Here is a 573,110-nt window from a genome sequence, read left to right as displayed (position 1 = left end):
GACTTTCCGAAACTTGCTTTCGAAAAACGTTTCTCGCGCGGTCGCGACGACTCGATTCCGTCACCGAACCGACGTCGGAGACGCGCGACGGGTACAATTTTCCCTTCCGCGTCGATAAAACCAACGACGAGAGTAATTTTCACTTTTCGTCGTACCTGTTCGAGATGAAACGCGAACGAGCGCTCTTTCGGAAGTCACCGTTACCGGTAACTCGGCGAAGGAGCAAGTTACGCGCGTATAAAAAAAAACAGTAGCCATTGCACCTGCTACAAGGTAGCTTCGAATTTACCAAACGGGTAGCACAAAGCGATCGTTTCGAGGCGAAACTACGATTATTGTTGTTTCGCGTTTGTTCTGGGTGGAACGAGCACGAAACTGCAGGTCGTCTGTCGGGTGCCAACGATTCGAGGACGGTCCGAAGGGATTCTTTCGGAGGTACTCGAGGGTTCGAAGGTCTCGAGACGCCCCGTAGATCGCTATCGCGCAGAGAAAAATTCATTTAGCGGTTTGCATCCGATAAGGCTATCGCTCGACGAACGCTCTCGTTCGAAGCCGACTCGAACGGACCGACTCGGTTTACTCGTATCGTCGACGCGCGACCAAAAAGTACGTTTTACCGGTCTATTTGCCGTATCGATCTCGAACGTAACGTTGCGCGTACAACGCAGCGAATTCGAAAACCAACACCTCCCTCGGACCGTAGAAACGATAGGATCGATTCGCAATTTCTAAATATCAACGACCGCGCAGTTACGGCCGAGGGTAACCGTTCGAATCGAGAACGTACGCGATAACGAGACGTTAAACGGAAGCAACAATTTCGAAAGAAGCGAAAAAGTGTTCCTCGACGCGTGGAATTCGCGCAGTATTCCAGTTTCTGTCAATTGCATTTTTTGCGCAGAGACAAAGTTTCGTTCCATTAGTCGGAACGTCGCGAAAGGTAAAATTGTACTCCGCGCGGACAGTGTATCGAGGGGTCTCGAGTTACGTATTAAATTTTTTAATTACTATTTTTCATTTCGACATCGATTGCCCTTATACGCTTGTTTAAAATTCGTTTTGGTCGTATCGCGACTCGAGTTTTAATTTCGAGCGAGAGCGCAGCCGGCGAGTGCCCGGTAGACCATTGTGGAATATTCTGGTATTTTTTGCACCGATCGGTCTCGTTCGAAGCATTCGTCGTTCTTCGAAACAGAATTCATTTTTTTTTTATACCATTTTGGACAAATGAGAGCCTGTTGCGCAATTCGCGCGAATGCGAAGTGGCATTTCGATTAACGGTATTTTCTCTTTTTTCGTTGAACGACGGCGTTTCGTTATTTACGTTTACGCAATGAGAAATAATTATCGAAACGCGAGCTTCGAATCGTTGGAGAAAAATGTGGGCCATCGATCTTTCGACGGTTTCGAGCAACGCTCGTAGGTGTCGTCGAGGGATCGATCGTCGAGTCGTACTACTTGTAAACAGTGTTTCGCTGCTGGGCTTCGATTTTGCAAAAAATTTTGATATAAAAAAATGTCGTTCGAACGATCGAAGACTCGGAGTTGTTCGGACGAATTGAAAGAGGGCCGTTGTGGATTCGCGGAATGTTCTCGAACGGCAACCTTTGGGTAGTTGGAGGCGCAGGTTGTACCGTTTTGCGGTATATTTCCGTCGTCGCGGCGGTTCTTATTTGTCGCTCGATGGTGACGCGGGCCAAACGCTCGTCGCGTTTCTTTACCGTTTCGAAGCGAGAAAGCACTTCCCGGAAACGTAATAAAGTGGTTGCGCATCTGTTACCGAGGCTCGTTCGCAGCCGCAATTTCTCGTTCTCCCGCGACTCGGCCTAAGTAAATACTTGGCGACCGTGGAGATTGCTCGTCGCCGAGCGGCAGACGTTTTGCACGCGTCTCCCGGCAAATTAAGGCTGCACTGTTTGCGGACCCTTCGGGGGCGGGTTACTCGCCCTCTCCGTCGGCACGTAACGCGCTTTCGATTCCCTTCGTTCGAGTCGAACTCGACTATCGTTTGCGCTCTCGACGATACACTCGCGAACCATCGAATCGGTAATACTCGATCGACGCGCGAACGTGGAAGCTTTTTGCCCCGTAAAGACCTCGAAAGCGTTTTTGTCCTTCCCCGAAACTCGGACGAGTCCCGTACGACGAACGACCAACTCGGATACTCGAGCGCAACCTCGGAGACGCGCTCGACGAGTTTGCGCGGTTGAAATTCGTTTCGCTTCGCGTCGGTTGTGCAGCGCGGGACGAAAAAATACCGGAAAAGATCAACGGTCGCGTCGATCTCTCGAAATACACGAAAGAGTGAAATTCTTTTCGATGCTCGGAGAGAAGAAAACCGAAAAAGAAGAGGTATCGAAAAAATGAAAATCGTTCGAAACGCAATTACTCGGCAGAAAGGGTAAGGGCGGTCGAAATTTAATTCGAAATCCGTCTCTCGACGGACGGACGAACGACCGACTCGGACTTTTACCGGGAGTTCGTTTTTACGGGATCGACGTCGCCGTGTCTGCAGGCCTAGCGGTCTAACCGAAGCCACCGGATTTAAGTTAATTTCCCAGCGAACTCTCGGAGGAATTCAGAGCGGTCGGTAGGTTTAATCGACGTTAACTCGATCACGTCATCGCTTCTAGGCGACGATCGCGAGACTCGCGTCGTTCCTCATTATCGCGTCCACTTTGTTAAACGGACACGCGTTCCATGGCTCGTATCCGTCGGCCGTTGCCCGTAACGAAACTGGCACTCTTTTCCTCCGAGCGGGATCAGGAATCCTCTTTGCGCGAGCGGGCTCCGTCGCTCGAACGAAAATGTTTTTCAACCCTCGGATTTTTCGATGGATTCCGAGCGGAATCGGGGTCTCGGGCAAAAAGAACGCTGCCCGCCTAACTCGCCGACCGTGATATTTTTTCACCGTTGAATTTTAAGGGACACCGCGAACGCGAGCTTTCCCTCGAGATCGTTCGATCTCGTGGATTTCGCCTCGGTTACCGCGACCGGGCAGATTTCCATCGCGCAAAGTCAATCGAGCGGAGAATCGCGCCGGATTCGTTTCCGCGTTTAATCGTACACCGTGGAAAGCTGGGTCGATGGATATCCCGTCCCGAGTCCACGGCAATGCAAACTATCGTCCGACGAGAAAGAATCGAGCCGAACTTTCCCCTCGATCGAACTCTTTCGCGCGACGAACGTCTAAAACGATTTCCGTTTCGAGTTTACGAACGTTTCTCGAGCAAACGCCCGCGAGAACGAACAAGACTCTCGCGCGAATTTGTATTCCACTCGTATGCAACTGACGCGCGGTGTTACATATAATTTGGATAATCCGGAAGTAAATTCTCTGCGCGTGACAAGGGCAGAGGTGAAGAGAATCGGTTCAAATTCGCTTTAGCAAAGGCAACGATCGTTGGTTGGCGTAACGGCGCGGGGAAGGCAACGAATTCGCCCGACGAAACAAAGTCGAAACTTGAAAACGCCTCGCCTCGAATCGCGTACGCGACGAGAATTATATTGATCGCAGAGTCTTCGAACCGGTTCGAATCGTCGAGATTTAGGAAGCGGTTCGAAACTTTTAACGCGCGTTCTCGAACGAGCCTTCTCGCCGATTTTCTTCGAAACGTTCGACGACGGAATTTGTTTCCCGTCGGCCGTGGTGGTCCAACGTCGAACGACGTCGATCGTTAATTTTCACCGTGGACGAAGAAACCGCGTCGGTAGCTACGGGCGAAACGAGATCGCGACCGAAAACGCAACGACAAAACAACGGGGTTCGGTTAAATCGATGAACTAAACGTTCCCCGGGAGGGCCGATTGCGATGGTATCTAGCGATTTCGACTATCGTGCCAGCGAAATTACACCTAGCCGAGTCAGGCCGAGCCGACGTTGTAATTTCCCTGGTAATTTGCAACTAACTCCGCGAAATGGCCGTCAGCAGCGAGCGAGGCGAGGAATCCCTCCAAATTGGAAATAACGAGTCGTCGAAGTTGCTCGGCTGGGTAATCTTTGCTATCACGGGAATCTATATTTACCGAAACTTCTTTAACGAACGCAACGGAAAATGCATCGTTCGCGAGAATCGATCGAAATCGGGCGTTCTTTTACGAGACCCGAGAAACCTTCGAACCGTCGAAAGATTCGGTCGGCGTCGATCGCCCCGTGTCAATTTTTCAAAACGGAGCAAAACTCTCGCGATATTCTATCGAATTAGAAACATTTCTCTCGCGCGTGGACAAATATTCGCCCACGGTACCGCGAACGCGCTTTCCGAGCTTCGCTTCGCTTCGTTCTACGCCGGCGTTGGAATTACCCACCGTCGACTTTCCGAGAGACACAAATCCTTCGATATTGACGGAACAGTCCGAAAAAAGCACGTACGATGAACGACAATGCGCCGTCGTTTTCGTTTGGTATTTCATTTTCTCTTTCTTAGAGATTTTGGACAGAGTTCGATTTTACGTATTACTTCTCCACGGTGTTGTTCGATCGTCGTGTAGCTTCTTTTTGTCTTTGGAAGCGAAAGCGCGTTAAAATTCGAATATTTTCATTCGAGTCGCATCACCGATGATCCGCCGGCGACAAGGACCGTGTTGTTGCGGAGAGAGAAAAAACAGCGTATCGCCACGTCCGCGAGCCAGCAACGAGCAGTTTGCGACATACCTTTGTCAAATAAACACCTCGAAGAAATCACGGTCTCTCGTTTGAATTTTTCGAGTTTCACGTTTCCCTACCGTTTGTACCGTTTTTGCAACGCCGGATACACCGATGACCGATGACGGTAAGTACGATTTCGATGACCGTCGCGGTAAAAGAAAATCGAGAATTTCTTTCCGTTTTCGATCAATTTAACCAACGTAGGTCTTTTTTCGATGTAAAGTTAAAAAGAAAAAATAACAGTTCTTTGTAAAAAAAAATGCAAAAGCGTCACGGTGTTCGTTTTTTTCAGCGAGCGTATTTATTCGCGAACATCCGTCAGGATCGCGATGCAAAGAAGCTCGAAAAATATACCGTAGTTTCCGTGGATATACCGCGACCGTATTCAAATTTGGACACGAACGATATCTGCGTTTCTCGCGGTTGCGAGAGAATTTCGTAAAGCGAGCACGAAGAGTTTCTTCGCGCGGATATATTCTTCCCAGTAGGGCTATTCGCTCGTTACGAGGATTCCGTTCGCCTTTGGTCGCTTCGCGTTACATCGAAACGGAGTCTATCGCGCAGAAATATTTTCTCGGTGCGGTTGCTCGTGTCAGATTTTCGAAAGAAATCCAAAGGGAACGTCAATTACGAGAATTCGATCGCGCGGGCAAAAATGTATCGAAAAATTCGAGAGAGTCGCTCGAATTTTCTTCAAACGAGGGAAGCTTGTCCCGCGCTCAAAGTTCGTCGAGAAATGGAAATCGTCCCGATTCCGATGGCGGCTACCGTCGAAACTTTGGCTTCGAGAATCTCGAGGAAAGTCTCGAGGAATCAACAGGAAGGAACCGCGGCCGATATCCCTCGTAATCCGCGCGCTCCTAATCTTACGGAGTCTAAAACGGACGAAAGTTCGAATCCCGCGGGAAAAAGATTCGGCTCGTGATAAATCGCGAAAGATGTACGGAATAACTTGTTATTGCCAGACATAAATCTCGCTCCTCCCTTGTCATCGCTAATTCGGAACGCGGCGCCTTGCCCGCTCGGTGGATTCGCCCCTATTTTACGGTTATCGATAAACGCTGGCCGAAAAACTTTTAACGAAACAACCGGACGTAAAACTTTGCCCAAGTCTAACGCGTCCCGTGTTGGCCGGTGATCGTAACAACGTACATTTTCACGATCGACTCGACGGTACCTTCCGTGTTTGCGCATATTCAACGAATGATACGATACGTGAGCAAAAATGTTACCGGGAAGATTCTCGAAGGGATTCTGCGGTCCAATTGTACGATCAACGACGAATCGGCGAAACGGAAAAGAATCGGGAGGTTTGGTGAAAAGAGACCGCGATGTTTTTTAATTTAATTTCTTTGGCTAAACGATCTCGCAGGAGGTGTGCAAAAGCGAAAAATCAATCACTCGCGTATGCGCGTACCATGAAACAGAAATCTGGCGCTCGCGCGTACCTTTTCCGGGCTTCCACTTTTCTGTGGAAAGCCGTAATGGAGTTTCGGCGTTCTCCGCCATTGTTTTGCAGTTTTATAAGCCGATGAGAGTGCCGGCAACATTCACCCTGCGAGAGAGCGATTCTACACAGTGGCAGAGAGGCGAAACCGGTATGTCCGAGGCGAAACTTTGGTATTCGGCCATTTGGTATCCTTAAAAATAGTTCGGTCCCGATACTGGTCGCTCGACAGCGATCCCGCGCTGCCCGAACCATCGAAAGATTTCTTTTCGCCGATGAAAACCGTGGAAGAGCGAAAATCTCGAAGAAAGTCTCGCGTCAACGTTCGTGAACGATACTTTGAAGGAAAAGTTGTTTCGAAATTTCGCATCGATCCGGACGCGAACGAAATCGACCGAAACTCGACTCGAATCGGTCCCGATGTCGATGGACTCGATCGAACGGTTACGTAGCGCGAAACGTCGTTCGAACGCGTCACTTAAGACGATGTTCCGCTCGAAGTGGTTATAATTTAAACGATAGACGTTACGAAGGATCGTCGTTTAGCGAACGAGTCTGCATACATATTTATAGCCCAGGAAATGGCGCTTCGTTTCCATTTCTCTCGACGTTTCTCAGTGACGAACGAGACCGCCGCCAGGAAATGTACAGCTATTTGATTACTATCCCGTGATTGATTGCTTCGTCTAGATAAACGCGTTTCGCGTCGAGTTAACGTCGGGTATTATTTAAATGAATTATTAGCGAATCCAGCTCGCTTCGCGGTTCTCGAACGCTTCCGTGTTTCTAGCCAGATTATCCGCCGGTCCGCGATTCGGCTTCGTCCGTAACGGTTGCGAATATTTTCGGTCGTTTCTTCGCGAAAGTTGGTTTCGAGTATTTCACCGTCTCGGAACGTTCGCGTACCCGCCGAGTTGGTTCGTTCGAGATTTTCCAAACGGATCCGGGGTCTTTATTTTCCTTTTACGCGTCGGCGTAATCGATTTTGTTATTTTTTTGCGGAGCGTTGCGGCTTCATCGGATTTTCGCACTCGGTAGTCTCTTCTTCCAAATATTTTTCTATTTGCCAGCGCGACAGTCTGTGCGCGGAAATGCACGGGGAAAAATCGCTGTTCACGGTACTCGAACGTTTTTTATGATACGTTGACCGGAGCAGGAATTCCTGTTGGCTCGGCAATTTGCTCATCGAAATTGTTTACACGCAATCGATTTCCCAATCCGTGGCCAACACCCGCCCCTTGCTTCTCCCGATGCCAGAGCCGCTTAGAAAAATTCATCGCGTTCAAATATCGAAGCGTGCAGCGTACATACGATAGGGTCCTTGTTCGCGAAATTGGTCGAAATTCGTTGTCGCGTCGGTGCGACGATTACGCGTCGCGATTACGCAGAGCCGCTTTCCTCGATCGTTTGTAGGATTTCGATCGCTCGGAGTTCGTCGACCGTTTTCGCTATTGGACTTTGAATTCCGTAATCGTGAGATAAACGAATATCCGCGCCGGTCGCGAGAAATATTCGTCGGCCGTTGCGCGTTGGACGCGTTCGCGAAGTATCGGTGGTCGATGGCGAGGGTCCGTCCTCCATCGGGTAGGCGAAAAAGTTGCGGTTCGTTCTCGGTTTCGCGGAGGACCTCGCGATCACCGGGGACGCGCTCGCCGAAGAGTCTCGAGTTTTCCGCGCCGCAACGATCCCGCGTGGCCGCGTTTCGTTCAATTGTTTCGAGCGCCGGAGTTAATCGATAAACTTCGAATCGAGCGAACCCCGAATTTTATAGAGCGCGTATTTTAAATGGAAAATAAACGAAATTTGTCGTTCAATGGGAGCGAAACAAAGCGAGGCTGGACCGTGATCGGAATTTTCGTATATTCCGCGGTATCGACCGTACGGAATTCGGAACGATCGCTAAGCTCTCCGAGCTTTACCGTTGATTCCACCACCGGGTCCCCGACGAAACGCTTCCTTTCTCCGTTTCGCGTTCTCGTCTTGGAAATTCGGCGTCCAGCGGTCGTCGCGCGAGACGGCACGGTCCGCGTTCGAGCGGACGTCGCGATTCGAAGAGATTCGTCGGAAGACGCCCTCGATTAATCCCAGTGCTCGTTGTTTTTTTGCTTTCAGTCATTGCGAAACCTTAGCACGAGGGAAGGCAAGAATTCGGTTGGAGGATCGGTGGTGGCGGGCGAGGAATTTCGGAGGGTCGGAACGGCGGATAGAAGGCGTCGCGAGAATGGGGGAGAATCACCAAGAGCAGCCGATTCTTCGTTCGATCAACAACGATCAGAGGTCCTTCGTTAAGTTTATCAACAGAACGCAGCGCAACGTCGTTTTGTATTGGATCGATTACCAAGGGCAGGCGATCAGCTACGGGATGCTGTCGCCTGGCGATTGCTTGGACATCAACACGTTCGTCACGCATCCGTGGATTTTCGTTGACAATGAAACGACCGACAGGTAGGAATCGACGCGAACGATTCGAGGTTCGAGATCGGCCGGAACAACGACCACTGTTCGCTCTCGCGTTCGAATCGTTCGAATCGTTCGAATCGTTCGAGGCGAAGCGACCGTTCGGGATCGCTCGAACCGGTTCGAGAATCTTCCTCCGAAGACGCTAGACGCTGCTTTGATTAGCGAGATCGAAGTTCCAAAGAGCGCACCGTTACCGTGGAACGTTATCCTTTCGGATCGTGTTCTCCGATTGTCCGGAGCGATCCGTTTCGAAGCTTTCGGCCGTGAAAGAGAGCATCGGACGAAGAAAGAGTTGGGATTTCAACGTGAACGCGATCGTGATACATTCGGCACTAACCGTTTCGTTTCGTTTCGTTTCGTTTCGTTTCGCTTCCGTTCGCGTATCGATTTCGCTTATCGAGGACGTTCGAGCGAAACGTACACAGATAGTCTCGAGTCTCGATCCATCGTTGATCGGCTAATGCGGAATACGATCGAGCATCCTGCGAACGCGATCCAATTACTTTGACCTTTTGCTCCGTTACCCGCGAGCGATCCTTCTTCCTATCGTAGAATCGGTTTTTCCAAAATTTTTCTCCACGACGACCGTGGAGGACGGAGCGAACGTTTCTCCGAGCGAACGAATCGCGATAAAATTCTAACTTTTTCTACGTTCGAGGACGATTCAGGGGAAATCCACTTACCGTGAACCGGAATTAGATTTTAGTTTCTCGTGCGAAGGATCGCAGGTTGGATGGGGACACGTTTTCAGGTTCATGGTTAACGAGAAGGACGTCTTCTTTCCGGAACCGTGGCTCAGGCGAAACGAGTTGCCGGAGAGGTGCGAAAGGACGGACGTATACATCACGCTGCCTGTGTACACGTTGCGCGAGATGTCGCTGAAGGCCATCAAAAGGTGTCTAAAGCACGATCGACACGCCTTTCAGCTCGACATACCCAGGAGTCTTCAGTACGAGCTGGCGGCGATGCTGCCCAGAACCGTGGATTACGACAATTACGACCGGAGTTAGGGATCGCTTCGGTGGTCCGTGCGAAAGATGTTTTCGTTCTCGACGTTTCCATGGTAAATTGGTCAGAGTCGGGCCGAAAGATCGTCACCGTTCGAGGCTACCGTCCGCTTTGTCTCCAGCTTGGTCGTTCCTCCCTCGAAGGATCGAAAGGGAAGGCGTTCCCGTTCGCGAGCGCGACACCGAGAACGATCGAAATCTTTCGCCCCGACGCCGGTGACAAGTCGAACGATTCCACGAACACTTTCCAACGCCGAATCGCTTGTTCTTCGAAAGAGTGCGTTTTCATTTTCAACCTTCTCGAACGATATTCCTCGCTTTTGCGAACCGTGAGAAGCACCTGTGCCGGTTCACCGAGAGACGTGTATTCCCGGACACGGGGACCTCGCGAAGTTGCGAAGATGCGAAGAGGCTTCTGGAAGCGAGCCGTGTCCCGGAGGAACTTCTCTTTTACGGATATTAACTCGATACCGCGTAGAGAGCGTACCGGCCGTTCGAGGTCTCCGCCTCGGCCGATTATCGCCCGGTGCATCCCTACGGGTGTAAGCCACGCCGGTCGAAAGGAGCGGGAATCTACCGGTTTTGGTACAACCGAGAAAGATTCGAACCGTTTTCGAGAAGTCGGTCGCGAGAAGTTTCGCACACGGAAGCCTCGAACGCCAACGGACTTTATCGGTGAACCTTTGGAACGCGTAACGAGTCGACGCTCCGAAACTGAAAGTTGAAAATTGTTCGTCTAGCTTGTAAGTATCGTACCGTTGTTTGTCAAATAGACGTATCCGCGACGAGTGGAGAACTCGGCGAGAAAAGAAAGGAGCAGCTAGGAGCGAAACGCGTTCGACTCGGAGGATGGAAATCCTAGCCGCGCCCGGTACACGTATCCTATCGTTGGAAAGTTTCGGGCTTATCGGCGTACGCGAAATTCATCGAGATCGATCTCCGCCCTCCGTTCGGGCCAAGAGTGAAAGGTCGCGAGTAGAAAGGATCAAAGGATCGGTTCGAAAGCGTGGCATTCCTTTGTTTGCTTAAATTCTTGACGCTGTTGCGCTCCTCTGCTTGATTTTCATTTCGGTCGAAACGAGTTTACCCATTGAACGCCGTTTCCGTTTACACTCGTTGTTAACGAAATGCCATTTAAGCCGCGCGCTCGAAGCTACTTTAAACGATAGATCGACGAAACTCGACGCTTTCGGAATTTCATCGGAGACTTTAATTGCTTTCCGAGTCCCATTTTTCTTCGATTTCCCACGGCCCGTAAATCACTTCGTCGGTATAATTTTATCGGAGCGTAATTCACTTTTGGCGAAATTAATTTCGAATCGATTCAATTACGACGCTAATTAAAAACAACCCTGTATCGCGCAAATATTTACACGCGACCGCTTTCTACCGCAAATAACGGTACGCGACCGAACGCCAAGATAAAAAGCACGGACCGATGATTTACGATAAACGATGCTCGTTATCGATCGATTCGACGTTCCGGTAAGAAACGAGCCAGCGATATTTCCTACATACTGTATTTTCGTAACTAACTTTACAAACGTTCGTTGGTATTCGATCATCGAAGCGGTTACTTTAAGATTTTCCTTTTGCGATACGGCGCACAGCGACAATCTTTCATCGGTTCGATCTAAGTTTGTTCAATCGTCGGTGTTTGTATCCCTTTTTTCGATCACTTTCGAGACCATTAAAAACGATGAACGAAATTGGCGTTATTCATTCGGAAGCGTTTAACCTCTGCGTCTCACCACCGTTCGACTCCTTTGTTCTTTTTGAAGAAAGTCTCGACGCTCTTTCCGTACCTCGCGTTTCGTTCGAGTATTTCTCAAGTTGCGCGCGATGTCCCTGCACCGATCCAAAATATTTCTCGTGCCTTTCGTTTCCGCTGGCTGGGTCGGTTATCGATCACCGGTGGTTCGCAACTTCTTCCCACGAAATTCTCCGCAATCTGGATATAAATTCCTACGGTCGTTCGTTCGTTCGTTCGTTCGTTCGTTCGTTACCGTTTCGAGCGGTTCGCGCTCGACCGAAGAAACAGGAAGGAAAAATCGGAGGAAAGGAAGAAAAATAATACAACTGTTGCGAGCGGGAGAACGGTTCGTCTTGGCCATGGTTCGAGAAAGTTGGAACTTTTCGCAAGTTTTTCCGCCGTTCGAGGAAGATCGCGGGGGATTCCTTCGGGAAGAAATTTCGACGGGAGATCGCCGCTGCTGGTCGTTAATCTGGCCTCGTTTCTGCAATTCGTAAGTAGAGTTACGAAATTATTAAACCGATCCTCGTCTACCCGTCGATGGTGGTTCTCTCCTGATCGACCGTGCGAGTCCCGGCTATTCCGTGAACTGTCCTCCGAGACGATTTCTCCCTCCCTCTCTCTCTCTCTCTCTCTCTCTCTCTCTCTCTCTCTCTCTCTCTCTCCTCGGTCCCGCGAAGCGCATACGTGCGTTAATTAACCATTAGTCGAGTTGAATACTCCTCGCCGCGAAACGGAGCGACGTCGCGTACGCTTCTCGCTTCGGGTAATAACGTTGTCGCGGCTCGCTCGGATTTCCCTTCGAGAACTCGTCGAGGCGACGAGTCGATGGCCGTTGCTTCCCGGTCCTTCTCGAACGCGTAAATCCTTAAAAGCTACCACGTGACCTTGCTCGACGACTTCGAAACGTTCGTGCTCTCGCGTTCGAGGGTTTAAAATTCGATCGACGTAAACGACGGGTCTCGCAAGTGGTCTCGCTGGGTTGTCTCGGTTGGTCTTTTCGCCGGACATTATTGAGACAATAGAGGCCAGGAAACGACGCGAAGAGAATCGCCGACGATGATTCAGACTCGTCTACGGTTATTCGCGAAGACGACCGTTCAATTAAGCGCACGGAAAATGGACTCTGGTTACTGTCTCGTTGATTCGGTCCGATCCTAATGGATCTTAAACGCGGCACGGATCGTCGCACGCTCGGGGAGACTCGACGAACCATCGACCACCCGCGGAAAACGTCGCGCCCTTGATTTTCGGATCGCCGTCCTTTTAAACGTCCGGAAACGAAGTTAACGGGACTTCGTTCGAATTTCATTGGGACGAACGAGCATCGATCATCGCGCGACCAAAAGACGCACAATTTCGCTATACTTCGCGAAAGTGGCGACCGACCCGAACGCAACCGAAGCGATCGAGGCAGTAGACGGGACTCTGCGAATCGATCGAGGGCACGTACGCCGGTCGAACGCGAACGACCACCGACTTCCGGACGAAATTCCAAAGTTAACGTCCGCTGGAGTATTTATAACGGGTCGCGCACGGCCGAGAGAGTCGTTCGAGATTAAAAATACACGCTTTCGGGCTGTAATCGAATCGAAATCGATTTCGAGCGATATCTAAAATTGATTTCCGATAAAGTTTCCAGCGGCGATGCTTCCTCGACGAGTTCCTCGACGAAAGGACGCGTCGAGGCGGTACGCGCGAGAAGCATCCGTTTACGTCGAACGTCCGATAAACGATTCAACGACCGTCCGACGGCTTTGTCCGTTTTTCGGTTAACAACGAATCGGAAGTTTCGTTCGCTCGGTACCGAAGCGAAGAGCGTCGACGAAACAAAAAGCTTCGAGAGGAGCAACGGTTCTCGATTTCGGCGAACGAGTCGCGGCGTCGGATCGTTCGCGAGACAAAGAGACGGGAAAAAAGGAACCGAGTCGTCTGAATACTCACGGTATCCAAACACTCGTCGGTTTTACATCGGACGAGGCTCGGTCTCGCTTCTATTTGTCCACGAAAATACGCTTCGTGACTTCGTGCCTCTGTCGCGAGCGCAGCCGGCACCGCGAGCAACGGAGGAGACCCGAAACCCCGGAAAATCTCGGGATCGAGGTCGACGGATCGACGTTTATCCCACCGCGATCCCTCCTCTCTCGAGGAGAGATCGCGAGACTCGAAACCGGGGAAATTCCCTCTCGGGCCGCTCAACACCGTTTCGGTATTAGTTTTAGCCTCTGTATCGGCGGTGGGTTTTTAAGTTCGTTAAGCTCGGACGTGGCTCGCCGAGCTGCTTTTCGCCTATGATGAAACAACGTGGAATTCCGCTGGCGTAAGATCGCGGTTGCTCGTTATTCCCGCTTATTGGCGCGCGTCTAATGAATTACTGGGTGCTCGTCGTCGTCGTCGTCGTCGTCGTCGTCGTCGTCCTCGACGTCCGCGTCCGCGTTGGCCTCGCTGGCACGTTGTTCGGGCGTCCGGCATTTTTGCGTTCACCGCGGCGAACTCGAGGGAAGTAATTCCATCGGATCGCGCTGTTATCGCGCTCATCGACCGGACGAATATTGGCAAATCGGAAGCGCGATCGCGTAAAGAGAGAGGCGCTAGAAAGCGGGACGAACGTTCGGGGGGACGCTCGCGATTTATCCGCACATTCTCGCGGCAAGCGTGCGGGACGAACGGAATGCGGGGAAATTCGAGGACCGAGCATGGACGTTACCGAGTAATTCGACGATTGAATTTCCTTTGCTTCGCGCGCGTGCGCGCGTACGTTTCGTTTCTCTCGCACCGTTCTTCCGTTCGCTTTAAATTTTCGATACCGGAGTAAGAAACTAAACGACGGCGAGGGTTTTATCGGAACGAAAGTTTCGCTCGAAACGGCGATACGACACTCGTCGAGCTCCGTACGTAACCAGGTATAGCGTTCGAAAGTGCTTCGAACTTGGAGAAACTTTCGTACGGTGCGCGTCTGTTTTCTGTAAATCCGCGAGTGCATTTTCCGAGATGGTGGATTACGAGTGTAGCGATCTCGGGGGGAACCGCTACTCGTGTAGGAAAGTTCCTCGGTAGGTGTCGTTGGAAACGAGCGAATCGACCGGGACCGTTTCGACGGTCATCGGTGGAGAACGTTGCCGAAGCGGAGGGAGCGAGTTGTTCTTTTTGCCTCGAGAGACGAACTCGAGAACCTCGCGGTTATCGAAGAAACTCGAAACGTAGGCGAGCGTTTATGGTGCACGGGGAATATTCGCTCGCGTCCGTTTTCCGCAATTGGGTTATTTCGGTGAGCGTTCGAGGAAGATAATCGGGATTATCGATAACGATGGAACGCGATCGGCGTTCGCGAGCGGTAGCGGCGGGTTCGGACTGGACCGCGGTCGATCCGACTAGACTCGCGCGCTCGCGCGCTCGCGCGATTCGCTTTCGCGAGAAATCGGCCGACGCGGCTCGTTGACGGCGCTTTATTGTGGGTGGCGATACAATCGAATAAATAGGCCGCGGGCATAAAGCAGCCGCGGAGTTGTAATCGTATAATGACACTCGATACACCGGCGCGCTCGACGATTGAATAGACCGGCTGAATGAAACGCCGGAGAATCGGTTGAATGCGAACAAACTAAATACGCGAAATAGACGGAACGGAAGGGAGAGATGGATCTGCGGGCCGCAGGAAGCGCCGCTCGCGAAACGCTGCCCATTGTTTATCGCGCCCGTCCGTTTTAATGCCCGTTATAATTGCACAGAATGAAAAGCCAATGGGTTCCACTCTTTGACGCGGTATTTCGACATCGGCGACCCCCTTCCGTTTCAAATTGTTGCAAAACGACCGTGAACGGTCTTTCGTAATTAGTCGCGCCCCGTTATCGCGCGTTTCCGCATAAATAATGCAATCGCGCGGGAGCGACGGTAAATTACGCGCGGACGGTGCGCTCTCGGTGGGACGTCTGATAAATGTTAATTACCAATTACTCCGGGCTCTTGGCCCTTCAACGATCGGCCGACGTCCCTTTTTAATTCCTCTCAATTTAACCCCCTTTTCTTTCGGGAAGCTCCCTCCCTCTTCCTTGAATAAAATATTCGCGAGTTCGTCGGGAGAACGGAACGCGGCGGCGAACTCGATTCGAGGTACTCGTGAAAAATTTACCCCGCGTATTGTTACCGGGACCCGAACGAACCGAATTAATACGGACGGTCGAGATCGGCCCGGGAACCTCTTCCCCGAGACATCGAGTTGCCGCCGTAACGCGAACAATATTTCTTCAAGTTTCGCGCCTCTTTTCCGGACAGTGTTCCAACGAGTATCGGTGACGATCTCAGGGAACGAGCCGACTCCGACGATGGAAATTTTCGCGCGCGAGTGTCTCGCGCAGCGGAAGACCTTTCGGATTCCCCGTCGAGCGATCGGACGGTCGATATTCGCGCGTGGACGAGAGACACCGAAAGATTCTCGATCCGCGTAAGAATTGTTCCGGGCGAACTCTCCGGCACGTTTACGGCCCTCGATACCGCTCCGAGTGTTTCGAGAACCGTGACGAGCCAACGTGACCGTGGTACCGAGCTCGAAACTTCCGCGAGAACGGTGCCAGTTACGGTCTTTGAGCGCCCATCGGATCCGCGACTACGCAAATGGAATACGCGAGCCTCGCCTCGTCTCGCATCGCCTCGCGACTTTCCGACAAATACCGCGAGCACTCGTTCGATCGAGTGCCTTCGAATTCTCGACTTTATTTGACTTTTGACGCGATCGAGTGTCATCGTTCGAGGAACATCGAACGCGCAGATCTGCCGTCGACGCTATTGTCGATCCGTCCGCGGGAAAAATTCCCTATACGGTGAACTCTAGCGTTTTATCGCACCGATGCTCCTCGTCGCGGAACCGAGGAGAATTTTACCGATTCCCGCGGATCGAAACGATCGCTTTCGGCTTCGAGTTGCGAACAGACGGAGGACAATCGGGAAGTTACCTTCGAGCTCGAACAACGGAAACGACCAATAATCGTAAAGGGACTCCGGCTTCTGCGAACCAAACGAGACGGTATGTTTCGTTAACGACACCGATACCAACCTCTGCGAACGAGACCTCTCGATTTCCTCGACGAGACGTGCTTTTTTCCACGCGACTCTCGACCCTAACGCAAAAGGAAGCGCGTTGCTCGTTACGTCTCGCGCAATCCCGATGATTCGATACCAAAGGACGCGCGAAAGGCTCCGACTTCCTAGCGAGCACCGTGTATAGGTTGCGGTTGTCGCGCGATGACTCCTGCGGTTGTCGCGCGATGACTCCTGCGGTGCTGCCGAAAAGCTAGGGAATCGTCGGACGGGTTGTTACGCGCGTGGCCAAAAGGGTCGCGCGACGAGCCGATAGCTGCCGTTGGTTCTCGAGGCGCTCGATGCCACGCGGAACGCGGCACGCGTCACGTGACACGTGACACGTGACACCGTGACACCGTGACACGTGGCACGTGGTACGTGACACCGGACCGCGGAAAGAGCGCTCGGATTGGAAATCGACGGAGCTCGATCGCTCTCGTAGAAAGTCCTCGAGAGTTCGTGGAAATTGTTTCGTTTCGTTTCGTTTCGCGTGTACGAAATGTACCGCACTGGGAATGCTCAACGGGTCAAAAACCAACCGCGAATCGACTGCTCGGAACGGTCGAAAATACGAGGGAACGAGAACGAAAACACGAGCTTCCTGCGGAAACTCGAACCGCGGCGTCGTTTATGACGCGTCGCGTCGCGCGTATCGAGCGATTAAACGCGAGTTAGAACGCCCGAGTATTTACAACCGGACGCGGTTCGACGAGAGGCTTTCGATCGCGCCGATGAAATATCCGGATCGTTGGAACACCGCGAAGAAGAAGGGGAAAAAAAGGGCGATCCCGAAGGGAAGAGCCCGTTCGAAAAATAGCTTCCCGCGACGGGCGTTGCGAGTTTATTCGTGCGCCGCGTAATTTTTCATCGGACACGTACGAACGTGTAATTCGTCGAGCACGTGGATCAACGGGTCGCTAATTAAATTGTCAGGGAAGCTCCTTTCTATGGCTGTCCCGCGTCTGGCATTTTCCATTTTACATTAATTACGCGCAGATGCCCTTGTTCCCTGGCAGACACCGCCGCGTTCGCGCTCGCGCTCGCGCTCGCGCTCGCGCTCGCGCATTCCGTTTTCGTTGTTCGTGCGTGTACGAACGCCTATCGATTCTCGCTACGGGAAACGTCGTCGCGTTCGCGTCTCGACCGGCTCCTTTTCTCCGAACTCGAATCGATTTTCAGGAGAACGGAGACCGAGTCGGGGAAAATATCGTTCGAACGGTCAACCGAGCGACCCGTGTGTTCTTTTCGCGGACTCGAGAGCGATACCGAGCTTACTTTAACGGCATTGTACGATAATTCGTGGTCCGCGTCGGTGGCGTACCTCGAGGCTCGAGACAACAATGGAAATTCGATCCTCTCGGTAGGTGTACACGTGTAGAGTATACGACGTTCTTTTCGCGCAAGAAAATTTTCACGCGCAAATTCGTCGAGGAAAGAATCAAAGGGGATAAAAATCGGTAATGTTTTACGGGTCGTCGAGCCTAAGACGCGCAGTGCCGAAAGACGGTTGTCGGTAGGTAGGAGTATCGCAACGAGTCGACAGTGTCCTATGGCCGGGGAATTCCATCGCTTCGAAAGTGCAGGCAGTCGTTAAATCCAGGCATATTAACCTTTCCGCGCATCGGTTTTAGAAAGTTTCAAACGCGGATCGGTCGAAAGAAGACACTCGGAGAGAGAACGTTCGTCGAGGACATTACCCAAAGAAGATCCGAACGAACGATTCATCGTAGCCCTTGCGTAGCGATTCTCCGTTATTCGAGCATTCGGAACGTTTCGATTGTTACGCGGCGAGCGCAACGCATTTGCTTTGAACCACGATTTATGCGTATAATCGTTTGTAAATACATTTACCTGTCGGTTTATTGAAAATTGATTGTTCGTCGACCACCGCGCAGGCACAGCTTGCTCCGACTCTCTCCCGATTCGTTCCATTTGAATCGGTTTACCACCAGTCCCGCGACGCGATAAATAAACCGCGATAAATATTTCTGCCGAAACGTTTAACTCTCGTCGCGGATCTCCTCGAAGTCTCGGAACCGCGACTGGAACGCGTGCATCGCGCGCAACGAAATTGTCGATTCGTCGAAGATAATTTCGAACGATCGTTCCGGAATCGAACAACGAGCGATCGATCCGCAATTGTTTCGAGGCGCAAAATCGTCGTTGCGCGACGTCGACGACGTACGATTTTTGCGAAACGGAAAATACAAAACGTTGGCAACGAGCTCATTGTTCCCGCGTGACGGCTATACGCGTTAATTAGCCCGAAGTAAGGCACACTTACCGCACCAACGATCGAAGCATCGTGTGTCCATCGATGCAGGATGTTAATGGATTCGTCGTTGTCGAAATCTCGGCCATTGGACGGTACGCGCGAGACACCCCTGCATCGTCCTAATTGGTGCGCTAATTAATTAGCAATCGTCGATTTGTAGCTCGCGTGCAGGACGATTATAAATTTCCAGCCCCACGGTATTAAAACTCCATAACACTCGGCGAACGAACAGTGCGCAATTAGCGCGCGTCGAGTCTGTCCCCTCTTTTAAACGCGAATTAATTTTCGCGTTCCCTCGCGGTGAAATTTCGGGACGAATCGTTGGAAAAATCGCTCGTTCTCGTCCCGATTGAAATTTCGGACGATTCCGGGAATCGTTGTTCGCGCGATCCCTTTCGTTCCTCGGCTAATCGCGGTGCGGCGGGGAGAATCGCGCGGCGCGTTCCCTTCGAGTTCTCTCTCGTTTTTGTCGTAAATGGTAAATAAATACGGAAACGATCCGGTACGTTCGACGAAAAGAAAAAAGAGAAATTTCGAAACGTTTCGATGAATCGTGCATCGCGAATTCGGTATTTCGCGAAACGTCCCCGAACGTGTCGAGGAACGTTAGATACGTCGATATACGTTCGTATCGCAACAATGTTGTCACAGTCAATACGAGCCGTGTATTTAGTTGAACGGAGTATTCGGGGCTGTGCGCGCGAAACGATACAAACACGGAAACTAAGTCGGTTCTATTAAACCGCCGGTTAATTATCCGTGGCTGGAACTCGCGTCTGGAGAATCGTAGGCCTTGCGTTCCCCAAATATGTACAACGAGATCGAGATCTCGAATTCGGGTCGGACGACCGAAATCGAAAAACGATTCACCGAAACGGACGGGAGGCGTCGAGACGACCGGAAGCTACGAATAAACGGATTTTACGCGCGAATCTTCGCGTTTCCGAATTCTCCGCAAATCGAGGATGAAACGCGCGACATCGAATTTGCGAACAACGTTGTAAACGTTTTCCCGTAAATTTTCAACGCGAAACTCGATAAAAGAAACTCATTACGCGCACGAAAAATTGTTACCGGTATTCCCGCTAGGTAAATAACTTTTCCACCAATGTTTCGTAACAAAACCGCGTTTCGATTTGCCCTCGGGTCGAATCATCGCCCGAAATGTAATATAAATGCGATTTACGCACAGCGCGAAATGTTTTGAAAACCCGTATGTACGGTGGGCAAATATCGTATCGTTGGGCGATCGATTACTTCCGAACGAACGATCGTAGCGGCATTGTTCCGGAATTTTACGACATCGAAGTTACGAAGGTGTTCGCTACGCGACGAAAAAGACGCTACGAATCGAGCCTCGTTCGAGCGCGTATTTACGAATTTTGAACCGGTCTTTCGAATCGCGGTTCCCGCGCGAACGAAGTAAAAGAGATCCGCGGTTCGAGGACGAGCGATCCGAATTTCGTACCGGCGGATTTACGAACGCTTCGACGTACGCGCAGGGCCGTTACACGTGCACACACGTAACAACAGCGGTACCGCAATCAAGACGTAGGAGTACACACGGCAACGAAGCTTCGACATTTCCACGCGAAACTGCACAAACGCCCGAACCACGCCGTCCTAATTAGCGCGCCAATTAATTAGCAATTGCCAAGTCGTTGGACAGGGGGGCTGCCGGTGGTTGCATCGCGGAGAATGCGGTCGTCGAAATCTCATTAGAAGAACAATCGACACGACGCGCCACCGTTTTCTTCGAGTTACTTTATAATTAGCATCTGTTTGCAGCTATTAATTGCTGGTTGCTCCGCGACCAACGGCAAATTAGAAGCCCGTCGGATTGTTCCTCGTAAATTCCATTTAGCGTTCGGAGGATGGTGGCTCGTCGAGGGAGTAATTGAAATTTGTATTCGCTAAGTAAACTCGGTGGCGGTGTCAAGTTTTATCGCTTCGATCGATCGATCGATTTTAGTTGGGTGGAAACACGTAGCCCGTGCGTAGAAAACGTTAACCCCGTCACGCCGAACGAAAATATCGAAACGAACGACCGCCTATGTACTTTCCAATCTTTCCAGCGCATCGTTATTATTATTATTATTATTATTATTATTACTATCGTTGTTTACTCAAAGTCGAAAAAACGTGGCAAGGTTTAAGGCGTTCGTTGGGCCGCAAAAAGGGTCGTTTGCGTTAAATAATTTAATTTGCACGATTTCGCAGAGTATCGGTCCGAAAGGACGCGGTGTTGGTTCGCGTCGCGTTCGCAAATAATGACTGGGGATCCGCTTCTCGATCGCCGATTTTCTCCGAGGCGCTCCACTCGATTCTTCGGGCGTGCACGTGGAAAATTTACCTTCGCCCTTCGTTGGGTGCTTTTTCCTCTCCTCGCACCCTTTACCCGAGCGTCCGTCTGGCCGCACCGCGTCTGACTCTTAACCGATAATTAATTAATCGCGGCATCCCCCTCCGAAGTCCCCGGGGATTGATTCTCGTTAGCGCGTCTAAGGCTACCGCTCGGAAGGAGTGGCTGGTTGGCTGGTTGGCTGGCTGGCTGGCTGGCTGGCTGGCTGGCTGGCTGGCTGGCATCTATTCGCCGTAAATTGGAGTCTCTGATCTCTCTTCCCGGAATTCCTCTCCTCGAACGGAGGAAATTCCACGGGAGAACTTTTTCAGATTTCACGGACGCGTGAAATGTTTCGTAGCGTGGCTGCCATGGACGCGATACCGAGCGAAACTTTCGCAAAGAAACTGAACGGAGGAGTCCCCGAGAAGGATAATGGTAATCGGATCCGAGGGGCAGAGTTCGGTCGGTGGGACGTTTCGGGCGCGGTAGCTCCGTTGCGAACGATACAAATTGGACGTTGAACGGGCAAGATAGGCGGGACGGCGAGCGTGGCCGGAAACGCGCAAAGTATGCCCGGAGTCGGTGAACGAGCCGCGGCCCGAAGCGTTCGGGGTCCAAGGTTCGGGTAAAAAGCGGGGATGGTCTTTTTCCCGAGGTACGTAGTTTCGGTCCGTCCGCTGTTCGCTAAAGACGGTGTCAGGTTTTCGAGCTACGTCCCGATCTCGCGCCGATCGTCCCTACGCTACGCGTATTTCGGGGAATCGAAACGGATTCCGGTCCCGCGGAGGGAACGGCACTCGTCGCGTTTGAATAATGCATTCGGAGGAAACAACGGCCGAGCTTGTAGGCGAACATTTGATAATTCGCAACGAACGGTATTTAAACGGGGTCCGTTGCTGGATCGAATACGGGTAAGTGTTCGTTGCCATGGCAGCATCGACGAAAGTTCGCGATCCTTCGGTCCGTGAACTCGAGCCTACGGCCGCGAGCGGCTCGCAGCTCGCAGCTACGCCACGGGATCGATTCGAATCCGCGCACGATCCTCGAGAAGCTACGTTTAGGGAAGCATTATCGGGATCCGGTCGTACGAGGCGAGAGCGGAGTTCGCGGTTCGAACTCGGCCGACGGTACGCCGAGCGGAGCGTGTAATCGAATAAATAACGAAACGGCGAAGTGACCTACTGACGAGAAATCGGAGATCCCGGAAATCTCGGGGTTTTATTCGTCGCGCGGTACCCAACCCCTCGACGCGCACGGTTCACGGGTCGATGTATGCACGCGTGTCGGTGCAACCCGGCCCAGAGAATATTTTATCGTGCATGAATAATGTATCCGGCGGCGCTGATAGCGCGCGGCCCAACATTTAGGCAGCCTGGGCCAATATTGATACACGCTCTCGACGTGTTTCCTCTCCGGCTGCTCTCCGCGCCGCGTTTTCTCTTTCGTGCGCGTACACGTGTACACATGTGCGCGCGTTCGCTCGCTCGCTCGCTCGCTCGCTCGTGCTCGCGCGCCCGTGCCTTCGTCTCTCCCTTGAGGACCGACGCGCTCACCGGTTCGCAACTGTTGGCAAGTTACGACCGACTCGCGACCGTATCTGTCGGCGAACGGACAGCTCGTTCACCGATAACGGTGGACAGTTGCGAACTGCGCGTGTTTCGCGATTCGAAGGAACGAGCTTTGTTCGATCGTCGTCGCGAAACGATCGCTGTCCCCGCCGATCGGGAGCGATCGGTTGCTCGAGGCGACTCGCGGTCTCCCCCGTTTACGCGTACAGGCGCCAGAGATTTCGCACGCTCGCAACCATCTTATCGAGTCGTTGATTCGTCGGATCTGCCAACGACGAACGGCGCAACGGCTTTGCCTTCCGAACGCGAATACGTCGACTCTCGTCGTTTCTCCAACGGAGAAGAAACCACGGCAGAGAAACCACGTTCCGCCGGTACGTGTACGCGCGAGATCCTCGAACCGGGAAAGCGCGACCCTTCTCGAGCGGACTTCGTCCATTTGTTTGTCAAATATCGTAAAAGACGAACCAGCGGAGACACAACGGGACGAAGGAATCCGTAAATATTTGATTCCCTTCGTTACCCTTTCGGACGGACGATCTCTCGGATTATTTACAGAAAGTGCAACGCGAAAAGTGGAATGGTGAAAGTACGAGCGAAACTCGTCGCGAAAGGGTCGTTCGTTCGTTCGTTCGTTCGTCCGGTGAATAACGAAGCTACGGTGTCGCGAGCTCGAAGCTTTCGAACGGACCGAAAGTGTCCGATCTCCGCTCGAGAGTAGACCGATACGGAGGATCGTTTTCCCAGCGTTAAAAGTAACCGACCTTGACGAACATCGAGCGTATTCTTCGCGATGCCGAATAGTTCGCGAGGCGATGTTGCGCGCGGGGGGATCGTAAAAGGAGCAGCGACTCTTTCGAAGAAATTGCCTCGTCCCTCCAAAGGGAAGAGAGTTTCGCAATTTTCTCGAACTCGTCGAAGCTTCGCGGAACGAACGCGTCGAGCTGCCGATTCTTCTCTCTTTCGTCTCGGCGTACGATATTAACGCGAAATTATCCTTCGGCGGAACGTCCTTCCCGTTCACGGAACTGGTCGGGGCGGCGGAGAACAATTTTCCGCGTGGTTTGAAAAGGAACGAAAGCCCCCGCCCGGCGGGAGGAAACTTCGGGTACCGGTTCCCTTTCGTACGTTTTCGGTGAAGCTCGTCCGATAAATGCGCAACGAACTCGAAACAAAGGGAATGCGCGTTTACGATATTTAACGCTCGACGCGGGTGGAGCGTAGTTCGCGGTAAGCGAGGGCAAAGAACGAAACACGCGTTTGTACCGCGCACCAAAGCGGAAAGGTAAGCCGCGGCGTGCAGCGTTATCCCGTCGCGTCGTTAGAGGCGCAGAGCGATAACGGCGTCGGTCGATCCTGCGTCGGTTGCGCGTTACGCGAGTACCAATTACGCGCGCTTCGGCCCGAGCGTTCGTAGCGAGGAGCGGCCGTTTCGTTACGACTTTCTCCGTTCAACGAAATCGTTTTCGAACGAACGGCAAACGCTCCGAGCCGAAGACGCGACGATCCTCCGCGTTGTTTTCCTCTGTCCGCTGCTTCGATTCCGGATTTCTCCGATTATCGCGGACCTCGGCATCCGAAGACCTCCCGAGAAAGGATTTTCGAAATTTCTTCCCGAGCGGCCGACATCGATTCAATAACGCGCAATTAGTTTTATTTACAGGAGGTTTCGAGTAGCTCCGAATCGACGGTAGCGAGAGTTCCGCGTCCAAGCGGCCGATATTAAAACGACGGCAAATAAGAGCTTATAACTTTCGAAGTGGGGTGTAAAAGAGCTGGCTGCCCCTTCCATAAAACCCCGGGAATACTCCGCGGGGATTACTTTTCCTCCTATAAAAAGTAACCGGCCGCCCGTCTCTCCGCGGATTCTCCGCGCCGATAAACGTTCCGCGATTCAAATTACGTCAACGCGCGCAACAATTTTTTTACTCTCGTACCACTTTGCGACGCAGAATGGAACGAGCTACGAAGGAAAAAGAAAAATAACCCCGGCGAGTCTCGTGCAGCTTTTATCGCGAATTCTCGCGAGCACGGAATCGCGTTTGCGACCGAACGCGTCCGCGGGCCTCTTCCCGCGCGATGTATCTTTGGCGCGCGAACCTTTGGCCAAACGCGTATCCCGATTCGTCGAAATTTAAATCCGTGGATATCATCGAGTTCTCGATTACCGCCCCGTGCGCTTTGGCCGCTTCTATCGTTGGAAATTCCCGGTAGAGAACCGCGCGTACGTTACGCGGAGTTTCCCCGTTAAACGACGTCTCCCGTTACGGGCTCGGCTTCCGACGCTCGGTATCCGTTCGCGAAGCGGGTCCTCGTCGCGACGCGTCCCGAACCGAATCCACGGTGCTCGAAATTAGCGTTTCGCTCGTTGCTCCTTATTACGCTTTCGCGCGAACACCGAATCGGGGTCGTAAGTTTCGAAAGGGCAAGGCGAAACGGCGGGCGAACGATCTTGCGCGGGAAACGGGAAAAATATTCAGCGGGGATTACCTCGTCGACGTTAAAAGTAACCGACCCTAATGAACGTTCGCCACGCTCGGAACGCTTCTCCGCTCGCGCATCGAATCGTTTAACGCGACTCGGCCGTATTTGCATAAGCGAGGTTCGATCGTTCCGAGACCCTTTTCGCGCGAGATTTTCCTCGAAGAAGGGGAGAACGATCAAAAGTACGCGCGTCGCGACGATCCTCGAGATCGGTCTCGACGATCCGCACGGAAACGAGCTTCGAGTCGAAGAGCGAAACGTCGCCGCTCGAAATATTTTACGAAAAGTTCGATTCGCTTTTTCGAACGCCTCGTGGCGTTTTCCCGTGGAAAAAATTCTACCGGTTCCGCGACCCAAAAGTTGGGAATCGGCGACGAGGCTTCGGAATTCTTCGAGAGTCGAAGGAAAATTAAATCGTATTTAAATTTTCGTTGGTATCGCGTTATCGAACGTTCGCTTGCGGAGTATTTAGCCGAGAACGCGCGTCCGAGTCTCGTTTTCCACCGACGACCGATGTAAATCGATTCGAGAAAGCGAACGGGCATACTTTTCTCGTTACGGTTCGCGTTGGAGGAATTTTGAGAGGGCGCGCGATCCTCTTGGACGCGAACGAAATACGGCCGCCCTCGGAGACGTTGATTCGCGAAAGAGCACGGTGCTCCGTAAACGGTTCGTAGCGATTTATTTCGCGGAGTCGTTGTTTCTCGTATCGAAGCTGCTCTCCGTTTGCCCTCTGTTACGGAGAAAGGGACGAGAAGAGTACCGACAAAGTTCTCCAATTTTTCGAGCGTTCGGTTCGAGGAGTTACGTCGCCGGACGGTCGTTTCCGAGGAGAGTTTACCGAGTGGTTCTCCGATCTTCGCGAGCAACGAATTTCCTTCGTTCGTACGTCGAACGTCGTATTCTCGTTTCGATAATTTCAACGAGGGTAGAAACGTGGGATCGATTCGATCGGTACGCGGGCAATTTCACGAATGGTTTCCGATCGATCGTTTCTCGGTTCGGTCGATTCGTAACCGTCGCGAGCGCGACCGACGCGGCGAAACTCGGGTAGGAAACCGTACCGGGAACGGGACGCGTTCGCGTTCGCGTTCGCGTTCGCATCGGACGGAGAGCACTTTTCCGTTGAATTAATTCGTCGATGGTGACACATTGAAAAATGCAACGGCCGCTAAATATCTTTTCCCCGGGACAGCGGCGAGGTATTCCTCGGGGACGCGCGTTGCCCGGTGCTCGTCGAGAGTAACCGACCGTAACAAATGTCCGCGGCAATCGGGCTTCGGAACCGGCGGCTCCCAAAGGAAATATATCGCGCCGCGGTTTCTTTATCGCGGGAATGTTTCTCCTTTCTCCCGACACTTTGGAAAATGATGCAGTCCCGCGGAAAATTCTCTCGATTGTTCCTCCCTGCGAGCGACCGACAAAATTCCCTCCTCGAACGACGAGGAGAACGGTTCGCCCGCACCCGAACTCTCGTTTCCCGTTCCTGATTCACCCTCGATCGATTCTTCCGTTTAACCGTGCGCCGATTCGTGCATCGAAACCAACGAACGAAGGACGTTCGCGGGAACGTCCTTTGACGTTTTCCTTCTCGGGCCGTTGATTCCTCGCCAACGATGGAATTCGTCGAAGAGAACGGGGGAAGGTTTTTTTTTCGAGGAAAAGATCGAGTTGGACGGAGCGCGTTCCACTCGAAGCAGGGTTCCCGTGGAACTCCGGTTAACCAGAAATTGGTGTTTGGAAAGTTTCGCGTTCCCGAGTCTCTCCGCGCGAACGGTATTTTCCCGGTGCGAGCGTTGCCGGTGCTTTGTCCCCCGTCCGAGGGACACGGGATCCGCCTTTATTCATGCAAAGTGGCTCTCCGGTAAATCCTCGCCAAGTCGGGGATCCCGTTCGAGAAGCGGCGCTCGAACGAGTCGCGTTGCACCGCGGCGTCGTTCTCGACCGGGAGGTCCAGAACGGCCAGGTGAGCGCGCGTAAGTCTCGGGGATCCTCTAAGAAGCTTTGCCGGCGCGTGTTTTGTTGTCCTCGGTGGGAGAAGTCCAGGAGACAGCCAGCGCGACGCGGGTACTCGCTCGAGTTCTTCCCGCCGACGCGTACCGAGCGTACATTGTTCGGGGTCGCTATTGTGACGCCGGAACGACCGGGCGATGCGAGAACGCGAAATTCTCGGTAAACTCCAACGCGGGCCGCGAATCGCGGCTTTCCTCTTCGTTCGAGACGATCTTGCGATCCTCCTCCGGCTCGGCCCGCTGCGCCCGATCGCGAAACGAGAGAACCCTTCGAATCGTTGGGAAAAAGTTGTTTCGCGGTAGCTGGACGGTTCGCGGGCTTCGAGGGCAACGAGGATACGTTTGCGTTTCGGTAGGAGGCTTCTCGTTCGAAGCCCGCGCGGCACCGATCCTCCGAGTCCTGTCCCGCGGCTCGCGTTTCCACCTCGCGGAAAACCCAACTACGCGTCGGGGCCAACGTATTTCGAGATCTCGTCGCGATCTTTTCGTTCGCGTCGACGCGGCACGTTCGATCGATTCGTGAAATTATACGAACCTCGCTGTGAATAATTTACCGCGTTGGTACAAATCGGGAGCAGAGCCGGCGTCGCGGAGCGCCGATGTTGTTCCGTTCTTCGAACGAATCGATATCGATTCGCCGGTCGTGCACGTACGTCGACTTCCCGCGAGAAAATACATCGAACGAGCCAATCGAGAGACGTTCCCGCGAAAGAATCTCGGGGGGGGGGGAATCCGTTGCGACGAGCCCGGGTCTCGGGTATCGTTTCGACAATTTTTCGCGGAAAATTTCGATGGAAATTAACGACGCTCGCTGCACTCGCCGCGAAGATCGGGGCGGTGATCGTCGGTGCGCCGTGGAGAGACGTTTTCAAGAATTTCCGTCGACGTATTGGATTTAGCGCGCGGCGATCGATACGAACGAAATTACGTTCGCTCGCCGTCCGTAACGCGCTTTTTATGGCACGTCCGCGGATACGCCCGATTCGAATTCAACGAGAGGAATTGCCAGCGATACGCGCCCCCGTCTCGCCGTATCGGTGTTATTAAAATATTTTGATGGTCGTTTAACGCGCCGCGCAGCCCGGAGATCTCGGCGGAGACCGCGTTCCAGTTTCGTAACGTTCGACGAACGTCGAGGAAAATTCGAACGCGGCGATCGTCGCGACGAAATTTTCGGTGTATCACTTTGCGCAAGTTTTTTTCGAACGCCGACCGACGTCGCTACGAATTTCGTCGACGCAACGATATTCCCGTCCGATTCGATCAACGCCCATTTCTACGGACAAATTTAACTTTCGCGTTGACGATTCGATCGCGCGTGTTTCCGTGTTGCGTTAAATTTAGGAAAATTTCATCGGAGGGGAAATTCGGTATCGCGGTATTTTCGTTTCGAATCGTTTTTCGGTTCGGCGGGGCTCTGCGCGCCCGCGAATCGATGCGTCGCCGTTTCCTCGAAATTCCGAGAAAAGGAAACGGTGCGTTGGAATCCGGTAGCAAGGGCCGGGCATTAAAAGCGATATTAATGGAACGCGTTACGCGGAAAGGAAAAAGCGAAGAAATACGCAGGAGGAGCTCCGCGGCGTGGATTTTCATAATACATTTTCTTGCTAATCCGCTTTGCAGAGGCGTTCCGTGGATACGTCCTCGGCCCGGGTAAGCTTTTTCGAAACGAAAGGGAACGGTTTGTCGCGCGTTTTCGGTCGACGAGGAAAATCCGCGGAGGCGCCGCGAACTCGGGGAATAATTTTTCAGAAAAGTATTACATCGGATCCGCGTAATCTACGCGCGCGAGGGAATTGCTCGATCTTCCTTCCGCGTTTCCTTCTCGGCCGTTTTTTCTTTCCGTTTTTCCTCCTCGTCGCGTAGAGATCCAAGGAACGCGCGGGCGCGCTTCTTTTTCCGTTTCAAGGGTGCAGAGACACGAGGACTCGATTACGGCTTCTCGGTCGGCGCGACGAGCTCTTTCCAAGTTTCCCCGTTACGAGCTTTCGAAAAGAGACCCGTTGCCTTTCGGGCGAATCGTTAATCCCGCGCTCGGAGCTCTTTTTTTTCCTTCGCCACCCCGGAGCGCAATTACGACCGCCTTCCCTTCCCGTTTTTGCTCCGAGTTCGAAACCAACTTCATCGGTGTCACCGTGCGAGATCGATTTTAACCAAACTTTCCCGAAATAACTCGGAAAGCGGAGATTCTCCGCTCGGAGCCGAACCTTTCCGAGTTTCGCGAGTTCGCCGGACGGATCGCGGACGGGCGAAAACGAAACCGGTACTCGCGCGATCCGGGATCCGGGATCCGGGGAGAACGGTTACGATCGAAACCGCGAGCGTACGTCGATCCCGAATTTCTAGACCGAGCCGGCCGACCGATCGGAACTTTGCGCCCGGTAAATTTCACGGTGTTTATTTTCCCGCGATACCGTTCGCACCGCCGGGCGAATTTCCGCGGTACGGGAAAATTATGCAAGGAAACTGCGAGCTGCACTGGTTTCGATGTACTTTGCCACTTAGCAGCCACGAATAAACCACGAGGAACGAGGAACGAGCAACGACCCGCGCGCGTTACGACCCTCCTCTCCTCGACCTCGAGGCCGCCTCCTTCGTCTACCTTCTCCTCCGCGATCTTCGAGTCGCTTCGCCGGAAGTCGATTACAACCGCTTTTACTTCTCGCGAGGTGCCTTACCGAGGTGTCTCCTCCAAGACCACTGTTGCGAGAACATCGACGCGATTTATTTCTCTCCCGGAATCGAGCGTCTTCTTTTTGCGCCCGGTCGGGAGTTCGCTTCGAACGATCCGAATCTTCCGAGAATACGCCGAACGCGTTACTCGCTCCGCTGAATTTTCAACTTCCGATCTCAATTTCTCGGAAAGTTACGCCTCGATCTTACCCGAGGATCGAACCTCGAAAATCGTAGCTCGGAGAAGATTCGATACGAAAAATTTCATCGCTCCGTGTTGTTCGTTTCGTCGTTCGACGATCCGCGGATACAAACGCCGATTATCCTCCGTTCGTTGTTCGATATTTTCATCCGGAAAGAAACATCGAAACTCTCGCGTTACCGATGAGTTACGATCGGGCAACCGTCGAAGCACCGTCTTCGAAGCGCGCGATCGCTCGACGGGGGAAATAATCGATCGGCCGCGCCGAGTCGCGTCTCCTCGCGGAGGAGAACGTAGGAGCGCTCGAGACGACAGCCGCGAGAGCACGCCCGGAGGGTTACCTCGAGGAAAGAGAAACTCGCCGCGGAGTGAATTTACCGGCGACGTCTCGACGAGCGTCGCGGACGAGTTTCGACACGATCGACCTTTGGCTCGCCGAGTCGATCCATCCTCCGCCGAGGACCGTCTTCGTTTCGATCCGTTGCCGCGCAACGTCCGTCCACCGTGGAACGGACCGAACCAACGGGGAAAACCTCTCGAAGAGGGTTTTACGCCAACCGCGGAGAAAGTGAAAAGCTTCGCTCGGATAACGGTGATTTACCGCCGCGAGTCGGAGGAAGATTTTTCCTTCTCTTCGCGCCATCCGTTTCTCCCTTCGAGGGAACACGAATCCGTGGCGCAACCGAGATCGTTGCATTTCCCTGGTGACGCGAGCCTCGAAAAATCCTTGCTCCGAAATTTACGCGAGCGTGCATCGTCGGCTTACCGGAGCCGTCCGAGAGGACGCGAGAGGACGCGAGAGAACGGCACCGCGTTGCGCAAACTTTGGCCGACCTCGCATGCCCGGAGAAGGTCGACGCTGCGACCGTTCCCCGACGCGAGGTGCCTTCCTTCTATTCCTCGAGAGGGGAACGAGGAAAAAACAACCACGGAGAAGAACCATTCCGAGTCGATAGCCGCCGGGGTTCTCGACCGATCCTCGAGCCCGTGTTGGAAGAAGGATCGGTTCGAGATACCGCGCGTTCCCTCGCCTCTACCGTCTCGAATTCTCTGCCACGGCGCGGGATCCACCTCCTCCTCCTCCTCGTTCCTTCCAATTACCGCGCGAAAACTATGCGAGATTTCTATCGACCGGTCGCAACGCGAACGGAAAAGGAAGGACAAAAGAAACGCGTCCCCGAAAGTTGCAAGGATGACGAGGCGAGCGACCGTCGGGAACAACGACGAGGAATTCCTGCGAATCGTAGGATCCTCGCGGTCGAGTTCGGTCAACGCGCGAATAAAAGAAGAAGGACTTCGGAGCCACCGTTCCGCGGTCTCTCGAATTCGATCGAGAGGAGGACCGCGCCGAGAATCCTGGCGCGTCCGAGCGTGGTCCCGTGGCGGTGCGGTCCACCGGTTTGTCTCGTTATTGCACAGAACAGCCATTAGGATATTAGAATTACGGAGGAAAAAGGTGGTTCGCGGTCGGCGAGTAGCTCGATCGATCGAAGATTATCGCGGCCGGTCGAGGTGTCTGCCGAACGCGAGGATTCCGGTGCGCGATACCGCGAACTCGCGTTACCTCGTTTTGGGGAAAGGAGAGACCGGTTTCGTCGCGACGCGAATCCCGGAGCGTCGGGTGTCGCGCGACGCCTACTTTCTCCGAAGACGGTCCGAGCAGCGAGAAACGCGGATCAAAGCGAAACACCGTAATTGATTACAATTCGATCGATCGGCACTCGTAACGTCGACGTCGAGATGCTTTTTTCCCCTCGCGTCGCGTCCGGCGAAGCTTCGATTTAATCGAAGCGGTAACTCGGAAGCGGGTCGTACGATAAGCTCGAGTGCCGAGATAGAATGGAATAGCGGATGAGAACGATGGAACCGCGCGTACGGTAAAACTCCCCCGCTGTAAGTAGCTCGTTAATAAAATTACGCGAGATCGATACTCGAGGAGCGCACTCGATTTTCTTTCTCTCCTTAACTGTACTTTCGAGGCAATATTGGCTCCTTGATCCACTTTGCTCGAATTATTCGTCCGGATGCGTTCGAGAACAAAAGCTCGTCGTCGGGGACGAGACTGTATCGTATTTTCGTTCCTCGTCGCGGAAAAGTGTGCGTCGATCTTTGCGAAATCTTTGCCGACAACCGTACAACGGTTCGATGCAAAGTCGCGATCTTTACCAACGCGGGCTCGGAAGAATCGGGCCATCGGAGGTCGCGTTCGACCCAAGCCCGAAGCCCGGAGCCCGATACCGTTTCGCGGTTACGGAAGAGTCCGCGACTCGTCGTATCTTTCCCTTTGGTAACGGTGTCGTTCGTCGGTGTCGCGGCTGGCTAGCCGCCCGCGACGAAGCGCGAGGAAAACTACGGGAACCGGGGGCCACGGTTCTCGCTAAAAATGCGCAACGAAAGATAAAACGTGACAAACGCGACGCGATACCGCGCCACCGAACGAAAATAATATCGCAGTTACGAGAAAAGAAAATCCGCGAGCGCGTTAGAAGCGTTGTTTGCCCGTTACGTCCGAACGGAGAGTTCGACCGGGCCGTATCGAAAATACGCAACGATCGCGCGACGCGCGGGAAGGAAACGGGAGGTAAACGACTTCGAACAAAGAAGAGGTTAAAGAGAAACGCGAGTCTCCGTGTTCCCACGGCTCGGAACCGATCGCTCCTCGGTAACTCCCTCCGCAGGATTATTATAATCTCCGTTGAAACGGAGTCTTCTCTAATGGAAGATAATGCAAATCCCGTCGCAATTCCGTCAGGGATCCAACAATGAGCCGAACCGCCTCGAGGAGTTACACAACCACCGCCCCTGGAAACAGCCGGTGTGCCCAAGTTGTACAACAATGTACCGTCGTCGAGCCGGGGTGTGTATAGAGACGCGCCACGATGGATAGCGGATACCGTTGTAGACTGGAAGCAATGGTTGACGGTGGCCGACTTAAGCTTATCTCCGTTTACCGGGGCGCACGATCCGCGATGCGGTCTCCTCATTAACCGGGTACACGGTCTCCCTCGACGCTCCTACCGCCAGAAGTCGCCCCATCGTTCGGTACGGCTAACCTTTTTCTCGCACGGGACGGAAACCGAAACGACCGAAAACTACCGACTCCGATACGTTTCCGTGTCTCGATCTTGTCCGTCGACCACGTTTCGCGTGGAAAATTAATTTCGAAGAGTTCTCGAACGTCTTCGAGAATTCGATCGCGTCGAAATTCTCTTCCCCGTTAAAGAATTTAAATCGGCGAAACCGCTCTCGTTTATTCCGTTCGTCGCTCCGTTTTGGTTCTCGGCTAGGAAAACGGTCCATCGCCGCTGGACGTCGCCCGGTCGGATCGAGAACCGTTGCTTCTCCGGGTTCTCGGTTCGCTCGGGACCTCCACCGTTTAACTTATCGATCGACGATATTGCGAAAGCGTTCCTCCGTGGCGGACTTCTCGTTCGCGTCAACGAGCCAAGTATCTCGTAACGCGTACACCGAGTTACCGCGAGACACGACGCGTACGGTGCATCGTCCTCGCGTCTTCGATTCGATATCTCTCGGCGACGCATCGTTCGGTGTTCCGCGGAATCGAATACGCAATTGCAGCTCGATTCCGCGTCGTTACCGGTTTTCGTTTCGCGACCGTTGCTGCGAAACAACGGACGAAAGCTCTCGGAGTTTCTCGTCGCTTGAAAAACGACATCTTCGATACAAATGTCTCGTATTCGCGTTTCGCGATTAAATTTCTCGGGGTGGTCGGGAAACGAATAATAAGGATAGTTTGTAAAAAGCGAAAAACGTCGAAGAGCCGAGGAGGGGAGACGCAGCGTCGTTATTCGAGGGAAAGGGAGCGTATCGGATATCGAGTCAGCGGACGGGGTAGCGGTTTCCCGTCTTGCGACGGAACGATTTTTTAAGAAATTTGTGTCTCGGTCCGGTGATCCTGCTGGGATTAATTTCACCCCCGAGGAGATTTTATTGCGCGACCGGATGCCTCCGGCTTACCGTATCGGACACGGACCGAGCTTTCAGAATGTACCGGATTTACTCGGAATTGGATGTTTGGCCGGATAAGAGATGAGACGATAACGTTGAATATATCGAGCGGTCGAGAAGTTTTGGGGTCGCGTAACTATTTTCTCCCTCGGTGTTTCGAACGAGTACGAGCTTCGACGAAACGTTACGTAAATAGGTAGCTGTACTCGTAGCGATGAGAAAGACCGATAGCCCGGTACGCGGCCGATCGAACGTTCGTTCTCGAAGACGCCTCGAGTTCCGATTCGTTCGTTGGAGCGAGCGCGTTCGTTTTTCGCTTCTCGAGGTGCCGCGCTAGCGATCGCTACCCGCTCGAGATCTCGAAGAAACCGACGCGTTCGATCGGGCGTTATCGAGAACCGAAACCCCGCCAAGAGGGACTACTCTCGGTAAAAGAAACTAAAATGAAAGAAGTTTCTAGTCGCGTTATTACAGTTCCGGCGGGCGCGGAAGTCTACTTCCACCGAGAAGGAAAGTAGATTGCGAAAGTTTCCTTCTCGTTACGAATGCGAAGTAAACCGAGAATAAAGCGCCGAGTCGTAATTTATATCGGGGAAGAATATTTCGCGCGGAAAGCTGTCGATACGCGAACGCGACGGGTCGCGTACCGAGCGAGCGGCGATCCACCGGTAAATTATTGTCTTTCTCCGGTCCGGCGGTGGATCGATCGAAGATAAATCAAAGTGGACAAAGGCGGAGAATCGAGCCGCCGTTTCCGAAACGATGAATAATCATGCGCGAGGTAGCAAATAGCCGTCAACGGTGGCCCGATAACGGTCGCTCGGTTCATTTTCTCCGATGGACAACGGTTACTTCGTTAAACGGAAGATTTCGCGTCGAATTTCCCGCGGAAGGTAGACGTATCGGCCGCAAGGGGATTTCCTCGGATTTTAATTAATCCCGCGCAATAATGGTGTTACAACGGAGGAGCGAGCATCGCCGTTGGATACCGTTAACCCCTTTCCGCCCCTTATTTCCTCGACTCGTTCCGTGTTGCGCTTCTGTTTTTTAATATCCCGCTATTAGGCTCGGGGCCAAGTAGCGTTTTAATTTCGAGGACCACTCGAAACCGTTAAAGTAAACCTCCGCAATTTTTTCTCTCCGTTCTCTCGGTTCCCTCCTCCCCGGCCCGCTTCGCCGCGCCGTTTCGACTACGCGATTCTATCGCTCGAAATGTTTCGCTGCGAGCACATCCGCGCGGTTACGATGAGATTCGCCTCGAGTAAATTGCACGAAACCTTGCAGCTAAGAACTTGCGGCGATTCGCGATACAGTTTCTTCGTATTCGCGAAACGATTCGCAAAAACGGTGAAATATGTGCGAAACGTGTTCGATCGCGGAGCGAGAACTCATTTTCGTCTCCGCGAGGTGTACCACCGTTCGAAAAAACCGAGTCGGGGAACGTCGAATAGAATTTTCTTTTCGATTCTTCGAAGCGGAAAAGAATCATTTTCGGGGCAAAGGTATCGTTGCCCTCGATTTTTCGCGATTCCGGGAAAAACTCGCTACCCCCTCCGGCGAGTCGATAGCGGACTTCCGTTCGAACGGCCGGGTGCGAAGCGTAATTCGTAAGCGTCGGTGAGAGGTTGTTAACGATCGCCGTAAAAATTTAACCGTTGCCGTTATCGTAAAAATGTGACCGGTCTCGGATGACCCGAGTCGAGGACCGCGAGAGTCGTTTCACCGTGCGCGACAATTAGTTCTGAATTATTATCCCTTAACGCAGCTGCAATTTCGCGAAAATCGTCCGCGTAATCCACAAACTGCCTCGCCGCGGGATTTGTTTCGTCGCGGTTCCCTTTTTTTTCGCCGGGAAACGCAACGAAAACCAGGATCTAATTAAACGGAGTACTTCTGCTCGACGACGGTGTAATCGGGAAAATGATTTTTTCCTCCTCTCGTCGCGGGGTACGGTTTTTTGCGAAGGTTTATCTTCCGAATCGAAACGGGACGGGTTTCTTTCCGCTTCGCCGGTAGACGACGCTCTCCGTATTTTGTTTCGACGACCGTCGAATCCGGGAGACGCGGAAGCCGCGCAAAAGTTCAACGAACCCGTTTCCGCGTCACTTTTTTTAATTATTCGAACACCGTACGGGTATCGAATCGTTCGCGTCGCGTCGCGTCGCGTGCGCCTAACAACGAGAAACACGCGCGCGGTAAAACGCTCGAGACTTTATTCAACGTCTAATTACTTCCAGCGTAGATATCGTCCCGATCTTTGCACCGTTTCGTTTTTCGCGTTTTCTTCTTCGGGAAATTATCGTTGGCGAGTTTCGCTCTTGTTCTTCCGGAAGAATTTTACAATCGATTCGATCTTCGAAACGGTGGACGAGTGCGCGATCGGGTTCTCTTTTATCGATCGTCGTAATTGTTCGAACGATCCGAGCGGGCGATCCTCGGGAGAAGACGGCGACGGAAGGGACGGATAGCAAATTCGAGTATCAAAGGATTCCTTCGAAGACGCGTTGCGTGAAAATTTAACGCGATACTGTCACTTTCCTCTTCGATTTCCCTCCGTCGAGGCGTTCGTTTATCGCGCATCGAGAACGATTTCAACGTCGAACGCCGTTTCTCGAGGAGAAGCGTCGCGACGTAAAAAAAGGCGAACGACGACGCATCGAGAATCGTTATTCGCTCGGCCCGGTTGCCAATTGGCGAACGCCGTCTCGGCGTCGCGTTACGACGATTCGAAGCGACATTAGAAACGCGAAAACGTCGGCGTAGATGTTTTCCGCGAAAAGTTCGCGATGAAAAGGTAGCAGCCAGCGACGATGGAAAATTTTTGTTTGCGGAATTCCAGCCGCGGTTGCGGTTCATTAAATTTCAAGGGAACTTTTTCCACTCGTGGCACGTGCTAAATGAAATTCCCCCTTGTACGCGTCGGATAATTTCAGGCGTAGCGAATTATCGCGGCGCGGTTACATTGTTTTCTTGCCGTGAAAATTCATTTGCTCGGAATATTCGTCAGCCGTCTGCTTTTAATTCTTGGCTACGCGAATATTTCCGTCCTACCGGAACTCCTTTCGCGATGCATTTTCGAAGCGACGCGTTATTAAATAATAACCGCGTTTCGAACAATACCGGCCAGAATTGTAATTTAATCGCAAAATTTGCCCGCAACTGGCAGACGTTTGTTCGAAAACTCGGCTCTCGCGTTTTCCAGGTTTTTGAATTCACCTCGGAAGCGACGCAAGCGCGAGTCTCTTCTCGCTCGCCAAGAGGGTACGATAACGAGAATCGGACCGAGCTGTCCAACGATGGACTCGCGATTGCACTCGTATCGATAGACGCGGAAACGCAAGACTCGGTTAAACGATAACCGGCGACGTTTCACTTTCCTACTTTTTCTTCTCTCTCCGTTCTCTTGGGCGCATTCGATGCGCGTTTATCCGGGTTCGCGGTAAAAATAATCGACGAGTCGGTTGTTCTCCGCGAGAGTAGCTGCGACAGAAGATCCTCTCATTTTTCCAGGCCGGTCGGCGCGTCCTTTTGTTCGACGGAAGTTACAAATTGGCCGTTACGACGAACACCGTCGGTAACCTTTGCCTCGATTGAGAATATCTTCTCGAGGAAGGAACCACCTCGGTGGGAATCTCTGGTGCGAACCGCAGCTGGAGGTCCGTGGAATCGAGGCGGTAACGATCGTTGGACCGAGATTCGAAACCGAACGATTCGTCGATCGCGGTAACCGCGTGGTCGATTCTTCCCCGAGTCCGATACGAGCTCGAAAACGCTCGAGGTTGTCGAATCGCTCGGAGGGCGAGCGTAGCTTCGCGGTTGGTCGGGAGTCGGTCTCGTCGGTAATTCGAGCCGGGAGTTAACGCGATTCCGGTTCCGCTTAATTTTTCGCACGGTGGACGCGGCCGGTGTTCCGGGGTTCCGGTGTTCCGGTGTTCCGGGGTTCCGGGTTCGGAAAGGCCACCGTGTAAATTAAGCTCCGATCTTCCTTGCGCTCGGCGAATCTATTGCCCGTCCGAGGTAATTGAATGCTCGTTGCTGCATCTGATTATGGAAGCACGTAGCGGCTGGGAGCCGTCGTGTACACCGGGGCGACGTACGTATACGTCACCGGGCCGTCGTGTACGCACGTCGCTCCGACGTTGGATGGCCCGCACCAAGATCCGTTTAACCGTTCATTGTCCTCGCCCTACCACGGAACTGCACGCCCTCTCGATTCGAACCTAACGACGATCGCACTTTTTCTCGCGATCGATCGATCGTCCCTCCGTCCCTCCGTCCCTCCGTTCCTCGTCGAGAGAAGAACGTCGTTGCGGTAAGTAACTCCGTCGAGCGTAGAAACGCTCGGACGCGATTTCGTCGACGAGATCGATCGTTCGTGACTACTCGGCCCGATCCGTGTATCGCGTCGTTCCTTCGATGTTCCGCCGCGCGAGAAACCGCGAGAACCGTTCGATTCGCAAAGAACACGGGAGGAAACGATCCCGGTGTTACGAGTTACGAAGAAACGCGAGTTACGAGCTCTCGAAAGCTGGAGCGTCGAGGGCGCGGTACCCGATCTTTGACTCGCGGAAACACGTTCCACCGCCTCGATGGTTCTCGTACTCGTACTTGGGAGGAAACGCGGACGAACGCGGTGGGTGCGTCGCGGTTTCTCGGCCGAAGCTCGTAAAGTCGAACTCGAGGCTTCCGGAGTTCTACTTACGAGAAACGTACCGCTGCGCCGTAGACTTTTAGCCCCGGCTCCACGAACAACCGTATCGCACCGCATTCGGAGAGCTACCGTTTCCTCGGTTCGCGTCGCTGCCCGGGAATATCCTCGCGATTCCTACGCGGAAACGATGCAACGGCGCGAAGAATAATTTTCGCGAATCCCGAAACTCGGAGCGTCGACCGACTCGAGTCCGCGTCGGCAAAATTACCAATTGTCGCTTTTAACGATATCGACGTTCGACGACAAATATCGCGGAACGCGTCTTCGTTTCGGTGGACGAAGGACGCACGATTCTTGTGAGCGCGTCGCGTCTCGTCGCCGCGATATTTCCACCGAGCGGGAATTGGAAGCCGCGCGCAAAATTGTGGAAAAGGCGATAACGGTGGCGGAGGACTTTGACGAGAACGCGCGAGAATCGCGGACTCGATATCGTGGTCGACGGTGGCACGTTTCCGCGACGGAGGGTATAGTGGTTTTCCGCTCGCGAGAAACAAGCTACGCGGAGACGCGTCGAACGCGAACCGAAAATTTCCGATCGTTTTTGCGCGGCCGTGAAATCGTTTCGCGAAAGGGACGTTAAAGATAAAAGTTCGCCGCATCGACGCAACGATATCAATTTCGGAACGGAAAACCGTTGTTCCTGGAATATTTATTCCGGAATATTGTCCAACGGGCGGAGATATTAGCGCTCGCGAAGCAGAAATATCATTATCGAGCGATTCGTTTTGTACCGTAGAGTCGAAGAACGACCGCGAAAATGTTTACGGTGGATCGCGCCGCGGTATATTACCGTTAAACGAACCGTTCCCGATTATTAATGCAAAAACATTTACCGTCGCTCGATTCGCTGAAATATTCATCGTCGCAACATTACGACGGAGACGATCGACCGAATAATTCGTTGTCTTCCGATATTCGTGTCACCGAATACGGTACGCGGAGCCGAGGCTCGATATTTATCCAAAATTTATATAAATCCCAACGGGGAACCGCGTTTGCACGGTTAGGCGAGACGGCTCGCGATGGTATCGCGGGTTCGCGCGCTCCGAACTCGAAAGCGACGAGTTCCCGTGCCGGTGCGTATCGCGAGGAAGATCGATCGCGTATCGAGCTCGCCGCGCGGTCTCGATAAATATTTCCCAAGAGTTTCGTTCTTTTTCGCGGAACGCGGGCGAACGTTCCGAAGACGACGAGGAATTATCAAAGCGTTCCATCGCGCGGACCGTTTTATTTCGAGGCTCGATCCAGCTCCGAGGGCGGAGCTTCCCCGTATCTGCGCCAATAACCGTGTGGACGATATTTACCGTGTATTCGAGGAGAAACTTCTCCGCGACTACGCGCTCTCGTTAAAGATTCACCGGGAGCCGTTGAAATCACCGCGCTCGATCCGGGCTCGGAGGTCCACGCGGCTCCTAGGGATCGGTATCGATCGACCCTCGAAACACCGATATCGAATCAACGGATAGCGACGAGACGCGTCGCTTCGATCGGGTAGCGATATTTGCGATCGGCCCGCTGGATAATTATTTCCTTAATATTTCTCGTCGAGGTTCCTCTTTAATCCCTCGAGTGGAAACGTCGAGTCGCGCCCGCCCGAGTTCTCCGCGCAAAACTCAACTTTGACGGGTTACGCCCACCGTGGTGTTTCGAGCGTTCGGTTACCGTATTTGGGAACAGTTCCCGCTAATTTATACGAACAAAGTACTCGGGCGGAAATTACGCGGTAATTTTGCAACCCGTTTGTTCCGCCTTAACAACGATATCGAGCGCGTCGTTACGCGAAACGGTAGTTTTCTTTTCGTCGATTCCCGAATCCCCGATGAAACGAAACAGTCCGAACGGGCGCGTCCGTTTCAAAACGAAACGTCGTTGCGTTGCGCGTCGCGAGTATCCGCGAGGCGGACGTCGATCGTAAACGATATCGTCCGATTCGTATCGAGGAAAGTACAATTACGCGTCGCCGGTGGCTCTTTCGTCGACGAATTTCTCGTTTCGAGGCGAAACGACGCGGATCGTTCGGATCGCGCGAGTGCGCCGCCGTTCGCGGAGATCGTCGCGACGGAAGCTATAAATATCGGTAGCTCGCGGAGGTAATTTTGAGGGAAAAGCGTCGCGTCGACGCGGGCTTCGTTCTCGTTGTTTATCCGGACACCTTAACGAACAGTTCGAAGGAAAGACACCCCGGAGAACGGTCGCTCGATTTCCCGACCGAAATCCTTTAAACTGGACGATCCGACGCGTTACCGACAAAGACCATTTATATCGGTTCGATGAACCGAATACGAAGGAACGTACGGCTCGCTCGTTTCGGAAATAATTGTTCGAACTCGATGGATCGACGTCCCGCGGCGATCGTCGATTCGAAAACGCACCGGACAAATTTACGCGCGTTCGCTCGAATAATCGAGAAACGATCGATCGCGTTCCTACGCTCGGCGAAAATTTGGAAGCGCTCGAACATCGAGGGCCATCGAGCATCGGACGAGCATCGTTCCTACAATCCAACGGCAAAGTATTTCCGTTATCGACGATCCGTTCTTCGCGGCCGGGTCTTCGAACGCTTCGATCGAACGACGCGAACTCGGGAATTCGAAGCCAAAGAGGACGGAGATCGACAAGGTTCGACGGTGAGCCGTGGACGCTGCTTTTACTTTCCTTTGAAGTCGCTTTTTACGAAAACGACGGTCCGTTAATGTGGAATATTAAAGATCGAAGGACCGGACGGGAGCGGGCGGCAACCGACACCGAACGGAACTACGTTCAAAGTATAAAAGATGTACCGCGCGCTGAAACATGCTTTTACGGTAAGTGCAGTTCTTACGAATGCCAATAACCAAATTGGAACCCTCGAGTCGGCCCGCTCTGCCGGTGGCACCTTTAATATCGCCAGCCCCGATACATTCTGGAATTCATCTTCGACGTTTTCGCAGCCAATAACGCGGTACGTGCACACGTACCGCGTCTTTCCGCGTTATCGAACCCGCGAGCCTGGCACGCAGCGTTACGTTTTCGGCATCCTTCGATTTTTAAGTTGCGAGACTCGACCGATATTTCGGCGCGGCGGAGAATCGATAATTGCGCCGAGGACCCGTTATTTCTGAGATACGAAAACTTCGGTTTTCGACGAATCAACGACGGGGTGTGCGTTACCGCGGTCTTGGAATAACTCGAATCTCCCGTTTTAAGCGATCGATTTTCAACGGGAACGATAAACTTTGTGCCAAATATCGAGTACCGTTCAGACGAGAATCCGGTTCTAAAACCGCGATCGCCTATCGAGAATTCTTTAATTTTTCAGCTTAAAAGGAACACTCTTGAAAGTCTCGATTGGACGCGAAATTATCGATTTTATAAAATGGATGTTCGTTTTCTCTCGCGTGCGTCGAAGAATACGAATCCGAGGTGTCGGTGCCTGGAGTATCAACGATGCTCGAATTAATTTCGATCGTTCGTTGTCCCTCGAAGGAAGCAGTGGCATCCGAGGGGTGTCGGTATTCCGAAAATTCAACGAGGATGGAAGGTTTCGTAGACCGGTTCGTCGCTCGGTCGAGCCGCGACGATTTCGGGTAGCGAGAATTCTAACGAAACAATTTCCCGTTTGCCGAGGGGTCTACGGTTCTCGCGATCCTAATCTCGCCGCAACGACGGGAAAGAAGCGAATCACGGACGACCGTGGGGGGAGATGAGTAAATTACGGGAGTAGAAATTCAATTTCCCCATCGATTATCCTCGTTAATTCTTCCGTCGTCCTCTGGACGATTTCTCTTCCGGAGAGCGTCGCCCGTGCGAGCGTCCAGGGTCAGAAAAAGGTGTGTTCCGTTGAATCAACGTCGGGCCCACCGGCGATTTGTCACTCGGACGGTCCACCTCTTCTTTATAAGGTACTCGGTTTACGCATTAATCCTGTCGGATGAAAAAAGCTCGTGCAAACAACGTTTCAGCGCTACCGTCCGACGCTTTACTTTACCGAAACCGCCCCCTCGGCTGCCGCCCTCCCCTCGGCCCCTTCCACGCGCGCAGGGAGACACGTACACAACGACGCTCCCTACCTTTTCTTCGTTTTTCCGAGCCCCGGCCCCTCCACTGCCGCGCGTTTCCCCGTCTCCCTTTTCCGCGTTCTGTCGCGCGAACTGGCGCACGGAAATTGTTGCGCGTATAGAACGCGGCGTGGCGCGCCGTGCCGCGGCTATGACACGCGAGCCCGTAATTAAGCCGAGCTTTAATTTATTACTGGTAATTCACGATTATTAACACTGGCCGAAAGGGAAAGCTCGGGCCGGTTTAGCGAGAACGCTCACGGAGACGTGTAATTAGTGATAATTAGACGCGCGGTGCGCAACGATTACGCGGAACGGAAGGGAAGATGCGACCTACGCGGCACCGACGACCGCGGTTCATATTTTCGTTACGTCGTTAACGTTACAAACACCGATACGGCGTTGCCGTTCAACCCGTTGTTTAAACTCGACGGCTCGTCGATTCGTTTTTCAACGACGTTCTATCGCGCGCGTTGTTAAATTTATTTGTTCGAACGCCCGGTCGTTCGTCCGTGATTTCTTTCGAACCACCTTGTTAAGCGTTGTTCGTTCGGCGGATAGATTCGCGGGACGTTTGCGCGCGACTTCCCCTAAAATGTTGTCGTTCGATTTTAATCGTTGTTACGAAATTTCTTTCACCGATCCGTTAATTGACCGCTCTATTCGTTGACTCGATTCCGTATCGAACCGAGGCATTGAAACACGAGCGACCCGAATTACGTTGTAAACGGAGAAAAAAAAATCGCGCGTCATTCATATGTATGTATTTGAACGACTCGACCGCACTGGCAAAAAATGGTAAAAAATGGTAAAAAATGGTAAAAAATGGTAAAAAATGGTAAAAAATTACCCGGAGAGCCGCGTCGTTCGAGTAGAAGTGACGCGCAAATTGTAATTCGTGGAAGATTAAAATTTCAAAGCGCACAAATTTTTCTTTCAAATGGAAGTTCGTCGAAACGAAGCGAATTATGAAAAAATCTAGAGAGACTCGTTCCCCTCGTCGTGTTCCTCGCATCCGAATCGAATAACGTATCGAGACGTACCTGCGCATCGTAGGCGCGTACAATTTTAAATCGCGAACCAAGTTTTTGGATCGGTTCGCTTTTGAACGGGCGTTCGCGAAATTGGAATTGTTGCTCCCGATCCATAAATATTTTCCACGGGCTCGAGTGTTTTCCCAAACGCGTAACTATATCGTTCGAATTTCAGCGAGAAGCAAGGTTGCAGCGGTCAGCGTTTCACCCGAAACGAACGTCCGCGAAGCATCGAACTCGGTTCGTATTTCCGCGAGACACCCGAGATCGTTCGAATGGTCAACCGCCGTCGGGTGTTGGGACCGTTGCGTATTCGTTTGCGCGTACGAGGAAAGCGGAACTCGCGAACATCAAGGATCGTGCAGCTGCTTTCAAAAATTACTCATCTGGCGCCCACTCCGTCGGAAAGCCGTCTCACCGTAGGACTTTTCGATGTCAAGAAATTCGGCATCGGTTGCAATAGACGGGAAATTTACGAGCGAAAGGATCGACCGGAAGGATCCCGCGAGGGACGAGTGTAGCGCTGACGATCGGGACATCGGCCGATCGCGCGCAGGTAACTCGTTGCAGCTGCGGACCACGTGGACTTCTCGCCGCAGGGGTTTTCGAGCGCGCTGGGAAAACTCGCGAAAAACCTGGACGAAGCTTTTACCTCGAAGCTGCAAAGTTCGGACTTCGGATTCGACGCCAAAGGGCAAGCTCGATCGAGGAGAACACGAGCGAACTCTCGACTCGCGCGATCACCGTTCCATCGGTGTATACAAATCCTCGCTACCCTGTACGCATTCCCTTGTTTACAAATGTTAATTTACTCGGTTAACGAAACGGTAACTCCGACTCGGTGTCTCGATCCATCGAGCGACGCGGCAGAAACGGTGAAATTAACGATCGCGCGCATTCTTCCGGTTTCTACGTCGAAGAATCGGTAGCGGCGAATCCATTTCCCCGAATAGGTTATCGTTATCCGTGCGAACTCGACGGTTGATTTAACCGGCTCGTTCGGTCGAGGAGCTCCGCGCGGCGGAACATCGTGGCGCGCGATTCGGGCCACGAGTGCGTCGTAAAAATAATACGGTCGCCGCGGGATAGCTAATTGAAAGTTTTACGGTTAATTCCGGGGGTTAATTCCTAAGTGTCGTTTCGCTCGAAACAATTATCTTCTTCGGGTCGATCGCGAACGTTCAACGGCTCGGCACCGCTTCACGGATATACGTACGAAAATTTCGAAAAGACTCCGTCGCGTTCTATTTACCGTCGGATCGCCCGTTATAGACTTTACGTCAAACTCGTTCCAAGTTGTTTCTTCGTTCGACGAGCAACGCTTATTTGTTCGTGAAGCGGGGACGACGACGACGATAAATCGATGACCCGGATCGCTCGATCGCCGAGGCAATCTCTTACGATTTTATACCGGCGGGTACGATCCCGATGTGCCAATTCGATTCCTTTTTATCCTACGATTACTGCGCTCGGGTAGATTATCTTTTACTTTCGACGACCTTACGAATTAGCAACGAATCGAAACGATTCGTAGAACGCTGTAAGGTAGCTTCGGACAAATAATTCGTCTCGCTGTATTTACAAACGGTCGAAAGGGGGTGAATCGGTGTCTCGTTGCGAGTACGGTAACTTTTCTATGTAAATCGTAATCGGATACGTTCGTAGACTTTTAACGAGCACGGTAGATAATTTCTTCGAAGAAAATAGACGCACCGAGGGCGAGACCTGCCCGACGAAAATGAATTCGAATCGGATCGTGTTCCGGACCATTGACGACACTCCCGCAAAAGGTACAACGAGAAGTAAAAAGATCGGGCGAAAGTACGCATCGAAGATCGCTCGACGTATCGATCACGCGACTCGACGAGAAGCGGGGACGATTCTGAAATTTTTATCGAGGCGAGGATCCAGACTTTTAACGAGGAACCGTCGCATCGCGCGAGCGATCGTGTCTCGTAGTCCGCACGGTCGGAGATAAACCGGGGAATCCGTGTTGTCGAGCTTCCGTACTCGTATTTCCAGGGAATATTAACAGCAAAAGCGACACGCCCCACAGTTTTACGAATCGTACTACCAAGCGCACCACCTTAATCTCGGCGTGACATGCCGCTCGGAACTTTATCATTTCCCGTCTTTGCCGTTCGTTTCTTTTCCAGCCGTAGAGGGGTACGGTCGCGGCCGCGCCGTACCGCGCCGCGCAACGCCGCGACGCTGCAATTATCGTGGCTGGCCGCGCGGCTAAGTACAACCATAATCTCCCACTTTTTATCGCGGACGTTTCATTAAACACGAGCAAGACAGAGCGGCCGGGTGTTCCGTTCGTTAATCCCGTTTTCGCTCTGTTGCCTCGACCGAGGCGACCGAGGCGACCACGTCGCCGTGTCGCCGCGACGCGCCGATTGTACGCGCGTTTATGCATATTTATGCGCATTTACGCGCTCCGTTGGCAGCGCGCCGTCTCCTTAAGATTCATAGGAAATCGTTCCAGGAACGGTGCGCTCCCGATCTCCGGCGAACTCTTCCCCGCGAAACGAACGCAGGGTAGGAATCCCGAGGATCGTAGGAAAACGGGGCCGAAAGCCCCGTACTCACGGTATACCACTGCCAACTACGATCGCTGATACCGATAACTTTCTCTTCCAACTTCGCTGGTTGCCGAGCGACTATCCCTTCCGTTTCTCGACACGACGCAACGATCGCGTTTCTCGCGCGATAGTCGAGGCGTTATCGCGGCATTCTACGCTGTATCGTGGAACGTACCGGATCCGTTGTTAATTTTCCTCCGCGAACTCGATGCCGGAGATTTATCGCCGAGGTGAATTTAAAAAACGGAATACAATCTATACGATCGTGCACTCGAAGGGCGTGTATACGCACGAGCTCCAGTTTCGCGGATCGCGTACGCAGGATGCGTTTCGCGGTCGAAGGGCGCCGCGTTACTTCCATGGCTATTTCACTCGCGCGCGAGCGAATGCCAACCGTCTTCGAACCGACGCGGCTCGGCCGAAAAAATGCGAACAAATACAGGGAATCGGAACTGGTCGAGCCAGCCTCCACCGCGAACGAACATCCGCGCCCAATTACCACCGGTATTGTTCTACCGGCGGCCAGAAAAACCGCGTTACTTATAGGATTAACCGATACTCTTCCGGTCCTCCGGGTCGATAAAATCGCAAATACAGGATCGCAACCGCGCCAGGGAGAACGGAGAACGGTGGAGCTTAACAAAACCGACAGAGGGTGTACATTTCGAAAGATTAGCGACAAAGAGATTCTTCGCCGGGAAGTTTCGCTCGAGCGAGTATTTTTTTTCTCCGTTGTCCCCGTAGCTTGTCCTCTCGGTCCCGGTCCCTGTATCTGTCGCAACCGCGCGCGGCCTTTTTCCACTGGCTGCTCGCTAATTCCGCGTCTGCTCGGCGCTCGTTGCGCACTCGATACACGCGCGACGCCCGTGCACACGCGAGCTTTACACGTATGCACCGGCTCGTGGAAAGTTTTCGGTTTCGTGTGCGTTTTCCCCTGGCCGGGGCCGGGCAGGTGGCAGGCACAGCGCCGCGGCACCGCGGCTGGAAAGACTTTCGCCAACTCGTAAGAAATTAAAGTTTCTTCGCGGAACTCCACCGCGAGTCGTTCTCCAACGACTATGTCGTTGCCGTTGCCGCAGACTCCGCTCTCTCTTTCTTTCTGGCTTCTCTTCTCGCGGGTTTTACCGTTTTACCGGAAGTCCAGCCCCGCGCGGCAATATTGCGGCGAAATAAATCGAGCGACCTACGTACGCGTCCGGGCTCCGCGAGATTTTTCCGCGTTTCCGGGAACGAAACGCGCGCCACCGAGTTAACCGAGGAAGGTAGTCGTCGGTTTCTCCTTTCTTTCGTCGCGCTACCAATTCTTGGACGGTACTCGCTCGGTTATCGCGACTCTGGCGATTAACGCGGAAGAGACCTAAAAGCCTCGAGGTTCGCTTCTCTCTCTCTTAAGGAACAATTTTTCTCGCGGCACTCGCGTCGCCGAGCTCGATCGGTGCTCCGAACTACCGAACGCTAAGCTTTGTCTCGTCCTCGGTAACTCTTAAAAACCCGAACGACTCTCACGGAAGGGATCTTCGGTCCGCGAAGCTCGAGCCAAGTAAATTGTACCGAATCCAAACATTATTGAATATTCGTTGGGAGCAACGTACGACTCGAGTCGAGATAAAACCCCCGCCTCCCGGAAATCCGTATCTCGTTCGGAAGGACGATTAAAAGGATATCGGTCTTTGGAAGCGTACCGTGGAAACAAACGCGATTCCAAATCCACCGATATTTCGTTCCGAATCTGGCAAACGGTCGGACGCATCGTCGCCGCGGCTTTGTCCAGCGTGTTCTGCTTTGGACGCGATTGGCAGTCGTAGCGGTTTCTTGCGCGAAGTCCATCTTCGCGCAACGATCCACGGCGAAAAGCTCTGCGGAATACCTATACGTAGCTCGCTACGGACGATGAGCTTTTCACGGTAACAAACATTCCGCTCTCTGTTCTGAACACCGCGCGTTCATTGTCCCTACGGTGTAACCGCGTTCCGAAGCATCGGTAGAATTTTCGGATCGACCGTGCGAGCGATATTTGTCGTTGCGTTCAGCGGACCGTCGTGTTCCAACCGCTCCGATTCGCGTACCGCGAACGCGTCAAGGATCGAGTCGAAACGGCCTGAATTGGAAAGGTCGCGATTTCCACGAGTTTCGTCCAGTTGGAAATCTAGAGGGTTCGATGAACGCAAGGTGTCGTCTAATTTAGAATTTTCCAATTACGCGAAGCGACGTTCGCGTACCTCTGCAAACAAGCCTCGTTACGTTCTATTTACCTCGCGATTTACACCCGCGCCTAGGTGTTTCGTCGAATGTACCTTACATTGGATACAGAACGGGTCGAACGACGGAGAGAATTTGAAACTTCGCGTCGAAGTAAAGTTTGTTCGAACTATTTTTCAAAACGGTCCGTCGTTCGAAAGTTACGAAGAATCAAAGTACGGCGAAGCGACGCCCCGAGTGTCGATACACACTTCGATTCCCCGAACCGGTTACATCTTCCTTCGACGCGTTCCGCAAAATTTTGCGGACAAACGAAAACCGTCCGATTGTGTTCGAGGTATACGGTAATATCCGCGAAAATGCTTGAAAGTTCCCCGACCCTTCGCTTCGCGTACCCGCGACAAATTACCACGAGAGAAACAAAGGAGAAAACTTCGTATCCAATAAAACGCAATAATCAAGTTTCCGTGTCTTACGGTTTCAGAGATATTATCCCGTAACACCTTTAACTTTGCACCCTATAGAGAAAGTTTCGAGGATCTAGGAGAAGGGTTCGCAGTTACCGGGGAATCGGATTCCGGATAAACGTGGGTGGCTGCGTGCCCTTCGAAAAAGATTATTTTCTTTTACGCGATGCAAAGAACGGGGTCTAGAATTTAAAGTCGCGTAACACGGCCATTTCCACGAGACGCGAAATAAAAAAGGGTAGGGTAAGACCGAAGGACACGGGGAGAGGAAAGAATAATCGTAACGGTAATGATAAAACGTTGAAGGAATATCGATGATAAAATTTTTTATCGCGTTCGTGGAAGTTGGCAGTCCACGGAACACTGTGGATCTCGAGTGCGAGGGCGTGCGTTAATTTCCAGAAAAAATTTTAACGTTGGTTATCGTGCTCGCTCGAATACGCGAATACGCGAATACGCGAATACGCGATAAAGGAGAGTATAGACTCGACCGGGCTGCGTTTAGAACAATAAAAAGAAATTAATTACGATAATATCGTGCCGCGTGCGTATTTGGCGAACGTAACGTAAATTAAAACCGATGTAACGTAAATTAAAACTTTGCGCGTTTTTTCACGTTCATGCCCCATTTGCCAACCGTAAAGTCACCCTCGGAAAAAAGAGGTAGAACGTGTAAACCAACCCGCTGTTACAACTACGGTTTCTCCGCGAGCCGGCCTCTGGAAACGTCTACGACTAGAATTTTTGATACTTAAAAGGGTTTAGGGAACTTTATGCTAATGCAACGACGCAAACACGAGTGCCACGAGTGCAAGTGCAGAACGCGCAGCAGGTGCTACGCGCGGCCCTGCGTAACGAGCCCGAGGAAGGGAAAGCGTTCGCGGGACGGGCAACACCGAGAGAGACCCTGCGAATACCCCGACAACCAAAGAAACGGGAAGAAAGAATCGCGCGGACCGAATGAAACGAATCGGTAACAGAGACGTTTACGGTTGCCGCATGGAAAAGCAAACCACCGCCACGGTGGAAACTTTTATGAAACGGGATGGGCAAAAAAATGAAACGATTACGAGGAAAATGAGGCGTCGCGAAAAGCACCGCGAAACGAGCCGGACGAGAAAGACGATGCGAAAGGTGTTCGCGAGCTCGCTTGACGAGAGAAAAACCTCGGAGTGAGAAATGTAGTGCGCTGGGCTACGAAGAAGGAGGGAAAGAGATACCGCGAGACCGAGACCGAGAAGAAAGGAGCGAGCGGACGCTGCGCGAGAAAAAAAAAATCCTCCGGATAAAACGAACCGACGGAACTGGCTGAAAGCTCGAGAGAGCACGAGACATCGGTACCCTGGACATCCTTTCCGTATTTGGCAAGGATTTTTCGATACAATTTTTCCATTCGACGATCGAGGCGCCAACAGCGAAAACGTTTCGCGCAGTGCTAAGAAATTTTCGTTTCCTTCGTCCAGAGAGCGTACCCTCGCCTCTATCCTTTGGGCAACTTTATTTTGTACACGGTATCTTACGTAATTAACGTACAAGATATTATTAGACGAGGTCGTTCCGCCAGTCGATACGAGTCGCATCGATCGTACGTAATACTTTTCTTTGCTTTTTCAAAGCTGCAACGTCGAGCACCAAACCGCATACGTTGTTCGAGCCCGTTACGTAGAGTCTTATCGGAACTTTTCGATTTTTCTTCGAAATTCTTTTCAATATCGTCGATAACTTTTACGATATTTGCGCGAACCGATTAAAACGAAACATTCCGCGTTATCGGAAAATACTTTTTTTCCCACGTTGCGAGGAAACTTTCTCGTTACTAACGCGTTCGTAATAGGAAGAAACCGTTACGGTTTGGTCGAACTTGCGTTCGAAGTTGGCTGACCTGACGTAAAAAAAATCCCTCCGAAAGAGGTTAAGAAAACGTTCGGCTCGACGATCCAGTCGATCGTTGTCGAACTGTTCGTTCATCGAGACCGGAGACGTACCGGTGATAAGTTCGATGTCCCGGAACGACCGTTCGGGTCAAGGAATTACTACAATTTGGTCAAAGTTAAATTCTCGTGTTTCATAATATCGGAGTCACATCGAGTCAACTGCAGCTCGCACGTGCAGAAACCAGAATCCCAGAGCGAGAGGGTGCGAGTCGCGAGGAATCGTTCGCGAGTGAGACGGCGCGAGGGCAGTGGTGGGGACGTCGAGGAGCGTAGCAGGGGACGCGTGGCAACACGCTTGCCGCAGCATCCGTGTGAAGTCAGTCGGCTGTCGGATTTCGTGCCGTGTGGATCGGTGAGCAGTTTCTTGTCGTTTTCGCTCGATTACGAGAACACACGCCACGAACCGCGTGGTTGTCTGTCGGAGTGTCGCGTCCGATGTAATTCGTGATCATCGCCGCGTAAACGTTGCGTCGACATCTTTTACCCGTTGGAAATTGTGAACAGTGATTTGAAATACTTTGGTGGTCCGTGCAACGTGACAGGCAGGAAGATCGTCGGATGAGGAGACTACCGGTGAGTCAGCATCTCGATATCGCTGCGTTACAACTGCTTCGCTAAAACGCGTAACTATTTTAAACGCGAAGCACGATGCTCTCGGCGTTCTTACCGACGAAATTTACCGAAAATTCGCGAACGACGCCCGAGAGATCGAAACGCGAAACAACGGAGCTCGCCGGTGTTTCGATAAAATTTTCGGTACGAGTGGGAACGGTACGCTGCAAGCGTATTTTACCAAAGACGACCAGTTTCGATTCGGGTGAACGAGTTACAAACGGGGACGCGGAGTCGCGAGTTCCTTCGATGGCAAAAGGAAAACGAGCGAACCTTTGACCGAACGTTCGATGCGCGTCGAACAGTCGTGGTACGAAGTAGTCGTTAAACGCGTCGATTGAGTTTCCTGTACGCGCGTAAAATTGACGAACCGTGAGCCTGTGCGCGAGGCGTCGAATTAAAGTCGCAATTTTCCGGGGGTCGTTGACACGCATGTGATTCGGAAGAAATTCAGTGGCTTCGTTGTTTCGGAGTGCGGTGCGACTTAATAAATGCTACAGCGACAGCCGGCATTGCAACTGCGTTGTGTCACTGCGTAGCGTTGCACGAGGTATCTACGTTACCACGTATTTCAACGTTCGTTGCCGACTTCTCTGCCGGTGATATAACCCGATGCGTTCAACAGGGCCAGAACACGCGGCTGCACTCTGGTATATATAATACTTACTTGCGTCGCGTTTTTACGTAGCTACGGTGACGGCGTCTTAAAATATGGAGCTACGGTGCGGAGCTGACTACCGGTTACGCAGACCGGGGTGATGTATTTTCGATGCTCTGGACTATGTTTGTCAGACTCTCGATGTAAACACGTTTTTCGTTGCAATTGTTCGGAACACGGGTATTATTATTGCGGGTGAAACACGTTCGATCGAGCGGGCAAGCGTGTTCGGTTCGAGAAACGGGAGGAAGGGTCGCGCTCGAAATCGAAGAATAAAAAGCGAATCGCGAAACGTCGAAAATTATTTCGTGCGCGAAATCCCCGCTTCTAGGTTAATAAAATTATATTCGGGCCGATACGCGCTCCTGTTTTACGACTCGTCGTTTGGCGAGTTAATTTGCGTTTTTCAATTTTTCGTTTCTACCGTTCGATTTCTCGATTCTTCGGTATTTCCGATCCACCGGTTCCTAAATTCTCGGAAGCTCGTTACCGTTTCGCAAATACCTCTCCCGAGTTTAAAAATTCTTCGCGCGAGAAATCGATGTCCATCCAGGCTGCGGATAATTAGATTCTTATATCACGAGAAGTTTCGAGTAGGCGTCGTCCTATTAAGGCCGTGAAACGTTTCTCGCGCAGTGTCGTTGACTCCCACGAACGATTGAAGAACCCGCTTACCCTCGAACTTCGTGCTACGGTCGGTCGGTGTTTTTTTTTCTTCTCTTATCCTTGTCCGGTGTTCCCGGTCCCCCAACAGACGATAAAGTCTCGCGCTTTGCTTTCTTTCAAAACAGTTTCCGACTCCGAGGACCGAGACTCGCCCGAACGAACAGGTTTCCCCCGATCTTTTTCGTTACGTTTCGCGATACCTACGTTACGATTGTTCTTCCGAGAAGTCGAGGAACTCTCCCTCGGCTCGAGGAAAACCGAATTTGGTACGCGACTTTCCTTCGTTCGCGCGGCTTTCGCAATTTTTCGTTATCGCGACGAAAAGTGGAAGAAATTTTCGCGGTTTTGGAAACCGATGTACCGGAGCTTTCCACGGTTTCTCGAGCCCGTTACCTTTGCGGAACTTGATAAAAATGTCCACAGGGTCGAACGAAAAATACTTAGGGAGTCCCAGTGGCTCTACCGGAATCGATCGGAATAGGTGGTTGTAACGCGTACCGGTCTGTATCCTAACGAATCCCCGCGATTTCCCTCGCAACGACTCGGCTGTACGTATAATCCTCTCGGGATCGTAACCCTGCGTTGCGCCTTTGCTCGCCGGGTCCGGGATTAAAGAAAAATTTCGAACTCTATGGAAAATCGAAAAGCAAAAGTTTCAAATTTTCGAAACGCCACAAAAGAGTCGCGGTTTCGAACTTTGAAATTACGTACACTTAAATTCGCCTTCTTTCTCGAATTTGCAAAATTTTTCGATTTTTAATTTTTTCGAAGAAAGTGTTGAAAGACGAAGGGCTCGTGAAATTCCGAAAGTGTCGCGATTATTTCGATCGAAAAAAATGTATCGATCGTCGAGATCGCGGAAAGAGCAACGAATCTACCGGTCTCGGTATTTTCGAATTCAGTCCGGATCGATCGCTGCGAAGAATCTGGGAGCAATTGAATCCGTTAGCGTCCAAGTTGCGGATATAAAGCGTGTCATGGGTCAAAGGGGAAGCTAATCGTTGGAAGAGTCGGTTTTGAGGTCGCGTTACGGACAAACGCGTCGCGTTCGCGTTCGCGTTCGCGTTCGCGTTCGCGTTGTTACGTCACTTGGAAATGTCGTCGCGTCGTTCCGTGAACCCGTTGATGCGCGTCGTTATCGGCACCGGTTCGATGCTCGGCCGTTCATTGTATTAAGTCGTTCGTCGGCTTTTATGGAGCGAATTGCGTCGCGCGACGTAGCGTCGTTAGTCGAGAAATTTACGACTCGTAAATTTTCTTCGGTATCGTTCGAATCTTTGCGCGTTAGCGAAACGGAGATTGCTCTTCGGAGTTTCTTTTCCCCTGTTCGATTCCGCTCCGACGAAACTGCCAAAGGTCCGTCAGTGTCGCGTTCAAATGCGAAGAAACGCCACTTTTGTGCACTTTCCCCTGCCGTACGATCTTTGGAAAAATAATCGTAGTTGTTGCGCGTCCTTGTCGCGCGCGCAAGCACGGTGTACACGGATTCTCGTCCAAAGAATGTTTCGCGCAATGACGCGGTACAGCCGGAAGCTGCTTTCCAACGTAACCTCCGAGTTGTTACGCAAACTCGAACAATTAAACGCAAGACAAACAAGTATCGGACTTTAGCCGTGTTTCGCCTGGAATCAAAATATCGAAGTTGGGTCGCGATTAGCGATGCTTCTATGAACCGAGGTAGCGAAAGGAAGAAGAAATCGTCCCGGGACGATTCGTTTCTTCGGTTCGACCCGTTGGACAAAGCTGGAAAAGATCTGCAATTTTCTCGCGATTTCGGGGTCGTCGTTTCCTTTGGAATACTCCCTGCGGCGCGATTCTAAACACCGGCGAACGAAACGTTCGAAATTTTAATTTTCCCGCGAATCTCCGCGAGTTGCGCGATGCATCGAAGAGAGTCGGGTAGATTCGTTTCCTCGGGGGTCCCGCGCTTCCGCGATAGTTGCCGAAAGAAACGATCCGGATCGAGCTGAGCTCGAACGATTTATTTGGATCGACGGTACGGGAAAAGTTTCCTTTCCAGCGGATCCGTGTTTACGATCGCGAAAAATGTCCAGACCGGTCGGGACCGGTTCTCGCGATCGCTCGCACTCCCTACCTCCCCGAAGAATTTTTTGTCAATTTTCGGGAGTGCAACGGAGAGGAAGTTTCGTCCCCGTAACCGTCGCTGGACAGCGGGAGGAATCTCGAGAGCTCGACCCGCTCGAACACACCCTCTTATCCACCGAATTTTTGCGACAATTTTCGAGAGGGTGGGCGAAAGTAACTTCCGTCACCGTAGCCTTCGCTCGACAGCGGGAGGAATCTCGAGAGCGGGGCTGTCCCAACCCGCTCGAACGCTCCTCGAACGGGTGAACCTACCTCGCTAGCCGAGGAACAATCTCGTTTACTTCGGCGTCTCTACACCGGAATACCGAGAATACCGTCGTTCGTCGCACGTGTAAAAAGAAATTCGTGGATTCTCGAATCTCTCGCGGCGAGCTACGGAAAATTGTTCGGTTTTCGTTCGCTCTTTGGACGGCATCCGTCAGGAATTCTGACGAGTGGAACGAGGTCGTTACGTTTCGGGTGTATACAGGTGGGAATACGAGGGACGGTGAATCGAGAACGACTACGATTCTTCTCTCCGCTTTGCCCGCGAAATAACGTTAAAGTACGACCGCGGAAAGCGCAACACCTTGCGAGCTACTCCGTATTTCGTATCAATGAGTTACTTCGTTTCGAGCGGCGTTGAAAAGTTCCACCGTTTTACTCGAATGCCGAATTCTTTTTAGAGTCCGTAAAGAAGCGAGATTACGAACTCGCGCTCGCGCTCTAGCTCGTGCAACGTTTTGTTATCGTCGTAACGTAATGGAATATATTTCTCGAGTTCGGTCGATCGTTTGGACCTCCTGTTCGTCGTTTCTTCGTGTTTCCTCGTCGTTGGCAATCGATACCGCTCCGACGACTACTCGACGTTACGATATCGACGAGGCTTCGAAGAAAATCGGGCAAACGTCCGCGTAACGCGGGGAGGCGTCGAATCTCCGGTTGTTCGACTCGGCTCGTCGCTGTTTCGGTCGTTAACGTAGTCGTCGGAGTGGACGTAGTCGGCGATTATCGGTAAGCGGTTAACCTTGGACGATATTCGCGATCGGAATTACGAGAAGTCCGAAGGAAGGCGCGGGCGAGGCGGTCGTGGGTGGCCAAGTCGGACGCAAGTTGCATCGAGGCGCGTTGCGCTTCCACGCGGATGCACAATCGAAAGGACCGAGCGGTTGCGTCGCGAGGATGCGAGGCTCCGGTAAGGAAACGCGCGCGGCGCGAGTACAGCTGCCCGAAGGTTGCACCGCCGATCTCAGCTGGGTTTCTCTTTACTCCAAGTTGGATTCTCGAAACTCGCCGAACGATAAAGTCACCGGAACGAACGACCCTCCGATCGCGTTCTCGCGCAGCGCGATACTTGCGTCGGGAACGTTGAAACTTTTTCGCAGGAGTCGCGACCCCTTTTCTTCGGGAACAGGTGGAACGTTTTGTCCTCAACGCGCTCGGTACGATGCGTTTCCCGGGGAGTCGAGCCACCGACGAGATACGGTTTCAGCCCCCCAGGGACGAATTATTTCCGAGGAGACGAAGAAAAATTCGAGCCGACACCGAGCCCCGATATCCGCCGATCTTGCGATCGCGTTCGCAAATTTTCCGGTTAATTTGCGCCTGGCGAAATATCGAGCGACTCGAAGGCTAAAAACCGAACGAAACCGTCGGTGTTCTTGGTAACGAAATTGTAAAACCCGATGCGAGTGGGTAATCGACGCAAACGATCGATCAAAATTATCCGTTAGACCGGAATAACACGTTTGCGGTTCACTCGCCCGTATATGGGTCAGGGAAATTTTGATTCGACAAATATCCCCCGCACGATCGAACAAACTGGAAGCTATTTTAAAACTGCAAACGCGAGTTGTACATCGTAGGGATAGTAACGCGAATATCGAAGCTAGAATATTTATCCCGCAAAAATCGATAAAACTTTCCGCGCGTTCGCACGGTGTTTCCGCTTTTAGAGGCAAACCGTGAACGCGTCGGGTGGAAGAGAAAGTGACCTCGACCGGCCCAAAAATTTGTCGTCCGGCCTTTGGTAAATGTAAAACCGGAAATTCCACGGGGTGGGAACGAGCGATATTTTTGTAAAATTTCGCCGACCACGTAGGTGGGAATTTCCGATAGGAAAACGTTCGAACGAGAGTTCCCCTTTATTCGAATTGTTTCGAAATATCTCGGAGCAGAGATAGAGAGAGAGAGAGAGACGGAGCGAAGAGTCGCTGGAGAATTTCCAGAAACGTTTCGTCCCGCGAAAGTGAAACAAATGTTTCGAGGCGGCGAAGGTTTCGTTGAACGAGTAACGCTCGGAACGACGATACGCCGGGTTTCGTGTACACGTTCGGGACAACGGTTGGTAAAAATTGTCGGACGCGCGCGCACGAATTCAATTAGTTTCCCAAAGCGGTCGAATGACCGAAATCAATTTCGAAAGTTGCGCGCGACCGTGTATCGAATCGATTAGCGAAGTCGTAAAAATTCATCGCCACGAATTGGTCGGTTGCAACGAGCGAGCAGCCCTGTTCCGTCTCCGGTAATACCGCGTTTAGGTCGATTCGCTTGCAGCGATGCCGCCTCGGCTATCGATAAAATTTCGAGCTCGGATTCGCGATCGGGGCTCGTGTTCCCGGCGCTGTTTCTTCGACTTTCGAGGACTTTCGGTGGCTACGAAAGCAACACCCGGCATCCGGAATTTGTCCCGTTGTATTCCATCGGAGATCGACGACGCTTGATTCGAACAGAAGCAACCGTATTGCGATTCGTTCGGCCCCCTGGTTTTTCGTTCGTTCGAAACGTTTAGCCGGACGCAAATTTCGATCGGCGTTGAACGGTTGCGAGGAGAAATCGCGTCGATGATCGGCGGCGCCTGTTTTTCGAGATTACACGGAAGCGGTGGTGGGGATCCTGGGCGGAGCAGCATTTTCACGAACGTTGTCGAGGGCTTTGGGGAACGAAAATGAATTCCAAGACCGCGGACGGCGCGACGTTATCAATTGTTTGGTCGAGCAGCCTTTTATTCGAAATTGTTTCGAAATTCCCGGCGTACGGGGCGAGCGAGGGTCGTTCGGTGCAGTTAAGGCCGTTTTCTTTTATGTTAAACCCGACGATACGGGCTGAAACGAGCTACCGAACTCCGCCACTTTGCTCTCTTATCCTCCCGGAGACCTTGCTTACCCTGCCATTTTATTTCTCTTTCTCCTCCGCCACCTCGCTCGCCACCCCGTTTCTCCCTTCGCAACCTTGCGTACGTGGCGGCTAGCCGTACGCCTCGACGAAACGTCTGCCGTGCGACCAGCCGGCACGGTTTGTCGCTCGCTCGCGCGTCAACCGAACTTATTTTCGAGGAAATACATTTTTCCGAATTTTCTCCCGGTCGCTTCCTCGATGGCCGATCGCGGGCGTCGCGAACCGAGAGTTCCGGAGGCCACGTGCGGCCCGATGCACCGGGCCCGAAGGAGATTCCGCTACGTCATCGAACTTTCTTTTCCCCGGCGGAGCTCGTCCTTTCGAGAGAGCGGGTAAACCCCGAGGGGAACTCTCCTCGCCGTAAGTAGCCAAGGGAGCTTCTTCCGAAAACCTTAACGTTGTTCTAGCACCGATCGGGAACAGTTCGGCCCTTTTTTTCTCTTCTCCGTTCAGCGTCCAGTACGTTCCCTTTTTACTCCTCTTCCCAGTGTGTCTTTCTCTCGTCGCTCTCGTCCCCCGAGTCCTCGTCCGTCCAACAGGCGTTCGTCGGGACCACGTTTCCGCGGGGCGCCCGCGCCCGCGCGCACGTCGCTCCTCGACTCGCCGTATTCCTTCCAATTCTCTCTTCGCGTCGTTCCTTGCAAGGTGTTCGTGAATTTCGTCGACCCTCCGGGAGCAAAATAAAGGCACTCTCGTTAAAACGAATCCCCGCTCGGAATTCGAATGGAGTGTCTGGTGCCGGTTTCGACGCGTTTTCACGCGCTCCTCCAACGTGTACGTAAATAGTTGTACGCGTTGCGTTCGTTCTCTTTCGCTCGATCGTTTCCTCTTCGCGTTCGTCCCTTTCGAGCCTCGGACCTTTGAGCCTCGTCGAGGTGCGTTCGCCGGAGACATCGCGGACGAGAGCGATCTGCGAAGCGCGTTGTACAATTTCGACCGTATAATTTAGTCGTATACGAGTACAATACGATGCACGGTACAAGGTTTTCGTTCCCTCCGGGCACGGAAAGATCGCGTCGACGAGAAACGGTACCTACGATGGGATCTCGATTGTTGCGAGAAAACGAGGCTCCGAAAATTTACGCGACGATCGAGAGTCGCGCGATCGAGGTTTCGACTCGTTGTACTTTGCGTCTCGTTACCACGGTACGGAAAGTTGTACAGAGACGATTCGTAGTACGTTCGAGAGCATACACCGTCGAAATCTTTCGAAATTTTGGCGTCGGTCACGTCGACGACTCGTTCGATTCTTTGGCGATGAAAACGATATCGCCGTTTTTTTTTAACAATCCGGGACAGAGCGCAGACGGGATTCTTATTTGGAATCGCGTCGTAAACGCGGCGAGCGAACGCGGAAATAAAAGGAGCAGTCTCGGTAGACGTGGGAGTTCTCGTCTCATCGTCCGTCTCGCGTTATTCGTCGTACGTCGTCCGCATTGTACGTGGTCGATGCTCTCGAGTGGCCTAGCGAACGACCTCCTAATTGTTCCGAATATGTATTATGTTATCCGTCGACCGTAACGTACAACATCTGACAAGCGTGAGAATGCAAGATACGTCTGGAGTGATGTACGCTCGGGGAAGTGACCTTGAATGGCCCAATTTCTTGCGACCCAACTACGGTTACGCGAACGCGTCGAGTGGGAGACGTCCTGCCCCGTGCGATACAATTTGTCAACGCACGGTACAGTTGCTCGTTAAACGTTAACTACGATCGAGATCCTAATTGACTCGCGACGACCTTCCGCGCACGTGTTTCCACGTTTTTCGACAACGCGTAACCTACCGTTCCGTCGACCGCGTACGCATTTAGCGACCATGGAACAACGCGGACAATTTTTCGTACCAAAAGGGTCCAAAGGGAGGAAAAGATTTCCTCGTTTCGATCAGCGAAGGAAAGACAACGGTGGTTGTAATTCCGGTTCGACGGATGGACGGACACGTTCTCCGCGAGCTGTTGAAATTTCGAGTCGACGGTTTTATCGGTTCGTCCGATATCGTTTTTGTAAGCTCGAAAAATGTAGTTTCGAGAGAAACGAGTTTAAAGTTTCGGTAACGATCGGCGCGAGATTCGATCGCGACTCCGCTACGAAATATCGTCTTCTTCGAACTCTCGTAACTTTGTCGATTGTTCGAAATTCGGTATAAAATTTTATCGAGGCGTTCCCGAGGCTCGAGTAACAAGGAACGCTTAAAAACTAAAGAAGAAAGAGAAAAGAAGAGATCGATTTTTCGATCTCGTAAAACGGCCGTCGCGTTTTTATCCGCGGAAAGAATTGCCATCGGGAAATGGTCCCTTTGACATCGAACGAACGAATATTTTCGTTCGGATGGTTTTTTTTCCTGTTTTGAAAAATTGGAAAATTCCCGACCGACCCGTTTCGAGTGCCTATCCGTATCCCATCGGGACGGGCTTTCGCGGTCCTTTGTTTTTTCGCCTCGTCGACCGTGCAGTTGGGACGGCTCTGTCGGAGATTATTAAGATTGCTCGATTTGGAAAATCACTCGACTGCTCGCGACTGCTTCGGACGGCGAAACAATGCTGCGAATGCAAACGGAAACCTTTTACCCCTTGAACGAAAGGGAAGCGAGGGAACCGAGGGAAGCGAGGGAAGCGAGGGAAGCCGGGATGTCCCCGTGAAAAGTGGGCAGGGTCCTTTGAAGGGTTTCGATCAACGCTGGTAACGGTAGTCCGAGTTTAGGCCCGCGAGTTGCGTTCGTCGGCCGAATAATTTTAACTCGCGAGCATAGTAATCCGCTTCGTTACCTTTATCGATAACGAGGTCGACGTTCGTTCTCGCGTTACGAACACACGAAGAATCACCGTTACCGTACTTCGGCTCGTTGTTCAACTTCCCGTAAAACGCGCCCAACGTTGCAAAGTATTTGCGTTTATTCGTTCCTGGGAGAGGACGGAGGTACGATACCTTCGAAAGGGTCGATTCCGAGAATTCGCGCGAGAAAGAAAAGTTTAATTTCGACTTCGAATCTGGATCCACGTCCGCGATCGCGGTGGTAATAAATTTGCGAAATAAATTTCAAACGCGGCGATAAATAAAGCGTAACGCTTTTAATCCCTTTCACCGACACGATTTTACAAATCCACGAGCCGGGGTATCATTTTTCACCCTCACCCTCCGGTAACCAACGACACGTTTCGCGAATAATATCTCGGCGAATATTGCTTACCCTCGTCTCTCCGAACGGGAACGGTATTTTCTCCCCGTTTGTGGAAGTTTGCAAAAATGGGAGTAGCTCGGAAGCAGGTGTTGTAACTGGATCTCGGACGGTTGCGCCTCGAGATATCTTACCTTTCGACCGCGCCATCGTTTCGCGTTCACTTCCGTCGATGTACTTTCGCGGTAACGCGAAGAAAAATACGAGGGTCGAACGAGTAACGGGTCGAAAGCTGTTTACATCGAGGGAAACGCGATAAAGTCGAATGGTAAATAAATGGCGAGGGAGGGACGATTTTGATCGGCGTTCTTCGGTTCGGAGGTGCTAAGAATACTATCGACTCGGTTCGCGCGAGTGTCGCGAGAAACGTCGTTCGTTCTTCGGTTCGGAGGAAACTTTCCCTGGTGCGAAATAGACGAGATTCAAAAATCTCGTACGTCCGTCTTTACGAGAAGGAATACGTATCGGGGTTTTACGAGGGGAAATTTTCAACACGGCGCGGACGGAGCGGAGTGTGCCGTCGGCTCGTAAATAAGGCAGCTTGCTGAATCACGAGGCTGTAGTACAACGTTTACACCGGACTCTCGTGTCTCGGGTTGAATGCAAACCATCCGCAATTAGATCCTGAGCTCTGAATGCTCGGCCATGCGTGGCAGCTCGAATTAAAAGGTCTCCCGAAGCAGCTTTACGGGCGAAAATTATTTTAGGACGCAGGCGCTTCGGAGAATCCTTTTTGGTCACGGGAATAAAACGCGTTTAAAGATTCCAGCGAGTTTTCCTTGGAACGCTATCGATTCGCGGATAAATCGAAAATGTTCAATTACCCCGTGAGCCGAAAATAAAGGTTCGTGCCGATTATTTTCAATTTTGGTCGATTCCTCTTTTATTCGCTCTCGTGATCGGCCACGTCCGTGTTTTACAAATCTTATTCGCGGTAAATATTGTAACGCGTTTCTTGGAACGATAAACGGAAGAGGAAAAGCATCGAGAACCGTTCGCCTATTATTCGTTGTTCGGAATTTTTATTCGGATTAGAATTTTTCTCGTCCCGTCGATCGTATCGTACGCGTATCGACACGTGCGCCGGACAAATGCCCGCTGATAAATTTCCGTCCAGATGGAAATAAAAATTTATACGTTGCTAACGAACGGACGTTGTTTCGAATAAAAATCGACGCGTTCGAAATTATTCGAAAATGCGTACGTTTCCGGGCGTTGATTCGATTTTACGTCGGACGCTCGTCGTCTCTCCCGGCGGAGCTCTCTTGGCATCGTTTCGCGCTCTCTCGACGAGAAGTCGTTTCTCTTCGAGGGAAAAAGTCTCGAATTCGAGGTAACACCGAGCCGTGTAATCGAAACACAATTTCCTCGATGGCGGTTAATTACGCCCCGATGTATAAATATTTAGCCGGGGAAACCATTAATTTACGTTTCCCTTATCAATATTCATGAAACTTTGGGCGTTAAAATATTTGTTCGCGATGGCGCGGTAATTGTCGGCTGGGAATTGTCTCGAATAGTTGAACTCGTCCGGGAAGCGAGTGCGAAGTTTCGAATTAATTGCGAGTCGATGCTCTTCGGGCGGTGGATAAACTAGACGATTCGAGGGTCTACGTAACCTTTCGGTCGATCGAGTCTTCGTATTTTTAAGGGGAATTTTCTTGAAATCGAATCGCTCGGAAAGTTTAGCTCGTACTCGGGACGCGTTCGAGTATTTACCGAGGAATCGTAATTGTAGCGCAGTGTCGTTCGCTTCGCGAGTTACGGTCACGGTTTTCCGTTCGGGGAGCGAAATTTTGTTCGATTCCGCGGAAAGAGTCTCTCGTTCGTAACACGTGTAGCCTTTTTCCCGGCAGCCGCTACCACCTCGTTCGATTTTGGTTTTTCATCTTGGCCCGTTCGACTCGTTCACTTTCTGTTCCGCATTTAAAGCGGAAATTAAGCGTCGGCCTCCCCGCTGTTAGCCTCCTTTTCGCCCGAACTTCGCGACGAATAGACTGTTGCACGAAACATAATTCAGCCGGGCTTTTGTGCTCGTAGAACTCGCTCGCTTGGGTCCCGGCTAGCGATGGGATCGAGGACGACGCGTACTCGGGAACGACGATCGTTCCGAACAAAAACGGGAACAAATCAAGACTCCAAACGACGGTAAAAATCGTTTTCGGCCGGCTAGCGTGCCTCGGACTCCCAATAAAGCTTCAAACTTTATCGTTTCGCGAATATTTCGTTTTCAAGCTACTTTGGACATCGTAACGCGGAAGAAACACCGAAATTACGAAGAAATATTCGCGAGTGAATTTCCCAGCAAAGTAACGCAGCGTCGTGGATCCAATTTTTGCTCATTTACGTCTTGATCCGTATTTAAAAATATCGATGTTTTCGGTCATTCGCGCAAAGTTGGAACGCGTCGCATTTGCATTTACAGCTTTCTAATTGGGTGAGCGTCTATCGATCCTACTCGCGATACGTTCGAATCCGTCGCTAACTGGCAACCCTCGTCCGCGTAATATCGCAATGCTATTGTTTCGCGCAACGCGTTATCGGCATAGTAATACGCTTTCGTTTGCAGGGTGTTTCGGGATTTTGACTTTCAGCTAGTTCGAGAGACGACACGTTTTGCTTGGAATTTACGAAACGATAACGCAACGCGGGATGTTAACCCTTGTCGCTCCTGTGTCGAGTGCGGTTCGACGTCGCGTTTCTTGCGCCAAGTTCCGTGTCGAGCTAGACACGGTACGAAGAATGTATCCGTTGCGACGCAACGTTTCGTCGAGATCCCCTTTCCGGACCCATTTTGTAAATCGATCGAGGTGTCGTCGGTAGGCAAAGAGAAAAGAAATCGAAGGGTGCGGAAGAAGCGGTAGCGAAACGTTGGAAAATCCCCGAACGCGTCGATGAACGCGGAAGGTTCGTTCCGCTTTAATCGATACGCGCGTACCTAAATCGAGCGGTTCGAACGCACCACTTTCGGCGTCGATGCGTTATCGAATTCGTTTCGAAGCGTTACGCGGTCGCGGAGCAATTTGGGAAGCGCGAAGGTTTACGTCGCGATTTTCGAATTTCTCGGCCGAGGTTCCATTAAACGCGGACGGAAACCGCAGCGCGGTTCTTCGACCGTGGCCTCTCTTCTTATTCATAGTTTTAGGCACATCGAATGCATAATTCGACTCGGAAATGCGTGTCGGGAGCAGCACTCTCGTTAAGTTTTCTCATTAAAATTTGGCCTAGAGCTCGGGGCCAATGTCTAACGATAGGAGGAGGCGAAAGGAGGCGAAAGGAGGCGAAAGGAGGCGGCCCTCGAGAGTCGAAAAGGGATTTTCGGTGGCTGGAGGTTGATTAAGATCCCGTCTGTTCGCCCTCTCCCTGCGAAATTAAAGCTTGCCGACCGTATGAATCGGAATTATAGATAACGCTCGCGTAATCGAGGTATCAGGAGAGCGCATCGTCTAGACGCCTCTTGCCGAGAAACAGCCGGAGAAATATTTTGCTCGTTCGAAAACTGAAAACGGTGAATGGAAATGCGCCACGCTGGATGCCGGAAAATACGGAATCGGAGAAGGGCCTCGTTCTCTTTCCTTTTTCTTCACCGATGGAAATTTTGCTCTCGACGGTTCGCGTTCGCGATTCGGCCAGAATTTGTAACGGTACGGTCGTCGTTCCGATGGATTCGTATCGTTTCTCGCGCGTAGCTCTCTTCGAAACGAAGTCGGTGGTCGATCGTTGTGCGCGTTTCTTGCAAATAACGTCGAGATTCGATCTTCCCGGCGTCGAGTGCTCGAATCAAGGAACGGATTACGCGTTGGAAGGGGTTTCGTGGAACGTATCGCGTTTCCCAGGGCTTTCTCGAAACTTTTAATCCTTTCGTTTCAGGAATTTACCGCACCGGGGGTACACGTACGTTGGCTATTTGTCTCTTCCGTCGGTATTTCCGCGATTCCGCTGCGCTCGCGCGAGATATCGTTCGTTTCGGTTTCCCTCCGAGGAGCGGACGAAATTGGACCAGAAAACGATTTCCGAAACGGTTCGAAAAGCTTTTACACCGTGCGCGGATTGTACCGGAATCGGTAGGCAAAACGGTTGGCGAAACGATTCGCGAAACGATACGCTCCCGATCGGAATCGATCCGCGCGTGCATCGTTGCGTCTCTAATTACGTTTACGAAGTAACCGGTCGAGTAAATTCCCCGAGGGTGGTTGCACCGTTCGAGGTCGGACGGTTCGCCGGTAAAAAGGAAAGACACCGATAACCGCGATCGCCGAGGGAAACCGAGGAATTTTTAATCACGGGTTTCCCTCGCTCGATCGTGGAAAGCTCGCCGAAAAGGTTCGCGTTCCAAGATCGGGAATACCGGGGATGGCGATCCGATGAAAATCACCGCGCGATCGCGATTACGGAAACGGAACGCCGGAAACGGAGCGCTAAATGCAGGAAACGCGGCAAACCCGGCAAACCCGGCAAATGCAATTGCACCGAACGCATTCCGCGAGCCGTTTCCCGTTCGCTGACCGAAACAGTGTCTTGCGCCCCCTCGTCGAATTTACGTCAAAGACCGGAGCGGGCTAATTCGAACAACGCCACTGCGCGAGCAACCTACGAGCAACCTACGGCCAACCTACGAACCGGGTAAACTGAATTCCGGCCGCGAGGGTACAAAAACACGGGGCCGCGGAGAGGATTTTTCGCGGCGAACTAACGAGCGAGAAAGCACGCTCGACGGTTCGCCAGTTTTACGCGCGAGAAGACGCACCAGTGGCGAGCAATCCGGGCTCCGCGATCCCGAAACACAAGAGAAGACCGTCCGACGCCGATTTCGACGAAGGTTTGCGCAAACGATACCAACAACCTACGCGTCGCGTTGCCCCTGGTTCCCGATTTTAAGAGAGAAAGCTTCCCTCGCGTCGACGGCTTTATTCGCGACGTTTAAATTACGAAACGTTACGAACGAAAGCTGCCCGGAGCCCTCTGCGTAGCCAAGAGACGTTTCGCGCGTCGAGCGTTTCTCCTCCGGAAACAATGGAACGTTTTTCGATATTTTTCGCAATTGAAGAGTCGCCCGCGCACGGAGAAGCCAGACGAGCCGTTTCGGCGCGAGGGACGATCGAGCTCGGCTCCGAGATCGAAGAGCAACGGTCACGATTTCGCTCCGAGAGAAACGAACCGAACCGAGAGATCGAACGAAACGTTCGGTTCCCCGAGGGGAATAACTCGCGCGATTTAAAACGCGTTTGTACTCCTTGAAAAAATTTCAAGAGCCTTATCTCCGGCTTCCCGCTGATCCTGGGTTCACCCTCGTCCCGTTAATCGCGTAACATACGGTTAAAAAAGAGAAACGAGTCCGAGAGCCGCGCTCGGGTCGATTCGAGGCCAATTGGCCAGAATTAGAAAGAGGGAAAAACCGCTCCAACGAAACCCCGTCCGGGTTGTGGAAGAAAATACTTGCCGAGAGCCGACCGAGAGAGAGAAAGAGAGAAAGAGAGAGCGAGAGATTGGAGCCACCGCGGCGCTGCGAAGCTAAATTCGTCAACGAAACCGGAATATCGCTGGAAACGTCGCCGAGTCGCGTAGTCTGCGACTAAAACTACATCTTGCTGTATGTGTAACTTTCGTTGGAAATCTCGAGACTTGTCCCGGTCTCGCGCAATCTCCGCGCGGGATTTAACGTTCGAGAGCTGCAGTCGAGAGGTAGTTGCAGCCCGAAGTCTGATTTCGAATATTAAGAACTTAATATCGTTCGCGTGCATTCGATGTTCGCGGCCGGGTTATTCGATCCGGACCGACGAAATCCATTAGCCCGATCGGAGGCTTGCTCCCGACCGTGGAAATACGGAGACGGTTAATTATAATTTGCGAACGCCGTCGAGAGAAATACGGAAATTCGTTCGACGGTTTTCTCGGTGGAATACTCGGCTCGAATTGTTTTTTTTTTTTTTTTTTTTTTTTTCTTGTTCGGTGGTCATATTCTCGAGGTTCGGTGACGCGAGAGTTTATCATCGTTGGGAATATTTAAGACCCTTTGCCCGTGGCAAATCGATGTACGAGGGATCGAGCGCGATACGAATACCAGCGATCAATTTCAAAGGTCGCTCCGGAAAGAAGACGCGAGGCACGCGAATTGGGCACGGTAAATTGTAGTTTCGCAAACTGTGCCAAGAGAGATCGCGATCGTAGATTTCGTCGCGTTCTAAGAGAAACGTCTCGGTTGTTCCGAAGGCATCTTATCGGCGAAACGAGGCGCGCGCAAAATCTCGAAACGATACGGTACGTTGGTCGTTGCCTCGGTGGCCGTGGCCGAGGTTTTCTTGGCGGAAGCGAAAAAAAGTGGACGAAACTCTATGGAAAATGAAAGAAACGCGGACGTTGATGAACGCGCGCGGAAAAATACGCGAAATTTGCACGTCAAAGGCGGGAAACGCGGGGATTCGCGAGAAAAAGGGAGCGGAAAGGTTGGAAATGGCGAGAAAGTCGTAAATTCATCGGTAAAGGAGCGCGAGAAATTCCGCGACTCGAAAGAAAGCAAACACGGGAGCCGTGCTCGTGTTTAAAAAGGGAACGCGAAACAAAACCCAAAGAACACCGGACGAACAAAGAAAATGCAAAAAATTTCCGAGATTCTCGAGGAACGAAATTCGGGCAACCCTCCGAGGAACGAGATTCGAGATCAAAGGGAGAGCTCGCCTCGCGCCCGTCCCTTCGTCCATCGATTGTCCCCGAAAGATGCAGGTAGCGAGCGAGTAATCGAGAAACGCCTCCTTAGCGGTCGCGTTCCCTCGTTACGGAGCCGAGGGAAACCAGGGAAACGAGGGAAACGAGAGAAACGTGGCGAAGGGCGCGTAACCGTGAAGGGACGAAAGACGGAAGACGGAAGACGGAAGACGGGGGACCGGTGGTCGCGATCTCGAGCGGCAGCGGGATCGAATTCCTCGCCGAGCGGGAAAGGTTGCGTTTCGCCCCTCGGGTTCCGGCGTTCTGGTTCAATTTCGAGGGTCCTCCGCGGCGAACGAACGAACGATCCGACGAATTCCATCGAAAGACATCGAGGGGTGAAACGCCTCGCGTATCGCGGTCCGTCGACGCGCGACCACCACCCCTACTCGTCCTCCCAACGGATCACGGTTCCCTCGATTTTCATCGGACGAGATTCGAACGGTGGCCATTTCCGTACCGAGTTCGCGGGACTGGCCGATCGATCGCGCCTCGGGACCCTTGCCTCTGCGAAACCTAGGTCTCGGCGATCGATACGATCTCCGAAACGTATTCCTCCGCGCGGACGACTTTTAACCGGAAGAGCCCTACGCGCGGGAAAAATCGATCGATGGTTCGACCCGTGGCCGGGAAACTCTCGACGGACCCTCGAAAACCGAAACCATCGGAAAATGCGAAGTCGCGCGTGAAAACCGCCACGCCGAAACGGTTATCGCGTTCCTCGTAACCGAGAACGTCCCGCGGGAAAACACCTCGACTCTTCCTTCGAATTTTACGCAACAAACGTAACCAAAAGGGAGGAAAATACAATGCGAACGCACGCTCGGTAACGTTACAGCGATAATAAGTGCAAAACCGAGAACGTTGAACGCGCTCGTGCACAACGGTAACGATAGATCGTACGCGAAGCGTATTATCTCCCGCGAAACGCGTTTAAAGGGAAACGCGTTGGATACGACGAATCGGGAACAATGGTAAAATTGAACAAGTTCCAACGAACTCGAAACAAAGTACAGAACGATAACGATAGTCGATGCGGGCAAGAAAGAGCTTTTGCAGAATGCGCGCAGTGTCGAAGGAGGTCCGATAGTGTATCGTGTAAAAGCTCCTTGGATCCGAACGATTTCTTTGGCGCGGAAAATTTGAACGCAACGTAAAGATGGATGAGATTGTTCGCAAGTTCGCGCGGCAATCGTCGCGATTCCGACGTATTACGGATACAGGTCTATCGAGTTTCAAAGAAACGTGGCTCGAGAACTCGGTCCGCGCACCCTCGGGCGTAGCAAGGAGCCAACGTCGAGAAGATGGGACGAGACGAGGGTTCGAATTAATAACTCGTCGTTGCGGAGTTTACACGGTTCGGAAAGATTAAAGAGAAACGTGAGGACCGTAGCCGAGCACGGGGCTCGTAGACGCGCGATGCGGGTCCAAGGGTGTTCGATTTTCTCAATACCCGCGCGATGGTCTCGATCGGAGAAAAATCGTACGAGGGAACGTTTCTGAGAATTTGCGTTTACGTTCCGTGGCAACGATAAGCGGTCGGCGACAAATATCCACGAAGTCGGGGATACGGGCGATCCCGGACACGGAAAAACGGGGATAATGGAACGACCGTGTTCTTGGCCTTCGGGTTTCGCTCGACTCGAAAGTTTCGATCACCCGGACGACTCCGAGGCACCTCGCGGTTCGAACCGACCAATCCCGTTCCTCGACGAAAAATCGCCCGTAACGCGGCACAACATTTTTTACGTTGTTCGTTACGTCCGTTCGAAAGAGTTCTCGACAGGGTCGCGTTCGAACGCGTTTCCATCGGGTGACCTTTGCCGATCGATCGACGAAACTGTCGCGAGGATACGTCGGAAGAATACGAAGCGCAAAGATTTTTTACGTTCGAGTCGAAGCTTGGCGGGGACGATTGCGCGTCGCGAATTCGAGTAGAAAATCCCGCGTCGAAAGCGAGGATCATCGCGTAAACGGAACGCGATTTATCGCGCGCGGCAACGAGATTAACGCTGCGCGCGCTCGAGGTTCCTCATCGAAGAGGATTCTTCGAGGAAGAATCCCGTTGCGCGATGACCGCGGTTTCCACGGTTCGGCGCGGCGTTGTTTCATCGATTTTGCCGGAGGGTTAAACGCACCGGGTTCGCGAAATTCCGGGCACGGCCGTACACGCGACGTCCACGCGCGTAATCGTTTACGGTTTGCCGATAATCGGCCAAACGAAGCTCTTTTCGTTTTACGGCGCGACTCGCTCCCGGAAATTCCCTCGTTGCTCGATTTTTCGGCGTATTCGCTCGAATCCGTGAGCAAGGAGGACAAAAAGGGGAACGCTTCTCGAAAAATGGAAACGCATCTCGAGAGACGTTCCAACAAGCAAGAGTCCGGTCGAATACGATTACGCGTCGTTTGGTACACCTCCTCGTTCGACGAGATTTTCGGTCGAAACTCGGAACCGCGGTAGGGGGAAGCGCGTATCGGTGTTTGTTTTCGTTTCGAAGCCAATCTCTGTACGGGCTTTCGATGTTTTTCGTCTTCGTCGTTGTCGGCGATGTTCGGGCTCGCACGGTTCGCGCGCGTGGCCATTTATCGTGCAATCTGGGCCCTCCATTTAGGATAACGTCGAACCGTCGCGTCGCGTTGCCAGAGCATGGAAATCGTTTCGACGCATTATACGATACTTGGACGCGTAACGAGCCTCTCGTCGAACGTTTCGAGTACTCGACGAACAGAGTTCGAACATTTCGCGCGCCGCTCGAACATCGAAAATCGGACATTCGCGGGATATTCGACTACGGCGATTCGGGATCGTCGACCGTGAACTCGAACAACGAATCGATCCTCGATCGATCGTCTTCCGAGAATCGCCCAAGACGCGGTATCGAATGCACGGTTAGTTCGTAACTCGTGCGACGATAGCTGCTCGAGAACGTTCGAAATTGGATCGCAGGGTACGAGGGTCGGTGAAACATCGAGTTTCTCGAACGCTTTTCGAAAGGTCGGCTCTTCGGGGGGCCGTCCGTTGGTCCGTCATTTTTCCTCGAGTCGTCGATACGCCGAAGAGGGCTTCTATTCCGAGAGTTCGGAGAAAACGCTCGTTTCGTAGTCGGGAAGTGCATCGAAAGGACAGGAGAAGGGACGAGGGTGTCAAGGGACAGGTGTTCCGTCTCGGATGGAAAGACGCATTTTGGAGTCTTCAGGATGGGCGTAGATGCGGGTCAAAGAGCGAGAATAGATACGAATTTTTATCGAATGGTAACACTTGGTTTTACCGCTTGTTCTTTCGCTCCATCTTCGGGTCGTCCTTCGAGCGTGGGCGACCAATGGACCGATACTTGCGTTCCTCTTCTCGGTCACGGCGGTCGCTTACCTCGACCAATTGCAGGCCCACGCCGAGAACGATGGATAGCCTCGTCGAAAGTCCGCCACGGTGTCTCTTCTCGATTTTCTTTGCGATAAACCTCGGAAGGCGTTCTCGCGATCCAACGTACGAACGAACGCGATAACGCGCCGCGATAATCTCGTTTCGATCTTCTCGATCCATCCCCGGAGTACTCTATCGCATCGAGAAGGTGTCCTCGTAATTCGAATTCTGAGCGCAACGAGGCCTCGCGTATGAACGAATTCGATAACGCGAATCGAGGCGACGTTGTTTCGATTTCGAAGCAGTTTTACGTTCGACGGGCGCGCGAGTACTTCGGAGTACCGGAAGCGAAGATAACTCGGCTCGTAACGACACGCGCGGGACCCAGGAGGAAAAAAGAGTTGCGCGAACGCTTTCGAGTCCCGTCGTTCGAGAGAACGTTTACGGTCGTCTCGGTACAATTTCGCCGATAAATTTCGCCAACGAACGTAAATCCGTCCCTCGCGGTTCTTATTTCTCGCGCTCTCGGAGGCACGACCGATTCCTTTCCACCCAGGATTCGGAATTCACAGGAGAAGATGGTGTTCGCGCGTCGAAAAGTACCGTAGACGTCTCGACGGAAACGGGAATATCTCGGTGGGGGGAATTCCGCGCGGAATCGGGCCATAAATTCGAATTACCTCGAAGCGCGCTCCGCCGCTCGCGGAGAAGTCGATCGCCGAAACCTTTTGTTCTTTCGTTCGCGTTGGGTCGTTTCGGGTCGCGGAAATTTGGTCCGAGTCGGTCGTAAACTGGCGTTCCAGGCGTTCCCGGCGTTCCCGAGCGTAGTTTTCCCTCGAGATTCCGGCAACCGTTCACCATCGACGGGGAAGGAGTCTCCGAGGCTCGCGAGCCGTTGCAAACGCGGAATCGCTTTGAAACGGAACACTTTTTTCGGATTCTCGGTTGCCTCGTGGATCATCGAGCGCGGAAAACCGTGAAAGTTTCGCCCTTACGTTGGAGGTTCGCGCGTCGAAGATAACGCTCGAGCTCCGAGGGAACCGTGGGGATGAGTTCTCTCGTTGGCGGCGCAACGAGAGAGGGAAATTGTCGCCCGACGAAAGAAAGTACCGTATTAGGCGCAGTTACGGCGATAAGGGAAGCGGTCGTTCGAAGAAACGGCGCGAGATCGTAACCTCGAGGGAGTCGGTTGGCCAGGAGAACGAGCCGCGCAACCGGAATCGAATCCGCGCGCAGTTTTTCCCTCGGAAAGGATCGTTCCGCGAGCTCGGATATCGGAATCTTTGGTCGTCCGTATCGTCGATTCGACGGGGACACGCGAGTCCCGGCGAGGAGCGGCTCCGGTAGGGTGGAAAACGCTCGGTTCTCGAGCGGGCCGCGTTCTCTCGTTGCATATTCAACGCGATCGCGCGTAGGTACACGCGTGTACCTGACGCTGCAAATGTAGAAAAAGGGGACGCTCCGACGTGATGTACGAGCTGAAAAATGGGGGGTGGCAGAGCGGCGGGGTTGCTGTTTGGCCGCGACGCGCTGCGTACGCGAAAGTGTGATTAAACGCTTACGCGCGAACCGAGGCTCTGCCTGCACGGTGTTTTACCCCGTTCCCTCGATCCCGAACGCGTGCGTTTGCCGACCGTTCGTTGCCATTACTCTCCTCGTTCTCTCCCGTAATCGTCGGTGTCGCCGCGATGCTTCGCGCGAGTTTAATTCGCTCGCGGAACTCCCGAGCGAACGCGAATCGCTCGAATTTCCCCTCGAAGACGGGAGCGCGCGATTTCTTTCCCTTTCGGGAACAAAGGGTTTTCGAGCGAATTCTCCCACCGAGGACGAAAATCGAGAACGCCGCCAATCTCGTCGAGAACCGCCGGACCGAACCGATGAAGCATCGGTAGGCGTTGCTATCGTCGCTGCGAAACACCCTGAACGTTCAAAGTCGCTCCCCCGATTGGAAATCGCGGCAAACTCGAACCTCCGATCCCGTTACTCGTGAAAATTAAGCCATTGCGCGACGCGCGAATACAGTTCAAAGCGTATTCCAAACCGCTCTTCAGCTTTATTCAATTTCGCGGTGCTTTTCGAACGCGATCGACCGCGTTTTCCAGCTTCGTCCGACTCGGCGGTGAAACGCGCGCGATCTCGTTACCGTGGACTGTTACCGTTGTCGTACAACCAGAGACGGACGGAGTTTCGTCGGAGTAAAGCTCGAGGAACGAAACCAACGCGCAACGATTTATTCGCGAGGTTCGTTCAGCGGGACGGTTAAATTTTTATCGGTTCGGTCGAAACGTTCTCGTCGGAAACTCTTTCCGAATAAAAAACGTTGCTCGTCTCGTTGGTTTGTAATTCCGGCCGTTTCTCGAACGGTTTCCACGAGTCGCTGTAAATTCTCGCCCGCTGGCTCGATCGAGAGAAAATCGACGTTACGAGCGTATTACGGACGCGAAGAGGGCACGAGCGCCGAAACGCTGGGAACGTCGAGGTCGAAAACGTGTACGAAACGCGAAACGTTTCGAGCGACGTCGAGTCTCGCGCAACGTTGGCATTGTTCTTTCGTATCGTTCGATAAATACGCGGCGGCGGCGGCACGTGCACGGGCTGTAAACGCGAAAAACACCGGGACGAGAGTCGAGGGCCGGTCCGATGTACGAGCCGAAAAAAGTCCGCGCGGATCGAGAGGGTTTGTCCGCGACGTTGCGTACGCGGGTTAAACGTCCGCGCGTGGAACGGATGTCGACGAATCGAACCGATTCGTCTCGTTTCCCCGAAACTCGACGTTGATCTTGCCGCGCGCCGCACCGCGCCGACCGGAAGAAGTCGTATACGCGGTGAGCCGATTTTCCGGGAAGGTTTCCCTTCGAGCCGGGTATTGGCTCGAAGCCGGGAGAGATTTTTATTCCGCGTCGTTTCCGGACGGTTGCCGCTGGAAACCTCCGCGAGAACCGTTCCCGTCGACGAACGAGTCTCGCTCGCCCCGTACGGTTGAAAAAAACTTTGACGCGATGTAGCGCCGGGAAGGAGTTAACGTTGCGTCAAAACGGAACTCGTGCGCGCGTGCGAACGACAGAACCGGTTTCTCGCGGTACCGTACTCGCGTCCGAACGGAAAACTTTTTTCGAGACTCGAGAATACGACGAACGAACGAGCGAACGAACGTTTCGACGGAGACGCGGCCGTCGATACTTTTCGCCCGGAGCGCGGTCCTCTCCGCCTCCTTCGTTCCGGGCGGTAGTCGTTCGTCTTCTCGGCGAGACGGAGGCGAAAACGGGAACGCGTTCCGCGTTCGCGTTCCTGTTCGCGTTCCTGTTCGCGGTCGCGTCGGGTCAAGGTAAACGGAGCAAACTTCCTCGAGGGTTTTTCCGTCCTTTCGAAGGAAAATAACGGATAACCGAGAAAGTCGCGACTGGCGGCCGGAGGAGCTCCGAGGGATCCGAGAGAGGGCGCCGCGGCAAAGGAAACTCGACCCTTTTTTTCGCGCGGCTCGGAAAGCAGAGGCGGACCGCCCCCGGCGGTGGCATTCCTTGCACGCGTTGTTTCGCTAATTGTGACTCTCCCGTTCCGGTCTCTTTGTTTCCGCCATATTTCCGGAGAAAATTAAAATTTTCCCCGAGCTTTTTCTTTCTTCGGTGGGACTCCCCTCTTTCTTGGCTTTGTCCGGGCCGAGACGCGCGGAATTGGGAGCATTTTCTTCGGTAGGACGAACGTTGGGCGGGCTCGTTCGCTCGCGAAATTAAAGTGGCTCGTTTCGCGGATGGCGGACACGAGGCTCGGTTTTGCCACCGTTTGCTCGCCGCGCGTACCGAGCGCGTTTCTTTTCGACGAGCGCCCGGCAACCGGGACCGGGCGAAAACGCCGATGGAACGTTTCCGAGAGCCGGCCGAATCGGCTCCGGCCTGGAAAACGGACCGCGCTCTACCTCCGAGAGCCTCGCGAATCCCCATTGTTCGCGAAAGGAGAACGATCGACGAAACAAAACTGCCGGCTACCTCCAGCCTCGAGAGAACGCGGACCACCGAGAGCCGCGAATTATCGCGATTCGTAATAATTACCGACTCGACTCGCGGCGGTGTCCACGGGGACCGGAAGTCGGGAACCCGAACCGACGGTATAGTCGTTTTTCTCTCTCCGGCGGGGTCGTGGACGTCGGAGATCGATAAAATTGGTCGGTCGGTGGTCGGTCGTTGGCGTCGACCGTTGCGACCGGATAACGATCCTCCCGCTCTCGGAATCCACGCCCGCGCGAATTTTCCGCGAAACAAAGACGCCTCCCGTGGCGGTGAATTCGTAATTTCGTTCCCCGTCGAATTCACCGGGATACCGAAGCGATCGAGGAAATCTCGCGACTCGGGGGGGAAGCGGTGGTCCTCGACCGACGGAGTGGAAAATTAATTCCTGGACGTTTTTTGTTCGCAGGGTCCCGGAGCGTTCGCAGACAACTCGAGCAGCCTTGGTTGAAAGACGGAGGAGGTAGGTCTCGCGAATGCGTTGTCTTCGAGCTCGAGCGGTCGATCGTTCGTAGGAATCGTTCTCGCGACCACGGAAACGCGGTTCGTTGCGAAAAGGATTCGTCGAATCTCGCGTTCCGCGAGAAACGCGCTCGAACGAAGGAGGGACCCGAGGAAAGCCGGCCGTCGTCGATCACGGACCGCGGGCAAGAGGTTTTCTCCCGGCGGTTTCCCTCGCGAATCGTAGATATTTCGACGACAGAGCGGCGCCGGGATTCGCGGAAAAAGAAGAAAATCGGGTATCGCCGGAGCGGAGGACAAAGGGCGGTGCGTTCCGAGCCCGCGAAACAAAGGCGAACCGGGTCGGAGGCCGGGATAGGGATCGCGAGCAACGCCACCGAGTGCCACCGACATCGCGCCTCTTTCCTCGAACGCGGAAACATTTTTCCGAGCTTCGACCGAGAGGGTCGAAGAACGCGTTCGGTGCGATCGCGCATCGCGATATCTCGAACCACCGTGGAAACACCCAGCGCTTCTCCGTTCCGCTCGAATTTCGCTTTCGCGCGAATCTTTCGACACGGGTCGAAAAGGACGGAAGGGGCGAACGCGGGGAACGGAACGCCGCGGAAGGATCGGGCACGCGAGCGCGTATCGCGTGCACCGTAAAACATCGAACGACAAAGGACCTCGAATAACTCCCGAGCGGCGAACAAAAGCCGAATACGAAACGAGGACGGATCTCGCCGGTGGCCGTCGAAAGCCGAAATCGATCGAGTTCCGTGGTTATTTCGTTATTTCCGTGCGCCTGCTTTCGAACCGGACCGCCGGATACTTTATAGGATTACGCGAGAACCTCCGCGCCGAGAGAAACCAAACGAGATTCGACGCGACGCACCGCGCCGCGAAATTCTATAGTTTGTTCGAAAGCGGATCTTTTGCGCGCGGAGAACGATTTTCCGGTGTAACTCGCGGTACTTTCGAAACGGTGCCGTACACCTTCCCGTTCCAGCGACCGGCTCTCCGACAGATTCCACGAAACTCGGCTCGCGAGTACCGCGGAAATTTTCGTCGGTAACCCTCTCTCCCCGATGTTCGCGACGACGACGACGATTACCGCGCGGTTAATTCCGGAGTAGGTCGGTAACCGTTTCCCACGGGCGGTGTTCGTCCTCTCGTTAGCGAACCGTATCGTTTGTTCGTTGTACGGTGATCCGGGCGCCGGTGCTCGGGACGGATTCGAACGCGGTTATCGTCCGGTAACGAACTTTCCGCTCGCGTCGACCGACTCTTCCCCTTTATCGGGTCTCGATGGTCCGTAAAACGGACGATCGAGTCGCGCGAGAACGATCAACGGGGAGGAGAGCCGCGATCGTTGGCCGGTGGCACCGTTTACCCGGCGAGGATCCGGTCGACGCGGGTTTACGCTCCTTTCGAGAGGAACGCGCCCGGTCTCGGTATCCTCGGTGACGCGTTTATCGAGATTCTCGAGGACTCGCGAGTCGTTTCCCTCGAATGTTTCGATACGGCGAAACAGGCGTCGAGACGGCCACTCCTCGATCGGAACCTCTTTTTCTCTCGGTACCGATCGATTTCCACTTCGATCGGTTCGCGTCTCGATTTGCCCCCTCGTTCTCCGTCGAGCGTCCCACCTGGCTCGCGAACCTTTACCTTCGCGTTCGCCGTTACCTGGTGCGAAACTTTTTGGAACTCGACTCGCGAGTCCTCTCCGCTCGCGCAGTATTCCCCAAGATCAAACTACCACGAAACGACAACCAGGAGACGAACAACGGAGGAGTTCGAAAAGTTGCGAACAAACATCGAAGAATTCCTTCAAAATAGAATCGAAGGACCGGTTCGGTGGTCAAAGTAGGAAAGTTTCAGGAACGAGTGCGCGCGAGAGGCCGCGAGAAAATTAAAACGCGCGACGCCGGTATCGAACCGAGAAAGTCAAGACGGTGGGTTTCGCGCGCTAAAGATAAATCCGCGATCCGCGATTAGCCGTTGTTAACGAGGTCGAAGAGCGAAGCGTTCGGGTAGGTGGCCGGGAAAAAGGCGGGAATCCGGTTTCGGGGCACTCGTTGAACGTTCTCGGTGAGCAGAAGCGGTTCGCGCCTGTTCGAAATTTACGGCACGGAACTCGCTCGTGTTTTCCGGCTAATCGGACGCGTTACGATCTACAAAATCGCGTATATTTATAGGCGGACCGATTTCGATGCAAACGAAGAAACCGTCCGTTCGTCTCCGATAAAGTCGTCCGAGCCGACGTAAATTATCCGACACGCTCTTCTCGAGGCGATAAGCCTGCGCGGGGGTCGAATTAAAAGCGTTTCGTCGGCTACTTCCCGGAGAGAGTATTTTTAGCGCGCGCGTTGCCGGTCAAGGAGAAAAATATCCGGAATTTTTCCGAAACTCGATCGCGAGGATCGTCTCCTGGACGGTTTCGATCGGCGAGCGATCCCCGTAAATCTTGTAACGTTTTCGAGCGCGCGATTTTCCGCACGTCGAATCGGGGCTTCTGATCGCGTTCGGAGACCGTGCCGATATCGAACGGTCGCGCGTCGCGGCGATACGCGAAATTGCGCGTGTCGGAATCGTGGCTCGGATAACGACAACGTTGACCGCGAATAATTTTTAATTTTTCATCCCCGATGCGATCTCCGGCTCTCGAATTAACGAGTGCGCGCAAAAAACAAAATGACAAATCGCGCTACCCGCCGAATAGTCTGGCGTTCGTTCAACGCTTTCGCGCGTTTATCTCCAATATTTGCGTTCCCATTTACGGTGCTTCGCGATGAAAACCGCTCCCTCTCTCGTTTACTCGCACTCACCCTCGATAATTTAAACTCGATTCGCCCTCTCGTCTCGTCTCTCTGCCTCTTTCTCTCTCTCTCTCTCTCTCTCTCTCTCTCTCGTTTTTACGCTTGTTTACGTATGGAAATTCGCTCGCTCGCTCGCACGCGTCGTTCCCATATTTGTCGGTCGCTGCCTCATTTGCCGGTTCCCTCCTCGTCCTTTTACTTACTCGCGTTGGTACGCTTACGCGAGGCGTGCTGGTCCGTTTGTCCGTTGGGTGGTTCGGTTCTCGCTCGGCGCGAAAAAAAATTTCCGCTTATTTTTCTCGGTCGAACGAGGCGGCGATCTCTCGAGGTTTTCCGGGAGGAACGGGGACCGGTGGGTTCTCGAATTGGTTCCCAGCGCGTAAACTTTTTCGTCCCTCGGCGCGTGGTTCGTTCCCGCGAACGGTATCGCGAGGCGATCGCGGCGACGAACGCGATTCGGCGGGACTCGTCGTGGAACGAACTCGGTGTTTCGGAGAGGAGCAACCACCGCGCTTTGACGCGCGTGTTCGTTCCGCGTTCGTTGGAAAAGTTTCTTTTCCCCGTTGACTCGCCGACGTGGTCCTCCCCTCGGCCCGTTCTCCGGCCGGTCCCTCTCGGTCGGTGTCACCGACAATTTCGTTGGAAATTACGTCGCCGGTAACGCAAAACGCGCGGCTTACCCTTCCGGAAGTTCGAGCTTCTCCTTGTATTTTCGTACGGTAGGATTTTCGGTGCCCTCTCGTCGCGGGCCGTCGGTGTTTCATTTTTTTCTCGGTTCTCGTATCTCTCGTGGCTCTGTCGGCCGGCGATCCAATTACCGGAAGAAGGGACGAGGACGCGGGTTCCGTTGCGTTTCGAGGATCGTTGTCGATATCGGATCGCGGGCGTTGCGCCGTCTCGACGCTCGCGCGATTTGCGAACACGGCCGAAACACAGTGTTCCTCGAGACGTCTGCGACGCGTCGAACCGGTGCGATATCGGTCTCGAGAGCGCGGAGGAGGATCTCGGTCGGTCCGCGAAACTCCGGGGCGATTCGAGCTCGCGTTTTTGTTTCCGCGTCCCGGTCGGTGGGTTCTCGTTCGCTGTTTGCCGAGCGCGTCTCGTCGCCACCCCCCGGGCCTTGTTCGTTCCCCCTCTTTCCAGCGTTCGTCCCTTTGATCCGAGCGGTCGTAATTCAACTGGCGCAATTTCCCTGCGCGCTCGCTCCCTTCCTACCTCGAACGGAATACCCGTCCGCGAAGTTTCCGACGCGACAGTCGCGACTACGCGTACTTTGGTTCCGTTAATTGAAACGACTACCGGCGCCGGTTCCCCGGGAAAACTCGAGTCGGCCCGAAAACGCGGACGCCGACGCGCTCGCGAATTCAACGCCGCGTCCTTCTCCAATTTTTCCGTTCCCGCCCCCCTCACTGGTGTCGGCAGTTTCTCGATTCACCTATTTCTTCGAGTTTGCCCTCGCTCGAAGGTTTCGCGCACCTCGCACCTTTCCGAACATCCGACGCAAGTACTCGCGAACACTTTGTCCGAGTTACCGCGAGAATCGCGAAAATTTCGTTTCGTCGACGCGGATTGCGATCGTATCGAGAAATCGCGGTTTTCGACCGCGGCGTCCAGAGCCACTCGCGTCGAGAACGATTCTCCCTCTCTCCGTCCGCGCGCGAGTTCCGGCGTATCGTTAACAATATCGACACAGTTGACAATACGGGCCGCGCGATTGTACCCGATACTGTAATAACCCGGTGGCGTAACGACGTAATCGTAGCGAGCTACGGTCGCACGAATATGCGTGCGTCGCTCGCATTATTCCCGATTAATTTACACAATCGCGTATTACGATTTACACGGTTCCAGTTTACACGCTCGCTTATCGCGGTTTACGTAGCTACGCTGGCAACGATTCGACGCGAGCGTCGCGTTCACGGAGCGAGCGCCGGTGCACGGTGTAACGCGCGAACCAACGATGCGACCCGTACCGTGCAACGTATCGCGTAACGCGTCCGCGGAAAAGCTCGAAATCTTCCTCGTGAGCGGCGATCGGGCCATTTCGATCGCGATCGTGCGGTTTTACCCTCGTCTTGGAACCTCTTCGAACGGGAGCAACGTCGGTAAAGGTAAACGCGAGCGGCCTGCCGAGTTGCTCGCGCGTGCCTCGAGGTTACGCGCGTGAATGTTTCAAGGGGACGATGTTTTAGAAGCTTGTAAATTATTCGGTCTCGTTCCCCGATAAAACGGAGTTACGGCCCGTGACCCGGTTGCGCGACCGACCGTGCACCACCGATACTTCGCGCGAACCTTTCGCGAATCGATGAGCTCTTCGCGCTCGGTCTTCGAGGGAACGCGACGGAGACGTCTCGGGGTTCTCCTTTGAGAGATTCCACGCACCTCGTCGAGCGCACGAACAATTCTACTCCTATTTCGCGTTCTTTTGCGCGCCGATGCGCGGTAAACGATGGTTCCGATCGTGTCTCTCGAAACCGGGAACGATCGACCGCCCGCTCGACCGATCGCGGGTTCGAATAAATTCGAAAAGGCGTCGCGCTGGGTTACCGAGAGCTCGATGCAAAATTAACGCGTTTCCTCGCGCCTCGCCGGCGACGCGATTCGGTCCGCGCGAACGGAACAACGGGAAGAAAAATGCGACGAGACGCCGGGACGTCGCCGTCCTTTCGGTCGTTTTAACGAGATTTCGATCTCGCTGTCGCGCTCCTCGTCGCCGTAAACGTTCCGCGTCGTTGCTCGATTCCCGTGGAATCGCGGATCGTCGATCGAATCGTCGGGATCGCTGTCCCATCGCGCTCCTTTCCGGGCCAATTGCGAAATCCTACGGGCTCGGGGCCGATTTCGCGTATTCCCGAGATTCCGCGAAATCGTGGAAATCGCGAAGAAAATTGCGTACGATCGCTCGGAACCGCGTCGCCGCCGAGCGAGATTCTCCGCCGGGGTTTCCGCCGCGTTGGAACGGGCCGCGAGGAAAGGAACGTTTTTCGAGAACACGGTCGAACGTTTCGGGAACCTTACGGGCCGCGTAATTGGAAATTAGCGGCGACGTCGATTAGCGATCGTGCGCGGCGAAACGCGAGGACGAAGCGCGAGAAAACGAGGAAATACCGGCGCTGGAAGTCGAAACAACGACACCGCGCGCGAACGCGAACACGAGCGCGAGATCCACGGACGCGGGAAAAAAGCCGGAAATACGGGATAAGCGAGGGTAACGTTAAAATAAGAAAATATTCGCGCGAGCGGTGCCGGAGAAATATATACCAGGCGCCAACGGAAATGGTAAACGAGGAAACGTTGGTCGAGCGAACGCGAACGCGAACGTTACCGGCGATAAAGGTAAACGAACGCGTCGCCCGGCGAAATAAAAATTTATTCCTCGAGAATAACGCGACGGACGTCCGAAAAACGCGGCTCGCGATTCCGACGAAATTACTCGACGTTATCGGAGAACCGGTAACGAAAATCCTCGACCTTCTTGTTTCGAACGTTCCGTCCATTCGTCCGTGGAATTTTTTTTACGGCTCCGCGTCCACGCGGATCGTCCCGCGCGCGATTCCACCCTCGCCTCGACGCCTCCGATTACCCAAACATCGAGAACGAACTCTCCCGATTGCGTCCCGCGCGAATTTAGCGCCGTTTACGGACCCTCCGCTCTCTACCGCGCGTATACTATATTTCGCGGAACGAGCGGGAAAACGCGGCCGAACGCGTGGACGCTTTACCGGCCGTAATCTTTCTCGCGAAAGATATTTCCATCGTCGGAGGAAGAAAGGGAAGGGACGTTCGTCGAATTCCGTGGACGGCGTTCCCGGCTCGCGCGGGAACAAATATTCGACGAATTATCGAGGAGCGTCCGAGGATACGATATCGAGGCGGCTCCTTGGAATATTTGCGCCTCTTTCCTTCGCGAGTTTCCTTTCGCGAGGACGTTCACCGAGAACGTTGGAGAAAGGAATCGATCGAGCTTCGATTCGTCCTCGAAGCGGAGAGAACAATTCGGAATCGATCTCTTTCGCGTTTCGTTGGTCTCGACGCGACCGATTACCCCTTCGGTCGCGCTCGGTTGCGTCCGGAATTTAATTCGAGCTCGGATCCGAATTCGATCGAAGCGGTTCGCTCGGTAGCGCGTGGCCGCCGGGAACGGAAGCGAGGAACGCGTTTCTTCGTCCGAACGCGATTCGGGTCGTTTCTTTCGACGGCGATAAGCGATTCAACGGGGACGAGCGCGGCCGGTTATCTCGTTCGCGCTTTTGTCCGGTGTATTTCGCGTGGGCCGCTCGATGTATCGCGTTCCGGGGGCCGCGCGTTGCGCAAAAACGCACCAGCGAACCGCGTCGACGAACCTCCGAACGAATGCAACGTTCGATCGGAAGACTCGGCGAGAAACGGTACCGCAATTGCGTAGAGGACGCGCCGGGACGAGACGTCCCGCCGTTCGAACTACCGACCGGAGAAATACCCCTGTGCAAACTTCCGGGCGCGAAACGGCCGCGAAATTAAACAAAGAAAACAAAAAGAAGAAATCGTCCGATCTGCGAAGCGAGCAATCAGTCCGCCCATTCGGAACGCGCTCTCGGTGTGTTCGTTCGCGCCGTTGACGAGCGAAACGAACCAACGAACCAACGAACGAATCTCGATTCGAGGCCGCTCGCGAGAATCGATTCTACACCCGTGCCGGTCCAGCGCGGAGCGGCGCGGTACGGCGCGGCGCGGTGCGGCGCGGTGTCGCGCAATTTGATCGTCTCTCGTTAAACTTCCAAGGACGGGTGTTGGTTCTCCGGGCATCCGTGCGGAAGACGGTCCGAGAACGAGCAATCTGTCGAAACTCGGCGAGTCCGAACGCCTCTGCCCGTCTTCCTCCCGTTCCTCCCGTTCTTCCCGCTCCTACCTACCTACCAACTCCCGGCCAGCGAGTTTCATTTGTACCTTGTTCCGACGCGATACGTTTTAGCGGACGACGCGCTTCCCTCCGACGACCCTTGTAATTTCGAGTCGTTCTTTTTCCCGGTATATTGCCAGCGAACGATATCGCGCCACTGTTCGCGGCAACCGTCGCGAATCCCCGTATCGGCGATCTTTTCTCGAACAACTTTTACAGCCGCGACGTCATCGCTGCGAATTCGAGTCGAGAATCGAGGTGCGACGTGAAACCAAGTTCGTCGAAAGGTGTGGGTTTTTCGAGCGCGTTGAACACCGCGGCGGGCAACGCCCGAAAACTTTTCGATCGCGTCGGAACGGGAACGAGCGAGTCCGCGATTCTCCGGGGACCGCGCCGAGAGAGATAAACCGAGGACGAGACCGTCTCGCGTCGAGTGTCGCGGGTTTTCCAAACTTTCCCGACTCGTAGGAGCTTCGCGCGTTATTTCGCGCCACTGCTTCGCGGAGACTTTCGCGCCGAAATTCCTCGCGAACGCGTAAAAACGTTCGCGACGGACGTTCCGCGCGACGAATCGTCCAACGACCGTGGTCGCGCCTCGAACGATTTCCCACGAAACGAACGCGTTCCGATACTCACGGCGGACCGGAACGGTAAAGGGAACGACGAAAGAATCGGCGACGAACAAAAAGCGTCCTCGATTCGTCCGGTGTTCGCCCGTTATTTTGTTTTATCGTCTCAACGTTGCGCTCGCGTCGTTAACGAACGAAGCCAAAGTTATCGACACGGATATCGACGTTCGCCCGTTAATCGCCTAATTTATATGCAAACGCCGCGCGTATCCATAAACTGTCCCGACGTAGACAATAATCGTACGGGCTGGAAAATAAATATTACGGCTTGTTAACGATTTATCGGGACGGGCTCGAATTTTACCAATCGAGCAGATTCCCGCTGTTCACGGCCGAGATAAATTCCCGTAACGCTGAAATTTTTTGTCAATTTATTCACCGCGCGAGCCCGATCCCCGGAGAATCGGAAGAAAATTTGAAAAATCGCAGAAAACCGACCGAAGCTTTCGAGTTCGATCGCGCGCGACGTTATTTTCTCGTTTTCGCGAGGATCGAAAAAGATGCACGGTCGAGTGTACCGTTTAACTCGAATTAGGAAAATGGGAACAAACGTCGCGATAAAATTTAATCGCGACGCGATCGTTCGAGGAACCAGAGCCAAGAGCGGTTTCGTTCGCAGGTTTTTGCGAGGAAGGTAAATATCGCTGGAAATCGGTGCGTCGAGATCGAAGCTCGCCGGGTCTCGAAACCGCGAGCAACGGGGCCGACGAAGCCGATAAATCGTACGCGTCGAGTCGAGCGACGAAAAATTTCTTGTACCGGCAAATCGACTATCGATTCCGCATAAATTATACCGGGAACGAAAACAGGCTCGGCCGACCGCCAGTTTTCCGCGGACCGTGCGTGAACAAACAGAGATAAACGGGGGTCGAGCGATGATTTTCTGCGAGAAGAGTGCCGCGCCGCGCCGCGCCGCGCCGCGCCGCGCCACGCCGGGCTCGGATATTTATCGCGGCACAGGTATTCGCCGCTGTTCGCCGCTGTTCGCCACTGTTCGTCGTTACAATTTCCCCGAAAATTCCAAATTACGACTACGCTCCGTGTTCGCTGGAAGCTGATTTTTCCGCGAATCCGCCCTCGACCGATAATGAAACGCGCGCTCGACGAAAACCGGGAACGCGCGCGAAATTTTCAACGACCGACCGTGCGAGCGACGCCTTTTTTTTTTCCTCTACCGAGACCGACGCATAATTTCGCGCGTTTCGCGACAAACGATTTTCCCGTGGAAAATTCACCGACGAAGAGATCGGGCTCGAGCGTATCGATTTTCGGTCTCGCAAAAATATCGCTTCCGTCGACGAAATTACGAGCCGCGTCGATCTTCGCGAACGACGTCGGAAATACGACGATAACCCGCGAGACCGTTCGATCGAAACGACGCTTTGGAACGGATCGCCGATTTACGCGCGACTGCCTCCGAAATACGCGCGTTCTCTCGTCTTTCTTTCGCGTTTAGGCGAGATATACGCGTACTTTGGTTGCTCCGCGCGAAAATTCGGAAGGGGACGTGGAACGATAAGGATCGGCTCTGGGAATTAAAAACGGTCCGGTCGCCGGTACGGCCGAAACGAGCGTAAAATAAAAGTTTGCTGGAGCGTCGCGCAGCGCCATCGATCTTGGGGAGGAATCCCGCGCGTCCGGCGGGACGGAGGGGAACGGAGGGGAACGGGGAGTAAAATAGGATCGACGACAGCGCGAAACGTTCCGTGAAAGAGACGACTCGGGCCAAGATCGAAACGGTCCCGGCGACATTTGTCAACGGCGCGCCGTGTCCGAGGATGGCCGCTCGCAGCCCGAGCCGACACAACGCGTAGCTCGCGCCTCGGTACACGGGCTTTTCACCGGGCTCCCTTGAAATATGGGAGTCGCCGGACAAAGCGACCCTCTCCCAAGGGAGCCGCTGATAACCCTCGAAAGTGAATGTAGTCTGGAGCCGGTCGCTGGCAAAACATCGTTCCTGGAAACCCGGTGGGTACGCTCGACGAGCCACCGCCGAGATATACGGGCCCGTCGTTTCTACGCTTCGCGCGGGAACCTAGGAACCCGTACGGACGAACGCCTCGCGATCGTTCCTCGATCCGCTCCCGAGATTTTCGCGACGCGTCGCGAGTCCCGCCGGAAAGAGTCTCTCTCGGGTAAACCGCGCCGAGGATAGATTTGCCAGGAGCGAACCGCCGAAACGGAGAACGATCCGATCGATGACCCGCGTCCTCGCGGGGACAAAGATTCCTCGAATCCGCAAAGTTCGGGGCCAGAGTTTGGCCGGGTATCCGGCGTATCACCGCAGACGCTGCTGCAATATTCATCGAGCACCGGGCATTTACCCCGGAAACCGTGCATGCGATACTCTTTACCCGGGAGATACTTTGCCGAGTTCCAGCCTTTTTCGGCCGCGGGACGCGTCGCGACGCGCCGAAAGACCCGACCGGGGAGGGGAGCGGAGACCGAAAGGAATAAAAAACAAGGAGGCGATTCGTTGCAAGATTTACGACGTTCGGGAACGAAGCGCCGACCGGAGGGTAAACAGAAAGGGGAAAACCCCGCGCGGAGAGGAGAGAAGAGAAGAGAAGAACGGAGACCCGGCTCGAGGAGCTCCCTGGAAAATCGACGCTGACGTACTGCAGCGCGGCCGGGGTTAATTTTTAAATCGACGGACGGACGGACGGTTGCTCCGATCCGGCGATCGAATCGACGATCGTTCCTCGTCTCGCGACGAACCTTTCGAGGGAACCTCTCCTCTCTTCCCTGGCCGTTGTTCGCGCACCGGCTACCCCTTTGTCGTCCGACGATCCCGGACTAATTCTCCGCCGATCGATATCGAAGCTTACCGGTTTTTACCGATACCGGGTGAGGAAAGTTTGCGCCAAATCGGGCAACTCGCGCGACCAAAGAATAAGTTTCTCGCGTCTCGCGGCCCGTTTACCTCCGATTCTCGATCCGCGACCGATCGATACCCCGCCCGGAGACAAACGAGCCAACGTCGCGGTTCGTTGCCTCCGTTTCGTTCCTCGAAGATCAACCGGCGGTTCCCTTTGGCTTCTCGCGCGTCATTCCTCGAAATTTTCCAGCGACGAATCGATCCGTGGACGAAAGTCCGTTGTTTGCGAAACCGTCGAACGACCGTTCGGGGCGTCCAGCACGGTTTCGAAATCTTTTTCGCCGCGCGACGATTTCGTCTCCTCTGGTCGTCCGGTTCGAGACGACGGAGTCGTAACCTCGTCCGCGTACGAGTCGAGCCGACGATTTGCTTCCGGTAAGAAATTCCGGCGAAAGAAGAGGGAACGAGAGGTTGTCCCTCGCGTCGTGCCGCGCTCGAAAGGAACGCGAACGAGAAAGAGCCCCGACGTCCGTCCGGCGAAGGTGCTCCGACGAAATTAAGAACGTTCGTCTCTCTTTGGAAAATAAAAGGAAGGTCCTCGGGCGCGGTGAATTCATCCGGGACCCCGATATCGAAGATTCCCTCTTTCTTATCGGAGGCACGTACCACCCGCCGTAAGAATTTACCGATCGGTGCCGCGATCGGGTTCGAACGCGTCTATATTTTCCGGATGAGAGTTATTCTCCGTCTGGGGATCTCCGGGGGGAACGAATCTATCGTCTCGTTAGGCGTCTTTCCGTCCCCGGACCTCGCCCTCGGAAAATCCTCGCCCTTTGTCGTTCGCGGCCGACTATCCTCGATTTTTCCGACTCGAAACGCGAAACGAACGATCAACGAACAATCCCGTCGTTAAATTCGTCGTTCGGTCGATCCGGACGCGTCGGACGCGTCGGGCGCATCGGACGGAGAAACGCCGAGATAAATACGAGCCGTAGGAAACTCGCGGCGGGATAAGGCCGAGAGCTCTCCGGTCTCGAGATCGGCTTCGAGAACGGATTTACGGGGCGGGAAAGGTCCTCCGTCCGAGGTCCCGAACCTCGCGTCCGTCGGGATCGCTCGGATCGCTCGGATCGCGCGACCCGATGCGGTTCGAGCACGATTCCGAGCGAGGATTACGGGAAGAGGTTAGGATTACGAAAAGGTTCGAGGCCGAGCTCGATCCGTACGGCCGATTTTTGTCTCTCGGATCGTTTCCCGTTAACTCGAGCCGGGTTAGAAGGGAGCTCCGATAAAGGTACCCGAACGGACCTCTCGACCCTCCGAATCGCCTTCTACTCGCGCTTTTTCTTCTCGGGGATAGGAACCACGGGGAAACCTCGGCCGCGGAAAACCGAGCCCGCGAAAAACTGCCAAAACCTCGAGTCGGAAATTGGACGCAAAATGGAGAATCGCCGATACCGTATTCCCCGTACGTTACGAACGTACCGCGCGATAACCGGCGGCCATTTTCCCTCCATTTTGCCTTTACGATCCACAAGATTTTCCTTCCGCGAGACCGGAATCTCCTCGCCGATGTTTCACCTACCCTTTTATCGTTCCCCGACGATACGAAGCCATCGATGCGTAATCAACGTCGCGCGGATTCGAATACCGGCAATATATAATAATTAATTTAGTCGTTCGATAACGCGGAAGCATCGACAGCTTGCAACAAAATCGTTTCAACGACCCCTCCGGAAACAATAGCGTCAGCCGTCGATCGTGAATTCTAATAAAGCGTTAACGCGATAACCGAACCTGTAAAATTCCGTCCAATCGTGGGAACGTATTCTAACGCGATCGCGTCCTACTGAAAATTAATACGCGAACCCCGACGATTATTATCCGTCGCGCGAAAACCTGGAAAATTTGATCTCCTCTCCTTTTACGGGCAATGCTCGCCGTTGCTGCGATTAGCGATTCGCGTCTCGTTCGGAACGAAGGCCGAGAGTACGACCTTTCGAAGGAAATTTATTCTCGAGGTTCTTCGTCGAAATTCTTCCGGCTACCGCGTAGCAGCTCTCGTGGACGTAGTTCGATCTCGAGCGTTCCCGTGGAACGTCGACCATCGAATTACGACCATCCACGACGATGCGCGTCGACGCGTACTCGAAATCGAAACGTTGGCTCGGGCGCGCTTCGTGAGAAAACGCGAACGTTTTGCCGGGATTGCGTCGTTCCCGTGATTTCGTATAAAAAAACGATCGTTTGGTTCTCTCGTCGCGTTCGAGGTCGTCGAAAAGGGGCGCTTCGTGGAGAGCAATTGGCGTTCGGGTTCGAAAAGGGGTACGGTCGGTCCGAATCGTTCCGCTCGGCCGTCGGTAAGACGGAATCGTCCGGCCGAGTTTCGTCAAAGCGAACGCGAGCTGTATCCGCGAACGGATGGAATTTTTATCCGGCCGTTGCTTTTCGTTGGCCACTCGTCGAACGAAACGTTGAATTTCACGCGCGAAACGAAATACTTTGCATCCGACGAACGAAACGGGACCCGCGCGTCCGATCGAATAAACGTCGCGAACGAGTCGTCTTCCGTTCGGGTAAAATATTCGCGTCTCCTAGTATATTCTTTCGTTTCGCGAACAGCGAAAAGTAACGAAAGAAAGAGAGGGACGTCGCGCGAGCCTAAAATTTTCTCGATTTTCGATGGAATTTTCTCCGTGTCCGTGGAGAATTACCCTAACGGCCGTTTCGGTCGGCGGAGTCGCGCAACCTTCGGTCGTCTTTTCGTCGAGCTGGTGACGTGACTGGAAACTGGAGGAACGATTACTTTATGCCGTCGACAAACGGGGCGATACGTTCGGAAAGCAGATTACGATAACACGGGGTCCTTCTCCGGTTCTTTCTCCGACGCGTTGAAATATCGCCGGGCTCGCCGCGAAACGAGGACGACGCGATACGGAACCCGGATGGAGGAAGCGAGAGGAGGAGCCGAGGCCGGACGGAGAACGAACAGCTTCTGGAGATGCGAGTGACCCGAAACGGCACTCGTACAATTCGGGAGCGATACGCGAGACGAACAATTTTACGGAATCGGTCGAGCAGTCTCGTTCTTGCGACATTCTTGCGGATTATCGACCAGCGACTCTTTTTCCCGGCCGACGCGATACAATTTATCGACTCGGTTCTGCAACCTCGGGCGCGTCGATCCGCGTCGAAATCGTTCCGCGAAATTCTCCACTTTCACCCGGTGGATATTCGACTCGTTTTCGGTAGTTCTCGAAAAATCGGTGGACCGCTTTCGGGTACACCCGGTGCCCGGACCGGGTCCGTCGAGACGAAAGCGCGCGCGTTACGCGCGCGAGCGTTCCGTCGCGATGGGAAGCTTCGCGAATACAAAATCGAATCGCCTCGCATCGCGCGGTGTTCGACGAGCGTGATTCGAATCGTTTCTCGAAGGTATGTACTTACACCGACGGGATCGTCCGAGCGGAATGCCAGAAACACCATCGGCCCTCTTTTGTCCAAGGAAAAAGACTCCCCGGGTAACGTTTCCGCGCGATAAATTAATCCAATCGTCCGTTCTACGCTCAACTTCCTCTCTCACCTTCCCCTCCCTTTGTCCCGTTTCCGTTTCGACGACCCTCGAAACCCCCTCTGCGCACGGTTTTACGATTTTTCGTCCGTCTCCGGCCCCCGCGTCTCGTCCCTACGAATCTCGTCCCGCTCGTGAGTTCACTCGTTTCGGAAAAATTATCATTTTTTCGCTTTTTCGTTCGATCCGCAAACTACAGCGATCGGTGGGCGGATATTCGATTTTGAAGAAAATTTGGAAAAGTATCGAAAACCGGTGGTCGAATCGAAGAGGTCGGGGAAGGAAGTTCGAAAGGCGAAGCGTAGACGGCGGCGAAAGGTCGCGTTTAACGTTAGGCCTTTCCCGAGAGCCCGAGGAGGCTACTTTCGATGCCGGCGGGGCAACGTTTCGCTAATAGCGAACGTGGCTTGTACTCGGAAAAAGTCGCGAGTAAATTCGAACGGAATTTTGAACGGATCGTTGGCAGAAATTACGCAACGGGAACGTTATCGGTCGATCGTCGAACCGTCCCACCGAGCACGAACGAAATTCGGACGTCGTCGATCGTGACAGCGACGTTGTCCCCGATTTCGAAGCGGAAACGGACCAAATTTTGTTCCAACGAAAGATAACGAATAAACGTTTATTCGATCGGACGGTCGGATATCGATTCGTTGGTCGCGAAATATTTCTATGACAACGAATCCCGTGTTTTCGTTCGATATCGCGTATCTCTCGTTCGTTGATTCCGGACGCTTATCCGGATAGAAACGTGGCGGTTCTCCGGTTCGAAGCGAGCGACGAGAACGTTCCCGGAACGGAATACTCGTTTGGTGCGCCGAGAGAAGTTCGCGCCGAACCTCGAGCGTTTCGCGAGCGTTTCGCGATCGCGCCGCGCTAGCAGTCGGGAAGAACGATTACTCCGAGTCCCGGAAAGAGGAAACAATGTCGAAGGAAGTCGAGGATTCTCGAGAGGGGCGAAAGAAAGAAGCCGGGGAGAGCTCGGGGAAGACTCGAGAGCGCGCGAGAACCTACCGGTAATTTCGGGGAACGAATGCAAAGTTCCGTAAAAGGAGGGACGCCCCTCCTGGTCGCCGCGACGGAGTCGAGAAGCGTTTTCGTGAAATGCAAATTGGCGGCGTTGATCGCGAACCTCGTCGAGCTTCTCCGAAAAGTATCGAACCGAGTTTCGACGATCCGAAACGAGGAGAAGATTCGAAAGAAGAAAGTTCCGGCGATCCGGCATTTTACCGGGGCAACGTCCAAGCGTCCAAGCGTCCAAGCGTCCAAGCGTCCACGCGTCCGGCAGCCGATATCCTCGCATCGGCCGAACGGAATCGTCGTCGTCGTCGTCGTGGTGGTGGTCGTCGCGGCGGATTCATTGGTATTCCGGGCCCGTTGGAAACTTTGCGATAATTCGATGTCTCGACGACTGCGAGAGCAGCAACGTCGGTCCGGTCTCCGTCATCGTCGTCGGACCAAAGCGGCCTACGTGACTTTTCCTCCGGCTCTCTCTCTCTCTCTCTCTCTCTCGTTCGCGGCGACCGCATCGTGCCGGTAGAGGCTTTCGCTCCCATGGTGGAAAATTTACTCGTCTTGTTTTCTTAAACGCTAACGCTTTACTCGTACCGACTAAAACTTGTACGCCAACTCGGCGTTCTCTCCGACTTTGTCCTTCCCGCGGACACCGCCGACAAAGGAAAACTTTCCGACGAGCACCCCGGAGTGGAATCAAACGTTTTCTCTTTACCTTCTCGAACCTCGACCTCGAAAACCCCTTTTCGAAAATTTCGATTCGCGATTCCTTCGATTTTACGGGATACCCGTTTCTCCGAAGAAGAAACATCGTTTCGAAACTTTTCCCTTCGTTCTTTCGCGTTTTTGATCGTTTTCGCCGAGCAAACTTCGCCCTCGTACGGTGTTTATCCATATCGCGGTACTCGTTCGAAGGAAAAATCGTTGAAAAAAAATTCTTCCTCGGTTTTCCCGCGTTTGTCGATCGCTCGTAAATTCCCGCTCGTTTGCTCGGTTTCGCGGTGTTGGTTTCGTTCGATTCGAAATCGCGGGGCTATATTTCCCTCGGCTCTCGATTCCTCAGCGCCGTTGCTTCCCCGATCGTATAATTTTGTCGCCGGTTGCGCGCGATCGTTCTTTGGTTCGTTCGGTCACCGATTTTCCTCCACTCTCCGTTCTCGAATTCTTCGATCGCGCTATTTGTCCCGTTCCGTTCGACCGGTTCCGGGCGTTCCTAGTTTCCCATTTTCCTTTCGGCTTTGTCGCGCGACCCCCGTTTCCCTCTCGCCCCGAATTCATCGTACCGCCAGAAGCGATCGCAATTTATCAACGGAATATCGCCGATGCGTCTTATCGCGCACGGAATTCCCCGTTCCGATTCTTCCGTTTTCCCGGCGAGTTAATTTTCTCGTCGTTCTTCCATCCGACACGGACGCGTCGTCGAATTCGAGCGAAGAAACCTCGAGCTTCGCGCCGCTAAAATTTCTCCTCGAACAATTTTTTATCGAGTCTGCCTCCGTTGCTCTCCGTCTTTTCGTTTCGCTTCTTTTTTTTTTCGCGCAATGCGCGGTCGTTACCCTCGTCGAGGATTCGTCGTCTCGGGGAGCCGGACGGTTACTCGATTTCGCGGTAAACGACGATTTCGAGAATGAATTTCCTCGTCGGCGTTTTCCCCTCCGTTTCGAGTTCCCTGTTCGCCTTGGCCGGGTTCGAACGCTCCGGGTTTTTCTCGCGTAATTTTTTCGTACGCGCAAAAAATCGAAACGAGTTCTCTCGCGGTGTTGAAATTATCGGGTGCGAATCGAATCTCGCGAGGTTCGATCTCGAGCGTTCTCTTTCCTCGGAGATGCGCGCCTCGAAAGCAAACGTTTGTCCGTTCCGTCGAAACTCGAGAACAGAGGCCACGCTTCTTCCGGCGATTTCGTCGCAAATGTTTCTTCGACGAAGAAACCGACTCGAGGCTCGAGGCTCGTAGCTCGCGGAAACGAGCGTTGTCTTCGCTCTCGATTCGTCGAGGTCAAAGATATCGATAACGCGCGATTCGCGAAACCGTGGCCGAGGTCGACGACCTGGAAACCTATTAAATCGAGGAGTCCGCGTGTTTTAATTTATCGACGTTTCGTCGGACGAGGTGTCGCCGGCGCCGCCGCCGCTTCCGCGTCGTTCGCGCGATAATTTCCGTCGAAAACCGAGCAGAAAGGAACGATACGCTATCCGTTTGTTTCTAATTGACGAAACACGTTCCAGCGTTTTGTAATTCGCGTCGAAAATATACGGAGTACGCAATCGATAAAATTGTTAATTCGATACAAATTAACGAATAACGTAGCACCGCGTGTTTCGTAAATCGCGTTGAACGCCGATAGAGAGCGATGCGTGGTACGCATCGCGCGAACCTGGGAGCGATTGAATCGTCGACTCGATAGAAATTAGCAAAGCGCGCCGGAAATAAAAGTGTCCGCGATTCGAGATCAACGCGCCCGGATAGGTAGTCGGCTACGTACGCGGATAAAGGGAACCATCGAGCGAAAGAGCGGTCAAAGGAACGGGCTCGATTCGAAACGCGGCTCGGCTCGTTACGACGGACCGGAACCTTTTTTTACGCGGCGAACCGAACCAGCGTTGTCCTCGAGGACGAGAAATCGGTGCGTCCTTTTTCATTTATTTATTCGTTCGTTCGTTCGTTCGATTCGTCCGTTACGCGCGTATTCGTCGCGGAAACAATCGCGAGCACGGAAGAACGAAAGAACAAGGGGAAAATTAAATAAACGAGAAAATAAACGGGACGATGGGACGCGGGGTATCGAGGATCGTTCGTCGAACCTTTGTTCGTTGAATTATGTCCGTTGCGAACCAAATTCGAAACACTTACGCCTTCCCGGGCGCGTCATTTGTCCATTGGTAATCACTCGCGTACGATCCCGGGAACGTTCCGCGATTGTAATATGCGCGAGGTATCGACAGAATTTATCGAGTATCGTTTCATTTGCAACGCCGATATTGTTAATAAAGGCAATCGAATAATGAGGACGGTATAAAGCGAAACGCTTTGCCGTGGCAACATTGTGATTTATTAATTTAATTGTAACGACGTATCGCGCGCGTTGGTTTCCGAGACTGCGTCGAAAAACCGGACCGAACGAACCGCGTCGATGTAAATTGATTCGATGGAACGGAATTTCGTAAATACAACCGGCGGACGATAATGGCGAAAAACGATACGTCGGAAATCTAGAATAAAATTTACGGAACGGGGGATATCATTATCCGCGAATTCGATCGCTCGGAACGTTAATTCGGTCAGTCGCGGGCCCGACGTTTCCGCGAGGATTCGATCCGTCTGGTAGAAAATAACCTCGACCGAGTTCGCGTTTTCCCGGCGATGTAATTTCCGTTACGATCGTTTACGAAAAACGATACATCGTTTCGATCGAGGGGGAGAGCCGCCTTTCGGGACGAAAATATTTTTTGCTCTCGCTTCGAACGATATTTTTCGCGAGCTCGAAACAAGGGCATCCTGGTCGATGGTTTGTATTTCGGTGGTGTCGAAACGCGAGAGAGAACGGTAGCTTTCGCCCTCGCGAGGCGAATCTTGGTCGGAGAACGTGGCTCCGTTCGATTCCTCGAGAGGTCCCCGTAAAGGTTATTTCGAGGTTGTTTCGACAACGTCCGAACGTTCCACGGGCAGAGCTCGCGAAAGTTTGTTACGTCTAAAGTTTTAACGGGCGTCGTTTTTCCGCGCGGTCCTTAATTTTGTCTCGATTCTTCGCGGCGTCGCGAGCCCGCCGATAACACCGCGCGGCTCGCGTTTTTCCTCGCACGGAGAGGATCGTATCTCGGCTCGCGAATATCCAGCGAACACTCCGCCGCGCCGGAAACTCATTTTCCGCATCGACGGCCCCCGAAATTGTCGCGATTTGCCTGCTGGAAAGCGGCCCGTAAAAATCTACGGCCAAACTATTCTCTCTCCGGTTCGACCGGTCTCTCGCCTCGATTCGAGAAACGTTGGAGGATCGGGCGCGCGATCGCCGATTCGATCGCGATTTTTCTTCGCAAGTCGGAACGTGGAAACGGTAGCGAGCATAACGGTCGTAATGCGCGACGCGGTTGTTCCGGTAAAATGAATTTGGAACGCGTGGTCGCGGATCGCGCAGCGCTCGTTTCGACGCGACCCCACCGAACGGAGATCGAGAGGGGAAAACGCGAAAAAAGCCCGGGAACGATTGATAAAAATTAGAGGGGAACCCTGTCCCGGGTAGATAGGCGGAGAAACGGGATAATAAATTGGCCGCGCGAAATCTGCCGTTTCAGCGTTTTACGAGTTGCCAATGGGGAATAGAAAGCTCCTCGAAGGAGAACCCTCGCGAGACCGGCTTTGTCCTCGAAACGCCCAGCCTCGCGGAACGAGCGTAATTTTTAATTAATATCGGCTCAACGCCCGCTCCGTGCGTGCCCTTTGTCCGCGAATTTTCCACGAAAAGTTCGATGAAAATTCTTATTCGTTCTATTCGATCGAGAAGGAGTCGGTGAATATCTAAATAAAAAACGTCGTCTCTCTCGAACGGGAAAGTTAATTTTCGTCCCGGCCGAAACGAGGTAGAAATAAACGCTAGGATCGAGCGCGACGCAAAGTTTTCCCGACGAGTTTCCAAAGGAAAACGAGGATTCCGAAGAAATTCGAGGCACGTTGACGATCGACGAAGATAAAGGATTCCGTGGAATCTCGAATGCCGCGAACGGTGCGGTTTGTAAGTGACTCGCGGATAAACGGAAAACGTATCGCCGCGCGAGGCTTTGCGCGTTGCGATTTCTGGCCGTTGCGCGATAAGAAATCGGTGATACGAGGAGCCGCGCGAAGGTGATCGGTGTCTAGGCATCGCGAGAGTCGTCGAACGAAACGTCCGTTGCGATGAAAGTTTGCCGAGGCGATCGTTTAAAACGATAACCGCGACTCGATGTTTCGATTTGGAAATTTTTGATCGCTTTGGCAAACGTTTGCACGGTTTCGTTCGGTAAACAGTAATTGTGAAGTTTTCGTTCGTTTGTTCGCAGGACACCGTGATTCCGTCTCGCCAGTTTCGTCCGTTTCGTTTCGGTGAGTACACGCTAGTATCCGCGTCCACCGTTTCGTTGTTCCGATTCGTGTAATCGATTCAGCGAAAAATGACTGTACGAACGTTTTCCCGTGCACCCGGTAACGCGATATTCGATGGAGAAAAATGGCGTTTCCGCGCGAGCGATGCGAGGCGATGCGACACCGATTTCGATCTGTGGACCGGCGTTGTTGCGCGTCGATAACAAGGAAGCCATCGTTCCGACGCGACGGAAATCGATCGGTTCCCTTTTACCTCGAGCGGTCTCGAGTGTTCTTGGTCCGCCGACCAGAAATTCACCGGAAATGAGCGTTCCTCGTGTGTGTTCCGGCAGTCAGCCGCGAGATTTATCGCGAATTTTCGTGCCTCGATCTCGAGGCTGCCAACGAACCGGTCCGAGCGACCGTTCGCACGCGTCGTCCCCTGGTCGATGCACTTTCGTGCATTCCCGCGATTCGATGGACTTTCGCGATAAAGAGGGAGCTTTCCGCTGGAATAATTCATTGGCGGTTTCGAGGGCATCCGCGGTCTTTCGAATCGCCCCGAGAGGCACCGTTGTCGCGCAACGATACGAAGAGGTAAACTGGAAACGGGAAACGGGAAACCGAATCTCGCCGCGCGATCCCTTTTCGCGAATCTCGGCCTCCGGCGCGTACCGCTACTTTTCCTCGAGCCGCGCGATTTATTCTCGATATACGCGTCGATGAAAGGTGATTTATGCCGAGCAATAAAATCAGCCTCCGTCCAGAGTGTACGTAATGCGCATTGTCCGCTTTAAAGGCCGTCTTTATAGACCGCGGCGTGAATGCCCCTGTGTCGCGCATGATGGACGAGGTCTTCCGATTCCCCGGATCGTTTTTGAAACGCGAACGACCGAACGAACCGAAGAGATCCTTCCTCGGTGCAGCTACTCCCTCGGTGGATTTCGGGGACGGTAGAGGCGCGAAAGTGATAAACGCGTTTAACGTTTTCACCTCCCCGTAGGAAATGTTCCCATGGAGAAAGTTCGACGGAACGTACTCTTGTTCGCGATTCGGCGCGCGTTTCGAGGTTATTTCGTTTTCGTCTTCGTTTCGTTTCCCCGAAATACGAATAAGAGTATCGTTGGTGCGCGACGTTGCGATTTCCTCCCGAGGCGAAAAACTAAATAAAATCTCGGCGAGCGACGGGACATCGTCGCCGGATGTTTCCTCTCGAAGGGTGCCCGTTACGACACATTTCTCTCGCGGCGCTTTATTATTTATTAGCGCGCGAGAAACGAGACGAGGGTCGAATCTCGTCGAAAATATCCACGGATCGAAGGGCACTGCAGTAAACGCGAAGGGTGCGCGCCGGCTCGCCCTTCCCGTTCTTCTCGCCCTCTTGCTCGTTTTCTCCTCCCCTGGCGTCCCTTTGCGTCCCTTTGCGTCCCTTTGCGTCCCCTGGCGTCCCGCGGTCCCTCGTCCGACGTCGCATTGTGCGTGTCCCGTTGCATCGAGTCCACGAGGGCGTATTCCCTCCGGTTCCCTTTTCCGCGCAGCTCCGGCCCCTCGGTTTTTCCAGCCATTTGGGATTTTCTCGGTTCGTTTCTTCTTCTCGTCCTTGTGTGTCTCGGTCGGTCCTCTTCGACGAAGCTGACTCTTTTCCTTGTTTCGGACGTCGCGTTGCCTTTCGCCCGGTTCGGGATCCTCGGAATCTTCTTTCCGCGGTGCGTACTCCGTTTTCGTAGGATTCTCGGTTCGTAGGTCGGCGGTAGGATTCGTTTTCTCCGGGGCATCGGTATCTCTCCGGTTCCGTTCGCGCGTCGTTCGGGGTTCCCATTTCCATCCGGCGTTCCCGGGCTTGCACCGATCGCCGTCTCTCCGGGTCTCCTCCGTTCCGCTTGTCTCGTTCCATTTTTCACTCGGCGGGGTTTCGTCGCGTTTCTATTTCCTTGCGAGCGAATAACCGATCTTCGTTTCCGCGCGGCAGCGTTCCACCGTCACTTCGACGTCTCTTTTTCCCCTTTCCGCGCCCGTACTCTCGTTTTTCGTTCGCAGTCGCGTTGCTTCCGGTGAAACGAAAATTGCGCCCGGTCGTAAATTCCCGATCGGTTTTCTCGCAATTTCGCGATCCGCGGTTTCCGATCGAGAAGAAAGACTCGCGAACGCCGGTATGCTCGTCGTCCCGACGGAAATCGGACGCGGTGAAAACTCGGATCGACGTCGAACGACCGAGTCGAGTCGCGTCGCGTCGCGTCGCGTCGCTCGGAGGATAAAAAGGCGCGCTATCGGAGCGTTTCTCTCCCCCGTCTGTTCCGTGGACGTCGTTCTCGCTCGAAACGACACCCCCGCGCGTCGTAGTCGACCGAAACGGAGGAAACGCGCATTACCACCGAAAACGGAGCAAGGGGGGTGGAACGTGCGCGTACCGGGGACCCTCGAACGGGTAGCTCGTTAGTACCGTGAACTACCCTCGACGAGAGGAACCGTGCGCCGCACGGGGTACGGGGGATGGAGCGCGTCTCTGTAAAATTGAATCTTTTGTTTCTACGATGTCGCTTTCGGAGGAAGTTACATTGTGTCGGGCGGTGGCCACGCGTGACACGCGCTCCTACCCGCACCCGCACCCGCACCCCCTTATTATTATTACGCTGGCGCGCGTGTGATTGCGTCATACTTTATGCACCGCGTCAACGGACCACCGTGCTCGTAGAGAACCTCCAGAGGGGACCGAACGAGCCAAGGGAACCAAATTGCGTTTCCGTCGACGATTCGACGATCGTTTCGCCGGTTTCTCTCTTCGCCGAACGACGCGCTCGAAAGTTTACCGATAGGGAAACGCGGGCGATTCGAACTCGTCGAGAGGCGATAGCGTAATCGCGTAAAATCGATCGAACGGCGCGAACTCGTACGGTTGGAATTTCGCGCGCGTTCCTGTCGCACTCCGCTCGGTTGTTGCGCGCGACGAGGCGGTCGTCGGGGACGGTAAATAAATTTCGACGTCGAGGCGCGGCGTTCCTTCGAGGGAGACGCTTCGATATAAAAGTCCCCCACGAATCCCTTTGTCTGTCCGCCCTTTCCGGCTCTTGGTCGTTTTTACGCGCACGTGCCGCGGCGGCGGCGGCGGCGGCGGCGGCGGCGAAGGGTGCGGGCACGTATCGCGCGAGACGAGACGCGGGATAGTTCGCGGTAATTAAAATTGGAGGCCGTTTGCGAGCTCGAGACGCGCGTTTGACCGTCGTAAAGGTTGCGAAATAATCGTGGTAAAATTAAACTTACGCGCACCCGCGTCCGGGTAGGCGAGAGCGTTTTTAAAAGGATAACGAAATTTGCGGTATTATGCGGGAAAAGTTGACGAGAGGAACGATACACGGGACGAGAATTAACGTTGATTTAACTCGCGAAACGGGCGGCGTTCTCGGTCGCCGCGTAATTTTTGCTTCTCGTCCGGTGGCTTCGTTTCCCGCAATTCGACGAAAAACGCGCTCTCGCGTCGCGTCGCCTCGCGTCGCGAGTCCGAAAGGACGACTTTCATTGTACGCGCGCGGCACGATCTCGATCGTCGAGGTTATCGTCGCAACGGTCCCGTCGTTCGTCTTGCCGGCTAAACGGAATTGGACTTATTCGCGAACTCTGTTCCGCGAGACGTCTTCCGGGCACGCCCGCTCTTGCCGAAAACTCACGAAAACGGAAGTTAAATTGCTCCCGAAGGGAGCACCGCGGTCATTTCGCCGTTCGCGAAACTCGAGCGACCATAAACGCTCGTAAACAACCGCGCGACGCGACTCGACTTCTCGAGATTCCGCGACTCCCTTCGCGGGAACTTTTCCGCGTTAATTTCCCGATTGGTCGTTCGTCCGGGAGGCGGTCCGAACTTTCGGCAACGTTTCGAGATTTTTCCTCTTGAAAAATAGGGGGGAAGACGGTCAGCCGGATAAGAAACTCGACTAGAATTTGTACGCAAACGAAGGATCGAGGAGAACGGTCGAGGGGTTCGAGCGAACGCTTCGCGTCGAAAGACGACCGGGGATCGGGCGACACCTTTGAATCCGATACCCTGGAAACGGAATCGAATCTTACGGACCGGGTGTTCCGAAAGGACTTTCGTCGAACTCGTTCGAATTCGCGAGCGATCGTCGCGAAATTCCAAAGGGTTCGCGGCATCGAAAGACGGAAGGAAGGGGCGGGCCGGAATTAAAGCGAGGAGGAACCTCGAGGTCGCTCGAACGCGAGCTCTTAGCGAACCGAGACGCCGGGGAGACGCGAAAAAAGGGGAACGGATGTCTCGACGAGGACGCGGTCGTAAATTATCTCCACGGGTAGCGAGGTTTCGAGAACACGGGGCAGCTTTCGTCGCGCGAGATACAGCGCCGGATCAACGAGACGAACAACGCGTAAACTACGCGCGACGATTCGACGAGAACCGTCCGACGCAGCCCGTTTCTTCTACGGAAACGTTGAACGCGAACGCGCGATATCGCGGCGGTGGATCCGAGGGGTCCTGGATCGAACGTTCGGCCGAATTTGTTCCCGTTCGTTTATCGTCGATCCTCTCGGTTTCCCGCTTCGTCGGCGCGATAAGCCGGCACCGATTCAGCGTTTCGTTCGTAGGAAGGTGAGAAAACACAGACGGCGTTGGAGACACCGCTCGGTGCCTCGATGTCTCGTTTCGAAGGAGAGCGTAGCTCGCGGTCGCTGAAATCGTTCGCGTCGATGGGACCGGTAACGGGAGGCGATCAAAAATTATACCCCTTTTCCGTGGCCGTTTCCTCCGTCTTTCGGGCGCTAATTTCGACGATCCTCGTGCGACGAACACCGAAACGAGAGTCCGCGAAAGCTTTCGAAGTTGACGTCGGGTTTCATCGGTCCGTGGTACACGGGGTGAGGTCCATCGGGCGAGATCGGAGGAAAGGTTCGAGACGTCGTCGGATCGTCGCGGTGCTCGCCAACGGCGATTCGATTCGAACGATCGGCGGAGGGAAGACGGGCGGTAAATCTCGGTATCGGGGCGGAACGCGGTAGTCGATCGGCGGCCCGGCTCGTTTTTCCCTGGTGCTCGAATTTCGAAGTCTCGCAGTCCTCGGCCGACTTCCACGGCAGTTTCCGCTCGGTTCGTTCGCGTCGTACAAGGATATTCCATTAGTCGTCGCGCGCTGCGAAGCAGCTCTTCCGATTACGTCGGAAACGAATACGCCCTTTCCCCGTGCTTCTTCGGACCCTTTTTCCTACGTTAGGCCCGACCGTTGTTCCCCGTCTCGTCCACGACCCGTGCCACCTCCTTTGTTTTTCCCCGCTCTTCCATTATTTTAATCTTTATCTCCTTCCGGTCCCGTGCTCTTCTCCCCGCTCGTAATCCCTCTTCCCGCTCTCCTCTCCCCTCGAGCTCGTTGCATCTCCGTCTCGGTTCCGCGACGTCCTCTCCGTTTTTCTTCTCGTAGCCGGATCCTCGCGCGAGTCGTTCTCCCTCCTCGTGGAACAAATTCGTCGTTTATTCGCGTCGCCGGCGACGAAGGCTGGGCTTCTCCGCTCTTTCTTCGGGAGTGGCCGGGTCTTTTCGGACCCGTGTTCGAAAACTCCACGCTCGGTTTCCAAACGTTCCAACTTTGCGGCGATTCGGTGAAGGAAACCCTCGAGCGACGCGGCTAGTTCCGAGTTTTCTCGGGAAGTTCTCCGGTCGATTTCCGTCTCCCTCGCGACGCGCGGAAAACGAGTCGTCGAGTCGAAAATCCGTGTCGGTGTTTCGACGAGCGCATCGAACGGACGCGTCGAAAACGTACAGGGAACGGTCGGTCGTCGTCGAGGCGCGTCGGGCGCAAAACGGAACACGGATGCACGGATGCACGGGGAAGGTGGGTTTCTCCCGCAGGAAGCTCGTCGAGGAGGCGAAAGCGGATCCGGAGGAGCGCGAAACCTCGAGGAAAATCGAGAAACGTGCTCCCGGTTGCCGGAGGAGGACGGAAGGGCGTCCCGCGTGGTTTCGTTCGCGCGCTAATGCATTCCGTGGAACGTTACGCGACGCGTGGCGGATCCTAGACGCCCGACGCTCGGCTGAATTATTCACCGCGCGGGACCTTGCGAATTTATTCTCGCGAACGCATCGACGATCCGCGCGAGCTTCCGCCGGCACCCTCCTTCGTCGAACTCGCGAGCGATACCGCGTCGAGGTACATCGTCGCTCGAGGGATGTTCGCGGTTTCCGACGCGTCGCGAAAACGGGGTCTCCGTCGAGAGTCGTCGAGGGTCGCGTGGACCGGTTCGAAGTTTCGGACCTCTTCGAACGCGAGGATCGAACAGCCCGGGGGATGCCGCTCGCGATCGACAGTTTCCGCGCGGCGTTACCGGGCCCGGTTCGCGCGACGAGAAGAATCCGTTTCCGCGCGGCTCGGTGTTTTTCGGTCGGACCGCGAGCGAGGAACGTTCACGGAGGGTCGATTTCGCACAAATTCCGGGGTAGTCGTCGCGAGGTAGGAGAGAACTCGGGCAACGCCGGCGAGCCGAAGAGAACGGAAGAGTTTCCCCCGGTTGCGCGCCACTTGCGGCTTTTCTCCGTCACCCCCCGTTGCCGAGCCGGTCGTTTCCGATATTCGAGGAGTCGCCGCCGGCGATAAGGGGAACGGTATTGTTTCCTCGCGAAAGGAATCGACGGCTCGTGCGATACGTGTTTATTCGAGCGACTACCGGACCGACGAGAATATATTCCGCGAACGTATTGTTCTCGACGCGAGCGCGACGGAACTGCGAAAATAACGTTCGATGCGAGCCGACCGGCGGACAAACTACCACGCGTTCCTCCCTCGAGTCGCGACGGAACCGTTGCCGGCTCTCGCGTCCAAACTTTCGACTCTCGCTCCAAGATTCCGAATCGTTTCGGACCCACCGTTTCGGATCGGCCTCGAAACACCGGTTTTCGATATTTTCCGCTCCTCGCCCGGACCGAACTCGGACCTCTCGTTCCTCGACGATGAAAAACCTCCCTCGGTCCCCGGCGAACGCCGACGAGGAAAATCTATAAAGTGCATCCGCTCCCCGGGGTCGCGGTGTTTCCCGAAAAATAAAAGGACAACCTCGCTAAGCGTGTTTTATATCCGTAAGCGATAGTGCCAATTAACCGCGATTTATCGCGCACCCTGGCGACAAATTTCGCGAAACTACGAAGCAACATCGACGCTCGGGAGTTTATTAGGATCGTTACGGTGACAGTGCCGGCGGGCTATAAATACGCGACGGTGGGCCCCTCGCGTTCTCCATCGTCCGAAAAGGCGGCGTAAATATCGATTTTTAATTATCCCGATCCTATTACGCCGTAATCGTACCGAGAGGCGAACCGTTGTCCCGGCGAAACGCGACGAACACGTGGCAAACCGTAATCCGATCGACCGACCGACCGATCGACCGAACGCTCGAGCCGGTACTTTACCGAAAAATATACCACTCGGGGTCCCCCTCTGCCGAAAGTTGCTCGTCGCACAAAGTTACGGTGGACGCGTGCGCGCACGCGCGCTAGCTTGGATCGCGGTCGCGAGACCCGCTTCGGTGTTCGATCGAACGCTAAACGCTAACGCGATTCGACCTCGGGGAAGGCTACGAAATCGCATTTGCGAGACAAACAGCGCGGTCGGGCGCCAAACCCCGAGCGGTCCTCGCAAAGGGTTACACGGAAGCGGTTGCGCGCGGACGATCCTCCGCGCGGGACTACCGGCTACCCGAATCCTGCGCGACCAGCTAGAAAGACCGCACAGTGGCACGCGGGAACCGCTTCGAAGGTGGAATAAAAAAGAAGAAAAAAAAAAGTCCCCGTTCTCGTGTTCCGGCGAGTACGTCGCGTCGGTAGCTTACTCTCGCGAGAGGCGTTCGAAGTACGAGATCTCGCCTTCTCCGTTCGTTCGGGTGACAGTGCACAGATACCGCGCACCATCGAACATTAACCCGTCCGTCATCGAAAGCTACTCCCTTTCTCTGTTTCTTTTCGTTCTCGATCCTTGATGCGCGTTACGCGCGGTAATGGGATTTCGTCCCTGTAAATAATGCTCGGTACCGAATTCGAGGGAACTCGGGAAGGAAGAACGAGTCGGAAAGATCGAACGTCTTTCGGCGCGTATCCGTGTACCACGGAGGGGTTCGAATCGGCGAACGACGTCGGCGTTGGCGTCGGGTCGATGGCACGAGCGAAAGAGGGCCCGAAGGGCGGTCGCGCGCGCGTTGTCGAACTCGGTGGATTTCTGATTCCGGCGCGGCGTAAAAGGAACGGTCCGAAAGGAACGCTCGATATGTTTCGTTCGTTTGAAAGGCCGGTCTGTTCCCAACCGGTCCGGGATTCTCGCCGGAATCAAAGGTTATCCAACGGTAGGGTCGAGTCGGGACGGGTCGGGTCGGGTCGGGTCGGGAGGGGTCTCGCGGTTCGTATGCAGCCCGCGGTGCAGTCCCGCGGAACGTGACCTTCCGATACCTTTCCGGAAGATGATTGCGCCTCGATGAAGATCGTCGATGGCATCGAACACGGCCGAACGAAAATAACGATGGACGAGGGGGATGAAAAAAATTGCAGGAAGAGCACCCACCGCGTGGGTCGCCGGCCGGGCCGGGCCGGGCCGAGCCGTGCCGGGCCGGTGGGGGTCGCGCGGCGTGATTGCTTCGCGGCGGTCGAGAGATCAAACGGATCGGGAATTGAAACGCAGCTTGGCGTTATTTAGATTAGTTTTTACCGAGTCTTTGGTAGCGAGGGAACGGGAGGGTATCGATGTACGCCGGATTTATCGACTCGAGCTGTACGCGGAAAAGAGATCGATCCCTTTGATTCTCGGAAGGAGAACCGTTCCACCGTGGTCTTCCCGTAGCGGATCGTTGCCGCGCGCCGTGCGCCGTTGCGACGCTCCTCGGCCGCTCGACGAGGTCTCGATTTCCCCTATAGGACGTCCCGTAACTCGGTGTAACCTCTCCGGTTCCTTCGAGGCTCCAGATTGGATTCCGTTTCCAGCGTTCCGTGGGCTCTTCCCTCTCTTTGAGGTCCGATTACGCGGCGTCTTCGACTCCTTTGCCAGGGCGGCTCTTTGCTCTTCCGTCGGGAATCGAACTCTCCGCCCGGTTGCGGATCTTTCGGTTCCGTCGCACCGTGCTCTCGACCGCTTCTCCTAACTTTTCGCTCCTCTTTTTTCGGGCATCGGGACCGTTTCGTCTCCGAACGGTCCGCCGTGACTCGCCTCGTTCTAACTCTTTCAGTTCCTCGAGCGGGCCGTGCTCCGGTACCCTGCGCTCCGAAACTTTTCGATTCCCTCCTTCTCGGTACTTTGCGCTCGCTCGTACTCGGTACTTGGACTCTCGGAGCTTCCGGAAATCCGTGTCTCCCGATTCGTCGGGAAATCCGGCGCGCACCGAAGCTCGGCGAGTTTCCGAGCGTGCACGCGCTGCCTCGCGGAGGTTCCTCGTCGAGCGAAGCGCGTTCAACCGGGCTCGCGCTTCTCCGCAGTGCGGTGTCGCGAGCGCGGAACACGGGCCGGGGTACGGTACGAGAGAGAGGGAGCGGAGCGGCTTCTTTCCGTCGGTCCGCGACTCTCGGTCGCTTCGAGGGTCGAAAGGTTATCCTCGAGAGCACGGTACACGCAACGGGTACACGGACCCTTGAAATTGTCCCCGGGGACGCGGGACCTTCGACCTCTGGCGGAAATTAAGGAAAGCTCTGCCGCAATTTCTAAGTGCGGTCTAATCGTCGACATAAATTCAGTGGCTCGCGCGGCACCGGTTCGAACTCGAGAGCTTTCCAGGGCGACTCGTCCTGCCTCCCGATTCGGTTAATCGCCGAAAGCGAAATTAGAGTTCGCGACCCGACCGGACGAACGAACGGCCGACCTGGTTCCTTTCGAGAGGAGGGACCGATCGACGACGACGACGACGACGACGACGACGACGACGACGACGACGACGAGGCGAGTTTTAACGCCTCCGGATTCACCGAGCGAGAATTCCGCGCGACGATTACCTTGCAGCGTTCGCGTAAAGTTTCTCCGGAACGATCGGAGCTCCTTCCCATCGAATTTGGCTCGAACGGCCGAGATTCGCGAAAGAGATTCGAGCGTTTTCGTCTTTCGTTTCCGGTGGGGCGATATCGTAGCTCGGATTTACACGGCAACGAGCTGGAAATAACGGCGAACCCGACGCGTTTCCCCGCGCTCTGAAACGAATCGCGACTAGCCAACAACCAACCCGGAAACGCAATTTTTATTTAAACCGCGAAGCAATTTCTTCCCGGCGACGCAACGCAATCGCGACGGAACGAAACTTACGAACGCGGCTCCCCGATTACTACCGTAAAAATGCAATTTTTATTTAAACCGCGAAGCAATTTCTTGCCGGTGGCTGGCGCGCGCGGGATCGCGACGGAATAATAATTGGCGCAAATGAGCGACGTTTCTCATTGGCCTCGCTTGTTTCTCGTTTCCGTTGACGATCTAGCCTAGAATTTCAATCTCGCGGATCCCGAGAACCGTGGGCGGCGCGCGTTATATTCGTAATAACTTTCTCGAAATTACGTTGACCCGAGATTTCGTCCTCCACGGTGGTCGTTTCCGTCCCGAGCTACTCGGAACGTTTCCAAGTTTCCGGGGAATCGAACGCGAAACGGGTCATTGTTCGAAAACGCTCGGAGCGAAAGTTTTTCGAGGAAAAATATAGCCTTCTCGGCGATTCGAGCGCGTGGCCCGTCGATCGAAAGTTTCGAACGTTCGCGCGATCGTTCGTCGAAGGAGCACCGATGGAAACTCGCGTTTTCTTCGCGACCTCGACGCTCCGAAACGATTTTGCGAACGGTATCTTCCGCGTTCGGTCCTCCTTGGAACTTCTTCGACGGATAATTGCGCCGTGGAGGGCGAGGCGCGCGTACAATTTACGCGGTGAGTGTGCGACGCTGTGTATCTTTCTCTGGCAATTTCGTGGAACACGGTCGGCGCGAAGAAAACGCGAGACTGCGATACGGGAGTGGGTGATCGCGACGCGACCAAACGAACGCCTAGCGAATTTCCTCGGTCTTCTCTACCCTCGAGGCGAACCTCCTCGAGGCTGGCTTCGCGTCGCCGAACGGAGAACGAAAACGAGACTCTCCTTGCCCTTTGCCGGTTAATCCCGCGTTCGACGACTCGGTAAGCCGAAAACGGCTCCGAAAAGTCGCGGAGATCGTTTCCTCGCGGAATCGGAACGCGGCAGCGGGCAACGAGCGTCGAGCCTCGATACGTTACGAATCGAGCGATCGCGAGCGGAATAAATTTCACGGGAGGAGAAAAGAGCCGACGTCCGTGACTTTTGACGCAAATAGCGGGAAACCCGGCGTTGCGCGTTCGATCGTGTTTGCCGAAAATTTATGTAATTGCGAACGGACGAAAAGCAAACGCGAACGCGCGGGACGCGTATCGTTTTTGTACCGCGGCTGAATCGTTAATGGTTTCGAATCGAATTGGCCGCTCGTGCGAAACGGTGGACGGGTGTCCGTCGCGTGGATCGCGGCGTCGATACGCGTCGCGATGGAAACAGCCGGAGGTAGCTGCGACGGATCGCGTCGCGACGCTTGACGAAACAGGCGAAACGGTAAGACGCGAAAGTTCCACCGAGCGACGAATACCAGGAGATCGAGGTAACGTCGAATCTACGGTTCTTCGATGGGAGACGAGAACGATTTTACGAACGGCGCTTCGTTCGCTGTTCGCCGAACGAAATACCGAGCTTTACGGGCGAAACGAACCGTTTCCTCGCGAACCAACGAGAACCGAACCGGCCTGCGTTTTTCGTTCGACGAATTTCTTGCCGCGTAACGATGAACTTTTTCGAACCGGCACGACCCACCCGTTTGCGTCCAACTCGAAACCGATATTTTCCGCGTACCCGGTTCGCCGACTTCGAGCGCGTTCTCGTAAAATGTAAAATGGAAAAATTCGCTCTCCGTTCGCGCAAAAGGGTCGGATTTTCGCGATCGAACCTTTGCAACGACGCGCAAATTATACGCCGGGTTCGCGCGGTAAGCTATCCTACCCGATTGCGAGACTACGGACAATTATGGTTACTAAATAGTAAATCCCCTATGCCAGCGCGCCTATTAAACGCTTATGTACCACCGAGTCTATCGAACCGTGAACCTATACCACTTTGCTCCTCGAATAATGGATTTGTCATCGATATACGTATTAAATATTGCGCCCGTGTTCCAATAACGTTATCGAACCGTGGACCTAGAAACCGCCACGGTTACCAAACAACGGACCCGTGCATCCCCGCGTAACCGTTAAATATCGCGCGGCCCTATTACCGATCCTATCGAAACGTAAATCTGCCAGTTAGCCCGTGGATCCGCGGTGGATTCTTCCCGCGAGGAAAGGGGCAGAGCGAGTATCGCTCGAGTCGGGAATTCGAAAACGCGCGGTGGCTCCCGGTCGCGGTCGTCTTATCTTTTACCGCCGGTTTCGAAACCGAGGCACTCGGAAGAGCGTTCGGGGATCTTCTCGGTCGTTCGAGGAGATCGCTGGTAAATAATTGCCCGATTTTCCAGGGACGGTGCGGAACTCGGTACGCTCGAGTCGAGCTGTTCGCGTTCAAAGATCCAGAGTCTCGGCGTCGCGCGCGTAACATCGTTATCGAATAAACGCGGCTCCCGACAACGATTTCGCTTAATTACACGGCTCTTCCCGGGTGGCGGGCGATCCGCCAGACTCACCGAACCTCCCCGAGTCTGATTTATTCGAAAACAAGCGCACGAATCGCGGTTCTAATTGCGACCGGTCCGTATCCCCGGCCTACCTCTTAATTCCTCATAATTAGAAGCTTGCTCCGGTGCCTGGAACAGGTAGAAAACGAGGGGAGGAAAGGGGGGGGGGGCAGGCTGGGCGGAGATAAGGAGACGACGAAGCGGTGGAAACGGTAGAAGCGGTGGAAGCGGTGGAACCGAGTGCAATTCCGCGGTGCGCGCGGTAACCTCGGGTCGATACACGGACCCGGCGTAAGATACTAATCTCCGTGCTCGCGGAACTTTTTCTCCGAGTCGTGAATGATCTTACGAGGTGACCGTACTCTCTCCGCGCAGAGCCCTCCCGGCTTCCTCCCGAGATAACGTCCCTCCCGAATGACCTTTCGTCGGAAGTTACGCCCCCGGTCCTCGCGTTTTTCCAACCCTACGGGGGAAGCGTTTCCACCTCGGCGGTGCCCGTTCTCTTCCTTTTCGTTTCGGTAATTTATACCCTCGCACTTTTCCCGCTGGCGGAACACTCGGCCCCTATTCGTTCCTTTATTTTCCGGAATTTTACGAACGGCCGGACGCGACCAACGTCGCCGAACTCGTCGCGATTACCTCCAAAGGGATACGCGCGACCGATCGATTCTTCTCTCTCTCTCGTTCTTTCTTCTCCACGGCTCGCTCGGGAAAATATCGGCGATAATTTCGCGGATCGATCGATGGACGATAATACGGAAAAGTATTCGAGTCCCGTCGAAAAAATCCCATCGGGGACGAAAGTATCGCGCCTACCGTTTTTTTTTTTTTTTTTTTTGCGCGCGCGACGACTCGATGTTTTTCGACGAAATACGGTGTACGTACCGTCGATAAGATTATCTCCGACCCGTCGCGTCACTCTTTTATTTTTCAATCTCCCGGATTTTCGTTCACCGATACAGGAGCGAACGCGTACGCGTACGCGAAAGGTCGCGCTGTTTTAAAACGGCGTAATTTCGTCGATTTTTTCCAAATTTTCAAACAGATCCCGACGGAGCGCAATGGATGCGATAGAATTTAATAAAATTCCATCCATTTTCGGACCGCTACGGGAACCCGAATCGAATAGACGAACCGAGGCCGGCTGCGTTCGCTCCGCGCGTGGACGCGGAATTCGATTCGTCGATCGTATTTGCGCGCGCGTGACTTCGAGATTCGTTAAAAACGATCCGTTCGTCGAGCGAGTCTCCTCGATCGAAATCTTGAAAGAGGTCCCTTTTCGCGTCGACGCTCTTCGAATAGAAAAATCGGTAATAGAACCGCGCGCTGGCTACGGTTATTTTTTCGGCTCTGGTTTGAAAGACACCGAGAGCCTCGTGAAAAATACTCGAAATCTCGGCGCGTTGCGAGGATCTCGAGAACGCCCCATTGTAGAACGGTACTCGTAACGCCGATAGAGGAGACCCGATTTTATTTCGCGAAAAGATTGGAGCGCACTCGGGGAAGGACGCGCGCGTCTCGTCGATTCGCGCGTTCGAGACCGGTTGCCGTGGCTAGGGAAACTCCCGGGGCCGTTCGGCGGGGAGGGCTCTGTGCCGAGGTCGGTTCGACGGTTCGCCGGTTCGCCGGTTCGCCGGTTCGCCGGTTCGTTTTATTTCCTGGCAACGAGTGGCAAACTTTTTATCTCGGCGTAATACGCGCCGCCTACCCCGGACCGGGGAACTTTCCTTCGGCTTTCTTCCGGATCGGAGCATCGCGAGAAGGGTCCTACTCGCTCGTGGAAACCAGCGACGGGCATTATTCGGTTCCGCCTGTTGCGAGCTTCGAGCGATTTCGCTTCGCGACGATTGCTCGAAAATCCCGCGCCATAGAAACTACGGTGGATCCCTCGAACATTTTTCGACCAAACTTTCGACCGCCCCGATTCTTCCTTCGTAGTGATTCGTCTCGAATCGTTTCTCGCGCGAACGTTCGTCTTCTCGAAAACGAGAATCGAGTTTCTCGAAAAGGGTGATCGTGAACTGTACGAGAATCGTTTTCCAGGGTAATCGGTGTACTCCGATTTCTCCGAGAAAAGTGGTCGCGAAGCCGAGTTTCGGCCGATGCCGGAAACGTCTCCGGGAGAAAAATGCAGCGGGAGCCCGTGCTGCCGGTTAAACGCGGATTTGCGAACAAACCGGAGCCCCTTTTGCGCGTCTTACGACCGGTTGTACAGGGTTGTTTAAGGTAATACTCCCCCGCGGAAAAAATTCATGGAAATTTTCGGACGGACGCTCTGGTTTACGGCGTTTTAAACGCCGCACCGCTGGAAACTTGTCTCGAGAGGGTGGGTTTATTGTTGCCGGTAGCTCGGTTTTCCTTTTTTCTTCTTTTTCGCCCCGAGGTTCGGGGAAACGCGAAGGGGCGCGTGTCTGTTCGCGATAACATTGCGCGAAGAGATTCGTGGGGGAGTTTCGAGTGTCTTTACGATTGTACTTTTGCGCCTTTAGGGTTTCGACGTGTCTGCTTTCGAGGGAAGTTTTAGCGGTTTTCTCGTAAACTTGGACCGTCCTCGGTTTATCGACGGTCGTTTCATCGGGCCGTTAATTGAGCAAAATTCCGGTCGTATACGTCCGAACGGATCGTTCGACGACGCGTTTTTCGAGAGAATCGTCGGACGATGTTACCGATCCCCGCGCGAAGCGAAAAGTCGCGATCTCGGCCGACGGAGGCGTTTCACCGAAGGTTCCTCGTTCGCAAATTCGTAGATCGGGCGATGTCGCGCGTCGCGGGGAAACTAACGAGCGTCGCGGGGTTGCGGCAATATTGCCGAAAACGCGGTAGCGAGAGACGCGCGCTTCTCCCGGCGGCGCGATCCCGCCACGAGCGGAAAAACGAGAACGAAACGATGCTGTTATTTTTCCCAGTTTTCGCCGGTGTTTCAAGTTTTCATTAATTACAATGCGCGGACGAAAAACGGGCTTTAATTATTCGACCGCGGAGATAACAAACCGTAGAGACCGCGGACGAGAAACGCGCGAATGGCAAAACCTGTCTCTGTATCGCGTTACACTTTTCCGTCCACGGAACGGGACGAGCCGTAAATTCCTCCCTTTGTATTCCCGGCCGTTTCGTCCACGGCGCGAACGATTATTTTTCGATTCCGATTTCGCGCGTATCCCTTTACCGAGGCGAGTCGCGGTTCTTTCGCATCGGGCACTCGTGGCGAGAGTCGGGGAATTCGGGCCCGGTGGTGCGTTCCGCAGAGTTGTTCCTCGAGGCGTTCGGATCCAGGGAAGATTCGTTCCGGGCAAACGGAACGTTACGCGTTCAAAGTTTGCGATTTAATTACGATCAGGGTTTTTGCGTTTCGCGTTTACCTCCCGTAGCTTTCCTACGGAGCCGAGTAGAAAATTTGTCCTCGAGAAGAATCGGATCGTTTGCGAAGAGACGAGAGCGGATTTCACCGGACCCGGTTCGGAGAACGCTTAGACGCGAATACGTGGATCGGTCGGTAATACGGTCCGAGCGGCTCTCGAGCAACGTCTCGCGCTCGTCGTCGTCTTCGAATCGAAGGGGATCTTTCGAGTTGGACGCGTTTCGTGGTTCGGCTCGCGAAATGTTTCTCCGCGAGTGGGCCGTAAAGAGACGCGGGAGCGAGAGCGAGAGCGGAAGGACGGGGAAGGTCGCGGGCCTCGGATACAAATACGCGGTTTGTCGCGCGCATTCCGTTCACGTGCGTCGAATCACCGCGTTTCCCACCGCGATGTCGCTCGCCGATATTTTCTTCTTCCCCCCTTGCTCGCGCGAGCTCCGTACCCCCGGCCCTGTCCGTTTCTTCGTTCACCCTCCGCCGTTTTTCCTTTTACGCGTCGCGCGAAGCTGGGTGCAGACGAGCTGCCCGGAGAATTCGTCGCACGTCGTGCCGCAGACAGGCTGCAGGCTTTTCAGAAACGCATTTGCACGCGACGAGTCCGCGTCGGAGAGAGGAGGGAGAGAGCGAGCGAGCGGGCGAGCGCGCGCGCGCGCGCGAAAGAGCGAAGCGACGAGGGAACGGGACAGGTGGTTGATAAAGAAAGCGGGCCGGAGCGAAGGGCGGCCGGGGGAAAGACACCACAGGGGTTGGAGGACGGATCAACGCTGTCTGTCGTCGAAGAGACGTCACGGGAACGGGAATGGAGCTTTTCTTACGCATCACCGGCAAACGGAAGGTCTTTTGCGAGCAACTGCCAGACAAGCGTGTCCATTTTTGTCCGCCCTCGACGCGATATTCCCGTCGAAGACGCGTTCCACCGGCATCGAGACTTTGAAAACGTCGCTCGGAGCTTTTTAGCGCGACGCGTCTCCGGCGGTCGATGGAAACTCGAGAAATTCGTGAAATTCGAGAAATTCGAGAAATTCGAGAAATTCGAGAAATTCGAGAAATTGGAGAAACGGTAGAAGGTAAGAACGGGCGCGATAAATCGCGATTAGTCACCGTCCTCGGACCCTGTAAACGGGAATCCTGGAACACGGTTCCGCGCTGTAAGCTTTATTCTCGGAAATCTCGCGCTCACGGACGAAATACTCGTTCGGAGGTAGTCTCGCGACGTTATCGTGTTCGGTCGTACGTCGACGACACGGTATCGCGAAACGCGGCGCAGCGCAGCGCCCGTTCGTTCGCAAATGGAAAATATCGAACGCTTTAATCGCGAACGCAGACACGGAGGAAACGACAAAGTGCAAAGGACGGGTATCGCGCGCCGTCGGGTACGGATCGTCGAGCGCCGAGAAAGTATCGGTGAACGCGAAAACGGAACGGATAATTCGATCGCGGTTCGTCGGACGAATTTCGAGGTTCCCGCGATAACGATAAATCGCTCGTTGGTCCTCCTCGAAGATTCGTTTCGAGGAGCGTAGGAAGTCCCCGGTACTCGATTCCCGTTGTTTACGAATTTATTACCTCCGCGGTGTCTATAAATCGGCCGGGCCGCGTTCCACGAGAATTGGCTCGGTCCGCGTTGCGAAACGGTGAACGCGAGGTCCCGCGCTCGATCGGTGAACGAGTCGAACGACGGGGACTCGGGGATTAAGACGAAATCGTGAAACGCAGCTGCACCACGGCGATAAAGGGTGGACGATCCGGGGGAGGAGGAGGCTCGCTCCGGGTTTCGCGGAGGAACCAGTCGCAACGGGGATGGAAATCTCGGTGACCTCGACCGGCCGGTCGATTCGCTTCGGAACGCGATACGCCGGCTGTGGAAATACGCGTACAGGATTCTCCCGGCGTCTCTCGAAACGACACGGCCGCGATCGAAACTGCCTACGACTTTTCGCGAAAGATCGTCTTTCGTCGCGACGAAACGCCCCGTAGCGTTAAATATCGTCGACGGAGTTACCAGCAAAGTAATCGTCTTTCGAAAAGGTTTCTCCGCGGGTTTCGTCGGTCGATCGTCTCCGTAGCCTCGAAAGCGTGGATTTCTCTCGAAGCGCGCGGTCCGCCGATGATCGGATCGATCGGCCGAGAAACGGTTTCGCGCGTTCGTACGAGTGCGCCGATCGAAGGCCGCTCGCGCGCTCTTAACCGGAAAACCGAGCCAAGGGGAAGACGAGATATTTGTCCGAGAGAAGGGTAGGGAGGAGGTGGTCGCGAGCGCGCGGACGAAGCGTCGACGAGGAAAGGTGAAAAGCGAGACGAAACGCCGTCGCTCGGAGTTCGCGGTCGAGACAGTGTCCGGAGTTACGTTGGGAATTAGAGACGCCGGTGGAGTCGTAAATCGTAGTAAAATAACGCGTTACAGTACCTGACGCTCGAAACTTCTCCGCGCTTTGCTCCATCGTATAACTTTTTCATAAAACATTTATTACAACGCCGTTCTCTTATTTCCACTCGTGAAACGTATCTACGCAGTTTCGGCTGGAAAGTTGCCAGACGGCCTGTATACGGCCTTTCCGAGTTTTCGATAACGTTTGAACGTATTACGCGAGTAATATCTCGGAAGGGAAATCTCGCGGGCGGGAATAATTTTCGTCTCGTATCGCGGAATCCTCGATGCGCGATATCCGCTGCGACGGCGACGGCGACGATTCGCGACGAGAGACGTCGATGGAATTGGAATTTCGAGGAAGATCGTAAATCCGGGTGTCCGAGATCTCCCCGTGAAGTCAAAGGCGATCGATTATTCGCGCGCGGGTAGGATCGAGGGGTCGTTTGTTCCGAAAGCTCGGTTCTCGGGATCGGTGCGTCAAAGGGTAAGAAACGAGCGGAACGAGAACACCTGGCTGCGAAACGGGGCAAAGAGATTTCGTTGCGCGTCCGTGCTCGATCCCCGCGACGAGTCGAAGCTCCGATACCGTTCTCGAGAGCACCGTCGCGATCCCTTCCGCGGTCTCCCGAACACGAGAATTCCGGTATAATGTATCACCGGAACGCCGGAAGAATGTATTATTCATCGGTACGACGTCCGCGATGCTTTTTCGTTCCTCCTTCCGCTCGGTTCCCTTATTTTTGCCTCGAAACGCGGCAGGAACTCGAGCAACGCTGGTTCGCGCTCATCGATTCGAGCGATCGGCGCGGGCAACGCCGTCGAGATGCGTCGCGAGTTTCCCTCGACTCTCGATTCCGTCCTTCGAGGTTCTCCGCGGGGAAAGTTGGTCGTTTCTTCGCCTCGGACCCGTCGATCGACCCTCGTCGTCACCTCGGGGCCGGAACGGAACGTTCGCGAGATGAAACCGAGACCGAGAAGGAAGAACGCCGAGCCCCGTGGCGCGATTTTCCATAGGATCGAACGCTCGTCCGTAATTCGTATCGCGGCCGTCCTCCGAGAAATGTTCGGCGGCGATTGTTCATCGCGAGCGTTCGCGAACCGTCGGAGCTCTCCCGGGAGTGAGAATCGAAGAAATCCGCGGTATTACCGAAGCGATAAAGCCCGGGAGAGTGTATAAAACTTGGGAAATTTAATAAGCGGGGCTAAGAACATTCCGACACACACAGACGGCTCTAGGTATTTCTAGGGTTAATGTTCCAGCGGGAAGATGCTCGGAATAGGACGCTTTAATATCAGGCTCGCTTATCCCCGCGCGGCAGCTTATAAAGCCACGACGGAATACCCAAAATAATCTTCCGCCTCGTACAGTTCTTCTCCCGCGCGGTCGTAACAAAGGCGAGCTCGTCCTCCCGCCCCCTTTTCTGCTTTTCCGCCTCCTCGAGTTCTTATTAAACTATTTCCAGTCGCGGTCCGCTCTCCGCGACGACCATCCCCTTGGATATTCGGGAAGATCCGGCCTTTACGGTGCTTCGCTCCTCGAACTCGAGGAGAGCCGATTACGAGAGGACGTTCTTGCGCGCTGGAACGAGCCAACCGGGGAACTCTAGCAATATTGTTCCTAGTTTGTATTCCCGTAGATTTTAAACGCATTCCGGATTCTCCCTGCTCGTGAACTCTACTCGTTAACGCGACGCGCTGCCACGGCTTCGCGAACCCGCGATCGACCGTGGTTTCCTCCGCGAATCGTTTCGATCGTTACTCGAGCCGCGAGCACGCGAGATTCTTCTCGTCGATTCTCGGGAACATCGATAAATCGAACGTTTCGAGTACCGTTTTATCGAAGAAAAATTTACAAATCCCTCTTCCCGAGGTTCGCCGAACTCTCGGAATCCCGCCGGCGACTCGCGGAAAATCGTTCCTCGTAATTTTCCGCGCGGTCTCTCGGCCCGGCCGGAAATTCGGGCGTCGCGGAACGTAACGGGCGAGGGGCGAGCGGAACGGGGAACGGGGAACGGGGGACAAGAGCAACAACGAAAAGAAACAACGGAGGGAAAAATTACCAACGTCGGGAACAAATCCCAGGGGCAGACGGGAAACTACAAAGCCCGTGCGACGAAAAAACCGCGAGGTAAGCAAAGGAGCAAAACCGCGCCCGGAAGATACGGAGCGAAACGGAGAGGGGAACGACCGCCGGACGAGGACCGAGAGTTTTCAACCGCTCGAAGACGCGTCGCGTCGACTCGCGTCGACTCCCGTCGACTCGTTGTTTTCGCAAACGGCCATCGTGGTCGGAAAAGCCGCGGTTTACGCGCAGCTGCCACTTTCTACGCTCCAACCCCTGCCGTAGGTTTCTTCTACTCGCCGCTGAACGGGAAACCGCTCCCGGGACGATGAAAGCGATCGTCGACGCGGAAACGCGGAAACGCGGAAACGCGGAAAAAGCGCGATACGAATTATTATCGAGGAACGTGGACGGGCAAGTTCCGAGCCGTTCTTTCGGGTTCGGTTCGGCTCGACTCGCGAGCGAGGCCTGTTCGTCGCGCATAAATTTCGACGTTACGCGCACCGTGCCGGGTTCGGGGGATCGTTACCGGGGCTCTCCGGCTGCATCGCTAATTACCGACGGTATTCCGACCTTCCGACGATTAGGTCGCGTTTCGTTCGTCTCGCCGCGGTACGCTTCGACGCCGGGTATTTGACGCGTATTTGGCCGGTTCGTGGGTACACGGATGTTTCCCGAGCGCGAAAGGCCCTTCGATCGTCCGACCGGTATTTCTCGTAGTAAAGGAACTTTTTCGATCGTTCGAATCCCGTCGCAGACGTCGCAGCTACGGACGATGATACGGTACCGAGGCCGATTTACGGTAAACGTTAAAGTTTCGCGCGTAAATCGCAGGAAAATCGTAGCGAGGTCTCGAGCGTGAAAAGCACCGCTTCCCCGCGCCCCGGTAACCGTAACTTCGACTCTTCGCTAAAAGCCGACCGACGAAACGAGCGTTCGCGAATTTAATTCGCTCGCGCGCGTTTCGAGCGGCCGTCGAGAGCGAGAGAACCGAAATTAAAAAAAATAAAAAAAAAAAAACACGGCAAAACAGCGGGAACGGGCGCGCAAATTACAACGCGCGAGCTCCGTCGGGAAACAACGAGCGCGATTGATACGGACGAGCAGGGTAGTCGGCCGACGAGCGAGATGGACCGAAACAACGTAAAATATAGCGGGAAAACGCGTGGAAATTTCGGCCCGATGTATTCGGTGCGCGAAAAGGTCGCGTATCTCCGATCGATCACGGCCGAAAAACGACGCGCGTCGCGAATCGCGAAATTAGCATTTCCCTCGGGCCGTTACCGATTTTCGCGCTCGCCCGTCACCCCCACACCCACACCCGCACCCACACCCAGACCCACCCTCTACCCTCGACACCGGGGCGACGGTTTTGCAATTTCAGCACGGAGAACTCCGTTGCGGTAATCCGCAATGGCAGCCCGTGCGATATCGCAATTATGACGCTTCTGAATAAATTAGTCCGACGTCATGCGCGGCCCGCGCCGCGTTTAACTCGATACGCGGTCTGTCGCGTGTCCGACAATGGCAACCTGCCGCGTTCTACGCGTCCGATGGGAGATCATCGATCTCTCGTCCCGTCGAAGGATCGTTTCGTTTTTACCCCCCGGCTCCGAACGCGAATGCCCGCGTTCGTTCGTTCGTTCGTTCGTTCGTTCGTTCGTTTCGTTTTCTTTCTTTTTTTTCGTTTTTGTTCTCGCGAACGCGTAATTTTATTTCCGCGCGCGAAATCGAAAATCCGGTTCGACGCGCGGATCCCGATTTTTCGGCGTTAATCGCGGATTACAACGCGTTCGACGAAATTCGAGTTCTCCGTGGATTTTGTTTCAACGAACGCGCGCACTCGCCGATCGAATAATTTTCCAACCGGCGAACGAAACGGGCCACCTTTGGGCTCGATCGATCCCGATGAACGTACGATGGTATTTACGAGCGCAACGTCTCGTCGGTGTATCGTAATTACGGCCCTCTCGACCGAATTATCCCGGCGGCTCGCCGGCTCGGCGCCCCCGCTCGCGCACGATGCACTTAACTCGATGCATCGGCTGTCGCGGGTCGGCGCGCTCGCATCCTGCGATGGTCCGTTCGGAAAGCGCAACTGGTCCTCGGATAAAATTCTCGAGTTACCGCGCAACGAGCTTCGCTGGAACGTTCGAAACGAAACGCACACCGTCGAGGCGCAAAACTCGTCGAAAAGACCGACGACTCGGTAAAGCTACTCGTTACCGGTAGAATCGCGAACCGAGCTACTCCGCGAGCGCGTCTGGTCCACTCTGGGTAATTTCCGAGCAGCCGTTGAGCGTTGCTCGGAGTGCATCGCGCGTGCACCGAGAGACGGTCGCGAGCTTCCCTTTCTCCTCTCTCGACCGAGCAACCCCCGCGCGCTCTTCGTTCCTCGATTCGACCCCGTGTTTACCGTTTAGAAGAAACCAACTGTACTTTTTTCGCGTAAATCGGCACGGACCGTTCTCATCGCGTTTAAACGACTCGACGATGCACGGGACAGACGACCGATAGGGGGAGAACAGCGAGGTGTTTCGCGAAACGTTTCGAAAGAAGGCCTCGCGGTGATCGGCGTCGGGTCCCGATAGGACCGACTTTCTCAATCCGACGAAAAACTCGGGTCAACGGCATTCGAAATTTCGTTGTCGCGTCGCTCGAGAACCCGATCGATCCGCGCTTCGAAAAGAACGAGCGTCGCGTCGCGTCGCGTCGCGTCGCGTCGCGTAGCGCCGCGTTGATAAACGCACGGGGCTGGTACATCTTACGGAGGTGGGGAAAGGGGACTGCGTCGGTGCACCGCATTACGCAGCGCGCATAATACCGGAGTGCGCGGAGACAAATTGGACGAGCACGGCGGGGAGACCGAAGGGGAAAGAGCGCCACGAAGGAAGGAAATAATAAAGCAACGGCGGCCCTAGGCCCTAGGGAAGGCGAACGGGATTACAAACAACCGGTGCGCGCGTAAGCGATTCGAGGGATGCATCGAAAAGTGGTTTTAAATTGATATTCACCGAGCTGCCCAGCCCGCGTTCTTTCGCCGTTGCGTTGTTTCCCTTAACCGTTGAAAATACAAACCGCGGTGGAAATACTCGAGGATCTTTCCTCGCGCGGAACCGACTCCGTGCCAAGGAGTAATTTTTGCCGCGCGACGCCTCCTTCCCGAGAAAATTCAGTTTCTACGTTTACCGAGCACGCCGCGCGAGTAACGTCGACGCCTAATTTTTCGACCGTCGACCCGATCGTCCCTACCGTGGTCTCCCGAAGGACTCGCGTCCCTTCTTCGTCGAAAGAAACTCGAAACGATTCTTCGGTGTCGCGACCACGCGAACCGAAAATATTTCCAAACGCGACCAACGCCGACCAGAGTTCTCGAGTCCTCGTCGCGGGAACGGAGAGAAACGTTTTACGCGGAACAATTGGTGGAAATGACGGACAGAGGAACGCGAAAGAAAGTCGGTCGTTGGTCCGGGTTCGGAGAGAAAGAGATATTGTGCGTAAAACGGAGGAAAAACCTTGTCGAAACGTTGCCGGGACGGGTACCGCGGACCGCGTTCCCAAAATTTTCGCAGGAAACGTCGAAAGTGCGTCGTTGAAAAAATAAAAAACGGAGAGACAACGGACAGGGACGCGGAAATGGGGGGGAGGAGAAAAGTAGTAGGATTCGAAAGAACGTAAATCCGGAGGGAAATAAATCGGGTGTCCGGGAAGCCGGCAGCTAGCGGAGCCCTGGTTTAAGGTTGCACGTGCGGTGACGTCGCGGGAGGAAACGAACACGGAACGGGCGGCGGTGGGGAGAGAGGCGAAAAAAACTACCACCGCTCTAAGGATCGTGAATGCATATTCACGGGAAAAAAACAAGCCCCGAGCCGCGGCGCGGCTAGATGTAGGTGTGGGTGTGGGTGTGGGTGTGGGTGTGGGTGTGGGTCGCTAAATTCTCCGAGAGAATTTCGGATCGTCTGGCTTCGAATCGTTTGCACGGTCTCCGTTGGTAGGCGAGCGGGCAGCCACTTCCGACCGGGATACACGCTCCCGCGGGAGTGTATCGCGGAGCGCGCGCGTTCATTCCGGATTCATCCCGAAAATGAATTTTAGATTGCAGTACGGTTGCGTATCCGCACCTGCGCGCGGCAGCGGTCTCCCGTCCTTCCGGGTTCGGTTACGACCGTCCCTCCCGCGCAACTAAATAAATAAGCGAACAAATGAATAAATAAAAGTGGAAACCCGCGGGAATTTATTCGCCGATTCCGAGACTCGGAATCCCGGACCGGGCCCCGCGATTTACGGTGCCGTTCGCGTCTCGCGATCGATTCTACCGGCTTGTGAATCGACCTTGTTCGAGGAAGAGCGAACGGTCCCGTTGGAAAATTCTGATAACACCGGGAGACGAGTTAACGAGCGCGCGATTCGTACCGAGGGCAACCTGGAGGGTGACTCTTGCTCGTTGTTGCCGCGTTCTGGTGAGCTGCCAGTTTCTTTTTTTTTTTGTTTTTTCATCGTTTCGCCAACGACTGGATTTTTTTTGGTTTTGTTTTTTTTATTTTTTTCGTATATAAAATTTGCCGCGAACGGGATTCGCCGTTATTCGGCAATCGCGGCGCGCGCGCGGTGTTCGAAGCGGAAGGATAGCGCGGTTCGATCCGCGAAACGGTTCCCGGATCGGTGCCAAGTTTCGACAAAATTACACCGTCGTTTAATTCGACCGTAAATCGACTTTCGTGTTTCTCTTGCAATTAACAATCCCCCGACAACGCGAAAACTGCTAACTGCGCCGCAGTCGGATACTTGCTCTTCGCGTTCAACAGCGTTCCGAATCCAATACCTCGGAACCTACCCGCCGTCTACGCGTTGTAATTATCAAACTGCACAATTCGCCGCCGTATCGCGGGCTTATTACATTAAACAAGCCGCGTTGCGAGTAATTGTTCCGGTAATAACAGCCAGCCGCGAGCGGCATTAATAATTTCCCAAATAATAGCGGCCCTACGAGCGTCATATTTTCGCGACAGCTTTTGTTCCCTGGCACATTACGTTACCTTGCCGCGGTATGTAGAGCACGACGATGGTACTCGGTGGCAACAGCCGGGCAAAAATAACGCAGCGACCAATCGAAAGACGGAAAGGTACGGTAGGCGTAACGGGGCTAGAGGTTTCCGGTTTTCCTCTTGGCGAGCTCGACGTCGGCCGGGTTGCCCCGGGCCGAGTTTTAGACGCGAGAGCTCCCGCTCGATGCCTCGCTTCCCACCTTTCCGATATTTTATCGTTTCGTCGCCGTTACGAGTAACGAGGACGAGAAACGCACCGCGAGGATCCGCGGAATCTTTCGGGATCGAGTTCTCCCTTTCGAGCCGATTCGATCGTTTCCGAGTTCATTATTTACGCGGACGCCGGGCGCCAACGGCCGAACGAAACCACGGTGCTCCGATCGACCGCAAATACCGTTAAAAGCGCGAGCGAGGCGCACCGCGCGATCCTACTCGTTGAATTTTTCTCCGCGAACCGCGCGCGATTTAATTCGAAACCCCGTTCTTTAAAGGGAAGTCGGGCGGAAGGGATACCGGAGAGCCGGAGAGCCAGAGAGCCAGAGAACCAGAGAGCCGCGGCGCGGTGCGACGGAGGGGGACCAACCGAGAACAGAAAGAGCCACGGAAACGAGCCACCGGTGATTGTTCATTTGTTGCGTGGCTGAAGGTACGATTCGCATTGTCGTTCCAAGTTTTCAGCGATTGTTTCGGAGAACGAAACCGATACAACGTCCGACGGGGATCGGGAAAATGTCGGCTCTGTTCGAAAGCTACTCGTTCCAGGACCTTTTTCCCACTGGCTCTTCCTTTCTTCTCCTCCGCCGCCGACTCGTCCGCCGACTCGTCCACAGACCGCAGCCCTTTCCCGCGGAAAAATACGAATCGAACAAGAAGGCGGGAGGGAATGCTCTCGGGAGCGGCTTACCGAACGAAAATCGGCGACCCTTTGTTCCCGTGGTTTTTATCGCGACGCTCGCGCGGACGTTCCGCCCACACTTTGTGCTCTTCGTCCGTCGCCGATCGAAAAAAAACCCTTCTTCGTTCCGGCTTTTCGCTCTCGGTCCGAAAATCGTAATTCCGAAGGCGCGTCTTCGGAACGTTTCTCGAGTCTTCGCGGAAACGACGGAACGTTGCATCGGTAATCGTTCGGGTGCATCGGGAAGAATCTTTGCGAGAAAATACGCGCAAGTTTTCCCCCGAGAGACGAGGGTCGATAAATCTCGGCTGGCGATTTTCTCGAGATTTGTAATTGGTGTCGCGGTATCGAGGTTGTCCGTGAAGTAAGTCCCGAACGTCGTGGATCGCGTCGCGCAAAGTTCCGTGATGGTGTTGCGCGAACGAGACGATCTCCTCGCTAATTGTAAGACAAATTCGAATCGAACCGGGGGACCCGCCGAAACTTTCCAGCCCGTTTAAATTTCCCACGCTACTTATCGACACCCCGGCAAACTGAAATCGGAAACTCCGTGGCAAGTCCCGAGTTCCGGACGAAACACTCGAGGATGCGCGACCGGTGTCTACCGTAGCTGCATACGCGCGCCCAACTATACCCGGTATCGCTTTCCAAGAAGTTTAAGTTTAATTACTGGCTGATACGCGGCTACGCTCGGGAACTGTTTACGGGAACACTCGCGAATGACCGCGAACCCCGCAACTTTCGAGAAAGCTCCCGGAACGCGTTAAAACCGCCCGGAACTTCCGCGAACTTCTCCGGGCCTTTAACGATCCGCGGAAAACGAACGCGTTTCGACCGCGATCGCGATCGACGGTGCTCGGAGTTCGATCGATATCGTTCGGCGGTCGATGCCCCGACGTCTCTTCCTCGAAAATTTCACGGACATCGACACCCTCGCCGCTTTAAAAATATCCGTAGTCGGCCGCAATTGCTCGACTCGAACGTTTCGATGTTCTACCCCGAATGTTCCGACCTTTGAATATTTTTACGCGAAAGTTTACAGCGTCCTCTCCGTCGGCCGTGAATTTTACCGTTAGCAATTTCTCGACTTTCCTCTCTACGTTTTTCTTCCTTTACGATCGTGGCCAAACTTTCGAAAAAGACTACTTATTCACCGCAGAACGGAGATACTTGCTCCCGTAGTTACCGTTATCGCTGCCACCGTTCCCACTCTGACCGTGTTCCAATAATCCTATCTATCTCACCGGTGCACAGTTTTTTGTTCGTTAAAACGACAAGTTCCGATCGAAATAAACTTCGAAATGAAACTTGCATCGATCTTCTTTACCGTTCCCGCGTTTTCACCTTCTTCCGAGCCTGCCGAAACCTCGCGAATTCCTAGAATTCTGCGGATTTCGTCGACTCGGAAACTTTTGTATCGGTGCCCCGAACGAGCTTTCGCAATTGTATAGAACTCTGCGCATCGAAGAGTCCAAAGGCACGAGCGATGTTCGTTGTTTTTAAAAACCAATCGAATTTTCTACGAATTCTTTGCGCGTTGGCAATTAATGTTCAGCGCGTCGAATTATTTTCGTCGAGATTTTAAGCATTCTCCGGGCTCGTCGAAAAACGCGGCATTTCTTCGCGCACGAGTTCTTCAATCTTCCACAAAGACTGTTCGCGTTACCAGAGAGTCAAAGGCGAGCATAAATTCCTCGCCTCGCGATTGTTCGCGTAATATTCGCGCAAAGCGAATTCCGCGAAAGTGGGATAATTTTTATTCGCGGAGGGCGGCACGCGCGAACGTTCTCCGGAGGATCGTGTTTTCTTTGTCCCGCTCGAAGCCTCGAAACACGCTCGCGTTTCCGCGGCGAATTTTCAAAAACCCGTGCGCTTTTCTTAATGAAATCACCGATGCTCGGCGACCGCGCGCGACCTCGTTGGACGGTAAAAAATAACGCGCGCTACCCGTTAGGGGAACCGCGCGAAACGAAACCGGAAAAAAGTAAGGAGAAAAGGAAAACGCAAAAAAAATTCCGCCCGCGCACGCTCGTCGTGCTTTTTTTGTTTTCGTCCCTCGGCGAACGAAAACGAACGCAACGAAAAAAAGAAAAACAAAAGAAAAACAAAACAAACGACAAAGGCTGGGGAGAAAAAGGCGAAAAAAGAGAGAGCGTCGCGCGAGCTCTGTAACCGAAAAACAACCGCGAATAGTTTCACGCCCAGGATCGACACCCGCGGGTTCCGGGCTTAAATCATTATTTCCGGTTTATATTTTTTCTCGTTCCCCGCCCTTGCTCTCCGCCCGTGTACGCAACGAGTAAATCACGCGCCCGACGCGAACCGGTTGGAAAATGGGGCCAGCGAAAAAAGTCGGCGGGACCGAGGAGAAAAGGGCGAATAAAAAACACCCGGGAAAAAAGCACTCGAGCCGCGTGGAAAGAAACCGAACGGAAGGTCGTGAAACTGAAACCGAGAGAGCGAAAAACCGGGCGAAGAGCCGCGCGAACGGTGAGAAGAAGTGGCGATTAAAAAATTGGACGAACGTAAACGAGAGAAGGAGCGTGGAACGCGGTAAAAGGGGAGAACGAAGAGTTTCAACGGAATAATGTGACCATCCGAGGGGAGGTTTCGCTGGACGAATGAAATTGAACCCATTTAGGTGAAACGCATTATATACAGGGTGCTTTTAAAGAAGAACCGCTCGAGCGAAGCTAATAGCCGGAGAGGGGGGATTCGCGTTACGGGAATTTATCAAGGGAAAACTACTCGATAGATCGTTTTCAAATTCGTCGCGCGCGACCTTCGAATACTCGACGCGAATGCTCTTCCGTCGATACCGTTAACGATGCTTCGGTATACAGTCGTTGAAGAAACGATCCCTCGAAAGAACGACCCCTACTTGTAATTTATGATACACGCGCGACGAAGAAAAAGAACAAACCAGAGGAAACTTTCCTCGTTTCGCTTTTGTCTCGTTATTTCGCTGCTCACTTTGTTCCGTAATACGTCCGCGGTTGGAACAACGATCCCAGAAATGATTTTCGTAATTGGGAAATTTTATTGCAAATTTTGTTCCCGCGCCGCAAAACTTTTCGACACACCCCGTGCGATACTTACCGGGAGGGTGAAAAAATGGATCGAAGCACGTACAGGACGATGAAAAGGAAAAGTAATTAAAACGTTCCAGGATCGAAACGGAAGAGGAACATAGAAAAGCAACCGGTGAACAATGATTTCGACGAAAATGAACCGAAACGTACGAACGATGTTTCCCGATGTGTAGAATCTCTCGTATCGCGGGACACTCGGTATATGAAAAAGTCATTATAAATTTTGTACGCGCCGGGAAAGCGTACGGGAAACGCATAGACGGGTTAGAAAATTCGTTGGAAATTTTTCGACCCGTTGAAAAATGTGACGCGAATTTTGTCGGATGTTGAAATATTCGTCCTGAATGCTTTGACGCGGCAGAAGTATTCGTTGCAAATTATTTGCGCGCTGAGCATTTTTCGTCGCATTGAAAAACTTGTCTCGCGTTTCTATCGCCGTGTTTAATCAATGCGGGACAAAGTGTTTTTTCGGGTTGCATTGCTCATCCGTGGCGCGTCTTTTTTGCGCATCGAATCGTTCGATGCGAATTTCTGCGCCGCGCCGGATGACAAATGGATGAAATTCGTCGCGGTCGGTTTTTCTTAGGCTGGAAAATTCATCGGGATTAGTTTTTGCAAACTCGATGTTTCGCGGTGAATTTTTTTCCCGATGAGAAACGCGTTGGAAAACGTATCGCGCTCCAAAATGCTGGAAAATCGCTCGGACACGCGAGTTGTTTATTTCGCGATACCGGCCGATAGTTGCGGTTTCGCCTCCCGTCCCCGAACCCCGACAACTTTTATACGACACAACCATTTGTAAATTTACCGTCAAATTTTTCTCCTTTCTCGGTGTTGGACGTGTCGTCCCGACTGTTCGCGTCAAAGATATCGATTCGATCGATCGTTGAATCGTTCTCGAGCGCATCTTGCGTACGCGAAGGTTCCCAAAGCAGCGAATCTCCGATCGATATAAATTGCAACGCGAAGATTGCTCGCGTCGCTCAACGATGAAGTTTTTACGGTCTTACGTAAAGCGCGGAATATAGAGTAGGGTCTTAGAGGGTCCCGAAGTCTTCTTTCCTACGAGAACCGAGGGGTCGGAGTTGTTTCGATACGTTCGAACGAGTTGAGAAGTTGTCGAGGCTGAAGTTCGATATTGACTCTATCAATAGTCGATAATTTGTTTTCTAACTTTGTTCGTGATTTACTCGGAAAACAATGTTGCAACGAAAGCAGAAACGAAATCTAGCTGAGACGAAAAAAAAAGCGGAAGGTAAGATCGTGCTTAGGAATCTTTATTTTACAATGCGTTAGTTTTACCAAAGAAACTTTGAAACCGTTCGAGGTAAATTTTAGGCAACACGGGGCTGATAATTACCGTAAATCGCTGAAAAAATTATTTTTGCGCAAATTACACCGGCCGACACGATTTTTGCCTCCCAACGACCCAAAGCTGGCGATCGCCGCACTCCTCGACCAAAAATCTGGAAGCCGAATCACCGTATCGCCTCCAGGTTTCGAGAAATACGAGTTTTTGTAAAAAGCCAAGATTCCCGATTCTTGTTCGGGGAGCGTGGTTTTACAAGGATCGCCCACTTTGGGTTATCACGAAGCAGAAAAAAAAGTTTCAATTCATCGGACGGTATTATACGATGGACCGCTTTCTACGGGGAACTCGATCTGGTAGACCTCTTTGTACGAATCGGTTGTAACGAGTCTTTAAGTCGCAACGAGGTGTAGAATCGATTTAATTGGTCGAGAGTAGCTCCTTGTACGAGCGCTTCGACGGGAACGGAATAATACGGGTGCTCGAAATATCGAGTAGAATTCGCGCCAAAGAGAAGGAAAGAAACGCGAACGTAAAACGACGAACGAGAGAGAAAATTAAGGCTTTTCCTCTCATTAACGTCATCCTCTTGTCGAACAAAACTTCCACGCGACGTTCATTAACGCCTCGTTTTATGCACGATAATTGAACTTTCATCGCGCGTCGCGTAATTCGATATTTTTCTTCCCGATCGTTCGTTCGGGAAGCTTAAAAAAATATTCCCAACTCGCGCCAATACGGAGCGACGCGAAATTCTATTTTTTTTTCTTTCTCCGTTTAAAGATTTTCGGACGCGCGAAGAAAATCGTTTCTCAATGTAAAACGACGTAGAAACGTTCGTCCCGTTTTCGAAGGCACGAAACGCTCGGTCGGTAGACGATAACCGACGATCCGAAAGTACGCGAGTCACCGATGCAAAGGGATTACTTTTTCCCGGTCGTTTTTACGCGTTAAGGATCGCGAGTTCGTTTCAATGGGAAGTGTACGTCTTGTTCGTTTCCGCGCGCGGGAGATAAAAATGGAATTGGACGACGGAGACGATCCACCGCGAAACACCGTATAAGGAGTAAAACAAATTATCGAAGAAAAGACTCGTAAGAATCTGACGGATCAAACGGTATCGTTGTCAGTTCCATCAAAAGTCCGCGAGAAGAAGGAAAGCGAGAAACTTTTTGCTCGACGGTCTTCCCCGAGGAAAGAGATGCGTCGAAATTTCCCGTGGAAAATAGGAAAACTTGAAAAAGAAGATGTCTGGGTTAGGTCGCGAATCTTCCGTAAAGAAACTGGGAGCCATTCTGTCGCGCTGAAACAAAAGAACTTCATTTTCGACGCGATGCGACATTATGAAACGAAGTGAGAACTCTCCGGTTCGTTTACCGTAACAATTTATTTGCTCGAGAATAACGAGAAAGGAGCACGAATTAGACTGGTCTTTATTCGTCGGCAAAGGAGAAGAAAGCCCGCGAAGGCTGGGCCGAATCGAGCGGCTGCTCAAGGCCAGCTCGAGGCTCGGCCCCCCGTTGGATCGTTTCGTTACCCCGGCTACTCGGTTTCTCGCGTCTCCGCTCCGCTCCGCCCTACCGTTTCATTTAACAGACGAAAGGTGCAAGGATCGATCGATCGGAATCGTACGGACCTTTTTACTCGATCGTGCTTTCCTTCCGGATGGATATTACTTCGAGATGGTCGAAAAGTTTTCGAACGCGGTAACGTTCGATGTATCGCGCGTCGATTCTTCCTCTTTGAGCTATCGAGACCACCTTCGATCCCTTTGCGCGGAAGCTCGTAGAAGGTTCGTTTCTCGTCGGACATCGAGACCGAATCAAAGAGCCATCGGCGAACCGAGCCTCCCGTGGAAATCTGTCGGACGTTTCGGAGTCTGCCGGCTCACGGGGTAAGCCCCGAGAGCTTATTCTTATTCTCGCGCGAGAGGAAATACGCGAGTTTCGAAGCTGCGCGTCCGAGATAAAAGGCGCGAGGTTACCATCGAGGAACGGAGCTGGGGGTGAAAAAAGTGCGCGGCACCGAAGTAAGAGCAGAAATTAAAGCGCGAGCGGAAGAGACATCGGATTTAAATCGACTGCCAGCTAAGCGTTCGCGCGTTTAATCCCTCCGCCGCGTTAACAATTCAAGGGACGGACAGTTCGAAGGACCGATGAAGCAGAAGAGCGGGGAGAAGCTGGAAAGCTCCTTGCCGCGAAACTTTCGCCCGGAAATCTTAACTCACGGGGGCAGTTTGTCGAAAGTTGTTTTCGTTTGCGTGCTTTTAATTCCTCGTTATTACGCAAGACGTTCCAAGAGTTGTTTCCTATTCTGTTTTAAACTCTCTTTTATGCAGGGTGTCGCAATTTTATTCGACAAACTTCGACAGTGACTTCCGCGAGCAACAGCGGGGAATTACGTTACGCATAAATTATTCCAAGGAAAGTTTTATTCGAGAATCGCAGCGGCGTAAAACGAATTGCCCCGAATGGGCCGTGGTTTCGAGAAATTTCCAACTTGGAAACGATCTCTTCTCGATACTTGAAGAAACTAGGGAAGCGCGTCGGTAAATTTTCGATCGACGTTCGTTCGATCGATATTCGTCTTGTCGCGTCGCGTCGCGTTCGGATCGCAGCCCTCTCGCGTCCAGTTTTACGCAAAGCGTGCATCGAAAATTCGAGCCGACTGTTTCCGGTAATCGATTCTCGGGTAGGCGGGTCGAAGGAATCGAAAGTTTGCCGACAAAGCCGAGAAACGGAACAAAAGTTTCGCGGGAACGCGTAGTCGAACGGAAGTTGTTCGTAGAAATAAATCCACGGACTTGGAAACGTTCGAAAACATCGTTTCTTCGGAAAAAATGCTCGCCGGAGTTTTCGCAATTATTTCCCCCGAGTTTACAGTAGGCGGTTCGAAATCGAGAAGCCAGAAGCGGAAAAAGAAGACGATGGGCAGAACGGTCGAGGAGAAAAGGGTGAGAGGAGGTAAAAAGTTAGGAAAGTCGAGGTTAACGAGTTCGAACAAGCGGAATTGGATGACACGGGGAACGATGAACGAAGAAACCGGAGGAAAACATAAGAGAAGATAGAAAGAGAGAGAGAGAGCCCGAAAGAGACGGGGAGAGGGATGGATCATCCGTCCTGAATTAAATTGGCCGCGGGCAAAATGCTCGTGAAACCGTGAAATTACCATTTTGAAGCGAGCGCCCGGTTTCAAAGCCATCTTTTTGCACGATCTGACAGCAGTTCCCCTATTGATGACATTCGTGGACTTTTCTATTATCGTCGCCCGGCTCTTCGAACACCTGTATTCTCGTTCCACCGTTGGTATTAAGTTTTCCGTGCACCGCGCGGAACGACCAACGAAACGTTCGCGCGACGAGAAACCGGCCGAGTTTTCGATTAAAAATTTCAAACGTTCGGCTCTTCGATGTTGTCCCGTTCGAGGAATCGTTTCACGGGCATCGAGAATCGGAAACACCTTTATCGAAACCATCGACTCGGAGAAGCTCCGAGCTTACTCGCGCCCGAGGTCTCGAAATCGTGGAACGCGTTCTCCTTCGATCAAAATCGAAACATCGTTCGACCTTCTTCTCCGAGTGTCTCGATCTCCGAAAGGAAAGACTCGTTGTACCGTTCGATGAATACCGGGGTTAAAACCGGGCGAGTCGGCAAGATTATTAAATTTCATCGGTCGACGTAATACGGACCGAGGTAACTCGAAACGGTACAGTCGCGAAACACGTCCGAGGAAACTTTCGGAACTCGATGGCCTCCTTAGCGCGTAACTCGCGACGCAAAATTACAGAGTAGCGAGTTTCGGAAGAGCAGGCCCGTCTTTTAACAGGTTCGCGGCCGTGCGGCCGTGCGGCCGGGCGGTCGGCCCGTCGGTGAGAAGCTCTTTCATCCATTTTTCCTTTCATCGTAACGACGCTAATTACGCGTGACCGCAAATTAGCTTCCGGCCCTTTCGCAATCGAGGCGTTCCGAGGGAAGTTCGGGGATAAATTGAACGTGACCGCGGCCACGTGCCCGCGCGACAAAAGCAAAACCTACCCCCCTCGCCCCCGGCCCGCGTTCGACTCCTCCCGATCCCCGACGCGAACTCGCGCAAACCCCCGAATCTCTTGGCTCCGTGGCCGCGATTTTCCCCCGCGTCGTTATTTCCACGTATTTTCCGTCCTGGCGTTCACTCGTCGTCGAATAGGTCACGCTTCGAAACGGTGCGTTATTTTCGGTACTTTTTTTCTCCGTCGCGTCTTTTGTTCATTGTTTTTCGTTTCCATCGGCGGAAAACCAAAAACGCCGCGAACAATGCTCGTTCGCGTTTCGACGAGCGCATCCTTGCGGCGTCCTCCCCGATTTGTTCCGCGAAATTCTCTATTCGATGTTTCGTTGTCACGAGGATGCGGTACGTTCGCGCGAATTTCGAGTCGCGATTATCGCTCGACTTTCGGCTCGTTCAATTATCGCGAATTTATCTGCCGCGAGGCGGTTAATCAACGTTCCGCGAGAAACGGAGTCCCGAATTTTCGATACGCGGGTGTAACGTTAACACCGCGATCCCGATGAATCCATCGGGGTCGTAAGTCCAATTACGATGCGCGACAACGTTGCCCGGTGCGCTGTAACTCGAATCAACGAAATACAGCCGATGTTGTTTGGCCGAAAGTCGAGTAATTGTTTCCCACTCTCCGTAGAACACGTGTACAAGATGTACGGTACGCGGAACGCGAAAACGGCCAAAGTCGTTCGACCTCGATAACGTCCGAAAATCGGGATCGCGGCACCGATCGGCTCCAATTGGAAGTTCGATCACCGGGATTTCGTTTTCGGCAAATTTTATCGATATCCGCGATAAAATTTATCGGTAATACCCTGGTACGCTGGTCGATAACGTTCTCGACGCGATGCCTGGTACTCTTCGAAGAGCCGAATCCTTCGAGACGATCGGTAGGTGTTCTCACGGAGAGGAAACCGCGGATCCGGCAAATTCCCTCTCAAGACGCAGGAACGAGCCCCGAACGTACCGAGTACAAATTGGTTTCGTTGCGACACTTTTAATTAAATGCGTTCCGATCGTACTTTTCCAAGTGGATTATCACGATTGCGCTTCGAGGGACGATAAAATGGATATTCGAGGAATTTCGATTCGAACGGAGCGCCGGGATACGAAGATCGCTGAGAAATAACATCGAACCGAGTAGCGGGAAGTTCCGTCGCGTGAACGGAACAGTGGCATTCCACGTTCCCCGATACGTACTCGACCGGATATATCCAGAGTTCCGCGCGTAAAAATCTAATTTGCCGAGATCTCTCGTTATCGAGAAGTTTAACGTACCGAAGTCGAAGATACCGAACGGCCGAGTGTTCCAAAATTTCCGACGATCGGAATACCAAAATCCGATATCCCTTGGAATATACCGTTCGGAGAGTCGAGGCTCGCGCTAATCCGAATTCTCGGGAGCCGAGAACCTTGGAAAGCTTCGCGGCCGTAAATTCGGAAACCTTTGTCTCGCGGAGCGTTCGAAACACCTCGAGAAACTGCCAAGACGAACGAGCCGGATATCCAAAGAAAGAAGACGTTACGCGTGCTTCGCGCTCCGTTTCGATTAAGTCGGGAACAACCGGTCGAAGAGAGGAACAACGTTCGGGGAATCCGGAACGATCGTCGCGCGTTCCGTCCCGTTTCGGCAGCAGTGTTTCGAACGCGTCCAGAGAGAAAAAGAAACAGGTGGACGGTGACCGAAAGCGACCGCGACTCGCTGCTCTTTTTCCCCGGTTCTCTACCCTTCGAGGACGCGTCCAGACTCGAGTCGAGCGTTCTCGCTCGTGCGTGTTACTCGAGAAGCTCGCGTGGCCCGCAACTGCCGGGTAATTCCCTTTCCGCGTCGATCGTTGCTCGAAACACGCGTCACTGACGAACCTCCTCGATAACGGTGCGCGGTTCTCCCTCCGTTGAGATAACTCCGAGAAACTCGACTTCTTCGAGAATATCTTCCCGCGAATCGCTACTCGGCTCTTCTCTCCCCGTGACGGACAAAGCCAGGGATACTAGTAAGTCGAGATCGCCGATTATCGATACGCTCTATCCTCGCGGAGGATAGAGAATTTTTTTGCCCGTTCGAATCGAAGAAACGCGAACAGCGACAGGGGAGACCCGCGATCCCGAATCCGAGGAAAAGATTTCATCGATACGTTACGGTATTCGTCGCCCGTAGAAATCTCCCGTAAAATTTCGATCGTAGAGAGAACTCCGTCCAGAACCGCGCAAACTTCCATCGAGATCCAGCGATACTCGCGGTGCTGAAAGACGCGCGACGTCTCGACGTTCGCGATGCATCGAACTCGGCGCAACCCGACAACTTGTCTCGGTCCGTCTGGTTGTCCCTTAGCGAGGATTTTCCTCCGTTTCGACACCTCGAGATGCTACGTTCGCATCTCGGGTATTCCTTCGACGGTAGGAGGAAAAAGTTTGGACGGTATCGCGTGGTTAAATTTGGGCGCGATCGTCTCGAGGAGGAAACGCGGGTTCAGAGGGGTGGTTCGAAGTCCGAAGGGGGGCTTAACGCGCGCGTCTTCGCTGCTCGTTTCGCTTTTTCTTCCGAGTTCCACTTGCGCGAGCGCTCCTCTCCTTTACACCTTAATTCCTACTCGTGGTCGCGTCGCGCTCTCCCGAAGCGCCTATTCTTCCGGGGTGGCGCTTAATTAACGCCGTCCTTTCAACGAGATTTCCCGGACCCCTGCCGTCTTTCGTTTCTCTTTTCCTCTCCTCCCGTTCTCCGTACCGTTCCGTACCGTTCCGTACCGTTACGTGGCCTTTTGAATCTCCAGAGGGCCGAGACCGGGGAATTTATAAGAATTAATTTAATATGTAGTGGCGTGCACCGACGGTGATTCCCCCGCGAAAAATCCTCGCCCCGATCGGGCTTCGAGCTTTTAATTGCTGCCCGGGGGTTATTTCGAGAGCCGGGAAAGTCGAGCGGAGTTCAACGACTTGACACTCAATTAGGTTCGCGGAGCGATGCCGAACCGCGAAATTGAACGTCCTTTTTTTTCGTTTTTGGCAACGAGTCCGATTGCAAGTACCGAATACCGCATTCGAGCCAATACCGTGGCTTTGATGGATCATTTTTGCGAAACGGTCGAGACGAAGCGGTTGCATCTCACGGTCCGACCGATCGCGCGTTTCGACGCGTGTCGATGCACGTACGACAGTGGCGCTCCGATTATCGATATTTTTTTCTTCTTCGAAGAAACGAGCGATCGCTTGCGTCGCGATCTCCCGCGCGAATGAAAATTCCGACGAGAACGTTCGCTCCGAAAAAAAAACACGATTCCGAGTAACGGAGTACGCGTAAAAAGCGATACCAATGGCCGAAAATTCTATCCCACTGCTCCACATCGATGTACGAATAACCATCCCGTTCGCGGTTGTTGCTCGATACGTGAAATTGCAATCGATCGGTGAACTCGCTTGAACCGAGCTGGGATTCAACGATCGTTCGATTCAAAATCGTCGGAGCATCGTCAAAATTTGCCGAATCGACTACAAAGACTCGCTGCATCGACGGCTAATTCGGCGTTTGATTAGCCACGCGGTGTTGAATTTCTCGTATCCGGCTGCAATTTGCACAAATTTGCCGGCGGAATTCATAGAAATTCGGGCGGGACGCGCGAAGGTAATGGATCTAGTAACACAATCGCGGAACTCGCCGGCATAAATTAACGGTTTGCCCTAGCGTTTTGAAACGCGAGACCCGAAAACTACGGCTCCGTCTCTTCGTTGGAGCAATCTTCCCCGGCCGAGCCGGAGCGAAACTCGCTGCGAGCTCCCGCGAACAAAGAACCGCGTTTTAAACTCGCGACGCGCGATATCGCGTTGCGAAATAGTCGAATGGAAATTAAGCGCAGAAACGTGCAGCTCCGTTTCGAGGAAAAATAAATTGCTCCGACGTAACGCTCCTTTGTACCTTCGTCGACGAGAAAAATATCGACTACCGCGTATCGAAGGTTCGATCTTTCCTCGGTAGTGGAACGTTCGCGAGCGCGTACAGCCTGGCCGATGGACGGGGATGGACGAGCGATGTTTCGGGTTTCGCGATATCGACGGATCGCAGCTACGGACGCGAGCGCGGAAACGGAGAGCACCGGGGCTCAAAACGGGAACGCGAAACGAAGGGTGTTCCGTTCGTACCGGATGCTCGGTTCGTAAAAGGAAACGCGGTACGCTCGGATGGTTGCGGTATCGCGGCAACGGGACAGAGCGGACGACGGTGGTGTACGGTGTCTCGGTTCGCGATTGGCTCGAAGGAAGACGGAAATCGGTCCTGGACGCGATCGCTCGTTCGCGCAGGCGCGTTCGAAATCCCGCGCTCGCTCGTCGAACCGTACCGGTTCGGAAGACCGTTCGGGGAAGATTTCAAACACGCCGGAGAGCCACCAATCGTAAAGGAATTTACGATCGGGGTAGTTACCGTTGGCCCTGAGCGCATCGACGACACGGTGCACGCGGAATAACCAACGAAGACCGATTCCATAAGCGCCGTTACCACGCGCGATCGTCGCCCGGATTTTACGGGGCCGAAACGATCGCGGCGAGCAACTCCCGAAGACGTCCATCGGAGATCTACCGGCGATAGCGGCACGGTCGTTGGCGTTTGAGAGGCACTGGTCGAAAAGATTGGCCTTTCGGTAACCTCGTTTCGACAACAGTTGAAAACGTTATTAACGTTGGTTTTGAGCGGAGCGCGGATCCCTGCATGCCCCGCGGCCGCAGGATCGCTCGGATAAGTGGAACGAGTGTTGGTCAAAGTACGGTCAGCCGCGGTGAATTACGTAGAAATTATTAGATTTACGTTCGGCCGACCGACACCGGAACCGGCGCGGTACCCGCTGCCCGTTGCCACGGCACATCCGTTCGAATCCACCTGAAAGCGTATTTTCGCGAGCAATTGGCGCGAGCCTTTGTCCCGTGGAAACGTTTTGCCCCGTCTCGCCTCGTCGGGGAACGACGACCGGAGCGTTCCCTCGTTTTTCCCGGATGAAAAAGCTCAAAGAAGGGCCATTGAAACCGAAGAAGAGCCGTTTCCGAAAGTTCGTAAAATGTTAAAGGGTCTCTCTCCCTCCCGTTCGGCTACCCACGCGCTTCTTCCTCGATCCCCCGACTACTCTTTCCACCTTTGAGCGGACGATGGATGAATCGTGATTTTTTACTCGACGTTTCTTGCGTTGTTTCTTCCTCCATTGTTCCGCGCGGTGATATACCGCGAGGGCGATGCCGATCTTTCCTACCAACGAAGACCAATTTCCCGAAGACGGCCCGAGAGAACGAGGAAACCGAGGCGTTTCGACCTCGGCTTTTAATCGTCGAATCGACGCAACGTTCGACAAATTTCGCTGGAAATCTCGGTCGAAAGCCGACGACGATAATATCGAGAAACGCGTCTCGCGATCGAAAGTTTTCGTATCCGAGTAAACTCGAAACTCCTCGACGAGCTTTGCCGCGAACGGTGGATTTTTTTTCGTATTCTCGGGAGACGAGGTACAAAGACGGCGGCGGTCGGGAATCGACGAAAGGGTTTCGAAACTTTGGAAAATATCGAGCCGTCTGTTCTCCCCGGCCCCCGGTTGCTCCGCCGCGCCGTCTCGATCAACATTTATAATTTGTTTCCCCGAACTCTTTTTAGTGCGCTCAGAGGCTCTCGTGGTTCACGAGGTGCTTTCGCGTGCTCGAGCGACCGCTTTTGAACTTTCGAGTGGTCGTGAAACGGGAACAAAGAAGGCGAAAGGGTGTACAGGTTGGCCGGGGGTTGGGAGGGATCGAAGCTGGAGGGAGAAAGGTTTCGAGTGGAACGACGGGGTGGAAGTTCGCGATCGAGCAGCGTGACGGAATAAATCGTCGATCGGGCAGGTGTAAGTCGCGCGGCTCCCCCAAGTTTAATCCTCCGGCTTTCGGAAAACTTTGAACCTCGAGACGGAGCACACAAACCCTCCGGAAGCGCACCGTCGATCCGTGCCAGCGGAAATGGACCTCCTCGAAGAAACTCTATTAGAGAATTTTTCTTTAATTCGCGACCGGCTCTCGAGCGGCGAAACCTGTGGCAAAAAATAATTGGACGTTTCGCTCACCGCTTCCGATGCTATTTACCTCGATCTTCTCGAGTGGGCGCGGTAAAATATTTTCCACGGAGCGGACCGAAATTAATTTTCCTTTCGATCGAAACGAACAACGCGCGAATCGATTACTCCGCGAGGAAACGTCCGAAAGAAATATTGCACGGTATCGAGACCGAGTCGACGCAAGAGCGGACCGTGTCGACGATATAAATTTCAATCGCGAGGAAAGTTTGTCCGTCTCGGGTCGCGCGTTGGTCCCATTTGTATCGCGCGTCGACTGCGAGAGCTCGCCGGTTAGAGCCGTCGACGTTTGCATATTCAGTTCAATTAGACGGCTGCCGCTTAATCGGCAAACACCGCCGAGTCTCGACGCGAGGAAAGAGACTTATCGGAAAGTTGAGCGGGACTCGAGCCGCTCGAAAAGAGACGGACGGAGAAAGACGACGCGGGGCCCTCTTCTTCGTAACTTCGAATGCTAATACAATCGCGAAACTTTACGCCGAGTTCCTCGCCGAATACAGGTGCCGCGCTGCGAGATTGGATACGCGCGGATAGAAAAAAAAGAAAAAAAAAAAACAGATAAAAACGAACCGGGAAAGTAAAAGAAAAGAATCTCCGATCGTCCGAAACATCGCGGAATCACCGATGAATCGCGATGATCGAATCGGAGCGAATCGAGTCCTCGATTAAATTTCGCGGGACTTTTACCCGAGCTCCGACGCGCGCGAAAACGAAATCTATCGATAAAATCTATAGACGCGGCGAGGTTGAAAGTGCCGCGTTAAAGTCGATACTTTATTCCCGAACGGGCGAGGCCGCGTTAAGCACGGAACTACGATGCTACGAATCAATCGACGAAAATTTTTTTTCTACCACCGGGTGATCAATCGATAGTCATCTATCTTCATTTGATCCTCGTTAGTGTCGCTTTTCCGGGAAGAGGCGAGCCGGTGGGGGCGAGAGAAAAAATAAAATAAAATTGAAGGAAAAAGGAGAAAAACGACGGGAAAGGAGAGTCGATCGAGTACCGGGACGATTAATCGACGAAACGAATCGCTGCTTCGAGCACATGCAACGCGCCACTCTGCGATCTTCTATTTTTCTTTTATTTTTCGCTCGCAGAACTTCATCGAGGATGAAAGCCAGGAGGATGCTAACGGTCGTCGTCGCGGTTCTGATATCGATGACGACGTTCTCCCACTGCGTCGCGGAGCTCTACACCGCGTTAGCGGATATGGAGGAATTGCTGGAAACGGAGGCGGTTCTCATAAATACGCTCAGCGGTTACATCAAAGCTCAGGAACAGCGTCTGGCTACTCTCAGCAAGTAAGTGTCACGATCTCGCTTACATTTTTCTTTCGTTCGCGACGCTCGTCTGTTTCTTCGCGCAGAGAACAACGCAGCCCTCCGATCTCATCGTCGCGGATCGAAGGCGAATAACACGTTGTTCGAATAAAAGGCGAGGAACGAAGCCAAACTGTGGCCGTTCGTTCGCGACGGTGTTTTCCAACTGGAGAACTGATCTAGAAAAGAGTCCAAATTTTACGAAAACAGAGTCGACGGTTTCTCGAATATTCTAAAAAATTGTTAGGTGTAAAAAAAAATTCGTACGCGCGACAGACGGGCAATATCATCGAGAAGGTACGGTTGACATTTTTCCCGAGAAAGGCGACCCGCTGGTTGTAAAAAACCCGCTTCGAAAAAACCGCGTTTAAAGTTTAACGATTGGAGCGTCTTAGTGGCCGGTCGCGACCGGAGCACCGAGACACGTTCCACCGAAAGTGTCGCATCTTCGTTGATATTTCGAATTTCGGTGTAAAACTCGGTACGGTATTGTTTGTGGAAATATGTAAAACGGTAAGACGACGCGGAAACGAAAATGTTGGATCCGACGGAATGGAAAAGACGGTGCGACGTTGTCCCCCCTTAAACGGGGGAGAAACGAAGGAGAATCGAGCGAACGAGTTTCGCGCGTAGACGACGACAGGCTTTCCGTGACCGCTGTGAAAATATTTTCTCGGGGACGCGCGAGAACCGCACCGAGTCGCGTCTGTATTTTCTTCGAGTTGTTACGTTTCCAATAAATTTCGACGAGTCTGGGTGTCCTCGTGGTTTCTCGGTTGCCGAGAGCCGCGGATATGAGAGTTCCGAGTCCTTTGAGTGGTTGTCTTTGACACGCTGATATCCCCGTGGCTCGCGTGGCACCGTGTTTGCGTTCGAATGGAGCACGAGAGATAATTAACGGTGGAGTCTTCCTCGACGCGAGCACGAGCAAACCAAGATCCGAGCGAGAAAGAAAATTAATCCGGTCAACGCGGAAACCCCGGATGGATTTTTGTATTTACGGCTTTACGGATTTTTGCTCCTCTCGCCGCGCTCTAAAAAGTTAATGGAACACCGGCCTGGGATTCGACGGTTTTAATTCCTCGCGAACGAGGGCAAATTGAAACCCGCGCGAGTGTCGCTCGACTCTTTCGTCGCGCGATTTTTTCACGATTTCGAAAGATCGTTGACATTTACGCCACCGTCGACGCCCTCGTCGCCGTCGACGCCGCCATCGCGTCGCGTCGTTCGCTTTCCAGAATCTTTTCAACGAAGTCGCGATCGGTAATCGTCGCGAGTCGCTCGACGACCGAATTCCTTGCAAACTGGATCCTCCGGAGCTTCGCGCGAACGCAAATCCCTCGAGTTTAAGCTTTCGTCGTCTGCATTTTCCACGTTTGCGTATACGTGTTCCATTTCTTGAGAAAACGCGAACAACGATCGATTTTTTTCAAACTTCGCTGGCAAAAGACCCTCTCGATGGCCGAACTTCTCGCAATCGCGATTCTCTTTTAAAGTGTCGAAGATCGGGACTCGATTGTACGTTATTGAGCTCCGAGGGTGTAACTGCGAGGGAGACATTAATGCCGACTAAAGCTGTTCGTAAATTTTCGTGGATTCGGACCTGGTAATTATGCAGTCGAAGCACGCGGAAACAGGATTTCCGTACGGCTCCGAATTATCGGTTATACGGAACTATCGGAGGATACTCTTAGAAACGGAGCGATAAAATTTTATGCCTCGAGTTCGGTACAATTCTGGAAGATTTCCACGTTTTTTTCTGTACGGTCTATTGCGCACACGGGATTCCACGGATCTTCGAACCGAAGAATTAATACGTTTGCCCGGATGGGTCGGGGGTGCATTTTCGAGGTCGACGAATATCGTCCGTACTATTAAATTGAAAGCTTTTGTAAAATTGCGAAACGCGGATACATCGGAGTAAAATATTTTTGGCTCCGAAAATCGATAAAAGTTTCTGCACGTTCGAGTGGTATTCGCGTTTATAAGCACGGACTGGGAACGCGTTAATATTATAGAGCAGAGTGCAATATGCACTTGCATCGTTGCGCCAAAGTTTTCCTCTATCGATATTTTGTATTCTCGAGTAAAAACGAGTCGAATGTCCACCCAGTTTCCAGAACCCTGAATACGTAGAGCAAACTGTCTCCTCTAAGTGGAACAAAGCGCAAGAGGAACCAAGTTTTCTACATTCTGTCCGATATTTCGCTACATCGCGTTACGTGTGGGACTCGTTGCGCACACGAATCGGAGAGAGCGCAATGTTTTCGTTCGGTGACGATATTTTGCACCCTGCTCGTTCGACTTTGAATTCGATCCTAAGAAGGTGAAGCATCGTAAACGTCCGATGGAATCGATAACTCGTTACGTAGACGAAAACACGAAACGCGTATTCGTTTCCTTTTGCCAATAAACGATCGAGGAAGGTGACGATTCGGTCGTTCGAGATCGCGTACACTTTCGGGAAAGAGAACAGAAACGATCCGAGCTTTTCTTTCAATTCTGCATCGCCCTCGACACGGTGATCCGCAATTCGATATTCGTGGTGTGTTCCCGTCGATTTTTTTTCGAGGGTCGCGGAACAGAGAAAAAAATAGAAGAAAGAATGTAAAGAAGATTTTCTCGAGGCTTTCTTCCTCCGACGGGGCGAGGCCTGCGAGCAGCCCTTATTCTCGGTCGGCTTTCTTCTTTCCAGCCCCTTTTTTTCTCCATCTTCCCCGGGGTGTGATTTGGCACGTTGCCCGGCCCGATACCGATGCCTTGGCCATTTCGAGGGCAACGGGGAAATAAGAGGGCCGAGGGGGTAGGCGAAAAACGTTAAGAACGTGGCTTGGACCGCCACGCTGCGCCGTGCCGCACCGCGTCGCGCCGCACCGCACCGCACCGCACCGCGTCGCTCCCTATCTCGAATTTCTCGAAGAAACCGGCTTCGCCGCGACGATTTCCTTCTCTTCCTGCAGGTACACATTTTCGTGGCTCGGGACCGTCCCTTCTATTTTTAATCCGCTAACGGTGTAATTACTTTTCCGGAGAGAGGAAAGAGCGATAGCATCTTTCCGGTTTCTTTCTCGTTCCTCGGGGCGGAAAGTAATCGGAGACGTTTGTCAATCCCGTTTGACGATATCGCTGGATAGAATGTTCTCGTTCTAATCGGGCGATAGTTAACCATTCGACGACGACGGAGACGAATGCCGAAAACTCGACCGTGACGAGTTTTCCAGCGACCAAATTATTCCGTAGCGGCGTTCGAGACATCTGGAAACTTTTTACCTCGATACGTTCCGCGCGATCGTGCACATTGACTTTCTACATCGATTGTTATTGCATTCTTACAATTGTCCACGTTTGCCCACCGAACGTATATACGCAAATGCAATCGATCGGCGCATCTTCCAGAGAACGTATTTGAATTACAATCTACCGTTGGTTAATTCGATTTCGAATGAAACCCAAGTGGCTCTCAGCCGGGAAATTAACCTTTATATTCTTCGTGAATTTGGTCTTTGCTAATCTTTGCTGAAATTAACGAAACAATTACGCGGAAAGGCTCTCGAGGTCTTTCCGTATTATTAGGAATAAAATAAAATCTAGCACGTATCTCGAATCTCTGTTACACTATCGCTGTTTGTATCGGCACGAGGACAGTGCGAGCAGCCAGTTGCACGGATCCGTATCTTTAACTGACACCGTCAAGGGGTTAGTACTTTGCCAACCGCCTGAGAAAACGCGATAACGCGACTTTCCCGATCTACCGAACAATCTTGCGAAACTTGTGTCGTTTTACCGCTAATAGAAAAAAATGTTCACAGAAATATGGAAATACTTTGCTCAATTGATACGAGAAATTGAACGATTCTCGATGAAACTCGCAATACCTACCAAAAAAATTAAAATTATTATTCATAGACGGCATCCGTTTGTATCCGACCAATTTCATCACCGATATTGAAATTTACAACGTACGTTTCACCATCGAACTAATAATATTCATCGCGTGTCTCTAGAACCGCCCGAAGGACAAAATTTCTAGAAATGTTTTATTTCGTAAATTTCTCGTTATTCGAGAGAAATTTTAAAACGTGTATTTAACGACGTAAGAACGATGGTCGTCGAGTCGTTCGAAATAAAAATCGCGGACAAACGGAGGAATCGCAGACTTTTTACGATCGCGTGTCCTTACACGTGCGTTCGACAGTCATTCGGAGTCTAATCGCAGTCAAGTCACGTGCCAACCATTCGACACGGGTCACGTGCCCACCATTCGCCATTATTTTGTTCAAATTTTGTTCGAACGACGACCGGTCCTATTGGTTCAATTCCACGGTGCAAAAAGTGACGAAATTATCAATCGAAATGCTCGCGTTAATAATCGATTAGCAAAAGTTATTACCACGTTGCGTAACAATTGTAAAATTCCTGTTAAACCGAAACAAACGATTCTCCCATGAGCCAGGAGCGGTTCGGTAAAAGGATTCGCTAAATCGGTAATGGTGTTATCGAAAACCGAATTAAATCGAAATAAACGAAGAGAACTGTAAACTAGATTATATCTATAAAATACTAATATGGATTGAGCTTCGTGTTTTTAACTATTGTGTTTAAAATAACTTGGTCGAGGTACGATTTAGCTACATTTCACTTGGTTCGAATTGCCATCCGTTGTTCGATACTCGCGCACACTGGAAATATTACGTAAAGTTTCGCTTCAATTTATTTTATAAACCGTGAGCGATGGAACACAAAACATGTCGCTCGCGCCAAGAGATTTTTCATTCTGGTAAAGCGAATTACTCTTTCGAAAACACTTCCAAAGCGGGCGCAACAATTTAAATAGGTCAAACGCGTACACCGCCCTCGCTAAAAGCATTGAAAAGAAAGTTAAGGTAAACTATGCGCAAGTAAAAAGCAAATTTCGTTTTAACCAGAATCGAGCGGATAATTCTTCCAGGATTTCGCGGTTTTTTTTTTCCTTTTTTTCAACAAACGTTTGTATATTCTCCGTTCCGTCGCGTTTTATTTTTTTTTATTTTTTTTTCAACACACGGATCGAAAATATGCAGAATGTTTCTGAAAGGCCCTCTGTACCTCTTTGGAGGGCACTACATCGCATCGCGCTCGATGCTGAACGTTTTCCATATAAATGATTGAAACGAAAATAAAAAACACACGAGTAAATCCTGATTCTAAACGTCGTGCTTGCGCGATAAGAGTCGATCGAAAGAATTTCAGTTTCAACGAGAGAACGGTAGAAAATATTCCCGATCTGCTCGTTGATCGAGTTGGAACTGTTTTCTACGAATCGATACGAAATTGTTTTCGCATCTATGCAAATCGAATTTCTACGCGTTAACAGGTTTTCGAATCGTATCGATAATCCTATCGATACTGGTGAAAACACGTTTAAACAACGAACGGGTATAACGAGAGACAAAAATTTTCAGAAGCGATCGAAAGTCTTTTTTACCTCTTTAACCCTCGCTTTGTTCAATTAACGCTCGTCGTTCAACTTGGATCCTTACTGCGCGAACTTCTTCTCTCAAACGCGAGGAAAAAATCATTACGAAAATACCGAGAACAACGAAAACGAATTTTTTAATCGCTTCTTACTTTTAGTAGCGTGTATTTTACATTTATTAACCGTGACGTGCACGATGCGAAACACAGTTAGGACATAAATTCGCGCTTGAAAACGGAACGCACGCTCGCAGTCCACGCGAAATAAATAATAACAATTTCCGTCTTTGTTTAGACATAAACGTACATTACACGTGTTATGTCATATTTCGCGACACGTCCAAATGCGCGATAAATTTTCTTTGAAAGACGAGGGTCGTCGAATGAAATAAAAAAAATTGTACGCGTTACGAATGACACGCGGTGCGATAAGAGATTAAGGGTGCCCATTCGTGCGAGAATCAACTATCGATACTTTATTGGATACAATTTTGAAAACGCGTGCACACTTTCGCGTTGTTTTCGATGGTATAAAAATAAATTTGAAAACATACTTTTTCCGCTCTATTGAAAAAAAATGTGAAAAAATGTAATCGAACCGTGAAATCCATAATCTTGTTTCTTCGACGTTTTTCTCGGTGTGCGTACAATATATTACAGCCCGAAATAATTTTCAGATTAACGTACATTTTCGTGTATCGTATCGTGCAACGAATAATGACCTCTATTGTTATTTCAATGATCGGTACTATTAACGGAAACGTAAGAAAGCTAAGAATCGTTGCGAAAGTGTTGAGGAAGATCGCGCAGAATGGAAGGAACCCTGGGTGGAAAGTATGTCCGTGCTGCGAGGTAACTTCTGAGCCACGTAGAACAGATTCCTTCGAAACTTGCCAGCAACGACGGATTCCCGTTTAATATCCAGGAAACCTTCCGAGTTCCGATCGGAATTTCGTGTCCGAAAGTTTCACGCGTGACTTCGCAAAACGATCGGAAGCGTCCAACTGGCGTTAATACCGACTACCGCCGTCGGTTAACTTATCTTTTGATCGGTAACGCAACATTTTCGAGCCGAACAATGTCCACCGGAACAAGTAAATAACTCGATATTCGAATGTTGATCGATCGACTCGGGATTCGACAGACCTTCCGCGAGAAAGGTCAAGGAAAATCGGAAAAATCTCTCTTCGAAAGCGCCTTCTTCCTAATCGGTGGTAATTTTCGTCGACATCGAAACGAACCTTGAAAAAGTACCGGTTAAGGGCATTTACGTGAAACTCTTCGATTAATATTCGCTACGTCCGTACGCCGGAACGTCGTTCGTTGAGAGGGGACGGTGGGTTAATGCGAAATGAGTCCTTTTGGAGGAAACACTCGAAACCAATTCCTCGAATCTCAGTTTCAACGATATCCTTATCAAAGGCGGAATCGAGTTTCCAAATGGCTGGTTTCTCAACCAGAAAGGAACAATTAAATGTGACGCGATTGCAACGCAAACTTGATACGGAACATCCTTATTAAGAATTCGTTGAAACGCCCATTGCGAAATCATTTACTCGCGATTATTAATTATTATACGACCCCCGATGAGAACCAGTATCGGCGAAAATTAAAACACCGTTCGATGAAAACCGAGTACTCGTCGGTAGCTACATTAACGTACAAACACTTGGCACCGTTTCATTTTTTATACAATTATTGTACAATTTTTCGCATCTACACGCAACGGTAATAATTTCCATCGTTTGGAACGACCGAACTTGCGAATATAACGAAACGAAACTCGCGGAATATTAAGAACACGTTGGAAATTTCCAAGAATTAAAGAAAACAATATTTCGTCTGTAATTGTATTATCGTACCACGAGCGAACTGTTCGTCGAATCGAAGCAAAGTACCGAGAAAATCTCGTTTAATTCGATTCAGCGATGATCGAATCGAAGCGGAATGAAATCGAGCGTATTTATACGCTGGGTCGGTGATTCGACAAATTTCGAAAGGCCGGTTTCGAAATATTTCGGGAGCGCACGACGCGTTTTAATTGAATTGTTACGCGTTCGTTAAAGTGTGGCCGAAATGTTTCCCAGGATCCGTTACAAACTATCCGACGATGCAACTTCAATTCAATTTCGATATCGACGTTAATTTACGAGATGCGAAAACGAACGGTACTCGAAGAGTGAACTTAACGCTGGATCGGCACTTTGTGTAATTAAAAGTACACGGACGAAACGCGAAAAGTGAAAAATCATTTTACAGAATAAAAAACAAAAAAAAAAAACACACGTAAGATTCGGTGTTTAGCAAACGGACGACATTTTCTTTAAAGAAACTCGAGGGATCCCGTGCGAAAAATTTGGACGCGTAAAATCGTAAGAACATAAATCGAATAATTTTAAAAACTTACGTTTCCTTGCGCCAACAAAATCCAAATATCTAGTTATCGAATTCTCAGTCACGGATTTTTTGAGCATTCGATCGTTTATTAAAAATATTGTAAATTTATAAAAAGGGCAATTATGGAAACGGCGTGTCCTAAACGTTACGCTAAATGTCAAATTGCACGCACTTTCGGTGCACGTACGAATTGTATTCCGGTCCAAGAGCCAGTCATTCCTGCCGAGCTTTTGTCGGTCATTGAAATACAGTAATCCTCGGCTTCGGGAGGTGGAGCGAGAAGGGGGGGGGGGGATTTGTCGTAGGATTCATGGCGTAGGATTATCCCCATCGTTATTTATTTTTCTTCGGTGCGAGAGACCCTTTGACCGGAGGCAGTCGGCAAGTGTGCTGACAAAAGTCAGCTGGCCCCGTCAAGAGAAACATTTTCATCCTCTATCGCAACCGGATGTATATACATTATTAATTATATAAAAAAACGAACGCGACCCTATTCGAATTATTCGGTTCGGAGAGTTGGCGCTCTTTCGAAGAAGGTTGCGTTTGAAGCCGTGTGCATCGGAAAAATCCATTCGTGATACTTTCGCAAAGATGTAACGAAAAATATATAAAATATCGTATCGCGTTAGTGGTTACCAATCCGGTACGTGTTCAGCGGTGGTTCGAAGTTTCGGTCACTCGCTCGTTCTCGCTGCATCTCGTTTATCGGTCCCACGGTTCCGAGAACGTGTTCGCCGTCCGAGTTCGAAGAGAAGACAGTCGATGGACCCGATTTTTCGTCTTAAAAGCGAGGATTACCTGTATCGGGGAGAAAGGAGAAAAATATCGAGAAACAAAAGACGTTCGTTCGTTCGTTCGTTGGTTCGGAAGAAATTGTCGAGTACGATCGATGGACCGCGTATAGGTGGCAGAGGCTGGGCGCGAAATGCCGGGGTGGCACGATCAAACGAAATCGGCATCGCAGTTATGCATTCTGCGAATTTCAGCCGAGCCCTCCCCGGAGACCGCGAGGAGCGCTCGGCCGTGCTTAATTGGAAATTTCGACGGCGGGAAAAATTTGACGAACGCGGCTCTTCGTCGTCCCCGACGCGAACAGATATATCGCGAGATCGATCGCAAATTATTCTCGACGCGATACCGAAGTCAATTCTCCCTCCCCGCGCGGCGTGTAAAACTTTCCAAAGCCTGTACCGCGCTTTACACGCGTTCGATTAAATTCGCCGCTCGAATCTCGCTGGGAACGCGTGTCGAACATCGCTCTCGTCGTCCAATTGCGCGAACAAAGGCCGAACAAAGTTGTTCCCGTGTACCGCGGGACCTGTAACGCGATCCTATCTTCCTCTTTTCTTTTTTTACCATTTTCGTCAACGCTTCGTTGATTTTCGCCAACCGAGACCGTGTCCCGAACCGACGCGTGAAATTGCTCCACGCTTGTTTACGCTTTATTGGCTGCGGGTTTTTCCGAAAAATTTTTACACATCGATGACATTTTCTCTCTCGACGTCGAGATCGTAACGTAACGTAAGAATGATCTCCGTCGGTAGAATTTCTGGCTGCCGGAGTTATTCGAGTCGTCGATGCTCGAAACGAAGATTCTTCGGTATTAATTTCCACCCTTTCGTCCGATGTGATCGTACAAAGATTCGAGGACGTTAAAGTGGTAACGATTACGGGACCACTCTGTATCCATAGAAATAACAAGTAACCTGTTACAACTTGTAATCGAGGGAAAGGTCTTGGTCCGAGACATTGGCCGTTGTACGTGTGCGCGCACGAAACGCGAAATACAGTGGTTCTGTGCAGGGGTTGGAGCCAGGCAAATTCATGGGGACCGGAACAGAGTCCATTACGAAATAATTGTTATCGTCTCTCATCGGAGATTTACACCGAAGAAGAAATTCTGCTCCTCCGATCCAGAACAAATAGAAACGAAGGGGAACAATGCGATGGAAGTACGGTGAAATATCAGAGGAGGGGGGAACGAATGATCGAGCATTTTTTAAACGATCGTAATTACAAAAGTTTGAGAACGAGTTGTCTCGTTTCTTCGCGCTTAACGGGTTAACGACGATCGGGAAAAGGGGAAGCGACGAACGCGAAAACGAGGCTGCGGAATCGCGTTCACCGTTCACCTTTTACCTTTTTCCTCGATTTTCAATTTCTAATGGACGATCCCGTAGAACGAGATCTCGTTGCATCGTAATTTTCGCCTCGATACGGCCAATGGAACGTATCGATGAACAATTTTGCGCGCCTTTGACGATTCAAAAACGACAAAAGGAGTGCCCCCGGCAATTTGGACCTTCGAACTAACTTTGCGTACAGCTTTTTACAACAGGGCGCTTTTGGGCGATAAAATTGCTCTCGGTGCCGAGCGTGTTAAAGTTCGCGAAATACCGGCTGTGTTTGCTAATTCTTCAAAGATCGAACACCCTCGACGCATCGCTAAGTCCCTCGTGCAAAGGTTACTTTGAAAACTGCGAGAGCAAATATTTTTATTTTTGCGCGCTAGGTAACGCGAAACAAGGGTCGGCGAATTTTTAGCTTTCTTTTTTTCATTCGTCCGATACGGGTCGATCGTTCGTCGAAACGTTAAAAGGAAATAAATTTCGCGCAAGAAAGTCGAAGCAAGTTTTTCTCGTCTTGGATTTTTTTCTTCGGGAAGTACTCGTATTGCAACGTGTTCGTCTCTGTCTTTGCGTCGAACTTTTGTTTCAACGGAGACTAGAAATGTTCGCGGCATAGAATCGTATAGAGGCGAAAACGTAACAGGGACGTAATATCGTTTTAAACCGATACGAGGTATCTCGAGAGTAAGCCGAAAAACTTTTCCGGCGTGTTCGGAAGGTGTTTCGAACAAAGTGGGTCGCGCTGTAGGTTTACTTCCATCCGTTACAAAATAATACCGGAAGTAAAATACGCTACGTAGGTGCGATCTCTTTGTTTTACGATCTGCTTTTTACCATGCCGTGTCGCTGTTACATTTAGTTTAAAAGTATTGCCGCGACGCAACAGCCTTCGACCTGCGAACGTTGCGCGACATCGAATAACGAATTATCGTTACGAAGGTAACGCGAATCGTAATCGTTGTACAGAAATGGTGGTACTTTGTACGGTGTCTGTCGAATCTGTGGACAAAGTTGATCCGCTCGTCTCGATTCGTGTACGTGTACACGGTTCGTAGTTACTCGGGTACGCGGTTCGGTCCAGAGATCGTTTCGTCCCGCTAAACGAAATATAGTAACGGAAAGGTTCCTCGGGGAGGAATCTTCGAGAGCAGCTGTCCCGCGAGAAAAGTGGTTCCTCGCGAGTTCGCAGCGGTGGCTGTTAACTCGAATCACCGCAGCATCACGGACACTCGTATCCTCGGTTTCCGCGTCACGGCGAATTACCATAATCCAGCGGGTGTGTATCGCGACGTCCCTGTTCGTCCCGTAAACGTAACTCGTCGCGGACATAATTTTATCGGAGAACCGCGTACCGGGGGTAACAACACGTTGACACGCAGCGAGAACAATATCGGGCGAGCAAGTAGACTCGCGTAGACGCAAGCTGTGTCGACGGAGTTACGGTCAAATGTACACACGAATGTATAACCGTGCATCGAAGATGCGCATTAGCCGCGTCCGTGTGCGGCCCGGCCCGGCCGCGTCTCTGCGTGTCCCGCGTTCGCGTTCGCGTTCACGTTCGCGACAATGCCCCGGGATGTATATCAGCCTGCGGCTGTCATCGCCGTATCTGGCTAGCCCGATATCAAGCGCGGGATTAACTCCGAAATGCCGGCTGCCTGATACAATTATCCCCCGTTCGGCCGCTTCACCGAACGGCCCTTAATTACCCCTCGATTGATCTTTAAACTTCCCTCTCCTCGTCGAGGGTAAACGCGCCCCCCGGCTGCGACGTTTCTCTCTTTTCTTCCATTTTCTTTTTCCTTTTCCTTTTCCCTCGTGCACGGAACTCGACGAAAACTTCTATTTTTGCGAACGAACCATCGAAGTTGCCGGCAAACCTTTCGATCAACGCCGAAATTGCGAACCGCCCCGCTCTCTCGCAATTAGGAGAAGAGTTTGTCCGGTGTGCCGCGATCGCGGATCTCGATTCGGTACTTGCCGAGAACGAAAACGCAAGACGCTACGCACGAAAGAGGGTAGCCAACGAGTCCCGAGGCGTCACCGTTAACGACGAAAACCGACCACGCTCGAACTCGCTCGTTGCGTTACGATCGAGTTCCGTCGCCGGGGTGGCGATGGTGGATCGCGCGTCCTCGCCGAACCACCGCTGGAAAATCTCCGAGCAACGAGCCGCGAGAATTATTGCACACCGATTTTCCGCAACATCGTCGTATACGCGTATCGCCGCGCGACGGAAACGGTGCCTCGTGTACCACTCGCCGCTTCCTAATGCGATACATCGAACCGTACAAAAGACTCGCGAATTGAATCCCGGTATTATTTATGCTCGACGGGGAGAACCACCGAGCCGGCCATGAAAATCGATGCTTCCTTATAAACCGAGGAGGAGGAGGAGGAGGAGGAGGAGGAGGAGGAGGAAGAGGAGCAGTCCTCGCCACGACTCGGGCCGCATCTTGCGCATCCTTCGCGGAACAGAAATCACCGGACTGGTACAGCTGCGGGCACAATATATCGCGAGCCGTTTTCCCTCCCCCTGGTATAAATATGGATGGAGAGCGGCGTAATGTCGCCGATATAACTTTCCGCCTACGGCGCAATAAGAAAGGAGGATGCGGCAGCCACTGGAAACGCGCTAATGCCGCCCGTGTAATATCTCTCCGTTACTTCGGTATCGACTGGAAACGACCAAAATATTGCTTTCCGAGACTGTTGGCGCAGCGATGCGTCTCCCCTTTATGGAATACGTATCGCTTCGTTGATCGTGCGCCGCAGCTATTAATGTTATTGTACCGCTCGAGGAAAAAGGGGAAGGAAACGTGTACGAGACTCCGTTTCTTTCCGGGAGACTGGATCTTACGTTACCGAGAATGTTCGGAAACGCGTATCGCGTTTTACGCGTATTCGCGTTGACCCTCGAGGAATAACACGCGGCTTTCGTATCGACTCGTCGCGCACGAATCAACGTCCTTTGTAAGCATCGGCCGGCACCGCGTCCCCTCAACGCCCGATCGCGTAAATCAAATTTAACCAGCTCGAGAATTATTTATTACGAACGCGCGTACGAATAAAAATGAAAAACGTTTACCGAACGTATCGATGATCGTTCGTAAAAGTGATTCTATAATTCGAAAGGATAACGTTGAATGGCTATTCGAAATTGAAGCAAAATTAAAAATCGATTCAATAATTTCGCATCGATATTGAAAAGCACGGCCAAGCTTTCGCCCTTCTGTGTAAAATGTGCTCGCAATATACGATCCGATCCAGCGGACTTAATATAGGAGCACGATGGAATTAAAAACTTACCGTGTCCCGAACGCGGAAGTATCTACTATAAATTCCATACGCTTGGTCGATCTGCCGTCCCAAGGCATCGAACGGAGCAAGAATATGGCTAGAATTCCGTCGATGCCTTCGGCGATGTACCCCTTGTTAGTGGAAAATTGAGTTCAACCGGAGGTGTCCATTCGCTCGGCTCCTTCTCGTCCCGGGACCTCCTGGCCGTATTTTTTCTTCAATTTTATTTTCGACCTTTCGTACGTCGTCGCGCAAAAATCGTTCCACTTGTTGTCCCAAGGTTAGCTCGCTCTTCTCCGCACCGTCGAAACAATTTCAAAGTTCTCGCAGTGTTTCGAAACGCGATCGAGTAAGTTTCCAGATAACGAGGAAATTACGCTACGAAAAATTTCATCGATGTTTTTATTTCCCAATCACGTGCTCGGTTCGGTTACAATAATTGACTACGTTCGCTTCGTTATGCTTGGTCGTATTACTTACGCGTAGTGATCCCCTTTACTCTATATATATATATATATATATATATATATATATATATTTATATATATTCATCCGTTGTTTCTCTTAACAAAATATACAAATTTTTGAAAAGGATCGAACAAAAGATTGCTTACGAGCAACCGTATATGCAGTCGAGTACATATTTCCTTTTTTATTTTGCTTCGAAGATGCATCGTCGTAATGCTCGGCAGAGTGGTCCTTAATTATAGAAATAAAAGCAGACGGCCGCGCCTTTGTTCGGCTCGTCGTGGGCCGCATTCATTCGACGTGCGAAGCTGAAGGTGCGCGGTTTTCAAAAGAAAAACCAAGAGCACTTTTCACGTTCTCCCTTCAGCCATTCGAGGGTCGTCGGTGACCATTTGACTCTTCCTGTCGCGAATGCAAACCGCGAGCGAAACATTACGTACAGACATTTTCTTTATTTCAAGGCTTTCGTACAAATGTTAAACTCGCGCGACAAAAGTGGTAGCGATAGTCGCGTTCCGCTCAGTGGACAAAAAAAATATATATATGTATGTAAGGAAAGCACCCTCAGTTGTAGCGAGGTTAGCGTCGATAAGTTGGATCTCGATTGGTAGGAAGACGAGTGAACGAGTAGACGTGTGGCGGGAGTGAGAGAAGATGAGAAAAAGCACAGAGACATGTGAGAAAAGTGATCAGGAAAATAACGGTGTGAATGATAACATTGAATGTTGTTTCTTTGTTATTATAGAAACAATTCAACCCATTTTCCACCAAGAACCTGCAGACGAAATAAGACATTATATATATATATGTGTGTATATATATATATATATATATATATATATATATATATATATATATATATATATGTATGTATATATGTATTTATGTATGTATCTGTTCATGTACAAAATAGATTATCACAAAATTTCATTCTATACAACGAAGAGTAACAATGATCGAAGAGAGATAATGCAATCCGAAGTACTTAAGCATTTCCCGACCGAAGGTGCACGATTCACTGAAAAAATGATAAAACTCGAGGAAAGATACATTTAAAAATTATATTTGTATAGTAGATATCGATACGAGTACTGATAAGAAGCTCACCGATCTCTAAACGGATCTGCCTTCGAGAAATAACAACGAAAAAAGCGATAATCCAGCTCGGTAAATTATGCGATCGATTGTACAACCGGTGGAAGAGATACAGCGCGAAATGGTCGCGGTGCAAGTTGAACGTGCGAGCATTGTAAACCAGCGATTCCTAGACAGCGTTGCGTATCGTGTGCCTGGGCCTGATCGCGACTCGTTCGAACAACGAGCGCCAAATATTTTAGCTGCTCAAAGTCAATTCTCCCCTCTCTTACGGAGCAAGGGATATCTCTCCGCTTACGAATGCGTCACACCGTGGTCCACTTTGTCTCTCTTCTCGCTACCAATGACACCCGTTTGCCCTTTTCTATCGCTGTTACATTTATTCTCGTGCTCTTCCGTCGCGGCCGTTCTCGCGACTAGCCCGCTGTCTCTGTTCAGTTTTTTACCGGCTTTAAAAGAAACAACGGATCGAAGTAAACAGGCGAGAATGTAGCTCGGTGGCCTTGAGCGGCCAAAATATTTCGCGCGAGCTCTGTTCCAGGAATCTCAGGACAATGCGTACAAGGGCCTACCACGAGCAACGCGTTACACTACAAGGTATACCTGCTACAACATGTATTTATCGATCATTTACAAATACAATCACCTTCACCATCTAAAACGCATCGATATCCAAATTGTTGTTTAACGTCACGGTCAAGAATCTTGCACTTTGTGATAAAATACGATAAAACACCAACCGGAGTATGCGGAAAGTACACTCGCGAATACATTAAAAGCACACTTATACAGGTCGACGCGACATAGAACGGATCTCTGCGGTGGGAAAACGGTGGACCAATCCCTTACCCCCACTACGCGTCCCTGTAAACTCGATTTTCTTTTCAGTTCGTTAAAAATTTCAGTCTTCTTCGTCGAAGAGTTTTCGATATATTAGAGGTTCAAGGTTCGAACATTTGAACAAAGTATTTTTATAAATTTAACATTTAATATCTTGAAACCCGTTTCACTTTTCACCCACTCGTCGCATTCAGACCGCGTTCTCAGGGATCTTTCCTAAGCTGTTGAACTATACACTTGTCTTACAACGCATACAGAATTATTTATTATTGCATCAATGTATTCAGTTCCGTTGCACGTCGCGTATATCGCATTCTTATAACACATCGCATCGTATCGCATCGCATCGCATCGCATCGCATCGCATCGCATCGCATCGCATCTTCTTTCAACCATCTCTTACGATATTTATGTATTGTAAGACCAGCTGCATATCGCGTGAAAGATAATCGCAGCATCCGCTCGCGAGTCTTGCCGTAAATTACAAAACGAATAAGGAAAGTAGAACAATGAAACAAACAAAAGCATCTTCCCTTTCTTTCTTCGCGTTAGTGGCCAACGTAAGAGTTTCGGATCTCGTACCGCCCGAACGCATCCCGAGGTTCGCTGTATCGTTTCCACCGATTGTTACAAAAAATTCGTGAAAAGATTACAGGGAACTACAAAAACAGCTGGTCTCTAAAAATCGATACGTATGTACAGAATCATTGAAAAATTAAATCGAAATCAAAACAAAATACTGAAAGTCGTAATTAAGGTAGCATTTATGATGGGCGATAACTACTTCCAGCAATCCGGACAATGAATCACCGGATACATCATCGGCACTGACACGTACTCGACGAGGTAGGAGTACCGTTGATTCCTGGGTATGAACTCCTCCGCCAGTGGATTCAATGGTGTGGTGAATGGAACTTCGGGGATCAGGCTGAGATGATACTTGAGAGTTTCTCGGTCCGTGCCGTGAAGATCGGCGATTTCCAAGTACCTTTGCCACAGCTTTCGGCAAGAACCTATCGTTAAAAGCGCAATCGGGTCCCCGACCACCGCCACGAAACATTTGGCCCGCGTGATAGCTGTGTTCAAGAGCCTCGGATTCGTTAAAAAGCCGTAGTCCTTGACGTTCCTCTCGGCAGATACCGTGCACCAGGTTTTGGTCCGAACGGTGCTGATAAAGACTGCGGTGAATTGTTTCCCCTGGACGTTCAGCACCCTTTCGACGGATACGTCGGAGAGTTTGCGCTTCCGCAATTCCGTGCGTATCCTCTGCACCTGTTCCGCGTAATAAGCCAGCACTCCTATCGATCCATCGCCGTATGGTCCCCAAAGATCTACCGGCCAACTGTTTTTCAGCTCTAACACACGATTAACTACCTCGTATACCTCCCTACTGTGAACGTACCCCGTTGAATGTATGTCCTGTCGACAAAGAAACGAAAGAGAAATGATTGAATTTGAACGTCACTTTGGCGAGCTACGGGCTCCTTCGGACGAGACATCGGGACGATGCGTTGCCAAATTTCGTATGTTTAAAACTAAATCGACTGGCCTCGCAAGGACACCGAAAGCTACACACACACACACACACCCCCCCCCCCTCGTTTCTTCGCGCAAACTGCGAGTCGACTCGGTCGTCGAGTATCTCGTCCGAAAGAGCACTAAAGAGCACGAAGCGTGTAACGCTAACTACCGTCCAAGTGTCAACCATCGAAAATTCTAACCGCCACCCGGTTTCAATAACGAACGTACCTGCACTTCCTCGCCCTGAACAGCGTAGAAGGTCAAAGGTTCTAATACAGGATGCTTTACCAATAAATTACTAGCAGGCTTTACGACTCCGTCGTAAAACATTTCGGACGTAAATTTAACGATGTCCTCGTGAGAACGGTAATTCTGACAAAGATGTATTCTACAAGGATGGGTGTGCGGGTACATCCCGTAGATCCTCTCGAGAAGACTCACACCCAGGCCGCGTTCATTGGCTAGGTCGCTATAAATTTCTGGAGCGAGTTGCATTTGATCACCCGCTAGAATTAAACGAGTCTGTCGAGTAGCCAACGACAGAGGTATCAGAACTTCGCATTCTAACGCCTGAGCGGCTTCGTCTACCACTATGTGCGTGAACGACAAGTTCAAGCACGTTAAAGAACTAGATGCCGCCAAGGTCGTCACGATTAAACCGCAATCTCGGAGGTCCTCCTCGGTTGGATCGCGAAAAGTACCGTCTTCCTTCATCAAACTGTACCTCTGGACTACCGGATGTACCTGAAATCGCGCAATGAAAACGAAAGGAGCGTTTCGACGCGGATCAACTATTTCAACTTCTTGGTGAACGTACCGTGTTTTTAGCCCGACCTTTGTAAAAGACTCTGACAGGTTTCAATCGTGAATACTTCTCTGTTCTGTACCAAACGTCGAAGAATTCTTTAATGTAGAGATCCGCTGCGCTGTTACTGTGCGTACAAAGCAGAATCTTGTGCTCGCTGCTTTTGGTAAGTAGGATATGAAGTGCCTGGGCAATGGTAAACGTTTTTCCTGTTCCAAATGGTCCGAGTAACAAAATAGGTGGCAAAGAAATCTCTATAGGGGTTGTCATGACAACCAGAGCTCTTCTCTGTTCTATGTTCAATAAAGGATACAGTATGAACCAATCCCAATGTTCTCTAAAGGTAGACGAATCCACATTTAGCAGATCTAAAGTCTCCGCTTCTTTTACTTCCATGTGTGTCTTGTTTAAAAAAACTAGTCCTATATCTGGAAGGCTATCTACAGCTCTATGCCACTCGCAAAAAGGCGAACGATTTAATAGAAATTGCACCTGCACCTCCAAATCTGTATTAGCTACCAAATTTAAGGTTTTCACGCATTCTTTCGATAGTCTGATATACACGGTTTGAGTACATTTATCCTCTATGTGGCCCTCGAATATCGTGACCGGTTCCGATTTGTACAATATATTCTTGAAAAGTACTCTAGTGCAACCTCTCAAGAACAGCCTACCGCTTTTTGTATCTTCCGAGATACCACGACTCAGCGGCAGCTGTGATAAAAATTAGTCATACATTTTTCTGAGAGTTAAACCGAGGAAGAAATATATGAACCGTTAACTTGAACAAAGCAAATGTTAATTTTCAAAATAAGAGAGGAGCGGAGTAGAGAAAGAAAAGGAAATATATAACTGTTAACAGTAATCTCACCTGGGCAAAGAGCTCACCGGTTGGCGCGTATTTGGCAATGGTGGATGCATCGCCCATGGAAGTCAAAATATAATGAGAAAGGAGACGCATATGCGAGATTACGTTGTATCTGGCGATTTGTTCGTGTCTAGCTAGTTCTTCCACGGTAATCAATTCGTGAAGACGACCTCTGTAATTTTCCTGCGTTAAATAAGCATCCGTAAGGGTTTCCTGAGTTAAGAAGAAGTTATTTTTGTCAGGATATGGATATATCGTAGATAATTTGTCCTCCATTGAATCTCTCGGCGGCACGACTGGCGATCGGAATTGCTGAATTAGCAACGTTTCGTTCATCCATGTCTTTGGGTTCTGAGAAAATTGATAATTCGTAGCATCGAGAATCCTCGCAAAGTCTTTCGTCGGTAAACAGTCCATACAAATTCTTTGAAGTATCACAGGATACTCTCCGAAATACAAAATGATATTCTGACGATAAGTGCCGTATCGATTGGCGGTGAAATGTATTTTCATAAAGTATATACTATTACTTTCGTTTCCATTTACATTCGCATTCGCATTTGTATTCGTATTCGTATTCGTACTCGTACTCGTATTCGTACTCGTATTCGTATTCGTATTCGTTGCCTCGAAATCTACGTTACACCATTCCTGACCATTCGTGATTCCAATCTCGTTAGTACTGTTGGACACGGATTTCAAAACAAAGTTTCCGAGATTCTGATCCAAAGTTAACACTACTCTTTGTAAACTTTTACCTAGACAAATATAATACGTGCTATGTTTTATTTAAATCGCATCGCTGGTATAACGTGGAAATGTGTGAAAAGAAAAATCGCGCGTTGTTACAGTACTCCGCAACCGGTAGCTTTCAAAACAATAGCAATCGCGCGCTGACAAATATCTCAATACTATTGCGACTAACGTTAATTTTTTCAACGAAATTTCGTTCAAGAACATCGACTACCAAACATTGGACCGTCTGTTCGTTCCGCGCATCGATTTACGACCAATCACAGCAAATGTAAACACGACCAAAAAGTACAACGTAATAGTATAGTACTTACCGCGCGCCAAAATCCTAAAATTCCAATTGAAAACAGTATCGCTGCTCGTCGATCGACAACAAAGATTCGTACCGTGGAAAATTTGCACGTCCTTCGTTTGTTTGCAAGTGACTATCGTTTCAGGATTATCCGACTTGATCCAGTCGCGGTGCACTTTTTCGGCAAAGCCGGAAGGAAACGGAGTCTTAACCTCTTCGTTGATCGTGACCGAATGGTCGGTCATGGTTGCCGATTGAAATTTCGAACGTCCACGGAAATTCGAACACTCGTTGCTACATTATAGCACGGCCGCGTTTTTCACGTTTTCGAAATAAAAAACGAACGCAATCTCGCTACATCTTAACATACCGCCGATCTATGACGAACGCGAGACGCTTCCAACTGCTGACGAAACACTGCAGATTCTGCGCAGACGCGACTTACGCGTCAGGTTAAAACGCAAACCGCGCCATCTCGCGACAACTGCTGCACTCGTCGACTCGCAAAGGTGCTGCAACTTTATCGACGGACGAGGACGAAAAGCCGCGCTGAAAATATCGTGTCCGATTCTTCGATCGCGCGAATTTCTCAAACGTTCGTGCATCGCGTATTCCGGTTCGAGTTAAATTTTGTCGATTACTTTGTAATTCGTTCGTGTACCATCGTCGATAGGTGGTGTAAAAAAAAGCACGAAACACGTTCTTTACGATCGTGGTAATTCCATTGTTCCGTCGTTTTTCAAGATCGCCGAAATGTTCTCGAAACGAAATCCATAGTGTTCGCGAGCGTCGAGGTCGCAAATACTTGTCGACTCGTTTAGATTTATCTCTGGGAAGGAACGTTCAAAGAGGGGGTCGTTTGCACTTCACTCCGCGTTCGGTGATGCAGTTGACGCAACGCGTTGCGTTCCTCGATGCGAACGAGTCGAAGGGTTAACCGTCGCTTCGAGTCGTGGAATAAATCTATCGACGGAACGGGTATGGGAAACCGCGTTGGAAATACCGTTCGGGGGAAAAAGAAGCGATCGCGAAATCCTCGAGGACGAAATAAACAAGGGGAGAAAAACGAGGGACGGTCGAGTCGGACACGGAACGGTCTTTTCTCCCGGTAGCCGATCTCGTGGAAATTCCCGGGAAGATTCTCATGTAAATCGCGCAACGTTATCGAACCACCGGAAGTGGCTAAACGACGATCGCCATTATCCTGCGGGCTGGCGAAGGGGTTGGGGGCAGAGAGGGTGTTGGTAGGGTGTTGGTAGGGTGTTGGTAGGGTGTCGGTAGGGTGTTGGTAGGGGGTTGAAGAGTCTCAGCGCGAAGGGGCGAAGTGCAGAACCGGAGGAGTGGGATCGCGGTTAGCCCCGATGGGTTGAAAGCTTTCGAATCGTCGACCATTTCGTGCGTTGTTCTAGGTATTCCCCTTGATACCGGGCTATTCCATTTAGCCCGACGGGCGCGAAACGGGCTCGGGGAAAAAATGCCGGAGAATCTGGCAGCCGTGGACGGTGACCGGTTTCGAACGCGGCCGGCGCGAGATAAACTATTTCTCTGTTTTCGAAGGCCCCTACCCCATGGGAAATCCGATACGAGGTTCACGTATGGCGGTTCGATTCGTTTCACCGGTGTGTATCGATGGCACCCCGTGCTCCACGGGCCGCTCGGGGTTTCCTTTCTCGCGACACCGACGATCCTCGCCCATTTCCTCGTTCGACGTAACGTTTCGTTTTCGATGCTCGAACGCGTTTAAGAAATTTACCCTTATCGATCATCCTTCGACGCGCGAGAATACCCCACGTCGAGCGTTTCAGTCCGTTGCGAGTACTCGTGGCACGAAACATTTCTAAACTTGGAAACATCGTACATCCACCGCGGAATAGAACATCTCCGTATATTTCTCTTCGATCGACTGCGATTTTAAACCTTACGATTTTTATATTCGTAACAGTTTCACGAGAGTGTTTGCAAACGGATCGTTTAACGCGCGATTCTATTTGAATTATTTTTAATCGCGCGTCGCGCGAAACGCTCCCGTACGTAACACTCGCGCGAACGTAGAACGAAGAATACGTTTTCGACCTTAAAACCGAGGATCACCGTACTCGAAAATGCATTCGTAATACGAGCGAACGTTGAAATATCAGAACGGTCTACGAATTCCGAGTTACGAGCCTTCCGGAGATTATCCGCGTAAAATTTATCGATTCCTGTAATTATCTCGCGCGCATAAATGCCGAGAGGAGAAAGCTTATTACCGGTTTGCGCGCGTTTGTCCATGGTTTTTGCCCGTCGTCGAAAACCTTTGCAGCCTCCCGATCGAAATTACCACGAGGACGCAGAGGAGCGGATCGACCTATGAATCGGCAATGCAGATTACGCGATAACGAAACGGATTAATATTTTGTTTGTACTTCGTTAGCCACGATTAACTACATTATTTTTGACAACGAAAATTTCATCAACGGGGGTAATCTTTGAAAGATCGGATTCTAAATATCGGCACGAGTTTCGCGCGTTGTCGAACGGTAGTTTTCGAACGCGAGAAAGACGAGGTCGATTCTCGGACGACCGTCTATCCAAGTGTCTCGGAATATATCGAAAACGCGTTCGAAAACATTAGTTTGTCGGTCCCCCGCGATGATTCCTATAAATTCTTTGGAAGGTTCCGGGCAGCGTCGACCTCGACTCTCCGAAAATCGTTGAAAAAAACTAGCGCCGTAAGTTTCGATGGCTGGATCGCGATCGAAAGGACGACGCGACGATGATAACGGAGAGCCACGCTGGAGAGAAGAATCCACCTAGATGGGGTGAAGAGTAACGAAAGAGGACGCGGGCGAAAACATAACAGAGGGTGTACGAAAGAACCGCGAACTTGGATCGCTCGCGGCTCGCGTATATCGCTAATTAAAATCTGTCGCGTACGCGAGCGTATAGGGTGGCGCGGCGAGGTAGAATACGAAGAGGGGAGAGAGAAACGGGAGAGGGTACGGAGGTGGTCCAGCGTCATCGAAAACAGGAGAAACGAGAACGAGGCGATGGAACGCGATGGAACGCGATGGAACGCGATGGAACGCGATGGAACGCGATGGAACGCGAGGCGGCGGGAGCAAGAAACGAGCGAAAACGTTGAAATCGCGCTAACGAGAGGATTCGTTATTGGACGGAGGTGGAATATAAAGAACTGTCGTTATCGCGCCTCCGGCGTGTCCCTCGGGCGCGATACGAGCGCGCGGCTCGGTCAGCTTTTTAATCGAGTTTCCGCACCGTCTCGTGGCACACGTTCTCGCTCGCGCCCCTCCGACCCGGGGACTCGAAATGCAAATGCTCTCGGTATCGGTCAGTTATTAGGAGCTACTCCTTTTTTCCTTTTTTTTCTTTTTTCTTTCTCCGGCCCTCTGTTCGTATTTGCCGAGCACGGGCCGGTTTATCCCCTCGGAGAGTATTTCGGTCGGTCCGAGTAACAGGCCGAGCCGCGTCACCGGTAGAGAAAGTATCCAGCGACGAGATCGATCCGATTACGCGCAGCTTCGATGGTCGAATCGCCCCTATCCTCGAAAGATATTCGACCTTTCGAATTCGCGAGCCACGTCCTACCAATATTCGACGCGCGGTTCGAAATTCTCTTCTCGCGACGAAATCACCGACAATTGCAGCCGCGCGATAATTGCTCCTTCACCCGACCGCAAATTATCGGAAGGCGAGAAAAACCCGGTTTGCAATTTAAATCGCGCCCGATATTTCGCCCGCGTTCCCCCGCAACATTGAATTCCGTTAACGGTTTCGTGTTTTCTCGAAGGATTCCGAGAGACGAACCGCAATCGTTCGATATTTTCTTCGAGCCGCGCTCACCGTGTGTTTTCGTTCGATCACAGACGATGTTTTTCGAGCTCCGAGATACGCGTTTCGATATCCATCTTTCCCGCGCAAGAAAAATATGCACCGTTTAAACGATCGAGAAACACTCGAAACCGAAAAAGCGAACTCGCGCGGTACCGGGGGAAACTTCGAAGCGTCGTCGGTCGCTAATTCGGGATTCAAATTTTCTACGCGATTTTCGCGGCGCTCCCGCTAAAAACGAGTCCGAGCGCGGTTCCGTTCGAAGTCGAGGAAAAAAGGCTCGGTATGTTGGTTCGAGGCTCGCACGGTACCGAGGAAAGTGATCGAATCGAGCCTCGAACAGGTGGAAAAACACGGGGTTGGGTCGCAAGTCGGAGAGCTCGGGCGTGGATCGGAAGGATGTATCGATTTCACGCTGGACCAGCGTTAGTTGCCCTAAGTGACGAGGTGTCGTATAAATTACCGGAATAAACGAGCCAGGTGCGCTTGACTTTCCCCCTACGGCCGACAACGTTCACCTGACATCCGCAGCTGCGGCAAAGTGCGACAGGCTTACATCCCGCCGTGGCCGGATTGGTCCACTCGTTACCGGAGAAACCAATCGGGATCTGGACAACTCCTGAGCGTCACCGAACTGTCGTTGCTTCGTCCCGATGGATCCTAATGACCGTTCCCGTCCCGGCATTAACGCGGGATCGCTACCTGCACCCGTTTCCACCCTCCCCGTTCCACCGACGCGTCCAATTACGAAACCCACGTATCGCTGCGCGCGTATCGGTCAAGCTGGACGTTAAATTTGCGCTCCTTGAGCCGACCGACCGATTCGGTTTCAATCGAGGAGTTCCAACCCGCTCGGAACCGTGAGCGCCTGTTTGCTCCGGCCGCTTCAAAGTCCTCCACGAATTGGAAATACCTAAGGGAAACTTGGACGAATTTCCTTTGAAACGCGCTCGTCTTTTCTTCCTTCGAGTTTATTGTTCTCCGAGTCCTGTCCCCGATCTTGACTCGAGTTTTCTCCGCTCGACCCTTCGGGGAGACCGGAAATCTCCGTACGTCCGGAAACCGAATTCGGAACCGTACGGTCCGCGCGGAGTGTTTCGCGACGAAACGATCGACCGATGCAAATACGTACCGCGTATTATGGAAGCTCGCCGCGACAATGGTTACATTTGCGTCATCGTCGACGGTGGCTCGAGAATCGTCGAATCCTACGCCGGTGGATCGATACGATGCCGACGGAAACCGACCGGAGAGGAGCAATTTTGCGTCGGTTGAAATTTTCGAAGCGTTCATCCCAACGTTTCGAACGCGTTCGAGCAGCATCCGCCATGGACGATCGACAATTTCGAAGGAACGTTTCGCGGCCGTGTTTCTTTCCTTACGATCGTTCGACGAACCGTATTCGCGTCCCCAGCTTCCGTATCGTCTCGTTCGCGGTCGAAGAAGGTGTTCGATTTCGCGACAAAGACAGAACGGAATACTCGTCGATCGTTGCATTTCCGTCGCGGCCGGTATACTTTTCGCCTCGTACCGGCCGATAATTCCAAGGAGGTCCGGTCCGTCATCGAGCGACTCTCGATTACTCGGTAGGAATTGGAATCGATGAGAACGTCGGGTAAAGTTTGCTCGCAGCCACCGAAGGAGGATTTCTTTTTGTTCGTGGACGGTTCGGTGTCTGGCGGAGTATCCAATTACAATTGGACCGCGATTCGATCGCGATATCAACTTCCTGGCGGAAGATAGGGACATCCCCGACGCTATTGTCCTCGATGGAGCACAATGGCCGTCGGCGCGGACGGTTCTCGCGGTCCGTTATCTCGCGCCACGGGAGCTCCGCGACTTTCTCCCTTTCCGTCGCGCCGTAGCGCCGTAGCGCTCGGTTTCACGCTTTCGCGAGGCCGCCTCGCCTAATGAAAATTTACAAAGCGTTCGTCGACGCCGACACCGACGCTCGCGACACCGAGGGGAACGAGAACGATAACGATATCGAAGCCGACGACGACGACGACAACGACGACAACGAGCGCTGCGACATCGAGGAAAACAGCGCCGGTAAAAAAACACCTACCGCGACGAGAACAGCGAGAACGAGGAAAAGAGCGGGAGGGTCGGAGCATCGCCTTCTCGACCGATCGAACGTTTCTCTCGATGAGCGAACGAGCCGCACTCGTCTCCGCCCGTTGGACGACACCTGCGAGCCTCGACCTCCAACGGAGACGAGAGAACAGCAACGAACCCGATTCGGGCTCGGTTAACGAGGTCGTCGACACGGTTCACGGTTCGTACGTCCAACTTGAATTGGAAAGGAACGTTCGACGGGTACGAGTGCCTCGAAAAAGCTGCGCGTCGTGTCGAACCGATACACTTTCCGCGAACATCGTTGCTCGTAATTCGCGAACCGATGCGCGTTTTCTTCGCCGGAGAGAATAGATTTGTACTCGCGAGTTTGCGAAACGCGGCCTCGTTCCGAGGTAAAAACTTTTCGTTCGCGTAACGTTCGAACATCGAAAGCGTTCGAGTATCGGTACGCGAACAGAGAACAGAGAACGCGACGGTCCTTTCGTAGCTAAGCGTTCTCGAACGGTTGGTTGCGTCGACTCGAAGAGGCGCGAACGACAAGATCGCTAGCCGAGAGATCGCAAAGAGCAGGGAATCCGCGATCGAATCTTTCCCCGTGGGGAAAAAAGCGTGTTCCGTGTGAGCGTGTTGCGGGGTGGTAGGAGCGCGCGATCGTCGAAATTCACCCTCGAAAGGTCGTCGAAAAACAGCTGACGGTGGCGCTCGCTTGGTCCCCGGTTCGGTCAATTATTTCGCGTGGCTCGTAAGTACGCCGATCAACGGGAGGTCGTTCCACCGACAGGAGCAAAACCGACGGTGGGGTTCGAGCGCGTGTCGCGAGCGATGTACGCGGAAGATCGCGCGCCGGCTGAATCAAGATTTAATCGAATAATTCTGGTGGGATCTAATGGCGGGGAATAATTTATCGGGCTCGGGAGCCGAGCTTTCCTAGATTATTAAGCCAGACCCGACGCGGTCTCCCGGCGCGGGGATCCCCGTCCTGGGATTGGTCGCGACAAGGCCAATTCCAGCCGAGGCGCGAACATCGCGAACTACTTAGCCGAGCGACACGTCCGTCATCTATCCGTACAGATTACCTTGATTTATCGTAATTTACGGTTCCACGGGAGAGCGCGGCAGCGTTACCCGCGGGGCCATTAATGCCCGTCGATTGTCGCGGACCGTTATGAAAGGATCCACCACCCTGTCTGGGAACTCGGGAAACGCGAATACAGGGTGTCGCGATAGAAACGGGACTTTGCGTTCTCGTTAGTTACCGTGGTAACGAGCTCGCGAAAATTCGACCGGATATTATTTACGAACGGAAACGCGGAGGAGAGTCGTTCGAACGACCGCGACTCCGGTATCGAGCAAATCTTTCCTTCGGATCGGTCGTTTCCAAGAACCTACTTTTACGAAAACGAAACCCAACCGGACGAATTTTATCCCGTTCGGTTCGAGTTGGATCTATTTCGACGAAGAAACATCGACGATCGGTTATCTCGATTTCCGAACATTTCGCAAGGGACGATAGCGTTCCGGAGCGAAGCGTTCGGTTTCTCTCGTCGCATCGCGTCGTCAAAATTCGCAAAGACACCCCTTCGCGCGGGTATTTCTGGTTCTCGATAAATCATCCGACAGCGATGCAAAGTATTCGTTCGCGAGCGTAATTCGTACTTTAATGCGGCTCCGTGTCGCTAATTTGTGAACAAAGATAGCGCGCTCGCGTCGACGCACGGTGCGCCGGGGAGCTTCGGTCGAATTTACGAGTCGGTGGCCGAAACGAGAGCACCTCCGTAGGAATTCTTTTCGTCGTTTACGCGTCCCGTTCGTCCCGCTCTTAGAGGCGGGACCCCGCGTGTCGCGAAACACCGCGTTCGATCGAAAGAAAAACCGAGGGGACGAAACTCACCGCGATTCGATCGATCGGGAGCGATAGCGTCGCGGGGGATAACGGGAGCACGAGTCGGCCACTTTCGCGCGGAGCCACGTTGCAGCGTCAGGTCGAAGAGGTCGTCGCCGTGGAACGCACCATTATTTTAATTGCTTCCATCGGAGGGAACGAGCCGCGGGACAACTCCGTGGAGACGTTCCGCGATGCGAGCTCGGTAAGGACTCCGGGCCGGGGCCGGGGCCGGGGCCGGGGCCGGGGCCGGGCCCGAGCCGACGTCGTTCGGTATCCTGCGCTTTTCGCGGACTTTCCCACGGCTTTCCCCGTTACCCCACCGAAAGGAAACCGGCTGACGGCTTACTATCTTAATTAGAATTGTAACCGCCGTTAAGCTCGGCCCGGCCCGACCCTACCCGACCCCTCCGGCTTCGTCTCCACTTTTCTCTCGGTCGCTTCGCAGACCCATCCCCCGCGACGTCTAATCCGCTTGTTCTCGCACGGCTGACCGGGCCGCGAGCTATCCGAAATATTATCTTTAAGATGGACGAATTAGCCCTCGCCGCGACACGCTGCTAACCGGAGGAATTTTAACGTTCGACGCGGTCGATTTGCATCGCCCGTGGAACTCTCGGAATTATTCATCGAGTCTTGATGCGACCCGAGGCGATTGAAAATTTCGCACGGGAATTTCAATGGCGCGCTACCGGACCGCGACTGCTCGCCAACTGAAATCGACTAATGGCCAACTTTCCGCGGCATCGACGACTAATTGGTTGCCGAGCAACGCGGGCTCGTCCTCCGCCCGGAGACGAATCACGGATCCATTTTTCATCGCGTAACTTACCCGACGAATCACCGATCGGCCGCTCGCGTTCAAGTAAAAGGTTTATCGGATTCGCGGGATTGGAAACTCGCGAGAGTCGATTATCGAGCGATATCGTTGCGGTCCTCGAAACCCGATAAGAGAAACGTTATTCGAGGATCGGTATTTAGGGTGCTCGGGGCCGGCACGAGGGATACGAGAGCGAGCCGAAGCGTAAGTGCGCGCGGCGCTCGTCGGATCGAACCTTCCTACGAATATCGTTCCCTGCCGGGTTGCAACGTACCTAGGTCGGTTTCTTTCGATTCGTCGTTAACGATTTTCGGATCGGTTTTCGTTCGCTCCGGATAAGGGAGACGACGTTTTCAACCGATGGGAATCGACGAGAAGCAAACGCGATTCCGGCAGCGTAAAAGTAAATCGAAAACGTAGAACGACATTTTTTTGGTTTTCGCAAAAATCGAATCTGAATATTCACGAGGTACGCGCGCGGTCCTGCGCGACTCGAACGACGCGTCTGTTCGTTACTGGATATTTCTACTCGCGTCGGTGTTCGAAAAACCGATCGCTGTACGGTGTATCGTCCACCGTCGAACCGACCGTCTTCCAACCGGTCGGAACAGATCGAAACGGACGAAATCGTACCACCGTCGATGATCAGGATCGGTAACGCAAGTAGAAACGAGGAACAACGAACGAGCTCGTTGATCGAGTGGTCCTCGATCGCGCGCGCACTCGATACCACGATACCCGCGTTCCGTTGCGATTTTCGATACCTCGTATCGGTGTACGTTTCACCGGTCGATACAGCGGAGAAATTATCGCGGCGAGTTCGACCCAGTTATCGAGGACCAAAGAGGAGAGAGGTCGTGGGATATTTATCCGTGCTCTGTACGCTTTCGGCGAAACTTCTAAATAATTTGAACGCTCGCGTCTATCGAAACCCCTATGCAGATTTTACACCAGATTTTCGATCAAACTTTCAAAAGGAAATTATAACTGTATAAACAACAGCACGGATTACCAAGGGGAAATTGGAACCGGCTGCGAACGAATCCGTGCGCAAAGTGCGAGATGGTTCGTTACGGTGGAACGCGGTATCAAAATCGGTTCTTCTTCGCGTAACGAAAATAGACGTATTTATCAGGGGATCGGGAACACGGACGAAGAATTTCTATACGAAACCGAATCGATCGTCTCGGTGGCTTCGGCACGCGTCGTTACCGCTTTCTTTGCAACCGCTCCCTCTTCTTCGCACGCGTCTTTGCAACTGCCCTCGAACACGCTTCTCTCGCACCCTACATTCTTGCACGCGTTCGTTCCCTTTGGTTCTAATCCCGTACCTCTCTCGCTCCGTGAATCTAGTCGCGTTCGCTCAAACTTCCTCGATCCGGCGAGTTCTTTTCCCGAACCAGGTGTCCTGCACCGTGTCAACGTTACAAAAAACTCGCACGGATTTATTATCGCGTCTCGGGCCGTTGCGAGCCTGGCAAAGAATCGCTCGTGCCCGCGGAAAACCCAACGAGAGCTCGGCGCGAAAACGTTCGTCCTGAGGCAGGTAGGTTCGCGCGCGGAACAAAAGACACCTTGTCCTGGGTCCGCTCTCCGAGCAGGTTCGAGTGGAAACGGAAAATTCCGACACCGCGAAAGCGTCGAGCGTTGCAACCGTCGACAAAGAAAGGAGAAGGGAAACATTGTTGAAAATTCTATTACCACGTCGCGCCCTATAGATTCCTTTGGACGCGCTCCATTCGAGCGAGATTCTGTAAATGCAATGCGCGACGTAACCATCCGTTGCGCGGTGTCGTCGCAATCGTTCATATTTTTCTCGTCGGGCGCGTCACTCCCGTGCTTCCTTTCTCGACAATTTCCGGCAAGAATCGTCGCGACGAAAGTCCAGCTCCCTTCCACTCCCGGGTAAAATGGAACGTTATTGTCCGCGGAACGGATCACGAGGCGAGGCGCGAAGCGTTGGCAAGCAGATGTACTTAAACAGAAATTTATCCCCCCTGGGATAGCCCGTATCGACCAAAGTGGGCTCGCAGACACATCGAGAGCCGGCCGTGCATCTCCGTGTTCCGAAGTGCTGTGTTTCGAGCTCGCGTGCAACCGATTCCACCGCGAATCGTTCGAGCCAACGGAGACGTCCGCGCCACTGTTCTCGTTTGTTCCGCGCGAACGATCCGACGACTCGCGTGACCACGACCGACTACGAATTTTATTTAATTTTGTACCAACAAACGAATCAACGATACGGATCGACGAGGTATGCGCGATTAAAATGAACACGAACGCGTTCTCGTTCGGACTGTTTCTCTTTGCGCGACTCGAACAACGAACGATTCAAAATAATCCGAACCAGGCGGTATTTTCACCGAGACGCGATACAAACTACGGAAATTTAAATTCGCGTTTACTCGGTACGGTCCGTCTTGCTCGAAATTGTCCACGGTCGAAATTCCCCCGAAGAGTCCGACCAGAGTCGAAGCGTCCAGCGTCGAAAGAAAACTCCTGGGAATCCCCTGCTCGGTAGGAGAGGGTTTCGACCCTCGAAGGGACGCGTGTCCGCGGAGTGGTGGATCGATCGATCTCTCCGTACCGGTAATACGGTAATGAGCCGTATTTCGACGCAAGATAACGCGCACGTTGGATAGATCGTAGCGTTTTGACCGATCGGTGGTATCTCCGTCGAGGACGGTGCATCGTCTCGCGTACGAATTACGTCGAATCAAAGTCTCGCTAGAGCACAGCGTTTCGGTCGAGTTTCCATTTCGATCGCATTCGCGAAGAGCGTTCCCCTCGTTATCGCGGCCGAACCGATCACGCGAATGGCCCTTCCGCGTCCTTTCATCGTTCTCGATCTCGAAGTTGAACGACCGGATAAAACCAGAGTCGAAAGAGACCGCGCGCGCGGAACCGCTCCATCGCTGGGGGATCTCCGATCCGGGAATACGTTGCTACTCTCGAAATGAAATTGTCCTACCCTATCGTCCATCCGGCTCTTCCCGCTATCTTTCCTTGTTCCGGTTTCTTTCTCCTTTGGCTCCCTTGGCCTTGCACCGTTCCCTGATCTCTCCTCGAGTCGGTCTTAATCTTGCGGAATTCCGATTCCGTTCCTCGACACCGTTGCCCCAAATATTCGCGACCAGAGAACCCGCGGGGATCTGCGTGACTCTTCGACGCGTGTGTCGAGAAATTTCCCCCAGGATGGACCGATAACGCTCGAAACCGTTTCTCGATAGAAAATTAACCGAATCTCCCCCTACCCCTACCTCTACGCCGGGTCCCCGAGATAGGAATAAACACCTTACGCGAGAGAAAAAGAAGTAACCGAAGGTTCCGAAACGCGAGGAGGTGAACGCACGGTTGAACCGCGTCTCGATAGAAATTACCATCGGAAATGAATTTTCCAGACGTCCGAGCGGCGGGGAGAGCCGGCGGAGGGTGAAGCAAAAACGTTTGGACGCGCAAGAATTCGAATCTACGGCCGAGCGGCAAAAAGAGGGTCGAAAGGAATCGTACGGGAATTAATCGAGACCCGGGTGAATCTGCATGCGAGCCACGCGCCTCTCCCGTCGGGCGACGTATTATTACGTCGGGAAGGGATAGCCGGTATCCCCGCTGGGTTTTCCACGCGCTGGAACGATCTTCGCGAATTATCTCTGTCCCTTCTGGGGGTGGGAAGGACCGGGCTTGGGATTCCGCTGGTCGTTATCTACGTCGGGCAGTTATTGCCTATTGCGCACTGCCCGGCAAAATGGAGAACAGAACTGAATAATTCCCTCGTCATCTTGCCGAGTCCTTTGTGTTTCTCTTTAAAGCCCGGAAACGAAGGCAGGGCCGGTGGTCGTGCAGCGAGGATCATCGGTCTTTGTCGGAAAACGCGATCGCAATTGGAGAGAAAATGGAACGCCGGGAAGCCTTGGGATTGCTAAATCGTTTCAACGACACCGAGGAGGAACGTTACCGTTGCTGTGCGTTGAAAATTAAGCGGACCAGGGCCATCGAAGACCCCAGACGCGTCGCATCGCCACGCCTCGACCCGCCCCGCCTCGCCCCGCCTCGCCTCGCCTCGCCTCGCCTCGCCTCGCCTCGACTTCGACTTTTATTATCCGCGAAACATCCTGAAACTGGAATTCCTGGCCGAGCGTGCGTCGTTCGTAAACCACGGTTGCTTCAATCGTAGATCGTTCCCGGCTAATTCCCAGGAATCCCAGGACAATGCGTACAAAGGAGGAAAGTGCGCGAGTTCGAACACCGTTCGATTCCAATCAGCCTCCGCAACGCGAGAAGATCATCGAGCACGTTCGAACGATCGCGCCTTCCCGCGATTTACGCGAAACGCGCGTGGAAACTGGCCGATCGGAATATCGATCGAACGAGAACGATGAAATCTTTTTTCCAGCAAACTTTCGCGAACCACGATCGAAGAGGAAAGTTATCGCTTTCGTGGAAGCTTCCCGAGGAAAGTTTCCAAGTTAAATTACGGGAGAAGCGAGAAGTCTGTCTTCTTAACAATGCCTCGCATTCGGCTCGGAGAGACGTCGAACGGTGCTGTTCGGCCGGCTCAACTTTCGGCTCCTGACCGCTGGAAAGTTCGCGCGTTGTAATTCCCGAAAGCAACAACTTTCCTCTTCCTTTTCTTATTTTGGAACCTCGCCGGGTTCCTCGATCGGATCGTCTTTCAGACATGCTGGCGCAATCAAACTTTCCGTGTACGTATATCGAGACGTTTTATGTTTACTTCGGCACCTCGGTAGCTACGCCGCTCGAGTTGGTGTTGTCGATCAACGAAATTGTTTGCTCGACGAAAGTTTTACAGCGATCGGATACGGTAAGATATTAGCACCGTCGACGTCGATAGGGATGCCAGAAAACGATCGAACGGACAATTTCTCGTCCCTCGAAATAAGCGGAGAATCGCTCGTCGAAACGAATCTACCGCGCTTTCGAAATTAGGCGTTTCATCGAACTATCGATCGCGCGTTCGATGCGCGAATCGAAATCGAATCAAGAAAATACGAAAGAGATCGAACGCAACGATCTCTTTTAGGGTTCCCGATTTCGCGCAAGATGCAACGTCGTAACCTCGCTCCGCTTGAAGGCCTCTGACGCTAAATTGAGACAGATTGGTGCAACACGATCTTGCAAAATACACCAATTCGGAGCTCCACGGGACGCGATTCGCGTTGAACTTCGGTAATTGTCGCAATTTCTCGGGCAGATGTGTTTACGCGAAGAATGGAGACACTCTCGGTTTCTCGGCTCGCGTTGAGTCTCGTTGCTTTAAAACCACGCTCTATATTTCTCAATCCAAAACCTGTCGGTTAATTAGAATGCGACGCATCGGTGCTCAAACGTTGGAACGCTTCGTCGCGGATGGAATCTTCGACGTTCGTAAATTACGAAACCAATTAAAGAACGCGAAATGTTTCGCGTCATTCTGGTGCTTGCGTCCCGGAATAACTACGTAAATACGTAAACGCGCGAGGAAATGGCGCGAAATAAAACGGTCGTTGTCTAAAGTACCGCGGAAAAATGACAACGGGGGCTGTTCTCGAATCGCGGAAAACATCTGCTAAATTACAGCGAAAGGGGACGAGGGAAGGGAGGAGGGGATCTAGCAACCCCCGTTTCCGCACCGAGCGAAAGATTAAATTAAAAAACATCCCGGACCACGTTTCGACGGACTAGTTTCCGCGTGGGTGGAATTTTCAAAATTTATTAAAAGGTAATTACCGGAAGTGAATATGAATCAGCGTCTCTTCGTTCGCGCAATTGCGCTCATCAATTAAGTCAATCGCTGGTTAAGTGATCAGCAGAAATAGGATCGCTTTCAATGTGTACTTGCAAATTCGAGGCAATTATGTTACCGTACTCGTTCGATCAACGAATTCGAACACCGCTCGTAAGAAATAATGTTTCGTTCGTTGTACGATAATGTTTCGAGTTTCGATAAAATTTCTCTTTATCCGTGATTTGCATATTGATAACACCGTCCGACACGATTTTTGCCTTTCAATAACCAGTTGCCGATACTTCTAGAGCTACACTCTCCGGACAAGAATCCGGCAGTCGAATCGCTTTATCACCCCCAGTTTTTGAGAAACACGAGCTTTTGTAAAAATCAAGAATTTTTTACAAGACTGAAGTATTATGTGCAAAGTAAAAAAGTTAGAAAGTTCTAATCGGTCTCCAAAAATAGAGGAGAGCTCAAATGTAGCGGCATATAATTTATTAATTGTTTTACGTTTTAAAAGAGCGTCAAAGTTTAAAAGAGCGTCGATGTGTAGTTCCTCTGCATTATTTCTGTATTTTTACAAAAACCTCTTTATCCAAAACGAAAACTCTAACCGCGATCGGATTCTATGGACATTTCTGAAGAAGAAATTGCCCGACAGAAGGGTCCGAACGACTTACGTTTCGATTCAATGGGAAATCAACCTTGTGTAAACCATAGTTGCCTTTTTTTTTAATTTCAGGATTCTTCGTATACTTCTGTAGACACCAATCACCAAACTATGATGTACTTGTTAATCAATTTCAATCAACAGAAATTTCTTTAACGTAATACTCTAAATTCGCAGCCAATTAGCTCGGTACTACCCGCGACGAAGAATTATCGTTCATCGCGAGTAATACCGATTACCAGGTCTCACCGCGTGGAGGTTGCTGCGAGCGGAGACCCGGAGAGAGATAGATCGAATCAAAGTTCCATCGATCTCCCTCGACATACATTACAAACGAAATTACTACACCGAGAAGATGGAAGGAACCAAAGTTCCTTCGATCTCCTCGTTTAGTGCTGCCGAGCAATTACATTATGGACAAAAATTAGGCAAAATTAGGAAGGACGCGACGCGAACCGTGGAGCCGGTCCTACTAGGTCGATCCCGTTTCCCCTCGGTGGGTCCGATTCGAGAGAAAACGAACGACGCCTCCACTCCCCTAGAGGAGTGCCCCGTTTCTCATCTTTACGACGAGAGGGTCTTATTTTGGAGGCTTTCGCAGGGACCAGCAAAAATGCCTGCTCCTGTGCTCGCAACATGCCCTCTCTGGAAGCGGACGCACCGGAAGAGACGCAGATCGACCGTTCGGACCAGCTACACGGCCGGTCACTTGCTTATGCAACAAGCAGAGGTGGCCGAACTGAGAAACGAGGAAGCGAGCAAAATAAGCTAAAGATTGGATAATTGCTCGGCAGAGCACAGGTATTCGTACATGGTGGCCTTAAAACTAAATTAGTCTTAAAAAAAGTTCTGCCAAGGAATTACATCGTCGAACAAAACGAGGCAAAAGTGGGAAAGACGCGACGCGAACCGTGGAGTCGGTCCTACTAGGTCTATCCCGTTTCCCCTTAGTGGGCCCGATTCAAGAGGAAATGCGCGACGCCTCCAGTCCTCTAGAGGAGGAGTGCCCCATTTCTCCCAACTCCGCAGTCGGGAGCACACGCGAAGCGTGGACCCGACTCACGGAGGATTACAAAGAGAGGGTCTTATCCTGGAGGCTTCCGCAGGGACCGGCATGGATACCTGCCCCTGTGTCCGCTTCATGTTCTCTCTGGAAGCGGACGCACCAGAAGAGACGACGATAGACCGTTCGGACCAGCTACACGGCCGGTCACTTGCTTATGCAACAAGCAGTGGTGACCGGGCTGAGAAACGGGGTAGCGAGAAAAAATAAGCTAAAGATTCCATAATTGCTCGGCAGATCACATATATTCGTACACGGTGGCCTTAAAACTATCTTAGTCCAAACTTAAAATTAAAGATCCGGCAATAGATGCGACGAAGGAATCCTCTTCTGTCTTCGTTTTCCGATGTACTTGGCTAAGGTGGTCAAATTAAATTTACAATACATATTAAACAAATCAAGACACGATCAGAAAATGAATACAGTATATGTGTAACGAAGAAAATAAACATGGAAAAACAAGCAGAAATTAAAATTGGTGAGTAAATACAGGTGTATAAGAAAACATAAATTAAAAGAAAAAATCTGAAAAAAAAAAAAAAAATTGGAGAGTGGTCGCCAGTACCGGTTGCCGATAGGGTAACCGGTGTCCTTGGCTATCCGCGGAGGGTCCAGTACCTATAATCGAGACCTCCGTCCACCTCGGAGGCTCCTGCTGAAAAGAAATTTTTGGTAACCGGGAGGGGCTATATATACCCCAAGCAAGGTGACTTACCGATACCTCGATTGTCTTTGTTCGTTCTAACCGAATGTTTCAAAAATTCGATGGCTTTTAAGCCATTATTTATACTAGGACATTCTTAATAATTGTTTAAACTGTGATTTCACGACGGTTCTTAATAATTTCGATAAATCAACATCAAGATATCGCGAAATCCGTGAAGGAGGACCGTTTCAGTGAATGTTTCTTCCTCTCGTGATTGTTATTAACAATCACGTATGTTCCCAATCTTAATCGAATAATGTGTATCTTATTTATGCATTACAAATGATTAAGTGACTTATAGAAATTGATTTTGTTCGAGATTCGAAGTAAAAACTTGTTTCGTAAAGATCAAAAGCATGGAAAGTAATAATTGTCTATTTACTACATTAATTTAACATTTGTTTAATTCTTATAATTTATACAATATGCATAGAAGTTGTATTTTTTATTTAAACGCACCGAAATTCAATTAATCACTTTTCTAGATAGATAAATCATCGTGATAAACACTTGTGAATCGATAATCGATATGTGTAGCCTTGACAATGTCGGTTGGAGCTCAATTAAAAATTCCGTGGTGAACGAAAAATACTTCAACGAAATGATATTTTAAGCTATTATTTATACCAGAACAAGATTAATAATTGTTTAGACTATGGTCCTACGACAGTTGTTAATAATTATGATAAATAAACATCAAGGTATTGCGAAATCCGCGGAGGCATACGGTTTCAGTGAATGTTTGTTCATTTCCACTATTGTTCTTAACATTTATGTATGTTCGTAATATAAACGTTACAATATGGGTCTTATTTATGCATTATAAATGATTGATTTGCCTATGAAAATTAATTTTGATTCATATTCGATGTAAAAGATTACTACTGATTAGATTGTCGATTTTCGATCGAAATTAATTTTTGTAAACTGATTAATAGTTTATAATCCATAGATAAGATTCACATTTCAACATTAATATCCGGAACATACAAAAATGTTAAGAACAATAGTGGAAATGAACAAACATTCACTGAAACCGTATGCCTCCGCGGATTTCGCAATACCTTGATGTTTATTTATCATAATTATTAACAACTGTCGTAGGACCATAGTCTAAACAATTATTAATCTTGTTCTGGTATAAATAATAGCTTAAAATATCATTTCGTTGAAGTATTTTTCGTTCACCACGGAATTTTTAATTGAGCTCCAACCGACATTGTCAAGGCTACACATATCGATTATCGATTCACAAGTGTTTATCACGATGATTTATCTATCTAGAAAAGTGATTAATTGAATTTCGGTGCGTTTAAATAAAAAATACAACTTCTATGCATATTGTATAAATTATAAGAATTAAACAAATGTTAAATTAATGTAGTAAATAGACAATTATTACTTTCCATGCTTTTGATCTTTACGAAACAAGTTTTTACTTCGAATCTCGAACAAAATCAATTTCTATAAGTCACTTAATCATTTGTAATGCATAAATAAGATACACATTATTCGATTAAGATTGGGAACATACGTGATTGTTAATAACAATCACGAGAGGAAGAAACATTCACTGAAACGGTCCTCCTTCACGGATTTCGCGATATCTTGATGTTGATTTATCGAAATTATTAAGAACCGTCGTGAAATCACAGTTTAAACAATTATTAAGAATGTCCTAGTATAAATAATGGCTTAAAAGCCATCGAATTTTTGAAACATTCGGTTAGAACGAACAAAGACAATCGAGGTATCGGTAAGTCACCTTGCTTGGGGTATATATAGCCCCTCCCGGTTACCAAAAATTTCTTTTCAGCAGGAGCCTCCGAGGTGGACGGAGGTCTCGATTATAGGTACTGGACCCTCCGCGGATAGCCAAGGACACCGGTTACCCTATCGGCAACCGGTACTGGCGACCACTCTCCAATTTTTTTTTTTTTTTTTCAGATTTTTTCTTTTAATTTATGTTTTCTTATACACCTGTATTTACTCACCAATTTTAATTTCTGCTTGTTTTTCCATGTTTATTTTCTTCGTTACACATATACTGTATTCATTTTCTGATCGTGTCTTGATTTGTTTAATATGTATTGTAAATTTAATTTGACCACCTTAGCCAAGTACATCGGAAAACGAAGACAGAAGAGGATTCCTTCGTCGCATCTATTGCCGGATCTTTAATTTTAAGTTTGGACTAAGATAGTTTTAAGGCCACCGTGTACGAATATATGTGATCTGCCGAGCAATTATGGAATCTTTAGCTTATTTTTTCTCGCTACCCCGTTTCTCAGCCCGGTCACCACTGCTTGTTGCATAAGCAAGTGACCGGCCGTGTAGCTGGTCCGAACGGTCTATCGTCGTCTCTTCTGGTGCGTCCGCTTCCAGAGAGAACATGAAGCGGACACAGGGGCAGGTATCCATGCCGGTCCCTGCGGAAGCCTCCAGGATAAGACCCTCTCTTTGTAATCCTCCGTGAGTCGGGTCCACGCTTCGCGTGTGCTCCCGACTGCGGAGTTGGGAGAAATGGGGCACTCCTCCTCTAGAGGACTGGAGGCGTCGCGCATTTCCTCTTGAATCGGGCCCACTAAGGGGAAACGGGATAGACCTAGTAGGACCGACTCCACGGTTCGCGTCGCGTCTTTCCCACTTTTGCCTCGTTTTGTTCGACGATGTAATTCCTTGGCAGAACTTTTTTTAAGACTAATTTAGTTTTAAGGCCACCATGTACGAATACCTGTGCTCTGCCGAGCAATTATCCAATCTTTAGCTTATTTTGCTCGCTTCCTCGTTTCTCAGTCCGGCCACCTCTGCTTGTTGCATAAGCAAGTGACCGGCCGTGTAGCTGGTCCGAACGGTCGATCTGCGTCTCTTCCGGTGCGTCCGCTTCCAGAGAGGGCATGTTGCGAGCACAGGAGCAGGCATTTTTGCTGGTCCCTGCGAAAGCCTCCAAAATAAGACCCTCTCGTCGTAAAGATGAGAAACGGGGCACTTCTCTAGGGGAGTGGAGGCGTCGTTCGTTTTCTCTCGAATCGGACCCACCGAGGGGAAACGGGATCGACCTAGTAGGACCGGCTCCACGGTTCGCGTCGCGTCCTTCCTAATTTTGCCTAATTTTTGTCCATAATGTAATTGCTCGGCAGCACTAAACGAGGAGATCGAAGGAACTTTGATTCCTTCCATCTTCTCGGTGTAGTAATTTCGTTTGTAATGTATGTCGAGGGAGATCGATGGAACTTTGATTCGATCTATCTCTCTCCGGGTCTCCGCTCGCAGCAACCTCCACGCGGTGAGACCTGGTAATCGGTATTACTCGCGATGAACGATAATTCTTCGTCGCGGGTAGTACCGAGCTAATTGGCTGCGAATTTAGAGTATTACGTTAAAGAAATTTCTGTTGATTGAAATTGATTAACAAGTACATCATAGTTTGGTGATTGGTGTCTACAGAAGTATACGAAGAATCCTGAAATTAAAAAAAAAGGCAACTATGGTTTACACAAGGTTGATTTCCCATTGAATCGAAACGTAAGTCGTTCGGACCCTTCTGTCGGGCAATTTCTTCTTCAGAAATGTCCATAGAATCCGATCGTGGTTAGAGTTTTCGTTTTGGATAAAGAGGTTTTTGTAATAATACAAAAATAATGCAGAGAAACTACACACATCGACCCTATTTTAAACTTCGAGATAAATTTATAACTATTTAGAACCAGAAACAATTAATAAATTATATACCGCTATATTTGGGAAGCTCTAGACTTTGAAAAGCACTAGACCGTACTTGTAACGGTGTAGGACTATGTAATTAAGTACATAATCGTTACAAGGGTTCGAATCTAGACGATTAAATTTCGAACGTATTTGCAAGCTACTGGATTCCATCGCTAATCCTTGGCTCATTATCGCGAAGCCTTAACGGAAGACGTTACGCGCCGAGTCCTGGAAGAAACGGAGTTCCCCGAGACGGGGAAATTTTCTTCCCGACGATAGAAAATAAAAGCCGAGAAACCGTTTCCCGTAAATTGAAACAGGTCCGAGTCCTGAAATGGAGAAATTTTAAACAGCGGTGGTGAAAATGTGACCAAAGTAAAACGTTTGGTTGTTTCAGAAACGTGGAGGATTACACGAGGGAACACGAGGAAGCCTCGAGAAACATTCAGCAGTACCTGTCGAATCCAATCAACGCTTATCTGCTAGTGAAAAGATTGACCACTGACTGGAAGCGAGTGGAGGAGTTGATAACCCAGGATGTCGGCAAATCTTTCGTCGCGAATATTACCAGTTCGCGCAGTGACCTCAAATTCCCAACTGACGAGGACCTTAATGGCGCTGCCGTCGCTCTGATGAGGCTTCAGGACACCTATAAACTCGAAACTGCACAAGTCGCCAGAGGCGTACTGAATGGAGTTCAGTACAGCACTGGGTTAAGCGGTTCGTATATACTTTTTCTCGTGCTTACGTTTCCATATTTATTTCTTTAATTCGATCGTAAAAAAAAGGAAAATGTAGCTCCGCTAAAATATACTGACAGGCATCGCGTTATTTTAAACAAACGCCAGACAAGAAACTTCTGTGTCCTTTTCCATGACGTTAAGAAGTATACGGTAACGTCTCGGGTATCGATAGAGTTTATTACGCATTCGGATTCGCGATCAGGCATTACTTCCGTCACTGTTTGCGTTCAACTTTGCCCCATTGTATTCTATTCATTGTACTCTTCGGGCAACTCGATAAAGTTCGACCATTTTCTATAACAAATTCTCCATTATCTCCTCGCGTATTGATAATTAGCGATACCCATTGTCGAATATTACGCGAACCACCACCCTACGCAAGACGAAACGATCTTTCGAACGTTTCCTCCGACTAAATAGTAACTTTGTAAGGTTACGATTAAGCACAAGAATATCCGGACCCATTTTTATACGACCTTTTCCGAACCTCGGGGCGAGCACAATACGGAAAGTTCAACCATCTATTTTCGCATCTCCCTGCATTTAGACGTAAGAATAAATCTACCTATTAATTATTTCGATCGATCGTATCCAGAACGTCACGCGTCCGGACACGTGTCCGAAGACCGTATTTACGGAATCTCGGGAATCTCCTTTTTCGAAGATAGTGCACGCGACGAATCGCAAAGTGGAAACACACGGAATGCAAAGTGTTCGAAAAGAAACGGTTCGTTACGGTTCATCCGCATTCCGCTATCGCGTTGGTCTAGCTCGCGAAATAAAAAAAATAGCAAAGGAGGAAAAAAAAAAGAAGGGGGTGAAAATAGCGGGGATGGAAGCTTCGCTCCGCGCTGCTTTTTCGTCGTGAATTATTTATGCGGGTTTAACGGAAGGGGCAAAACGTTGCGAATCGACAGGAATATTGGCCCCCGATGTTACCTGCGCTTAAAGATCCTTGGTATGAATAATTTACGCGATTTCCTTTATCAGCATCCTGTCCTCGTTTCCGTGCGACCAGCCCCCTCTGATTTTTGCTCCCCGCGGTTCATGCTGTCGCAGCATTTCGCATCTTCCGACGCAGCAACCATTTCCCCCCTTCTCCCCCTCTACTTCTTGCTTCTTATTACCTCCGGGCTTTCGCTTTTTACCGCAACAAGAAAGTGATTTTTACGTCGAGGTTACATCTAGCAGCCATTTCCGTTACGTTACTCGAAGACGGTTGAAGAGAAATCGACGAATCTTAAACGACTCGAAAATGATTCGTAAAACCGCGGTGGGAATGGTCTCGCGGTATCATCGATCGGTCGATTTACTTTGCGTATTATTAGCCTCCGTTTGAATACTTCTAAAATTCTAAAATACCGAAGGCCAGTGTTGGAGATTTCTCGACGCGACAGAGACTCGATTGGAAATCTATAAAATTCTTTTTCGAGGCAGAAAATTCATTCAGGTTCTACCAGAAATGAATTCGAAGAGGATCGCGTCAAGTGCTCTCGTATCCTTTGCCCTCTTCCGATCTAATAATCGTTGTCATCGCGATCGAAACGAAACGAGCTCGCAATACGATTCGCGAGTCGAACGAGTTTTTCTCCGGATAAACGCGACCCGAGGAGGGAGGGCAAACCTTTGTGGTTTGCGAAAAATGCGAAGAAATTAATTAACGAACCAAGTTTCTCGTGGAAACCGCGCCAGCGGCGAGAAGAAACGAAAAAGAAAGAAAGGGAAGGAAGTTCCGTGCTTTGAAGCCAGTTAGAATATATAATAAGGCGATGAAAAACCTTTAAACTTTGGCTAAAACTTCGCGTCCCGCGGGATCGTTCGATTCAGTCTGGCTATACAGTTCGAAGAGAACGCGGAAGCTTTCTTTCGCGTTTTTCAATTTTAACTTTCAAATTTTCAACGCCTCCCGTGTCCCCCTGATCCTAACTCACCGTCTGTTATTACGAATGTAATTATGATAATCGAGTCATGAATTATACAGAGTGAGCTCAGAATCGCGGAACAATCAAGAACAGGGTGACTGTTCGAGGAAAAATAAGTCGAAATCGTGGAATAAATTGTCCTCGTCCGGAGCTTTGTTTTCGAGAAAAACAACTTTGAAATTCAGTCAAGCTCCGTAGATTCCGGGAGAACGAAACTCCGTTTAATGGGTCTTGTAGACTTTTAGTGCGCCGTTATATTGCACGTGATCGTAGATTGCTACAGTTCGGAATAAATTCTCAATTTTCTCTCGTCGAAAGTGCTGCAACGGTATTAGCAAAGTTTCATTCGTCGAATCGATGCTGCGTAAACGCTTGCCCGATGTGACCTACATTTTTACCTCGTCAAAGACTTTGACTTTTTCAGCCCGGCCGTTATTCTTCTTCGAAAAGGTTTTCCCTACCTTTTGCTTCGTTTCGTTGCAAGATTTTTCCTTCGCTGCGGTAAAAATTGGTTCGACGAACCGATAGATCCCTCAGCGACGTGGATGTAACTGGATCGGAACGATTCTTCTCCGAGATCGTTTTTAATCAAGATTTCGGCCGTGAACGCTCGTATTATCGTTTTCGATCCGTCTCGCGCATCGCGGTGCTTCGATCGAAAATGGATAAAAGTGTCCGCGAGAGGAATTAGAAGGACTTATCGAACGTAAGATTTTTATCTAAATTTGTGATCCGTTTCCTGGCGTTTTACAGCCGGCGATTGCTTCGAGCTGGGACGGCAGTCTTATCATAACCGTGATTACTACCATACGGTTCTCTGGATGCAGGAAGCCATGGATCGGCTTCAAGAAGAACAGAACGCGACCACGACTTCGAAGCTGGACATATTGGAGTACCTCGCGTTCTCGACGTACATGCAAGGTTTCTATCTCGATTAATACGGACAACTTTGAACTTGTTCGCTGCTGGGAAAGAATATACTTTGGCCCGTGTTACTTCTTACCGGTTTGAAATATTAAGTGTAAAATTAACAAGGAGAACGATAAATATCACGGTCTTACGGTTAACGTGCTACGATAACGGGTATCTCGCAAGATAAAAGCATGGAAAAAGTAACGCAAACTGTCTCGATGAGTTTTATACGGCGAATACAATGGACTTGTAAATTTTAGAGGTAGGTGTGGAATAAATATCGGGAAAGTTATCGAGTAAGATTTTAAACGAATATAACAGCAGCGAATGCCGCGCGGGACTTTAAATATTTGTTTTAAGGAAGAGGCTAAAGCGTTTGACAAATTCTGCAAACGATTTAGCTTTGCAACGGTCCGCGCCGAGGTAATTCGCTGGGTGAATTAAAATAACAATTGTTTGCGGTTTTCAGTTGCCAGACGGAGAAGAATTTGCGAGCGAGAAGCTGGAGAAAAAATTCCACAGCCTCGTAAAATCCGCGCATTATAAATTAGGAGCTAAATTACTCGCGCTTCCGTCTGGTTACTCTGTGGTTACAAAGTTTCGAGACTGCTCACATTTTTCATTTTGTTTTCCGTTTTTCAGCGCACATTTCGAAATCCTTTTGTCCCGGAGCAAACGAAACAGCGATAAATCGAGTAACACGCGACGTAAAAAACAAACAGAATTGAATCGTCAAATTAAAAGTGAATTAAACGTAACTTTTTTAAGCAGAATTTAATTCCCGTTAAGATTTATTTGTAACGCTTTTTAACATTTTTACGAACAACTAACATATATCGGAAAAAAAACAACATTTTCGAAATTTGTCTCGATTATAATATTTACCTTCCTCGTGGATCGGAACATAAAACCTGCAGCTTTAATCGTCACTGTAGCGGACCTCACCGGATAGTTTCGGCGACGTATAGCTATGCGTCGAAAGCGTAATTTGACGCGCGACAGTCGCGCGGAGGACTTGACGCCGTGTAACGTAAACAGGCGAACTAGCTTATCGTTGTCGGCGGAGGCCTGCACTTGACTAAACGAGTTACCGTTGTCCGAAAGAAGGCGATCGTGAGAATCGACTTCGAGGACAGCAGGGCGGCGGTCGAAGGACCGGTGAGCAGAGGTCGCCCGTATAATAAAGAACGAAGCCAGATCCTTTCCGTCCGCCGAACTATTCGCTCGATTTTTACTCGCTTTGCGTCAATTATTTCATACCTACCTACCGTACAATCCTCAAAGTCACTATCGAGAAATTAAAAGTTTCAAGGATTTTCAAATTTCAAGGAAAGTTTAAACGAACAAAATCGTGTCGTGTGTCGAGACACTCGTTTCGTAAAATCAACGGTCTGTACGAAAAGACGGTTGAAAGAACTCGGCTGGAATTTAATTGGCATGAAATTTTGCGTGCCAGGCGACGAAGTTCGCCGGTTGGTTTGTTTAAAGCTCCATTAAAACTTTCCCCGATGCATCGCGTTTGAATCGCTCTACCGGATCTTCGAAATTCAAACCACTGACGTTTAACTCGACCGGGAGGCCTTAAATCCCAGAATTACAGAAGTAGTCGTTTGTTAATAATACTGTTCCCCGTGACGGTGGGAATTTAATATTAAGTTGCGTAAATACAACGTTTTCGTGGCCCGACTCGGAGTAACTCGATTTGCTAATGAAATTTATTCCATTGTACAGGGAACGTAGCTCGAGCTTTAAGCATGACGAACGAGCTTTTGGAGCTGGTACCGACTCACGAGCGGGCTTTGGGAAACCGAGCTTATTACCAGAAGGAAATTCAGAGCAAGGCGAGTCTGTCGAAGAAGAAACGCGGCGAGGACGGTCAGGACGACACAGCGATACCCGAACAAGTAAGACGATCGTGTTAAACGACGCAACATTTTTAGACAACGCGTCGAGAGATCTTTTATTTTCTGCTAGGCGAGCAAAGTACATCGTTTGTCGTATCTTGAGCTCACTTTTTGCAACATTCGGAAGCAGACTTTTGTTCCATTTCCTTTGTTCGTAGCTTATCGTAGTCCTTGGCGTCACTGGTGGGGACGTTGCTCTTTGGAAACTTGAAACCTCTCGTAGATTTTCGAGTACAAAATCTTTTCGACGTTCCACTTGATTACGCGTGTATGGTAATTTCCGGTTTCGAGTGACAAAATCGTAAGCATCGGTTCGCTCGAAACAGGAACGGAGCGATGCCGGAAACCCTGTCCCGATAGGATCAGAGGTCAAGAACGATTCGATCATTGTCCTTTGATCTTTTCTCGGGAAATCCTGTTTCACCCTTCGGAGCATTCAGGAACGCTTACCGACTACTTATCGAGCATAACGTTTTAACGATACTCGATCTTGTACGTACACAATTGACCCATTTCTTTCTCGTACTGTTCAGCACTTCACCGTTAACGAGGAAAAAGCGAAACCCTGGGACGAGCTGACGGAAAGAGAACGATACGAGATGCTTTGCCGTGGCGAGGTTTCGATTCCGCGGGAGATACAAAAGAAACTGAAGTGCCGCTATGTAGATCGTGGTATCCCGTTTCTAAAAATCGCGCCGTTCAAGGAGGAAGAAGCCTATCTGGACCCAAGGATAGTCATTTATCACGACGTGATATACGACGAGGAAATCGAGACTATCAAAAGAATGGCGCAACCCAGGGTAACGAACTGTTTAAATTTCGGACGACCTTCGAATGGCCTTAAGACGTTCCAGAAATGATTTTTACGCGTGTAAACTAGACTGAGAGATTCGTGTTGTTTGATATTGCAGTTCAAGCGCGCCACGGTGCAGAATTATAAAACTGGTGCCTTAGAGATAGCGAATTATAGAATCAGTAAAAGTGCATGGCTACACGAGCACGAGCACAAACACGTAGAAGCGGTAAGCAGGCGCGTGGAACAAATGACGAGCATGACTGTCGATACCGCCGAAGAGTTACAAGTAGTCAATTACGGGATCGGCGGCCATTACGAGCCACACTTTGATTTTGCGAGGGTTAGTCAACATTTTTGCGTCGATGCGCTATCGTGTATTCGGCTGAACGATTACCGAATACAACTGATCGAATTTAACGTTTGTGTTTAGAAAGAGGAAACAAACGCATTTAAAAGTCTGGGAACTGGCAACCGTATTGCTACAGTTCTGTATTACGTAAGTATACTATCGTTTATCTAACGGATAGGCTTATTTCAATAGGTATCGGTCTACTTCCATACGATTACTCATCTTTTAACGAGTTGCAAGTAACGATCATTTCCTAGACGTTTCCTTCGTATCCCCAATTTACGTATGATCTGCATAGAAGAAGATAATACGATCGAGATCGTTGTTCGATTATATATCTAACAAGGGAAGGACTCAACCTATTAATCTTAACGTGCTTTTGCAGCACGGTTAGAATATAAAATGTCTATTGGAACGTGTAGAACATTAAATGTAGATACTAGAGTTTTTTTTTAGAGATACAAGTAACCATCATATGGGATACCTATAGTAACCTATCATCCACAGTTTTTGCGAGAGAAAATTAGTATTCGTAATACATAGCACGAATTACTGTATGTAACTTTTATCGTTTATATTTTTAAAAATTCCGAGTGTTCTACGTTTAATGTTTTACACGTTGCAACGGGTACCTATCTCCCTTTGCGAGAGGAAACAATTTCAAAGTTAACTTTCGAATACTTTTAGATGAGCGATGTAGAACAAGGCGGTGGTACCGTTTTCACGGCCATCAACATTTCGTTGTGGCCGAAGAAAGGTAGCGCGGCATTCTGGTACAACCTCAAGCCAAACGGAGAAGGAGACTTCAAGACGAGACACGCGGCTTGTCCTGTGCTCACTGGATCCAAATGGGGTGCGTAAAACGATTGAAATAATCTATGGAACTATGAACCGTATTCATTCTATACGTGCACGTTTTATTCCAGTGGCGAACAAATGGCTACACGAAAGAGGTCAAGAATTTTTCAGACCCTGCACCCTCGAAAATCAAGCGACCGACGAAACTGACATCAGGCACTGAATCAACGGCTCGACTCTGGATCGACAATGTTAGTGAAAATAAACAAAAGAGAGATACATTTTTAGTCTCTGCTCAACCGTTCAAACGCAACAAAAATGAAATGAACAAATCACCTCTGCACCATTGCAAAATACATTCAAATAACGGATCGGGACATTATTTGATGTGTTGCGCGAACAAATGTCGGAAAAATTTGAAACGATGTGATTAAATGGTAATGATGTAATTTTTGTATCGGTCACTGGCCCTTTAGGTACGTCGATGTCACAAGAGACAATTGTGATGGTATTGAATATTTTCAAAACTGCCAACACTTATTATACGCATTTAAACTTCTCTTTTTTGTTGTTGTTTTTTTTTTTAAACAATAATTCACTAAAGTAACGAGACAGTTCCTGAAATAATTCGCTCGAACTTCGCGTCTCGCATAATAAATTATCTTTAGTCGTAGGATTTTTACCGAATCACAGCATTTAAGTGTAGCATACGTTAGAAATTAAAGCAATAACGAATTGCACATTCAGGCCAGTTAGTTCGTCTTAAACACGGTGATCCTCGTGTTCGTATACGAAGAAAAGCGTGAAAAATGCGTACCGAACACGAGAGGAGGACCGCGATTAATCGATGTAATTGAATTCGCACGACGGAGAAAACAAGAAACGGAAACTTGCATTCCTGTGTTCATCAAAGAATATTCTAATTAAATCTTCGCCGTATCGTTCCTTCTTCTACGGACACGTTTCTCCCATTCGATCGGGTCTTTTTGTAAATAGTAGTAACGTAATCGAGAAGCGAATCGACGATTCCTTGGAGATCCACAGCGTCTTGTATACGAATCGCTTGTAAAAAAAAAAAAAAAATAAAAAAAATTATAAAAAAAAACAGTAAAAGAAGGGGAATGAAGATAAAAGATTAGAATTTATCGACGAGAATGCACGTCTCTTTACAACCGGTGATATTGATCTTAGCATGTAAGCCGTTATTCGTGAGCTTTGATATTCGTCGTCGTTTCGAATAAGAAATCTGATCGAAACTGTCAAGTAGGAAAAATACTCAAATAATCGAGTAGAACGTATATACAACGTACCTTAGATGTCGCCACTATTCTTCGCACGATCCCTCCGCCATCTTGAATCGTAATCTCCTGTACGCGTAAATTTGACGAACGTTCCTTCGATCTTTCGTCGAATAAAAGTTTTCGCGAAATATTTACTTGTTGCACACGAACACGGAATGTTAACACTACTTTATGTCCAAAAATATAGGGCAATTGCCTGAAATTACTTTTTATTTAACGACTTTAAGAAAAATATACGAGAAGAGATACGTTGTATTGGAAAAACATACTTTTTATATACCTTACGTTTTTGAAGATATTAAAATTAGTTTCAAATATTTAAACAATATTATACATTGTTCGTTAAGTGTGACAATTCTTAATTCATAGAGAAAATTTAACGATCTGCAGTAAATAACGATGTTCAAATTATAAAATTTTTTCTATCAATATTTTTAAATGTAAAAGGCATAAGAATGAAACTTTTTTTTTATTAGGTAGACCTTTTCAAATGCAAAAACATTTCTTCTCGTATATTTTTTCCAAAATTAACAAATAAAAAGTAATTTCGAATGACAACGTTCAATGATTAATCTTGTATAAGAAGTACGAGAGGTAAATTTGAACGAACGCGAGCTCAATAATTAAATTTTTACGTACTTTCTTATAAAATACCCGAGTTTTTATGAAAGATTTATTTTCTTATTCTTAGATACCTGAACAGTGGAAAACAATTCAGAAATTGTTTGCAGCTTCGAATGTCAGGAGTCTTTCTGTTTGAGATCGGCCATGAAAGACGCGCGCTTCGACGAAGCTGGATAATATTTGTTCGAAATACATCGCACATTTACACGTAAAGATGTTTCGTGTTCATTTATCACAGAACTAAACACAATAATAATGTATTATGGTGAAACACTCACGATTACAGTATTTCATCGCATTATCTTAATTCTTTTTAGCACAGATGTTTGCACGTTGCGCGCTCAAAAGTCGCTTAAACATGAAGGACGTTTCACATCGTAGATAGTCACTAAACATGGCGGATGCATCGTGCTCCTGATTGGTCTGTTCATTACCAACCGCAGCGTACAACCAATCGAATCGATGATTCGCCAGCTTGGCGCCTAACATATAATCGATGTTCGACTGTCGATAACTAAACATTTAAAAACAATCGAATTGTTAGAAGTACTCGTCTTCGTTGAACGTTTTTCCATAATATTTGAACGTAGAAGATTGATAGTGCAGACGAGAATACAGGGGTAGTCGTTTCATTAACGACGATTGATTCAATTTTTGTGAAATTCTCGTGATTTCCACATCGTCCCCAGGAGCTACCTTCTAACAAACATAAACGGCGAATGAAAATCATCGTGGCACAACAAACTCGATTCATAAATTCTCGACTGCGCTAAAGTCATGAATTATGATCTCATGATTGGTAAGCTCTTTTTATTCGTAACTTTTGATAAATAAAAAACGAAGTTTGGCACGGATCATGAATTCATTCCGATGTAAATAATTATTGTAAAAGTTTGAACAATCATATCGTTTGTTTCGATGTCCATTTTTTAATTGAGAACACCATCGATCTGTTCGGATAAAATAAGCGTTGAAACACGTGTTGTTACGATTCATTGTTATCGCACGTAATAATTATTGCTAGGCTGAGCGAACTGAAGTAGCTTACATCGTAACGATTATTCTCGATCGACTAATCGCGAGTTACTGTATCACGGAGCTACTGTATTTCCAATGTAACGTGTAGCTCGTAAGCTCGTTTATAACAATCGTTACTTCATTCTATCGATAAACCGTAATAACAATCGTTACTTCATCCTATTGATAAGCCATAAAATAATGTCATGCAATAAATGTTTACAAATCCCAAAATTTATACATCGGATATTTAATCAGCCTGAAACAATACTACTACAAAACTAGTACGAGATATTATATGTTTCTAATACTTTTTTCTATAAACCTCTAATACTATTTAATCGCTAGTTTACTTGATTTTAACATTGCATCGATGACACGAGCTTTCTTCAATTACCAAGGGATTTGTATTACTAACTCGAGACATTGGACAGTCCAGTTAATGCGAAAAGATCTTTTCTTTATTTTTATTATATATTTCGTTCTCACAGGAATATAGTTTTCATCGATTGATTTCTTATGAAATAGAATAGATAATTACAATTACCAAAAGTAAGAGCATAAGTCTCTTAATGTAGGAATCTTGCGTACTTAATCAAAGTTAGTTTGCTAAAAATTCCACGTTATAAGAAAATATAAGAAGGGGTATAATTATTTTTCAGAAAAACTTTCTTCGTATCCTATTAATGAATCGTATATCAGTGTATTATTAACACGACCCACCAGTGAATCGGACTCTGTATTTGCATCGAATAACATGTGCTTGTACCAGGTACATTGCATTGTATTAATTATTTTCATGTTTTCAATTATTAGACTACCTTAATAAGAGGAAGTTACGAATAGATAAGAATGAGGTCCATCGAAAGATGGTATGCAAAGTGATCGCTAAGTCCTTCAATCGAGGCAATGAAATTGAATTTTTTTATTAGAACTTCCAATTAAACTTTTAACATATTTTGCACTTTTTTCTATTAACTTTAGTACTTCTTCAAAATTAGACTTTTATTCTTTGAAAGAATTTCTTATTGATCTATAAGTCAATTGCTTATAACATTGCCAATATCTATTACCCAATGTCTTGAGTCTCGAGCCACATCTTTTTCCTAGGGTTCCAATGTTTGGAACTCGTGCACGATAGGAGGTTGAGGGGTCGACCAATACCGATGACAACAGTAAAGAGTTGCCTTGAGTGCAAAAAAAATAGTCCAAGTTCTGATACCCCAAAGGTAAAGAAACAAAGAGAAGCGTTGAGACGCGGAAACAGCAAAACTTTTCAATGGACGTTCCTAAGCAAGTGCCTTCTACCTTACAATCAACAATAGGTTTTATTTACTGTAGGTTAAAAATTACAATCAATGAACCCAAAAAATAAAGGAATGAATAAACGTCAGCATATCCCTATATCCTTTGTAGATACCATACACTTTGTAGGGTTCAAAAGGGTACGATCGATGGACGCGTTTGTCTAAATCGTGCGAATTGTTCGAATCTTATGGTTAATAAATCCTTTGAAAAACCATAAAATTTAGTTTCAAAGAATTTCACTTTACAATTGATAATTTCCTGATCACGCGTCTCACTTTTGGTCTCCCTAAAAGCGAATGAAACGAAGAAATAATGAAAGAAGGTCGTGTCCTTTCTACTATACATTCATCCATCAAACTTGGACCGTTTGGAAAATCTTGTTCTCATCTGGATCGGGTCAGGGCTCTTTTACAATTGCCAACGTCGAGTTTCGAACCCACTATAGATTTACAAGTACGAACTTTGACATTTACTGCACGAAGTACCGCGCCACGATCACGAGTGATTGTCCGTGAAATTGACGGCACTCTCTAGGGGAAATGACGAGATAAATGGCACGGCTAATCACCGGGGCTCCAACATCTATTGGTGAAATCGCGAGGCCGTCTGTTACAGGGAACCAAAGTATTTTAATGCATGCATAGATCGCAATTTCCCATCGAAACCGAGTTACGTTGACGTAGAGCTAGCTTCCTCGTTCATCCTCGGTCAGGGACGTCGGTCGGAGAGAGACGAAACTTGCACACCCACGGAATGGTCCTCCGGATCGATCCGCATCCGTTCGTCTTCCTCGCTTCTACGATGGTCTCGCTCTATCCTCGCCAATCTGTATTTTCTTACCCTCCTACGCGCTACTCCCTTTATCTCGGCGTTCTTCCTGGCTTGATCAGGCCAGTTTCGCTACTCTTGCTCTAATCCATCGTCCCCTTCGTCTTCCTTTTGGTTTCGTTCCCTTTTTATATCCACTCTTTCATCTCGCTAGGTGAGGCCGCAGATCCGATTTGTCGAATTCAATCGACTTTTTTTTAACGAAGTATTTGGAAGGAAAAATGTATAAAAGAAGTAAGAGGCTCGAAGGAACGGATCTGCTTCGAAGATTTGAAAGCAATTGTTCGCGAGGCAGGAAACATTTAATTATGTTTCCGAATGCGCGGTTTTCCGTTCCATAATGTTGCGACGTACGTTGTGTACGTAATCTATTGCACAATCGTCGTTACGAAATACTTTCGTTCGCTCCTGTATTATCTAATAGACATTTTTGTATTTAAATAATCGTATACGGTAGGCATACATATAAAAGAGGGTAGGAGATATTTTAATTCTTTTATTACGTAATTTCGTTCATTCGAATCGAATTTTCATTAATCGAAATTCCCTTCGACGCAATATTCCGTGGAATTATATTCTTCGACTGTATCGAATCGGTTAAAGCGGATTTTTATTCAAATAGACGGCGTGCGTCTGCGCCCTATAGGATTCTCTTCTGTTCGAAGTCCATTTGGATTAAACCGGATTTCGAATAACGTTTGCGGAATGATTATTTCGAGGCTCTTTATTAGCGAGGTTAAATTTCGAACGACTGTTTTTAACCGAAAAAAGGTAAAAATTTGACCAAAGATTGAATTGAAACGCTGAGACGCGGTACAAAATATGGTAAATAATAAATACGAAGTTTCGTGTCCGAATAATTACTTGGAAACAGAATGGATAAAGTAAAGCGATAAAGTGAAGCGAAATAGCATCGTGTCTTGGTAAATCCCATTTTGAAGATTTAAAACGCGTTACTTAGCCATGCATCGAGTTCGGTGAAGTAAATACAGGGAAGTGGAGATCTCATAAGCGGGGACAGGTGTTCCCAAGACCCTTGTTAAATTTTTTAACCGTCCGCCTACGATTCCGGCGTAACTTGCCATAATGCAATTACAGAAACCAAGTTTCCCGTTGCTTGGTCCAAGACACCGATCGATCATCGATTTCGCCAACTGTGTTCCCTCTTCCAGAGTATTAAACAGAAACCTACGAGAAATTTATAGGGAAAATAGCTGTTCGATACTAATGCGTACACGTGTAAAGGTTTTTTGAAAACCAATTCGGTAAACGTTTCAGAATTTATTTTTTAGAAAATACCTAGACAGTAGATATATCGTAAGAATTCTGTGAGAAATACTGTAAGAAATTCTATAAAAGCTGTAGTAAGTAAACTCGTGTAAAAATACTTTAAAGTATAGTTTAAGAATATTCTAAATCTTTAAGAATACTTTAAAAAATATTCGAAAGAATGCACAGTCTAGCCGTACAATTATGTACGACGAGGGTAAGCAAGTGGAAGTCCCCTGTCACGGGCGTGACACGGAATCAAAAGGCTTCTGAAATCTCTAAATAAACGTTTCCGTGATCGTTTCAAGTTTCCATATTAACTCCGTTTCAAGGAGAACCGTAATGTACCAAATGCTCGACAGATATATGAAAGGAAATACCACTGTTCATAAATACCCCTTGATTTCAATGATACGATAATTGGGTATTCGATCTTCTCATATTCACCGGCGTATACTGTATCGGTACATATCGATTTGACCGAAAGATACGACTGCGTATCGACCAATAAAAACCGTCGAATCTCCAGTGTTCTCTGTCGCTTGCGAGTTGCTCGAACGTTTAATCTTTCTCCAACGTTTTCAAAGTTTTCTTCATCCGTACAGTGATTAAATCCGTCCTCGTCCCACAAATAACTCTAATATACCGAGTGCGACGATGAGTACAGTACGAACGTACATCTGGTGATTGCAAAAATAAATCGAAATTCCAGAATAAAGTTCCTGGACTAGTTTTTGGAAAAATTTTGCGATATTTCGGTATTTCTATAAAAGGATCCATTTCGCGCGAAAGTCGACTACTAGCTGCGAGGAAGTACCTTCCAAGTGCTCTACAATTATACCGAAAAGAAAGAACAATATTTTCAGTAGCCGACATCAGTGAAAGTTGAGCACCGAATCCATTGAAATTCATAAGTGTGTAACGAACTCGATCCCGTCTTTGCACACTCAGTAGGTCAAACTTTAAAGCATCGACGGAGGTACACGTCGAGCCAATCTAAAGGCAGCGATCTCTCGTTATCGGGCGGACGCAGCCAACGCTCGTCGTACATATTAGGGAATTGAACCGGCCACCAGAGGCGAATGCATTCACGATAATGGCTCCTAAAGGGCCTCGGAGTGCATCGCAAGCTGCATCGATCTGCTCTGTACGCGAGCGATCACGTCGCATTCGGGTGTGCACGGTGTACGCTGGTACGCAACACCCGAAAATTGTGCCCGATATTTCAGTTTAATGGCCACGGTATCACGAACAGAAGGAAACGATTCATGCATTATTCCCACCGCTGGTCTAACAAGGGACCGCGTGTCGAGCCCGGAGGAAACAGCTTCGTAGAAAATGTATCGATACAATTCCGATGACGTTCGCGACGACACGATACACGTCGCGTGAACGTTTAACAAGCTTGGAAACCCGATTCGATGATACTCGATTTTCAAGCATCATCTGTTACATCTGCCAATGAATATTCCGCGGAATACGGTAATCCCTCGTTAAAACGTTGCGTTTGTCCCTCGGTAGAACGCACGGAATGGAATCGAACGACCCTCGACGTGGTAGCTATCGATGCAGATTGAACAGTTTTATATTTCTCTTGGTATCTTCGCTAGAGCATTGTATAATAAATCCAAATACGACTTTATTCGGGCTATTGTTAGTTATACGCGATGGAAAGTTTTTTCGTATTTTCATCGAGAGAATTTCGCCAATCGCGTGCGGCTTCTGTTTGAAGCCCGATGCCCGTTTGTAACACGAGATGCGCTCGCGTGCACTTGGTTCGATCTCAATCCGAAATACGAAAAGAATTTACCATTCTCTCTTTAAAACGTTTCGATCGGATCGGACAGTGTACAGCTTTAACGAGAGATTACCGTATCTCCTACTGCGTATAATTATTAGAGGTCTCTACTTCACGTGTATTCGAATACGAGGGCACACGTGTATTCGAACACGTTTATCCGAGTAGATGCACGTGTATTCTAGAGAGAAAGAAAGAACAATCTTCAACTAAGGCGAAAGTGGTCGCATAAGTATTAATTTACATACAATGTGAACCGCGTCGAGTCATTTTGCCTTGCGAAGGCTGAGTGATATAACGTCTGACTCGATACGCTCGCACGGGATATCTTTTTTTTTTCTCTCCGTAAAATACACAATAATTTATGCGTGTACGTACACGAGAAAACAGTATCTAATTTGTGCAACACATCGGAGCTTTTATAGTATTGAATACTGTATCGAGCTGTAACGTTATTTTTGTTGAACTTCTTCAAAGTATTTCGAGTAATGCACAATGTCGAGCTTCTCTAATCGTAACAAACATTATTGCGTAACTACGATTAAATCGAGTTAATAACAGTATATGGATGTACCCTTCCTTTCCACCGCCACCATTACACTTGTATCGGATACTATTTACTACAGTAATCGCTTCTCTTGCAAAACACTATCGCGAATAAATTTTGTAATTCGGAAAAGAACCCTCCTCGTGACCTTTCGAGAACAACATTGTAGAGTAAGAGTCCAAAAGCTTGGCAAACAATTTCAGAGGTACATACCCAGTACGTTTACGAGACTTGTTCGGTTGAATTTTTACGGAGACTTTCGTGGCAACGCAGACTCGTTTACTCGAGAGTAAATTTTTCTTCGAAACACTTGAGGGTGTTTTTACAAAAACTATTCGCAATCTGGATAAACATTATCAGAGACGATGCGAGCGAAAGGTTTACACAACAACGTCTCGTTAAATCTGTATTCACGAAGAACGCAGTGTCGCGTTTCTAAGTTCATCGATTGATCCGCAAGTTCCGGACATAACCTTACATTAACGAACCTTACGTTAACGTTCTTTTATCGTGAAAGCGTCGTTCGTGGAAATGTACAAATTTATTGCTGCCTTAGCGACCGGTGAAGCTTACATTCACCAAAATAACGAACGTTACGAGATCGTATCGATCCGAAGTAAGTACAGTTCGGACAAAAAGTTCGCAGCTAATTGTTATTTTATTCCCTGGACCGTATCGTTGGCCGATTCAACACGTTCTACCCACCGCAGTTTACGATGGAGAATTTTGTTTCCCAATACAGAATATTGTCCAACCGGTGGATGATTGGGAACTGGAGCGAGACATTCGTTTCGCGCTTCAAGGATTTCTCGACAATTTCGGTCCCGTTTATCTGACGGGAGCCTGCTGTTTGTGATCCTTTTGTTCGTGAAGACGGTTTACAGGCGACGTAGTCGGATCACCTGAATAAAAATACATCGACACGAATCCACTCTTGTCCTTGCCCTTTAATTATACATACAGTTTCCTAACAAATTGACACCGGTACTCTTTCATTTTTCGATCACGTCCGGGATGCTTCGCGAAGATTTGTTACTTGCGCGTAAACTCCATCGCTTCCAAAACTTACACCCAAACTGTCGAATTTCACGTCAGCGTGTTAGATTTTCTTTTATAATCTTCAGTCCCGTGACACGTTCAGGATACTCTTTTGGAGTATCTAAACTTTCAGAATTTTCAAGTTTTCTCCCAGTCATTTTAAGCCTTCGAAGTTTTTAGAATTTCCAAATATTTAAAGTGTCGTTTAAATTTTCATTTTCCGTGCCTAACACTTTTTCTAAGTACCCGCGTATAAATTTTCAGGATCTATATTACGAGCTCTCGTCTCTTGCTGCTTGAAATTATCGTTTACGAACCGAAAGTAATAAATTCGCGAATGGAAATATTTGTTATAATTATAAATTACTCGTCCCTATCGAAAATCTTAATATCTGATAAGGACTTTATAAAATGCGAAAAAAAGGAAGCGAACGTTTGCGCTCGTTAGCGATCACCGCGACTATATTCCAGTAACCGAGACTCGAAACAAACTCGTTGGGAATTCATGCGGTTCACCGGTATTTCGGTTGGCTCAACCTCCAATCAGCCGCGGTTTCACACAAAAGACGGAAAATATGGTCGACAGCCTCGACAAACGCGGTTTCGCGATGAAATTGAGCAACGTGGCTAAACGTTACCCCCGAAACACACATTCATTAGATCTGCCAACTCGAATACACATTCTAACACTCTATGAAACCCAGAATTTTCCCCCGTCCCGGTCGCTCTCGTAATAATTTACTACCTTTTAATATTTCGCAACGTAAATTTACGTTTCGAACTCTCTGTCAACTCGTGTCATCCCTTGGGAGCTACCAACGACGTATCCTCCTTAAAATTTATGACATTTAGGAGGTCTGCGTAATACACTTTCCCCAAAGTTAACGAAACACTTACAAGTGATTAATACGCAAAATTATTTAGTATAAAAGAAACTGTATTTAATAACTTTGATAGGGTATATAATACTTGAAAAACTACAAAATGTTACACAAGATAAAAATGTAGGAAAATGATTACCCGTGGCGTTTAGAAAATGAGATTTAGAACTTTCTCGGATACGGTTCGTATCAATTTCCATTTGTTCCGAACATTTTTTCATTTTCCGTACGGCAAAGTATTCGAATATAAATTTCACTCTTCGATTTATAAAGAAGGAAGAGAACTAAATTTTTCGTAAAAAAAAAGTTAAAGAAACTTTGTCTCTGTCTCGTCCGATAGAGAAAAACTTGAACGAAATCTTACTCGTCTCGAATCGAACAACATTGTTCTCATCGAAGAGTATCGCGAGATGTTCCTCTCCGTTAATTTTAGAGATCGATAGAAAAGTATGACCTACGGTATTCGAAAATGGTATTAATTTCTCGAGAATCCAATTACTTCTCGTTCGCTGATCGAAACTGGAGACCGATCCTCGTCGCAAAGAGCACGACAGGAGCGTTAATGTTAATTGTCCATAAAGGCAGAGTCCGTGCTTTGTGGTCACGTGGTCGTTTTCATTGGAGTTTACGGTGAAAGAGACATCGCGAACGAATAAAAAGGTGTATCTATCCTCGTCCGCCAATGGATAACGCTGTGAATGCACGCTCGTCGAGCAAACGGCATTAAGTTTCGCATGGTATAAATTGGGCCACGGTTCCGTGCCGTGTCCGTGAATGTGTCCCAAGAGATAGCGAAAGTTTGCCGCTACGGTTAACAATGGCTCTCGCGCGTCCATTGTTTCCCGCATTTACAGTCAGTTAATTCAATTCTATTTTTCGCGGCTGTTCGCGATCGCTTTTTCGATCCGCGCGCGGAAAAACTCCTACGTCTCGATTCGAGTTTACCTTAAGTCCACGTTAAGAACTATTACAAACAGTTAACGAACGATCTTATCAAATTTTATCCACTTCGTTTAAAAATGATCTTGCTCGACCCAATCGATTAATTCAGATTCGAAGTTTGTATCTCGAAAATTTATTTACGCGCGAATCTTACTTAATACGTTATGACTTACGTTAAGTCCACGTTAAGAATTATTACAAAGTGTTAACGAACGATCTTATCAAATTTTATCCACTTCGTTTAAAAATGATCTTGCTCGACCCAATCGATTAATTCAGATTCGAAGTTTGTATGTCGAAAATTTATTTACGCGTGAATCTTACTTAATGCGTTACAAATTTAACGACAAAACGGTGATGTAAAATAAGAAAATATAACGGAATAACGTATAACGATAAGATCGATTCCAATCGATGCGCCCAATCAACGAAACTTTGTCCGTATTTTAATTCGTCGTTGGTTTTTCAAAAATTAGAAAACAGGCGGGTGAATAAATATGCGATAGAAACTGTTCTTAATTAAACACATTTATTGAACCTTTAATGGTACGAATACATGTCGTCGCGTCGTCCAGCGCGTGACGAATATATTTTTTATACATCATATGTGTATACATATATATATTTATATATTTATATATTTATATATTTATATATTTATATATTTATACGTACGTAACAGAGATTCACACGTTTCGAGGGAGAGGAGAAATTCTCGTTTGCTGAATTCTTCGTATACGCAAACGCTTTGCTTAATTGTTGCGTTTTGTTCGTTCCCATGGAAGGAAATCTAGAACTTACGAAATCATAAGTTACTTCGTGCAAGTTAACGCTCTCTCGCTTTTCTGTTTTTTTTTCTTTTTTTTTTATACAAAACGTTCGAGCTTCGATGCGTCGGAAATAAACGATCGTAACTTGTCACTCGTTTCGTTTAAGGTTCCTTAGTCGATTTACGAACAGCTTTAAAAACTATCGAGAAAACCGCTTGATGAAAATTCAGCGAGCGGCAGATTTCTCTCTGTCCCTCCCTCGAATGCACGATGCATCGTCGATAGGTCGATCGCGCTAAAATAATAAACAGACAGTAAGTGCGATATTCAACGAGGCGGAATCGCAGACGCGTCTAGAAAAATATAGATGTAGGACACACAGGTGCAGGATGGTTTAGAAGTTTCGTCCGCGGTGGACAGATACACGCGGGTGGTGCGACAACATTCAGAGGCGGACAAAATTCGTGTCTCGATCGAAGAAGTCGAATAAAAGACAAAAAGATAACTTTCTACCCGTGACCCGTCGAATGAAGGTTAGATCTCAAATGATAAAATTAAATATTTTTGCGACGAACGAAGAAAAAATTTAACCGTCCGATCGAACAAACATCGCGAATAAATCGTTACGCGTTTATTGTATCGTTCATCTTTCGTTCGCGTAAAATTTTGCCCGTCTCTGACGAGATTGTTCCAGGCTCGTTCTCAACTTCGAGCGACAGTTTACGATATTTGTAATTTCGTCTAGTTGGCTCCCTCGACTCGACGGTTTATCTCGCTATTAAACGTGTCGTAAGTTAGGTGTGGTTTTCGGCGTCCCAGATACGTTTCAAAATGCACGTAACTTTTGCAATCTTTACGTTAACAACTATTACGGTCGGTTGGTAGAAGTTGTCGAAATTTTATTTGTACCATTTTGCCGCAATGATTCTTTTCTTCTTTTAGGAATTACTTTATTCGTACTAATTATTCGATCCCTTTCTTTTTTATTTTGCGGTACCGTAACTGTCCAATAAAGAGTTTTATCGTTACGATATTGGCTTTGATACACGGTGGATTGGATTTCGTACGGCCCGCGATTGGATATTCGTTCTTCGAGTTGTCGCACGGAGTCAACTCGAAGCCTTGTCCGGTCAACAACGAAACAAGTCGAGAACAGAGTCAACGTTTCCTAATTTCAACGTGCACGTGCTATCGATTTCGTTCAATCTCGATCGATATTCGGAAACTGTAGGAATAGTTTCTCGGAAAGTATCGATCTGTTTTTCAAAAATCCGATCTCGACGATGGTCCTGTCCGCGATCGATAGCGCGCGGTGTCGTCGGGCTCGAGTACTTTCGAGTACATTCGACGTTGGATTCGTTGGGAAATCCTAGCACTTTGTTCGTTGGTTCTCGATTCAGAAATCGATGTCGAACTAGAGTCTACTCGCGAGGAGTGATTCGTACTTCGCTATACGGTGAGAATTTTAAAAGCGAGATTTCGCACGCGAGAACACATCTCGACGCGAGGGATAAACGATTCGCGAGAAACGAGACTTCTCGAGTTGAGCCGCGCCTCCGAGTCTTAGAATTAATATCGAAAGGTCACATCGATACACACACGAGTCGACTGCTGCTACTTTGGAGTGTCAATCGTTTTAGCTGCTACAGCTGGGTGTCTTAATTACGCCAAACGCAACGTACTAACGGATACGAAACGCATTACAAAATTGTTTACCGAGTGTCGCTACCTATCGCGATCTTTCACGGACGAAAGAAAGAAACACGTAACGTTAAATGTCTGCTGTTAACGGATAAAACGACTGGGTGACGTAACTCGCTGTCGTGAGAAAGGATATTATCGATGATAAATAACGATGAGAAGATCACGTGTTTGTGATCAGCCCCTCCGCCGAAACGACGTAAATCGTTTGTTTCGAAACGATACTAATTTTTCCGTACGCGGTAAACATTTCGAAATTTTTCCCTCTAGATCCACTTATCCGAAAAACAAGTAACTCTCTACGTTCCAGTGAAGCGTGTTTTTTAACCACAACGTCCGATCTTTACAATTTACGGTACAACTCGTTACAAAAGCCACTTTTTGTTCCCTTTTGGTGAGCACGAAACCGAATACTGTATTTTTCCGATACACGTGTAACACGGATTCGTTTATCATCGGAACCAGGAGCGGTTGAATCGCTCGTTCAGCGAAGGGGTTGACGGAAATACAGAAGAGGGCGATGGAAAATCTATGGGGTTGTGTTTGGATTTTTTCGAACATTCAAGTATCGTTGAGAAAGAACGATATACATTTTGCGTTTGACACAGGTACAAGTGCGCCGTCATCGATTCGCTCGACAGTGGAAACAATGACGATTGTTTAAACTTTAAACAGTTTATCTCGTTCCCCTTTGCTCTCCGTGCTGAAAACAGGAGCGATATTTCGAAAAGCATCGCGATCGAAGTGTAAACTGTTTAAACGTTCCACTGAGAAGCACTCAATGTAGAAACAACGAGTTACTTTTTTTTTCCTTCTAGCTACTCGACGATGAAAGAACTACTCGAGCGGTAGACTTCGTTTCGAATTCGAAGGGCTTTCATTGTTACCGGAGAAACAATACCTTCGTGCCGTGACTCGTTTAAATTGTATTTAAGGGCGACGAAGAGGAATACCGGGAGCGTACGATCGAATATTTAACTCTATCCTCGAATTTGGCGTAAGTGCGTGTACGCGGAAATATGTCGATACGAATTTAAAAGTACAATCCTTCTTCGTGAAACGAATACAATTCTCGATACGGAGATACAAATTCTATTGTGTAATTTTACCGACGCGATACGATAACATAAATCGTTTCGAAGGATCCATCGCATAGATCGAGAGTTATCGAATGTAGAGAAAAATAAAATGTATCGTTACTCTCGCGCGTGTAAAGGATCTCCGGTCCGTATACGTGTACCTGTACAAAGTGTACAATAGGATTTCGAGTAACACGGCGATGAAAATATTCCCGGAACTCGGCGAATCGTATCGCAGCAGCCTCGCGTCCTCTTCGTCGTACTTTTCCCGAAATAACAGGGCTCAAAGATCCGGCAATGGTGGAAACCCCGCGTCGATCGTTCGACAACGAAGCCACGCGACCGCTCGAGCGTTCTACCGCGAGTAACGTACAAGTAGAAACAGCTAGTTATTCTCTTACGTTCGGATTCCTTCGCGGAATCGTGGAGATTTAATTTCTCTCGATACGACATCAAAGCACCGTCCAACCGATCGTAGAACTTCCTTCCTCGTAACTTGCCCCGTTATCCTGAACAGCTTCGCCGCGAGTCTTCATCGAACCCGTTGCGCCGCACGTTGGAACGCGACCACGCGGTGATAATTAAACGTCGAAAACGGTACAACAGCGACGCTCGAGTTGCAATCGCGAGCTCGTTTACCAAGCGATCGTCTCGCGAGCAGGACCTACGACGAGAGTTCTCCGTTTCCTCGGACCGTCGGGACGTCGGAACGTCGCTGAAAAACGATCTCGAAATCAGCTTCGACAACTAAAAATCATACCTTCTCGGTGGCAGCTCTCCCCGTTCTTCGGACACTTGTTCGTCCGTGAGCGTTTCACCGGGGTCGTGGCCACGATTTTCGATTTCGCGTCTTCCCGGCAACGAGAAGGGGGTCGATCTTCGATCCGGATGTACACGAGTGTCGTCGCCAGTTTCGATTCCACGGTGTGTCTCTTGAAAAACCCAAAGTCGCGAAAACCGAAAAACCGTCGGAGGAATTCTACGAGTTTCCCCGTGAACTCTACGATCCCCGGGCTTCCGCCCGCTCCGAGTTTAACTTCTTCGCGTTGCATCGGTTGGACAATGACGAACGATAAATTCATGTTGAGATGGTACTACGATACGCGTAATGCTTGTTTTCCATTCGATATACTTCAAGGTAGACACGCAATAAGTGATTGTTGGTCCTGGCGACACGGACTCCGAAGAATCCCCCCCTCGAACCCCCCGTCGGCTAACTTAGATCTCGTAGTTGCGGAACTTGTTGACGACCTCGCTGGGCACCTCGGAGTCCCAACCGAGGTCGCGGCGTGCACCGTAATAAATGTTCGCGCCGCCCTCCGAGGCTCTTCTGTGCGCGTTCGGTGGTTGGACCTTGGTGTGGCTCGGTGAACCGCCGCCCTCACCGGACGCGTCCTGTAGCATGCGATCCTTCGTCTTCGGTGTGCTCCAGTGCATCGACTGCCACGTATTCGTCTTACTTTACAATTTCCCGTTTATATCCTCCTCGCGAAGGGGGAGAATTGTAAACGCGCCAAATATATTCCCGCGAACGAGAGAGAACGATGGTAAATCTCGGAGAGCACTTTGGACGAAACGGGTTACAGGATCGTAGATATCGATACATCGTATTCCACGATTAACAGAGTTACCAGTTTACAAAATAGAGTTACCAAGAGAGACATCCGATAGAGAATCAGAGGATACGTATACTGATTTTAGAAACACCGAAAGGGGATTTTTTCCTTGATCTTTTATCGAGATCCGTACAAGTCGATACGATCGTTTCGATCGATGGAAATTTTCGGCTTAAATCTCGTTCGAATTGGAAACGAGTGGCTGTATAAAATTCGGTATTGTTTTTTCTCGGGTCCAAAATACTCGATAAGATATAACATTGTTCTCCGTCTTGTGAGAAATTTCGAATTCCGATGGTGCAGGAAATAATTAGAGGATCGCTGGCCAGACCGACGCGGTAGCTCAGAAAGGCACACCGTCTCTTTTTAATAGAGTCGCGCGAATATCGTCAAAATCGATAGCGTTGTTGGATAATGGTTTCGAATAACGGTAAAAACGAAAAGCAATTTCCGCGTGAATCGAAAGTTCCTCGTTGAACTTGAAAAGACTCCGCGATCTGGAATTTGACCGAAATACGAGTTCGAGCAAACCCGTAAAATATAAAAGATATCCGCCAGATGTTTTTGCAAACAGCTTCGAGCATCGAGAGTTCAATATTTCAGGATCGAGTTGGCTTTGCTTTCAATGGCCACGGTAAACGCGAAACTCACGAATCAATAAATGGAAAAAGTTCCTTCGCGCGAGAAAAGTTATTTTCGGATATCGAATTCGAGAATACGAGTTCGCTGCATCGAGAGAGTTGAAACGAAGGCGAGGAAATTCCTGTAAATTTTCTCGAATCGAATTCGAGGAAATTTATCCGGAACTGAATTTAAGCGAAATTCTTCGTCGTTCCGTTCGATGAAGATCTTCCAATTTGAATTTAAGGACGAACGAGTTTACGTAGTTTCGAGATCGCGAGGAACGATCGTCTCGTCGATGGATACAGCACCGCGTAGCGGAGGTTGCCTCGAAAGGATCGAGAGTTTCGTCGTTTCGAGGAAGAATCTCGTATCTTCGAAATACTCGCTCGATAAACCGAGAAATTTCTCACAGAGACGCCTCGATTTCCTCTATTGTGCTACATCGTCGCGTGGACAGCGATCCTTCGGGTAGAGAATTTCCATTGGATTTACTCACTTGGTGAACATGGTCCTTCATTCCGGACCACTGCTTGTAGCTGATAGCGATTCCGCTACGCCTCCATTTGTCGTAGTTGCTTCTTCGCTCAGGGTCGCAGAGAACCTCTTTCGCGTGCTGCGATAAAAACGAAATCGCGTTACGTTCACCTTGTACGCTCGTGTACGATACCTATAGACACGCGCCTCGGAATCGTAACACGTAGAACCACGAGATCGTAACACCGACAAGGTGAATCGAGGTAAAAGGAAACAACGATCGCGTAATCGCGGTCCCGGTGACTCGCAACGATCATCGAAACGGACGCAGAACGGATCGACGAAACGAACCTTCAGCTGTTGAAATTTCCTCTCGGCTTCCTTGTCGCCTTTGTTCTTGTCGGGATGGTATTTGAGAGCCAGTATCTTGTATTCCGCTGTGATTTGTTCCACCTGAAATCACAGGTTCGAGTTCAACGAGATTCCACGCGCAATTGTACACGACCGATTTGATCGACGATGGGATCGAGTGCGTCCCACTCCGATGCATTTTTGCGGCGCAGTCGATTATCCCGATACCGCGCCGTAAATTCGGGCGAAAAGGGCGCAAATATCGAGTCGTATCGTCCCGATGTAACGTATCTCGATAACGCGGAATCGTAACGCAAAAATAATCGGTACCGAACGTCGAGTGGCAACTATTGGTAAACGCGACTGACAGATTCGAATCGCCACGAGGGACTGGCGAGCGAGTTATCGACTGGATCGAACTACGACCGGACTCGATTACCACCGAACTAAGACCGAGTTTACGATCGAGCTTCGGCGCAGTTTCCAAGAGATCTGTGCATGGTGTTTCGAAGCCATCGGTAGACATCGATGTAAAGGGCTAACGCGACAAATCGTCGATCGAAATTTTACTCGTCTATCGTCGCGTATAATATTCGATTCCCCGCTAAACACAGACGACATCGAGGTGTTGTCGAACACGGTTCCGGTAGTGTGCAGCACACCGCGAAGTATCCGTCCTCTTCGCGAGCGTAATCGAGACGGGGGTTGCCTCCGTTGTTAATTTCGCGACTAATGGAAACGAGCGATATTTGCCGGGCAATTTAACGAATTCGCTTAATGGGGGGGGAGGGGCTAGAATTTCTTAATGGAACAACGCCGGGAGCAGTCCGTCGGTAAACAAGCAAACACGATCACTCATTAACCCCCGCGCTTTATTTAAAACGACGCCGTGTTATTTTTAGCGGATCGTCAAGAACGATGACGACGACGACGACGGGACGGGGAAAACGAGATAACCTGCTAACGTAATTCCTTGAGAAGGGTCAGCGATAACTTTTACGCGACATTAATGACCACAGGGCGCGGCAAGAGCCGCTGAACGCTGCGCGATCCGCTTTGCAATTTCGTTCCGTGGAAACAACTTACGGACTGCCCTTTACAATCTTGCGGATCGTTTTCCTGTTTGTTAATACGTAGCTCGAGCAACCACTCCCGGTGGTAATTTTACCGTTTACTTGGTCGTTACTTTGCAATAATTGTTACGAAAAGAGGATAGATATTTTACGAAACGTTTCATCCAACGAGGAATCAGATTATACAGTCCCCTTTGTCGAAGTTTTCCGGTTACGTACGGGAAAGTTAAATCGATCGACGATAAACCATCGAAATGTAACGCGGAACGTGACACATCCGGTGACCAAACTCGCGTTTCAAAATAGGCGATACGGAGGATTAATCGCGCGTTCGAGTTCGAAGAAAGCGTTAACGAGGACGATCGAAGGGCGTAGCGTAGCGTGGTCGAATGAAGTCACGATGACGAATCGACAACGATCGATGCTAATCGTCAAGTTCGGACGAAGCGTTAATTAAAGTTGACCTCGCTGCCGATGCAGTTATCCTCGTGTGACGTTACTTACACCGCGGCTAATTAACTTCGAATAACTTCGGAAAGCGCATTAAATACGCGCATCGCGTTAAACGTATGTTCAAGAATGTGGATGTCGAGCGTCGGATAAACTGGACAACATCGCGCGACGATAATTCATCGGTGATTAAATAGCGGAATCCATTAACGCTCGCGCATTTATCGTGATCTTTTTCAATTTTTTCTCGCTAAACCGTAACTCGTGCACGACACGAATACAAAATGGGTACTTGGATCTTTACGCAGCTAGCTTCGATACCTCGAGTGTATCGTTATACAAAATTTGTTCTCTCCACGACCGACAATTACAGCCAAGTAAGGCACTTGATTGTTATTTAAGTACAATACGGTCTTTTAAATTGACCAAGTCGTGGTAGACTCGCAAATGTAAATATCGTTAATGAGTCAGGATACGGAAAGTCACTTCGAAGATCTCCCATTCTCGCAACAATGAATCGACGATAAAATAAACGGACGCGGAAACGTGAAAATAAATAGCGTCGCTTAACGTTAACTCTAACAAATTCTTTCTCAAATCTTCCTCCAGAACCATCGAGTGACGACCGTCGCGATGTTACAAACTTCGAAACATTTACAGTCGACTTTTTCTGTGCAATTATCGAACCGTGTCAATTTGCAATTTTCGACCAAAGAAGCGAAAAACGACCGGAAAACTCCATTATCGAGAGAAAAATGTAAACCGAGGGAACTACGGAAAAAGTTTCATTAAAACTCGAAGCTGCAAAAGAGTTTCAACTTATTCGATCAAGCTTTGTACCACGCTAAATCCCAATTCTCGTTGGTCAACTTGGAAACGCGCAAGTTTCTCTCGAAAAGAAAATCAAAGTCCACGATTGACCTTCACGGTTCGCACATCGTTTATGAATCGCAAAAAAATATCATATTTTCACATTGCTCGATCTCTGTGTTCTCTAAAATATGATTCTTCTCCGGCGACAAGGTTCGATGCAAAAGTGCAAGGGATGACGCGATAATTTTGATACCCAGTCGATCGTAAGAATCTACATACACCTGTTCAATGTGTATATCACGAAAAGCCAAAGGTAAAAAAACTACATATGTACACCGTTGAGAGACTGTTTATATTTACAACGAAAGGCCAACGAAGTATCGACGAAACGACGTGAACAATTTCTGAAAGAATCACGATCAAACACGGGTACGGTTAATTTCCACCCTTAACCTGAATTTCTGTAAACTTTGATATACCCTGTGGTGTGCGTACACTCGTTCTCGCATCGTTGTATTGTTCGATCATCGTTGCCCCTGTACCAATGACTTCAACGTACTTCGATACACCTGTTGTGACATTTTTCGAATATTTTCAACCGGAAAGGTCTATACGCGCGAAAGACCGGAAAGGTTGAGCGTCTCGAGAAAAATGGGTAGGGAAGCGTGTGAAAATTGGGTAGCGACGAGGATAAAATCACTGAAAGCTTACCGTCGCGTACTCGTCGCACATGAGGAGAGCATAGTAATCCTCCTCCTCCTTGGGCTTATAGTTGATGGCGTCCTCGACGCTCATTTTTCCTGGTTAATTCCGCTCGGCCGGTGTTCCCTCGGAGAGAAGGTGTTCTCCCTGATGTTTCGTCGGTGTAAGGTCCGTCGGGAGGATCGAGTTTACCGGTATCGAGTGTGTCGGTCGACTGGTCTCTGGACTAGCGCGCGGCTCGACGCGTGGCTTCCACACGTCACCGTCACGTCACTCGTTCCGCGATCCTTTCTGCTCGTCTCGAGGATCTTCGCGCGGAGTCGCTCCCCGTCACCTGTTGCCGTGTCGCACGTCGCCCGCTGAAGTGAGCCGGACGAGGGAAAACCGTGTCGGAGACCCGGAAAGACCCGATTCCCGGGAAATACCCCGCGACTGCGCAAACCAGCCGCGACCACCCCCCACCAGGGCTGCGACTCTGTCGGTGGACGATTCCGTCGATTCCAGAAGCTCCTGCGCACTCTCAGCCGGTACTCCCTATCGAAGGGAGTGTATTTTCGTCATAGTCGGCCGCAATTTCTCCTTCGGATAGGAGGAACGATGCACCAAACGCGCCGAGGATCCTTTCGTTCGTCATCGATGGGACTATTTTATAGCGAATGGAAAGGATCACCAACGGGCAAAACTCGAATCGATCATCGGTCCACGATTAGCTTACGATACGATTGATTCGGGTGCAACTTTCGATTATTTTTCTTTCCTTTTTTAATTTCTTTTCGATCGCTGATTTTTTAGACATTTTTGCACCAAGTAGCTTTTACGAATATGTTTCACGCAGGAAGAAACGGACAGGGTTCAGAAACGTATTCGATTCGATATCTCGGACACTATCGGGCGTAAGGAAAAAATTTAAACACGAGACTGGTGTATTTTCGGAAGATGAATTCGTCCGCGTAAACAAACTTTAAAAAGATTCGTGATCGATCGATTCGTGAAGTTTAACGACAGAGAGGTCTGTCATTGAACATCGACACATTTTATTCTTTCGGAACATTCGTCTAAGTAGACCGACCACGGACTATGCGCGAACTAATAGCAATTACGACTTTCACATTCTTTTCTGGTAAATCCACCTCTTTATTCGTGTTCCCGATTAATATCGATAAACACGTGAACTGTAAATACCGTTTTGTGTGAAATAAATAAAATGGATATTTCGTATGCTCCAGATACCGAGCCTTCTATACCTGGCTGCTGTGACATTTTCTATTACGGATACGTTGCAATCTTTAAAACTATAAATAACTACACGTTCGTGGAAAATAAGTTTCCCGTACATGTTGAATACTATTTAACCATCGTTGGTCGAATAACATGACTAAACTGATATAAACTTAATCGTCCGATTAACTTATTCGTAGCAACGGTCGTGCCCCTTAATTGACCAATCGAACGATTAACGAACTCGAATTAATTAACATTCCCGAAATGAAATTCGATCATTCGCGTCATACGTGCGATACGAAGCGTCACGTATCGCGTTTCGTTTAACGAGATCCGTAATTTGACGAGGAAAGTGTTGCACGATTACTGAAAATTATTCGTAAATTTATCGAACTGGCTTACCTTTGAAATTCGTTTCCATTAATCAGCCCAAAACGTCCAACACTATTTTCGTCGACCGATACACCTTTAGAACGTTCGATACTCGAGAACGTGCAACAATTTTTTCCCTCGTTTTCGAACTTTCCAAGATTTCACGCGAAAGAAAAATTCTTGGAAAAATAGCTGTACCACGTGAAACACTCTCAACTGGAATTAATGTCGATGCATAACTGCGTCTTGCTACAAGAGATTCCAGAGACTTGTGGCTTTCACTTGCGGCTGCTTGACCTCGAACATTATCTCGCGACATTACCGACCGAGAGATCTAGATTTCGATCTCGATCACGTGTTTCTCCATTATCGGTCACTCACAGCCGACTTTATCGGTCGTTGCAGCAATTCAAACAAACAAATAGAAACGATATAGGAATAACGATAGCTTTTAATTCGTTGAAGCTATTTGTAAACAACGAACTTCGATAAAAATTGCTTCGCTAAGTTTTCGATCGAAATATCGATACGTACGTATTTTTTTACCGCCGTTTTAAAAGGATCGATACAAATCGATGTTTCGTTATATTTTCTGCGACGAGATTTGAAAGAAAAATAGAATCACATAAAATTGGATAAACGGTGAGAGTACCGAGCGATCGAAAAAACTGAAAAAACCGAAAAAACTCACTACTGACGTATAACGTGGGTACAAAAATTTAGAGGGACAAAGCTCGAAAAGGATTTTAAAAATTGAAAATTGAATCATTTTCGGTGTTCGTGTTGCGCGAAAGTTTACAAACAGCATTGAAATTTTAACGTCCTGGCAATACTTTTTAAAATAACGGAAGAAACCTTCGACCGCGAAGTGTACAATTATTTCTCGGGCTAATTTGAATTTTTATGTTACGAAACCACGGCGGAAATATAAGTTTTTTCAAAAGCGGCTAAAAATGATAAAAACAGAAGGAACGTGCACACGGATCTAAATTTCGTGCCGGCTTTCAAGCAGAACCAGCGAAACGGACTGCTTCGAAACTTTTCTTTTTCTAGCGAAATGAAATTCATTCCCTTTTAGTTCCAACAGGAGAAAAAACTACCCTCGTGGTTGAAACGAAAGTCTCTTTTCATTGGCAACTTTTCTGAAATGTCATCGTGCTCGAAACGCGGAATTTAAATTCGATTTTTCAAGTGTCGGCGTGTGTAGTGTCAGGTTTCGAGGTGCCTCTAATTTCGGTATAAAAAGTTTTTCAGAATTTATTACACCGTGAAGGTTCTCTAAAATCGTAAGCTTTGTTAAATTTTCTTCTATGATAATTCTAAGAAAACACTGTACCAAAAATAATGAAATTAAAAAATAAATCGAATATCGTGCACGCTGTCAAACTTTTCCCCATTTTTTGGCTCGCAGAATTTGATCAATTTTAAAAGTATCGATCGTCACATTAATCAGATCCTCTAATTAATAAATAGTACACGTGTCAGCGCTTATTCCAAAAATATGAAAAAAATTAAACGAGAGAGTTAACTTTTACCGAATATCCGAAACTTTATCCGGATAAATATTAACCGACGTAATTTAAATCTCGGGATGTCGCTACTTGCGCGTCAAATATCGTGGCATACTTTCGCGCGAAACAGGTTGCGTGCGTTCAGGAGGCTCTTTCGTGTACCGACATATTTTCATCCCGGTTTCCATTGCAGTATCCATTTCCGACGAACCTCACAGGATATTAGCCCTTTAAACTTATATTACTTTTGGTCTCTCTGTAATTACTCGAATAAAATTAATAAAGCCAGTGAAACGATGAGTGATTCGTTGATTTATCGCAACTATACGATGGAACAACGAATTATTTACAACTATTAAAAATTATACAAATTGTAAATCTTGCAATAAGTAAATTTCAAATTTACCAAAAAATGATTCAATCGTGCTCGATACTGCTTCAAAAACTCTGATTCGTGAAATGTTTCGATTCCGTGAACACTAAAAACTGCTGCACGCAAAGTTGATCGGACCTCGTTTAGAGTACGCCACTGTTATTCGGTCCCATAGCTTTTCGAAATATTGATATGGTTTTGGAAAAGGTAGAGCACGGAACTCGGTATATCCCATTCCCTTTCCTCGTTGGGCAGTTAAAAATCAATACCTAGCCCGGTTTCGAGTGAACTCGCGGTCTCGGTTTTGCCACTTGAAAGCGGGTCTGGGTTAGGTACGTAGGTTCCGATCGTAATTATCTTCCAGTTCTGAGAGCACTCTGTACGACGACTCTGACAAAAAGCGGAACGATATAACCGACCCGTGTTTCTTACCCGTGATCGTTAACGGTGAAAAAAAATTCCTAGCTTTTCGAAATTTACAGAGCTGTCAACAACAGCCAGACACGTCGAGGGAAGGCCGACGTTTCGCTCCTGCGCGAATCTGTGCACACCTTATCGGATAGATCTCGCTTTCATTTCGTCGGTACCAGGATTCCCGACACACCCTGAATATCGCGGAGCGCGGACTTCACCGAGCACGCGAAATAGACGACCGTCTTGCGCGGTGCGCTTCAAGGGAAAGAAACTCCTGTCGAAGGTGTTCCACTTGGCAAATATTTAACCACTCGGTTTAATTCGATGCGAATGGAAGGTACACATTTACAGAAGTCGAGAAGGCGCGAGGAGACGGCGTCTCGCGGATAATCCTCTCCAAGCTCGTACGTCATTAGAAATTCAAATTTTCCACGGGATTATGGGAGAGGACGGGAGAAGAAGACACCAAAACGTGACTGAATGCGGTAAGCTCATTATGCATTCGTCTCGCTTCCGCTGAAGACGGCACTGATTATCGGTACCTCTGCTTTACAGCTGTTAAGGCTATTGTCTCGGGAAAACCTCGAGCTTTTTAACGAAGAAAGCTCCCAGTAACGAGGCGTCGCTCGACAATTGGAGCTTTCCGTAACAGTGTCGTCGTTGAGTTTTACTTTTAATCTCGTCCAGGTATCTCATTGGTTCTTTCCTCGGCTCCCTCTGAATATAGACGCGGCTTCCGTTCTTACAGAATCGAAGCTTCTTTAACGATACAAGTAGGTCTTCGGATATCCTTCGGCCGAGTCCACGAGAGTTCGATTTTCTTCGATTTTCCATCTTTTCTTCTCGAATCGGTGAAAAGGGTTAGTTCGAATAGAACCTGAACAATACGGATTTCTATCTTCGACGATACATATTCGTCGTTCGTAAAAATATTAAAACGCCTTTTAAATATATTCTTAAAGATGATTGAATTCTGCGTAAGAAAATTAAATATCATTTTTCTCTGTTTCTTCCAACGAGGAAAAAAAAAATCTCACGGAACGATATCGGTGGCGTACTCGAACCGTGTTCGTCTCTGTTATCGACGATGATTTTGCCAGCCGAGCAAAGATTTCTACGACGAAATTTCGCGAGAAAATGGTGATGGATTTCACCGTCGGAGGCAGGGAGTGCCGGAAACAGGAGGCTCAGCGTCGAAACGTGTGAAACACGTGTCGGGCAAATGTCAACGTTTCTCCCGACAAATCGGCAAGTCGAACGGCCGGCGGCCACATTTTTCAGCGTTCGAGTCGCTGGCACGTGATAGCACGAGCCACGGAGCTGCAACAGAACGAGCTGCTTCTTCGAATTTAGGAGAACCGCTTAACCATTTCGCCTTTGTGCCTCCGTCGTTTGTTTTACTCGGCTTGAAAAGAATCGAGGTACACGTCGGAAAGGCGACGCTCGTACAGCTGCCAGCAATAAATCATCGATACGTTTCGTCGTTGCTCGCCTTCGCCTTCTCTTCTTCCCTCTACGGGGATTTTCTATTTTATCGAAGAATTTTTCACCGTGAGAAATCGAATTTCGCTTCGTCCTTTGGCCACCGATCGAGATTCATGGTCGAGAATCCTCGTCAACGTTGTTCGCGTCTCTTCGACTCCGAGCTACCGTCGTTTCCATCACCCGGGAAAACAAAAATCGTCGAACCTCGTTCCGCGAAGAGACTTTAAAAAATTTATCTCGAAAAACTCGCGTTTCGTCGAATAACAATCGGTAGTTACGAACATTGTACGAGACATCGTTTTACGATCGATTCCTTTGCAACGAAGTTCGCTAAATTTCGAGGATCGTGTGCCAAGAGCGATCGCACTGTGCCATTACCACGGTATCGAAGCATTCCAAATCCATAAATAATTCAAACAACAGTTACCATGGCAAACAATTTAATTTCTCTGTTAGAACCTTACCTTTCGCGATTAAATACAATCTTTCCCCGTAATATGTACTTAATTCCGCGGACTTTTAAATCGCGAACAATCAGATTGCTTCTTCGCACGCTTCTGCGTATACTGGGTGCGCCAGGTTTATCTGCGAACCGATTTGTTATTGCAAGTACCGGATACAAATTTTACAATTTTTTCATTTCGATCGCGAAACGGTATTCTGGATCAATGTTTCGTCGTTCGTAGACAAATTACGTAGCTCCCTGTGTAAATTGAAATTTAAATATCATCGTTGGATACGCGCTTCGCGTTTAAAAATCTACCTTTTCCTTAGTTGAAAGAAGACACGTTTAGACATTTCCTGTAGCAACTCTCGATTGCTCTCTCTGTTTCTCGAACGACGTTTAAATGTCTTTGACGCTTTCGTCTTCTTATTCTTTTGCCTGAAACTCCTTCAACCCTTGTACATTTCATTTTTTCGGTTCGACGTATTATTTTTAAAGAAACTCGAGTCGCGATTCGATCCAATTCGACGTGTTAAAATCACTTTCCAAGTATTATAAACATTCACGGAGCGTCAAAAATTCCGATCGATCGTTTTGATACTACTGTAACCCACACACATTGGATTCGATGGTTAAAATCGTTCACCCTGTACGCGAATATTGCCGAGAAGTTAATTCTTGACCGAATCAACTTAGGGTTTTATAACTCGAGAGTCGGGCAACGTATCTAGATTCGATTCTTCCATCGAGGCTGGTATCTACCGCAATAAAACCATTGAGTTGCGAGCGCGGCAATTAGAGGCTAACCCCGACGTTCATCACTGAAACGAAATTTTTACTATTTTGATCCGTTATCGGGCTGCAAATCAAATTATTTCTCCTCGTTTCCACCGAGCGTGTCGTTATCCCTTCCACCCGAGTGACGATTAATCGTGGATAACGTTTCACGCTCGTGGAATTTTTTCCGACCACCTCGCTCCCTCCAAAGAATCGTCGACGAGGCACCTTTTTAAGTTAATCGAAGGTAAATTGAAACCGCGCCAAAGGCTGATCGCATTCGAAGCGCAACAACACGTACACGGGCGATTACAGAGTGAAATGAATCGATCGTTCTATTTTGAATCGCGACTTCTAATTCGTACCAAAGATTACCTTTTCGGGTAATTATCGAGATCGATACCGTAGACCGTGTTTCGTGCATCGTGAACTGCCGTTCGCGTTTTAAAAACGGTGGTAGATTCTGCAGTGGTAATTTAAAAAGGTGGCTGGCTCGAAACGCGAGTAATAGGTGTTGGTAGTAGTTGCGGCCACGGCGATCGAACGCGATAAACGGTCCTTCGCTCTGGGTAAGATTATTGCAACGGCTGGTTGTTAAAAATCTTTACTCTTCGACGGATCGGGGCGAGTCCGAGGCGATCGTCTCGGCGATAAAAGGGACGGAGAACACGTCGAAAGGGTCACAGTGTTCTACTCCGAAAGGAAACGCGCTTATCCTCGCCGGAGGAAATACACGCTCCGCTCTGTTTCCGTACGCACATGCGTGACAGGACACGCAAGCGTGCACGCGCGCGGCACTAACCTTACCCCAACAGAAATTCTTTGCAGCCGCTCGTGCACGCGCGCCGCGTCCCTCTTCTTCGCGATCGTCAAGTGCATCTTCAAGGATTACCGAACATTTTTTCTCCCGACTCGGTTTTTTCCTCAACAGCTCGCAGAAGTTGCATCGCTCTCCGTTTCTACGCTCCCGTTTCGAAAATCGAGGCTAACTTTGAAAAGGTACGAAAACCCTAACCACGAGGTGGACAATATTTCTATCCGAACGAAGGGTCCGGCGACGAATGAAAAGTGAAGCGAAGAAAGTAAAATGAAATACACGTTCGGTGCAAAGCCGAGGTGCAGCTGTATGCTCTTATTAACCCAACCTTGGAAACGCTACAATAGGAGCGCGATAAAAGAACAAGGAATAAGAAAAAGAGAAGAGAGAAGAAAAGAAGAATAGAAAATACGAATAAATATGTACGATGATAATTACGTCGATAAGGAAGAGAAGTAACACGAAGTGAGCTAAAACGAAATGGAACAAAAAGAAAGCAAAATCGGAATAGGAAGTTCAGAGACAATGGGTGCAGGAACGATGGAAAGAGAAAAAAGGACACGGTAACGAGAATAATATAGTAATGCTCGTTGACCTTGGACAACGAGCGCGGTAGCTACTCCCTCGAAGAAGCGCAAAGGGAGGGAAGCGAGGTAAACGGTCCGTGCACCGATTTCTCCCAAAAATCTACCAAGCTGCCCAGCCGAAATCTTCCCGCGCGAATTCAAACGCAACTCGGCTCGAAGTCGCGGGCGGCCGAATCGCGCGGTTAATTATATTTAGTTCTAAGCGGAGCATCGTTGCGCCGCGATTCTTGCCATTAGAGGAATATACCCTCGGTTTCCCTTTTACGCTTTCCGTGCGCCGGCACCGTGTCTGCTCCTCGATCGGGGGGAGGGGGGCCCTCCTTATTTATCTCGAAATAACGCTGCCGGCGCACATGGGCGTTTCTTCGGGCACTGCCAGATGCGTGGGTGGTGGCAGTGAAGAGAAGAGAAGGAGAGCACGAATGACGGTCACATGGCATCGTCGCGAGGCTTCTCTTCTGCCCTGGCTTGTCAGTATTCCGTGAAGAGTTGTGCCGTGCTTGTGCGCGGTCCTCCTTCGAGCGCAACCCCGTACAACACGCGGCTCGTCTTCCACCGCGTCAACGATCACGAAACGCTTCCCGCGCTTCCTTCGCAACGATATCACCGACACCACGGACCCTCGACAACGAGAACGACAACTATTGCGCGGTGTCACCGAAGAAAAACTACCCTTCGAAGACCAATCGGACCGAAACGATCTCCTTTCGTAGGAAAAGATCGCGGATCGGTGCTCGGGAAGTTCCCGCTCGCGAACAACGGAAGAAGAGATATTTCTTCGGCCAGTTTTACAAATAGATCGCGACGTCGCGAAACGGGCCTCGGCTGCGAGTCCGATCGAGATCGCGGAGGACCGAAGAAGACACTCTTGGACGTTCTTTTTGCCAACGATTTCGCGTTAACCGCTCAACGAACGGAACAGGAAACCGCTTCCTCCGGCACCGCGCAAACAAACGTCCGTCGAGGACTAGTAACGTAAATCATAACCGAGGTTTCTTTGGACACGGAGTCCGAAGTTAAAAGTTGCCCGGGCAGAGTGTTCCGCGATCGTTCTCGTTTGCATTTTATCGGGAAAGAGGAGCACGAAAGGAAGGTTTCCCCTTCGAATTTTACTCGAACTTTTACCGTTCGCTCGAAAGGAAGTTCGAAAGTTAACTTGTACGAAGACAGAGGTACGAAAGTTCGTGCTGAAACGGAATGGAAAATTTGATCGGCCGGTTTTAAAAACGACGACCAATCCTCACGGAAGAGAAGATTCGAGACCCGTTCGACCTGTCGTCTAACGCGGTTCGAAAGACCGGAACTCGAGGAAAAGTTGCGAAAGATTACGCGAGACATTTTCGCGGAATCGAAGCGTAAGAACGTTTTGCAAGGGAAGCGCGAGAAAAAGAAACTGACGGGAACATCGTTCAATGTTGATCCAACGCGTACCTCCGAAGTGTACTTTGACGCACCACCTCGAGAACGAAGGGACGAAATAAAAGGGAAGCGCGAAGGGTTTCGCTACGGACGAATAATGCCAGCTTTGATGCGTTCTCCTCCTACGCTCGACGAAACAAAAACATTCGCGATTCTAAGTGTTATTTCCTTGGAAATACTTTGATTCAATCGCGAACCTTGTCCGCGATTGATTAATCGCGTTTTCGGAGCCGGCGAATGTGCTTCGAAGAAAACGACGCGGCGATTACTCGAGGATCAACCGAGGCCGATATATTCTCTCGACGAGAAGTGAATTCAACGACGTCGAAAGGAAAAACTCGAGGAAAAATGAGAGCGTCGTGTCGGGCCGATCGTTCGTAAATAATTCAAGGTAAGACGAAACGCGACACTGTAACGAAACGAACGAGAACAAGAAAATCGATCGTCTCGCGTACGTTTCCATCTCAAAACTCGTCCACTTTTACGATCTCTGCGAAACGATTCGTACGGGTGGGACGTTATCGACTTCATCGACGGCTCGTCGAAATTCCTCGGGTCTAACGTTACCTTAAGGCGAATTTATTTCCGTCGATGCACGAAATGTACAGGAACGTAAAGCATTCCCTCGAACTAGAACACGGATTTCGTCTACCGGGAAGAATATTCTTCGTGGAACGCCGAGCACGCGGACGGATCAGCTGATCGGACGACTCTGTCAATTTTCGGAAAGACGCGTCTTAATTTCTTTCTAAGGGGAGTCGTTCGAATTCCTCTAGCCGATTCCTCGCCGATCTTGAGCTAGAACCTGTCGCCGCTGCGGTCGTTTTTCGTTTTTATCCTCGTGTTTCGCTTCGCGTATTTTCATCGCGATTAACCGAGTCGGAGCTCCGTCGCGCATGCTCCAGCAACGAATACTTTTAAGGCGTCCACGTCGAGAAATCTGCACGAATATTCCATTAGGAATTAGGCAGGCAGCTCACCGTGTATATTAATAGATCGAACCTGACAGCCGAACCTAACCAGACGCTCGGACGTTACGCGCGAAATCGTTCCCCGCGCTTTCGCACGGACTTTCAAACTTCGACCTCGATGCCAGTTCTATTTGCGTACGTTTGTACATTTATTTTCATTCTCGACATTTTTTCTTCAAATGTCCCGAGCCATTCCAGTACGATAAACGACAAGGTTGAGAAAATTCCGAGGACACGACGAGGAACGCTCACGGTTACGTAAGAAAGGAAATGTATCGGAAATGGAAAGGAAATGTATAATCTTGGAAATAAAAGTTTTCCCCGATCCAACGACGTCGATCTTGCACCATTTAGTAATAACAATAGCGAAGAGTTACGAGTCCACGGGCGATCTAGGACAAGATGTCACCTTTTGGGAAACGGAACGTTTTCAAAATTTGCCAGGGAAACCAAAAATAATTAATAACAACGTTCAGTCATTATTATCGTAGTGTGTATCCATTGTTGCCGGCCAACGGAAGAATTTATTTAAAAAATGTATCGTTTGGTAGCATATAACCACTCTTTATAACGGAATTTAAATACAAATGAAACGCTCTCGAAATAACGTAACTTTTGCCCGAAACGGCCCTTTGAAACGTAAACGAACAATTTTCGAAACGATTACGCTGGAGAGGACAAACAGTTTTTAGTAGGAAATAAATTTAGCGCGCGAAAGAAGAAAAAAATGTTTCTTCGGCGTGGATTCCGAGCTCCGTTCTCCGTATTTGAACGAATTAACGAAAACGAAACGGGCGAAACATTGCCCGTGGAAAGTCATCGGAGCGCGTTCTTTGATTCTCTGTAACTCCAAAAATAAATTCTGGACCGCGCACGTTGGTACAACGTTTATCTTTTCTTTTGCGCGGTAGATTCGCGGCCAGTGGAGCGTCGACGCAAATTTGTTTAAACGTTCATTTTCTGCGCACTCTTCGTCAAAGAATTTAAATGTCACAATTGGAGAAAGCGACGCCGATACGAAAAGTGAAACTAAAGCGCGTGTAGTAAAATTTTTGACCACGCGACGCTTACGATAAATACGACGATCGGTAGACCTTGACGAGTGGCGAGTAGCGACGCGAGAGGGTCGTATTCGGGTCTGATTGAACGTGCATGTGCACTCCGTTGGTCCGCGACGTCGGTGCCATAAGCGTCGATCCGTTGCGTAAGCGACAAACAATGCGAATAAAAATGCGCGTCGCGCGCGACTCGAATGAAAGATACCGATGTATCGCGATCGAATCGACCGAATTTTTCATTTCAACGGTAATCGAGTGTTTGCCCGTTATATCCGAAACGTCGAGCTTTCGTTGCTGTTTCAACGCTTCGCGAATGAAATTTTATTCCGATGTTGAATTTCTTTCAACTTGCGATTTCAAATTGCCAATTCTGTACGTACGACTGGTATAGATGTGGTATACAATCTACGCGCAAACATTAGTCAACGCGTTCTTCCAAACGAGTTTAAATATTTCCAACTCGGAGCAAGAAACGATCTACTGCCCGTTGGATTACCGAAACGTTTCTATTTTCATTAACGCCGCGAACCTACAAGGCGTGCGCGGTCTTTTCGAGACTATAGGTCTATTCGAACGAGAAAATGTTCGAGCGATTACCAGGCGATCCAATTTGATAATAAAGTACCGCGTAGCTCGAGAAGGAACGAGAGAAGAACGGAAAGAAACCTTTGGCACGCAACGTGGAGCAAAAATGGCGAGCAAGCGCAGTCGAGAGGGGAAAAAAGTGCGAGCGACGTAGAACTAGGCGTCGTTGATTTGCATATCGGCTCGATTTACCTGTCCCGTGTTAATTAACGATCCATGGGCCGCATCGCGTTTAAAGGAACGATTCGTGCCCTTGCGCGCGCGTAAAAACGAGTGCACGCGCGGTTCTTTACAAGAGCACGTGCACCGCCGGATGCAACTCCCCTTTTCATTGCGCACAAAAGCAGGTGCATCGCGTACGAGTTAAATGCAGTTCAGGTTGACCCACCAGCGATCGACGAACTTCTTTCTCACCTTGAGGCAGAAATAGCGCGCTCGGAACGCTTTCGACCGCTTTCCGTGTAAAATTCGTTTCACGGAACTGCTTCATCGGCGAATTTCGGAACTCGAGTTTCCCGACCAGTGGGAAAAGTTTCACCGATCAAAGGAGACGGTCGTCTCTCGAGTATCGATCGAATTCGTGGCTCGTATTCCCGATCGGGTGACATACCCACCGCTCTTTGCGTTTCTTCGACTCGAGCGGTACGGATCAAAAAATCTCTACCAGTGCTCGACGCATCGATGACCGGTCGTTTCGATTTTCGAACGTTACACGAGGAAGTACCGTGCTCGAGCGAATCCGAATCAAAGTTGAGAACATTCGACGTTGGTCTTAACGAGTCCCCATTGTTCTCGACCGTACGACGAGAGCAACCGAGATCGAATTCGTACGGACGGTGGGTGAACAATCGCAAACGTTACGATCGACCGATTGCTTTTCCTTCAAGGTCGCGTCTTTCAACGTTTCGATCTCGTCGTGGTATTTTTAAACGAGACACGCTTGCCCGCGCGATGTCACAGTTGACATCCGCGTATAGTTGACGTTCAACGGCTTATATCGAGTTAAAATTGCTTGCCGTGCTGCTATAATTCAATTGCGCTCGACGACCTATTTCAACGTGACCTTCGGGCGATCTTGAGTGCAAGAATTTCCGTTTACATCGGTTTCAACATTTCGTTGGCAAAAAGGATACGCGTGCATGTTCCTGTGTCGGTTTATATTTACCCAAAACCGAGTAGTTACGCTATACGGAGGGAATGACAGAATCTACCATTTGACTGTGCATTTTGCGCCAAACTTTGTGTCTATTATTTACGTAGCTATTACAAATAATAATATTAATACCGACATCTCGATCGCGCAACGCGCACAGAGAAACGCTATACCTAAGCCGAAAGTGTAAGACGCGTCCGATGCGAACGCAAACTTTTTTCTTCGATATTCTGGCTTCCGGACCATTTTGTTCGTTAAAATCTTCCGAATCGTAGCCGTAACCTTCCGTCGTATGAAATCGATGACCTTGAAAATATCTGTCAATCAAAGTGTTTGCATTCGCGAGTCAACAGTTCCATCAAGAGACATCTCGAGATTATTCGAACAATATAACGAGTGTGCCACTTTGCGTACCAAGTGAGTGAACGAAATCGGAAACAACACCGACGCGCGAAACGTATCAACGACGCGAAGCTACCGGAACGAGTACGGTAACGAAAACGACGACAAGGATTTTCAGCTCGAGAAGAGCAGCGCGGGGAACACGTTACGGTGATGATACCTCCGTAGATCGCAACGTGAGAAGAATAATTCCGAAAAGAGCGTTTCGAAAAATGATTTCTCCGTTGACGCTATTCCGTACTCGGGTACTCGATACTTTGTTTCGCGGAATGCGCCGAACGCGGAAAAAGAGAACGATAAACGGAAAAGAACGACGAGCAACGCAACACGCTCGCAACGTTGCAACGAACGCAAGAAACTTGCGCATCGTACCACCGTGATCCGTCTCATCAGCTGATCCATTTGGACAGGGGAGTAAATCAGAGTGCTCGAGCTTTCATGGGAACGATAACCCTAGCCTCTCCTTCTCCCGTCCTCTCTCCTTCCACTCCTGGCACGCTCTCCTCTCTCCATCTTCGTCGGAAGCTGCACGAAAATAGTAGCAACTCCGGTTGCTGCAACAACCAGAAGCTCGCGAGCCGCGAGCTGCCCGCTGCCGGAATTCGAACGAGTTTCTCGGAAACGAATTTCGACCTGGAACAGATCCGTATTATCCATCGGCCACGATAGACAAAGTGTCGAGTGTCTACGAAGTATTCGTTTTGTTTAAGGGAAACGTTATTCGCGATTAGCGCTTGTTCCTTTGTGCCAAACGGGAACGCAAATAAACGGATAGCTTCGCGAGCGAAACGTACGATACTCGTTACTATTATGTCCACGGAGGGAAATTTAAACGCACCGTTCCAAGGGTTTACGATATTTCAACGGGTCGAGAAACGAGGTCGTTTCTAGAAATTATTTTCACAGACGAATACGTTTTCATAGATCAAACGGAAGCACTCTGTACATTTCGCTAAACATCTGTCAAATTTTATCGATCTTGTTCCGAAGCGCGTTAAAGTGTCGTAACGTCCGCGTTCGAACGAAAGAATCTATTTGAACGCGATCGTTTAATAAGATTCGAGGCCTGCGGGTATCCTGGTACGCCCCTGGCCCCCGGGGATTATCCTGCCGAGACGAGGACATCCCGGGGAACGTTAATTTTCCTGGACCGAGGACGACGATGCAATTGGAACGCCGAGAGTGGTTAATTAACGTTCGTCGATTGCGTCGCGCGTTTCTTCGATTTTCACGGATCGATGGAATACAATCGGAAAGATACGAACTCGCGAAAGGTGTCTCGAAGCTCGAGCGATCGAACGCCGAAGAATCGAGAGAACCGGGACGATCGAAATTTTATCTTTCCGCGTAAGGCGCAACAAAGACGAGGTGCGCAGGTGCAGTTGCGCGTGCATTCGATACTGCCACGCACGAAGGTACCGTAGCATGTCTAGGAATAATTATACTCATCAACGTAACACCTCGACGTAACGTCGAGGGGCCTCGCGCGGGAACAAGTTCCGTAAGAAAATTACGAAACTCGGTACAGCGTTGTACAAGCTGGACCGAAAATTCCCAATAGGACGAACGGGAATCTTTTTCGTTGAAATAAATTCCGAACGAAGGAACGACGCACGGTACTTTCTCAAATGTAAGAAAAATGCACGCGTTGTTGGCGGGAACGCGTACCGCGTTGAACTCGATTTGTAAGCAACTAGTGTACCTCTGACGTGCGCGTGACTGCCAATGATCGCTACGAACATTTGGTAAAGCGCGACAACTTGGAGGGACTGCGACTCGAAAACGGAAGGTTCTCGCAGATGTACAGTCGGAGAGTGGAACAGGGATAAATTGACCGCGCAAGGTCGTCGAGTGACTGACCATCCCCGTATCGTTTCGAGTCCCCGGTACACGCTTATTAATTTTCCGACACGGTTCTCGGATCGCTCTGTTACTCCGATGCGTCGAAGATAAGTGATCGCGTCGTTCGTTTTACGGAAGCCACCCGGTGGGTAACGCGCGAAGAATCGATAGAACGACCCGTAAATAGCCAAGAATGTTATAGAGCGAAATTACGAAACACGAGATAGGAGGAAGCTGGTGCACGAACGGTCCGATGGAGATGAAAACACGAACAGGGACGGTGTAGCAAGATCGCACGCCAATATCGCCCAGATAAAACGTGAATGAGACGGTTACCGCTCGATCCCATCCCCCTTTTACACCCCGTGCCCACCACCATAAACCTGTCGCGACTCTCGCGCGACACGCGTCTCCCTGCGTTCGCTCTAAATATAATATTCGAGCGTATTTCCAGCGATGAATGAAACTGACGCTGAAAGCGTCATGGGCCGCGGGACGCCCGGTGAATCGAGACGAGGCGACGCGCGAGTTCGAACCCGGAACGTGTACAATTTTATTTATTTAGTTTACCTTTATCGCGCAAACACCGCGACATCGTACGTTGCAAAGTAAATATTCGTTTATTGCGAAGGACAAGATACAGGAAAGATAAGCGCGTAAAGAAGCGAGCTGCGCCGCCAAGCTTCCGAACACAACCATCCGGACTGTACGCGATACAAAAATATATCTCGAGTACACCTACAGAGAAAAACGACGAACGTAAATATCGACGTAACAACGATAACGATGATGTACGAATTACGCTAAAGGACAAGGGAGGTTCGAATTCCCGCCAACCTCGCGGACCTCCGCTTTCGATCGATTTTATTTCACGTGGCTCCCTTTTTTTCTACCCCCTCTCCCTTTATTAACGAGATACGCGCACAAAAGGTAAAACTCCGCTGGCAGAAATTTTCGATGAGAATCTATCGACACGATCGACGACTGATTGGTACGGCCGTCGATTGATTGGAACGCTGCGCAAAAATTGACGAATGCCCGGTGCTTTTTCTCTATTTTCGAGCATTTCAATTGACTTTCGAGGGAGCCTCGACAAAACGAGAGATTTAGACTGGAAAATTGGACGTTTTTACTCTCGATAATCAATTTTCACCGTTTAACTGTGGCAGTTTCGAAAGTAAAAGGGACGAGGAGTGACCGAATTTCAGAATTTCACAAATTCAAGCTCGCCGAGGAAATAGCTACACAATTTACGTCTCGTATCGCGAACAGGAACTGTAATACAGGCAAAAGTGTCGAAGGAACGTAATTTTCCTTTCGAACTCGAAAGAAAAATGATGATTACAATTACGATAATTCTTGTACCCTTTGCTTTTCCATACTTCCTTTCCTTTGCGGTAGATTTTTAAGAAACGTTCGCCCGTGGACAAAGGGGACTAAACGATCGAATTGCGCATCGTAATAAAATCGTGGAAAAGAGTGGAGGATGTTTTTGATTCTCTTTCTTTCAGCTTTAACGCGGGGAAGATTGTTTAACCGTGTGGACTTTTCTGTTGTTCCAGAGCATCGGGATAGCAGCGGTTTCTCGTGCAAGAGGTCACCATGGCAGTCGGTAAGCTTTTACCCGTTCTTGGACCAATCCGTGGCCACGTATCTCGAAGACGCTTTCGCACCCGAGTCACGCGTTTCACGCATAATCACGCGGCCACGTATCGCGGGCCTGGCTACCGCGTATTCCGCCCTACCGATGCGTTTCTCGTTTTTCATTTCGTAGGAGTCAATAGCGTAAGCTGACGATAAATTTCTTCGGCCGGATCGTTCGATTGTCCTCTCGAAATCGACCTCTCGCCGCGAGCTAAAAATACGTTTCTGACGATCGTTATGAATTTAAAATTTAAAAAAAAATTTTTTTTCCTCCTAACCGCTGCCTTTTTAACTTTCCAGTCACCGGTCCTCGCTTCTCCTTCGATTATTCAATTTCCGTCTCGTTTCGAATTCTTTTTTAACGATTTCTCGTTAGATTGTTTTTCAAGGTTCACGTCGTCGAGGTTTTTCGGTGAAGTATTTATCGATTCTCGTTCACCTCTTCCCTTCTCGGGTATTTTCGCCCTCGTTTCGAACTCCGTTTAATTTTCCGCGCGACAGTTACCGCGCTCTCTGTCTCTCGCGTGAAATCAGGTCCGCTTCGAGATCCTCGGCTAAAATATATCAGCCTTATCCGTGCCGTGTTCGATTCAGTTTCGGTGCAAAACTTCCGTACGATGATACCGTTCTAAACACGCCAGCGCTTCCCGCAACGAATTACAGTATCGACGAAACGCTCGAACAGAGTATACCGATCTCGAAAAAAAACTCAACGGTTCTCGAGCTCCGTTAAAGGGATCGAACGTTCGAACGATCGTTGACAAAAGCGAGGAGAAATTTTACCTCGAGCGGCGTCGTTTTTGAAGATCTTTTCCATCCACTGTACGATTGAAAAAGATCCCCCGATAAAAGTGTCGGCGGCTTCTTTGACTCGCGATTCCGAACGAAACACGAAACTCGACGTCTACGCTCGGTGCTTCGACGAAAAAGCTAAAGAAGAATCGATCTTGCGGGGAGCGTCGGAGAAGAAGTTTCGTTAAATTTTGAAGGAGCTTCGTTAAGTTTTCGAACACGTTCGAGAAATGCAGAGAAAACAGGAGGAATCTGTCGAAAGATTTCGATCGGCGATCGGCGAAGCGAGACTCGAATTCGTAGGCGAAGAACGTACTTGGGAACCGTTCCCGTTTCGATTCTCACACTCTCGTCACGTAATCCCCGTCGACCGCGCAAATTTCACAGATTTTCAACGATCCGCTACGTTCGATCCATTGAATTCTCCGCCCGTCGACTTCTCTTCCAAATGCATTAATTCTCGCTTTTACGCGCGGGACAGGTATGCACTTGTAAACGGCCAGGGAAACTAACGAGCGTCGATTCGGTGCGTTTTGCTCTACAGGAAATGCAAATCTAACGTAGTTAACTCGTCTTTTCCAGGTCCAATTTTGTCATTCCTCGATCGTTCAAAGGCTACGCCAAATATAATTTTACTTCCGTGCATTTTGGGTCACTGATCGTTCGTACGACGATCAAAGTGTTCGTACGCAACGATAATCCCTTTCCGTTGCCTTCGATTCGAAAGTTCATCGTTGTATTTTTCCAAAAAAGATTTTAAACATGCGCTGTTATATTTTTAAATATGTCAACGAGATAAATTTGTTGCTAGAATTTTGCTACGGTGCAAAGAGTCGACACGATTGCGGCAAATATTGCAAATCGTCCGAGATATTGCAAATACCCGGCGCTTCGAAACTTTCGACTCGTTTGAATGCAACGTTCCGGGAACTCTTAAGAATTTTCACCATTGCGGTTCCACGATCCGGATGAAAATTCTACGCTGCGAAAGAATCGAGGAGAAACGGGAAAGTTCGAGTAGCACGAAGTGGAACGAAAGGAATTAAAAGGAATGGAAATAAACCGTAATATCGTGTTCTCTTTACGGTATCCGAGCTTTCGTGAATTCGCGATCCAGCCCTCTCTCCGAGGAGATCCTAAAAGGATCAATATTGGTACAGCCGAGGCTCGTGGAAACGGGTCGGGAGGTCAGCTATTTCCAAAAATATTTTCACAAGCGGGAAGCTGGCTGGTCGAGGCTCGTCGGAACTCGTTCGCAGGAAACTCGGCTCGTAAGTTTCGGGCTGGCTCCTCTGGCCGTCTTCGGGAGCTCGATTCATCTTCGAAGAGTAACAACGCGTGGATCGTGAACGACGGTGGCGAACTTCCGGTGCCGTGTACGTCTGCCTCGTTCCTCGCTTCTGGTTTACGGGGTGGGGGACAATACAACGTCCGGTCCATCCCCCCACTTTCAAGTACCATTCGATTCGTTGATGGCGTCCTATAGACATCGCGTATCTCTCTGACCGAGCAGTCTCAGGTGGACCTCGTATTCGTCTAGTCGCGAACATTTTGTTTTTCTCGTACTGGAACGCGGTGATTCGTACCTTACTCGTGTCCCGTGACGATCGAACCTCCTCGGGGGGACAAAATAGATTCTCGCGACGTCGATCGTCTCGACGACGCACGGGGAATTTTTCCACGTCGAAGCGATCGTGGTCGTCGAGTGGCTCCGGTGTGAAGACAGTTTCGAACGTCAGTGCCGAGGCATCGCTCCCGCGTTGAAACGAGTACGCACCTCGTCGCGTTCGGAGATCGTCTCTGGTTAACCGCGTTGTTCGCTCTCGAGAATCGAGAGACTCTCCGTTTTCACGGAAGAGCAGAGTCGAAAGTGTCGAGCCGAACGGACCGATGAGTTTGTGCGCGAGCCAGAACGTTTAGAGAGGACGCGACCAAAGCGTCTTGGACGGGACGCGGCCTCGAGTTGAGCGAAGAGACTCTATGACTTTGGGCCCGTATGTTCACAGACAATCCCTCGTATTTCTCGTTGTCGAGCGGTGCAGCGTCGTCCTCGTCCGCGACGACGCCGACGTCGACAACGAGCGTCGCCTTCTCGCCGCCCTCGAAAGGGCCCAGCGGGCTGACGGCCCTCTTTCGACGTCGGCCCTGTAAGATGGGCACGACCTCCTCCGCGAGCGTTCTATCCGCCTCGACCACCAGCACCTTGATGCAACAGGAGAGCAACCGTAGCAGCGCCTCCGGCGCCTCGACGCCGTCAACGCCCACGGAGGAACGCGCACCGATGTTGACCAGGAACGGGACCAACGGTGGCTCCTCGTTCGCCAACCAGAGACGAAGCTTCAGGAACCTCTTCAGATCCGTCAGCGCGAACGCCGAAAACGAGAGGACCCAGCAGTTCCTCAAGGGCGATCCACGACCCTCCGACGTCGCACCACCCTCGCCGTACCTGCCCCACAGGTTGGTACAGTACTCGATCGCGGCTTTCGAGCCTCGATCGTAACGAGACGCGAACTCTAACGCGGGAAAGAAAGCGTCCACCGACTGATTGCGCGGAACGATAAGAAATTATTGTCTTCGGCAGGTCGCATTCGCACTCGGAGAACGACAGAAGACGGCCCGGACGAAGCAGAGCGGTTCTGAAGTCCGCCAGCGAGCTTCTCTCCAACGATATGGTGTATTGTGGATTGTCCAGAGACGCTCACCGTCACGACGACGACGACGATGACGACGACGACGACGACGATCCGGACTCCAGCGAGGTTTTCATCGGTGTCGACGACGCTAGGTCGGTCATTGAAATTACCTCGATACGATCTTTGATAAATAAACACGCAATCGCCGAATCGAACCAAAACATCGGCCAAGTTCGAATATTTTCATTTTCCACGAAAAATCACTCGTATCTAAATCTTTTGCCCTTGAGTAAAAATTTTACCCATCTTTGTAATCATCTTCGTCGCACCGTGTCTTTGCTTGTAAAATCTTTCCAATTTTGATTCCTCGAGCTTCTAGATCGTACTCGATCGTACAAATCGTTACGATTCCATCGTCGATCGTTCTGTTGACACCACTGACGCGTTTCAGGTACTACAACCTCTCGTCCACCCTGCCAGCGGCAGGTTCGGCGGCAGCAGGCCGAAGAAGACACTCGATCGGTACCTTTCTGGGCAAAGATCGAGTCTCATCTACCAAAGACAACCTTGCCAGAAGACAACCCCAAAGTTCCACCGCCCTGATGGACCCGGACACGATGGCACCACCCGCGCCAGTCGACACCGTCGACGGTGTCCACGTAGACGAGAAAAAAGAAAGACCCTGCAGTAAGTCCAGGCGTAGACGGCATCGTAGTTCCTCCAGCAGAGGTGAGTCAACGAAGCTGTCATTTACAACGATCGTTGTTTTCTAAATCGCGTAACGATTGGACCCGATCGTTAACATGGACGTTACGATCAAAATCGTAACTCGAAACGCAGGCAGCTCGAAACGTTGTGGAACAATTACGGCAAAAGAGTAATTCCAGGGGATGGATCCGACAATGAAACGCGTCGTTGGTAAATCAAAGCTCCCATTCTTCCACGTTCTTTCTTCTAGTCGTTTCTATTTTGATTTGAGCGAAATCGCTCGTTCGCGGCGAGCGCAATGAAACTTAATTGACCGATTAAGAGAGCTCGGAATCGACTCGATTGAGACGCCAGAACGAAAGAGTGAATGTCGCCTTTGATTCTCACAGGGGCCTCCGAGCGTTCCAGCGCCACCAATGGACCCAATATTCACCGAATTCGTGTCCATTCTTTTCTCCTTGTCGATCAATCGCCATGGTAATTATCGTCGCCACTCGAACGCCACCGACATCCTCGCGTTCCCACGAGCCAGGATTTCGCCCGATACGCCCGCATGCCCGTCCAAATCACGTACAAAAGCCTCGTTACGAATTCGTGTCGACGACTCGGTTTCGATCGACTCGACCGAACCACCGATTCGCTCCCAGCTCCGGTCACCCTTATCGAATCGGTTCTCGCGACTGCGATCGAGATCGCGACACCCTCCGATCTCTGGTTCACGACCGGGAAGAACCGTCCTCTGTGTGAACAGCGTTTCCACGTCTCCGGATCCGTGGTCGTTGCGTTCGAAAAGAGTTCAAGTTCGACGCCGGCCAATAGATGGCACTCTGTGTGCGTTGCGAAGGAGGAGTCGAAATTCCAACCAATAGGACCCGTGTGCCTTCCAAGGAAATTCTTTTCGAGTTCTAACGGTACAGGAGCTCTCAACGAAGCGAAAACGTACGTTGTCTCGTCTCGAAACGAAATTCGAGGGTTAAGAGGAATTTTAACGAACGAGACGAGTCAGTAACCAACCGACACGGATTCGTGCGAACCGATCTCACGCGAGAGTCTCGATTGTACGACCAAATGCTAACCAAAGAGCAAAGCTAAATAAGTAATTTATTCATCAGCGAATCTGTGTCAAACTATTTGGAGTTATTGCAAAGCTCCGGTGTCGCTAGGCTCCGAATTGAGACTAGACTTCGGTGGAATATTGACGTCCTCCGATTGTCTCGAAATTGGTTCGGAGTGATGTTCAATTTGGAAACAATTGCGAGCAATTTAGACCTCTCGATTTACAACGCCTCTTCGGTAAAGTAATACTTCTAAAACTGATTTCGTATCTCCCGACGCTACTTTTCGCGATCGTTCAACACGATCATCCATCGCACGTATCGAAAGTACGTTGAGAAGTTTGTCCGCGCATCGATTCGAGGGAATCGGTTGGTTCTCGCCGATTTGTAAAAGAGAACCGCGAGTTTCTCAGCGGGCCAGGTTCTCCTTGAAATTCGAATTAGGAATCGCGGCCCTAAAGGATATCCGGTGATCTTTGATCGGCTCGCAGATAATCTCCAGGGCCTGGATGAACGTGTGTCGACGGGACAGAACGTCCCCGGAAGCCCTGTACTTTTAGTATTCCGTCGAACGAGCACCGCTTTCCGACCTGTAGCCGATCGTGCCATCCGAAACGCAACGGACGGATTGTACAATTTACGGCGTTACGTGATCCCTCGATAACGCTGCCCGAACTTCGTTCGTTCCACGTGATACGACCGCGACTCTTGGAACTTATGTCGTCCACGTGTCTACCAATGTCGTTGATTAATTAGCAAACGGTACCTTCCCGAAACAGAACGCTGCGTCCGGTGTTGTAACCAAACGATACAACGACGATGAATTTTTATCGGGAGAATAAACTCGTACCGGACGAGAAGCTTCGAATCGAATTTCTCCAATTTACCGGCGTAATGGTAAACAATGATAAACGATGTTTCGCGCTCGTACATTTTAAAGCGACAACTCGAGGGAACTTTTCATTCTTCGTATATTTCAGGAAGCTATCTTTCTCGATACATTTTCAAATCAATCTATACGAGTCTCACCGGTACTCGAGAGCAAAAAGAATCGCGTTGATTGCGTTGTAAAAAATCCACCGAGAACCTTACGCAACGGTCGTTCTTTCGTCTTTCCAGCGACGAGCATTGAATCGTCTTGTTGGAAGTAACGAGTATCGTTTATGGCCAATTTTGAGACACTTGCCGGTAAATTACTACGCGACGCGACAATTTTGATTCGAACATTCCTGGCTCTATCCGTAACAGCGATTGGATTTCCATCTCCGTCGTATTTTACCTACCTTTGCCGTATTGTACACATCCCTTGCAAACGGAGAAACAAAAGTATGTTTCGTTTAAGAATTTTTATACGTTCTTCTAAAAATAAATATTCTAACTGAAAACTAGAATATTCGTTGTAAGAAAGTACCCAAAACTTCCATGTTGGGTCCACAATTCAAATTCGATTCTTTGAATTCCTCTATGGATACTCTATTTATTACAGGGATGAAGAATTGTCAATTAGAAGCCCATCGAAAAGATTCGTTTGAGAATTTCGTCCGATACGCAGTTCTCGTAAGTGGAGAACTACTAAAATTTTAACAGCCGGTTTAAATCTTCTGTTCTGCTTTCGATTAAAGCCGGAAATGAACCGTACACGTCCACGCGGCCGGACTTCGGGAATCTTCGATTCGAAGAGCAGCGTTCGTAATCGTAGAAGTCGGGAAAAAATTCAGTTCGCAAGCCCGAGCGGATGGAAATAGACGAAATTCTTTTTCTTCTCCATCGATCGTTTTCATCGTATATACTCCGGTCTAAAAGTACTGTACGCTTATTTAACGTATTGAACGCGAGGTAGCTCGAGAATGTACACATATACATACTCGAATGCATAAATATTAAACAGTCGACGATGTTGCGGAACAAAATTAAAAGCACACAATTGACGCAATTGGAAGAAATCCGGATCCGTTCGCGTTATTAAATCCGTTTGTTTGTTTCGCGCGCACCGAATAATTAAGTTGCGATAATTCTTTCGCATCGAAGAAAATATCGGTCCACCACCGATCGAATAATTCGAAGCCAACGGGATCGATCGAACGAAAGTATTTTATTTAAATTGCTCGACTTCGTTGGCAGCGAAGTACGAAGAATTTACGACGGGACGCTTCCGTTTAACACTGACAGCGACGAGATTGTCGTTCTACGATCGTGCCGGAAGTTTTCGTTCATTTGTTGACACTGTCACGTCGTCCGATCCGTACGAGCCGTCGAAAGGATACACTCCACTTTACTATATTTTTCTCGCTGCTTATGGGGCGGAGAAGGGGGCACGTATAGCGGCAGGATAAACTGTATACAAGTCCGTCGAAAGAACCGGTGCATCCGGCTCTGCGGAACCGCACCATGTTGCATCCGGACGAGACAGTGTCGTGACACGTTGTCTTCGGTGTCGTTAAAACAAACTGTGTTGACACGCGTCGTTGATTCGTTTTACAGCTCTGCGCCACGATTTGACGGACGTAGGCTCGAAAATCGGTGTTTATGGTTACCGACGACGACACAACCTTCACTCGAGAACAATTAACGCCGCCCGGGGCTTTCTTCGTAAACAAATTATTTCATTACAGAATTGTCTCAACGATACCGGATCAACGAGTACAAAGTGTAAGTACCGTTGCCACTTGTTCAATACGTTCACCGTCGATAACAATTTTATAAGCTCGAACCCTCGTAACGCGTTTAGTTATCTTTAACCATCGTTTTAAAAATATTTTACAAATATTTTAACCTCGTTCGATACCCTTACCGACTGCCAGTGACGGACGATAGTTTCAACGTTTTCGATTTGTAATAAGAATTTCTATACACACGATCTTACGCGGAGAAAAATTTTTGAAAAGAGAAATCTATCCGTATTGTTAGTAATAAAATCGCAGACATTAAATTGTACGTTAAAATTTTGAAAATTAAGAGGTTGTTTACAAGAGCCACACCATTTTTCAAGAACAAGAGAAATATTATTTCTGAATAATAGTTGTATTAAAAAACCGTACGATAAATAAGAAACTGGGAAAGCGAAGGTTTCATAGTTTCATGGTAGATTGGCCCCTGTATTAAAGCGACAAAAGCACGTATCGGGGTGGCCTCTTTCTAGTTGGACGCTCGTCCAACCCGATCTCGAATCCACGAATTCCAGGGGCTTAAAGGCTCGGATTATCATCGCTGTGAGCAAGTTTTTGCGAAATACCGGCTTCGGTTTGCCGCGTAGTTCGTCGAGAGCGAAAAATATCGGCGTTCTCCGGTGCAAGGTTGCGGGATAATAATTAATGATTCCGTTTTGCGTGACGAAGCCCGTCCGATAGCATGTTAAGCAGACAATAGAGCAGGTCGCATAGATCTGCTTGGAAGATGCCGGTCAATAACCGTGAAATTAAGCATTCCGCCGGCACAGGCCGCTTTCCATCCGCGTATATATTTACCGGTTATACTTCCTGGTGTTGGCCGAGCACGATTTCCGGTCCCACCCTTGCTGGGCCTACGTTTCCGGAACGCGACGACTCGATTTCCTTCCCTTTCGATTGGCCAGTTCGCTTTCGACTCAACATTCTCTTTTTCTGTCGCAAGTTTTTCGTATTCGATACAAATTGCGACACTTGTGACGGTAAATAACCATTTGTACGCGACGATGTCGGGGCTTCGTGCGTTCACTTTAACGTTTCGATCGTCTCGCTCGATCCTGTTCGTCTACACAGTAACGAAATTCTACGATAAGTAGAATATTAAAGAATTAATGACTTGTCTTCCGAATCGATTATTCCTTCGTTGAACGAAACAACGACAAAGAACCCTTAACTTTCGGCCGAAAATATCAGACCTCTTTGAAGCAGTCTTCGATGCTTCGCTTCGGTGCAACCTCTTTTTTCTTACAAAGAGTGCTTAAAGGATTTTCTCAAAGGCGAATTAGCGTTAAAAAAAGAAAAGAAAAATGTAAAAAACGGGTGTCGCGTTAAACGAAATTGCAGTTCCTCGTGGTAGTAGGTGAGTCGGCTGGGCTGCTAATTAATTTAAATTGATCGCCGTTTAATCGTTTACACCGTCGGTAATGGCGGCAACCGGCTGCACCGGACATGTTGAAATTAAAGGTTCTCTCGTTGGGACGGATGCCGTCTTCCGCTTTTTGCGCTCAGATCGACAGGGGAAAAAAAGGACTCTTCCTTTCGCGAGCAATTATTCTTAATTACCCCTCGGCCGGGTCTTCGACTTCGTTAATCGTAACCAACTCGGACTCGTTGACGGCGACTAGGAATGTAAATCGAGAATTATTGCGCGCCTCTACGATCGCTCCTACCGTGGGATTATTTCGATCTTGTCTCGATTTGTTTTTCTTAGTGAGAGCATTTATCGATACACCAGAAGCTACGCAAACATCCGGATACTGCGTTAACGGGCCGCGGTGAATTCTCTTATCGAGTGATTCTTGCCAGATCTGGGTTTAACGCGATTAAAATAGACATTCGTAAACATTCTCGAGGTTTCGGTACTCGGAGCACTTTCGAATGGAACTTTCGCGCGCCAAATTTTTCAAAACTCATTCGGTACTGGTACTTGGAAGCGTTTCGAGATTAATTATCGAGCATTTTTCTAAATAGATTTCAGTGAACCGTCACATCTTGAAATCTGACCTGCTTCTTTTGTCCGGTTAATTGACTCGGGATCTTTTCATGGAATTTAATTAAGATTAATGACTCGAAAGGGTGGAGACGGGGGGTAATTCGTTCGAGAATAAATTCCGTGCTCTGTGTACATTTTCGGTCACGTTTTAACGCATACACCGAAGGTGAAATGTTTTCGAAAGGAAATTGAAGAATTATTCAGTTCCGCGAACGTTGATCCGCCCTTTTCATCGGTAATGATAATTATTTTTAGCAGCCAATTGCGCGTATCGAATTATGAAATCCTCGTTATTTTCTTACGAAGGACAGGGCCCTTCGAAACGAGGGTTAATTGCGCGAGAAGAGGGAGTAATTGTTTGAAAATGATTTCGAGACCCAATTTTTATTTGCGCCCTGGAAAGGGATTCGAGATTGTAGTTGGAACGGTCATCAAGTACCTAAACGAACCATGATTGGTCAATACGCGATGTCCGGCAACTGCGATTTATTCGGTGAACCGGAAGTCCACTGTTGTTCCTCTGTCGATAACTCTCGTACGAATGTCGCGTCTGCCCGACGCGCGTAAATAATTTACCTCGTGGTCGACGCAACAATTTACGCCTAACTAAATATTATTTGCGAACTAGTTTCGTGCAACTTCGAAACAGAAATACGCACAGGTTATTGCTAAAATAACCGATATGCTTTTCTTAAAAATAAAATCGAACGTACCGAAAAGTTTGCTCATTGTCGTTGATATTCTGAGGTAAAATATTAAAAAATTTCTTTTCGTTTAAAATCTTTCCACATTTTTAAATTCCACTTACGGGTTAAGCAAATTGACTGTTGATCGTATACTCAAATTTACATTATTATTGCTAAAAAGAAAGAAGCAAAAAAAAGCGTGTACAAAAAGAGTTTACGAATACCGATAATAATAAAACTCTCTGTCCAAATAAACTCGAACGTTACATCGATCGCGCCGATTGGATACTTTATAGAAACTTCGCAAACGAATATCTGGAAATTCCGGGCGTGTAGGAAAATTGATTGGAAATAAGTAACGCAACGGACGTCGCGTTTCCGTGTTTCGCGAAACGATTTAACAGCGGTCGCTGTTAGTAAATACCGCGTGAAATGTCGGTGCAGCGAGCGTCCCTCTCGGCTCGAGCGTAAAGTCGTGCCTATTTCTGTTTTTACAGCCGCCCCTTTATTATTTTTATCTGGCGGCCGGCTGCTTATTTTCGTGTTCATATGCATTTTCTACGGTGCGTCGACATTCCCCGGTTCTCCTCTATTTTTACGTCATCCGTGAAAAAGTGTCCCCGAATGGGTCGTGAATTTTGCAGCGATGCCATCCTCGTCGTCCTCGGATTCGCGTCCTGGAAACACTTTCGAGGTGAAAATAAAACAAACCTAACATCGTCTTCTCAAATTTCTATAGTTCCGTACGACTTTCGATTGTCGAAACTTTCGACAATTTACCAGAATTTTCTCCGATGTTATCGAATGTTACATTTACCGAAAGAACGTCCCAGTCGCGTCGGTCCGCAACTTTCGGTCTAGTCGCCCCGGATCGAAGTTATGCTCCATTGGTTGACGCGACGAAGATCACGTAGCGCGTGTGGAACTATAAATCGTCGTGGAATTTTCCAATAAAGTGTGTTGGCCGCAACGTTTCGTTTCCCATCGAAGAAATAAAATCAGCGAACACGGTTTCGCTAATTCCAAGGTTTATTTAACGATTCGCGATGCAACGTGAATTCTCGATAAATTTTAATATTTTATTGCTTCCGCGATCCCTCCAACGTCGAAAGAAGACTTTGGATCAGGATCCATATCTAGAGGCCGAATAAGTCTCCAAAGAACAGTTTCCTAATAAGTTTTCCGTAGGTTGTTCGATCGGAAGCTTTTTATCGACACGGAATGAAAGATCTAGCTCGCGATACGATAAATCTATACAACCGTAACATACCTATATTTGCTCTTTCGGGCCTAGAAGAAGATACGGGCCTGCCACGATAGGAAAAAGTTATTTGTTTTGAGGGAAGTTCTTGTATCGCACGACGTATCTTTTACTCGCGCGTACCTTACGTCGAACTGTGTCTGCGCCTTTAAAAAAAAAACGAAAAGAAAAATTGATGTAATATCGCGAGCTAACGACGACTATTATTTTCCTGCTATTTGAAGTTGTATCAATCCAGAATTTTCATTATACGTGAGACGCCCTTTTTTATTCTGCATACAATTTCGGTGCAGTAGCAACGCATTATTATTAGTCTAGATCATTCCTTCGAGAAACATAATAGTTATTATTCTCAATGGAAGTAATTTCCACATGGTTCTATCATCTTTCTATCCATTAAGATTAATCGTTGCTATTAATACTGTGGTTTAATATACTCCCCGACGGTTCGTTCAATTATCCCTTCCGATATCAGCGACAAAGCGCAAAGATCGAAAGTTAACATCGAGCGCTACTCGATGGAACAATTTCTTTCGCTTCCAATGTATTGGCAACGTTTCGAACGATTACTGTACACGTTAGAAATGAAATTGTACGAAATCTAAAGCTAGGCGGGTACAGCGTAGCAGACCGGCAAGATTTGCATGTTTAACGAGACTAGCCCGCCCGTAGGTTAATCGAATGATCCTCGTCTTTCCTTTGTTTCCGTAAAGGGCCGACCGCCCACGGATGTCGTGACTCGTGAAGTTTTAAGCTCGTTAAGAAACCAGGGCTCCGAAAGTTCCAGGGGAACCAGCCACGCACCTTCCTTGTTTTACAAGTCTCGTAAATTGCGTTCGTATTTCTCAGCTCCTCGTACGGAACATTGTTTAAATCTTACAACAGTAGTCCGTGGTATTCTTACAGCGGTTAGTTTCGTTTCGAAGATTTTCTCCGAATGATAAAATAAAAAAGTATTTCCTCATCTCTCTGGAAACAAATTTTTTTTAACGAACGAAAATCTATCGATTTTGCGACGGTACTTATAACTTGAAAGCTTCCCGGTAAGGTTAAATAATTCTATTATTTTAGTAAGTAATTTTCCAAAGCGTGAAAATCGTTTAACCGATCGTTCCACGATCAACGACGAACAACGAGAAATCCCTAACGCGAAAGATATTCGAGCTATCGATCGAGTCGATTGCAGCTCACGGAATCGAAACAGAAACAGATGTCGCCCGGCTTGACGAGATAATTACCGATTGATTATTGTCGATTAAGTCGATCAACGCAAAGCGTATTAATTATTCCTGCCACTGGATGTCGGTCAACGGATGTCGGAACTGTATTTCGTGTAACATCGACGTTCAACGAGAAATGTTTCACGAAATGGTTTTCGAAGACTACAAATCGCGATACAGACAGTCCCAAAAGTAATTTTACTAAATAATCGGGATGTAATTTTAAACGGTAAATATAAAATTCGAACGCTGTAAATAGTTTAAACGTTAAATACGATTTCGATAGAAACGAATTTTTTATTTCTCCAGTTCGTAAAGAATAGTGAAAACGACGAGAAAAGAGGGAAATTCGTTGCAAGATCTTTACTTTATACGTGTTACGAAAATATATATAGCTAGACAGAAAGATACAGATGGTACTTAATATTTACGTAAATTCTAATATTTAGATGCATTCAAACTCGTCGAGGGAAACGATCATCTTTCATTTCGTATTTCCTACTCTGTAGGTAAATGGTATTGAAAATTAGAGCGTGATCTTCGTAAGAAGAGAACCCTGCACGAAGTAAAGCATTTGTACAATGATGTTGCTCGGCTGCCTATTTTCAGGCGGAGTTATAAGCGTGTAACGCGTAACTCGATACCCTTGCGGTTGAAACCGTCCATTAAAAGAGCCACTTTCCTTCGACGATGTAAAAATTTCTTCCGTGTTTCTGCACTAAATCAATCGTTCCGTTGTACCTTCTCGTTTCGAGTGGTTGCTTGGTTGCAGTTCCTCTGGAAATTAAAATTAAAATATTGAACGAGTGGCCGGTCTACCTGCAATGCAAAAAATACTTGGTTCGACCGATTTACAAATTGCCACGATGCGAGTCGTGCAACGAGGTCAAATCTCTTCCAATTTGTTCTCAAATGTTGTCTTCCTGCGAAACGATAGCACACGTCTGTCGAACGACACACCTTTGTTTGAAAATACGAGTCGATTTTTTATCGGTGAACAAAATGGTATTATTTCACGTAACCACGTGCAAGCATGAAAATATCACGGATAGAAGCCCTCGTGAAGGATTGGCTCCTTTATTATCGCGGTAGAAATTTATGGGCGCCATAGATAAATTATCCGAGTGTCGCGCTCGTCCCCGCGTCCTGTACGAGATAGTTGTAACAAATAAAGGCGGCGGTAATTTTTGGTTCAATGCTACCGCGCAATCAAAGCCGACGAGATAATCCTAATTTACATCTCTCCCGCTGTCTCGTTCGTCATCGATCGTGTATCTTGTTTTTTTCCGGCGCGCTGCTATTAGAACGAAGGGAATCCATAAATTTATCACCAGGAAAAATAACACGAAGAAGAGAGCGATTTTTCCACAACGACGTATACGATAGTCGCTTTTGAAGTGATTTATCATCGATTCGAATTTTAGCGCGATGTTCGATTACACTTTTGAAAATTACATTTGGTAGAAAATCGGTAACGGATTAGCGCCAACTCTTTTATTTACATTTAAAAAATTTACAAGAGTAAATAATTAACATCCGATAGACCGAGCGGCCGACAATCTCGATACTCTGTAGAAAAATTTGTACTCGACGCGAAGAATATTCCAGCGTAATGCTATCGTATAACGATTCCAAAGTCAGCAGTGTCTCGACGATTGGAAACGGTCTGTCGTTTGCAAGGATCGCTCGAACCGATCTCCGCGGAGCGACGTGCAAATTCGATGCTCGAGACGCGAGCGATTTTCTCATGATCGCAGATTGCAGGAAAACGAAACGAGAACGGGATCGTTGGACGTTTACGCGATTACCGCGATTACACCGTCGGCCGGTTCTAACGAGGGTAGACGGCGACGAGCACGCGGTGTTTATGAATCCATTCGAGGGACGGAAAGCGATAAAACGGTGCGAGTTTTCCCGATTTCTCGGAAATGTCTCGTTGAAACGACCCGCTCGAGGAATAATGGCAGATAAATTTACACGTTGCGGCAATACGCGTCTCTTTGACACTGTCTTGTCGCGGCGTTACGCGGAACCGACGATCAACCACGCGTTAGTGGCAAGCGATTAATAATCGAGAAGAATAAGAGGAGCTTTCCCGTAACGAGGAGAGTTCTTCGCTAATTTCGTATCTGTTCGATGCTGACACCGCACCGTGGCTAGCGATGGGATCGAATCGCTTGTATCGTTCGAAACGAGATACGCTCGAATCCTACGCTCGAAGTCTCTGGACGAAAAATATTATTACTTCTTGATCCTCGGTAATGGAAAGAGAAGTGTACCGAATATTAAACTTATCAATAGCGAATAAGAAAGCATTAATTTTATAATTTACGAAATTTCGAGCGCTGAATTTTGTTCAACGCGATCGATTCGTTTTAAAGCTTTCAACGGAAATTAAATGGTAGAAATACGATCTAGGTACGACTTGCGATTTTAGTTTCAAAAGTTAATCGAAACCAAACGGATCTTTAAATACTTCTTTGCGAGTGGAATAATTAAAGGAAAGAAAACTTCGGAGTCAGGGATCGACGAAATTCTTATCTGGATTGAAATTTCGAAGAAGGAACGAGAAACAAGCAAGAGAGGGAAAAAAGTTAAACGATCCGATTGCAATTGAAGTTTGTTCGCCTTTTCGAATGCAAATCGAACCGCATACGTATGCTTCCGAGTTCGAGACAATGGAAATTAAACTCGATATAAATGCGTATTTTCGTGGAATCGTAATTGAGTACGGAAAACGCGCTATTAAAGTTAATGCATTGGACTTTGACGAGATCCCCGATAGCGAAACGTCAATCGTAACGTAGTAAAATTCTAAATCGTAGAAGATACAGTCGCGAAGTTAGAGCTGGAGCGACGCGTGGAGAGAAACGAACAATGAATTCTTCTGTAAACATCGTAATTGGAGTGTAGTTTTTCTCCGGTAACGTTACACCGAGTCGACGAGAATTTAATACGCGCTTAAAACTCGAAAGACCGATAAATTTTCACTTAGGTTTCGAAAAGGCAACCGGCCCGAAGCGCGTTACATAAATTTTAAAGTAAACGCGTTGGTCGACGATCGCGTCTCGTTACCTGTTTGCAATTAAAGGAAAGTGTCGGGGTAATTACGGTGCACAAAGAGCGCGGTGCTGAATGGCGGTCGACGTCGGGAGCGTTGCAATTAGTCATATTTAGCATCGTCGAGAGATATAAATCGCGAATTCGCGGAACGGGGAGACGAAGGTCTGGCTCTCTCCCTCGCGAGGGTCCGCCGGAGCCGCGTGCAGTTTTGCAAGATGCAACGTGCAGCCGCGACACGCGTCGCGTTTCTACGCGATCGTTTATGTAGGCGCCGATGCGCGTGAATGTAAATTATCTCGTTGCCAGAAAATTGTCCTGCACCCTGCCACGGTTGCTTGCGTATCGCATACGTTTTCGGTATTCGTCGCTCGACCTCTTTCCGCGACGTGCTTCACGTGTTAAAAGCGAACTTTCCCGAAATCGTTGACTCACTTTAACCTTCTCTTGTACGAATCGATGCGCCTCGAATCGCGTACGTTTCGTCCTATCTCTACGAGAACAAACAGAGACGCGTAACCGATACGGTAGTTCGTTTAACCAAGATTTAGATATTTACCGTTACAGATACTTTGGTACCGTTTCGTTGGGATCACCGAAACTGCACCGATTTACCGAGTATTCGAACGATCGGTTACGGAGCGGCAAGCTCTTCGTGAGCCTCGTGCGAGCATAAACGCGCTACATCGGCGCATGTACTTGGAGCAGAAGACGCCGAGAGCTATCCTTTCGGGACCTTAAGACGATTACTCGTTCTCTCCTCGGTCACTCTAACGCTCGGAACGCTTTCCTCTTGCTCCTCTTTCATCGACCCGACTCTCTCTAATTGGAGAGGCCCAATTTCTGTATCAGAGGGTACACGAGGGTCGCGCGGAGCCCGTAAACGGATTACTATCGTGTTACGTTTCGACTGTCGAATAAAATATTCGTTCGATCGTTGGCCGCTGTTCGTGACGGGCCAACGCGTTGAACGTCTTTAGGTTCGGTCGGACGGGCGCTTATCTAAGTTCAAGGTAACAACGGAAGGCTTGTCCTAGTTGCTTTTCGCCGTTCAAAAGAAATAAATGACTTCTCGGCTACGAAATGGCCTGACCTCCGAGGGGAAAATTTGTAAAAGACGAGACAAACGTATCGTTTACCAAAGAGGAGCCAAATTAGAGCGTCTTCGACGAGGTTATCGCCTTCCGACGAATGATTCGTCTCCGTTTGGAAAGTATACGTTTTCCTCCGTCGTAGGTTACGCGTTGTATTTTAATTTCTTTCAACCGTTTTCTCCGGTTTCCACGGCTGGTAAATAATATTTCGATGCAATTATATTTCCGTTCTTAGTTACTCATTCCGCGCGCACACTCCGAACGATCTATCTGCTTATTTTCTATGGAAGGAAACGCTTTCGAGCGGAAGCAATATAATGCAATTGGCACCCATTAAAAACTGGCTAGAATCTTTATTTTCTGGCTAGAGAACCCTTCGTTTACGTTCGTTTTATGCGTTTCTTTGTTTATTTGTACGTCACGGCATCGCGACTGCCTCGAAAACTATGGAAAACAATTTCATTCGAGCCGCGTTGTCGAAAAAGCATTGTTTCTCGTTCGATGTTTCTACTCTTTTCTACAATGTTTGATTCACCTTGTAGGTATATTGTACCTCGAAGAAGTGGGAAACTCGTTTCGTCCTACGAGTGGAAAGTTAAGAAAAGAAAACGTAAACTTCCGCGCGTACAAGTTAGCGTCCTTGGAAGCGAGGATATTTACATCGATAGTTAACGACACCTGTGGCTGCAAATGGAGGGACATTAGTACGTCAATCGTCGACGAGTCTCGCATACGAAAATTCGTATTACTACGCGAATCGTGCGGTTAGCATGCGAAAAAACGTAGTACTACGTCAACGGCCTCGAAACTGTTAGCAAACGGGTTCCAGCGGCGGAAATAGAACCGCGTAAAAGGAAGCCGCCTAAAACCGACTCGTTGGAATTTCGATTTATTCGTGAATGGGGCCCCTGTTTAAGGTTTTTCGTTGAGAAAATCTCTCTACGGAGTCTTCGCGATCGGGCTTCTCCGTAAAGCGCGCCACACTTCGTGTGGAGACTCTTTGTGACTCGCGCACGGTGTCAAGTGCCTCCAAGAGGATTCGGTTTGAGGAAAAACTGGAAAAATCACTCGCCGTTTATGCAAACAGTCTCAAAGATCTTTGAATCTACGAGTATCTTGCAATATCCCGAGAGATTTTTCAATTACGAAAACTCTCACTTTCTTCCGAATTCTTTTCGATATTTTTCTTTTTCTTATTCTTCTCTCGATCAACGTAGCCTATGTATCTCAAATACTCCTTTTTATTTATGCCCGTTGCGCGCTTCTTTCGTACCAAATTTCTACGGAGAACTTTAATTTGGGGTTGAAATATTAAATGAGAATACATTTTTAATATTTTTATCGTAGCCTCTACAAACGAGGTTCTCTTCTAATCGTCTCTACAATCGAAACGTGTACAAGTTAGTACAACGTAAGATAGGGTCGCTTCTTGCCACATTCTCGTGCACTTTTCTTTCGACTTGTAAAAACGACCAAGACGCCGATAACTTTTGCGATTCGTTCGAAACATTTTCCATGCTTCGTCTTCGACGGACACTAAAATCTGACAATACATAATTCCGAAAGGATGTTTGTCCAGCGATTGCGATCAACGCTGCTTTTGCTCCACGTAACTGTCGTTTGTTCAGGTTGCACGATTCTCGAAGGTTTTTTATCTTGCCACCGATAGCAACGACACACGTCAGATGCATTTGCGCCCAACGATCTCGCCGAAACAGTAAACGCGTTGCCCCGGGAAAAATCGCCTCGCGAAACGATATAGGCGCTTGCTTCGGTGCCGGGGAATGCGCGCGCAACTGTTTCTTAATTAACTCAATTAATGGTTAATTAAGCCACCGAGTCGATGCAACAAAGTGCGCGATGCTATCGACACGCGTTTTCGGAACACGGTGGGTTCAATTACCGGGGGCGGCGATTTTCAACGAGCTTCCTAAGCATCCGTATTGGATACTGCTCATTATTTTTTACTAATTGGGCGTCGGCGAGAATTCGCTCGAGAATTTTATTGCTCTCGAGTTTCTTAGCCTCTTGAGTAGTTAAACGCGGTGAAAAAGCAACATGGATAAAAGAAACGTTTCGCGATAAGAAAAACGATAGAGCAGAGAGAAAGAAGAGGATCGAGTAACTATAATAAATGCTGCTAGGTCTCTTTTACGTTCGGCTACGTTCCGTGGAACGGTTCATCTTTCATGCATGAAGCGGCAAATTATTTCCGTCGACTCGACCGTAACCGATTTCTACCTTAATTCCCGCGAAATCGGGGGTGCGGGAGGGGGTTTGTCGATCAGGTTTTCGCATCGCGTACCGCGATTCCCACGCGGGCGTCCCCGCGGGACCACGTGGATTCCCGAAATATTTGAATGCCGCAGCTGCGCAGATCAGCGCGCAGACCGCCGCGCATGCGCACGGTACACCGAGTTCCCCGAACGCATCTTCCGAAACAACCCTCGAGATGTTCAGTGACGAGGCGCGCCGCGCTCCAGCCGGACGTTATTTTTCATATTTTCCTGCGAGTTTCTTCGACTCTTTATACCTAACCGAAAGTTTTTTGCATTTCCATTACCGAATACAATTTTCATACGAAATATTAACGTAAATAGCGATTCTCCACCGTGTCGTCCGAAATTCGTGAAAATTTTTCCTCGAAGTGGAACGTGGCTTTTACGATGTGTTCGTCCTGAGTAATAACGTTCACGAAGATTCATCATATTGGTGGCGAATTATTGGAAAAATGAAGATCAAAGAGGAGAACCACTACGCGAAACGAAGCCTTGAATATTTCGGTAATTCCTTTTTCAATTAATATTCATATGGATTGTAGTAATTAAAAATACGTGTACAATTATTATTATTATTATTATTAATAATTAGCCGTATTGATTATAATCGTTCAAAGTTAATGAATAATGATCACGATTATTACTGCTGTTGCGGTTCTTGTTCTTATTATTATCATCATCATTATCGTCATCGTCATCATCATCATCATTATTATTATTATTATTATTATTATTATTATTATTATTATTATTATTATTATTATTATTTCCTCGAGTATATTAAAGTTAGCCATTATTAACGATTTTTGTAACGAGAAGATAATCGATTACCGCTCGAGCGAAAATTCCAATCGACCAAAGAAGGAGCACGCATTGTTTACAAATGTGCTCCAGTGTTCCATATATCGTTTTAAGGGAGGATTAAAATATATTTGAGGTCGATGCGCAACAATGGGCGAATTAAAAATTTTAATTAACCCGTGAAGTATCGCTGCAGAATCGATAATACATATATATATATAAATAAACTTGGAATCGTTCGAAATAATCTGCCAACGATTATTACTTTCGATTGTTTCGATTACATAAAAAACAAATGTATAGCAGCTTTCCTCTTTTTGCTTTCGATGAAAAATTTTAACGAAAAACGACACAAGGGGGATGAAACCGTGGTGGTCGGTGTGATTATTTATAAAGCGTCCTTCGAGAATTCCAAGACAGAGACATTTTCGTGCATTCGAAAGCGCGTTGTCGTCCTGATGCACTCGATGCGCAGGATATGCAGTATGCTAATCGTATGCGGGGTCCCTTGTACCGCGCCGAATACAAATGGGGCCCAGCTGCCACCATCTTTGCGCCATCCTAGCCTTTTCTTCCCTTTCAAATCGCTTGGCCCGAGCCTTTCGTTTCTCGTATTTTTGTCACTTCTTTTCAAGTATTTTCACTCCGTTTGGAAATACAAAATTCCTCGATTACCAACGTTGCGCAAAACTTTCGTAATCGAAAAACTCGGAAACTTTTTACCGCAACGTGTTCCAGACGATTTCAAACACCGGACGAGGCCATATTTATTTTCCGAGCGAGCTCGAAGCTATATCCTCGAGCTTATCTTTGATCTACGTTAAAAAAAGAAATGGCTAGCTGTTTACGTTTGTAAAAAGGATACGTCCCGATGTAAACTCCGGACGAACTGTTCTAATAGTTCTCGTGACTTATTCCAATCGAATTTTTCTCTCGTTTTTCGACTATTTCCTCTTGTCTTTCTCCCTTTTTCTTGAATCTATATTTTATATTCGACCGAACGTAGAACAAAGATGCCTAAAATTGATCGATTTACGAAACTTGCAGCAACTTTTGCGCAAACTTTTGTAACCAGCGCTGTTAAAGCCTTTAAAGCGCAAAATTACCACCCAACGATGTATTTACTTACTCTCCCCTCTCCCTCTGGCCGGTCATAAAAGAATCACGACGCCTCTCGTCGCGACGGCGCGTCCTCGGCATTCACGAGCGGACGAATCCAAAACAAACGGAGACCACGACGGGCTACCGATTAAAATTCGAGACTCGTCCAACTTAATTATGGGCATCGTTCGATTTCTGAGTCTGTACGTGAAAACAATGACGCGAAACGCAGGTGGTGGGGCAATTCGAATTCGACGATGGGCATTCACGCGTTCGGTTCCACCGAATCGAGACTCGATCCGATCGAGCACGGTCAGTCGTCGACGATCGATCGAAGGTGATCGTTTGATCCTCGTGCTCGAGGTCCGGTTGATTTTTTTGCGGGATCGTCGCGCATTCGTTTCGACAACTATGACAGAAAATGTGGATCGCGCGTAGACACGACCGTGTGGATTTTCAGAGTGCAAACGCCCGGTATAAATTTCAGTGGAAAAAACGATGCGCGAAATGGTCGAAAAGTTTGTCCTCCAGAAAAATATGGCTAACACGTGCGAAACGCCGCGTTCCCGGCGACGAAACCGGCCAACCTTTTTGGATTTGTCCAACATCACCCGTGAGTGTCTCGTTTTGTTTCTAATTTATGTACGTTTCTTTTTCCTTGCTTTCCCCTACCGGCTCTCCATCCAGTAACAGAGACCGAATTATACGCACGGTATTTTATCGAGATAACTTTTTTTCGTAGGGGAACAAAATTTGTTCGGTTAAACTAACACGTTGTTTTTACCGGTTTCTTCCATTTAACGTCTCGAGGTCGATAAAATTCGCCAAAGAACGAAACTCGATTCGGTCAGGAGCGATACAGTACGATGTTAGTCGCTATAATGTAATTATAATTTCTGCGTCCGATAAAATTCAGTTTCTCGGAGAAGCAAGACTGAAAATGGGAGGTAAAAGGTGCCATAAAGAACAGTAAACGTTAGTGGTAAGTGCTCGATGGTAATTATGAACTTACACTTAACGAGAACGACGTATTTATGTATATAAAAGCGTACAATTCGATGTGGACCTTGGTAACAGGCACGAGAGCTTGTTTAGACGAGTTAATCGCATTCTTGAAACTAAATGAATAAAGTATGCAGGACAGAAATAGGCAAGATACATATTTAGACAAAGATTTCGAATAACGAATAAAAAATAAAGACCTTTCGATTCGTTATTCGTTCAATGATAATTAAAATTTGAATTATACCATCGAATTATACATAGACGAATAAAAGTATATCCGAATAACTGTCAATCGAGTAAACGTCTCAAATAAATAATTATACCGAGTCCACTTTCGTGCAACAATGGCGTAGAAGAGTAAATATAAAGAAACTACGAGACGCGTAAATGGAAAATAAGAAATAATAGGAGAAAGTGAGAAGATACTAATTTCTTACGTATAGATACAGAGGAGCGTTACACGGAAAATGAAAAAATGATTTCGCAAAACAATGATCACCGTTTGGTTTCCTGTCGACGAGGCCAAAACCGTGTTACGAAGAGCACGGATAACGGCCCGCGACTTGAATCGTTCGCGACTATTAATTCGGTGCAAGACCGGATGCGCCGAAAACGGAAGCCACGCGCGTCACGTAGCGAGCGCAGGAGCCGTCGACATGGCGACTACGGAATCCAAGTACGGAAAGAAAGATCTACCGATCGTCGCTCGACGTCGATCGCCTTTTTTAATTCGACGTTTCCAGCGAGGAACTTCAACGCTAACGAAGAACATTGCCCGTGTATCTATTGACGATTGCGATCCACCTCGAAATAAATAAAATCTGCGAAATTTCGCAACTTTACTACTACGGGTATAGGTAAAATATTTCCATATTCGTTTCACTTCGGTTATAAATAAGCGAGGACGCAATGGCGTCTACCCCCTCCATCGCTCTCGGTTGACTTCAACCTCCCTTCCATCGTTTGTAAAATTAATAATAAACGATTAACTTGAAATACGCTTCGTTCACGACATATGAGGAACACTCGTCTCTTGAATTTGAGATCGGATAATCTAACCCGTTAACAACGTATTTCAAAGAGCGTTGCTGTAGTCACAGTTATCGATCTGGAGAACAACGAATAAACGTGTTTTTACCCCTGTTGGGTATCGAAGCTTCGAGATATTTTTTAAATGTTCTTGTTACCTATTTCGGATGGAAACCACGTGTTACGAACGCGGAAACGTGCCCTTCGCGTCGACTATAGTCTTCCTCTATTCTTAACAGCGCGTTTATTTGTTCGCGGTTTTCACGGAAAACCGTGGACGTACAGAAACAGGGGAGAAAATGAAAGTTTACCCCGTTCCCGGTTATTTTCGGACCCGCGTACCCTGGAGAGATCGTGAACCTTTCGACTCGGCTATCGTTCCACCAGAATTTCAACTTCGATGTACCATCGGTACCATCGTACCAACTTATTTATCTTACTTACGCTCGATGCTAAATCCTATTTATCTCGAATATGTCGCAAAGACAAATTCGCCGGAGAAACTCTCGTAATGTTCGCGCGAGGACACAAATATTATCTGTATCGCGCTATGACTCGATTCGAGATTAGAAGGAACGAAAGAATCGATTTCTGGATACAAATTTTTAAGTAACGAATAAAAGACAAACAATTGTAAATTCGTTGCTCGTTGAATAGGAATAAAAATTTGAATTACGAGAGAAAATAATGTCCAACGTTGGGGAAAAGAATCGCTATACGTTGCTTTTATTCGTTCTCCGCTGTTCGAGTAGAACTTTGCTCTATCGGTTGATCAGCGACTCGACAAATTTTGATTTATCTCCGTTGTTATTATTACCAACGCAATTACAATTTCCTCCATCGAATCGTTCCGAGACTCGGCCAAACTCGTGTCCAATGTAATACTGAACGCCACAGCAACGTCAAATTTGAAACTCGTTCTAGAAATCGAAATCCTCCGGCGAGAACGACGAAAGTTGCGTTTTCGTGCGAAAGAGCATAATTTCGCCGAGCCTCTTGAACGGTAACTGATAATAGAGAGTTTATTGTAACGGGGGGGAAAAAAATGTGACTCTTTCCGGTTATTTTCGGCTGCGGGGATCGTGAACCCCGGTGTTTCCAGTCAGCTGCTGGTAGATATCGATATCGCCGGCACAAAAGCTCCGTTGTGCGAGAAAGACCGCGGTTATGGAAAACGAACGACCCCATTAGTTATACCATTGTACGCTCGATAAACTTACGAGCGGCCCTAACGCATCCAGACGTTTAGATAAGCGTCTCGGTTTGGTACATTCGTAGCTTCGTGCCGTAGCTTTCAAGGTTAACCGAAAATCAACTTTTTCTTCCTTCAAAAATGGCTATTCGCGAACGAACACTTTCCATAATCTGTCACCCGTTATTAATAAATCTCTCGACTTTGTTTCATTTCAATACCGAATTCCAAATTATAGTAATTCGACAAAGAAACGAAGAATGAAAATTTCTGATTCTGTCCAGTGATTTGAAAAAAATTTCAAGTTAAAACGAAGTTTGAATCCGTCGTTTTTCGAAAACACGAAAGTTTTCTTCCTTATCCGTTATTTTCGTCTCGTTATTTGCCTTTGAAAGAACACGCGTTCTTGCTTTTCCTACATTTATAGGAAAAATCGATCACTTTGGAAACTTTCCTCTCGTTAGGCGAGAACTTTTATTTCTCTTTCTTGTTTCGACGGAGCCTGTCGAAGAAGTTTCACAACAGTATCGATTCCTGGTCTCGACGATCGAAACCTGTTCGTTGAAAGAAACGAGAGTGTAGAGGAAGAGCTTTATTCTCGAAGTGTAGCTCGCACGGCTCGCGACGCGTTACCAAACGAAACTCGCGTCTCCTCTGAGTCCAGTTCGACACGCCGCGACGAGGTAACGTTTCCTCGCGTTATTCAGACATCTCCGCGATGCCGTTTTCTCGAATAACAAGGAACAAACGCATTAGAGGGCCATTATTTTATTAACCTCGCCGGGGAAGGGCGTTCTCGCGTGTCTCGTGTCCCATTAAATGAAATTGAACGCTGCTCTCCTACAACGCGGAGGGGTACAAACTAAAGTAAGGTGTGTCTTCCCGGTAATACCTTAATAGCTCGCGGAAATTAAACGCGTCGTTAATTAAAACTACGCGGACTTCGTTAACTGAGCAAGAGGGGCATCGATCCTGTGCACGATCGATGTCGTTTCGTTACTCTCGCCCGCAACCCTCCTTTCCCTGAGCTCGTACCAGTCACGAACATTTATTTATCTCGACGAAATAAATCACCAACGATAACGATACGTTACTTACGCGCAAAAGTGTCTATCGATGGTATTTCCGTTCGCGAATATTTCAGATCGATATTTCTATCGATAAATTTCAAACGTCGCGACGAAAACGATTAAATCGCGTTAGAGATTCTCTGTTAATTACCGAGTAGAGCAAAGAGGAATCGAAGAAGGAGATTTGGACGCGAAACGAGTGCTCGCGAGTTATTAAATTTGAACATCGATTCCAGGGTCCCGTTCGGCGACCGGGCTGCTCAAGTTCGAGCCTCATCCCGAAGATGACGTGCTCTTCGTGTCCAGCAAGGACAGCGAAATTTCGAGCCTGTGGGTCAACTATCTCACGGCGTGTTTCGAGCAGATTAGCAGACAACAGGGCCGGCCGCCTTTCAAGTAATTGCGTCTTTGGATTATTAATTGCAACATTCTTCGATCCAATATGTAAACGATGAAATGGAATAATTCCGCAGTAGAGCATAATTTAAAAATAGCCCTACTGTGCGCTAAATTTAATTCTACTCACCGTTCACTTCTATATAATTTTATTTACATATTGGGTTCGGAGTGATTTCGTTTTCCAAGGTGGAGAATGTATAATTTAATAAAATGTTTGTACGCTCTAAAAAATCGTTTCATTTTCACCAAAAAAAACGAAATGACTTTCCGAACAACCTAATGTAAATATATATACACAACCAGCGATTGATTCAGCAGTGAAATGCTCTATCGTTGCTCTACCCAGACTCCGTTCTCTAATGATAATTTTGCGTTTCAGAGTTCGCCACGTGACGGTCGAGGAAACTATTCCATCGGGTACAGAGGACAGGATCAGATCGGCTCGTTTGCAGATCGTGGTCGTGTGCCCTGTTTTCTTGGAACGCGTTCAAAGCCGGCCGGAACACGCAACGAGTCTCTCCAGGCACCTGGTCGCCGAGAAAGTGCTGGCCATGATGCTGGGCGTCCACGACAGTCACATAAGCGATACCCATAAATCGATCCTGGTCTCGTACAATCAATGGAGAAAGTTCTTCGTCAAGGACCAGGACGAGACCTTCGTCGGAGAGTTGCTCGGAGCCGCTGTAGGGATCCTCGGGACCACTCCACCGCCTGCCTTGAGAAGCGACAAGACTGCGTTCTCGGTGCATCCGAAGAAAGTCAAGCTGGTGAGCGAAACGATTAATACACGTGCTAACGATTTGGAAAATATATTCAAATTCCAAGTCGGTGAGATTTGTTTCGAGTTGTCCACGTACAACGAGATCTTACGGTGACCAAATACAGAGATTGTGTCTTTAAGAAATGAATTAAGTATAAGAAGACCGAGACGAGAATCCTGAAAGTTAACTCGATATTGCATCCGAGTCGAACTAGCGGTGAAAATAATCTAAAAATTCTTTCAGGGTCACAACAGAATAATCGCCTTACTGAACGATCCCTTGAGACCGGAGGACAACGTCTCCGTGATCGTCGATCGCTGCGGAGAGGCGATCGATATCGCTCACGTGAAACGAAGAAATCCTTACGCCCTCCAGTTCTCAATTCCCGACAGGTGTTTGGAAGTGTCGATGCTGGTTGGCGTGAGGATATCCAAGAACGGTTGTCCACTAGGGGTGAGGCAGGTCAAGTGCGAGAGTAGGCTCAGAGAATTGGATCAAATTCTCAGGGCTCACGACAATCCTTTGGAGTTCATGTGCCAGGTAAAGTTCGATCGATTCGATAAACGACCCAAGGAAAGCTTCAGTTTCGATCGAATCGATTCACAACGACATCTGTTTGCAGACCTTTGGCTTCAACCCAGGCGATCGTGAGCAGTTGGACAACTGGATGGTCCATGCGTTTCAACGAAACGTCCCGCCACACTTCAATCTTCTGTCCACGCCCAGCGGGGTAGTGTCCACTCAAAAAGTTCACTCGAGTGAGTAAATTTCTCTTCTCGCTCGGATAGCTCAACCAATTAGGAGAATATTAGCGTCTGCTGTACGTGCTTCGTTAGCGTGCAACGTGTGCCCGTAGTTCTGACTTGTAACTGCATTATCCCTAAGCACAGCTGTATGCTCCGAATCCATGTTAATCCTCTTGTGTTCTTTGCTGCGTCGTTAGGAAGGCTAGTCGGTAAGAACAATACCTTCTATCCAATGTAAGCCACGTTCGACTTTGAAATATCAATGTTTATCGTAGATCTTCCCGTTCACTTTTGTCACTAATCGAGAAACACACCTGAAACTGCAGACCCTTAACGGTATCAATGACCAATAGTCGATGCTCCGTACCGTGAAATACAGAGCTATAGATATCAACTGAAATATCGCAAACGGTACAAAACTAATCAAGTTTTGGTCGATTCAGGTCCTGAAGAAAATCCAACGTTGCTGCATTTTGCTGCTCGTTTCGGCTTGGAGAGATTAGCCTGGCAGTTGCTCGAGTGTCCTGGCGGTGACATAGCGTGCGATCTGAGGAATGTGGCGGAATTAACTCCTGCAGATCTCGCGGACCAAGCAGGGCACGCGAGACTGGCGCATCAGCTTCGCGGCTACATGGTACAAAAACATCGCCTTTAAAAGCAACGTCAAAGTTAGTCACTTGGACGGTCTAATATTTTTCCCCTGTATTCGATTCACTTGAATTAGCTTTGAATATTGCAAATTAAACACACCTTTTAACTCGAGTTATTCCTATATTTCTGTTATTTATTCACTTTGAGTATCAGTCTCGGAGTAAGATAAATTTCATTTGCAAGCGTTCGTTTTTTCTTTTCTCGATCGAATTATTCTACTTGAATAGTTTCCGAAAGTTGTACAATGTACGAAGATTTCTGAGATCTTTCAACGAACTAACTGGTATTTTGCTTTTGTGTTGCATGTTTCGGGCGTCCCCTTGAATCCTCACCCGCGGGTTCGCAGCAAATGAACGAGTTCACCAACATGTACAGCTACCTGAAAGTGATAAGCGAGACGACGACAGACCATGCAGCGAGTGAGTACCTTTTCGGTCCTACTTATCGTAAGAAATTGATCATTGGGAAACGATTATTTTAATATGGACTGCATCCGCGAGAAAATAATCGCTTACGATAAGAATGTTACAATTCTACAAGATGGCAAGACGAAATTCGAATCGTTTCTAGATACGGATCCATCATCGACTAACACGACAACCGACACCAATAACGATAAGGAAGATTATTGTCGTCCACGACCTTTGAGCGAAGCTTATTCGGTGCCACCGGCCGCAAGACCAATAACGTCTCTAATCTTGCCAGGCCAATTACCAGTAACCCCTAGCCCGACCACCAGTAATCCCATTGAGGCAAATTACTCCATCGTACCGGCACCGACTCCCGTCATCGTCAGTCCATCAACTCCTACAGCTGCGACAAGCATCCCAAACGGCCTTGAGCTCCCTCTTCAAGGCTACATGAAAATGCACCCAGCCGGTAGGTGGTCTTCTGTTGGAAAGATCTTTAAACACGGTAACGTTCTAAACTTCAGGGATCGTACCTTGAAACGAAACGTTGTTCGAACACGTTTAAAGAATCGAGTTCTTCGTGTACAAACTTCTATAATTCTTAATTCTTTGAACTCAATGTTTGAAAACACGAATCTTTAACTCGAGTTTCTTGAATTTTAATTTCCAAGGACCCAAGACACCCACATCGAACGTAACGAACCAACAGCCATCGCGAACGGCGACGCCCACGCAGAATCGTCAAGAGTCTCACTCGATCCCTGCGCGGGAGGAGAACAGTCAGTCGTCGTGTTCGTACGGCAGGACAACGTCCAATTCCAGCACAAAGTCCAGGGAGCCTTCAGGACCTCAGGACGAGCTTCTAGAGATCATAAACGATTTCAAGAACAACGTATTCACGATAACCGAGGTCGAGAGGCTCGTGGAGAACTGGAGGAATCGCAACGACGTCCAACAAAGCTTCAAGGACAAACAGAGACAACTCACGGCAATGAGAGAGGAATACGAGAGGATACAAAAGAGAATGAAAGATGAGATGAAGGCACCGACTCCGTTCGACAGGATCCGGAAATTCTTCTCCAAGGGGAAGAAAGGTGAATATTAGCTGCGTACATCCTTCGTGCGTCGATTTCTTTCATTCTAAAATTAAAAATTATCGTGATTTTGCGTCTGTGTAGATACGAAGGACTCCGCGAATGGAAGCGACGATTCCTCTACCGCTGGCAAAACGGAGAACGTTAACGGTGGATTGGCAGATCGCCGACCAGTCAGCAGCCTGAGTCTTCGAAGCGTTTCGAGTAAGAATCCCGACAGTTTATCTTGACACAAATCTTGAAAAGTTTGAAATTAAAACTGTCCGTTTCCTTAGGTTCGTCCTCGTCTGGTAGAATGAGTACAGCCAGTGGATGCAGCGGGACCAGTTTAGGCGATAGCGGAACTCACTCCGACACCGAAGATCGAAGAGTACGCATCTATATATTTGTTTAGTAAATTGAAATCGTTTCGAAGTTACGAGTTTCTTACTTCAATTTCTTCGTTGGGTTATATATACCGACTAGTGGTAGCGATAGCCTTTTTCTATTCTTATACGTAGTTTTAAATCGAAGAGATCCTGAAAATTGTGTTCAAAACGTTTTAAAACGTATACTTTAAACATTGCTTGTATCCGACTAATTCCATTATCGTTACCGGTTACGCGAAACAATGAAATTGATAATTATTTCAGCTTCAAAATGCAAAGGAAGACAAACCGGGTGTAATGTCCTACGAAATACCACCCGCTCCGAAACCATTCACAGGCAGATATTCGCCGGCGCTCAGGTATTCCCCATCGCCTCGTTCTTCGACCGGAAACGATCTTGACCTAAGACCGTCGCAGCCACCCTCGAGGGCCGAGGACACCGAGTATTACATCGCCTTTCCACCGTCAGGATTGCCCATCCACTGTAAGTAACTTTCGCTCTCAACACCGTTCAAATGCACCGCGGTAACTTTCGACTTCAACCGATAAACTAATATAGAACTTACCAATATAGAAGATTGATCGAAACGAATTATTTATACGAGAAGTATTGGGTTCTTCGGAAAGTGATTTCGTTTTCCAAAATGGAGAATATATAATTTAATAAAATGTTTATACGCTCTAAAAAAAATCGTGTCTCGTTTTCACCAAAAAGAACGAAATGACTTTCCAAACAACCTAATATTTTCACACGCGTAAATTCGGAAAGTTAAATTCGACGTATTCCTACCAACGCTAACTCCCTTTCGATTTTTTGAACACAGTTAATCAGAAATTGTTAATAACCGAGTAATCCTATCCGAAAATTCTCTACAGCTTTCAAAACAGAGGGCACGCTGAAGGAACCGAAAACACCGAGCTCCCCGTGCGATCACCCCAAGTATCTAGAGATGATTCAGAACTCGGCCCCGGCCATCGCGGATCCCTTGGAATCGGACTCGTCCAGGCATCCAGGGAACAGATACGCAAACGTCGAACCCCCCGCTTTGAATTCCGCGCCCGTACCACCACCTGGCATGTGCATTCCCACGAATTACGTGAACGTGGTCCCCGCCTGCGTCACCCCTTTCCCGGAACTCGGTCACGGACATCAAACCGAACAGACGCACGCCTCCGACTCGGCCCAAGCTTCGGAGTCCTCGAAGAACTCGGCCAAGACCAAGACAGTCGTTCGATCGGAGGAACCCAAGGTCGTCGATGGTCAAGGTCAAGTAACCGAGAACGCCACGAACAAGGGCAACGAGGAGTACGTAGAAACTGACCTGGTGAACGGTCGCGACGTGGATGTATCCGACATCTGCAAAATGCCGGACTACATGAACGTTGACCTCTCTCAGGATCTCAAGGTTGCCGGCGCTAAAAAAGCGCCTGTACCCCCTATACCTCCGCGAGGTAAGACGGTTTCTTAATTATTTCTCTCCACGGTTTACCATAGCGTGAACTTTTCTCGACAAAATGTGTATCTTTCTTAAATATTCGAACGATGTTGAAAATTATCTTTAAAAAATAGTTGTATCTCGTATCCTCCAGGCGTTCGTAGGAATAGATAATTATTCTTTTTATCGGTAAAATATTGAATAAAGCGTTTTAAAAAAGGGGTCGTACTTTAGACTGTCATGGGGGTTGTACTTTGCAGAGGAAGATCTTCAAGTATTTTATTATTCGATAATGATAAAATTGAGGCAGAATTTGGAAATGCAGAGAGAAGTACTAAAATTAAAGTTCTAAAATTGAAGAGAAGAGCAGAGAGAAAATACTAAAATTAAAACACTCGTGGTTAGATACTTTTCTTTCGAGGAACTCGTTAAAGTTTAGTTAAGTAGTTCATTTAGCGTTGGAAAACGTACAAGGCCGTTAAAATCCTGCCGAAGTTCCATTCGTTTCACGATTACGAAAAGGGGATCTTGCCTCGAGTTTCAACGCAATGATTCGTGGTTTACGAGAACACTTTCAGCGTACTCGGAAAACCGTTGAAAGAAGCAAGTCCTTAAGCAGCTTGGTCCGAGTTGGGTGATTCAAAAGATTCATTGAAGTCCACATTGCAAATTGACATTCCACTCGAGCTAATCATTTCCAGTTCCCTTTTACTCGAAGAATTTACGAAGGCTTGTTACTCAATCGGACTTTCATCGCCAATCTGCCTCGAAAACGGTCTCGAATCGCTTTAAACGGCAAAGTTTCTTTGCCTATAATAATCTCTTCGTTGTAACTTCTCGCTTAAATCATCGAGGATTTCAAAATGAAGGTCACTGCTGACTCCTCGACTTTTTTCTCGAAGAAATTCATTCGGTGCGAATTACATCGAATAAAAAAATAAATGTAATTAGCATCATAAATAAAATTGAAAATTAAAGAAAATATATACACCTTTTTCAATATCTATAATAGACCTTCTTCGAACGGCTAATTATACAAGGTATTTGTACAAATGTAGGCCCAATTTGTTGACAAGACGATAAACAAAATTAACCGAGAAGATTGTCTAAACATTTTTTCAATTAAAGTTGGTTCCGAAGTTTCATCCACGTTAGTAGGTGTTTTATTTTTAGAAACAGTACAATCTTTCCCCTATAAAGCCAACGTTACACTTTTTTGTTAATTTTCTGTTTCAGCAACCACAAAGAAATAGAAGAAATAGAAGAAATCTCTTTGTTTCTTCTTCTTTCCACGGCATACGCCCGATCGTCCACGAAAAGTGCCTTCGACGATTGTTCTTCTTCCGATAATTTAAAATAATCGAACGACGTCAGTGTTCTTCGTAATCGTTAGTATTAGTAGCGTATTTAAATGTAAATCGTTTGTATTAAAACGACAACTAAAGTGGAAGGCCATCGAATTAATGTATTCCACGCACGGCTCCGTTTCTCTATGCTTGTGCCTTTTGTGTACATTATTTTTCAATTTTTATTTTCCATTCGAATATTCGAGGAAACGTGACTTAATCTATAGATTTTGTTTATGTTAATATGCAACTACGCGTTAAGTAGCGTTCTACGATAATTTACTCGTTATTATTCTAAAAGTACCTCGAATGCGTTCGTAGGAATATTCGTGAGATATTAATTAGACTCATTATTATTGTCATAAATATTACTATTTGCGATAATCGAGGCGTTGGTAAAAATTAGGAGACTCTAAGTACTTTATTGTTTACTTGGATTATTATTTCGTAAATGTTTACATGTATATTATGACCTCAAGACTCGAACACGTTTAAGGATCTTAAAACGTTCAAGTTCAATTGTATCGAATTTCACTCGTTTGAAAAATATTTAAATTTTATAGAAAATGTATGGCTTAAACAAATCTGAATCTATTCGAGTTGTTCGAACTAAGCTTCTGCGCACTCCTTTACCACAAAAAGATTTGCATCTACTTTACAATTCAAAGGTTCGGTAGTCCCCGAAGTTCTTCAAGACTCTTGAACCTAGTCCTTTCGTATTTCCTTTGATTTCGAGTGTATGCTTAATTATTGAAAATACTGTGGATTCCGAAGTTCGGAGCTACTCGTCGGATGTAAAGACTACGAATCTTTACGTTCGTTTCAAGGTACAGTAATTGAATGATTAAGATCGAAAGATTTTGAATCCTTTGAATCCAATTATTTCGCCTTAAGAATAGTTACACCGTCTTTATTATTTCTTATACGAATAAATCACTACACGAACAACTTTCAAAATAGTTACCTCCTCTGAACAGGCGATTCTTTAATTATTCAGAGCAGTATAGTTATCTTTAATCCGAGACTTATTCGGAATATTTTTAACCCTTCGATCCAATTGTTTGATTTGTAAAATATTTGCGTTCATTTTGCGCTACGGAAGATACAAAAGATTCGAAAATCTTGTAAACCTTCGAAGCCTAGTTTTTTCGAACTTCTCTCCAGCTCCAAAACATTTGTATTTAATCCGATACACAACAGTTTCATATTCGCCAAGAAAATAGCGCTAAATTTAAATTTAATTGCGAAATTAAGCCGACCGCAGCTTAAGAGACATACGTGGCTCTTTAATTACGCCACTAAGTTGTATATTAATTAATTAATTCGGATTTCGATCCAACAGCGAATACAATGCTAGCGAGCGCCAAATCAAAGTTTCATCGTTTTGGCGAAATGTCAAAATGGAACCTGTACATATGCGATTCTCTATCCTATTCTTTACTTTAATCGCAATAATTATTGTAACCGACTACCAATATTGTCGTGTATTAAAATTAACCATTCACGATTAGCGAAAATGATGCGACGGCGTTAACATGTGTAGCAATAATATTCTTAGAAGAATTTCAATAACGCCAAAAGACTGTAAAGAAATATGACGTTGCGCGATCGTTAATCATCCGTAACGTTTAATTGTCGCGTAATTCGTTGCACACATTACTGTCACTAGCATAAATGATACTCTGTACAGGTGTCGAATTCTCGACAGAAACTGTTGCACAGAATGTGTTGCAAGTACCAAGAATGCATTTATCGTTTTATAATCGTAATTGTAACGCGTTATCCTATTCGTTTTGCGTAATTTTTTCTACCGAGTCCAACAGGATCCATTTTTTATATTTATGTTTACATCAATAAAGGAGGAAATAAGAGAAATTGTCCCAGCGATCGCACATCGACCGTATCCAATAATAATTGACAACACATGGTCGAGGTCCGCCTATCCTCGAATTATATCAAATTTAATTTTCTATACACGGTACACTGTGACACGGAGAAAATCTGAACATTGAGAACAAAATTTTAAATGTCATCTAATCGATCTGAGTGCTACCCTATTGATCGACCATTTTTCTGCGTTGAACAAAAGTCCAAGGGGCCTCTATCGACATGTTTACGCCATCGGTGTTGTATAAAAATAATCGCGTTTGATTCTGAACGAGGCTTTACTTTATCGAATGTGATTTACAGCAGTCTGTGGTTCTATGAAATCGAATCGGCCGGTTCAATTTCAGACAACCGAAGAAGGTAAAGTTTCTGTTCCGTGAATCGACATTTTTTCATCTCGGACGAAGGTCTCTCGCAGAAAACTATCGGATGTAGATAGAATTCTTCCGTAGATAAAAATTTCGAATTCCAACATTCGTAAGATTTGAGCGCTCAACACTCGCGTATGGAAAGCAGGTAGCTTTAATGTTTAACGAGCATACTACTCACGAGCATAGTACTCACAGAACGCTTATAAGCGTTCAACGCACTTACAGGACCGATCGACTGACAATGAATGTCAATAGCAGCGAAGGGTTGTTCAATGCTTTCTAAGAATCGTGGCTTTCATTGACACGCGAGTGCATCGTAAAAAAATACACTGCTTTTTGCCTAACGGAAACCGGTCGTCCTCGGAAATCGTACGCTTCCAAACAATTATGCAACGAACGGATTATGCAAATTTCGAAAACCGTGAGAAGAAACATTCTCCAGTGGCGTCAATGTAAACGTTTTCATTGATACCAACTACGTACCAATTACGGTAACAATAAAGGTTATTGACTCGATTACGATTCGAAAAATTACATCCTTTCCTCTAAAGACCATAATCTTTCTTTTTCGACCTTTGAATTTTAGAGATCAAACGCGACTTTTTCGTAGCTCTTAATTGCGCGCATTGTCTCCGCAGTAAACTAACGTAACGTTAGCCTATATTGATCTACTTTTGTCTTACTATTTTCATTGTTAAGGTATTCATCGAGTAAGACCGTTATCGCTAACCGGTACGCGAACGAGTGCACGATTGATTCGTTTATTTTTAAAGACAGAGGAGAACGTTTCGGGTGGAAGTTGTACGATTCAAGACTGTCGAATTTTTTTAAATACAAAAAATTAAATTCGCTCGCAGCAAATTGAAAAACTTTGGATAATTTTTCTAAAATTTTTTCCATCTACGGATAGCTGTATCTCTTGCATTTTACACGGGTCAAACGAGAGAACGTTAAACAACGTATGATGTCACTTTCGTTAACGCGGAGGCAGTTGTATTTTTAAATAAATCATGCGATTGAGTATTCATCGCCAGTACTGAACTGTCTCTGCTAGCATCCGCATCACTGACTGGAAAAACCAATCGTTTTAAAGTCCTCGAAATCGTCGAGTTTGTGACTAATAAGTGTTGCATTGTGACCCCCGCGAAGAAGAACTATTTTTGACAAACAGGTATTTTCGTTCCACGAATGTGTCTCTAGTGTCCCGACGCTAAAGCGCTCTAATCCTTAAACTTTAAACACGTTTTTCTCGAAACAGGTTTATCAAACAAATCGGTAATGTTCCTCGGAAACTACTTCTCCTATTGACTTAAAATTTACATTTTTTCTTCAAAAGCTTGCCGTACCTAAACATATTTTATGTGTCGTTCGTCCAATTTGTAAAAATTCTGATTTTAGTCGATCCTGGCTAGAAAATTAAATCCTGAAAAAAAAACCATCCCATCGTACGACTGAGAAATTTCGGTATCATTGAAAAAGACGCTTATATTTTCTGTATATATTTTCATTTTTTTGGAAATATAAATACACGCAACGATTACATTAATCGTTGCAGTATCGTCGGAAAATGTTTAAAATCTTCCGGATTAGAGTGCTCCGAATGAAAATTCCTCCGTCAGCAACCTCTCGACCGAACTCTCAATTTTAACCGGTCGACGCTAGATATTTTCCGGCGTGGTTACAACGAATCACGACGAAACGATCCGGAAATCGTCTAGATTCCAGTCGAGCGACCGTTTCTTTCACCCTGGCACGAAAAAACCGCTTATCGTCCTTCCGCTCGATTTAGATTTCTCGTTAATTGGATTTGGCCGACTAATTACCGTTGCGGTTTGACATCCGATGCAGGACCAGCGATCTCTGGTCCGGGGTCCCTGATCCACGCGCGAACCACATGTTTCTGCACGCCTCATCGAGCAAGTGGGGATCGATGCTATATAGGAAGACAATCGCTCTCCCCTTGGCGAAGTTCGAATAGAAACGCGAGACCACCTTCTCCATCGATATCCTCGATTACGTACAAGTAAGACAATGGTTCTCTCGGTGACGTTTGCGAACAGAGGGTCGTTCAGTGCTGCTGGTGATTTTTCTCCTCTTCGACGGAAAGAATAATCGATAGGGCCGTTGCATCGTTAGGAAAATCTAGACGAACTAGTGTGTCACGATGTCCGACGAATTTTGCATCGAATAGTAATCGTATTGTCGAACTTTGTCTTCGTTGAGTACGGGAACGGCGACGCAAACTAATCGATAGATTTGCTTAACCGTTGGAGAAATGTAGACAAATCGAAAGAAACGAATAGAGACTCTTTGAACGTGGAAGAAAGTTACTCATAGAATAGCAATTTGTTTGTTTAAAATATCGCGCGTTAATATCAAACTGAATTAAATGGGAGCGTTCAATTTTTTCAATTTTAGAAATACCAAAAGTGTTCACCGTTATCCTGTGAGACTAAGAACGAGTTCAACCAAAGGATGGAGTTGTTTCCAGTAGTCCTTGTATTTACCCTAACATTAGCCACCACTTTCGGCCAATCCAGGTAAATTTAGTTACCACTAATCTTTTTTGTTACAGTGCACAGTTATCTTCGCCTGCGTCTTAACAGTTCAGAGATTAACTAATCAGTTCGATGAACTAATACCAACGTTCGATAAACTAATTCCAACATTGAATCATTCGATATTTGCTTCGAGAATGAAAGTTGATTAATCGATTAAAAGAATGGATAATTTTAATCTCCATATCTTAATTCTTTTTACGGATTAAGATATTCTCAGAGTTGGTCCAAGAAATTTCTCGGACATACATCTTCGTTCCTGGAACGAATTTCCCAGATCTTTTGAAAAATTCAATTTCAACGACAACGGTGCCATTTCTTCGTACAACTGGAATACTTCACACGGTATTGCCGCAATGTTTTCAGATACGAACCGTACGCCGAAAAGCCAGGTTCCTGTCCACCGGCTCTGCCGGTTCAGATTTGCAGCCAGTCCTGTTTCTTTGACTCCCATTGCCAAGGAATAAGCAAATGTTGTCCAACCAGTTGCGGAGGAGCCGTCTGCTCGAGACCAGTGACCATGAGGCAACCAGATACATCGGGTGAGGGAACGAACCTTCCATTATCGTTGAGGATATCGATTTATTATTTCGGTTCAAAGCACTGGAAGAGAAGATAGAATACGATACTACGATAGAATCTCGATAGTCGTAGCGAAACATGACTGAAAACTCGTTAAAGGTAACCGATCCAATAGGAAGTAAGCGACTCGTTTACAAGGTGTTGTCTCTCAGGTTGTTTTATAGGTTCGAAACCGAGCGTTGACAACTCGAGAGACAGGTATGTGCTCGTGTATATTAAACACGAGATTGAGAAAGAGGAGACAACTCTCGTCCCTTTCTCTCGTCAACGCAAACAATAAACGAGACACTCGCGCGGTCATTGGACTTGCGTTTATCGAGGTTCCATCGTAATTAAATTTTACAACGTCTTTTCTTGTATTATTTTACCGATGTTTACATCGTCCTCGAATTCTTCTCGTTCAGAGAAAGCAGGTTCCTGTCCAGCAGTGCCCAAAGGTAGATGGGTGTGCTCGCCGACCTGCAGCGTCGACAGCGATTGCAGAGGAACGCTCAAGTGTTGCAAAAATCGTTGCGGAGCACTGGCCTGTCAGAAACCGGAAGTCGAAGTGATCGAATCCGTGGAAGTCCCGATTGTCCCGTTGCCGGAGGATTCCTACAACGTACCCAGGAATCCTTACAACTTCAATCCATACGACGGCATCAGGAATTTCTATCCTTATTACCTTTACAATAATGAATAGAACAATTGTCGATCATTGGGAAATGTTCAATGAATTTACGTAAATGTAGGATTGTTGTTCGTTCGGAATTTCATCGACTGTAACTTTGACGCGATGTACTCTTAACTCGGACCATATTTCCGTATCATCCTCGACCTTCTCGTCGTGGAAGTAACAATCGTACGGAAATAGAAACCATCTGTCTTCAACCTTCCAATTCAGACATCATTTTTATCGAAACTTAAGATCTAGACGTAGCGATTACTCGCGGAATCGGACTCACGAACAATCAATCGCGACGTTTGTTATATAATATAGTATTCATCGATGATAAATGACGTGTAAAGAAAAATCGTACCGTTTGATAATAAATCTTATCGTCTAACATATTTAGATAAGTTAATTTTTTTTACGAGGATAATCGTGACGTTTGAATTTCACACAGAACTTTAGAAAGTGCGAGTAAAATGTACATCTTTTCGTGAAGAATTTTAAGAAGACTCTTTCTTGGAACCAATTTGATTGCGGAGCAGAATCACGTAACAGGATATGTTATTAACCTACTGAACCGCATTTGCATAGAACCTTGAAGAGTACGATTACACATTCGAACCAGAAGAGAAAAAGATTGTTGATCAAACGAAAAGAGTCGTTTTAATCTTCTAGAAATCTTCTAAAAGAATCGCTGACAATCGCGATAAACCGTCCACAGTTTGAGCTGCCAAAGGAGAAGTGAATTAGTCAATTGTTGGAACTGAATGAAAATATTTTCTTACAGAATAAAAAAAGTAGAACTTTGATCTGGATCGATAGAGTTTTACCATTCGGTGGAACAACTATTCCTTTTGAAGGAGAAGTTGAATCAACGTGCGTAGGGTATCAAATATTTTACTGCTATTTATTTTCCCATCAAAATTAATTGCCGTAATAATTGTGACGAGACATAAGACGAAAATTATTAATAATAATTCCGCAGGAATTATTACTGGTTTGATTATTTCGAAATAATAGATGAATACAGTTTTTGGATATGCGTACATTGAACGAAACAGTAGAAACAAAACAACAACAAAACGCGCAAACTATAACTATACCGATGAGCGTAAACTGTAACTATACTGATTACGCTCGACTCTGACTACGCAACTCTTTTCTTACGCGACACGTCACGTCTCGCCTAATTTCCAACAAGTGATCTCAAACGCGTATCTCTCTCACTCTGTATCCTTTCGTTTTAATCCTTAATCTTTCTCACTCCGTGCATCTGGTCGCGTTCACTTAAAATTCTTCGGTCGATTATCATCTTAATTGATCGTCTTTCGCACCTTAATTCGGACACTCCGCCGTTCAGTTCAAACGCTCTTCGTTCACATCTCGAGAACATCGAGATTTACTCGTTCGTCTATCTCGAACACTTCACATTTTCTTCAAACCACGCGCATTTCCTTTCGTTCCCACGCGGTACCACAATACTTGTTACACGCGACGGGGTCCATCGAATCGTTGCGTATCGTGACGAGAGATTTGTTACATTCGAACCATTTATAAGTATTTGAAATGAATCGACGATACGCACAATTTGAGCGCTATTTGCAAGAAATTCGATTCTACCAATCGGCTGAATACCTACGAGTAGATAGATTTTCGATTGTCCGAACTTATATTTTTTTTTAAATTTTTATCAATACCTCGAACAAAGTCGTAATTTTCGTCGAAACTTGAGATGCAAGTCTCGAACTAAAACGTGACCTCGTATCTACATAAAAATCATCATTTTAAATATGACAATTTACATCAGATACGATGCAGTGTTGAAATCCGTGGACAACGTGAATCATAATTGCAATCAACTGATATCCAGTTGAAATACCCAAGTACGTTATTCCCCGAATATACGTTTGTATGACGAAGCAAAAGCAATATCGATAATGGTCGCTAAAGTGCACGCGAAACGGAATGGTGTCCGGGAAGTCATTGAATCAGCCGGTTGTTCAGTTTCCTGTGTACTCCACGACGAGAATATCCTTTCCCCGTTCAAGAAACGGAGGTGGAAACCAGAAAGCAAGAGAGAGAGAGAGAGAGAGAGAGAGAGAGAGAGAGAGAGAGAGAGAGAGAGAGAGAGAGAGAGAGAGAGATTTAAGATGCTGAGTTCTTATCGTAGACGGATTAGTCGTCGTTCATCTGCCAGCCGAGCAAACGTGAAAAGTGGAAGGTGGAAGATTTCGCTGATAAAAGAACCAACGACATATCGAAAATGATTAGTATGTGTTTCTGCATAACTATACCCTTTACCTCTAAATTGTGTGAAATACTTTAAAATAACCATTTGTTTCTTTCAAATAAGTAAATCGTACGAGAAAATACAGTAGTCTAGTCCTTTGTCCCTTTGATTTTTACTTAAAATATTCGGTTTCGAATACAAAAATGATAAAAGAAAGTCCTGTTACGATTCGTCGTAACTCTGTCCTACGCTACGCTCGTTTCGAAACACTAGATATATTTACACGCATATTCGTCCGTTCGTAGAAACAACTTTCAACAGAATTCACGAGAATTCTTAAAAAATATTTACGTTTAACCGATTTGATAAATTTAATGAGAACACTTCCTGGCTAACGAATCGTTTTATGTCGCAGAGAAAAGCGTAATCCTGTCGCTAACGGTGTGCTTGATGATCGCCGCAGCAGTCGCTCAGCTGTCCCGTAAGTCAATTAATCAATCGAATGCGTAATTGTTTCCAGTGAAACGCGCGAATATCGTTACAAAATTACTGTATTCGTCGCTCACGGTTTATTGGATTATTTCATGCGCACATGGCTACTTTTTAAAGATAAAAAACGTACTCCGATTCATCGATGACTGTACAATACTAACGCCTCGCGGATTCTATTGAAGGGCATTTTTATTAATCGTAGTAGCCAAATCGTGCATCATAGCTACACAGCGAATCGTGGAAAATCCCCTATCGCTACATAGGTACCAATGCAAGAACCGCGTATCCGTGAACTCGTTACTTCGGACAGCTTCGGCGAGTCGAGAAAGAAAGAAATTGTGAGCCTTTCTCTCTCGTTCTCGAAAGGTCTGAACTCCGACTTACGGACAGGCGACTTGACTGCTTTACTTGGAGCCAGAACATTAATCACGATTCGTATAACGTAGAAAAGTATTTTAATCGATACAAACGATAAAATTATTCTTTTTCCGATCATACTATCGAAGGTAATGAACACAGACAACTCGTCTTGTATATCGTTAATTCTCATAGATAGAATTTGAAATATTTTAGCAACACGGTGCCAAGAATATTTTTAAAATTACAGCTACCTTTAAAATTGTCCAAGTTCGATTTATTCTCGTGCCCCTATTCTGTAATATGTACATATCTTATATTTTAAGGGAAGAATGGTCAAATAAGATTTGACTTTCTGTGACTTCAAATTTAAGATCACGTAAAGGGAATGAAAAAATGAAGGGAAAAAAGAACGCTACACGTGTTATTCGAAATGAATTTATTAAAAAGCATCAGAGTTATATTCATATTCTTGCATTTCTTACACGTCACAAAATATATTTATGTTATAACATTGTATTTATTCTTAAATTTTAAGAAAGAATTCTAAATTCGCAGCCGATTAGCTCGGTACTACCCGCGACGAAGAATGATCGTTCGTCGCGAGTAATACCGATTACCAGGTCTCACCGCGTGGAGGTTGCTGCGAGCGGAGACCCGGAGGGAGATAGATCGAATCAAAGTTCCATCGATCTCCCTCGACATACCTTACAAACGAAATTACTAAACGGGGCAGATCGAAAGAATCAAAGTTCCTTCGATCGCCTCGTTTAGTTCTGCCGAGCAATTACATTATGGACAAAAATTAGGCAAAATTGGGAAAGACGCGACGCGAACCGTGGAGTCGGTCCTACTAGGTCGATCCCGTTTCCCCTCGGTGGGTCCGATTCGAGAGAAAACGAACGACGCCTCCACTCCCCTAGAGGAGTGCCCCGTTTCTCACCTTTACGACGAGAGGGTCTTATTTCGGAGGCTTTCGCAGGGACCAGCAAAAATGCCTGCTCCTGTGCTCGCAACATGCCCTCTCTGGAAGCGGACGCACCGGAAGAGACGCAGATCGACCGTTCGGACCAGCTACACGGCCGGTCACTTGCTTATGCAACAAGCAGAGGTGGCCGGACTGAGAAACGAGGAAGCGAGCAAAATAAGCTAAAGATTGGATAATTGCTCGGCAGAGCACAGGTATTCGTACATGGTGGCCTTAAAACTATCTTAGTCTAACCTTAAAATTAAAGATCCGGCAATAGATGCGACGTAGGAATCCTCTTCTGTCTTCGTTTCCCGATGTACCTAGCTAAGGTGGTCAAATTAAATTTACAATACATATTAAACAAATCAAGACACGATCAAAAAATGAGTACAGTATATGTGGGTTAATGGGTACACACAGTTATGCGGTAACAAAGAAAATAAACATGGAAAAACAAGCAGAAATTAAAATTGGTGAGTAAATACAGGTGTACAAGAAGAAATAAATTAAAAGAAAAAATCTGAAAGAAAAAAAAAAAATTGGCGAGTGATCGCCAGTACCGGTTACCAATAGGGTAACCGTTGTCCTTGGCTGTCCGCAGAGGGTCCAGGTACCTAAAATCGAGACGTCCGTCCACCTCGGAGGCTCCCGCTGGAATAAAATTTTTGGTAACCGGGAGGGGCTATATATACCCCAAGCAAGGTGACTTATCGATACCTCGATTGTCTTTGTTCGTTGTAACCGAATATTTCAATAATTTGATGGCTTTTAAGCCATTATTTATACTAGGACATTGTTAATAATTGTTTAAACTATGGTCCCACGACGGTTGTTAATAATTACGATAAATAAACATCAAGATATTGCGAAATCTGGAAAGGCGAATGGCTTCAGTGAATGTTTGTTCATCTACGTGATTATTATTAACATTCACGCATATTTCGAATATTAATGTTACAATATGCATCTTATTTATGCATTATAAATGATTGATTAGCCAAAAGAATTTAATTTTGATCGAGATTCAAACAAGTCACTGCTTAAAACATGAAGAGCAATAACTGTTTATTAACGATGCTTTAATTCTTGTAATTTACACAGTACGCATAGATGTTGCATTTTTTACAACTCAAAATTCCTTTTACAATTTCTTTCTTTCTCGACTCGCTGAAGCTGTTCTCGACCACCAAACTCACTAACACGAGGTTCTTTCATTAATATAAAGTGATAAGGGAATTTCTACGGTTCAGTAGTAGAACAAGAAAATTGCAGTAGACAAGGTCAAGAATTTAGCCTTTCGCTAATGCATATCACTTTTTATAACAACTTTATTTACAACTGAATTTACCGGTCTGTTTAATAAACTGTAGAGAAATTATGCATTTAAGTGGCATTAAATAATATGCATTCGTATAACCTATTAAATGTTTTAATTACTTTAATTGATTTTACAATACGAAATATTAAAACATATTTCGATAAAATCTTTGAAAAATCATAAAAGGTAGCGATTTCTATTATCAGCAATTTATGTACATTTTGACAATGCATTGTTTTTAAATAAAGCTTTAAGACCCATATCCTGAGTCTTTTTCATCAATAAAGGTATAATATTAATTTAGATAAAAGTGGACACTGCCCACTGAGGAACAGTGTATCGAAGTGTACCCCCAGATGCGTTTCGGATTATCAATGCTCCTCAAATGAAAAATGCTGTCCGAATAAATGTGGAAGCGAATCGTGCGTAACGGCCAGTGTTGTCAATACAGGCAATGATTACAAGGGGTCGCAAACTGGTAAGAAAATTGGCAAGCTTCTTAGTTATATACCCTTTTCTAAAACTAATTTTTAACCATTAATAATAAGATTCTAATTTCAAACACCTGAAAACTTCATATTTTTCAGAAGGCGTTTATTGTGCCGGCGTAAAATGCGGACCGTATCAAAAATGTAAATTCGACCGTAGTACGAAACGTGAAAAATGTGTACGCACATAATTGAGTGAAATAAAGAATTAATTCGTAAAATAAAAGTACTATAATAAAAAATTATCTTTGTTCAATCATTTTATCTATCCACGTTTTAACTCATACTTTTAATCAATTTCTTTTCGATAAATTCAAGTGCCTTTCGATTTTTTAATTTCGAACCCGCTCTCTGATAGATATTGCGAGAAACTCGAATTTTGATTAGCAGCGATTGCAACCTGTTGAGAAAGAATCGACAATCGACGGAGCAACTGTAATCGATAGTTTTCCGTAACCTCTTCATTGTTAGGCTAAATTTGCAACTCGAAGAAAAAGTATTGTTAGTGTTTACAAATCAAGTACGAAATGACACAAAAGTGAAATCACTTTGTCTTGAAAATTTCTCAACAAAATGGCATTTGAGTCTCAATTTCTTTTATTACGAAATATATTTTGTTAATCGTCAAAAAAGAGGTTAGGCTTATGCCGATAATTCATTATGGCAGTAGAGTTTTTAGTAAATCGTTTAAAAGCTCTTGTCGTACTTCTTCTGGGGATATTCAGGCGAGCAATGTGCTGCCTTCGACGTCGACGTCGATCGTCTTGCGATTCTATTCCTCTTTCTGCAGTTGGTGTCGTACCGAATACATTGAACAACACAACAGTGAGTTTCAAATGCTATGTTTATCTTCCCAGTTCCATAGCTCACGAAGATTTTAAGATCATGTAAACCCTATTGTACCACTGACTTCGATAATAGTAATCACTGAAGATGCTTGCTCAAGGAATCAGAGCAGTGGGATCAATGGGAGGAAAACCCTGTTGTGGTCGTACCAGATAGGCCAGTTAATACGATACAAGCTAAAATCGATCAATACAGACAGCAAGCATCTAAAACATCTGAACTAACGGAAGAGCCGCAACCAAATTTCTTCGAAGTAATTATATTTATCAACCTTGTGACAAAAACAAAGTTATACGTATTTGATTTTCTATATTTATTGTAGGACATGACGCCAAAGATCACCATGCAGACAAAGATTCTAATTAAAGATAAAGCGTTGGAAAATGCTTCACGGAATTCTTTAAAATTTGCTATAGCGAACGATCCTATTCTATCTGTAAGTTTTATTCATTTTGTACATATTATTTCATAATACGTATTATCTGAAAAGGTTACCTCTTACTAGATTATATCGTAAAACATCTTGTATAATTTAGTTTACGATACAAGAGACTAAATTTTCAAATTTGTATTTATACAGAATGAACTTGGAGAGTGGGAAGAGAATGCAGTTGGCTGGGAAGAAGAAACATCAAAAGAATTTGGAGATACTACAAAAACATTGAGGGAACAGAAACGGAGAGAACGAGAACAACGATTGTTTGAGCAGCAACAAAAAAGAATTGAACGGAATTTAAGACCACAACCATTAGGAGCAAAACTAAGCTCTTGATGAGAAAGAATATACTTACACAGTTTTTTTTATTGAAAATCCAGAATTTTTTTCGACTAATGACGTCCCCGCACAAAAATAATTTTTTAAACTTGTATGGAACGTCATTTAAAGCTCAAAAATCAAAGTAAATTACAACTTACGTTGTCGATAATTGTCTGCTCTTGTAAAACTCGTTGAATTGCATCGTACATAGATAAACATATCGCGGGGATATCTTATTTAAAGGGTTTAAATTTACAGTTCGATACGTTTGTTGATTATTAATACAATGCATGTAATGCATTTAGTTTATTACTTTAATTAGACTGGAAAGCATAGAGTGGTATTTAATGCTGTAAAAAGAAATGAGATTTTGCCATTAAAGAACATTGCATTATACTATAATATGAACAAAAAGGATTGACTTATTTACAGAATGTATGCAAAGTCTTTAAACAAACTTTATTGTAACAGGATATGAACACTCATTTTGTCATTTAAACCGTTTATTTTATTGTTAAAATATTTTTAACAACTGCAGACATTCCATGTAAACTATCTGGAAATGCTATCTGTAACCTCTGTTTTCTCTATAATCAAACCAAACTGTTTTTCAATCATCCTTAATATGTTGCGATCTCCCAGCAACTGCCGAGCTGCAGCACGTTATGTGTGTGTACGAATCGTGCTGATAATGCCTAATTGATAGTATTTTTTCTTAATAATATAGAAATATGTTTAAGGAAAAGTATTAATTAAACGTCTGATAGTTACTATAAGCAGCCTGCTATCCAAAAATAATGGAATGACTCAGTACATTCATGAACTGTAAAATTATATTTACAACAAAAATTCTAGCATGTGTTTGCCTTTATTCGGTATTGAATATCTATGTCATTTTTCTACCCACTTCACTAAAGTCTGACTGCAAAAAACTAATTTTTCGATATTAATCTTCTTACATTATTTTCTTGCTATAATCATCAAATTTGATTTGTGTCCATTGAGTTTGTAGTGATACACAATAAATCGTATTACTAAACAGTGGATAACTGTATCATTTCTGGAAACCTTGTATAAAAAAAAAATATCTTTTTGCAGATTGCATGCGTAAGTTGTAAATATTTAGTATGTAGTTATACTAACTTCAATATCCATTTATAAATTATAGATTGTACAAAAATCCTGTAAGAAGTAACTATAATATAGGATGAAGGAAACGATAAACGAGCGTATTACTAACGTTTTCATGTTTACTGCCAGATAAGGCTGAACTTGAGTAGATAAATACGGGCAAAGACTATGCAAGATAGGACAGTATCGTTTCCTTGCACAGCACTTATTTTATTCTTATATTTATTGGTCGTTTCAAAATCTGCGAAACATAATTTTTTAACGATTCATTTGATATACAAAACATATTTATACATATGTATATCGAAGTAAGCCGGTAAGTATAGACAAATTTTACTTGAAAGAACATCATATATAATTTAATAAGATATTTTATTGCAGTCAAGTATAGTACTTTTATTGCGATAAATTACCTTACCAAATGGATGAATGCTGTATTAGAAATAAATGCTACACTTAACACATTGCAATGATGAATGAAAATTGGATCTGTGAGGTTGGTGTGTATGCAGTGGTTCCCAAACTATATCGTACACTATGGTGAACCTAGAGACGTAGGATACGTTTATTGTATATTTTCATTAAAAATACATTGATATATTGAAAACCTTCATTATATACCCTTATAACGGATTTCTATTTTCTTTACAACATTAAATACCTATTAAATGTTAAAATGTTAAAATTTGACTACCAGTACTTAATAAACAGTTTTACTCTAGGTGCGTCGTAAACATGGCTAAGCTGCTGAAGGCGCTGTAAACAAAGAAAGTGTGGAAATCTCTGGTATTTAAAATACCTTTTTCTAATATTTAAATTTTTACCTGTATAATAACATTAACGAGATAATATTTGATTGTCAATTGTTACAAGTCATCTTAACAAAAAGGATTTTTTTGTAACGCATGTGCTTTAACTTTCGTTAAAAGTTTTAAGTTCATTGATTCATATGTTTACGTAAGACTGGTCAACAGGGATTTTCAAAATTCAATGTTAGTGATATATCGTTGGAAATTAAGCCATAGAGGAACGAAATGTAAACAATGAAACTTTAGAAGACTCAACTTTAGTCGTTGAAAATGATTCATATCAAACTATACAAGAGATATTTACATATGTAACTTCGTAAATGAATGTTACTCATTTTGTGGCTGTTCGTTATTTGACGATGGTTAGCAAAGTAAATTGAGTGGATTGATAAATCTGTCCTACATACGTAACTCGAGCGACGTTCGAAAGCTTAAACAAGTAAAATAACCACTTTCTGACTCTAGAGGAACAAATACAAATTGCAGTTTTAAAAAATCAATACTTACGATGAAAAATGGATTTTTTATAATAAAAAATGATCAAGACAATGCCTAATAAATAAGGGAGAAAATAATACGTCGAAATAATTCCGTTACTCAAGAAGGATGCGTAACGTTCGGTTATTACATATAAGACTTCTTAAAAGCAGAATGTATATTTACGATTACAGCAGAAAAATAAACTGCATTAGCGAGTAGGTGGAAATCGATTTTGTTGCGTGATAACGTAAGACCTCGTTGCTTCAAGGATGACGATATAAAAACTTGACAAATTAAAATATAAAATTCTACCACATAAATATTTGGATTGTTTTTCTTAAATCAGTTGTTAAAAAATGAGAAATTTATAAAAACACCTTTCAAAAAATGTTTAGTTTTTAAAACTCCTGAATTTTATCAGACTGAAATAAGCTAACTGTTTATTGAGAAACCGAGAAAAAGCACATGCAAACTATAAATTCGTTTAAATATTTGAAATTTTAAAAAAGTTACATCTCTTTGAAGTTCCATCGAAAAGAAAACGATATTTTATGCGTCATCGACCTAATACATTTACGATAACATCGATCAAGAACTGTCGAATAAGCTTACCCTTTTATAATTACGTCATACGCGATACTGTACACGATACTTTTCTTACTAGTCAATCAAGAATACATAAATCTATGAAATCAGCCTAACCGACACATTTTAAAATGTTATCCATCTAATTCTCATATTCATTCATGTCGTACGTAGCTACAAAGATATTTCGAAATCTGTAAGTATAACTAATATGGCCTAGACAGGTTATTACAGTTTTTAATTGCAAGTGTTTGAATACTTTTGTGATCTACTGTATATGTATGCAGTTAGCGACGCACGGTTGAATGTACATTGTCAAGCGTGGCCAACTTCAGACGTTCGTAGGCGTGTAAATAGTATGTGCGGGGACGATGGAAACGCTCATTTAACGGAAGCGTTTTGCGAATCTATCTGCGGTGATCCGTCTCGAGAATTATCGAACCGTTCTTAGGGATTCATTTCAACAGCCATTCTTTCTCGATGACCGCGTTTGAGATTAAAAAATGTTCGGCTGTTCAATGCTTTTCACCTTCACCCTTGACAACACATATGCAAATCCGAAATGTCAACATCGGAAGGTGAGCTATCCTTCGAACCAATGTGCGACAACGGATCCCATTTCGTCCGTTTTTGTTGTTTTTGTGTTTCGTTTACACTCATGTCGGACAGTATCTGTTAAATTCTTCGACGAAAACGTTCGCCCTCCGAACTAAGTTTTCGATGACGATAACGTACGATGTAGATTATAGGACAACACGATGATCCTATCGATACAGTACAGGTAACCGCGAACGTATAAACACAGAGAAAAAAGTATTGCGCTGTGTGCGTTTAAATTTCTCCTTAAAATTTATTCAGAAATTTTGTTGCCGGATATTATTTTTTTTTTTTACGAACGCTTAAAAATGATCAATCTCGTTTCGCGTATTTTTTTCTTTTGTTGATTTGAAAAATGCAATATGCATCGATCATATGGATGAACGGTAATACGGTTGCTTTTAACGATATGGACAAAACGAGTTACTGTTAACGTAGCGAAATTGTTGAAGAAGTCGATATCTGGACACCAACGATTATTTTTATCCATGAAATACGACCCCGCGAGAAGTTCTCTATATGTTGAATGCTGGGAACGCGCGAACACAGGTTGCATACGATCAAAATTTCCTGTGACAAGAGGTTACTGAATTTCTGTTTTCAGATAGAGGAATCTATTGTTATTTAAACATAATGTGCTGCATGAGAAAAGAATTTTTCAAGAGAAGTTATTTCATATGAATCATTTGTGATACTGATCATTTCTGAGATAATGTAAGTGGATCGTGTGCATGTGATAAATAGTCTATTTTTATTGTAAATTGCAACACCAAACAGCAACAATGGGTTCTATTGCCTTGGAAGAATATGAACTCATGAAGGACTCTAAATATAGAGTGTAAGTAGAATACTTTATACATTAAAAAATAATTGTTTCATTTTTGTATACTCTGTTATCTATTTAATATTTTACTTTTAAAAGAACTATCAAAGATACAAACAAGTAGAGATGCAATATATCATTACGTAATATAAAATAAATATAATCAAATTACCACATGCTTATAGATTTAGTATCTAATATTTATATGTAATTAAGAACTGTATATATTTTCTATAGTTATGTGTCTGCTGTTGACAAAGCTCTAAAGAGCTTTGAATATACCAGCGAATGGGCCGATTTGATCTCTGCACTTGGAAAATTAAACAAAGTATTGCTAAGTCATATGAAATTTCCAGTTATTCCTAGAAGAATTAAAATATCTAAAAGATTAGCACAATGTATGCATCCTGCTTTGCCATCCGGTGTTCATTTAAAAGCTCTAGAAACCTATGACATTATTTTCAAATGTATGGGCACTAACAGACTCAGTCATGAGCTCTTCATATATAGTGCTGGTAAGAGAAAATTTTAACTGGTGCTGCATAACAATACTACTAAGTAAAAGAATTTTATATGCATTACTAACCTACATTTTTCTAGGTTTATTTCCACTGTTAGGTCATGCTGCTATGAATGTAAGACCATCTTTACTGACAGTATATGAAACACATTTTGTACCTCTTGGAGAGAGATTACGGCCTGGCTTGAGTGGATTTTTAAGTGGTGTTCTCCTGGGTTTAGAGGATGGTTCTGACCATTTTGATAGGTATTAATAATAAATGGTATCAATTCTAAAGGAGAAATTTAATAAGAATTTTCTTTTTAGAACTAATTCCTTACTTGAAAAGGTATGCGAGGGAGTAGGTCCAGAACATTTTTATGCATGTTTGTGGGACTGTTTAGCTTCAAATTCTGGAATTCGACTACCTGCTATATCGTTTGTGTTGGTACATTTCAATAAAAAAGTACAGATGGAAGAACAAAGATATATCATGGGTACAAACACCAATATTATGGCAAGTAAAAGTTGATACAAAAACAGAAGAGGATACTTTCTTCATTTTATTGATCAATCATTAAAATCATTAACCAGGTTACTGCACTCTGTGCTGGAGTACAAGACAGTTCTGTGTTAGTGCAAAGAAGCGCTTTGGACTTGCTGTTAATTGGTTTTCCTGTACATAATAGTCAATTAACACATGAACATATGGTATCACTAGTCACAGCTGCTCTTGTCACTATATTAAGAAGGGACATGAGTTTAAATAGGTAAAATAAAAAAAAAATTGAACCATATGGAAAGAACGCATTTTTCTGATTCAATATTTTATGCATTAAATTTACATATATTATAGGAGATTGTTTGCTTGGCTTTTGGGTACTGAAGTAAGCACATCTATTTTAAAGAGAAAAACGGTAGCTACAGTCTCTGAAACCATAGAAAATACACCCACTTATTTTGATATGTATTCAAAAGAAATGTTAGTCGAGGCAATAAAATCATTATTAAGAACTGTCTGTGAGGAGAGTCCACAGAATTTGAAACCATACAGAATATTAGTCTCATTATTAGAGAAGGCAGATATTGGTCCAGTAATTCTAGATGATATTTTGTTTGAAGTTTTTAGGTAAGAGTTATGATCATCAAAATTAATATCAATAGACAGTTTTTGAATACTACAAAATTACTAATTTTTTTGTAATAGGACATTTTATAATGCTTGTGGTCAGTCAAACAGAGTACCAAAAACGAATGAAGTAGTAAAGTCAGCAAATCTGTTATTTTCAACATTAGAACCATCTTATGTTTGGATACATTGTGGACATTTGTTTGAACAGGCTTGTCAAGCTAGAGCAAATTCTAAACATGAGGAAGAAGATGTTGTTGTAAGGTCTGTGGGTAGTGGAATGCCGAATTTTATGGAAGTATGTATATTAACGGAATTCCTACTCGAGACAGTGTCGTTGGATGCATTTATAGATACTCCCTCTGAACACTTGCCTGGCTTATTCTATGAAATTATTAATAAACTTATGTATCACATTGATCTTTTGTCTCCAATGGAAATTTCAAGGAGTCTTAAATTGTGTGCCAAAATTTTATCCAAAGTTCAGCCAACAGTGGTTTCCACTCACACAGAGAAAAACGAATTAGAAACAAAATTGGACACAACCGCGAATGGTAATACTACTGCAGCACTTAGTGACAATTCTTTAACCGCTATACCTTTAGAAAAGAGTCAGTCGGATAGTAAACTAAATAAACCAGACACATCTAGTGGTTCATTTTCTGAAAAAAGTCCGAGTCCCAGGAGAAGAGCAAACTCGGGAGGAGCCGCTAAAAGATCCGACAAAAAGTCAAAAAAAAAATCGAGCAAGAGTACCTCGAAATTGAGTGAATCTACACAAGATAATAGTAGTAATATTTCAGTCGTGGTCAGCCAAGAATGTAAAAGCTTACAAAGAAATAAAAGTATGGATGATATAAAGACCGGATACATAGAAGTAAATAGTATTAGTTCTCCATCCAAGGATCAGTTGACTATGTTAAAGCAGTCAAGTAAAAATAGTGTTACAGGTTCCACAGGATCCTTAGGTAGGGGACCGTCTCCGGCATTCCAAGCACAACATACAATGTTGGAAAAATGCTTAAGACAGTATGAGACTTTTTATGTTAAACTGATTAGTAATAGAGTACTGAGTAAAGAGAGAAACGTACAGGATATGTATGAAAATTTACTGATACCACTACCAAGGGAAAGTGTTGATGAAAGAATGCGTTATTTAGAGCTTTTATTAAACTCTAGATTATGTATGGAAGATTCTGGGTTCTTCAGTCAAGATGTGTCTGTGACAGAAGAATGCAAGCGTTTAGACATTCTTCATTTATATGTCGATTCGGTCTCACAAACTGAATGGGAAGAAGCTGTACGAATTGCATCAAGTTTATTTGTTGAACTATCCACTTTTCCCAAGTATTTTCATTCTGGTGATGGATTGCTGGTAGAAGAAGAACCAAAAGAAAACATTGTTTTACCGGATTGGTTAAAAGTATTGACAGTTTGTAGTTGTTGGCTGGGAAAGCAACCTGCTCTGCAATTGACCAATATTGCCACATTACTGGATTTAATAGCCTTACTAAAAGCTCATAATGATATTGAAACTCACCCAAAAAGTGGGGAGGGAGTAACAGCTGTAATTATGGTGCCTTTATTAAAGCAATGGCACATAACTTATTTAATGCAATATACTAATGTGTTCCAGGTATGTAATTTATTTTTAATTCACTCTTCTTTAAACCTAAGGTAAGGACTTAATATCTACTTTTTAAAGGTACTGGCACATTCCTTGTGGCACCATCTTGGTGAATTGCCCGCTCACAAATATAGAATGCGATGCGTTGAACTATTACATGAATTGCATCACGCTTTGTACAATTCTTGTGATGCGGTTGAGGATGTGATAGGAGCCGCGCTCACTGCAGAAAATATAGAGAAGAGAATAGAATCCTTTAACAGATTCGCCTCTTTGTGGCACCTTGGTCGGGAGATTGAGACAAATCCTAGACTAAGAGGCTGTATGAAATCATTTGACCAGTAAGTCGAATAACTCTATAATAAACATTCTTGTTTGTTCAATGCTAATGTAAGTAATTTCACAGATCGTTGTTAAAAATACTGGATAATCTACAACTCGCGGATAATTCTCCTCTGAAGCTTCACGCCCAATCATGGCTTCTGCATTCTTTAATGCGAGGTGACATTTCACGGATAGTAGATCCGTTACTAGTAATACTTCTAGATCCATCCACTTGTCGCATGAGCGTGCTTCATGTCAGTATACAACACAGTAACACTGTTCTGACGAAGAATGATCCCATAGAAGAGAAATCTGAGGTACAAGATGATACGGAAGGTTCAGCGAAAATTTACGCGATCAGCTCTGTAGACGGAAACGTGATATATCATGTCAGCGATAGCGTAGATGAAGATAAAAAATGGAGGAAGGGAAAAAAAAAGAAAAAAGCTATAAACCCTGTTAAAGTGAAGAGAATATTTGCCGTGACTACGCTAGCAGCCGGTGAGAATTGCAATCAGTATGTAACTGAAAGGAATCAATTTATGAAGGAGCTCGAAGTACCACCTAGCATATCCGGTAACCGGAAAATCTCCGTATTTGTTAATCCTTTATCATTAAATTGTAACGAGAATTCGAATGACTCGTTGACGGAAGACGAGTTGCCTAGCACGAAGAAGGCGAACTTAACGACAGAATTATTGAAAAACGCGACTAGATTTAAGAAAATAGATTTTGATAAAGGCTCAACTGCTAGCTTGGACGAGAGTCTCTTTGAGTCTACAAACTCCAGCTTGAAAACAAAAGACAAAAACGGATTCAAAAAATTGAACGGCGAAGTTGGTTCTTCATTGGACTCTATCACTAATAGCTTCGATTCTAGCAGTCCTGAAATCACTAATAAACAAACGAAACCTAAAAAAGATCCGGTTATAATGCCAGGTAGTTCTAGAGAAGTAGCAGGGACTATCATCAAGGGTAAATATCATAGTACAAATGAGTTCACGACAAATTACGATGCTCATGACGTTGGAAGTTTTGAGGCAAGCGTCGAAATACCTAGTTGGACAATGAACGATGAAGAAGGTGACTTGGAAGCTAGCACGACCGCGGAGGAATATTTCGGTAATTCTGACAGCAACAGTATAGTCGAGGAAATTTTGAACGACGTGCTTGATCAAGTGATGCAATTGTGCGACGCTCCAGAAACATCTAAAAATACCGATGAATCTACGTATCAAAATACAAAAACGGGTCGTAACTATGGAGTCGGTGTTCATAATCTTCATTCGCATATGCTACTTTATTGCGGTGTCTATGATTCGACCAGAACATTATATGCATTGCGTACTCTTCGCAATGAACTCTTGACGAACACTAGAATGTTTTTGTGCTGTGCAGCGACAACTGGTGTAACTAATGCGACCAAAAATACAACATTGTTAAACTTATTAGCAAGACACCGAAAAAGTGTATTTGGAAGAAACTTTCACGGGGACATAGTAAACACGGAATTCATAGCTGCTTATAGAAGCAGCATGTATTTAGAAGTTTTAATTAGTGTGTGTCTTTATTTTGCAAGAAGTTACTATCCCAATTTGGGACAGATGAGACTCACACATGAAGAAATTTCAGGCAACCGACAGGTGATTGCAATTTAAATGCTTGATTTATGTTTCTACGAATATTTGTTAAAATCGTTTTTTTTCAATAGGTGCAACTTGCAAGTGCAGAATTATTAACACTAATATTCTCTGAGTTAATTCCTATTGTTCGTGACTCAGGAAAGGGTTTTAGTTGTTACATAGTTGATTTACTCACAAAATGTAAAGTACAAAAGGTTGCTCTTCACTGTCTTGTTTCTAGCGTTATGAACATGAAAAATGCACATAAGGAAAATGAGGATGTGTTTACATTTACTGAGGAAATCATTTTGTTCAATGATCCAGTCATAGATAATGATATAAATAAGTGCAAATACAGAGCAAGTGATCACACAGAGGCTTTTCAAATACAATTACTGAGGTAAATCATTCAAAATGAAAATAACAAATATGTTTAATACTGGCATATTCTGATCATAATGTTTTCTTATTATTTAAGACTATTACTAGCTTTAATTATGTTGGAACATCAATGTGGTAATCAGAAAGGTGAAGAAATCTGTCCACCAATTACACCAACACCCAGTACTCCAACAAAAACTGTTCCTAACATCATGGGAAATAGTTTAAAATATGTACCTAATGCACCAATTCCACAACAACCGATGTTCCTTGCCAGTATACTTAGTGCTTTACAATTGGTATGTATCCAATTTCAATTATATTATAAATTACATTAATTACGCATTTTTATACTATGCAATTTAAAAATAAATATTGTTTTTTAAATTATTTTTTTGATTGAGAACTATAATTGAGATGGAGAACTAATAATATTACATTTTTATTCTAAAGGATCATATGAGACATTTGCATCAATTTTGGACGACCCTTGTTACATCAAGTCTTCCATTCATGGGATCTTCGTTAACTGGAATAGTAACATCGGTCATTCACCAATTGTGTTGTAACATTGAGCATTTAGCATCATATTACATCACTGAAGAGACAGCAACGGCAACAAAATTGCAGGATATAAGTACAGTGGAGTGTTGTCTTCCTGCCGATTACACAGTCACGCATCTAGAGGCTTTAACGTTTTTACTTCATTATTGCTTATTGGATACGTCGCAACAAATCGGTTTTTCATTTAACCAGCCTTTGAGCGGCACCATTCAGACTGGAATTCCCGGAGCAAATCCAGGACAAATATTTAATAATCTTATTCACGTATTTATGCCGAGCCCACTTTCTCCTGTAAGCTATAAATCGACACATTTTAAATATTTTTAGTGATACAGAATGTTATTAATTATTTGTATTTGTTTTATAGGATCTTACTGTTTCAAAGGATAAAAATGGCGCTAATGAATTGCAACAACATGCTAGAAGAACCGCTTTAAGTCACTTACCACGAATAATTGCATCCCTCTCCACTCTCTGGCAAGCAGTGTTAGCAACAAAAGATAAGTATGTTTCATTTCCTATCTTCTTTTGTTCATTATTTAAAATTTAATTTTGTATTAATGAAAGTTTTTCAATAAAACTTTAGTGAGCAAGCTAGTTGTGTGGTAGGTAGTCCGAGAATAGTAAAGCACCAACTTTTAGAACTCTTATCTCCTATATCTTTTCATCATGGAGTAAACTTTTTGGCTGCCATTGCTGTTGCATGGCACGAAAGGCGACAGTCATCTGGCAATTCAAAAAAGGTAGCTATATTTTTGTGTTCAAAATGTTGTGATGCATTATAAATACACGTTAAAATAATTTCTTTTTTATTTATTTTTTCATTTAGGTACTGCCAGAAGCTTGTCCAAATCAGCAAGTTATGGTTCATTTAGTAAGTGCGATTCGTGTAATGCCCATCGATACTTTGGTCCAAACTGTGCATCAAGTTGTAAAGGTCCCACCTCCTATTCATGGTGTAAAACAAGATTTTTCATTGGAAGTTTCTGTGTTAGAATTACTTTATGTATATATGCAAAGTAACACGTCTCAGTCCCTTATTGAATCTTGGACATCGTTGCTTGGTTTGCTTAAGGACGGCCTATCCTTAACGGCGCCTGCTCAATTTCTTTTGTTAGCAATTTTAAACGAGTATGTGCAAAAGTGTCCTCCTATGCAGGAGAAGAAAGATATACGGGATTTACAAGACGTGTCAGCGAAGGTATTTCCTACACTCTCTTATATAATTAATCAGTATTTATTCATATATAATTGTATTTTAAAATATTTTAGTTGGTCGAATCCTGTTCCCAAATAGCAGGTGCGTGTTTGGAACAAACAACATGGTTAAGAAGAAACTTAGCAGTAAGAGAAGATGCCTTCGAAGTCGCTGAAGGATCTTCGGAAGGTAAAGAAGGCAAAAGCGGTGCTGGTGCGTAATGAGCTTTTATTTTAGACTGTTCTGTTTGAAATTTTGTTCAATAGTCGAAATCTTTGTTATTTATTATTTTCTTTTTCTTTATTAGCGCAATATTGCCTTAGCATACTAAACTTAATTCGAAATATGAATTAACTGTAAGATTTTTTGTTGCAGTGACACCTGGCACACCACCTAATGCAGCATATAGTGTTCAAGCTCAAGCAGTGCTAGCAGAAATATTAGCACCTTTGTTAGATGTTAGTTATGGTTCCCAAGAAAAGGAACGTGTAGTAACGTTGTTAACCAATCTTATGTATAATGTTACACCATATCTTAAAAATCACTCGTAAGATTTATTCGTGTTTATTATAATAAATTTCTTTATAGTGATGCATTTTAATAATTACATAACTTTCAGGACAAAGAATATTGCCTCATTCACAGCTTGTTCTCAGTTACTAAGTTCCTTATCTGGCTACCAATATACGAGAAAAGCATGGCGTAAAGATATACTGGATCTTCTACTCGATTCTGCCTTCTTTCAAATGACGCCTGCATGTTTACCTTATTGGAGGACTATTATAGATAATTTAATGACACACGACAATACAACCTTTCGAGATTTAATGAGTAGTTATCATATATAATCACTTATACGTGGCTTGACTTGTGAATGAACTTTGTTAACGAATCTTTCCGATTGCAGATCGCGTTTCTATGGCTCAAAGTAGTAGTATCAGTATATTTTCTTCAAAGGAGCAAGAGTATGAACAAAAGGCTCAACTTTTGAAAAGATTAGCATATGTAATACTTTGCAGCGAAATGGATCAATACCACAAATACATGCCTGAAATTCAAGGTAAATTATTAACAAGAATAAAAATATTATTAATAAAACCTAGTAAATAACATATGAAAGATTACACAACGTAAAATTGAATATTTATTTTCTTTTAAACTAGAACGATTAGCAGACAGTCTGCGATTGCCACAAGTGATTCCATCTATTCAGGCACAAGTTTTTCTTTGTTTTCGGGTACTACTTTTAAGAATGTCACCACAACACGCTACTTCCTTGTGGCCGGTAATAGTCAGTGAACTTGTTCAAGTCTTCCTATATATTGAACAAGAATTGAACGCAGACAGTGAGGAATTCAGGTTCAGTAGCATTTAATATTTCTAATAATTGAAATCATTCTGCTTTTGGGATTTTGGTGCTTTTGATGCATGATATTCCAGTGTTATCGATTGAAAAATTATTAAAGGAAAAACTTAATATAGCTAAATCAAGTATTGTACTATGAAATTGTTTATTAAACAGTTCCATTAGAGCAATGGTAATTTTAATCCAAGAAGTAGATTTTGAATAATTGTAGTCATTATGAGAATCAAATCAATTTTATCGATTTCTAGAATGGAATAGAAATTTAGATAAAATTTTTTTTTTTTTTTTAATTTAGATAGCAACATTTATTGTCCAACTTTCATGTATCCTTTGACAATTCTTGTAACCTTTTCTTAGCGTATAATTGCTATGCTGTAATAAAATTGTTTGTATTTATTCCTTACTAACATTAATAATACCTAATGTCATATTGTTTTTGGCTCTGTTTCGGTATCCGCAATTTGGTGGAATTTATGATGCCTCCATAAATTGATTGGTGTTGGGACATCAGTCGTCATGGCAGGTAATTGAATGCTTCTCGCATATTAACGATCATCTGATAAAATGTGAACATCAGAACAATGTATCTAAGAATTGCAATTATTATTGTATCATAAAATGACATATTGCTTATAAACACATGTGTTATAAAAATCGTTAGATACCTTGTTCCAAATAGGAGTACGTATTGCAGTCAATTTTTGTAACAAAAAATGTCACATTGGTAGCATCAAAAAATAGTAGTTACAGTAATTTAAGGGGTTTATGTTTGTTTTGTTTTTCGCTTTTAATCGCAATATGCTAAAATTACATACTACTACTTAGAAAATGAATTATTGAATTTGTTAATGAAAATGCTTTCAATGAATTAAAAGTATTCTCTATTTTTATACAGTTCGCATATCAAATTGCTCTCGGCTCTGGATTCGTCTTGGGCTGTGAATGCCAGTAATGGACTCCAGGCTCATGGTCATCCACATTGGTTGCAATTGCAACTTGCTGCTGCTAAATTGTTAGATCTAGCATTATTGTTACCTGCACATAGGCTTCCTCAATTTCAAATGTAAGTGAAACAAAAATTTCGTATAAGATACATAATAAATAAACTTTATATATCGAAAATTATACAAAAAATTCATTATTTGTATAGGTATAGGTGGGCATTTGTAGGGGATTCAGCAGCAGGATCTACAGATAACAATAATCAGTCCTCTGATTTTGTACCACATATTACAAGAATAGCAAAATTGATGGATAACAAGGTATGTTTAAAAGAAACACTTTATTTTCGGTTTTACATATTGTTGCTTTATTAAAATTAATGAAAATTTAATACTTTATTGAGTTTTATAAAGTTTCAACAATACTGAAAGTGTAGCCAAAGCAGAACGCCTCTTATTTCAGTTGACTTAACTTAAATGTTTTATGCATCTATATAATCCACATCTCTTGAACATTCTTCTGGCAACATACATCGTTTCGTTTTTTCGTCAAAGACATATTCTTCTTTACATTCGCATCCACTTCTGCATGGTGTATAACAATCTACTACATCTGGTTCAGAACAAGTGAACCGACAAACGCAATGGGTCCAGATAGATCTATCATCACACTCTTGAGGATTTTTTGCAAATACATGATCAAGTTCTTCGTAATCATATCCAGGTATTCTGTGCTTTGTGTATCGATACACTCTTTCTGGTTTATACCAATCTAAATGTGTGTCAGGTGTTCTTTCCTTTTTGGGAGAATCGTCGATAATTTTAAAGGGAAGATCAAGATCACGTATATCAGGGCAAACATCGCACCTGCGTCCTCGTGCAACCGTGTCCTCGAAATCATTTAGAATATAATAGTCGTCCTGAACGATATTTAGGTGATCATTATCGAAATTTCCAACGTAACCAATTGGCATTTCTTCATAAAATTCTAAGTCTTTGTAATCAGAGTCATCCGTGTATTCTAAAAAATGCGGTCCATTAAATTACTTTATGCCTAAATATTATAAGAAATATAATATAATGAAAAATTTATTCTACAGGACAGAATATTAAGTGGTTAATGTATCCCTAAAATGGATGTCTTAACGTACTTAGTGATTTATACCATTTAATTTCTGTTAATCACTATCAATCAGCTTAAATTAAGTCCATTAAAAGTAGCGAAGTTATAATTGTTCGTTAAATTTTTATTTTTGTTATATTTGTCTGCATCACAAACAAAAAAGTTAATTCAAACAATTTTAATATATCAAAAAAGAAATTTTTAAACTTTGTAAATTTTAAATAAAATAATAAATGAAAAAAATGTAATTTAAAATTACATTAGAGAACTTTCACAGATGTGAATAAATAGCATGGTCAAAAATTGTTCAAATATGTAAAAAATCTTAGTATTATAAAAATGTAATGTATGTGGATATTTGTCATAAAAGATTAAAGAAATACTTTCTTATGTATTCCATGTGTATTGTTCCATTTTAACTGACACTAAGCACGTATTCATTTATTTGACTTGAATATTTAAAAAACACTTTTTTGATTACGTGCAACACTTACGAGCATTTATTAACACTGTAAGATAATACATGAAGTAAGCAACTGTTTTTAGTCCAGCCATTGCCATGGCCACTTTTGAACTGACTGACAGTGAACTGTATATGATCTTCCACTATTATTACATACAAATGTAGACACTTAATACTGTGTAGCTTCACTTGCACATCTGCCTCAATTAGGAACAATTAAGTATCTTTCAAGTTATATTAAAGTTAGGATTATATTATATACATTTGTTTTCTACTTGTAATACTTTGTTTTCATAATTCTATGAAAATTGAAAAGTGAATTATTTATTATTTTATTATTACTGTTTCTCTTTTTATCATTTCTTTGATTAAGCAATAAAGAAATAAGAATATGTGCCCTGCTTTGGACTGCTTTCACTGATGAAATACTTATTTTGGCAACATGTGAAACATATATATATGTATGATTTATTTTTGAAACCAAGCTAATAACCCTGTACTCCAACAGTTCAGTGCTTGAATTATATTCAACATTATAAAGCAAAATTTTGTAACTATCATTCATAAAATAATCTTCCTACCCAAGATTTATATCACTGAATAATTCTTGAGTAACAATTTTATTTTGATATAAATAACCATGTACTCATTTTTACAAAAGGGGAAAGGACGTATCTATATGAAAGAATGTCTGTATTTTTTAACATATACATATATTCTAAAATTGCATCTGTTTCTTTTAATTTATAAATAACACAACTGAATATTGAACATTTAACACATTACCACGTTAATGCCAAGAACTTTTTGCATGGATTGAAGATCATTTAAAATTCTCATTGTGGAATGTATATTTTGTTACAGTACAAACAAGATCAGAGTTCAGCCAAAGCAACACCTGGTGAACTTCTTTTAACCTCGAACAATATTCATTCGTTACAAGATTTGCATCATTTTTTTACGGCACTTAGTCGTAGATCGAGTGACACACAAGCGCCGTTAAATATTACACAGTTGGAGACTGTGATTGAACAAGACTTTCTTGAGAAAATGCCAGCTGCAAGGTAGTAGGTATACACCTTTAACGATGTAGACAAACGACTCTCAAACAATGGAAAAGGCATCTGAATACATTTCATTCTTTGATACCTTTTTAAATGCACGAATGCGAGCCGTTAGACACACGTACGATAAACTGAAAATACGTAATTCCGTTGAAAAGAACAACTCTAGATTCTTGTTCACTTCTATACGGTTTTATCATAAACTTGTATATCGCAAATTAAGTAACATAAATCATATGTAACATATAGTAATATTTGAATGAAATATTTGATTTTTATTAGCTAAGCTTCTAACTTGTCTCCTCATTCGGTTGTGAATAGTTATCAAAATATACGATATGCCAGGCTAGGTCTGGTTGAATTATATATCTGTAGAAAATATGTACAGTGTAACATATTTTATTGAAACTGTTATTTTTTCAACTATTTTGAAAGTTATCTGTTTCATGTTTATCGTATGCATCCCTCTTTCCTGGTATCATAGAGTTTTAGAGGGACACTAATGCAGTGATAATATAAGGAAGTGAAATTTTTTATTTCCTTTGAATTTACATGTCAATTCATAAAGAGTGCAACACAGCGTGTCCAATAAGAAACTTTATTAAATCGATTATACATATATTTGAAGAATTACAATAATAGAACTATGTCGATGAAGCTTTCGTGTTTTGTTACATTTTTATAATTTAAATATTAAATAGACATATGTACGTAAACAAAGTGATTTACAAAGTGCAAAGATTGGAAGATATATTTGGGAACGTTAATTATATCCAGAAATTTAATGTTGTATATGAATAAATGAACAAAAAGAATGCGTTTCTACATATATCACATGTGTAAATATTACATTACTTCTTTTTTGGAACCCCTTTGTTACTAAACCTTTCCTTAAAATGATCAGAAGATTAACTTTTCCAATTTGTTTTTATTTTGCTAATATTATTTTCTGCATACATTTAATACATGCATAGTGAATGGAAATCTAAATTTATTGATATTCAATTAGAATTTTTATTCATATTATAATCTTTACACATGTGATTTATCAACTCACATGTAACTAAGAAGAAATCAACAAAAAGAAACTTGTTGTAAAATTATTTTTCTATATGTGATCACTACAAATTCCGAAAACTTGCAAGTTTATAAACGATTTATAAGGCATGAACTTATTTATACTTATTCGCTAGAGTTGCCATTTTGATTTATCATGTATATATATTTGCTATGTAATTGCTGATATATTATTACCACCTACTCTTGTTGTTTCACATTTACTAGATGTGAAACAAATTAACTGAATGCGTATATACAAGCATTATTGTACACCATATTCAATTCAATGATTAAAGAACTAAATAAAAAACAAAGATGTATTTATGCAAACAAGTATTATCAGATTTTATAATTAATGCTTGTTATGCAAATACTGCAGCATTTGTTACTTCCTTTTAAGAAGCACACATGTACTGATCAGTTATTTAATATACACAATGTGAATATCTAATAATTAGAATAATATGCATTTGTTATATATACAAGATGTAACTAAAAGAACAACATTTTAACTTAATATTTCATTAAAAATATTGTGTTATAAAACGTATTTATATATTAGTCTTCACATTGTTTACAATTGTTAACATTAGTAAGTGATCCGTTGAATGCAAAGTATAATATGTTCCACGAGGGTTTAATGTATTTTTTTTTTAAATATTTTCCACTTTTTGAGTAATGCAAAATTATATATTTAAACATATTTTGAAACATCATTATCTTTTACTTGGAATATTTAAAATCATTCAATAAACTATACATTAAGCTTTTACTACATCCTGTATATAATTTTAAGACGAAGTGTTAACAAAATAATCTGTTAACTTATTCTTGAATATAATATTTTCATATAAAAAAAAAATTGTTACACTGAGTCTTTAGCTTTCTATTTTTTTGTATGTAACAGAACATTCAGTATACTTTCCAAGCAATGATCCAAGACTTGTAAAACATGAGATTGTATAAGTATTGGCAAGAGCAAATAAGTGATATGCATATATATTTATGTTGACATAATGTAAATTTATACAATAAAATAACGTTCAACAGAGTACTACATAATTCACATTTCTATAACCATTGATGGATTTCATAATCTATTATTTTTAGTAGATTGTTACTTGTTCCAAAGTAAGGTTCAACTACAGAACAAAATAAAATTTGCTGTCAATTGGTAAGAAATAAATATATAGTTTATTTTATATTTTTCCAAAATAATTCACTGTAATTTAAATAAAATACTATTTTTTTTATATTCATTTTTATAACGATTGTTTAAAATAATATTTAAAATTTTATCCAACTCTGTATTCAAATGTTAAGTACTTGACCAAGTGATGACTCTTGAATTTAAATCAACCGCGTTTCTCGTTACCTGACTGATTCTTGATTGCTCGACGATCAATGATCCTGGCCACGCCATTAATATCGAGCATCTTCGTAAAATCAGCAGTTTACTATTTTTTTTTAATTACATTTCGTTACGGTCGTCTAAACATCAGCGATGCGTCGTGTTCGCCACAGTGTACACAGATAAAAAGAAATTACTCAAGGACCACTGAATCATACTCGCGGTGATAATGCGTGAAGCTTCGAAGGGGATGGCTTTTCGAGCACTGGAATAGTTATCAAAACACAGCGACCGCATAAGGTGTTGTCAAGAGAAAAGAAAAATGCGAATTACACGACTGGAAACAGTTCGAAGGTGCATATGTGATAGGCAACGGTATTAAGCAATATCCATGCACATAAGCGGTTACGTGCGGGAACCGGTTCTCTTGAATCGTTACACTTGAAAGGCTAGTTCCGAACGATCGAAACAACGTAAGGTGAAAGTAGAATGATAAAAGAAAAATTCGAAGTACGCAGATCGAAAATCTCCCGCTGAAGTTCGCTCAAAGGCACGTGTAACGTGGCCGCGAAGAAGATGCACGCGTCGCTTAATCGCAATTTTAAGAGTGTGACCGATGTTTGTTGCGAGCTGCTAGCTAACCTAATTCGAGGCTGATCGTATGTCGCGATCAGAGTTTCTGGCGTGAACGTGACTGTGGGAAATAAACGCGTATTGTCGATCACCGTATGATCGTTCTCTCGCAAGTAACCGTAAAGTCATTGTAAGAAGTAGTAGTTCGATACTAACTTGTTTACAATGGCTGTACCCAACAAGTGGGAGAATGCATGCAGACTGTGCTCAGAGGAAAAAAACGAGATGCTGTCAATTTTTGGTAATGAGGGAGTGCAGCGTAAAGTGGCGCAAAAGTTACGCGCTTGTCTGCCTGTCTTAGTATACAAAACCGATCCACTGCCAAAGCAAATATGTCAGTTCTGCGCCGCGAGGCTGGACGACGTTTATGAGTTTAGAGAATATTGTCTGAGTGTTTATAAAAGCATGCATCTAAAGCTATTAACATATAAGAATGTCGAGTCTGTTCAAATTTATTTAGACGCAATGAAAAACTCACCTGATCCTTGTCAGGTATCTATTTACTTAAAATGAATATTTTAAGCATTCCATAGAATTTTAATTTCAATTTTGTATGATTAAAGTAGAAGATAAACTTGTACAAGCCTTTTGATATTTTTTGCACGAGTAATATTGCAATTTTTAGGCCCAACTATGGAGGGAAAAGGCAAGAGCGCCACCGCCTTTAGTACCTTTGCCAGCCTCACTGCCAATCGAGTGTCCATCAACACCGACAGATATTAGTCAAGAACATCCAAATGCTTGTATTGAATCTTTACTTGAATTACCATGTGAAGTGGAAATCAAGGAAATGAATAATGAACCAATGTTAGAAACCGATGTTAATATTTATGAATCCCCAAATATAAACAATGTAAAAAACAAATTATATAAGACAGATGTGATAGTTGAAGATAATACAAGTTCATTAAAAGAGGAGAGTAACGATTCACAAGAACAAGTAGAGGTAAAGAGGGAAGAAAAACGGACAAGTATATTAGAACAAGTACTAATGGGTAGAGTGACATTAAATGATAGAAAAGATTTAAATTCAAAGGAAAAGCTATCTTCTAAATGGTGGTGTGCTCCTTGCAATATTTACTACAAGTACGTAACTGCTAATTATACAAAGAATTGTTTGCAACAACTCTTTAATCGGTTAGTATTTATTACAGAAAAAAGGAGAGCTTAATGAAGCACATGCAGTTACATTGTCCAAGGAAGTACACATGTAGAAAATGTACAATGAGTTTTGAACTAGTAGAAGATTTAGCTAAACATGAAGCTACTAGCCACTTGAAAGTGACAGTAGATTTTTATAGAAGCGATAAGGATTGCGATCAATGTGATAGACAATTTGTTAGTTGGGAAATGTTGAAGCAACATAGGTTACGTGATCATTTGGGTCAGACAATTGAAATTGGGACCAATACATGGTGCTCATTATGCAATAGGTTGTAATCTATTTTTCATGGATATGTTATTGTTCAGCTACAATTTGAATGTCCATTGTTAAGTTTAATTGTACTCAATTTTTTCTATTCAGATTTTTCCCAAGTGTAGAAGCCTATCAAAATCATACTCAGCTACACGAAGTCAGTAATTACACATCAGTGAAAGCACCACAATCAACGGATCAACAGTCAGTTACAATTCTTAAAACTGAGGAACCTACAAAGGAAGTAAAGAGAGAACATTTTGTCGAAGCTACCAAATCACTTACATGTCCTACTTGTGGGAAGGTAGAAAATTTTGCATATATTTTATAAAGAAATATTAAACATACAGATTATATATTCTTTTAATTTTTTTGTTTTATACTCAGGTTTGTACTCAGCAAAGTGCATTGTCAAATCATATGCGTACCCATGAACCTAAGAGACACAAATGTGATATATGTGGGCGATCTTTTGGACTTTTTATACGTTTAGCAGCCCATAGAATGAGCGAACACAGCCAGCAACCTACAATGTCGCCTGTTACAGCTAGTGTCGAACAAGAAGAAGCATTAAATGCTGAGCGAGAAGCCAGAGAAGCACGAGATGCTAGAACTCGTGCGAGAAGCAGAACATATTCAGAGGTTTAGTTAAACCTGTTTCTCTGTATATTATTAAACAAAAAAATTAATGTAATATTAAGTTTTTAACATTGTAATTTCCAGATAATGGAAAGGTCAGATATTCCCAATCACGAAGAATCATCTTCGAAAAGAAATGCGTCTCTAAATACTGAAGCATTTAAAAATGTAGCAAGATGTGGAATATGTTTAGAATGGTTTAGTGATCATACTACAATGTTAACACATTTGAAAACGCATTCGGACAATTACACTTGCAAGAACTATACCTGTCACATATGTAAAAAATCTTTTAAGGAAAAATGGCAATTGTTTAGACACGAGGTATGCATAAATTATTCGTATATTTTATTTGTTTAGATCTTTATGCGTCTTTTAATATATTTTATTGGATAATAGACGTCTCATAAACGCAACGTCTCTGTGCCAATGTATGTATGTGGTGTATGTAATAAATCATTTTCCGACAAGAGTACATATAAAATACACCAGGAAACGCACGTCGTTTATAAAACATATCACTGTTCGAAGTGTAATAAAATATTTTTCAATAAAGTGTCAATGTTGAAGCACGAATGTACTGCGGGAGCTTTATTCGGTAAAAAGAGAGTTTCCTCGAAGTCCTTACAAAAATCTGGATCATTGGGTACTGGTAAAAGGTACAAGTGCTCCAAATGCAATGCATCTTTCAGTAGTTTTCAATCAAAGAATTCTCATATGAGAGTACATATGGAAGGTTCGCATACAACGGTAAGCTTTGCGAAATTTTAGTTATTCCGTACATTTAAAATCCTTTTTCTTATTTAATTCGTACAGGTACGAAAACATGAAGTTCAAGCGGAGATGGAAGAAGAAGCTATGCCAAAATTAAGCCCTGAAACATCATTGGAATATGCAATGCCTATTGAACCGAAAGTGGAGATAAACGAAGAAAGTGCACCACCTCCTGTGAAACGAACCCTTATTAGGACAACTGGCGGGTAGGAGCTAAATTCGTTCAAAAAATTTGTATTCGAACAAAGAAGACATAGTAATAATACAAAGTTTTTAACGACGTTAAGATACAATGACCCATTTAAATATCTACTCATGTGAGGTTGCCTTATACAAGATATAATATAGCGTAGTTGTATAAGTTGTATAATTTTACCGTTTTAAATATTAATATTTCTTATTATTTTTTAGATATAGATGCGGAGTATGCCAATCTCCATTTGTTTTACGGGAATTAGCAGTCGCACACTTGAGATCTGCACACCCTCTGATGCCGTATCAATGTCCATATTGTAAAAAACGATTTACGACTCAGTACACGTTTACGCATCATATTAAAACTGATCACCTTGACGAGCACGAGAATTGAATCATATGAGTTACTATTAGCTCTAATATGCCAAACGGTTCTTGTACCATAAAATATGCTTCGAACAAGGGGCAATTTTTGTTCATATACAAAATATATAAAGTGATTTTTATAGAATAACTTATATGATTGTTTCCAAAACTTAAAAACATATTAACAAAATTTGTTGATATAAAAAATGTTAGGATGCGAGGGGATGTCGTCATTGACTGTTCTATCTAATAATCATTTCTACTATACGACGACCACCTCTGAACCGAACATGTCTCTTGCCGACAATTTTTTTAATATTTTCTCGAATTTTGGAAATAATTGAGTTGGTTTCTTTATAAGAATCGCCCTATATAAAACAGTTCTCGGTTTCGTACCGAAACTGTATTGTTTTATAATCTGGCATACTAGTTCCTGATCAAATAATTGGCCTTAAACAACGTTTTGTAGTTCTATTTCGTAAAAAACGAAAAAATATATATGATACATTCGTAAATAAATATAATTGTTTTGAATGAGATATACTTTTTAATAAACTTTAAGTATCATTTCTTATAGGAGACTGGAATAGGATTAGTACTTATACTGAACGTGCCTGTTTAAGTACTGTGTCATAGCCCTATACAAATTTTTAGTTAAATTGATTTACGAACGCTGAAGAGAAAAATATCATATTAGGTATTGTATATCTCGTTAGCAAATAGTTTTACAGAATCATATAGACGTGTTATCTGTTTGTATATTCGTTAGCATTGCCAGACATTCCTTTTTTTGAACAAAATTCAGGAAATTAAAAAAAGATCTTTTAATTTTCTTTTCATAATACCCACGTTGACTTTTTGTATAGAAACTTAGAGATTAATAGTCAGCAAATAAACCTGTAATCGCGCTGTACATTTTCATCATTATTTTATTTTATATATAGTGTATTTACAATAAAATCGCTGTCAAGAAAAAGCTCTGTACGCTTATTAAATAAATTTTTATTACGGAACAAGACTGTTCTGTTGTGAAAATTGACTACCTATTTCGTTGATTTGACAAATATTATTTTGATTTAAATCGTACCAAATTAATTGTTTTATGAAATCCTATCGTTTATAAACATTTTTGCAAATTAAGAACAACTAAAATACGAAAAAGTTTTCAATATTTAGAATATTACTTAATAATGCGGACGATAAATTAGTGAAAAAATATTTAAACCGAGAAATTGAATTTTTCTAATATTCTGCTTTGTTATAAATTTTCAAATTCATAATCGATGCAGTTCTTAAATAATATACAGGTTCGGTAACAGATGGCGTTGCAAGTATCTACATTACGTTACATGTAATATGTGAGAAATGAATAACTATTTTTAATAAGGGATCATATTCCTTTAATTCTCTAGATGGTTGAGTAAAAGAATTAACGAACCGATAAACGTTTGTAGTTAAAATGCTATTACTTTCTTATTATTAGAATTTAGTTTACGTTAAATGCTAGAATACTTCGCTTCGCATATATTTCCCATGTCTGACTATATCGATATTCGCTACTGAAAAGATGTCTGACTAAAGCTATCGTTACTACTTGGACGATTACAATTTATAGTTTGGATGCACGTTGGTAACATCTCCAATGCAAATACAACTTCTGGAATGCGGCTATTTGAAGCTGCGCAGAAAATTACAATCACTGGTATCGGCAATCGTTGAAGCTGTTATATAATTTTGGACTTTATCTTCAACCAAAATGTACCCGAATAGCATAGTAAAACGGTACCAGTTATAAAAAAAAGTAGTAATTCAAATTGCCATCAAATATTCGTTCGCAACGTTTCTTTCCTTCAATATATCTAAATAAAGGACAACATATTGAAACGTGAAATAATGTAAATTTTCGAAGTCAACGTAAAAGGACAAATTTGAAGATTCAACTCCCAAATCTTCTACGTTATTCGAATATCGATTTTCGAATTTGCGTTTTCAATGAAAAGTCAATCGATGTTTCTTTTTAAACGTACGATAAACGAAATATTTTGAAGAAAAGAGAAACAATAGCGAAAATCAGAATACATACCTGGATAACGAAAGTTGGCTTCGGGGCTGGCGGGGTACGGTGGTGAACGGCGGTTGGTCGTAAAGCGCATGGAAAAACCAGAGGGGGCAGATCTGCCGCATAGCCAAAGGAAACTCGTCGGATTCTCGTCAGACGCGACGCGTCCGCGATCACGCACGGTGCACTACGCGAGAAAGAAGAAGGTTCCGTTGCGTTCGTTCAGTCATTTCGGACGTGAGAAATAGGGAAGAGCACTTTGGTCGTTGATCGAACACTGCCATCGTAAAATTTTCGTCGCTCCTCGTCGAGCTATCTTTTTTCGTCAATTTGTTCGATTCTCGTTGTGAATCCACGACACGAAAACTAACCAACCGATCAGACCTGCCGATTTCGTGCCAACTTTCCATGCAGCGAGGGTGGAGACAGTACGTCCGAAGTGACTGACTGCAACGTGATTGGCTGAAACACATGGTCCGGTGATTGTGATCATGATTGCAAACCGTCTCACACCGATCGTCACCCTCGTCCTCGTGGTCCTGCTGTCGTCCATCCATCACGGTGAGTGTGACCTTTGGCGCCTTTCTTTCCTTTGATTTCATTCAGATCGAATTCATTTGTTAACAGTCGAGCAATCGCAATTAATCGATTCACACCGATTACAATATACAAAATTTTCTATATTCACGAACCTCCGATCGTTTAACTGCTAGAAAAAGAATGACTTACGAACTGAAAAATCGGGCTCTACTTTAGCGACCTAGTTTCCGATCTTGATTCTAGGTTACCGATCGATCTATGGTAGTGTATGTCTTTTATTTCCCATTGTCATTTTTCTGACCGAAAAATACTCGCGATGTGCACACGATACACGAAAAATATGTTTTCGTTAATATCGGCAATTGGATATAGCGTGCTTCTTTTGCAATACAGTCGAATACAGTTTACGCTGCGTCCTAACTGAACGTCGTATACGCGACAAATTCGACCGACCGATCGAAAGAAACAAAGAATGAAATAAAGAAGTCGCTTGGACAAAATTCGACATCTTTTTTTTATCCTTTGTGCCTTTTGATCGGTCGGTCGGATTTGTCGTCGTACAATGTTCGGTCGGGACGCAGCTTCAGACGTAAAGTAAAACGTTACGAGGGAGAAGTTACGTCGTTGATCGATGTTTATCTCTCGCTGGAGAAAAAACGGCCGTATCGATAACGAATCGAGCGAAACGGTTGACTTTTCGAATGAGCCGCGCACGTTTGCAGCGCAATGCGGTACTAGACGAGAAAACCAACTGTATCTATAGAGCAGAGGAAACGATTCGATGCGCCATTATTTCTGCGTGCGTTTCACGCGCCTACGACGAATCCTTCGAGCGCGAAATCGTTAAAAATCGTTTAAAATCACTTCCGTAAGGCGGAAATAACTGAAAAGGATACCGAATCGGAAACCAATATTGATTTTGGGTTACATAAAGACTGCGATAGAGCTCTTTCGTAGCTCGTAACCGCTGGTCTCGAATCTTCGAAGTACGTCTTCCGTCTCGTTTTCGCGCGCTCTTCCCTTAATTGCATCGAAACGATTTTAAACCCGCGAAACTTTACTTTTCACGATAAATTGGTTTCGTGTTATGTAGGAATTATCGCGAACGAGGGCAATTAATTCGAAGCAAGACGGTGGCTTGGATCCTGTCCTGCAGAGGATTACGGTGTTCCAGATGCTCGTCAGGGAACTCGTACGATGGTAGCACTTGTGGTACTTCCCCGACGCTTCCTCGGAACCAAGTGTACTCAATTTTTAAATTGAATCTCATTATAAAAGTAAATCGCGCGAAAAGAAAACAGGTCAATGGAAGTCAGAGGCTGCGATTCTATTATTACGTGGGAAGGTATGGTAAAATTACGAAATAAAAGATGTTCGATCTGGTACGTGTCTTTATTAAAATCGGCCGGAGAGCACCGAAGAAGCATCCCCGATGATTAAAGGCGTAGTCTCGGTCTTTACTCGATTAAGAAATATAAATCGACCGTTTTGTCTCCAGAATTGCACCGTAATGCAACGAAAACTTGATTACAAATATTCGAATTTGATCGGTATACTGGTTATATTTTTCCGAAGGCCAAGAATAGCCGTGGAAGTTGATCTCGTTAAAGAAAGTAACTTTTGCGAAACGTGGAAGCACCGCGGTAGTACGAAACGCTAAAAAGAAATCGATGTTCCGTAAAGAGTACCTATTTATTTTTCGCGGAATGTAATCGATAGTCCTCGCGCGTTTGCGGAGTAATTTAAATTTTCGTGATTATCGAGAGGATATAAAAAAAAAGAGTAAAATTTTAAAAGTAAAAAGAAAAGTAAAGAAAACTACCGTATCGACGATATCGCGAGGAAAGAAATTTCACGCGGAGTAATGAAAAACAAACGTCGAAACGAATCGCTCGAAAATTGCGATTTCGCACTTACCGGTGAAAATAGGTCGAGCGAGTTAAGCGTTAAAAATGTCGAACTTTGGAAATGACGTAAGCGATGCGTGCAATTCGCTCGAATCGTTAGAGAGTGACCTTAAAGAAACATTCCCACAACGTGGATCGGGTTAACGCAACGCAATTGCGGTAAACCTTTTCGATTTCTCGAAAAGGATACGAGAAAGGGTTTCGGAACCAGGGTGGTTAATTTTTACGGAAACGATCATTATTGGTTGCGACGGTTTGTTGAAATTTAGAATTTTTGGTTCATAGAACCTGGCCCCCGCGAGGGTTATCGAGCGACCCACTTTCTCCCCTCTCTCCCGCTGCATTCTCTCGTACTCTCCTTCACCGAATTCTATTCTCCCTACACCGCGTGGTACCGTGACCAAGGGGACGTTTCTCGCGTTAACCTTGCCTTATTGACGAATTTTTAATAAAATCCGCCTCGCCGTGTCGCGCCTTTGCAAACCCTGCATCTTGGCACCGTTTATTCGAACTCGGTCGTATCTCGTCAAACGTTCGCGAATCGGTTGCGAGACGATCGAATCTGGCCACTGGCCCTCGAATCACCGATTCCATTTACGAAGAATTTTTTATCGAATCTAAGGGCGTTACGTCCTTCCGAATCCTCGTCACTTTGTGCGATTTTCTCGAACTTCGTGAAAAAAAAAAAAAAAAAAAAAAAAATGTGTGCATTATTCGCGTAGACGATGGAACATCGTTCGTTTCATATCCGTTGGTTCTTTCGCAGGTGAACTCAACGCACTGCACAAAATGATTGAAAATACATCCGTTCGAATAACTTCGTCCTCCTGTATCGTATAATACTTTAAGAGCTTTAAAATGGTACCGCGGAAGTATCAACGTATCGATACACGGCGATGAATGATTTATCGAGAAGAGTGCGTCGCAAATTGTATCGGAAGACGTTCATCGTGGCACGTAACACTGTTGACGCATCGATGACGCAATGGAAGCTCTGTCCGGTAGAAAGGGAAATCTTTGCACGAGTAAGAATTTAACGTCACGGTCGTTATCGGATACAATTAAATACATGATACTCCAGACGATCATCCCCGAGAACGCATTCGTTCTTCCAGACTGTTCCCGTTGGCGAAATAATCAATTTCACATTCCTCTCGGCACCGGATCGGCGAAACTTTTTACAAATTGAACTTATCCTAATCGCGTGAACGGTCGGAATAAGACCATCTCGAGGAGGTACCGCGGACGTTACGAGCGTATTTGTGTCAACGAGAAAGACCGAGCCCGGCCGAACCCTTCGTTTTCAGTTCCTGTCGATTACATAAGGATCCGCAATGTCACGCAGCGCTTGTTGGTTCCTCACGCGACTCGCCCCTACCGTCTGCCACCCCAGCCGGCTTGCCCCATTTACCGCTGATCGAACGTCTCGCGTGGTTTCAAATGTCATTGAAGAGAGCCTTCCACGTACCACTCTTGATCAATGTTTTCACACCTCCATCGGTGAAGCGGTACAAAGCCTTCCCATCGCCGACGGCTGTTCGGATTGCCCCCTTTAATCGAGCCGCCGAGAGATCGTTTCCTGCTGGAAACCAAAGAATGCTCGGTGAATTAGCTTCGCGGTTCGAGGAAACCAAACGATCGTTTCACGTTCGTAAATAATCGTACGAATAACCGAAACGAGACGTTTCGTTTCTCTTCGATGGTTATTGAATCTTCGTAACGATCGTTCACGTAAACGAACACGGAGAGTAAACGTTTCGTGTATAAAAAGAAATTCAAGGCTGTAAGGGAGCTTTGAATAATCGAGAGATTTTTATCGGTGTTTCACGACCGATCTAAATTATTTCGTCGTGTTTGTATCACGCTCGGTTTCTCGACGCTTTGGCGCGATGAAAATTTTACGTATGAATGATTAATAACAGGTACCGGAAGCACCGCCGGTGGTGGGGTAGCTGACGGAACGGGCTGCACAATTTGCCCAAGGTCAGGGTGCCGAGCCGTCCCATTTATATTTTCCTGCGCGCTTGGGGGCGGATTCAACGAATCGAAGAGGAAAGAAGCCATCGAGAAATCGCGAGCTCGCGTCGATACAATTCACGCGCCCTCCTATTTAGAAACCAAACATCGATGCAGCTACAGCGACGCGCTTAATTCGCGTATATTTTTTCTACCAAACGGTAAATTGAACCGCAGATTTTATTTTATTTTCGATCTTCGTCGGTCAATACCGACTTCGTTCCGCTCTAATATCGTGCCGCATCGTGCGAATTACACGATTGTTAAAAATGTATGCGTATAAATTTTGAAGGACTTTTCTAAGGATTGTTGTGCCTATGTGTACTACCCTAATACCGATCGAGCTTTGGTACTGTTTCGAAGTCTCCGTGGTTCATAAAGTACCGAAATGTAATTTCGATGATCGATTTTTAAATGCCTCTATATACGGTCGAACAGAGCCAAAATAAATTAATAAAAACGCTTGGTTGTTATCAGAATAGCTCGGTTTCCCGGACCAAGAAAATTCATTTCGAAATAGTGAAAGTGCGTTTTGATTTTTAACGTTCATTCGTTTCACGAATAAATACGATATACATTGGTTTTTTTTTATTCGAATAAACTTTACCCGCCTTTGCTTCGCTCGTTAGAAACAAAAGTTAGTATCTCGTTTGCCAAAAATTTTCATTCGATATTTGCTAGCGCGAAAAAATTAAGATTTTAACGTTTAGGCACACCGAAGGACCGTTCTGCTTTGCGTCACTCTTGCGTAACGTAACGACGTAGGCGTAAACGTATTTTGTAAAGTATCCACCGCGAATTTACGTTTCGATCTATGCACAGTTTTATTTTTCTGCGAGTGTATCAGTAGGTCATCGCGCGCATTGGTCGGGGTCTTCCTGCTCGATATCAGCTGGTGCCGTAACAGGACTCGTTGGGAGGGTGAATGGGGTTGCGTTGTGACGTCACAACGCGACAGGGCCGTAGCCAATCACCGGCACTTTGGCAGACCGAGCGTGAAACGAACCTTCGGACTTCGAACGAAACCTGTACGGTTTCTTAAAAAATCAAAGGTCCACCGATCGATAAACGGGACTCGGTATCTTCGAGATGACGGCCATTTGAGGACAAAATTTATCAACTCCCTTAGTTTAAAATTCAAAGCTCGAGTAGCTGGTAAAAATTTCTTTTAAATTGGACGACTCGTTTGCGCGAATTTTCGATAAAAGTGTAGCAACGAACTGCCCGCGCAATAACGAGAATAAATGATAAACTTTCGACAAAGTTATCGGTGATCTAATCGCACGGTAAGGAGAACCAATTACGAATTCGCAACAAAGTCGTTGACAATTTCTGTATGTTCCATCCGCGTTCTGAAATTAGGGGCAAACGTCAACACACTATTTGTATACGTGTGAAGTGTACTGGCACATTAGTTGGCCCACTTTTCAGCAAATTTGCAGCACGCGATAAGAGTAGACCACAAGGAGTCGCGACTTATAATATGGATCCAACGGGTCTTCCAAGTTTCGACCTACCCTAACCCAATCGATAGCCCGGTGTTTCAGCAGTATTTTGTCATACCTTACTGTAAATACAATTGCATTTCATCCAAGCTTTACTGAAAATAAATAAGGCCGTACGTTCGGGCAATCACGATCGCTTAACGATGCAAAGATACTCAAATCGTTGAAACTTAACAATTAGCGATCGGACGTCTCGTACGTTTCATTTACCACGATTTATGCAATATTTTAAACTTTTCAAATTTTAAAGTTTATAGTAGACTTAATTGCACGGTGAATCGTGAAAAATTACGATTTCTAGTTTTGTATCATTATCAGGGCCGAGCTGCAACCGAAACGTTAACGAAACGCAAAGTTTCTATTGGGACAAACATTTTACGAGTTCGAGGGATCGTTCAATACCAACGAATTGAAACATATTTAAACACAAATCACGTCGCTTCGTAACCACCCGGTGATATAAAATATTTCGCGATCTACGAGCAATGTGTTAAAAATTGTTTCGAGTAATCGTTTTCCTATCGCCGAACACTTTAATCGTTGTTAACGAATTCGTGCTCGTTTTTCAGGCGGAGCAATAATATGTTACCAATGCAACAGCGAATACGATCCAAGGTGCGGCGATCCATTCGATCCGTACAGTCTTGGAACCGTGAACTGCAGTTTTCAACCACGACTGGAGCATCTGAATCACTTGGAACCGTCTCTCTGTCGAAAAATCAGCCAAAGAGGTACGTAGGTAAAGATAACGCGGCTGTTTATTCGCAACAACAATATACCCTTGTGTCGCGTAAGAAAAAGAAAGTTAAGGATTCGATTATTATCTACCGGTACTTGTTATCGTACAAGGGTAAACGGTTGTCTGCATTGCGGCGACCTCGTACCCTAAAACCTCTTATCTTCCAATATCCAGGTAGAAAATTTACGTGTACCAGCACCCTTTTTATTCGCGACAACGTAAACACGTTCACCGGAGGTGGCGTTTTTCGTGGATTTTCGTATCTCGAGCTTCGTGCTAGATTTTTATATCCGGTACGGGAAAAAATGAGACGCAAACTTCTCGGTTGCCCTCTAGAAATTTCGAGAAAAGTGCTGGCAAAATTACGAGCTACACCGTCTTGGCGCGTAACGAACTTCTAACGAAGTACGGCTCCCACGAATCGAAATACGATACCTGGTGAACGCGTTAACCAGAATATACGAGACCGCGCGTAATTTCCTCAAACAGAGCTTACATAATCCCCTTTGCAAATCTCCTCCGCCTATCCTTTGGAAGTTTGCGCAGGCGATCTCCGCTAAACGGTGCCATCTGTACTTAGAAACCAGAACTTTTGCCAAGTTCAGGGTAAATTCCTCCCTTTTTTTTATCTGTTTTATTAAAAATGTTCTCGTTACTCTGGAAAACGTTTGTGCGCGAAACGCTAGTCGGTACGCGACTTCTCAAAGTAATTTCATTTGTCGAATAGGCAGTGGTCAACGTTAACGATTCTCTTTTTCTATTTAAATCAATGTTTTCCAAATTGAGGAACCCTACCTCTGGAAAGGATGTCGTCCGATTCAAGGAGAGGCACGAAAGAAAATTTTCAATCTAGAAAATATCGATCACTTGAATACTTCTTTCTGTTGGTGTATCGTTGGAAATTTAATAATCGTAGGACTATCACTGATTTCAAACATAGCATTGCACTGAAATATTTATCTCGAAGAGAATTTTATCGCGACATACACGTATGCACGCGATGTGTACACCGGCCTCAAAAGCGACTGTCCCTATTATCGTAAATGCGACGGAACCATCACTGATCAGCTTACGTATTCGACCGCGTTTTTTCCAATCGGAAGTGGAGATGCGTCTACGCATTCACGTTATACACGGACAATGTTTTCACAGGCCAAATACATCCACCGTTCAAAATAACCTCGACATATTATAACGGAGATAAAAGTTTTCGATCGCTCGAGGTCACGTCTCTTACTTTGAATCAAAACACGCGCGTTACGTCGGTGCCTCTGAGTGACGATTGGGGTATCCGCTTAAGGGGACAATTTGGTAATTCGAAAAATTATTAACATTATACTTTAAACCGTACTTTCTGTACGCCCGAACTCTGTATGCCTAAACTTTAAAGCCGTTTCTCTCGGAAATATATTTTTTAGCACAGTGTGCACGATAAAAAGTTTAAAAATTTTTTAAATTTCCGCTCCGCTCAGTTGGTAAACTAATCTGCACGGTTTACCTTGAATCTTGCACACCATTCGGGCAGTCTCCATTTTCTCGTCGTGCCTTGAATTAAGAAAATTAACGATGAAACTTATTTAAAAAGAATAAACTATCATACGTTACGCAAGGTATCTGTATATAAATATTGACTGTGATCCAGTTATTCCTTCCTAGAAAAGAAATCATTATCAAAGTAGATACCAAATCGTCCCCTTATGGCTCCTCTGATTCCGTACGATCGAAAAACGTACTACCCTGATACGGTCACTTGTCACGCTAACCTGTCAGATATCGTTCTTCCTCGCCTGACAGGTCAGAGGCACGTACTTATATAGAATGGGAGCCTTCGGGAGAGTCTGTATTATGTTACGACAATGCTGTCTCTGCTTGAAGCCCCTTTACGCAGCTTTGTCATTCTCTACGTGTCGCTGGTGTTTGCACAGAATACGCACGTCTAAGGCCGCGATCCCAGTTGCATCGCGTGCAGCGCGCGACACCGTCGGAAAAAGGATCGATTTTGAAACACACGTGTACATCGAATTAACGATGTTTCGTAGCGCGCGTTACAAAAGCGGGACCGTGGTATCGTTGTACGTTGTTCGACTTGGGTAATCGCGCGATAAAATATGGTGGTGATTGTCCGTCGGTAACCTTGGGCGGTTAATCGAGTTTACAACGATTGCTGTATTGTTGTTTCGAGTCATCGGCGCAATTGTACAGGTACACCGATACCTTATCGGTGTACGTAACACAATTTTGATCTTTGATATTTTGCTCGATTTCCAGTGTACGGCAAGATGAGAGTTGTCAGGGGTTGCGGATACATCTCGGACGCGAAGGACAATGCCGATTGTTTGATGAGGTCAGGCACTCACGACGTTCAGGCGTACTACTGCTCATGCACCGGTGATCTCTGCAACTCGGCCGAAAGCCGCACGCCGTCCTTCTTACTGTCGTTGACGTCACTGTTCGCGGTGATCCTCGCAATGCCGAGTCTCCTCTTTTCGTATCCGTTCGCGGTACAGGTCTTAACCACTCCTTACTTCTCCGTAGCCTAAAAGATCTACGACCATTAGCGGACACAACATTCGAAGCGTAAACCGAATCAACGATTCAATAGAGACCGTTCGGACCCGGCCCAACTCGTTTTCGTCCTATTTCCATCTCGACGCGCTGCGAGAAGTTCTTGGATCGCGATCGGTTCGATCTCGATAGGGCATTGATCGTCCCCGACGTGGAACTTGCGCCTAGCGTCGAATCGAACGCGTGAACAACAATTCGAACTCTACCGTGCACGATCACACGTTGAAAATTAAAGATTCTTTCGTCCGTTGTTTGTCAAATTGTCTCGATGATCGATCAAAATCAAGAGCTGTGTACTGCGATTCGCGGCGAAACGCAACTCGAGAACCGTGACTGTTAACGAGTTGGCTACAGTTGATGGCCACCATTGTCGCTCTTATTTTTTAAACTAGACGCTCGATCGATCGATCGATCGATCGAGGCAGAGAGAGAGAAAGAGAGAAAGAGAGAGAGAGAGAGAGAGAGAGAGAGAGAGAGAGAGAAAGAAGAGAGAGTGCCGAGAGAGAAAAAGAGAGAGTGCTGAGAGCACAACACACGAAGACAACGGACCCGGGATTCGAACGATTCGCAAAAAAAAAAAAAACTTGTAGTCAAATTACGAAAACAGTAGTCATAACAGTGATACAAACTGCCAGAGATACGCAAGAGTGTACTTCAGTAGTGGTACACTACTTCGAGGAAATTGCAAGGGGAATTTAAAGATAAAGAGGACACATACACACACAAACACGGCCTCCGCGTGAAAAACCACCCAAGCGTCTCTCGCATAAGCGTAGAAAGTAAATAATTGAAATATCTACGAGAACTAAATCTCGAGGATGCATATAATAAATAAATAAATAAAAATATATGAAGTAGCGGCATCGCGAATACGTTCGCAACGTTTGTACGCTGCTGCTGAAACAGAGAAACAAATATATATTATATTTTATTGGAAGGAAGCAGAAATGGAATTGCACGCAAGAAGGATATTACAGCTTATTTTTAGAGAAGTAACATCGGGTCGCCATTCGTGAACGCGCGTTATCGCGACAATTATTTGTCACGCAGGAAGTGTACGCGGGACTGGAAGGAAAACACATATCGTCGATGCATATATATTTGGCATTTCGTTGACGAAAGCGAGATAAAAACAAAAACGACGGTTCTGCCGTTACGATCGCGACCCATGTTCCGCTGATTTTTGCAATAAAATGCTGTACGTAAACGATAGACGGTAGCGAAAGCTCGCGAAACTGAAAACTGATGTGTGCGTGTGTGTGTGTGCGCGTGTCGTGAATGTGCGCGCGGCTACGTGGATGCGTGTGCCTGTATAGTATGTGTAACGCGCGTGAAAGAAACGCTATAAACTTAAATAAATAGTTCGATCGAAATGTGAAATGTTGCTACTTCTTCAATCGTAGCCGAACTAAAAATCAGAAAACAGAAAAAGCATGAGAATCGTGTTAAAAAAAACGTAACATACACACAGCGTCGTAACCATACCGTAACGAAGAATTGTAGAATCGTCGATGGAGAAAAGTAGAGGGTAAAGTAGAACGCTTATTGAAGAAAAAAAAAACAAAATACAAACACATGTCTCACCGCAGTACCTAAATTACTCGCCGCTGCCGCTGCCGCTGTTGTCACCGTGTCGTGTCGCCACCATCGTTACATTATTACGGTTGCTATTACTACACTATTACAGTCGGTAACTACGGCTATCATTGCTTCGATTGCTAATGTTATTAGCATATATTTGTGATTATGATTATTTCTATCGTTGTTATTCTTTTGGTACGATAACGTTTATTATTATTGATTAATGGTAAAAGCAACAATAAACTCGCGGAAGTAATGGAAAACATTTTGGTACCCTAGAAGACGGATAAGTGACCGAATAAGATAATTAAATAAAACGGGCTCGATGTTTCAATTACGGCTTAAATTTTGGGTTTATCTCAAACTGCGGATGAGCATAGGAACAAGCACGGAGTTTGAAATCCTTAAAATCATTGCAGATTCGCGTTTCTTTTGTATACATCCAGTTGAAAGTTACACGCGTTGCAAAGTTTGCTTCGGATGAGTAGCGTTCACGGGAAAATGCAACCTTATATTTGCGTTAGCTTTACTCCCCCCGCCCCTCCCCCTCCTCTCTCACCCTTTGTAACGACGAGAATTCGTGTTCTGTTCAAACCATGAACTCTGAAGTAACGCTTAGAAAGAAAAGATAAGGGGCTACGAACGAAAGAGAGCACGAGATACAAGAGGATAGTCGAAGGAATTTCGTTATGTTCCGCTCAGTTAGTTTAGTCAACCGTGACTGTTTTAGATTATAACTACTTCATAAAAATTCCTAGCGATATTTTAGAATAAACTTTCTTATTTTTGCTTGAAACTCAACGTAAACGTGTTACGAAATTGTAACTACTAAGTAGTTGCTCGTCTGTACCGTAACGTTTAAGCTGATTCGAGAGTTTAGAACTTTATCGAATTTACTCTACTTAAACAGGGGCAAAATATTTTAGTATCTCAAGGCAGCTGACACAAAGATCTCTGGCATACATATGTACGTCGTTGTTTGGCTAATCCACGATGAAAGAGAAAGACGATTAGCGTTAAAAGTTAGATTGAAAATTGTGTTGTCAATAAATTGGTCCTGTTCAAAGGTGTAACCTCTTACGCGGTATTTTCTTTCCATACACTGAATTGTATTTGTATTGTATATCGATTGGAATTTGTGTACTACGCACACACACTTAATAAGCGGAAAAAGCTGCTTTGTTTGTAGGAGTAACTTTAAACAGGGCTGATTTTATGTGGATACTAGAAATCCGAAAACGTTTAAATCAAATATCTATGATGTGTATGCAACAATGCTCGACTCAAACGACAAAACCGTAAAAGGTTGGGAATCGCGAATCGTAAGTAGTTGAAGTAGCCTTGAACGACCAAAAATCGTTTGCCTCTACTACAATAATTTGCGTGCACGGTGTACATAAAATTGATCTACCAAGGAAAAACATGATGATATTTACGATAATAATAAACAACAGTATATGTCGCGCTACGTTTATAGGAAACAAATGTCAACGAAACCATTTGTCGTTGCCCCGTCGAATAATTGTACCCGTGATCCACGATGACGATAGAAACTGTGACGTCAAAAAAATAAAAATAAACAATAAGAACATCTTTCCTCATCATTCTATTTCCTTCTAACGTGTCTGCGGTTGATAGGAGGAAGACTCGACACGGAGCGGAATGTAACGAAGCTGTTTATCCGGATACCCGTTTTAATACACAGGGTTCCGTGAACATGCGAAACTCGCTTCATACATATCGTTCACTCATAATCACCTGACATACTCCAAAAAAAATGAAACTAATTACTGGCAACACTGCCCCCTATTCAAGCATATCGAGTGAGAGTGAGAGAGAAAAAGGAAACGAGTACTGCATCATTAGTTTAATATGTTTTTTCTTACGATATGTATATATGTTACGTTCAATTAGCAAAATATATTAAACATCTTCTGAAAGGTATCAAGAGAATGTTTATCTCAAAATTATTTGGTTTTATTGTAATATTTATTGTCATATGATATCAATATTGCATTGTACGCATCCATCATTATGTACAGAGAATATTCTGCCAATAAAGTGTTGAATGGTTACCAAAAAAAGAAGACAATATGAGAGCGATATATCTAATTCAAATGAAACTACGCACGTTAGAGGTCCCCGAGCATCATTGTGTGACTACAAATGAATTATCTCATTATCCCGTAATTTTAATATTAATGAATACAAATCGGTACTAACACCATTGTAATCTCATCTGTGATGATTAAACGACTCGTTTAATCCTCGTTCATAATTATTTCGATAAAACTACGGAAATACTTTATCGCTATACATTTGAGTGTGAAATGTGTATTCGCATTTGAATGTGTTCTAAATGCATGTCAACGTATCATCGAAAAAAAATTTCAACTTTACAGACCGTAATACAAGCAAAAAAAATTTTGTTTAGACCATTGCTAATCTGAATCTACATTATGATACTTGTCTTCGATTTTCTTTGTATTACTATTCATTTTTCTCCTTCTACCCTTTTGAGATGATGACAAGATGATAAAGGTAAGAAATAAATTATAATGCAGCAAGTACTACGTAAAACTTGTTATATTTTTCCATTGAAATATTAATTTGAAGTTAATAACGCATGTTAAGTGTAGAAAAGTCTTAATCCCTAAGCTAAGTATTTTCTTATATAATAACCTCCACATAACAAGTCAAATGTAAACATTTGCTTGTCAGATGATAGCGCCATACAGAATAACTCGGCTACAAAATTGAAGGAACGTTTATTCTGTATCGTTTAATTGAAAATGTTATCAAAATTAAAAGTATGAGAACTGATACCACCATGGTAAAACAATACCTCGTTTATATAGAATATTCTTTTCCGATTATTATTCATAAGGTATAAAAGTAAAGTTTATGAATGGCGGAAAGACTTAAAATTACTTGATTAGTTTGTCTTTGAATTCACTTACAAAATTACATTTTCTTCATTTGTGTGAAAGTATGATCTGTGAAGAATCAATAGATTAACCTAACTTGTTAATAGTATTAACATTGTAATGTAAATATATAAATGCATAAACAGTGAAAACAAATGGCTTTAATACTGTGGTGTACCATATAACACTTCTCAGTTCAGTTTTTTAAGAAAGGATAAATTTAACGTTTTATCTTTTGAAATTGATCCAAGATAGAATTTAATTTCCTTGGTAGATCTTACTTTATATTCGATATCAAATGACTTATGTTTTAGCACATCATGTATTATCTGCCAGTTATAAGAGTTTTTTTTTAATAGTGTTTATATAACTTTATGAATAATAAGTGTATGTACAATAAAAAAAAGTCTGGTCTACACTATTAAAAAAGTACTAAAACAAGCAAGATTTGCTTCGTACTAATGCCGCGAATCTGTTCAGTCGACTAGAAAATCTTGAGTTTGTAGAAGTTTTAATCAGAAATTAGTATTCCAACAATACGTCATATAATCGAGTAGTAAAATTTACATTAAGAAAATCTATTACCCCAATATTCTTTTCAATCAAAAAGCATTAATTGTAGCACTTACTCGTAAATCAAGTGTTATGAAATGAAACAGCCAGATTATGAAATAAGCGTACAATTATCGAAACATTCAATGTCTTTGAAAGTTCGGGAAACAATGAGTGTTCAGAGTGCTAAATATCCGAGAATATGACTATATTGGCTGATTTTTCCTCTTCTGTAGATATAAAAGGTGTTACCACTTGCATGCTGACTGATATATACAGTGGGTAAGTAAGTTCTTTATCCAGGGACATAACTTGTTTCTGCAATGTAAAATCAATTTTCTTTAGCTTTTTATAATTGCGCACGAAAATCTACAAAAATTACTTACTTCTTCGTTTTTGTGAAGCGATAACCTAAGCATACCAGAACTCTGAATATGTTTTTCTTGACGTTGTTCATCCAATGAAATTAAACTTACTCTGTGACAAATATTTTTCATAAATTTGCTTTCAATATAAAAGTAATTTTCTGAATTCAATAACAAACCTGTACTTACTTTAAAATTATATTGTGCTTGTTATGATTGGCTTTGATGTGGTCTGTATCTGATCTGTGATTCCTCTTAATTCTCAAAGTGGTACTATCTAAGCACACAACCAAATCTAACCCAAAATGAAATGCTGTCCATTTCCAAATATGTTCACCAACTTTTTCAATACATCTTCCACAACGGAAACATTCACGAGAAAATTCTTCTTCGCTCATTTGTTTTGGTCTGCAATGTTAAAGGAGAAATATTGCGGTTTATAATTTGTTTATACAATATTTTTACTTTTCAGTTATTTATTTATATTGCTACAAGTAGAAAAAATGTCATAAGTACCTATAGTGGAGTGACAAACATGGGAGTAGGTTTTTCAGAGAGAAAATTCTGCCTGCAAAGCTGTATATAACATGGAAAGGGAGAAGGAAGAAAACATATTCGGATATCTCTATGTTCAGTGATCTAAACATAGATATGTTTAAAAATGTATAAATTTCTCGACTTACCCTCGATCCTTATTTGCATCTATTCTTAATAAATGTAACCACTGTTCCTTATACGCGTTGTGCAACCATTCATGTGGTATTAAATTATCGCTGTATAAAATTTTGACATCTTGGTCATGTAATAAAAGATATTTCATTCTCAATACTTTAAAAGGTGCCACAAATTCTTTGCCTTCTTCTGTTGTAAGATAGGGCTTTATCCATTTGTGATTTCTAAAGTATTCGTCAATTTGAAGCGTTTCTTCTTTGTTGTGCACATGAACAAACAACCTAGAATATTATTTATTATAATAAAGAAAATAAGTATTTAAAAAAAATTTCATTGTAGTATTTTATTACTAACCACACTCGTAGCATCATATATATGCAAAACTCTGTTTGCATGGCAATTAGATCTGGACTAGCAATTAACTCGGCCATTAAATCAGGTGTAATTTCTCTTAAAAATGTTGGATGTAACCATCCATATCCCAAGAGATTGATTTCCAACCACCGTTTTGCTGCAGCTTTCACTACTGGTACACCGTAGGATACAGCTGCATTATAGTAAGGAACAACTGTTTTTATATTTGTTGTCTCTACCATAATATCTGTGCATTGGTCGATCAGCCCTTGTAACTGGAATAACGTAGAGGTAGCCAAAATTGATATCACATCTTTTGGTTCTAAACTGACTTCATCCTGATAAAAGGAACCAAAGACTGTCAAAAGAGCTGAAAATATACGAAATTAAATAGAATATTTATCTTTATCGGTTGCAACAGTGAATTTTGTTTATTAATATCATTTACACACAATCCAATGTGATGTTAGGATCAGCAATTTCTACACTGATAACTGTTTCATTTGCTTCTCTCCAAGATCCTGAAAACATACTTGCAAAATATGGACTCTGCAAATAAAAGGTAAAATATAATTGATAAATGAATATAATATAAATAAAGAAAGTATATATAGAAATATAGAATAAAATACTACCTGACTGATGTAAACTTTATGTAATCTCCATGCCTTCCCTAACATGAACACAGTTATATCGCTGCCTTTTTCTTCTTGAAATAAAGTTTTATATATGTATTGTGCCGTTGTCAGCAATTTTCTTCTAAAAAAAATGAAATGCCATTAACGATATAGATAATATTTAAAAGAAAAAAATAGTTAAGTATCAGTAGCAAAATTAAGAAGTTATTTTCTCTGATGATGCAAACATTGTACATCACTATTGACGATACTTTCGTACAATCACTATACACAATTTTTACTTAAAATTTATGTTCACACTTACTTTTTCGGCGTTTGAAGTGTGCGTTCGATATAATCCGATTCGGAATCAAAATCATCCTCCTCAATGCACTTTCGTTTACGACCACGGTATACGGAGTGCACTGCATTGTTTGACATCGATGCTATTCTGCTCGCATAACTTCCCATTTTGCCTTGTTTCTAATGAAAATATGAAATTTCAAATCTGATTACCGATAAATCCTTGAGAATCCTCGACATTGTTTTTCAATGCGGAGAAGCGTAGAAGACATACCACAGTGTTCAGTATGTACAGAAGGGAATTTTTCTAGGTGAGCTTGTAGAAACCTGCAGCGCGCGTATGAACGCAAACATGGATATATAAAGGATGTAAACATGTGACGTAACAAAAGATGCGATGGTCGGACAAGTGGGGATACAATACACGCTATTTGTGGATAGAATACCCACACGACTTTCATCCAATTGGACACTTCTTTTCGCGCGAGTGAAAGTGTCCAATAAGTGTTAACCTTAAAAGGATCATATATTCAATATTGCATCGCTATCGTTACTACGCAGAGTGTTTCGTTATAACGGGCGTAACTTAAGGGTAAAATGACAGTCTTATTTATTGTATCAGAGACCATTTGCAGTTAAACAATACATATGTTTATATAAATATAAATTTTGTTTGCAAAATTTTAAAGAATTAAATGCTGTAACAGCATTTCGCATATGTATTTTTACTCATTTTTTATGTTATATACAATGGTATTATTTCTTATCCCCAACGTCGCGAGAGTAACAAAAATGAAAGAGTAATGAAAATAAGAAAGTATCTTATTTTAAAATATAATATGTTGCCTTTAAGGACTAAATAATGTCTATGTATATATGTAGATATCAACAAAGTATAGCATTAACCGGACAGTCAATGGATGTTGTCATAAACGAGATACGGAGTATATAGACGGTTCATCTTACGAGAGTAGTATCGCATAAACTGAAATACCGACCTCGTTAAATATTAATGGCTTGAGAGCGCCCTCTTCGTTTGAGAATAGTGATTCTGGGAACTACATCCACTTCTACAGTCGAAGTCGATAAAAGTAGTGAATGTAGAGAACTCATCCCTGTACATTAGATATAAAAACCTGACCTCACTACATAGATGCATGATCACTGCCAATGAAGAAAGGGTTCCTCTCTAAGCAGATGTGATGTACAAGAGAGATGTGCCTAATATTTAGCAATCATGAATCTGTTTAGAGCAGCCAAATTTGTTTTCGTGACCGAGTCTAGATAGTTTATAATTTTACTAAACTCAGCTTCAAAAAATATTGTAACAATAAGTTCCATTTATTTGTACAACTTGAATCGATAATAGATTTAGAATATTTCAATAGCATGAAATAAAAAATATTTAAGGTTTTATTTGATATTTTATAAGGTCGGTATTTCAGATTGTGCGACACCAACGCCCGTAAAATGAATTGTCCAGATATTCTGTATTACGGTTTGTCTATACAGAGAATACCCCGTTCTGTCACATCACCGACACACTTTTGCATAGATTGCTAAATATATTCTGCACCTTGTTCCTTATAGGAGAAAATGTGAGTGGCATGTGTGCAGAGTTGCGCTACTCGGTGAAAGTGCATTTCGTGGTGCATTCAAGTAGATCCGAACGCATCGTGAAAGGAATTAAGAAATTGTACCAATGTATTTTCCATGAGTGTTAGATTTTACTTCTGTCATTGAATAATTCAATATATGCGCAATATTTAGCTATACCAGATTAATAATTCACACAAATTGAAAGATTTATATTTGAACGGAGTCCGAGCTGGATAGGTTTAAAATGTTGGAAGAGGTTACAAATAGTTGGGCCATTGGCTTGCACTCGTTTCTCGATGTTTCACATTTTAAACCGGTGGTGTCAAATTTATGGGATAAAGAAACGTTTAACGTCCAACCCTTAAATGACATGAAAACAAAAAAGTCTGTCGTACTTCTTGGATACTTAATTCTGTCCTGGACGATCTTGTACATTATGTATGAAAAGTGCCTTAATGTAAGTGCTACAATTTTGGTATTTTAGGCTTTTAAATTGTCTTGTTTCATTAATCGATGAACTTGTCAATTGTGTTTTTTGAGTTATTGATAAAGACTGGGGATAAAGAATAACAAGCTTACATTTGATACTTTTGATTTTATTTATTAACACAGTCGCTACTTCGGCGAATGCGCATTCCATTGGTGCAACGGAGTAGGATAATCGACGCTGCGTGGAATTGTGGATTTTGCTTCGGTAGCATTTGTTATCTAAAATCGTCTGCTATCGAAACTATAAACTTCTTTTCTGAAGGACAGGAAGTTATGCACGAGGAGCTGGGTGTCGTACTATATAAAAGCTTTTATTTTCATCGGGCAGGAGTAGAGATTTTCTGTCATGGAGCTTGGACAAAAGGCTGGGCAAACTTGCTTTTTGCATCGTTTGTCATGAATCCGTATCAAGAAAAGTAAAAGAATTTTTACTTTAATAAAGCAAACAGATATTATATTTTGTTTGATTATGCATTTCTTAATGCTCTGCTTAATTGTTTAAATGGTTTCTTCTATTCTTCTTAAATATTTACCGATTTGTTGTAAATTAGTATCCGTGTAACTTGTACTTTGTAATTTCGTTTTTCTACAGATGGTGTACGGTAGTAAGCACTTTCTTATTCTATAAAGCCATTGACACCATTGTGGTGAATGTTTGTCGAATTTTATTATGCGTATCTCACTTTAGTGGAAGGAAGCTACCTAAATTATTTTTCTTCGTTCATTGTCTCAGTTGGTTAGTACATCGATAACTGCATGAACGTTTAAATAAAATATTTTTTCAATTAATATTTTTTCAGGACATATTTATATGTACTATTTGTGCCTAAATTGATGTTGCGGCTGGAAAAGACTAATTACACCCGGGCAGAGATTGGTTTATGGCTGTGGTTTATTGCAGAATGTATAGATTCGGTAATAGTATTGTGCAAACCACTTTTAAATTGCAATATTTCTTTATTTTGTTTGGAACAATTTTTGTTTACCTTAAAGTTTAATGTGTAGGTGTGGTTGAGACTTTTAGGGTGTGCCAAAGCTACGCATTGGCTTGAAATTTGTTTATTTCCTGCTCCAACACGGGAAGCAATTGAACTTGCAGGAATTCAAAAACGACATAGAGATTCTTTAAAGAAATTAGTTAATAGGACATCGAAGAAATCAGAATTATGGCAAACTATGCTCTGTAAGTATATCAGAGTGTAAAAGTTGGATTATGAAATTCTGTTAATGTTAGTAACAAATTTGAAATTAAAATAAGGTGCAGTAGCTATTAAGAAAAAACTTCAAAGAATTCGACAAGCAAAGCAGAATAATTCTGAATCGACGTTTGATTCTGCCCAAGTAAAATTAACTGAAACAGAAACAATGGAGGAGAAAAACGAGGAAGGAAAGGATGAGTAAAATAATTGATGTTATAAAATTAAATCTCATTTGGTTTTGGTAAGGAAAGCAGTAAAAACGATTGAATTATTTATAGTTCCTATAATATACTTGAATGGAGTTTTGCCATTGCTTAAAGCTATAAGTTTTATTTCAAATTTAAATGATTTTGTACGTATATTGTGTATTTAACATTTTACGTTTATAATATTTTAACGGATAAACTGAGAAAAACTCATAAACGCAAACGATTGCAGAATATGAAAGGGAAGAAATGAATGAAAATATGCATAAAATCGTATTTCTCTTTTAATACAAAAATTAAATTTATTTGAGAATTTTATAGATGTATCTGTGTATGTAGAAAGTTCCGCCACATACACGCTTATAAGCTAATGATACATGTTACGAATAATATCTATCGCGTTTTACATAAACCTTGTATCTCACGATTAGCACAATGTCTCGGTAACATTACAGTCGAGTTTACGAAGCATGCATTCGTATCAGGGCAGTATTTTATATAGTTGACGCGTTAAGTATTAATTTAACTTTAAACGTTTAAGGATTATTATCATAATATGAATTTGCTTGTAAAATACTCGCTCAGGAAAAAAGACTTCACATCTTGTGGTAATGCAGGATGAGTAGTACAGTTTGCACGCATACGGTTTTGTTGCTTATCTTTTAAACATTAAGCTATAAACACAATATTCTCTCACACAACACACACACGCGCACACATGCACATATGTATATGTGTATACATATGTAGATATGTATATCTACATAATGAATAGAGATTTCAAGGAATTATGTGGCTGCGAGGTACAGTGTAGTATAACATGGACTATTAAATTGATATCTTGTCTATGGCAGTAAATAAAGGACATTTAAGATCGAGTCATGGAACTGCACACCTTTGAGCAACAAAATTATGGCTCTCACAGAGAAGCACGAAATGGCAATGTTAGTAGCGCGTCAAATTGTATCCTAAATACTGCGTTTTTACTTTATAAAAACAGAGAAATTTGTAATTGTTGTGCTCATGGATGTGAACACAAGGATTACGAGATTTGAACATTATTTAGTCTGAAAGCGTTTAAAGAATTTTAACTGCTTCACGATTTAAAGTAAATTTCAAGTTACGTCTGAAGCGACAAACTTTTGTATATACATACTTATTATATATCTTTATACAAATTAGAGTGGAGGGAGAATGTTATAGGGTGAATAGGAAATTGAATTACTAAACTGGAACTGAATAGAAAAGACTGTATTAGTTAATGTAGTAAATAACTCTCATTCTTTGTTTGAAGATCTATGAAATTAAGTAGTTACTTTTAATTTCTTTAATAGGTAACAAAAGTGACCACTTTTACGTTTAACGCCATGACGCGTACATACAGAACGTGTATGTTTCATATTATTATTTTTATATATCAATATTGTTCAAAATAAGTTGCAATTTATCACACCAGACAAGCAGACCGCAAAGGGGTTGAAAATTGGGCATCTAGACTAAAAATGTCACTAAGAAATCGGAGCACGCCTCGCATTTATTGTAATAAAGAAACGTGATTCAAGTGACACGCTATTCCTAGATATATAAAGTTTTATTTCCGATCATTCTGGACTGTGTCAATAAAATATAGTACATGTATTTAGGCTGAATTGTTCCACGATGTTATACAGTTTAATGAAAAATATTATAAACGAATATGGTTCGAATAAAGTTGTATTCAATACGCCGAAGGCGTGTACGCCTCGATAATATCGTATTTCTAAAACTTGTTAAAACATTTGGTTTAGAAACTTATACGTAAAATGTGGTATTATACAAATGCATAATACAATTTTCTGAATCGATAATAATTAATATTAAAATTATTCAAGCGACCTTACTTTACGACAGTGTCCGAATGCAGGGAACATTCTATGTTCTTGCGAATGCATCGATGCATGTCGTTCCTTGTCGTAATTAAAAAGTTACATATCATTCTTTTCTTTCTCCTTTCACAAGAGGGAATTGTACCTTCTGAAGTACAGATTTTCTCAAGGAAGGTGTCGCATGAAATAGTTTCTAAGCGCAACAGGTCTTTTGTTTCGTTATTATTTATTTAGTACGAGTTATTAGCAAAGAAAACAACATTTTTATTTTTCTTCAAAGCCATTTCAAGGTCACTTCATATTTTTTATTTCAATAGCATAAAAGTACTAAAAGTGTTTTAAAAACATCTAATGAAATTGCGTACAATAATCTTAAAATAATCCAAGCTCACAAGGGAGAAGTTATTTAAATAGTTGAGGACAAAGATGTTTATTACTTTGTTTCTTACTTATGAAACTTGATCGAAGTTTATATTCTTAACTCTTGGGTATAAATATTAGTCCATTGAATTTGTTTTCCTCTGTACGTTAACAGCACTAAAATGAAAATTTCATTTAAGCAAAAACAAAGTAACCTTGAAACAACTGTTAAACACTGAACGAAGAGTGGCAAAGGAAAGTCCTGTTGTGCTTCTCCGTATCCCTTACCTTTCAACAGCTGTTTCATTTGACACTCGTCTTGAGACAATTTGTATAAAATCAACGCATTGTTTGTCACATTTCAAGCTAAAAGTATTTTTAAAAAGAGTAACTTGTACTTAAACTATTAGTATCTAAAAATTAAATTCGTCGCAGTTCTGCGAAGTCGTGTCTGAGAGTTAATACATCGTACGTAGAAATAAAATTGTAAAAAAAAAGTGACGATACAGAATTGAATCGATGGTAAAACATTTAATCATAATGTCGATCGATTGTGCGCTACACAGAACCCGGTTACTCGCTGCGATGATTAAGACTACGTTTAATACAGTAACATCTCTCCTCCCTGAATGCGTTGTGAATTCGAGTGCTGAATAAGGCCTTTTCATGTGAATGACGACCGTTAAAAGTTCAACACCATTTATAAAATTCCATCCTCTATGAGAACAATGTTCTCGATGATCTCTCGCGAACGATAGACAACCGCCTGTTTTATTACGTAAGTTTTATAATCGAGCTTATAGACACACTCACAAAATATCTTGCCATATTGTTTTATCGTGTGTGTAATGGTTATTTATAATATTTATATATGTATATTGTTAAATTGTTTTAACTTATGTCGAATAACTATCACTGCGCTTACCTCCGTAATAACGTGTAATCAGTTTTTCTTTTCATTTTTTTTTTTTTTTTTTTTTTTGGGTTTCTTTAACGACCTTCTCACACATTCACGCTTTCTTAAACGACAAATAAACAAAGGAGAAAAAATGGAAGGAAACACAACGGTCCACGTGTAAAATCTATACCGGTGTGCGATGACCACAACGACAAGCCGATTTCTTTGTTCTCTTGTTTCTCGGTTTCCGAATCAGACGGTTGTACTCAAAACTTTGGTGAACAAGATATAGAAGTTGAAACGAACTTTTCGAACCGTCGTTTATCGCTACATTAAGACACAACTATCGGAATTGTAAGATTCAAAGAAAATCCAACAAAGTATACAATAGTTACGAAACATTCGTTCTAAACACCTAGCGATGTCGTAAATGTTATTTTAATGATAAATCTTTTTTTAAATTCAGTTCATATGTATGCAAACATCTGTGCGTTTGACTTCTAATTTAGAAATGCACGGCTTACACTATCTCCTTATATTATATAGTAGCGGTCAGATGCTTTTACGATCTTAATAGATACACTGTTTATATTCAAAGTAAAGATTTTGTAACTGCTATCCTGTCGGAGTTTTTTAAAATTTGTACAGTTGTGTCTTATTGTAATCGTATCGATAGTTTGAATATTTCTGTTTAACTGACATATATTTCGTTCAATAAAGTTCTCAATCATTACAAATCTTCGAATAGTTTTGTGACCCCACTATGTATATCAAACGCAGTCTGGTTCCAAACTTTGTCGTTCCAAGCAAAATGCTTGTGTGTTATAAACGGTAATAACAGTAAGGCTCTACTAATGTATATCGTCCAGTGATTCATTGACCAGACTTGTCAGTGTCATGCGTAAAAAATGTTTTAAAATGTTTCTACTTGTGGTAGACATTCATGGTTCGTTGTGCACGGACAACTCAACCGAATTAAGTTTCCAAGGCTGCGATCACTTATGTATCGATTAGGAGAGTTGATCTAAAGGCTCTACGATCTGTGGCCGAAAAATACCAATCGAAGAAGAAACTTTTTATACGGCGGAGATCGTTGCTCTTGCTTTTAAGAGATATTTGTGACTACTCACATATACTTAACTAGCAACTTACCAATCAGACTCTACTTGTTTTTCGGTTTTTCATTTTTTTGTTCATTTTTCGGTTTTTCTGTTTGGCGTGGGCAGCAGCGAATCGAAAACACGTGATTTATCTGCCCGCCGAAAGTAAATCGTAATTTCGTATCTTAGGAAGACAATAAATTATTGGAACGCGATCGTACAACAAACAATTACGTGTTTCTATTTTTGTCTTGTCCTTCTCCCCCTCTTCGTGCACGCTGTGTAAAATTTCTAATATTACGTCCACGGTTCGTCGGTGGTGCTGGAACGAATACGATTACGAAAGTTACCTTATTACAAACATATATACGTATATATGAGCAATAAAAGTTGAGTCGGTTAAATTTGTTTAGGCCCAACCCCGTTTCTTTCTTCCTTAGTTCACACACACTGCGCCTCGCGCAGTAGCAGATATTTAGAATTTGTTGCTTCAATGAGAGACACGCGCCATCGTTCCTCTTCCTCTTTTTTTTGTTTGTATTTATTTTTGTGAAAATATGGCCCCATTGTTACAGGCTCGATGTAGGTTTCGGAAACGGCTCGATATTCTCTTTCTTTCTCCCTTCTTGAGTCTGCAACAGGCTTCGTTGAATTTCATGCCATCCACATTTATGATCGTGATTAGGTTCCGTGACGCGTCTTACAACGCAGTAGTCCTCGCCCTTGTCACGTTTCGCTCGGTTCGTCGTCGATCGTTCTTCGTTTAAAACCCGTTTCGATCGATGCTACGAATGTAAAATATAACGCTTCGGTCCCATTTATCGCGATTTCCTTTTCTCTGTACAACGAGATGCGAGACTACACTCAAGCGCGATTCATTGGGAAAACTATCCCTCGTGGGTGCTCCCCAAGGTCGATCGATCATTAGTTCGACCCACGTTCTGTGTTCCGATAACAAATTAACATCGTATTGTACAATATTACAGATTTATTTTGTCTTTGAACGTTGCCTTTTGCGCGCCTAATGCCATCGATCGTTCTTGACGATAACCACGAGTGCAATTCGTTTCACGGTTACTCTTCACGAAGAATCACAATTGTACTGGCATCAAATTGAACCTCTTTTTAGATCTTTCCGTATTAATCTACATTGTGTACATATTTCGACACCTGTTCTTTCCTATACTTTTAATACCTTGTGTTTAAACGTTACAACTTTTGTTTTATCTGCGTTATTAACAATAAAACCACTGGCTGGAACGCGGTTGCTTCCAACTTTCGTGGAGGAACATATTTCTTGTTCTCTGGAACTATTGTTCGATCTAACTTTCTATTTGGAAAGTAAAGTAGTCTTGTATCGTGCCGAATAAGAAACTATAGGAATATAATACAAAAGCTTACAAAGCTAGATCAAAGATATAAGTGAACAATGTGAACAAATTTTCAGCGCAAACCAGAGATCAAGAAATCTGTTCAATTTCGTTCTCTGAAAAATTCTATCGGTTTCGCTGTTCATTTCGTTCAATCTCATTCTACGTGTATCAGAGGGATCCACAATGAACTCTCCAAGTGTCACCAAAGTACAGGGTAAATCTGGTACAACGTAAGTATGCAAGATCGGAGTATACAATAGTCGTACGTTGAACAGTGAACAGATCGTAGAATATACTTGAATATTTAATTCGCATGAAGTACAAAGTTCTGATAAATTGAATAAATGGGCCATAGAAGAAATGAAAAACAGGGGTTAAGAAGAAACCTGTCGATTATTTTGTTAACACTCAGAGAGTCGAAATTCTCTGCTGTATTTTAATCATTTCTATCCTCCATGTTCTGGTTGCCCGTGTGCGTATGCTCTAAGACTCCATGCCGAACAGGCAAACCGCGATTAGTTGGCCATTAGTCGTTTAATTCGCGCGAAAAGTCGAAGACTCGTCGAGGCTTCAGTCTTTCAGTCGTTAGTACCAGGGACGAGAAACCTTTGTTCGGTTCGATAATATTTAAACTGTATCCTATTGCAAAATGAACCGTTTGATACATTTTTCGACGGGATTTAACGGATACAATTCGTCGAGATATTTGAACAATCGCGCGTTAATGAAAACATCTTCGTTTACGAATGTAACTAATCTTTACGACGATCGACGGATCGATATCGATAACAGAATCTGATCCATGCGATGGGAATAAAATTATACCGACGATAGTTGTGTTTCAAGAATCCTGACGTTCTATACTCGAAACAATAAAAATGACCGGTCAAGGTCACCGTCCACATCGCGCGTCGCATCATTTTACGCCGTGTCAAAGACGAATGAACTTTTGACCAAGTAAGAGTAAAGTTGAAGTAATTTTATCTGATTTTTTATTTGGATAATTGTTTCGACCGATTAATGTTCAATTCTGCACGACGTACAGCTTCCGTTCGAGAGACAGAACGCAAGATTGTAGGTTCGAGGTTTCCATTTGTCAAAACCGGTGGTGGGCGGAACGAGAAGAGACGAGAGACAGAGTAGTGGGGAGCCCTTGATCGGTGACCTTGACGCGTCGATTTATTTGGCCTCGAGTACGATACCTTCGGACCAAGCGTATATCGGTGATCATAAGTTACCAGTATCAACGCACACTGTTCGTACAACGAATACAGCGCAAGTACGTCTGGGTATTCTTTATAAAAGTCCCTGGTAAACGTGAACGCATTTTATATTTGTTCCTTGTGTCTTTGCGTACATGTATTGTATATATATATATGTGTGTGTATATGTATGTAAATACGCGCGTACGCGTGTCTGTGTACGTGTACTTGTGTGTTCGTGTTTTGTTTGTACGTGAGCATGCGTTATACGTGGGAGTAACGAAAGTTAACAATTGTCTCTCAGAGGCTCGTGACGATGTGTGGCTTGGCAGTGGTGGAGGCGATCTCGGACAGTCGCACGTCGATGGGAATGCGATCGTCGTACAGCGTCGGCGCCTGGAGTATGATTCCCGCCGTACCGACGACCACGGCTAGTGTAAAAATCCACAGGAATAGCCTGTCGAGTACCATCGCGACGTATTTCCAATCTTCTTTGACCTGAGAACAGAGATCTTTCGTTAAGAGCCGATCGTACCACTCGACGACGGAAACGTGAATACGTTAGCCTCCTGATTATTTGGGAAGTGCAAATAATTGAGGTAGGTCGAACGTAAACATCTTGGAACGTAGTTTGCGTCTGTGCTAGATAGGACTTTGGTGAAAGTTAAGTCTGAGACACCGAACGGGCGATCCTCTCGTTTGTCGAGCGATTTGAACGAAACGACGTTGAAGGTTAATCTTGTCACGTACTCTGGTGGAGTCTTCTTCCCTCTTCGTATGGTCGGCAATGAAACGAATACCTTCGATGGCTTTGTATAGTTCCGGGCAGTGATGCCAATGATGAAGCGTGTTACAGAGAGCGTCCACGCTCTCCTCGGTCGGTAGTTGCGGTGGAGGAGCTGCCGTGGCCGCTGGCGATCCATGAATGCGACACGCGCTTCCCAAATTCACCGCTTCCAATTCCCTGGCGAGCACAGTTCTTTTACATTAACATGCAAAAGACTCGCAGTAGCTTACCGTAAAGTGTACGTACTGTACGTAGCTGTAAAGAATGCCTCCGAGTCGTGTTCCCGATGCGAATTGATCCGTCTTTTCGATCGCAAAGTTCGTTTCGCAATAGCAACGCTACTAGTCGTTAGTTCACGCAATGATAAATCGTCCGAGCGATAGCGGAATAAATTTTTCGTAAAAATTCTGATCGTTAAATCTGAATTCCATCCAGAGGCATTCTCTCCAGCCGTCCAGTATAGTATGGTGAAATTTCGTGTTGGATGATCTGGAAGCGGATCTGAAATGTGAAAAGGGGTTGAATCTTTTCTTTACTTTGGTTAGCTTCAAGAGGATCTTACAGGTATTGTTCAATCTTGTGAGAAGTGACAAGGAACGAATGATTACGCATTTAGGAAAGAATCGATCGATCGCAAGTACATTCGAGTACTTTGCGTACTCTGATACAGATGTAACTATTGAAACTGCGAGGAAATGTAAACAAATATTCACGATAAATCTCATGGATCGATATCAGCTGGACTTTGCGTTCGTTACAAATCGAATAATTCCTTCCCAAAGAGATTAAGTCATTCAAAACTTTCGAGTGTAAGTCTTAATCGTTGGTATCGATGTATCCTCAGACGCGTACTGGATGTAAGCACGCGTATCCATTCTGTACACGCCCGAGAAGATGGTCCCTGACGAATAAAAAAACCATAATTTTACGCGCAATATTTACGCGCGCGTATTATTTTTATAATAATATTAATATTATTCTTCTTTCTCGCGTCTGGGGAATTTAGTTCTCGATGACCTTGAGCGGTCAATTACGCGAGGGTCTACTAGCTACGGACGTATCAAAGTACTGGAATCTTTTTCGACGAGATCACGACTTACGCTCGAAAATCTTAACCAGTATAAGATCATCGATCGAACCAGACTTCAAATTGGTTTAAAATTATCGTTTGTCCGGAAGCTAGAAACAGTTTCACGTGTTCTTGAAAGTAAACGACATCGGTAGCGCGTTTGGTGATTCGCGTGTGTATGCGTGTGCGTGTGTGTGTGTGTGTGCATACCGAGGATGTAATTCGTCCCGCGAATCGAGACTCGGGAACAGAACGGAGGATTCAACCAGCTCCGACGCCGACGTCTCTACGAACAGCGATGGATCCCGCAATTCGAGACCATTGCACGTTCTGACCATCACGCGTTGACCGTGATGACCATCCATGCTACGTTTGTCTATTTGGTACTGCGGCCTGTTTCAAAAATTAACGAAAAGTACGATTACCAAATTAGTAAAGTTTCCGTTAGGTCTGACAATCGTCAAGTTTCTTACTCTCGTGTGCAATTTTCTAATACGGTTGAAACGCACTACAACTTATTCTGAACAAGATATGAAGCAGTTTGTAGCACATCGCATTTATGAATTAAAAGCGATATTTGTCAAAGCTTACTGCACCAATGGTAACGAATAGCAATCGAACAAAATGAGAGAATTAATCGAACGAAATATTTGATCATTCGATGATATATATTCGATCAAAGTGTGCAACGGTAAAAGGGTAGAATTAATTTCCAGAGACTACGTTTCAAGCGGTGTTCTAAGATAAGTGTCGACTTAAACGTTCTTTGAATTACTGACTTTACGAAATAACAATTAGAGGAAAGTTTGATTACTTCTTTCTAGATACAATTTAACAAAATGTAAATGTTATTTTCAATTTTGTCTTTTGAAAGTTATTTCGAGATTCCTTCAATTTCTACATATAAATTGCACGCTTTATATTTTGTTAGTGTTTCGTTTTGGTGAGAGAAAGGTGAATTCGAATGTTTAAAAAATATAAATACAAATATAATTTCTATTTTTATTCCATCGGAAATCGGTGTGAAAAATGGAACAAATTGTTCCTCGATCATTGTCTCGCGAAACTAACAATTTAAGCGTTATTTCAAACAACGTTTATTTTGGGACACTTTATACGCTATCGTTGCGAATGGTATCCGTAGAGGCGATCAAAATTATCACAAAGAATGGAATCGATTACGAATCGAGCGTGTTGGTAACGATTCGTAATCGATATCAATTGCTGGAATTTTCGCATACGCAAAAGTGAATACAAAGTCCGAGCGAAAGTGCTACAATGTAGTGCTGAACTGTGCAAGAATATTTCTATGGAACTGTTCAACTACCGGTGTTAGCGTTTACAGTGGCCAGTGCGGGGATCCAATTGTCTGAGCACGAGAAAAAAAAAAAAAAAAATAGAAGAGAAATCGGGGAATTTCAGTTCAAATTCAAAAACAATGAATTTTAATGTCTCAGATTTGAAACGAATGTTTTACGATTCTACTCTACCGGCTCTCGAGTATCCGATAAAGCCAATTTCTCAATTTTTCATGGATTCTCAATCTTTCATCAATTTCGTTTCGCGATCCTCATCGATTATCGCTTCGATCTTTATCGGTGGCGTTCGTTTATTTTTCTTCGAGCCAATTAGGTTCATCGTGGGACGATTTCGAACGGGCAGAGCTGAGCGTCGACCGGTTAACAAAATTATTTAAATAAATAGCCGGATAGAGTTACTTTAACTTTCTCGTTTGGTCGACGACGAAAGTTAACGTAAGTTATTCGACGAACGATTAACCGTAACGTCGAGCGAAGGTTGTAACTGTAACTGTAAATTTATTCGACCGCTTCGGATAACTTTCGAACCGTAGTTGGTTCGTGGCTTTGCAGGCTAACGCTGGTCGAGACTCGGTATTCTAATTTTTAAACAGTTGAAACGCGCAACGTCGGCACACCGTGTCAGCCGTCACTTTCAATGTTGTTAAAGTGTAATTAGATTTAGCGTTTGCGAATTAAAAATAAGAATTTTCTTATCTTCTATTCTTTATTCATGAGAATTTTATCGATTGACTCTTCAGATGAAACCCAATCAAAATGAGGCCAACCATGGCATTTGTAATTCGTGAAATTATTTTTGCAATACGAAAATTATCCATAAATACTTGCTTTACGAATTGCACGATATTGTCACTGTGTCTTAGATTTTTTTTCCCAATCTGTTTATTTAATATTTCTGTTACGATCAGTGGACAAACTTGGAGAAACGATTTATGTAGTTACGTAACAATTGAAAACGATTCGATCGTTGGCACGTTTGGTCTCATTTTCATTAGGAAACTCGCAGGAATCGGCCAATAAAACTCTTACGAATAAATAGTATACAATAAAATTTTTATTTTAATTGTAACTGGCAGTTGTTCGTGCAGATCAACTGCTAGTTATAGTTAAAAGTGGGAGAACAAAGGCAAGTCGTCAAACGCGGTGCTTTTCAAGTATTTAAAACCCGAAGGAATTCAGCCTCGAGCATCGTTGCTTTCGAAGCCTCGAATCACCAATGTTCGGAAATTACACTGTCCGACACGAATTTTGCCTTCCAATAACCAATGGATGATCCTTGAAGAACCACAATCCTCAAACAAGAATCCGGAAGTCGAATCGCTGTATCAACTCCAGTTTTCCAAACACACGAAAACCAGAATTTTCGTCAATAATGAGGTATTACACGAAAAGTAAAAACGTTAGAAAGTTTTAATTTGCCTTCAAAAATAGAAGAGTTTCTCGAACGTAAGGGTATATAATTTATATATACTATATATAAAAATACATTATATTATATTTGTATTATTTTATATATTTTTCAATACTTTAGGGTTCTGTATTTATTTTCTCGTACACTTCTATGAACACCGATCGCCAAACTTTGCTATACTATTTAATCAATTTCTTAATCAAAACAGAAATTTCATTAATATAATATTCTAAATTCACAGCCATTTAACTCGGTACTACCCGCGACGAAGAATTATCGTTTAAAGTAACGTAAATGTTAATAACAATCGCGGAAATGAACAAACATTCACTAAAACCAGTCACCTTCGCAGATTTCGCAATATCTTGATGTTTATTTATCGTAATTATTAACAACCATCGTGGGACCATAGTTTAAACAATTATTAACAATGTCCTAGTACAAATAATGGCTTAAAAGCCATCAAAGTTTTGAAATATTCGGTTAGAACGAACAAAGACAATGAAGGTATCGGTAAGTCACCTTGCTTGGGGTATATATAGCCCCTCCCGGTTACCAAAAATTTCATTCCAGCGGGAGCCTCCGAGGTGGACGGACGTCTCGATTTTAGGTACCTGGACCCTCCGCGGACAACCAAGGACAACGGTTACCCTATTGGTAACCGGTACTGGCGATCACTCGCCAATTCTTTTTTTTTCTTTCAGATTTTTTCTTTTAATTTATTTCTTCTTATACACCTGTATTTACTCACCAATTTTAATTTCTGCTTGTTTTTCCATGTTTATTTTCTTTGTTACCGCATAACTGTGTGTACCCATTAACCCACATATACTGTATTCATTGTTTGATCGTGTCTTGATTTGTTTAATATGTATTGTAAATTTAATTTAACCACCTTAGCTAGGTACATCGGAAAACGAAGACAGAAGAGGATTCCTACGTCGCATCTATTGCCGGATCTTTAATTTTAAGGTTAGACTAAGATAGTTTTAAGGCCACCATGTACGAATACCTGTGCTCTGCCGAGCAATTATCCAATCTTTAGCTTATTTTGCTCGCTTCCTCGTTTCTCAGTCCGGCCACCTCTGCTTGTTGCATAAGCAAGTGACCGGCCGTGTAGCTGGTCCGAACGGTCGATCTGCGTCTCTTCCGGTGCGTCCGCTTCCAGAGAGGGCATGTTGCGAGCACAGGAGCAGGCATTTTTGCTGGTCCCTGCGAAAGCCTCCGAAATAAGACCCTCTCGTCGTAAAGGTGAGAAACGGGGCACCCCTCTAGGGGAGTGGAGGCGTCGTTCGTTTTCTCTCGAATCGAACCCACCGAGGGGAAACGGGATCGACCTAGTAGGACCGACTCCACGGTTCGCGTCGCGTCTTTCCCAATTTTGCCTAATTTTTGTCCATAATGTAATTGCTCGGCAGAACTAAACGAGGCGATCGAAGGAACTTTGATTCCTTCGATCTGCCCCGTTTAGTAATTTCGTTTGTAAGGTATATCGAGGGAGATCGATGGAACTTTGATTCGATCTATCTCCCTCCGGGTCTCCGCTCGCAGCAACCTCCACGCGGTGAGACCTGGTAATCGGTATTACTCGCGACGAACGATAATTCTTCGTTGCGGGTAGTACCGAGCTAATTGGCTGCGAATTTAGAATATTATATTAATGAAATTTCTGTTTTGATTAAGAAATTGATTAAGTAATATACCAAAGTTTGGCGATCAGTGTCCATAGAAATGTACGAGAAAATAAATACAGAACCCTGAAGTATTGAAAAATATATAAAATAATACAAATATAATATGTATTTTTATATATAGTATATATAAATTATATACCGTTACGTTCGAGAAACTCTCCTCTATTTTTGAAGGCCAATTAGAACTTTCTAACGTTTTTACTTTTCGTGTAATACCTCATTATTGACGAAAATTCTGGTTTTCGTGTGTTTCGAAAACTGGAGTTGATACAGCGATTCGACTACCGGATTCTTGTTTGAGGATGCTCTTCAATGATTATCCACTGGTTATAGAAAAGCAAAAAAAGGTTTCAATTTGTCGCACAGTGTTATTCAAAGTCGCAGAATAAAGTTGCAGTTACAGTTAAAATCTTTATTCGATGCTGTAGGTAATTGTTCGTCAAACAACCCGAGTTAACTGTATTCCTCGAATAAAATGAACCGCGATTATTCAAAACTTTGAACAATAGTAATTATAATACGTTTTTGTAGTACCCCGATTGTATACATTAAAAGGAACAAGAAAATACTGAGCGGAGAATAAGAAAAGAATAAAATAAAAATAAAAAGTTAATGCACAGAAGTGAAATTAAATATATCCACGTTCGGTATAACTATATGTTGTTATTAACTTAATCTTGTCGAGTAACGAATACCGTCAAAGTAACTTTATTCGTTTCGGTAATTGTTCACAAAAGGATTTTTCTCGTCGATTTCAACAGTTTCAATGTTTTTTTTTTACGTCGGGAGCGGAGTGGGGTACACTTCTGACTGTTTTGGTATAAAAAATAATTGTCCATCGCGTTTAGTTTTCAAGATACAATTATAGAAAACATTGAATCGTGATACGCCTTCGTTGTAACTCGCACAAATGTCGTCTTACCTGTTTTTAAGGACGTCTCGATTAGAAATCGAAAGAGAAATTTCGATTCCGAACTCCGAATTTTTTGTTCGTCAGGATCTCGTAGAACGCGTGTAAAAATTGTTGAAATCGGCGCGGAGGTTCCCTTTGTAAACAATTACCTTCGATTCCTTATTCGGTTAAAATTGTGCCCATCTCTGCAGGCCGGAAACTGGAGTTTAGTGAATTCAAGTTCAATTCGCTCTGCGGACAGAGAGTGGGTAGTTGTGCTAATGGTTGCAGACGCGACGTGACGCTAACGTCACGCGCGCGAGGCCACTAATGAACGTTCTAATGCTGCTTGGCACAGACCCAACGGCTGGTCCAAATGCTCGTAGAATCATATCTTGCCTGGAATCGTAATCGGTTCTCTTCGAAGACGTATTATACCTGCGCATCACCAGTAGTCTTGGCAGAACATGGATAAAAACACGACGGACCCACGGTGCCATCACGTGCGTCTGTGGCGACCGGAAGTGAACATTGAGGACTACCACGGTTACGCATATACTGAAACGTTAGATTAAGCGTGTTAAACCCGGAGACCTTACCCATCGAATCGCATCTCGAATCGTCTCTAGTCTGTCGCATAACGTGGCTGTATGGAGGCTTAAAGGTAAATTGAAGTTAATCCACTTTTTACTTCGGCACCGGTTATGCCAGTGATATTGTTCGATGTACGTTATTACCTCGTTAATCGATCGAATTTTTCTCTCGATGACCGAACTGTGGTCAATTTCGCTACAGTTGCCTTATCTCGAGTCGGTACGGTAACCCCTCGTTGAAACGTTGCGTTTCTCCCTCGATAAAACGCACCGAATCGTTCCTGTATTTATATTCTTCGGTCGTGGATTTAAAAGACAGTCGATTTAACTTTAAAGTGTACCTTTCAACGAAGGTTCACCGTACATTCCGATCTCTTCGAGATAAGATAGTTTGATTTCTGGGAAGGAGTCATTGCCTTCCGACGGTAATCGAATATAAGTGGACCCAAGTTGCGAGCAATAGCGAGGTAATACCGTACCGTGGTCTGTAACCGGTTACACAGGGTGAATCTGAATGGGCGGTGAATAATTTACAGATATATTCTATGCATCGAAATTGAGAACAAATTTCTAGCAGATACGCGTCTGCGAAGCATTTGTTGTTCGAGATACAGCCACTTGAAGTTACAGCATAAATTGTGTAGGTGTGGCTGCCGATAGAGGACATTAGTTACTGAATTATTCAGAACTGGCATTTGAACGGCTCACCTTAATTCGCTGTTTTAGGTCAGCGACTGCTACAAAAGGACGTGGATGCAATTAATTTTTTATACATTCACGCGAAATAAAATCTATTGGATTTAAGTCAGGCGAACGAGGCGACCAAGAATAAATCTACGAAACTAGGAGTATTGGACTTTTTCGTGCGAGATTGTTTTAAAAAGAGAAGTGCATTTGTGTCTTTCTGTATCGGTCGATGACTACGTATCGCGTTACATTATGAAATAATAATGTTACGAAAATGTGACGGTAAACCGTCACTACGATTGCCACGATGAAGTAATTTTTCTAGAATAACGGAGACAATCGATTCACGTACAAATATAAAAAGAAAAAAATGTATGTGCACGATGCATCTGCATCGCCATGATTGAAAACACAGATTATACAATATTGTGAAAAGATACTTCTTTGACAGAGCCGTTCGACGTTATTTTCTAGAAATGATCTCTACTTTCGTTCGAAAATGTTACAGCCCGACCCAATTTTTTAGAATCACCCTGTATAGTCGATCGTTACGTTTCTTAGAATTACAAGTAATTTGTTCGTAATTGATCGAACGTCGATCCCTTTTCGCAATGAAAGTGCAATTTTTATTTCAATTGGTCTAAATGTAGGTTTCGGTTACGAACGAGTTAAAATGCAAAATTGAAAATCCGCTCGTACGTTAATACGCTCGAGTCTCGCAACAGTCGTGTAACAAAGACGACGTATTCCGCGGCGCGTGAAGATATTGTTTCGTTTATTTCGTTCGAAATAGTAATCGGTGGTTATACCTGAAGGTGTCTAGGATCATGGTGAAAAGGACGAATTTACCGAGAAGTGGTACCACGAGCGATGTGGGCGGGATGATTTCGGCCAGTAGAAGGAAGAACACAGTCAGCGACAGCAAAATCGAAATTGATAGGCTGACCTGCAATTGGAAAAATCGATCGTTTTAATCTGGCACCGGCGTACGTCGAGTCTGAAAACAAAGGGACAGTAAAAACCAAAATAAAAAGATAGAGCGGAAAAGGCGAAACGATCGGAGACAATGTTCCGATCCGATTCAGAATTTGAAGGGCATGCTCGAGGAAAGCGAGTTCGCCACAAAGAGACAAAGAAGAGCCCTCGAGGTTAAGTGCGACGAACAAAACGTTCCTTTCATTCCCTCATGACACAGTATTGTATTTCGAAGCGTGTTAAGGTCGTGTCATTGCTTCTTGTAATGTCAGCCGAATGATTTATACAAGGAGACACGGAATGGAAGCGGAGAGGGCTCTGTGACGCGAAAATTACCGCCCTCCGAAATCGATCCACGAATATCGATCCGTCAGGAAACAATTGTTTCGTTTTTCGATTAAAATACAACCGATGCTGCATTTTTCCTTTTAAACATACGACGCGATACATTATAATACAAAACAGAAACACATTTCCGGAGAAGAAATTATTCGAGCGATTTGCGTAGATATTCGCATAATTCTCGCAATTCACGCGCGAATATTCAAATTTTTATTTACGGAGATTCTAAATTTCATGGAGTAAAATTTTTCGTGTAAAAAGGAAAAATAGTATTTCACAGCAGAGACGATAGAAATGATCGGAAAACTTGGAACGATGCCCGAGAAAAATTTTGATAAAATTTAATCGTCGTTAATTAAACTTTGTACAGTTTCCCTAATTTCCAAGTTGCAAATTTTCTTTAGGATGTTGTTCGTCGTTTTGAAAAACAGTGAACGTCCACGTAACTTCGTATCTCGCAACACAGATGCTTAACGGGTCACAATTCAGTCAATAATAGAATGTCTGGTAGGGAGGTGCGCATCGAGATATCCAGAGTGTTGCAGGTACGCGATACGCGAATACGGACGCATACGAACGCGATACTCGTAAAGATAGATGTAACACGAGATGAAAGTCGGTGCTCGGCGATAGGTAGGTGTAGGTTTCGAATCGGTAAGCAAACGAGGAACGGAGGACAAAGGCCGATTCGAGAGGGTATTGTTTCGCCGCCCCCGCATTGATCTACAGTAGCTACCGGGATTTGGATTTAAAGCCTGATTCATACCCCCTCGCGTCTAGATTTTTCGGGCGTGCTTTTGCGGGATGTTTGCGGGCTTGAACGTCACCTGTGCTTAGCGATATGCTATCGGGAAATACCGTTCGCGCGAGAGGAAAAAATAATAACGAACTGATAAACCGACGCGCGGTACATTCGATCGATGAAACGTGGTACGTACGCGGTATTGAGCGTGCCTCGCAAACGCGGTTTTATAATCCCGGTCCAGGATCACGGTTCGCTTCGTAATGAATATAATTCGTCGCCGTTGAAATCCGAAATTTTCTAAACGAATCTGAACAAAATGGTGGAAACCAAAAAGAAATACGTACACGTAACGATAAAAGATCTCTTCCGATGCATCGACATCGATAAGTCGAACCGAACGACAAGAACCTCTACGTTTCCAACGTTGCATCGGTGTTGCATGTACGATATTTGTCGTTTTGGATAAAAAGAATGAATTCTTTCGCGAACGACGTAAATCTCGCGCGTAAGACGAAAGTAAACGAAGGAAAGCGTTCGTCGAGTAAGAGGAAAAAGTGCGATTCGGGCTTAAGGACGATAAGTTTGGTCTTCGGTCGGTATCCTTTTCGGAACGAATGAGAAGTGTCGGTTAACGGCTGCGAATGGGACGGTGACATCTGACCTTCTCCCCTACCCCGATTTTTTCGCCACCCTCTTTGCCCTTTGGCTGCCTTTTTCGAGCCAGAACAATACGACTGAATTATAGAGGCGTGCACGGCGTCGAGTGGGTATCGGCTCGGCTCGGCTCGAGGTCAAGAGTCCACGAGGAATGGAGGCCGATCGGCATTTAGAGGTTTGCATTCCGACGGTGGATTTTGATATTTGACCCTCTCCACCTGGAATCCGTTCCGATCGAACGAATCGGCTCGGCCTCCCGCGAAATACTCCCGATCTCGATCTTTCCGCCGTTCTTCGTCGGATATTTTCCTATCCGCGAAATATTCAAAAATCGGGACTGCCAATTATCGATAAACGTGGCGGCACGGAGCGGAGAGTTTTTTGTCAGGACCGATCGAAGTGAAACGGGCCGCTCCAAGAGGACAACGAGCGGGATACAATGGGACGAAGTTCGCCACCTCAGCACCACACTCCCGGGATGACTTCTGATCGTGAATTCGAGCAACAAATTTTATCGATACCCGAGACATTGCCGTGCAACGTTTCGATTTACTCTTTTATCGCTGGAAACTCGAAATCGGTGTCCCGAGCGACCGATCGCGAAGCTGTTCCAGACCGGTCGATCATCGACGATTTACCAACAACGTGTAACATTTCGATGTCGAATCTTGAGCTTCCTCCAAGTTGCAGATCCCGAGAAAATAAAAGATCTCGCGCGTTTCGTAAGTTTGCTTGTCACGGAACAGAGGACGAACGAAATTAACGAAGCTGGTTCATCGTTTAAAGAGATTGTTCGGAGAACTGCTGCCAAATTGCGGTGCACTTTACGAATCTACATTTTCAACATCTTTTTCGGAGTATCTCGAAAACTCGAGTGCACCACGAGTTAAAGGTACGTTCACGATTATTGGCTCGATAATTAACCGATCGATAGTGACGTGAATCGCTCGGAATAATAAAAAGGAACAGGATACAGCGAACGTAGTATACTGTAAACTGTGCACAATATCGTGCGTTCCTAATATCGGAATACACTTGGTAATTGGTATAAATTTTGTTTCAAGTATAAACAATATTGTTTCGTAATCTGCAACTTGTATACTCCTTCGAAAGCTACCATATTCGATCATTGTTTCACCAACTCCCCCTTAATACTGCTGAACCGATTTCGAAGAAAATTTTAAAGAACGTTTCCAACAGAGACAGAGTAGGCACGTGCTTCCGAGTATCTTGATACGTTACTTAAAAGTAACACGACTAAATTGAACACTCTGACGCATTACGTAAAAATTTGTTTACGACAACAACGTAAAATACATCTGTTTCGAAGTAGATGAGTCAAGTCGAACGAGGGAAAGTTTCGTTTCTTCTCTGGGCGTTAAAATACCTACGCGCGGCTCAAGGTTGGAGCATTGACAACGTTCTACGAACGATTAGCCTGTCTGTCGAGAAACGAAAGGAAAAACAACTCACCTTCTCGCCACTGTCGCTTGGCAGATAGAAGACCAACACCGTAAGGAAGGAGATACCCATGCACGGTATTATAAGGTTGACGGTGTAAAATAGAGTCTTCCGTCTCATGGTGATGTTGAACGTGATGTCGAGGTAAGGCTCGTCGCAGCACGTGTAAAATTTTTCATTTCTGAAAATGAAACGGCGGGTAACGCCCCCTAAAGGGTACAGACTCGGCGGGGAGGGACGTCGGGCGAATTGTTATTCCGAAATTGAGTTCACGGGCGTAGGTGTATCAGGGTCGTTTCAGGAGACGGTGTGCGTTGGTAAGAAAGGTTCGTAGGCGTTCTGGACGAAGACGGTACGTTTGATTATGCTCCGGAGTATGGTTTCGGGACGTGGCACGGTCTCTTGGAAATTGGCTCGGACCCGATCGAAATTGTCCACGGTAGCTTCGAGTTAATTTGTCAAGGAGCGGGATGACTTACCTCACGGCCGGGACTTCGAGGATGTCCCACTCGACGGAAGTATAAAACTCCGACAGATCGACGCCGATGTCGACGACGTTGCTGCCCTGGATTTCGTCGATGTGGCGGAGATCGACCTGCGGAGGATCGCGCAGAAAACGGAAATAAGAAATCACGGGTGTTCCTCTTTCGAAGTTCGAACGACGCTGAGAAGTTACCCACGGTGTAACACGAATTTAAGCGGTACGCGAAATGTAAGTTTCAACGGACAAGTTTTACCCGATCGTATTCTACCTCGACTTCGTATTTCCTTTTATTTTAACGTTTACTAGGTTCGTATTATTGGTCGGGTAGATACGCGATACGAGGTGAAACTTCCAACACGGAATTGAACTCTCAGCGAAGATATTACCGTATTCGGTGTTTCTTTCGTTATTTGTATTCGATTTACTCCCGTTAATTGGTTCGAGAGACGCGCAGGAGCAAAGACGGGCAGAATTCTTATCCGAATAAAAATCTTCCAACGATACTATTTAAAGATAATCTACGTATCGTTTAATAACTCGACATTAAATATAGTTATGTTGAAAAGAAATGGAATAAAATTCAAATTGTATTTTTAATCGAGAAATATAGATCGTTTTAACACGCGAAGGCTATTCTCTGGGGTTTATTCTCGTAGAACCGAGTATCAAAGATTAAAAATCCGAGGAGATTGATTCTCGAGGAATCGTTGACCGACGACCACCATCGTAAACGAAATATAGGCGTTCTCCGTTACTCTTCGATAATATTCGCATTATAATCGAGTTCGGAGTCGTTCGCTACAGTGAACACGATAAATTGAATAAACTGTTTTGTATCTGGTTCCGAGCTAGCATTCGCCGGAGAAGATTTAATTAAACGGCGTTACCGTAGGGAATAAAAATGGAATGTTTCGAATTTTTCGCGCGAGACGGTTAGCTCGAGTTAAACGGTCGTGATTTTGCAAACGCGTGGACGTTCCCGCGATAAAGATCGGTGAGAAATTGACACGAGCGTGTCAATTAGTTATCCGAGGAAACGCGTGGCATTACGGGAGCGGTTATCTTTGATCCACTCGTGGAACGGAATGGCACTCGATGTTCCTGATATTCGCGTCCATTTCTGTCCGTTAAGTCCGGGCTAACGAGATTCCCCGGCAAACTGCACTGGAATCCATGATTATTCCTTCGAGACAACGACCAGAGACGAGACGGTGAACGCAGACACTCGATCTGTCGCTCCAGTCGATACTCGCGATTGAAATTTACGATACACTCGTCTTATTTGTTCCGCGAAATGTTTGTGGAACGGGAAAGTGTCTCGAACTAACAATCGCGTGATGCAGTCGTTGAACACAGTAGCGGATCTAGACTCATCGGAGCCCAAAGTTAATTACTTCGACGGCTCCGTTTTTACGAAAGACAAGTGTTGAACCAGTTCGCAAATATTACGTTTCAAATTAAATTAGATCGTTTATTCGAGAATAAAGAAATTTGTCTTCTATATTTCCGAATAGTAATTGAACCAAAAAGTCAGTAAATAAGGATTCCGGTTCCAAAGCCGAAATTTCGTTAGCTTCGGGACAGATCTGCCATTGGCCGAACAGTAAGAGCTACACAAGTGGAATAGTTTTTGTTTTTTAATTAAGAGTATTATCGACGAAGGAAAAATTTACTTACTGTTTCCTCGAAGATTGTTTCGAGTTTTTATTTTATTTTAGCGTTACGAAAACGGGGAAAGAATTTCGCACGAGCAACGAACCCTGTATCTGGTTTAAATGATTCCATTATCGCGTAGCTACGTTTCGAAAGAGAATTTATCTCGTGCCACCCAGTATACGGCTGGAATTGATATTACGCGAAAAATAGTTATTATCGTCATTGTTGTCAAGATCTTTCTTTACAATGTGCAATTTAACCGTATTTTAATTACAATACCGGTGAATTCTAAATTGCAGTGCGCTATATTCGCAATAATAACAATCGTCTCACAATGGAAACGATTTGGCTCCATTAATGCTATTGTCGTTAACACCGTTAACGAGAGAACGTAAAACTATCAAGGGACATTTACACGAAAATGAATACGTTAATTGCCTTAATTATCTTTGATATATTTCACCCGATACTAAAATACTAACGGCAATCGTTTCAATACTGGCAACACCAATCCGACGATGTAACGTCGCTAAGCAAATTTAACGAATCGGAAGATGAACGGTGATACGATCCTCGCGGATAAAAAATTAATCGCAAATAATTATCGAACCGTTCGTCGCGAGATCTATTCACTTATTGCTACAACAAAGGATAAATCGAAACCCCTATATTTTTCAACGATTGTATTCGTCTCGTTTGGAAATGGTCTCTCTCATCGATCATCGTTTCCGTTTATCGAGTCCCTGTTCGAGTTCAGACATCTGCGTCTTGTCCTCGTTGCGCGTTTATTCGAGGGAAATGATAATTCGACACGAGCAACCGTGACCAGAAAGGAGACGAAATCGTTTCGGAAAATTGTATCGGTATCTTGATTCGTATTTTCCGAGCCGAACGAGCAAGGGTTCGGTGACTTATGGGCGGGTAGAGTCGGTTTGCCAAGAAATACACCGAAAGAGCGCGGTGGTTCTTTCTCGATAAATTAATTCCGTTTGCCGCATCGCGTTTCCGTCTCTAAGAGACTTTCGATACTCGTCATCGCGCGGTACGTAATCTCGAGAATCTCTGGTACGAGTAAAACCGATAACAAGTCGTAAGACCCCGAGATCGCGGAAGATGGCCCCCTACCGTCGACAGAAATCGACGATCCTCGGATATCGCGCGGTGTATACCGACCGGTCGTTAAAAGCATTCCGCGTAATCGTCTTTTACGGAATGTCCATTCGTATCCCCGTGAAGCTGATCGATCGGTACGCGCTTCTTATTAAACGTGCTCGACGAACGATATTCCGTTCCGCGTGCGATCGCGCATCGAAAACGTCGAACCTACGCGCGGGTACAAGACGATGCATTATTCGGTCCAGTGTATAGATATTTTACGCGATACTGCCGGGCAAATCGTAGCCGCATCGAGAAGCACGACAATCGTCGGGGAATAATAATGCGAAACGATCGCTCGCGTGCCACTTGTAGCTTCTTTACAGGTGCATTCCACCGTCGGTGAATGAGCCATATTCTGCGAGTTTCGCGGAGATCGATCGCACGTGGCATTATACGTGATCCACGTAGTCGTTTGTTTGGTTGCGTTCGTCGAGTCAACGAGTAGCTACCGATGTTTCGTTCGGAAACTCGCTTTCGAACCTAAAGTACATCGCGACGACGTAGTGGACAATCGGAGAGAATCCCTATTTCGCTATCGATTCAAATAATATTTGTTATTTAGTCCGACTACGTACGATCCGCGTAGTCGTTTGTTCGGTTGTATTCGCGAAGTCAACGAGTAGCTACCGATGTTTCGTTCGGAAGCTCGCTTCGAAACCTAAAGTATTATACATCGCGACGACGTAGTGGACAACCGGAGAGAATCTCTATTTCGCTATCGATTCAAATAATATTTGTTATTTAGTCCGACTACGTACGATCCGTGTAGTCGTTTGTTCGGTTGTATTCGCGAAGTCAACGAGTAGCTACCGATGTTTCGTTCGGAAGCTCGCTTCGAAACCTAAAGTACATCGCGACGACGTAGCGGACAATCGGAGAGAATCCCAATTTCGCTATCGATTAAAATAACATTTGTCATCGCGAAAAGGCAATGTACGAGCGAAAAGATGGAATTTACTTCCGTGCGTCGATTCTTTAATTTTCGTTTTCTTCTCTCCTCTCTTTCTTCGCGCAACATTGTATCCTTTTTTCTTCTCAACGTGTATAATCCCGGTACCGTTATTATTTCTCTCACGTCGAGAACATCCCTCGGAGGCATTCCTTGTATCTGCTTGCAATACCGCGCGTCCGGTTCTCCCAGAGGCTTCGAAACTACGGTAATTCCTGCACTCGAGCGACAATATTTTTATTTTTTTTTCGCACTGGATTCGAGCCACGCGATCATCCCCCCGGTTGTTTATGTATAATTCAGTACCGTGCGACGACGACCCGTTGACTCGAGCAGCCGACTGGTTCCAGATGGGATCGAATTTCACGCTCCAACGAAAATAAAAATTTCGACGAGAGTGGCTTGCATAATGTCGGGAAATCAGGGCCAGCAAATTTTATCGATACGCGCAAACGTTGCTCCGAGAGGAAAACGAACGGGATAACTTTGGTTTCGTTTTCTTGGAAACGATGCTCGCTCGAGTCGAAGAAACACAAGCTACCGGCGGGGATGAATCCCGATCGTAAATACGAGCTACGAATTGCAATATTTACTCTCCAGGGCCGAACATTTTTCACCGACGATGTTTCGTCGTATCGTTGAAAACAATAGAGACTCGCGTTTGGTCGAGTATCGGTAGTACAATTGCCTTTGCATTGGGTTATTTACGGTTGCAAAAGCGAGATATTGGCTTATCTTGGAAATGTCAAGAAACGCAAAGACGCGACCTTTCTTCGGTATCGATTGCACGTGTTAAAATTAGGAAGATACTTTTCTCCGTCCTTGGAGAATTCGATTTACCAGATGAACCGAGGTGCAATCATAATTTACATATCGTGTTTCGTCCTCGACGGAACGTGCAAGCGAATTTTGGAGAACGACAAGATGGGTGACGAATTGCAACGCCTTGTAAATAGTTTTCGGGTACATGTTTAGGTGCGACGATATCGTAGTATAATTTAAGTACTCAAATCGGTGCTGGACACTCACAGTGTCGATTTTTCCTTGGCTAGTGACTTCATTTGTCCTTTTTTTGTGAGAAAGGTAACGTCTTTGGGAAAGTGCAGGGTAAAGTCGAAGCCAATGATGGCCCAACTTACAATTTTGAAATCATTACTTCACCCTGAGGGAGTCCTAGTCACGGTGGATCGTACAGATCGTACAGTGGAACAGAGACTCGTACAACTTTGTGACATCACGATAGCAACGAGATCTCGTATCGTAGGTAAAATACAGTTACGGTTGCTTATCTAGCCGGTGCATCTTCGTTTACAATTATTGCTTCAAAACCTCTCGAACGTCGTTAATATATAATTGGAAGTGTAGCCTTTACGCGCAAGGGTATCAGCTACGCGCACATGGTGCAATCTTTATTCGAACCCTTGTGAACACAAAACGCACAGACGAAAAAGTGAAACGCTTTCGTTCGACGAGTCTCCGTTCGATTGATTATAATTTCGTGGGAAACGGATTTTTCTAAACTAACTATCCGCTTCGAACGATAATATCGAGTTGCTCGGAAAGTAGTTTCGTTTTCCAAAATGGAGAATACACGATTCGATGAAACGTTTGCACGCTCTAAAAGAATCGTGTTTCATTTCCACGAAAAAAAACGAAATCACTTTCCGAACAACCCGATAATAATCATCGTCCATTTATAATCTACTTTCCGCGCAACGAAGGGAACGTTTCTCTCTAGTATTTCCCGCGAAACGAATCCTGAATATCGAAATTAACTTGGATTCGTGAGTACGTATCGAACTCGATCCCATTGGATCCCATTCGTTATCCTTCTCGAGGGTCTCGTTTGAGTTCAACCAGATTCGACAAAAAAATTCTCCACCCGTGCTTCGCACGTTGATATCGTTTCGTTCGGAAAGTAATTTCGTTTTCCAAAATGGAGAATACACGATTCGATGAAACGTTTGCACGCTTTAAAAGAATCGTGTTTCATTTTCCCCCAAAAAAAGAAAAAAAAACGAAACGACTCCGCACAACCGAACGGTCGATCGACTCGTATTAAAATGATATTTGTAGTATAATTATAGCGATCACGTCCGTGCTCGGGATCGGTTCCGAAATGATCCCGCAACCGGGAACGCGATAGCGGAAAGTTTGACCGCGGTCGAGGTGCACGGAGCGAGCCGGAAATTAGATTAAGAAAGTGGAATTAACGCGCGCGATTCGAGGAAGCGGCGGGCATTTGTTTATTTGCATGTTATTGCGCGCGTTATACGAATAGACGGGCGGCTTATCACTATTCATGAGACTCGTGCGCCACGGGCCACGGATGCGCGCCGAACGAAACGCGCATAAATTTCCAATGATTAATACCTCGTCGCCGTGATACACGGAGTTATTTATCGTACGCGCTCGCCGGCCAATTTTTCGCGTGCTACCGACACTCGACGACCGGTAACGTCTTTCCTCGAGGAGTATCTCCTCTCTGGGAGAGGGCTACCGGCGAACCTTTGCGCGATGCCGTGCAGAAAATTAATTTTAAACAAGTTCCCGACACACCGGGTGTCGAGCAAGAATTTATCACGGCCGTCGAATGATATTTAATCGGTGTGTTTCGCGTTCACACGGGTTTCGAGAAAGATCGGAAGCGTAGCTGATAAAGGTTACATCTCCAATTGTAAATTAATGTCGTTGGAGAGATTTTGAAGCAATAGTTGTAAACGTGACCGGCTAGATCAGCAACCGTGACTGTATTTTACTTACGGTACGAGATCTCTTTGCGATCGTGATGTTACAAAGTTGTACTAGTCTCTGTTCTACTGTACGATCTTTTGCGCGATGTTGCAAAGTTGTATACTGCTCTCTCTCGTTCGAACGGATCCGCCGTGACGAATACTTGCCCAGGGTGGAGTCTTGATTTCAAAATTGTAAGTCGGTCTATCATTGGCCTCGACTTCACCTTGCACTTTCTCGAAGACGTTACCTTTCTCATCGAGGAAAGGGCAAACGAAGTCGTTGGCTTTGGAAAACTCGACACTGTGGTTATTCAGCACCGATTTGGGGACTCGTAAATTATACTACGATATTGTAACACCTAAACGCGTACCTTAAAACTATTTACAAGACGTTGCAATTCGACACCCGTCTGATCGTTCCCAAAGACTCTCTTGAAGATTTCATGGAAGACGAAACAGTATTAATTCTGTTCAACTTTCGCGATTGTCATTTATCGCGATTCACTTTGTTACAAATACAGTCGTATCGATAAGAACACTTGGTCTATTGTAAAGGCAGAACGCGATCGATGCAACCGGTCGATAATTACTTTCGAAAAGTTTGTAAAAAAGTTAGAACTGAACGTCAGGGCGTTGATTGGTTCCTCGTTCCCAGTTCCCTCGGTCCCTTGTTCCTTAAACGTTTTCTCGGATTCAGTTCGCGCGAGTACCGGTTCGAGAAGTCCCGAGGTCGAAGGGTACGGGAAAAGTAGAGGGTGGAAGGTTACCTGGAAGCCATCGTAAGTCCACGAGCCGAACTTCATGACGCACGTCTGCTCGTCGAACGGAAAATATTCGACGTCGATCTCGCAGGAAGACTTGTATATCGCCGGTGGCTTCCACTCGACCCTCCCTGTGTAATTTAACGTCGCCTTCGTCGCCAGCGTCACCTCGAAATTACCGTCGGCACTGTCGGATCGGGAAAAGAAAAAGACAGATCACTCGATCGATCACGATCTATCGCGCTCAACCCACCCCCGACACGTTCGAGCTCGCTTACGGTAGGAGCCTTGTAAACCGAGAGAAAAGAAGCTCGATCGCGAGACTCGATTAGAGAAAAGTAACGCTCGAGCTAATTTCTTCGTAGTTTCACCGTCTTGGTTCGACGTTCCAACGAAATTTCACGTCCAGTTTCGGTTTGGCGCGCGATAAAGTTGGAAAGTTTCGGATCTATCGATTTCGTATCCGTGATAAAACGTCGAACGGAACGCGAATCGTTTCGACCGGTTTTCAATTTTAACGAGTTCATTCGAACACATTTAACAAGTGGATATTTTCGTATCAATATTTCCGGACGGAGATAATAGGTAGTAAAATTGCAGACCGTAGCGTTTTATGGGACTCACGGTGTATTAAGCTCCTTTACGAGCGTGTTTCGGTTTTCTCCTACCGGTGCAACAAAATTCAGATGTTATCCGTGGCAGCTCGCCAAACGGTTTTTCACGAGCCCACGGAGAGACGACAATTTGTAAAATTGTTATTGAAACGAAAGGGAAGTACCAATCGCGAGAGACAACCGAGGTATCTCGACGAGATCGATTCTTGCGTCTCGCGGGCTATCTCGGACCTTGGAGCAATAGCGCGGAATATGAATTTTTCTCTCGAAAACGATCGAGTCGAAATCGAATCGCGAGTGTAACGAGGACGGAAATCGTTTCATTGTTCTCGAAGCTGCTCCAGAATTTGACCGATCGGAGCAGGTGGACAAGAACGATAATCTTACTTGTTGTATAAAACTATATCGGGCCTCCATATATGATCGGATGGTACATGCAGCATCTCCACCCCACCATATTCTTTCGGATCCCATTTTAACTTGTAATCGTACCATGACTGCAAAGAAAATATTAAAATTCGATTATTTCTGTGAAATCGTGGGGCCGTGGATGGCCTCTTCCCGTCGAAAAATGTCTGGGAGGATATAAACGTCGCGAGAAAGGATCGCTACCGAAGCAAAGAGCGAACGTATTAGAAAAATTCTGGAAACGAAAAATAATGGAGACTGGAATGCACTGAAAATGAAAAATAGCGGAAACGGAGTTGCACCGAAAACGAAAAACAGCGGAGACCGAAATGCACTGGAAACGAAAAATAATGGAGACTGTAATATACTGGAAGTTGAAAAAAAAAAGAAAAAAAAAAAAAGAAATTCCGCCGGATTTTTCAGCGAGGATTGCGTCCGGCGCGAAACCAAATTAAATCCGCGATAAAAGGTATCGAAATCGATGCGAATAGGCTCGAGGAGTGATCGTCGTAGAAGAGTGTAAACTTACGAAGGAGAAACTGCGAGAGAAAAGAGAACGTTTCGCGGAATTGTATGCCGTGTGCCGTCACTCGTGCTACGTGTGCTCTGATTATCGTACAGCGATTCGCTCTTTCAGCGTTTTCCGCGACGAATTGTTTCTGTCGAGCGACGCCTGCCACGAACAGAAAGCCTACTTTGTTCGCAGCGCTGAGCAGTTTTGACGTTTGTCAGAATCCACGTGGATCAGATTTCCAGTGAAATTAATTAAAGCGAAAGGAACGACGAATCGTGCCACCGATAGGATAAACGTCAAGCGAAACGTATCAGATCAGCTTACAGCCGGTGTAATGTATTGTCCCCCGTACTCCTACAGGAGAATAAAAGTGAAACGTTGTCGCGGCGGTTACAAATTTTTAGAAATTAATTTCCAACGACTCCGGTTTTACCTACAAGTAGGCCAACGAAAATACCTGCGACGTGTACGACGAATTTTTTTCCAAACCGGGACCACCTACACGGTGCGCAACGTTTTAATTTACAAATGCACGCGTCGCGAAAAGTACGTTCAAACTGCGGGAAGTACTTCCTATGTGGTTTTGTTTTCTTTTTAAACGACACACGGTATATTTTTCCTACGGATCGATAGAGCTTAACGGGACCGATTCAACCGTACGTATTTTTCCCGGCTTTATCGAAAAATTCCGAAACAAAACGAACTCGCTCGAAGCGCAACGCGAATAATGTCACCGATACATCGTTGCGCTTAAAAATTAAAACGAGACGCTCCGTTTTATCATCGCGAACGGGGACACCGGTCCCGATCGCTGGTCCACGTAGTAGAATTTTGTTCGCCAATTTCCTTCGATCGCCTCTGTTCCCGCCTCGATGAAACGTACTCGATCTCAATCGAGGGTATCCACACCGTATTTACGGACGATTAATCCATCGGGTAGCGTCGGTGGGTAACGACCATAAGTACATAACGACGAGGCCCGATATCGAGCCGATGTCGGCTCGGTCCGTCGCCGCGCCGAGAGGAAAGTCCCCTCACGGTGTATATTAACCAAGCGCGATGTCCTCCTGTGTAACTAAGAAAGGGTCGATGGATTATTCGAAGGCCCTCGAGAACTTCTGTGTACGTTTCCGTTTACCCAACGAACCGCTGTTTCGTCGATCGATTTCATCGGCGTGTTCCCGCGCGAACAGCCAAATCCTACTGCAACGGAGAATTATCGAGGGATCAACGTCGCCCACTTTCCAACGGCGGTCCGACCGAACGTTTTCGAAGTAGTCTCTCTTTAACTTCCCGACGAGCTATCCGAAATTTACAGCTGCCCCGAGGATCCAAGTGGAAACGTATCCGGTACCGTGAAACGAGCCGACATTACCCGCTCTTTGCCTTCAATGGGAAATGTCGTTGATTTTTCTTTATAAATTTTCAACTTGGTACTTTTTCTTCCTTTCCAAATAAAAGAACGGAATAATTGTGACTTTCCGCGTCGAATTTAACGCCGATCTACTTCGGATAATTCGTTAAAGTATAAAATCAACTGTACACAGTGGATTGTTAAAATTAAGAAAAGAAAGAAAATATTTGCACCGAGTATTTTCATATTTTGTTGTTAAATTCGTTTCTACGGTCGTGTGGATGTCACGAGGCGCGATGCATTAAGATTTTTCAAACGATTTTTCCACTGTTCGTACACCTTTCGATGGATCGAGTCTCGAACGGAGAAAGGGAGACAAATCCTGGCAGAAATCGCGAGTAGTATTAGGTCAAACGTTTCGGTCGATCTTCTCGAGGCCTGCTCGTAAGCGAAATTTATTCGAGAGTGTCCAGGTTCTAGCTACAACGGTGGAAACATTCCTTCTAACGCGAGACCGATCTTTCTTTCTCTCTACAATGGGGGAAAGATTAAGTGGTCAACGACCGCGTTCGTTGGACACGCAGCGTGTACACTGGTTTATTTTACCACGGAACGTTGAACTTTTCGCTGGGTGTTTCGCCTCGCCAACTGTACAAGATATTTCGTGATCGATGAATTCCTCGTAGAAAATTGAATCGACCGCGTGGAATGGATCTTGCTCGTGCCAGGCGTCGTTTTACAAATGGCTGATTCGAAAAAACGGGCGAACGCGAATCGCGCGAATGGAGGGATCGAGAATTTTCCACCAGGCGACCGGATTGTCGCGATTCGTGCAAAATAGTAATAAAAAAAAATATATATATATATAGGGAGGGGTGGATATGCACCGGAACGAACCCGAGTCTGTCTTACGTAATCTAGCATTCGAAAGTGGGTTGCACGGTTCACCGAACTTATTTTGCGACTCTCGAAGCTTCTGGCCGATTTTCGTGTCACCAGCTGCACTCCTCTGCGCGTATTTATACAGTATTTCGGGACACCATAAATCGGGATACGAGGGGAGGAACGAAACTCGCGAAGGATAAAAGAAAAAACTCACGATAAATACGGGTCTGGAGAGAGCTGCTCGTTATTGTAACCACGTACCTGTTCGACCCACAGGTTCGTCGTCATGATCTGATTCTTCAGGTTCTGGAAAGAAATTGAAGGATTACGGACGTACCGTTGCGTCCCGCGCAAGCGCTACGTTGCTTGTGAAATACTTTTTCGTTTGTTATTCGGAGGACTCGTTTAATGTCACGGGAACATATTAGTCCGTAATTTTCTCGAGTCTCATTCACCGGTGTCGGCTAATTTGGAAACTCACTACGTCGATCAACTGCGAGAGTTTGAGCTTGATTTTAACGGTGAGGGCGTCTGTGACGTTGACCACTGGACGAACCAGCTTGTTGTAGTTCGACAGGAGGTCGTCGTACAGTCGCTTCGCGTCTGGATTTCCTGAGCATCCTGGAACATTCGTGTTAAAGGACGATGAATCGTGTTCTCGGCTGTATCGTGAAGACGGAGAGTGTTCTCGACGATCCTCTCGCGAGGAACGACCTACTATCAAAATTGGTGAACGGAAAATTTGATCGGTAACGAACGACATGGAAAAGATACGCGAAAATACTTCCAATTCTTTTTTAATACGCAAAGCCTACTCGTACAAATTCATATAATTCGACAACAACGAGTAGATTAATCGGATCGTCGTTGTCGCGTTAAAAACGTTTCGGACTACGCGCGAGAAAGAAAAAGGAAAGGAAAGTGTCGCGTTGTTTGTTTTTCGACTGGAAACACCGGGAAATCCCTTCGAAAAGGGGAGAGGGGGTGAAACCTCGTTACGGAGGTACGAAACGTAAACAGGTCGGATTTCGTGCATGGGTTTAAAGCGGCCGAACCGGAGAGGGAGTAAACGCGAAACTGCGAGGGGCTTAATACGCGAAACAGGAAAACTACGCAACTACGTTCCTCTACGTTCCTCTACGTTCCTCTAGGTCGAGCAACCTATCCTCGCGGACTCGCTCGTCTTTACCGAGCGTACCGCTTTACGCGTGTTTCAGACGACGAAACACGCTACGGTAAATTTGCCATCGTTTACCAAGTCTCTTTCAACGCGTGCAATTTGCATCCGCGATGAAACACGATCGCGCCCGTGTTACCACGATTCGAGTACGTTAACGCGGTATGCATGGAATAAATAAATACGCGTTGTCGTCCAATCAGTGTTCAATCGTGGCTACGGCGGTACCGTTGTTATTGTTTCTTGCTGTGTTGACACGTATCGATTACTATTAGCTATTAGTCGGAGCTTTGCGAGTTATAGGTAGAGCTCGAACCACTGATTATCATCAACGCCGCGATAATGATATTTTATAAGTCGAGACGATCGGTCGAACGTAGCTGAATATTTCTTTCCCTCGCAGGATGTAAAAGAGAGCTCGATGAGTTTTCTCGTTCGATGAGAAGTGAAGCTATTGGGTTCGTCGTTTTATTTTTCTCACTCTTATTCGTGTATTTACAATTGTTCGAAGTTGAAGTAGTGTTTCTTTTACAATGGAAAAAACGACGAAAGTTATCGAAGAACCTAGTACTTGACACTTGTACGCATTCGGTTATTGTAACACGACGATGCAACGATCTAGGACTTTGGAATGAAAAATCCCTCCCGAAGGTTTCGAAACCCTAGAACCTTTCGAATCGACCACCCTGTACGTGCGACGAACCCGGCGTTGTTAACAATTCAATAGCCGCGTTAAGGGCCAAGACATTTTTCTCGGTTCTCGTATTTAATTCGCCGGTTGATCGAGTTTCGGTGGAACAATTATCAACGATTAAATTATAACGGTGGATCAACGCGAGCGGGGCGGCTCCGTTACGGATCCTCGGTCTCTGCTTAACGTTTTCATTAATTTCGTAATAGATTTCGTTGGCACTGCCCCCGGTGATATTATTTATCATTTCCGAACGCTATATTATCAGTGTTTTACGAGCTTCCTGGAGCGGTACCAGGATGGTTCATAATACGCTTCAACGTACACGGAACAACGCTAGCAACGATTTCAATTTTGAAGCGGTGCCAGAGGATCTTTACGATACACCTTGCGCGCACACGAACCTTCGAGTGACGTATTCGTGCGACAGTGTTCTTCTTTCGTATTACGAAAGACGGAAACACACCCATTCCTCGCACCGACTATCCGATATTGTCCAACGACTCGAAAGCGTGAGTTATTATTGTCACCGTGACTGTTATTGCACGAGTAAAGACCTTTTAAAGATCAACGAGGCTCGCGAGGCAACCGGTGATCCGAAATGAAAATTGTAAGATACGTTGTTCTCGTCGGTTGTTAGAGTATTTGGCGTTGGGCAAAAGAGACGAAACACTGCTACGTGTCCCAAGTCCAGTATCAAGTTGAAAAAGTTGGGAAATTTCAAGGCAGTCGATGTGACTGCTAAAAGTTGCGAGAAGTCGGGTGAGCTGTGCGCTATTCGAGTGTAAATCCATTTAGAGTTTTATCGAGTCGCGTATACGGTGTGTTTTCGATCGATTTAATTTATACGCGATAAACAGGCGTTCCAGGTACTCGGAGTTCGACGAATCGTTTGTAAATAATTACCAAAACGAGTAAATCGTCCATAGTATTCGAATCGTGCGACGGTTCGCTTACGGTTTCTGTAACGCTGTCGAGTGTACCTTCTCGAGGTAAATATAGGTTTTCCTTTCTGTCACGGGCGAACGAAGCAAAGATTGGACTCGAATCCAGAGTAGCGTTTCGCTACCGGTTTTAAACGATGTATTTCCAATACGGCATTCTTGAAAATATCTCCGGCGAGGGAAAAATGTGTCACAAAATCCGCAAGAATAAGGTGAACCGGAAAAGTCGCGGACAGATTCGAAAGAACTGCCGGAAAAGTTGATACGATATCGCGTGTAGCAAACCGAGACGCCGCTGGCGGATCGATCGAAAATCGTTTACGCAATATCGCGCTGAAGAGTGAAATAAGTCCGAACGTTTAAAGGACATTATCTCTTCTGGCACTATCCGAAAACTCGCTGCATCGCTCGTCTATCCCGATCGGGAAAATTTATACCACCTATCCGACGTAACCTACAGAGATACGTTCCACGATTTTTGATCCATCTGTCGATTATTCGAGGAAAAAATATTCGACGTGAAATTCGCAATGGAACGTTGCGTGTATTTGGAATTTTTTGCTTCATCGATGCTAACGATTTTTTTCCGGGGACAAACTTAAGCGGACAAATGGTAAAAGTGATCGTTATCCAAATCTAAGGGGAATATATTTTTGGTTCAAATTTAATTTTTACTTATTGCGTATCCTCGCGATACGTAGAACAGAAAAGTATTCGTTTTTTAAAAATTCCAATATAAAATCACTTGTCGATCCGCAACCGCGAAGGAGTGCAAGAAATATCAATATCTAAATGTTGCATTATTTTATCAAAGTTTTAGTATCGGTACGCGTAACCCTTCCGCATCGAGAGATAATATTCCCGTTGGAATGAAATCACAATCCGTCACGTAATACAGTGGATCGGAGACGGTAATGATAACCCGCTACGCGAACAGACGGCCGTCGATTCGATCGCAATCTTTCGTGAGTAATCGGTTAACTAGCCGGAAATTACGTGCGCCTCGAGCGTGCCAGGTTGGTTTTCGTGGAATCGCATACCACGAATTGCGAGCTGGATCGAATCTGCGAGAGGCCGCGATGCTGCACTCGCAACGTTTCCAACGTTTTCGCGATCGTCGAAATACGATGTTCCGTGTAGGAAGATTATCGCGATCGTGAAAAATCGTCGAGGAGAAGGAAGAAATTCGAGGGTCCGTGGAACGAGTGATCCGATCTCGGACTCGGGGAAACAACGATCAATTTCTCCGGTGGAAGAACGATTTTCCGGGATACGGTCCAATCGCGACGAGAAGAAGCGCGAGTCTTTCCCACCGTTAGCATTTTAATCGAATGCCTGTTATCTAGGGAACAATTACGAGACCCCGTATTCATTTTTATTCGAACGATGTCGAATAAAACAGCAACCGAAAGAACTTACTTTATTTTCGTAGAATCGATCAGTGGACGTTTAATATCCTTAAAAAGGTTCGGTAGTCGATTACAAACGGAAGATTAAATTTTGAATGGTGTACAGTAGAGGCAGTTCGGAAAGTTTGTTTTACTTTTACTTTCTACGACCGCGATCGCGATTGCCCGGGACTTTTCGATTATCGCCGATACGAGGGCAGAATATTTCCGTCGTTGGGAATAAATAAAAAGGACTTGAACGCTTGCTTCCAAGAACGTGTCTACTTGGATAGCAAGAGTGAGAATATACGGTGAGCCGATCCGACCGGCCGAGTAGTATCGACTTACAGTTCGCGTTAAGTAGTATTGGCCCGTGCGTATCCGAGAAATAAATCCGGTAAACGCGAGTCGACTGGGTAAGTGGTATAGACTCGTGCGTGTCAGATACGAAGAGTGAACGTGGCACGAGCGTGTAAGTAACGGCCCCGGTATTTCACTCGAGTAGAATAAAGCTTAAATGGGTAACTGGTATTGGCCAATGCTCGAATAGATGTATAGAACGATACCGTGGTTAGTAAATATACGGTCGAGAGCCGAGAAGATGATTCTCGAATTAAGAGGAATGTACCACTCGGGCCAATGAGGACAGCGAAGAGTAATTTTCACTCGACCGCGAGCCTTCGAAGCCCAACCGAAACGTCTAACCTACGAACGATTTCCAATTCCTTCTACGGCTCGATTATTCACCTGTACTAACGCGCGTGAGTGGAACAACAACGAGGTACGTTATCATTTTTGTTCGCTCGAAGGTAACAACTGCAATGTAGCGATACGAGCAACGATTACTCATACAAACGCAAGAAGAGTGAGAAGAGTAAATTTTTCCCATTCGAGCGCGATTAATCGCAACTTTTGCAGCTCGAAGTGCGGCCGGCACCGTTCCGTTGAATTCGCTCGTCGAGAAAAGAAACGAGCGGGAGATTTTTTTGCTATCGATTCGATACGCCTCGCGGGTATCCGGACCAAGACGAAAAAAAGGGAAACGGGACCGGACAAAGGTGGATTTGTTATCGACGATGCGACAGCGAATAAAAATTCGTTTCGAGCCAAGTGGATCGCGTCGGGCGTGTACGCGCGCGCGTTAATGGAATCAGACGAGCGCAACTTTTTCTCTCGGGCGATTACGACCAAGAGGAGAATCGCGAAAACGTACGAACGAATTCGAGTGAAAAAGCACAAAGCGTTCGGCATTGGTCGGCTAGAAAAGAGGGTCGATTAGCGGAAACCGATTACTCGTTTCTCCGCGGAAACCGGTATTCATAACCGAAGTAGGGGAGAGCCGCCTAATGCGTACCGATCCCTTCGATCCTACTTTTTTTCAATTTCATTCTTATCGCTGGATACAAGCACCATTTGCATGGAAATAAACGGAAAGTATCGACGACGAATCGACGGAGGACATTTTGTTTCGCGCGTGCTGGAAATATTTAGAAAAATGAGACACGTTTCGTATAATTTTACAGCTTAACAAAACGTAGCAATAACGTGCACAGAATACGCATCACGGGGCGATAAAAGTTGCAGAGAGAGTGTACGGAAAGAGCGCAGTATTTATTATCGTCTCAATGGTGTTTTTACAGCGTTTGTTGTTCGCCATGTATCGATATTTTTTATCATTTACATTCACAAATGCGCTACTTTCGAAGGAAATACGAATTTGACGGCTCTTCTCTGTGTTTAAAAATCGTTGTAACTCGCAACGCGTATACTCAAATAGTTTCGTATTTTTCGGTCGTGAAATCGCTTGGAGAAAGTATTCTCGATTCGAAAGGTTTTATATTTCTCGCTTCTGCTGGCTACGCAACTTTTGGACGATGCGTTGGATACTTTGAACGATTTTTACATTGAGTATGGAAATTTAGAGTATCGCCGAAAACACTCTGCTATTCGCCAACGTTGATTTCTGGTCTCCTCGTTTACACGGGAATAGTTCGTGCTCGAGGATAGTCTTAATGCCAAAGCTCTCCTTACAACGGGAAAAAATTTGGGTCGTGCACTCGGTGAAGTGTAGCTACATTTACAATCGAACGTTCTTTCGTTCGGCGATCGCTGGTTCGGAACGTTTTTCCCGAACACGCGCGCTAAGGGATTACATACCTTTGTGAATTCAAATTAATCGACTGTTTTCCTTTTTTCATTCGCTCGTTTAATCGAACGTAACGGGACGAATGCTCTCCGAAAGTTTAACGAGAGAGTTCCAAAAATCGACAAAGTTTCAACATTTTTGAATCGCGAACGACGAGCTTCAAAATTCCAACCACTTTCGCATCGAATCGCGCAGAAAGTTCAGCTACGTTCAAACTGCGTGCACGCGCGAAATTTAATTCGTCGTACCGTATCGGCTCGTGTACAACTTTAAAAATAATCCGTAACGTATCCTCGATCGGATAAAACAAAGAAAAAAAGAAGAAGAATCAATTCGTCGAGTAGTTCTTCTCGAATAAATCGTTGTAAAAGTCGTTTTAACGTTGACAAAGGCATGTACCCCATTAAGCTTCGTATCGGTTCTCGTTTCGGTAACTCCCTGCGATACAGAAGCTCTTCGGCGTATCGAAGTATTCTCTAAAACCGGATTTTCCCCTTTTAATCGTTGCAACGGAGGGTGGGATCAAGAAGAAATACTATCGGAGCGATCAGTCGGTGAATCGACTGCCGTGAAATTGTTGCTTCGATCTAGCGGGCCGAGTTCGCCAAATAAGAACGAGCGGTATATTACCTATACGATATTGCATTTCGCGCGGGACGGGATTGCTCGATGAGCCGGACATATCGAGAAATATTGAGTTCCGTGGCGCGCGCGGGAGACGTTTAAAAGACACTTTATTCGAAAGCCTCGAGTATCTACTTATCCGTTGTTTATTTCCCGGAAAAAGCCCGGCGACTTTTCGTTCCCGGGATCCTCGAACGGAAAGAATACCACGGGAACGCCGAGATCGATACGAAACAGAGAAACGGGACCGAGTTCGAGTTATCGATGCAACTGGGGAAATATCGGCCCGAGGAAGTTCGCGTATCGTTACGTTCACGGTTTCGAGTTTCAGTTTTCGCATCGAGGACTCCGCTCGACGTTTACATTATTGCGGAAAATTCGTTATCGATTCGTCGCGCTCGCTCCCTTGGCCAGGAATGTTCAACAACGTCGCAACGATGTTTTTCGACCGTAGCGAACCGTTGCCCCTTGGCGAGGATTTCGATGCGTTCAACAGGCGGAATATTAGCGCGAGCGCGGTAGAGTCAAAGTACGCGAAGAATGGAACCGCAAATGGCTAGGTAAACAGACCGTGGCTACGTAAAGCATACTTGCGCTAATTAGGTAAAGGTATCAGGTCGTGTTTACACAAGTTCGTGTAAGTTGGCTCGGACTAATGAGATAAGTGGTAAGAGATCGTGTTTGCGCCGAGAAGTGGATCGTGAATGTGATTACACGGATAAGTGAGATAGCGTCGCGCTCGGCTCGGGTGGATATTTAACGAATTGATCGGCAGGTGTTCCATCTACCGTGGAGAGTTGAGAAGCTGAGCTCCCGAAGCGGACGTTTTCGAAGGTCTTCGAAGGAAAATATGCGTTACTCGAGACTGTCTACGTTTCCTTTACCGACGGTTCGGTGTCCTCCTTGATCGAGAAATCGTCGTTCCGAGCTGTAACGAGCCAAAGAGATACGACGACGATCGATCGAGCGTAGCGCACGCACCGTTGGACGGACAAACGGTTTACGTTCACTCGGCCAAGTAGAGGAAGACAACGAACGATCGGACGCGGGCAGTCGCTCTTCGAGTTACAGTCGCGGATAACGTAAGATCGTACCCGTACGGACAAATAACTCACCGCACCGCGCGAGTTTACAGTCGTTCTCGTAAACGGAGTATCTGCCGAGTAACCGACCTTTCGCAACTACCGTCCGTCGCTTATCTTCGGACTCTGTTCCCTGGATCGAGTAGAGCGATTTAAAAAAAAAAAAAAAATGAAGAGGAGGAAGGAGAGCAGCGAGTTTTCGCACCTACGTGCACCCGGCCGGGCGCGTAACGGCGTCGTGAAAAAGTTAGAACCCGTAACACCGTTTAATTTGCCCCTTAACTTTTTCCGCATCTGGCATCGTTTTGGAGTTACAGCCTGCCCCAGTTCGCCCCGAAACGCCTACCTATTTATAATATAATCGCACCCCTTGAGAAGAACGTCCGTGGAACGCGGTGTTCCCGAAACTTTATCCCGCGGCTCGAATCGACTTCTTCGGGACGCGCATAAATTTTGCACACGTGTAGCCTTTCACGCGTCCACGCGTCCACGCGTCCACGTTTGCACGCGAGTGCGGAAACGTGCAACAGTCCCGGCTCGTCTGGTTCGCTCTTCTTTCGTGGACCAACCGAAACGTTGCTTCGCGACCACTCGGAAAAGACTAACGTTGTTCGACGTTCTCGGCGGCCATTGTGCTCCCGCGCGTGCACCACCGAGCATTTACATTTGAATGGGTCTCGAAGCGAATACGGCCGATGCATATGCAACAGCAGTCGTATCTTATACGATAGTTATTCGTTGTACGGTTATATTCGGTGGTTATTGTCCGGCGTTGATGGGCTCCGTATTTCGGATCCCCGTTGGGTCTCCGCGACGAGATCACGGCTAGAATCTGGAATCTAAAATGTAGATTGGATGGATCGTGGTACGCAGGACGAATTTATCACGAATTAACGGTAGAAGGTTTGGAGAGCCGATTGCTCGGTAAACAGACGGGTTATCCGACTCGTGTAAGCCAACGGGGCTTCGTTTTACTTACCCGACCGGTACGATCCCGGTCTCTTCGCCCGACCAGCTACCACCTCGATCTACTTGCCGGAGTACAAAGCTACTTTGGTTGTCTGCGCTGGCACGGCCAACGTTGCTTCCTAGATCGGCCAAAGTGTATTCCACTTGGACCGACCGTACGCCGACCCTTTTCTAATTAGAACGAGAGATATACCGTATCCTCTTTAATCGTACAACGTGTGGCTATTCCGAAATTGGATTTACCGTCGCGATGCACTTCGATAATTTAATACATTTAATATACTTTGTAATTTCAACGGCGACGAAAGTTTAAACGTCGCGAGCGCGGACCACCAAGGTACAACTTTCGCGCAAGTTCGGTGATCGTATCCGGAGCACGATGTACGATACTTTGAAATTATTCCACGCGAGTTTGTAACGTTTCGTACCAGAAAATAATTACGATCGCGAAGATCGAGGTGTTCTCTTTCGACGTTCAACGGAGGACTGTTTCTCGCGCGAAATAAACAAACGAGGATAACAGCGACGAGCGATTTCGAACGATCGCAGTTAGGGACTCGAAGTTGTAGTAATTCCGTTACGCGACGAGGGAAGACGTAAATTCCACGGAAACGTCAACGTCCACGTTGACGTTCCCGATGATACAATATTCGCGATAGGGGAGACACGCGGTCTCTTATTGTCGGATAGATTTATCGAACTTACCTGATATGAGCACCAACACTATCCACATGATCCCCACCAGGCTCTTCATCATGTCATTGTGTCACGTCCAACTCATTTCTTCTCGCCTCCGTGCTCTCCAGATCCTTCAGTTCTAGCACTGAAACAGGGCAAATGTTGTTCGGTGGAGTATACCAGTCGATGCGCCTTGAATAAGTACTTACAATTCGAGCCGGGCACGTTTTTCGTGATAAACGGCCAACGATTCATCACGCGCCACCAATTAAACCTCTCGACCGCGGTTTCCAGCGTAATACAACCGAACGACCATTTTTACCCATAAAAATTACCTAAACGAACCGCGTCGACGGTGCTCCGTTCTTTATTTCTACGGTTAGAATAAAATTTCGTTCGATCGAAACGTTACTAATTTACGAACGCGTTAAAGTTCCACGAAATTTACATTTGTTGCAACGTAACCAAGTAAATATTGCGGTTCGACAGGGACGAATCTATCGGGAACTTGACAAAGCTTCGTCCTTGAGACGTCCTTGTTCCTCGATTCTTTAATTTAATTATTCGGAAACACGGAATACAAATTTTCTTCGTACTTGAAAAGCGGGAACTCCTCATTTGTTTTTTGTAATTTTATTTAACGCTCGTTAAGAACACGGATGTATTTGTCGGAAAAGAAATTTACCGATATTCTTCGAGACTTTTTCCATCGAGAACTTTCCTCCCGCGCAAGACGCGCGCGCGATGTTTCTCTATCCAGGGAGTTTTATTCGTTGCAAAATTTCTAAAAAGGGAGGGGACCTTGAGAGTAATTAACTTCGGGGAATCTAAAACTCGCGAGTACGTTGAAATCGGTCGGTGAGAATCGACTTTTCTTTTTAATAGAAAAAAGTGTTCGCCAGCGACTGACGCGAACTCGAAGACGCGCGATACGATGCTCGTAGTCGTGCAGGGTAGATGATTTATGAAACGAGTGATTAGAGTTCGCGGCGAAACAGCCGAGACTATTTTTGCGCTTACGATATGTTCGCGGCAGATGGTTATCAGTGATTAATTAACCGCGGTGGACATTGGTAACGCTTTTCGCTCGGTTAGATAAGGAATTCAATTTTCTTTTACGGGGGGCAGATTAATTTTATCGACTGAGCAAGCACGGAAGCGCAATTTCCTAAATAAACGCGTCCCGATCGCTGCTTCGAAATTTTTAATTAATCTCCCCGCTCAATCGTGAAATCGTTTCTCTACCAGGCTCCGCGACAAGACTCCGCGTTTTTACGAGACGTCCGTGCTTATCTTCGCCAACTTTCGTTCCACGAATTTACGCGGGTACTCGCGGTACTCGCGATTTCGTATCTTCGCTTGAAATTTTCCCGTCGAATCTCGTAAATCTTCGACGCGTATCTTTCGGCCAGGTGAGAAGAAACGCAGCCGTATCTCTCGAAATATCGTCGAATCTACGAGCGAGATACATTACCAGGTCGCCGCGCGGTGCACGCACGCGTTCGCGTTGAAACTTTCAACCGAACTCGAAACTGGAAGCACGAAACTCGTTTTCAGTTTTCTCGATCGGAATTACTAACAATGACCAACGTACTCTTAGAAAACAGCGAGAAGATAATACGTTCGCGTTACGTCAACGACTCGACGTTTATCGATCGAGAACTCTGCCATCGAACGAAGAGGACTCTTAACCATTAAGAACGGACGAAACACAGCAGTGAACGAATATCGATATCGATTAACGAGAACATATCACGTGCTAACAAAATTGAAATTTTTCTCAAAGATAAACGTTCGTCCATCTTCTATCGTTTCAACGCCACGGATTTTCCAACACGTCCTGTCCACCGTGTTGAACAAATTTTAAAAGAGTCCAGTATTTTACCGTGGACGTATTAAACATACCGTAGCGGGGATATTTGCGGGATCGGAGCGATCGTGTCCGCTACCGCTCGACTTTTTTCCGTATCCAACTAGACGGAAAAACAGTCGAGTTACGGCCGCGTGGGCGATTGAGGTAAAATTTGCGAACGAGCGGGCGTTCAGATTCGGTAATCGGCTGGTTCGATCCGTTTGAAGCCACCGCACCGTTCTGTGCCACGTGGACCGCAGAACTGCGGCTGCAGTTGGTGCGTTCTGCACGCCCGCAGCGTTCTATACAGCGAACGGTACACCAAGGTAGATCGCCAACCTGCAACCGGCTCGCTCATTTCTAGTCCAGTGCAGCTACAATTTTTTTCACTTATCCGCTTATATAACGCCGCAGTAACCGGTTGCGCGTGCAACGCTCCTCGTAATTCCCCTAACGATCTCTCTCTCTATCTGCTTCTGGTCTCTTCACGAGCGTTCTTTTTCAATCGACGGTTTCTCAGCGACTGGTGAACGTGCATTACGATGCATCCGTGCCGGAAGAAAGGGGTGAAATGTATTGGGTTTTGCGGAGTAGTCATTTCGTTTTCCAAAGTGGAGAATATATAATTTAATAAGATGTTTATACGCTCTAAAACAATTGTGTTTTGTTTTCACCAAGAAAATGTTTTGTAGTGGAGAATATATCATTTAATAAGATGTTTATACGCTCTAAAAAAATCGTGTTTCATTTTCACCAAGAATATGTTTTGTATATATTCTCCACGTTTTCCAAAGTGAAGAATATTTAATTTAATAAGATGTTTATACGCTCTAAAAAAATCGTGTTTCCTTTTCACCAAGAAAATGTTTCTCCACGTTTTCCAAAGTGGAGAATATACAATTTAATAAACTGTTTACACATTCTAAAAAATTATGTTTCATTTTCATCAAGAAAAATGAAATGACTTTCCAAACAATATTCAAAGACGAAAACGTATTATCGCGCGAAAGATTCTTAGCCATTCCTTAGAAAAAGTTACGGTATTAAACAACACGTGAGAAAATTGTACCAAAGTTATGGTGGATTTTAACCGTAGATGAAACTTCTCTTGGATCGCGAAAGAGAATATCTGTACACCTGTCCTAAATTCCAGACGCAATCTCGTGGCGCGAGTACCACCGAAACAAGTTAAATACTTTCGAGCGTTCGTTGAAAGAATTCTTCGTCTCGTTTGTGTTAGGAAAATGCGCGATACAGTGAAAAAATCCCCTAAGATACGACGCGTTAAAACACCGTATCGCTGTATTCGAACGTTTCGATCGGTGCTCGCGAGGAACGCGTCGCCGTCTCAAAAGCTTTCGTGTTTCTCGCGTGAAAAGGCGCAACGTCGGTGTTAAAATTGCCAACAGCTATCGCACAGAAGCGAAACTTGTAGAAGACGATCGAAAACGTTCGCAGAGCCAGTGCTTTCAATTGCTCGTAAATAAAAGCGACTCGCGTCGATGCAGCACGATCCCGAGACTATTCAGCGATGTTCATACGCACGTTCGTGTCAATTTTCGCTCGGGACGTGGGAGTCTGGAGATCTCTGGAAACGCAGTCGTTGCACTTCGAACAAGCAAAATGCCAATAGACGGTCCCTGGAGGCACAGCTGAAAACACGAGTTCGAGAGACAGCCTCCTATCGTCATCGATTATTTTCTAGAGGATCGTTCTCCGTGGAAGCTACGCGACACGTGTTGTCAACGCGAACCAATCCTACGTTCTCGTTGACTGTTGCTTTCGACGGACGAACGATCGTGTCTGACAATTTAACGTAAATAATCGCGAAGAATTTAAAGAAATTTTGCACCGTACATCTTTCAAATACCATCTACCTTTACCTTCTTTCGATTATTCCATGTCGCTACGCTCTTAGATACAATCACAATTCGTATTAATTACAGATACTTTCTCGCAGGGTTAAATATCCACTCGTATTAGAATTTTATTTATTTCCCGAGAATGGAAAACTCGAGGCCGGTAATTTTACGAGGAAGGACTCGATTAAGGCCGACCGAACTGTCGTTCGCGTTATTTATCGCATCGGTTGTTTCGACCCTCGGTACGTCGCGATCGGTCTTTCGGCCGGTTCGTCCAGATAGTGTGAACAGCGATTATTTAGGGTGAAACTGGAGGGGATATTTTTGTCGCGATGTCCAAGGGATTGTTGCGTAGTTGACGCGTGTTCGTCGTTCGGGCGTTCGCCCGATACCGTGTCCACGGCTGGTGAACACGCGTTGCAACACGCCGTGTTAAAATACGAGGCAATTAAATAATGGAGTGATAAAACGAGACGGGGCGGTGTAAATATCATTTCGAGGCGGGTGGGCGCGTTAAGCGGTGACGGATCGTTGTGTCGTCGGTCTGGCAGAGTTTAATCCGCCCTCCGATAGCTTTGAAATATTTAAGGGGAGATACGGTTTCGCGCTCTCGCGAATCTTCCGCGTTGTGCAACTGTTGATCGGTGCAATTTTTACGTTTTTATCCTCCTGGCGTGCTTTCTTCTCGTCCCTTCGGTTTCTTTCGCCACTCTCTCGTTTCTTTCGCGTACCCGAGTCGTTATTCTCGAAAGCTAACGAGTCTCGAGAGTTAATCGCGCGTGCTGCTCGCTCGGTTCTCGTAACTTTCATTTTTCCTACATATTTTCCGTCTTCCCCGAACGACTTCTCCTCGCGTCGGATAATTGAACGTACTCGGGCAAATGTAAGCCAACCGATTCTACAACAGTTTCGCGATAAAATGATAGTTCACGAGTGGCGAGCATTTCCGAAACAATGGTTATCGTCATTCGAAATAACACCGACGCGTCCAAGATGATTATCGATCGATCGGACACACGTTTGACGCGCAACGCCATTCACGCCCTACATCTCTGCTTCTCGCCGATACATCCCACCCATCGATGGACCAACTGTTATCGAGGTCTAATTAAACTAAATTCTAACCACGATCGAAACGTCGTTCCCTCGTCTTTAAAACCTACCAACGATTCGAGACAACTCCTTAGTAAACTCTCAAACATGTTCAGTTATTTTTCTTTCGAATTTCAATGAAAGATAAATCTAAAATACACACGTGCGTGTTACAATAAACGCAACCAGATCAATCCGTACGTAGCAAACGCTGTTGGAAGTTTAGCGTTACTTTACGTTGAATTCTCCTTTCTCGAAGTCGACTCGATTCAAACGTCGCGTAAACTTTGATCCGTTAAGAGCGGATAAGTGGATAAAAATCAATTAGGAGGATCGTGTGCTTTCACGTTGTTCGAGACTCGATGACGATGTTTCGTCTCGACGAAACCTAAACGATGCGAGGGGGGACACCGACCCTCTAACTCACAATTGCACGTCAAAACCAAGGAGAGGGAGAGCACTTCAATCGCAGACGTTTCTTTTCTGCTCGTTCTTTCGGCCTTCAGCTATCTCGCTTCCAAAAATCCACCGCCGAACAATTTATTCTTTTCAAGCGTCCTGCCACGCGAGTGTCGCGTCGCTCGCTCGCTCGCTCGCTCGCTCGAACGAATCGCGCCGAGACGCCGAGCTTTAATCCACTCCAACGACGCTCTTCGCCTTTTATTCACGGTCGAAAGTTATTTCTGCAACGTGGCGCGCGATCGATAAGCACCGAACTCCTCTCTGTCGGGGCGTTTGCTCGCGTCTCGAGACTAACTAATCATTCGCTACGTTCGCTTCGGTCGCCATCGCGCGATACGGACCCTCGAACCTTTTCGATCGAACACGTCGATAAGTTATATTTTTCATTGCGTTTTTATTTTTCTTTTCGTTAGAAAAATTTTCCCACTTGCGTGCCATCCGTACTTGGAAGTACAATAGATCGCAAGGAAGGTTTGTCGTTGGATAAGAAACGAAGCTGTTGGGTCGTTTTATTTTTCTAAAAATGGTACTACTGTTCGATGAACGTGTGTGAAGTTTCACGTAGATCCGTCGACTCGTTCGTATACTTACAATTGTTCAAAGTTCAAGTGTTATAGAATTTTTGTACGATGGAAACAACGAGAAAAGTTATCGAACAACTTGGTACATTTTTGGGATCAACTTTCTCCAATAACGAACGAAAAGAAAACGTTCCGAAGAACGAGATATTATCATCGTCGATCAAGGTTTTTCTCCAATTTTCGAAACAACGTCACGATTTTGCGCACAATTCTTACGTTTTAGTGTTTGCAAAACGATGCCGAGTATTTAAAAAATTAACAGAGGTGCGTCTCGGTACTCTCCGAAAGAGAAAATGTGGCTCGAGTGTGGAATGAACAAGATTTCGTTTAATTGTGTCCTTGTCGTAGAATTTTTCAATTGCGTAATTCTCCGTATCGTAGAACAATATTGCTACAACTAGAATGGAAAGTTTCGTTGAAATCCTTTCTTATAGATCCTATTATTTTTTTTCGAACTTGTAGAAGCGACAGTGACCGGTGCCGGTACGACTGTAAAGTGGTGTAGAATATTTTTATCCACTTGGAAAATAATTCTACGTCCGTGGCACGTAACAACGAACCCAAAGTGCAAATTGAACCTCGGGCAAAAACGAGTTTCGACGTGTTTCCTTTAGTATCTGACGAGTTTCGCGAAAGTGGCTGCACTCGCTCGAACGTTCGCGCGAACCGATCACCCTGGATTCGCGAACCCTCGAAATATCCGATCGAGTCGATGGGAACGAGTTCGCGAGAACTCGAGAGTGTACGGTGTAGCGTGTTCGCGAGTTACCAAATTGCGAGCTACGGAGTTCGAGGTTCGAGAGGCCACGAAAGTTCGAAATACTTTTAATTCGCGCGACCGATCGATCCAGTGTCGCGTTCGAATTCTAATTTCGGTCTTGTCAGGTAGATACGAACTTTCGTGAGAAAATGGTTAACAAATTTTCATCGTTCTACTAGATTTATTACGGTAAGCTGCGATAAATATGGTACAACTGCTGTACGTTTACCCGAGCTCGTTTTATTCTCGACTCTCGCGCATCGCGTTACACCTGTACGGTAGTTATCGCAGTGAACTACGATAAATATGGTAGAATTGCTGTACGTGTTTACACGAGCTCGTTTTCTTCTCGATTGTCGCGCGTTACGTTACACCTTGAATATTTACGCGGCTGATCCTCAAGTGCGGATCGCGGAGCAAATGTCCTTTCGTTAAGGTAGACTCGGTTAGTTTACGTAGGAAGCGATCCATTAGAGCCAGTGGGAAGTTCTGTTTGAAGGAGCTTCGAGAGAGCTTATCGGGCACAGAGAGCGAGTATTGGATCAGCTTAGAGTATCGACCCGCGATTGAGAGCCAGAAAGATACGGAGTTAGAGCCTGTGAAAAGAAAAAAAGAAAAGAAAAAAGAAAAGAAAAAAGAAAAAAAAACAGAAACAGTCCAAGTGTATCCGAGTTACGGTTTATTGTAACGACGCCGTTAAATACATTCGATATTGCTAGTTAAAAGGAGAGTTCTTCCATTCAAGCTGCCTCGTTTAAAGCTCCTACATATTTTACGTTCTTTTGTTAGCTCGTTCCAGACATTTCGTTCGCGAATAAAAATAAAGTAACGTAATGTGGAACGATTCTCGTTTTCAGCTGCCTCGTCGACGAAAAGCGTTCCTCGTCCGCGCTATTAACTCGTTCACGCTGTTAGCGGCTCACGGATCTGATTCAAAGCTATCGTCGCACCTTTGTATCTCGCCGATGAATACCCTTCAACGGTAAAATCGCGGGCAACTTGTTGCTGAATAAATTCACCGGGCAGCTTCATTAATTTTAATACAGATCCCACGGCCCATGCTGAATCGAGATTCGCGAGAGACACTCCCCCTTCTCGTTTCCTCTTTTCTTGTCCAGGGATGTTTCAAGGATCGCCCGAGATGGTCCGCGATTCTTTTTTCGATTCGAACACGAGCACTCGTTTTCAAAGCCTCGCGGACCCAACGACGTCAATTACGACAAACAAGAACCGTGACCAGATTCGATGAAACAAATTTGACGAAACGAACCTCTCGATCGATTTCCTCGGATTTTTACAGCTCCGTTGGCTCGTTTGAATTTCTTTCACGGTACGGAGTATCGTATATCATTTCGATAATTTTTTGCACCGCTCGTACTGCTCGAGCAATGGGTTCCCAGCCGTGTACAAATAAATAAATTTTCCACCGGAACAGCTTCCTATTTCGTCGTAAACAAGATCTAATCTTCGAAATTGCTTCCGTCCAGAGCGAACGCGGATGCGTTTTATAAAAATTCTTTCAACGAAATATTATAAAAACGAACGACGGAAAAATTGGGATCCGGGAGCACGAAACAAGCCTAATCGATTAACACGCGATGCGTTCTCGTTGGAAATTAGACGTAACGTCGAATGGTACTCGAAGCTACTCGAAACACACTCGTTACTCACCGCCGAAATAAGATTCACGAATTCAATAATAACGAGTGCATCGCCGCCGGGAACAATTAAATGCACCGCGATTGCACGGCTGCAGTAGCGGTTACGTATCGCTGTACGTTTAGTGAACGTTGAAATCCACGTGAGAAAAAGTAGCCCGAGAACGAGAGAATAAGGGATTCGCGTGTTACCTTCGCTAAATTACGGGCTTCGCGGTGATTCCGCGTAGCGAGTTTAACGCGAACAAAGTGAAAATTTCACCGAACCTAACCTCGATATCGTTCATTCTGTATCCAAAACTTTAATAGCTTCGTACTTTCGTCCACGGGGATTCAAATATTTGTACAATAAGCCGGGAGATCGTGTCAAAGTTTCCCGTTTCTTTGTTTCGATAATTATCGTGCGTGGAATATTTATTCAAGTCCCTGGAGTAAATAGGATAGATCCGGAAGAAGACTCGGCTTTAGAATTTACAAACGAGTTAAAACATAGCACTCGTACTTCGCATTGAATAAATTCTAAATTATTCAAATATTCTTTATCGAAAGAACAAGAATCTTGAGTTCGTCCTCCACCGACCCTGAAATTCTTTTCCCGTTTAACGGGGAGACTAATTAAAGCCCTTCGTGTTTTGCGCGAAATTAATTCTAAATTTATTAAACGCTCCGATAGGTGAATAAAAGTTTTCCAATCAATATTTGATTCCGGCGGCGTCTTCCTCGTTCTTGTCTAATTTTCTACGATCCAGTAATTGCTCGGCAGCGCGGACCAAACGAGGAGATCGATGCAGCTCGATTCTGTCTACTTCCTTCGTTTAGCACTGAACACTCGCGATTGTAAAACCCGCGTAAGAAAAGGAGATCAACGGGATATCGATTCCATTGATCTTTCTTCGGGTCTCTGCACGCAGTAACCTCCTCGTGGTGAGACCCGATAATCGCTTATTAACCGCGACGAAGCTGTTCATCGTGATTAATATCGGGCTAAACGACCACGAACTTGGAACAATGTCCCAAGACGTTCGAATAAAATACTCGGGCGAAACGTGAAACTGGAACGACTTGGAAAATTTTAATACGGTGTATGCGCGTCTATTTTAATCTTTAATCAATTCTGCACCAACGACACGAATTCTTTTACTTTCCTTACGAGTAATAGAAAACTAATTGAAATTTTCACGCGTTACGCGATTGTTATCGTCTCGAAGTATAAAATACGAAGCTTCGAGTGTTCAGTTTCATCTGTTCGAGAAACTTACCGAAATATTCTAAGCTTCATCGATTTCTACGATTTCGAAATATTTCATTTTATCCATTTTATCGCCAAGATACGGAAATACCTGACGCTTGGAATATTTTCCGTGAACGATAAGATTCACAGTCCGGTAGGGTAGACGGACCGTAGAATTGGGCCGTTGACACGTTCACAGTTTCCATTTATAAGCGCAAATACCACTCGAACGTGGAGAAAATCTTGTCGATTTTCCTAACGATAAATATTCTATCCTCTTCTCCGAACGATACCCGTTATTATTGCCGTGACGTATCGACGTTTCGAAGTTTTACCAAATCTTCGAGTTCGATCGTATTTATCGAGCGAAAACTACTCCGATCGTGAGACAAATAGAACACGGGATATTTGACCAACATTTTCGGCAACTGTTGAAGAACTTGTGAATTTTTAAAAAGACGATTACACGTCGCTTTGGTTCACCGTTTCTTACTTAATCGAAACTATTTTCGTCGAGTGAAATATTATATTTACGAATTTCGAAGAGATAGATGGGGCCCGGAAGGGAATTAGGTCGAGAATAAAGATCGATTCGAATCGATTTGAATTTTTCTCTACTCCGATCCTGGACCTTGGAAAAAGTTCTTCAACGACAACCACCTACGCGTATCCCCGTACGATTTGTATGACAATCGAACACAAAGGAAACCGAGAATCAACTCGTCATCTTATCATCGAGGGAGCCGATTCATCGGCCGATGCTCGATGATTTATTGCCCCGGTCCTAAGACCTTCATCCATCAGTGTCTCGCCGACGAAAAAAGGGCTATCGACCGCAACTTGTCGATACTCCGTTTAGCCATCGTGATTACAAGCCGGCGGCCGGGTAAGTGTGCTTTTTAGCCCGATCGGTTTCATCTCGGTGGTTTCTTTAATCCAGTCGAAAACACGACGATCGATTAACCGCGAGAAACGATGTCGCGCGCTATCGGCGATCGCTCGCGATACCGTACCTACGCGTCTAGATGTATCGTTGTTACGTGCCCTTATCGCCTACCCAGGTACAGTGTAAATATATTTCGTCGCGCGAAGAATAATTTCCACAATAACAGGATACAGTCAGCCACTGCTTTTAAATCTACCCTTGAAATTAGGTTACGAACGATTAATTAACAGAGGAAAATGTGATTCGAGTATACAATGAAAAAAATGTGATATAAGTATACAATGAAAAAAATATGATTCGAGTATACAATGAAGAAAATATGATTCGAGTATACAATGAAAAAAATATGATTCGAGTGTACAATGAATAAGATTTCAATTGTTTCGTTATTAGAGAAGACAGAGAACAAGTTTCTTCAACGTTTCTGTGTGCAATTTAATTCTCTTTGAGATTTATTTGAAACACTTTTTAACGTTTTTACGAACAATAAATATATATATATATCAGAGGAATATAAAAACTAGAAGAGGTAACTCAAACGCAAAGTTTAATTGAAATCCATTAAGCGCAATCGTGTCAATGATGAGCACAAGTACATTCGTATATACGTGTGACAAAAATTCATCCATTTTTTAATAGTCGAAATACGATCATCTGGGGCCTTGAAACGCGATTTGAAGATTATAAGCGTTATCTCAATTTTCCTCGATCGCTCTTCTTCTTTATAAGTCGGGAAGTAAAAAGAAAATAAAGAAGACTAGGTGAGGAGATAGATTAAACCGAGACGGAAATTTAAGAAGGAAGACTTGTACGAGCTCTAGGTGGATGGGAGATTTGGTGGCAGGTTCGAAAGCAAAGTAAGCTTTCGGGAGATGGCAAATTTCGAAGAGGAAGATTCCACGAACCGCTTGGAAAATTGCGATCGATCTTGGCTCGACGATACTAGATTCATCTTCCCGCGACAAGGCTCTCATGGAGACGAATAATTGACCAGCTGTTTATTTATTGCGGTCTTACCTCTACGGAAAGAAATACGAGCCCCGCGCTAATGGAAAAGTAACGGAATGTAGTTTTCCTTTGAACTTTACGCAGCGTTCACTTTACCGAGACAAAGATCGTAAACAAGTATCTCGTACCTACACCAGAAGCATACTTTAAAGTTGGGCCTTTAAACTACCGATCACAATTTTTCTTCGAAACATGCTTTACAATCCGAACGAAATAGTTCCAAATTTACAATCAACGACGAATAAACGTTTACTTTCGTTTCTATCGTTATTCCTCGAATACGCAAACGTCGCCACTATTGCAAAAATTCCGGCTACGTTGTATCGAAATCGTTCCAAAATGGAAAATACACGTTAAACGAAAAGCAGGTAAATTCATGGTGAATCGACACTTGGGAAACTCTGTGAAGATTCTCGAACGGTTTACGTCTCCCCTGAACGAGGAAATCCAGTTTTACGAAAACCGGGAGGGGGAGGGGAGAGAGGATAAGTGGTCGGTATGGATGGTGCCACCGCGAAAGTTTACATCAGTGGAGTACTCGTAGAAATTTCGGATTCAGGCGAGAGGACACGCTCGAAGCTGCCAGCAGCGGATAATAATTAATTTTCCACGAGGCAAATGGATGCGGTACGTGTTCTCCCGGAGTTTCCCTCGATCGGGACGGTTACTTACGTTGCCCAGGAACCACGGGGTTGGAGTTTTCTCGAGCTCGTCGAGGCGTTTACAGAAGCTACTGGTTTTCGGGCGGTGTTCTTGAAGATACAGGGCGACCCACGAACGACGCACGGTCCATCCGAAACGCGGAAATTTCTCGACGAGGAATCGAAAAGTCCTGTACCACTTTACGATCCGAGACTTTGTTTTTTGGCGCGATTCCCAACTAGCGCCGTTTACGGGACGCGCGTCTATAGTATCTCGCTCGGATGACTTTTGCACCGGTGAAACACTTAACTGTCTGTAACTCGATGACGAACAATTCGCGCGTTCAACGACGACGCGAGTTATATCTTAGAATAAGATTCCGATTTTAGAGTATTTTCAAATCGTATTTACAGCCTCGTAACATTTACCATTGATGTATTTCGTTTACGCGTGTACTTGGATTTGTCGATGGAACGAAATGGTAAGATTTTGAAGAGAATTTCGAGAATTACGAGTGTACAAAGTGGGTACGAGTGGAATTTCCAAAGGGAGGTTTAACCCGGCGTTGAAAAAACGAGTTTACATCGTCGCTAACGAAAACGAATAGGCACTCGAAAGTGTATGTACGTACGAGGAAAATGAATTTACGGTTGCTCGTATCGTAACTGTGTACCATGAATGAACACGGCATTAAATTCTTATTCCGTGCCCGCGTTCGCATCTATGTACACACGTGTTTACGTTGCGTGCAATGTTGGCAGGTGGAGAAAGCGAAAGGATGGAAATATGCATCGACGGGGTATCGTAATGGATATCTGTCCATGTTGCAAAGTTCAGATTATAATATCTAGTTTATTATAATATTATAATATCCCTATATTATCTCGCGTATCCAGTAGTATAGTTTTTCTACATATGAGAATACAAAGTCTGAACAAACAAGTATACAGTGATATGTCTTGACGCGAACAACGACAGTGTCGTGTGGTCTTCTTGACTGTCGACTTGGAACTCGACTAGAAAGAAAAACCAAAATGAAAACGGCCAAAGCGTTGACCGCTTGGCGAACGACCCTTTCGCGCCAATATGGAGACAGTCCTTAAAACTGACACCGACATCTGGCACCCTTAAGATCGTTGTTGCGTTCATTCGAACAGTCCAACGTTACGTCGAAGAAACTTTGGAAAATCGAATTCCAATTGCAAAACGCAAAGAGGAGGAATTTCTCGAGGTATTATTTTTCGTAAAAATTCAACAGAATGTTTCCGATTGATCCAAACTCGGTACCCGAAGGATGTCGTTGAAAGAAAGATCGTCCCATCGAGGATACCGCGGCAATATATCCAGCGGTGAAACGTAAAAATTTGAAAAAGGTCCGAGAAGCGCTGGAAAAAGCAAAGAGAAGGCAAAGAGAAAGCATTCGGGGAAGGATTGTTTGTACCGAAAATTCTTGCAGGTCTTGTCGTCGGATCGAACGGATCGCTCGAAAGAGGTCGCGGGAATATCCATCGATAAGATCGGGCGCGGGGCGTCCTCTCGTCGGTGAATCGACGAAATTTCCGAGGTTCCTTCAGCGAGCGGGCTCAGGCCCGGGGAAGACCGTGGATATTTAATTTTCCATGAGTCGAACCAGCCGGCAGTTGAATTGATTCCGCTGGTGAGAAGCGTTCTCTCGTGAAGCCTGGTCCCGATCGGCAGCCGTAGGCCGATGGTTCTGGATGCCGGAATTCCCACAGAATATCGCTTCTTCCCCCCTCCGAGCCGATCCACCGCCGTCAGCCATTTCCCTCTGATATTCAATTATCCGCGAATAAGGTACATCGATGTCGGATCCAAGCTTTTTGTCTCCGTTTTCTTCGGTTTCTTCGCCACGAGACTTTCGAAGAAAATTTTTATTTCACGAGTCAGGACCAGTAGCGAAATTAGCGTTTGTTCGTCGGATTTCTGTAAGAAAGTACAGAACTAAAAATACAGAGAAGGATCGTTTCTCGGGTAATTAAACCAGTCGAATTAACGCTTGAATCGTGGTACAGGTTCAGGATCGGTGAAGATAAGAGCGACGAGTTTCAACTTGGAAACAGAACAGAAACAGAACAGAAACAGTTTAGTCCAAATCAGTGGGTTTTCGTCCGGTGTCTTCGGAGAGGGATTGGTGCGCTTGAATTTGACGCAGACGGGTCACGTTTGTATTTATTCGAAGTTTTAGCTCGGATTGGCACTCGGAGCGTTGGGCCAGAGTCTGCGCGTTTGTTTTGATTTTGGACAGGACGATACTGTCCTCGCGCTCGCGACTCCTTCGCGTTGGTTGGCAAAACCTGGTCAAACTGCGTTCAAACGTAATACGAGGGCGCGCGCGACTCTCCGAGAGAGTTTTCAGACATTTCGAGAGGCCCTGGAGTTTCGACGCTGTCAGCTAATAAAAAATAGAACGATCGATCCATTTCGAAGTCATCCCTCAACGTCTCTGCAGGTACTTCCTGCGCGTAAATTTTTTAGTTCGTTCAAACGAGCCCGAGAACCAACGGATACGAGCCAATGGAAGAATGTACAGGGTGTCTCGGCCGGACGACCCGAAATTCCTCGATACTCTGCGTAGAAACGAACGAGTCCGAGTCGGTGCGAAGAAGAGAGCCACGAGGACGTGGCACGGAGTTGAGAAGTTTCGAACGAAATATTCGAGGTGCTCGCCGTAAAGAGGAAGGTGGGAGCGTTAACGGAATACGAAAGCGTGTTCCAAATCCTTGGAATCGCGGGAATCTCGGCGAGCCGCGGGAACCATTGTCGCGGTGCAATTTAATCGAAGCTTTTGCGGCCGATATTCGAAGGAAAATCGCCGACCGTAGGCATCCCGGTTAGGAGGGATGCATTTTCACGTAGCCAGTTTCACGGGAGAGGTTCTCGTTCGTTTAAAATTCATCGTGCGCGCGTCCGCGGATCCGAGATCGTTTCGTAGCCAGCGTAGCGAAATCGTTGCCAGATCTTCGGAGCGAAACGCGGTCGAATCGCGCGTTTATGCGCGCCACGCAGGATGCAAAAAGATCGCTCGAGCGCGTCAAACTGCTCCGGTCCAATGGCGCAGAAACCCGTTGAACCGTGCACCGGGCGATAACGACGATTCCACGATAGAAGGAAGATCGTCGTCGCTCGCCTCTATACAACACCGGCCGAAGAAAACGAAACGATCTTGCGAAAAGCTTCGAAAGCTGGCCCGGAGTTTCCAATAACCACCGACGCTTCATCGAAACGACGACCAGCGAAACCGTGCTCTCCTTTCGTTCTTTCGATCTCTCCCGCGGGCCACTTTTTTCTTCCCTCGCGATCCGGAGGGAAGAGCTTCGAGACATCGTGAAAAATGAATCCCGTCCTGAGCTCTGCCGTTCGTCCGTTCGTCCGTTCCATCGAAAGCCAGCAACAACGATAACGATGCTCGGCCCTCGACGGCCGGACTTGGCCGCTCTTAGCTACCGATGGGATTAACATCCTATCGATGCAAGACGATAAACTATCGTATTACGTCAAACTGTTTCGATACCTACGCGTATCGATAACGTATCGATTACGACACCACGTACACACGTGTTTGGTTTCCGATACCGATACATTTCCATCGAATACTTATCGATATCGATAACGCGTACACGGATATTGTAGTATCACGATTTTAGTACAGCGTAGGTTTAGGGAAACGTAGCTTCGAGGGGACTTAGTTTTAAGGATCGTGTCTCGAAGAGAGCTACGAGAGAGGAAGTAGGAGTCGGCAAGGGTCGGAGAGGACCCAATGAAAATTTGACCAGCAACGAGTTAGAGGACAAAAGAGTGTATAGCGGGAAAGCGAGTAAGGGTTTTTCCTTAAGGAAAAACAGTGTCGAATCGAGAGTCGTGGAGCGTTACAGTGAATCATACAATACTTAAGTTACTTACCGTTATCTAGCTATTGTCGAAGTATAAATTATTGAAAATTTAATCAATTATTCCACAATATCGATAACGTATAAATGTAAGGGATATCAGGAAGGATAGAATTATGTGCGAAAATACGTAATCTCTTTCTGGTGTTTTTAAACGATTTCAAAGAAACACACGATGTCGCAAACGTTTCGATAAATACGATGCTCCGAACGAAGAATAGTGTTGCAAGATTATCGACTTTGAAACATTATGCGCGCTTACGTTACCTCGAGGTCCGTATCGGTCCCGTCGCTGTACCGAGAATTTACGATTTTCCGTAAATTGAGTTTCGAGGGTGGACAACGCCGCGACGGATCGACCGGATGGAAATGGAAACGTCGATGAAAAATACTCCCGCGGAAAGGTCTCGTCGATGAACAAACGGATCTCTCTTTCTCTCTCTCTCTTCGTACCTTTCGACATTGGATTATAAGCGTCCGCGATTTATCACGCGTGCATCGTAAAATAGGATGCCGAAGAACGAGAAGGCAGCGCGAGTACACCGTTGAAAAATTTTCCCGACTGTTTCATCGTCGCTTCTTCGAGAATCCGTTACCTCGTCGCGACGAGAAGCAGAGCGAAGCATCGAACCGCTCGTTGAAAGCTGATCCATCACCGAACGACATCGGTCTCACCTTGCCCTTGCGACTGCCCGAAAACAAGCCATGGTCCTGGACGACGTCGCTCGAGCCCTAATCTCTACTCTCACCTACCTCGGAGCGATCCAACCGGATAAGACCGTACATTAGAGAGCCACGTGCGAATAAACCGGAGAGCCTGACTCTAATCTTCGAACCGAACATTCGCGTTCGAAGCCTTCTTTCGCTACGGTTAAACGAAGCGTCCAAGTCGAGCGGATTCGCGCGACGGAATCCTCTCGCGGTTGAAAAGATTCCTCGCTTCGATTCGGTGGTAATTATTTTCGGTTGGAATATTTATTCTGTTGTAAAGTTCAGATTATAATATGTAGTAGATCTTGCGTATTCAGTAGTATAGTTTTTGTACATACGAGAATACAAAGTCTAAAGAAACAAGTATACAGTGATATGCGTTGATTTGAACGACAACAGTGTCGTGTGGTCTTCGTGACTCTAGACTTGGAACTGATTAGAAAAAACCCAAAAGAAAAAATAGCCAAACCGTTGACGATCTTTCCGCACCAATATGGAGACAGTCCTTAAAACTGACATCGATCGTTCGCTATCGACATCTAGCGCTCCTAGGACGATTGTTGCGTTAATTCCACCATATTTTACCAAGCGACTAGAGTTCCGTCATACGAGCTACGTCGAACCGTGTTCGTCGCGTCGTGGGAAGAAACCAAGATTTACTTCGTTCCCGACCGCCACCGATCCGATACAATTTCTCTCGTCCGTGGTAGAGAGCGAGCTTCGGGTGAATTATTGGATCGTCGGAGTAAATTCGATCTCTCGAATAAGTTGTAGTCTCGTAAGGAGACAGGGAGATCTTTCTGTTGGCTGTTAGGAGGTTTTAGTGCCCGCTGAAAGAGAAATTCTTTTCTATTCGTCGCGAGAGAGTTGGCGAGGATCGCGGTTCCCGTCGATTTCGAACGAGGTGATTTCAACGAAAGGAAACGAAATTATATCGATACGGGTAAGGACATCGGTGCGTGTTATCGGTGGAGAGAGCAACCTCGGAACAAGCCCCTCTGTCTCTTAGCTTTGATCGTTCTGGCTAGGTCGGATGTTGTTTTCTCACGTTCTAGCAACGTTTCTCGTCTCCTCGCTACCTCTCGTCCTTGCTTCGTTCCTCTCCCCATTGTTATACATAGAATCCACTTTGTCGAAGACGGCCCTCGGCTCGGTTCGAGTCATCGTACTTTGAGGATGCTTCGAAGCCTCGACGCTGTTTCGCTCGCCAAAGGTTTATGGCAAAGTCAGAGGCTGATCGAGACTATGCGGGTAGTGGTCAATCGTCGATGGCCAAAGTCGAGCAAACCGACCACCAGACGTGACTACGAAAGGTAAACCTTCCGTGGTTGCGTCGAGTGCTCTCTGTCCCTTCGTCCCGCTTTGATACCCAGATCGTTCCACCGATCTGTTTCCATACGGAGAAAGATGGAACACGAACGCGTGGACACCTCGTCTCCTATCGAAGAATTCGGTCTTTCGACACCGAAGCGAGGATGTCAAAACAGGAGGCTTCATCCTGTGGAAACTCCAAACAAATACAAAGACGACAATCTAGCCTAAAACTCCGAGTACCTATCCGAGTTCAAACTTCGAATAGATCTAAACGTGCCCAGTCTGGTCCAAATTCACGCACGCTAATCCCTCTCCAAAGATACTGTATAAAAACCCACTGATTCTGAATAAACTACTTCGGTTCTGTTTCCAAATTGAAACTTGTCACATTTACGTTCACCAATCTTGAATCTATACTAAGGTTAGCGTTAAAGTGATCGCGCGCATTACTTCGACTTGTATAATTATCAGGGAAAAGATCCTTCTTGTTATTTACTTACAAAGGAAGTCTGATGAACAAACGATAATTTTAACTCGAGCCAAGACCTGACTCGTAAGATTAAAAATTTTCTTCAAACGATGAAAATCAACCGCACCAGAAAGAGAACCACACCAGTGAGGAAGTCTCCTCTGGACAGATTACTCGATTACGATTGTCTCCGCAATGATTACGATGATCAGTCAACGTTTTCTTTTGCGCGAAAGACTGAATTTAGGAAACGGTGAAAGAAAACATGGATCGATCTGTATCGCAAACTCTCTCGATTCGAAACGCTAAAAATACGCGCGACTCGTTTCACGCGTTTCACGAGTTTGGCAATTAGAGGTTGAAGAATCATCGGGCGGCGGGAAATCGATCGTTCGGAGTAGGCTTTGGTGTCAGTGGGTAGCACCCGGTGTGTTTCGAGGTGCGGGGAATCCCACACGACTCCCAACCTCCCCCAAGAGGTCGAGAGGGTCTTTAGAAGATTTCCCCTGCGCGAAGAAAGAGGCTCGGATGTTTCGAGAGGCGAGGAACGCGACGTCGCCCGAAGAATAAAGATATTGTCCCGAAGGATCCAGCTAAGGCCAGGAAAACCGATGCCTTCTGGTAAGAGGACTGCGACGAACGACCGGGATACTCTTTCGAACGATAAAAGACTCGAACGGGTTAACGAAGAAAACGTAACGTTGGTTATCGTGCCCGCGTTGCAGGATAGTCGGCGCGCGTATCGTTCGCGGCCGATGTACGTCTTCCGAAAGCAAAGCTGGAATTACGGTAATCACCGGATATTAAATTCCTCGAGGGTTCGTCCGAGCGAAACCACGAAGGCCGAAGCCGGTGTTAGTCTCGCCACGGTATCGCGCGGTTGCAAAACGCTCGGAGTTACGACCGCGTGCCGATAATATGCAGAGTAAGTCGTATTGCGCCGCATAGACGTAAAAACACACCCTCGGAGAAGGAAGAAGGAAAAGGTAAGGCAGGAGCGAACGGACGGACGGACGTACGGACGGTCGGTCGGTCGGTTTGTAAGTAGGTCGCATCTCACGGCTCAATATCACCGAATACTCTTTTGTGTCCTCTTCTAAATTGGGTTATGAGGGTGCCGCAACCGTTAGCTGTTGGCTACGGCTTCTTCTCGCTTCGAGCCGCCTGCCCACCCGGAATTTCAATATACACCAATTTTTTCACCGTCTCGAGCATCGACTGGATCGAGAACCTCACGAGTACGTCGGAATCTCGACTGGCTGGATTCGAACTCGAGTATTTTAGGGACCAGAAGCGGTTGTTCGTCCGAGTAGAATCGAAAAGAAACGAAAGACGTTCGCAATTACTTCGAGAAACGAGAGAAACACGTCCCGACGGGATCGATCTCGAACGAGACAAGTATTCGTAACTGCTTCGGGAAACGAAAGCAATTGACGAGACACGTTCACGAGACAAACGAATATCGCGCGCGTGGCTCGTAAACGGTTCTTTCGAACACGGTCGTACTTGCATTTTCGAACTCTCCGCATCATCGTCCGTGTATACGCGAATTTCGTTCTCGAATTTTTCGACAATTTTTAAAACACTTCCGTTGTTATTTTCCTTTCCGATAGATTTCTTTCCGAAATGAAAAGCGAGGGTTTCCCAGCTGGAGTATTTACGAGCGAAACACGGAAAGTATGCGTTGGCAAAGAATTCGGTTTGGCGCGCTACGCGAGTCTCGCTCCCGTTTGTTCGTAATTGAAAGTCCCTCTCCGTGTCGTAGGGAAAGGACAGATTTTTCTTTCATCCGTTCCTTATTAGTAGACGCACCCAACGGAAAAGGGTGGAGCAGGCCGCGCGTGAACCGAGGGATTCAGTTTCGTCGTTTCCGCGACGACGATTGCGCGCGGAGAGAAAAAAGAAAGAAAGAAAAAAAGAAGAAGAAGAAGAAAAAAAGTAGACCGTGGAACGATCCACGCGGCCGTGGTTATCAACGATTCTTCGTTTCGGGAACGATATTTCGATCCGGGGCGTCTCATTAAAGTAAGATTCTATTTCCCTGGCAGTAGGGACAGATAGACGGATGATCGGCGAGCAGCGTCAGGCTCCTGCGAAATTGAATTTGACGACGCGTCGTGCTCGCGGAATTTCCGTGAGCGGGAATTAATTGGACGCTCGGAAACGAATCGATCTGACCCGGCGCTTCCCGTCTCGATATTTGCAAGTTAAACTTCGCGCGGCTAATTGTACCGTCGACCCCTACCCGAAAACTAAGTTTTCCCCCCCGATCGAATTGCCCGGTTGATTCGATCGGAGCTGCGTCCGACGCTTTCGACAATTTCGAGCTCCTGGACAGAACGGAATATCCGTCCCATTTACCCGTCGATGGAATTTTAATTACTCTTTCGCGCTTATTCGTTGTTCGCGCGTTTATTCCTATCCATTTTCGACGATTTTAATTAGTCGTTCGCGTACTCGAATTATTCACTGGCCGGTCGATTCCTTGACTTTCGGTGTTCCAATTGCTTCTTCGTCCGTTCGAGTTACCGATCGTGGTTCTCGATTACCGATATCGTTCTCGGTGTCACCGGTTTCCCTTTTTACGTTTCACTCTCGAGCGACGACGATCGAAAACGAGTCGAGTTTGCCTCGAAACGGTCGCAATTTATATATAAAAAATCTCGAACGGTTCGCGGAAGGATACTTTTAAGTCTCGTAACCGTTGAACGTACCGCTGTACGTTTCGCGCGAAAAAAAAAGAAACCGGTACCTATTGTTCTCTTCGAGACAAACGGCCGATAATACGTTCGTTGAGAACATCGATGGTACATTCGTGGCGCGTGCTCGACGATAAGTTGGCGAAAAAAAAGCACGTAGTATCGGCGCTCGATGGCGTTACGCGGTCGTTAACGTCGTAATTAACCGGAACAACGTCGAAGCCGAGAGTCTCGATGATTCGACTCGCGTTTTCGAACGCGGGGACAAGTATCGTCGAGAACGATAACACCGCTGGAACCGATCGATATCGTTTCGTAGAAAAATGCATAACCCAAGTGCAGACGGGAGAGAGAACGAGAGGTAGAAGCACGCGGCGCGAATTCGAGCCGCGAAACGTCGGTTTGAAATCGTCGAACGACTCGGACGAGAGGACGTTCTTCGCTACGAGGTATACAGCGTGGAAGAAAAACGAGTTTTTCACCGTCACGAGCGTGCACTTTCCTCCTATGCAACAATAAGAGAGTCGCGGGCCCCTCGAAACTCGTGACGCTCGCGAGAAGAAAATCCAACGCGCTTTTCCGACCGTACACCCGCTACCTGGAAACGAGGATCGTGCCACGTGTAGCGATTCACTCTCAACGATACCGATATCTTCTACCGTTTAAACGAATCTTCTATTTACTTTTCTATCGTGTTCAACGATTCCGTTGTTCCACGTTCTTTCTTTCCTTTTCGATCGTAGAGGAACCGACGAAAGAGGATTCGTCGTTGAGACGGTGGAGTTTTCGAACGATGACCGATGCGAAGCAGACTATGAGCCTATAAGTGACACGAGTCACCTAGGTCCCGAATTGTGGAGTTCAAGAAGGTAGATCGTTGTACAGTGTTCGAGAACGATGTGTCTCTGGTCGAGAGTCGTTGTAGACAGTTGTCAATGAACGTTGCGTAGATCAATGTTAAATTTAGTCGCGACAGCCTTGCGCGTACACTCTTATGAGAAACGATAACAATCATTGTTCGTTCATTTTCCGCAACGTTGAACAAACATCGTTCTTCAGGGTCGGAGAAATGTTCTTTACGCGGTAAAAATTTCTGATAAAAAAATTTGTACAAAATTCCAAAAAACTTCGTACAAAATTCGTACAAACTTCGTACAAAATTCGTACAAAATTCGAAAAAAATCGTACAAAAATTGTAAAAAATTCGTGAAAAAAACGCTCGGTTCAGGTCGAGGTTCCCGTAAACTGCTCGAGTCCAGATCCGCGTTTCCGATAGAGAGGCACGACTCCAGACGGAAGATATAACTTCTCCGTTCTTTCGGCGACGATACTGGTCACGCGAAATACCTGAACACGCGCAATTGATTCGCTCGTTTATTGGATCGGTCGGCCGGATCGAGGCATAGATGCTCGCGTACGTCGTACGCTTAGAATGGCCTTCGAATTCCAGAACGGAATCGTGCATCGGGGACGGGCGTAGGAGGAAGACCTTCGAATACGTTCCCGATGTCGATGCTGGGACGAACATATTGGGATTTTCAATTGAACAGACACGAACGTCGTGGAATTTAACTGGGTCGAAAGTCGAGGAATGAAGTAATCCTCGCGGAATGAACGACCTTTTCCGCGCCGCGAGTCCCTCACCGGACCGGTCTACGTGGATCGCGATCGCGCCAATTCTCCGTGGGATTATTTCGGATCGTACGGAGAATCGTTGCTCTTTCCTTTCGTCGAATACGAAGACACCGCGACGCGAATTTTTCTTTCCGAAGCTCGTCGAAAGATCGATATTCGTCTCGAAAGAACGTCGTTCCAACGTTCATTTCGTTAAACGTATTACCCGGACCGTTTCTATAAAACGGATCCATAGCTGGTGAAAAGAAGCATTCGTCGTAGCAAAAATGGAGAAAAGTTTCGTCCGGAGTATTTCGTTACTCCGGATCGAAATCGATCGCAACGAACGTTTCGAAGAAAAAAAAAAAACCGGAAAGTTGGCTCGTGAAACGCGATCGAACCGTTCGTGGATTCGTTCGTGGTCGATTTCGCACCGAAACGCATCATCGTCCACCGCTCGATGTACCAACGTTTCGAATCTGCTCGGTGGTCCTTTCTCGCGCGAGACGAGGGTTTCCGTGTTACGCTTGTTTCTTCTTTTTCGCGTTTCATTATTCACGTTGGCGGATAACGTAAAACGAAGCATCGAAGTTCTTTCGTAAAGCTGTACTCCGAAGCGAGCCCGGGCGGGAGTCCCGTGCTTAAAAGTTTCAGCTTCCTGTTCTCTCGTCGTCCGTAGACCGTCGCGCTTACCCCGCGAGGAACTCGCTTCCTCGGTCTTATCGTCCCCGTAGTAAATATTTGATATAAAATCCTTATCCGGTGAGAGGCGAGAATCCGTTTGCCACGCCGGACGAATAATACAGCGCGCTCCGAGATACGTACGCGCCACCCTTTCCATCCTCGGGTCCGTAACTGAACTAATGCACGTGGAAACACGCTGACTGTGCAAACGTCGAGCTGTCGCTTAATCTTTCGTCCTCGTCTTCCCGGTGTAATTGGGATTAGTCTTTAAAAAGAGCAGTTCCTTGCCCGCTGCGTCCACAACTACGTCGCACCGCGTTTCTTTCGGTTCGTTCCTCCGTAATTCCTGCAACCTCGTTCTCGTCGCGGGACCGTATCGGATCGCGAAACAAATACGTTGTTCTTCTCTTTCTCTTCTGAGAAGAAAAAAGATCTTCTCACCGGAGAAGAGATCTTTGAAGTTATCAATCCTCGTACGAGCCCCCAAATAACCGTCGAACTCGTACGGTATATTCAAGTATATTTAAGGATGTATATTACAACGATACAAGTATCAAACGTAGCGTTGGTGATTGGTTTCGCTTTCTACTGAGGTAGATCGACCGCGTATTGAACTAAGCTAACCGTCTTTGTGCCTTCGGCACGCGTCTCGATCGTTTTTGTTGCTCAAGTCTTACACCGGCCTTTCGTCTCGGTACGTCTTTTAATTATCTCGTCTTATCGTCTTCGTCGTACTGTCCGTGATACACTCTCCGGATATACCCTCGTCGTCGTACTCTTGCACTCAGGACACACTGTATGTACCGTCTATGACACACTGTCCTGTACCATCTGTGACGTACCGTGTCCTCAAACATTCCTTTCGTACTTTATACAGTCATTTTCTTTCATTCTATTCCTCGGTCTCTCTCACTTTAGACATTCGGTCACGTTCGGCCATCCTAATCGCTCGTCTTTTCCAAGCATACCTCACTTTCTCCGAGCCACAGGTACTCTCTTTCATCCCCGTGCATCCTTACTTCTGGTCATCGTGCAGGACCCCCTGTAAAGGGATCCTCGGGCCTATCGTAAAAGCAGATCGGCACCAAATGTTTACCTCGACCCGGGCCTGCCCGCACGTGCCGCCTTGTTTAGGTCCGCGGTCGAAACAGGCCCAAGCGGATTCGGAAAATCCGATACTACAAATATATTATAGTTCAAAGTCGTTTCACCCGCAAGCTTTAACTCATTCGCGTAAGCAAACGTGGAACAATGGAATTGTTGAACACAAGAGAAAAGTAAATGGAACGTTTAGTTAAATAGTAGAAGATAATACAGTCGTGCGACCGACTAGAGCTTAACGTCTCAACGACCGATCTTCTTTCGTCGGTTCCTCCACGATCGAAAAGGAAAGAAAACACGTGGAATAATGGAACACGAGAGAAAAGTAAATAGAACATTCACAAAATGGTAGAAGATAATACAGTCTTGCGACCGACTAGACCGTAACAGTCACGGAGAAATATCCAAGTCGGTAACGATCCCCTCCCCTGTGTCTTGACTTCTCAAGGGCGCATCGGTCCAAGTCGTTGCGTTCCAATAGCAAATATTAAGATAACGGTAACTTGACTTATTCCCTACTCCGTAGAAATAGGAAGTAATCGCTAAAAGTTACCGTTTAGCGAATGTCTCTGTAAAGAGTTATCATTTTAACGAAAGTCTCCGTAGAGAGTTACCGTTTAGCGAATATCTCCATAAAGAATATACCGACGTAATTACCGGTAAGAGTACGCGACGAACTGCGATTTAGACTCGAGTAAGGTGGCACAACGAATGAATCTTTATTCGATTGACGGTGGTTTGTATACCTAGTTTTCGATTATCGGTGATAAGGGTTGCATCGGTCCAAGTGGTTGTATTCCAACGAAACATAATTTTCGTTCACTCGCTTCGAACCCCACCCTGTCGATTCAATGGTCCTCGCGTTCCCAACAACTTGTACACCTGCACGAGGCGGTCCACGAACGCCTACGCCTGGTCGTATCCGACCAGACTGCGGTACCAGAACACCCAGTACCACGGAGAGGATTAGTTTCGTGTCGAATTGCCGCGAAAACACACACACATAGACATAGACAGAGACGATCGGTTGGTTTACTCGATCGACGAGTCGCGCGCGGCCGAGCAAATTGCGCTCGGACAACAGCCGGTCGCACGGATTCAGGAAATTTGCCAAACGGCTCGGGAATCGCAAAGTCCCAACGGCGAAAGTGACGAGAGGGTTTGGCCGTGCAGCCTGCGAGATCCAGCGTCGCCGAGGACGTTTAATTGGACGATATTTGACCGAAACGCGTGTAATCACCTGTTGCGCGCAGGAAGCGCGCGCTAATAGCGGCCAGACGAAATAAATTGTCGTCAGGTGGTAGGTAACCAGGACCGAGCGGCTTGTGAAGCGCTACGGGACCATTTTCAGATCGTTGAGTCTCGCGCGAATGCGTCGTTACTCTTCTTTCGACAATTACCGGGCGAGCTTTTCCTTTTCTCCCACGGTTTAGCGTTTACGTTTCGCCTTTTCCGATATCGCGCTACTTTCGATCCGAAAGAATGTCCTCCGAACGCGCTCTGCTCGTTCTTTCGAGGATACGTTTTGTACACCTTTACGGTGAAATATAAAGACGTTAACGAAACGTTTAAAGATGTACAAAGTTTAAAAATTTCAACTCCAACCGGATACTGTTGTTAAATAGTTGAAGACTTTCGAAGGAAATATTTCTGGCTGCGGAAGGAGGTCGAGAAAGAACCAGGACTAGTTTGCTTTTAACTGTAGCGATAATTGCGTTTTTTCGAGCACTCGGTGGTCTAAAAGTATCGTTTCTGATCGGATATCGCTGTTAAACGGCTGTAGAACTCTGGAGAAATATTTCGGAAAAAGGGGTCGAGGAAGGACGATGACCACTTTGGTTACAATTTTAGCGAGAGTCGAAAAGTAGGTACTGCGATGAAATACCAGATTGTTAATGTTGCAGAGAGATTACGATACGGTGAGATACGAACTACAGAAATATTGATCTTTCTTCCGACTCGCATTCGTCCTTTCGTCGATCCGGTTTAAATTTTTACAACGCGTACGGTTCGTCTCGAGTAACCCGACCGAAACTATACGTAGAGGATCGCGAAGGTGTTTACGTACTATCGTCCACGAGATAGGAAACATCGACAGTAATCAGCCGGATAATATCGGTTGCGTCACCTCGCTCGAAACGAGAATTATCGAAGGACGACCACGAGATAAAAGGAACGTTCGCACGAATTTCTTTCCCGGGCCGATTGCTGGAAGAATCGATAGCAACGTCGAATACGTTACGTGAACAACGATTCGCAATATCAATCGGAGCGTACGACTCTCTCTCTCTCTCTCTCTCTCGGAGAAAGGAACTCGAGTCCCGGTTAAAAAAAGGAGTGGAGTGCGGCGATGGAAAGAGGAAAAGGGGTTTGGCCGTGAGCACGCGTCAACCGCGTTGTTAGAGTAGACGTTAAGGGAAGTATTTCTTAATTAGTGGCGAACCTCGAACGAGGTGTCTCGAGCCAAGTCAGCCGCTCCCTCGATGCCGAGCCCCTTTAGTGGCTCCTCGTAGATCACGATTTGCTTTAAGTGTCTTAAGTTCCTTAAGGCCGATGGAAGACCGCCGGCGATAAACGGACCGTTTCGGTACAAGGAAAACTCATTCGCGCGTTGCTTCTGTACCTCGATATTAATCGCGGGATTTACCTCGGCTCCGTAAGACGCAAGGACCTTTCGAGCACGTTCCACGGACTTCTTAAATAACGCGAGACCGTGCGAGCCGAACGAAGCAGCAACGATGCTACACGGTTAGATATACCGACGGATGGTAATTCGATGCACAAGATGTCCTGGATGTACAAACGGTTCGATTTTTACACTTCGACACCGTTGGACTATTTTCTCCTCGATTCTAACGTTCGAGCGACGATTACAGACAATTTTCTAGACGTATTTGTATCTCCCGGCCACCGGGATTACTGCTGTCGTCATTAATGCTTTCGTCTACAAATGTTACAATCTTCAAATTTTCATATATTCAAATATTCGAATTTTCAAATTTTCAAATTTTTAAATATTTGAATTTTCAAATTTTCAAATATTTAAATTTTCAAATATTCAAATTTTCAAATTATTAAATTTTCAAATATTTGAATTTTCAAATTTTCAAATATTTAAATTTTCAAATTTTTAAATATTTGAATTTTCAAATTTTTAAATATTTGAATTTTCAAATTTTCAAATATTTAAATTTTCAAATTTTCAAATTTTCAAATTTTTAAATTTTCAAATGTTTAAATTTTCAAATTTTTAAATGTTTGAATTTTCAAATTTCTAAATAGTTGAATTTTCAAATTTTCAAATATTTAAATTTTCAAATTTTTAAATTTTCAAATTTTCAAATATTTAAATTTTCAAATTTTCAAATTTTTAAATATTTAAATTTTCAAATATTTGAATTTTCAAATTTTTAAATATTTAAATTTTCAAATGTTCAAATATTTGAATTTTCAAATTTTCAAATTTTCAAATATTTGAATTCCCAAATTTTCAAATTTTTAAATATTTAAATTTTCAAATATTTGAATTTTCAAATTTTCAAATATTTAAATTTTCAAATTTTTAAATATTTGAATTTTCAAATTTTCAAATTTTCAAATATTTGAATTTTCAAATTTTCAAATTTTTAAATTTTCAAATATTTAAATTTTCAAAGTTTTAAATATTTGAATTTTCAAATTTTTAAATATTTGAATTTTCAAATATTTAAATTTTCAAATTTTCAAATATTTGAATTTTCAAATTTTCAAATTTTCAAATTTTAAAATTTTCAAATTATCAAATATTTAAATTTTCAAATTTTCAAATATTTGAATTTTCAAATCTTTACATATTTGAATTTTCAAATTTTTAAATATTTGAATTTTCAAATTTTTAAATATTTGAATTTTCAAATTTTTAAATATTTGAATTTTCAAATTTTTAAATATTTGAATTTTCAAATTTTTAAATATTTGAATTTTCAAATTTTCAAATATTTAAATTTTCAAATTTTCAAGTATTTGAATTTTCAAATTTTCAAATTTTTAAATTTTCAAATTTTCAAATATTTGAATTTTCAAATTTTCAAATTTTTAAATTTTCAATTCTCAAATATTTAATTTTTCAAATTTTTAAATATTTAAATTTTTAAATTTTCAAATTTTCAAATATTTGAATTTTCAAATTTTCAAATATTTAAATTTTCAAATTTTTAAATATTTGAATTTTCAAATTTTTAAATTTTCAAATTTTCAAATTTTCAAGTTTTTAAATTTTCAATTTTTCAAATATTTAAATTTTCAAATTTTCAAATATTAAAATATTAAAATTTTCAAATATTTAAATAAGTCGTCCTGACGAGAAGTGATTCGTGTTTTTACATTTTATATTTTTTGTCTTCTTTTTTCTATTCCATTTGGAATAGTTGTTTATGTTTTTTATGTTACTCACCTACATATATATACACATACCTACGATTTACGTGTTTTGAATTTGTATGCTGTATTTGAAAAATTTTATGCATAGTATTTACCAGAAAGCATTAACCCGTGAATGAACTATTATAATATTAATAATAATTTTATTCTACCGACTTGAAAGGCGTACAAAATAATACGATCTGCAAACGCTTCTTTCGAGATCAGTTTTTGTACGTTCGCAGTAAAGTTTCCGGCAATTCTCTAGAATATTCGCGAATGTTCGTTCAATAGCAACAAACGCGGTTGCTGTTTACTATTAACACGGAGTAAACGAGAACGAGCGGTATCTCTACGATACGTAGGAGAATCCATCTACGCGATACGATCGATCCAATTTCGAATTGCAATCTCGGAGAAGAAAAGTATTTTTGGACAAACTTCTCCGTTTACTCTGTTCGCTTCCCCTTGGTTTTCAGGACACTCGACTTTTGTTAAATTTTCAGTACCGATCGCTACCGATGTTGCACATGTTGTCGCAAACTTGTACACGAACGCAACGGAGTTTCACACACGACATTTGGGATTACGATGAACTCGAAACGTTGGGGAATTATTATATTTCGACGATTGAAACCGACGATCGCCGGAACCACCGATAATGAAACTCCCATCCTCTCGATTCGTCTGCTCGATGAATATCGAAGGAAAACGAATAAAAAAAAAAAAAAAGGAATCTCGGGGAAACGAGAGACAACGAGTCGCGTCGAAGTAGAAAATAGAATTCACCAGTTTTGTATTCGATTGTTTCGCCTGTGCTCGGTTCCGTCGAAAGAGTTACCCTATGTGGGTGCCCAAAAACCAAACATAAAATAAACTCTGGTACCGGTGGGTGTATCATGGATACGGAATATCGAACTAAATAAATGAATAAACAAAAATGCGACACGCGGAGAAATTATGGCGACGAGCAGAGTCCTGTGTTCATCGTTCGCGTTGTATTGGTTTCGAGCTTTATTCCCCCCACCCTCGGGTAATTTTTTCTCTTTTTATATATTATTTTTGTTCGGTCTCGTGGCTCGTCGATTGCTCGACAATTTTGCGTATCGGACGCTGCCGGATATTATTTGACCATCGGCATCGAAAAGCTCATTTTTCCGAGCTCGTTTTTCCAAACTCGCATTGACGGACAATCGATTAGTCGCGCCCCGATGCGTCGAACCATAAAGCCTTCCCTTTCGGGAACACTCGCATTTCGTTCCCCATTGCGCGAAATATGCACAGTAGGTCGTCCATTTGCTTTTTTTTTTCCACGCGCCGCGGTCGCTAATCCTTCGAGTGCGATTCTTTTTGGTAGCGAGATTGCATCGAGTTAATGTTCTACGCGGCGGACCGACGCACGTTGTATCGTCAACGATCTTCAATTTAATCTCTCGAAACGCCGTATTATTCGCCCACCGTGGAAAAAGACCGGGATTACGCATCGTAATTATGTTCTCGGTGCTCTGTATCTCTTACCGGTGCAAATAGTATAAAAAAAAAAGAAAAAAAGAAGGAACCCTGCCATCTTATTTGCCTCGCCTTTTTCATTTCAAGACCATTGCTACAATCTAGCGGAGAAAGCTCTTAAAGTTCGAGCTCTTGCTGTCCGCGTTTCTCGTCGTTTTCAAAACATCTCCGCTATTAAACTTTTGCGCATCGCCCTTGTTCCTTCGTACCTTAACTATTGCTCGATTATCCGATGCCCTTACTTCGATAGCCTCTCCGCTAAAACTGTCCAACGTAAATTCCAGACTCGCGAGCACCAATGCGTAGAATATCGAGTAGTAGAGATTTTCCAAGAAAATCGAACACTCGATACGAGTAATCGTAACACGTGTTACGCGTCATCGAGTCGATGATCGAAACACTTGCGACGGAACAATAAGACGACAGTATTTGCGATCGCAGGTGCTTGTACGAAAATGCTTGATCCACGAACATGTAAATATTGGGTTGTTCGGAGAGTCATTTCGTTTTTTGTTTGATGAAAATGAAACACGTTTCTTTTTAGAGCGTGTAAACATTTTATTAAATTATAAATTCTCCATTTTGGAAAACGAAATCAATTTTCGAACAACCCAATAATTCAATTTGTAATAATAATCGTTATACGAGTATATTCTTTATACAAAAATTAAACGTTTTGATCTATTGGGTTATTAAGAGAGTCATTTCGTTTTTTTTCGTGAAAATGAAACAGGATTTTTTTAGAGCGTGTAAACATTTTATTAAATTATATATTCTCCATCTTGGAAAACGAAATCACTTTCCGAACAACATAATAATTCAATTTGTAATAATAATCGTTATACGAGTATATTCTTTATATAAAAATTAAACGTTTTGATCTATTGGGTTGTTCGGAAAGTCATTTCGTCTTTTTTGGTGAAACTAAAACACCATTTTTTTAAAGTGTACAAACATTTTACTAAATTATATACTCTCCATTTTGGAAATCACTTTTCGAACAACCTAATACCATCTCCTCGAAGAAGTTGCGCAGTTATCACCGAGGTAATTATTTCCAATTACAAATAACCCGGTATTCGCGCTAACTGTTATTTCGAATTATCAATTGGATCTAAAATTTTAACGTTTATTAAATTGTAATATCCTCGAATGCGAGTGTGTGGGAGCGTGCGAGGCGAGTCGACCAATTTTCCTCGGCTTAGAACTATCGCGAGAGACGTCGGCTGGTGGAACGAATTGAAAACACGAGAGAGAGAGAGAGAGAGAGAGAGAGAGAGAGAGAGAGAGAGAGAGTCGAGAGTGAAAAAAAAAAAAGAACGAGTCGAGAGGATCCGTGGAGCGTTGCGTTATACTTGCACGAGTTCTATCAAAGTGTATCTTTGGTGTGCAAATGTATAATTCGTCGGTGACCCGCCGTCTCGATTTCTGGACGATCGTTAACGCGAAACGAAGAAATGGATACCGTTCTCGGGGATCTCGAGAGCCGGGCAGCGGTATTGAAATATTTTCAATCGTCAGGAACCAGGATCACGATAAGAATCTGCCAAGCCCGTGTCGACTTGGAAGATTTCCCCGTGAGAAAGGTGCGCGCGAACGGGTGCGCATTTTTTTCAGTCGAATACTCGGAGTTAACGATAAGGTCATGCTGACGTCGAGATAAGGAGACCCCGATTGGGAAAGATCGCGTGCTCGGGAGAATACGGGCCACGAAACGTAATGTTATCAGGGGGCACACAACACCAGCACTAAATTTTTTTCGCCGACAGCTCTACTTTTCGAACGATAACTCCTACGAACACGCGGAGGACCGGCTAACCACGATGCCCTATTAAATAATACGACACACTTTGACCTGAAAACGCCCTTCAAAATAATTAATAACAATTTCGAAAAATAACAGGGCCGCTACGTTCGTTGGTTATTCGGATAGGGTTATTTCGTCTTGGAATTATTTTCAAACGCGGTGCCTTCAAGAATTTAAAAACGTACGTATCACGCGCCTTAGAGAATTTAAAAACATACGTATCACACGCCTCAAAGAATTTAAAAACGTACATATTCGTTATTCGGATGGTGTTATTTCGTCTTGGAATTATTTTCAAACGCAACGCCTTAAAGAATTTAAAAATATACTTATCCGTTACTCGGATAGTGTTATTTCATTTTGGAATTATTTTCAAACACGGTGCCTTAAAGAATTTAAAAGATCGACAAACTTTTGTACAATTTTAGACGCGCGATGTTCGTCGATGTAATTTAATCGAAATTTCGAAACGCTGCACGATACGAACGTGCCATTTTGACAGCACCGCGGGTTTATGATGCAGAAAAGATGAACCAATAATTCCCCGCGAAAGATGTACTAATTTGTAGGATCGAGCGACCAGTTACGACCGCTTGATTTTTAATCCGCTTATATTAAGATTCTTTAACAAGATATGCAGTTCCGCGCAGGTATTACAGTTTTCTGTGAAGTCTTTTTAAACGATGCAAAAGTTCCGAGCAGGGCCGTGTCTAGGTATTTCACCGGCCCCGGGCTACAATGGAAACCCAAACCTTCGCTCGGTGGCTTTCAGGTGGATACGTACACACGTACACGAATATTTTACACCGAGTCGTAAGAGAAGATCTTGAGCTGAACTTTTTCGAGAAATGGTCAAAGTAGCGATAAAAATACCCAAGAGTGATCCACCATTGTTTCGTTACACTCTCGATTCTCCGTACACGATTATCGTTGTTCGATCGAATTTACAATTAACCGTGCACACGTACGATACGTTGCACACTGCTTGGTAAAATGCAACGATCGTTTAAACGAGTCGTTGCTGCTTAGAGACGTTGCGAAACGATCGTTTCTAAGCGTTCTTACGCCCGAAATTCGCGAAAATTAATTTCTATTACCGGTGTTATTATTTTTATATCACGTATTCTTCTTCGCGTGCAAGAGCACAGAAAGAACAAGAGAGAGTGAATTAGAGTCGGCAGTGGGGATAGGTTGCTACACGAGAGAAAAGAAATTGCCCAGAAGCAATCTCTTGATGGATTTTCTGATTAAATGTCCCACGCAGCAAAGCACTCGGGGAGATTCATATTTCTTTTTTTTTTCGCATAACATTCGATAATTCCGGCCAACAATTTCCTTCCGTCCCCGCTCGCGGCATCGTCTTTTGTGCCCCCTTTGCCATTAGAACGAACATTTCCGTTGTTACGTTCTCTGGCGGCGCGTTAATTTCACGAAAAATGATTCGACCGAGAAAACTACAGTTCCGTTACGATAGTCCAGAAAGATGGACCCGGAGAATCTTGGACGAACATGGACGGTTAAATTATCGTTTCTCGCGAAGTTTGAACCCTCTGAGTGGCAAATTCTCTTCCAAACGATCTCCTTGAACGATAACTATGGCGAAAGATTAGAGAAGATTTCATCAATTTACGAATCGAAAGCTTAAAAAATAGAGTTTGACCAATGGAATAAATTCACAGATGAGAAAAAGATTCAGGTCTGTTAAATTTACAAGTCCGGAGAACACTCCAACCTAAGTCACTCGCGGAAAATTGGTGAGTACGTAGTCGAAGCAACGTTGTTGATAAATAGTATCGTATCGCATACCTGAACGCTACGTTAAGAAACAATCGGCTCCGCGTACCCGGTACACGTTTAATATCAACGCGAGTATATTTATCGAGGGTCTCGTAAAGATTCATTTTGTCGAAAGATTGGAGAAGACTCCGTCCATTTACGAATCGAAAGTTTAGAAAATAGAATTTGACCAATGGAAAAATTTACAACTGAGTAAAAAATTTAACTCTCTCAAATTTACAAGTCCGGAGAACACTCGAACCTACATCACTCACGGAAAATTGGTGAGTCCGTAGTCGAAGCAACGTTGTTGATAAATAGTATCGTATCGCATACCTGAACGCTACGTTAAGAAACAATCGGCTCCGCGTACCCGGTACACGTTTAATATCATCGCGAGTATATTTATCGAGGACCTCGTAAATATTCATTTCGAGGGAGCCACTCCGACGCAGATTAGAAACGACGGAGTAAGAAAAGTTTGATTTTGAATGGAGAAAAGGTAGCGGGGGCAGCCACGAGGCACCGGGCTAAGATTAATGAAATATTCACGAGATTAGTTGTATCTGGCACAGAAGTTTCGACGTAATCTATTCGATAGAGGGGGATCGTTGTTCCGTCGTTTTTCTTCGTAGGCGTCCCTTGGTTTTCTCGCCGGTGCTCCGAACTCGAAACTTTCACGGGCGGACGTGAAATAAACCGTGGTACGCGCCACGTAACACGCTTCCAGGATATTTCGACGGGCCGGTGCTCCTCCGGTTTGATAAGTTCGAGGCATCGGTTCCGCCCGTTTCGATGCAATTTTTTCCCATCGAAAGTTCCACGCCCCCGCGGGAACATCGCGATAAGGGTCTCGCGTAACTTTCGCGCGATGCTCCTCGAACGAATTTACTTCGCGCCGCGATTCGACACGCTCGAAACGAACGAACCGTGTTTCGAGCATCTCTCCCGCTGTTTACATTTATCTGTAAATATTTACCCACGACGCAGCCCGTAAATGTTTACTCCCGCTACTATCCGAGCCCACGCGAGCACGGATGGGGAATTTTTAACCGGATGCCACGACTTTGTATCCGTTACTCGTTGAACAAAAATTAAACAATCGAATAAACGTTTGGAACGAGTCGTCGTTCGAGCTAAAACTCTAGGAACGTGAACCGGAGAAAAGAATTTTTAAACGTACTATTTACGAAAGTTGCTTTCAATTAGAATTTCGTTAAATCGTAAGTTCGTGTACGATAAATGACACGTGATACGCCATTGAAAATAAAAGAGTCGAAGAAATTAATCGAAATAGCCGAATCGAACGAGTTTCCATTTCATCGAAGTAGATTTTAACGGTGTTTATTTATTTTTTACGTATCGTACGATATTTAGAAAAGAAATATATCACGTTTCGGTGTTGAACAATTTAATCCGAGTCCAATGGTCGATAATTGTTAAGCGTTATTTCACGTTGATTCCGTAACGTTCGATCGTGTATCGAGGGACATTTTTAGGTAGATATGGTTACTTCGAGGAACAAAGAAACAACTGCCTCCGTGGCGCAATCGGCTAGCGCGTTCGGCTGTTAACCGAGAGGTTGGTGGTTCGAGCCCACCCGGGGGCGATTTATTTTTTTCCTTCCCGTGAGACGAAGAACAAGAGAAAGAATTACGCGATACCGTTTTCACCGATTTCGTGCGATATTAAATTGTTTAAATTTTGTACGGATACATTATTGCGCGACTGCATTACCGAATTGTATAAATTCTCGTTAATTACGTTTGCTCCTATCTACAATTTTCAATCGTACTTTACAAGAATCGCAATGTTGTAAAATCCGTTCAACAACGGATAAAGCTATTCGATAGCTGTCCCGTATGTATGAATACTGTATGTATCGATACAGCTTTATGAAACATTTATGCGATCGTGGCGCAAATCTTCTTTTATACGCCGCGTTCGTGTTGCCTCTCTCGCCGGCACGTGCACTCGTAAGTTTTGCATTACGAGTTGTTCACCCGCTCCGGAACCGTACTTTTTCAACGCGGTACTTTTAAAAAAAAAATTACGTTACGTAAAGTTGGATCAATATTCTCCGAAAGGAACGATTCCTTTGCCGCGAATAATACAATTTTTCGAAACGTTTATCCATTCAAAGAGTTGACAAAAAAATATACCTGCCTGTACACAGATACGTATGTGATTCGTTACACGTTTCTATCTATACGAAAACCAATTACGAACGACGAAGTGGTTGGATCGATCGCAAAAATATACGTCGTTGCGATCTTGCAAAATCTCTTACTCGCTGTTCCATGGAATTCGTTTACGCGTAATTTGTCGAATACGATACAATTTTTAGACATATGTATAGTAACAGAAATGGTTTGCTCGGTCTCCGCTAGAGGTCTACAGAGAACGATCTTTCTCGCGCTGCTAAAGTTCTACACCGAGGTAATATCTCGGAGACGAGGGAAAGCTTCCGCAGTCATTCAGTGGGTGTACTACTGATCGATTTAGCAGATGATGAACAATGGAGATGACTCCTGATTAAACTCCGCTCCCTGGCTTCTATCACGCAACGACGGTTGTCAGAGGAATTTCTGATGCTAAATCTTTTTTTCTATAACAATTCTCAAGCAAAAGTACAATTTCGATCGTAAAAAATTCAAAACGAACCTTTTCGTCGTTACTTCCGGAAAAACGATTTTGGAACGATCGAAAACGTTCACAATTTATTCGTCGAGAAGCCAACGTTGCGCAACTATTACGAATAAATCATTGAAAGCGTATTACGCTCCGTTTCTCAACGACGCGTCGAATCTACGAAAGTTCCGAATTTCGAAGTCGCGTATACCCGATGCGAAGAAAAGGAAAGAAAAAAAAAATGACCCGAGCAGAGATCGCGAAACTTGGTAACGAGAGTCAACGACGCGTAACGGGAGGACCCGTGACCGATCGATGGTAAGGACAAAATGATGCAAGCGACTCGACGAGTTCGAGCACCCTGGCACGTGAGGTTGTGTCAGATTCGTCGCCACAGTATTATCGGTTATGGTGCACCCTCCCGACCTCATTTAACTTTGAACCGCGTCGAGAACGGCCCCTGTACAAGCGCAAAACATCTGCCAGTGGCGCGCGTTGGAACTTCGTTTTACCGGATCCCCCCACTCCGTTCGCTTGCACTTACCGTCCACTCCTCGGCGCTTCCCCCCACCACCGCCGAGCCAATGCTCGGCACCGATAACCCGTAGATCGAGGAGCACGTGCGTATTACGTTCGTGGACCGAAATTTACGATACGCGAAACGGAGGAGGAAACACGGATCAGGACTTACGCGAATCCGCGCTATCGGCCGAGAACGACTCGAAACTCTACACCTTACGAAAATACGAACGCCGATGCGATATCCGAGATACCAAGACGAATCGAGTTTTACGCGCGGATTAGGAACAGGTTTTCGGGGGAACGAGCCGAACCGAAAGATCGTAGCCAGAGATGAACACGGTTTTGCTCGTGTAACGGACGACGAATAAAAGAAACGCGAAGTAAACGTTGCTCGCGATGTTTTCAGTTCGGAGTTATTCGAGCGAATTTTTTCCAAATTCTTATTTTTATACGAGTAACGAATCGAATGGTTCGACTTCCATTAGGGACATTGAATTTGGGGAGAAGGAGTTCGTGGATGACTCGATTGGCAAAACAATCGACCGAGAAACGATATACGAGTCATGGGAATTGTATCGGGGTTCGTGGGTGTGCTTTTGGCTACGTACAAGTAAAGTGTGTCGAACAGAGCGACGGAATACTTCGAGTAAGCGGTATGTTAACAATGTAAGAAGAAAAATGGAAGAAATGGTGAGACTAAAGTTGTGTTATCTAACCACGGAGAATTACTTCAAACTGAATCTGTACAACTAAACAATACGTCGTACGATAGGTCGGAGTGAAGCTTTGGGTCGTTCGGAAAGTAATTTCGTTTTCCAAAATGGAGTATATATAATTTAGTAAAATGTTTATACGCTCTAAAAAAATCGTGTTTCATTTTCACCGAAACAAATGAAGGAAACGTTTTCTAAAATGGAGAAGATATAATTTAGTAAAATGTTTATACGCTCTAAAAATATCGTGTTTCATTTTCACCGAAAAAAAATGAAAGAAACGTTTTCTAAAATGGAGAATGTATAATTTAATAAAGTATTTATACGCTCTAAAAAGATCGTGTTTCATTTTCACCGAAAAAAAAATGAAAGAAACGTTTTCTAAAATGGAGAATGTATAATTTAATAAAGTGTTTATATGGTCTAAAAATATCGTGTTTCATTTTCACCGAAAAAAAAAATGAAAGAAACGTTTTCTAAAATGGAGAAGATATAATTTAGTAAAATGTTTATACGTTCTAAAAAAATCGTTCATTTTCACCAAAAAAAAAAAAAACGAAGTGACTTTCCGAGCAACCGATACGAGCTGGGAATAACCCAAAGAGAAAGGGAAAATCCGTGGTAGGGAAATTGTCGATAATCGGTAAAAATTTGAGACAGGTGCCAACTCGTAGGTAAACGATGCACCAGTTTGTTATCGCAGGGGTACTCGATCGTTGATCATTCGATCGAGAAGGTCTCAAGATCGACAAAGACCGCCAATTAACTCCTCCCTCGGATCGGGTTTCGCCTCCGATAAGAATGAATTTTTACTCGGAGAGTGAAGGGCATCGCGAAGGTGCTCGAAGAGGAGGACGAAGCGAGGGAGCGGACCGAGCTGGAAAGTCATTATCGTGACAAAGAAGATCGGAGCCAATCGCGCCAGGTTCGAGAAGCCTATCGGTAAGCTGCAGGCGGAATTGAAGAAGGCTCTGCCCGTTTTGCAATACACCGCCAAAAGAACAGAACGAACCTTCGCCTCGTATAAACCCTTTTGTCCGTTCGAAGCGAGAAAGGTTCCTCGTCTTTTAACCCGTAATTCCCGCGGTCTCTTTACGGAAACGTTGACTCTGCCCTGCTCAACCGTGAGTTCGATCAACCCTCGCTCGATTCGTATTTCATCCCCCTTTCGCGTTCGTTTCCATCGGTTTCCAATGCCGGGAGAAATACATCGACCTCGTAGTCCGATCGTTTCTTCCGTCAGATCTCTTTCGCGAAGCATAACGCCAAAACGAATACGGAAGACTCTCCAGGACGATTTCACGGGACTAAGTTTCTAATGAGTAGATTGTATACGGTTAAAATCGGTGTCTTCTGTCGACGAAGAGAGTCAATGTCTCCATTCGTCTTGAAAAGATTCTCTCGCGAAACATAACATGAAAATAAATAGAGAAGACTCTCGAGGACGATTTCACGGGATTAAGTTTCTAATGAGTAGATTATATACGGTTAAAATCGGTGTCTTCTGTTGACGAAGAGAGTCAATGTCTCCATTCGTCTTGGAAAGGTTCTCTCGCGAAGCATAACGCGAAAATGAATACAGAAGACTCTCGAGAACGATTTCACCGGACTAAGTTACTAATAACTCGCTATATACGGTTAAAATCGGTGTCTTCTGTCGACGAAGAGAGTCAATGTCTCAATTCGTCTTGGAAACATTCTCTCGCGAAGCATAACGCGAAAATGAATACAGAAGACTCTCGAGGACAATTCTACGGGACTCAGTTTCTAATAACTCGCTATATACGATTAAAATCTTCTGTTAACGAAGAGAGTGAACGTCTCCATTCATCTTGGAAAGGTTCTCTCGCGTCGATCGACGCGTACGAAACGTTCGTAAACGGTACGCGATACGGTATCGATCGTTGTTCGTATACCCGCTCCGAAATCGTTTCCACAGCTTTGCGTTCCTTCGAACCGATCATCGATCCGATCGCGCAGCACCTGTGAAAACGAAACTCGTCGAACTTCGAACCCCTGTATTTCGGAAAAAAAAATTCTCCACCCACGCTTCGTGTATTAACCCTTTGCGCTCGAAACTTCTTTGCTACCAAGCACAGAAGCCTGGAGAACATTTTTATATACTTTGCACAAATGCGTTTACACTCTACAAGAACGTAACACTTAAATTGAAGAGTCTTCCTCTCGTCGCGACTAATTTCCATTTCGAAAGTTGCGTAGCTGTAAATAAAAAAAAAAAATAGAAAAACGATCAGACCGGGGCGAGTACTCGAAGGAGAAACTCTGAGATTATCGACGATCGTTTAGCTCATTTGTTTGTTGCTCGAGCGGCTCGTTAACGCGATCATCTTCCGCGTGACTGTTAGATGGAGATTCCTCGCGCAGGTTGAATCGTTCGGTGGCTTCCTTCGATGAAAACAGCCGCGAACAGGACGAAAGCGTGGCCTGGCTGTTTACGATATCATTGTCGAAAGCTGTTGGTAACAACGAGAGTCTCAACGACCAGACCGTTAAGACCACTTGGCCGGGTTTACGTTACGCTCGCGAAGAACAATGCCATTTTTGAGATCGTCGCTAGCATAGTTCTGCTCCGTGTAGGTGTTTTTCTTTTTCTTTTTCTTTTTCTTTTTCTTCTTTTTTAAGGAACCGGCGCTGGTAAATATCAACTAACTTTCTCCGGTTGAAGAAGAAAAGCGGAAAGTTCCGGAAGAGCCTTAACAAGAGGATTAACCAGCGGATCCGAAACAAAGGGCGGTATTATTTCTTTTTATCGTGCATAAACGCGGCCCAAGTTAGCGTGCTTCGTTCCGGACGTTAAGCTCTTTATTGTCCGCGTTCCGCGTCTACCGGTGCTTTCTTAATAAATTTATCGGCGCGTGCGTACAACGATTTTATTCGCCGAGTAATCGGTTCCGGAAACTTCTGCCGGAATGGAGACCTCTCGGTCCACTCGAGACGATCGAGACGTCTGCGTCTCCGTTAACGTACATCCAACCGTTTAACGATACATCTCGATACACGAGAATGGCACCCGAACCGGCTTCCAGTTCGAATAAATGGAATCGAACCGTGAACGTTCGAAAGAGCGCCGCCCGAGATTCGACCGCGAATTAAACTTTAATCGAGCTCTCGCCGCAGACTTTCAACCACCGAGAGATCGAAATAAACTTCCCGCTTCTATTTTCTAATTGGTAACGCGTTTCGAGAGTCGACCGCACGCCAGATGCAACGTCTCGAAGATCTCGCGATGGTCGATTTCGTTGGAAATCGTGCGGAGAGGGAAAGTTTGAACGCGGGTACGGTAAACGAGAAGAAATGCGATCGAGAAGGAGCAAAGATCGGCAGAAAGGATACGCGAACAAGTTTACGGGTAAATCTGCTACGTTCTACCGGTTTCGTCGTCTTCGATGATCTTTTCGTCCCACGATACCGCGGTTAAGAAGAAGACCGCTCGTAGAAAGTAGCGGGAAATCGCTGGTTCGTTCCCTGTTCTTACGGATGAAACGATTTTCCATTCGAAGGATGCCAGGGATCGTTACTGTGTTTTTAGTTGGCCGTAAAATGGGCAAACAATAATTCTCACCGGCGTTTCTTCGAAGGTGGTCGTGGAAACGACTTTAATCGCGTCTCGAATCCCGCAGGCTGCTTTAGCACCCTCGGGATACCATTATCGTAAATTAGTCCGCTTCAAAGTTGCTTCGAACACCGGGCCGGCTTATTGTTGGACCGGCCCATCCTGCGGCCGTTGTCTTAATTTCGTTCCAGTTTCTTTGTGCGCGTGCAGGAACTAATTATCGATACTTGGCCAGTTTCCAAACTTCCCACAATACCCTGTGTTTATATTCGGGTAAATTTATCGTAGAAAAAATGATCCACCTTCTTTCTTCCTCGTGTAGTTCGAAGCGCGGAGCGGGATGGAAGGAGGGCTCGAGTGCCGCACGGATGAAATTAGTGAACGCGAACGAGACTGTAACGTCTCTCGAAGGAAGGAACGAGTGCGCAAAGTAAACGTTAAGGTAAACAACCTTGAATGAAAAAACATCGCTCCGCGAACCATGGACCTGGCAATTTGTATTTCAAAAAGTCGAAGGAAAGGACGAGTACGCAAAGGTCGTTCGAGGTAAACGTTAAGGTAAGCAACGTTGAATAAAAAAAAGTTTCTAATAAGTTTCTAATAACGTTGAGTAACAAAATGTCACTCCGCGAATCTTGGACCTGGCAATTTGTATTTCAAAAAGTCGAAGGAAAGAACGAATGCGCGAAAGTCATTCGATGTAAACGTTAAGGTAAGCAGCGTTGAATAAAAAAAAGTTTGTAATAACTAGAAAAGTTTCTAATAAATTTCTAATAACGTTGAATAAAGAAACATTACTCTGAGAACCTTGGACCTGGCGATTTGTATTTCAAAAAGTCGAAGGAAAGAACGAGTGCGCAAAGGTCGTTCGAGGTAAACGTTAAGGTAAGCAACGTTGAATGAAAAAAAATTTCTAATAACTAGAAAAGTTTCTAATAAGTTTCTAATAAGTTTCTAATAACGTTGAATAAACAAACGTCACTCCGTGAACCTTGAACCTGGCGATTTGTATTTTAAAAGTCGAAGGAAAGAACGAGTACGCGAAGATCGTTCGATGTAAACGTTAAGGTAAGCAACGTTGAATAAAACAAGTTTCTAATAACTAGAAAAGTTTCTAATAAGTTTCCAATAACGTCGAATAAAAAAACGTGACTCCACGAAGCCTGGACCTGGCGATTTGTATTTCAAAAATTCGAAGAGACTCCGAGAATGTATTGTTACGCGCACGTGAGGAGAAATAAGAAAAGCTCGAAACCAGTGTCACGTTTTTCGAATTCGGAACCTTCACTCCTATTCTTGCACGTTCGTTCGCGTTAGCTGCGAGGTATCCTCGAGGAATCTTATCCTCGTCGAGTTAGCGAGCCCAGAAGCGATTCAGTTCTCTCGTTCGTGGAAACGTGTTAGGTCTAATCTCCGTTCGCGATTTTCTTTATCTCGACGTCTCCGCGGCGTCGTGCTCGCACTTTTAACCTACGCGCGATAAGAAGCCGCCGTTTTGCAGCTCGAATGCGACACGTGTACCTCGACGACGCGTAACGTTTCCAAATCGACGACGACGCGACGAGACTTTTACGCGTCACTTGCTAAAACGAGTACACGAAACGAAAATAATTCCAAGTGAAGATTATTTTAAGCAGATGAATTCTTTCGGTTAAGAGAAGATTCTATCGAATCTTCTTGACTTTGACATTTCGTCAGACCGTAGCAAAGGTGTGTTCGGCAAGAGATGCAACGTGTATTCAGTTTGAAGGGTGGACTTGGACTTGGCTTTACTCGTACCAAGATCTATATATACCAGGTCGTTCGATAAGTTTTGTCGTTTGTCCATTGTAAAAAAATACTATGACGCTTCAACGTTTGAACAACTGTAAGTATACGAATTAGTCGATAGATCTACGTGAAATTTTACACACGTTCATCGAACAGTAGTTTCGAATCTTTAGAAAAATAAAACGACTAATAGCTCCGTTTCTTATCCAACGACAAAACTTATCGAGCAACCTATTATACTGCAAGATTGTTTTGGAGTATGGTGGACGAGAGTGGAGACTAAGGTTCAGTCGATGTCATGTAGGTACTGCTATGGCTTGTTTTTGGGTGAATCCCAAGGGCAAGGTTCAGACTGATATTATTTGGCGATAGTTAAACGACGAATCGTCTCGATGCTTCGCACTAGCGTTACGGAACGACGAGTTTTGAAATTACCAGCAAGGAATCCGTATTAATTTCCGCAACGGTATCTCGCATTAGAAGGTTTACGTACTCTCGATTATTCGACAACGACGTTGACGACTCGCGCTCGAAAGCTCGATACGAGCGTTTCCGTAACTAAATTTACCGATATCGGAGCGAAAGAGTCCCCTCGTATCGGTTTTCGAACGCGATCGACCGAATCGACGAGTTTCTTCGCTTTCGAACAAAAATGACCGCACGAGACCGAACAGTAACGACATTTGCCGCTCGAGCGGTAAGCGAAAGTTCCTCTTGACCAGAGTAAAGATTCTTGGCGAAATATTGTGGCAATATATTGAAAATCGAGAAAAATGAAATCGACCTGTCGCTCAGACGCGCTTCGAAACGAGTTCAAAATTGTTCGAACTGTTCAAACTGTTCAAAATTCGATCCAGCGCGTCGATGTTTACACACGGATTATCGCCGTAGATACTTTTTTATATTTTTAAAAATTTATTTGGGAAATTCACTCTCATCGTTCACGATCGATACTTAAGTACAACTTTGTAAATTTCGGAAACTTTCCATACAAGTTCCGCGAAAAATTCTTCGTTGGGTCATCGAATAAATAAATAAAATGCAATCTCTTCTCTCGGTCCTTCCCTTCACGCCAGAACTACCGATAGATTCCAATGCATCGAGACGTTTCTCGCGTGTCTTCCAGGAAAATCGATGATCGAGAAAGAAGAGGAACTTACGAAATTGATTGTACTTGCAGGTACGAGACAACTATCGGTTTGACACGCGGATGTTTATAGTTTACAGTAGGATATCGGTTTAGAGAGTGTGCACGGATCACTGGAAACGAATCAGGAATTTTTAGGCTGGAGGAGAGAAAACAAAGAGCTTCGTCACGTGTGGACAGTGTGGTCGTTACGCGAGAATTGAAATATATTTTACATAATTTCGTTTACGCATATCGTTGAAACGCCTGAGGTTTCTTCGTGTACGCGTGGACTGGAAAGAATCGGAAGATCTTTCGAAAATATGTTATGGAAAGTAAATATCTTGGTAAAAGCATTTGGCAGGAGTCGTTTTGTAAAGCTAGCGTTTAAGGAAGGGCGTTTGGGTCTCGAGGAAATAAGCCCAGCGACGAGGTCGTCGCTCGGGAAGTTCAGGCCCGATAAGAAAAACGAGAAAACGATAGCGGTTTGGCTCGATTCGGGGCGGTAGGTGGCTCGAAAGGCCTTGGTGGTCTTCTCCGTGCGCGCGAAAAATCCAGCGAGTGCAACTACGGCGACAAATTGAGTTTGGATACTACGGAGACCGAACCCTTCGCGTTTACCCCGATGGATTTTTCCGGAGGGGTCAATGGAAATGTACAACTCGATCCCTCTGGACGCGGTAAACGGTCCCGAGTGACCAACTTCCCTCTCGTCGTAACAACCAGGGAAGCTGACAGCCTTCCTCGATGGTATCGACCTCGCCTCGACACCCAACGCTTTTCGCGCTTACGCGATACCTTCGTTTCTCACCGTTGCGTGGAAAAAAACGCGGAAGGTATTGCGGCGATGCGTGAGAACCAGAGGAATTGCGCGTGGCCTGGAGAATATCTCGAGTGTTTGGATTTTCTATTCCAAAGTGTTTCGAATGGACAATCTCGAGTGTTTGGATTTCCTATTCCAAAGTGTTTCGAATAGACAATCTTCAGTGTTTGGATTTTCTGTTTCGAAGTGTTTGGAATAGACAATCTTCAGTGTTTGGATTTTCTGTTTCGAAGTGTTTGGAATAGACAATCTCCAGTGTTTGGATTTTCTATTCCAAAGTGTTTCGAATAGACAATCTCGAGTGTTTCGATCTTCTGTTTCGAAGTGTTTGGAATAGACAATCTCGAGTGTTTGGATTTCCTATTCCAAAGTGTTTCGAATAGACAATCTCGAGTGTTTGGATTTTCTATTCCAAAGTGTTTCGAATAGACAATCTTGAGTGTTTGGATTTTCTGTTTCGAAGTGTTTGGAATAGACAATCTTCAGTGTTTGGATTTTCTGTTTCGAAGTGTTTGGAATAGACAATCTCCAGTGTTTGGATTTTCTATTCCAAAGTGTTTCGAATAGACAATTTCGAGTGTTTGGATTTTCTGTTTCGAAGTGTTTGGAATAGACAATCTCGAGTGTTTGGATTTTCTATTCCAAAGTGTTTCGAATAGACAATCTCGAGTGTTTGGATTTTCTGTTTCGAAGTGTTTGGAATAGACAATCTCGAGTGTTTGGATTTTCTATTCCAAAGTGTTTGGAAAAGGTAATATCAAGTGTTGGGATTTTCTATTCCAAAGTGTTTGGAATAGACAGTCCGAGTGTTTGAAATTTCTATTCCAAAGTGTTTGGAATAGATAATATCAAGTGTTGGGATTTTCTATTCCAAAGTGTTTGGAAAAGGTAATATCAAGTGTTGGGATTTTCTATTCCAAAGTGTTTGGAATAGACAGTCTCGAGTGTTTGGATTTTCTATTCCAAAGTGTTTGAAATAGATAATATCAAGTATTCGGATTTTCTATTCCAATCGGAGCGATCGAGATTGGCGCCAGACTGGGAAATTTTGGGCGAACGTGACCAGATGCACGAGAGAGATTAAGGATCGGAATGAAAGGGAATGAACGCGTGTGAGAATATAAGGTGCGAGGGAAGAGTGTTTAAGGGCAGTAGTTGTTGGAAAATAAGAATAGCTTAGTCAGGTAATCAGCGTAGTCATTATTTGTGTGGTTTGTCAATGTTTTGTTCCTACTACTACCTCGTTCGATACAGGTACATCTTAAAACTTTATTCATCTTTGTTTCACAATTACCACCACCAGTATTGGATAATTCCTAGAGTACGTTACGAAATTGCGATTCGAAAGAACTTTCGATGCTACCTAGGATGAAACGAGTGCAAGAGGACGATTTACGGTGGTGTACCGTTCGAAAGTTTCGAGCTCTACGGAAACGTAGCCTTTTTGTACGTTGTTTCGTTTTCAGCGTTTGGTATCGAGAGGTCGTTGTTTGGATACGATGCAGCGTAAGAATCGTAAATATTTTTTCGCGCAAGAAACATCGAGTTCCATCTAGCGTGTATTTTCCAGCGATCGTTCGTCGTCGGGTGTTTCGAATTCGATCGAATTCTATTGGACGAATATTCTTCCGTTGGGCGAACAATACTCGGAGAGCGTCTACGGTTTGTATTTCAATATCGAGGGACAGTCGGGGAGTATCGTTCCTATCCGGTAATCATTTTCCCGAAGTTGGCGGTACCCTCGAGTAGGAAATTCCCAAGACCGTAGCGATTCCACGAACCCACTGGCTCTAAGTGTTTTACGCGACGAGTATATAGCTGACCCCGAAGTTCTCTTTATCCGTTCCACGTAGCCGCTCATCAACGATGCCGCAAGTTCGCCCGTTCCGGAGATAACGAGACGAACTTTCGGCTACTCTGCAGGTAGTCTAGGTGATACATGGATCATTAGGGAAACTAGTCTCGGCGGTTATCATCGGTTCACCCTGATAATCCCGCTCGGCGTATCGCTCCTTTATCCTCGTGGGCTGGTATCGGGATCGGTTCGCCGCGAGTCTCCGTTTAGGCGGACGGATACGTGGCTGAGCGATGCACGCGGAGTGAAAAAAAGCGAGACAATAAGGTGAAAACGAGCCGAGAGAGAGAGAGGCCCGTGGAACAAAGAGGGAGAATTGGAGCGAAGAAACAGGGTTGGAAAATAGTACGGTGATACCGAGCCGAGTACACCGACAACGATACCCTCCGGTCCTCCCGAGCTTGCGACCGCAGGACCAAGAGCTCGGGAAAATTTCCTCCTTGTTAACTCGCCGGCTAGTTCCCCTTTGTGTACTAAGGAAACATTTGCACGAAGATGTCCTTGCAAAAATATTCCACGCGTATTTTCTTTTCATCGGCAATCGTCCATAACGAACGGACGGGAACGGCCCTCGAGGAGTCGAGACGCTGGGAGAAAAAACTTATCGAGAAAACAAAAAAACGACAGAAACGTAAAAATAGACAGAGCCGAGAGGAGAGCACCGTGAACGATGCGAGAGCCCGAGGATTAACCACATAATTGCGCCCGGCTCCATCGACCGTCTTTCTAATTAACACACCTCGTTAACGCCTCTGTGTACACGGGTCTAAGGATTAGCGCGAACGATAGAATTAACGGAAACGAAGTCCTTCGCGAAACTATTCGCGCGAACCACTACCGAGAAACGTCCAACGCGTGTTACACGTTTCGCGTTATACGAGACGCGAAACTTGGATCGAGTGCGAGCAATTACTAGCCGGATATAGTATACATTCTCGCTCGATTAACGCTCGATTATCGCGTTCCGTGCGATCGATTCCATTTACAATTCGAATCGAACAACGTACGGCTCGTTGTAAATTCGGAAATCTTCGTTTCTCGTAATCGTACACAATTACATTTTCAAAATTCGCTCTTTGAGAATTCGATACAAATTTCAGAAACAATTGTCGTGGATTGGAACACGATCTAATAATCGACTTCTAACTTCGATAGGAGGTGTTCGGTGTGCGCGTTCGTCCGATTCATTCGATCGAAAAATCGAAACGAAAGCGAGCGGTCGTGTCTTTACTAATAACCTCTACTAATAACCGTTCAGCTCTCGCTTGGTCGATCGACGAAGTTTTCGATAAAGGAAACGAAATAATTGTTGTCACGGGTCGATAACTCGCGGTTACTTCGATAATTCTAGAACAGTGGGCTAAGAGACGGAGTTGCCCGTGTTCTCGTTTCTAATTCCGATTCGCCGTGTTTCTTCCTTCTCGCGGAGGAAGGACGAACAGGACGAGGTTCGAGGAACCGGACCCGGGGACAAGGAGACAACTCGAGCGCGAATATTCACAGCAGATAGAAAAGTTTCCTTCCTCTTGGCGGGAGTCTCGCCCTTAACGCCGCTTTATGAAAATCCTGTCGAGTTTGGTCGAGCGAAACACGCCCAGCGCGGAACTTCCTTCCACGACTCTGTCTTTTTTCTCTCTCTTTTTCTTTTTCTTTTTCTTTTTCTTTTTTTCCCCGGTGTCCCGGTAACGATCGCGATCCGAAAAAAGGAGGACCGCGTCTTCAACGTTTCTACGATATTTTTCGTCCTTAACGAGCCGAATCGCAATTATTCGTACCCTGGTTTTTATCCGGTTAGTTCCGTCGGGAGACGAGCACGCTGAACGATTCCTTCGACTTTACGAATACCGAGGTTAACTTCGCAGCAACGTTACCATCGAGTCGGGAAAGATCTATGTTTAGAATTTGCATTCTTTTCGTTACTGGAATAATAGTGTTGAGCACCGTACGAGCCTCCAAAAATTTCAGGTACCCGTGCGGTGTGTTGGTGTATATTTATCGTTGGAATGAACGCAACAAGGATCTTGAGGGTGCCAGATGTCGATGTCAGTTTCAAGGACTGTCTCCGTATTGGCGCGAAAGGGTCGTCCACTGCGCGGTCAACGCTTTGGTCGTTTTCCTTTTAGTTTTTCTTTCTAGTCGAGTTCCAAGTCCAGAGTCACGAAGACCACACTGTCGCCATTCACATCAAAACATATCACTGTATACTTGTTTCTTCGGACTTTGTATTCTTATATGTACAAAAAATATTCTACTGGATACGCGAGATCCCTGTATATTATAATAAACTACATATTATAATCTAAACTTTACAACAGTGTTGATCCTCGTACGAGCCTCCAAAAATGTATTGTACCCGCGTGGTGTGTTGGTGTACATTTATGTATATTGTGTACATTATATGTTACAGTGTTATCAGTATTAGACGCGGTATTGGCAATAGATGTCTCTTTTCACTAAAGATACATCGACTATGTATAAGACTAAGCAAATCGTCTCGATGCCCTCGGCACGCGTCTTTAGAGACTTCGTCGCTTACGTCTTTTTCAAGTCTCTCGTTTAGCGCGTCTTTTCAACTCTCCTTTCTTCCTACGTCTTTACTCGTGCTCTTACCCGTACATACAGTTACATACTCTGACATACTGTGACACACTGTTTCCAAAACGCTCCTCTCGCACCCTATATAAATACCTACGCGTGTTCATTCTCTTTCGTTCTAATCCTCAGTCTTTCTCACTTCGGACATTCGGTCACGTTCGCCCTAATCGTTCGTCTTTTCCAAACACCCTTCATTTTCTCCGAACCACATGTATTTCCTTTCGTCCTCGCGCATTCCCACGCTCGGTCGCCTCGCAAGAGCCCTTGTAAAGGGACACTCGTGCCTTCCAAGAAACTTAGGGAACAGATCGGCGCCAAGTGTTTAACTTAGTAAACCGCACATTGCTCCCTTAGTGTGCATTCGCAAATTTCTTTAAGACCATAGTCTCAATCTTTGACTGCTTGTGAGGACTGCTTGGTACTGATCCAAAAATTATGAATTTATATAATACAGACACTATTTATAAGCACTATATACCGCTACAAGTTATGAGTATCTAGTTATAAGTATTATATACCGCTACTAGTTATAAGTATTTAATTACAAGTATTCTGTACAATCACTAGTTATAAGCATTTATTTATGTACGTTTTGAATGTTCGGGTAATCTTTGACTCGTGTATACCATTCTTCTTTTTGTTCTGTTAGTATGCACACCAATGTGCATGCTGCTGATAACCTTGTACTGGATTCATAGTATAAATAAAAAAAAAGTGTTTAATTTAACGCAGGTCTGTTTACACGTGCTATCTCTTCTAAATCTGCGCTCGAAGCGGGCCCAAGCAGACACGGAAAATCCGATATATAAAAAAGCTTACGAATACTCGAAACAGAAAGATGAAAGATATTCTCGTTTGACTTTCGCGCAAAGTCGGGAATCGTGACTATTTGCTAGGTTGCTCGATAATTAAATCATTCGATCCGTTTCGATCAGGTTTACGCTCAGAGTTTATACGGTACGGTCTTAAATGGAGATTCATGGTTGGTCTATCGGTTAGATCGAGCCTTGCGTCATGGGTTGCGCGTGGAACGACACGGATATTGGGGTACTGCTCGTGAACTTAGTCATCAAGGTACAGTTGTTGTAATTCGTGCTCTCCAAAGTGTACTAACTTCCATTGGAAAAGGTACGTTTAAAAATATATCGAGTAAAACAGATAGTAAATTTCTTAGCGCATACTAGCTTCTTTAATACGTTTAATCGTTCGATAAAACTTATTGAACAGTATAGTACTAGGTTGCTCGATAAGTTTTGTCGTTCGACGAAGTACTATTTCTTGGAATAGAACGACTTGGACCGATGCAGCCCTTGAGAAGTCAAGACACAGGGGAGGGGGTTGTTACCGACTTGGATATTTTACAATCTAGTCGATTATTAATCGTCATGCCTCACAGCATCACTCTATTATCTTCTACTATTTAAATAAACCTTCTATTTACTTTCCTCTTCTGTTCAACAATTCCATTATTCCACACTATTAAATAAGTTTCATCCAACGACGAAACTTATCGAACAACCAATTCTAACGTACGAACGAGCCGCGAAAGCTACGTCGAAGTTTTTGCATATGTGTTCCAATAACAATTCGATATTTGTTCCATCGGTAGGATCACCGTACTCGTAAACGCGTCCCCGCCTCGAGAACGTTATCACCTCCGCGAACGCGAAAGAATCGTTCCTTTCCCTTGAAACGAACAGGTAACGCTCGAAAGAAACGGTAGCAAGTGTTTCGTAAATCGACGAAGCGGAAACTTGCTCGAGACCTCGTGAAAATCTCCCGGATCGGTGCTCTTAGGTATTCTCTGTCGCGCGAACGCTTCTCGCCGGTGAAAGAATTAATCGGTTGTCAGAGGCAGCGTTCACCGTATCGTCGGGATCCCATTTTTTCGCCACCGGTCGAGAATAATTGGCCACCCCCTGGCCAGTGTGTTTTATTCGGGAAATTCGTGGCTCGGTTCAAAGTCCCCGAACAATGGCTACCGGATAAACTTCCGTCGAGCACAACCAACCGAAGAACGGTAATAATTTCCCGTAGATTCGATCGCGTGCGCTAACGCGCGAATATAATTTATGGATTGTAACCCCGGGGATCGATATCGAATCGTCGGTGAAATTTATTCGGAAATGCGCGCGCATAGCTTCCGTGGCTGTTCGTACGACGAGATCGGATCGATTCGCGAATCGAATAGCCGAAAAGGTGCGCTTCTCGTTCGAAAACGTTCCCTTCTCGCGAGACGGTCTTGGCCGAGATAAACGCGAGAGAAAAAAGTTTCTTTAAAGGGACCTCTGACCACTGTTTCGAAACAGCTTCCCAGTAGCTAGAGGCTTTAGGGGCGTCGTCGTGCTACCCGCGCGATCGCTCCAGGCGCAATTTTCTTTCACCGAAAGCTTTCGAACACGTCGTTGCGGTAATTGACTTTTCCGTACGTTCGGAAAGTTTTTAATAAACGAACAAATACGTCGAGCAATCGACCGCGAATTATTTACGCTTCGGTACGTTGATCGAACGTTTCGTCGGACAAGAAGAATTCGTTCTTTTGGAATTCTTTGGAAATGTTCCTCGAGGAAAATTATTTCTCGAATTAAGTGTACCGCGTGTAACGGAGAATGAAAGTTTAGGGCGAGGAGAACGTTTAAATTTCTCGCGCAGAGCGCCAGGGTGATCAACAAGGAGAGCGCGAGACTTTCGGGTCGTTGATTTACTCGAAACTTTGCACGATTGTAGATTTAGTCGTCTAGTTCGAGAAACTGTAGCGCCACTCGATAGTTTTTCAGATATTTACCATCAGAGTTTTATTGTTCCTCCAACTGTGGATTTATTTCGAATAATTACCGAACACTGTTACGGTTTGGTGTTGATAAATTTTACCACGTATCTGAGGAATTTTTTCTAATATTTTCGAGAAAATATATTCGAACGCAAGAATACAGCCAAGACTCACCCGTGGTTTTTTCGTTTGATTCGATTTCCTTGGTACGAGTCTCGTACGATATTCTTGTACGAATACGTGAAAGGGTTGATCTTAAGGGCGATATTCGTCGAGTCTAGGCCGCCCTGACCCACGCGCGTATCGTCGAACAACGCAACGCGTTACGAACGAACGTCGAAAGAAAAAAAAAGCTCGAAAAAAGTGATCCGCGAGTTGTGGCCGTAGGTACCGTGAGAAAGGAGTTCCTCTCGTGTAACATTTTACGTCCCGAGTAACGATCGTTCGCCTTTGAGCCTTCTATTTCTTTCTATTTCAATTTCTTTCTATTTCTCGCGCGAACAACTCGCCGAAAGAAATACTCGAGAATCCGCGGCAAGTTCGTTTCTACATTATTTCTTGCCGGCGCGGAACGAACGATAAACAACCATTTTTCGCCTCGTTGATCGTACAACCGTCCGTTCTCGTCGACGCGAACCAACGACGAGATATCGGCAAAGATCGCGGAAACAACAGCCGATCGCTTCGCGCGAAAGTTTCGTTTGCATCCAACCGCGAGACAACTACGTTTTTTCCATCAAAAATTGCACGTAGATCCTTACCGATAAATACCGCGAATTTTTGCTCGGAAAGACGAACCATCGACGATCCACCGACGAAAGACAAAGTCGATCGTTCCCGCGGTGAGATAACTTTTACAATTTTCTGCGAGAAAATTACGTTCGCCGCGGTTCGCTGGAAGATGTGCTCGATCGTTCTCGCCGAAAGATAACTTCCACAATTTCCATCGAAAAATAACGCTCGTTCGTTGAAAGGGAGAAATAATTTCGTCGTTACCGCGAGAAAGACGGCTCGGGCAATTTGCGCGGAAAGGTGTTTCGTAATCTGCGAAATTTTCGAGCACGCGATCCCCGCTTGGTATCGAGACCTATGGTGGTGGCTCACCTTAGTTAGAATTTGGAATTTGCACCGAGTCCGTTCGTTTCTGTTGAAATAGAATGCAACAATGATCCTAAGAGTGCCAGATGTCGATAGCGGTCAACGGTTTGGCTATTTTTTCTTTTGGATTTTTTCTATTCAGTTCCAAGTCGAGAGTCACGAAAACCACACGACACTGTCGTCGTTCAAATCAAGGCATATCACTGTATACTTGTTTCTTCCTACTTTGTATTCTCATATATACAAAAACTATACCACTGGATACGCGAGATCCCTGCATATTACAATAAACTCTATATTATAATCTGAACTTTACAACAGTTTCCGAGCGAGTTAGATCTTGCAAAGGTATTTTTGGCGCTCAATCTTGGTTACGTTCTTGACTAGAGGAGTTCGACTGGGGCGGTACATCTGTCAAAGAACAACGCAGGTGTCCCGAGGCCAGCTCAGCGAGGACAGAAACCTCGCGTGGAGCAAAAGGGCAAAAGCTCGCTCGATCTCGATGTTCAGTACGCGTAGAGACTGCCTAAGCATGGTCTATCGATCCTTTTGGCTTGAAGAGTTTTCAGCAAGAGGTGTCGGTAAAGTTACCGCAGGGATAACTGGCTCGTGGCGACCAAGAGTTCACAGCGACGATAAATTACGAGAATAATAATTTACATACCTTGTACGAGATAATTCGAATCAATGAAAATATCAGATCATTTCTATGAGTAAATGTATCGAGTAAATCGCACGGTGTGCAATTTTTCGAGGATTGCATCGTATTCCAAAAATTTGATCCTTCGGTGTCGACTCTTCTTATCGTTGCTAGCAAGCGACGAGCTCTTTCGACGAGAACGCGCATATGTGCACGATCGTGCGGTTAGGTGCGAACGACGAGTGTTCGAGATGGAATGACCGGGACGAAATGAACGTTTGGATCGAAGTATCGGTCTCGAGAACAGAACGAACGAGTTCTCCGAGAACGCACCGAGAATTCGGTGCACTTGGTGGCACGAGTGTGCGGTACGTGTGACCAAAATTTGAAAAAGTACGATCGAGTACAGAGCTTGCTCGCGGAAAATCGTGGCAAGAGATCGAGGGAGTCGATAGTCCAGAATCGAGCATTTCGAGTTTGGGCCAAATTGTGTTTTATTATTAATAAAGTTTGCTCGATTCTCGAACGAAATATTCGTCGTAGTACACGTAAATATATGATTTTTGATAAATACATTGCAATGCCTTGTAAATATGCCTAGAAGAAGATCCTTAAAGATTTGAAAATGTTCTTCGATGGAACGACCGAGAAGAACTTTTACCTACTATTAATTTACCATTATTGCTAAATAATTACCCGTAGATTGCTCCCCGGCGGGTTCGGTGAAATTTGTGACGCGATCGGAGTTTCGTTCAGGGGCCACGAATGTCGAAGGAAAAAAATCGAATTCGAGTCTCGACGAAGGGTCCAGGAAAAACAACTGTTAGAAATAGTCGAGTGGTTCGCGAACGGTTAAACTCGTTTCCCCTTTGGAGCAAATTGGCTCCATAGGCGTTAACGTTGACTGTTCTAACGCGTGTAACGACGTCTGGTCGTTACGCGGCTTTGCCCGGGGGAGTCCGTAACGAAACGGAGACCCTGACGACACGATTTAACGCCGAAGACGAAATATTCCACACTGGAAACGGTGGTTCGTTTCAAACGAACGTTTTCCGACCGCTGTGAAAACTGTGCTAGAAACGCGTCGACCGCGTACACCGCCTCGTTGCGGTCAAATGAATTCCAAAGGGAAGAAAAATTACCAAGAGATCGTTGAATTCTCGGTGACCCTCGGCTCTTCTTTTTACGGGGAATACGAATAATAATGGGTCGCTCGAGTAATTTTTTCGTTCGATGAGAAACCGAGATATTAGGATCGTTTCATTTTTCCAAAGATGGTACTACTGTTCGACGAACGTTTGCGAACTTTCGCGTAGATCCGTCGACTCGTTCGTATATTTACAGTTCAAAGTTCAAGTGTCGTAGTATTTTTTTTTGCAATGGAAAGAACGACAAAATTTATCGAACAAGCTAGTAGAGAAGAAGCTATAAGAGAAGAATATTTTAACGAACGAATATTTTTCATCGTAGATTCGAGACTTTGACCCTATCCTTCATCGAAACGTTTAACGAAGTCACTGTTAAATTACTTTGGAAAAAATGCAACGTGAATTCGATCGATGGAACACCGTAAAGAGAACACGTAGCTCCCCTTCACTCGTATATTTACAGTTGTTGAAAGTTCAAGTGTCGTAGTATTTTTTTGCAATGAAAAGACGACAAAATTTATCGAACAAGCTACAAGAGAAGAATATCGTAACGAACAAGAGTTTTTCATCGTAGACTCGAGACACTATCGTTCATCGAAACGTTTAACGATGTCACTGTTAAATTACTTTGGAAGAAATGCAAGGTGGATTCGATCGATGGTGCACCGTAAAGAGAACACGTAGCTCTCGTTCGTGACGATCACTTCGAAGTAAAATTCGTACTCGACGATCGACGATCATCGATCTTTTCGCAACGTCGATCCGTCGTACAATTGGGAAATTTAATTACGAGCTGGCACTCGAAATTTAGTTGTTACCGTCGCGTTACAGTATCGTAAGTAACTTGCAAACTAAGCGTGTACATATGTGCCAGTACCCACGAACAGGATAATAGCGCTACGAAGTATAACAGTCTCGAACTTGCGATCTATGGAGTACGCGCGCCTAATCGAGTAACGTAACCAATTGTTCGGAAGCTACTTATACCGCCGAGACTTTCCTATCCGATAAGATATTTTAAACAGGGTAAGAGAAAAGAGTATCGCGATGTAAATATCCCGAGAAATTACGGTTACCGAGCTTCGTGCAAGAGTTCTCCTTCGAACGAAACGTCGAGACGATAATTAATGTCAAATTAAAGCAGGACGTTCGTTCGAAGTGGATTCATCGATCCTTTCTACGGATCGACGTTTAAGTGTCTCGCAGACTGCGTCGATGTTCTCGTTGAAAGCTGCCTCGCGAAGAAAACTTTCCGCTTCGCTGTCTTTCTCGCGGCTTTCGCTTTCGTCGCTGACGATGAGATATTTTACGCGTAGAGAATATCCGCGAACAATTGAATGCTTTTCACGAAACGAATCGAGGTAAAATTTATCGCTAGAAACGTGCGATCGAATAGAATTCGATCGATTCGATACAATTTTAGAGTAGAACGGAGCGAAACCATGACTGCTAAGTAGATCTGGATCTCGTCTCGCGAACGTCGTACGAATCGATCGATTCTTCTCGATGATCAGAGAAATTGAAATTCTCGGCTCTGGGAAGTAAAATTCATCTAATCACCAGTCGTTGGGATTGTTTCGTCCCGTAGATTTTGAAGGAGGATGACCAATATCGTTTCGTTTGATATCGGAACGTAAATTAGATTCCCAGAAGAAGAAAGTGGTCGTCGGTTAGAGCGGGTAGGTGGAACACGTCGAATCCGAATGCTCGCTATTGTCCTTATTTAGCTAATTCCCTTTGCGGTGGAAAACGCGCTGGCAAACCGCTTGCTTCCACTTCTGATATTGCGTTTTCGAGAAGGTCGTTCGAGTGGATGCAATTTGCTTTAACGACCGTCAGATTTTTGCCGGGCTCGAAGACCTCGAAATCTCGCCAGGTCTCGATCTCGTATTAGCTGAAACGTTCGTTCAGCGGGATTGAACTTGTTCCTTTAATACCGGCCCTTTCGTTAGCTTTCATTAAATTTCTCAACGCGATCCACCAAGAAGGAGAATCCCACTCCCTAACGAACGCCGGAGCGGAATTACCAGCGAACGAAATGCTTTTCGTCGAATCCAACGAGTTACAAAAAAGAAAACAATAACGGAAACCAACCGACCAATTAACCGAAAAGAGTATCCGACGAAACCGCCGCTTCGAAACGTTTAACTATCTCGACGAATCGATGGATTCGAGCCTCAAAATATTGTACAACGACCGTTGCAACAAATATCGACGATTATTCCTTTCAACGAGAAGACGTTGTAACGCGAGCGCGCTGCGATGAGAATTGTACGAAAATAGTACGGAGAAATTAGAATGTACATATTTTATAGAAACCGTAGATACCCGGAGAGATAGACTCGGACGCGAAACTTTACATCGTGCTACCTGGATTTCGAAACAAAGATCGGTTAAGCCCCTGGCCACGGAACGGGAACGACGATGATGTATTTTGGTAAGAGGATTGCGCAGGACATCGAACTTGGACTTCTAGATTCGAGGTATCGATGCATCGAAACCTTTGGACCGGGATTGCCGATTCTGGTATCGGTTCACCTTCGAACTGAAACTTGCGATGCAGTGTACATCGTCGGGATCGAATTCGTAGGACGAAGCTGAGGATCTTTGCGTCGATGCCACTTCTCGCAACTTTGGTGTAGGACTGGTGATCTCGATATAATTTCATTTAACAAAATTCTCTCTGATGAGAGATCGATGATCCTGGAATTAGCGATTCTGGTATCGGTTCATCTTTGAATTCGAACTTGCGATGCAGTGTAGGTTTTCGGTGTCGATGACACTTCTCGGACCCTTGGTGTAGAACCGGTGATCTCGATATAATTACATTTAACAAAATTCTCTCTAATGAGAGATCGATGATCCTGGAATCAGCGATTCTGGTATCGGTTCACCTTCGAATTCGAACTTGCGATGCAATGTACATCCTCGACATCGAATTCGTAGGACGAAGCTAAGAATCTTTGCGTCGATGCCACTTCTCACAACTTTGGTGTAGAACCGGTGATCTCGAGACGATAACATTTTAAAAAATTGTCTCTGATGCGAGATCGACGATCCATGGATCGGTTCCTCGTTGGACAGTTACTTATCCAGTTGCAATACGGACGAAAAGTAGGAACAATCTTGGAAAAGATCGTAAGAAACCGGTGTTATCCGACATTCGTACACCGATGGTACGGACATCGCGATGTTGGCCGAAGCCCTCGTTTCTTTTCCTCTTTTCTCGGCGAGCATCGGGACAACAGTTTCCCAGATAACGTTCTCGCATAAACGAGGAATCGATCTCTCATCGATGGCCAGACTCGGTGGCAATTATTCCCGGCGAAGTAGCACGTTTCCGGCAATTTTCGTGGACTGGTACGTCGTCTCGGATCGAGCAGCGTGCCCCGATGGGCTGTGGGTGCGGATGCCTCTGTGTATTGCGCGCGTGTGTTCACCTCTACGTGTATGTGTGTGTGTGTGTGTGTGTACGTACGGGTGGCCCGATGGGGGCGGGGGGTCGTCGCTGTAAAAGCAACGACCGGAGCTGACCTGAATCCACGGCCGGGGCGATGAAAAGGGAGCAACAAAAGCTGCGCGCGGGACGAGGACGAGAGTGAAAATACGGAAAATAGGCCGTTGTGCGGGGCCACCTTGTGGAACTATTTTGCGGAACGTCGATTCCTGAGCCCTACCTGCCGACCGACCCAAGAATCTGTAACTTTCATCCGGCCTGCTGGACGCTAACTAGCTACCTTTCTCGCTCGAAGACGGAGTAACGACACTCGCGGAAACTAGCCTTTCCTCGGTACCGGCACACCCTACTTTCTCGTCTTACCTTAACGAGAACAGAAAACTAACGATGCTTCGATAATTCACATCTCGAGCAATTTCGATCGAGCTACGTTTCCTCGGCTGATCGGTGAAATTTTGCTTACAGAAGTCTCGCGAGCGAGGATAAGTTACTTCTCGGTGCGTTGAATTTTCTGTAAAGGTCGACTAAGATCGAGGCAGCAAGTTTCTTCGACGCATCGATGCGTTTTAAATAAATGTTAAACCACTCCGAGGAATTTAAGTTACTTCTCGGTGCGTTAAATTTCTGTACAGGTCGACCGAGATCGAGACACCAAGTTTCTTCGACGCATCGATGCGTTCTAAATAAATGTTAACCTACCTCGAAGATTTTAAGTTACTTCTCGGTGCGTTAAATTTCTGTATAGGTCGAAATCGAGATAGCAAAATTTTGTCGACGAATCGATGCGTCCTGAATAAATGACAAACTACCCCGAGAATTTTTCAGAAAAGTGTTAACGTTGCTCAAGAAACGATAGCTATTCGTACCTTCGGAGACTGTGCTCCGTGGATGTGGATCACTCGTGTGGAGCACACAGAGTACAGAAGAATGTTTACAAGAGAGGAACTTGCTAACGTACACGGAATATCCAATTATTGTTTGTCCGTTGTGCGCTCGGTCGCAGCCGGCAAGCGATTGCTTTCGATAATCGATCGGTAAGTTCGAACCGAGCGAAAAATATGAAACGTCGAGGACAATCGAGCCTCGACCGCAGCCGAAATCGAAGGAAATGGGAACAGGATGATAACCGTTCCAGGATGTTGCGCCGAATAATATAATCCGGGCTGGAAATTACGTAATTAATATGTGCTCCAATTAAGTGCACAACTCTGCGGACGCTCGAGAGTTTCCATACTCAACGAACCATTTGTCCATTTCGACGCGGCCCGCGGATAATTATTTCCAGGGGAGAATCATCGTTACCGGCGGCGTCGTTATCGTCGTTAAGCGTCGTCACCGCCGATCTCGTTCGGAATAATCGTTCCGTATCGGGCCACCGAGATCAAACGAGCATCGCTTCCCTACGAATCGATGCCAGACGAGCCTTCACCGAGAAACCTGGCTCGATAAATATTTACAAACGAAACGTTTTTATTTCGGACTTCGAGGCAATATTTGCGATCGAGTTTTCATCGTTCCGATACCTATACAAAAATCGACTTCTCCGTGTCGACTTCGAGGCACTGTGTACCGTTTTTTAATTTCGATAATCATTCTATTCGCATTCACGGATAAGAGTAATCTCGTAAATAGGCGTACTTTGGTATCTTTTGTTCAAAGAACAAAAATCGATAGAGAACGTTAAGGTACCGCGCACCGATATTCAATGTCCCAAGTTGCACCACCAGCTCGCGTAATTTTCAACAACGCGGTAACGAATAAATAACTTTCGATCCGTTATTTGCGCGATACGATTTCCAATCCGAATTATAGAATGAAATTATATCTCGCGTCGAACGAATAAAAGCTTAACCGAATAACGGTCCGATTCGATAAACGTTGCGTATGAATCGCTGCGGAGTGGTTTTTATTCGTGGTCTATCGCACGAACGAAATTACCACTCTATGGACACCGAGATAGCAATTTCGTAATTTAGCCGTGAAAATTTGTTTGAAAAGCATCCTCGGCTGACGGTCTGTACAATAACAGGCGGTGGGGTCCGGATCCGGCCCGGGGGCCGCAGTTTGCCGACCCGCTGGTCTCAATTAATGCATCGTGAAGCCGGGCGGACACGTGGCCATACTCGGAACGCTCTTCAACGTCGCTCCGCGGCATTTAAAGTGACGTTAAAGTCGAAACGATGCAAGTTCGCCGCGCGTGAGCCCGTTACGGAACTTGCTACTTAATAGTTTGTAACGTTGATTCTAGCCGCCGAAAGATTCTATGCAAAACGCCGCGTACTACGCAAGCGCGCGTGTGTCTTGAACAAAATTCTTCGTTCGAGCGATCGAACGCCGATCGCTTACGCGACGAATTCGTAGAGTTGGAGTGAGAAACTTTGAAAAAATTCTCAAGAATTCTCAAGAAGAAAGTTTCACTTGCGTAATTTACTTATTTATTAGAATATTTATCTATTACTGCGTACATGTGCGTTGAACAAATTCATCGTTCAAACAATCGAACACCGATCGCTTACGCGACGAATTCGTAGAGTCGGAGTAAGAAACTTTGAAAGAATTCTCTAACTTTGTAATTTAGTTATTTATTAGAATATTTATTTATTAGCGTACACGTGTGCGTTGCACAAAATTCTTTGTTATAACGATTGAACGCTGATCGCTTACGCGACGAATTCGCAGAGTTGGAGTAAGAAACTTGGAAAGACTTCTCTAAGTTTCATTCGCGTAATTTACTTATTTATTAGAATATTTATTTATTAGCGCACACGTGTGCGTTGAACAAAATTCGAACCCCGATCGCTTACGCGACGAATTCGTAGAGTTCGAGTGAGAAACTTTGAAAGAATTCTCCAAGTTTCACTCGCGTAATTTAGTTATTTATTGGAATATTTATTTATTAGCGTACACGTGTGCGTTGCAAGAATTCTTCGTTCTAACGATCGAACACCGATCGCTTACGCGACGAATTCGTAGAGTTCGAGTAAGAAACTTTGAAAGAATTCTCTAAGTTTCACTCGCGTAATTTACTTATTTATTAGAATATTTATTTATTAGCGCACACGTGTGCGTTGAACAAAATTCGAACCCCGATCGCTTACGCGACGAATTCGTAGAGTTCGAGTAAGAAACTTTGAAAGAATTCTCCAAGTTTCACTCGCGTAATTTACTTATTTATTAGAATATTTATTTTTTAGAGTACAAGTGTGCGTTGAACGAATTCTTCGTCCAAGTAACTGAACACTTTTGCGATGAATTTGTAGAGTCGGAGTAATAAACTTGGAAAGAATTTGAGAGAAAAAATTTACTTATTTATTAGAATATTTATCTTTTAGCTTACAAGTGTGCGTTGAACGAATTCTTCGTCCAAGTAACTGAACGCTTCCGCGATGAATTCGTAGAGCCGGAGTAATAAACTTAGAAAGAATTTTCAGTCGCGAGAGAAAAGAATTTACTTATTTATTAGAATATTTATCTTTTAACGCGTAGGTGTGCGTTGAATAAATTCTTTGTCCAAGCAACTGAATACCGGTAGCTTTCTCGATAAATTCGTAGAGCCGGAGTAATGAACTTACAAAAAATTCTCAGTTGCCAGAGAAAAGAATTTATTTATCCAACGATGTTTTAAAATAGGGTAAAATTCGAACGATTGGCCGTGTAAACATCGAAGAATCTTGAATCGTTGATAATTTTCCAAAGAAATGGAACACGAAAGGACATCGAATATTAATCATTTTTTTGAACAGCGATTCTGTAATATCCAATGCGAAAAAAAACTCCGTTACTCGATCCGAAAATAATTACGGTGTTGCCCTCGCGAGATTGAAAAATGACCGAAAAAATTACTCGGAGAAGGTTAATTTACGAACGAAAATTAATTCGTTAACGAAAATGAACGAGTAGACGTAAAATTTCTCTAATACCGGATAAATCGCGCGAGCGGCTATCGTTTGCAATTTGTTTGAAACGTGTTTACATTTTGCTTTACAACCCCGGGCGTCACTCCGCACAGGAAAAGGTCAGTTCGCGAACAATCCGGTACAATTTACACCATCGATCAAAAGTTCGAATACATACATTGTCGTCATTGTCTATATCGACGAATGCAACATGTGGCGCGGAGATATGTACTTACCGCGCTACGATCGAGATAAAATCAACTGGCCGCCGAAGACCATTTTTTCGACCATGAATAACGCCAGAACTACTCTTCTATTTGCGCGATGCCAATGATAGACCGGCTGGGATAGCCAAACGCTGCGGTGAAAGTAACCTCGCGATAACTTTAACGGGGTTGAACGTTCGATTGAATTTCCTCGTGCATACCGACCCAACGATACCGAATCGCGAGCTCTTGAACGTTCGACCATTTGTACCAATCTTCTCCAAAAAAATGCAAACGACAATGATACTTTTCACGACGAGATATTTCTACAATTTGTGAAATACCGACGACGAAGCATTTGCAATCTCTTCGTGAAACAAACGATGCGAAAAGAACTTAAAAAAAAAGAAACACGTTCCAAGCGGTCGTAGAGCTTGTTCGGTGACCCTCCGTGTAGGAACGCCGCCGGTTGCATCGAGACAGGAATATCCGGTTGGTCGAAACACGTTGTCTTTCTCGAAACTGGAGAGAAACTCGCAGTCGTCGCGCGTCGCTCGAAGGATCAAGAAGGACGTGTCTCCTCGCGTCGACGGTGAGCGACACCGTCTCTTATTTACGGAACGAGCGAGTGTCATCGACACGATCCACTCGCCGCGGAAAGTGGCAATCGATGTCTGGACCGCAGTTCGCAAACTACGACGACGCGGGTGCGTTTTCTTGGCAGCTGAACCCACGGCTGGCGAACGATAACTTCGGGATCGCTTACCGGGAATCGGACGACGTAATTTAATAAAAGCTCGCGCACGGTTCCTCGTCCCGTAACTTGCTCGCGTACCTGGATCAATTTCACCTAGGGGAATCGACGAAGAGGAAAACGGAAGAGAAAAAATATTTTGCAAAACTAGCGTCTTCGTTTCTCATACTCGTGAATATTTATCTCTGTAACGATCTCGTTCGTAACTATTCGTACATCCCGTGGATCATAACCGGCCAAAGTTTACGCGAAAATAAAAGTTTCGTACAACGAACGAAAATAAACATTTTTCATCCGTTACTCGTTCTACGAACATTAACGTCCGAATCGTGGAATAAAATATTTCGCAACGAATGCATGAAAATTTAACCATCGTCCGATCGAAAAAAAAAAAAAAAAGTTCAGAATAAATTGCTATATGTTGGTTTTGTTCGTCAGCTTTCATTTGAATAAAATTTTGCCCATCTCTGCCGTTAATGCCCGTCCCGTTCCTCCTGTACGTCCGCATTCAACTATAATTCACGTGATATACGAAATTCCGTAACCTACATCCCTTAAATGTACCGTTCGAGCCTTTATCTCGTTTCACTTTTCCTAATATCGCCACCTTGTCGGCGTTCCTACCTTACTTTCTTCACCTCTGTCTATTAGCTTGTTCGGGAAGTCGTTTCGTTTTTTTCCGCTGAAAATTTCAAACAGGATTTTTTCAACGTGCACAAACATTTCGTTAAATTACACGTTCTCCATTTTGGAAAACGAAATCACTTTCCGAACGACTCGATATTATCGATATTATTATTTCTCTATTAGTACAAGCTTAGATTTATAAACAACGCTCTCACGACGAATGTTTACTCTGCGCGTACAATACCCCAAATTTCGCGCGATAAAAGTCATTTCGTTTGTTTCGGTGAAAATTTCAAAAAGGATTTTTTCAGTGTGCACAAACATTTCATTAAATTACACATTCTTATTTGGAAAACGAAACGACTTTCCGAACAACTCAATATTAACGATATTATTTCTCTCTTCACGTTCGTGTATCTTCGTTTCGTCTCAGATTTACAAACAGCGCTCCAAGTGCTCCTCTAGTCTTCTCGCGCTTCGTTCTCCCGTGTCCCGTACCTCTTACGACAAATGTTTACTCTACGCGTGCAATACCGCAAATTTCGCGCGACGAAAGCGCGAAAAAAATTTCCTCCGCGCGTAAAAAAATTGTATTCCGCGCCAAAGGACGAACGAGAGGCGAACATGGACGATGGACCGTAGCCGAGAACGAATTCGGATACCGCGAACGGTGTAGATACTCCCGATCCGAGGAAACGCTCGACGCTCGACGCTCGACGCTCGACGCGCGACGAATTTCGGCTAGATATCGTCGGAGAGAATAAAACTCGCGTGGACGAAAGGCGAGAAACGTATCGCGGCACGGACAAAGTTTCGTCCCGTTCCTCGCCAGGTTGATATTCCCGCGAAAACCCGTGTGGAAAAAATTCTGTCCGAGTTGTAGGCCGAGGCTGGCTGATCCGGCGGCGATGTGCCTCGTGAAGCACTTTGAAAGTATAATTCCGGCGGTCCGTGAAATCGTGCCGAGGCTCGTTCGGCCTAATGGGGGCGTCCGCGCTTTTCAATTTGTTCGAGCAATTTCCTCTCCCCCATCGAGCGTCCCACCCTTATTCGGATACGTTCCCGTCGACCCGGCGCGAGTTATTCGCCTAAGATTCGCCCGGCCAATTCTTCGACTCTTTTTAACCTCCTGCCTTCGAGAGAGCAATCGCCGAGAGCACACTTTACGGACCGAATCCAGCATCTGGGCTCGCGAACCTTCACGGGGATTACCGCGAGAGTGAAGAACAAGGAAGAAATTAATCGTCGAGAGACGATCGTTTCTCGAAAAGTAACGCGAGCGAAGTGTGATTCGTCTTCGATGGTGAACGATCATCGCGGAGTTACGATCGAGACTCGACGATGCGTATTTGGAATTTTAAACCTTTCGCTACCGAGCGCTCGTGACAAAATCTGATACCTGCCGGTATTTTGATGCCGGATACTCGATTAACGAATGTATCTTGTGTGAAGTGTGAAATAGAAGTGTATATTCTACGAACGTATATATACGCTCTTCGTACCTCAGCGACCACTTTTCCAGAGCGTATATATACGCTCTTCGTACCTCAGCGACCACTTTTCCAGAGCGTGTGTATATAAATACGCTCTTCGTATACCAATGGTCATTCATATGAAACGGTTAATATACGAGAAATTTTCCATACCACTAATTGAACACACGGCGACCAAGAGGTGTCGCTGATAGTATTGGAATCATTTTATTGCTCGATAATATCGTAATTGGGGATGATTCGGATAGTCTCGTAGGGCGATATCGTTGCATTTCTACGAACCTAACGAAGGGTCCGTTCGAGACCGACGCGCAAGAATTTCTGAGTAATTTTCAAACGAGAGAATCAAGATTTCTCTTCCGCGGAAAACGTTGGAAGATTTAACCGATAAAATTCCGGTAAAAATAGCGGTTACTCTGGTAACGATTAAAATCGATGTAACCGTAGACGTAGCTCGCAATTCGATCCGTACGATCGGAGAGTACACAGGAAATTTGACTACTATCGAGTAGCAAGGTGTATTTGTACGTAAAGGGATTTTTCAAGTAACTGTTGTACAACGAGAAAGTGACGTTCTTACCGTAGGCTTTGTTGACGCGTGAAACACTGCTACTGGACGGTCACCTGTAACCCAAAGAACACTGTATAACGTATAATGTAAAAATATATTATTCTCGTTTCGCACGAATTATTTCGGTTACGTGGAAAAATCAAATCTCGTTATTCGAAATATACTTCTAGTTCGCTTTGTTCTCGGTTGGTATAAATATTGGTCCGCGATCGTTCGCTTTGATTATTTCTCCACTGCACTGTACCGGATGCCACTGTGTTTTAATCAAATTTATTTAATTCTGATCAGATTTTACGCCGTGGTTTTAAATAAATCACAACTCGTTTGAATACTGCTTCATTTTAATAGGTTTGTTTATCGTATTATGTATTCTTACGGACTAATGACTCGTAACGTACGATCGCACACTCGCTCACACTTTTCTACGCGTTACGCCGATATTCTAGCTTCGGGTGTTACCGATTTACAGGTGATTATAAGTAATTGTGTCGCTATCGTATCAAGAGTCTATATTTTCGTTTATTTGTATTTCGAAATATTCGGTACTCGTTCGTAAAAACAAAGGAACGTGTGTCGCAATATTTTGTGCAAGTACAACCGTATCGGGAGTTTTTTTAAACAAACCACTTCGCACGATTTCCAAGCCTCTTTTTCGCCGAATAAATATATGCATGTATACAACAAGCATTATTAAAACATCGAATGAAGCTGCAAATGCGCGAAACGTTAATGCCGCGTTTCATTTTTAATTACTTCCGCCGACGAGAGTGCAGTTGAAATAATTTAAATGATGAAATAATTAGTCCGACTCGACTAATACGATTAATGCAAGTATGTAATTGCATAGTTCGTGATATCGCTCTTGGATACACAAAATTATTAAAACCGAGAGTGTGCTGTTGTTACTAATAATAACACGGAGAAAGATTCAAATAAAACTGGATTTTTCAAAAACCCTTATTTTTCAATTTTTTGAAAATTTCTGCAAATTGAAATATTATTTGCTAGAAGAAATTATGTTTTTAAATAAGATTATTTGAGCCAATCCTGGCGACACTGCAATGCCAGGCTGACTCGCGACAGAGGTGGAGCAAGCTCCAACTGCTCTGTCAAATTCCAAAAATCAGATTAATATTCTGACTCCCCGATGGGGAGTGTATCAGATATTAAGCTGATAAGAACAGATACTACACTTTGATCTTAGCCATTCGGCCGAGAAGCGATACTAGTTCGATCTTCGAGACCCTTCTTATGCCCTGAAAGCGAGGGCTACAGTTGCGAGAATATGCGCAGCGTAGCGGAAATTATGAGAAACATAAACGTTCTATGATTCCTGGATAGAGGGCAGTGGAGTATTCGATATCATCTATAGTCCTTAAATGAAATTATAGAATAGAAGGCACTAAGTGTATCGAGAAGTTTTACTATTTTTTTACACACTTCATCAGTGTGTTCGGACAGTGTCATCGTTCGCATTACTTACTCGTAACATTTTTCATTTTATTAATCCACTAATCGTATTATTAATTCGACATTATTATTCCTCGCTTTCATTTTTTCTTCCAAACTTATAAATTCGATTGTCCGGTCATCCGGGGATGACCGCAAACTCAAGAATCGAAACGTTACGATACAAAGCTTGATTAACGCTAACTAAAATACCATTCCGTGATGTATCGTACCGACGAGTTTAACTTTCAATAATTTCAGATCGGTTTGGATAATCGAAGTTCCACAGTAAATACACGGTAAGCTCTCTAAATTCTCAATGCGTTTCGATACACCGTCGACTCTTCATCCGCTCGGTAGCGAAGATCGATGAAATAATAGTCGACAAAGCCGCGCAAGAATGGCCCAAGCCGCGATTTATGTTTTGTTGGGGAACACAGCGCGTAACGATGATGTTCGTGCCGTGTTACGATCGCAATTTCACCAACCATTACCCTCCGCGTGTAATGCGTCCTTCGTGATACAGTGGTTTATTAAGAACGATACGGATATACGTGCGTTTCCCATGGCCGCAAGGACCATGCCACCAATAATCTCGTCCACGGTCTCGGATTTCCAGAAAATGTTCATTTCTCCCGCGCTTCGCCCCATCTCGTGCAAATTCTTTCGTCGATAGGGCAGAATGTATCGTTGCATCGTTGTCTTTCCACGAGATGCACCCCTGTATGCAAGGTAAACGCATTGTAACCAACGCAGTGGCGTATCTAGACTTAGCGGGGCCCGAAACTAATTACTTCGAAGAGCGTTTTACTTTTGTAAAATGTTTATGAAAAACAGCCTCTACTATTATAAACATATATTTGTGCTCCTGTTATTCTCCTTCTATTCGTTCTCTCTTCGATGCATTGTTCAATGTACGAGAACAGTATCGAGTAGAAACAAATTGTATATACGCAGTTTTACGTATCGTTAACAATAAATTATTATTTACAAGAGTTACACTATATTTTTAGAGCAACGTCAATATTTCTTCTACACTTCTGAATAGTAGTTAAATGAAAAAATTGACTAGTAAAAAATTGTTGGTGTTGAAACTTTATTTCTTTCGTGGTAGAACCGTCCCTGAAATATTTCGGTTGAAAGTTGAAACGCAGTAATGGTTCTACGTAGCGGGCATTACCTTTTTACGCTCTAAATTCGACGCACGACATACATATTTAATTAAAAAAGAACACACGCGCGCCAATTAATTTAAAAACCGTTAATACTTCGTTGACGAATAATAACAGTGGAAGATTAAAATTTTTTTTATAAACGTTTCAATTTGTTATCGATACCGTCGACTACGGTAGCTGCTCCTGGATCGATCTGAAAAATCTAATCTTCCATAATCGACAGTGTGTGTAATCCACTGTGACAGCAAAAAGCGTTGTAATTTCACGGGTCTTTTTATTCCGCCCACCAATAGGTTTCCAACGTCAGGGGCGGGTTCACCATGTACCTAATGAACCTTCGAGCCCCCACCTAGAAGAGAACCCAACAATCCTTTCTTATCGATTGTCCAATTTAACTACTATTCAGAAGCACAAGAAAAAAATATTTTTTTCGTTTATAAAAAAATTATACGATTCGTGTAAATAGAGTCCAAGGTTTTACTAATTTTACTCAACACCTACAAACTTATTATTGTGCCTAATAAATAATTTGATACTTTCGCAGACTTCTCTGTCTAGAATTTTCTTCCATGCAAAACAATTTTTATACAATTTTTCTCCATTTAGTACTATTCTTGCGACTAAACAATGTATCGACGGAAGAACTAATAGAAGATAGAAAATTCACGCAATGTGACACTGTGCAATATCCGATCGCACCTACCTTTACATTCCAAGGCAGAATAAAGCAGACAGAAAAATAATAAACTCGAAACGATTTCGTACGTGTGCACGCGCGTTCGAAATTCGATGCACGACACACCTTTTATCCTCGATCAAGGATGCAAGCTTGTATTTATTACACAAAAGAAAGGGATAAAGTAGAGAAAGAGCGAGAGGGGAGGAGACGAAGTCGAATCAAATCGAAGCAGTCCCGATGCTCGAGTAAACTTTATATTCAAGAACATGCATGCGCAGCTTTTCGCCCTAATACAATGTGCCAGGGTACGTCGCGGATAACGCGTGAAGTCGGCCACGGATCGATATTTTTCATTTTCTTTTATATCTCCTTCTGAAATGCGTTTTCCGAAAGGGACGCGTCGGAACACTTTTCACCAGGTGTCGGACGAATCGTTTCCATGTATGGATTCAAATGTGAAGGGTTGATAGCACTGATGGGAACGATTGAATCCTCTGTGGAACCCTCTACGAAATTATCACGATATCGGTCTCTTCCCCGTGAAATCCTACCGAAACCTTTGTAACACCGAAATCGAAATTAATACCGACGGTTCACCTAATTCGATCTTCGCGTAGCTTTTTCAAACGTACACACGATACAGATGGATACAATAACAAAAAAAATAAATAAATGAATAATTTGTACGATTTATAGAATTTTAAACGCTCCTGAGCAATTACCTGGAACGTAACGCTACGAATGTATACGTTTGTGAATACAATGTCTACAATGTTTATAAAATTTGCACAAAAGCATCGAATCGTGAAATGCTGCGTGTGAAAATATTTACGTACAAACGAAATCAAATCTACCCTAAAGATACACCGATATTTTCGTAAACCGATATGACGTCATACCAATATTTTCAGACCACTGTTTGTAATAAGAGTTTGACCGACGTAACCGAAGAATATCGATATAATACCAGTATTTTGTGCTTTGTGTATATGTACGATGATTTTGTTATACAGGGTGATTTGCTAAGAACATATCATTCTAAATACAACCAGAAAGTGTTCTCGACAGGGCTTACATTTGTCATTGAGATCATTTACATTCTACTAAGAACATATCATTCTAAATACAACCAGAAAATATTCTCGACAGGATTTGTATTTACCATTGAAATTATTTACACTAGGTGTGTTCACGAGGAACACGAGTATTGCACGTTACCTTATCAAAGTTACGTTTCTTCACGGTTGCGGTAGAATGTGTACGCGAAAATTGAAAATTCAATTTACGCGCGAAGCATGGTTGTTGGTGCGATTTTTAAACCGTAAATGTATTCCTGCGGTGGCAATCCAGTTGCACGGTGAACGAAGGTGCAATGAATACTACCAACGATAATCAGTTTCACCCTTCAACACGTTCCGTGCCATGTGGGTCAATGGTGACCGATGATATTTATCAGAAGCAGAACTTTCATTAAATCGACGAGCACATTTCTCGATTCGATTTAAAAGAGGGAACGAGAAAGGTGAATGTACGAAGAATTTTTTTACACTTCTGTCGCTTATTCTACAATTGAATATCGCGATCCAACGAACTTCGATCGCAAACCCGATGTTCTGACGTCATCGAACGTTTCGACGAATTATTAAGCGACGCGATCGATTTCAGTTCATCGGTTCAGAGTTCGACAACTCGAGTTACCTTGAACTATCCGAAAATTTTCATTGCCGGTTCTCGTTACAAAATTCAACGTTTCGGATCGTTCGAGTTTGTCGGTAGTCGTTTCGATCAAATAAATACTTATTGGATTAACTAAATCAGTAATTATTGGATTCGGTACTCTGTCTAAATCCAATAATTATTATATCCGTTACAGTCGTCTCGGAGTTAAATGTTTGGAGGAGACAAGCGCCGTGCTACGATTACAATCCCCCCACCGTGCCTAAGTAGTGCCAGGTAAACTCGTTAGGGTAAGTAATTTATCAGTAATCTCGGTTCGCTGTAGCAAGTAATCCGTACTCTTTCAAATATACTCGGGGGTAACTTTGCACTCCATCCGTGTCGCGAAACGACGCCATCCAAATTGCAGTATCAAAGTTCATTAGTTGGTAGTCCGAGGCACGAGCTCGAAGGTCCTACCGAAATAGATTTAGTTCACAGGCTTTATTTAAGCTCGAGCGGTAGTAACATCGGTTGCATTTCTACCTACTTAATTGCAGGAATGATACGTGTCCTCTACAAAGTACTCGATGTTTCACCAGCGAGTTAAACATAAATACAGCAAAAACTAATAGAACTCAAGTTCTCTAGCTCTCCTCGACATTGATATACAGATACCATTAGCAGATAATACAACGTAATTACGATTTCGACAATGTAGTTTCGACAATGATCGAAACTTCTTTGAAGGATTACTTCGACTGTAGAGCAACAACTATTGCGCGTAGCTATCGATTGCATATTGAATACGCAGCTACGCTCCGATTGCACACACGCGCAAAATTTAATTTACCGTTCATACTTGCTTGAACGCAATTTTGAAAATTTTCTCAAATAATCTACAGTGTATCCCCTTTAAAAAAAGAAAAAATCAAATAAATCCATCGAACGGTTCTTTTTCAAGAAATTCTTAAAGAAGAGTCCCTCTCTTTTCCGAGCGACAAAGGTATGCAACCCCGTTAACGCGTCTCCGTAGCGAACGCGTTGCCTTTTCAATCCGATAAGCCTCACCTCGTTAAATGACGCTCGATTCTCGAGGTAGCCGCGATTCGTCGTTTACTTGTTCGTTGCAAAGGATCGGTAAAAGAGCCGCGAGAAGAGTCCGGTTTGGTGAATCCGAAGACCGCGGACGCGCTTTGAGGGGAAAGCTCGACGAGCGAAGGCGGTCAATACGCTTTGGATGCCCGTGGTCTCTCCTTGATCTCCGGAGCGACATTATTCCGAGGTCAAATTTGTCCGAGTGAATTGATGCGACAGGATGAGGCTTTCCAGTGTGTAAGCGGGGAGAGTGGAACTTTCGCGAAGCTCCAGTTTCTCCTCCGTTTCGGACATCGAAGTCACGCTGAAAGTCAGACAACGACACCGTCGATGCTTTCGGTTTCGACAACGATCATCCTTCGTACTGATTCTGTCCGACGAGACTGCTAGGAACTCGTAGCAACTAGCAGGAGATCCGAGTGAATACGCAATTTGTCCGAACATGCAGTCACGATAAATTCGTGCGTGTCTCCCTGCGCTGGCGGTAATTTATCCGGTTCCCCGATCGCGATAAATTCGCAACTGTTTATAGCGTTTAACCCGCACTCGTGCACCTCCTGGTCTGAATAAACGCTCCCCTACTACCCCATCGGCAGCCCTCCTCCGCTTCCCGGAATCGATTTTTCTCCCGATTAATAACGGTGTCGCGCGATAGTAACGATCTTACGTAATAAATTGCTTCGCTACCGAACGAAAGGAAAACGTGACTGCGAACCGAGCGAGCCGGCGACTTTCGCGAGAGTCAAAGTGACTCGCGATGCTGTAACGACCGACCAGCCGTTTAGAGAAAAGTGAAACGGTTCGATTCGACTCCGATCGATGTAAACAGACGTCGATGTGACAATTGTTCGCGAATGTCGGCCCGAAACGAGCTCTGTAGCGCCGTTTGCGTAAACGGTTTTCGCAACTCAGTCTCGATGCTTCGTATTTCGTTTCGTTAAATACCATCGAAACTGTATAAAACTACAGAGTTTTCTCGATGGGGCGTTTCAGATTCTTTGCAAGGAAATACGTTCTATCTCGAATCGACGGAGACATTAATTTATTGCTACGTGTACCAATGTTACGAGAAGTTTTCAGCGTCCGCTGCATTGGTGCTGTTGCACTTTCGCGGTTGCAACGACTTACAAAATTGTATCCGAACAGAAATGTTTTGCTTCGTCGAAGAGTTGCACGATACGGCATTTGCATATAGAAACCGAATTTAATAATTTACGACAACACGGTAGTCTCGGCACCTTATCTCCCGAGACGTTGAAAATAGCAATTCCCAGGATTAATCCAATACTCGAGTTTGAAAATTAGCGATGCTTGGCATATACTGAGATACATCTGGTATAATTGAAGCGTACGCGGTAACAGTACGTTGCTTCATGTTTACTGATGTTGCAGGGATGCACGGTCCGGTGTACGTACGTGCTTACTATACCACGTTTCCGTAAATGAAAATCGTATCGAGCTTTTCTTCCACCGTGAAATACGTTTTAATCGGTTTTAAACTTGATCTAATAAACGTAGACTCGAAATGTAGACTCGGTTTATTTTTCTTTCTCGCAAATTTAATTTAATCTTACACTCTTATCGCGTATCGTAATTATATAGCTGCATTTTCTTACCCGAAGAAATTCCGTACTCTTTAGCGGAGTTCCATAACAAAGGACATCGGCGAATAAATATTTGAATGAAAATATTCGTCGTTGGACCGCGGTTTCCCCCGAAAATCAACGTAATCGTAATTATTCGAAAATGTTTTTCATATTTTCGATAGATCGTGAGCAACGAAGATACTCCGACGCAAGCTTTCGAACGCCTCGGCCTGTACACACAAATATCGAGGAAAACCGGGGCCGCGTATACCCCGTGTCCAACGATATTGTTAAAATTCAATCCGTAAAAGTTGTACGGGCAAAGGGTGTTCCAATCGCTTGCCGTGGGACGAGTTGAAATTCCTCTTGGAAGGTAGCTCGAGTGCGCGCAAAATTGATATTTAAATCGTTGGAGCAATTCCAGCCATTTACCATGCGGCTCCGAGATCCCCCGAATTGAAAAACTTCCGCGCGCGTACCAGCGGGGCGGGGCGGGGCGGAGCAGAGCGGGGCGGGTCGGGGCGCGTGTGTACACGTTTCGAGTGGAGTGCAACGGCGACTCTCCACATTGATTTAGCAAAGAACAGAGCTACGACTAATGGCACCTCTTAGCGCCCCAAGAGGTAAGCAGCGACCGAGGCGAGGGTTTTACAATATATTTGCACGGTGACTTTCCGCGGCGCGCGCCTCTGATCCTGTTGACTGAACGAAGAGGATTTTCAAGCCTTTTCAGAGCCTCGCGCCTTTGTCTCGCGCGCCTCGTCGAGAAGCGAGCGGGTACGCGCGTGATTATGCACGCGGTGAAACGATTCGCCCACGTTTCTCGCTGTTGATATCAGGGACGCGGTTAATGTAAATAACGCCCAGGTACCGACGGAAATCAGTTTTGTAGAAATAATGCGGCCAGAGAGCAAGAGAGAGAGATCAAGAGAGATCAAGAGAGAAAAGGAGAGAGGGAGAGGGAGAAAGAGGGAGGCTGGGTCTCTCTTTGCGGAAATTAAAATGCTCCCGTTTGCCTGCGAAAAGAAGTGGGTCCACCGCGAACATTAAATAGAACAGGCGAGGGTATAAAGCCGCATCTCTCGACCGACTGAGAATATTATGTATTTTATATTTCGAGAACGTCTTGACGATTATTGAATCCGCAGCGAGCACGAAAGTAGGATGGATGGAACGATTCTGAAATGTTAGGACTTTTAATTTAGGTCCTCGTTGCCTGGTTAAAGAAGTGGAAGATTTTTCATTTCCCTGAAAAGCTGCAACGAATGCGAACGTTGAAACGCACCGCGACGCGATGTTGCGCTTCGCGTGGTTCGAAACAGTTGGATATTCCGTGCTGCGGGAGCGTTTTGATGTTCGAAAACCAACGAGGTAAAAGTCAGCTACGTCGAGATAATGTGTGCTTTCATCGCTACCTTCGTTAACTACATTTTTCGTTTGTATCTCGAGCGGGCTGATTCTTTTTAAACGGCATTTCGTGAAATACCGGTAACAAGAAATATCGGTCGTTGAACCGCCCGCGAAGTCTGTACTCCGAATATCTGGGAAAGAACAAAACCCGTCGTTCACATTTTCCAGAGATAGATTCAAGTTTTCAACCGAACGGTGCGCAACGCTCGGTTAGTTTTCAATTGGTGTACAATTATTCCCAATCGTCGATCCAGACTTTGCGACCGTACCGAGAATTTTATTTCTCGCGCAGAAAGGAGAAACCTTCGCGGAGAGTCGCGTCTTTTCGAAATCTGTCCGGTGAATGGAAGCTCCGGTTCTCCCGAAAAGCCAGCAACTATGGTCGACGTTAAATAACACGAGTGCATAATACGCGGAGACAACACGCCACACTCCGGACGCCCCAATAAAATATTCGATACTTTGCATAGCGGAAACTTCCAACCAAACTGTCGTTCCGAATTTTCACGAAGTAAAACTAACTGGAGCATTCGGAAAACAGATCCACGGAACAGAGCGCACAGTTCGTTGAAACGCAGCCACGACTTGGCCCGACGCAACCGTCGCTCGCGAATCGTTTACTCCTGGATTGGTGAAGATTCAACGAAGATCTGTTAGAAAGAGCTGAGAAAACTCTCCAAGTTGTACCCGATCACGGTCCTCGTCGACACTTTCGCTGCGAACGGACCAGTTACCACCTGTAACGATTCAGCTACGAAAATTGAGCAAAATCGATTTGTGGCTCTTCCGTCGCTGCGTGGCTTCGACTTTACTCGCTCGACGACGTGTAATTACCTAGAAAGTTTCGACCGTTCGAACTGATTTCATTTAATACGTTTTTTTGAATCAAATCGCTCCGTTTCGTTCGGCAGCGAAAGAATCGAAAACATGGAACTCTTGGAAATTATTGAACAATTATCGAACCGACTTTACGATTAAATAAAGTGTCTTTCTAACAAATTGAAAGCAAAAGGAGCAAGTTTTACCTCGGTCTCCCTACACAATAATATGAATTTTCTTTTGCGTTGCACTGAATTATAAAACGATAAATATGATCAAAACTGTTCAACATCGGCAACACGATAATTCTGCACGAGAAAGCGAATCGAAGATGTAGAATAATAATTTTTCTTCCAAAGTTTTCTTTTCAAGAGCATCGATTTTTAAATGGGAGTAAAACTTGACTAACGTGTCTATCCATTGCTCGTTATTTCCACTTGTATCGGTGTTCTTAAATATTGGTTATGGTATGCTATTATCTGTTTTTTTTTTTTTCGTTTTTCAGGCAGTTGGGACAGATAATACCGTACCATCGTCGATGCTTCCGAACACCAACGCGAGAAGAAATAATGAGTAACGGGCAAACGCGTTTGAGAAGTCGTACTCAATCGCACGCGTACCTGTTGAATCTTCGACGATGTTTTTCTCGAAAACAATTACTCGAACGACGAGTGTATCGTGTAGTTTCGATTCGTTTTAAACGTGTATTCAAATGTGTATAATTACCTTACCACTCACAATTGTTTCTATTCTTCTAACGCATTCGTGTCTGCGAACATCATTCGAAATATTTTCGACAAGTCTTAAAGAGAACCAAATCTTGCATAAAAAACTAAAAGAAACTTTTCCTCCGCGTTCTCTGGTACGGATAAATTGAAATGAAATCTCATTCGTAGAAACCACCGTTTTTCCATCGTAAAGTGTTAATTTTTGCAGGTATCGACCACGAGCGAGTAATCTTGTTTCACGGAAGAGGGGATCGAACCGGTGATTCGATTAGATATTTTAATACGCGACGAGGTATTAAAAAAACGTATTCAGAGGTGTTCGAAGTTGTTCGCGAGTGGTCGTTCAGTTGGTCGTAAAATCGGTCCGCGTGATAATTAACCAAACTCGGGCTTTTCCTTCCGGTTTTAACCGGCTCGCGCGAGTCAACGAGGCGTCCCTCTCCGCGTCTTGGACGCGTTTTCAGACGGAAACCGCCCGCTGGAACGCGCGCAACTCTCGCTGGCAATTAATAGCAACGGAAAGCGGCGCGCAGCCTGCCTCTCGGATTAACGTTAGGTAGTCTCGGTAAATTCGGGGGAACTCGGCACCGTTCGCGGTTTCGCGGAAACTTCGGACGTTTCGGCGACGATTTCGAAAGCCTCGAGCGTACGTTAACGTCCATTCTCGTGGAGAAAGTTCCAGCCGAAGAGGCTTCCAATGTTTTACGCGTGGAACGAGGCGGTTGTGTGCACGAACGTAAAAAGAAGATCGTTTTGCTCGAAAAACGAAAGGTTTTCGGTACGTACGGTAAGATCGATTGTATTTAGTTTCGGTTAATTAGTATTTAATTTGCAAAATAGATTTAACTTTGAAGATGATGTTATACCGAAGAATTAGACAGGTGTTAATTTAACTTATTTTTCCTTAAAAGTACCGTCTTTGGTGACAGGGTACCATTATTTTTTTTTGTAGAATAAATCGTGTCAGTGTACGAAAAGTTCTCGAGCCCGATCTCGACAATAAATTTGTATTAATAATGTAGTTCGATTTAAATTATCACTGATAACGAAATCAAATTATCATGCCACCTGTATAATCGAAAATCAAATTTCCGACCGCAACTGCTCCCAAACTACTATTCGCTCCGCTGCCACTGACATCTGACCACAATCAGTCGAAACTACTGAATTCATGCTGCATTGCCAGTGCAAATGTCCATCCACTTGCCAAACACCTACTCCAATGGATTCTTCCATAAAACCAATTCTCCCGAACGTTTCGTATTTTTGTTCCTATTGTCGTCCTTGATACTTTATCTATACCTCCTGGCATTTCTTTTATCACTTTCGATCATTTTTTCATTACATTTTAAGCAACCTCTCGTACCCCCTAGATGAAAATAAAAAGAAAAGAGCTTTACGGAGATTAATTACAATCGTAACAAATGTAAAATTACTATTTTAGATTCAACGAATCGCGCGAAGAGTACGTAGCCGTTTCGAGGATGAAAGTTTTCTTTGTCCCGTTCGTCTGAACCGTCCCCCGCATGGAACACGGCTCATTATGAAATATCGCCGGGACGAGGAAAAGAAAGTCATCCGAAAAGAATTTGTACCGTAATTTAATTAAACTGTTGCAACTCGTCCCGAGTTTCACTTCGTCGACACGCGAACTCGGAATTCACAATGTAACCACACGCGAGTCCAGTACCCAGCGCAATTATTCCTGTCGGTCCACTTCTCTGAAACTTGCCAGTTCTTTGAAAACGAAGACAAAAGTCGCGCGAAAACGAAGCAAAACAAGAGAAAACCGAGAGGAACCAGAACAGAAGAATGAAGAAAACGAGAAGGGAGAAGAAGGGAAAAAAAAGTTCCCTTTAACCTTTTCGACGCCTAATTTTTCACTCTCGAGCCAGTAACGCTCCATTCAACTTCCGTCCAACGACCGTTGTATTTTTTATTTAATTGAAAATCAACCTTAACGGTGCACCGAACAACTCCCGATCTGACTTTCTATCGTTACGATCTTGAGAAAAATAAACTTGTCTTTGGAAAGTCTTTTTTAAGATGAGTATGTGATTCTATCAAATTTTCACGTATTACCTGAAAGTAATACACGAACTTTAGATTGTACTTAAATATTTGATACAACTGCATACTCGTATCCAAAAACAACTTCCAACAACTACCTTTTCAGCCCTTTAAAGTGGCGTAACCGCTTAAATTTCTAGAGAGTATACGTTCCAATGTTTTGGTAGTGTAATTCAAAATTAAATAATTAATTTTTGTCTTTTACTTCGATGGAAAACCATCAAGGCCGTTCGCGGGGACAGATTGGAATAGATAGATTTCCCCGTGAAATAAGTATACCCAGGAAATTAAAATCCTCGAAAGAACACCGAAGTAATACAATACGAGGAAATTGTGTCGCAACGTGGCATAAAGGTACCCGGCACGATTCACCGGATGTATCGCTTTAAATTCACCGAGAACGAACAACCGGTAGGCGCCATTTAATATTTATTGCATTTTCCCTCGCAAGATCGATTGCTATAGACTCGAGGATCAAAGGACCCGTCAAGATTCTTTGTATCCAGGTTAGCTTTCTCCGCACCCTTCGAAAAAGAGGCGAAAACCCTTGAAAAATGGTACTTTTATACGTTGTAATATCCTCGCGTCGGATGATATTCTCGTCGTATGGGGAGCACGTCGAAAAAAGGTAGAAAAATTTACGAATAAAGCGAGGAAAAGTTAAAAAGTTAATGCAGGTGGCTTCGGTTGTCGATGTCTAAGTTTGTGAATTTTTATTACGCATCGTACACGGGATCGAGACAGATTTCCCGTAGCGAACTGCCGCGAGTTCCTTTTATAGTACCTTTACGAGCGACGTTGAACGGTTAATTTCCAGGCGTGTACCCGTGACGTTCACCGCGAGAGTAAAATTTGCTTAAGAAAGTTCACAACGTCGCGAAGTTTTGACCGAATAAAAGAGTTACCGAGACCAATCCTAATTGGAAGAACGTCCCGTCGCTTCAACGTTATTCTTACGCTCGCTCGAGTCGTCGAGATTTGAGCAGAGAAGAGTAACGTAGGTAGACGTAAAGCGGGCTGAAATAAAATCGGCTAACAAAGTAGAATTCGGTAGCACGGGACAGAATGGGGTAAAATTGACTGGAATAACGTGCAACAAAGATAAGCGGAGTAGAGTGAAATTTGCATCGCACAGGATCAGGAGTGGAATAAAATCGACACCGTAGAATACAATGGAACAAAGTTGACTAAAATTCGAGTCGTATCAAGTGGAATAGAATTTGGCCGACTAGAGTTTCATGGAAGGGTGTATATTTGACCAGGTGTATAATAGTTGGTAGAGTCGTACGTTACCATAGTTTAAAACTAGTTATAAACACACTTGAACGTAGCCCTAAACAAATCCTTCTATTTAAACAGCTTTGTCTCCTGTTCCTGCGCTATTATACGTTAAACTAGCGATAAATTTTCGAGAATAGAGGGAAAAGACGAAAATCCTGTGTGCGGTCGATGGTTCCGGAGAAACTGAAGAGCGTGTAGGAGCGTTCACACTCGCGTCCCAGGGTTGCCTCGCTGCTTTTACGCGACTCTGTGTATTCGGAACACTTGTAGCAGATAAACTGCAGACAAGAGTTGACAAGAGAGACAAGAGGGTTACGCCAGACTTTCTCCCAAAAGCTTTGAGCTCCGTAATGCCTCTCACGGGAGTGCGCTTTGAGGTATCCATTGTGACTTGCTAAATTTCTTCTTGGCTGTAGTTTGCTCGAGACTAAATTATCCAGGCTAATGGCGAAATTAACCCACGTCGTCTTGAAGGCGAATTCGACAAGCGAGCGACAGCGCAAAAAGCGTCTTTAAAAGTGTAGAGCTTCCTTTTTCGAGAAACACGCGTTACTTACGTGTTTTAAGCTAGCTGACCTGTTTCTTCGGTTACCTACAGAAATACTGCCATATATTTCCCCGACCTCTTTGTCATCTTTATATTAAAGAACGAAACCTCCATCTAATTCCTTCTCCTTTCCTAATACTTGCGAACCGGACGTCACTGAATCGCGATGTAAATTTTCTAACCATTATTCCGCGATTTAGAGCGCCGCTGAAACTACAATGGCCCATTATCCCTGTAAGTAACGAATTAAAAAGATTAAAAAAGTAGTTTGGTAGAAGTAACTTCGTAACTTCGTCAGCTTGTTACGATATTTTACAGTACGACCTCTCGCAAAAAATTCATGAACGTCCAAGAGGCGCCAGTTGGTATCGACATCGGCCGTTGAAATTTCAACGATTCTCAGCGTCTCGTTGTCAGCGCTCTCTATCAACCGGTTAATCGCAAAATTGATCGTTCATTTTCAAGATATCGATCGTTTCTTCGCGAATCCGTTAGCTGTTTGCGCTTCGATTCGATTATCGAACACTTTCGTTTCAACTTCGTGTATCGTGATATTTAACAATAGAGTAGACTCTCGCGTAATGAGGTAAACAGTAGGATCTAATTTAAAAGAGTATCTGTAAAACGATTACAGAAAACTCTATCGTATGTCGCTACATCTTCCTATAACCTTCGTTCTGTACGTACGTATTCGATAAATAAACGTTACTTTGTTTCTTCTCTTGTTACATCCTCCAATTTTAACGATTTATAAAATTCCAAGCACCCTATTTCACTCGGTGCCCCTGGGCAACTCATTGGTATTGAGTTTCGTATAAAATTAAGAAAATGTTGGACTATTTTGTTACATCGATGGTAGTTGAGTTAAAAGAAAAAAAAAATCAACAAATAAGGAGCTCTTGCGGGTATCGTCTCCTCTGGGCGAGGAGCGAAGCTTCGTTAGTTTCATGGTACGTTCGGCCCCGATCTCACGGAGTTCGCGACGAGAACACGAAGTGACGTTGTTCGCGGCAAATGACTACGGTGTCGACGAAACGCGATCGAGATTGTTAAAAACGGGGTACAGGTTAATCGAGTAAAAAATCCTGGCGAACAAAGGACCGTGAAAGACGATGGAGGGCAGAGGGGGAGAGGGGGGGCTCGCTCGGCGAGGAAAGAGCAACTTTATTACGCCCTTGTGTCGCTTTATGCAATTACGAGTCGTTGTCGAGCCATCGTGAAAACACGTCGTTCATCTTGTCGTGCTCGCGCATACTTCCCCCACCTCCTCTCTCGTGTAATCCAAGTCGCTTTTGTACACATTTTAGCGAGAGGGAGAATAAATTTTTTTTCTCTCTCGCGAAGAAATTGAGACGGCGCTTCGCGACAATTTTTCCTTTATCGCGTCTTCCGCCGGGATGCAATGTCGCTTTCGGTTTTCCGTTTCCTTCGAACGAAAACGTTTCGTTCGGATTAATTAGCGACTCCGCAGGAAGGAAGGAACGGAGGGTGGAATTGAAAAGAGAATTGTACACACGGCCGAGATAACGACAAATACGAGAGGACGAGCGAAACGAATGTTACTCCTGTCGTCAATTTTACTGTTTAATTACCATTTGCAACGAGAAGAGTGATCGTTTGTTTGTTTACCGAGGCACGACGAAACCTCACCAAATAATATTCGTACCTAGTGTAGCTCTACCCGATTTTCTCGGACGGGAGCGAAGAATCGTTTACGAATAATACTCTTATTGTCGGTGACGAATAAATATATTCAAAATGTCGCGTTAAAGTTTCGTCGCAGAATGTTTCAATGTTAAAGGATGTCTTCTTCGACAACCTGAAGCAACGTTTACGACGGAAGTTGGATTAGTTTTTCTATACTGTAAGTATACGTAAGTATAACTTATTTAGTCTGTTAAAAAACACAATGGTTACTCGCGTCGGTAAGACCGACTTTGCAAAGTTCCAGATGCAATTAATTATCGTAAGACACCATTTTTATAGAACACCTGTCGGAAGTATCGACATTGCGGTCGGAGAATTAAGGCTGTAAAAGTTGCTCGAATTTGTCATAAAAATTCTGGGCTTCTGGTGACCAGACGCACTTCCAGCGCCTTAATACCTCGTCCGCACAATTCGAGAATTGCAGATAACGGGTCTCGTGAAATGTGCAACCCTTGGGACTTCTGTGCTCTTCGTATATTTATCCCACTATGCCTACACGCGACGACATGGACAGGAGTTGAAGACTTTCTCACGAAAAACTTAGACGCTGAGTTACCAATCGTGTCACCATCAATTTCAGACGATTCTAGAGTTAAGAATCGCTTAGATAGAACTTCTCTATCGCACGTTAAATATTGAACATTGGATTGTACTCTCTTTAATTGCGTTCAATATCTGTTTAGTTACCGTTCGATAAATGTTGCTTTCGCCGACTAAGAATACTATCGAATCTCTAAGAACACTATGTACGTATAGTTAAATATCGAACATTGGATTGTACTCTCTTTAATTGCATTCAATATCTGTTCGGTTGTTGTTCGATAAACGTTGCTTTCGCCGACTAAGAACACTATCGAATCTCTAAGAACACTGTGTACGTATAGTTAAATGTCGAACATTGGATCGTACTCTCTTTAATAGCATCGAATATCTGTTTCGTTACCGTTGGATAAATATTGCTTTCGCCGATAATGTATTATTTGCGAAACGATCGGCTCCGATCGCGAACTTCGCGGGAGCTAACGGTAGAAAAATTGTCGGAGCGTTTTAAAATGATCTCGCTCGTGAAATTTATTCCCCGGGTGGGCTTGCGTACCGACGTCGATCAATTTGCGGAACAAGTTATCGAACGAACGATCAAAATCCATCCGGTACCGAATAATTCCTCCGTCGTCCCGCGATCGTTTCGCTCTTCTTTAATTCGCGAAAGCGATCGTCGATATCCGCGGCCCGACAATATCCCGTCGTCTCGTTGCTCGCCTTTCAGCGGTGAACGCAGAAGCAACGTAGGAAACAAAACGGAATGCGTGGCGGACAAAAGAAGAACCTGGCTAGAATAGAATCACGGGGGACACGAGGGACGATGAGGTTGAAAGAGTGGAAACGGGACCGAATAAACGCGAAACACGACGGTGAGGACGAAAGAGAAAACGAGACGCGGGGTAGATACGGACGGGGTCGAGAACGCGAATGAAACCATTGAAAAAAAAGAAGCCGATCAATGGTGGCCAGCACGTTCGATGCATAATTTATCCGTCGGTCTTTCAGAGAGCTCGTTAATGCACCTGGAAACCCAAGATACCCGGGTTTCGCTTGCTGACCGACTCCCTGGAACGCGTCGGTCCACGTGAACCGTGCATTTAAACCCGTACACGAACCCGATGTCGAAACCGCAGACAGTGAAGGCGACTTGGCGGCCGCTAACACCATCTGTTGCAAGTAAATCCCCTGTACACGATATAATGTCGCGTCTACCCGCCAGAAATGAGGAATTACGTGTCGCCAAGGTTTCGCCAGATGCACATTATGCGAGCATTTATTTGGAACTTCATTCTACCCTCGTTACCGGCAATGAAACTTCACACCTCGCCGAACCTTACCTGTTCCTGTTGTTTACTTTTCATCGGCGTACGTTTCCACGAAACACTTTGGCTCTTCCGAGAATTTGAATAGTTACGAGACCTGTTTCGTGCGCGAAGAGAGCCAGAAAAAATACGAAAGCGACGAAACGTATTTATTAATATTCCCTGGGACAGGGATACCTATGGGTATTATTATGTTGGTTCTGGATACATTTCGGGAGGTCTGCTTGTTGCAATTTTCAACAGAAACACAAAGAGAGACAGAAAAAAAAAATGAAACCGATGAAACGTATTTATTAATATTCCCCGGGATAGAGATACCTACAGTTATGTTGGTTCTGGATACATTTCGGGAGGTTCGCTCGTTGCAATTTTCAATAGAAACAGCGGTTAAGAATACCTAGAAACTGTGTGGGATGGATTGTCGAAGCAAGTGATCGTCGATACCAACCATAGCGAATAACCACGTACTCTACGTGGTTGCCCAAACCATCCCCCGCTTTACGTATACGTATTAAATAATTCTCTCGCAGAAATGGTTCTTCTCCCAAGAAGATTGGGGATCAACTGAAGCGACAAATCGGACCGTGCTAGTTGCTCGAACGCTCTTACTTCGATTTCCATTCCGTAGCATTAAATGAAACGTTGCTACCGTAAACGATATCACCGTTGAGAATAAAATTTCGAGCGTGCGGTAACGAGGGGCTATCTTCAGTTTCGAGAGAAAGGAAATTAATGGTTCCTCCGCGCTGAGACACACGCGTATCTTTGCCAGAGAAACGGGAAAGGAGCGGCGAAGTTTCATAGACACCGATATCGAGGAGGTTCTTCTAAAACGTTGATCGAGTTTCTATGAAATCGGAAGGGCTTCAATGGGTATTATTATGGCATAAGAGGAGCGTGGACCCGTAACGACGGTAATTCCCGCCGGTCGATAAACGATTGTGGCGACCTTAAAAGAAGGAAGATAAGCAACACGTGAAAAATCTTTTCGGTGTTCACGTGGCATGCGACCCGTCGACTCTTATCGTGAGGACTTGAAGAAGCTCCGACGAGACTTCCAGCTCTTATCACGTACCAGTCGAGGTAAAATGATCGGAAAATAGAAGAGGGACACACCCTTCTGCTTTACACGAAAAATCCCTTTTCTTTCGAAACACTGATCGTACGTGGAAATGTACCTGGTACTTTCAGAAAATGCTCCAAGTTTAAAATATTTGCAGGATTATAGGTCTCGATACGCATTGCGTAGACCTCTCTAATTCCACGAATAGACGAGTATCGAAATACTAACATACAATGACTCTAGAACGGTTAGAAACGATAGAAAAATTCTGGAGGATCGAGTCCAAAGCGACGTAGTCTGAACAGAGAGATTGAAATATTCGTTATAAAGAATCTATATTTTATTAAAAAAAAAAAAACTATTTGTCCTTGAAGTGTCCTCGGTACTGTATTCGTAGATATCGATTCTCCGTGAAATTCTAATGTTTTCAACGACCTGCACAGATTAAAACGAATCAATCCGTATTGTATGAAAAACCAAACTTTGCGTTTTAATAAAAAGTATCTTTTATCCAGTGTGGAGGAATCTCGTGTCCGTGGCCAACTCCCTGACTCCGTATTGTTTGGTAAACAAACGAGACAAGCTTCGACGATATTTTTTCCATCCCTTTGTGTTCCGCGATTGCTCCACATTCTTTGCAAGTTTCTCGCAACGTGAACACGCACGATACACATTCTGGCCAAGTGTAATCTCGAAAGCATCTGCCCTCTTCCCTCGAGATTCGCCACCCTCGAGTTATCTGTCCTTTCGGTGAAGAAACATCGAACGAAAATATAATCGAAAAATACTCTCCCGTGAAAGCACTTTCGGGGGGGAAACGAGCCACTCGTTGTACAAAACGGAACGAAAAAATATAACCGACGTAGCTCCAATTGTTTTCCATTTTAAATTGCATCGGTACGCGTGAACGCCGCGATTCTCTGTGCTCGACAAACACCGGAGATCGTGGAATTCGGAAATATCGATAAAAGTTTTAATTATTCGTTTCCAGCATCGATTTCGCTTTCACGTTTCCCCGAGCTTGCCTCGTTTTTAGGGAATCGGTTCGTTCCGAGGCACCGTCTTTACACGAGAACGATATTCCCCGCGAAAGTTTCATTCGATCGTTCAACGATCGTCGAATCGTTTACGCGTTCGTGCCATTCGTAGTGTAACTTCGAGCCACTAATTATGCAATATGTATAAAACACCAAGGAACAAGCGTACCAATGAATACTCGAGCGTACCGATTAAGAAATAATTAAAAGAAAAATAAATCTATAATATTGACGATATTCGGGACTGTAGCTTGTAGATGAAATTGCTCCAGCTTCCTCACAATTCACCCTCAGCTGCCATTTTCCCCAAACCTTATACCCCCGGTTAAACTATACGAGCACGCGCGCACAATTTTCCCCCTACGACTAAATAGATCCGTTAACTTAATTTAACACCAACTAAGCCTACCAACGCTTCGAGTTAACAGACTTATGGGACCATGGGACTTTAGGACTAGAGACTGAAAGACTGAACGTAGCAGATATAATAGCTCGCTGGATACCATGGCCAAAATTCTTGCCTTCAAACCTGTACAAGAATATGGAATTGCAAGTGGACATAAAAATCTTTCGAATGTTTCGACAGCAATGGAATTTTTCCAAACCTTTGAACAACATTGTCTGTTGTCACCATCGTGGCACGTAAAAACTTTCTTATGTTTGTCTTACAAGAGTATCTTCGGTTTGGTATTCCGTGTCTATCTAAATAATCGCAAATGACTTCGAACGTACAGGGCATTGATAGTTACTTCTGTTACTTACTTCTACAAGAATTTCGAAACTTTCAAAGAAGACCTTGTTCCTTGGAAAACGCTTCAAGATTTCTCGAGTATTTATCCTCGATTCGAAACGTCTCGAGACAGTCCGAATCCCATCTTTAACTATACCTCGGACGATTTACTCAGAAATTTCACGCTATCGTTGTAGGTACGAGTGGGATTCATTGAACAAATTCAAACACCACGGTTATACACGTTCATCGTAGACGTTGATAACTTCGAGATCTAAAAGACGCAGATACTGTATTCAAGAATCGAGAAACTGCGGTAATTCCCGCTTTCGAGTGACAAAATCAGGATCGCCGCTTGGATTGAAAGCCGAGTAACGACTGTTCTTTCGAACGTAGGCCAACAAGGCTCGTTCAACTCGAACGATCGTAATTTTCAAGAATACATACATACGTACGTACGTACGCTAACAAAACTCATTGCGTCCGATTCCCATGCTTTCCAAATTGATAATCGACTTTCGAATATTACGCGAGACGTCATTGTAGTTAAAATATAACTCCTCCCTTCCAAACGGCATAATTTCCTCAATTTCCAAAATTTGAAATTGGCCCGACGGAATTAACATTTAATAAAATCCTATCCGTTTTCACGTCGCATCGCAACGTACAGACAGTGCAGCCGTGTTCGCATTATACGCGTGCACGGAATTTAATTTGCCGGTCATTATTGCCAATACACAATTTTCACGATATATTACGAATAATCTACCGTATATCCATTTTCAAATGAAAAAGACCCGACTCGATTCTTCGTACGGGTACGAAGACAGTAGGTACCCCCCGTGACACGTTCGTTCTCCGTAAGAAGAGGGAAGGCTCGAAAGCGAAGAGGAAAGAGTACGACCAGGGAAGCAACACGCAACACCGCTTCCGATTTGACGGAGTTTCTGCTTCCGAATCCCGGAAATCGCGGTCTCGACGATGCTTCCGCCGTTCGTTCCCAACGAATCTTCGCTGCAGGCTCGCGTGAAGCCGGTTCCCCGTTCGAGCTGCTACGCTCTCGGAATAGTTAAACAGGCTGTTAGCGCAATACGGAAATATATGCGGGGCTTGCGGGCGAACGGGCGAACGAGCGAACGGGCGAACGAGCGAACGAGCGAACGGGTAGACGGCCCGGGGACGAGTCGGGTCCGCTGCGACACCGGGGTCAAAGAAAAACTTTAATTATCGCGTTTAAAACTCCGACGTTTGGGTGAAACGGGCCGACCGCCCCGGCTGGGAACTACTTCACCCTTTTATTTCGGAGTTCAGCTAATATCGGCCTGCCAACGGGCACAGGCTGCTCGACTTTCATCTCCCGAAGCGAGTGACTTCGCAAAAATGACACGCCTGCCCCCTCTCTACGACGTCCTTTGATATCCACAGACTTTTCTCGGATACGGAGATCCCGCGAAGGAACGGTCATTATTGTATAATCCACACAGACCGGGATATTTTCTGGTATTCGCCCAAACTGTGTTCGTTGATTTCGACCATTGATAAGAATGTCCAATGCTCTCTGTGACGCTGAAAATAAAATGTACCCGAAACCGATACGCTCGAAGCTCCTTATTCATCGAGTTCTCAATTTAATTATCATCCGAAAGCACGAAAGAAAAATTTTACTTGTTCTTGGCGAATAATGTGGCTCGTCCAATTAACCTAACTTTGTTCAAAAAGCTTCCATTATTAACGATATAGTAGTACTTGCCGAATTGAATAACACAAGAGGAATCTTCCACCGAATAATATTTGATATTCTGCAGAATATTTTCTTGGGATTTTTTTCCTACACAAAACTGTGTACACGCAACGTTTCTCCATCTAGTATCGATTCAAAGGATCTCTTCGAGTAATTAGCTTCAGACCTTGATAAATCTAAAGGTTACAAATCATGTGCATTTCTCGTCACAAATGAACATCAGACCTTGATAAATTTAAACCAACAATTGATTTCACATTGTAGGCCGATGTAACCGAGCCAAGATTATAACTACTTAACAAAATCTACGATTAGGTTCGCAGTTCGAAAGGCTTTCAGTGTTCGAACCAATGCTATTCACGAATGCACTATTGACGAAAATTCATATTCGAAAGAGGAAGATTAAAAAATTCGATTGCATGTCTCCCTAGCGAAGACACTGGCGGGGTTTCTTCTGCAAAGTCGACAGTCTTCGAGGATCGAATTTCATTGCTATTCGCCGAGAGAGATTTATGTAAAATTCATCGTGGTAGAATTTCGTTAAAAACACGTTCCCCGGCTTAGAGTTAAAGTAACGGTAGTGCGCAAGGAGTCATGCAAAAATATATAACCAATAATTTCTCGTCGTCTCGTTGAAACGACCAGCATTAAAGGAGTTGATGGGCCAAAGAAGTTAATTGCGCATGACACAAATTGTGTCTGCAAGAAAAAGAGATTAAAAGGCTTCCGTTAAATAGGTTGTCGCTGAAATAAAAAGCTGCACGGAACGGATAAAGGAACTGGGTTAGATTAGGTCGGTCGTAACGAGCACCAAAACAATACTAGACCAGGTTGGACGAAGTCTACGATTGTGCGTATAAAATGCCGTCATTCATCGCTTCTATCGATCAAATTTCTCAACTGACCCGAACGACGATCAAGTAAACGTTCATTCTCCTAGACGATTGCAGTTACCCCGTTTACCGTGTGTATTTGAAAAAAAATTCACGAAAAATACACGTTTATCGGGAAAAACTGTTGAACATTGAAATCTTATCGAGAAAAAAAGTTCCCGGAGCGAATCATGGTACTGTAACACATTACCGACAATATTTGTCCTAATATTTGATTCAAGCACGCAACGAATAAAATTACATTCGTCTTCAAATATCTCGAGTGTTCAAAGTATGCAAATTTAACTTAAAAGTTAATTCCACGAGGTACCGTTTCTCTTCGTAAAAACATTCTTTCGATCTGTGGAGCGATCAGTGTTTGGACACGCATTCGTTGAATTTGTTTACAATCGTTACGGAACAATAGTTTCCACGATAGCTATGAGAAAAAAGAATCGTACATTTCACGACGAAAACAACGAAGAGAAATCAGAATTCGGGACAATAAGACCGAAAGCAGTATTGCGATCGAATTGAGACAATTTCACGGGAATCGCGTAACTATTAACAACGATTAAACCGTCTTGAGCAAGTAATAACGGGGACGATAAATTCCTCCTCGTAACCGAATGAAATTGACGCGGCGTTACCGTGGTACGACTGTAAATAACCGAGAACGATACTGAGCCACTCAAGTCAGTAGTAATTCCGGCAATAAATCCGACAACGACGTTTAACCAATCATCGCGAGCGTCGCCTAGGGAATCGGGGGATTACGGTTAGCGGCACGTGAGCAGCGAGCCAATCACAACACTCTCGATATATACTATCCGTGTAAATTGGGTAATTAAGGAACTTATGCTGGGAACGGCTGGCTGCTACCGACTATCGCATTTATGGAACAATATTTAATCGTTCGCGTGAAATTTCGGGAGTTCTCGCTCAAAGCAATCGGCGTGATCGATGCTCGTAAAGCCTAAACGTTCACCGAGATTTCGAGCAATTACGAAATTCCTCGGACAGAGCGTCGAGCTTCGACGCGGCATGCTAACGCTACAACTGTTGCGAGTGCCGTTTAAACCTCGCACCGTCTAAAAATACACATTTCCCCGTTTCAATGAATCACGCTTGTCTCTTAATCTTTTCACCCCGTACCACCGGTTTTTTTTTATCTATTCATCGTGTTCGCGAATTCGTTTCGGAATAAATTTACTCACCTTGCTCCTTCGAGGACGAGAGAAAGGATTAAAACGGTGGTGTCACGTTTTATTGATCTTAATTTATCTACGATTTCATTCCAGACGAATGAAATTTATTTCCGTGTTTGCGAGCGGGTACGTATCGGTTTCGGAACACGAACCGGTAATGCGATAAAATGAAAATTTCTCGCCGTGTCTCGAAAGCACGAGAAATCAAATTTACGCCTGGCGCTCGGAACACGCGTCTTGTACCCCTCCACTTGGATCGTGTTTGCGGTTTCGTTTTAATAATAAATTCATTTCTCCGGCATACGATAAAAATTGTTTGCCTAATCCTATACGGGAGCAAAAAGATAAACGATTCCAGAGGCATCGTGATGTACGGATAAACGGGGAAACGGTACGGGGCGAAAAAGCAATTTAAACCGCGTAAAATAATCCTTTTAAGTCACCCGTGCTACACGTTTAATAATGGTGCACTTAATACGCGACAACGGCCGTACCTGACGCGTATGTAAACTAACCACTCGGCCGCGAGTCCGTCGTTAATTAGAAACGCGGTAGAAAAAGGGAAATTTCCCGCGCTCGTGCGATCGACGAACGAAACGGGACGACCGAAAAGCAGCGTACACAAAATGGTAGAAAATCACACTTACTCGAGAAACTGAACGACGTCTGATCAATCCCACCGCGTACCACTAGCACCGGTATTTCGGTAAGGCCCACGAACGATGTCTGATCAGTTCTATCGCACGCTACTAACACGTTTTTCGATTTGTCGGTAAATCTCTCGAAAGAGTTTTACGCGATACATACCCGTGACTCGTTATAGGATTCCTTGTCCGATAGTGGGGCGAAACAAAATTGTGAAGACATAAGTATTAAAATCACTTTTGCGTAGTACGAAATATTCGCTTATTTTCAGACAGAGTGCCGCAATTGTCCGTTTTCTAAGTATATAGAATTTTGTGTCTCTGACGTTTTAAAAATCTATGCGGGATGTTTCGAAAGTAGTGTCACGACATAAATAAATATTATCCAGATTTTCGATTCAATTTTGGATAATGAATTGTCCTCTTGCCGAATATGCAACGAAGCAAAAAACACCCGATACGTATAGTCTAAAGGTCGAATAGTTTGTATGTTTCTAGTAGCCCGAATATCGTCGAAAAAGAAAAAAATTGATACTACTCACACCGTTACTCAATGGTATCCATTATTCGAACAAGATTTATCGATAGTTTAAAATTAATCGCTAGTTAAATGGCATGTCCAGTTCAATCGCAGTCTACTCGATTGCAATGTGCACGTTACAAAAAGAATAAGGGTAACGATTCCAGAAAACATCGAACCTCATTATTTGTTTCTCTATGGAGAGCACTCAGCAATTAACGACCTAATTAATGTCGTTAATTAAGTTCAAGTATCGATGTCGCGCAACCGAGAAGTATAAACAGTGGGGGATACGAAGGATGAAACATATATGCGCGAGGCGCAATCCAAATACATTGGCAGTCTTGCGAACTTTCGAACGTCCGTTCTTTTCGCGGTGTAAACACGAGGGCGTTCCGAAGATACCGTAACTAGGTTAACCCTGACGGAATTCAGGACGTTCCGAGTCCAACTACATGTCCGCAAAGCAGTGGAAAAAAAAACGCTTAACGCTCCATATTTACCCGCGAAACCATCGGTCGAAACGGAAAGCGCAATAGAAATATTTGCGTAATTTGGCTCTTTGTGCCGTGCCACGCGTTGAAAGAACACCGAAAAAACTGTTATCCTCGGTCGCTAAATTAAATAGATTTATACGCCACACGAGCGACTATAAATCGCAAGATTACTTACGACCGTAACAACTCTCTACGCGTTCTCGAAAGTCTTTCGAGAGAACTGTCAAACACGTTTGTATGTTTCTCAGTTTCACGGAAGAAACGGAAGGGCGGTTCGAAGATTCGTAACTAGGTTAATCTTGATAGGTATGGAATTCCCCGCGAGATTCCTAAATCAGCAGCGGCATCCAGAACACCGATAGATCGATAATCTCCCTCGTTCGTATCGACCGAGGGGTATTCATCGAGATCGAGAAACGAACACGGCGGAAGGAACGATTGCAGAGCCACGAACGTCGATGTTACGCACGTTTCTCTCGGCACACCTCTCTCCCGGCATTTCAAACGTTTCGCATTTTCGCGGCATAAACACGAGGGCGTTCCAAAGGCTCGCAACTAGGTTAACTCTTCCAGTGTTCGCGACGATACGAACAGTCTTCGATAGAGTCGCGCGCGTAGACGCGACAGAAAAACAGAAAAAATGTTTGGTTACTCACCCGCGAGACAGCTGATCGAGACTGACGACGACGACGTCGGCGGCGCCGATGACGATGGCGACGATGACAGGTTATAACCTTTGATTCCACCGTGATCGAGAATGTCTCTCGACAGGTAGACACGTCGAGGTATCATACGCGACTGTGGGAACGCTACACGACGGGTAGGCTAGGACGCGGTCTGTACGCGATATCGACTCAATGATCGCGGAAATAATGCCACTCACTGCACCGACGTTCGCTACCAGCGTGCACAAACGAAACGACAGACGACCGTACGATGACAACGACAACGACGACTTTGCAAAGGGTAGAAAACGTTTCCCTGCTTCTACCACCGACACCGCCCTCGCGCCTCGCCACACTCCGGGCGGTATTGCGCAGCCGCGACGCCGCCTCGAGTCTGCGCATGCGCACGCGTTCCTTCTCCGCACCACTGTTCAAGCTCTCGTGAGCGATACGGAATTCCCGTGCACAGCGAAACTTTTCGGAAGCGCATTAGATCCCGCTACCGATGTTTCCGACGTGTTTCTGTCACCTTTGTCAAACTACGGCCTTCACGTTTGTCAAACTTCGGGCTTAACGCGGTTTCGTTCCCCATGGTTTCAACGTTCGAACAAACAGCTAATTACACTTGAATCGTACGCTCTCGGAAACGTTCTGTTAACTTCGCAACGGATTTGTACGGCAATTTTTTCGTTGCAATTTTCTCCGTGTCGTTCCATTTATCGATTTCTTTTTAATTAAGAATAGACAAGTTATTACTAAAGATTACCAAGTTATCCGAAATTAAATCTGATGTAGATTTTAAAAACGATGTCTCCTCTTGTTTCGGTGACCACGAGAATGCAAATTAGATGTAATTTGAAGTTAGCGCGCACAATGCCAGAGCGCGTCGGTCTTTGTACGTGTTATCTCGTGGAGGATACTTCCGGATAGTGGTGAATGAAGATTATTTCATTCATGAAAATGACAGTAGATTTTATACACTATGTTCATTGCATAAGAAAAAGGATTAACGTTTATTACCTTGTAATGTAAACTAGGTCTTGTAATGGAATATGTAAGCTCTCTACGAGCAAAAGAACGAACTGTAGAAAGTCATACAAGAAACCAGGAGCTATTGCGTTAGTTTTACATTCTTTCGTATTGGCAAAGTGTCCCACGGGTTTGAGATTGGGCAGATTACGAGTAAAATACACGATAAATTTTCGATATCCTCGAAACAGTACGAAACACTTATTACGTTGGGTAAATTTTTCAAAAATTAAAGACCAAAAAATAAGGACAAATTAGAAGCGCAAAAAACATAAACTGTCTAAATCATACTTACGAGTAACAATGCCTACTATATCGTAGTTACGTTGTGTGACAAAAAATGAGATTTTCATTTGCCGATAATTACGTTGGTCACTTTCTAAGAACGTCCTGTATAACATTTTAAAATGTGACGCACAAACGTTCCTCGAGCAATCGATTCGTCCACAAAACGAGTTAGCCGATAAATTCTTCGAAGGTGGCAAAGGGTTCGCGTAAATTTTATCGACACGCGAGGTATTTTCGCCTATTCTAAATTCGCGAATACGGCGATACAGAAAGGATTCTCGAAGTGAACCGATTTTGAATCGCCTGCGACGAAACTCCCGGGTAATGCAGATTCGATTAAAGTCCGCGAGGTACGAAAAAGTTTTTCAATCAGAACGGAACGAATGCCTTTCTTTCCTCGTTGACTGACTAGGAGGAGAGACAATTGGCAAGCTGGATGGAGGAAGAAAGTTGTCCAGTATCCACAAGATATCCTTCCCAATGAATTCTTCGGCCGAGCTTCAACGCGAGAGGGTTTCTATAATGTCGTCGGATACTTGACAGTTCTTCGCTCGGCCGTCTCTCGCAATTTTTTCTCTTCTTTTAAATGCTCGAAACTTTACCCGCGAAAAATATATTTCAGCGAAAATCATTAGTAATAAGAGCCCGAACCATCTCCAAACCGATGCAAGAATTAAAAATGAATCGAATTATTATTTTGCTTGTTCGATTTTTAAATCGGCACGATATACATCTTATAAAATACGAGATACTTTCTAATCGGAAATTATAATTTTTATAATATTGCAATGAGTTACACGGTGCAAAAATTATGCAAGAATTATACGTAAATATTTCCTTGAGAAGTTAGAAGGACCGCGTAAACATTACAGAGCGGATATTGAGTTTACTTTTGTTTCAGTTCGGTTCAACTAGGCGAGTGTAGCTGCAGCAAACATATTATTAACAGAGAAGAAAGGTTTACGGCTGCTCGTTCTAGAAATCAATAGGCTGGATGAAAGTATTCGTTAATTAAAAAGGCCGTTATCAATGGCTGTTCCGTTGAAAAGAAACAGAAATTGCTAAGTACTGCAAAATTCTCTGGTAACAACGAGAGGTATAAATACAGTCGGGCGCTAGACGTCCCGACGCTCGTTTCCACGGGCAACGTGCGCCAATGGATCAAACCGTATCACGTGTTTTAAACCTCCACGAGCTACCTTTATCGAGCAGCATTTAGTTCTGCCAAAGTACGCCGTATCATGATTAGTTTTACAGCCGTGTGCTCGACATTTCTTCTGACCATGCATTAGATCAATGCGAAGGTAAATCTACCTTTTTGCTAACGGAATTGCAACTTTCATTTAGATGAGACCTCAAAGTAAGTAATTACAACGTTTCGCTGAAAAATTATATTTTAAATACGACTTATTTCAATTTGTTCAAAAATAGACAAAGCGTTGAACGAACCTCGTCGACAGTTTAGTTTACACTTGATTAAAATGTAAATTGTGTTAAAAAATGATAAAGGTATTAAAGAAATAGCCGTATGCTAATTATCGAAATTGGAGGCATGGTAATGCATAAATAGTGGCTAGGTAATGTCAAATAAAATTAGAAGGTAGACGGAATTTGAAGGCTGAGCGAAAGAATCGTGATCGCACGAAATCGAAGGAAATTCAACGCGAGGAAACGTGATAAATTAACCAGTCGGTTAAATTCGAACCGACATCGTATACATCTTTGTTAGCTACGTTCGACACTTGCCATTGTATATTAAAAATAAACTCCTATATTTTATCTGACCGTTGATAAACTTACAATTACAGCAATTGCAGTTATCTCTCGTATAATCGATCCAACGCTATAACCGAAAATAAATTTCGAACCATCATCGTTGTCATCGTTCGAAAGTTCTTCGAGTTCGCAGGATACTCTATAATTATAGAAATAAAGGTAGATACACCGCTCGAAAAGTCGATTGATCATTTCCAATTACGATTACGGTACACCCAATTGTACGGTTAAATTCAATTTCGAAGGTTGAAGCCAAAACGAAAGCTGGGAGGAAAACTACAAAAAAAGGGTGAAAAACCTTAACGCTCAATGGCGACACTCGCGACAAATGGTTCCTCACAGCTGTCCCCCGCGGAACGGGCGGCAATTTTAACAGCGCTCGAGGAGTACACAAACGCGCTGGCCATTTACCACAGCACTCTGAAAAAACCACTGGAACGCGATAACGATATTCCTGTTAACTGCATTTATTCCGATACCAAGTACGTTGCACCGCGATACGTCCAATAGAATTGTAACGACACGTGATACGGACTCGGTAGAATGATAAATACTCCATAGAAAATATTCCGCATCCAGAGAAAAATGTACGTTATCAGAGAACAAGGTTTTTACCATAAGTATCTATGCGTGTTGCAGTGACTTGGAAATATCGAATATGCAGCTCAGTCCCGAGGAGATTGCAATAATCGAAGACGAAACAGAACAAGCCGCGTCCGCGAATCTTCACGAAGACAGGTCAGAGAAGACGACTTTGAAGTATTGCGTCAGATTGTTGAAGAAGTTCTTTTCGATTTTGGATTTGAACTTTTCATGTACATCCGTGATACTGATCGAAACGGGCACAAATCATCGATAATAAACACAATATCTAAAACGTATTAATACTTCTCAGTTCAACGAAATATCCACTTTCGTATTCGAGTTGACGAGTTTGTTGCAAAGTTTTCTTTGCAACGAGAGGACCGGTGTCGTTGTACAGAAGAATGATACGTTACTACCGACCAACGCTCTTTATTAAATTCAACAACTTTAGTTTCTTATGAATACCGCTGACAGCAGTTTACAGAGCAAACTATAAAGACATAATATTGTCACGAAAGTTCCACTTTCTTTATCACAGCGAAAAGAACTTGTTCAACAATTACAGTCGGAATAAAATTTAATCGACCACTCAAAGCCGCTACAAGGCTATCCCCATCTACTCTAATTCTTGTTTAGTCGAGCAAATCTACAGACACATCACGTTCTATCTCTCAAAGAAATGGGAATCGCGTCCAGCGTAATTCACGGTGGAGGAAACCGATCTTGAGAGGTCGGTTGATTTTCTCCCGACTATAATATCAAGATTGTTAATGAACGATGCAAAAACCGTTAATTTTCTCTGGAGAGAGCACTTTCGTTTAAATTGTCGTTAACAATGTTTCCCAGCTCGTACGTAAGAAAAATTATGGCAGGATTGAAAGAAGAGATGCGCGAACGAGGATCTATCGAAGTATTGACCAAAGAGATCGAAAAGTTGATCGAGCGCACGAAAGAGGAGAGGGCTCTCCTCGCGAAAAGCGAAAAGTTGGAAAAACTCGTGGCAGAATTGCAGAAAACGATCGCCAACGAGAGGATCGCCAATGAAGAGGAGAAGAAGCGTGTACTGAACGAACTTGCCGAGGAACAGGTATTGTACGGAGAAGAAAAGATCAGTCCTGGCTTAAAGGGTTACGCCACTTTAACGGGCTGAAAAATAAGGTAGTTCTTGGAAACTCTTTTGAAAAACGGTATGTAAATTTATCAAATGTTCACGCATTGCCTAAAATTACGTACATTAAATCACAAATTTACCAAATTTGATTAATCGATTCTAAACGATGAAAAATGGATAATTGTGTAAATCGCCTCGAAAAAAATCTGATCGTCTGGTGGAAGAGATATCTAACCGTCAAATCATCTAAAATCAGAAAACAAAGAAGTTTTTGAATCTGCGCGAATGTTCTATTGTTTAGAGTACGGATTTCCCTTTAGTTTTAATTTTTCCATTTTTTGTATCGGTTCAAAGTTGAACATTGAATTTTTTCCTATATTTTTTCCTTGTTTTTTTTTAGTTCTAATAATTTGGAGATTGTACACCTTTCCCTCTGGCCCGGGTAAACTTCTATACAAACAAACACTCTTTGATCAAATTTAGTATATTTGTATATTAATATATGTACTTTTAGTTAAGCCCTTGAAAGAAATGCGCTATCACGTGTAAGAGGAACGTGGAGAATGGCGAGTAATGTATCGTTAAAAAAATCGACAAACGTCCGACTCGGTAAAAATTTAGAATTCCTTCCAGGGCTGATCTTTTTTTCTCCCGTCGATACAATTGACAAGGTTTTACACGAAACGTTTGACAATTCCGCTGAAACGCGGTCCCGCGTACGCGTTGATATTTTTTAATACGCGGGAATGGTAATTCCGCGTTTAAAACAACAGAGAGACATAGAGCAACTGAAATTAATTGCGGACGTGGAGCTGGAATACGTTACCGCCTGGGAAAAAGCGAGATACGAGCAGAACGCTTTACGCGGTGACATGGAAATAGAAAAGTTGGAAAGGATATTAAACGACTGCCGCGTTCGCGAAAAAAATGACGAGCGCGTTCACACGGAACTGACGAAATTTCTAATCCAGGAAACAGCGGTAAGTACGCGGACAATCGCTTCGAATACAGCTTGCGTCTTTTATTCGTTGCACGTTGCTCGAAGCAATTTGGGGGATCACGCTTGTCAATGGAATAATATTTATGTCGGATATGTAAAGTATATGTTTAAACTAACAACATTCTTCCCAAATATCCGACATATATAGCATGCTGGAGTTCTCAAAGTACCAAATATATTATCAAACGATGAAATTACTTAAACAGATGATTCTTCGATTATTTCGAGCAGTGAATATTTTATACATCGGGTCAATATTATGCACAAAAGGAAGTACTAGATCGGTAACACGGTTTCTTATAAAGATTCAAAAAGTTTGAAATTAGTTAGCGGCTCGTTTTCGAATCCACAGTCCTTCGAGAGGAAAGCCAGGGAATGGGAGGAACGATACGTTCGAGAGAAGGAAATGTACGAGAAGGAGATTCGCCAGCTACGCTGGGAGATAAAAACACGTCGAAAGGAATTGGAGGAACTTAAAGGAGAGGTACCATAGCTTTCATTCCAAACAATAGAGTTTTCCTTTTTTCTTCGCTTTCATAGCGCTTGTTTCCACTGTAACGAATCATATTAATCAAACCGATAATAAAAAAAAAAACGTACGCGTTCTCTTCGACTATTCGACATAACCGTTTACACGGTCGCGTTAAAATTTCTTTATATCTTGTATACGAACAAAGTAGTAACAGTAATTTTCGTATTCTTCTTCCGTTGAATCTTATTATTCGTTATAAGAACAACGATATCAACTGTAACTATAATTACGTCACCGAAACTTGAAGAATATAGTTTGAATCTAGTTGAATCATCGTCGGTGACAACTATGACACCGTACGATTAAAAACGTACAATAACGTTCGATGAAAAATACCAACGACCTTAAAACGATCTCAAGAGCGATCCCATTTTGCGAAAGAATTGTATAGCTCCTTCTTCGAACACCTTTCTGTATTTTCGAGAGTAACGAGGATAGTCCAAGTGTTCGCGATAAACAGAACACACTGTATAAATTTAAAAATCGAATAGGCTCAACCTGCTACCGTAATACAAAACGATCCTCGACAAATATGAATTTGACTCTATCGAGATCCACATTGAAAAAGTGTTGCACTATACCTCTGACAAACAGAGTGGAAAGAAATGAACTGTAAATACAATCATTATCTCATTAAGTGTTCCGTGTGACCCGCTGATTTACTGCATCACGGTCGCGTTAAGCCCATTGGAAATCAAGCTCAGTAGCCGTGCTCTTGCGAGCTTAGCATCTACGTGCAATGCGGAAATTCTGCCGGGAAATCGATAACTCGTGTCAAGAACCTGTTTGTGGCTATTCTAAATCACGTGAAATTCCTCAAGTGCGAAAAAAAGGTTTACGTCATGCGATTCCGTGCTTCCCTCTCTTTTAAAGCGATTCTCGGATATTGAAAAATAATTCTCATTTTTTTTTTTTTTTTTCCCCCGTTGTTAAAAGAATCCATTGGCGAAGAGAACGCGAGTGCTCGAGCAACAGAACGAGCACAAAAGTACGATTACAACTCGAAAGACACCGGTCTCGTTTCTTATCGAAACGTCTGTTTGCTCCTCTCCGTGTCTCTCTTTCTTCCTTACCGTTCTAATCAACAAATCAACGTTTAAGCAGTGTCGTAACACCGTTGCAGTATCGCCATAACCAGGAGTTCATAGACACGTATCTGGCGGAAAAGGAAACACTGAGAAAAGAAAAGGAGGAAAAGGAACGCGCGCAAAGAAGCGCAGTCAAGATTCAAGCTTGGTGGCGAGGCGTTATGGTGCGCCGGAAGTTGGGCCCGTATCAACTTGAGGAGAAAAAGAAGAAGCGAGCTGCTAAGACCAAGAAATAACTCTCCCGTTCGAGGCGCTGCTTAACACCAACGCTTACAAACACACGAACGGTCTTCTTCGTCGATGATCGAACGAAAGACTATTTATTCTTCCCTTTGGCACGAATTGTCTTCGGTTTCTGCAAACAACTTCAACCGAGCGCTTCCCTGTTCGACGTAAGACACCACAGTACTCCAAATAATTAGAGGACCGTCTGTTAAAATGATTATGTTGCTCGATCGGTATGCATTGAGAAGCTTCTGTGTTATTATAAATTACAGTTTCGAAAAAAAAAGAAATAAATCTGTATTTATCGCGTGATACGCGAGTAATGTTTTCGACTCGAATATTTACTTAATTCCTCTAAATTTTTAAAGATTACACTCTGCTACTTTTACAAGATTATACTACTGCTATCGTACTCAGTGTATTGGATGTTAAGCAATGGAATATCGTAGCTTTTGCCGCGAGTGTTGGAAAGTCTTTTTTCTAATCGTAAAACCGAAACACGGTATAAGGAAGAATTTGATTCGCAAATCGCTGAAACTCGATTAGCCCCGATGAAAAGGAAAAAACGATAACGGTTCCAACTTCGAGGGACGATCCGCGTCGAATCGCAATCTCTCTCGTTCCTCACGTGATACAGAACGGAAGAACGGTCACCGGCCAAGTATTGTTCACGCAAGAACCTCATTTCCCGTGCAACACTTCCTGGGATCCTGCGGTGTTCAGAAACGCCGCGCGGAACACCGTAATAGTGAGCGTGGCTTGCCGCTGTCTGCTAGACGCAGCACGAAACACTCTACACGTTCCCTCCGCACCTTCCTAGAATGTACAATAATTGACTCGGGCCGTGGACTCTCCTCGGTTAACTTCGTGTTACACGTTCCTGGAACGAAAATAAAAAAGAACATTTCACGAATCGAAGCGACGATCGATTAAGTAACAATTGAGGTAACGACGAGTACCCTTTACAACATCGTTACTCGCATCACCGACTTTCGAATACAAATTTTCATACACTTACCAATAGGTTGAGAACATGTACGAACAATATGATACGAAACTAATAGAATCAAGTAAGTAACGAAACAGACCTCTCTGAAATAACTCGTTTAACATACGGATCAAGCTTCAAAGTGAAAACACAAGACGCACCGTTAAAACCATTTTATTGTACGCTAGTAACTTTAAAAAGCTTTGCACGATACGGGATCGTTGAACGCGTCACAATAGCAGCCACATCCTTGATACACCCTTGGTGTCTTCGACTATCAATCTTCGGCCGTTTCTGTAAAGTTCTATTAACAGCCTCGACCTTTTCCATTCTTCGTACACTCAAGATTTTCGATGAAACACGCTTTTCGAGAAACGTCCATTCATGGACGAGAACGAGACACTCCGTACGTCGAGCGTCCGAAACCAGTGGGTACAAAATACGCCTGTATCGAGATCCCACGTATATCGAATTGAGCCTCGGTTGTTTCGAAAACGGAGGTACGTGGAAAAATATTTCACCGAGCGTATTCGTATGACGCTCCGCGCAAACATATTTACAAGAACGTAAAGTGGATATATTATTCGACGCGAACACAGCCTCGCTGGTGGCATAATGGAATTTAATTCCAATGTAGTCGCGGTGTCCGAGTAAGGAGCGTGCGACTGTACCAGACGGCTGAAAATCCTGCCCGAGGGCTCCACTTTTTTCTGGCCGTCGCACCGAAAACACGCGGAACTTGCACGGCGAGGTGCTCGTTTCGAAAGTTTTTAGTTATTTTGCTAGGTTCCTGTAAACGTGCAGCCACGCGAAACGCAACCGTGTCTGATACGTTCCCGATTGTTGTTTCCTCGTTGTATAATTCGATTTCCACCGATTCAGTTACAATCGTGGAACACTCTTCATACATCGGTTTTGCTTATTCGTCGGGCTAATTTTTCAATCGATACCAACACCTTCTATACGAAAGGTGAAAACATCGCGCGTTGAATCTATTCCTAAACGATTATTTAACAATCGAATGAACAGAACGGTTGTACCGTGGTGACAATTTTATAAAGTTTCGTTGTTACAGTTTATTCATTTTACTCGATTAATCGATAGGCGGAAAGTATTATATGCTTATGTTTGAAGAAATTGAAGGGGAGCTTGAGAACTTACCTACGTAAAGAAAAGACCTTTCAAGGATCTTCTGTACCGTATAATAATGAAAAATTTTAATCGTCCGATTAACACCAAAGATAATAGTAGTGTACAGGTTGTGCGATTCGCTCGATGCATTTCTTTGTAAATAAGAATTTTAGAGCTTTCGTAATCGAAGAATGTCCAGTAAACGAATGCGTCGTCGTTGACGATAGATTCGAGCGTTTCATCTCGCGTAAAGAAAGGAAAACGGCGCGCGGTATACGTAATAAGAAAGTAATACCGATAACAAATTTTTACCAAGTGTCATTCGACACTCGTCACTCGTTTGTCGCAGTGAAAGTTCCTGCCTCGTCAGCCGACAACGACGAACCTTGCATTTTCCTTCATGAGAAATTCACGAGCCCTCTAACCTACTCTGTTTGAAAGCATGCAAGCTCACCCCCGTGACCGTGCGGCCAGCCACCTCCTTAGATTACGATATAAGGAATGGTTAACGCGATGTGGCGGTGCACGCACCCGATAGTGCAGTCCGCATATATGCAACGCTTTCCTGACCCACCTTTTATGCAACTTGCGTCGTAATTCGTAGCACAACCGAACAGAGAGTGATCTCTCATGATAAACAACGCGAAAAAGGAAACTTCGATAAAAGAGAAACGAGTTCTAAAAATCGATCGAGTGCATAAACTATAAAAATATGGCTTAATATGTTGCCAGCATTTCCTTAAGAGGTGATTCGTTAAAAGTTTTAACAATTCGAAACTCATTAACGTATTCTAAATTAAACATATAAATTACATATATTAATATATTTACCAATAGATTGAGAACCTTCAACGATTCGAAAACTATAATATAATTCGAAACCGATAAAAGCGTCCGTTGTTAAGTCTCGCAGAAACTGTCTATCGAGCATCGTGTCTATTGTGTTTCATAAATTGACATCTGTATATATTTTTGTAACAGAAGTCGTACAATTACTTCAAACGCGTTATAAATTTTACAATCTTACTTGCTGGAATCGTTTTATTTACCGATTATCAAATAAATAACGAAGCTAACCTCTCTGAGATAATTTAATTAACATATGGATCATCGATCCAGTCTCGATATTATCAATTGCGATAACCAGCCATAACCTACAATCGATAAGTGTTCGACCCACAGCAATTATCCTTCCCACAGAGCAGACACGAATGCATTCTTTAGGTGAACGCGTATTCTTCTACGCTGCGTCCCGGTAGCGAGATGCATAGAGATTCATTGTTGTTGCACCTTACTGCTCCGTTATCTCCGCGATTCTAGGTCAACTACAAGACGAAGCGAGAGAGGAAAAACCGGAACGTGAGAACAAGACAAAAAACGCAGATGAAGACGGAAGCGAATGACCGAAAAAGATAAGGATGGAGAAAGTGGACATCCCGAAAGGAAGAAGAGAGAAAGAAAAATTAAGTCACATGAATATTGATATGAATAGCCATTAGACTGGAAAATTAATGAAAATGATCCTATGGACTTTTATCGTATCTTCTATCTTTTCCAATTTATCAATAAATAACGATTCAATTTTTAATACTGGAAACTTTATTAAAACTGTTTTTGTAACAAACCACTTCGTTGCAGGTACGTAATAATCTTATACTTTCTTTGAAACTTTTAGTAAGAGAAACGAATATCCTTCTTTTTCTTACATTTGACGGAAAGAAATCGAGCGAATGGACAAACAAGAGATCGAATCAAGTATATTTAATCAAATATTAAACAGTCAAATGTATTACGAGTAATTGATGCCGCAATATGATCACGATTTAAATTTTTAGAATTCAATATTGCACGTAAGAAACGGGAGAATTCTGTCAAATTTTAAGATTACGTAATTCATATTTTATGTTTCGTTTTTTATTGCAAATATTTATTTATAATAACGTTAAAACGATGATAGTGCTGTGCTCACTGATTACCTACAACTGAAAAGTTTTACTCGACTTGTTTGCTCACCCGCAGGTAATAGATGAACAAAATCTTTTCAATCTTATTTAAACAATACCCATTCTATGTGTTCGTACGTAAAACATATTATTTACTAAAAAGATATGTACGTGGTTTCCCATAAATGACGTTTAAATTATGTACTTGTTATAAACAATAAAGTTTTACGTTATTGATTTTAGTAAACATTTTCAATGTACCAGATATAAATAGTGAATTTCAAATGTTTCAATAGTTACTGGGTCCATTATAACTGTCATTCGTATTATTTTTGTTACTTTAACTATTTCGAAATACATCTGCGAAGAAAACTTTGTATATAACCTAACCCTACTCAAATTTAATACATACCTAACCTATTTAATATAGTATGCTTTCTACGAGTACCACGATGTGGCGCTGTAATTCGTCATGCTGTCGAACATATTTAACCATTACCTATTATTACTCCAAATAAAGCGATCAAAATCCAGTGTACAAATAAATTATTCTATATGAGAGAACATTTTTAACCACGAAAACACATTCGTTTAATATCACGGACTGTTCACAACGATAATGAAATTGTATTAGGAATGGCGCCAAGGGGTCGCCATTTTCATGAAACTTTACCAAGACGGTAAATCGAGAAGGCTGTGGGGAGGAACAATTCCTCGAAGGGAGTGTGCGTGTCCGAAAACAGCAGGAAAAATCGCTAAAAAGCAAGAATAATGTACTGGCCGTAAGTATATCCTCCTTCCGTGCTATTTTTGGTCGATTTGAATCGCTTTTGGGTACAAAACACGGGGCCTATGGCATGGGACTTCCGTTTAATGAACAGGAACAGGAAGTTCCTCACAATCTGAAATGGCAAAATAAAAACATCCTGTACTGAAGAAAATTTCGAAAAATATACACACTACGTTTCTAAACAAGTAGGCAAAAGCGAGTAGTTTGCATCAATTTTGTCGAATTGAAATTAAATTTTAATTTTTGCGACCTACTTTCGATTCCGGCACCTCAAGGTCGAACAACAGTGACGAATTACTAAGAGTGAAAAATGGAATGGTCACAACTAGCCCTATTTATTTTCAAAAAAATCCAAATAATATCAACTGTTATGGATCATTTGATTTTAGTGTGCATCAAAAAGAATAGGATTGAGTTCGACACACAAAAATGCAAGCTGAAAGTATTTGCACTAATGATATTGAGGGTTTGGACTCGGATACCCTTATTCCTGTATGTATATATCTTGTATTCTAATATTTTTTATTATTTATTATTATTCTCACACATTACTTAAAGTATAAATGTTTTTTAGGTTGAAATTCTTTCCTGTGATGTTTCTCATCGTGCAAGATCCCAAGATGCCTTATCGATAGTGGAACTAGGAAAACAATTACTTTTTAGCGCAAAATATGGAGACACTGATACTGTCCGTGATCTAATGTGTAGAGGTGCACCATTTACTACAGATTGGGTATATATTTAAACAATAAAATTGTTGATAATATATAATAATATAACGTTAGTAAAAATTTTCTTTATTAGCTGGGTACGAGCGCCTTACACTTTGCTGCACAAAATAATCATACCGAAACTGCGGAGGTTTTACTTAGAGCAGGAATTTCAAGAGATGCGAGAACAAAAGTAGACAGAACACCTTTACATATGGCTGCATACGAAGGCCATCACCAGATGGCACAATTGCTTTTAAATTATGGTGCAGATGTTGACAGTAGAGATATGGTAATTAAAATACGAACTATATAAATGACACTCCATAATATTTATAATAGAAGTAATATTTACAGCTGAAAATGACCCCTTTACACTGGGCGGTGGAACGGGAACATGTAGAAGTAATGCATGTTTTATTGGAGCATGGGGCAGATGCAAATTCTACTAGTAAATTTGACAAAACACCAATTAGTCTTGCATTGGAGCATGACAGATTAGATTTGGTAGATATATTGCAACAAGAAAGAGAAATTGTGGGCGTTAGAGCTCACCAACAAAATCAAGTGAGTTCGGCAGAACTAGAAGTAGCAACTCATAATTTAATACAGTTAGAGTCTGAAAGAGAAGAAGAACAGAAATTTGAATTGTCACAACAACAATCACAACCAAGAAGGAAGATAACGCAAGGTATAGTATTTTATTTCTAAATTCGCACATTATACACATTATTCTGAAATTTCTACATTGAAAAATAAAGTAAATATAAACATTATCAATATTTGTTAAATATTTAGTGCAAGTGGGGAAGAAACCACGAATGATTTTTCAACAAATTCATGTTGGACCAAATACTGATACTGACCAAGAAAAAGAAGTTGAAGACATGAATGAAATTGCCAATGCAAATAATATTAATCACAGTAAAAAGCGTAAAGATGTTACAGCTGTTGAAGGAATGAACAAACAGTTTAGGTTATTAGAAGCTCATGGAATCACAATGATACCTGTAGATAATGATTCTTCTCTTGTGGAAAATGCCATAGAAAGTGGAAGGACAGTCGTTTTGACTGGTACGAAACATTTAAAAATAATGTAAATTTTATCATTTATATTCATGGTGACATCAGTAATTTGTTTCCATAGAAGCTGGTAAACTTGCTCTAAACTTGACAAGAAATGCTTCAGTAGGAGTGAAACGACTTCAAGTAGCTGGAAAAAAGGGAACTCCTAGAAAAGTGATAGCAATTAGAGCAGATCAAATTTTAAGTCATAATACATCTACTTTAACATCTAGAGGACCGAATATATTAAAAAGATCTTCTGTGGATAATAAAACTGGAAAATTATTCATTTCTTCTATTTCTAGTACTGCACCTGTATCAACACTCACACAATCTAAAAATATAATTTCTTCGCCAGAGGTATAAACTTAAAAAATTAAAGAAAAATAGTAACCTTAATTAGGAATTTCTAATATTAAATGTGTTTATATCATATGGTTTTAACAGAACAAGATCATTAATTCTCCCACAAAAATGGCAGAACCAATAATTTTACAATTAGACGATGATATAGAAGAAATTACGGAAGAGGATAATACAGATAATAATGAACCAGTAATGGACATTGCCATACTAAATAGACAATTAGCAGAAGCGCGAAGACAAGCAGCTGAGTATCGTAAGCGACTTCAAAAAAAAGAAGAAGAGGCCGAAATATATAAACAACAACTTAAAACCATTACAGCGCAAAGAGCATCTAAGTGATTTTGTATGAGTATATATTTTGCATTAAGCTTCATTTTATGAGTAGCCCTGCGTTTTCTACAAAAAGCTTTTTATGAATACAATTTTCAGCTTTATAAAAAAGCTCTATTGAAAATTGTATCCCTATACCTTAATCTGTATTTTCCAACATCTCATTACAACAAAGCATTGTAATAGTACTTATGCGAGCTTTTCATTACTAACTACTTTTTTTGTAAAGAGTATTTTTAAGAATCTACAAGATTCTTCAAATCTATATCACAAGTACTCTCGATATGTATCAGAAAATTTAATTTTTCATTTTCCAGGGCATAATCGTATAATATTTAATATATGCATGCTTTGTAAAAGCTGCATATGAGATATATATATATATATACATATATATATATATACACATATATATATAATTGAGTCAGATTTATACAGCAATCAAATGTTTTTTAAAAGTGTATGTACATACGCGAAGCGTTTAATTTGCTTTCCACATAATGTTTTACAATAAATTATAATGGAACTTCTTTTTTATACAGTATCACTAGTTTCAAAACAATTCAAATTTTATCTCTACATAAATTTATTATTTAGCTACTTCTGTTATAAACTACTATTAATGAACAGTATTTCTTGACATTGTATAAAATTTTCATACTAAACAGTTATTGTTAGGCAATATTAAAACAAAACCGATATAAAAAATAAGTAATAAATACTAGAGAAAAACGCGTATTTTTAAATTGTACATGATCTATTTTGTAAATAGTAAATTTTTATATAATTCATAAGGTTGCATAGTAATTGGAAAATGATTATGCGATATTGACAAATAGCTAGAATTACATGGAAAAAAAAACAAATAGAAAATTTCTATAAAAGTTTTAAAATTTTATGACTAAATTTAAAATAATAAATGTTTCTTAACTGTTTATATTTTGTAGAAAAAAAAGTTGATAACTTTCGGTAAAAAAGTTTATCCTGTATATTGCTTACAAACAAAATAAGAGAAAAATAACGATTCAAAGTTGTAAAATATTGTATTGTATAAACGCAATAATTTTCCTATTAAGTCAACAAAAAGAATATTTTTTTATAAACAGTATATCTAAAACACAAAATGTGGAAAGCAAATGATTCAAGTGAATAGATTTATCAACAATGTAAAATAAATCTTACTTAAAAGATTTATGTATTATCTGGATACTGTTGTCACTTTGTATATTTTCGTACAAACAAGGTGATTTCATTCCAAGTATTTCCTCAACAGTCCTGGTGCGATGAACGCATAAATAGTTTAAATGTGTTGTGAACGGATGAATAATAAGTCTTTTTTTTATCTAATAACTTGTATGGTGCTATGTATTCAACTGATACCCCAATATTGAATCTTTTAGTTTAAGGACACATGACAAATAGAATTATGTACAGCAGACAAAAGAAAGTAGTCTACTCAGGTAAAAATAATGCAGTGTATAAAGTATGAGAGGGAATTGAACAGTATCAAACATCATCAAACACAACTGATAACATAATACTAAGACTTTTTCTAGTAATATATGTTGTAAATATAAACATTTATACATACGCTAATAGAAGTTGTTGATGCAAAGTTAGAAAACTTTCATTCAGAAATAAACATTTTATATTTCATGAGTTAGTTTGTATTATTATATCATTTCATTTTAAATATTTGGTTTTGAAGAATAGTTTTATAAACTACTATTCAAATATACATTTTACCGACTTTTCTCAAGAGATAGAATAGATGCGTAATGTGCGTTGGATGATTTTCCAATCTGCTTAACTTACAGGAATCAAATAATCGAATAATTTACATATTTAATCAATTATTTATAAATTATGACGCGACAATAAAGAAACGTAAAATGTGTTAAGAAATATCAACAAGCAGAGTTCATTTTAGTAATTTCACAAAACACGAATACGATCGATAACCTTACTGGTATGTCTCCCGCGCTATCGATTTGAAATGTACACGCGGCAGCACCGTCTACACGAAAAGTTTCATATTTTAAAAACTTTGCTTATCGATCAGTTCGATGGATTTCCGTTTTACCTCCCGTTGAAAGGAAGGAAGGTATTGTTCGTATTGTTCCCTGATCGTAAGATCAAGAAATGATTTACGAACAATCGGTACGATTAAAGAGTAGATTCTATCATTTATTTCCAACGTAATGGTGTCGACAAAGAGTCTCGTCTCTACGCTACATATAGGTATATACATTCGCTCGTGTTTCTGGCTCCCGCGATCGATCGCAGCAGTCGCACAATCTCAGCCTGCTGTGAAACGTCGGCGTGTTTACTGTGTTTGATGTATAGCATCGTAGAGTAGAAGGCCATGTAAAGGCTGTCGTAAACAGTGTGAAAATCGGAACGGAGTACAGTACACGCTCGTGTGTGCTTGCTACTTTGCGCTTGTTTGGTAATTCATAACGACCGCGAGTGTCCACAGGGATGGTAAGGATAGCAAACAAAATATTCGTCTCTATATGTGGTCCTGATCGATCGAATCGTTGCCCCTGCTATTCAAAGTTGTACGGAACTACGCAGAACTACGTCATTGAGCGAGAGCGTCGTTCGGGGGAGCCTTGAAATGTGCGTTTGACGTTCTATCGTAAACTTTTCGCGCTCTTTCGATATAATCGAAATTCAAAGGTACATACATCGAACAAACTTTACGTATGGATCGTTGATCAGTACTAATGAAACAGTATTTCGGCGGGGTTTTTGTGAAACGGAAAAGGGTAATGGTCAAGAATTCAAAACTGGATCAAATTCAAATTCAAAGCAATTCAAAAAAGAAGAAAGTAAAGAGTGGACATCAAAATTGAATAAAATAACTTTATATAAAATATATTATTTTACATCCTGAAATATTTTAAATAGGCTAGAAAAAATATAAGTTAAAGTTATATATTGGTGATTAAAATTTAAATTCCTACTGATACTTGATCAAATGATTCTTGCACACGTTTACATAATTCTTAAGAATGCATCTCCTACAGACTTGTGTTTTATCATACACTCTTAAAGTGTAAAAAACTGAGTCTTTAGCTTTAATCCTTGACACTTGAATGTAAAATGTAAAAGATTTTTCAATTTGGTGGATATTTCAATTAATGCTTTGAAATAATAATTTAATTGCATTCATTCTGATGTCCATTATTTACAAAAGCAATTCCAATACTTTTATTTCAAATAGTGTGCAAACTTAGCTATGATTATTTTAAATAGTACGCAGGTCTAGTTACGATTATTTGAAATAGTGCGCAGGCTTAGTTATCATTATAACAAATAATGCAAAGGCCTAGTTATGATTATCATAAATAATAACAATGCTTTTATTTTCACTACAATGGAAATAAAATAGTAACATTGAATATTATTTTAGAAGTTGATGCAAGTACAATAATATGTTTTTTTGAATTATAACGAATCAGACTGAAAAATAATCTATTTACCTGTTTATTATTAAGATGGTACATATAAAATTTCTTTTCTAACCAGAAGCATATAACTTTTCTAAAATATAATGTAAATAATATATATAATTTCTATATGCCTTCTATACTTTTTCCACCGATTCAATAATTTCATTATTTAAATTGAAATATGAAAATTTTCAAAAGGCCATAAGCTCTTTTTATCTTACTGTCTACAACTTCTTCCAGTCTCCTTAACTAAATTTTAGATAACATACCTTATGCTCAGGGTTTTGAAAATTAATGTTAAATATTTTTTATAACCTTCTTCCAACACTAAATTTACTTTTCCACAACATCAATGTCCAATTTCAATTCGTTAAGAAAAATCACTTAAACATCCATCTTGACCATTTGCGTTTTAAAATAGAAAATGTTAAATAATAAAGTGATATCATTTATGACAAACCAATATATGTACATACGTATGTTGGAAAAAACTGCTTCCCCTTTAATAGAAGAACCGACAATCAAATACCATTTGTCATCATAGTACAACATTCGAATTCCAAAAAAACAACATTTCATATATACCAATTTATTATTTGGAACGCATATATATCCAGTTCTGGATTTAGTATATAAAGGTTCAGTGAAAGAGTAGCACCCATAAACGCGGCTTAAAGGCTTGCAGGTAATCGGGTGCCGCGTCGCGACAGGTTGAGAACCCCCCAAATGTTTCGTAGCCCGGACCCGAAGGCGATGTCCAGTGCGCCGCGCTGCAAGGAAGGGGACCGTTTTCGTTATTGTGGTCGTTGTGGTGATTATTATTTCTTCACTGCTGATATTCCTTGTGATTCGACAGTAACGTCGATTCTCACCGATAGAACGGCAAGGTACGAATAACGTGTCCGGGGAATGCGATACCCCACGATTACGTGCATCGTTATTATTGCGCCCGAAGGTGCGCGCGCGCGCGTCGCGCGTGCACACACTACATTGTGTATATTATACTCGAGAGGCGCAACGATCTCTACGCCTGTGTATCTGTGTGTTTGTGGTTGAGCACCGTGATATGTGGAAAAGTGCGAAGTGAGAACGAAGGAGAGAAGAGGCGCGCGCGAGAAAGTATTCGTTTTCTTGAATCGTCTAAACGATACTGAAACAAAGTGGAAGTTTAAGAAGACAACGTAACGTCGCGTGTGTGCGATTTCCCTCGCTCTACGTTTCTCTGTCCACTGTCTTTTTGATCTGGTTTCTCTGACGCGTGTGTTCGTGTCCGTTTGTGGTTTCGATGCGGGTGTGAGTGGCAGGTAGAACATCAAGGTATAGCGAAAAGCAACGAAGCGGGAAGCGGCTTCAGAACCTTCCAAAAAGGCCGGTGTTCTATCGTTTCCTGACTGCATTAACGTTTTCACGTACGAGCTATAGCTCGGCTACGACGACTGGAAGCAGTTTTACGAAAATGCGATACGAGTTGTTAGGCCGCCTAGCGTAGTATATCGCCTAGCGGCGACGGGCCCGGAGAGAAGCGGCGGAAAAATGGCGTCCGATAACGAAGCCTCTTGCGCGAGTGACCCAAATTTCGCTGTGATCTGTTCGTTTCTCGAGTGCTTCGGCAAGTCCTGTGGCATCGTTTATCCTGATATCGCGCGCCTTCAAGAGATGCTTGAAAACACGCAGGATGGTGAGTAAACTTGAGCATGCATACGTGTATGTGTAGGAAAGAGAGAGAAAGAGAATGACTGACCCGCCCCCGCGAGGCCAAAAGTCTTGTGTGCAATATTAATTTTTTCTTCCTACGTTTCCATGTATTTTTCATACCAATTTTCATATCGTTCAATATCTTAGCTTATTTTTTAGTTATTTTCAGACTGATCGTTTCGCTTGAGTAAACACGATACTCATGACTGTTTTCATCCTTTTTTTTCATCACAATTCGAGGTATCATTTCTTATAGATCTGTTGTATTCTGTTTCTTTATAACTTTGTGCAGCTGTAGCTAGACTACTAACAGTGAATTAGCGATGTTTAATAATCGTTTATGATTACGGTTCATCGATGTGCTCGAATAATAATATTATTGACAGTCAAGTTTGATTTGCTCTGCTCTGTTGTTATTTTCTCCCGTGCTGCCACCTCCCTTGTTGTCAACGTCGGTTACACGTGATTACGAGTTATGAACCGCGCGTCGAACTCTCGATATACACTGTATTTGAAATTTCGTTTTACTTAACAACTTTAATATCATAGACGAGACATTTAATATATTATTTTACGGTAAAAATAATTGTTCAATTACCATTAATTAATTTCTTACTTTTCGTCATTTGTAAACCAAAACATTATGTTAATGAATACAATTTTTAAACGTTGCAACTCAATTTTTATGTTTAGTTTTGATTTCACATGTTGTAAATTATATCTTTATTTTAGATTTAACTCCATTACAGATGAATATTCCCTATTTTTTATATATAAATTTATTTCTGTTTCAAAATCATTTTTTTATTTTTTATTGTAGTACCACAACAGTTGATAGACCTACACATCAAATTGTTGCGTAAAACACGTAAAACAGTATCGCCAGAAAAGTGGGAACGAGCATTGGTTAAGTTCTGCCATACATATTCTAATCAAGATGGATGGGAACTCGAACGTTTTGGTTACAAGAAAGCCCGTATTGCTGTCAAGCTACGTTTACTTAAAGTATAAAATTGCTACTTCGCTATATTTTATAAAATATTGATCAGTTTACAAAAATAAAGATAAGAAGTGAAGTTTAAATTTATATTTGCAAAATGATATGTGTGCAATTATCAAATTGAACTTACTCTGAAAAGTCTTTATCATTGCAGGTTCTTTTGGAAACACAATTTGACTTGAATCAAAAGTTTAAAAATGAAGTGAATAAAGTGGCAGCTAATGAATTACGAGTGGAACCATTGGGGAGAGATAAATCTGGTTTGGCATATTGGTGCCAGCTTGATGAAGAGTGCAATATAAGGGTTTATAGAGAAGATATAGATGAAGAAAATTGGGAACTTGTAGCTAAGTAAGTCTTTAGCTTGTATACATTTTATACTTTTAAATGACTTTTAAATATATTTCAATACAGATGCTTAGTTAACATTTTGTTAATATTAGGGATCGAGAAGGTGTTGTTAATCTTATAAACATCCTATCGAATGGAGAGTTTGGACCTATTCCAATCAACGAAGATAGCAATAGTTTAGAAATTTCGGAGAAACCTATTATTGATACGGGACAAATTACAACATCACCAAGTCTGGAGGATGAGGCTGTGCAAGAGAATGGTATCCAGATTGAAGGTTCGATTGTAAAAAAAATAGAAAAGATAGAAGGTGAAGATTTTGAAGATGAGCGAGAACAAGATGACAGTAATGAAACTGGTAATGTTGAGGAAGGAATGGAAGATGAAATAACGAATGATGAAAGTTCTAAACAAAACACTGAAGAAGACGATTCTCAGGAAACTATAAAAATAGAAGAAACTATAGAATCAAATTATGGTGAAATGCCTCTCTTAGTATCAGTATCGTCTTTAAAACTTGTAAATGGCAAAGTTGATATGTTATCAGAAAAAGAAACAGTTTCAACTCAAGAAAAAGAAATAAACTCGATTCAAGAGAGAACAGTTACTTATGTTGCATCCGATACAAAACCTATAGAAACATTTAAATCTGAAGAACATGCAACTGTGAGCAGTTCAAAAATTGATGCAGAAGAGTCAATGCCTCTTAAATCAATTGAAACCCCTGTTATAACATCTCCTCTTAAGTTGGTAAATATTTCTGAAATAAAACAAGTACACCAAGAGAAGGAAACAGTTGGTACAACATCTGTTGCTACTGCATTAAATATAACAAAAAAACATGAAGATTCAATGGAACAAGTTATAAAACCACTTGATAAGTTGCCTAACAAAAATAATCTTTCTTTTCCATCTACAGATATGCCAATAACTCATAGTAAATTATCTGTTAAACCAATAGATCAATTGGCTGCAAATCTTGTGAGAATACAATCTGAAAAACTTGACAAGCCAAACACAATGAAATCATTGGAAAAAATAGCCGAAAATCTAGCAAGATCAGGAAGTATCGTGGGAAACATAGTAAATGGAGATGATGATAGACTATCACAAGATTTTTATACAAGAAGCCAAACAGAAAAAACTAATGCACTTAGAGGGCATAGAGGTATGGATTTGTCTACATCGCCTAGAGGCTGGGAAGGCACTAATGAGCAAAATAGGCCAATGGATTTCTCTGGAATCGATTTATCTAGTCGAAAATTTAATAAAAGTATAGATTTACCCTCTCCTGGGTACAGAACGCAAGATTTTCAGCATAGAGAAATGGATCTTAGTACGAAAAAAATAAACAAACCAGAAGTTACGAACTTATCGTATGATGCTCGTGCTGTAATGATGCGTAATCATGCAATGGTAGCAGACTTAAGTAAAAGACAAATGTCATTTCCTGCTTATGACATGTCACCTGCTCCATATCATAGCACTACAAGAATACCTAGTAAAGAAGATCACAGATTACCAAATTACACCATACTTCCAGATCCAAGTAAAATTACAGCTTTAAGGATGAACACGGCACCAGTAAAGCGCCCATTGGAAGGAGATGATATGCAACAAGATATATTAAAAAGAATAAGAGCAGATGTAATACCAATCAGGGGGACTATGGACAAAAGACCAATGATTGGTACTAACTGGAGAGATGAAGTTGGCGATGCCATTGAGGAACCAATGATGATGGTTCAAGGTGAAGGATCAGGTAGTGATTGCGACGCGGTGAATCCTGGTCTTGGTGAAGTTGTAGAAGAACCTATCATTTTTTTTTATGGAGAAGGATCGGGTGAAGAATGTCATACAGGAAATCCTGGTGACGAAACATCAGCTGACAATAAAGAAAGCAACGAATCAAAAAACGAAGCTGATTCTGCTACTTCATCTTTATCGCTGAATAAAAACTTAACTGAAGATAGTCTTATAAATGAAGTGTCTACTGGATCACTAGTAGCAAATAAAAGTAACATAAAATTAAACAGAAATTTCCCTCAATCTAGCGATAATGTAAAGAGTAATTGTCAAATTGTGGGCTCTACGCAAGAAAAGCCAAAGTTCAAACCAACACTGGGTATTCAAATTATACCCAAAAATACTAGCAGTTCTGTAAAAAGGTTATCAAGATGGGATGTTGGAAAACCAGGAGAAAAAACAGAATGTGATAGTAGTATCATATCAAACGAAAGAGACATATCACAGAAGAAAAATGAAACTGAATGCGAAAATTCTACTAATGAAAGTCAGGATGTTAAAATAGATGGAAATTCTATAAACACCGAAAATGTAATTTTTCTGGTGAGAAATCCCGAATTAGGAAACCCACAAGAGAAGGGTGTAAGAGAAACTTCCACTGAACAGAAACAACATCCCACTGCCCAAGTCTCCATGCAATGTGATTCATCTATATCTTTATGTCAAGCAGATACATCAGAAGCATTTGACTCTTGTACAGAGGCTACACCCACAACACGTTCAATAAATGAAAAAGACATTGTACAAAATATTTGTGACTCTGACAGTATTGTTCTGCACGAGAGAAACACTTCAGAAAAAGTAGATAATGAATGTAAACCAGTTGCTTCATCTCCGCCAAGATTTTTTTTTGGACCTAATTGCATTTCGTATACCTCAAGGTCAGAAGTATTTGAATCACAATCTGATCATACAGTTTCAACAACTATACAATCTAAATCAGATACATTACAATATGAATGTGTTTCTTCTTCAAAACCTGTAGAAGATGTAATTACTTCGTATAAATCAGATGATTGTGACGTAACACAAACAAATAATAATTCACTGAAAATCAAATCGTATACATCTAACTCCAAGAATTCACTCTGTGAAAATGATAATAAAAGTAAAATAGAAAATGTTGAAGGACCAACTACTAACACATGGGAACAAACAGTTTCTTTGAAATATTCTGTAGAAGAACAACATTGTGCAATACCAAAGGCAGAAGCAAATTTGTCTAACTCGAAAACAAAATTAAATATTGAAGAAAATTTAAAATCTTGTAAAACTGTTACTACACAAGACCCTACTTCTAGTAGTGAAACTACAACAAATGAATGTTTGAAACCTGAAGTAACACAAGTGTTGGATATAATTTCACAACCTCACAGTACAGATGATTTACGTAAAGATGATTTAGATATGAAACTAAAAAGTATAATTGTATCGCCGTCTGTAACACAATGTAACTTATCCATTGAATCAACACAACATAAAACATTAGAACAAGAATGTAACACATTTGAAGAACAATTACAAAATGAAAAATCAGATCTGGGAAAGAATACCATTAAAACTACAGAAACTCCTATTTCTTGTTCTGAAGACAAAACTGCCTGTAAATCATCTAATGTATCAACGCTCAAAGAAGATGAACTAAAAACGGATTCAATATCCATTAATAATTCATGTTCATCATCTTTTATCCAAAATTTGCAATTAGAAACAGAATATGAAAATAATTTTTCTGGATCAAATCATAGAAGTAGAGCAGAATGTTCTACTTATCAAGAAGTGGATAGTTCAGCAGAGAAAGAAATAGAACATGTTTCTGAAAAAGAATTTGATTCACCTGCTGAAACTTGTAGTAAGCACAGTGAGAAAAATGATAATTTTTCAGAATTTGATAGTCAAGAGGAACGATCAATAGATACTGATAATGAAACTATGAAAAATCAGGTTGGTTCTGATGCAGATTCAATGTGTGTAAATTATGACAAAAATAGTGAAAGAATCGATGCATTAACGGATGTTGGTACACAAGATGAAGTTTCAGAAGATTCTGAAGAATTGAAAGAAAAGACACTAGTTGACTCAGTTATCAAAAACTCTGTGCCTGATATTAATACTGAATTAGATTTCGCGGACAATTCTACTGTTACTAGTTCAGAATCGATTGAACAATATAACAAAGATGCATTAGTTCCTACAATAAGTAGCTCAGATGATGCCTGTATTCAAGATACTTCATTTCATGAAAGTGTTAAAGTGCAACTAGATTCTGAGAAGTCGTCCTTTAAAGATGAATGTCCTATTTACAATGTATTACCAGAGATAGTACCTGACACAAATAATTTTAAACCATCCAAATCTGATGCTGTTGAGACTACAAAAGAAATGAATTTATCTAACTTAGTTCAAACTGCAAATAAATTTGCGGATGTTGCATTGGAGGACCGAAGTTCCTGTGTTGATCAAGAATTGAATAAAGATATGATTATTAACAATAAATCATTGGAATCTGATGAATCTGCTAAATTGCACGAAGAAAAGATATGTTCCCGTGAATCTTTGTCACATGATAAGGATACCCATGGTACTTCATTAGAATTACATTCATGCTCTGCTGAAGGAAATGAAATCAATGCATTTGATGTTGTTCCTGATACAGAAAAACCTGACAACATTGTAAATATTGAGCAAAAGTCTTCTAATGCCATGATGAAGCCTACAATTTCAGAAAATGATAATACCGATTGTTGCAAAAATGTTACAAATTATGTTCAAGAAAATCAGAAGCAAGATTTAACAAATAAAACTGTAGAAGATACAGATAATCTACAAGAAGAAAATAATATTACTGACAAATTAGAAACAGAAGAACCAAAATTGAATCAATTGAATGGAAGTCCTGTAAATCCTCAGGAATCTCTAAGTGAAATTAAACAATCCTTAGTTGCCAATTATGACAGCAGTGATTCCAATGATGGTAGCGATGATGTTTTTGAACCTGCTGAAACAGAATCAACCAAAACTAAAAATAACAGTTTTAGTAGTTTAGAAGAAACTGTGGCTAGTAACAAACAGACAGAAAAAGATAGTGTTAAGGAACCGATTACAGAGAGTGAAATACAAAGTACATTCATTGATGATCAACAGTCAGGATCATCAATAGAAAGTAATAATGGAAAAATAATAGACACAGAAGCTGAACTTAGACAAAATCAATTAAATAATGAAGAAACAATTGAAAAAGAACATAATTGTAAAATTGTTCAACATGATTTGAATGCTAAATTAATCATATCAGTAAATGAAAACAAAATTAATAGTTCAGAGGATAGTAGTATTACAGAATTAACAAAGACCAGGGTATTATCAGTTTCTTCTGAAACTAATCCTGAAAATCTGTATAATCCATTAAATAAAGAATGTATAAACTTGGCATTAACAAAAACAAACAATTTGATAGATGCTATAAAAACTGAAGAGGGAAATAAATGGTCAGTTTCAGTTGCAGACAAAGTAGAGAACTTGGTTTCTGAACAAAGAAATGATTTTAAACCAGTAGGCGTTGTGCATAAAATTGGAACTAAAGAAAACATTGAACTCCATGATGTCAACAATCAAATAACTCATACACAATTAAAAGAACAACATTTAAAACCCATAGAAGAAAAATTGGTAACAAATTTGGATAATGATATTAAATTTATTAAAGCTGAAGAAATGAAACATGTTACAGATGAACTTTCAATTGTAGAACCATATAAAAAACTAAAAGAACTTTCAGAATTCGATGATAAACAAAATAAATTTGATATAAATTTGCATGGAGAAAGTCACCTAAATAAAGATTTACCAGAAGTTGATGCATCTGTTCACTCAGTATCAAATATGTTACCATTGAAATTTGACAATATATCCTCAGGTATAGATAAATCAGAAATATGTAAAAATAACATTTCAACTATATCAGAAGATTTCAAACCTATGGATAATTTACAATTTGTAAATTTTATGTCTGAAAAATCAGAAAGTTTAAACATTATGGAAAATCATGAAAAGCATAATGAATCACTTCATGTAATAAATAAAGCCATAGAATCCCTCCCTGAGAATATTGTCCAAAGTGCAAATGACAGTAGAGTAATTTTTAATGTGCAAGAAGTAGCATCAGACTCAACTATTGCAAAAAATGATTCTAAAAAAGAGGCTAGTAAAAGATTAAGTGATGTCTCTGATGTTCAAGATGTTCCTCCATTAAAATCCAAACCTCCATATATAGAGTCTAATGAACAAGTATTAGAAAATCTAAAGAGTTCCGAAGTGCAATTGGATAAAAATTTGGATAGTTTTAAACAAATAGAAGTACCAGTCCGTGAAGCTGAAGTAAGTGGAGATGCAATCTCTGATACTCATGTAACAAAATTAATGAAAGATGAACTGAATACAGTTGGTAATATAGCAGATAATATATTGAATGAAGCTCGACAAAGGAGTAATGTTGAAAATGAAGAGAAAGAAGAAAACTCAGAAATTCAAAGTATCGAGATAAAAGAAATTTCTTTATCGTCGGATGACTCTATAGGAGTAGACAACGAAAATCTATTTAATACAGCTCCTGAAGAGGTTGATCCTCTAGCGTGTACTGATGAAGATACGTTAAGAAAGTTAGGTGATAATGAACGGAGCGACGTATCCGCGCCTAAAATAGGCTTACGAGTTAAACCTGTATCTGAACTTGTTTACGAGGGATGGAAATTGGATTCTACAGAGTCTCCAAAAGTATCTCGCAAACGACGTAACAGTTCTCATGAATCTAACTCGGAAGATATCGGCACGAAACAGGAGGATGAAGATGTGATGGGAGGTAAAAGAATAAAGTTACGCGGAAAACATATTCCTGATAAGCAATTACGGAGATCTGTAGAGGAAAGTCGTGTTGTGACGATAAGTTCAGAGGACGAGGCTGTGAAATGTAGTCCTGAGAAATTTGAGGAACAGGGAATTAAGGATGCTAGCGATGACCAAAGTACTGCTCATTCAATTGTATTTGAAAGAAAAGCAAGAGGACGTCCCAGAGGAAGACGAAGGCGTGGCTACAGAGGAAATGCGCGTTCAACTCGACCAAAACATCCTCAGTATAGAAGCAATCAAGTTTCAGAGGTATCACCTGAGGTTCTTCTTGATAGAACACAAACTAATAATGACATCGATTTGAATATGACACCAATTTCACAGAAAAAACGCAAGAAAAGTAAGTTAAATTGTTTATTTTTAAAGTATCATTCATCTAATTTATTTTATACAAAAATTTTGTTCATAGGAAAAATGGTTTTGGGCCTCGAAGTAGGAAGAGATATTGCTGAAGTACAATCGGGATTAACACCAGATGAGACTCCTGTTAGACAGTCTAGAAGAATAGCACAATTAAAAATTAAAGAAGAAGCGGATAAACGGAGAATTGAAGAGGAGACTTTAAACGAGCAGAAAGACAAGAAAGATTCCGCGGAAAAGAAAAAACGCAAAAAGCAAAAGGTACATTTCCATTTTATATGAGCTTTTTAATTAGTATTAGTATGATATATAACAACTGTAATTTTTTCAGCCGGAAAGCGAAGAGGAAATCGTAATAAAAGAAATAGAAAAAGAGAAGAAATCCAAAAGAAAACGTCGAAAGAGAAAAAAGAAGAAGATGTTAGCTAAATTTAATGAAGCAAATCCGTGGCAGAGTTCCTCGGGTTCTAGTAGTGACGATGAAAATGAAAATGATGAAGAAGAAGATGAAGAAGAGGAAATAGAAAGTGAAGGATCTCTACTTTTTAAGAGTGATCATGAATTTTCACCGGAAAGTGATCTTGAGAAGGATCAAGAATCTGAACCATTAAGAAGAGCTAGAACTGCTCAGAAAGGTATTATATGATCATCTGCAAAATTAATGTACATGTTAGACTTATATATTTTAATAAATTGTGAAACTTTTTGCTTAATTGTAGCTCAAAGTGACGTTGAAGAAGCAGATGATGAATATGCTTGTCAGAAATGTGGCAAAGCAGATCATCCAGAATGGATACTTCTATGTGACTCTTGTGATAAAGGCTGGCATTGCTCTTGTCTTAGACCTGCACTGATGCTCATACCCGAAGGTGATTGGTTCTGTCCGCCATGTCAACATGTAAGTCTATCACCTTAATAACTTACACAAATAATTATTTCACTTCAAATTTACAATTCGTAAAATTAATTACAGAACTTACTTGTGGCTAAATTACGAGAAAGTTTAAGAACATACGATCAATTAGCGAAAAGGCATGAAAATGAGGTTTTAAGGAAAAAAAGATTAGCGTTCGTTGGTATAAGTCTAGATAATGTTCTTCACAAAAACGAGTCACAACGTCAAAAAGGATCGAAAGCATCTAGCCAAGAATCTGATAATGGTGATTCATATATATTTATATATATATATACACACATATAAATATATATATATATATATATATTTTTTTTTTTTTTTGTAAAATTTGATTACATTGTTAAATTTTTTTAAGGCTTATTAATGTATATACATACATATATTTTTTTTGTATAGAATCTTCGTCTGCTTCTTCGTCTTCAAGTTCAGAAACTTCCAGTAGTGAGGAGAGTGAACCTGTGTATCAGTTACGTGAAAGACGAAGCGCTAATAGATACAAATTTAACGACTATGACGCTATGATTAATGCTGCTATTCAAGACGAAGTAGAAGCCGTTCAGGGTGCTGGAAATCAAGGAAGAGGAAAAGATATTGCGACTATTGTTAACGCAAAAAAAGAGGAAGCACAGGTGACATTATTAGTATATGTTTTTTAATGTGACTGTACTTTGTTCATATATTAAACAGTTCTATGGAAATTTGTGTTTAGCTTCACTTTAAGAATGAGATATTAAGTACGGAAGAGACTCAAGAGAATAAAGATAATATCGAAAGGAAATCAGAAAAAGACAGTGACGAAGAATACAAAATGGAGGGAGAGGATGGTATCGATGAAGAAGATGAAGATAATAAACAAGTAGTCAAAAAATTCTTGTCGCGTAAAAAGCACCGCAAATTAAATAGTCTTGATATAAGCAGCGAAGATGATCCAGAAAGTGACGAAGATTTTAAAGGAACAAGTTCAGAAGAAGAGGAAGATTTCGATGATCATCTGACATCTTCCGATGAAAGTACTTTTGCTAATGCAAAACGGCGCGGTAAAAAAGGAGATTCACGATCGGTACGAAGAAGTACTAGAGCCAGAACTATGCGATACGAAGAAGACTTCAGTGAGTATAACGAAATAATTAAAAAATTGTTACTGCCACTATATTGTATAGGTAATTTCAAATGATATTTTTTTACAGTTAATGATGACAGCGAAGAAAGCGATAGACCAAAAAGGAAAAAATCTCGATCTACGTGGGATTCGGATAATGAGGACAGTGATAATTCATGGCGACAGAGAAAGAAAAAGTAAGATGCCATCATCATTACACAATCAAATTAGATCATGAACATATTGTAATAAAATTTTGTTTTAGAAGTAAAACCATACCGACGTCTAGATATAAGACATTACCAAAAACTAAGAGTAGAAAGAAAAAAAAGAGAAAACGTATCATTGAATCAGATAACCAAAGTGAAAATGACGAATCAAATGAAGAATTAAGAATTGAAACACAACGTGAAACACAACCACAATTGGAAGATAGGGAACCACCTATAATGCCTGAAGGGATAGATATTAAACTTGAGAATACAAGTGAAGATAATGAGAACATCACTATTAACGAAATAAAAGATGTAGAGTTGGAGGAAATGAAAACAGAAATATCTGATATATCAACCGCTTTACCGATAGAAGAAGTAGGGCAGCACAAGAAAAAGAAAGTAAGTTTACAATTATTATTTACCTGAAATTTTTGCATTTCATTTTTATGTTTTAAATTATTTCTCTTAATTTATTATAGGAAAACACAATGAAGCAAAAGAAAACTACAACCATTCGAAGAAAAGTACGTAACTTTTATTTAATTCTTTCTTGATATAGTATTTGGATGTCACGAGTTTTAATTATGCTTTCAGATTATTTACGGTGGTCTTCCAGATGAAAACAAACCAGGAGAAGAAGAAGTGTTAGGTAGACGTACTCGAGGTAGAAAAATTAATTATCAAGAAGAAATCGCGTCAGATAGCGAAGAGGTAACAAATAAAATACTAAATAAAAAATTCAATTAGTTAAAGATACTAAATGTTCTTATAACACTACAGGAATTAAAAAAGGCATTGAGAAGAACTGGAGAAAGTGAAGATGAGTTTGTTGTAAACGAAGGCGAAGATGTAATCGAGGATGTTGAAAAAGACTCAGATTCAGGTAATTTCTAATAGTATGTTAATATTGAGTTCAAATATACTAATATTACAAATATATCTTATAGGTGACATTTACAATCCGAAAAAAGATGGACATAAATTAAAAAATAAATCACCAAAAAGTAGGAAACCGAGAAAAAGCAAAAGTCCAGGATCTAAACGAAAAATGGTAAGTGAAGGAACGCAAAAACAGAGAAAAAAACCTGGTCCAAAACCCGGTAGTAAAAATAAAGCGCGAAAACAGAACTTTTTGATTGGTTCTGTAATTCAAAGAAGAGATGACCAAGATGGGGAAAAGGATATCATGGCTAACGTCATTGACAATCCTATAGGAGAAATAGACTCCAAAATTGATGACAATCTTTCAGAAAACGTAGGATTGACTGGTACGACTATGTCGGCAGCAGGTTCATTTACTGGGGATGTTCCAGATGGTTCCCTAACGGGACTCGGACCCGGTGAATTAGCTGACTTAGATGACGAACAGCTAGAGCAAATGATGATGGAAGACGAAGAATATGGTAGACGACAATTAGAGCTTGCAGCTATCGAAATAGCGAAAAAGAAGAAGAAAGAAGAACGAGAAGCTAAAAAGTTAGAGAAGGCACGATTAAAGGCGTTAGAAATATTAGCAGCTGAGAGACACCGTGACCCTAATGCACCAGAAGGGACCGACGGGGAGGTACCAAAAAAAAAGAAGAGGGGTCGTCGCAGCAAAGCTGAAATTCTTGCGGAGCAAATGCGCAGAGATGGGGCTCCAAGTCTGAACACTACCCCTTTGCCAGCCAGTGTACCACAGAACGTACCGAGTAATATATCTCCCACCATTACTCCTAATATGTCTACGATTATGACGCCTGAGGCAGAAAGATCGAGCGAAGGACACATTCCCATAATGACAGGACCAGATGGACAACTTTTCAGTCCTGATTGCTCTCCGATGAAACCTAAACGAAGAGGGCGCGGCAAGGGTAAAAAGACTCTTGCACTGGAGGCAGCTAGAGCTGCTGAAGCAGCAGCAAAGGCTGTTGCCGATGTTAGTCTGATTGGCATGGGCACTGACTCGAATCCGGAGATGAAACCTGGCGACATACCAAACGTACTTCCTACACCAGGTAGCAGCACCTCTGGTTCAGCACCATCCACACCACCTGCTGGCGTCGTTACAACACAAGGACCGCCCTCTTCACAAACCCCGACCTCGCAACCTGTTTACCCGTCGTTACCGCCCAACAATCAACAACAGTCTTCCGTTATCACCAGAATGCTTCAATCTCAGCCCGTATCGAGTAGTCCGCAATCGTTCTCTGCTGCAGCTGCAGCAATGGGACACAAGTACTTCGGAGGGCCAAACGCTGCCGGTGCAATAATGGGCGGACCTAGAACGGGTTACGAAATGCAACCCCGCGCCAGAATTCCTTCGCCGTACAGACAAGCAGGTCAATCATCCATGCCGCCTCACTTCGCGGCTGTGAGATCAGGAACTCCGCCCATGAGAATGAGAGGTCCGCAATTGTATCATACGCCTCATCATCCAATGGATCCGTCTCCGTCGGGCGGTGGACCTATTGCGATCAACAATCGAGATCGTAGTTCTCCACTCGGACCTGGACCCGCGATGATTCCGCCAGCCGCTGGAAGTCCTTTAGCCAAAGGTGGTCCTACACCTCCTCCACCCCCTCCTTATGTTAGAGGGCCTCCTCCTTTGTCCAGGTTCGCAGACAATCCAATGGGTCCCAGGCATCAAATGCCACCTTTCACAAATGCTTCACCAGTTAACCACAATATGCAACAACCGTCGCCTCCTCCTAATCGACCACCTGGCAATTTTTCACCGTATCATCCACCTCCACCCCCTAATTACCACTACGGTGCCTACCCACCTCCTCCGCCAATGTCCACGGCAGACGATGCAGCTGCGTATCAAGGTTCTCCATACCCCACGGACCACTTCTCGTCTCCTGCGGATAATCAACCACCCATTCAAGCACCACCACCTCCTCAGCCTCCTCCGCCTCAACAGCAAGCGCATCCAAACGATGCCGGTGCTGGAAGCAAACAATACGATGAAGAAGGTTCCGGAGAATTCGGTGGTTTGGTATCTTACTTTAGTAGCCAGAGAGAGGACGATCTTGATTCGTAGCATGAATGAGATCTTGGCCAACCCTGAATCGTTAGGTAGGATGTGGTATGTTATACAGGCGTACATTAACAGCCCAGGTAAGATCGCAACTTTTGCTCGAGAGGGACAAGTACAAGAGAAACGTAAAAGGAGTTTAGTAACATGTAATGTAATCGTAAATAAAGAAAGTAGATATAAAATATATATATATATAAAATATATATGTATATATATATATGTGTCGGGGCATTGGAATGTTTGAAATAATGTGAGAAAGAGTAATTGCATAACATTAACGATAACGATGTACGTTCTAGCATTATTTTATACTAATGCGTACTCTAATGTTTTAAAACTTAAGAAACACGTAGAGTTAGAATCGTCTTCCTCTTCGACCTCTTAAGCAAACAGTTGTTTGAAATCTTTGCACTTTGAGAATGAAAAATAGAACAAAAGAAAGGAAAGCCGCCGAAACCAAATCCAAGGTTGGCCAAGCGAGAAAAAGAGGGAAATATATTATATCGCTAACAATGGAGCCTATTTCCTAAGAGTTATAAGCTTTTTGTAATTAGTTCGAGTTTGATTAAATTTATATGAAGCAAACGACCACACGCTAGTGTAGCAACGCAAATGAGAAAGAAAAATGAGTTGCGTTACGCTAGAGGAAAAAATACACAAAGATCTGACCAGAATTTTAACTATTAATCCATTAGTATTCACAAATGAAATTCGTGCACAGTTACATCCGAATCCGTCGTAGATGTGTAGGTGTCCTTTCCCGAATAAACGTTTGCTGTTGATGAAGTCGATCTTAGTAGTAATCGGAAAAAATTATTGACAAATTCGGACTATGCGCCGTTGTTACATGTATATATGTAAATACAATAAGTCCTTTAGATTATATTACATGTATTATATACACACACACTCACACGCTCACTCACTCACACACACATACACACACACACACAGTCACGCAGAATACTATAAACTGAATTAGTGCAAAGGGCACAAATGTAATATTTAAATTTAAAAAAAAAACGAAAAGAAAACGGCATCCGATTATAATAAATTAACAAATGGTGTGAAGACTACTACTATAATTATTTATAAAGAAAAGATTAAGAATTTATGATAGGTAGTATAATATTGTATTTTACAAATTTTACTTGATAATTATATTAAAGAAGAAAACAAACAAACATTGAATATATAATTATATTAGAGAACAGGAGGCTGCTAAGTCAAATTTTAAGAAAGAGGAGGGAAAATTTAACGAAAATCAACATGTTAAGCTTGTAGATAATTGGCAAATAATTGAAAACGGTGAAATTTTTATTCTATTATGGCGTGCAATTACATATACATAATTATATGTACCTATATGCAAATGTATAATTTTTCTAGGCATGTGCAACCATATTGACAAAAAAAAACTATTAATTTTTTTATCTTTCATATACCCATTCTTTTTTGTTTCGGGATATCTTTTTTAAGACGCTTTTTAAGCCTTTAAGGAAAAGGAAAATATATATAACAAAGTATAAAGAATTAATTAAGATATATTATACGAATATGTCGTATTATTATTATACTTCATTATTGACTTGACCCAAGGTCACAGTTGCTCGTGCCTATAGCACAGCTTTCAGAAATTTATTCGTTGAATTCTCTCCTTGGATATTAAACTTGCGAGGAAATCTTGACAATGCCTCGATACCGAGAAGTGGATTCAAACGAAACCAATTCGATTAAGTGATTCACTGAACAGATACAATTATATGCAAAGCGAGAAGATATATTTACAAAATAAGGACAGAAATATTTTCTGTTTATCGTTTGCTTTTCGTTACACGTACAACAGCCTCCTGCTCTTTGATCAATCCGCAAAGCTGGTAGTGTCTTTGCGCCACAAAAATCGTGTATCTGTTTAGTTATCACACATACGTGCATACCTAATATAAATAGAAGTTATATAAATAAAAAAAAAAGGAAATACATTATCTTAGAATTAGCTGCTTGGGATAGTTTCCTTTACTTCGTCGAACGTTTAACAAATTGAACGATTATACACCATTACACGCCGTATAATGTAATAGAGAGTTTACTACTGCTAATTTTATTATTTTTACACCTATACGATATATTTCGGTTGTATACTGTTTAATGTACAATCTCTATTGTCTTCTTTAATTGTAACGTGTGTCTTCGGACCATTCGTTCTTAGGGTGCGCTTCAAGGAAAATGCGAATTCCCGAGTATCTTCGTTCGATCGAAGATTATGGTCGTTAGAATCGAATACGTTTCTATAAAGTATTCTTACACATAATTCGTGACTGCGTCACGTACCAATCCTAAAATCTAATCTCTTTGATAGAAAAGAAAAAAAAAAAAACAATCACCGTGTACACTTATGTAACGGAACTTTAAAATTGTTCGATATGTCCGAAGACTCGTTTTTTAACCGACTTTTAATCCCTCTGAATAAAAACTAAAAAAATAAAATAAAATACGCGAAATCGATTTTTCCAAATGATGTATATGTACATTCATATATATTTGTATTGCTTTTATGCATGGCACATCCGCATTTAGTGGAATTCATATATTTCGTACGAAATATATTTGTGATATAACACCGTGATTCGATCTCAAAACTGGATAAACGTTTCAAACGTGATCTGTAATAACTCAAAAAAGATGCGTTAATTTTTGTATGTGTACCAAACATTTTCGCATTTATGAGTGTTTCCTTGAAACGTAAACTGACGAAGTGTCTTGTCGAGACAACAGTAAATGTGGTGCAGTTTAGCTTTTCTTTTCATAAGGGTCTAGACCAAACGCAATTATTATATTACATGTTGTAGCCTAAATACAAACATTTTGTAATAAAATTCAATATATTGAAATAATATCATAGGATACTTTTCTCTCTCTTCTTAGCATTCAGTTTTAACGCGTGTCGACGTCGGAGCAATTTTATTTATTTATGTTTTCAATTGTATTACTTTGTAGTGATATGAAACTATGATATTACAAGTATGCATTTTTTCAAGTCAGTTATTTATTTTAAAATGAATGTCAGAAAATTATTTTAACTCGTTTTAAAACCAATGTTAATTTTTTCCATTATAAATAGGAAAAATAGTATCATAACACTGCATGTTATTTGTTCATTATTATATAATGTTTTAAGTAAACTTAAATATAAGTATCAAGTATTTTCACAATTTCTTTTAAAAACGAATGCACGTGAAACATACTTCAGACATTCAGCATAATGTTACACTCAAAGAAAAATCTCTTAGATCCATTGTGCAAAGTATTTTATAACAAATACGATGATCTTTTATTATGTATACAATGATTGTAATGAAAATAAGAAAACTTAGAATAAGCTTTGCAATCTAGGTTGCTGTTTTGGTATATAACACTGAATATCATTTAACAATCTTAACTTTATTATGAAATACTTTCTCATTAGTGGGTTTCACTTCACCAAATCTGGCTTTTCTTTTTTCTATTCTGGCTTCCAATTCGGCCTGAAATGAAGTATGATTATGAGAGTTATATATTACACATATATGTTTAAATATAATTTGACGTTATAAAATTTTTATTTTATTCAATTCATTACCTTATCCATTAAATTAGAAACTGAAGTGCCGAACCTTTCTGCTCGTTTCTTTAAAACATCATACGTTGTATGCTGAAAACGCATATAATAATAAATATCTAAAGCATGTACACAATGATTTAATTATAACGAAACAAAAGTATTTACCACAGGTGTTTTAACAGAAGCAGCTGATTTATTGTTTTGATTATTAATACTGAATCTAGCAGATCTGACTTCCTTTCTAGCAGCCTCTGACAGTGGTAATCCAAATTTCTTAGCCCTCATTTCTAGTCTCTATTTAAATAAATAATACATATTGAATTAATATGTTATTTTTAATGTTCAATTTGTATAATCTGAAATGGAATATGAATCGTTACCTCTTTCATACCAAGCTCTGATAATTTAATAATTTTTTTTTCTGGTGGTGCAACTTCAATCGTTTTCGTATCAGTATCAGTTTTATCTATTAGTTCATTTTTAACTTCTTCAATTACTGGTTTACGATTTAAAACTATTTTTTTTGCACTCATATTACTCTCTGTAGATAATTTCCTTTTTTCATTCACTTCTTGTGAATCTGGTTTACTTGATAACTCTTCTATTTCTTCATCCTATATAAAGAGAAATATTCTTTGCAATTATATTAAATTTATATTAGAATACTATGATTTTTATTACATATTACATTTTTTTGGTAAAGTCAGATTAATAGTTTATCTTGAACTTACACCAAGGACGGCATCTTCATCTAAAATTTCTTCTGCTGTTTCATCCAAAGATAACGCAGAATCTAACAATAAAAATATAGTTCTATCAATACTTAATTTTTATAAAGAAAAATATATATTTTCAAACTTATTCAAAAACATATACCACCATGAATTGCTAACTGAAGCCTCTCGACTAACTCATTTTTGTTGCCAGTGGTAGAAAGTCCTCTTTGTTTTAATTCAATCTTTAAGTCTGCAACCTATTCAATAACATTCGTGTACAATCATATCATAACATTGCTGTACATTCTTAATAACAATACACATTTTCTATTAGGCGTAACAAATTGAAGGCAATTGTAATTAATCACGAACAATTATGTACATAACATACAAATTAACATAAATGAAGTCATCTTAAGTCATAAAGAGAAAACATTTCTCTTAATTTTAAGGTTAACTTTCCGGGTATAGAACCATATCAACAGAATGTACAGGGGTTACCTTCATTTTCGAAAGTTCCGTGAGTCCTTTTTCGTAAGATGAATCAGCCATGATGCATCTATATTACTTTATTTCAAGAGATAATTCTTTTCGGTTCCCGATTAACATGTCACAATGTTTCGCAGAATACACTTTATAAATCAGAGAGTAAATCAATCTCAACTGCATACAACATAGAAAGTTCGATATCACTACCTTCGCGAGTATGACTAACCACTGATCGATCAGGTTTCAATCACGAATAGATAACACTGGAAGATGAACAGCCGGAGACATTGATTCGTGCTATAAGAAGGGAAAGTCACCAGCGTTTGCACCAACCAAGGCTCATCTTTCTTTTTGACAAGCTTCTTGATTGGTGTAGACACTGACGACTTTTTCCTTTCACGATACGAATTAATGTTTCAAGATTCATTCAAGAATTTAATTCGTTCTCACTTCGAGAGAAAATCCTTCTCCATATCAATCAAGTCGCTTACCTAGAAGAAAATTGGATGTTAATTAATGCAGAGTAGGATTCCCTTGAAACGGAACAATTAATTCTCTCGAGTAAGAGAACATATGTGTACATTTTGATTTAATTAATCACTCATTTCAGTTTCTATTTATTCGGTAATACGTTTCATGTATAACTTAAAAAGCGTTACATTTCTAAAATATACATCAATATTATTTTATTAGGTTTACGTTAGAATTAACCAATCAAAATTCAAAACAAATCTCATATTCACACGAGAGCATTTAATTGTCTACTTTAAGGGAAAGTTACCGGACTCTGTACCAACCAACACCTGACTTTCTTCTCGGCAGACGTCTTGGTTGATGCGAAGTCGGTAACTTTCCTTTCGAATAAAATGGATTAATATCCGTAGGTATTTCTCTGAATTGAGATCTCTAGTGCTGACCAATGATTTCCAGCATAACCTAGGAAAGATTCTGGTATCAATGATTATCCTTTGTTACTTTTCTTTTGTTCATTTTATTACAAAAGACGCGTTATTCGGATAGCCATTTTGCTGTCAGCCATGTCGAACGAAAGAAAGCAATTTTTAAAATGCGAAGTGATAAGACTCTCGGTTGCCGGGAAAAAGACTGCTGAGATTGCGACGGAGTTAAAAATATCAGAAAGAACAGTGAGGCATTATATAAAAAGGTATCGAGAAATGGGTGAAGAAGGCTTAGCAGATCGTCGTCGCTATAATGGGCCACAGCGCAAGACGTCAGAGGAACAAGATGTTGCAATTGTCCAAGAAATTGTTAACAATCCCTTTGAAAGTGCGGCAACCGTTTCTCATAAACTTCGTTTGCCAGTATGCGCAAATACAGTGCGTAGGCGTTTACGAGAGGCCGGTTTCCATTGTCATCGGTTAACGCGAAAAGTACTGTTGTCACAAACACAATGTGAGGACCGTACCGCATTTGCGTTGCAACAGTTAACTGTACCGCAATCTGAATGGGATGTAACAATTTTCACAGATGAGAAAACATTTTCTTCAACTGACAGTACTGCAGCTCATGTATGGCGACCGGATGAAGTTAGCAGATATGATTCCAAGCAGGTTCCACGCAGAGATAGTGGGCGCGTTACTTGTGCAATGTGGGGGTGGATAAGTGTTCATGGTCCTGGTGAACTAGTTGAAGTATCGCCATGCATGAATTCTTCTGAATATATTGATGTTTTAGAGGATGTCCTTATGCCTAGCGTCCGTGCAATATATCCAGAAGAAGAAATGCCAGTGATCAGACTAGTTCAGGGCAACAGTGCAGTACATACCTCTCCATTAGTACAAGAATGGTTTACTGAACATCCTGATATTAATGTTGTGCAATGGCCAATTATGTCACCAGATTTAAATTTAATAGATAATGTATGGGCACATATGTTTAACTCTTGGGGATCTACTGACATTGCAACAACAAGAGACTGTTTAATAAACCAAGCAATGTGTGCATGGGAAGACTTAAGGAATGAACCTGAGTTCTTCACTCATTTGTACGAATCTGTCCAAAACCGTTTCCATCAAGTAATTGATAGAAACGGTCAGTGGACAGACTTTTGAGGATACATTTTTACATAGTTCCTCATTACATTCTGAACCATGATTTTTGGACTATGTTGGCTAGCTCGTTGCTCTGCACACTCCTGCAAATTAACAGGTATAGCTTTTAATGCCAAATACTTTAATGTAAACACATTTAATACACCTTTGTATGATCATGCATTGATATTTTTCAGATGACAAGTATCTAAACATCCTGGTATCTCATCTAATGCAGTAGACAATGTTCTTAGAAATCATTCGACATAACCGGCCGAATCACAAACGGCCTTTTTCAAGGCCACCAAAATTTTTACGTAGAAACAATTCTCAGAACAGTAATACATATTCAATATATAATATTTTATTCATTACATTGATAATCTGCTTTAAACTTTATATATTGCGATATTAGTTTACAATATTGTGTGTGTCTGTGTGCATGTGTTTGAGTTATCTACTAAAAGAGAAATTATTTAAAATTTAGCTTTTTATATTGCACATAAAATAAATTCTAAATTTATCAAATATACTTTTAAAATATTTGAAGTATTTAGGTTTTTAGGTAGTAATTAATACATTCTGATCTAGTAGCTGATTTTTTCATATACTTCTAGCACCTCGCTAAAAAATTCTAATTCTCGTCTATTTTGACATTGAGGTATAAGAATGCACGGAACCTATTATTAGAATATCTTTTGAGATTGATGAGGTTTATAGAATTATAGAAAAAATGTAAAGACAAATCTTTTACTTTTAGACTCCAGTAGTTAGGTTTAATATGATTCCCTCAAAGTTACCATCTTTAAACATGGACTATGCTGCAAAACCAATAATTTTTTATGAGGTCGATACTATAGTTTGTGAGCACAATTCCCATTAAATGTCTGATCTATTCTACTCAGATGAGATCCTTGTTGTGTTTTAACTTCATGGTGTGTGTTTGGACTAAATGAAAATTCAGTATTCAATAACGTGTAATATTATTTATGTTACAAAATGAAACTGATTAGCCTCATTTGTAAATAAAAAACACATCTCGTATGAATGATTTCAATGTAGTATGTACCTTTATTGTGTAATTAACATACACATTAAGCTATCATAAAGTTTCACAAACTATTTCCTTGTATCCTAAACGTAACACGCAATACTAATGTTATTTTATATAAAGCAGATTCTTTATAATTTATGATTTCGATGAATTATCTTATTTTTGCTAGTGAATCAGTGATACGAAATTATTGCGCTTGGACGTTTGCAATATTATACTTATATTTTGGTAGTTGGTGACCCGTGAACATGAAGTGAAAAACTGCACAAATTATACTAACATATAAATAACCTAAGTAATAGTTAAAATTGACAAATCCATTGCGTGTACAAAAAAAAAATTCGAATGCTTCATCATATTACCCGATATTTTATGATCGCGCGTTTTCATTGATTAAAAACACTAAAATAATAATACAAAATTGCTCGTGACGATTGTAATGCGCGAAAAAATGTTAGTAATTTTACATATGTAGTAAGTTATGTACAAAGCCCAGTAGTAAAACGTATTTTCGCTTCAAACATTTACTATTAATGTTCATTCCGCAGTAGGTAATATATTGAAGCAGAAACTGATTGTAATAATACTTGTACGGAGCAACAAATGCACTAAGGTGTACATTGTATTATGCATACTACTCACAGAATACAAGTAAATTATATTCTAGTTATAATATATACGATATATTGTGTTTAGAGAAACATGTAAGTAAAAATTATCGTGCTTGGGGGGAGGGGGGAGGGGGAGGGGGGGGGGGGGGGACATTATAAAAATGCGTTTGGCGTATCACTTACATTTACACTTATAAGAAAGCTGTAGGTACATACGATTAGTTCGAAAATAATGGTAACCAAACTATAATAGATTTTTTCTTCTTTTGTTGGGCACAATGTGTTGGTTGAAGTTGTAACAATACATTGTAAACTAAAGCCATTTCTTATACACATTGTACGATCCCAAAGGTGGATCGATAAACTTATTCTTGGCTGATCTTCTCCCATTTATAAAAGACAAAGCCATATAAAACAAAAAGGTCATTTAAAATTGGATCGTTTGAACTAATAACAGTTAATTGTTTTTAGTTCGATATTACAATCTATTTACTGACACGATTGATAATATATCTCTCTATCGTACGTATGAAGAAGATTTGATTAGATGAACAGATAATTCTTTACACTAACTAGTTGGTGGAGGTGGTGGTGGTGGTTGCGCCAATAATGTGGGCAAAGTATTGAGATCGATGCCAGGCGGAGCTGGTGTTTGTTGTTGAGGAGGAGGTGGAACAGGTGCTGCTGGTGGCCATCCACCCATTTGTTGTGGTTGCCATCCTGGAAATCCTGGTGGTGGAGCTGTTCCAGGTGGGGGTGGACGCATCGGTCCTTGTTGTCCCTGTTGCCACGGCGGAATACCCATTCCTGGTGGTGGAATTTGTGTCGGTGGCATTTGTCCAGGTGGCGGTGGTTGATTGTTTCCAGCCATCCAAGGCATCAACGGTGGAATATTTGGTTGAGATGTGGAACCAGGTGGAGGTGGAGGTGGTTGCATCACGCCAGGTGGTGGAGGCATGCTAACTGGAGGTTGCCATTGCATATTCATACCATTCATGTTGTTTACTTCTCCTTGACTCCATGGCGGTGGAGCCATTCCTGGTGGTGGCATCATTGGACCACCTTGCATCATTTGAGGTGGTGGATGTGCTGGTGCTGCCATTAAAGCACGCGGTGCTTGTTGTCTAAAGAAATTGAAGAATTATCATTACACGTATATTTTTTCTTTTAAAATATACCAAATAACAAAATTTACCTGTCGAATAGACCGGGATAATTAGGATTCGGGTTTGGTTGACGCGGCTGGCCGCTTTTAGATCTATCGGGTGGTGGACCTTCGCCTAATTCTGCCATAAGAGACATATATTCTTCATCTATTTTTGCTTTATCACCACCTGGTCCCATTCCTCCCATTCCTGCAGCAGCGGGTCCACCTTGTCCAGGTCTTTTAGATCGACAATCACGTGCAATGTGACCTGCTCCACCACAGCTCGAACACACTATGTTATTTGTTACATTGGGTTTGTCAGGACACTGCATCAATTAAAAAGAAAATTATATCTGATCTAGATAAAGATGTTTTTCAAGTTTAAGAATGAATATACATACTAACCAGCCATGATTTGTGATCTGATGCGCCACAATTAGTACAACGTGGACCATCATTTTCACGCAATGTTCCATTCAATAAAGCCAATTCTCTAAGTTGATTACGTCGCAAATCATTTTGACCTTCAGGTACTTCTACACCTTGTCGTATAATTTCATGAATCTGTTTTAAAAACATATTTTAATAAAAATACACGTATTAAATGCACTCAATCGCAATAAAAAAAAAAGTGTAACATACTCTTTCAACAGCCTTTTTTACAGCATCCAGATTATTAGCAGTAATATATGCATGAAGAGGTTCATCTTCACCAGGTAAAGGTTGTCCATCTTTTCTTCCAACTTTTCCTTCTTTTACAGAACCTTTACCACGGATTATAATTTTTGCTCCAGTTTCTTTCTCCATTGCTGTAATTGTAAAAATAATAATAAATTCTGTATAATATTTATATAACAACACTTTAAACTAGTTAGGTTTACTTACATTTTAATGTGTTTCCACGTGGACCAATAAGCAGGCCAACAAAGTTAATATCTGGATGTTCTTCTTGAGGAATCATTACTTTATCGTGAACTCGTATTATTGGGGGTCTATAAATAAGTTTCATATTTTTAGTAAAATTTATGTTTATAATGTATATTATATGCGATATATACGAATTAAATACATATAAGCATAAAATTTACTTACTTGTAATCTGGCGGAGGTTTAAACTCTGGATTAATTTTGAGTATCTTCTGAATAAGATTGTGACGTTCTTCTTCCAATTTACGTCTAGTACGATATTCTCTTGTATTCAACCGTTTACCATCGCTACTGTAAATGGGTTCTGGAGAAGGAGATCTGCAAAACAAAAAGATAAGATCTCGTCAAGATACAAAGTTTACATCAAGATGGTACTAGCATACAAGCAACCTGATCCTACTATGATTAAGTGTGATTAAGTGAGGAAAGAACTGCTGATTATTAACAAAAAAATGGATATTGGGATAATATTTTAATTGATTTTTCAAACTTATTAGGCTTTAGTCATTTCTTTGTTTAACATATACTTCTTATAAATAGGATACATTCTGACCATGTTGGAAAATCAATATTCTTTGCAATATAACATTTAAAACAAATCATATTCTTTGTAAAATGTTTGTATCAAATAAATTAAATGTGAAATTTTGTATAGAAAGAAATGGAACTATGTTTAAATAATCTATTAAATATACTTATACATAAACAAGTATGTGTAACATGATTTTAGTCTTTAATAAAAAGAATGAACTACCAACATCAAAAACATTAATAAATTCTAATAATAATTGTTCATATTTTAGGGTAGTATTTGCTAATTTTGAATTTAATTGGACAATACTAAAAAAAGATACAAATATTCTGTTATTTGTTCAGGTAATTGAGTAATGAAACTGTTGGTTTCATTGTATCATACATTGTAATTATAGATTTAAAAGGGTATAATCTTCAAAGTTTTCCAACAGTGCCAAAGTATCGAAACAAAGAATAAAAAATTATATGTGTTAAATGTAGCATTGCTATAAGTCTATTCAGTAGGCAACCACTGGAAGACTGCGCGTTTGTGCACGGCAGATATCGGTATGATGTCAGCTGCTAAGATAGATCCTGTGATTATTAAGAAACAATTTTTTTGGGTTAGTTAATAATAGCTTGTATATCTTACTATGCTGTATAATACTAATGAAACACAATAATATAAAATAATGGTTCCAGCTAAAATCAGAAAAGTTAAACCTATTGGAGTAAATTAATTTATTAGAGAAATTAATGTGTATTTATTTAAGTTGAACCTGAAAGTAACGTAAGATTGATCTTTATAAGGTATTATGCTTATATTAGCAATTATAATTTTATCAATTTCATTATTTTCCTGAAATCTGCTCGTTAAAGTTGTAATTAAGGGTAAAAATCTATTGTAGTTAATAAATGAGAAGATATATTCCTGTAGCATTATGAAATTAAACAACAAATTTAAAGTGCCGTGCAAATCACGGCAGCCTAATTAGGAGGAGTGTCTATAAAGGTGTTCTATACATGAACTTCCATTACTATATTATGATTACAAGTTTAAAATATTGTATCATTATGATATACAATAATTAAATGGAACCTATTAAAACTTGAATAAAACAGTTTGCATAGGAACACCTTAAAATTTCCCTACATGTGCAAGAATATAACTATTTAAAAGATATATGGACTAGAATACCCACTGCATGTTAAACACTGCTACTATATTTATCCTTTGATTTAAAAATCCAATTGTATAAAACATTTATAAACATATATTGTGCAACTATTTACGCACAAAGGATATATTCATAAGATGAAATTTAAAAATAATGTGTTCAATAAATTCAAACCGAAAACATTTATTTCTTTAACATTAAATTATCAGCACTAATCAACACATGCATTCTATCTATTGCCCCAAGTGATTAATATTTGTATATATTTATATTTTTAACAAAGAGTTCCTCTTGTAGCAGTGTTTAATAAAAATGAATTAGTAAAAGAAATTGATTAGGGCAAACCAATATTATCAAAATTCATCTTCTGTGCTGCGTGGAGGCTTTAATCAAGCCCAATCTTTTCAAACAGACATCAGTATCCCACACTAATTGTATCAGAGCCATATCATAAGGCCCCTGTATTTATGGGCTGCTGAATGGTCAGTAGATAGGTATTGTAGATATGTAATGGTCATTTTTGGTATGTAAGTTTCTTTCAAACCTTTCCTCAGGGTTAAGTGGAATTCCAAGGTCTCCAGTGCGTAGCTTCCTGCTGATTTCCTCAATTTGCAGCTGAACTGTAAACCAACGGGTTAGAGGGGGCGGAAACCCCAACAGTTAGATATTGCCAATTTGCCATAACCATATACATTCTATAATGTAAGCATGTCTCAAAAGTGTAGAGTATTCACTTATATCTAATATTTTGCAATTTTTCCGAGGTAAATGTTTTCATAAATTTGATACATTTATTCCTTTTTTTGATAAAACATAAAAATCTATCTTCACATATATACCTTGTTAATTAGTTACCAAGTACATGTAACTAAATTCCTTAAATATATACAACAAATGATATTTGAAAACAAATTCTAAAATTTTGATAATCTGATATTCATTATTTAGCAAAATTGGCAATCCCTATTGCCAAACTCACTTCTTCAAAATATTTAAAAGGTCAATTACCTCTGGCAAATATAATCTTTGACTATATATACATACTTACATCTTTTACAGTATTATAAATTAAGTTTCAAAAACTTATACATAGAAGCAAGATTCATAAATTGTTTCCTGCTCATATACATGTATGTGTATATATATAAATATATATATAAATATAAATAGATATATATGAATTTATTATTATTATATATATATCTACATATACATATTTATATAACAACATAATTATATCGAAATAATAAGTAAATGAATAAAGAGAATAAACTTACAGAGGTAAGCCTTCTCCTGTTCAGGAGTGAGGTTTGTTGGGAGAACTGTAGGCATGCCCGGTATAAAAGTTTTGTCATGTTCGCTACCGCCCCATCTAGTTTTCCTCCTCTTCCTACGTTCCTCTTTTGATTCTTTTTCTTGCTTACCATCACCTGGAATATTTGTGAGATCATAAAATAAAAATACATTTTGCACTATATTCCAAACACACTCATTGTAACATTCAAAACAATGAAAAATACTAAATAATATGCACACGTAAATACAATACACATAAAACTGATGAGCAATAAAGAGTGGTAATGCATACGTTTCACTATGTGAAACCATATGATTAAGCGAACTATATACGCAAAATCGAGTTGCCCGATATGACAACGGAATGAAATCAACATATAACGAGAGTAATTTGAGGCGTACTTTCTGCTTCCCGCTTTCTGGTGTTGTTCGTCGTAGAATTAGGAGAATTGGGGTTTAGCTGCGTTCCATTCGCAATCGCGGCGCTCACCGCGGCTGCTGCTGCAGCTGCAGCAGCAGCTGCGTTCGCAGTCGCAGCATTTTGTTGCGCGTTTTGTAAGTAACTTGGATTCAAGAGTGATGTGAAATTTCGTGACTGATTCATGACGCAGAGTGTGCCAGAAATGCAAACTACGTTGGAGTAACTGCGCGATCACCAGCACACGATCGTTTTTCCCACAATTGAATAAAAGTTTATACACCAGAAAAATGGCGACGCTCGACTGACGGACACCTTTACCACTTTCATGGGCGTACCGGAGACGGATGCTGCTTTCTGGCTGAAATTAGTCAAGAACATTCTCGCCAGGTGGTGCTTCGCTGAATTTTGGAACACTCTCAAGTTTAACGCAAATTGATCTTAAGAAAATCAAGAGATAAATATTCAATTTGTTGAAATATCGATAATTCTTTCAAGAAATGAATAAATGTGATATACATTGCTTTTTTGTTTAAAGGTTATATTCTTCTGGCAAGGTTTTATTATTCATAAGAAAAATCTTTAAATGTTCCCAAATCTATCAAAATTTTAAGCAGCATTTGAAATTCGTGAATCACAAATATTGGACTACAAATTATAGAGATGCGAGTTCTACTACGGGCATATTTTAGACTATAGAAGGGTCATAGTTGGCATCTACCTTCTATTAGTGACAGATGGAAATTGCATTTTATCCAAGATTACCTAGAGGGCATGAAGTTACAAGGGACACGCCAAAAGACTTAAAGTTTTACTTGAACGGCATATCGTCTCAACGAGCCAATAAGAGTTTGATCACACGAAAATCTGTTTGTTTACATTAACCATTTTCATTTTAAATAGACAGTAGATTCATCTATAATAGTGATATGGCTTATCGACGGGACTACTATGCACAAAACCAAAATACGTAATTCCTTTTCCTTCTTTGCACCACTAATAGAGGGCAGACGTGGACGATGACCATATTCACTCTGAAAATGCACTCTGCCAAAAAGCTTGCGCCCCCCTAACTTACAATCCATTATTTGCATTTACTATACTATACTAAACTCGAAGCAAAATAAAATAGTCTGCCAAACTAAGTAATAAATAGGGTACTTTATTTCCAAGCCAGCCCAATTATAATATTGTTTTATTTGCATACAATTTCTGAAATAATATTAGGGAATATTTAATTTCTATTCATTCTAACACTCATTATTTAAAATATCCATTTCTGATTTACAGGCAATTCCCAACCATCAATTAATGGTTTCTTATTAGAACAGAATAAATAATCAATTAATCAATGTATTTTAAAAGAACAGTACATACATGAAATGCACCGTGATACAACGTATTTATTATTTTTTATTGGTCAGTTAATGCAATTTATCCATACTACATTGTGTCTCGTTTGACTATTGGTCATAAATATTGCATATAACTGTTGGAATACCAATTTTTTAAATTCATAAACTTACTTGTAATTCGTGTTGCCGCCGCACGTTTTACGCAGGGAGATCGCACTAGACCTCTTGCATGTTGTACATTTTACGTCGGTGAAATAAATCGACGAGTTTCACCAGTACTCCAAGCAACGATATATCCGGCTTTACATTCAATCACAACAATGGAGTCGAACCGTTGTCGGACGCTCGAGAAACATGATGTAACGTTACGTGTGTAACGTCCGAGCCTATTGACACCGGCATTAGAACGCTGCGAAGTGTCTGTAATCCGATCGTCATGAATGTGCTAGAACAACCGTCATCGGAAATTGCTTGACAGCTGTTTAAGGTTCAACGTAATGTGCACTGGATTATTTTTTCCAAGCGTGAGAAACGTAATTCTCCACGATCGTGCAATGCTTCAAAAGTGATCGGCGATGAAACTACTACGTGGTTTCGACGCACTGCAACGTCAAAGTGCCGCGGTATAATCGTACACCTCGAATGTTTTCCTTGATTATTTTTACGTGCGAGGCTACGGAACAGTTCGCGGTATAATGGCAGCTCATAAGACAGGCGGGCAGAGCGCCCGAAAGAAAGTTCAGGTACTTGCCCGGAATATTTTTTTTTCCGTGAAACGTTTCTTTACGTCGGTGACTATGTGAAACATAATTTTTTGTAAACCAGATGAAAAGTCTTTACAGAATCAAACATCGCTATATGGTAGAATTTTGAGCAACGTTACTGTCACACTCGTTAAAAAGATTGGGTGAATTTGTATTAAATAACAGAAATACATTAAGCTTTTAAGTTGATGCATATGTAGTGCCGTTTTTCCGAAGTTCGAATTTTGAAGCATGATAACATAAGTTCAGTGACACTTTATTGTCAGTATTGTATACCATATACAAGAGGGAGATTCTTAGTTATGTATTTTGTAGAAAGATTTGAAATTACATACCAACACTACCTGTTTTAGAAAATTGTAAATAATTGAGATGTTTAAGTAATTTTCTTTTATAATTGTAAATGAATAATATAATTCTTATGAATGCAATAGAAATAATAAATGTAGCATTTATAGAAAATTAGATTAATGTAAAAATTATTTAACATTGATTTTTAGAATTCAAAGTTGGAAATATGTTATTCAAAGTTAAGCCAAGGGTAAGATCACAATGTAATTATAAACAATGATGTCTAAAAGTTTTTGACATTAAAACTGCCATAATAAATCTATTCAAGTATTGAAAAAATTTAAAACGTCACATAGAAATTATTTCAATTAATTTATGCCTTTTATGTTTGAAAAACTTATATGTCATACGCACCAACGTTTAACATTTGTTATTACGTGTATTTATCAATTTCTTTTGTAACTATATTTATGAATTATTGTGAAAACGTTATTAAATTATATGTAAATGTATTATGAGTATATGTTTGGCAAATACTTATCATTATTCATAAATTCCAGAAAACATTTTGTTAAAATAATAACTAAATATAATAAACGATATATTCATAATGCTTATGATATATGTATAGTGCTTATTATGTTACGTTTATGTATTTGATAAAGGTATCCATGGTTATAAGAGATGAAGTGGAGAAGAGACATAGAGCTGGAGTCAATTCCTTACAGTATGATCCGGCTTTGCATAGGCTTTATTCTGCAGGTAGAGATAGCATTATAAGGATATGGAATTGCAAAAATATGAAGGAACCATATATTCAATCGATGGAGCATCATACAGATTGGGTCAATGATATAGTATTATGTTGTGGTGGCAAAAATTGTATGTACTCTCCTATTATGCTTTTAAATGAATATATATTTAAACAAATTTTGTGTTATCCTAAAATGGCTAAAAAAAATTAATTAATGTTTCATAGTGATATCAGCCAGTTCTGACACAACAGTAAAAGTATGGAATGCACATAAAGGTTTCTGCATGTCTACATTAAGGACACATAAAGACTATGTAAAAGTTTTAGCATATGCTAAAGATAGAGAGCAAGTTGCCAGTGCGGGTTTAGATAAACTGATCTTCCTGTGGGATGTTAACACATTGACTGCTCTTACAGCAAACAAGAACACTGTAACAAGTAAAAATGCAATTATTAATCACTCTTTTTGTTTTCACTATTAAGTTATTCTTTAAATAACATTTTGATATTTTACAGCATCATCTCTTAGTGGAAATAAAGACTCAATATATAGCCTTGCCATGAATCAGACTGGGACAATTGTAGTAAGTGGTAGTACAGAAAAAGTTTTAAGAGTGTGGGATCCAAGATTTTGTACTAAACTGATGAAACTTCGTGGTCATATGGATAACATTAAAGCATTAGTATTGAATAGAGATGGTACTCAGTGTTTATCTGCTAGTTCTGATGGAACAATTAAACTTTGGTCACTGGGACAACAAAGGTGTATTCAAACTTTTAGAGTACATAAAGAGGGTGTTTGGGCGTTACTGGTAATTCTCATTTTTTTTTTCTATGAATATTTTATTGAAATAATGAAAGATTGAAATGAATTGATCAAACTGGTAAAATAATTTTTAGGCAACAGACACTTTCAGCCATGTGATATCAGGAGGTAGAGATAAGAGAGTTGTAATGACTGAATTAAGTTATCCTGAAAGATATACTGTTATATGTGAAGAAAAAGCACCAGTGTTAAAAATGGCTATGACACCTGATCAGTCTAGCATTTGGGTGGCAACTAGTGAATCTACTATAAATAATTGGGTAATGGTTTATTATATTGTAAACGGGATTCAAAATCCACAGTATAAATAACTTAATGTTACAAAAACAATTACAGTCTATAAGTCAAAAAGATTGGCAAGACTTTGGAATTGGAGACTATTGTGACTCTGCTAGTGGAGTAACTTCAAATGTTTTACGAAATACAGAACCTGCACAAAAAATATTAGGTGGTCCTGCAATACGGCATTACCGTGTTTTAAACGATCGTAGACATGTTTTAACAAAAGATACAGAAGAGAATGTAGCATTATATGATGTATTAAAGGCATGTAAAGTGGAAGATCTAGGAAGAGTAGACTTTGAACAGGAAATAAAGAAAAGAAATAAAATGGTGTATGTTCCAAATTGGTTCAATGTAGACCTTAAAACAGGGGTATGTACTTTTACAATTCATTAAAGTAATTTAAATTTGAAGGACTATGATGTTGAAGATAATAAATATTTATATTCTTGTAGATGTTGACTATTCATTTGGGTCAAGATGAGAGTGACTGCTTTTCTGCATGGGTCTCTGCAAAAGAAACTGGTCTTGCGGAAAATGATGCAATTGATCAGAAAGGTAAAATTCTTTTTAGTATAAATGTCATTCTCTTTGTTATTTTTTAAATATCATTTTCCTTTTCAGTGAATTATGGAAATCTGTTATTACAAGCTTTGCTTGAACATTGGTGGAGACCACTACATGCTGATGATGAAAATGAAGGTAATAGTAACGATGGTAATGGTCCTATACATACAAGGGGAGGAAATCCATACTTTTCAGTACCTAGTCATACACCTGTTATATTTAAGTATGTAACAATTATTAACGCCAATGTCGAATTATTAATATTATATTCTATTTACTTAAAAATAAGTATATTTATTAAATATATTTAATAATAGTACTAAAGAGAAGAATAAAAATACAATTTCGTTTTAGCGAAGTGGGAGGAAGAACTTTGTATAGATTATTAGTCAGAGATGCTGCAGGAGAAACAGAAGGAGTTTTATTAAATGATACTGTACCTGCATGGGTGGTTAATATTGTTGTGGATAAAAATCTTCCACAATTTACTAAAACACCTTTTTATCTTCTTCCACATGCCACATCTGGTGTAAAAAGTCTAAAGAAGTATGAAATAAATTAATGTTTTTATAGATTTTACATTAAATAACATACCTATGGTTTACAATTTTTGTACTTTTATTTTTAAAGGGATCGTTTAATCGCAAATGATTTTATACAAATTCGTAAAGTGGCAGAACATGTTTGTGATAAAGTGCTTGGTGCAGGAAGTGATTCAGGATCAGTGGCAGGTGCTGGAAACACAGTTTCCGGAGGTTCTCCAGCAGGAGATAGGACGAATACAGATTCGAACGCTGATAATTCTTCGCTGGCCGAAGAAAAAGTTGAACTTTTATGTAATGATCAAGTCCTAGATCCTTCTATGGATTTAAGAACGGTATGATTTTAAGTCCTTTAAACGTTGTGAAAGTACATATTTGAAATTACAAATTTCTTATGTTTTTTTTTTACTTTGTTACATCTTAGGTCAAACATTTCATCTGGAAAAATGCAGCAGACTTAACGCTACATTATCGGCCTGTAAAATAGTTAGGGCTGAGTACATCAGAACAAGGGTCTCTAAAGTGTGCCTGGTTTTTTACTATGGTAAGGTAAGTATATCTTTGTTACTCATTGGTTAGGCTTTAATCGTTGTTGTATAGAATAAACGTATTTCAGAGTAACGGAAGACATGTGGACTAATTGTAGAGTGTGGCATCTCACGCTACCTCCTCTTCATGAAATATTCAATCGATTTTCGGTGGATGTTTCATTAGATGCTGCAATTGAAGATGAGTAGAAGCCAGGCCGCGTACGGAGTACTTGGACCTGAATGTGTTTGACGGCAATAACGTGTGGAAGTATTAGCATAAATTGCTCATATCTGTATATTTATATCCTGAGGCCAAAATCATCCCTACAACGTGAAATACTAATTTCAGTTAGTCTACTTTTAGAGACATATGTTTTTGTACCTGGGTGTACAGTATTAAATGCTTATCGTCAGCCATTTATCGTCTTCCCACTTCAAAAGTACCAGTGAGAAAGTTAAGCACAAAAATAAGGGACAGATTGTATGGCCCAGGAAATTATTTATTTCGTTTTCTCTAAATGCCATGTTTACACAATGCTTCTCAAATTTTCTGTGTTAATTCCACTTAGCCGTATTTCATAATTTATGTATAAGTAGTACTATTTTATTTTTCAATTAAATAAGAAACTCGTGTATTTATTGAACAAATGAAATGTATGTATTCTATGATGTGCGTTAGTAGTACTCCACACACCTGCCTTGTTATTACAAAGGAAACAAACTATAAAGAGAAGGAAATGTCAATTTACTATTAATCAAATTACATTTGAGCAGCCAAATTAATAGTTCAATATTTCCTGTTAATAACATAGGAAATAACAGTATACCTGTCTTCAGTGTAATAAGGTCAAATTCTGTCTTTAGTGGAACTTCCATTAATTAAATTTGTATTTATGAGATATATAACGATGTTTCATATGAGAGGAAAAATATAAATACACTATAGTTGTCAGTTAAACAAATATAGCTACATTGGCAGAATTTGACCTTAGGAGACAACTGTAACAGAAAAAAGAGTGTGTAGTTTGTCTTATGTTAAAATATTCACTCTATTAGAATCCTATAAATTGTATATACAAATGCGACTATAAGTAACGTCCCCTGATTGCGATGGTGGGCTGTATAAATAAAACTGAAGCAAAAGTTGTATTGAAAACTGGAGCCTTTACACCAATTTTATAAAGTTGGGATAAACGCTTGATTTTTCTATTAAAAAAAAAAAAGAGATAGAATATACTGTTCTTTATTAATACGGCCCTAAATGTTGTAATTTTTGTGTTATAAAAATTATAGAAGCAATTTTTTAACAAATCTAGAGATTATTCCATTGTTACATTTTAATGTGCTGCGTACTGTATATTATAAGTGTATTTATTTGCTAAGCTTTTGTTACACTCGGTTGATCATGTAAAGAAATAATTTACTGCTACTTAATTTTTTCTTCGATCATATTTGTATTGTTAGACCTCAATGATCGATCCGTTTTGAGCCAATGACACGTTGATTAAGAGAATGGCTACCAAAAATACTGTACAGTTGTAGTTAAGTTTGATTAATTTTTATGTTTGTATATCAGCATTATATGTATATTTTTGCAAAGAGTTATTAGTAATTATTCTCGCATTTTATTATTTCTTTTTAACTGAAATATATTTTCTTAAAATGACCCTCGTTATTACGACAGGAAATCAACATGTGCCTGATCATAGATTATAAGTTGTAGAGGGCATTTCAATTATGAACTGATGTATTGGTCCTTTGAAATAATATCAATTGTAAGTTACACCGTTGCGATGCATAATCATAGAAAATATTTCGTCAAAGTCCAGTGTTTAGTTATAAATTTATAATAATCATTTGTAGATTTTAATGTTTATTTTTATAATACTAGGCGCAATGAGATTGTCGATTACTTGTGCTTTAAGCATTAATTATCAAATAAGATTTTCTAGTAATTTATTATTTTGCTCCTTTGCGTGAAAAATTTCATTAAGTTCTTTTTCATATTGTAATCAAATTTCTATCTATTACTTGCATAATGCGATAGAAATTCATGAAGATTTATTAGTGTTCAGCGATTTCACGCGTAGGTAATATTATATTAGTTGTAGACACGAGACATGCATTTCATACAGTATTCATAAAAATTATAACTGAGCCTTCCTCACTAAATAAATAACATTGTTCATTAGTGGAAGTATTAGTCTATAACATTAAAAAAAAAAGAAGCTCTTGTAATTACACTTTTGAAATGTGAATCAAATCAAAACTAATTATGTACCCTATCTTTTTAGTAATGGACAGAGAACATTTTCAAAGTAAAAAGTTTGTTAGTCCTTACGTAAAGAAAACTTACAGAATGGTGCCAAATTTTATACCGAAAGAAATTCTTGCAGTGCACCAATTCCTTTTAAAGGGAGACTAAATCTTTTCTGTAAACATGCTTTCAATGAAAACTTACTAAATAAAGTAGTTATAATATATTTATTATCTAAGGCCACATATTAGTAGCAATTCAGATTTACAACGATTATTTTTTGTTTTTAGAGCGATATAAGAATTTAGAAAATATCGTCTCACATTTAGAAAGATCTGGATTTGATAAGAATTACTTCATTATAATTTATAAACATAATTTATAAAATGTTTATATCAGATAGATGAAATTTTCTACAATTTTTCTACAGCTAATCATGCAATGAGACGATATTCATTTAATGTTTGAAATTGCTCTATTTATATCTATTTGTGTTAGAAAATATTAGAAAGAATGTCATAGAACTTATTTTCCAACGATTTAGTAGAACGAAATAAGAATTGGTATGTAATGTTTCATATCATGAAAGTCATTATGTCAATTTCTTTATAATTACTATTTACTTTACATTTTGAAACTGCTATATTGTGAAACTACTCCAGATCATGTATACCATAATGGAATTATTAATATTTAAATAAAACATCTAATTTAATACAGAATATCTTATACATGTATAGTCGCATAACTGGTTACTAATACACAATCAATATATCTAGATTTCTTTTTTAAGAATGTATTCCACAGCTTCCACAAATGAGCTACATACTTTTGTAGGTGATGGCGTGATTGTATTTTCATCTCCTTCTTGATACTTTCCAGTTTGTACTAAAAGACCTCTGATACCAATAGCTTGTGCACCAGCTACATCATCTCTGACATCCTAATGGAATCATTATATTGTTAAATGTTTGAAAACATATTCGAATATAGTAACAATTAGAACAGGTTGTTTTAATTAAGTATTACCAATTACTTTCAGCCATTATACTGATGCCACCAATATTTAAAAAATAGAGCTAGTCTCACCCTAATATTTTGTGGAAAAGAACGAATTATTACATTTTTAAATGACCTTTTGAAACAAAAATATCATTTACGTGTTTTTACCTCATTTTAATATTCTCGGTGCAAAGAATATATTTTATAAGACAAAATATAAAAAGAATGATTTAATTAAATGTTATTTAAGAAAAAAAAACTATTAAAAAATATTGATATGACATACAAACAAAACTTTGTTCCTATCTGTAACTATTTCTTTGTGATTCTTAATTATATATATATATACATTCTGTGTAATGCAAATAATATGTTTAATAGAAATTATATTCCCTACATCGCCGATCATAATCGCTTCTTCTGGAGGTATATCTTCTAGTGCTGCTTTGAAGAATTCCGCAGATGGTTTGCCGACAACTTCAGCCTTAATATTAGCAGAATATTCTAAGCCCGTGATAAATGCGCCTGGTCCCAGAGCTAAGCCATCCGCTCGTTTGTAATATCGTCCTTTATGAATCGCTATGAGCTGTGCGCCATTTAATAATAATCTGAAATTATAGATTACGTAATTATATGATATAATTAAATACAAATTTTTATATAATAATAATAAATTCCATTGTCTAGGTGACCAAAGCGTATATACCTAAATGCTTCATTTAGTTCGTCGTAATGAAACTTGTTCGGTGCCAATCCAACCACTACAGAATTTATTTTTTCATTGGTCTTTACTAGATCTTCAAAATCTTCGTTGGCAGCGGAATCGATTAACAACATCGGATTCAACTTTCGCGAAACTATTAATCTCCTCGCTGCAGCCAAAGAACTAAAGATCTCTTCCTTTTTAATTTCAAAGCCAAGTCTCGTTAGTCGATTGTGCAGAAAATTGCTGGACTCTTTGGTTGTGTTTGTGACAAATTTCAATGGTATATTAGTATTTCGAAGTCTGTATTGTAATTAATAAAATAATTCGTAATATTTGTTAATTTATATCAAATTATTATTTAATACGCTTATCTATCTAACCAAATTATCTTTGTTATGAGATAATACTTTAACAAATTTAGTTAGAACGACAATACTTATAAAATAACAATCATTAATTGTAAATGTTGCGATATAGAACCAATTCGTTTAATTTGAAGGGCGCTAATAAATGGAGTCGACGCAATGGGAGATGCGCCATAGTGTTATCGAGGGATTGGAATACTCTTCCGAAATAAAGAAAGAAAAAACACCTGTTTAAAGCTTCTACTGCACCTGGGATCACTGTATTGTCAATATGTAGTGTACCGCTAAGGTCTATCAGTACCATTCGTATTTGTTTCGCCATATTTTTCGATACTTATTCTATATTTGTTATAGGGTTCCGAGTATATGATCACGTTCGCACACAAGCACATGTGTGCGTACAGCATATTCAGTTGCCACACACGTTTAAACATATAATAAGAGGAACGTAGAGTTTATAATCGTACGTGGTCAAGTATGGCGCTTTCCGTAAAACAGGAAGATATGAAGCAAGTACCATGGTTTTCACTGTAAGTATAAAAATAATTCAATAGAAATAATAATATTTCTATTAACTTCTAAAAGTTTCATTTACATTCCGTAGAACTGAATGGCATCAGACATACAGACAGATTTACTCTAATGACACAGTCGATCAAACTAAGGCATATGAGATGCTACTTGTATGGAAATCAAGGTAAGGCAATATTGTATGATTAATAATATTTCATAAAGTATATTGATACTAATGTAAAGAAGTTTAGGATGCCAAAGTTACCAATTGGGGTGGATTGTACTCTTTCGGTCATACAAGTTTGTCTTAGAGACCGTGAATGGACTCCCAAAATTAATAATGGAGAGTTGCCAATTAGTTATGAAAATGATTTGTGCTTGATGTACTCTACCACAATAATGAGATTTTTAAATCATATATCTAACATAGGACACACAAAACAAACATCTTTGTTTCAAATTGCCAAGCAACTCAATATCCCAGAATGGATAGTAAATTTAAGGCATGATACTGCCCATGGATATGAATTACCATCCATTGGTTTACTGAGAATAGCTATAAATATTTTATTAACTTGGTTACATGTAAGTGTTTGTTTCCATACAAGCTGTAATATTTAGTAGAAAACATACTTAAATGTTATGTTTAAAGGAAGAATATTGGGCAGCTGAAGCCAAAAGAATGGAAGAATGCATTGTCACTGTTGAGTCTATAAAAGAAGCTCAGGAAACTGATGAGATACAAGAATTTAGTGACTTAATTGAACTTTGGACTGCTGTTAGTTTGTATATTCATGTTGGATACTATTTAGTATCGGATATTCCAGATCCTCAATTAAAGTACATATAATCTTTGCTTAAAATAGATTAATTACATTAAGTTCATAATGATAAATTGATTTTATTAATAGGGAAACATTACAAGATTTGCGTTTGTATGCTATTGCTTTGTTGGAACAAAATAACAAAGACAAAGAAAGCAATAAAAATAACCATGCAGAAGTTACTAGTAATGACATACAAAAGGACGAAAAGTACACATTAGTGACCTCAAGAATTGTTCTTTTATCTGAAGTCTCTAGATATCTTAATAAAAAATCTATTCCTAATAAGAAGGATATAGTTTGTGATGCACTTTTTAATTCAGAAGCTTTTTTACCAAGTAAAGATGTTTTATCAATCTTTATTCAAGAGAAAACTACTGAACATGAATTAGAAAATCATGTTTTGCCAGTAAATATGATGAAATTTTGGAAAGATATTGTGTTTTTATTGTATGAAGAGGGAATGATGGAAACATTACTTTTAAAATTACTCAATTTAATAAATAATGAAGAAGTAAATAAAGACAGAAGATATTTAGCTTCTTTATGGATAAGTTCCATATTTTATTGTTTTGTGAAATTAAATGCTGCCCATTTTATATCTCAAACTGTAGAATATGAATTAGAAATGACACAAAAAAGGTTACCGCCAAAAACTTTTGAACTTAGAGTGAAGGAAGAAACAGATCATAATTATCCACACTTGAAACATGTTCTGTGGTTTAATTTATCAAATATAGTGTTACCTTGTTTAACTGACATGAATTTTGTTTTAAAATTTATAATAAACGCAAATGAGTTTTCTATTAAATTCATTGCACCCATGTTGGAATTAATAAGTCCAAAACTAGATGAAGAAAGGAAACAATTATTGTTAAATTTAGTGAACATTTATGCAGTAGGAAACATAACAAATGACGGAAGTTTCAATGAATTTGAACAAACTTTTACTCTCAAAGATATTTGTAATCAACATAATGATCATATAAATGTAGATAACAAACAACATAAATCTAAAAATAAAATATCTCATTTTTTAACTGATCAAAAGGTTCGAAATTCTTATTGGAAATTACCTCTTAGTAAGTACACAAAATTACTTTTTCATTTAATAAAAATATTAACTATAAAGATTATATAAGAATGTATGTAAATGTTTTTTAGAAAATTATCATTGGATAGATTGTCCAATTGGTTTACTTCCTTGGCGAATTGATTCAATGGAAGTCATACCTCCTCTTCAGAAAGTACCACAAAAGTTCAGTGTTTCAGTTTTAGAGTCTCAAATTACTCCTGGAATTGTAAACAATAAAAATTTAAAAATGCAAAGTCAAATTAATTGGAATAATGTTCTGAGGAAAAAAAAACGTTTGAAACGGAGACACGAAAGAAAAAATGCAGATATTATAATAAATAGAGCACTGGAGACTGCTAAGAAACAAAAATAGTATATTACATCCATATTTAAATATTTTATTTGTAATTAACAATATTCATAGAAAATATGAAAATAGAAGAAAAGTAATTTAACAATGTATTTTTATAACTTAATAAATAAATTATATAATTCTGTTAAAATTTACTAATACAAAAAATTAATTTTCTTAAACTACACATTGCCTAGTATTAATTAATAAATATACATTTCTCAACATTGCAATTTCAGATGTAATTTTATACATGAATCCATATGTACATACTTTTACAGATATTTACAGCATAATATGATATATATATTACTATTTCATAACACCAATTTGTTTTAAATAACAGTTTGTTATCTTGTATATATTACGTATATAAATGTAGAAAAATAATATTAAATCAATCAAAATATATTCTTAATCTTCTTCAATATAAATATATTGAAAAATACACATTTCTGTCAATCACAAGATATAAAATTCTAACACCCATTGCGGGGCTACTTCGTTATTAATATAGTCTAACGCGTGGTAGGAAAAAAGTATAGTTTTTCCATGTATCACTTTGTCCCCATGGTCCGTAACACGCACAAGAAACAAATAATTTATACAACGTACGTTCTTATACACTATTTTACAATGCCGTTCTTGCCTTGCCGAAAAATCACATTCGTCTCTAAAATATTTTACACGTCTCTTCGCCTTTCTTTTATCTATCTCGCTGACCACATTGAAAAACAAAAAAATATCTTTAGTTTTTTTTATGAACTCACTAAATTCTTACCGCTACATCACTCCCTCACCAGTAACTAAGTTACGATACATTAACATTCCGCACGAAAATAAAAATGATTATAATTTTTTGAATTTACCAATAACAATATTTAAAGTAAAATTAACATATAACAACATATATGTAAAACTATTTAACTTTAGTACTTTGATAAGGGCAACAATAGTTCATATTACTCCAATGCTTAATTGCTATGCTATAACTTTCTATTTAGATGTATAATATTCTATATTACTACTAAAATACACTAGACGTTTGATCAGTCTTCCCGACCGAGATACATGACTCTTCACTCGATATTCTTTTCTATGGTATGGTTTCGTCAACTTTTTCCGACATAGCTTGGGGATCATTTGGTGTTAACATATACGCTGATTTTAATCTATCGATGACGATGCGTACCAATTTTCTTTTAATTTGTACAAAAAAATATTTCTTTCCTTTCCTGCACTTTGAAAGGCCCTTAGTAAACTGGTCGAGTGGCTTGGCTTCTTTACTCTATCTATCCTTACGAATACATGGATACATGTTCTCAGTCTTTATGTACAAATATTTTTGAACTTGCCAGATACATACCTAGCAATTCTCGATCGTAAGTGCTATAGTTTCTTTAAGTGTTACTTGACTTCGAGAAGAATGCTAGAGGTTTCTAGGCTTGGTTTTCATATTGCTGTAGGCCTACGGCAACCGCCCAATTAGAGGCGTCGGTAGGGAGTGCTAAAGGCGATTCTGTATCGGAATACGTGAGTAACGCTACACCTACTAGGTCTTGTTTGTACTTCTCAAATTTTTCTATAGCTTCGTCCGTCCATTGGATCTTTTTCTTGCTCCTTTCAAATATTCCTGCAGAATAGCTTGATTGTTTGCTGCATCTTTTAGAAACGGCCAGTAAAAGTTTATCATCCCTAAGAACATCTGCAATTCATGAATTGTAGTTGTGATCCAATATTGTTTTTACTCGATCTGCCAGTGGTTGGACTCCTTTTAGTGTGACACAAGTCCTAAAAAATCCCATGATTGACTTTTGCAAATTTATTCCCAGTCTATACTCATTTAGTCTTTTGAACACTAAATTCAGGTGCTCTCTGTGGTCTTTCTTTGATGTGGATGATACTAGAATATCGTCCAAATACGAGAAAACAAATGATAAACCTTGAAGCACTTGATGAATAAATTGTTGGAACATGGAGTGTGCATTCCATAATCCAAAACTCATAATGTTAAATTCGAATAAGCCAAATGGTGTAATAACAACAGTTTTCGAGTATATTCTCTTACCTTCTAGGATACGATTGAAATTGTTAATCCTTGGGATAGGATATCTATCTAAAATTGTCACAGCATTCAGTCTCCTGTAATCTCCACAAGGACATATAGTCCTGTCTTTTTTGACTACCAAATGAAGCAGACTCGCCCATTGTGAATTTGACCACCTGATAATATTATTGTCCAGCATATATTAAAATTCCTGTTTTGCAATCTTGAGCCTCTTGGAATCGAGCTGCCTTACTCTTGAGTACACTGGCTAGTCTGTTGTAACAATACAATGCTGAATATTATGCTTAATGTTGGTTATTAGAAGACTTGGCTTTGTGATTTGTAGGTATCTAAACAATATGTCGTAATATTTCAATTTTTCATCTAACAAGTTTATTGTGACACTTCGAGAGATAGCAGTAATTTCCCCTCTTACCATGAGGGTAGTTACACCATTGATCAGACTTCTTTTATTTATGTTTATTAACAGTCCGAATTTATTTAAAAAATCCGCTCCTATTATTCTCTTGGAAATTTTTGTACCACGAAAGACCATTGGAATGTTCTGCGTGGCTCCAGGTCCAGAGACATTTTAATTCCATAGGTCGGAATTTCGGTACTGTTTGCTGCATATAACTTGAAATCATGTATCTCCTTGTCGTTCTTAGTGACTGGAATCAAACTAACATTAGCCCCGCTATTAATTAAAAAATACAAATTTGTATTTCTGTCTTTAATAAAAAGACGATGTTTCCGGTGGCTCTGAAAGATGATGGCAGCGAAATCTATCGTTAATTCGGCTATTGATTCGCGTTTCCTCGATGTATTTTGGGTCTATGTGCAAGGTGGGATGCATTTACCGAGTATACAATTAGCACCAAATCTGAGATGATAATAGCAACATTTCCCGTTCAGGTCATATCGCTTTCTACTGCCGTTTCGTCATCGGCTTCTATCCCTATTGTTACTCTTACTTCAATCGACATAGCGATCACCTGCCTTCATTTATTTTGACTATCTGAAATTCCAGATCCGCCATTTTGCGCATCAAATCCTTCACGTGGTTGATACCTTGATTCATGGTGCACAACTCGTGCAGCGGGTTTATTTCCCCGATATATTTTTTATGTGATCCGGCATTTTGTCTAGCCACAAAGTTTTTAGTACTTTGTCCGTGATATCCTCGGTAGCCAAGGATTTTATTTCTTGTAAAAGTTGGCTCGGTCTCATGTCTCCTAGCTCAATACCCATGACTAACCTCTTAATTCCTTTATTCTCGCCTTTTTTAAATACATTTAGTTACCTCCCTTTAGCTGCGGTGTATTTAATAGTAGTATTTTTATCGTTAACGAGGTTCCAAATATCTTCTACATATTTAGGCTCTAATTGCGAGACGAGGTAATTAAATTTTGTGTTCTCGGTCATGATGCCGTTAATTGAGCTTCTACTTGATAAAACCATATTACGGGTTTTTCTGGTCGGATTTTTATACTCACCTTATTTGTTTCCACTATTTTGGGATCACCAATTATTGGGCTACTTCGTTATTAATGTAATCTGATGCATGGTGGAAAATAGGTTAGTTTTTCCACGTGGTGTCGAACACTTTGGCTCCCGTGGTCCGTAACACGCACGAGAAAAAAATAATTTATACAACGTACGCCGTATGGTTTTCGCCACGGGTTTAACCAAGTAAAGCGTTTTTAATATTTTTTCTTATACACTGTTTTACAATGTCGTTCTTGCCTTGCCGAAAAATCACACTCGTCTCGCTAAAATCTTTTATACATCTCTTCGTCTTTCTTTTGTCTATCTCGCTGACCACGTCGGAAAACAAAAGAGTATCTTTAGTTTTTTTATGAATCCAGTTATCGGCGTGATGTCGGTAACTAAATTCTTACCGTTACATATCTTTAGTTTTTAAACGAACCCAGTTACAGGTGAGATGTCGGTAACTAAATTCTTACCACTACTCACCTTAATACACCTTTATGTCATGAACTGAGTATTTGGTATGTAAATTGATTTTTACAATTTCAACCAATTTGATTCGAATCAGATATAACTTATGCAGTGCATATAATAGCCATAAAATTTTAACAATTCAAAAATTTATGACACAGTTCATTTTTTTTGGTTGTGTTTTTCAATATATGTAAACAACAAACACAATGACATAAACAAAATTCAATATATCTTTCATCAAGCTCTAATTAAAATGAATAGAGTTTTTTATTAGTAGTGTTAGTTTTTCTGAGCACTTCTGCAAGATATTTAGTTGATTGGAAACCAAACTGATCTAGTGGTATTCGAGACATTACCGCTATTCTGCAATTATACAGAAAATTGAGATCAAATATAAGCTATACATCTTATTACTTAATACTTTTATGATTTTTATTACCTGTCACCTGATATATTGCACAAAAACTTCCAATAAGATGATCGTAAAAGTTGTGGTTCAAGAATTGCTACATGGAAAAGTACTGCTGTACTAAAGCAATATAATAAAATTACAAACCCTTTTATTTCAGGTACTATTTCCTTTTCCACAAGATCATTCCATAATAACTAAAAAGAAAAAAAAGTGAAGTAATGCAAAATCAAATTTTTTATATGCAATAAAAGTATCAAATATATAATTTAGAAAGTTATTTATAAAAGATACCTGCAATGCTTTCCACATAAAGTATAGAGCTACTGTACTATTATTGTAAGATAAAAATGCTAGACCACCTATAAACCCAGCAGGAATTGCATGATAGGAAGAATCTTTTTGTAAAAATCTTCTTAATGAACAGGAAACTAGCTGAAATAAAAACTGTTAGAATAATATACACGATTATAATGATCATATGACTCATAATGTAACAGTACCCTATAAAGTCCTGTAAAACTTCCTAAAAACACAGCTAAATTAAAGTTGTTCTTCTTAAAGATTACAGATTTTATTATCTGCGGTTTTCTAAGTAACTTTTTAATTTGAAAGACCAAACTGATCACTAACTGAGCAGTTAAACCAAAACTAAAAAGTTTTACACTACCCTACAAATAAAAATATTATTAATGTATATTTGGAAATCCTTACAAACATCTGATTATTATTAATTTCTTTGCATACATACAATTAATATATAGTAAGCACAACTATGAGGATGTGGACAAGTTATGTGTTTGCCCAGAACTTTTACTGTTTCAATAATCTTCTTATAAAGAGCAAGTGATTTCATAAATATATTCTTTTCCCAGGGTTTATTACTTCCATTATGCTTTTTCTTTGAACTTTCTTTACTACATTCATTAGCAGAACATGGTGATATATTATGTTGCAAACAGTTTTCTTTAAAATATTCAGTCTCCTCATATTTTTCAACAAGAACTCTAATAGTAAGTTGAAATATATTTAAAATTGTTAGCAGTTTCATAATTATATGGATAATGCAAAATAAAAATAATTACCTAAGTATTTTATATACAGAATCTTGTTTATTTGTTTTGGAACGATAAAAATAAAATAACACTGCCATGCTTACAGCAAAAATGTATGTTTCACCCCTTGAAATAGGAGAATAATATCCCCTGGCTTGTCCCATTCTAAACAATGTTTCTGTTGCCTAATAAAAAAGCATAATAATTTATATATCAATATCAATATATTAATAAAATAATGTATATTTACATTATATTATAATGGCTAGAAATTATAGCATTACAATTAATCTACTCACAATATTAGATACATATAAACATAGTAGAGTACGTCGAGATGGTCTCTCAATAAAAATAGCTGATAAACTAGATAAAAAGGATGGAAGAAATGATACAGTCAGAACATTGAAACTTCCAAGTACTCGCCTGAAATACATAGTTCTTAAATAAACACAAGTGTATATCGTATTAAAAAATATAATTGTATTAAATGAAGGTAATAGAACAATTATATTAACAAAAATATTAGTTTAGTCAAAATAATAAATAATAAACGTAATATATCAAATTCTATTTACCATTGCTAAATCATTTTTTTGATTGATAAAATTTTATCAAGACTGTCTTATATAATAGTGTAATAATTATTTGGTAATGAAACATCATTTGCAAGTCATGCAATTTAAATTAGAATTGATTTCAGCGCACCTTAGAGTACAAATAAACATTGAATATGAAAAGGCACTCCATGAGAGAAAAGCTGTTGACTGTAGAATACCCAATATTGTTTTTCCAATATCTTCTTTGGATGGTATCTTTCCTTTCATTAAAAATGTAACCTAAAAAAAAATATTAAGAAAAACAAAAATCGTACGACATCTGTGACTGAATACCACAATCCCTCACATTAATCCACGATTTGTGCATTGGAACAATCTGAGCTATTTTAAAATTAAGACATTGTCGGGTTATCAGCTGACAAACAGAACAAATCCACCAATAGAAATCTACTAATATTCGACATGAAATGTTCGACCAATCGTACGATTCCGACACTAACAAAACTTGAATATTTTTCTCGCGTTATGAGTTCATTAAATTAAAAATAACAGTGAAAAAGTAATGTTCTGTAATATATTTCTTCCACAAAAAATTACTAGGTAATTTATTGTACAATGTTTGTTTTGAGAACAAAGTATAAAAAACATCCGTTAAAAAAAGAAGAAAGAAGGAAAGTCGTAAACATACTACGTAAACAGTGGAATAGATCCTAAGACTTTCTTGAAGGGCATGCAAGCCAAGACCGGCTGTTGTACTGATACAATCATCTGTCCAAGGATGTGCGTATTCCCTACAGGATGCATTGATGAAGAACTTGCTCAGTTGAGAAGGCATTCTTCGAGAATCAACAAAGTCAATTTTCTTATTACGGAACGTCAAGTTGCTGTGATTGTTACATACAGCAAAAACTTAAGAACGACACCTATCCTGTCACTGTTTACTGTTGTTCATATAGTACTATGAAATATTTTATTGATCCCATTTTCCTGTCTGTAGCTACACATTAATTTGGAATTGCGCAACGCGAACCTAAGAACCGATTGATGAGGTTGTATTTATTCGTTAAAGATATTGGACGTAGATTAGATAAAAAAACATTTTTGATTCTAAACTTCGGTTTTTCGAGGCTGATTGCTAACAGTCGCGGCTGTATACACGGCAAAAGTATCTCACGTAGCTGAATGGTAATTCGCGCGAACTCGACAACCGCTCGTCACCGACTGAAGCAGGCTGAAACAAACAACGGTGCTAGGACCACAAATTCATGACTCTCACTATTAAACGATCTTAAACCTTTTACACATGTGATTTTTGTTTTTGGATAAAAGAAATAAAATATTAAGTAATGTTAACTTTTGGCAACTTTGTAATTGAAAATGCAAAGATTCATATTAAAATGTTAATACATCTTTATTGTAAATAGAAATAGATTCCTACAAGAATTAATATACAATTAATAATTTACGGTCAAAAAATTTGGAGTATACAGAATTTTGTAGAGCAATGCGTAAATTGCTTGATAATGCACTGAGATTCTGTCATTTTGGAAATGATTACTCCTTTGATAAATTTCTATTATAATAATAGGAATCTACAATGTCGATTTCAATTTATTGAAACATACTGTACGAAAGATGGTAACTTTCTAATGTACTTTCGACATACCATTACCACGAATTTACTTCATGCGGAAATGTACTGAATTGCAATTACCATAAAGTAGTGAAGTATATTAAAAGCTGTACTTAAACGAAATTTACAAACTTTGCAAAAAGTACAATAATTTATATGACATATAAGATGTGACCCGACGTTTGTGACACATTATCTTTACGATAGCTATTGAGATGGTATTCAACACGTCATATTGTTAAACAGCTTTTTTAAGAGTCATTTTTAAAATAATTCTTTGATACGACTGTTGTAAAATTTATATAGGGAATTTGCAAGTAATAAGTCCAACTGATAACACTGAAATTTTATGGAAATATTTGTTTTGATAATATTCTAATGATTTTTTTTGATGATGACAATTCATACGAGTAAATAAGGCGAATGCATACTTAAATAATATACTAATGTAAATGCATGAATCACGTCACAGTAGACCTTCCTTTCACCCTCACAGTTTTAAAGTACACTCCAAAGTTCAGGCGATTGGTGATGCTACAAACGAAGAATAAGCACAGATAAGATATAGAATAGACGTTCCATCTGACGGCAGTTTCTGTTACCTATGTATCTAAAATACCGACCCCGTAAAATATCAGTAGATTTGAGGCGACCTCTACGTTTGAGAATAATGATTTTAGGAATTATATTTAATTGAACCATCGAAGTCGGTAAAGATAGTAAATGTAGGAAAATTGTCCCCGTATACCATTTGGGGTTCTATAAATCTTATTAGTTTCATAAACAATTGAACAATTTAATAACATTTTCTACGTTTACTATCTTTACCGACTTCGGTAGTTTAATTAAATATAGTTCCTAAAATTATCATTCTCAAACGTAGAGGTCACCCCAAATTCTCTAATATTTTACGAGTTGGTGTTTCTATTTCTCAAATCTATTATACATGCCATTCGTGATTCTGATTGCTACCACAGTAATTAATTTTCGTTATGTTTAATTTTAATTCTACACTTAATGGCGCTGAAATTTTATTCCAATCCCAATCGATAACGCTGGAAGTGACACAGAAGTGGTAAGGGTGCTCCCGAACCCTCAATCAGTGTGACGCGAAAAAAAAAGTTTAAAACATCATGTAGCCTATATTCCTTTCGTATTGAACTACTTTATAATATGTTTTATGACTTTCATATAATTTCAACCATTGTAACACTCAATGTGTCGTTTGGTTCTGCGAGAACGCAAAGAAAATCAAAATATGGAACATAAATGTAATTTTTAGTACAGCTTCTACAAATATTACCCTGGCTTACTAAACACAATTTTGTTTTCATATAACGTCAACTCTAATTTTCCCGCAATATTGTCACGACAGTTGTGGCGCCAAACGAGTATGTACGTAATTTTTTCAACGTTTGTAAATGTTTACAGTCAAATTGTGAAAGATAAGCAAACAACATCAATAGTGTCATTGTAATTTTTTATTACATTAACAATCTTTTTATTTCTAAATCACATTATGCCTTTTCTTCGTATCATCATTTCAATTTTGTAGGTAAAGATTTTATTTCATTTCCTTATGAAAATTATTGTTACTTCCCATAACTATTACATTTTATTTATAATTTTTTGTAGTTGAAAAATCATGATGGAATCTGGATTATCTTTTGATGAAGAAGCACTCTCACCAGACATCTTTGAGGATGTAGATATGACAAATAACCCTGAAAATTCTGATGATTGTAAGATATGTAAGTAACATTTAATCTTGACAATATGAAATTTATGAAAGTTAAAACTGCCTATATATTGTATATATAACATTTCTTACTTATCTCTTTAAATTTACTGTTTAATTGTGTTTGGTTTTATGAAGCAAACTCAATGTCTATTGATGTTAACGAATTAGAACCTTCAGATAGTATATCTGAATGGAAAGGCAAGAGTATGGATGAAATTCGTAAAGGCTTAGGTATATTTGATTGTCGAGAACTTCCTTCCATATCTCCTTCTTCGTCTCATACAGTACTAATATCGGTGAGAATTGACTTAAACTAAAACTTTTAGCTAAAATGTTGTAATTTTAATTTGAGGATTTTCTACAATAGTTACCATTACCTGCTCGTGGAACACCAAAACCTTATCCTACACATCAAGTAGACAAATGGTGCCAGGGTTATGTACGAATGCCACATTCAAAGCATAATGTATATCCAATAGATCAGGCAAGTATGAGTGATGCTTAGAATTTAATTATTTATATTTATATATGTTTTAAGTAATATAAGTGTTTAACTCATGTTTCATTACAGAATAGAACTCGTCGTTGTCGAAATAGATGGGAAATAATACAGGAATCATTACTTCAAAATTTTGTTTCAACTCAACAACTAGAAAGTGCAATACTTTCTTATAATCACGTATATACACATAGTTGGAATTTTCCTGCTATGCATCATTTCTTTTCTGAGGTAACATTTCAAATTTTGTATATCTTGTTTAAAACATATTTGATGAATACCCTGACTATAAAATAATTTCAAATTAAAGGTAACAGATGAGGAAGAAACAAATATTTTTTTTGCTGTACTGATGCCAAAAATGGTTCAACTTGCTTTACAACTTCCTGTTTTGGTAACTGGTCCAGTGCCTCTTTTGAAACGCCACAGTAATGGAACAATTAGTCTTAGTCAATTACAAATAGCCTCTTTACTGGCTAATGCATTTTTCTGTACATTTCCAAGACGGAATTCAACTAATCCCCAGTCTGAATATGGAACATATCCACATATCAATTTTAACAGGTATTTCATTACACAATATTTAAAGCTTTCAAGTTGATTAAAATAAACTTTAAAGTAATCGTTAATGACATATTGATAAAGAGACAAATGTATAGTCACTCATTCTGTATCTTATGTTTAATAAATAATGATATGAGTATGTATTTAATACTTTAATGTATACATTTATATAGGTTGTTTTCAGCATATAAAGAGGAAAAATGGAACAGATGTGAATCTGTAATGGAAAAAATGAAATGTATATTTCATTACTTTAAAAGGGTAACATCTAAAGGTGGGTACGTTATGATTTTTCTTAGAAACATAAGTGTGGAATGAATATATTAAGCTTATTCAGTTCAGTTCTAGTGAGGAAAATTAGAATTTGAACTATACTATAATATTTCCATAGAGTAGCTCCAGAGGGTGTTGTAACAATTCAACGACGTTATATTCCAAAGTCAGATTGTCCAAAATGGGGAGAACAATTACAGAAACTCCCACCATTACACATTACAAGCAAAGGAACAATAGAAACAGAAGGAGCTGGACTCTTACAAGTGGACTTTGCCAATAAGTAATTTGTATTTATGAAATCGATATTAAATCAAATTGATCTGTTTTGTTAATCTAAAAATTTAAAATATTTTAGATATGTAGGAGGTGGTGTTCTTGGTTTAGGATGTGTTCAAGAGGAAATTAGATTTGTAATTTGTCCCGAATTAATGGTAACAATGCTTGTTACGGAAGAATTAGATGATACAGAAGCACTAATTATTAGTGGTATTGAAAGATATAGTGAATATAATGGTTACAGTAACAGTTTCAAATGGTTAGGTGACTATATTGATGAAACACCTCGGGATAGTAGTGGGAGGCGACTGACATCTATTGTTGCGATTGATGCTCTTTATTTTAAGCAACCACAATCGCAATTCAGTATAAGTAACATAACGAGAGAACTTAATAAGGTTAAACATTAGTTGCCATATGTAAACACAAATTGGTTGGTTAATTATGCAATACTTGATAATCTTATTTTACACAGGCATACGTCGGATTTGTTGGGTGCGAAAGTAGTAGAAACAATCTCCCTGCTATAGCGACCGGAAATTGGGGATGTGGAGCTTTTCGTGGAAATCCAAAATTAAAAGTATTATTGCAACTAATGGCTGCAGCCGTAACAGGTCGAGCTATGGTTTATTTCACTTTCGGAGATACTATCTTACGAGATGATATAGACGAAATGTATTCGCATTTTGTAGAAAATGAGACAAATATAGGTATAGACAAAAACAGAAATTTTATTAAAATATTTGAGACATGCGAAAATTCATCGTACTATTTTTTTTTAGCCCACATTTTTTCTTTACTGATACAATATCAAGACTTTGCTCTATCTGGGGATTTGGATTTTTATCGTTTCTTGCATAATCGAAGTAAAATGAAACCTCTATCGCAATATTTAAATAAGAATATTCAAACGAAAATTTCTGCAGTAAAAGAAGCTAGTTTTAGAAAAAGTAAAAGCGTTAATATTGATGACAAAGAATCTTTCCATTCGGATGTTAAACGACAGCAAACAGAAGAAGAAAGAATACAAGGATGGTTAGCTAGTTACAATGAAGATATTGTACGTAAAGAAAAACCAGGAATCATGAAAGAAAAATATACAGAAGTTATAAATATCGCGGAAAAAGAACAAAATCAGAACAGAGATAGTAGAGAGAACAAAACAGAACAAGTTCAAGATAAAGCTAGTGCAGAGAAAAAGAGGAAACAATCTTTGTGGAAAATTTTAGAAGACACAGTACAAACTAAAACAATTCACGAGCAGCGACTATCTGGCCTGGAAATGTTAGAAACAAAGCAAGAACTTCTTTCTCATCAGGCAAGTAGTGATTGTAATATATTACCAAAAGATGGTCAGTTAATGGTAATATCTACTGATTTGCCTCGAACATGTGGATCTATTCAAATTTCAAGTGAAAAATCTAAAGTACCCTGTCAACGTGATTCACCGACTAAAAAAACCGAACAAAGAAAAATTACAAATTGGTTCCAACCAACATCTTGAAGATTTTGAAATATTTATAGCTAAACGTTTTTTTAATGAAATATGATTTAACAAAAGATTTTCTTATCGCACGTACTTTGTATATAGTATAATACTAGTAAATGAAAAAGTAATTGTAAATAATTTTGCAAATATAATTTTTTCCATTGGAACTACATCAGTGATTAATGTAATTACAAATACGAGTGTTATAAGATAATAAAGTACAATAAAGTACAAACTTTTTTCTGTTGACTTACATCTTAATGTTTTTTATTATTTAACTTTGTATATTAAAATAATTAAATTAATATTTAATATTAATTTAAATATTTCTGTATTTTATCAATAGATTAGATTGTGATGATAACATATTTACCTATTGTAATTTTTCAAGTTGCAAGCACTAAATAAGTTAATTTACTATTACCAAGTTTGATTTATTATAATTGAAACAAAATACTATTTTATTTTTATTACTGTGAAAGTGAAATTACATTTTATTTGAAATAATTTGTTTGGTAATAATTAAAACAGAAATCCTTGAAATACTGTTCATTCATTATTCAAAGTATTATTTCAAATTTTACCCAGCTTTAGTATCAACAGATTCAAAAGGTGAATAGACCCGCGATTATTAGCGGTCACGTGATCTTATCGACGTATCGCGTTGGCCGTGGACGAAGATATTGGTCGAATACGAAGATGGCTGCTGCCACTGAAATATTAAATACTCTCACAGAAACAGTAATTTTCCGAAAGAAAATGTAGAATTTCTTGGCTTGCGACGCGTTTCAGGTAATAATTGATTTGTATTCAGTGAGTTTAACGTATGTTTGCACGACAATGTCTGGATTGTGTTTGCAAAAATCGTGGGCGGTTACGGGGAGTCATTTTAACTTCGACCACTCTAACTTGACATTTTGACAGACGACGGACGTAAATATTGAGCTGAGCGTTCGATGAACGGTGGTGTCACCGATTGAGAGTGCAAAAATTATTGTGACACGTGTACGAAAAATTGATTCATCGCGTTCAATGAATCGAGAAACAATGTTCTCGATTCATCTCACGCCACGATGTGCCATTTTCACATGTATATGTTCTCCGATATGTTAACATTTCGAATGACAGCACGATAAGTTGAAACGAATTGGACGATTGTTCGTTAACGTTTACCATTTTGTATGATTTTTCTTTTATAGTTTCAATTTATCGTTTTTGAACGATTCTCACCGTACAACCGTATACGAGACTGAATATTTGATAATTTTTATTATTACTGCTATCGTAACAAACATTTACGTTACTTTATAGTTGTATATCGTTTCGATCTATTCTTTTAAGAATATTGGTTTTATGTATTGCTTGACAATTAAACAAAAATTACAATTAATTTCTTTTATATAAAATTTATACAGTATGATTAAATATGGATCTAAACATGTTATGGATTTGTATTTCGTATATTGTTTGTATATGTATCAAATTTATAATATCACAAATGATTTCAAGTTACTCTAAACTGCTTGAAGTTAAAAGTTTCTTTTATTATAAATTCGACATTTTACATTGTATTTTTGTCATTTCATTAATTTTTTGAATGTAATAGTTATAGAGATTTATATTCTTATAAGAATATTGGACTTTACGTTATTGAACTATATTTTATAAATACAATCGATGTATTGAAAAGTTAGGTTTTATTCTGTAAAACATAAAATGTAACATATACAATCTATGTAATATCCTTCCTGACATGGATAATGTAAGTTCCAAATATATTAGAGCTATATGTTTTATTTAATAAAATCTTAATCTTATATAGTAGTATTATATATAATGGATATTCATATCTTTCCAGCAAATTCTAAGTATGAACATAATGCGTAAATTACGAGGGGGTACCAGTGTCGGAGGAATGGGTTCTAGCAGTGCAGGTGGTTTAGATGATTGTGTAGGAACTACAAATCCTCAACATACTGCTTTAGGACTTATGCATCTTAAAAAACTGTTTTCTGAATATACCCATCCTCTACATCCCCTCTCAGATGCTGAACGTGATGATAAATTATATAATATGTTGCCATTATTTTGCAAAGTAAGTTTTTCGAATTTGTAAATGTGTGCAAAGTTATATATGTATTTTATATATATCAAATGTATTGGAGTCTTGTTTATACATATGCATAAACCTTATATCTTTATATATAATGTATTTTAATGACAGAAATGAGTACATGTTTGTTAAGCACATGTTAAATAAATGAAAAGTCTTTTTTATAAATATTTACTGATTTATAATATTTAATTTTTAGGTATTTGGATCTAGTCCAGCAGGTGATATGAGTGAAAAGTTTTGGGACATTTTGGCATTTACGCAACAAGTGTCCAGATTAATGGTATCTGAAATTAGGAGAAGGGCAAGTAATCAGAGTACAGAAACAGCAAGTTGTGCCATTGTAAAATTTTTAGAAATTGAAAATAGCGAAGAATCAAGCAATGGTTGGATGTTATTGTCTGCATTGAATTTGCTTGCAGCTGGTGATACTTCTCTGATACAGGTACAGAGATTACAAATACATTTCATTCTTGTAGCTAATATACCTTGTACTAATATGATTGGTATATTTTATTAGGCAATGACTACTGCTTCTGTTCCATCAACATTAGTAAAATGTTTATATTTATTTTTTGATTTGCCTGTAATGGTTGAGGATGAAGCCGATATTACAGATACGAATAGTGAATTTACTCCAAAGCAACGTAGAATACTGTTACAGAAAATATTTGTTCAAGTAAATATTTGGAATAAATTTCTCACTTGTCTTAAATATATCATATTTCACTAAACTTTTTAATTGCAAAATTAATCTATTTTAATTTATAGTTATTGGTGAGATTATGTAGTCATCCTTATCCAGCAGAAGAACTTGCCCGTAAAGATGACCTTACTTTACTATTCTCAGCAATAACTAGTTGGTGTCCCCACTACAATGTGATGTGGCGTAAAAGTGCTGCAGAAGTATTAATGACTTTATCTCGACATGGACTTACTCAGAATGTAGTAAGCTACATCCACAGTAAGCATCATTCAGTATTTGTTATATTATCATTATGAATTTTAACATATTTAGCATTTTTTAAATAATTTTTTTTAATAATTCATTTTAATTATAGATAAAGGGTGTATAGCGCTTTGTGTTGATAATATGCAACGTGTACCTCAGTTGGCACCATTGGAAGTAGTAGAAATGTTCGTCACAGTATTTTGTTTTTTAAAAGATTCCAGTGAAGTATCTCAAACACTCCTGGATGATTTTCGTGCTTGTCAAGGATATATCTTTCTATCAGAATTTTTATTAAAGTAAGAATTCGAAACGATTTGTTAATTTAAATACTGTCGTTTATTCTAAACTTAATAAATGTTTATATTTTTTAGACATGCTCCATCAAGACTAGAACAAGATAGTAGAGCAGAAGCCCAAGATGCCATTCGGAATTTAGTTCTTATGTTGGCATCTTTAACGATGTGCGGTCACACAGAATTAAAGCCAAGTCAAGCTAGCATGGGATCTTTATTTCAGATGCTTGGCTTCACTTTACCTCAACCAAGTAATAGAGGTACAACAATTTAAATGCACAAGAATCGTTTTATATTCCTAATTTATCTGCGTATATATATATTCTATTAAGTAAATTTTACTTTAAAATATTACTGTTGTTACAGGAGGAAGTGTTCGAAATATCCAAGCATTCCAAGTATTACAGTCTGTTTTTGTAAAGTCTAATTCACCACTTTTATGTTGTACAATTCTTGATGCAATATCCAGTGTATATCACAGTGACAATGCCAATTATTTTATACTCGAAGGACAAAATACATTGTCTCAGTTTGCAGAAAAGATTCACTTAAAAAATCGAGAAATACAAGAAAAATTCTTTCAGTTACTGGAATTTATAGTGTTTCAACTTAATTTTGTGCCTTGTAAGGAACTTATATCTTTATCTCTACTACTTAAAATAAATAATTCAACTAGCTGCAGTATCTTGTGCATGGAAACACTTCTTAATATACTCAGGTAATATATTTAGTACTTTACAGTTAAATTGTTATACTGATTTCTTATTGACTTCAATAAACGTCTCCTTTCAGACATAATAATATATTTAAAGATGTGTACAGAGAAGTAGGTATGTTAGAAGTCTTTGTTACGTGTCTTCACCGTTACGCAACTTTACTGAAGGATAAACAAGCTGCGCATGATCAAGCATTAGGTAGAATTCATATTTTCATACTTTTCGTTACAAGTGTTTGTCTTATATTTCAAAATGAGTAAATAATTTTTTCAGAATACAAGATATGCCCAGATGATGAACGATTGGGTGCCTTAGTAATGGAAGCTCTGACGACATTGTTAGCAGGCAATGTACAAAATGCTAATGTTTTCAGAGAATGCAGTGGAGCACGTTGTGCTCACAATCTTGTACCCTACACGGACTGTCGATATCAAGCACTTGGCATTGTTAGAGAATTAATACTTAGTGCAGGAGGAGATGATGACATGGCTACATTACTAGGTGTCATGCATTCAGCACCTTCGAATGCCTTAGTCTTAAAGACGCATATATTAAAAGTTCGTTTCTGAATACTGATATCAATCGTTCAAATTTTACACAATATTACGAAACCTTGTAATTTTTTAGTCTTTACTGGCTTGCTTACGGGAATCTCACCGAACTAGAACTGTTTTCCGGAAAGTGGGAGGTTTCGTCTACGTGATGTCCGTTTTAGTATCTTTGGAAAGTCAATTGGGTATGCAAAGGTCAGAGGGTATTGAACCTTGCAACGACGTAATAAAAAGAACATCACAGGAAGAAGCACAATTATTGACACTCTTACATGTCGTATTTCACACAATAAGTACAGCTATGAGATTTGAACCAGCAAATGCGAAATTTTTCCATCACGAGGTAAATTTTTAAGCATTATTATAAATGCTTGTAGACTTTTAGGCGTTTGTTAATATAATGATTGTTATATAGATATGCCAATCGAGTTTGTGTGACACTTTACGACTTCTCGGATGTTTCTCAACACAAACGAAGCTTACGGAAATAGATCTAATTCCAACCATGAATTACCATAACATGTTGTTACTGTTATTTACTGGAAGTGTATTAGAACCTGTGTTTCCTGACGTTATGCCAAAGACACTCGCATATGCATGTTTATTACTACGTCTTCTATATGATGTAGCACTTGATTCTTTTGATAAACCAAATTTGGCAGGTTTAGGAATGAGGTCCCCAAATCATAAACAAAATAGCGTTGAGGTAATTTACAATTTATATTTTACAATATACAATTCTTCAATTTATCAAATTAAACATAATATACTATATATATTTTTAGCAACAAAAATCTTTCGATTCTCCGGGTAGTGGAAAGAGAAATGTTGTAAACTTTTTAAATTTAAGTCTTCCTACTCCTGAGCCAATAGTAGTTCATCCTGGTATAGTTGTTGGGATGCTACACTTGCTTCCATCAGTCTCAGAACCATCTAATCCACAAATAGCTCTAGCTTTGCAATTATATGTGGCAGAAATCATTAAAAGTTTGGTACGTTCAGAAAGAAATCAACAAATAATGTGTGAGGCTGGGATGGCAGGTGAATTGCTATCTGTGAGTAGAATTGCATTGCAAGACGAAACACATCCTCTGCATCAACCATTACAATATATTATAGAAAGACTTGCAGCACAATCTTTAGAACCACGTGACTTGAGGTAAGATGTAAAATAATTTTATTAAAGACATAACTATTATGTATAATATGTGTTTCTTAATTTCAGAGAATTTTTACGCTTGGGTGATCCATTATGTTGTATATCTCTTGATGACATTGAACCAAATAAACCCAGAGGTGGACCTGTGCCACTAACTCGTATTAAAACTTTAGTGTCAATGACGACGCCAAAGGATTTTCGTGCACATGGTTCTTGTACTTTGCCACCGTTTGTAGAACTTGATATGACTGCAGAAGGATTTGCATGTTTATATTTACCTAGTGTTGCACCACAAAGTACAACTCCACCTACAGTAGTAGCTGCTGACAGTAGTGTACTTGGTGGGATTGGTTCAGGTAAGTCTTAACTGTCCAATAAAGTAGGTATATTATAATGTATACGTATGTCACAAATTTAGTCATTATACGAATGGTTTCTAGGTGATAGATTGTTTCCTCCACAAACTGGATTAACTTATAGTACATGGATATGTGTTGATAAATTTAGTGATTCTAAAACTGACCCTCACTGTGTAAGATTACTAACTTTGGTGCGTACTCCGCAATCAGCAAGAGATTTAATCTGTCTGACTGCAGTTCTTAGTGCTAGAGATAGAGCTATTATCGTATCTACGCAAGAAACAGCGATGCCGCAAAGTAAGTTTGTTAACATATACAATGTATCCATAAATTAAAGTTTGTATAATATATATAAAATATGCGATAAAATAATTGAAATGAATGATTGCTTACTTAGACATAGGTGAATGGGAACCAGAAGGAACTGGTGAATGTGGTGCAAGGGTCTGGTGTCCTGACTTACTCCATGAAGGACAGTGGCATCACATAGCTATAGTATTAAATCGTGCTGTATTAAAAAATTCAAGTTTCTCATTATATCTGGATGGTCAACATATTCATAGTCAGAAGCTTCATTATATTACACAAGTTCCTGGAGGAGGAGTAGCAAATTTGACTGTGGCATCGCCCGTGTACGGATACATAGGTACACCTCCCTGTTGGCGACGCTATTCTAAGTTGGCATGGAAGCAAGGCCCATGTCACTTAATAGAAGAAGTGTTTAATTCACAAAGTATAGCGACACTGTTTAAATTAGGTCCACATTATATGGGTAGCCTACAAGCTCCACAGTTATCAGGTATTTATGTAAATTTTTTACAAATACATATCATCACTATCATAATTGGTATTCAGTTATAAATACAGTCCTTTTTTTTATCACAGTTCAAGAACCTTTAATGCCCCTCGTCGCGGAAGAGAAAGTTGTGTTTGGATTAAATGCTAAGGCAATGTCTCAATTAACATTAGCTAAAATTAGGAAAGTTTACAGCAGGGCTGATAATAAGTCGATTGCCAAACAAGTATGTAGAATTGTTTGATCAATTAATGTATTTTATGCAAATTAATTCTTGTATATTATTAATTGAATTGTGTTGTTCTTGAACAGCTTGGTATGTCATCACACGAAAATGCCACGCCTATTAGAGTTCTTCACAATTCAGCAGGTCACCTTAGTGGACCAGCAAGGGCACTAGGAGGTGTAGTTGTTGGCTATCTTGGTGTTCGAGTTTTCAGTCCTCGACCAGTAGCAACAATGATCGATAATGTGGGTGGATGTTCAGTGTTATTAGGTAATGCTATAAACATAATGTTTTCTTAAATATATTAATAAATTTGTTCAAGAATAATTGTAATTCCTAATCTATATGTGTATCAATAGGTCTGATAGCCATGGCTCAAGATGTAGAATCTCTATATGCCGCTGTTAAAGCATTAGTTTGCGTTGTGAGATCTAATCAAGCAGCCCAGCAGGAAATGGATCGTCGAAGAGGATACCAAACATTGGCAATGTTATTACGAAGGAAATGTCCTCTTTTAAATAGTCACATTTTGCATCTCACGTTTAGCCTTGTTGGAACAGTTGACAGTGGCAGAGAAACTAGTGCAATTCCTAATGTTACAGCATTTCAAGATCTTTTGTGTGATTTGCAAGTACGACTGCTTTGCATTGTTAACAAGTACTTTATCTTAAAAATAAACATTATAAGAAGAGCGGTATCAAATTATTTCTAGGTTTGGCACGAAGCACCAGGAGAACTGTTAAGGTCGCTTTTAGAACATTTGTATGAGTTAATAGCAGAATCAAGCGAGAAAAGAACAAATTTACGTTTAATGAGAGATTTGCAATTAGTGCATAAACTACTACACATCCTATGTGATGTAAAACAAAGTACTACGCGGCAAATTTTACTCGCCTTACTCAGTATTTTATTAAGTCAACCAAGACAAGCTGATTTACTTTGGTAATTTGTTGTATTATTATATATATATATATATATATATATATATATATATATATATATATATATATATATATAATATAACAATTAATATTAATGATAATAATATCCTTTCTTGTAGGTTTGGTCAGTTTATTGTAGCTACATTACCCCAAAGTTCGGAGAAGCATTTAATTCTCCGAGAAAGCGAAGGAAATAAAGAAGGTGAAGGGGAGCACATACTTTTGCGAAACCGTTGTTTACAACTTTTACATTCTTTGTTGTTTAATGGTACCAAACCGAATGGAAAGTAAGTAGTCATCCAAAGTAATATTATTATAGAATAAAGTAAAAGGTATATGCATGATCGCTTATTAAAATTTAATAATACTTTTCAGTATGTGCGAAGAATTATCTAAAGTATTAGGTTTAGATTGGATATTATTGTTTCTTCAATCTGGTCTTCATAGTACGACAGTGATATGGGGATTACGAATTTTAGTAGCTGTTTGTTCTGTACAACCAATATTACAAAAATTTAAAGAAGGAACCAGTAATGGTAGCTGGTTGCGTCACACAGACCACAATAAAATGGCACTAGCACTTGGTATGTGCGTGAAAAATGTCAAACTCAAGTACGATAAGTAGCAAACTAGTCATTTTTTATATTGTTGAATTCTCTTTAGGTTGTCATCAGCAAATGACAGCTGGGGAGAGTAAACCATCTGGTCTTCATGTACCAGGGTTTCAACATTTGGGATGGTTATTACCGCAGCATGTAGACCTTGTTCCAGAGCTGTACTTCCTTTTTATTGCTCTTATGATGGGACAACCTGTAAAATTATTGCCTACAGATTCTAAGGTCATTTTAAAAGTTCAGTATTCCATTTTTACTATTTCTATGTTATTCTAATAATAATCGAATTAAACATAAATGTAACAAGTTTGTGTGTTTTGTAATAATAGCTTGATTTGGATAATGTGTGGAATTTCCTGTTCGGTGTCCCGGCAAACCACACGCTATCATCGTTTGCAAGTAAAATTAATCTTTGCCCCGAAGCTGTGGTTACTCTATTAGCTATGGTGCGAACAATGCTGAATAATTACTCAGTCAAGTAAGTTTTATATTTAAGTAATTTAACGCTTCTTGTATATTTGATCTGCATAATCGAAACAAAATTAAACTTTTGTATTCTTCAAAGAATCCACTTAACTTATACAATTTTTGGTTAACAGTCCTGAATCCCTGCCAGACTGGTTAAGCGACTATCCAGTGACAATAATACAGTTCCTCTTTTTCCTTTATCACAATTTTACGGACTTCATGCAAATGTTTATGTCTGCGGAAGTATTGGGTGCATTGGCTGGTACTTTGTTTCCAAAACCTACAAGTTCTAGTCAAGATAGCAGTGGAGCTAGTACTCCAGCAGATGAGGTAAAGTTTGCTGATCAGTCACAAATATATCTTTCTTTAAGTGCGAAGCCAATATTAGTTCTTATAATATGTTTGTATTATTTTAGCAAGAACCAGTATTAGTGAGGTCTCCATCAAAAGATGTTGGCTTAACAAATCATCCGGCGAAAAAGTTTGTTATGGACTTTTTACGAGTTATTGTAGTAGACTCGCTTTCATTGCCAGTTACTGCAAAATCTCCACCAGCTATTGACTTAGTTTTGGAAGCATGGCCAGAACATGCATCTACAGGACAACAAACGCGCTATCAAACAGAAATTCTATCTATTCTAATGGAGCATCTACTAGCTGCAGATGTTCTAATTGGAGAGCAGGCAGCGTTACCAGTAGTCCCCGGAGGATCAGTTAACAATATAACTAACAATGTATGTTACGTCGCTGCCAGAATAGTAGATAAATTATGGCAAGGTGAGTTCCAGAGATCTTACTAAATCATAGTAAGATAATAAACGTTTCTTATTTTTATATTTAATGTAATAAATAGGCGCTTTGGCAAAAGATCCACACGAAGTATTTGATTTCATCGTAAAGTTAATTGGGCAAGCAAAAAGGCGACCTGGCGTCGTTAGTATGGAAGGTCTTCATCACTGTTTGAACAGAACAATACTATTTTTACTATCACGAGCAACAGATTCAATAGCCGATCAAATGGCTGTATTAGAAGCACTGCATAAGCTTACAACTCACAGGTAAAATTCATGTTTTAGTGATGATTAGTTATGAAGTTATTGATGATAATCTTAGGCAATTTAATTATTGATTCTGATTACAAGTAAGATATTTCTTTGCAGATTGCTGGTTTTTGGTGCTGGTAATCACGAGTTAGAATTCATTGGTTGTTTAACTTACTGCTTGCAGCAACTGACAGCCGATGTAAAAATAATTCTTGACACTACTATGAAATCGTCGTGGCACATTAATTTGCCAGTCGAAGCCAGCGATGATAGGTTAACGTCTCATCAAGGTCATTACTTGATGGCTGTTGCTGCCACAAGAGTTTGGGAAGAGTTATATGTGTGCAAGAAACCTGCCATAGAGGAGGTTTTTAAAATTACACTTCCAGCACCTTTAGGCCATGAACGTGCTCCCGAATTATCGCAAATAAGGGAACAATTGCAAGAAGCTGCAACTAGACTTTGGTTGAATTATATTCTTATGGAAAGAAAAGCTTCGTACAGAGCTCCCTGGGAACTTCACAATCAAATACAATCGGTAAAAATTTAATGCATGATCATAGTCTTTAAGTAATTGAAAAAAAAAACAGAATATATGAACGACTGTATGACGTTTTAGAAAATTCAGAAGGTAACAGGAGGTTTAACGAGATTGGCAAGTCGAACGAAAGTTCGTAAAGAGGAATCTGTACGTGTCAGGCTGAGATTACATCAGAACACTGTAGCACAATGGACAGAACAACACATCGCATTGGTCCGCGAGCTTGCTGCAGCAAAACGGTTGCAATTTATACAGACTAATCAGCATACTCAGCGATATGTGTATCAAGTAAGAATATAATTAAATATGAAAGAAAAAAGCAGAAAGGGCACATAATGATGAATGTATAACCAATAAAACATTGCGTAGGAATGGTTACAAACTGAAACAGAATTGACCAGAGAACGCGGTTTGTGGGGACCGCCAACACCCACCAGGCTTGACAAATGGATGCTAGATATGACTGAGGGTCCATGTAGAATGAGAAAAAAGATGATGAAAAACGAACTCTTCTATATACATTATCCTTACCGCCCTGAATTAGAACATCCTGATAATGTAAGTTAACTTTGCTATAAAACAATCAAAACTAACGAATTTAAATTTACACGTTCCTATCAAATACAGAAACAACTGAAGTACAAAGTTGCAACAAGCACCGACAGTAAAGAGTATTATCTGAAACAACTTGGTAATTCTTCCGGCATGTTCGAACGAGAACGTGATCCTGTTATTGACGATACCCCGTTAAACGTCAATGAAACTTCTATGGAAAGTGAACCCCCCATGGTACCATGTACATTAGAACGTCACGCTAGTGAACCAGATGAAGCAACAGAGGATAACGAACAAGAAGAAGAAAATAATCAAACTGTTCCAGATAATCAAACTTTGATACGACTGTTAGAGGAACACGAGAAGGTTTGTTTATTTTCTCATTTCATTATAAATATTGCACATTGTACTATTTTAATGTTTTTGTTTTCAGATAAGTCACATGTTCAGATGTGCTAGAATTCAAGGTCTGGATACGACTGAAGGTCTGCTGTTATTTGGAAAAGAACACTTTTATGTGATCGACGGGTTCACACTGTTAAAGTCTAGAGAAATAAGGGACATTGAGAGTTTACCCGAAGCTTACGAACCGATTTTGCCATCACCGGGGTCTCCTAGAAGATCTAGAGCGATGAGGCAATGCTCGAAATTTAATTACGAAGATATCAGGTAATAAGTCTTCATTTAGCATATAACTAAACTGCTCTATGATTAATTTCGATGGAAGTGGAATTAATAAGTTTTGCTTTGCATTTTCTACAGGGAAGTACATAAAAGAAGATATCTGTTACAACCGATGGCATTAGAAGTGTTCAGTGGAGATGGTAGAAATTATTTGTTAGCATTTCCGCGCAAAGTGAGGAACAAAGTTTATCAAAGATTTATGACATTCGCAACAGCAATTGCTGATAGTGCACAACAGTCCGTGGCTGGTCAAAAGAGAACAGCAAATGTGGAGCAGGCTACAGGCCTACTTTCAAATCTGATAGGCGAAACTTCAGTTACCCAACGATGGGTGGTTGGTTTTTTAAACAAAATTGAATTTTTCTATCCATATTTTTATTTAGGATTTACGAAAGCGATCATTTTTCAGAGAGGCGAGATATCTAACTTCCAATACTTGATGCATCTCAATACTTTAGCTGGTCGTAGTTACAATGATTTGATGCAATATCCGATATTTCCATGGATTTTGGCTGATTATGACAGTGAAGAATTGGATCTTACTGATCCAGCAACGTTCAGAGACTTTGGTAAACCTATGGGTGCACAAAGTCCAGAACGATTATTGCAGTTCAAAAAAAGGTACGCGAAGTTGTTCAATTTTGTACAGGTTACTAAACAAATGATCTAAGTTTTAATTTACATTCAATTTAGATACAAAGAATGGGACGATCCACATGGGGAAACACCTCCTTACCATTATGGGACACATTACTCTTCGGCGATGATAGTGTGTTCTTATTTGGTAAGGATGGAACCGTTCACGCAACATTTTCTTAGGTTACAGGTTCGTAAAAGTAAATCACTTAACAACTTAAATTGTATTGCTAGTTAATAACTTGATTGACGATCTCTGGAATTATCGTTTAGGGTGGACATTTTGATTTAGCAGACAGAATGTTTAATAGCATAAAGGAAGCTTGGCTTTCTGCTTCTAAACATAATATGGCAGATGTGAAAGAGCTTATACCGGAATTCTTTTATCTTCCAGAATTTCTCGTTAACTCAAATCACTTTGACTTAGGTAAATGTTGTCATGTTTTACGGTATCATTAGAAGGACAATTATAATTAACGCTACAAACTACTTTCTTTTTAGGTTCTAAACAGAGTGGTGTACAATTGGGAGACATTGTACTTCCACCTTGGGCAAGGCAGGACCCACGAGAATTCATACGAGTGCATCGACTCGCTTTAGAGTGCGATTATGTGTCGCAACACCTTCATCAATGGATCGATTTGATATTCGGTTGCAAACAGAATGGTCCTGCTGCAGTTGAAGCTGTTAACGTGTTTCACCACTTGTTTTACGAAGGCAATGTAGACATTTACAAGTATGACCTGCATATATCTTTATTCTATAGCACTACTTTAGTATTTATTTTTCACTTTTTTAATTGTGGTATGCATCTTTTAGTATTGATGATCCCTTGAAAAAAAATGCTACTATAGGGTTTATCAATAATTTTGGTCAAATACCGAAGCAATTGTTTAAAAAACCGCATCCAGCTAAAAAGATGACACAAAGGACTAGCGTTATTGATCCTGGGCCGATTACTCCCGGTTTAAGCATAACCACGTCCGATAAATTGTTCTTCCATAATCTTGACAATTTGAAGCCATCGCTTCAGCCTATCAAAGGTTCGTAACTTCTATTTCTGTATCACATATTTTACACTTCAGCTAATCTTTCAGCGACGTTGGTAATATATTTTTCAGAATTAAAGGGCCCTGTCGGACAAATACTTCACATCGATAAAGCAGTATTGGCCGTAGAACAAAATAAAACGTTGATTCCCCCAACGTATAACAAGTATGTTGCATGGGGGTTCGCGGATCACTCTCTTAGAATAGGAAACTATGATAGCGACAAAGCGATATTTGTCTGCGAAGCCATGATGCAAAGTAGTGGAGAAATAGTTGCTTGTGTTTGTCCGTCTTCCAAATTGATAGTAACTGCTGGCACAAGCTCCGTAAGTTGTCACTTTAGTTTTACGTTTATAGAAGAGGTTTTTAAGGCAAAACCTTTTCAATAGGTTGTGACAGTTTGGGAATATACCAAGAGGCAACTTTCCATCAAACAATGTCTGTACGGCCACATTGATGCCGTTACGTGTTTGTCATCAAGTCCAGCGTACAACGTGATAGTATCCGGGTCTCGAGACGGCACAGCAATTATATGGGATTTATCTCGATGTCTGTTTGTTCGTCAACTTAGAGGACATGCGGGACCGGTAGCCGCTGTAGCTATAAATGAATTAACGGTGCATTTACACAGCTAAATTCCACATCTTTGTTTCTTATCATCACTTAGCTCTGTTTAACGCTTCTTCTTCCTCTAATCCTTGAGATAGTCATCCCCCCTCTTATTCTGTCATCCTGCAATAATTTTAGACTGCTGAATTCATCAGAACACTTAATCGTCTTTCTTCAATTACTCTTATTGGATATTCATAGAATTTTAAATCCTGATTTTCAATTTAATAATTGTTTCTTGTCTTCCAAATCTTATTTAGTTTCGTTATTTTTAATTATTAAACTATAATTTACTTTCATCTTTTCTTTGGTAATATTTAAAAGTAATGTTATTTTTTTTTTAGGGAGACATAGCTACTTGCGCAGCCACGTGGCTGCACGTGTGGAGCATTAATGGCGAAGAACTGGCAAGTGTTAACACATGTGTAGGCCGAGCGGATAGGATGCAGCAAATTTTATGCGTCGCTTTCAGTCAAACTCACGAATGGGACTCGCAAAATGTTATTATGACAGGATCGACCGATGGTGTAGCTCGTGTAAAAATAACATTATTTATTGTTATATTATAGTTAAGAGAAATTATTGTGAATAAGTAATAGAGAGGAGTGAATGGTTTACAGATGTGGTCGATGGATTATGTCCAAGTGCCTGTAGAAGAAGAGAAACCAGAGGAAATTGCAACGACAAAAGAGAAAAACACGAAGTCGAACAAAAATGAGAATCAGAATGAAACTACAAAGAAGCGGGTACACGAACTGGTTAAACAGATGAGCATTTCTGCTGAAGGATCAGGTAAATAACCATGAAAATGATATTAGTATGATCGTAGCATTTATTAATTGTTTACATTCGTAGCTATGCTTGCAAAAAGTGGTTCAGAGAGTAGTCTATCTGAACCCGAAAATTCTAAAGAAGCATCAAGACTACACGAAGAAAAAGAAGAATGCTCGGATAATGAGTCGAGCAACGGTTCTAGTAGCAAACCATCACCACAAAATAATAATACATCTACTGTTGTGCTTCGAAGAAAAAGTCGTGGAAATCCAATGTTTCGAAAAAGTGAGGGTGGAGGACGCGCGGATAGCGAGGGTACTCAAACAAGGTAGCATTGAGTGCAATACCCTTTTCTTAAAACATTTGCAATCACTAAAACAATAATTCAATTATTTTTGCAGTGAGTCGTCCAATAATATTGGAGATACTGAAGGAGCATTACGGGCTAGTAAAAGCGATACAAGCTTAACGGATAGCTTCGTTATGGTTACTGAAGCTGAGCCGAAACCTAAAAGGATTAATCCACAAAATATCTTAAGAGACGGTTTCAAGTGGCAACGGCAATTAGTGTTTAGAAGCAAATTAACGATGCATACTGCATACGACCGTAAGGATAACACAGAACCAGCGTCTATAACAGCTCTCGCGGTGTCAAGGTAAAAAGATTTATTAGATACAATGCAACGAGCATTTAAATATAAAATAGTTAATTATTGATTAATTTGCAGGGATCATAGAACCGTGTACGTAGGGGATACAAGAGGGAGGGTCTTTTCATGGAGCGTATGCGAGCAACCCGGGCGCACGGTTGCCGATCACTGGCTCAAAGATGAAGGAGCAGATTGTTGCGTTGGTTGCGGTGTTAGATTTAATCTTTACGAAAGAAGGCACCACTGTCGCAACTGTGGACAAGTATTCTGTTCAAAGTAAGTTACACGATGCTATACAAATTATTCAAAGTTTTCATTACGATTCACTTTACCATTTTTGCTGATATAAATTATGTGTTGCTAACACGTATCAAACTTTTATATACAGATGCAGTCGATTCGAATCGAAAATATCGAGACTTGGAATTTTAAAACCTGTTAGAGTTTGTCAAGGTTGTTATTCTTCATTACGCTCTCAACATTCCGCTGAGAGCAGCGCTTAATATAACAGTATATAGTACAGTTTCGTGTAAGTAACCGGTTCGAGGGTGGATATAGCTCGTATGTACATAACATAATCACGGGTGCCCCATTTATGTCTTTACCCGAAGTCTCGTGCAAAAAAAGAAAAAACGAAGTGCGCCTTTACCCGTCATTTTCATATCTTGTGCGATATGTTGGACTCGTAAAACTTGCATTTCTACGAGAGAGGCAGGAAAACTGATCGCTGCATTTCAATTTTTCGTGAAATTGTGATCTTCAGTTTCTTCGATAATGACTTTTAATTACGCCAACTGAAGCTATTGTTTCACTTGTTTCTTGTTTCTTTCTATTTTCTTCCAATAAAATTATATTGTAATCCTGTTGATCCTACAGAACAAGATGTAATATACTTTTCACTTACGATCGAACTATCTCAATCAACTAGGATATTTCCTAGAAATGATCGGCCTGCTTTGCTTCATCGACAGGTTTGTAATCGATGAATTTTGAAAGTCGATATTTTAAAAACTTACGTGACTCTGGAATGCATATATTTATGAAATGCAAACATGCTCTTCGTTTTTAATGTCTCTGAATCTCGATCATTTTCTAATACTTTTTTACGTCGTGTGTTTGTACTTCAAGCGGAGAACAACATGTGCAGCTACCTTCTGTTGTACATTTGATAAACGCTGCGTATATATATATATATTTTTTTTTTCTTTTTTTTTTACATGAAGAAGCTGATCGCCGGAACTTTTATAAACACGATCATGTATAGCGAAACTTGTTTAACACACTTTATCTGTGATTATATTTTTTCCTATTTTAATTTAACAAATATACGATCAATAAATTTGAAAAGTGATCATTGATGATTATATATAATGAATATATATAATAGTATAACATTCCATAAATATGTGTAGAATGTTATACTATTTAGGCGATTAATTTCCCTGTCAGAACGCTTACATCGTTTCTCGTGTCTGACTATATTAGGTAATTATTGTTAATATTTATTTTAAATTATAGTAGAATAGTATACAAGATGTCAATATTGTTAATGGAAAAATATAAGATTTAATATTTATCAGATTTACCAAAAAATTATATATCTATACCGTGTATTATTCGTGCTGCTATGTTTTTGTATTACGTTTTATCTATAATTGCTATTTCAAAAAATGTTATTTGTTCCTTTTTACGATAACGTCGTGTACATAATGCAGTGATAATACGCGGTGTAATTGATTCTAGAGATTGTCGATGGTGTATAATTTATTATTGCGTCATGAAAAGGCAGGTCTTTTATTTTTCCATTTCATAGAATTAAAAACTGTTTAACAGCCTGAAAAGTCAAGAATATATGTATTACCATTTGAGAAAAAACAAGATACACAGTTGCAGTGCACCACTTGTGACCGCTGCCTCTACAGGTGTAAAACTCGTAACTTTATAATAGACAATACCTTTAATTACGTAAAAGTGTTATTAACTGTAAGTCGGTTAAATGAAACCATAGACTCTAAAACCAGCAGTAATATATTCTAAACAATGTGGTAAATGTGAAATAAGCTCGTTTGTTCACAAAGTTAATATATATCGTGACCGTATCTGTAAAACTAATCGTGGAAACAGAGATAAATTACACAAAAAAAAACCGTGTTCTTGTATAAGCATTTTATAGTTTTGAAAGGGCGAAGAATCACGAACGTGGCGTATGTACATCCGTTCGAGATTGAGTTTATCTAACGGCTAGGAAGAAAATACTAAACACCGACTGAATATGCAACGGAATTTGTATAAATGCGAAGATCGCGGTATTAAAAGGTAAAAAAAAAAGAAGAATTGTCTCCCTGTATGAACAACAAATTCTACCATTTGTATTCTATCGATACACTTCCATTTTTCTAAAGGCACAAATTTTATAAAGAACGAGGGATAGTGTGATGACTAACAAATTGAGAACGGGGCGAACGTTAAAAATACGCTGCAAAATGTTATTTCAACGTGGTACTTCAATGTTACTAGTGCAATTGCTGCTAGTCAAGTACATTACGAGCACAATGTTTAACGAGCATTCTTTCAGGGAGGATGCATTTGATACGAAGGTCAAAACGTAGATTATGCTGGAAATGTTATGAGTGAATTTCAAAAAACAATTAAAAATCTCTTAATTATGCAGATGCATAAAAAGAGTTACCACGTATCTTATGCTAATAATATGTGTCATTATTACATGCCAGTTCTAATAAAACATTGCCAATTATCCTTACTTTTGTACTCCTACATATACACAAACAAAACACAGCTTATACTTAGTTCTGCAATGGAATTGGAAGGCTTGTATTTAACAATAATCAATAGTATGTTGATATTAATTTCATGAAGGGTTTCACATTACTTTTCTACAAATCAAGCCAAAGTAATTTATAAAGACTACTTGAACAAAGTAAAATCATCTAGGAGCAGGATGAATCTAATTACGCAGAGATGTATTATTTAATTAAGAATTATTAAAATGAAACAAAGTAATCATTTTATCATATACAAAAAGAAGTATAGTTTCTAGTCAAATGCATTGGATATTAATTACTTTAACTTCGATTCAGCAAAATTTTATTTTATGATTTTGAACAGTATTATTTGTATTCATATTGCAATGCGTTGGTGTTTGTATACCACATGTATTATAAAATAGATCTTTATACACCATTTATTGTGTATTTTATTACATTTTATTATAATCAAAGACACTAATGTTTTATTTAAAAATTGTGTAATTATTGTGCTGCATCATATCTAAAAAGGAAGGATTAAAAGCTAAACTTACATAATAAGTATTCATATGTGTACCGCTCGTACATATTATCAGTTTGATCCGATCTACATTATATGATATAAAAATAAAATTAATTTCATGCCCTTGATAATATTGCTTTCAGTATATTGCTTATATGTATACATTAGTTTCATTTTACAAAACATGTTTTGATTCTTTTAATTCTGCTATCATACTAATTTCAATTATAAATGCATTGTCTAAGATGTATACAGCTGTAACGATCATATAACTTCTTAAGAGACTGTCAGAAAAAATCATTTTGTCAGAATGCATAAAATTGTATTTTCTCAAGCATTTAGGAAAAAATGGGTCGCTATTAGTGTTATGATGTCGTGTATTAGTGTTTGTGTAGCTTCGACAAATTAACGAGGTATGTGTGCATTACATAATTTGACTTGAAATTGTACATACATAAAAGTGTACAAAAACATTCAATGTATTAGTCGCGTAAAGATGTATGATAAGTAGAATTTAGAAAACCATATATGGAATATTCTAATAACCAATGTTAAGTACGGATGATATGTATTGGTTTGCACATGTATAATTCTGTGCAGAGTATACATTTCCCAACCATGTATAGAAATTACATACAAGTAAATATACCAACCATCACTTTCATTCTCACTCACTCACTTACTCAAAACACACACACATACACACATATACTTTCTGTATGTAGGTAGTTCTAATAAACTGTTAGATAATATTTAAATATATTGTATAGTAGATTCTGATCGGTATAATTACATTGAATGGGCCAAAGTTGTAACAAATTTATTTTATTATTGAACCTGTCCAATTATGTATAAATACGAAGCGTCCTTACTTTAGCATGTTTAGCTGTCTTTCATAAAAATAGCATTTAAACAGTTGCAAATGGGACGCCATTGTAAATATTTAATTGTTTTATAAAAATGAGTTAATTTCTAAAATGAACAGCCAGGTGATTTTTGCTTAACAAACGGTCAAAAATATTATTTTATAGTTACAATGCACATATTGGCAATTGCGACAGCCGAAGTTCATGAAATTAGTTTCCAATTAATACCATGCATCCCATATTTACCTGATATGATAGCATTCACTATGATAGTATTCTTTAAACGAACATTTTTGGTTGGATATAAATTTTCATAAAACAAAGAAGTGATAGATGCAGTAGAAAAAGCTCTTTTGCAAATCTTGAAACAGATTATAGAAAGTGCACAATGGTACTGCAGTCTTGTTGGACCAAATTTAATTATCTTAAGAAAAATTGTATTGAAAAATAATAAAAAAAAAATAAAAAATATTTTTTCTCTATATAATGCCATAAGCTTTCGAAATAGCTCTTTCATAATTTACTTGGCAATTGAAAGATCTAAATATAATACTTGTTATATACCCATGTATAAAGATAATATAAGAATTGAAGGCATTTATTCTAAAATTACAGCTTACATCTTTTTACAGCAAGACTGATGCTTTCCAATTCTAAATGGGTGAAATTTTCTCTTACATTTATGGCATGGTACAAGTTGAGACTGGTATTCTTCCCAATTTACTATTGGTTGGCTGAGCTCTAATAGAACAATATCATAGCAATTATTCGATCGATAGACCAAAGTCAAAGTAAAAATTTTATGTAGTTTATAGTTTACCTGCAGGAGGTGGCAGTTCCTTTTCCTCCTCTTCTTCTTCATTTGTTATAAAAATAGGTGGGGATACAGATGCTTTAGATGTAGAATGTGAATTTGTACTACTATTACCACTAGTTGGTGTTCTTGGTAATTCGTGTTTGGGTTTCATAGGATCAAATTCTTCCTAAAGTAATAACAAACATGTAAATACATATTCAAAGTATATTTTCAATTCCAATATTATTGTTACTAAATGAATCTTATACAGTACTTTATATTTATTGTACAATTCGCTTACATCATGATCTTCCATATTATCAGAATCTATTTGCTCTTGATTGGAATTTGGAATTTCATTTGTCACATCCAATAACATTTTTTTCGAATCACATTTCACAGAGATAACCGTAGTGTTTTCTATAACAATAAATTTCATAAATAAATAATTGTTTACTATTTGATAATTATAATTGAATTGCTCGCTTTTTAAATTAAAATCTATATTATTTTTTCTCATACCTTTTGCATCTTTTCGATGGCGTCTTAGAGACTTCATACCCTGTGTTACGTTTTTAACGTACTGACGTGTTTGTTTCTGTCTTTGTTTAAAATGCTCATCTGTCTCAACAAGTATTTCGTTAGAGCTGCAACTTCTCAATATTTTCTCTTCTATTTCAATATCACTCCGTCTGTGCGTTTCTTCGGTCGACTGGCACCTGAGTTCCTTTATGTATTTGCTACTTACTTTGAGATTGTTTTTTTTAGGTCTACTCTTTCTTTGCGTTACACCATTTTGCATATTTTTATTATTTTTCATAGATTTCTTTTTAGCTTTTTCATCTTTATCTTCTTCTTCGTCCGATGCAAACAATAACTGCTTAGGTTCACAGCTGCTTATAACAGAAGATGTATCTTGCATAGTAATATTTGGATCAAAAATACTTTTGTAACAATCGTCAGTAGTTAAGTGATCATTAGGTAATGATTCAGTTTCATGTTTTCGTGCCAATTCAGCGTTTTCCAAATTTTCTTTATTTTGTTCTATATCTTTTTGTTGCTAGAAGATTATGTTTATAATTTAATATACGATATAATATGAATTTTGTATTCACTTATAAATGTAAGGAAATGCTATTTACCTGATTTTTACAAGAAACGCTATTGCATTTACACGATTCTCCACATAGAACACCTTTTTTTGTGCATCCGCAAAGTTTAGAGGAACAGTTCCCCTTACAGCTACAACCACGGTTTACCAATTTATTATATTTCTTCTGTGCACTTTGAGATTGTACATGTTCCGACTTTGATTCGTTAACTTTTAAAGTTTCATGTATATTATTTTGGCTCGTGTTAAGCGATATATAGTTCGAAGTACTTGGTGAAATTTCAGTAGCATGCTTTTCCCAATGTCTATTTTTGATTGTAAGAAGTTTAATTTGTTTTTGCAAGCGTGCTATTTCTAATACAAAATCTGTGTCGCTTGTTTGGGTCCATGCATTTTTGTTTAAACTGAAAGAACGAAATAATCGTGTAATAAATGCTAGAATATAGAAGTTATTTATCTTTCAACTGAACCTTTCGATAAGGGAAAAGGAAATTATATATTTGATTACTTATTAAGAGAAATGTATTATTTACTTTTACGCGCCTTAAATGTCCATAAAGGAGCATGTTATTTTTGGGCTTTGTTGAAAACTGGCAAGAACCGCGGATACGCGAGCATAATATTTCAACAAATATGATATTTCAACGATTTATGGAAAAAACTATAAAAGTTGGTGAATCACATACCTTTTAGTCTTTGTAGAGTGAGACATTTTACACTCGATAATGTCAAAATCGACAGACGGCTTTCAAACCGTAACGTGATTCAACATACCCCGTAAGTTAGTCGTTGACAGTTTCTTCGTATTCAAATTCTTGATGTTGAAGGTGGAGCCACTATAGTGGAGGGAATACGGTATTATTTTTAATCGTGGTAGATCTTTTCCATTATCGTTTATTGCTCGTATAAATAATAGACCGCTGCATTTTAATTTCTCATTTAACCAAAGTATTTTATTTCTATGCTACGTATATAGATTTCTTAAAAACGATTGAGTTTTGTAAAAATTTCACGCTGCGTATTCGAAATATATTTCGATATTATAGGTGGCGCGCATATAGGATACAGAACGTAAACACTAATGGCAACTATAAAATGTAAATTGCTATGATTAAAGAGAATCAAATATCGTTCACTGGTGCTGCATTATACGATATTTCGATAAATGTAATATACCAAAATGTGTTTCTATTTTAATGGTGTTTTATTTAACGGGTAGTTTAATAACTCGAAACAGAGATCACAACCTGTTCATTAATGATCTCCGAAAAGTCAATCGATTTATCGAAGATCGATAAATAACTAGGGGTTGATCATTGAATCGTTTCTCTTTTATAATATTTTAAAATGTAATGTTGATAATGGTATACAGTGTGTGACATATTTCATGGTAAAATCAAGAAAGAAACAATTGCTTGCAAAATAATTAGTTAAAAATAAATTTGTGTTTATGTTGATGTTAGTAAAAAAGTATTCGTCGCATTCTTTAGTCGTATCGCGTACGTTTATATTTGTTGGAACACTGCTTACAATATTCGAAGAGGCAAGAGTACAAAATTTGTATTGTAGTTTCCTTCGAATTGTGCGATATTCATCTGAACTTTTCCCATGATCGGTATTTACAAGTTTATGAAACAGGTCGATGAATTAAACTTAATTTTAAAAAAGTATCGATGTAGAAGGAAAGTTGAGAACCTCTGCTCGAGAGAAAACGCAAAGTTTTCCACGATAGCAAATGGTTCATCCGCGATAAGAACGAAAGATTTGTTAAGGAAAAACGAAAGAAGAATATTTAAAAAATAAGAGTAACGTTTCGTACTGAAAATAATGCATGAAAATGCACAAGGAAAGGAAAATAAAATATTGCTTTACATTCGACTCGTATCTCAATAATATCGTGACTCGTCGTTATTTTTATTTCATTTTGTCGATCGCGATATAATTATATAAATGCGAGTTGTAAAGAATAAATAGTATTGTACGTTCGAACGCGACGCGAACCAGCGACCATTTCCGCCGGTTTCGTTTTCTTACGCGCGAAAACCGTCTCGTCGAAGATGAGAAAAAATTGTAATCCGAATGGAACTTCCGGACCGCGAGTAAACTCGTCGAACGAAACGTCGAATCCAAAAACGATAGATCGAAATATTCTACAATAAAAAAAAAAAAAAAAAAAAAAAAAGAAAAGAAAAGAGAAAAAAATCGAAATCGAACCGTCCGATGGAACGATCGTTGCGAATAAATCGTGACACGTTGTTTCGTTCGGGCAAACTCGTTCCTATCTCTGGACTACCGCGAACGTTTTCCAGGTTACGTGCACTCGCGCACGTAACGGGTCGTTCGCAGATCCAGCGTACTCCTATTTACTTAACCGATCCCGATGTATTTTCTTGGCGGGGAAAAACGAAAAATACACGAGCGGAGACGTGGATCGGAGCGAGGACTCGATTCCTTCTTTCTTTCGGTCGCGGTGTCTGAGGCTGCACGATTAGATAAGACCGTCGGTTCATAGTGCGTCCGAGATGCAGAGCGCATAAGAGACCAAGAGGCTCGAGGACCGGCCTCAGTTAAAGCTGTGTGTGCATACCGGCGAATTCGTTCGGTGACTCGCGTACAAGTCACCAGCCGGAAGAACGGTGTCGAGCGTTTCGTTCGGCGAGTGTCTCGCGTAGAATACATACGTCGAAACTCGAGACCGAGTCGTGCATCGTTCGAACGATCGGCGCGTATCGCGTGGATTGTCGTTTCCGACGAGGGAAGACGAACGTCGGACAAGTCCGCGATGCTCGAGCTCGATACGTGAATCCCATGGTCCTGGAGGGTATCGAAGACGAGCTCGGCTTGATCCGTACCTCCTCGAACATCTCGAGGGCATCGGTTCGCGGGATTTGTTCGCGGTCCGTAGGGAAGCGAAACCGAGGGAATAATTGGTCGCGATGCCGGCCTGCACCAGCGAGAACATCTCGAGACTGTGGTCCTCGAGTCCGTCGATTTCGAGGAGTAGCAGCGTGTCACCGCTCGTACCGAACTCTCCGCTGTCGACGTCCCCGACTCTGGTGTCGCCGATCTCGACGTTGAAACGATCGAGCTCGAACGTCTCGAGCCTCTCGAACACGTTCCACGGTTCACCGTCGTCGAACAGCTCGAACGCGGCCACGGTGATATTCTCGCCGCGGCGTCGACAACACCACCATCGCGAACCGCAGAGCTACCAGGCGCAACCGAAACAGGGACAGAATCACAACCGAAACGACTCGTTGCTGCTGAAGATACTGAGCGCGTACATCGGTCTGTTGTTCGGGATCGTACAAGGGATCTTCAGCGTGATCAGTTACGCGATATGGGCGCCGGCGCTCTGGGCGTCCGTCTGGGTGTACATGCTCTGGGTAATTTTCCAGCTGCCCTTGACCGCTCTGAAATGGTTCATCACCGTTCTTCATACACCAGCGTCCGAGAGGGCACGCAGCAAACGATGCGTACTGATCAGCGGCGGCAGCACCGTGCAAACGGTCCACCTGGCCCGTAACTTCTACAAAGCAGGTGCCAGGGTCGTGATCTGCGAGCTGGACGGTTTGTTCGGTCTGGCCAAGTTCTCGACCGCTTGCTCCAAGTTCTACACGATACCGAAACCCGGCCCCGGGAACGTGATCGAGTACATAAAAGCGTTAAAGGACATCGTCCAGAAGGAGAAGGTTGCCTACTACGTACCGGTCAGCGCCAACAACACGGCCTATTACGACGCTCTGGCGAAAACCTACTTGGAAGTAATGGGTTGCGAGTGTTTCGTACCCGGTGCAAGCGAGGTGGCAGCTCTCGACGATCCGCTCGAGTTGCTGCGTATGTGTCGCGCGTTGAGCCTACCGACGCCCTGTCATTCGGTTCTGCGTTCGCTCCAGGACGTTTCCAGTCTTTACGAGCAGAACGCCTTCGCCACGGGCAGATACCTGATGCTGGCCGCTGGACCGGCCGGGACGAGGGACAGAAGCAAGATAGTGCTGCCACCGACCGTCAGGGAGTTCCGTAATCAACAACACGAGATCACCGAGAGCAAACCGTGGGTGGTAATTCGGGACCCAAGTGGCAAACACTACATCACCTGCACCACGGTCAAGTATTCGAGGATCGTGGCGAACGTTACCTGTCTGGTGGACGAGGACCGAGGTCTGATACCCGAGGAACGACCGGAAGTGGCCCAGTGGCTGGACAAGTTCTTCGCTCGTATGTTCGGCGCTTTCGACGGACACTTGAGCTTCAGGTTGGCGGTTTCCGAGGACGGAGAATTGGTGCCGATCGGGTGTCGCGTGGGAGTCAGTCTACCCTATATCTGCCACACGGGGATTCATCCGCGATTGGTGTGGAAACCGTGCAGACATTTCTCCAGACAGAATTCGGAGATCTTCTCGATGGGTGAGAGGTACTTGGCAACGGAAACGATCACCAACGCGATGAAACGACCAACCGGGGAGATCCTGCCGCATCTGTTGGGCACGGTGCTCGACAAACGGGAGGCTCTGTTCACTTACTGGGACCCGTTGCCCTATTGCGCCTACTATCACCTTCAGCTACCGTTCAGGCGTCTGGCGGGCATGATAAGGGCACAACCCGCCCAGCACAATCCTCCGTTGGCTGTGGTGCAGTAACTTTTGCCAACGGATCGCGAACCTACTCCCTTTCGACGAACTCTGACGGAGTACCGTGTTTACGAACAGAATCGAGAGTGCGAGAGCTCGAAACTGGCAACGCGTTCTAGACACGTTTCGATCGAGAGAGACGCGGCACGGACTGGCCTTCTCAGTATTCGGAGACCAGAGACGGGCAAAATTCTATTCGCACGAACGAAACGGTGAAACGTTTCGTTCTACGAATTAACGTTTGCATTCGTACCTTGTTCGAAATTGTCGTTCAGAGAGAATTTTGCCCGTCTCTGCGAAACAGGGATGCGTTTGTTTAATCGGATTTCTACGAAGAAAGTCCCGAACGGAACTCGAGAAGAGGAAACGAATCGAGCGAGGGAAACGTCGCGCGTGCTTCAAAGGTCAAGTTCGATCCCGAACGATGACAAATACGTGTACAGATACGTTTGTAGACGGTTCCGGAATCGCAAGACCGGGATCAAGACGCAGAGGGCGAAACGGAAAATCGACACGTTCGGATCACGTGCGAGACCGCGTCACGATCAACGCGAGTTTTCTATCTCGTCAGCGGCGAAACGTCCGAGCGGACGTTTTTCCCAAGATCGGTGGCAATTGTATCGCGTATCGTCCCGCGTGATCGATCCAACAACCTTACGCGTTTTTCTTTCGCGCGAGATCTCTTCTGTTTATATATTTTTTTCTTTTCTTTTTCTTTTCCTTTTTCCTTTTTCTCTTTTCCCGCGTCGAGCGAGTCGACTTCGACCTCCCGTTGGATAAATCGACGAACGCGAACCGCGCGTAACACGTGTACGAGAGCCCGCCCACTCTCTCCGTAAACGGTATCGTATCGCGTACTGTATATTTTATATTTAATTGTTTCGCACCTCGTTGCGCGAAGCTCGGTAAGTTGTAAATAATGTGACCGTAGATTCGTAGTTCGCGTTCGAGCGAGTATCGTTGGGAAGCTCGTAGCTTTCGCGATACTAGCGAGTAACGCCGGCGTTGCAGGGTATCTGTATTTATAGTATTTTCATATTTCATAAGAAGTCGGATAACGTGGTTCCGTGTAAATACGCGTGGCAGACATCACGAAGTTGCCGAGTCAATAAAATATTTTTTAACTTACATCCGTTTACTTTTATTCGCATCCTACGGAACCGATCGAGCCCCGTCGACGAACGCAACGAAAGTTTATGGAAACTGCTTTCGAAGGTGGTACGCGTTGATAAATTGCGAAGATGTTGCGGCCAGTGGCACGGTGTGACCGATTCTGGTCGTTCGATGAAACAGTCGTATATTTTAAAAGTCTTTATTGATAAGAGATAAGGGAGTTTTGTAAATCTCGTTACCGATCTAGATACCTTGTTCTTCGGTACGGGCGGAGTAAATTGGCCGTAAATTCTACGGGAATTGAAATTAAAAAATGAAAAAATTGAGTAGCGAATTAATATACATACACACGCACGCACAGTGTTCCAGCGACGCGTTCCATAAATCGCGTACTCGTTCTCGATATCGATTTCCAAGAGCTGACCTATTTTTCAAAACGAAAAGAAAACGAATAATCAGATTTCTCTCAAAAATCTGCTAATAAGATCTACGAATAAAAAGTTCGTCGAACGTGGCTCGCGGTTGTTTTTCAAAACGAAAAGAAAACGAATAATCAGATTTCTCCAAAAATCTGACAATAAGATCTACGAATAAAAAGTTCGTCGAACGTGGCTCGCGGTTATTTTTCAAAACGAAAAGAAAACGAATAATCAGATTTCTCCAAAAATCTGACAATAAGATCTACGAATAAAAAGTTGGTCGAGCATGGCTCGCGGTTTCATTTCCGGAAGCATCGTCGAAGCGCTTAGACGTAAGATGCGATCGAAGACAACGAGGTCGACGAGGGACACCAGCGATCAACTGGGGCTCGTGGACGTCGCGTTGGTACCTGGACGATCGAACGTCTCGTCAACAGGTGCTCCGATCGATGGTACGACGTATCCGAAACAGGCTCGAGACGATCGGGTACGCGCGAAACGGGCTGAATCGGGTCCGCTCGGTTCGCGCGAGCGAAACTGTAAATAATGTTCGTTATAGATGGAAGAGTGACCCGAGGGGCAGCCAGAGAGCTTAACGGACTTTGAGTGGCCGGGGTCGCCAGTTCGAGAGATGCTGTCGGTATTATCGTGCATCTGCTTTTCTCCTTTCCTCTCGTCGACTTTTTCTCGCCTCTTCCTTCCCGACGAATCGTTATCGTCGCCAGCTGTTGTCAGCTGCCTGGACAAACGTGTAATTTTTGCCACTAATCTCTCTCTTCGACTCCCCCCTCTCTCTCTCTCTTCCTCTCTTTCTCTTCCCGAGAAATATCGCTGGAACAACGGGAGGTGGCGAAAGAAACGATACACAAAATGTGGACAACGAATCGATAGAAGTCGTTCGCGACTGAATTTGAAAAAAAATACGCGCGTGTCTGCGTTTACGATCCGATAGATCCTAGGAGTTAGGATTTATTACTTACGTACTCCTTACTTAAAAGGAGTATCTGTCCTATCGTAACGATGTCTTCGGGACCGATCCTCTCGTTGACGCGTTACGAGTCTTCGAACGTTAATTTCGATAAATTGCATTTTTGTTACGCAGTCGCGTCAAAATCGGTAATTTCGAACGGGACCAATTTGGATTCGATTCGAAGTTTTGTATCGATTCGGCAGTTCGTCGATACTCGGGTTTGTATCGAAACGCAGGTGCGTGAAGGGTTCGAAACGCGAGTCTGATTCCGAAAGGAGTCGATTCGGATCGGTAGACTCTCTTTCGCTCCGAGTTTCGAAAACTCGTATCGGTCGCGGTGTTTCGTCTCGAAAGTGTGCACGATGGAGAATGTTTGCGAGAAAAGACAGTTGCTATGCGATGGTAGCGGCGTCAGGGAGATAGTTTCCTGAGCGTTCACGTCGAAGATACGAGAAGTCGCGCGATCGCGTGAAACTTTCCTCGCGCGAACAAAAGATCGACCGCGATCGTAAATATCGTCGATAGGATGAAATACGAGTGGTTTTCGCGTCGAAGAGGAACAGAACGCGGAGAGAACCGAAGACGCAGGAGCGAGAAGTGTGTAAACGCAATCTTATCATGCGATAATATTGAAATGCAGTTCCTTGGCGACCGCCGGTGAAATAAATCAATACGCAGCCTGCTCTATTTTTTTTCTTTTCCCTTCCTTTTTTCTTTTTTTTTTTTTTTTATTCCGTTCGGCGGAAGCACGCAACAGGAACTGTTCCTTCGCCAAGAGTCGTATAGATTTTTACCGGCATCCAGGGTATTTAACGAGCCAGCCAGCCGCTTACCTTTCGAAAGAAGAACGAGCCGGTAACGTGGAATGCCCGTATTTTATAAACGCGTAAAGGAAACATTTCCCATCGATAACTTGGACGTACACTTTAATCGGTAACTTTACGTTTTCGCTTGGTCTCGATATTGAAATTAATTTGTTTCGAAGCCTGTCCTAGATCTGTGCTCGATCGATCTCTTTAGCCGGACAATTTTGTCAACAATTATCCTAATTCCGTTCGTTTTTTTCGTGGTTTCGTATCGATGCTTTCATCTTGTTATCCAATTTTCGACAACCATCGTACGACGTGCTTGAAATTTTTCGTTTCGATCTTGCGATTTTTGATCGAAAAGGGAGCACCTTACCGTTACGTCGCTGTTCCCTCGAGCTCGTTCGTGTAATAAATAAAAGGCGCAAAGTCGTTCGATACAATACGCGAGTGCAAAATTAAAAGATAACCGACCTGTCCTCGACGATTGCTCGGACGCAATTGTACGCGCGAAGAAGCGATAAAAGTTCACCTTTAAACCACCTCGGAATTTCGCAACGGTCGTAGAAATTGTTTCGCGGGAAGATCGAAGGTTCGACGAGTTGTTTCGAAAAGTTCGCTCGCGGTTCCCGACCTGTCCTCGACGATTGGTCGGTTCGCATCTCGTGTGCGAACATAAACAAATCGAAGCAAATAAAGAAAAACGAGACGAGGCTACGGAATATCGTATTTTCGAAGCGCGTTCCTCGATTTCTTTTTCATTTATTTTTCATTCGCAATTTCACCGGCGACCCTTGTTATCCGAGGACAAGCCGCGCGCTAAATAAGATTATCGCGATTCGTTCCTCCTGTCGTTTTTACAGCTTCTCTTTGTACGATTCGACAATTATACACTTCGTTGAGCGTAAAGTATCTTGTAGGAATTCGACACGCGCGATCCCGATTTCTCGGAATTTAATGGAACCGATTAATTTTTGTTTACGGTTCGTCGTCGTCGTTATATTTCACGATAAAGTAACACGCTCGACGAGTCAAACAAATAGTAATCGAAGCATCGAACACGAAACTACTCCACCATCGAACCATCGATCCTCCGGCGTATCTTCTAGCGATCTCTGAAAACTTCTCGAATGGTATTTCATTCGCGTTGTGCCCCTCCGGCCAAGATATTAGATCATCGTCTCTGATAAAAAGAAGAAAGAAGAAAGTATAGCTTCGTTCGTTGTCGAGTTTTCTTTTTTTTTTTTTTTTTAATGTCTCGGGGCAAAGAGAGACGTCGAAAGTATCGCGGTTGCGTTATACTTTGAGAGCTACGGTAAAAGGAGCTTTTAAAAGTCTTTAACTCGATTTGTCTGCGAGGAGCAAGAAGGAGAGTCATTTTCTTGGGAAAGTTGTGCCACGTGGTTCCAGGTACGGTTCTGTGAGAACAAATTCACCTGACTCGCATACCAATGGTCCGCTTACCGCCACCGCTTACACCTTATTGCCAATTTGCTGGTGGGAACAACGTTTAACCCATCGAAGCGATTCTTTTGGCGGGCGTAACGCACCGATTATGAAATCATTTTCTTTCAAAAGAAATTGCATCGCTTTTCGTATTGTAACTGGCGTTATGTGCTTACAGCGTAACTCGAGATAACCAAAATATACACAAGTTGAACAGATGAGAGGTTTATTTAAGTGCTTTGTTTGCCTTCGTCGATTTACCATATTTCAGAACGATGCCTCTCAATCGCGACGCGTCCCACAAAACCGGATAGCGGGATTACGGTTGAACGTTCAATTTTAATTTTAATAATTTTTTTTAACTCTTTTAACGTAATCGTGCACAATTAAGAACCGTTGAATTCGTTAATCGATGGGGCTCGTGTTAAAATTAAACGCAAGCATATTTATCTGTACTTTTTAATTGAAATTTAATTTGTCGAATATCGTTGATTTGTACCCGTTTGAAGCAATCAACAGGTACAATTCGACTATTCGTTCCTTTTGGATAAAGGACACGGGTTAAAAGTTTGCGAAATTGTACTAAAAAATCGAGTCGCGATCGCGTCATTGTCACGAACGAAAGAAAGACTAAGAATGTTCTTACGAACTATGCAAAGAGGTTGAAAGTATTAAGAATCAACATTCCTGGTTCTAACTTCAGAGTATATAGGGTGTCCCGAGCACGGACTTCGAAGACAAAGCTTTCGTCTCGAACAGAAGACATCCTTTGCGTTACGAAATGTTTACTCGGAACAATTTTCGTTAAAATCAATATTTACAGAGTCAGCGTACGATATCGGAGTGCACGACCATGGCTCCTCGCGTGAGACGATCGAGTTAATAATAAACAGTTACGTTGTTTCGACAAAATTTCAGACATCTTGGAGACTTTTAGCTTTATTTATTTATTTTTTTTCAAACACGAGTCAGGTGAACCTTTTCGAAGATCGGTAGCTCGACGAGAATATGGTTACGTTACGCGAGGATGATCGTCGTCGAGAGAAATTAGACAGTCAAAAATCTATTTGAAAAGTTAGCGAAAAGGAAGCGCAATCTAGAGTTTTTGGAATTGGAGATTGTTGGCTCGAAGAAGATTGCAAAATTTTTGAAAAAGTTTCTGAAAGGTTAGCGAAAATTAAGTGCAATCTAGAGTTTTTGGAGTTGGAGATTGTTGGCTAGAAGTAGATTGCAAAATTTTTGAAAAAGTTTTTGGAAGGTTAGCGAAAATTAAGTGCAATCTAGTTTTTGGAGTTGGAGATTGTTGGCTAGAAGTAGATTGCAAAATTTTTGAAAAAGTTTTTGAAAGGTTAGCGAAAACGAAGCGCAATCTAGAGTTTTTGGAGTTGGAGATTCTTGGCTCGAAGTGGATTGCAAAAAAAAAAACAGATTTGTATTGAAATTTACGACACCACTTTTAAGGCGATGGTAAGTGCATTTTTTGACTCGGCTCGAGAAGTTCGATGTATCCTTCCGTGTCTTTCTAGCACAAGATCACTCTACTTGAAACGAGTGGCGCCAATCCGTTTCCACGTAATGTTGCTTCTGTTTGCACTTATCGTTAATTTAAAAAATACAGCAAAGTGAAAACTGCAGGGAGCGTGGAAAATCTGTAACTCTCTCGAGTGCGAGATGTCGACGATTTGGAATTATTCCACAACCTCGAAAGACTGTTGCAAGGAATTGCATAAAATGTCCTCAAGAAGGGAGGATTCGATGAAACTTTTATTTCGATGCAACTTTGCACAAATATTGTTTGCTCCGACCCAATAAGTACGTCGTATTTGGTTGCTGTTACTTTTCTGTTGCTTTCTATTGCATTTTAATTCATATCTGTAATTTTCTTGTGTACTTTCTGTTGCTCGAAAATTGTTCAAAAGCGTAGAAAATATAGAAAAGTCATCGGTGCTTTTTTTAAATAGAATCATATATTTTTGAACGCACCGATCGATGCAGCTGGTCATTCTCGATAAAAAAGCATGGGACCTCGTGTAGCAAAAAGTTATTACTTTAGGAGATATTTCAATTTCAATATCGTGTATCACGGTAGTACTCGTACTATAATACACGTATGTGTGTACAGTGTTAAGTAGATACGTATTTCTAATCGCTTCGAGCGTAACGGTCACTTAATGTCAATTTTTTATACGTAAATTGTAGAATTTATTTTCTTCCTAAGCGTTTCGCTCTTATTTTCGAGCGATTCCGAATTTTCTTTCGACGATCGTTGGTTCTTCGTTATTTTACGTCGATTATTCGAACATTCGACGAATCCGGTCTCGACCGTAGAATTTGTTTCGCGAACCAACAAGTTACAGACTTGAAAACTTGATACGGTTTTGCACGGGTTTCCCCTACGAACGAGCAAACAGCAAGTTGGCAAAGTTGTTGGCAATTTTAGTCGTGGCGTTGTCTGAACGGTAGCTCGAGGTACGTTGAATCGTTCCCCAGCGCCATGAAAAAGAACGATCGGAATAATAAAACCGTGGAACACGATGTACGATACCAGCCGTTGTATCTAATCTCCGCGACGTCGAAGAAGCGTCCGACGGAGTGCAACGAGAGTAAATATTGTACCAGAAGGGGGAACTTTCGGTGTATCGATGGTCGGCTATTAATACTGTCCGGTTGTTAGCGCTACACGCAGCATCGGTTGTGTTCAATAATAATAAACGGTGTTTCCCATTCGTCCGGCTTGTATTGTCTTCGACTGAAACGAAATCGTCGTTACGATTGTCGCGTCGATCGGTCACGCGGTAAATAATCTCCTCGATCGGTCCGTACTGGGCTCTTCCGCCATTCGGTGATCCGGAATCTCGGTAGCGTTCGAATCGACTATTATATTCGAGCTATTGGAACGAGAGTTACCATGATCCTCGTCCCGTTGTTTTTTGCGTTGTGCGTTCTCGTCGCGACTGGCCAGAGGAACGACGATCAGTGCCGGTGGAGAACCGACGAGCAACTTATCTGGGAGTACGACGTCAGAAGACCGTACAGGATCGGTGGATACCAAGTACGTGCGATTGTAATTCGTGTACGATAACGTTTTAGATAATCGAGCAACAGGCCACGTTACAGAGAACGTTTCTTCGATGTTGGAAAGGTTCTCTCCGATTTCGAGAAAAATACTTTCTTTCGCGAAACGCGACTTTGTCGTATATACTTACTTTCGATACTTTGTTCCCGAAAAGTGACGATGAGTAACGACGATCCTCGAAACATTACGTAGAAGAGAAATGTGGACAGTGTCGAGTAAGTTGTTGCTCGCAGGCGTTACGGAGACCGAGTGAAATAGTAAATTCAACATTAAATTTTTCGTAAAGGACCAACTTATGGTCTCGCGACGCCACGAGAAACTTCTACGAGGTGTTTTCTCTTCAAATCCGGATCGATAGTATTTTCAATTTTTCTATACGTTGATAAATATTCGAATAATTCGTCAGATGTTAAACTCGTGGTTCGTCGAGGACTCCCGAGTCTCGTCGAAACAATGATATACTTTGAAGAAAAAAAATTTACGCACGTTTAACGAACTTATCGGTTACGCAGATCCCATACTTCCTCCGTGTTATTTCGAACGTTCTCGTTACTTTCTCTCAGACGTGCGCAAAAAGTTGACACGTTCGAGGTGAAAATGAAATAGGAGCACCGCAGACGTTTCCTAGACGCTTTTAACGATTACGATCGCTTGCAGGAAGTCGAAGCGGAGTACGGGCCGACGAGCGCGACGATCACTTGCATAGGAGTCGACTCCGTCTCCGACGAGAACAACGGTGCCATGTGGGTGACTTCCGGCGGGATAGGTTACAACTTCATCAGGATCAAATTCAGGTCCAAGTACTCGAGAGGACTTCGCTACCGAGTCTACGTCTATGGAAAACCCCACTGAAAACGAGCACACTCCTTTTAGTTTTAATTTATTTATACCGATTATGCGCGACGAATTGAATTCGCAGATCGTGGGTTAATAAATTTTTACGAAAGTTTCTCAGCTTTTTCTCTAAGCGTGTTCCAATACCTCTACTTTGAAATATTCGATGTACCGATTACGGTGGAAAGTTTTTTCTTTAACGTTGTCGCGCGGATAAAACAGTAGTTGTTTATCTCTTATTCGTCCATCTCCGTGGATCCAGCGCAAAGATCACGACGACTAGATGCTAGGAGGACTAGACGGTCGAATTGCTCCGAAACGGTCTTCTTTAGGAATCAATTCCAAGGAAATTAAAGCAAATCTAAACTGTTTCTTTCGAGCGATGTTTACTCGTATCTTAAAGAGTACGAAAAAGGTGTAGATCCCTCGAGAAGTTCTAAAAGTAGAATATTCGTCGCTCTGAACTCTCATCGGCCACTTTCGACTTTTATTTCCGTACGACCGTTGCAACGAAAGAGTCGTTCCTCGCAAACGATCGGTCTCTCTATTACCTTCGATCGTTGACATTCTACCGTTAACATTTATCCGTGGACAGTGCTAATCGTATTCTGATAAAACGATGAGGACGGTTGCGGTCGTCGATCGTAAATCCACGAGATATGTCACGATTCGGTTGGGTAAAGCTGGGATGTCGTGACCAGAGCGATTGGGCTGGATAAAAGTTTTCCGTGAAAGTATACGGAGATCGAGAAACCATTAGGCCGAGGGTACCAGCCGCAGATGCCCTCCGACAACAAGTTCGACGAATAACGAAACGGAGGAAATATTTTTCTCTCCGCGTGCACGAAACGATAATTCGTTACCGCGTTCGACTACACACAATTCTCGAGTAAAACGTGTGCACAATTTCCTAGTACGATCCGTTCCAACTCGAACCGCGTTGATCAAGGTATGCATTAAAGGGAATTGGAATCGTTAATTTTAACTTTAAAACTGTTAAACGCGTTAAGCCCCGTGTCAGTCACCGGTGACTGACGATATATACTTTCCATCCGGGTCGCGTCAATCACCACGGAGGAAAGTTTATATAATATTTCTACTTGCGATTTCTTCCTTCGGCCAGTTCGAAAGACAGACGATGAATCCCTTTCGAAATTTTGTAATGGACATTTTTGAACAAAATAACAGCACGTGTGAATGGAAACGTAACGATTATCGAACAGAGGGTCTCGATGGAAACTTTACGATCGTAAGACTCGGGTTTGGAAAGATCCTAAACATCGATAGAACAAAAGGTTGTTAACGGCTGAACGTCGCGTGGTCCTACGCGTTGGATTAACCCTTTGCACTCGAAGCTTCTTTGCTACCAGAAACTATGGTAACTATGATAAGCTACGATGAAATCCTTCGAATCGTGTAATTAATTTCAAACGAAACGTTTTCCTTTCAACGTTTCGTATACGTACGTTTACATCTTACGAGAAAGGAGTAATCGAATTTTAATTTCAATTCCAAACCACGATGGTTTCCCGAATTGGAGAAGGTACACCGAATGGAGTTGACGATCGAGGATCGCCTCTCGAGTGGAAAAGGTTGAACGCGTTTCTGAGGATCTAGTTACGTCTAGAAGACAACGAAGCCTCGCGAGTGGCGCGAAGATCGGTAAACCTGTCCTACGAGTGAACTTCGACAAAATGGAAAGGGTTGAACGCGTTTCTGAGGATCTAGTCGCGCCTAGAAGACAACGAAGCTTCGCGAGTGGCGCGAAGATCGGTAAACCTGGCCTACGAGTAAATTTCGACAAAATGGAAAGGGTTGAACGCGTTTCTGAGGATCTAGTCGCGCCTAGAAGACAACGAAGCCTCGCGAGTGGCGCGAAGATCGGTAAACCTGTCCTACGAGTGAACTTCGTCAAAATGGAAAGGGTTGAACGCGTTTCTGAGGATCTAGTCGCGCCTAGAAGACAACGAAGCATCGCGAGTGGCGCGAAGATCGGTAAATCTGTCCTACGAGTGAACTTCGATAAAATGTCTAGCGCACTGGGTAAGGTCTATAAATTAAACGCGAGGAATCGATAGGGGGAAACAATCGCTGAAAACTTGTGGGTCATAAATTACACGATGCGCACGACCAGGCACGTTATCACGAGGCCCGTTTCGGCATCGTTAACCGACAAAACCGAGTTTACGACGCTAGGCAATGTAGTCACCGTATTCGACGCGAACGAGCTAACCCTCCCTCCGGATCCGTGGATCGAGCCAGAGCCACGGAGTTCGCATGAACGCAACCAGGCACGCGATCACGCGCGATCAGGATTACGGCAGGAGCATCGCGACGCCGACGCCGACGCCGACGCCGAGAAGCCGGCCGCTTCAGTGAAGGCCAAACGTCCGTCCGCGTCGAACGCAGTCGAACCTCGTTGTTCGTCGACAGGCCCTGAAGAAACTGTATCGCCGCCGACCATCGAACCGTCATCCTTCGACATCCAACCCCGTAAACTCCTCCAGACATCGTCGACGTTCGTACATCGTCGTCTTCTCGCTACGACGAAACGTCCAACATGTCACGGGTGAGTTCGCGATTGATAGAGACGGACCCTCTTCGTCCCTGTTCCAATCGAAAGATTCACCGGTACCGGAAAATGGCCCCACCGGGACCTTACACCGGATCAACGATTCGTGTAACGCAACATGCAAGTACGAAACCAGACTTTGTCGAACGAACGAAACACTCGGATCGTAAAGTGTCCGTAACTCTCGTAAACTCGCCTCGTTACACGAATTGTTGCGAACTCGTGAAATTTCCAAAGAGGACTCGAATTCGAGGTGGAATTTTTACTAACACCGAAACCTCGATGTTACGCGTTACTTGTACCTTTGGTTTGCCACAGAGACGATTCTCTCGCTAACGAAACGAGATATCGTCGACAGAGAAGAGACTCGGTAAATATTGTCGTTCGAATGGGCAGCGAGTCCCCGAGTGAAACGTTGCACGACTTTTTCCATAATGTCGCTCGTTTAACGACTCGCGTTATCCACCTGGGAGGAATTAAATTGCGCGAAACTTTGGGCGTCGTTTTTAGGAAACACGGAACCAACGAAAGTTTCACCGAGAAACGCAATTTCGATTAGATTTGGCCAGGATTCGCGCGAAGTGAAATTAATTCTGAAGTGCCGGCTCGAACACCGCCCGCCACGCAATTAATCAAGAAAATCTTCGATCGTTCCGTGAGATCTCCAGGTACAGCGAACTCGAGCCCCGAGAAATGAGATAATTAGCGCCGCTAGTTAACTAGTTTTGCTCCGGTCGAGGATTGATTGACTCCTTCCATTAACTCGAACCCCATACGGACCGACGCTATGGAGAATCGAGTAAACGAACCCGACACCGGTACTCTCCGGTTTTCACCGTCTCGGGGATAATGATCTTTGACCTATAGTTGTCTATCGTTAAATACCTGTAACTACCGATCGAGTCGGTACGCGGCGGTTGCTTTTCCCAACGATTAGCGATCTCGCGGACGTGCTCGCTCGGTTACCGATCGGTGTGAACCGGTGCTTCACCATTATTCGACATTAATCGAATCGCGTACAGCTGCGATCGGTACGCGCGTCTTTCCGCCGATTGCAAGGAAAATAACATTCTTTTCCGCTTTTTCTGTAATAAAACTTCGGCACGGCGATCGATAAATACCGATACGAGAATATCGTATCGTAAATAATAGTAAATCTATCGTGCAAAGATTGCGCGTAAAGAAAAGGGAAGAGAAAAATAAAAATAAATAAGCAAAGATGATAATTACGTCGATAGAAACGATACTGTTGTATCGTTTGTATGTTCCAAGTGTTTTGCATCCAAGGAATCAAGGAATAAAATTGCTTTCGAAACAATGGTAGACGAGTTAGGAAAATTCGTTTTATAAATGATTTTTCTCGCTCAACGAATCAAAATTTTTCCCAACTTTTTGTAGAACTATTCAATTTACTCAGCTAACGACTGCTCAACGTTGATTGCATCGTTACCGAAATTTTCATCGATTTTCTCTCGCGTGGAACACGCGAGGGAATTAAAAATCGTGTTACTCGCACCGGTATGAATAAATGATAATTCGTTGTGGCAGCGGGGTTGACCATTGTCCAGTTTTACGAAAGCGTGACGCATCCCTTCAAGGGTGGCTAGAATACTGTCACGTGTCGCGCAACCCTACTCTGGTCAGCTTACCACGTGCTGGCTGGCGTATCGAGAACTGTCGCACGTTTCTTAAAGCCGCGCTTCTCTTCCGCGTTACGTTCAACTTTTCTTCCTGTGTTGAAATTTTTCGTTCTTCTCTCCCATCTACGATAGACTCTAGGTTGATCGAACATTACTGGACCGGACCTTTGATCGATCGATTCAAACATATAAACGATAATATAATATGGAAGTAAGATAAACGAGATGTATTTAAATAACGACCAATATGCCAAAAGTACATTTATTCGAACGAAAGTGAAACATCGCGAAACGTGTCGATAATTTTTCTGTCGGTAGATTGTTTTTATAAAAAAAAAGAAAATACGACCGGTTAAAGGGGGACCAGACCTTTCATGGATCGATCCAAACATATAAACGATAATATGGAATCGATAATACAATATGGAATTAAGATGAACGAGAGAAGAGCCGTACATTTAAATAACGACCAATAGTATAAAGTACATTTATTCGAACGAAAGTGAAACATCGCGAAACGTGTCGATAATTTTTCCGTCGGTCGATTGTTTTTGTAAAAAAGAAAATACGACCCGTTAATGGGGGATCGGATAATCGAGAATCTACCGTAGGTGTTCTGCGCGAAGTACTAGGTTGTTCGAGAAGTTTAATCGAACGAGAAAACTTCTCGAACAACCTATTATACGAACTACGATTTCGATACTTCAACGAACTGCTCCTTCTCTTTCTCTACCTCGTCGAATTTCCACTTTCGAGGGTTCCCGTTTTCAACCCCTACGCTTCCTACGAGCTAATATTTATAATTATCCAACCGCTTATAATTCGTAGTTCAATAATTCGCTTATTCGTTGTTGAAGTGTAAGACGAGATCAGAAAGAATAATGTTTCAAGAAGAATGTTAAAAATATCGCGAAAATGTTCAGTTAAGATCCTACCATGCAGAAATGTACAGTCTGAAGTTTAGAATATTTTTGCACGGATGGTAGAAATTGAAAAGCTTTGTAGTTTCGAACCGTAGACCGTAAATAGCAATTACACGAATACGTAAGTCTCCCTTCGGCCAGTGTAAAGACTTACCAACTGTTTAGTTGCGAGTCGAAGGGGTTACGCGGACGTATGGAAGAACGCGTGTGGGTGCTCGTGTGCAACGAGCGTGTACACGGGAAGAAACGTAATTAGCCGAGTGCGGAACGTAGGTGTAAGAAAAGAGTGGAAGAATCGGAGTAACCATTTTACAATTATATTTGACTAATTACTTCTCACTGCGCGTTACCTTCTCCCGTGCCGTATACGTTGATCTTTCGGTCCTTGATTCTCCCTCTGCGTTGTCCGTAACTATTAAAAGCAAAGTGGGAACGCATTGAAAATCAACATAATGGAGTTCCCTTTAACCCGTGGAATATGCGTAAGCGTAGTGTATTTCCTACACGCAATCAGCAGCACATATGTCGGGTTCGTGTTCGGTCGATACCGCTTAACGCGATTATTGTATTCTACACGCTTCCTTTTCCATGGAAAGTTTTCAATTTCCACGTCTCGAGCTTCGACTCGAGTCGTACGTAATAGATAAGAATTCGTACAAACGAAACGAAATTCGGTGCTAGGTGAATCGTAGATGGGTTATTATTTTCGTAAAATTAAACGGCAATAGCGCACCGTTACGAATGCACGAAGAGTCGTCGGTCGTTAAACCGAGCAATAGGTTTCGACACGTGTATTTTGCGTTTCATTTTTAGACGCCGAGTGCACGAGCGAAAACGCTCGTCGCGTAAGAGGGTCCCTGTCTCGGTCGTTGTTCCACTCGAATAACTCGGAAAATCTCTAATCAATTTTGACACGACTTATCACGTGTAACGGCTCGAATTTCTCGACGAGCTCTCGCAATCGTTCCTCCGCGTTGCGTGAGTCGTATTCGCTCGGCACGTGAACCGGGAGAACGATGAACATTGACCGTGGTAATTATATTTTTACTTCGTCGCGTCTCGCTGTCCTTATTAATTGACGAACTCTGATACGAGACGCGTTAATTTCTCGCCCGGGGTTATTAATAATACGCTTCCTCGACGACCGCTGACAAAGACACGGTAAACGAACGCAATCGTCAATCTTCTGCTATTCAATACCCGCGACGGAATAATAAATTAGTTCTCTTCGATACTTGTACGAGACGATGCATCGTTTCTTCGGAATTGGCGATCGTTCTCGCGTTTTCTGGTGTAATTAATTACGAATACACCTGGTGTTTCGGACAGAAAGTTTTCGAGCTTTTTGCCAGGGGAACCGAATGATAAATATTTTAGAATTTGAAGGTATATCACTGTAACGAAATCTATACAATTTTCTCCATCGAAGAAATACAAAATCTCGGCGAGAAACGTTCGGTAGATTTTCATCCGGACAATGAATATTTATTCGCAATTTTTATTAAGTATTAACTATTCTTTACATATTTGTCCATCGAAGAGTGCACCAAGTGCACCGATATTTGATTTCCAAGGCATACCCGAAACGACGATGTATCTTACATTCGTCGATTAGAATTGGAAACAAGTATTCGTCGTTAATCGAATACAGAATACAAAACAGTGTACGTCGATGTACGATCGCTATGGAATACAGATCGTTTAGTTGTTCGTCGATTGTTCCAAACACTCGATACGTGTAATCGGTATTTTCGATGTGTTTCAATTACAAAATCGTTGGAGTGTACGAGGATCCCTGCTCGTAGAATGACCTCTATAGTAGCCTCGCCGGAGATACACAATCAGGCGCCTCCGATAGGCGATTCGCAGGCAAATTCGCAGGCAGAATCTTGTATCTATGCGAACGTCGCGTCTGGACATTGACCGTTGTTAATTTCCGCGGACGAATCTATGTCGTTTATTTTGTTCCCGCTTGGTAGACCGTTGCTCCTTATCGCGGCGCGTATGTTCGTGACGTAACAACGTTTAGAAATTTTTTTACCAAAGTTTCGCTAGACTTTAGATTACAGATACAAAGATTAAGCAACGTTATTGCTCATCGAGTTATTTTCAATACGTGAACTCAAACACCATCCGAACTGAGTTTCGTATTCGAAACTGTAGCTACGGAGCGTGTACGAGCTGAAACGTTTCGTTTCTTTCACGAGCTATTCAACGTGACCAGATTGGTCGAAACTTTATCAATGTTTCGCTAGGAAACGGGATCATTCGCGACGTTAACATTCCTTCCGAACTTTTCATCCTCTCGTCGTGCAAAATATTCGGTTGTTCGGAAAGTCGTTTCGTTCTCCAAAATGGAGAATATGTAATTTAATCAAACGTTTGTACGAGCTAAAAAAACCGTGTTTCATTTTCACCAAAAGAAACGAAACAACTCTTTGAACAACTTAATAGATATATAAACAGAGTTGTGACACAAGGGCGCGAAAGCATCCTTAAAAGTGAAGAAAATTAAATAAACCGCTCGACGATTCAATCCTCTGATTAATAATTTACCGTAGAGTTTATGAAAGCGATTTTTATCCACTTGGGGCTCTTCGAAGAAACGTTCGAAAGTAAAAATTCCGAGAAAGAATCGGGATTTTCGTTGTTGTATCGAACGTAAAAATATCTAGGCACAGGATTGCAAATTTCACGCGCAATTTTACGCATCGATTCTGGATTTGTTGTACCGAACGCGAAAGTATCTAGGCACAGGATTGAAAATTTCACGCAAAATTTTACATACCGATTCTGAATTCGTTGTTGTACCGAATGCGAAAATATCTAGCCAAAGGATTGAAAATTTCACGCGAAATTTTATGCATCAATTCTGGATTTGTTATTGTATCGAACGCGAAAGTATCTAGGCACAAGATTAAAAATTTCACGCGAAATTTTACGAACCGATTCTGGATTCGTTGTTGTACCGAATGCGAAAATATCTAGGCAAAGGATTGAAAATTTCACGCGAAATTTTATACATCAATTCTGGATTCGTTATTGTATCGAACGCCAAAGTATCTAGGCACAGGATAGAAAATTTCACGCGAAATTTGACGCACCGATTCTGGATTCATGGGTAAATAATCGTTTCGCGTCTCGCGCGCGTGAATTTACTCGAAAGGAAGTAATTCGAGTCGGTTCGAAATCACGGAAGTTTCAACGCTAGAGGACGTAACTATGAATTCATTTGGTATTCGAAAAGTTAAATCGAAGCTCGTTCCACCATGGTCAAGGACGTGCACAGGCGTCCCTTTGCGAAACTATGTGACCGTGAATTCCGCGTAGAACGAGCCCGAATTCTCTCACGCTATGCCCTTTCGATGCACTTATCGGTGACGAGCGAACGCGCTACGGTGCGATCGATACCCACCGCAGAAATTCTTCGCCCCGGAATTTTCAAATCTTTCGCGAAGCTACGATTCTCAACGCGAAGGAACCAACTTCTCGCGAAAACGAGACGAAAGAAACTAACGCGAACCGAAGACGAACGAATCAACCACGAACGAAGCTTCGCGAAATTAACGAAGCTTCGAAGCATGAAGTAAGTCCTCCAAACGTGGATTCGTTGATTTTTAAAATCGAATCGCTCTCAAAAAGCCTGAGGAAAGAATTTTCTATAGTTCTTGAAAAACGACCGTTAATTCTTCCTAATTTTGTACAAAAATATTCGCGAGCCTATTAATAACGATGTCCATTTGCATATGGAAATCTAGACAATGCACTTTGTTCCACAAATCGTATTTATCCATTCTCCTATTCGCCGTTGATAATTTCACGATTCTATCTAATCACCGCTCCGTGTGAGCGCATTCGCCGAATTTTTATCGAAAGAATTCTTTCACCGAATACTTGGATATTCTCGCAAGAAATTTTCGGTGTGAATTTTCCGCTTATTTTTCCTCGAGTATTCAGGTTTTCACGGCTCGACGATACGCACGAGGATAAACGTTTTTACGATAATAACGCGTGCCCCTCGTAAACAGATTTGTGAAAAGGAAAGTTCCCCTCGAAGTAATTACCTTCGGGCACCGATAAGTCTAGAACCCTCGTTGCCGAAGAGTCTGGAAAAGATCGGAACGCGCGTCAACAGTCGCGAGGTTTTCGCGATGGTTCGATCGCCGAAACGTTTTTCCAGTTATGCGCTCGGTAGCCCGCGTTCGGTCTTTATCTCGGAGCCGAAGCGGCGAGGTTCGCGCGACAACGATCGGGAACGTACCAGAATCGGAGAAACCGCGATCTCGACTTTGCACAGCTTGGAAAACTGGTGGTAGAAAGAAACAGAGCGAAGAGAGAAAGAACGACGAGTACGGGGAGAGCTAAACTTATCCCGGCGCGGTGAAACGTTACACGCCGCGCGGCCAGTATCCCAGTGTCGTTATCACCGACGGGATAACGTGAGAAAAGAGGGAGGAGACACGAGGGTGGAGGTGAAGTCTCAACGACCCGCGGAACGATCGTCTGCAAAAACTCGTTTAGATAGGAAGAGGCGAGCGGTTCGATCCGGCTCGTTCGTTTCCTTTGCCCGCTATGACACGGTTCAAATTCCACGATCGTACGCGCGATTACCGATTCGACCATTCGTCCCAGGATCTCGTGTCGGTAAACAACAGCGCGAAATTTAATTGAGAAAATCACACCGATCCCGCGAATCTAATCTCGAACCGTGGAAGAGAAATCGTTGACGCGATAAGACGATCGAGTCGGTATCCTCGTTTTTCTCGTCGATGACAATTAGGACCGTTGAACGCGCAAGGGATCGATCACTGTTTCCGTGATCACTCGTGTGAAGATTTAGGTCACGATTATCGATCGGCTTTCAATTGTTTCATTATTTCTTCCGAGTACGAAGTCATTTTCCTGTTGCATCGATGCATACCGGTACAGGTTTATATAATTACCAATTTACCGATATTATTACCGGTGTTGTACACCTACTTCTACAAATAAATTTGCAAAGAGAAGATACAGTTTTTCACAGTATGCGAAGAATCGATATTAAAGCGGTACCTGTCGCGATACGAAAAGTTATTTAAAAGTAAAACTCGATATTTAAATTTCGTTCGAAGGAGATTCAACCGCGTCGTCCGCCAAAAACATTTGCATTTGCGGTTATTCCGTCTATAGAAATGAACTATCAAAGGAAAGGTGTATTCCTCGGAGTTCGGTGGATCGTGAAGGATAAGTGCGCCGGATTCGATGAATTTCATCGTCGTTGGTTTCCTGACACCGTGCAATTACGAGAGTCGAGTTGCCGAACTCGATATTGCCGCGGCGCGGGGCACGTGATCGGAAACGGGCGCAAATTTTCGAACGAGAAAACTTTTCGGCATCGTTCACCGCCCTCTAATTGTTATTACTATCGCCGCGGAAGATCGAATGTACCCGACGCGGTTTATCTCGTCGCGATTGTTAGTCCAGCTGCGAGATTCTCAGAGGGTTGCTTGAACGCCGACCTCCGCGAATACGACGCGTACGTTGAACTTTGGAGGTCGTTTGGCACGTTTCCCGCGCGGAGGAACCGATCGCGTTAATTGCGACACGGAGTGAACGCGTCGCGCAAAGGACAACCTGTACCTCGATAAATGAGACGGAGCGATTTGGAGAAGCGCGCGCTCGGATATCTCCGGTGTTTCTCAAACGTGCGGAAACATTGTCAAATGAGACAGTGGGATTTAGAAGCTCTGTTGCTTCTCAAACGTACGGAAACATTGTCAAGCGTGCATTCGATGCGTTCAAGGTCGTACTTACCGATCGCGTTTATTGCGACACGGAGTGAACGCGTCGCGCAAAGGACAACCTGTACCTCGATAAATGAGACGGAGCGATTTGGAGAAGCGCGCGCTCGGATATCTCCGGTGTTTCTCAAACGTGCGGAAACATTGTCAAATGAGACAGTGGGATTTAGAAGCTCTGTTGCTTCTCAAGCGTACGGAAACATTGTCAAATGAGACAGTGCGATTTAGAAGCTCTGTTGCTTCTCAAACGTACGGAAACATTGTCAAATGAGACAGTGCGATTTAGAAGCTCTGTTGCTTTTCAAACGTACGGAAACATTGTCAAATGAGACACTGCGATTTAGAAGCTCTGTTGCTTCTCAAACGTACGGAAACATTGTCAAATGAGACAGTGCGATTTAGAAGCTCTGTTGCTTTTCAAACGTACGGAAACATTGTCAAATGAGACACTGCGATTTAGAAGCTCTGTTGCTTCTCAAACGTACGGAAACATTGTCAAGCTTGCATTCGATACGTTCAAGGTCGTACTTACATCCTTTGGGTTGTAGAAGTTTGTTCGCGGTTCGCACGACAATGCGCAAAGAAATGTTTCGCGGGAAACGCGTAAGACGCAATAAACCAAACGAGAGAATAATTGCGAATGTTCCGTAACTTGTTACGTGCCGACAATTACCGAATTGCTTGACCCTTTGGACTCGAGAGGAGATCCTCGGTCGCCAGCTAATTCACTGTACTATTTTCCATCCGGGAAAACTTGGTAATTTGGAATTCAAATTTGAATTGAAATATTACGTACTTTTAGAATGTAAACGCACGTATGCGAAGTACATAAAAATGTTCCGTTCTGGATTAATTTTACGACTCGAAGGATTTTCTCGAGGTGCTAGTTTCTGGTAGCAAATAAGCCTCGAGTGCAAAGGGTAAAAGTTCTACTTTGAAAAGTGTTTTGTGTACTGAAAAAATTACTTAGATACAATGTATCTTTGTTCCAAACCCTTCGTTCCTGGAGACATAAAGTATCTGTAGAGTTCTCGTCACCTAGATTAAGAAAAGCAAAAAAGACTCGGTATTACGAAAGTGGAACGACCTTGCAAGTACAATAGTGTTCTCCGAAGTGTCTTACGATCGCAAGGATCGCGAGACCGATAAACAGGACGAAGGACGCGGATTTACTTTGTCGGTCCTTTTGCGTGAAACGCTTGCGTTTCCGGTTAAGAGGAATCCTCGACGATTTTACAGTCTACTGGACGAAAGAGTCCGCGATTGAAAGTCGTGTGCAGAGTGAGTCGAGAAGTCGTAGAAAAGTTGGGACATTGTATTCGAAGGGTGATATCCTCGCGAGGAGCCAGGCTCGCCATATACATATCGATTGGTGCCATTCGGTGCCTGGCAGTGGGTCGTGCTTCTTCAACTTCCATTCGGGCAGACACCGGATACGACAAAGCTCCTACCGGCTCGAAAGAGGAAAATTGAGGAGGCCGCGGCCACGTTCGCTCGTTTCGTAGCTCGGCGAATTATTTCTTAGGGGCAGCAGGATGCCCGTGATTCTTCCAAGCTCCGGGTTCCTCGCTCATTGAGTCTTGTCCCAATATTTCGTAAACTTGAGTGACAAGAAGAGTTTCTCGAAATTGAGAACAATTAGGTGGGAACGAAAATTCGAAATCGAGAACAATTAGTTGAAAATGAAAATTCGAAATCGAGAACAATTAGGTGTAAATGAAAATTGGAAATGGAGAACAATTAGGTGGGAATGAAAATTCGAAATCGAGAACAATTAGGTGGGAATGAAAATTCGAAATCGAGAACAATTAGGTGGGAAAGAAAATTTGAAATCGAGAACAATTAGTTGAAAATGAAAATTTGAAATTGAGAACAATTAGGTGGAAAAGAAAATTCGAAATCGAGAACAATTAGTTGAAAATGAAAATTCGAAATCGAGAACAATTAGGTGGGAATGAAAATTTGAAATCGAGAACAATTAGGTGAAAATGAAAATTCGAAATCGAAGATACTCGAGGACGAAAGAAACGTTCGGGACGTGTGCTCGGTCGTCGTGGACTGATAACGACATTTTCTTAGGCAACTTTGTTTGTTGTTTTTATGCGGAGATTAGGCTGATCTAGCCGAACTGTAACCGGTTTAAACGCATGCCCTGAAACTCGAGACATAAGTTACAAATGTCATCTCTTTAGTCATCATTTTACCCTTTATTTTCACCTTATTGGCTATCGTTCCGATGCGTACGATAATTAAAAAAATTTGAATCGACAGAAAACTGTCTTGTTTTTTCAATAAGTTGGAACGAATTTTTTACGACCGTGGAAATATATATATATATATATATTAGAAATGTCTTTGAATTTAAACGTATGTGTTCCAGCCATTATCAAAAGGTATTTCACAGCTATCAACGAGAGGACAGATGGAAAGGCGGCGACCACCGTTTCTCAGAGGCCCTAGCAAGACGAAAGAGGTATTCCCATTCGTTCATTTTTAAATATGCTCGAAGCTTTATCATCCGAGATGTTTTACGATTTATTCTGGTTTTGATTAAGCAATATATCTTTCTCGTGTAATTAACTTGATATTTAAGGGGTTTTAATGCAGTTATACATTACCCTATACATACCTCTAAACATAAGAAACGTCTATGCTGCTTTCTGTTTGCATTTTCAATTTTACATTCGATTTCAAATAATAATCTATTAATCGATCAATTATTATTTGTTTTGGTTATTCGTTACGTTATTTATTATATTAGCACAGTTAATTGTACATTTCTATGCGAATTTAAGTAAAGTATTTATAATTTGATATCAATGGTTTACAAGATAAAGTTTTATACACGAACCCTACGTTTCAACGGTTAAACGTTTTAAATCCTGTCATTTCTACAAATTCAAATTTTGAATTAACTTTTTGTAAGTTGAGTAGATTTAAAGTTGTGCATTGTACATCTACTATTAACAGAAAACTAATCAACTATCGAAGAAACGTAAAGTGCATCTATGCGCTTCTGGTGCACCATACCCTACCAAGCAACTGTAAACAATGATCGGAAACATAACCTGAATTATAAACAGTTTTATGTCGAAATAAAACTATTTTATTATGATATATTTCAAGCTAAAGAAAAATACAGAAATGTA

The 573,110-nt window shown here is 43.7% G+C and overlaps 29 protein-coding genes, 2 long non-coding RNA genes and 2 other non-coding genes across 80 annotated transcripts in view; 22 read left to right on the top strand and 11 right to left on the bottom strand.

Annotated features, from left to right (window-relative positions):
* The window catches only part of Ph4alphaefb (prolyl 4-hydroxylase subunit alpha-1), a 243,083-nt gene extending 53,291 nt beyond the window's left edge, over window positions 1-189,792 (top strand). The window contains exons 2-14 of one of the 12 annotated variants that reach the window (XR_012991544.1): window positions 8,208-8,540; window positions 75,734-75,787; window positions 138,558-138,761; window positions 179,586-179,908; window positions 182,607-182,774; window positions 184,497-184,669; window positions 185,203-185,469; window positions 185,581-185,805; window positions 185,896-185,961; window positions 186,502-186,667; window positions 186,741-186,863; window positions 188,605-188,745; window positions 188,860-189,792. Coding sequence is in view for 10 of the 12 variants with exons in the window: in XM_076307699.1 (XP_076163814.1) it covers window positions 8,317-8,540; window positions 75,734-75,787; window positions 138,558-138,761; window positions 179,586-179,908; window positions 182,607-182,774; window positions 184,497-184,669; window positions 185,203-185,469; window positions 185,581-185,805; window positions 185,896-185,961; window positions 186,502-186,667; window positions 186,741-186,835 (1,965 nt within the window). In the remaining 2 variants the exon portion in view is untranslated. Of the gene's footprint in view, window positions 1-8,207; window positions 8,541-51,109; window positions 51,459-75,733; window positions 75,788-96,526; window positions 96,570-116,871; window positions 117,064-122,533; window positions 122,689-138,557; window positions 138,762-179,585; window positions 179,909-182,606; window positions 182,775-184,496; window positions 184,670-185,202; window positions 185,470-185,580; window positions 185,806-185,895; window positions 185,962-186,501; window positions 186,668-186,740; window positions 186,864-188,604 lie in introns of those variants that run through there. The other 11 variants (XR_012991543.1, XM_076307700.1, XM_076307703.1 and 8 more) reach the window with 11 other exon arrangements.
* On the bottom strand, window positions 154,223-159,100 carry LOC143144857 (putative helicase with zinc finger domain). Its single transcript, XM_076307697.1, has 5 exons — window positions 158,724-159,100; window positions 157,660-158,414; window positions 156,801-157,502; window positions 156,212-156,727; window positions 154,223-155,881 (listed from the first exon to the last, which is right to left on the bottom strand). The coding sequence occupies exons 1-5, from the start codon at window positions 158,944-158,946 to the stop codon at window positions 155,243-155,245; spliced, it is 2,835 nt and encodes a 944-aa protein (XP_076163812.1). The 5' UTR covers window positions 158,947-159,100; the 3' UTR covers window positions 154,223-155,242.
* On the top strand, window positions 189,251-190,868 carry LOC143144860 (uncharacterized). The gene is made up of 3 exons (XR_012991545.1): window positions 189,251-189,336; window positions 190,217-190,326; window positions 190,665-190,868. It is a non-coding gene; the product is annotated as an uncharacterized LOC143144860 (long non-coding RNA).
* Window positions 190,869-199,871: 9,003 nt separating this feature from the next.
* Jdp (DnaJ domain-containing protein) lies at window positions 199,872-209,611 on the bottom strand. 2 transcript variants are annotated; one of them, XM_076306715.1, is made up of 5 exons: window positions 209,442-209,611; window positions 207,828-208,352; window positions 204,781-204,882; window positions 204,452-204,568; window positions 199,872-203,110 (listed from the first exon to the last, which is right to left on the bottom strand). In XM_076306715.1, exons 2-5 carry the CDS (start codon window positions 207,909-207,911, stop codon window positions 202,934-202,936), a joined length of 480 nt encoding a protein of 159 aa, XP_076162830.1. In that variant the 5' UTR covers window positions 207,912-208,352; window positions 209,442-209,611; the 3' UTR covers window positions 199,872-202,933. The 2 variants fall into 2 exon arrangements, with proteins under 2 accessions (XP_076162830.1, XP_076162829.1); XM_076306714.1 differs by having other exon boundaries at window positions 199,872-203,155; window positions 209,442-209,608.
* Window positions 209,612-216,314: 6,703 nt separating this feature from the next.
* On the top strand, window positions 216,315-257,661 carry Stumps (DBB domain-containing protein stumps). The gene is made up of 18 exons (XM_076306904.1): window positions 216,315-217,630; window positions 224,813-224,862; window positions 227,693-228,143; window positions 228,268-228,471; window positions 228,771-229,048; window positions 250,773-250,932; window positions 251,315-251,702; window positions 251,940-252,236; window positions 252,319-252,454; window positions 252,886-253,076; window positions 253,440-253,512; window positions 253,664-253,972; window positions 254,175-254,597; window positions 254,682-254,801; window positions 254,873-254,967; window positions 255,230-255,449; window positions 255,842-256,417; window positions 257,638-257,661. Exons 2-18 carry the CDS (start codon window positions 224,853-224,855, stop codon window positions 257,652-257,654), a joined length of 3,948 nt encoding a protein of 1,315 aa, XP_076163019.1. The 5' UTR covers window positions 216,315-217,630; window positions 224,813-224,852; the 3' UTR covers window positions 257,655-257,661.
* A 3,379-nt stretch (window positions 257,662-261,040) lies between these two features.
* On the top strand, window positions 261,041-264,195 carry LOC143144449 (WAP four-disulfide core domain protein 2). Of its 3 annotated transcripts, none has more exons than XM_076306857.1 (5): window positions 261,045-261,176; window positions 261,795-262,028; window positions 262,424-262,545; window positions 262,930-263,105; window positions 263,550-264,195. In XM_076306857.1, the coding sequence occupies exons 3-5, from the start codon at window positions 262,481-262,483 to the stop codon at window positions 263,825-263,827; spliced, it is 519 nt and encodes a 172-aa protein (XP_076162972.1). In that variant the 5' UTR covers window positions 261,045-261,176; window positions 261,795-262,028; window positions 262,424-262,480; the 3' UTR covers window positions 263,828-264,195. The 3 variants fall into 3 exon arrangements, with proteins under 3 accessions (XP_076162974.1, XP_076162972.1, XP_076162973.1); XM_076306858.1 differs by having other exon boundaries at window positions 261,068-261,176; window positions 261,854-262,028; XM_076306859.1 differs by lacking the exon at window positions 261,795-262,028 and having other exon boundaries at window positions 261,041-261,176.
* Window positions 264,196-265,906: 1,711 nt separating this feature from the next.
* On the top strand, window positions 265,907-269,894 carry LOC143144450 (waprin-Thr1). 2 transcript variants are annotated; one of them, XM_076306861.1, is made up of 4 exons: window positions 265,907-266,067; window positions 266,443-266,508; window positions 269,469-269,642; window positions 269,755-269,894. In XM_076306861.1, the coding sequence occupies exons 1-4, from the start codon at window positions 266,061-266,063 to the stop codon at window positions 269,841-269,843; spliced, it is 336 nt and encodes a 111-aa protein (XP_076162976.1). In that variant the 5' UTR covers window positions 265,907-266,060; the 3' UTR covers window positions 269,844-269,894. The 2 variants fall into 2 exon arrangements, with proteins under 2 accessions (XP_076162976.1, XP_076162975.1); XM_076306860.1 differs by having other exon boundaries at window positions 269,752-269,894.
* A 196-nt stretch (window positions 269,895-270,090) lies between these two features.
* Window positions 270,091-272,997, top strand: LOC143144272 (uncharacterized). The gene is made up of 4 exons (XM_076306525.1): window positions 270,091-270,477; window positions 270,599-270,751; window positions 270,821-270,934; window positions 271,079-272,997. The coding sequence occupies exons 1-4, from the start codon at window positions 270,313-270,315 to the stop codon at window positions 271,268-271,270; spliced, it is 624 nt and encodes a 207-aa protein (XP_076162640.1). The 5' UTR covers window positions 270,091-270,312; the 3' UTR covers window positions 271,271-272,997.
* A 1,397-nt stretch (window positions 272,998-274,394) lies between these two features.
* Window positions 274,395-288,959, top strand: LOC143144192 (protein DOP1 homolog). Of its 4 annotated transcripts, none has more exons than XM_076306335.1 (26): window positions 274,395-274,456; window positions 274,548-274,838; window positions 275,462-275,695; window positions 275,918-276,195; window positions 276,281-276,446; window positions 276,507-276,696; window positions 276,774-276,949; window positions 277,036-277,308; window positions 277,387-278,944; window positions 279,014-279,276; window positions 279,342-280,902; window positions 280,971-281,281; window positions 281,360-281,561; window positions 281,716-282,117; window positions 282,194-282,330; window positions 282,413-282,569; window positions 282,656-283,027; window positions 283,099-283,213; window positions 283,400-283,571; window positions 283,644-283,855; window positions 283,932-284,084; window positions 284,188-284,383; window positions 284,902-284,913; window positions 285,286-285,453; window positions 285,541-285,652; window positions 287,782-288,959. In XM_076306335.1, the coding sequence occupies exons 3-26, from the start codon at window positions 275,640-275,642 to the stop codon at window positions 287,983-287,985; spliced, it is 7,446 nt and encodes a 2,481-aa protein (XP_076162450.1). In that variant the 5' UTR covers window positions 274,395-274,456; window positions 274,548-274,838; window positions 275,462-275,639; the 3' UTR covers window positions 287,986-288,959. The 4 variants fall into 4 exon arrangements, with proteins under 4 accessions (XP_076162450.1, XP_076162449.1, XP_076162447.1 ...); XM_076306334.1 differs by having other exon boundaries at window positions 274,396-274,456; window positions 276,299-276,446; window positions 283,099-283,237; XM_076306332.1 differs by having other exon boundaries at window positions 274,396-274,456; window positions 283,099-283,237.
* Window positions 285,672-290,596, bottom strand: LOC143144195 (uncharacterized). 4 transcript variants are annotated; one of them, XM_076306339.1, is made up of 2 exons: window positions 290,416-290,596; window positions 285,672-286,352 (listed from the first exon to the last, which is right to left on the bottom strand). In XM_076306339.1, exons 1-2 carry the CDS (start codon window positions 290,474-290,476, stop codon window positions 285,814-285,816), a joined length of 600 nt encoding a protein of 199 aa, XP_076162454.1. In that variant the 5' UTR covers window positions 290,477-290,596; the 3' UTR covers window positions 285,672-285,813. The 4 variants fall into 4 exon arrangements, with proteins under 4 accessions (XP_076162454.1, XP_076162455.1, XP_076162452.1 ...); XM_076306340.1 differs by lacking the exon at window positions 290,416-290,596 and adding an exon at window positions 287,704-287,932; XM_076306337.1 differs by lacking the exon at window positions 290,416-290,596 and adding an exon at window positions 286,949-287,436.
* Window positions 290,452-295,339, top strand: LOC143144194 (uncharacterized). The gene is made up of 9 exons (XM_076306336.1): window positions 290,452-291,516; window positions 291,650-292,110; window positions 292,179-292,457; window positions 292,550-292,745; window positions 292,829-293,083; window positions 293,165-293,404; window positions 293,480-293,830; window positions 293,897-294,060; window positions 294,266-295,339. Exons 1-9 carry the CDS (start codon window positions 291,190-291,192, stop codon window positions 294,441-294,443), a joined length of 2,451 nt encoding a protein of 816 aa, XP_076162451.1. The 5' UTR covers window positions 290,452-291,189; the 3' UTR covers window positions 294,444-295,339.
* Window positions 295,340-296,614: 1,275 nt separating this feature from the next.
* Window positions 296,615-308,916, top strand: LOC143144560 (UPAR/Ly6 domain-containing protein crok). 3 transcript variants are annotated; one of them, XM_076307096.1, is made up of 4 exons: window positions 296,615-297,035; window positions 298,108-298,257; window positions 303,012-303,173; window positions 305,450-308,916. In XM_076307096.1, the coding sequence occupies exons 2-4, from the start codon at window positions 298,212-298,214 to the stop codon at window positions 305,719-305,721; spliced, it is 480 nt and encodes a 159-aa protein (XP_076163211.1). In that variant the 5' UTR covers window positions 296,615-297,035; window positions 298,108-298,211; the 3' UTR covers window positions 305,722-308,916. The 3 variants fall into 3 exon arrangements, with proteins under 3 accessions (XP_076163211.1, XP_076163209.1, XP_076163212.1); XM_076307094.1 differs by lacking the exon at window positions 298,108-298,257 and having other exon boundaries at window positions 296,616-297,035; XM_076307097.1 differs by lacking the exons at window positions 296,615-297,035; window positions 298,108-298,257 and adding an exon at window positions 298,315-298,359.
* A 979-nt stretch (window positions 308,917-309,895) lies between these two features.
* On the bottom strand, window positions 309,896-313,468 carry Gcl (germ cell-less). 3 transcript variants are annotated; one of them, XR_012991388.1, is made up of 11 exons: window positions 313,392-313,468; window positions 313,140-313,297; window positions 312,833-312,956; window positions 312,650-312,746; window positions 312,198-312,567; window positions 311,855-312,124; window positions 311,688-311,747; window positions 311,361-311,579; window positions 311,193-311,283; window positions 310,884-311,124; window positions 309,896-310,323 (listed from the first exon to the last, which is right to left on the bottom strand). XR_012991388.1 is itself a non-coding variant. In XM_076306526.1 (10 exons), exons 2-10 carry the CDS (start codon window positions 313,283-313,285, stop codon window positions 310,993-310,995), a joined length of 1,509 nt encoding a protein of 502 aa, XP_076162641.1. In that variant the 5' UTR covers window positions 313,286-313,297; window positions 313,392-313,468; the 3' UTR covers window positions 310,330-310,992. The 3 variants fall into 3 exon arrangements, 2 of the variants coding, with proteins under 2 accessions (XP_076162641.1, XP_076162642.1); XM_076306526.1 differs by lacking the exon at window positions 309,896-310,323 and having other exon boundaries at window positions 310,330-311,124; XM_076306527.1 differs by lacking the exons at window positions 309,896-310,323; window positions 311,688-311,747 and having other exon boundaries at window positions 310,330-311,124.
* A 1,118-nt stretch (window positions 313,469-314,586) lies between these two features.
* LOC143144759 (uncharacterized) lies at window positions 314,587-318,359 on the top strand. Of its 2 annotated transcripts, XM_076307511.1 has the most exons (7): window positions 314,587-315,173; window positions 315,329-315,621; window positions 315,798-315,941; window positions 316,006-316,120; window positions 316,211-316,388; window positions 316,464-316,645; window positions 317,945-318,359. In XM_076307511.1, the coding sequence occupies exons 1-6, from the start codon at window positions 314,961-314,963 to the stop codon at window positions 316,604-316,606; spliced, it is 1,086 nt and encodes a 361-aa protein (XP_076163626.1). In that variant the 5' UTR covers window positions 314,587-314,960; the 3' UTR covers window positions 316,607-316,645; window positions 317,945-318,359. The 2 variants fall into 2 exon arrangements, with proteins under 2 accessions (XP_076163626.1, XP_076163625.1); XM_076307510.1 differs by having other exon boundaries at window positions 314,589-315,173; window positions 316,464-318,359.
* A 5,234-nt stretch (window positions 318,360-323,593) lies between these two features.
* Window positions 323,594-450,717, bottom strand: Nachra3 (nicotinic acetylcholine receptor alpha3 subunit). Its single transcript, XM_076307509.1, has 14 exons — window positions 450,649-450,717; window positions 423,620-423,663; window positions 357,285-357,402; window positions 348,040-348,179; window positions 347,820-347,864; window positions 344,785-344,894; window positions 343,790-343,970; window positions 336,520-336,635; window positions 336,053-336,221; window positions 332,670-332,806; window positions 331,019-331,138; window positions 325,475-325,657; window positions 324,159-324,372; window positions 323,594-323,906 (listed from the first exon to the last, which is right to left on the bottom strand). Exons 3-14 carry the CDS (start codon window positions 357,334-357,336, stop codon window positions 323,709-323,711), a joined length of 1,665 nt encoding a protein of 554 aa, XP_076163624.1. The 5' UTR covers window positions 357,337-357,402; window positions 423,620-423,663; window positions 450,649-450,717; the 3' UTR covers window positions 323,594-323,708.
* On the top strand, window positions 392,877-392,950 carry Trnan-guu (transfer RNA asparagine (anticodon GUU)). The gene has a single exon. It is a non-coding gene; the product is annotated as a tRNA-Asn (tRNA).
* On the bottom strand, window positions 424,642-424,834 carry LOC143145098 (U2 spliceosomal RNA). Its single transcript, XR_012991607.1, has one exon. It is a non-coding gene; the product is annotated as a U2 spliceosomal RNA (small nuclear RNA).
* A 3,342-nt stretch (window positions 450,718-454,059) lies between the features above and the next one.
* LOC143144760 (dynein regulatory complex protein 9) lies at window positions 454,060-458,422 on the top strand. Its single transcript, XM_076307512.1, has 6 exons — window positions 454,060-454,232; window positions 454,390-454,488; window positions 455,182-455,422; window positions 456,220-456,426; window positions 456,799-456,930; window positions 458,102-458,422. Exons 1-6 carry the CDS (start codon window positions 454,060-454,062, stop codon window positions 458,300-458,302), a joined length of 1,053 nt encoding a protein of 350 aa, XP_076163627.1. The 3' UTR covers window positions 458,303-458,422.
* A 4,386-nt stretch (window positions 458,423-462,808) lies between these two features.
* Atac3 (Ada2a-containing complex component 3) lies at window positions 462,809-465,923 on the top strand. Of its 2 annotated transcripts, none has more exons than XM_076306659.1 (8): window positions 462,809-463,135; window positions 463,533-463,635; window positions 463,718-463,876; window positions 463,948-464,145; window positions 464,211-464,544; window positions 464,652-464,927; window positions 465,004-465,278; window positions 465,366-465,923. In XM_076306659.1, the coding sequence occupies exons 2-8, from the start codon at window positions 463,573-463,575 to the stop codon at window positions 465,621-465,623; spliced, it is 1,563 nt and encodes a 520-aa protein (XP_076162774.1). In that variant the 5' UTR covers window positions 462,809-463,135; window positions 463,533-463,572; the 3' UTR covers window positions 465,624-465,923. The 2 variants fall into 2 exon arrangements, with proteins under 2 accessions (XP_076162774.1, XP_076162773.1); XM_076306658.1 differs by having other exon boundaries at window positions 465,001-465,278.
* A 2,041-nt stretch (window positions 465,924-467,964) lies between these two features.
* Window positions 467,965-484,590, top strand: LOC143145064 (uncharacterized). 3 transcript variants are annotated; one of them, XM_076308082.1, is made up of 18 exons: window positions 467,965-468,098; window positions 469,750-470,750; window positions 471,588-471,772; window positions 471,922-472,118; window positions 472,211-479,169; window positions 479,239-479,450; window positions 479,521-479,824; window positions 479,909-480,087; window positions 480,163-480,349; window positions 480,502-480,734; window positions 480,815-481,214; window positions 481,293-481,401; window positions 481,470-481,818; window positions 481,899-481,943; window positions 482,014-482,130; window positions 482,200-482,302; window positions 482,367-482,470; window positions 482,733-482,875. In XM_076308082.1, exons 2-18 carry the CDS (start codon window positions 470,606-470,608, stop codon window positions 482,742-482,744), a joined length of 9,840 nt encoding a protein of 3,279 aa, XP_076164197.1. In that variant the 5' UTR covers window positions 467,965-468,098; window positions 469,750-470,605; the 3' UTR covers window positions 482,745-482,875. The 3 variants fall into 3 exon arrangements, with proteins under 3 accessions (XP_076164197.1, XP_076164195.1, XP_076164194.1); XM_076308080.1 differs by having other exon boundaries at window positions 467,970-468,098; window positions 481,473-481,818; window positions 482,367-484,590; XM_076308079.1 differs by lacking the exon at window positions 467,965-468,098 and having other exon boundaries at window positions 482,367-484,590.
* A 3,142-nt stretch (window positions 484,591-487,732) lies between these two features.
* LOC143145065 (SAP domain-containing ribonucleoprotein) lies at window positions 487,733-489,478 on the bottom strand. Of its 2 annotated transcripts, none has more exons than XM_076308083.1 (7): window positions 489,260-489,478; window positions 488,919-489,015; window positions 488,774-488,835; window positions 488,423-488,656; window positions 488,208-488,336; window positions 488,061-488,132; window positions 487,733-487,965 (listed from the first exon to the last, which is right to left on the bottom strand). In XM_076308083.1, the coding sequence occupies exons 1-7, from the start codon at window positions 489,308-489,310 to the stop codon at window positions 487,864-487,866; spliced, it is 747 nt and encodes a 248-aa protein (XP_076164198.1). In that variant the 5' UTR covers window positions 489,311-489,478; the 3' UTR covers window positions 487,733-487,863. The 2 variants fall into 2 exon arrangements, with proteins under 2 accessions (XP_076164198.1, XP_076164199.1); XM_076308084.1 differs by having other exon boundaries at window positions 488,922-489,015.
* Window positions 489,479-492,342: 2,864 nt separating this feature from the next.
* Window positions 492,343-500,438, bottom strand: Sf1 (splicing factor 1). Its single transcript, XM_076307688.1, has 10 exons — window positions 499,969-500,438; window positions 498,427-498,803; window positions 498,006-498,158; window positions 497,273-497,348; window positions 495,203-495,355; window positions 494,996-495,102; window positions 494,753-494,919; window positions 494,516-494,674; window positions 494,159-494,436; window positions 492,343-494,087 (listed from the first exon to the last, which is right to left on the bottom strand). Exons 2-10 carry the CDS (start codon window positions 498,626-498,628, stop codon window positions 493,532-493,534), a joined length of 1,851 nt encoding a protein of 616 aa, XP_076163803.1. The 5' UTR covers window positions 498,629-498,803; window positions 499,969-500,438; the 3' UTR covers window positions 492,343-493,531.
* On the top strand, window positions 499,150-499,830 carry LOC143144856 (uncharacterized). The gene is made up of 2 exons (XR_012991542.1): window positions 499,150-499,311; window positions 499,733-499,830. It is a non-coding gene; the product is annotated as an uncharacterized LOC143144856 (long non-coding RNA).
* Window positions 499,948-507,083, top strand: LOC143144850 (WD repeat-containing protein 48). 3 transcript variants are annotated; one of them, XM_076307682.1, is made up of 12 exons: window positions 499,959-500,540; window positions 501,518-501,734; window positions 501,832-502,044; window positions 502,123-502,418; window positions 502,507-502,692; window positions 502,769-503,086; window positions 503,170-503,272; window positions 503,339-503,504; window positions 503,636-503,827; window positions 503,912-504,158; window positions 504,248-504,367; window positions 504,440-507,083. In XM_076307682.1, the coding sequence occupies exons 1-11, from the start codon at window positions 500,493-500,495 to the stop codon at window positions 504,308-504,310; spliced, it is 2,049 nt and encodes a 682-aa protein (XP_076163797.1). In that variant the 5' UTR covers window positions 499,959-500,492; the 3' UTR covers window positions 504,311-504,367; window positions 504,440-507,083. The 3 variants fall into 3 exon arrangements, with proteins under 3 accessions (XP_076163798.1, XP_076163797.1, XP_076163796.1); XM_076307681.1 differs by having other exon boundaries at window positions 504,248-504,372; window positions 504,440-507,081; XM_076307683.1 differs by lacking the exons at window positions 503,912-504,158; window positions 504,248-504,367; window positions 504,440-507,083 and having other exon boundaries at window positions 499,948-500,540; window positions 503,339-503,416; window positions 503,636-503,809.
* A 95-nt stretch (window positions 507,084-507,178) lies between these two features.
* LOC143144855 (haloacid dehalogenase-like hydrolase domain-containing protein 2) lies at window positions 507,179-509,100 on the bottom strand. Of its 2 annotated transcripts, XM_076307696.1 has the most exons (5): window positions 508,911-509,100; window positions 508,319-508,618; window positions 508,010-508,220; window positions 507,640-507,700; window positions 507,417-507,553 (listed from the first exon to the last, which is right to left on the bottom strand). In XM_076307696.1, exons 1-4 carry the CDS (start codon window positions 509,003-509,005, stop codon window positions 507,677-507,679), a joined length of 630 nt encoding a protein of 209 aa, XP_076163811.1. In that variant the 5' UTR covers window positions 509,006-509,100; the 3' UTR covers window positions 507,417-507,553; window positions 507,640-507,676. The 2 variants fall into 2 exon arrangements, with proteins under 2 accessions (XP_076163810.1, XP_076163811.1); XM_076307695.1 differs by lacking the exon at window positions 507,640-507,700 and having other exon boundaries at window positions 507,179-507,553; window positions 508,911-509,097.
* Window positions 508,377-511,602, top strand: LOC143144852 (uncharacterized). Of its 3 annotated transcripts, none has more exons than XM_076307687.1 (8): window positions 508,377-508,598; window positions 508,818-508,956; window positions 509,038-509,213; window positions 509,288-509,380; window positions 509,440-509,781; window positions 509,849-510,036; window positions 510,108-511,102; window positions 511,185-511,602. In XM_076307687.1, exons 4-8 carry the CDS (start codon window positions 509,369-509,371, stop codon window positions 511,466-511,468), a joined length of 1,821 nt encoding a protein of 606 aa, XP_076163802.1. In that variant the 5' UTR covers window positions 508,377-508,598; window positions 508,818-508,956; window positions 509,038-509,213; window positions 509,288-509,368; the 3' UTR covers window positions 511,469-511,602. The 3 variants fall into 3 exon arrangements, with proteins under 3 accessions (XP_076163802.1, XP_076163800.1, XP_076163799.1); XM_076307685.1 differs by having other exon boundaries at window positions 508,383-508,598; window positions 509,448-509,781; XM_076307684.1 differs by having other exon boundaries at window positions 508,383-508,598; window positions 508,818-508,972; window positions 509,448-509,781.
* Window positions 511,603-515,161: 3,559 nt separating this feature from the next.
* Window positions 515,162-519,647, bottom strand: LOC143144854 (transmembrane protein 135). 5 transcript variants are annotated; one of them, XM_076307689.1, is made up of 10 exons: window positions 519,548-519,647; window positions 518,172-518,714; window positions 517,632-517,762; window positions 517,223-517,349; window positions 516,954-517,108; window positions 516,620-516,875; window positions 516,372-516,539; window positions 516,163-516,303; window positions 515,899-516,065; window positions 515,162-515,822 (listed from the first exon to the last, which is right to left on the bottom strand). In XM_076307689.1, exons 2-10 carry the CDS (start codon window positions 518,316-518,318, stop codon window positions 515,708-515,710), a joined length of 1,407 nt encoding a protein of 468 aa, XP_076163804.1. In that variant the 5' UTR covers window positions 518,319-518,714; window positions 519,548-519,647; the 3' UTR covers window positions 515,162-515,707. The 5 variants fall into 5 exon arrangements, with proteins under 5 accessions (XP_076163804.1, XP_076163806.1, XP_076163805.1 ...); XM_076307691.1 differs by having other exon boundaries at window positions 517,223-517,289; XM_076307690.1 differs by having other exon boundaries at window positions 518,172-518,319; window positions 519,548-519,603.
* Window positions 519,648-520,039: 392 nt separating this feature from the next.
* LOC143144187 (poly(ADP-ribose) glycohydrolase) lies at window positions 520,040-524,208 on the top strand. Of its 8 annotated transcripts, none has more exons than XM_076306326.1 (12): window positions 520,050-520,191; window positions 520,548-520,667; window positions 520,752-520,867; window positions 520,993-521,153; window positions 521,225-521,341; window positions 521,429-521,587; window positions 521,667-521,920; window positions 522,094-522,194; window positions 522,317-522,476; window positions 522,552-522,870; window positions 522,948-523,182; window positions 523,255-524,208. In XM_076306326.1, the coding sequence occupies exons 3-12, from the start codon at window positions 520,762-520,764 to the stop codon at window positions 523,974-523,976; spliced, it is 2,334 nt and encodes a 777-aa protein (XP_076162441.1). In that variant the 5' UTR covers window positions 520,050-520,191; window positions 520,548-520,667; window positions 520,752-520,761; the 3' UTR covers window positions 523,977-524,208. The 8 variants fall into 8 exon arrangements, with proteins under 8 accessions (XP_076162438.1, XP_076162437.1, XP_076162434.1 ...); XM_076306321.1 differs by having other exon boundaries at window positions 520,548-520,671; XM_076306324.1 differs by lacking the exon at window positions 520,548-520,667 and adding an exon at window positions 520,492-520,511 and having other exon boundaries at window positions 520,057-520,191.
* Window positions 524,209-525,669: 1,461 nt separating this feature from the next.
* Bchs (WD repeat and FYVE domain containing 3 bchs) lies at window positions 525,670-542,451 on the top strand. The gene is made up of 46 exons (XM_076306502.1): window positions 525,670-525,723; window positions 525,820-526,056; window positions 526,274-526,519; window positions 526,595-526,753; window positions 526,846-527,038; window positions 527,136-527,322; window positions 527,398-527,579; window positions 527,686-528,037; window positions 528,112-528,233; window positions 528,309-528,592; window positions 528,663-528,929; window positions 529,002-529,292; window positions 529,372-529,745; window positions 529,812-530,101; window positions 530,186-530,401; window positions 530,502-530,903; window positions 530,990-531,126; window positions 531,213-531,396; window positions 531,486-531,757; window positions 531,839-532,068; window positions 532,187-532,354; window positions 532,443-532,651; window positions 532,731-532,918; window positions 533,011-533,159; window positions 533,281-533,479; window positions 533,566-533,926; window positions 534,003-534,207; window positions 534,310-534,730; window positions 534,812-535,021; window positions 535,103-535,291; window positions 535,361-535,654; window positions 535,722-535,957; window positions 536,051-536,306; window positions 536,382-536,593; window positions 536,666-536,798; window positions 536,882-537,035; window positions 537,110-537,344; window positions 537,428-537,651; window positions 537,730-537,983; window positions 538,047-538,274; window positions 538,611-538,802; window positions 538,887-539,058; window positions 539,122-539,368; window positions 539,442-539,696; window positions 539,769-539,966; window positions 540,079-542,451. Exons 1-46 carry the CDS (start codon window positions 525,715-525,717, stop codon window positions 540,191-540,193), a joined length of 10,338 nt encoding a protein of 3,445 aa, XP_076162617.1. The 5' UTR covers window positions 525,670-525,714; the 3' UTR covers window positions 540,194-542,451.
* On the bottom strand, window positions 540,858-546,578 carry LOC143144255 (uncharacterized). The gene is made up of 7 exons (XM_076306503.1): window positions 546,438-546,578; window positions 545,783-546,155; window positions 545,163-545,700; window positions 544,942-545,060; window positions 544,665-544,827; window positions 544,465-544,585; window positions 540,858-540,996 (listed from the first exon to the last, which is right to left on the bottom strand). The coding sequence occupies exons 1-7, from the start codon at window positions 546,461-546,463 to the stop codon at window positions 540,975-540,977; spliced, it is 1,362 nt and encodes a 453-aa protein (XP_076162618.1). The 5' UTR covers window positions 546,464-546,578; the 3' UTR covers window positions 540,858-540,974.
* Window positions 546,579-547,733: 1,155 nt separating this feature from the next.
* On the top strand, window positions 547,734-553,566 carry LOC143144495 (uncharacterized). Of its 2 annotated transcripts, none has more exons than XM_076306955.1 (2): window positions 547,734-552,366; window positions 552,474-553,566. In XM_076306955.1, exon 1 carries the CDS (start codon window positions 548,688-548,690, stop codon window positions 550,389-550,391), a length of 1,704 nt encoding a protein of 567 aa, XP_076163070.1. In that variant the 5' UTR covers window positions 547,734-548,687; the 3' UTR covers window positions 550,392-552,366; window positions 552,474-553,566. The 2 variants fall into 2 exon arrangements, with proteins under 2 accessions (XP_076163070.1, XP_076163069.1); XM_076306954.1 differs by having other exon boundaries at window positions 547,734-552,401.
* A 4,186-nt stretch (window positions 553,567-557,752) lies between these two features.
* On the top strand, window positions 557,753-559,155 carry LOC143144682 (uncharacterized). The gene is made up of 2 exons (XM_076307329.1): window positions 557,753-558,188; window positions 558,870-559,155. Exons 1-2 carry the CDS (start codon window positions 558,045-558,047, stop codon window positions 559,062-559,064), a joined length of 339 nt encoding a protein of 112 aa, XP_076163444.1. The 5' UTR covers window positions 557,753-558,044; the 3' UTR covers window positions 559,065-559,155.
* Window positions 559,156-572,330: 13,175 nt separating this feature from the next.
* Root (ciliary rootlet coiled-coil, rootletin) overlaps window positions 572,331-573,110 on the top strand; it is an 8,983-nt gene continuing 8,203 nt past the window's right edge. The window contains exons 1-5 of the mRNA XM_076307834.1: window positions 572,331-572,434; window positions 572,555-572,623; window positions 572,723-572,733; window positions 572,793-572,956; window positions 573,045-573,107. Coding sequence (XP_076163949.1) covers window positions 572,331-572,434; window positions 572,555-572,623; window positions 572,723-572,733; window positions 572,793-572,956; window positions 573,045-573,107 — 411 coding nt within the window. The remainder of the gene's footprint in view (window positions 572,435-572,554; window positions 572,624-572,722; window positions 572,734-572,792; window positions 572,957-573,044; window positions 573,108-573,110) is intronic.

This window comes from Ptiloglossa arizonensis, chromosome 3 (genome assembly GCF_051014685.1).
Source record: "Ptiloglossa arizonensis isolate GNS036 chromosome 3, iyPtiAriz1_principal, whole genome shotgun sequence".
NCBI classification, from domain to species: Eukaryota; Metazoa; Arthropoda; class Insecta; order Hymenoptera; family Colletidae; genus Ptiloglossa; species Ptiloglossa arizonensis.
The sequence above is the reverse complement of the archived record's forward strand: the minus strand, read 5'-3'. Positions and strand labels throughout refer to the sequence as shown.

Bases quoted from the DNA above. Each gene is read 5' to 3' on its own strand.
- Bchs (XM_076306502.1), top strand. The intron at 528,593-528,662 runs GTTCGTTTCTGA...GTAATTTTTTAG, and splicing joins TAAAGACGCATATATTAAAA to TCTTTACTGGCTTGCTTACG. The intron at 537,036-537,109 runs GTAAATGTTGTC...CTTTCTTTTTAG, and splicing joins CTCAAATCACTTTGACTTAG to GTTCTAAACAGAGTGGTGTA.
- LOC143144449 (XM_076306859.1), top strand. From the start codon at position 262,481: ATGGAGTTGTTTCCAGTAGTCCTTGTATTTACCCTAACATTAGCCACC. The intron at 262,546-262,929 runs GTAAATTTAGTT...CAATGTTTTCAG, and splicing joins ACCACTTTCGGCCAATCCAG to ATACGAACCGTACGCCGAAA. The intron at 263,106-263,549 runs GTGAGGGAACGA...CTTCTCGTTCAG, and splicing joins GAGGCAACCAGATACATCGG to AGAAAGCAGGTTCCTGTCCA.
- LOC143144855 (XM_076307695.1), bottom strand. From the start codon at position 509,005: ATGGCGAAACAAATACGAATGGTACTGATAGACCTTAGCGGTACACTA. The intron at 508,221-508,318 runs GTATATACGCTT...CTATAATTTCAG, and splicing joins GAACTAAATGAAGCATTTAG to ATTATTATTAAATGGCGCAC. The intron at 507,554-508,009 runs GTAGGGAATATA...TGATTCCATTAG, and splicing joins AAGCGATTATGATCGGCGAT to GATGTCAGAGATGATGTAGC.
- LOC143144255 (XM_076306503.1), bottom strand. From the start codon at position 546,463: ATGTCTCACTCTACAAAGACTAAAAG. The intron at 544,828-544,941 runs GTAAGCGAATTG...TTATTACTTTAG, and splicing joins ATAATATGGAAGATCATGAT to GAAGAATTTGATCCTATGAA. The intron at 540,997-544,464 runs GTAAGCTGTAAT...AAATTAAAATAG, and splicing joins CAGTCTTGCTGTAAAAAGAT to GAAAAAATATAATCACAGAT.
- Stumps (XM_076306904.1), top strand. The intron at 252,455-252,885 runs GTGAGTAAATTT...TGGTCGATTCAG, and splicing joins CACTCAAAAAGTTCACTCGA to GTCCTGAAGAAAATCCAACG. The intron at 254,968-255,229 runs GTACGCATCTAT...TAATTATTTCAG, and splicing joins CCGACACCGAAGATCGAAGA to CTTCAAAATGCAAAGGAAGA.
- Sf1 (XM_076307688.1), bottom strand. From the start codon at position 498,628: ATGAATCAGTCACGAAATTTCACATCACTCTTGAATCCAAGTTACTTA. The intron at 498,159-498,426 runs GTACGCCTCAAA...CAAATATTCCAG, and splicing joins CAGAAAGCGGGAAGCAGAAA to GTGATGGTAAGCAAGAAAAA. The intron at 495,103-495,202 runs GTAAGTAAATTT...ACTTATTTATAG, and splicing joins AAACCTCCGCCAGATTACAA to ACCCCCAATAATACGAGTTC.
- Atac3 (XM_076306658.1), top strand. From the start codon at position 463,573: ATGCAAGCTGAAAGTATTTGCACTAATGATATTGAGGGTTTGGACTCG. The intron at 463,636-463,717 runs GTATGTATATAT...AATGTTTTTTAG, and splicing joins ACTCGGATACCCTTATTCCT to GTTGAAATTCTTTCCTGTGA. The intron at 465,279-465,365 runs GTATAAACTTAA...TGGTTTTAACAG, and splicing joins ATATAATTTCTTCGCCAGAG to AACAAGATCATTAATTCTCC.
- Gcl (XM_076306526.1), bottom strand. From the start codon at position 313,285: ATGGGAAGTTATGCGAGCAGAATAGCATCGATGTCAAACAATGCAGTG. The intron at 312,125-312,197 runs GTTAGTAATAAA...ATAATATTCTAG, and splicing joins TATATGATGCTACGAGTGTG to GTTGTTTGTTCATGTGCACA. The intron at 311,580-311,687 runs GTACTTATGACA...TTAACATTGCAG, and splicing joins TGTTTGTCACTCCACTATAG to ACCAAAACAAATGAGCGAAG.
- Nachra3 (XM_076307509.1), bottom strand. From the start codon at position 357,336: ATGATGAAGAGCCTGGTGGGGATCATGTGGATAGTGTTGGTGCTCATA. The intron at 348,180-357,284 runs GTAAGTTCGATA...CGAATGTTCCAG, and splicing joins AGTGTTGGTGCTCATATCAG to GATGCTCAGGAAATCCAGAC. The intron at 347,865-348,039 runs GTGAGTTTCCAA...ATTTCTTTCCAG, and splicing joins TCTCGCAGTTGATCGACGTA to AACCTGAAGAATCAGATCAT.
- LOC143144760 (XM_076307512.1), top strand. From the start codon at position 454,060: ATGGCGACACTCGCGACAAATGGTTCCTCACAGCTGTCCCCCGCGGAA. The intron at 454,489-455,181 runs GTCAGAGAAGAC...AATGTTTCCCAG, and splicing joins GCGAATCTTCACGAAGACAG to CTCGTACGTAAGAAAAATTA. The intron at 456,931-458,101 runs GTACCATAGCTT...ACACCGTTGCAG, and splicing joins TGGAGGAACTTAAAGGAGAG to TATCGCCATAACCAGGAGTT.
- LOC143144857 (XM_076307697.1), bottom strand. From the start codon at position 158,946: ATGACCGACCATTCGGTCACGATCAACGAAGAGGTTAAGACTCCGTTT. The intron at 157,503-157,659 runs GTGAGATTACTG...TTTTTATCACAG, and splicing joins CCGGTGAGCTCTTTGCCCAG to CTGCCGCTGAGTCGTGGTAT. The intron at 155,882-156,211 runs GTACGTTCGTTA...CTTTGTCGACAG, and splicing joins TTCAGGGCGAGGAAGTGCAG to GACATACATTCAACGGGGTA.
- LOC143144682 (XM_076307329.1), top strand. From the start codon at position 558,045: ATGATCCTCGTCCCGTTGTTTTTTGCGTTGTGCGTTCTCGTCGCGACT. The intron at 558,189-558,869 runs GTACGTGCGATT...GATCGCTTGCAG, and splicing joins ACAGGATCGGTGGATACCAA to GAAGTCGAAGCGGAGTACGG.
- LOC143144759 (XM_076307511.1), top strand. From the start codon at position 314,961: ATGTTGGAAGAGGTTACAAATAGTTGGGCCATTGGCTTGCACTCGTTT. The intron at 315,174-315,328 runs GTAAGTGCTACA...TTATTAACACAG, and splicing joins TGTATGAAAAGTGCCTTAAT to TCGCTACTTCGGCGAATGCG. The intron at 316,121-316,210 runs GTAATAGTATTG...TTTAATGTGTAG, and splicing joins TTGCAGAATGTATAGATTCG to GTGTGGTTGAGACTTTTAGG.
- LOC143144450 (XM_076306860.1), top strand. The intron at 266,509-269,468 runs GTAAGTCAATTA...ATATTAATTTAG, and splicing joins AGCAGTCGCTCAGCTGTCCC to ATAAAAGTGGACACTGCCCA. The intron at 269,643-269,751 runs GTAAGAAAATTG...CATATTTTTCAG, and splicing joins TTACAAGGGGTCGCAAACTG to AAGGCGTTTATTGTGCCGGC.
- LOC143144187 (XM_076306323.1), top strand. From the start codon at position 520,762: ATGATGGAATCTGGATTATCTTTTGATGAAGAAGCACTCTCACCAGAC. The intron at 521,588-521,666 runs GTAACATTTCAA...TTCAAATTAAAG, and splicing joins TGCATCATTTCTTTTCTGAG to GTAACAGATGAGGAAGAAAC. The intron at 522,477-522,551 runs GTAATTTGTATT...AAAATATTTTAG, and splicing joins CAAGTGGACTTTGCCAATAA to ATATGTAGGAGGTGGTGTTC.
- LOC143144854 (XM_076307689.1), bottom strand. From the start codon at position 518,318: ATGCCTTCTCAACTGAGCAAGTTCTTCATCAATGCATCCTGTAGGGAA. The intron at 517,350-517,631 runs GTGCGCTGAAAT...TATGTATTTCAG, and splicing joins ATGTTTATTTGTACTCTAAG to GCGAGTACTTGGAAGTTTCA. The intron at 515,823-515,898 runs GTAATAAAAATC...GTATAATTGCAG, and splicing joins TGCAATATATCAGGTGACAG to AATAGCGGTAATGTCTCGAA.
- LOC143144852 (XM_076307685.1), top strand. From the start codon at position 509,161: ATGGCGCTTTCCGTAAAACAGGAAGATATGAAGCAAGTACCATGGTTT. The intron at 509,214-509,287 runs GTAAGTATAAAA...TACATTCCGTAG, and splicing joins CAAGTACCATGGTTTTCACT to AACTGAATGGCATCAGACAT. The intron at 510,037-510,107 runs GTACATATAATC...TTTTATTAATAG, and splicing joins ATTCCAGATCCTCAATTAAA to GGAAACATTACAAGATTTGC.
- LOC143145065 (XM_076308083.1), bottom strand. From the start codon at position 489,310: ATGGCTGATTCATCTTACGAAAAAGGACTCACGGAACTTTCGAAAATG. The intron at 488,836-488,918 runs GTATATGTTTTT...TTTTATTGTTAG, and splicing joins TCAGTTAGCAATTCATGGTG to ATTCTGCGTTATCTTTGGAT. The intron at 488,657-488,773 runs GTAAGTTCAAGA...CTCTTTATATAG, and splicing joins ATGAAGATGCCGTCCTTGGT to GATGAAGAAATAGAAGAGTT.
- Jdp (XM_076306714.1), bottom strand. From the start codon at position 207,911: ATGAGCGTCGAGGACGCCATCAACTATAAGCCCAAGGAGGAGGAGGAT. The intron at 204,569-204,780 runs GTTCGTTTCGTC...TTTTTATCGCAG, and splicing joins GGAAATTTCAACAGCTGAAG to CACGCGAAAGAGGTTCTCTG. The intron at 203,156-204,451 runs GTGAGTAAATCC...AATACGTGGCAG, and splicing joins TGAAGGACCATGTTCACCAA to TCGATGCACTGGAGCACACC.
- LOC143144560 (XM_076307094.1), top strand. From the start codon at position 296,966: ATGATTGCAAACCGTCTCACACCGATCGTCACCCTCGTCCTCGTGGTC. The intron at 297,036-303,011 runs GTGAGTGTGACC...CTCGTTTTTCAG, and splicing joins GCTGTCGTCCATCCATCACG to GCGGAGCAATAATATGTTAC. The intron at 303,174-305,449 runs GTACGTAGGTAA...CTCGATTTCCAG, and splicing joins TCGAAAAATCAGCCAAAGAG to TGTACGGCAAGATGAGAGTT.
- LOC143144850 (XM_076307682.1), top strand. From the start codon at position 500,493: ATGGCAGCTCATAAGACAGGCGGGCAGAGCGCCCGAAAGAAAGTTCAG. The intron at 502,419-502,506 runs GTAATTCTCATT...AATAATTTTTAG, and splicing joins AGGGTGTTTGGGCGTTACTG to GCAACAGACACTTTCAGCCA. The intron at 503,273-503,338 runs GTAAAATTCTTT...TTTCCTTTTCAG, and splicing joins TGATGCAATTGATCAGAAAG to TGAATTATGGAAATCTGTTA.
- LOC143144495 (XM_076306955.1), top strand. From the start codon at position 548,688: ATGCCGGCCTGCACCAGCGAGAACATCTCGAGACTGTGGTCCTCGAGT.
- LOC143144192 (XM_076306332.1), top strand. From the start codon at position 275,640: ATGGGTTCTATTGCCTTGGAAGAATATGAACTCATGAAGGACTCTAAA. The intron at 281,562-281,715 runs GTATGTATCCAA...TTTATTCTAAAG, and splicing joins TACTTAGTGCTTTACAATTG to GATCATATGAGACATTTGCA. The intron at 282,331-282,412 runs GTATGTTTCATT...ATAAAACTTTAG, and splicing joins GTGTTAGCAACAAAAGATAA to TGAGCAAGCTAGTTGTGTGG.
- LOC143145064 (XM_076308079.1), top strand. From the start codon at position 470,606: ATGGCGTCCGATAACGAAGCCTCTTGCGCGAGTGACCCAAATTTCGCT. The intron at 480,088-480,162 runs GTAAGTCTATCA...AATTAATTACAG, and splicing joins TCTGTCCGCCATGTCAACAT to AACTTACTTGTGGCTAAATT. The intron at 480,350-480,501 runs GTGATTCATATA...TTTTTTGTATAG, and splicing joins TAGCCAAGAATCTGATAATG to AATCTTCGTCTGCTTCTTCG.
- LOC143144195 (XM_076306337.1), bottom strand. From the start codon at position 287,015: ATGGCAATGGCTGGACTAAAAACAGTTGCTTACTTCATGTATTATCTT. The intron at 286,353-286,948 runs GTAAGTGTTGCA...CGCATTTTTTAG, and splicing joins TACAGTGTTAATAAATGCTC to AATACACGGATGACTCTGAT.
- LOC143144272 (XM_076306525.1), top strand. From the start codon at position 270,313: ATGGCAGTAGAGTTTTTAGTAAATCGTTTAAAAGCTCTTGTCGTACTT. The intron at 270,478-270,598 runs GTGAGTTTCAAA...TGCTTGCTCAAG, and splicing joins ATACATTGAACAACACAACA to GAATCAGAGCAGTGGGATCA. The intron at 270,752-270,820 runs GTAATTATATTT...TATTTATTGTAG, and splicing joins CGCAACCAAATTTCTTCGAA to GACATGACGCCAAAGATCAC.
- LOC143144194 (XM_076306336.1), top strand. From the start codon at position 291,190: ATGGCTGTACCCAACAAGTGGGAGAATGCATGCAGACTGTGCTCAGAG. The intron at 292,111-292,178 runs GTACGTAACTGC...TATTTATTACAG, and splicing joins CCTTGCAATATTTACTACAA to AAAAAAGGAGAGCTTAATGA. The intron at 292,458-292,549 runs GTTGTAATCTAT...TTTTCTATTCAG, and splicing joins TGGTGCTCATTATGCAATAG to ATTTTTCCCAAGTGTAGAAG.